Source organism: Cydia strobilella, chromosome 1 (genome assembly GCF_947568885.1).
Source record: "Cydia strobilella chromosome 1, ilCydStro3.1, whole genome shotgun sequence".
Taxonomy (NCBI): Eukaryota; Metazoa; Arthropoda; class Insecta; order Lepidoptera; family Tortricidae; genus Cydia; species Cydia strobilella.
This window is the reverse complement of record NC_086041.1, coordinates 1247718-1730822: the sequence shown is the minus strand read 5'-3', so window position 1 is coordinate 1730822 and position 483105 is coordinate 1247718. Positions and strand designations below refer to the sequence as shown.

Genomic DNA, 483105 nt, shown 5'->3' with positions numbered 1-483105 from the left:
TAACTCACATAAGTTGAACAATAAAATGTAGGTATCTAATGTAGATAATTTAAAAAATGTCTAGGTTAGGGTAGAAAACAGTGGCTCGGAAGAAAATTGCCGGGTACAGTGGCTCACTAAACCTAATCCCAAAATGATAGAGGCGATATTGGGCCGACTGAGCTACTGTTCGAGCTGAGCCACTGTTTCCTACCCTACCCTATAGATATAATGTCACCTGACTACCATGCAAAACGTACCTACTCAAATCACACACGAAAATTCTCATTATTTCCCAAATTAAACCGACAAACCTAGTTTCACCACGCCAACGCGCCAAACATTACAAATCAAATCCAAATGATGAACGCTTTATTAAATATTTGGGGCATTTTCTATGAAAAGGGACCTTATTGTCGATGGCGTTTACGCCGCACAGCGTCGCGCGGCGTTGTATTTATATCTGAGCATCGTTTATAATGGCGTAAGCGCAATCGACAATAAGGTCCCTTTTTATAGAAAATACCACATTTAATAATATTTATCATTCAAAATCATCACTTAAAAGTCTATTCCACTAGCCAACATGATAAAAAAACTCGACATTTGCATCTACATAATTACTTTGCCACTTTAGTGAATAAAATGCAACTTTCTTATCAGCTTTTGAAGAATAAAGAGAACGAGATCTGGTGTGGTGAAAACCTATTAATCACCTACATACCCATATCATGCATTTCGCATAAAGCCAATATTACTGCCAGAGATCAAACATACCCGCAGGCACTAAAGAAAGGTAATTTTAACCTGCAGCATCTAACTTTTTAATCTTTGACCAAATCATCGCTTAACGGCAAAGCGCTCCAAGAGCTAAATCGCCAGTTATCACACTAATATTTAGTAGACGAGAAAATAATGTATAGCTCTTGGCTCTCTCAATCCAAAACGAACTAAGTCTAGAAAAGATTAAATTCAATTTCAATCATAACGCGACTGAATAGTGATCATAATTGAACTAATGAAGAATTTACTTTTGCTATTGAATTTTTGGAAAGTAGTAGTTAATCATAAATTCGCTTTTATACTATTAAGTGAATTCATAGTAAGAAAATGGATGTGGTTGAATGTGTAAAAAGTTTTTAAAATATACGTAACTGTTAATTTTTGGTAGACGATTTCGAATGCGGCGTGATAATATAGATTATAGATGTTCATAGAACAAAGTATAATAAATTCGGTTATGTCACTCGATTCAAATCGAGCCTAAAAAAAATAGAAGTTCTCAACATCAAAACATACGGGATCCATAGTTTCTACCTTTCTTATTTAGGCTCGTTTTCTCTACGTTTCCAGCAATTTCCTAACATCCTGTGGCCGTGAGAAATGCTAACTGCAGCTTTTACTTTTGCTGCTTACACTGTAGGCCAAGGTTCTCACAAATATCTGAACACGCCTATATTGCCAACGCGTTAGAGTGCGTGTTCAGATATTTTTGAGCACTTCGGCCGCTCCGATATATCTGATGGCGACTGTACACTGACACAGTCACCATCAGACATATCGGAGCCGGCAAGGTGCTCACAAATATCTGAACACGCCTCTATTGCCAACGCGTTAGAGTGCGTGTTCAGATATTTTTGAGAACTTCGGCCGCTCCGATATATCTGATGGCGACTGTATCTGAACACGCCTCTATTGTCAAGGCGTTAGAGTGCGTGTTCAGATATTTGTGAGCACCTCGGCGGCTCCGATATATCTGATGGCGACTGTACACTGATACAGTCACCATCAGATATATCGGAGCCGCCAAGGTGCTCACAAATATCTGAACACGCCTCTATTGCCAACGCGTTAGAGTGCGTGTTCAGATATTTTTGAGCACCTCGGCCGCTCCGATATATCTGATGGCGACTGTACACTGATACAGTCACCATCAGATATATCGGAGCGGCCAAGGTGCTCACAAATATCTGAACACGTCTCTATTGTCAAGGCGTTAGAGTGCGTGTTCAGATATTTTTGAGCACCTCGGCCGCTCCGATATATCTGATGGCGACTGTACACTGCTACAGTCATCATCAGATATATCGGAGCCGCCAAGGTTCTCACAAATATCTGAACACGCCTCTATTGTCAAGGCGTTAGAGTGCGTGTTCAGATATTTTTGAGAATTTCGGCCGCTCCGATATATCTGATGGCGACTGTACACTGATACAGTCACCATCAGATATATCGGAGCCGCCAAGGTGCTCACAAATATCTGAACACGCCTCTATTGCCAACGCGTTAGAGTGCGTGTTCAGATATTTGTGAGCACCTCGGCAGCTCCGATATATCTGATGGCGACTGTACACTGATACAGTCACCATGAGATATATCGGAGCCGCCATGGTGCTCACAAATATCTGAACACGCCTCTATTGTCAAGGCGTTAGAGTGCGTGTTCAGATATTTGTGAGCACCTCGGCCGCTCCGATATATCTGATGGCGACTGTACACTGATACAGTCACCATCAGATATATCGGAGTGGCCAAGGTTCTCACAAATATCTGAACACGCCTCTATTGCCAACGCGTTAGAGTGCGCGTCAGATATTTTTGAGCACCTCGGCCGCTCCGATATATCTGATGGCGACTGTACCATTGTCGAATGTTAACTGACCATTTAAAAAATTATACTTTAATTATTGTGTCTGTATTCAAACTCGGATAATTCCATTCGACCCCCTTAGTGTCACTTGCAACATCCCACTAAGCCGGGGTTAACCGGTTAAACCGTTAACCCAGTGTTAAATTGTACTGGTAACCATGGTAACTCCAGGTTTAACCGGTTAACCCCGGGTTAGTGGGATGGTGCAAGTGGCGCTTAGGAAATATCTTACGCTATACCTTTTACTTAATAACAAAATCGCAAAATCTGACAGTTGGATTTACCCGAGTTAAGTTAAGCGACTCAATTATTAGGGTTCCGTACCCAAAGGGTTAAAACGTGACCCTATTACTAAGACTCCGCTGTCCGTCTGTCTGATAGCAGGCTGTATCCAATGACCCGTGATAGCTAGACAGTTAAAATTTTCACAGATGATGTATTTCTGTTTCCGCTATAACAACAAATACTAAAAAACCGGCCAAGTGCGAGTCTGACTCGCGCACGAAGGGTTCCGTACCATTACGGAAAAAAAACAGCAAAAAAATCACGTTTGTTGTATGGGAGCCCCATTTAAATATTTATATTATTCTGTTTTTAGTATTTGTTGTTATAGCGGCAACAGAAATACATCATCTGTGAAAATTTCAACTGTCTAGCTATCACGGTTCATGAGAACAGACGGACAGCGGAGTCTTAGTAATAGGGTCCCGTTTTTACCCTTTGGGTACGGAACCCTCGGTGCGCAAGTCCGACTCGCACTTGGCCGGTTTTTATAAAACATAATTGTAAAGAAAGACTTCATAATGAGTAACAAGATAACCATTCTATTCGGTTCAAACGCTTGATAAGTCGTGATTATAGACGCCATGAATGGCGGGCAACGGTAGAACAGGTTTGCGTACCGTTGTCAATGGACATATTTGTAGGGTGTCCAGCGTCTAAACATAATATATGGACAGTTAACTCGATGATGTACTAACAGTGAATTTACTGACTGTGTGGATCTTATGTGCTTCTAATAAGGTTGAAGAATTGTCAGTTAATTAGCGTGGATAACGTTACATTGTAAAGAGGGATCTCTTTTTTCAGGTTTGGCGTTGTGAGAGAGACGATTAAATTGGGTCAAAATTATTTAGTATAAGATAAGGTTATGCGATTTTCCTGTGGACATCATAAAATAAACGAACTTAAAAAGCCTAATTTTCGGACTTTATCCATAGACATATAAAAATCCTTAAATTTTGCATGTTATTAAGTCTAGTGTTTAGCTAGTCAGGATCGTAGCAAGTGGAAATCCGTGATCTCTGCCTCCGGGTAATGCGGCGTGATTATATGTATGTATATGTATGTATGTGTATTAAGTCTAATAAAAATATCGTTAATTTTTGTATTGAAGAAGACGCCTGTATTAATGATGAAGAAGACGACGCGGTATTCCCGAACGTTATTGACACAAGTGCTTTAAAAATTCCTACAATATCTGTCAGGTATTAGGTGCCGGACGATATCGGCCTGTCAGTTGTTCGGAACTGCCAAATTTTTGTTCAAACGGACAGGCCGATATCGTCCAGCAGACTGATTAGTCAGTGGGCCCCTTAAGGCTCCCATGTACGACCAATAATTTAGTTTAGAACATGAAGCCATCTAGGTATAACCATACGCATTTTATGGGTAGAAAGGGTTATTTTCCCAGGTAGCAAAATGACGTCAAATGACGTCAGCGACGTCATAATGCCGTCATTATGACGTCGCTGACGTCATTTTGCTACCTGGGTTTGTATGCATGTGGGAATGTTTGAGGCATGTGCTTCACCGATGATGATAATGATTATGATGCGGGTGACGTATAGATAAAGATCAAGGGCCTGACACTCTTTGATAGAGAGAGATTGTCTTATTGCGATTCCTATAAGAGGAAAGAGAAAATAGTGCCATACTTTGTCCTTATCACCGACCGGGTGGCATCATAGGTAGGTAAGCGATGGCGAAATACCGAAATTGAAAGAGAAAAAATCCTATGCTGCCCAAATTTCATATGAATATTCTTTCTCTTACCCCCGGTCGCTCGGTGGCGCGTCTATAAGTACTTGTATAATACTTTGTCTATGATAAAGATACATTTTTAAAAAACCAAAAAAGAAATCGCAAAATAGTCGTAGTTTTTCAAACTTTCCGCTTGTTTTAGAGAAAATTAGGAAAGCGGTAAACGAGTTTTCTTATACTTACCGGCACAGTTCGGTCCTCGAATGGGGTCACATAACACGGCCGGCGTCAGCGGCGGGTCACTGGTCACTGACCTCGTCTACATAAAACAAAACCCGATTATTAACGTCCTTGGCCTCACGTAACGGTCCAAGGTATGGATGTGCGGAGTATGTGTGCCAGACTGGTAATTAGGTAGAAAGAAAGTTTCATTCAGTTCTGTCATACCATAGAGAAATAATAACATGAATCTAGTATAACTGGATCGGTCATGAGGGGTTGGGGGTAATGACCGAACGGGATAGTCTTATGTATCTTTCAGTAGGAGTAGCAGAGAAAGCGCTGTTATTGTTTGTCCTTGTCACAGTCTCACATTTTTTTTATTCCCCACTGTAAATTTAGTATGGTTTATGGTGGGCTACAAATCTACTCGACCAATCATATTGTCGCATTGCGTATGTTTTGTCCCTCACGGGCGCACGCGTATAGCTAATCTATGTAATGCTAGGACTATGAGAAATAAGTATTAACCAGGATAGGGTGCTAACTCCACACATCAGTTTTCTTACCAAAATGCGGGTTATTTCGTAGTCGACATCTAGCAATAAGTAGAGGATTTATCAGTACCAGTATCAGTAAAATTTGGCTAAGAGTTGAAAAACCTTTCATATCATATAGGATATGTAACTAAAATGGGGCATTTTCTATGAAAAGGGACCTTATTGTCGATGGCGCTTACGCCGCACAGCGTCGCGCAACATTGTATTTATATCGGAGCTTCGTTTATAAGGCGTAAGCGCCATCGACAAAAGGTCCCTTTTTATAGAAAATACCACAAATAGATGTGAAAGAATAAAAATATCTACTACTAAATAGGCCTGTGCGTCGAACATGCACTATTTAAGTACTTCCGTACCATATTTTATAGCGTTTTGATTTTTATTTCTCCCTTTGCCCTAATTATAGTTGAAAATCACGTCTGTTCTGAAATAATCTTTGGCATTTCCATGTTTCTCAAGCCGTGGGCGGTGAAGGCAGAGATCACGCAGGGATCACGCTTCCCAGAACGAGCGAAAAGTCCTTTTCTTATTGTGATTGTTGTGTCCATTATTTACGTCTCCGATTTCACCATTTTGGTCGATTAATATGCTGGAAAAATGATGATTTAGGCCAAGCAATAAGAAGGTATAGAGGGAAATGCTAGGAACACAATTTTTGACTTCGTAGCTTTGTTTGGATTAGTTAGGAGATGAACATATCAAAAGTCCCCGACCGTAACCCTTCAATTTTTCGATTATATTTCGGAAACTATGCGTCTGAGCGACATGGCCACTTATACAAAATGAAAAGTGATTTAATTTGTTACAAGTTTTATTAAGTAAAGTTTTTCGATATTTTGTACAGTTTTTGAGATATCCGCTCTTGAAGGTTTATTTAGGGCTCTCAATTTTATCATGATTATCTACATCAGTGAAGCTGCTAGACCGGGTTTGGTATCGTTTTCGTATAAATCGGGGGTGCTGAATTCATTTATGGTATCAACATTGACACCTTTCCGAAGTAAAAAAACAGTTTTTTTTTTAACTCCTCTTTACGCTTAAACCGCTGAACCGAGTTCGTTGAAATTTGGTATAGAGATGGTTTGAGTCCTGGGACAGTACATAGGATAGTTTTTATAACCAAAATCATCTTTTAAAAGGGTGTGAAAAGAGTGGGGTGGAAATTTGTTCTCCAAAAAATGCAAATGCAAACGTATCATTTTGCTGCAGTGGGTTATCACAGAGATAGCAAACACCTATATGGGGCATTTTCTATGAAAAGGGACCTTATTGTCGATGGCGCTTACGCCGCACAGCGTCGCATTTATATCGGAACATTGTTTATAAGGCGTAAGCGCCATCGACAATAAGGTCGATAGATGGCAGTAAATTTACTGTGACTACAAAATTTACTATGACAGTACCCCTCTATCCTTCTCTTTGTAGATAGGTATTGGGAGCAAGGTCGCGAAACGTGAAATAAAACTCATTAATAGAAAACATAGTTTTGTTTAATGAAAACGAAAAATGTACACTGATATTAATCAATATTTACATTATGTTTACTGAAGTGTCGGCAGTTAAATTTCGCGTTTATAACTAAACAGCTTGTCACATAATACTTAACGTTTACGTACGTGGTACGTGTATTACAATGAAATCCAAATTATTATTTTTGAAGTAAAGGGGCCCACTGACTATCAGTCCAGTTCAGTTCAGTTCTTGGTTCTTATTGCATCTGTCCATTGGGACAATTTTGCCAGCATCAAGGTTGTGAGAGCATAATTTCAGTATCAGAACTTGATCCAGTCCGTGAAGAATGTAAACTTCTATAGGAATGAAAATAGAAAAAAGGGGCGTCCAGAAAAACCAATAAAAACTATAGAAAGTAATAACTGTAATATATATCGGCCCTGTCAGTTGTTCGGAGCTTTAAAATTTTTGTTCTAACTGACAGGCCGATATCGTCCGGCGGACGGATAGTCAGTGGGTCCCTTTAAACTTCTTTACGCGCGACTTGAAGTAAAACTTCCGTAGGCGCGACTAGAGGGTAACGCAGATTTTTTTCTGACGGAAGTAACGCTCAGTAGTGACACACGCACAATAGGACACAAGTCGAAGTGCCAACATGGCGATAAACGTCAAAGAAGTTTTACATCAAACGCGCGTAAAGATTACACGGACACACTTTTTTTAGCTCTCTGTGCGGAAACCGTCAACTTTCGGCCCGTTGTACTAAACGAAGTTGCCGCTTTCCGGCTCCATCAAACAGAAAAATTCAGATCACATGTTTATCGACCTCGGCTTCGCCTCGGCTAACAATTACATGTGGCCTTGTTTGTCGTGGCTCTCGTTTGGTATGGCTTCTCTATAGTAATAATAACTCTATGGTAATATACTATTTATTATGTAAAGGTAAGTCGGGACAAGTGCGCCTCTACCTTTTGATATCAGAATGTACGATCAAATAGGCTTCCTGTATTAAAATTGGTAAAACTCTCGCATATTTTTGTTTTTCACTATATTGGCCGATATTAGGGAGGTTGGCTTAATACAGATTACTTAAGGCTTAGAACGCACTGTGATTACGTTAGACTTAGAACGCACTGCGATTAATTTCTTGCGGTTTCAGAACCGCAAAAAGTGCAATAACCGCAAAAATGCAAGAGTGAATAGACATCTTTTAAGTAAGCATGATCCATCCTAGACTGCATCGGCACTTACCATCAGGTGAGATTGCGGTCAAGTGCTTGCCTTTTTGTAATAAAAAAAAAATAAAAAAAAAATACGGCATGCTTCATAAGCGCACGCACTCGCAAGACTGAAACAGCAAGAAGTTAATCGCAATGAATTCTAAGCCTTAGTTGAAATTATATGAAATTAACAATACTTTAATATTACATTACGATACAAGTGCGAAAAATAGGAAATTCGAAACAAGTGGCGAATTGGCAATAAATTAAAACACGACCGAATGGAGTGTTTTAAATCGACACGAGTTGCAAATTCCCTATTCGCACATGTATCGTATGTACAACGTTTTATAACGGCAATTTAAATATACACGAAATAGTTACGTATTGTCAGTAATGTGCTAATTATCGCACTAGTGCGGTAAAGTAGCACCATGTTCTGTAAAAACTGTTATTCATATTTAAATCTTCTAGATTAGACAGTTTGGTTTCAGATAATATCACTTAAGAAAAACGTTTCCAGAAAAAAATACATAGTACATACTTCCCTTTTAGTGAAACGAACGTAATTTAGGGAAAAGGATCAAACTCACAAAAATATGTCTATAAAAATTTTAACTCTCTATAAAACATGCAATTTCAATCGGGACGAGGGTTTTAAGATCTCATCCACATGGAATCCAGTCATTAGTAAATGTAAGCGGAAACGAATATCGACAGTCGATAAATCGAATATTGTTAGTGTTGTGTGTCGACAGAGTAACATCTCTAGTGCGAAAAACGTTCAAGCTGATAAACAAGACAAAGTGCGGGTAGTTTGAAAGACACGCGCGGCTAGATGTTGATGTCAACTTTAGCCAGTCTTCTCCGAGACCACGGGGACAACGCCGTCCTCGAAACGTCAGAGGTAAATCTTAAAACTTAAATACGCAATTAAGTCCCGTTTTACAATTTAATAATAGTTAACACTCTGTCAAAAAGAAAAGTCATTCATTTGAATGACTCGAAAAGGATCCATTTTCGCTAAATTACGTCCAAACAAGGGCCTGACACTCTTTGATAGAGAAAGATAGTCTTATTGCGATTCCTATAAGAGGAAAGAGAAAATAGTGCCACGCTTTGTCCTTATAACCGACCAGGTTTTTTTTCATGGTCGGGTTATGGCAGCATAGGTAGGAGGCGATGGTGAAATAACGAAATTTATAAGAGTGAAAGAGAAAAAGGATTATTCTGCCACACATTAACCTGTCAATACATGAATATGTCTTTCTCTTACCCCTGGTCGCTCGGTTTCATGTCTATAACTACTATACTATGTCTATGCGTCCAAACCACAATTGCTTTCATAATATACATTTCTGTTATCTTTATCACAAAAACAAAAAAAAAACTTAATATACTTACATCCTTAAATACTATGTCAATTTTCAATGAGTCCTTAAGTATATATTTTTTTATTTCAGTCACTTTTTCCACGTTACATAGATTACAATCACTTAATCACATAACATATGGGGCATTTTCTCTGAAAAGGGACCTTATTGTCGATGGCGCTTACGCCGCACAGCGTCGCGCGGTATTGTATTTATATCGGAGCATCGTTAATAATGGCGTAAGCGCTATTGACAACAAGGTCCCTTTATATAGAAAATACCACATATAACTTTGGAAAGATAGGTAGATAGGATCTGGGCAAGTCTGGCAATACTTGAAGAGGCAAAGCCGATGGTCTCGGGTTCGAATCTTAGTAAGGGCATTTATTTGTGTAATGAGCATGGATATTTCTTCCTAGGTATATGTTTTCTATGTATTTAAGCATTTATAAATATTTATATATCGGTATTTGCGTCATCTAGCGTATATATTAAATCTGTGATAGGAAATATGTTTTTGCCTTTGGGTGCTCGCAATTTTTGGGCTGTTGCAGTTAATTATAACGCAACGAAGCATTTTTTAAGTTTTCACGGACGTCCGACTGCAACAACTGACGCGCGTGGACTGTAAAGAGCGACGGTCAACCTCGACGCTTGGTCGGGGTTCGTACACGCGAAGTAGATGCATTTGCGTCTTCAATGGTATATTTATTTCTGTGGGCTACGATGACCGGTTACCATCAGACAGGTCGTATGCTTATTTGCCACCGATATGTTTCGTGAGGTTTACAGAGCCACTAGTCAATAAGTCAGCGGATGTTTTTCTTGAGTATGCGGTTCTTCCAAAAAGGAGTGTACAGTATTTTAAAGGGTCGGCAAAGCGCGTGTAACACCCCTTGAGTTGCAGGCGTCCATAGGCTACGATGACCGATAACCATCAGACAGGTCGTATGCTTATTTGCCACCGATATGAGGTTACGTGAGGTTCACAGAGTCACTACGCTGCCGCAATATTACAGGGTTTTTACATTTTCGAGATAGTTCGACTTAATGTCACTATGATAAAGTTCAAATTTCAGTTCGATAAAAGTGAAACATAGAACCCTGTAATATTGGGCCAGCGACTAGTCAATAAGTCATTGTAATCTATGTTTTTCACTATCACTTCACTCTAGTTCCATAGCGTTCTTCATGTATGAGTCGAGCTCCTTGTCGAGGGCAGACTTAGTGCCGGCCATGTACTGGTCCAGCTGCAGGTCCAGCTGCTCTTTCGTAGGGACGGGTTTAACCGTCTGCCGGGATATGCCACCTGTTGGTAATCAATTTACTGTAGTAACTATTTGTGTTAAAGGATTTGCCACACTGGATGCGTTCTGCGGTCATCGGTAAGGTCAAACCCGCATTATGCTACATTGACAGCTACCTTTAAATTGAAGTTTGACCTGACCGCTGCCCGCAGAACGCATCCAGTGTGGCAAATCCTTAAGAGACCCCGGTAAGCTAGGCCAAATTGCACCTTCCCATACAAACGTAGTTCCGCTCTCATTTTAAAACGTTTTGGATTGTAATGAAACTTTGCACAGACATGAGGTATATCTAAGTGAAATTAGTTTATATAGCTCCAGTTTATGAAACAAACGAAATAGAGCAAAAACATGTTTTGTATGAAAAACTTAAATTCGCTGTATTTTTTTGTCTATGGTATCTGAAGCTACATAAACTAATTACAGACATAGATATACCTTATCCTATTGTAAGTACAAAGTTTCAGAGCAAACTAGCTACTCGTTTTGAAATGAGAGCGTAACTACGTTTGTATGGAGAACCGAGTTTGCCGGAGACCCTTAATTTTATAGCACTGTCTACTACTAGTAATGTATTTGCGATACTTTTGTTTTAGTTTTATTGTAAATAAAATAAAACTATGAAAAAGGATTATATCGCGTATATTGAATTTATAATACATCCCGACGTTTCGAACCCTTTACAGCGTTCGTGGTCAACGGGTGACTGAGGAAAAATTACAAAGTGCAAAAATACCCACATACTAAAAATAATGAACAATCATAGACTATAAACTTTAAGGCTAAGGGTGACATTTTCATTTGTGAAAAAACCCTTTTTCTAATAAAGATTAAAAAAAAAAAAAAAAAAAAACTTTAAGGCTGGTTGTACATGCAAAATCGGTTCGGTTCGGTAGTCTATGATTGTTCATTATTTTTAGTATGTGGGTATTTTTGCACTTTGTAATTTTTCCTCAGTCACCCGTTGACCACGAACGCTGTAAAGGGTTCGAAACGTCGGGATGTATTATAAATTCAATATACGCGATATAATCCGTTTTCATAGTTTTATTTCATGAGTAACTATCGCGGTAACCGAAGACAATATTTTATTGTAAATAGGTAAAAAGTACAAAAAATAACTAAGCGTAAAAGCGAACTTATCTTTGCAGATTGTAGGGGACGTCATGCAGCGCATTTACGATTTGATTATTTTAACAATTTCAGATTTCTTTAATTTTATTACTTGTTACAAAAGGAAATACAAAACCCAAAATAAAAAAATAAAAATAAATAAATAAATAAATATATATTGGAATCTTTTAGGTAAGCATGATCCATCCTAGACTGCATCGGCACTTACCATCAGGTGAGATTGCGGTCAAATGCTTGCCTTTTTGTAATAAAAAATAAATAAATACGGTTACATTATGTTGTCATGATATACTCTGCTGTAAGATGACAGACAGTAGACGTCTTAAATGGTTATGTTTTTAAAAGATGGAAAATGTATTGGTTATTGACACGAAGTCCTTTGGTTATGGATTAAAATATTCAAGCTATTATGGTTATTCGTTATTATCATCAATATCATCATCATATCAGCCTTATATAGCTGACTGCTGAGTAGTTATAGGCCTTTTTTCGAGTATGGTTATTTACACTATAAATACAATTGAATATTGGATTTGCTTAGGTGAGTTCTTGATATTTCAGCACAGTTGCACAGCACACATGCCGTTTTCACGAACGCGTCAAAACAAATATATATGATAAAGATAAGTACACCGTATTATGGACTTTACTCGCAAAAGAAGCAAAACAATTTCAGTTGTAAAATAGAAGCGACTATCTCGAATAAAAGTTTGGAAACTGGCCTAAGGCTTAGAACGCATTGGGCATCAATTTCTTGCGGTTTCAGAACCGCAAAAAGTGTAACGTACGGTATGCTTCATAACTTTCATAAGCGCACGCACTTGCAATACTGAAACCGCAAGTAATTAATCGCAGCGCGTTTTACGCTAAGCCTAAAAGGGTATTTACCTCGTCCGCGGCCCCTCGCCGCGCCGCGCGTGAGGCCCCGTCCCCCTCCTCGCCCCGCTCCGCCCCCTCCTCGTCCCGCTCCGCCCCCTCCCCGCCCCGCCCCCCGCCGTGCGCCACGCCCCGCCCCCTGCGCGCCTGCCGCGCCCCCTCTCCCAACACCACGTCCGCGCAGCGGTCTGCTTCCGATGCGATTTATGCGACCAAACAAGTTCATACCGCCTCTGTAAAACATGGGAGTTCATCTAAAACTGTTATAATTAGCTCCATGCATGAATTTATTTTTATTTTTGGATTCATAATTTATATCGTTGGAACACCGGAAATGATAAAAATACTTTTGTAAACCCTAACATTATTTTATTAAAAAATTATTAAAATGTTGAAAATTTTTGAGCGGTTGAAACGCTCATAATTTTTGGCGCGAATTCGACAGAGCGTGATGACGTCACACGTTGGGCGGCCCAACTGACGTTTGCTACTAATGACACTAATCTGTCGAACGCGTGACGTCACGTGGCGTTTCGAGCGTTTCGCTCACTAGCTTTTCGCGGGCAAATTTTTGTACTTTTTATTTATAATTTTAAGTAATTAAATGGTAATTTAAAAACGGAAATGCATTTGTAACATGATATAACGGTAACAAACATCCGAATAAAACATATTTCGTTCAAATATAAACTTCATGCATGAGGCTAATTGTCGTCCTCCTACATTTAACAAAATTTTGATGTAAAAGTAATCGAGAGGAGTGGGTCACCTGATCCGTCCGCGCAGCACCCGGATGCCAACGCGCCGCCGCAGCCCGCGCAGCCCGCGACCGCGGCCGCGCCACACTCCGGCGGACAAGTTGCCAAAAGACGCCGAGCGACTGCAAACAAACAATTTTAAATATATAGCAAATACCTACACAAATAAGAAAACTATCCACCTACGTAAAATTCTTCAATCAAATGCTTAGGACAAATACAAAAATAATACATTTTCGACTATCATCAAAAAATGTTACAAATACGACAAATTGAACGATTTAATACTAACGAAGCTATCCTAATGACGACACTAAAGCACAGAATATGTAATAGTATTATCATACAGAATTACAGAACGGCCACACACCGCCCCGCCCCGACTCGAATTATATACCTCGCCCCGCGGCAGAAAACTGGCAGACTTCGGGCGTACTCTCAGTACTATTTTTAAGCAACTTACTCACACTATGACGCATGACGCGTGTACAGATACAGACAAGCCGTTCATACATAGAAACGTGATTTTTGATGTATAGCGTGTCCACCCTGTGACTAAAGCATGTGACATTGTATACAAAGTTACAATTATAGACCGCAAACTAACAACAGATTTCCATGACAACTGGTGGTTAAGGGCGATGTGTAATGAACCCTCGTGTATGTCAGCTGCAGCTTCGTTGGTAGGTCGAACAGCTAATACAACAAACCGCCTTAGCCTATTTGATACATACCTGATTATGAGACTTTGCTAAGTTAATGAAATAGAGATATATCAAGATACAATAATTTAAGCATCAAGTTTTATTTATTTATTATTTCATATTTTTTTAAAGAAGAGATCAGCCCTAGGTTACCAGCCCTCGCACCCATACATTAATATAGCACTCACTTGAGGTTGCCATTGGATTGTCGCCACGAGATCCTGCTCTTGATTCCTCTCTGGCTCAGATCACCGAAGCTGTTGGAGCGCCGGAGTCCCGCCAAGCTACTCTCACTACCAAAACGTCGCAGGCCCCCAGCGCCGATACCAAGCCTCTGGCGGAGGGTTTGCTGCAAATCAAATACCGAAATATTACATCCTACAATGTTATTATACTATTAACATCAGTATTGTGTTCAATCTTAACCTGACACTACAACATATACATGATTGCGTTATTAATCTAAGATTACATATCGAATATCGAACAAAAAGCGGTTGCTGTATCAATTACTAATTAAGTTTCACTTCGCTTGGCGCGCTCACAATAGCCATGCCGCAGCTCTTATCAACGTTTGTATTTTTTGTCAACAAAACCGCCGAAAAACAAATAAAATACCTACCGTAACACAGTTGCCAACAATAAGCATATGGATGATTCTTACCCGTTTAGTCTGTTGCTCCAAACGGCGGGCGATCTGTTCAATCAAGTTCCTGTTCATGTTATCACTATAGAAGCCGCCGGTGGAAGGCCTCCGCCGCGGCGTGCGAGGCCGCGCCGGCGCCGGTGCTGTCGCGAACATGGTGAACCGTTCGTTTAGGCTCATACCCGTGGCCTGGAGACCGTGAACTTGGTCTATCACCATTTTCCCAACCTGTGAAACCTCGAGGATACACAAATATTTTCTGCAGACAGTGCAGATGCAGAAGCTCGCGGCATGAAAAACAAAGTGAATGAATGAATGACTGAAACGAATGTAGTAGTAATGTCAAATTGTCAATCAAGAAGGGAATGGTTTTGCGTTTCATAATTGCATGTGTGAATGTTGCTAATTTCGTTCATGTCGTTTTTTAATGTTCGTATTATAATTTTCAATGCAATTATAATGCGTAGTATTTTTTGCAGGTAAATGGAGGTCATTATTTTTAACAATGTCATGAAATATTATCAACATTTTATATGACACAAAACAAAACGCGAACGTGTCAATTTGACGTCTTCTTTGACAATTTTGATTTTGACATTCACTACAAGTTTCACAACATTCCCTTTCGTGATTTCATAATATTTTATTCCGCTGAAACTTGAAATAAAATTCCCATAGTTTAAGGAAACATCTAACTATAATGGTATTACTAGGCTTCGCAAATTCAAAAACGTGTTGTAAAAAGTGTTAGAATAAATTTTCAGTTCGTGTTTTGATGTGCGTGGTGTAGGTTAGTTACTGAAGAATGAAAGTCGACCGGTATATAAGTCCCCGCGCGAGCGGCGACAAGCTTATTTCGAGCCAGCCTACGATGTCGGAGGTTGCTAACGGCTCGCCACTCAACGATAACTGTTTGGTCGATATGGACGCATGCTATGACACCTTCGACAAGGATAGGTATGTGGTGCCTACGTAATATGCTTAACTTACTCACACATATGAATCACGTAAAAATTTTCCATGAAAAATCCATTTTTTCCATCCATAAGTTTTCAATGTAAAAAAAATAATTGGCCTTATGTTTACAAAACTTTTAAATTGTTTTTATAACTCGATAAGGACTGATAACATTTTCTGAAGTACAGATATAACGAGATTGTTATCCATAATAAATAAGATTCAATTGTTTGATCAATATTAAATAAATTTTCTTATACATTCATTGGTTTCTAATTATTTTTTCACTAAATATAAATAAATATATTCGCGGAGTGTGCCATGTTGGCTCACACCGTGACACTAAGCTGAGTAAGGACCATTTAGCGCAACCTCATTCTGTTTAATTATTTCTAGTTTTAGTCTTGTTATGTTGTGCTAATAAATGCTTTTTCTTTCTTTCTTTCTTTCTTTCTAAATGATTATGTGCACTACCAAATCATGCTACTTAGCAATTTAAATTTGGGTTCATATGTTGATGAACTTTATGTATAAATAATTATCAATGAACTTATTTGGATTATTTTAAGGATTCTAGTTTTAAATTTTTAATTTCATAATGCAGTGACATGTGAATATATGCCATACGATAAATAAATAAAAATTAACTTGTTGACCAGTTTCCTTAAAAATAATCATTAAACCTGTAAACATCCAGTTTCACTTATCTATTTCAAGTTTTCATTCAATAACCTATTTCTAGTATTACATAAAGCTCTAGTTATATAAAAGGTAATTATGTTGTCAGCATCATTTTTATGCATTTTCATATGTTATATTTGTGGTATTTTCTATAAAAAGGGACCTTATTGTCGATGGTGCTTACTCCATTATTAACGATGCTCCGATATAAATACAGTGCCGCGCGACGCTGTGCGGCGTAAGCGCCATTGACAATAAGGTCCCTTTTCATAGAAAATGCCCCATTTTAGTTGGACCTATGGCCAAAGAAGAGGTCTATACCTTTTCTCAATATTTATCTAATTATAATTCTTAGAACTAAATTGAATAGGGACTCAACTTAGTAGGTACCTCAATTTAAAATACATACATACATACATACATACATACATACATACATATAATCACGCCTATTTCCCGGAGGGGTAGGCAGAGACCACGGATTTCCACTTGCTACGATCCTGACATACCTCTTTTGCTTCCTTCACTTTCATAACATTCCTCATACACGCTCACCGGTTTAGGGTGCTCTTGACCTGGCCTTTCTTCAGGATTTCCCCGATCTGATCAGAGAAAGTCCGCCGAGGTCTGCCCCTTCCAACTCCCGTTTCTACCTCTCCCTTATATACTCTCTTTGTTAGCCTCCTTTCACTCATTCTTTCCACGTGTCCAAACCATCTCAACATACCTTTCTCAATTTTTGTCACTACATCTTCGCTCAGTCCACACTTTTCCCTTATCACACTGTTCCTAATTCTATCTTGTAATCTCACCCCACATACACTTCTCAACGCTCTCATTTCCACTGCATTCACTTGGCTTTGATGCCTCTTCTGCCATACCCAACTTTCGCTACCATACATAAGTGTACCATACCATACCATACCATACACAATTTAAAATACCATCATTAAAGTTTAAGATTTATTATGTTGGACATAAATTAATTTTTTTTTTGTTTTTAAGTTAGTAATCAAAGATAATTTTAATGAATGTCAGCACAAATATAATTATTTACACAAAACAAGAAAATCTTTTTTTTTTATCTGGTTTTTATGGAGGCTTTGGACACTCTAGGTGAACATGTCAGCCTCATGGGAAGAAAATCTTAAAAAATAATATAGTTACATGTAAAAAAATCCGCAACGCAGGCTTCGTCAGGATAAATTAAAATAAATGATACATTATATATTATAGCTAAATTTGTAAAGAATTAAAAAAAATATGACTGTATATTGCACCAACTGAATGAATACAATATTACAACAAATGTACAATATAACAATATAATATAAACAATAACATACATAGTTCTTATAATATTGACATAAAAAGGCTTAAAATCTTAAGATAATTTTTGTTACAATAAACAAACCTTGACACAATGAACTCAGCTAATTAGATATAACAATCAATCAAACATTACATAACAGTTATAACAACTCCCATTGTATGAAAATCTAAACACAGATAATATAAAAAAAACCGGCCAAGTGCGAGTCGGACTCGCGCACCGAGGGTTCCATACTTTTTAGTATTTATTGTTATAGCGGCAACAGAAATACATCATCTGTGAAAATTTCAACTGTCTAGCTATCACAGTTCATGAGATGTTGCCTGGTGACAGACAGACAGACAGACGGACAGCGGAGTCTTAGTAATAGGCTCCCGTTTTTACCCTTTGGGTACGGAACCCTAAAAAGAAGACAGTAGTTAAATTTTTTAGAGCTATTTTCAGTATCTTTTTAGCTACGAGTAGCTTAAGAAGAAGTAAACAGAGCTAAAAAAATTTATGAGCTATTTATTTTCTCTCTTTACCTAGCTGACACAGAAGGGAAGGTTATGTTGTAGGTCTATTTATTTAGTATGCCCTGCAGCCAAAAACGCATGCTGCATGAAATGTCATTTTAGAAAAAATGTGAGAGGTCATGATTCCATATAGATATAAATAAATAAATAAATATTATAGGACATTCCTACACAGATTGACTAAGTTCCACAGTAAGCCAAAAGAGGCTTGTGTTATGGGTACTCAGACAATGATATATATATAAAATATAAATACTTAAATACATAGAAAACACCCATGACTCAGGAACAAATATCTGTGCTCATCACACAAATAAATGCCCTTGCCCTGATACGAACCCAGGACCATCGGCTTCACAGGCAGGGTTACTTCCCACTAGGCCAGACCGGTCGTCAAGACACCGTCGTGGGATAATAACAAAAAAATTTTTTTTTTGCATAAAACGGCCTAGTGGGATCATTATATGTTTATTATCCTTTTTTTAATGTAAATTTTCCTTTTTTTAATTTGAACATTTTTGTATAGAAAATAGGATGAATTTTATTTGTGTTCCACAATCTATTCTGAACTTTAAGACTAAGAGTATCAACTACTTATATTGACCGGGATATAGACCGTGATTACCTTTTGTATCGTTTTTGTATATTGGGAGCTCAAAAACAATACAAAGGGTAATCACGGTCTATATGCCGGTCAATATAAGTCTAGTGAAACTAACTGTGAATCATTCAAAACTCTTAAGAGTATCAAATTCAAAAACAATTATAAATTACAACATAGTAAAAAATCAGTTGTGTAAAAACGAATGTCAAGCTCAAACTTTTTTATTACAGTTACCTAGTAATTTAATGTTTCCACATTTTGCCGTTTTATTGCCCTCAGAGACGGCAAGCTGAATCTCCAAGAGTTCCGCGTGATCTGCAAAGCCCTCTTCCGCAACGACAAGGGCCACATCTACCCGCTCTCTGAAGAAAGGGCGCGGCACATCTTCCAGGTCTTCGACAAAAATGGCGACGGGTTCATCGACAAGGAGGAGTTCACGTTCTGCTGGAACCATTGGATCAAAGTAGTGAGTAGCATGAATCCCAGGTGTTCCAGATATTCCAGGTCTTATCCAGAAATGATGTGATATTTAAAGCTCTCGTCTATAATGACAAGGGCCATATCTACCCGCTGTCCAAAGAAAGGGCGCGGCACATCTTCCAGGTCTTCGACAAAAATGGCGACGAGTTCATCGACAAGGAGGAGTTCACGTTCTGCTGGAACCATTGGATCAAAGTGGTGAGTAGCAAGAATCCCAGGTGTTCCGGATATTCCAGGTCTTATCCAGAAGTGACGTGATATTTAAATCTCTCGTTTATAATGACAAAGGCCATATCTATCCGCTGTCTGAAGAACGGGCGCGACACATCTTCCAGGTGTTTGACAAAAATGGCGACGGCTCCATCGTCAAGGAGGAGTTTACGTTCTGCTGGAACCATTGGATCAAAGTGGTGAGTAGCAAGAATCCCAGGTGTTCCAGTTATTCCAGGTCTCATCCAGAAGTGATGTGATTTGTAAAGTACTCGTCTATAATGAGAAGGGTCATATCGACCCGCTGTCGGAAGAACGGGCGCGGCGCATCTTCCTGTTCACTTCTGCTGGAATCATTGGATCAAAGTGGTAAATCAAAATACTTCCAGGTCTTTTTCAGAAGTCATGTAATAAGTAAAGCTATCGTCTGTAATGTCAAGGGCCACATCATCTACCCTGTGTCCGGGAAGAAGGAGGGTCTTCGAGTTGTTCGACAAAAATTGCGACGGATTTATCGACATATCGACAAGGAAGAGTTCACTTTCCGCTGGAACCATTGGATCAAAATGGAAAGAATTCCAGGTGTTTTTTTACTATTGTATCTGAAGCTACATAAACTAGTTACAGACCTAGATGTAGCTTATCCTAATTGTAAGTACAAAGTTTTAGAGCAATCTAGCTAGTCGTTTTAAAATGAGAGCGGAACTACGTTTGTATGGAGAACCGAGCTTGCCGGGGACTCTTAAAATGTGTTAGTAAACTTATGACTAGAGATGCCACGAACACCTTTGGCCAAATATCGAATATTCGGCTACACTCTCGGTCGAAGCGCCGAATGTTCGGTAAAACTTTTATGCTTTTGAAGTCACATTCATTATGAAAACTGGTGAGGTGGTGACGTACAAAGAACAATGTTGCTATATTTACGTTTTGTTGCTTACTATTAGTGTATGTAGTTCGACTTCGAGTTAAGCTAAATTAGCCTATGATAAAAATAAAAATCATTTGCAAGCATAGAAATAGTATATACAAGTAATAGTTATAGACATTAAACCGAGCGACCAGGGGTAAGAGAAAGACATATTCATGTATTGACAGTTTCATGTATGGCAGCATAATCCTTTTTCTCTTTCACTCTTATAAATTTCGGTATTTCGCCATCGCCTCCTTGCTATGTTGCCATAACCCAACCATGTCCCACCCAAACCAACCAACCCAAAAATGCCCGGTCGGTGATAAAGATAAAGCATGGCACTATTTACTCTTTCCTCTTATAGGAATCGCAATAAGACTATCTTTGTCTATCAAAGAGTGTCAGGCCCTTGCTTAAATAATTTCCGAATAACGACTTTCAAAGAAAACATTTTAAATATTACAATTAATGGTTTGCAGTACACTTTAACTGTAAAAAAATCTTCATATCTAGATGGAATAGGTATGCGGCCGAATACCGAATGTTCGGCAATGTGACCGAATACCGAATATTTGCCGAATATTCGTGGCATCTCTAGTTATGACAAATAATTTCATGACCGCCTATTTCGAGCGGCCTATTTATAGACTAAGCAAAGGGATGCGGAACCACGTAACTAATACGTAATTCGCGTGACGTAATTTTGAAATATGAGTATCATAAAATCTAAGGAAAAAAACGTGCCTCGGTAATCAAGAAAATTTGATTCTCGCACATATGGCGCTACCACCAATACCAACCTTTGGCCTATTCTCGTTTAGATGACGTTGACGGTTTCGTTTGTTATTTAACATTTTAAACACATATCAGTGAAAGGACCTGGTTCAAAATCATATAAAAAAAATTAAATACAAATAAAAAAATATTTATCCATATATATATAAATTTTATTTATTTATTTATTTATTGTTTTAATCGTGTGTCGATAGAATGGAAAGGAAGCGTAGGGATGGACGTATGGCCACGCGTTGGGCGGACAGAGTAACGTCAGTGACAAACGCCACACTACAGGCTAGCATGCACTGGGCCCAAGACAGAGCATCCTGGAGAGCATTGGTGAAGAGTGTCCACACTCGTCACGTCCCTCAGCCATGAGGTTACGACAAGGAAGAAGAAGTCGATAGACGGCAGTAAATTTACTGTGACTGCAAAATTTACTATCACAGTACCGCTCTATCCTATATATTCTCTTTGAAAAACAGCAACACTCTTAACTGTCCACGGTGAACCTTATTACAAAAGGCATAAGGTCCACCAATGGACAGTTAAGAGTGTGGGCGATGGTACCTATAGTACAGAATAAGTAAATAGTATTATCATACAGAACGGCCACGCACCGCCCCGCCCCGACTCGAATTACCTCGCCCCGCGACAGCAGATTGACGGCCGTTTGCCGGCTCACTCACACTATGACGCATGCCGCGTGTACAGACGTGCCGTTCACACATAGAAACGCAAGTGATTTTTGATGTATAGCGTGTCCGCCCCGTGCCTATAGCTCGGTCGTGTTTTCAGATCGTGCGGCCGGTGAGCGCTTTCCTCGTGGTCGACGTACAGAATGACTTCATCTCGGGAACGCTGAATATCAGCAAGTGCAACGCGCAGCAAGATGGTAGCGAGGTATGTATTGAAAATTCTTACGCAACGTACTACGTAGGCGAACAACACGCGAACGCGAAGCGGCGCGGTGCGGTGTGAATCAATCCTTTGATACCTACAGAAGTGTCCTACATAGTTATAGACATAAATAGTATATATAAAAGTAGTTATAGACGCGCCACCGTGCGACCGGGGGTAAGAGAAAGAATATTCATATAAAATTTGGGCAGTATAGGATTTTTTCTCTTTCACTTATAAATTTCGGTATTTCGCCATCGCCTCCTACCTATGATGCCACCCGGCCGGTGATAAGGACAAAGCATGGCACTATTTTCTCTTATAGGAATCGCAATAAGACTCTTTCCCTATCAAAGAGTGTAAGGCCCTGTGGGCGATCTCGTTGCGAACGCGAACCGTAGGCCCGCCGCGTCGCGCCGCTTCGCGTTCGCGAGTTGTTTGCGTAAGACGCTACGTTAGAAACAGGATTACACTTGTAAGTTTTACTTACGTAAGTAGGGACATAGCTATACTACAGAATGAGAGATGAATATCTTTATCTTATTCTAACAAATAGCTTAGTCTCTACTTACGTAAGTAAAACTTACAAGTGTATCTCGGGCCTTAGACTTCATAGTGAAACTACCATAATATATACTTACTTTAGAAGTAACAACCAAATCATCATTATAGTTACCAGAAGAATTGTTAACACCGATAGTTTTAAAAAAAACTTTTCAATTTCGTTACCGCGCGGTTCGGTAATTTACTGTCTCATTATTAACTGCAAAACTTTTCGAACTAAAGTGAAAATTGAAATGTTATAAAAAGCTTCAAGTTTGCGAATTTCGTGTTAAATATTCAGCATTTTAACACAAACATACAATACAATAAAAACTTTGAACTTTACGGTTCAACAGAACACAAAATCCATCATGATTTCTCCAAAAGCATTTATATTTAATATAACCAAATAAATTAATTACTGAACATACAGGGGGTCACATCGGTAGTTCTTAAGGCGGTTCCCTGAGCCAGAAGGCGAAAAATCTCCTTATATGATCATGTTTTTCTAAGAGGCGTTGATATTCGTAGACGTGGAGAAAATATATGTAGTTCTTGACTATATTATCTTTAACAACATAGCTTCCGATACACGAATTATGACACTTCGCTCGATACAATTAATTCCCAAAGTAACCTCGGACATTTAATCCTACTTTACTCGGTTATTTATTATGTTATACTATAAACAAAAAAAGAAGAAAAATCAATCTTAACGTAAATTGTAATTTCATAGCTTTAGAATTTCGATATTGTAAGGTAACGTTTTTAAAATAAATAAAAACCGAAAAAATTCGATCAAAATTGACACTTGGCGCGTATGTTCTTTCCCGTTCTTTCTTGCGAAATTTGACAAAGACAGCGGCAAACCGATGGAACTGCCTTAAGGTTCTAATATCATTAGCCTTTGTCTGTTCCGTACTGACGACCCTCTGTATATCGATAATTCCGTCCACAATTTCATCGCATTGCGTCTAATCGCTAAAAATTCTATACATCGTATATACATCGTCATGAGGTATTCCCCTATACCAAACCACATATGCGCTCATTTTCAACTCTAAATCTCAAGTGTTAAGGTTCATTTTGTGGTCTAGTGGGTGTATCGATCAAACAAGTGACGTCACCAATCGCCTAATAGATAGTGTTGTGTGGGATCGATGTGGTTAGGGCTGGACGTAGTACCAGCGTGGCGAACGCGTTTGTGGTCACGAAACCTTTAAGCCAACAGATCATAATAACAAGAGGGTAAACTCGCATTATTTGGTGACACGCCTAATTCGGTGATAAATAAAATAAATAAATAAATATTATAGGACATTCTTACACAGATTGACCAAGTCCCACGGTAAGCCCAAGGAGGCTTGTGTTATACAAGTGATACAAGTTTTGAAGCATGACAGTGAATTAGGGTCTTTTAAATGGGCCTCACGGCAAAGCCGCCGAAGCCGTGAAGCCGTGAGGTACCATTTTAAAAGGCCCTAATTCACTAGCTTTCCTGGGTGTAGTGGGTGTCATGCTTCAAAACTTTCAGTATGTATTAAAGTTTGGCAAGAAAATGAAGTTAGCGCCTTTTAAACAGATAAACTTTTTATTTATGATTGAATACGAAACGAAAAAATCTGAGTTTACTGCGCTCTATCAACCTTTACAAATACATTGTCATTTCATGACAAATGCATGCCAAATTACTGCAAGACAATCAGCCTGACCAGGAATATATGATCACGCGCCATGTTGCGGAATTTCACTGGAACTACTTTTTTCATACTATACTGAACTGTCACCCTATATACATGCACAACAACAGCGCCCTCTTGACAATGATCATATATTACTGGTCAGGCTTTAATTTGGCTGCAAATCGATTTGCCATTTCAAGCATATTACATTACTTACTTATAGGTATTATGTGGAGAGCAACACTTAAATAACTGTGTATCAGTGGCCCTTATATCAATGCAATACGTTGTATGAATTGTCAAGTAAGTGTGTAGACGATGGTATGACAGTAAACAGTGGACAATCAGCATGGCCAGCCGAGCGTGAACTAGACATGGGGGATAAATAACGTCGTCACCGTGACTCGCCTTCAAAAGGTGTCACTGTGACTTTTCACAAAAGAACAACGTTACAAAATCACATACGTTCCTACTGTTCCTAGCGCAGTCTCTGTTATTCAAATCACGACAAACGTGGAGCGTGACGCTACTGACGCTGTGACTGCAACTCGGCTCTAATCGGGCTCAGTCGGGAGTGTTCCGAAGTGGCGAACATCGGATGACGCCTGCTGAGGTGCTACTGCTACCACAAATATCATGCAGTGACACGGGTAACAGGCGTGACAAAGTCACGATTACTTTTCACTGTGACTTTTTTGGAACGGAATCGTCAGTCACTGATATCAAAATGTAACGGTTTTGCCCATGTCTAGCGTGAACTGACAATGGGACTAGGATATTTGGTTTAGTCGACCGTGCCATGCCAAATAAGGGACATATGATTTGTACCTACACTCCGCCTATGTTGCATCTCGCGCACTGCCGGTCCCAAGCCCGGGTAAAGGAGGAGGGTTCTTCGTAGGGCCAACAACCCCAACAAGGTAAAAACCTAAACGTTCCGAAGTCTAAAACAGAAGACTCCGGGAGGAAGATTGTGGAGGAGACAAAGGGTTGTAGCGCCAACGGAAGAAGAAGATGTGTACCTACATATAGCAAGGCATACAGCATAGGTACCTGCTTAACATAGGCAAGGCGTCCATATACGCATATTTTTTTTTTAGGGTTCCGTATCCAAAGGACAAACCGGTCACAGGACAGGACCGGTCGTTGTGGAGATCCCTGGGGGAGGCCTATGTCCAGCAGTGGACGTCTTTCGGCTGATATGATGATAAGGCTGAAAGGACGGGACCCTATTACTAAGACTCCTCTGTCCGTCTGTCTGTCACCAGGCCGTATTCTCATCAACCGTGATAGCTAGACAGTTGAAATTTTCACAGATGATGTATTTCTGTTGCCGCTATAACAACAAATACTAAAAATTACGGAACCCTCGGTGGGCGAGTCCGCCTCGCACTTGTCCGGTTTTTTTAATTTTAGTTATTTGTCAGTAATACGCTGGAATACGAAAGGGTCAGATTTTTTCGAGGTAAACAAGTTATATAAAAAAAATTAGGTAACTACTAATATAGGATTTTGTAATACTAGATACTACGCACTTACTTTCTCAACACCAATAAATGCGTTATTACGATATTAGACAATTTCGAACACCTGACTGTTAAAGAAACTGCTGAGTGATAACCAAATCAAAAGGTGATGGAAGCTTAAAACTGCCCTAGTTAAAAGCGCGATTTCGTAAGCCGTTTACGTTTAAGATTGATACCTTTAGAACACGCCATAAGTAAAACTTTCAAATTATCGAACTTAAACTATCGTGAGACATATTTCAAAATATTTAGATAAGTACGGTTTTTACTCACTATTATTTTTAGTCGCTTTTGGCGACATGTTTTGGCGCCAAAAGCGACTAAAAATAATAGTGAGTAAAAACCGTACTTATCTAAATACTTTCAAATTAGCACTCAACTTCACCATGTTTAACCAAAATCACAGAGCGGACACGCTATACATCAAAAATCACTTGCGTTTCTATGTGTAAACGGCACGTCAGTACATGCGTCATGCGTCTGTGAGTAAGTTGCTTAAGAATAGTACTGAGCGGCCGGCAAACGGCCGTCAATCTGCAGTCGCGGGGCGAGGTAATTCGAGTCGGGGCGTGGCGGTGCGTGGCCGTTCTGTAGATAATACTATTACTTATTATGTGCCAAAATTTAAGAAAATAAAGCCATAAATTAGGCTTGCATGCTGCTGCAGTGCGCTCTGCAGTCTATCAGGCACGGATAGCTGCAATATTGATTGGGCTTTTGGGTTAATTGGGATTTGATTGTCGGTTTTGGTCACGAACGGAACGGTATGGAAATGGATATAGGGCATGAATGAAATAAAGTCTATGGGCTACGTTGGCTAATCGGCTCTTTATGATTATGAATAAAACTGTTTGTTCTACTTCACCAAATTTAGAAACATTAATTTGTCAACAGTTTGAAGAAAAAATGTTTTCATTAGGGATTTAAAACTTATCTGAGAAAGCATGGAGCCACGTACAAAGTTAAAGATTTATACCAGGGATGTTGCGGATGCCAATTTTTTGACATCCGTGGTTGCGGATGCAGATGCGGACTTTTAAAGGCTCACATCCGCGGATGCGGATGTCGAGATAAGGCACATAAAAAAGGTCAAATATTACACTAGTAATTCTTATTTAAAAAAAAAACGAAACTTAGTATTTGAACAAGAATATAGGTCAATCTGCAGTCGCGGGGCGAGGTAATTCGAGTCGGGGCGTGGCGGTGCGTGGCCGTTCTGTATGATAATACTATTACTTATTCTGTGCCAAAATTTAAGTAAATAAAGCCATAAATTAGGCTTGCATGCTGCTGCAGTGCGCTCTGCAGTCTATCAGGCACGGATAGCTGCAATATTGATTGGGCTTTTGGGTTAATTGGGATTTGATTGTCGGTTTTGGTCACGAACGGAACGGTATGGAAATGGAATATAGGGCATGAATGAAATAAAGTCTATGGGCTACGTTGGCCAATCGGCTAGCTTTATGATTATGAATAAAACTGTTTGTTCTACTTCACCAAATTTAGAATAGTACATTTTACAACTAGTGTGAAAAGACATTTCACACGTGTTGTAAACGACGTTTTTTAATACAATTGCGAAAAAATAATAAATTAATATATCATTAGTAGAATCATACCACCAAACCAAACCAAAACCAAAAGTACCTATACAGCTAAGATACGCGAGCTGCCGCAGCCCGCGATACCTTCATACTCGTGCGCGCCCCGGCCGCGGCCGCCGCGGGCCCGGCGCGGGTTGGTCAACGACACCTCCTCATAACTCATGAGGCCCTGGTACCTGCTCCGCGCTAAATTACATTTTAACTGCGTTTCGAAAGTATAGTTTGGAACTAAAAAGTAAAAAGCACTAGTTCGAGAAATTGAGCTTCTCGCACGCTACGCAGCCACAAAAAGTACCACTTTTTGAACAACTGTATTAAAAACATTAATTTGCCAACAGTTTGAAGAAAAAATGTTTTCATTAGGGATATAAAAACTTATCTGAGAAAGCATGGAGCCACGTACAAAGTTAAAGACTTATACCAGGGATGTTGCGGATGCCGATTTTTTGACATCCGTGGTTGCGGATGCAGATGCGGACTTTTAAAGGCTCACATCCGCGGATGCGGATGCGGATGTCGAGATAAGGCACATAAAAAACGTCAAATATTACACTAGTAATTTTTATTTAAAAAAAACGAAACTTAGTATTTGAACAAGAATATAGGTGCCTCACAATCGCATTACTATACTAAAGTCCGAATAAAACAAACTTTTCACTTGTCGCTGTACGTCATAGGCTAAAGTGCTCGATCGATGAATCACAAAAACGAAACGAGATTTCTATTGGCTAATGACGAAATTACCTAGCACTTACGCCGCCGCTAAGACGTTGCTGTACCTACCTGTTCCACATCCGCATCCGTAATAATCTCCGCGTCGATCTTATGCGGATACGGATGCGGATGTTGAAAATAATGCGGAAGTTCCGCGGTTGCGGATGCGGATGCGAATATTCACAACATTCCTGATTTATACCAGTACCCATAGTGTAAATTTCATTCGATAGCGTGACGAGCATTCGCGTTTGCGTTATTTCTATTTTTGTATGGGATTTTGAACAACGCGCCAAGCGGGACGTTTTGAAAACTCAAAATCCCATACAAAATGACACAACGCAAACTTTCAATATTCGGCAAAACCCACCGTCGAACGTTTCAAATTCCGAAAAGCATCAAACCACATTTGACAGACAGACTTTTAAAAATGGCGTCGAAACGGAATAGCAATTCAAACTTGAGTTCACACCTGCACAATTAGGCGGGTCGGCCGTGCCAGGCACGGGCTCGACGCGGTGCCTATCGCACGTAATCACATCCCTTATCCTAATGGGTTACATAAATCATTTACAGCCTTAGAGGAATTAACAGGCGTTCCCCTTTGTCGAAAATAGTCGGCCAATGGTCATACACAATGTATGGACTGATGTTTATCTGACATGGCTATTTTTACATTACGTATACATTTAACGTTCTCCTCCCCCGCAAAAATCGGCAGACTTTTTTGTACAGAAAATTACAGACAACGCGTCTCCGTTTGGTTATATCCTCTAAGTCAGTGGTTCCTAACCTTTTTAGTACTGTGACCCCTTTGACTAACTAGGGAACTCCATTTTACCCCTCCTCCATAATCATTAATATTTTTTCTTATAGATAGGTACCCCCGTAAAATGCCAGTTTAACCCCCACGGGGGTAATTACCCCCAGGTTAGGAACCGCTGCTCTAAGTTTACAGCAGATACTAAAGTATTTATTTAAATTTGGGTATAGTAGCGAATAAATCAGGTATTAATACAATTCATTCGAAAATTCGTGTAATTAGACTAAACTTTTGGGTATCGGGCGACCGAGAAATCTCGGTTAACAAATTGTTTCATTTGAAACCTTGTTAAATCACATCTCTGCATTTATTCGCCCTAATATTGGTACAATAGAAATCATAAGACCGTCTTTAAGATTTATTAATATACAGGGTAGCTAAAAAATAAGTGCATACATTGTTGACATTTTATAATTATACGTTTGCATGCCGAATAATTGACGATCATAATTTAAATTCATATAGATTAGTGTAAGAATAATTTATATTGTAATTTATCATTGTGAAAGAAATAAACTAAACTAAACATTCCCGTTGCCAGGGAAGTTTTGGGATTATACTGAGTGACTTTTACTATGGGACTAACCACGAAATCGCAAAAAAATGCACTTATTTTTTTGCCACCGTATATATACTTATGTCTAAATAAAAGCCGAAACCGTAATTATCAAACTAAATCGGAGTTGGGTGGGACATGTTGCTAGGCAGTGATGGCAGGTGGACTAAAATGTTAACGGAATGGTGGCCGCTTTTGGATGAATGAAGATGGCGTCCGTTGGCTCGTTTTGTGGACGACATCCGGAAGATTGCGTGTCACTTCTGGATGAGATTAGCTCAGGACCGGGACAAGTGGCGTACTAGAAGAGAGGCCTATGCTCAGCATTGGGCAATAAATGGCTTATATGATGATGATGATGAAAAGCCTAAAATTTATGATAGACCATTTGCCGCTACTGTATGTTTGCATGACAGGTATATTATTGGTCGAACTATGACGACCAAAATGCCCAATAAATTCTTGTTTAATTGATATAAGTTGATTAAGATAGGTACTTTTCAGTAAGCTCATATTTTCTCATTATCTTCTTTCACTATCACAGATTCACGGCACGAAGCACAAGTGCAATAATCACCTTAGAAACTTCCAAGTTGCTGATATCTTTGAAGATAACGTCTTAACTCGTGCTAATTGTGAAAGTTGTTCTGATTACTGCAGTATGACACGAATTTCATTTCGTGGCACTTTATTTTCATGTTCTTTTAATGTATGTCTATGTCTGTGTGTGTTTACGAATAAAGTATTCTATTCTATTCTAATCTAATTATTTAACTCGCTAATCTTTCTTACCACCTTTAAACCATGAAATTGATTACGTTTACTGTTTAAAGACAACAATAAGTTTGAAAAAGTGACTCTTCAAGTAACAGGAGCATCGGTAAACCAACCAAAACAGTTGTAGATATCGAAAAAGTTTGCATATTGTAAATAAACACTTCACACGAATCACGTGATTTTCAGAGCACAGCAAGCTGTCAGATAGATATGACTTGCTGGTACAAGGTGCATAAATAGAAATCGTATACTGTTCAGAAAAATAGTGTTTATCCTGGTCACGGCACCAATTGTACGTTATACCTTTAACATTTTTGGACATCCGTCATTTACACATCTGCTATTAATACAGGGATGATGAAGTTTTTAGGAGTTCACATTTACTTATCGAGTGTTTCAAGTTTCATATGAACGGTCGTTGAAAATATTTCGATAGCTAATATATTAGTTATCTTCTATATTTACAAAATATCTTTACTTTGATTTATGTGGTCCATCTCCATTTATTACACCATGGAACAAAAGAAACCATTCAAGTAGTACCATCGCCATTACAAAAGACGTAAGGTAAGAGTGTTGCTGCTTGTATAAACCAAATAGACTTAGCGTGGCGAAGTGGCCTAGGGGTTCATGGCGTTAGCCGCGATAGCTAAAGACGCCGGTTCGAATCCGGCCTTCACCACTGGAGGGCTTCGTCACTTTTTCTTTAATATGTAATAGATGTCATTACAATTTACAAATAGTCTTAGTATAAACTTACTTTAAACTTCAATCAGTAGAAAGAAGTAGAAAAGAAGCGACACGATAAGATAGTCCGCCTTTTGTACTGTAAGGTTTTTCTTTTGTGCAATAAAGATTAAATAAATAAATAAATAATGTCGTTACAAAGAGCCATCACGAATCAATGTCCACAGACGACCTATAACTTGGTTATAACACTAAAATGTTAAGTGACTCGCGACGGTTAACTTTACGATTGCTGAAATCAATGTCCACAGACGACCTATAACTTGGTTATAACACTAAAATGTTAAGTGACTCGCGACGGTTAACTTTACGATTGCTGAAATAGTGTATGCTGCGAAGCCTGAAATGCGAGATAGGTCAGTACAGAGAAAACAATGTGTAAATAAATATATCTAAAGAAGAAGATTATATAGATAGAATATACCTAAGGTAGAGGATTTCATGACATGACACAGGTAAAACATGGGCCATAAATGATAGTTAATAAACTTTGCTGTCATAAGCTTATAGTTTTTAAAAGTCGTAACAGTTGGAGGCTATAATAGTTCGACCGTTCGCTAAAAGCGATTGTGGCGTAATATTTTAAGATGAAACAAACGAAACTTTCGGTCTTTAAGAGACCATTAGAATACTTATTCCTATAAATATCCCTTGCGCAGAGTGCCCCGTCTGTGAAATGGTTTTAGTCATAAAAATGAAAACTATCAAAGTTCAGCAGAATATATTTACGACTTCTAAATGACCTTAATTAATACTATGTTTTGGACAACAAAACAAATTCAAATTCTTGAATATTTTCAATAACTATGTTTACTAACAAATAACCTTTATTTACATCATAGGAAATTAATTTTCTTTATGAAACGTGCGACCTCGGTAATTTTTCACACAATGGTCCTGTTCAAGCATGGGTCCATTGTAGTTAGTGTTTATTTTAATCGATTCGCAGCCTGACGCCGTTTGTGATTCGGTACAATGCGTACAGACGATTAACTGCTGTGTTCATCGATTTTGATTTTAATTTGATTACCTACTTTGGTTTAATTTGACCTACAAAACTTATATTGACCGGGATATAGACCGTGATTACCTTTTGTATTATTTGTGAGCTCCCGATATTTCGACGCAGTTACATGCATCATGTTCACGGGTGACTGAAGATAGCGGGTGGGTGTCAAAGTTGTGTAGACAGCGCTCTGTCTACCCTCATTCTTGCGCGTCGGCTGCGTTCACTTTCAACGTTACCAACGGTCGCATTCACACTTGTTGGTCCGGTCGCGTTCACACTTGACACCCACCCGCTATCTTCAGTCACCCGTGAACATGATGCATGTAACTGCGTCGAAATATCGGGAGCTCACAAATAATACAAAAGGTAATCACGGTCTATATCCCGGTCAATATAAGTCTAGTGAAACTAACCGTGAATCATTCAAAACTCTAATTGACCTACAAACTTATGAACAGGGTTCGAAATTATCCAGATAATTATAGTCTTTGATAATTATCGCGACTTAGACTTCGTAAATTTTAGGTTATTATCAAATCGATAATTATCAGGCATAAAAATCACGATAATTATCCTTTCGAACCCTGCTTATGACTAGTTACCTTAGTCGTACAATAGATAAATTAGATCCATGAAAAGCGTTTTGAGGAATTAATATGGGACTTAACGGACAGACGGACATAATGAAACTATAAGGGTTCCTAGTTGCTTAAGGAACCCTAAAAAGAGCAAAAATGTATGCACACCTCCTGGGCTTGCGCAAACATGGATTACACTCATTTCCAGATTGCCGGAAATAATTCTTCGAAAAAATCTAATTTTATTGGCCTACGAGTTTTGCCAGCAAAGAAAAAATATCGATAAGTAAACAAATAAAATCATTTTCCCTAAATTTTGCAGCTGAAAGCATCTTACTCTTCCACAGTGTCATCGCATCAGCACTATCAATAACCCTTTTTGACTGTATTTAAAATAAATTAATTTACACCATGCATGAAATAAAGCACCAGAAGATTAAGGGGCCGTAGTCGATTTTGGAGCAAAAATTTAAAATTGTTAGATTTAGTCGTTGAAATTATACACGTTTTGTTACGTAATATCTAAAAAACAAGTATTGGTTTCTATTAGCACGTCTTCTCATCTTGCCTTTTAATAATGAGGTCGCGAGCGTGCGTCACCGGTAATATATGAAAAGAAGGGGTAGTTTTTAAAAATTCATCAAAAATTTATGGTGGTAAATTATACAAATTGATGTATAAGAATAGTTTCAGCAAATGTTGTAGATTGTTTAAGTATCAAAATTAAGTTGAAATTAAGTCGTTTTTCAAAGAAATTGTCACTTGTTTTGAAATAATTTCTGAAGAAAATTGATTTCATCTAACTTTCATTTACACTACTTCAAAGTCATAATAATAAAAGTGTAGTCTGAAAAACGTCAAGTACAGGATATGTGTAATACAAAATTAACATGTTTAGCCGTCCAAACTTTACGAAATTTACAAATAAGAGCGACAAAATCAGTGCTTTACGCGCGTTTACCTAAACGTCCATCAGAAAAACCAACATTACTAATTTAGTGAGTCTGTTTTCAAAAAATTAATCTGATAAAAGGTAAGATAAGAAGACATGCTAATAGAAACCAGTACTTCTTATTTCAATTAGGTAACAAAAGGTGTACAATTTCACCGACTAAATCTATCAATTTTACATTTTTGCGACTAAAATCGACACCGGCCTCTTAATAGAGAAACGTAAACAGCAGCTATTTTTAGACACAATTTCTATTTTAAAACCCGTATAAAACTATAAAGAGTAGGTTATTTGATTTTGACGTCACATGCTAGTGTTTCATATAAATTCTATAGTAGCAAAATCGTTTTGACAGTTTGAAAAAAGAAACTAATTTGACTAGTAGTCAAATACCCTATTACTCCTTGACATAAACGTGATACTAAGCTTCGACATGGCCCTTCTTTACCACCATTTGCCAATTGATTTTGAACCTTTTACCAACACATCAAAATATAATTTTGCGTGTTTATTTTCACAGAATTTTGCCCTTGATTGGTATATGGATTAATCCGCGAATATTTATAGGCTATTGTGGTCATTCATTACCTTCGCATCGAGGTAATTTATGAAGAGTATATTACCGCTCGGTGATCGATAGTTGCCTATTATATTTAAACGGTGGGTATCACGGCCTTTCAACTAAATAGATCGATCTACTCCATTTCGTTTACGTTTTCTTTAGGCGAAATAGTAGGTGAAAGAATTAAATCATTTGCCTAGCAAAGGAAGGGTACTTACCGGCTGTACTTGGGTCAAAATCCTTATCGCTGTCTTTTTTCTGACAACTATTTTTGTCACGCCTCTATTTTTGTCTTTTTATCAAATAAATAAAAAAAAGTTGAGCGCAGGGACCGGCCCGCTATCCCTTATCGGGGTTTTATAAGGGTATTGCTTAACTCACCATACCCTTTGCCAGACGAAACCCTTTGTTTTGCTTTTAAAAACCCTTATATAAAGCTACCACATTTGAGTAATCGGTAGCCCAAATACTCTTACAAAACCCTTATCATCCGCTCACCAACACCTTGCATATTGCTTATAAGGGTTAGCCTTATAAAGGGCTTATAAGCGTGCTAATTTAAGTCGTCTACCTTGTTCATTAAAGCACACATTACTTCGAATCCGAGCGATCGTCGGCGGCGACGGTGGCGTTCTTTAACAAGGCACGTATTTTCTTTCCTTTTCATACACTACAGTAGATATATACCAATCCTGTCTCTTTCACGCAAAGGGAAACCTTTATAAAAAGCGCTTAAAGATAAGGGTAACCCTTATTAAGAGCTAGCCTTATTTTTGGTTAACTTTTCGGTAAGGGTTAGTCAAAGGTAAGGGTATGAATGGGCTTGCAGTTCAAAAGGGAAAGTCTTTCAATGTGTTAGCCGTGTTTAAGTGTCGCCCATTGAAAGGGTTTTATCGCGGAAAGGGTTGTCCGGTCCCTGGTTGAGCGCTATTGCATTTCTTTCTAGCTGTAGATTATAATATAATTAAATACTAAATTTCATCCCATACAAAAAGCCACTCCGTCACATTTTTTGGGGACAAAAAACAAGACAACGAAAATATTTTTGACCCACTTAGCACTGCAGCCACGGAACTTATAAATAGATACCGATTTTCTTTATACTATTTATTGTGGATTTCTTTCTTTTTCTTTCCTTCCTAAATGGTTAAATATTTGCAGGTTTCTAATGTTTCGATTTACTAACCACTTCCGCAAAGGAAAACCGCAGAAAACGCTTATTCCTACAAAAACATAGGCTATAAATGATATTTAATAAACTCTGCTGTCATAATCTTATAATTTTCAAACTCGTAAAAGTTGGAGGCCATAATATAGTTGGTCAAGCAAATCTTTGCAGTAGAAAAAGGAGCAAAATTCAAATTTTCTATGGGACGATAACCCTTGGTCCCATAGAAAATTTGAAATAATTTGAAAATAATTAAAAGTAATTAGTAAAAATCAGGCAAAAATGTTACAAACTGTAATAGTATTAGTACTTCGTCACCAATTTTGGCAAAAACATGATTATTTTATTTGTTCAAAAAACTTGCTTAAACATTTGTGTAATAAGGTCAGTGTCCTTGTTGCGAACGCAACTCTTTTGGTTTATAAATGCGGTATTTTCTATAAAAAGGGACCTTATTGTCGATGGCGCTTACGCCATTATTAACGATGTTCCGATATAAATACAATGCCGCGCGACGCTGTGCGGAGTAAGCGCCATCGACAATAAGGTCCCTTTTCATAGAAAATGCCCCAAATTATCCATGCAGTAGCTAATCGCAGCCGTCGGGCTCGGCTACTATACGGAAGCATTTTCTAAAGCACCAATAGGAGGGCTCCACATAATTTGTATCGTGGCCAATTAGAGGCACCTAAATTTAAACCACCTTTTTACTGTTAAATTTTGCTAAATCACTCTTGCATCAGCCTCCATACAACCACCACTGCATTTAACCGTTTGTTTAAAGAACCCTTTGTAACCACTACCACAGATTAAGTAATAGTATTATCATACAGAACGGCCACGCACCGCCCCGCCCCGACTCGAATGACCTCGCCCCGCGACAGCAGATTGACGGCCGATTGCCGGCCGCTCAGTACTGTTTTTAAGCAACTTACACTATGACGCATGACGCGTGTACAGACGTGCCGTTCACACATAGAAACGCAAGTGATTTTTGATATATAGCGTGTCCGCCCTGTGGTCCTAGTGTCCCCTTTATTGAGCAGACCTTCAACTATTCACGGGACATTTACGGTAGGTACTTAAATAAGAATGGCATGATCTCCGTTAAAAAACGCAATTGAAACACATCGTCAGCAAAACCAGATTAATCGTAATATTCTTAACCAGCTCAATGACTGGTTAATTTATTTTAAACACGCTTAATCAGGGATAAAGGCTCTCCAAGGAATTTAATTGAAATTTACTACTAAACAACTTTGAACCATTTGTTTAATCAGTGTTTAGCTGGAAGCTGTATAATACCCGCTAATTACTCATCTTGAATGTATGGAAAATAAGTAAAATTGCAATTCAATCTTTTTTTGAATAAAATTCAAGGAATCGAATAGTATCTTTACTTTATTCCTTTTTGGAAGTTAATAAAAACTTAAAATTTTGAAACATTTAGATCCTGTATTTTTTTATCATTTCCGTTTTTTTTTTGCTAGCCTAGTTTAGTGTCCCACTGCTGGGCAAAGGCCTCCCCTCGCTTCCTCCACTGGACCCTGTTGTTTGTAGTTTCCCGCCAATCCGGATAAAATGCGTCCAAGTCGTCCCGCCATCTCCTTTTCGGCCTACCTGCACCCCGGCCAGCACCATCAGCAGCATCATTTCCATATATTATTTTAATGTCCACATTATTGTGATAAATAGTTCATTGGCTATCTATTTTACGACGCAGTGGCGTAACTAGGGGGGGGGGGGCAGAGGGGGCAAGTGCCCCGGGCGCCATCTAAGGGGGGCGCCAAAATGGGCAAAAAGCAGCAGCAGGGAAATTTTTGTCAGTCGTCAGGGGGCGCAAATTTGGTGACTGCCCCGGGCGCCATATCCTCTAGCTACGCCCCTGTTAACTAGATTTTGTTATAAAATTCAACATGTGTCATCATCCCTACTTGTTCCAGGTCGTAGAGCCCATTAACCGACTTCTGGACACCATCCCGTTCGACTGTGTGTTTTATTCTCTCGACTGGCATCCCCCGGACCACGTGTCCTTCATCGACAACGTGCACCTACGAGAGCTTCACGTCTCCAGCCCTGTAAGTGTTACGATAAACACTAAGAAAAATATTGAATATATTAACAACGGGTCACTCACGTATTTTAAGTCTAAAAACGCTCGACATGTTTCACTCCGTACCGAGGAGTGTCATCAAGAGCAGGAGGATTTTAACCGTGATTGTGGTTGGTCAGTGCCTCCGAGCTGGAAAACTGTTTTGGGCACTACGTCGGTGGACAGTGTGGACGAACCATTAGCGAATGACGTAGTGAGTGTTGTGTGCAACCCATCATTTGATAATAATGCCGTAAACGAGGGTAGTTTCTCTCCCTCTGCCGCCACCGGCGCCCACGCCGAGTCATCGGGCGCGGAGGGCTGCGGTCCGCAGTCTGCGCTGGTCCGTCACCGTCAACGCAAGCTCCTGATGACACTACTCGGTACGAAGTGAAACATGTCGAGCGTTTTTCGACTTAAAATACGTGAGTGACCCGTTGTTAATATATTTAATATGTCTGTGTCTCACAGAAGTTTTGTTATTAAAGAAAAATATTGCTTTATCTATTTGTAGCAGGGACCGGCCCGCTATCCCAGAGGGTTTAACTCACCATACCCTTTGCCAGACGAAACCCTTTCATTTTGCTTTTAAAGCCCTTATATAAAGCTAACCCATTTGAGAAATCGGTAGCCCAATACGGTAAAAATCTTAAAATAAGTCACCTTAATAGAAGGGCTGGAGGTGTGTGGGGGGAACCTCCCCTCCATTTTTCCCCCCGCGGAGATGCTATGGTTTCTGAATTATTCATGGTTATAATTTAAGGTTATAACAGTGCCAAAGCTTTGGCCACCACGGAATCCACCTCATTCTCCCCCCCCCTCCCTCTCTACAGTACAATCTAGATTGTAATGTAGATTGTCCGTCGCTGCGGGAACCGCAGCTCCGCCGCCCTGGCGTAAGAGAGTGCGGCACGAGCGATCGTCGGCAGCGGCGGCGTTCTTTGACAGATATATAGTCATATATACTAATCCTGTCTCTTTTACGCAAAGCTGAACTACGGCATTACTAAAGGGAATGAATTGCAGTTCATACTGGAAAGTCTTTCAATGTGTTAGCCGTGTTTAAGGGACGCCAATTGGAAGGCTTTTGTCCGGTATTGTCCGGTCCCTGATTTGTAGCAATTAACAGCTGGTTCGCAAACTAAGTCTTAGAAAACAATATAAATTCAAACAATATAAAGGGCCCTATCCACAATTTTCGTGTACGAACCTTCAAACCTACAAGAAAGAAACTTAAATGCCGACAACGCATTTACAACCCCGTGACATCATGTCCTTCTGTTGATCAGGTTCCTCCATAGGCTTCTATTCTTCGCCAAGCGAAGCCTCGTGCAGTTTTAATTGCATAGGTGCAGTGATTTGAGCACACCATCTAGTAGGAGGAGGGCCCTGAGTGCCTTCAACTTTACCCGTCATAATAACTCTCCAGGCTATCCGAGGAGCAACGTGAGAGGTGTCCGATTTATATGAATTATATGAATATTTGAGTATGAGTATATTGAGTATTGAGGTACAGGGCGGACACGCTATATATCAAACATTACCTGCGTTTCTATGTGTGAACGGCACGTCTGTACACGCGTCATGCGTCATAGTGTGAGTAAGTTGCTTAAAAATAGTACTGAGAGTACGCCAGAAGTCCGCCAGATTTCTGTCGCGGGGCGAGGTAATTCGAGTCGGGGCGGGGCGGTGCGTGGCCGTTCTGTATGATAATACTATTACTTATTCTATGATTGAGGTTAGTGCTTACCATCAGGCGATTCTGTCTAAAATGCATGTTTTTTCCAGGTTTCAGCAGACAAAGCCGCTGCCCACGATACAGTGGTGTTCGCTGGGCCGCCTCCGATGCGGCAGAGGCTGTGGCCGCGACACTGCGTCCAGGATACCTGGGGCGCTGAGCTACATCCTGATTTGAAGGTAAAGTATAAATAGTATTGTTAGTTAAGTGTCGGGCGGGTCTTCAAGATTCAAGGCCTGGCGTAGCTTTATTTGACGTTCATAAGCGCATTGTAATATGCCTACATGAATAATAAACTTTCTTTATCTTATCTTATCTTCAATCCTTAAAGGCTAAAGAAGGCCTTTTGTACCAGAGCAAACCTAATTTCCTCAAAACTTAGACAAAAAATGGCATTTGGATCACCAAACTCAGCCTGTGTATCAAGTGTGTCCGCACTGATGGTAAGTCAAAGTGTTCGCACTGGTGTGTATAAGTGTACGCACACGTGGTCTAATAGCCCGCAGATGTAGATGTCGGTGGCGCCGCGCGCAGCTTGTGCGACCTTAGGGATAAAAAAAAACTAATATTACTGATTTTTGTATGAAAATGTCCCGATGCATCTTCGTCGCTATTTTGATAAACTTAGGTTATAACAAAATTTAATAGTTGCTATTCTTTGTCAAGTAGGTATATGATTCCATAATATTAATTAAAAAAATCTTGTAATCTATCAATATCTACTATAAAATGATCTTGTTCAATTGCATATTAACTCCTTGAGCCCCACGGACGCAATAGCGAGTCAGCAATAAGTAAGAATCACAATTGACAAGTTTATCCTAAATGTAAAAGCTCATGATCGTATGCTGGCTTGCAAATTAGGATCGCTGAGACTTACTTAGAGAGTTATTGACGCTACGATTCCCGGCTAAATGTGGTATTTTCTATAAAAAGGGACCTTATTGTCGATGGCGCTTACGCCATTATAAACGATGCCCCGATATAAATACAATGCCGCGCGACGCTGTGCGGCGTAAGCGCCATCGACAATAAGGTCCCTTTTCATAGAAAATTCCCCAAATACACGCGTTTTCTACAACTTAGAATAGTTTTTATCTTTAAATATTTTTGCTACAGTAATAACACTCCTTTCTTAGGGCTCCGTACCCAAAGGGTACAAACGGGACCCTATTTCTAAGACTCCGCTGTCTGTCTGTCTGTCTGTCTCTGTCTGTCAGTCTGTCAGTCTGTCTGTCCGTCTGTCACCAGGCTGTATCTCATGAACCGTGATAGCTAGACATTTGGGATTTTCACAGATGATGTATTTCTGTTGCCGCTATAACAACAAATACTAAAAACAGTATAAAATAAATATTTAAGTGGTGCTCCCATACAACAAACGTGATTTTTTTGCCGTTTTTTGCGTTCCGCGCCAACCATTCGTGCTTGAGACCGACTCACACTTCGCCGGTTTTTATCTTTAAATATTTTTGCTAAAGTAATAACTCACTTTTTTATTTTATTTAAGGTGGTGGACGGAGCCGTGAAGGTGTACAAGGGTACCAACCCCGAGGTGGATTCGTATTCCGTGTTCTGGGACAACAAGAAACTGAGCGACACCACTCTCTCGCACGAGCTGCGCGCGCGCGGCGCCACCGACATCTACATCTGCGGGCTCGCGTACGACGTGTGCGTCGGTGCGTACGCTTAGACACACTAGTGCGGACACTTACGCTCACCAGTCCCACCAACATGAATATAATATATGTTGGCTCGCGTACGTAGTTTGCTTTTATGCGCACACTTAGTCACACACCAGTGCGGACTCGAGTCCAAGCAGGGTAGTGCGCGCACTTGGAAATAATCATATATTTAACCACTCGAGTGTCCACACTTAACCGATTACAGTGACCTTTAGACAGATCGCATATTTAAAAAAAACTGTACACTCATTTTTCAAGGACTCATATTTCTTACTTTTCAGAAAACGCCTTACTCGCCTTAGATTATTAGGGTATTAGAATAAACGCCCTGCTGGGAACCCCTGCCTGTTTGAACGTATAATTTTAAATTTTGTGTTTTGTTTCACGGATGGTCTGTGGGCCAAAACAGCCACCCGTTGGGTCTCACAAATTGTTGGGCAGCAGGCATCGGTAGATCTCATCGGAGATGGCGGGACGAGCTTGACGCCTTTGACAAAGATTGGTGGGAGATTCCGAGGATAGGGGTATTAGGGGTACGTGGATAATAGGAGGGAGGACTTGGCCCAGCAGTGGGCCAATATTGAGTTCATAATAATAATATAATAATGTTGTTCCAGGCGCAACAATCGCTGACGCTTTAGCGATCGGGTACCGCGCCATCCTGATAGACGACGCGTCCCGCGGCGTCGACCTCGCCGACATCGAGAAAACTAAAAACACCATCATCAACAATAACGGCGTCATCGTCAATTCAGACCAGGTATTTAATACATATATATACTTACATATTTTTAAATGAAAAAAAAATGAAAAAAGTTCGTTGTGTAAATTTAAACATACAGTAAATTAAAGGGAAAATGGAAAATTTTACACCTCCGGCAGGACTCTAACCTGCGACCACTGGAACACCGGTCCAATCGCTTCTGCCAACTGAGCCCCGGAGGCCTACCAGATGTGTGCGAATTTTTCCATCCCTTCCCTCAACGCCAAGGGTGGCGTATAGCAACATCTACCTGTAAGAATTGATCTTAACAGGCACCGGAGTCTCAAGTTATATTGAGAATTCGCTAGTTACAATGTGCTAACCCATACTAAACTATTGTACTATATACTTATATATTCATTTTGGATAATTTATTGCTCAAAAAACAACCTTAAAGTACAAAAGGCGGCTTCGATGGCAGTAAGTTAGAGTACTTTGTGTCTAAATATCTTCTTTAACTCGTTATAACATACTTCCTTACTGTATTTGTGAACAAAGCCGAGATCAATTTGTCACATTATTGAAAAAAAATGCGGCACGAGTGTTTCAGCAAATAGGCTAAAACTTGTCAGAAATAAATCTCTTTTGAAGGATCTAGGATCTTGCAATATGTACGCGTACACTTATCAAATCAATTGCGCACACTTACCAACGCCTTATTATCGTGATTTATCTGGTTTGTATTATACCAATAAAATTAAGCGAACGTTTTTTAGTAAACCATAGAGTAATTTATACATACTGTACCTTTAACAGGTTTTTGACAAGTTTTCAGAGATATTTTTTTTAATACCACGACGGTGGCAAACAAGCATACGGCCCACCTGATGGTAAGCAGTCACCGTAGCCTATGGACGCCTGCAACACCAGAGATATTACATGCGCGTTGCCGACCCTTTAAAAACCTGTACACTCCTTTTTTGAAGAACCCCATACTGAGAGATAATAAAATATGACATTGATGCATCAAGGCGGTTTGCTTACAGAGGACCTACCGGCAAACGCGAATCCGAAAATTCGCTATCTGCCTCTTTATCGCTCGAATATGCAAGAGTGAGAGATGTTAGATAAAGTTTTCTTGTTTCAAGATAGACCCTCAGATTGTGGTAGTGGTGCCCTGGCGCCCCCTACGCAGAGTTTCGCGTAATATTCCCTATTAATTAGAAATTTAAAAATATTTTTGTTAAGGTGGCAGCAATGGTGGACGGTCGCGACCGACGGCCCGAGCTCGGCTACAAGCTCGCCATGGAGCTCAAATCCGCGCTGCACGACCAACCGCAACAATGAACCTTACGCGCACCGCACAGAGTCCACTTTACCACGCCTACTTATTTTTAGGTTAGATGTGATCTTGTCATTTAGTTTTGCACCTTATGTGTTTGGAATAAGGTTAATTGTGATTTGTTTTTTCAAAACCATGCAACTGTCTAACTGACATTGCCAATACTGAAACTGAATCCGCGCTGCACGACCAGCCGCAACAATGAACCTTACGCGCACCGCACAGAGTCCACTTTACCACGTCTACTTATTTTTAGGTTAGATGTGATCTTGTCATTTAGTTTTGCACCTTATGTGTTTGGAATAAGGTTAATTGTGATTTGTTTTTTCAAAACCATGCAACTGTCTAACTGACATTGCCAATACTGAAACTGAATCCGCGCTGCACGACCAGCCGCAACAATGAACCTTACGCGCACCGCACAGAGTCCACTTTACCACGTCTACTTATTTTTAGGTTAGATGTGATCGTGTCATTTAGTTTTGCACCTTATGTGTTTGGAATAAGGTTAATTGTGATTTGTTTTTTCAAAACCATGCAACTGTCTAACTGACATTGCCAATACTGAAACTGAATCCGCGCTGCACGACCAGCCGCAACAATGAACCATACGCGCACCGCACAGAGTCCACTTTACCACGTCTACTTATTTTTAGGTTAGATGTGATCGTGTCATTTAGTTTTGCACCTTATGTGTTTGGAATAAGGTTAATTGTGATTTGTTTTTTCAAAACCATGCAACTGTCTAACTGACATTGCCAATACTGAAACTGAATCCGCGCTGCACGACCAGCCGCAACAATGAACCTTGCGCGCACCGCACAGAGTCCACTTTACCACGCCTACTTATTTTTAGGTTAGGTGGGCGAGTCCGACTAGCACTTGTCCGATTTTTATGAACAAGTAAATATAATATAGTATAATAATTGCAGTTATCTTTACTGTATTACGCTCCTGTACGAAAAAACCAGAAATCTCATTTCGGATACATGACTAACTTATTTATTTAATTATTTAGGTTTTGGGTCCACTTATTTATTATCGTGTTTTGTTAGTAGGTAAATTTTTTCAGTACTTACATGTTTTATTTTAAATGAGAACTACGCACCTCACTTATATAGTTGGTCAAGCAAATCTTGTCAGTAGAAAAAGGCGGCAAATTTGAAAAATGCAGGCGCAAAGGTGATATCGTCCCATAGAAAATTTCGCGCCTTTTTCATTTATGACATTTATGAATTTCAAAAACCCATTTGCACGACTTATCGGGTTTTACCGCTCACCCCTCGACATAATCATGACATTTTTTTTTGTGAACATGAATTTAGGATATAAGTGTGGTTTAGATACTTAAAATTTTATGGTTGTAAGTGTTGTAACACTAATGTTGACCAACATTGTTTTTATTTATTGGATGTGGTATTTTCTATAAAAAGGGACCTTATTGTCGATGGCGCTTACGCCGTTATAAACGATGCTCCGATATAAATACTATGCCGCGCGACGCTGTGCGGCGTAAGCGCCATCGACAATAAGGTCCCTTTTCATAGGAAATGCCCCAATTTAGAATATAAGTGTGGTTTAGATACTTAAAAGTTTATGGTTGTAAGTGTTGTAACACTAATGTTGACCTAAATGTTTTTTTTATGTTGTGTATACTTCTGTGGTTTTTACTGTTTTTACTAACCGTTAAAGATAGTATTGCACTTATTTTTAAGTTATTTAACTTGTTAAAAAAGGAGATTTTTGTTTCTTCTTAAATTTGTATCACTTACCTACACATGAAGTTAATCAAGATTACAATAAATGCACTGTATTTCTAAGTATGTTTAATTTAATTTTGGTTTATAGGGCTCAAACTGTCATGACTAAGTAAACTTTAGTACCTGGTGTCAGTATCTTAGCTCCTCTACACCATTAGCGATGATGGAGCGTAATCGCCATTCTGTCGGTTTTTGAGCAAACATCAAAGGAAGCGGAGGCCATGATTGTGCGCGTGGCCACACGATGGAATCGTCGTCCATTCTGTAATGGACCACCATTGCCGATGCCACAGGGCGGACACGCTACACATCAAAAATCTCTTTCGTTTCTATGTGTGAACGGCACGTCTGTACACGCGGCATGCGCAATTGTGTAAGTTGGTTAAAAACAGTATTGAGCGGCCGGCAAACGGCCGTCAATCTGCTGTCGCGGGGCGAGGTAACTCGTCGGGGCGGGGCGGTGCGTGGCCGTTCTCTATGATAATACTATTACTTATTATTTGCCGGTGGTATAGAGGAGCCATCTGATTAAGAATTCCATATCAAATACTTATTTAATTTTTGGCTTATACTAAAATTTGGGGCATTTTCTATGAAAACGGACATTATTGTCGATGGCGCTTACGCCGCACAGCGTCGCGCGTCATTGTATTTATATCGGAGCATCGTATATAATGGCGTAAGCGCCATCGACAATAAGGTCCCTTTTTATAGAAAATACCACATTTTTCTTTTTTTAACAGCATATGTAGTCAAATTGTTATTGTACGTTAAAAAATAAGTTTACCGTATTTACTTTAATATTAAGTTTAATTTAGAAATAAGGCTTTAACAGAAAGCTGAACGTTGTACTTATTTTCTAGCCAGTGAAAAGATCTAAACATTCCTAACGTAGAAGTAAGATTAGTCGTATATTTATTTATTTATTTATTTTAGTCATAGAAACGCTACTTGCCTGCGACATAGGCTACCTAAGAAAGATTACAATAGGGGGTATTACTGCAATGTTCTGCCAGAGTGCAGCACTAGCCTGTTTAGTAAACCATAGAGTAACATACATACTGTGCCTTCTACAGTTTTTTGACAAGTTTCAGAGATAATAAAATATGACATTGATGCACCAAGGCGGTTTGGTTTACAGAGAACCTACCGGGAAACGCGAATCCGAAATTTCGCTATCTGCCTCTTTATCGCTCGAATACGCACATGACAGAGATGTTAGATAACGAAATTTCGATTTTCTTGTTTTGCGATAGACCCTCAGGTTGTGGTAGTGGCGCCCCCTGCGCGGAGTTTCGCGGAATATTCCCTATTGTAGACTGATGACTAGATGTGTAAAATGAGAACTTTTGTCAAATAATTAATGTCTCTCATAACCGCCAGGCGGGCGCCACTGTCGTGCACATAGCCAGCGTATCTAATTCTTGAATTGTAAAGTTTGTAATTATCAAGAGTACAAGTTTCTTTAGTACAAATTGAGACACTTGTGGAGTCTACGAATGTTGCCTTAGATCAGGGGTTCTCAACCTTACATCGGAACTAAAGTATTTCAATCTTTAATTAGCTCCATGCATGTTTTTTTTTGTAATCATAATTTATATTGTTTGAACACCGGAAAAAAAATTGTTTATTAAAAAAATATATGTTGAAAAATTTTGAGCTGTTGAAACGCTCATAATTTTTGGCGCGAATTCGACAGAGCGTGATGACGTCACACGTTGGTCGGTCCAACTGACGTTTGCTGCTAATGACACGTGTGAACAAATCTGTCGAACGCGTGACGTCACGTGACGCAAATTTTTGTACTTTTTATTTATTATTTTAAGCAATTAAATGATAATTTAATAACGGAAATGCATTTGTAACATGATATAACGGTAACAAACATCCGAATAAAAATATTTTATTCATAAACTTCATGCATGAGGCTAATTCTTCGCCTGCTAGTTTTATAGTGGTAAAGTACTAATTTACGGGTTTTATTGATATAGCTTTATACGCCCCACTTGTTAAGAACTCTTGGCTTAGATTTAGAAAGGTTATAGTTTCATAGTTCTGTTGTTCCTGTGAAAATGCACTGAATAAACCAGATAAAACAGTTTACTTTGTTTTATATACTCTTTAATTGACCAGCACATGAATCTAGTAACTGGATCGGGAAGGGGTGGGGGGAAATTACCGAACGGGATAGTCTTATGTATCTTTCAGTAGGAGTAGCAGAGAAAGCGCTGTCTATGTTTGTCCTTGTCACCAGGGATGTTGCGGATGACGATTTTTTGACATCCGCGGATGCGGATTTTTAAAGGCTCACATCCGCGGATGCGGATGCGGATGTCGAGATTAGGCACATAAAAAACGTCAAATATTACACTTTAGAAATTTATATAAAAAAAAAACGAAACTTAGTATTTGAACAAGAATGTAGGTGCCCCACAATCGCATTACTATACTAAAGTCTGAATAAAACAACCTATTCACTGCTTGTCGCTGTCCGTCATAGGCTAAAGTGCTCGATCGACGAATCACAAAAACGAAACGAGATTCCTATTGGCTAATGACGAAATTACCTAGCACTTACGCCGCCGTTAAGACGTTCCTGTACCTACATGTTCCACATCCGCATCCGCATTAAGCTCCGCATCGATTTTATGCGGATGCGGATGCTGAAAATAATGCGGAAGTTCCGCGGTAGCGGATGCGGATATTCGCAACATCCCTGCTTGTCACAGTCTCACATTTTTTTTATTCCCCACCGTAAATTATTTAGTATGGTTTATGGTGGGCTACAAATCTACTCGACCAATCATATTGTCGCATTGCGTATGTTTTGTCCCTCACGGGCGCACGCGTATAGTTGATCTATGTAATGCTAGGTCTATGTTTAAGCATCTATTCGTTATTTAAAAATATCGCTGACATACCAAGAGAAAGTCAGTCTTATGTCAAAGTAAAAAGGTAGTTTTTGCTTTGCCGCTACAGGCATTTTTTGTGTGATTTAAGGGTCCCCGGCAAGCTCGGTTCTCCATACAAACGTAGTTACGCTCTAATATTAAAACGAGTAGCTAGATTCCTATGGAACTTTGTACTTACAATAGGAGAAGGTATATCTATGTCTGTACCTATAATTAGTTTATATAGCTTCAGATACCATAGTAAAAAAAGCGTATTTAAGTTTTTATACAAAACTTGTTTTTTGCTCTATTTCGGTTATTTTATAAACTGGAGCTATATAAACTAATTTCAGACCTAGATATACCTCATGTCATTGTATAGTCGAAGGCAAAAATATCGATCCAGACAAATGGCAAAAAAAATATCTGAGCACGACTTCATTGTCTAAGGTGTAAGAGCGTACACATATTTTTGAAACTTTGGGAATGTATATATTTATGCCCTTGACTGTATGTGCAAAGTTTCATTACAATCCAAAAGTAGTTTTAAAATGAGAACGAAACTCCGTTTGTATGGGAAGGTGAAATTCGGCCGAGCTTGCCGGGGGACTCTTTAACTTTAGGTGTTAACCCTTAAATGCATATTGTTGCCAAATGTATACAAAGAATTGGACAGCTCACAGATTCAACAGAAAAAAGTTTTAGTTTCTGAACGCACTTTTAAGCCAAACGCCAAGTAGTAGTAGTAATATATTAAAGGAAAAAATGGAAAAAGTTACACTTCCGGCAGGATTTGAACCCGCAACCTCCGCAATCCGTGCGTTGCTCTTAACCAATTGAGCTACGGAAGCCTACCAGAACCTTGCAAATCTTTCCATTCCTTCCCTTATGTATACACGCCTTTGGGGTGGCGTATATTTTGGAGTATCGCTCGCAGACGTATATGCATGTTAAAAAAAGAAAAAAAAATGATAGTAGTAGTAATTTTTTAAATCATGCATTTAAGGGTTAAATTTACAATGAGTAATAAATAACAAAAAAACATTTTATCCAAACAAGTGTATTTATATATAAGTCACCACAATTAAAACCTTGTAAATTAGCTACAATTAATTATATATAAAATACAATTATATCAAAGAGAATAAATTAACAGTAAATTTACTGCCATCTTACACAGGAGTAACTAAAAATAAAAATGAATAAAACTATCAAAATATATAGTTGGTCAAACCAAATTGTCAGTAAATAAGAGCAAAAAAACTAAACTCATCCTTTTCTTTTAGGTGCTAGTAGTGTAAGACAAAAATAGTATGATTCTCTCTATCTATGTTTGAAATGAGACAGTCCTTTGACAAACTATATGTATACACGGTGCCCATGAGGAAAGGGAAAAAATTGAACCATGCATTCCTGAGGTCATATGGAGTAATAAATGTTATATGGACCAAGGTCGAATTATGCTCTTTTAATTTTTTTAAATTTTCATCTATACATATAATAAAGCGGAAGAGGGTCGAAAGTCTGTACATGGAAGATATTCGAAAAAAAATTGGCTGGGGATACTTAGAATCGATAACAGAACACATTCCAACAGTTTTTAGAATTTTTGTCTGTTTATCTGTTTATTTGACCGCGCAACTAATGAAAACGGCTGAACGGATTTTGATGCAAACTTTACTTATCTGTAGAAAAAATCCACGGCCAGGTTATAGACTATAAAAATTTGAGAAATTTTACCCCTAAGGGGGTTAAAAAGGGGATGAAAGTTTGTATGGGGTTCAAGATTTATTTTAAGCTAGCAATTTGAAACTTCGTAAGAAGATATATTATTGAAATACAAGAAAACTAATTTCAGCGTTTTTGAAAATTCATCCCCTAAGGAGGTGAAATAGAGGTTGAAAGTTTGTATGGAGATCAATTTTTTTTTTGAGTGCGTTACTTGAAACTTTGTATAATGGGCATATTATTATAATACAGGAAAAGTGATTTTAGCGTTTTCAAGAATTCGTCCCCTAACAGGGTTAAAAGGGGGTTGAAAGTTTGAATCCATTACAAATGCTTTGAAACTTCTTAGAAAGGTATGATAGACGATTACAAAAAAACTAATTTTGACGTTTTTGGAAATTTAACCCCTCAGGGGGTTGAAAAGGGGAGGAAAGTTTGTCTTGGGGTGCAAATTTTATTTTAAGCTAGGAACTTAAAACTTTGCAAAACGTTATTATATTAAAAAGCAAGAAAAATACTTTCAGCGTTTTTAAAAATTAATCCCCCATGGTGGTGAAAAAGGGGTTAAAAACTTTATCTTGATAACTATATCATTTTAGCTACTAGGCCAAGTTAGGTATCGTTTTTGTATAAATCGGGTATGCCGAATTCATTTATGATATCAAAATGACACCATTCCCGAGTAAAAACACAAAAAATATGAAAAAAAATTTTTTAATTTCTCTTTACGCTTAAACCGCTAAACCGATTTAGATAAAATTTGGTATAGAGAGAGTGGGTGGGAGTGGGTGGGGTTGGCTCATGGGCACCTTGTATTATATGGATAAATGTTTTTTTTAGAATGCCATAATATGACTTTGACCCATATTCTTTCACTGACATGTGTTAAAATTGTTAAATATCAAACGGTGTCGCCATCTACACGAGCATAAGCCAAATATGGCGCCATCTATTTGAGCATATTTTTTTCTTGATTTTTTCGAGACGGGCGTATCGAAAAAAAAAACAAACGGAGTGTAAAAATATTTTCCATAATGTCAATAGGCTATGTTTGTATGGAGAATCGATCGTCCTCTATCCTCATAAACACAAAGCAAAAATTTTCTTCAACATTAGAACTTCACAATCAAGATTCTTACAAAAATAATACATTTATTAATGATCTCATGTGTAATTAGAATAATTGTTTTATGACCTGATATTTTTTTAGATAAATTAATAATTTGCTACATACAATCAAGGACAACAGAAGATACAATACAATAAAAAATATAATGATAATATGTTATGAGTAAGCTATTAATATGCTGTGCCCTTACAGGGTCCATGTGAGACTTTGTATATTATAATTTACATCTATACTGTACCATGGTTGCAATAAAGAATTATGAATTATGAATTAATCTAGCAATAAATAAATAAATAAATAATAAATATTATAGCACATTCTTACACAGATTGACTAAGTCCCACGGTAAGCCTAAGGAGGCTTGTGTTATGGGTACTCAGACAACGATATATATAATATATAAATACTTAAATACATAGAAAACACCCATGACTCAGGAACAAATATCTGTGCTCATCACACAAATAAATGCCCTTACCGGGATTCGAACCCAGGACCATCGGCTTCACAGGCAGGGTCACTACCCACTAGGCCAACCCGGTCGTCAAAATATTACAAATCACATCCTTCCCCAACTCAGAAGAAATAAAATTCTTTATCATCAACCCCAGTTTTCTCAGACTAGCTGTACAGGCCATGACAAGCTTAAAGGCGTGGTTGTAGTCCACTGGATCCATTTGTCGCAGGTAGTTCAAGATGACGTTGAAGATGCCCTTGAGCTGGTGTTTCACCGAGGCCCAGATTTCTCGGAGGGATACATATGCTGAAGAAAAAAATGGAGAATGGGGTTGGCCGGTCGAAATATTAGCAGATGGCGCCAGCATAGCTTGCCTTGTCAATCCCTAGAATTGTGTCAAATGTGCCATTTTCTACCAAAAGGGTACTTATTGTCGCTTGTCAGTAAGGCGCTATTTCCATAGAGCTTCAATTAGAAATCAACCTTATCGACAAGCGACAATGTGGTACCTTTTGATTGAAAACGTCACATATTTTTTAATTAATTTTTATGTCCTGGATGCCAGCCCTTTAAGCCAAATCTCATAGAAAGAGGGACAAGCTATGACGGCGCCATCTATGCAAACCTTTGACAGTTGCCAACCCCATTGTCATTTTAATAACAAAACTTCCGTGAGACACAGACATATTAGACATATTAATAACGGGTCACTCACGTACGGGTCCGGTCCGTCACCGTCGACGCAAGCTCCTGATGACGCTACTCGGTACGGAGTGAAACATGTCGAGCGTTTTCGACTTAAAATACGTGAGTGACCCGTTATTCATTGTCATTATTCTGGAATAATAGTCTTTACCTATTGGAAATCAGTATGGCAGTGAATACACAGGGTGTAAACATTTTTTTAAATTATAGTTTTATCTATATCTTGGCCAATCTTACTTTTTAGGGTTCCGTACCCAAAGGATAAAAACGGGACCCCATTACTAAGACTCCACTGTCCGTCTGTCTGTCACCAGGCTGTATCTCTTAAACTATGATAGTTAGACAGTTGAAATTTTCACTATATGATGTATTTCTGTTGCCGCTATAACTAATACTAAAAATTAAATTTGCACGGAACCCTCAGCGAGTCCGACTCGCACTTGTCCAGTTTTTTTTTTACGAAACAATCTAGTTTAAGCAGAACAACATAATTCAAGGACTTCCGGTTCGAACGCCATCTTGATAGTAGCCTCGTGATTAATTCCTTTGTTTTTTGCTCATTAATGTTGTTTAATGTGTAATATCGATAGCTTTATTATACAATAATCTAATGTGGTAGTGTGCAGTGAATGGAGAATTAATCTCAAAGCGTGTTTAACCACCATTTTGGAGTCAACGGCCGGTAGTCCACGTGCTTCTCGTAAAATCCAGCTATCGGTTTTACGAGACAACTACAACAACCACCGAACAGCGCTATTTTTAATGACACCCATCCATCCATCCATCCATCCATCTGGCTCCTGTCTTTCTGTCACTACAACCCATCTCCAGAACAGTAGTTAGTATTACCATGTAACTGATACTAGAGCGGTACTGTCATAGTAAATTTTGTAACCCCAGTAAATTCACTGCCATCTGTCGACACACTTTAAAACTAAAAATGAAGATTTATAAAAATACGATAGAATGTATTTAAATATAGATAAATGATTTTTTTTATTTGCATTAATTATTTTCATGATTTTGACCCATGTTCTTTCACTGATATGCGTTAAAATTGTTAAATAACAAACGAAACCGCCAACGCCATCTATACGACTGTAGGCCAAAACTAGTAGCGCCCTCTGAACGAGAATCAAATTTTCTTGATTTTCGAGGCACGTTTTTTCCTTAGACTGTATCCATCTATTACGGAGTTATATCTATCTTTGGTATTACACTTACTAGAAACCCCAAGCCCTACTGCGCCGCCAATGCCAGCGCCAACGGCAGCGCCCATCTTGCCCCTTGTATAGGCACCCATAAGCCCACCGGCCAGCGCAAATGCGCCCGTTAAAACTGCCGTGTCGGTGTTCCATTTAATGCGAATTTCAAACATTTCACCTGAAAATAATAACAGTTACTGGTATTGATTGTATTGAGGAGGTCCTAGGTATTTTTTTAATTCATGTATTTATTTACGCCAGTCCCATCGTACCTTAATCTAAATTACACTCATCTACGGCCTGTCAGTATACTGACTAATATAAAGGTCCTAGGTTTGCAACGAATGTTTTAGTGTTCCGTGCAAAACTTTGTTTTGACAAACGGAACATTTATGGGATCACTTTGGTCTAGGAAATTAGTCATTTTTTTATTAGCTTAGTTTAGTGTCCCACTGCTGGGTAAAGGTCTCCCCTCCTTTCCTCATATTGTGTTATACATCTAATCTTTAGTTCACTTTGTGTAAATTTATTTCTGTCAATTCCATGTTTTTTTCTGTTTGATCACTTTGTTACCCTTTTTTTAGGGTTGCGTACCCAAAGGGTAAAAACGAGACCCTATTACTAAGACTCCGCTGTCAGTCTGTCTGTCTCCTCTCCAGGCTGTATCTCATGAACCGTGATAACTAGACAGTTGAAATTTTCACAGATGATGTATTTCTGTTGCCGCGATAACAACATATACTAAAAAGTACGGAACCCTCGGTGCGCGAGTCCGACTCGCACTTAGCCGGTTTTTTTTTTGTTACCTACCTGTCGTGACCCAGTTGCCGTTGCCTCACATCAGTTCAGTTTTTTTTATTTAAATTAGTAAGGGATATAGATAAAGCGATAGCTGAACTTTACAATGGGCCACGGGGGCGTTGGGTTACTTAGCGACCTTAGCGTTGGCTCCATAATGGTAGTTAAACTCGTATCAAGATTAATAGTCGTAACACATCATCGCACCGCACCAAGGTCATTGCGCGACGCACCCATAAGTAAGAGCGAGAAAAAGATATCGCTTTCTTGCTCTTACTTATGGGTGAGTCGCTCAATGACCTTGAGACGGTGTGTTGTGTTACGGCTATAAGCTATAACACTCACCGTGACACCAAGATGGCGGTCGACAAGCTATTACCTGCCCTGCCTCGCATCACATCTCTTCTATTACTTCTATTTATTTTATAATTTAGTATTGAGTACGAACATAAAGGACAAATTATTCAATGCAGTTGCAACAGGACTTTTTCAAGCCAGGTTTGGTCGCATGGTTCGTGGACAAGTACAAATCTCTTTTCCATCGCAATTTTCAATTTTACACTATAGTCGAGCGAGCTTTTTAAAACCTTATTTTATTTTCGCTTGCTAAACTATGAATGACAGTATTAATAAAATTATGATATGACGCTATTTATAACACACTCACTACTACTACTAGCGAAAAGGCCGAAAGTAAGTACCGATTACGGATGGATTAGGGCGATTACCGAAACGTTTGACGTAAAGAAAGGGAACCACTAATATGCCAGGGTTGCCACCTCCAAATTTTTTTTTTGTTATTAAAATGGCTTTATATTTTCGTATTAATTTTAACCATACATAAAAATATAAAAACATAAATAATTAAATTAACTAAAAATATCTACATATTTTTTTTAACCCTAGAGCTCAACTTGAAAACCTCTAAAACAGAAAGTTTTGTTTTGGAAAACCGCCTGAATAAAAAATAAGAGAAATTAAACGTCTAAAAATTCTTTATTTAAACACTAAACCGGCTTTCATGCAACCATGTTACAAATCACTGTGTAGGTAGCGTAGGAACGTGCAGTCGTGTACTTCCGGATCATGTCATAAGCTCGCTCCACACTCGTGCGCGAATCGCGCCGTGTGGAGTGAGCGTCGCAGATCTGCGAAATCGACTCCAGGAGACCAGGAGGGGGCTATAGGTGCGTCCGTGAGGGACAGAAGTCAAAACATGTATACGCAATGCGACACCCACCACCACCGCCCACTGTATCAACCATACAAAAATAGTACATTTCGATGCTAGTGCGGAAAGTGCGATGCTCGCCTACGGCTCGTGGCAAGATATCTCGGTACTCGTTAAGTAATGACATTTCCGCACGTGTATCGAACGACGTTTTTTAATACAGTTGCGAAAAAGTAAGAAAAACAACAAGTAAGGAATTCGAAACTTATATTATTAATTCTGTGACTTCATTGACATTGACATTATGAAGAGGTGTTTTTTTGCTTTTATTCGACTAGAATGGATTTTGTTATTATTATTGAACCCACTGCAATGAAAGTTTTTTTTTTCAAATGCCTGTTCTATAAGACAGAAACAATCGTAAATATAAAATGTTGCGGCTCCTACCAATGGAGGGGAAGTGGGGAACATACACCGCTAAACCAGTTGGCCCATCTACCGCTCCCCCCGCCGCATATAGACGCCTAGCGAGCCACTTGGCTCTGAGATACACGCTCGTGTGCGCGTCATACACTCAATATATTTTCTCATACATACAATTATCTTTAAGTACCTTTTGTGGAACCAGAATTAGAAGCTGTTTTTAAGTATCTGCGATTTTTTATTTAATACTCAAGACTCCAACCTTGAACATGGTGACCCATCGACGTGATTAATACGCAACGATAGCACAGATTAAAAAATAGTTACTACGTAACAGATACATCATTCCCATACAAAAGCGAAAATACCTACTCTATAATAGCCTACAAAATCTTAATAATAATACCTGCTGCTCAGGACGAGAAGAAATGTACCATAAGTATGCGCACAAAGAGTCGAGACTGCCTTGCTCGCCGTGCGAGCCACGTGCCAACGCGTCATCGTAAGAATGCGCTAGGGTTGTACTGTTACTTATGTTATTATTGTAATAAAACGAATGTTGCGAATCAACCATATTTTATATTAGTCAATCAAATATTTAAAAACAACACTCATAATACCTGACTCAAAAAACTCCTTAATTTACGATTTATCTACTTATGTTCAAAGAAATAAATAGTGACAAAATTCATAAAGATAGATTTAAAATACTACTCACCTTTCTTCGTCTCTCGGAAATGAAAAAACCGGCCAAGTGCGAGTCGGACTCGCCCACCGAGGGTTCCGTACTTTTTAGTATTTGTTGTTATAGCGGCAACAGAAATACATCATCTGTGAAAATTTCAACTGTCTAGCTATCACGGTTCATGAGATACAGCCTGGTGACAGACGGACAGCGGCAGCGGAGTCTTAGTAATAGCATAGAGTAACTTATACTAGAGCGGTATTGTCATAGTAAATTTTGTAACCCCAGTAAATTCACTGCCATCTGTCGACACACTTTAAAACTAAAAATGAAGATTTATAAAAATACGATAGAATGTATTTAAATATAGATAAATGATCTTTTTTATTTGCATTAATTATTTTTATTATTTTGACCCATGTTCTTTCACTGATATGCGTTAAAATTGTTAAATAACAACAAACGAAACCGTCAACGCCATCTATACGACTGTAGGCCAAAACTAGTAGCGCCCTCTGAACGAGAATCAAATTTTCTTGATTTTCGAGGCACGTTTTTTCCTTAGACTGTATCCATCTATTACAGAGTTATATCTATCTTTGGTAATAGGGTGCCGTTTTTACCCTTTGGGTAAAGAACCCTAAAAAAACGACAAATTTTCTTTTGTTTTTTGACTTTTACACCCATCTACTGCACAATAATTACGTGGTTTCGGCATTTCGAAGCGTAAGCGCGGGAAACGTGTGGTGCGAGCGCTCAGGCGGGCGTTCGGCGGCCCTCTGTCGATTATATCGTCGACGATACGCCGAGCGGTAGGCATATAGCGCGTGGCTTTGAGCGAGTGAAGGAGGCCTGACGATAGCTTCTGCCCGAGTCGAACGGAATTGCTACGTGTGAAGAGAACAAAGGTCACGACAGCTACAACGTGGCAGAAATTGGTTATCCCGGCGTCAACGCAGTGTTCTGGATTTACGACGCCTATTGGATTGTACCAGCTGTAGCTATCTACGACGCCAGTTGAACTGTACAAGGATATATTTGGAGATTTACGACGCCATTTTGGAAGCTGCAGACACCCTTACTTCAAGCCCGCCGGTCACAACTACGCCGCAGCCAAGGTTTAGCAAGGGAAGTGCACCATTCCTTCATATTTCCTATTTTTCTGCTCGTACTTTCCTCCACCTACTTGACTATTTAGCTTTGCCGTTCTTCACCCTTTGCCGTGCTTAAATTAATTGTATGCCATTTTATTGCACTAGTGACGTAAACATTTTTTAGCACGTATCCTCATTTATTAGCTAGTGCCAGTGAAATAATCTGGTCGCTGCTTTAAAGCCAAATCAAAAGCCTATAGCCTTTTACGGCAATTTAAGCATTTAAAAACTATTTAAGAACAGAAACGCTTATTTGAGTGACATTCTTATTAGTTAATTTCATCAACTTAATTTTAAACATTCCACTATTTTATAAAGCATACCTACCTACTTTGTGCTAAATAGATTACTGTCTAGCGATTTTACTAATTACGCGCAGTTAAATCTTAACGCAAAAAAATCCATTGCATTCCATAGTAACACAAGTGTTCGTGTTACAGATAAGAGCCGGTCGCATCGCTCCCGGCAACAGCTGATACCTACTCAGCTGCAGCTGCGGTGCGCCTTTTTCTGCTGACTCCTGCATTCCAAATGCACTGTTGCCGACCGAGTCAACCACTGTGACTGTGAACATAGGCCGAAGAATTTACGTATTTATTTCAATATTTTTTATTTCCGATTCTCATTTCCTCATTCGCTGTTTTTAATTGAAATCAGATCTTTATCGTAAAATGGCTACGTTGATTCCCACTAGAACGTCCATTAAGGGACGTATTACTAAATTTAAAAATTACATTGCCGAATTGAATGATCAGGAATATATTTCCTCAAAAGATGTAGACGAACTTTCGTTGAAGTTGGATCGTTTTCGCAATATGTTCACACAATTCGATCAGATCCAGACTCAAATAGAAATTGCGACTACATCAGAAATGCAGACCGAGATTGACATAAGAGAAGAGATGGAAAATGATTTTATTTCTCTTATTGCCACGGCTCAGAAGATTATTGATAAGATGGCCGAGAGATCTGATTTCGCCAGCGTAAAGTCTGAAGTTCGAAGTAACTGTGGTCATGACAATACATGCAACGGTTTAAATTTTCGTTTACCTGTGATAAAAATCGCTAGTTTCGATGGTTCGTATTTTAAGTGGCTTGAATTCAGAGACACATTTGATTCACTCATTCACAGTTCCGACAACATCAGGCCGATTCACAAATTTCACTATTTGAACTCTTATTTGGACGGTGAAGCGGCTCAGGTGATTAGTAACTTAGAAGTGTCGGACGGTAATTACGCTGAGGCCTGGCGTCTCCTCTGCGAGAGATATGACAACAAAAAACAGCTGATTAGCAACCATTTGAACTCATTGTTTAACTTACAACCGATTGGTCGCGAATCGGCAAAGTCCCTGCGTTATTTAGTGGATCATGTGTCCAAAAACCTACGGGCTTTAAATACGTTGGGCCAGCCCACGGATAAGTGGGACACGCTTCTTATACATATGGTCGCAAGTAAACTTGATAGTAATACTAGTTTAAAATGGGAGGAATTTAAAAGTAATTCATTTTCAAATGACGATATGCCGTCATTGGCCGATTTTAATCGCTTTTTAAAGGGGCGTGCTGACGTTTTGGAATCGGTTCAGCGTAATAAATTTGATAAGCCTATCACTAATAATAATAATAAACGCGAACCTATTGCCTCGGCTCATAATAAACGCGAGAAGTCTAGCACCAAATGTTTTGCGGTTTCAGCCACTCCTGCTACTTCGGCCTCGGCCTCTCCGCCTGCCTGTGTGTTTTGCAGCGGCGAGCACCGGATTTACGATTGCTCGTCATTCCTGTCCCTGCCAGTTGAAGACCGGATCTCCGGAGCGTCAAGGTTACGCCTTTGTCTCAACTGTTTGCGGAAGGGCCACACTTCTCATCGCTGCCGAGTAGCTCCGTGTCACACTTGTAAGAAGCGCCATAATACTTTGTTGCATAGGGAAACTCCTCAGGTTGCCGCTGCGCCCGTAGATGCGCCTCCGCCGCGTTCGGAGCCCGAGCTTGGACTGTCGTCCAATATGACCGTGTCATGCTCAAATCAAATACTCTTACCTACCGCGTATATTGACATATATAGCCCGGCTACTAATGATTATGTAACGGCGCGCGCGTTTTTAGATTGCGGTAGCATGACTTCTATCGTAACAAGCAGTTATAAACAAAAATTGCAACTCGCACCGCTGCCCAGTAATTCAAAACTTTTCGGATTATCTGACGTTCCTATATCCAGTAATCCTGAGCGCTGCTTTGTGCAAATTCGGTCTAAACATGATAAAAATAATAAATTCGATATCTCATGTTTAGCGCTGCCTGTAATTAACAGCAATTTGCCACTACAGCCTATCGATGTGTCGAACGTTAAGTGGCCACGTAATAAAAAACTCGCCGATCCTCATTTCAATCAGCCCGGACCTGTAGATATTTTACTTGGCGGTGACGTCTTTTGGTCTTTGGTTGGAGGCGAGCAAATTGATTTAGGGCACGATACGCTTGTTTTGCGCAAATCAAAACTAGGTTGGTTAGTGGTCAGTAAATACAATGCATTTTCAATGTATGACGATAAGTCGTTCAATTCATTTTTACAATGCAATCACTTGTACACAAGTGATAAGCTGGACGACTCGCTTACTAAATTCTGGCAGCTAGAGCAAGTGCCCCAACCTAGTCAGCCGTTTACCGATTTAGAGGCGGAATGTGAGCATCATTTTGTCACTCACACTTATCGTGACGATAACGGTAGATTTCACGTGCGTTTGCCATTAGTTACGGAACCCGATTGTTTAGGTAACTCGTATTGCTTCGCTAAAAAACGGTTCTTTGCATTAGAGAAACGATTTAAACGCAACCCTGATTTGAAAACGGCTTACGAGCAATTTATAAATGAATATGCCGAATTAGGCCACCTCTCTGTGTCCGATTCTGACATTCCGGACCCTTCTTTCTTTGTGCCACATCATTCTGTGCAAAAGCCCTCCAGCGAATCCACGAAGTTAAGGGTCGTGTTTCATGGAAGTGCCCCCACCACGTCTGGCTATTCTATAAACGACCTGCAGATGGTTGGGCCGACGATTCAAGATTCGTTATTTAATATTCTCCTGAGGTTTCGTACTTACAAATATGTTTTGACTGGGGATGTCGCTAAGATGTATCGGCAGGTCCTGGTTCAGGAATGTGACCGCGATTTACAATTAATCCTTTGGCGCTCCAATGAGAACGAACCTTTAAAAACTTTAAGACTTAACACGGTCACCTACGGATTTTCAAGTGCTAGTTTTTTGAGCACACGCTGTTTGTGGCAGTTGGGCGAGGAATGTGCAGATGAAAAAATTAAGATTATCATTCAAAATGATTTTTTAGTGGATGATTTATTAACAGGGTCAGACACAGAGGAGGAATTACGTTTCATTAAAGATTCGGTTGAGCGTGCGCTAGCAGCTGGTTGTTTTCCCCTGCGCAAATATCGCTCAAATTTATCGTCAATTTTGCATGACTCACAAAGCGCTAGTGAAGAAAAAGGTAGCTTGATCATTAGCTCGTCGTCGCATACGCTAGGAGTGGGCTGGGACTCTGAGGCAGACATCATTCATTTTCCCACACAATATTCTGCCAAGGACGGCCACCCTACGAAACGTTCAATTTTATCGGACTCGTGTAAAATATTTGATCCTTTAGGCCTCCTGTGTTTGCTGACGATTACACCTAAAGTTTTAATTCAAAAATTATGGATCGAAAAAATTGACTGGGATGTTCCCGTGCCGAGTTATATAAACGAGTCTTGGCAGGACTTTGTTAACGGGTTAACGTCTTTAACTTCGCTCCAAATACCTCGTCATGTTCTTTGCGACTCGCCGACGCATATCGAGATGCATGTATTTTGTGACGCAAGCTCAGTTGCATATGCGGCCTGTATTTATTTAAAGTCCACGAACGAGAAGGGCGATATTGTAGTCAGGTTGCTGTGCGCAAAGGCCAAGGTCACTCCGGTCCAGGCTACGACTACTCCACGTTTGGAATTATGTGCTTGCCTTCTAGGCGCGCAGCTCGCGTCAGCTGTTTCTAGGACGTTACGTTGCCAGATTGCGCAGAAATTTTATTGGACTGACTCGTCAATTGTAATCGCATGGCTTAAAACGAATCAAACAAAATTACAAACGTTTGTTGCCAATCGCGTGGCTCATATTTTAGAACTCACCGATGGCAGTGAGTTTCGTCACGTTCCAACCGCTTTAAATCCGGCTGACTACCCATCTAGAGGTGTCGAAGCGCGTCGCTTGCCTGATTTGCACATGTGGTGGACCGGGCCATCTTTTTTGTACGAGCCACAAAATAACTGGCCTCAGTTTTCCTCAAACTCGGAGCTCGATTTGCCCGAGCTAAAGGTTAACGTCGCGATTACTAACGATTCGCAAAAAACTGATGCTATCGATTTCGATCGATATTCGAAACTTAAACCCTTACAACGTGCGGTAGCTTATATGCTTAGGTTTGCGCATAATTGCCGTTGTTCATCCAACAAAACTGCGGGTGTACTACAACCTGAGGAGCTCGAGGTTTCTTTTAAAAAATTGGTCGCTTTGTCCCAGCAGGCTAGTTTCTCCCTTGAATTGAAATTGTTGCGTGACAAGCAACCTCTAGGCCCTAAAAACCCTATTTTATCGTTGAATCCATTTTACGATGAAGACGACCAGCTTCTCAGAGTTGGTGGACGTCTGTCCTACTCGTTTTATCCATTTGACAAACGCCACCCAATGCTTTTACATGCCAAACATAGATTGACTAGACTGCTGTTTCAACAGGAACATATCCGTCTCCTGCACGCTCCTCCTCAGCTGCTTCTGGCTGCCATTCGCGAGTCGATATGGGCCGTATCGGGGCGCACACTTGCGCGTACCGTATCGCAACAGTGCGTTACCTGTCGCCGCGCAGCTGGCAACACTTCTGCTCCTTTGATGGGCGCTCTGCCCTCTCAGCGAGTAACGCCTGATTTTCCTTTCATTAGTGTCGGCGTAGACTTCGCTGGGCCTTTTATGACTACTGACAGGCATGGCAGAGGCTGCAAAATAACCAAATGCTATTTAGCAATATTTGTTTGACTCCGATACAAGTGTTTGCATCTGGAGGCAGTAAGCACGCTGTCGACAGATTCATTTATTCTTACGCTGCGACGCTTTATCTCTCGCAGAGGACGACCTCGCGAGATCTTTTGCGACAATGGACGCAATTTTGTAGGAGCGGCCAAGGAAATTAGCGATTATCTTACTTCAAACTCAGACACGGTTTGCAATTTTGCAGCAAATGAGGGAATACAATTTAAATTCCAGCCGGCATATGCTCCTCACTTTGGTGGTTTGTGGGAAGCAGGAGTCAAATCGGCCAAATTTCACCTCAATCGTATATTAGGTAACGCTCATTTAACATATGAAGAATTGGCAAGTCTCTTTAGTTATGTGGAATCTATCCTTAACAGTCGTCCTTTATGTCCTTTATCGTCCTCACCAAACGATTTCCAACCCTTAACCCCAGGTCACTTCATCATCGGCCGCGCGCTCACTTCGTTGCCGTCGCCCCACCTCGCGGATATAAACCCAAACCGTTTAGATAGGTTTCAGAGGCTCGAGGCATTAAGACAGCACTTCTGGCGACGCTGGCAAATGGAATATGTCTGCGAGCTCCAGCAACGGACTAAATGGCGTGTTCCAGGACGAGCTCTTCAACTGGGTGACCTGGTCCTAATCAAGGAAGAGAATACTCCCCCAATGCACTGGCGGCTCGGACGAATCGCCAAATTGTTTCCTGGCGCTGACGGGATTTCGCGAGTAGCCGAAGTTGCTACTGGAACGGGAACCTACAAACGAGGTGTGAAATACCTCTGCCCTCTGCTGGACGAGACCCATGAAGCCTTGAAGGCTGACGCCTCCAAGGGCCCCCAGGATGTTGCGGCTCCTACCAATGGAGGGGAAGTGGGGAACATACACCGCTAAACCAGTTGGCCCATCTACCGCTCCCCCCGCCGCATATAGACGCCTAGCGAGCCACTTGGCTCTGAGATACACGCTCGTGTGCGCGTCATACACTCAATATATTTTCTCATACATACAATTATCTTTAAGTACCTTTTGTGGAACCAGAATTAGAAGCTGTTTTTAAGTACCTGCGATTTTTTATTTAATACTCAAGACTCCAAGCTTGAACATAAAACATTGTACTATTATTACCTAAATATCGTTATTTACGATTATTTGTGTATCGAATGTTGCCTTTGGAAACTTAAAACATTCTTGCAGTAAGAAAAAACACCTCTTCTTTGACAGGTGATCCGTTCCATTCAGACAAATTATTAAGAACGGTTTTTCAACATTTAAAAATAAACGTGTTATAATACTTATAATGATGAAGAGGTAAGTAATAAAATAGGAAATGTGCATATTTTTCGTATTCTTACATTAACAGTAGGTTTTCATGTTGATTACGACGTTTAAAGGAAACTAATATTAACACTCATCAATAAGTAGTCATGAATTGGAACAAGTATAAAATTAAAAAAATTGGAAAAGTAAAAAGCACTAGTTCGCGAAAACCAACTTTCCGGACGCTAAACAGCCAGGAAAAGTAGCACTTTTTGAGCAACTGTATTAAAATAGTTATTTACGATACAAGTGCGGAAAAGACACGAGTTGCGAATTACCTTGTCGCACGTGTATCGTACAACGTTTTACAGTACATATGGCCCTTTCTTTCGACATATGCACGAAAAGTGCTCATTCCCGCACTAGTGCGAAAAAGTAGCACCATATGTACTGTAAAGTCTGTTTTTTTATTCCGTAGACTAAAATGACATTTCATGTGTTGCTAGTTTTTTACGTCTTATGAATAGTGATGTGCTACAACCGGTACTAACCGAAAATAAACTTACCCGAACCGAACCCCTTACCCGAAAATATACTTATATTTAAATATTTATATTATTCTGTTTTTAGTATTTGTTGTTATAGCGGCAACAGAAATACATCATCTGTGAAAATTTCAACTGTCTAGCTACCACGGCCTGGTGACAGACAGACAGACGGACAGACGGTGGTACAGCGGAGTCTTAGTAATAGGGTCCCGTTTTTACCCATTGGGTACGGAACCCTAAAAATACCAAAATGGCGTTGCGTCAGGTCGGCGATACGTCAATGTCATTTTTTTGATGTTTGAGTGGATTAGCAGTAAATAGATATTATTTATTGTTTATTTCCTATCATGTAGCGAGTAGATTTCATTTATTGTTTATTTTGAATATAAAATTATAGTTGGTCAAGCAAATCTTGTCAGTAAATAAGAACAAAAAAACTATACTCATCCTTTTCTTTTGGGTGCTAGTACTAGTGTAAGACAAAGATAGTATGATTCTCTGTCTATGTTTGAAATGAGACAGTCCTTTGACAAACTATAAATACTATAATTTAATATTTATCGGTTATAGTATGGATGGTATAGAAAGGATGCCAATCTCTTTTGGCAGAATTATTGCAAAAGTGACCGCTTTCAGCATTAAATAATAGTTCCTAATCTCTCCGGTGGCGCTAGTTAGGCTCTGGGCCACGAGTATAACATGAACCAACAAATAACCCAACCAAATTACGTAGGTTGTTTTTGGTAGTATTTCGGTGTATGGTGGCGCCGCCTAATTACTGTTTCTTGATGGACACTTTTCATACATAGAGATTTGGCTCCTTTATATAGTCTCCATGGGTTATAGGGAGCGCACGGTCCCTATAGTAGCGCTTTCTCTGAAACTCAAAATCCCATACAGCATGACGCTTGCAAACGCGTACGACGTACGTCACCTCACGCTATCGAATGAAATTAGAATGAAATTTACACTAGGAGTACTTAGTAGGATGGTGGAGCAGAATCAACTTTAACGGCCCGACCACGACATCGCGCGGCGGCGGTAGCGGCGAGCGGCGGCCATAGGTGGGAACGAAAGGTCCGATCGCTGTGTCTCGCTCCAACCTATGGCCCCCGCTCGCCGCTGCCCGTGCATGTTGTGGCCTGGCGGTAAGCGTCAACTTTAAAGTTGCTGAGAAATAACAAAAACAATTAATCCAAACAAATGTATTCATAAATCACAATTAAAACCTTAAGATTAGCTACAATATAATCAACCACAACGCTAAAGAGCTTATTACACTATCCTAATTTAGTGACTAACAAGAGAGACGCCGCTATACGTGAGAAACGATAGGATGTATAGCGGCGTCCGTCTTGTTAGTCACTAAATTTAGCAAAGTGTAATAAGCCCTTGAACGCGACCATCCACAAGAAAAGAGCGACACGAATATGAGATATTTATTTTATTTATTTCTAGTACTGCTTTGATACCTGTCTCTGGTGGATGTCAATGATTTGTAAGACAGAGTAAAAATATTATGTAAAATTATGTTGAGCAAATATTAAATCACATTCTAAGCTAAAACTACCACCGCGAGTGCCCTTTTCTAATATACCCAGAGTAGGTCCTTTTGCATCGTGATTGCAATTTAACACCAGACTTTGGTTTATTGAACAGTCTATGGCTGAGTCAAAGGAAATCAGTACCAACTCTAGGCCTTAACAGCTACTACAGCTAGTATAAGCAATTTTTTTTAGTTTTACCACAAATCTTTTGGACCCGGGTATGTCCTTAAACTGCGTCCGGACCCGGATATGTCCTTAAACTACGTCCAAAAGAGAGGTATGGGCACTGTGAATGACATCTCGCTTTGTGTGGTAGGGCACAGGACAGCGGATGTCATTCCAGATCTTGAGCAGAGCCCAACTGGGGAAGTACCTCCACCTTACAGAAAACCGCAGCCAAATAACACTAAACCCTACTCATAGTGTTGTGTTTCTGCCGGTAAGTAAGGTTGCCAGAGCTCAACGAGGGAGAGGAGTGTTAGGGTCGGCAACGCGCGTGTAATATCTCCGGTGTTGCAGGCGTCCATAGGCTACGGTAACTGCTTACCATCAGGCGGGCCGTATGCTTGATTGCCACCGACGTGGTATAAAAAAAAAAGAAAACTTGTTAGAAAACGGTTGCGTCTAAGAAATTTTTGGTAGCAATATTTTTGCACTTTTATTTAAAATGATAGTGCTGAGAAGTACAATAAAACTTTTCTACTTTTAAAATTGTCAGAAATAAGTAACCTCTTACAATAAACGCTAATATGAAAATATTACTATCATTTGATTGTTCTCCCATGCAGCTCTGCTCAGGCAGCTCTATGGGCTTTTTTTAAAGATAAAATAGATACACACATTTCTAAGGCACATTCAAATTATTAATTTAAGTTGTAAACTTTACAAAATGGCCGAAATTTTTATTATATGGAATATTTTATTACAAAATATTTACAATATCACTAATTAATAATAAATATATCGACGGTGGAAATTCCAAATGTCGTAAGGAACATACGGCCTATATCCCTTACGACATTTGAAATTTCCACCGTCGTTATAATTTACACGTTATATAATCATGAAAAACATATACATCATCAAAATAAACATCTATTAAACAACAAAAGTATTTTAATTATCTTTTGATCATCTAATCAAAGGAATAGTTTAATTAATTTAGCTTTGAAGCACAGAGAAATTACTTCTACACGTGTATTACTTTTCATCACAGGCGAATTGTCGGATGCTAAATAATATAATTATTTAAGATATGTTGGTTTTATAAACCAATGATGTCATTACTATACAGAAAAGTACCTTTTCCGGCAAATTAAAATAAAAACATTAGGAAAATAATTACCAATACAAAATTATAAAACCAAAAGTTAGAGATGGGCGTAACATGGATTTGCAGAAAATGAAACTTTGACCGAATGTTCGGTTTACTTACCGAACCAAATAGTCGACTGAATTTATTCGTTCTGTATTAACTTCTTACATACTACACGAAAACGATTCTAGTAGCAGTAGTAGTAGTAAATCACTTTATTCTACAAAAAAAAATTGTAATAGATTTTATCAGCAGTTAGAAAGCTAGACCGCTTCCTAGAAGCATATTCGTAAAAGGACTTTTGAATTTTTTTTAAATTCTCAATGGATTCAATAAATGTCTCGTCTTAAACATGTGCCAGACGGCATACAACCACAGTTTCTCCAAGATGACCTTGGTAGAAGCGAGTGGTTTACATTTACAACAAGCGGCTAGACGATTTTAAACCACTGCTTCTGCCATTGGTTGGCAGAGCACGCTTGTCTACTAAGGGCGTTTAAAGGCCATGCAGAATTTGGTTTCAACCACTTGCTACATGGCTTAAAACCACTATTCTACCAAGGTCATCTTGCAGAAACTGTTTGTGAAGACGTAATCAAGGAGAGTACCTGGTTAAGAAACTCTCATTTTTATAGTACGACAAAGAAAAGTCAAATATTAATAAATGTTTGCCGAATATTCGGCATTACCTAATAATTCGGCCAAATAAGAATCTTGCTGAATATTTGGCCCGTCTGAATGAAGTGCAATGTTGCAACTCTTGCCCTCTTAAATACTATGAACAGGCACCATCATAGAGTTAAACTGTTAAAATTACACACAATGCTAAAATTTTCAACATTACCACTTCACAACTTTCTACAAAAACCAATCTTGTAGCAGTTGGCCGAAACGTTAATGCAATTAACCATTAACCAGTACAAATTGAACCATAAACTGTAACCGTTCATCACGGTTTATGGTTTAATTTGTACTACTTAATAGTTAATTGCAATTAACGTTCGGCCAACACTGTCTTGTAGTCCTATGCCGCAGTAATACTGGAAAGCACTTCCTTGCCCAACCTAGAAGCGATGAAGTCCAATAAAGTCATCACCAGTTCTCGCCGACTCGCTGTACAGGCCATGACAAGCTCAAAGGCGTGGTAGTAGTCCACTGGATCCATTTGTCGCAGGAAGTTGAAGATGATGAAGAGGATCTCTTTGAGCTGGTGTTTCACTGAGGCCCAGATTTCTCGTAGGGATACATATGCTGAAGAAGAAAAACATGGTGGGTTAATTATTTATATAGATGACTTAGAAAGCACTATACCAGTGAATACACAGGGTGTGTAGTTTTATTTTATTTTACCCTTGCCTAGCTAGTTTTATCTATATCTCGGGCCACCTTACTTTTAATAAATAATCTACAAGATTGTAGCAGAACATAATTCCTCTTTATTTCTCAGCATATTTACTTTCACTGCCCGTCCCTATGGCTGTTTCATAGACTTCCATGTCATTGCAGTCTTTTTGACACCGATCCATCTGGCAGTAACAGTACAGTTTGTAGATATACTCACTAGAAACTCCAAGGCCTGCTGCACTGCCGATACCAGCCCCAAGGGCAGCGCCCATCCTGCCCCCTGCATAGCCCCCCACAAGCCCCCCAGCCAGCGCAAGTGCTCCTGTCAAAACTGCCGTGTCACTGTTCCATACAATGCGGATTTCAAACATATCCCCTGAAAATAGCAATTCAGTTACTGTAAAACCAAACTACACTAATTGCCGCAATGAATGCATGTATATGCATATTTTGATTGTAATGGCTTCAAAAATTATGTTATTAATATTCACAGTTTTGCACTGTTATGATAATGGTGACGTCAGAGAGACGTGACCCCCCTAATAGCAGTATGCAAATAAAACTGCATGAGGCCATGCGCTTGGCGGAGAATAGAAGCCTATGGCGGAACCTGATCTTCAACAGAAGGACATGATGTCAGCATTGAGGGACCGACTGAAGAAGAAGAATAGTAGTACAATAATTTCGTCATGAAACTAAATGTTTGCGCAGCTGTGAGGTTTCGTAAGCGGACAGAAGATACTAAGATATAATAATGAGATAATGATTTCCTTGCTTTTATTAAAATCAATAGGTAATATAAGTCTCCAGCTGATAAAACGATAGGTATAATTAGCAACTGAACAATTATTACTTTTTATTAAATATTACATTTGATTGGCAATTTGACCATACCAAGATCTTAGGTACCTATTCAGTTCACATAGTAGTTATTCGTCTGTAAAACATTGAACGCTAATTAATATGAAAGCAGAAAACAGTCTTGTGTTCAGTCCAGTCTAGAACCCATAGTTTAGACCAGTCTCTGCCTTTCAGGGACCCGTGGCAAGTTCCTCAGTTGCCTCACATCTATTACTTAAACTACTTAAAGGATAATAATTATGCAATGTCTTACCCAGTTGCAACAGGACTTGTTCAAGCCAGGTTTGGTCGTATCGTACTTCGTGGAGAAACGGTTGCATCTCCATCGCCATTTTCAATTTTACACTATTGTCGAGCGTGCTTTTTAAAACCTTATTTGCGCTTGCTAAACTATGAATGGTAGCATTAGTTATGACGCTATAAGGGATTCAATAATTGGCAACGAAACGAAAATAAATGCGACACTAGCGAAAAGTTTGACGTAATGACGTAAATCAAACGTAAATAAACAAGACCGTAACGCAGTTCTGTAGAAAGTGACCAACTTTTTATTTCTGTCAAAGTAACTTACACCCTAACTCAGTGGATTTGGTCGCTTTCTGCATTGATAAATTTTTTTTTTTTTTTTTTTTATCATTTATGGTGATAAAAAAATGGAGTTGGTCGTTTTCTGCATTTTAACTAGGTAAGGTCACAGATTAATAAATAGTTACTACGTAACAGATACATCATTCCCATACAAAAGCGAAAATACCTACTCTATAATAGCCTACAAAAACTTAATAATAATACCTGCTGCTCAGGACGAGAAGAAATGTACCATAAGTATGGCGCACAAAGAGTCGAGACTGCCTTGCTCGCCGTGCGAGCCACGTGCCAACGCGTCATCGTAAGAATGCGCTAGGGTTGTACTGTTACTTATGTTATTATTGTAATAAAACGAATGTTGCGAATCAACCATATTTTATATTAGTCAATCAAATATTTAAAAACAACACTTATAATACCTGACTCAAAAAACTCCTTAATTTACGATTTATCTACTTATGTTCAAAGAAATAAATAGTGACAAAATTCATAAATATAGATTTAAAATACTACTCACCTTTCTTTGTCTCTCGGAAATGAAAAAACCGGCCAAGTGCGAGTCGGACTCGCCCACCGAGGGTTCCGTACTTTTTAGTATTTGTTATTATAGCGGCAACAGAAATACATCATCTGTGAAAATTTCAACTGTCTAGCTATCACGGTTCATGAGATACAGCCTGGTGACAGACGGACAGCGGCAGCGGAGTCTTAGTAATAGCATAGAGTAACTTATACTAGAGCGGTACTGTCATAGTAAATTTTGTAACCCATGTAAATTCACTGCCATCTGTCGACACACTTTAAAACTAAAAATGAAGATTTTTAAAAATACGATAGAATGTATTTAAATGTAGATAAATGATTTTTTTATTTGCATTCATTATTTTTATGATTTTGACCCATGTTCTTTCACTGATATGCGTTAAAATTGTTAAATAACAAACGAAACCGTAAACGCCATCTATACGACTGTAGGCCAAAACTAGTAGCGCCCTCTGAACGAGAATCAAATTTTCTTGATTTTCGAGGCACGTTTTTTCCTTAGACTGTATCCATTTATTACGGAGTTATATCTATCTTTGGTAATAGGGTGCCGTTTTTACCCTTTGGGTAAGGAACCCTAAAAAACGAAAAAATTTTCTTTTGTTTTTTGACTTTTACACCCATCTACTGCACAATAATTACGTGGTTTCGGCATTTCGAAGCGTAAGCGCGGGAAACGTGCGGTGCGAGCGCTCAGGCGGGCGTTCGGCGGCCCTCTGTCGATTATATCGTCGACGATACGCCGAGCAGTAGGCATATAGCGCGTGGCTTTGAGCGAGTGAAGGAGGCCTGGTAAGGTCGTTTGCAACGACGACATTCCGTTCAAAAATAGTTTAATTTTTTTGTATGGACTTAACGGGGTACAAAAATCCACAAAATTTGTAGTCTATTTAATAACTTTATTTATATTCTCAATGTTTGATTATTTCAAGGACACGTTCTACATGATAAAATACACACAATTCTTTCCATACAGATAGGTACATAATAACAATTTGCAGTCATGTCAGTAAGTCATTATTAGTCAAATTTAATAAATAAATAAATTAAATTAAAGCATTATTATATGGGTTATCAAAGCGTTACAACATTTATTATTTTTAAGCCTACCCTTATTTAAATAAATTACTAGATTACTACTAACTAGGCACTAGGAAGCTAGATTAGACACCAATTGCTTTCCCAATATCTGCGAAGAACTTTCCAAAATCATCTTGGCTAGTACCGTGGTTTGCGGGTTCGCATTGGCCAGAAATAAGGCAGCGTTCGCGTAATCTTTGATCCCAAGGCCAGCCAGGTAGTCGTAAACAAGGTCGAACACATCTGCGAACTTGGGGCGAACTTCTTTCCATACTTCCCGCATAGAAACAGCTGAAACAAAGAGTTTACTTCAATTTAGGCTACCCACATTTGACATCTTACAACGACTTACATCGTTTCGACCAATTTAAATTGCCTCAAATTTAAGAGCTTATTACACTATCCTAATTCAGTGACTAACAAGAGGGACGCCGATATACGCGAGAAACGATAGGATGTATCTCTTATCGCGTCTCACGTATAGTGGCGTCCCTCTAATAAGCCCTTTAAGTCTACTTGCATTTCTAGTACCTATATTTTACATATTATGTAGTAAAAAGTTAATTTCTTAGATTAAAATCAATTTTAAGCATTTAATCAATAGGTATGATCTCAAGCCACCTTTTCATTAACTACCTGAAATAATGACCATATCATTACTTGAAGAGATCTGAATATCATTTTAATCGGATTAAGCCAGCGCGGGGCCTGTAGCAAACTTTATCATGGCGCCCATGGATTGTTTTAATTTTGTCGGACAAAGTGAAACTGGTTTTTTTAGGGCACAATGCGTAGGTGCGCGGGGCCCGTGGCATTTGCTACTTTTGCCACGTGGCTAATCCGCCACTGAATATTACTTGAGAAATTTATCCTTAACGGAATTTTTCGAAAAAATATACGAATGAATATAATAATGTTGAATATTTTTGATTTTTTTTTTGTCGTCATGGCTGTTTCATTTATTTTAATTGTAATATTGAACGTTTTATTATTTATATGTTTCACAATGTGTCGATTATCAATGTATAATATATAATATATTAATTTGTGATTTGTAATAAGTTTAAATGTATACCTATTAGTTAGCTAAGAAGATAGGCTAAATATAATTTTAGTGTAAGATTAATATTTTGCATGACTATTGTGGCGTAATATGCACTCATGAATTTGTACCACACTGACATGACCAATATTGTATCTGTGTATATTAGCAAAATAAATAAATTGAAATTGAAAATACATAAATAAATTAGGTACATTAACTCACCAACGATACCAATACCGCAAGCACCGCCAACGGCTCCACCAACGGCCGCTCCCATTCGTCCACCGTACATCTTTCCAATCAGGCCGCCGGCCAAAGCGAATCCCGCGGTCACCAGCATAGCGTCCCTTGTTCGCTCATTAGTCATTACCACGCGGAAGTCGAATTTATCAACGATAGACAAAATTAAGTTTTCTAGCGACATGGGATCAAAAGGTAGCACTCCGGGAAACGAGCTACGTCGCGAACAAAATTCGTAGCCCGCGCACTCATCATCGTCGCTATAATTGCTATCGAATGACATTTTGAATGTTTTTGATTAATGTATCCAGTTCAACGAGCAGGGAGAGAATACGTGGATGTCGGTGAATCAAGGCGTTCATAAACCTGTTATTGAATTCTAGATTATTCCGAACTTCGATCTACCCTCTTTTTTCAGAGAAAGAGGATTGTTCCAAAATGTAACTGCATATTTTATCATAAAAAGTTTGTTGATATTTTTATTTCTAGGACATTCATGATTTTAAGAGAATTGTTATATTTTTCATTTATCTTAAAAATAACAAATGAAGGGAGTTGAGTAACCTCTATAATCCTTCTAACCTCTATAATTAATACTATAAATATAGTTGGTCAAACCAAATATGCAGTAAATAAGAACCAAAAAAACTATACTTATCCTTTTCTTTTGGGTGCTAGTATTGCCCAGTACTAGTGTAAGACAAAGGAAGTATGATTCTCTCTGTCTATGTTTGAAATGAGACAGTCCTTTGACAAACTATAAGTTATGTATTGCACCCTTATGCTTTGTTTTATTAATATAACACATTTATAATATAAACGGCATTTTAAATAATAAATTTATAGTTTGTCATAGGACTGTCTCATTTTAAACAGACAGAGAAAATCATACTATCTTTGTCTTACACTAGTAGTAGCACCCAAGAGAAAAGGATGTGTAGTTTTTTTTGTTCTTATTTACTGACAATTTGGTTTGACGAACTATAATATAAAGTCGTTTATAATCGCCTTTGTCACTATAGTTTGTCAAAGGACTGTCTCATTTCAAACATAGACAGAGAGAATGATATTATCTTTGTCTTATACTAGTACTAGCACCCAAAAGAAAAGGATGAGTATAGTTTTCTTTGTTCTTATTTACTGACAAGATTTGCTTGACCAACTATAAATGCGAGAATCAAGTTGTTTTGGAACGTTCCATTGCACGTTTTGAAATTTCCCATTTCCGAACAGAAAATTGACGTTGATTTGACAGTGACAGCTTTTTCGGTCTGGTTGTATTTTGGTTTGGAGGTACAAACCCATTACAAACCCAACTCGAAAAAAGAATGGCCCAGAGAACCGTGTACTCGCGCATCAGCGTTCGTATAGCTGAGGAAAAACAGCTCCTAGCAGAAGAGAAATGGATCATCAATGCCCTTACCAAAGTTCGCAAAGAGCGCAACCGTTTACAGGTTAGACAATGCATTTTAGCCTAGCTCTAGCTAGACCCTGATTTATCTTCCCAATGGCTGTTTTTCCATTAGCCGGCCCGGCACCGGCACCGACACCGGCGCCGGCGCCGTGCCGGTGCCGGGGAAGCAAAAATTTATGAAAATTTTTACGGACTCGCCCACCGAGGGTTCCGTACTTTTTAATATTTGTTGTTATAGCGGCAACAGAAATACATCATCTGTGAAAATTTCAACTGTCTAGCTATCACAGTTCATGAGATACAGCCTGGTGACAGACAGACGGACAGCGGAGTCTTAGTTATAGGCTCCCATTTTTACCCTTTGGGTATGGAACCCTAAATAGCAAATCAAACCTTTTAATGTTATTGAGAACTCCATGTTATATTTTTGCGATGTGAAAAAAACATTCAAAAGGTACATAATTGCTAGATAGTATTAACATTCTTTGACAACTACTAAATGTCTGTTGACATATATTTATTTTTCTAGATTGACCGATTGGAGTTAGAAAACCAAAAGATGCAGCTAATGAAACGGTCCCGCTCCCAAGCAACACCGGCCCGGCCCGAGACACCGTCGGAAACGGTCATGAAGCTCATGAACTCTGCAAGCACAAGTGGTCTGATACCGGAGCTTGAGGACCTCGCTCATGAAATTAGCAAGGAAGCTCTATGCAATGAGCAGGAGCTAAATCTCACCGTTACTAATCCTATATTGAGTAAGTATATTTCTTTTTAGGGTTCCGTCCCCAAAGGGTAAAAACGGGACCCTATTACTAAGACTACGCTGTCCGTCTGTCTGTCTGTCACCAGGCTGTATCTCATGAATCGTGATAGCTAGACAAATTTTCACTGATGATGTATTTCTGTTGCCGCTGTAACAACAAATACTAAAAAGTACGGAACCCTTGGTGCGCGAGTCCGACTTGCACTTGGCCGGTTTTTTTACTAGAAATCACATTTTCCAGTTAGTAGAATAATTCATGATTATCACTAAGAATGCTTATAAATTTTATGGATTACACTGCCAATGAATTTCAGACCCTGTACCCAAGGACATTTAATATGTGACGTGTGTAGGATATAACATCAATTTTACATCATTTTTACGGGTACCCTTTGGGTATGGAACCCTACCCAAAGGGTAAAAACAGGACTTACTAAGACTCCATTGTCCGTATGTCTGTCTATCACCAGGCTGTCATATACAGTACAAAAATTCAATCATATACAGCGGCAGATAAACCGTACGCGGTTTTCGCTCGCTGTTTCCAAATATACATAGTATTTTAAGATTGTTTTGGATAAATAAATAAATAAAAAATAAAAAAAAGTGTAAAAATGATGTTCCTCAGTATGGAGTCCGTACCGAGGAACATCATCCACTCTCCACTCCACTCTCTTCTTCACTCTCGTCCGTCCACTAAGAGTGACTAAGATATTTGTCAAGTATTTATTTTTCCTTTTATTTCCAGGTCTCAACTACAACGACATGGTGGAAGAGGAAATGGACTCGGAAGGTTCAGACGACGCTGACAGAGTATTACTGGACATGAACATGTTCATGAATGGGGACCCTTATGGAAAGCCTGGGAAGAAGAAATAGTCTCTCTTTAATTAGTTAGAATGTAGTTTATGGAATAATCTCAAATATGGTTATTTGGAAGGAGCTTGTACAGGCATCAAAAGGCAAAAATCTTGCAGAACGTAATTGTTACAATTAATTTTAAATTGTGTTACTCAAGTAATTTAAAATTTCTGCAGATGAAAGTCTACCGATGTTTAATTCTTGTGGATGCCTACAGATGTTAATTCCTGTAGATGCCTGCAGATGGTTATTCCTGTGGATGCCTGCAGATGTTAATTCCTGTGGATGCCTGCAGATGTTAATTCCTGTGGATGCCTGCAGATGTTAATTCCTGTGGATGCCTGCAGATGTTAATTCCTGTGGATGCCTGCAGATGTTTATTTCCTGTGCATGCCTACAGATGTTAACTCCTGTGGAAACCTAAAGATGTTAATTCCTGTGGATGCCTACAGATGTTAATTCCTGTGGATGCCTGAAGATGTTAATTCCTGTGGATGCCTGCAGATGTTAATTACTGTGGATGCCTGCAGATGTTAATTCCTGTAGATGCTGACAGATGTTAATTCCTGTGGAAGGCTTAAGATGTTAATTCCTGTGGATGCCTGCATACGTTACTTCCTATGGATGTCTGTAGATGTTAATTCCTGTTGATGCCTACAGATGTTAATTCCTCCAGATGCCTACAGATGTTAATTCGTATGGATGCCTACAGATGTTAATTCCTGTGGATGCCTACGGATGTTAATTTCTGTGGATGCCTATGTGATTTATTACTGTGAATGTTTAATTGCCGCACAAGCTCCTAAAGGGTATTTACCAATAAGACTGAGCTTGGAAAACTAGTATGCAAGTCAGGACTGGACTAGCTGATTGATTTTTAAATTATTCAGTGGATAATATTTTTAATTTGGAAATGGTTTAGGATCACTTCCTATTTCAACTAACAACATGTTGCGCTACTTTAGAAATATTAGTACAATCAGCATCAAATAGATATTGATGGCCAAAGTGGCCAAATATATCGTAACACACATTTATTACCATAGAAATACCAGCTTGTGTACCAATGTTTTCGGTATATTTGTTTATCTTTGCCTAGATTACATCAAGTACTTTTGGTTTTAAATAAACAAACGAATTAAATACACTAACTTTACACTTTAATTGCATATTTAATGTATAAAAATAGTTTTATCTACATTAACCTTTTCGACGCCGTGTCAAACACAAAAGCAGTCATCCAGACGCCACGTCACCGAAGTGTCAAAACTGAAATTTAACTTTATCCATATGCATGTAGGTCTATGTTGCTCAGTGGTCTATGACCGATTAATCGGTCTTTGGCGTTGAACCTACTGTGCGTATATATCGGTCATTGGCGTCCAAAAGGTTAATTAAGTGTCCTAATTCGACTGTTGTTGTTAATTTTTAAGTTTAGTTATCCCATATTTTGTTTTTCTGTTTGAGCTATCAAGTGGTGGCAACTGTCTTGGTTTATGAATTATGTATAAACAGGGGTGCGAAACTCCTTGCTTCGGGCAAACTCGGCTCCGTTCGGCTCAGCATTGCTCCGAGCAATTATTAGGGTTGACACAGCTGAGTAAGGTTGCCAGAGCTCGAGGGAGAGGAGTGTTAGGGTCGGCAACGCGCATGTAACTCCTCTGGAGTTGCAGGCGTACATAGACTATGGAGACTGCTTAACATCAGGCGGGCCGTATGCTTGTTTGCCACCGACGTAGTATAAAAAAAAGCTTGACGTCCCTTTTCGTGCACGACCACAGATAAGATAATGACTTGAATTTTGACAACCCTAAATAGCCGAAAGGGATAGTGCCGTATATTAGAAAGGGATAGCATGATTCGACCCTGAACCGCTGTCAAAGATCGGTTTTGTAGGGAGTTTCCTTTCTGTAGGGTAGTACTATTATTTATTCTGTGGTAAGACACTAGTTATAAGAAACATGTACCGTTTGTGCGCAAATAAACATTAAAACATTACAATAACGTATTTGTTGAAAGACAAACTTGGAAAATATTACACATGTCTTGTTGGATGTTAGATTTCAAGGAAATTAAAACAACATTGTGAAACAAATGTTTAATTAACAAAGTATTTATTCAAGTTTGTCTTATATTTAAGATTTACATATTCCATTAATGTAATATTATGTACAATTCACTTCATATCTAATAATGTTTCAACTGGATTTTTAGTTTTATTTGAAATGGCACAGGATCGCACTTGCGAGTTATTAACTTTAGGCACTGAATTCGTTTATTTCACAATTTTAAAAATATTTAGTTAGTTTTCTAAGTGATGTGAATAGGCGGAAATAAATGTGACATTTTCAACCAAAAGGTACCACATTGTCGCTTGTCAATAAGGTTGATTTTCAATTGAAGCTATATGGAAATAGCGCCTTATTGACAAACGACAATAAGTACCCTTTTGATTGAAAATGGCACAAATATGGGAGGTTCTTCTTAGCAGACTTTATTTATTTATAATTTAATGAAAATTAATGAGTTTATCCGAACTGTGCACAATGTAGAGTAAACCACCCATTGTAAAGCTTGACCAGTAATATATGATCACGCGCCACGTTGCGGAATTTTACTGGAACTAATTTTTTCATACTATACTGAACTGTCACTCCATACATGAGAATAACAGCGCCCTCTTGACAATGATCATATATTACTGGTCAGGCTTTACTGGTATCTACACGATCAAAATTTAGCACCAAGTTTTTAAAACTGTCACCTCTATGTAAAATTGTCGTCAATAGAACTTGCAAATAATGTAACCAAATATGACAGATTTTGTTAGCGTTTGACACATAACCTAACATTTTTACGAAGGTCATTTTCGCTAAAATATTAATAATTAACATTTTATTTAACTAAAAATTTATATAAATAAAAGATTTAAGTATATAGACTGTTGATAACGTCATAATTGTCCTTGTAAATAGCGAGATTACGAAGTAATGAAGGTATGGATGGTATAGAAAGGATGCCAATCTCTTATGGCAGAATGAGGGCTATCGTTTTTTTGCTCACCAGTTGGCGCCTCTGTGGATGGTGGTCCAAAATACTATAGAAAAGCTGTCAGTCATTGAAGTGACAAGTGACATTTGACATTTCGAACTAAGGAAAAGACCACCATCTACACTAGCGCCCCTAGCGGCGAATTCTTACGCGTTAGCCCTCATTGTTGCAAAACTGACCGCTTTCAGCTGTAAATAATAGTTCCTAATCTCTCCGGTGGCGCTAGTTAGGCTCTGGGACATGAGTATAACATGAACCATATATAATAATAATAATAACTCCCACGGCCGATTCGGCCACGGCGACTGCTGTCAACTCCGTTATTGTTGTCTCTGGTGTGCTCGCAAGTGGCGGCAACAAATAACCCGACCAAATTACGTAGGTTGTTTTTGGTAGTATTTCGGTGTATGGTGGCGCCGCCTAGTTACTGTTTTTTGATGGACACTTTTCATACATAGAGATTTGGCTCCTTTATACAGTCTCCATGAATGAAGGTTTTAATAACAAAACTTCCGTGAGACACAGACATATTAAACATTTTAATAACGGGTCACTCACGCCCCACCCTGCCGCCGCCGGCGCCCGCGCCGAGTCATCGGACGCGGAGGGCTGCGGCCCGCAGTCTGCGCCGGTCCGTCACCGTCGACGCAAGCTCCCGATGACGCCCCTCGGAGCGTTTTCGACTTAAAATACGTGAGTGACCCGTTATTAATATGTAATGAAGGTTTGTTTACATTATTTCCAAGTTCTGTTGAAGACGAATTAAGAGTGCTCTCTGATGCCTTATGGGTAACTTTTACCCCATGTGACAGTTTCAATCGTAAGGTACCACATTGTGCATGCAGATAACACAATATTATAAAGGGTAAGTACTCTACCAGAAAAGAAACTTAGTTTATGAGGCAAACGTAAAATACGTTTATTGTAGTGGTCCCTCTTGCCCCATTGATGCACGCACATCGAAAATGCACGGAACTCGCGCGTAAAGATACTGTATATGTGGTATTTTCTATAAAAAGGGACCTTATTGTCGATGGCGCTTACGCCATTATAAACGATGCTCCGATATAAATACAATGCCGCGCGACGCTGTGCGTCGTAAGCGCCATCGACAATAAGGTCCCTTTTCATAGAAAATGCCTCATATTAATTAACTACTATTCTTTTGATATTTATTTTACATCAATGAGGTCACTTGAGTCGCTTAACTTCAAATTCGGGTTAATCCAACTAAGGTTCCATGAAAGAAGAAGAGAGCATTTCATTAAATTATCTACCGTTGTCCCGTACAATTGCGAATTTTCTCAAGATTTGCAGGTATAAGAGTTTCCTTTTCTATGTCAAATGGACAAAAATATGCACAGAATGGGGTTGGCCGGTCGAAGTGTTTAGCAGATGGCGCCAGCATAGCTTGCCCTGTCAATCCCTAGAAATGTGTCAAATCTTTGCTTTTTTTAATGCCCTGGATGCCAGCCTTTTAAGCCAAATCTCATAGAATAAAAAACCGGCCAAGTGACGAAGGGTTCCGTACCATTATCTATAAAAACGGTCACCCATCCAAGTACTGACCCCGCCCGCCGTTGCTTAACTTCGGTCAAAAATCACGTTTGTTGTATGGGAGCCCCACTTAAATCTCTATTTTATTCAGTTTTTAGTATTTGTTGTTATAGCGGCAACCGAAATACATCATCTGTGAAAATTTCAGCTGTCTAGCTATCACAGATCACGAGATACAACCTGGTGACAGACGTACAGCGAAGTCTTAGTAATAGGGTCCCGTTTTTACCTTTTGGGTACGGAACCCTAAAAAGGGGCAAGCTATGATGGCGCCATCTCTGCAAACCTTTGACAGTTGCCAACTCAATAGCCTGCTTTAAAAAAAAGTAGCAACACAGGAAATAAAATGCGTTTGTACCGAACAGCCCGTGGAATGCTCGTTTTGCGATTTTGGTATTAAGAAAAGGTAATAGGGTAGATATTTCCTAAGAGGGTTGAATGGATTTACAGGAGTTAAGTTAAGCGACACACTTGTGAACAAATCTAATGTTATTCAAGTTATTTATATATTTTATACAGATCTGTGAACCTACGAACAATTTCATGCGAACATAGTTTGGTTTCCATACTGCAGTCTTCACATCTCATACATTCCATAATTTTTCTATACATATCAAAAATCACACTGGCCCTCTATAAGGGCTATTGAAACCAAACTATATAAGATCTTTTTAACCCATGAAACGCGAATTTAGAACCTACTATATCATTATAGGGTTACAAATTCAAAATTTCATATATGTTAGGGGCGTTTCACGGGTTAAGAAAAAAGTTGAATTCGAGGCAAAAATATCCAAGCTTTCATATTAACCAAAGATAGATATAACTCGGTAATAGATGGATACAGTCTAAGGAAAAAACGTGCCTCGAAAATCAAGAAAATTTGATTCTCGATCAGATGGCGGCACTACCTTTTACTTCGGATAGATGGCGTTGACGATTTCTTTTGTTATTTAACAATTTAAACGCATATCAGTGAAAATCAGGTCAAAATCATATAAATATAATTAATGCTAATAAAAAAAATCATTTATCTATATATAAATACATTTTATGGTATTTTTATACATCTTAATTTTTAGTTTTAATCGTGTGTCGATAGATGGCAGTGAATTTACTGTGGCCACAAAATTTACTACGACAATACCGCTCTATTCCATTATATCCTCTTTGATATTAACCTTTCGCGTTTCAAAAACCGTGAGTTTAAACCTGTCGCTCTGAATAACGAGCAGAAAAAATGGTTTTCGACAAAAACGCAGAAAGATGAGTTAGGTCCTTATCATACACAGACGAGAGGTTAAACAATTTACCATTTTCAGCGCCTCGCAAGTACACAATTTTAAACTTTATCATAATGCATGAAAGTGCATTATATTATACGCCGTAGTCACATAGGTAAAGGCTAACAAAAACTGGAGATTTTCAAAATCAACTATTAAGTTTGGGACCAAAAACCAACATCATCATCATTCAACATACCAAATAATTATTTAATTACAAATTAACAGGTAATAAACAATCTAAGTTTGGATTAAAAACTATTCATAACATCAGTACTAATAATCACAACAATCAAAAGTTTAAAATGTCCATATGTTTCCGTTTCGACCTATATCGGGATTCGGCAATTAATACTTGGCCAAGTAAAGACATACAAAATCTTTGACTGAATTTGCCTATATCCTGAGGCCTAAAGCTACCTTCGACCTCGTGATTCTGCAGTTCGGCTTCACGATTTTAAAATTCGGTTTTAAAATAATATAAGCAGCACTGAATATATTTACAAATTCTTGCCAAGTTATACAGCCAAAACAAGTTTTTGGCCAAAGTCTCAAACACTTGGCCTAGCTAGCCCCCGACAAGAGATAAGAGTGCATAATCTACTTTCGGCCTCGCTATCACTATAAAAGTAATCCAGCCTGAACGCGTTCACTCAGAAACTTGACCTAGTTTCCCGATTAGGCCGTGATCCTAAGGCCTAAAGCTACCTCCGGCCTCGTTGGGCCGCTTTCGGCCTCGCGATCACGACATGCGCATGTTGCAGGAGGTGTAGAAGAGAATGTAGGCTGCGCTGGACTTTACTTCGCTGGAGGAGATCTCTGTTACTACGTGGTCGTCGTATTTGTACCATCTGGAAATTAATTAGGATTATGTTAGACTTCAAATTAAATATGGATACAGTCTAAGGAAAAAACGTGCCTCGAAAATCAAGACAATTTGATTCTCGTTCAGAGGGCGCTACTAGCTTTGGCCTACTGTCGTATAGATGGCGTTGACGGTTTCGTTTGTTATTTAACAATTTTAACGCATGTCAGTGAAAGAACATGGGTCAAAATCATAAAAATAATTAATGCAAATAAAAAAAATCATTTATCCATATTTAAATACATTTTATCGTATTTTTATAAATCTTCATTTTTAGTTTTAAAGTGTGTCGACAGATGGCAGTGAATTTACTGGGGTTACAAAATTTACTATGACAGTACCGCTCTAGTATAAGTTACTCTATGATAATACTCACTTGCCGTACACGCTGCTCTTACAATACGCCGTATAATGTCCGCCCTCCATTGACCCGTAATGGTTCGACACAGCATACAAATTAAATATATGGTTATTCGGGCTACAATTCAGCGAGAACTGTCTCATGTCCAGATCTTCGAGTGGGAAGTCTATATAAGTCTGTTTCTTTCTGTAGGCATTCGCCATGTATTCCTTGGGGTCGACGTAGAAGCGTTTAAAGTGGATGACTAAGACGGGAGGGAGACGGGAGATGTCTAATTTTTTGACGGCGTCCCGTTTTTCCTTGCAGCCGGGGCAGTTCCAGCCGGGGATCGTTTCGCCGTTTAGGTACAGTTTTAGGCAGTCCTGTAAAAAAAGATAGTTAAGGTTCCATCGGTTTACCGCTGTCACTGTCACATTTCGCAAGAAAGAACGGGAAAGATCATGCGCGCCAAGTGTAAATTTTGATCGAATTTTGTCGATTTTTATTTATTTTAAAAACGTTACCTTACAATATCGAAATTCGAAAGCTATGAAATTACTATTTAAGTTAAGATTGTTTTTTCTTCTTTTTTTGTTTATAGTATCACATAATAAATAACCGAGTAAAGTTTGATTAAAAGTCCGAGTTAGAGGTTACTTTGGGAATTAATTGTATCGAGCGAAGTGTCATAATTCGTGTATCGGAAGCTATGTTATTAAAGATAATATAGTCAAGAACTACATATATTTTTTCCTCGTCTACGGATATCAACGCCTTTAAGAAAAACATGATCATATAAGGAGATTTTTCGCCTTCTGGCTCAGGGAACCGCCTAAACGTCAGAGATAAAAACGTTAAATCTAAGGGTAAGTTGCACCAACCACATTTGACAGACTGATCAACATCACTCGCCAGAGAACTATGAAAATTCCCATACAATATTGAATGCTTTAACGGTGACAGACGGTTTGGTGTAACCGACCCTAAGCGCCACTATCACAATCACATTAACCCCGGGGTTAACCGGTTAAACCGTTATCGTGTTACATGCGCGTTGCCGACCCTAACACTCCGCGATGAGCTCTGGCAACCTTACTCACCGGCAGAAACACAACACTATGAGTGATTTTTAGTAATATGAGAAATTATGAGGGATTTTGGGGAATATTAAGTGCAGTGAGGGAAGTTGGTGAATCTGGAGGGTATAGTAAGAGATTTTGGAAAGTAGTGAATATTATTTTACTAGCTTTTGCCTGCGACTTCGTCTGCGTGGCCTTAGTAACATCAGCTAAAGTAAGTATAGCGCCTGGAAAAAATCTCATAGCAATCATTCAATTTGAGCATGTTATGCACACAAATTAGCAGGCACTTCATTAATTATATCAATTCCACCCCGCTTTTTACTTTCTTAAGGGATGATTTTCGGGATAAAAACTATCCTAAGTCCTTCTCCGGGACTCAAACTATCTCTACGCCAAATTTCATTTAAATCGATTCAGCGGTTTAAGCGTGAAGAGGGAACACACAGACAGAAAGACAGACAGACAGACTTTCGCATTTATAATATTAGTCATTATGTTCCTCGCGTTGTCCCGGCATTTTGCCACGGCTCCATGGGAGCCTGGGGTCCGCTTGGCAACTAATCCCAAGAATTGGCGTAGGCACTAGTTTTTACGAAAGCGACTGCCATCTGACCGTCCAACCCAGAGGGGAAACTAGACCTTGTCGGGATTAGTCCGGTTTCCTCACGATGTTTTCCTTCACCGAAAAGCGACTGGTAAATATCAAATGATATTTCGTACATAAGTTCCGAAAAACTCATTGGTACGAGCCGGGGTTTGAACCCGCGACCTCCGGATTGCAAGTCGCACGCTCTTACCGCTAGGCCACCAGCGCTTATGTTTAATTTAAATAAATACTATAACTATTAGTTAAGCTTTAACTAAATGGATTTCAATAGTACTTACGCTAAGCGTACACCGGTTGGCGTTGGCGGGTAACTCCAGAGACAGGTTGGAGAAGGACTCGTACGTGACGCTCTGCTTGCCGCACACCGTACATTTGACCGTGGATCGGATTTGTCCGTAGAACAACCGTAGGATACAGCTCTCTTTGGACTTGGTGAACTCGTGCCACGCTTTTTCGGAGGGCGGGAGGCTGTCCTGAAAGAGGAAAAATGCTAAAATTTAAACTCTCGTGAGTAATACCAGGCCTGTGGAACTCTCCGCGCGAGCTCGGATTTATACCTACGACTCGCTTCCCGCCGGCGGTACTAAAGCTAGCCAGTTGGTTGCCACACGCGCTCACGCACGCACGTCACCGCGCGCTATGCCAAGGAATGTCTACGTCGCGAACAAATAACACAGCTTGTAGTGTGGATGGATGCAGAAACAACAAAACAAATAAAATATATAGTTTTTTCCTCTTTCCACAGATATGAAAAATTAGGGGTACCGCCGTTTAGCCAAAATATTTTTCGCCAAATTTCACTTCCCAACAAACTTATGGCATCAGTTTCATTTCCCAAATGAAATTTTAGCAAGTTTTTATTTCGCAACCATTTCATTTCGCAACCCCCATAGTTGGGAAATGAAAATCACGTACAAGGTTGGGTTAGGTTAGGTTGGATTATGAAAATTTGCAAAATGAAATTTTGCCAAATGATAATTTGCGTAAAATAGTTTGGGAAGTAATACTTTGGGAAACGATTTTTGGCAATACATTAGTAAACCGGAAAATTAAGTAGATTTTCTCAATATAAGTGCTTACATCTACTGTTATTATTTTTACGATACTGTTACAAGCTACGTAGGTACTATTCAATTGTTTTAAATATGCAGGTATTATTTAGACATTTATAGTTAGATATCTACCTAAGACACCTAAGTATTTGAAAGAAGCGTCGGCAACCCTAGCGTTGTGTCGGCGCGCGCGGTGCGGGGAGCGGCGCGTTGAAGGTCACTCCATTGTATTTTTGTGTAGGTATCAAAACGGTAGGTATTTACGTTTTCTTAAGGAGATAAGTATCTGTTCGTAAGGACTATTATAGAAGAAAGCAACTTGTGAACCTGGTCTTCAACAGCAGGACATGACATGATGTCACGATATTAAGCAGTGAAAAAAGACCGAAGAAAATAATATAGTACTTTGATTTGAGGCTTGCTGGAGAACTGCAGGTCGAGATGAAGCCAGTCCATTAGAATTGTCAGAAATTCATGGGAATCTTGCTGCTCGCAACCTCGAAATGCTCGTTGGTGCTTCCCGACTTCGTTCTGAAAACAATTACAAAATTATATTAACTTTAGATATTACGGGGTGTAACTATTTGTGCCATTTTTTTTTTCAACCAAAAGGGTACTTATTGTCGCTTGTCGGTAAGGCGCTATTTCCATATAGCTTCAATTAGAAATCAACCTTATCGACAAGTGACAATGTGGTACCTTTTGGATGAAAACGTCACATTTTATTGTCAATTTTATTATTATTATTTCTTCAATGTTTACAATGATATATACCTGCAGTACCGGCCAATAATATATAACCTCCATGTTTTTACGGTATAACTTTTTTTTATATTTGTGAGTGACTTCCACCTCACTGCTTTAAGTAGTCTAGTAGTATTCCTTGTACGGGCGATGAGAAAAATTGGTTTCATGTAATGGTTTTTTTAGATTTTTTTTTAATTAACTTCATTTTTTTACTAAAGGTTTTTTAGTAATATGCTGAGTATCCTATTGTAATTCACAGTATTTCATTGCAATATTCATCATATATTTGTATAAAATGACTAGAATATGCAATCTACAAACTAACCTATATTGTTTACTTTATACAAGCTCATACAAAAACACTCAAAGGTGATATATTATTGGCCGGTACTGTACCTAGTAGTGATTATTACTTACAAATTATTATTATTACAAACAAAAAATATGAATATTACAAATGGACATTAGGGTCGAATACCGGTATTATTTTCATACAAACTAACTGGTATTAAATTACAGTATATCTAATGAAAATATCTTAGTAATTTCCTTCACGAAGCTTGCGTGATGTGTAATTAATATAGATATGGAAACATTTATCCTGACTAACCATAAAACTTTATGCCTGATTTAGTTAAATTACGTTTTATCCCTTTCTTACAAATACATAAGTCAAAATGACAGATAAAGACATACGATTCATAACTAATTCAGGCCTAATTCGTTTATGCATAACACCATGAGTATTGACTTGTGTCTAAAGGGAATCCTGGTCAAGATGGGGCACGCTGACAACACCGATTGTCGTATGTGTGGCGAAGAGGAAGAGACAATAGAACACCTTATGTGTGAATATCACGCCCTCGCCAGACAAAGAAACTTTGGAACAGGCTATCTGGAACCAAAGGAATGCAAAAAGCTACCCATGAGCTCCATCCGGCACATGGAGATGGTGGGAAAATCTCTTGAGTAGCGTACGGATCATTCCAAGGGGGTAAGAGCACAAAAGATCCCTATGTGTCGAAGTGTATCCGCAAGGGCCCCCGAAACTATAAGATCAAGTCTATCTTACTTGTGTTATGATATCAAAGTTTTTGATTATTAAATCTTGAAATGCTTCATGATGCATATTTCTTAGCCTCTTTACGACTAAAGAACTTGATCATAAATAGTACATTATTGTCGAGGCTCGGAAGTAGCTACTTGCTGGCTGAGGATACGTTTTAAACGGACGACCTTGGGAGTCCGTTTAATTGAATCCGAAACTAGCAAGTTGCCTTCCAGCCGAGTCATATATAGTGCTTTTCTCAAAAATGGCGCAATTATTACAAATATAATAGAAATATTTTACAGAAGCAACGTTCTTATGTATATATTTTCACAGAAAAAAGTAATAAGATTTGCTTTGCCGCCGTTTTATTTTTTTAATTAAAAAGTAGAAGTGTTTTTTTCTGCTGAAAATACGCCAACCTATTTGAGACACCTATTAAATAGACGCGGTACCAACATTATAATAATAAGTACTGATTATCTATTTGGCTGTTTAATGGACCTATGCCTTCATTTGATATGGCCACTTCAACTTTTAAAAAGTTTGGAACTCGACAAATAATGGAATTTGTATGCAACATTCCAGTCCCGAAATCGTGACTGCAATGTTTTTAACTTTTTAATTTTTTGACTGACCATAAACAATTCACTTCGCGACCTACTTTTTAACCGGCAACGTCGACTTTGCCGTCCATTTTTGAGAAAAATCTGTAGCAGCCTTCCGGCCCATCACGTCGTGCCAGTGACCACCGGCTCTCTCTACAAGCACCCTGCTAATGTTTTCTTACCCGCAAGTCGATGGTTGCAATGTACCGGTACTGGCCGGACCACAGCGCTCTCACCACCGCTGCTAGCTCTTCTGCGATCGCTCCTCGCGTTCCGTGCGCCCTGGTACAAAATAACATTTCATCAATACAAAAAAAACCGGACAAGTGCGAGTCGGACTCGCGCACCGAGGGTTCCGTACATTACACAATTTAAACAATGTCTTTTTTTATGTGAAACGTGAGTTTTTAAAAACCCGTAGGGTCGGATCAAAAACTAAGCAATGAAGTCCCGGCTGACATTTGAATACACATTTCTAATAGGTTTTCCTGTCATCTATAGGTAAAGAACTATTTTGTGTATTTTTTCAGAATTTTAGACCCAGTAGTTTCGGAGTTAAGGGGGGGGGGGGATGGTAATTTTGTAGCTATTTTCTTAAATAACTTCTGAACAATTTATTTTAAAATTATAAATAAAATATATTTGAGATTCTACACGATATAGTTTGAAAAATTTTATTTTTTAATTTTCTCATTTAAGTCAAAAGTGGCCCCCATGTTTAAAATTAATTTGTTTACGTTACATGTCCGTCTTTGGGTCACAAACTTACATGTGTAAAAAAAAAATCAACTTTATTGGTCCAGTAGTTTCGGAGAAAATAGGCTGTGACAGACGGACAGACAGACGCACGAGTGATCCTATAAGGGTTCCGTTTTTTCCTTTTGAGGTAAGGAGCCCCGAAAACAATACAAGTATTGTACTGTCCCTCATTTTGATGAGGGACAGGGGATTTCGTCTTCGTGGAATCCAGTGATTAGCAAATGTGAGGAGGGAAAAACATCCCACCACATACCATCGGATGTCGTGAGTGTTGTGTGTAGGCAAAGTGACAACCCTAGCGTACAATAATAATCAAGATCAAGTGCGGGTAGTTCGCAAAACCCGCGCGGCAAGAAGATGTTGATACAATTCCTCGCCAGTCTGCCTGTGACCACGAACGTAACGTCACGTTCGAAACGTCAGGCCATAAAAAAACGTAAGTTTGTACGCGATTAAGTCCCGAGTTAGTTTTAAAATTATGAATTCAAATACCTGTTAACATGCTCCATGTACTGTCCGTTGCAGAAGTAATGACACAAGATGGCGGTGTTGTTCAGGCACTGGATGATGGAGTTCATGTAGCATGTGTTGCCAAGGTTCTTCAAGCCGGTAAGACCGCGGCCCTGCGAATGTCAAACGTAGATGGTGAAGATAGGGTTTAGACATCAATGGGGCTATTTCTTATAGTGTAGAGTGAGTTGAAGCAGGCGTAACTCACGTGTGGGCGGCAGGCTCGGGGACGTCTGTCGCCTACACAAAGGTCCCTGCGTGGGCGGGTGCAATCAAGGCGCCCATGGAGGTGAAGGGGTAATTTCCCCGAGAGTATTTCCCGAGTCCGGACGGCCGCTGGCGAGGTTGCGGAAGAGTACTTCGGCGTTCCTGGGACGTCGCCGTATAGCAGTGAGGCGGCAACAGATGGGGTTTAGTGGGTAAACCATGGGTCCCATTAGCCTGTATGGGAGTCCCACATAACCATCCCAGGCCCGTCCCTGCGCCTTGGTGGTGGGTGGTACGCGTAACTCATTCCCCCTCTATAAAAAAAAAGGCGTAACACTCCGCGTTTTCGTCGCGCCGCTACAAGTACATGCGGCCGCCATTTTGGTGTCTAGCCATAGTAGTTGCCGCGGACCACTACGGAACGGACGCGTGCTCGCGCTTGCGCCACCTAGCGGTCATATCTGTCGTAATAGACGCGTATTGTTGGAGTGAATCTTCTGTACTTAGTACTATTATTTATTCTGTGGCTAAAGTAAGGTCGCTATATGAAGGTCAATATGGACAAGACTGTCTAGTCTAGTAACGACCGTCTGCGAGGTCTTTCGTCGCTTGTAATTCTTGCGTTTGTACACATATAGCCTGTTAAACAACTTAGTCAGTAGAAAAAGGCACGAAATTCAAATTTTAAATGGGGCGATTACCCTTCGCGCCAATTTTTTTAAAAATTTGTAGTAGTATAGAGCAGAAGTAGTGAAACTAGGGCTCGAAAACCGTTTTATTTTTCAAACCGGTTTCGTTCCTTCACTCGGGAACGAAAAGAATTCGTTTCTGTTTGCGGTTACCGGTTAAAGAACTGTTCTTTTGAGATAACGGTTTATGCCAAATATGTTCTCATTTCGTTGTTGAGGAACGAAATTAACCGGTTAATTTTTTTTAAATTCCGATATTACTATAAAATCGGTTAAATTGAAAATATCGAAGCAAGATAGAACAAGTAAGTGTTGCTGTCTCTTCCAACAAGTTTAATCGAGTCTTCGAGAGATAAGAGTAACAAATACAAGAGGTCTTGGCTTGCCCTATGGCGGTCTTCCAAGCAACAAATTTAATATGCCGGTCTTCTACACATACTTAAATTTGCTTTTCTTCAATGCATCTTTATCTTTACCCCCAATTTACATAATACATCTTTCATGAAATAAACGACATATTGAAATTTTATTTAATTATATCTATCGTACATTTAATTCTAATCATAAATCATTTAAAAATATGACGTGTAAATTTTATTATTATTTTTACCAATAAATAATCTGAATCTGAATCATGTTGAAAAAATGACGTATAAATTAAATAAATATCTAAATGATTAACGGTCGACCCAAGTTCTATAATCGCTCACTTTATTTCCATCATAATGGATAAATGATAATGCTCGAAAGAATTGTTCCTCAAACCTTTTTGGCTGGCCCTCTTCCAAGTTCTCTGTGACATATTAATGGTAATGAACCCGCACTTAACTTAATTCATTTGTAATTGATCCCTGCTCTCAATGTCTCCGCTTTTCTCGTCCCATTTTATTCTTACCTCTCTTTCTTTTTTTCTTTTGGCTTATGACAATTTTAATATACCTACTGATTTATACTGAAATTAATTCATTTATTAGAAAACACAATCTCCCTAATGAGGGTATTGAACGCTTTGCGTGTACTTCGCCGTAGTTCGTACCAGTTTTGCTACTTAGCATTAGCAAAAGGTGTTGAACTTGCCAGGAATACTGAAGAACTGTTCGAACTATAAAACCCTCCATTTGGTCTGATATAATTTTAAGTGCATTTCGCACGCAACATAGCTAATAATCTCAAATCAATTTAAAATTTTCGCTTCTCAGTTTAAAAATAATTCGCAGGCCGCAGCACAACGATTAAAACGTGTAAGGAGGCTGTTACGTCCTTGGTTGAGGGTTATTTACGGTTAGTATCGACCTCTGTAACTGGCCAGTAGGCTGCGTCTATTTCAGGAGGCTTTAAACTTGCAGCGCGGAAGTTATTAATTAAGTTTGTCTATATAGATATCACGCGAAAAAGCTAATCGCAAACGAAATTGCGGGTAAAAGCCTAGTTAGACTATTAATGTCTCTAAATTCTCAATATGGAAACAAGACCGAACTCTTAAAAGCTCACTTCAAATTACTCCAACCGTCAACCGTCTGGTTTAACGGTCATGGTAGTAAATAACTACGAAAGCACACAACTCCGTGAAGTTTCCGATATTGCCAGTCACGAAGGGTTCCGTGCCATTAGACAAAAAACGGCAAAAAATTCACGTTTGTTGTATGGGAGCCTCACTTAAATATTAATTTTGTTCTGTTTTTAGTACTTGTTGTTATAGCGGCAACAGAAACACATAATATCATCATCATCTGTGAAAATGTCAACTGTCTAGCTATCACGGTTCATGAGATACAGCCTGGTGACAGACGGACGAACGGATATCAGAGTCTTAGTAATAGGGTCCCGTTTTTACCCTTTGGGTACGGAACCCTAAAAATATATTTTTTTAAATATAAAAACAAGACTAAACTTTAAATGTCCGCCTTCAGATGACTTGTTGGCCGACATGGTAAGTAGCAGAAATGACTAGGAAAACAGAAAACACAACCCACCCCATGAATTTTCCACCGTATTGACAGTCACGTTGGAGGGCACGCCGGCAGTAGGACGGAGGCCTTTGCCTAGCAGTGGAACACCAAAATTAGACAAAACATTTTTTTAAATTTTCAATATGAAAACAAGACTAAACTTTAAATGTCCGCCTTCAAATTACTTGTTGGCCGACATGGTAAGCAGTAGAAATGACTAGGAAAGCACATAACCCACTCCGTGAAATTTCCACCGTATTGACAGTCACGTTGGAGGGCACGCCGGCAGTTATAGGACGGAGGCCTTTGCCTAGCAGTGGAACACCAAAATTAGACAAAACATTTTTTTAAATTTTCAATATGAAAACAAGACTAAACTTTAAATGTCCGCCTTCAAATTACTTGTTGGCCGACATGGTAAGCAGTAGAAATGACTAGGAAAGCACACAACCCACTCCGTGAAATTTCCACCGCATTGACAGTCACGTTGGAGGGCACGCCGGCAGTTATAGGACGGAGACCTTTGCCTAGCAGTGGAACACCAAAATTAGACAAAACATTTTTTTAAATTTTCAATATGAAAACAAGACTAAACTTTAAATGTCAGCCTTCAAATTACTTGTTGGCCGACATAGTAAGTAGTAGAAATGACTAGGAAAACAGAATACACAACCCACCGCATGAATTTTCCACCGTATTGACAGTCACGTTCGAGGGCACGCCGGCAGTTATAGGACGTCCCAGACGTCTGTGACGGGCGCGGCTGTGGGTTGTTGCCCGTCGGGTAAACACGTGTACAGTCGCCATCTGATATATCGGAGCGGCTTAGGTGCTCAAAAATTGACAATAGAGGCGTGTTCAGATATGTGTGAGCGCCTTGGCCGCTCCGATATATCTGATGGCGACTGTACCATCGCCCACACTGTTCGTAAACCTTATAACAAAGACATAACGTCCACCGATGGACAGGAGTGTTGCTGTTGCTGTTTGTGTCAGGGATGTTGCGAATGCTGATATTTTGACATCCGCGGGTGCGGATGCGGATGTCGAGATTAGGCACATAAAAACGTTAAATATTACACGAAACTTTTAGTATCTGAACAAGAATATAGGTGCCCCACAATCGCATTACTATACTAAAGTCCAAATAAAACAAATCATTCACTTCTTGTCGCTGTCCGTCATAGGCTAAAATGCTCGATCGACGAATCGCAAAAACGATACGAGATTCCTATTTGCTAATGACGAAATTACCAAGCACTTACGCTGCCGCTAAGACGTTCCTGTACCTACCTGTTCCACATCCGCATCCGCATTAAGCTCCGCATCGATTTTATGCGGATGCGGATGTTGAAAATAATGCGGAAGTTCCGCGGTTGCGGATGCGGATGCGAATATTCGCAACATACCTGGTTTGTATGCTAATAGGTAACAAGCCCCTTAAACCGGCAAAGCCAGGCCAACGGTCGGGTGTCATTTTAGCTGGTGGAATAACGTATCAGTAACATATCAGTAACGCAATATCCGTGGAGGGGGCGGGAAGCCAAGAAATCAGAAGGAAACAAGAGATATGACGCGTCGCGTGAAACTTGCGACGGATAATGCGCGGGTTTTTACAAATACAAATTACGAAAACCGGCCAAGTGCGAGTCGGACTCGCGCACCGAGGGTTCCGTACTTTTTAGTATTTGTTGTTATAGCGGCAACAGAAATACATCATCTGTGAAAATTTCAACTGTCTTGCTATCACGGTTTACGAGATACAGCCTGGTGACAGACAGACAGACGGACAGCGGAGTCTTAGTAATAGGGTCCCGTTTTTACCCTTTGGGTACGGAACCCTAAAAAGGCTCCCGCCATCTGTATTCCCTGATCGATATGACCTCGGTCTCTTTAAAGCAAGAGTGGGCTATTACTTAACCGGTGAGCTCCATCGCCTCCATCTTAGGCCCTCTTTTCACTCTCCATCAGGTGTGACTAGGGCCAATCGCCGATCAGTTTATAATTTAAAAAAAAAAGGTTTCACCGAATTTAGTTTGGTTCTTAATAGCGCTAATAGCATTTTATTGATAGGTATGTTTTGTAAGTATACAGCGAGTTAGTCAGCGATTTTACTTCGTATATTCCGGTTTGAATAGCCAGTCGCAGTCCTTAAGATTGACCTCGACCTTGACCTTGACCAGTGTGCCCAGTGTACACATTACATACATCTATATCGTATTTACAAACACTAGCTAACGATACTATGATATACATAGTCTGGATTACCACTTACCCCTTTTGAAAGTCAAACGGCGTGGATTTGCGTGTACTTGACCCTGACCTCCAACTTAAGGACCGTGTTGGCGAAGTCTGGTGATACGCATCATATCTATATAGTATATACGTACACTTATCCATTTCAGCAGCCAGACAATGTCTTGTTGCGAGTATTTGAGCCTGATTTTGACCTTAGGCACAATGCTAGCTGTGTCCTGTCTAAGGGCCACTTGCACCATTCCACTAACCCGGGGTTAACCGGTTAAACCTTTTTTTTTTAACGCAGGGGTAAATGCATTTACGCATCTTGCCCCCCGGGCCATGGGGAAGCCCATTGGGGGGACGGTATGTGGGACTCGCTCCTCACAAGGCTCCCTCTGCTAGTCAGAGCCATACCATGGTTACCAGTACAATTTGACACTCGCTTAACCCCGGGTTCGGGTTCATACGATGTGGTTCTGCGAGTACTTGAGCCTGACCTTGACCTTTAGCACCATGTCAGCTGTGTCCAGCGGCAGGCATCGCTGCTCGTAGCGCAAAATTCTGATTTATATCCGAGTTTAACTTAAAATCTGGACTCTATTTTACAACTCACCCGTTTGAACAGCCATACGATGTGGTTTTGCGAGTACTTGAGCCTGACCTTGACCTTAAGCACCATGTTAGCTGTGTCCAACGGCAGGCATCGCTGCTCGTAGCGCAAAATCCTGATTTTTATCCGAGCTTAATTCGAAATTGTACGTTTTTGGTCACGCACGGTCTTCTACTGTATTTATATTATAGGTTTCTTTGACGAAACTGCGTTTATTTAGAACATATATTCATTTTAAGTGTTTTACTCTGGAGTTCTAGATTGAAATAATGGCTACCCGCTGTTTTTATAACTTCGTCTGAGTAGTAACTTCAATTACGCTTTTAAAGTAAATAAATTTTAAACTTCTTTTGCTTCTATTTCACCCACTTTAACTATTCAACTATTTCTATTACTTTTATCAACTATTTACGAACTACTTAACGAATACTTCCTCTGCGATCGATTTAGTTATTTTTAAATCGCTTGATATTCAATACTCGTACGTCCAATTTATTTATAGTCTAAAATTTATTCCATAAATCTCGATTTAGTATATTTCGATAACGGGAAAACTAACACCAAAAGCACTATTAGATATAACATGAAAATAGTTGAAAGTATATTTAAAAACATCACTTTGAAAAGTAAACTTTCTTTCAGTCTATCAAAATTTGATTTAAAAAAGTCATGTCATTTTACTATGCGACTTTTGTTGAATGGCTATTCACTTTCAGTCAAATTTGTATTTTAACATGATACTAACAAATGTTTCAACGCTTTGTTGATCTTCACTTCAATGGCAATTTTGCCCGCGAATTTATCACTAATTTATTTCAATAAATCATAAACGATTTCAACGTAATCTCAATGTACATACGATACAATCGCATGGATAAGTGATCTGCTCCATATATAATTATTCGTGTTATCCTATTTTAAATCCTAGTTATAAATTTTACACATTTCCTTATTTACCAGTTTTTTTTCTGAATTAGACTTACTTTCCGCGCTAAATTATATTTGTCGATTGCAGAACTTTTATAATGTTAACTTTTTCTAGATCGAGAAGTTATGTTATTTTATATTGTTATGATAACAACTTGCCGGCGGCGAGACGGTGGTACAACTGACGCGTAGATGTCGGATAGGGTGGTTAGAAGGGTGGGAGGGGTGACCACGCTTACAGGGGTTTATAGGAAACAAACTATTGCGTTTTAGTTTCATGTACGAAGGTCAAGTCTTAAAAAGGGCTATTCCATGTTGTTATATTGTAAAACTGTTAGTAATGATTTTGTATTTTTTTTTTATTACAACTAGCGACCCGCCCCGGCTTCGCACGGGTGCAATGCTGATGTATTATACATATAAACCTTCCTCTTGAATCACTCTATCTATTAAAAAAAAAACCGCATCAAAATCCGTTGCGTAGTTTTAAAGATCTAAGCATACATAGGGACAGACAGACAGCAGGAAGCGATTTTGTTTTATACTATGTAGTGATACAAGTGACCAGTAGATAAGGTGTTAATGTTAACTGATTGAATTAAAAATATGACAGTCAATTTGTAATAAAATATTGACTTTATTATCCCTCTGAATACTGCATGTGCTTAGTCCCGGGATGAAATTCAGTTGTTAAGCAAGCCTGACTTTAGCCGCCCATCGGAGGCCTATAAAAGACCTGTTCCATTATGATTTATATCTTTATTTTGACAATTCAAAATTGCATTTGTCTTGGCAAGTTTTGATGTCTGGTCGGGTAGAGGCTAATATGATAACCAAGCAGTTTGGGTTTTATACTTAGGGGGCTCATTCCAAGAGTTCAATTTCAAGTAGAGTAAGTTATTTCAGGATCTCTATTGTTTCCCATAAAGTTTTAAGTCATAATGTATTGTTTGTCCACATTTTCGTTAGTCATAATTCGGCTTTTCTCAGAAACGCGTAACTTTTCAGGATTGCCATAAAACGAACCTAACCAAACCTATCTATAGGATAACCTTACGAAAATCCTGAAAAGTTAACGGTTTCAGAATTATGACTAATGATAATCTGACAATCATTACATTATGACTTTCAATAATTAGCCTCATGCATGAAGTTTATATTTGAACGAAATATGTTTTATTCGGATGTTTGTTACCGTTATATCATGTTACAAATGCATTTCCGTTTTTAAATTACCATTTAATTACTTAAAATTATAAATAAAAAGTACAAAAATTTGCCCGCGAAAAGCTAGTGAGCGAAACGCTCGAAACGCCACGTGACGTCACGCGTTCGACAGATTAGTGTCATTAGTAGCAAACGTCAGTTGGGCCGCCCAACGTGTGACGTCATCACGCTCTGTCGAATTCGCGCCAAAAATTATGAGCGTTTCAACCGTCTCAAAAATTTTCAACATTTTAAATATTTTTTAATAAAATAATGTTAAGGTTTACAAAAGTATTTTTATTATTTCCGGTGTTCCAAAGATATAAATTATGAATCAAAAAATGAAAATAAATACATGCATGGAGCTAATTATGCCAAACAAAGGGACCCCGTTTTTTCATTATCTTTTTATATCCACAATCTATTCTAATGATGCAATACTATAAATACAAGTTGTCCTGATTTTAACATACGGCATTCGCAACTTTTTATTTTTTATTTTTTTTTATTTACACAAAGGGTACATGCTTACAAACAAAATTTATGCATCGCCAAACTGTAACCAGTTTGTTGGCGATTGAAGCGCTCAATAACAAAATGGAATCATGCACCAGAACAAAATAATTAACAGCTGAGACAGTAATCCTTATATATAACACGTGTGGTCACCCTAGCTATAGCCTAGCGTCGCGGCCCTAGGTTTGATAGATTGCACACTATGAAGAACCTTGTAAAGTCAGCAGCGGAAGTAGAATCTTTCCAGCGGTTTGAACAGGGAGTGTCATGTAATTATCCTGACCGTAGTGAGCAATAGGCTAGACTGTCCTTTTCAGAAGCACTGGATGGAGCTTCAGGTTAGAGCGCCTACCCAGTCTAGGATGTAATTTTATGTTGTGTAACTTTAATATTTTTGGAAATTGTTTTGTTTTGTTTTGTGTCCTATGTAATAACTAACCATAATTTAATTACCTATGTTATCTACATGTAAATATTAATTGTACCTATACACACTATGGACCACGGTCTGCAATAAATATTTCAATTTCAATTATAAACGTAATATTTCCATAAAAGTTTGACATTAATGATGACATTACCATATTTTGTCTATGCAGACTCAGTAGAGGTAGGCCGAATATTCGGTAATCGGCATATTTTTCAATGTTTTAAGGGCGTCCGCTACTTGGAGCGGGTGCAAATTTTCACATAATATGTATTTCTGTTGCAGCTATTACAACAAATACTAAAAACAGAATAAAATAAATATTTTCTCAAAAATGGACGGCAAAGACGACGTTGCCGGTTAAAAAGTAGGTCGCGAAGTGCGTAGTTTATGGTGTCAAAAAATTAAAAAGTTAAAAACATTGCAGTCTCGATTTCGGGACTGCAATGTTGCATACAAATTCCATTATTTGTCGAGTTACAAACTTTTTAAAAGTTGAATTGGCCATATCAAATGAAGGCATGGGTCCATTAAACAGCCAAACAGATGATCAGTACTTATATTATAATGTTGGTACCGCGACTATTTAGGTGTCTCAAATAGGTTGGCGTATTTTCAGCAGAAAAAATACACTTCTATTTTTAATTTAAAAAAAAAAGGCGGCAAAGCAAATCTTTTTACTTTTTTCTGTGAAGACATACATAAGAACGTTGCTTCTGTAAAATATTTATATTATATTTGTATTTATTGCGCCATTTTTGAGAAAAGCACTATATATGACTCGGCTGGAAGGCTACTTGCTGGCTTCGGATTCAATTAAACGGACTCCCAAGGTCGTCCGTTTAAAACGAATCCTCAGCCAGCAAGTAGCTACTTCCGAGCCTCGACAATAATGTACTATTAAGTGGGGCTCCTATACAACTAACGTGATTTTTTTGCGTAAGTACGGAAACCTTCGTGCGCGAGTCCGAGTCGCACTTGGCCGGTTTTTTTGAGCTTACTGCGGGCAGTTTTGTGTAAAATAGTCCAATAATATTAATTTAGAACACCTCGCTTGCTTTGCTATTTTTCTGCTGACAGTATTAACGTAGACACACGTAAGGCCATATTGCAACGAGGTAAAGTGTACCTATTGGTCAGTTTGGCCTTACTTCGTTTTTACTGCAATGTTTTGCAGAATGCAGTAGATAATAGGGGATATTACTGCAATGCTCTGCCACCAGAGTGCAGGACTAGTCAGTTTAGTAAAACGTAGAGTAACTTATACATACGGTACAGTCGAAGGCAAAAATATCGATCCAAACAAACGGCTCAAAAATATGTGAACACGACTTTATTGTCTAAGGTGTAAGAACGTACACATGTTTTTGAAACTTTGGGAATGTATATATATTTATGCCCTTGACTGTACAGTATGTATTAAACAGATTATTAACAATTTTTCAGAGATAATAAAATATGACATTGATGCATCAAGGCGGTTTGCTTACAGAGGACCTACCGGGAAACGCGAATCCGAAATTTCGCTATCTGCCTATTTATCGCTCGAATATGCAAGAGTGACAGAGGTTAGATAACGAAATTTCGATTTTCTTGTTTCACGATAGACCCTCTGATTGTGGTAGTGGCGCCCCCACCGCAGAGTTTCGCGTAATATTCCCTATTAAACATAAAAACGTATAGGTTAAGAAAATCAACTAAACGCTGCGTTTTTTGTTTTAAATTATTTACGTCTAAACCTTCATATATTTTGATTAAAGCAATCAATATGCTTATATTCTTTGTTTCACCTTAACTTCGAAATTACGAAGTCGGTTTTGAGAAATGTGGCGTTAGTCGATTCGTCTACATACATAATATAGTAATATCAAAGAGGATATAGGATAGAGCGGTACTGTCATAGTAAATTTTGTAGCCACAGTAAATTCACTGCCATCTGTCGACACACTTTAAAACTAAAAATGAAGATTTATAAAAATACGATAAAATGTATTTAAATATGGATAAACGTTTTTTTTTTATTTGCATTAATATTTTTTATGATTTTGACCTATGTTCTTTCACTGATATGCGTTAAAATTGTTAAATAACAAACGAAACCGTCAACACCCTCTATACGAGAGTAGGCCAAAGGTAGTGGCGCCATCTGATCGAGAATCAAATTTTCGTGATTTTCGATGCACGTTTTTTCCTTAGACTGTATCCAATCTATTACGGAGTTATATCTATCTTTGGTAATATTGTTTATTTTGTAGGCTACATTCCGTTTTTAACTACTTAATACTTATACGCGGACGAAGTCGTGGGCGGAAGCTATTAGTACTAAAATAAACTTACAATTTTTACAAACTTATGACGTCAATTGAATAGGGGATTGATTACTACATTATATAAAACAAACTACACTGCGCTGCTGCGGAGAAGACCGCTAGGCAGAAGTGGGACTGGGCAGGTCACGTCTTTTTTTTTTTTTTTTTTATATATATAAACTGATCGGCGATTGGCCCTAGTCACACCTGATGGAAAGTGAAGACAGGGCCTAAGATGGAGCTCACCGGTTCAGTAACAGCCTATTCACTCTTGTTTTAAAGAGACCGAGGTCATATTGATCAGGGAATACAGATGGCGGGGGCGCATTCCATTCCTTAGCCGTCCGTACCAAAAAGGAGGAGGCGGCCGGTCTGCCGCATGCATCTGGATAGGTAGGCTAGTATAGCCACCAAGTGGATGCCGCAAAAGAAGCGCGGACGTGGCAGGCCCAGGCGGAGATGGCGGGACGACTTAGACACCTTCACTAATAACTGGCCGGAAACAGCTCAACAACGGGAGTCATGGCTCACGGGTCACGGGAGCATGGTCAGAGCTCGGGGGAGAGGAGTGTTAGGGTCGGCAACGCGCATGTAACTCCTCTGGAGTTGCAGGCGTACATAGGCTACGGAGACTGCTTAACATCAGGCGGGCCGTATGCTTGTTTGCCACCGACGTAATATATAAAAAAAAATCAAAGGGAGAGGCCTTTGCCCAGCAGTGGGACACTACAGGCTATTAAAAAAAAAAAAAAAAACAAAGTCGCTTTCCGCTGTCTGTCCGTCCGTCTGTCCCTATGTATGCTTAGATCTTTAAAACTACGCAACGGATTTTAATGCGGTTTTTTTTTTTAATAGATAGAGTGATTCAAGAGGAAGGTTTATACGTATAATTTGTACAGGTTTTGTGTAAATTAGTTGAACTACCCGTGAGAAGCCGGGGCGGGTCGCTAGTTACTAAAAAATCGTAAAAATAATTCAAGAATTTACACATTTCTGGTCCTTCGAGCCGGATATGAAAGCAATGAAACAAACCAGCTATTTATTACGATTTATGGTTTACGTTTCCCACAAGTCTGCAGAGTCTAACACGAACGAACCACTTCGTTCGTCTCTGTGCCTCTCTATCACTCGTTTTTGCAAGAGCGATAGAGAGGCAGATAACGAAATATCTGTATTCGATGTGCGCGGTAGGTGATAGCTATGCCTACACCATAGTCACAGGGTGGACACGTTATATATCAAAAATCACTTGCGTTTCTATGTGTGAACGGCACGTCTGTACACGCGCCTTGCGTCATTGTGTGAGTAAGTTGCTTAAAAACAGTACTGAGCGGTCGGCAAAAAGTCGTCAATCTGCTGTCGCGGGGCGAGGTAATTCGAATCGGGGCGGGGCGGTGCGTGGCCGTTCTGTATGATAATACTATTACTTATTCTGTGCCATAGTTGACACATTTCACTGACAAATTGTAAACCTTATTGAAACGTGATAAGATCTACCTTTGGTCGGTTTATTGCTGTTAGTGGCAGTTCTACGTGTTTATTTATTTAGACGAACACTCGTACATATGTAATTGTGGCACTGAAAATGATTACGCGGTAGTAAATTACTGTAATTTGATTAAAGGCTTTTATTAATTAGCACAGACTTAATAAAAGCCTTTAATCAAATTACAGTGTTTTACGTGTTTTATAAGGTTTGTTACTACAACCACAGGGCGGACACGCTATTCATCAAAAATCACTTGCGTTTCTATGTGTGAACGGCGTCTGTACACGCAGCATGCGTCATTGTGTGAGTAAGTTGCTTAAAAACAGTACTGAGCGGCCGGCAAACGGGCGTCAATCTGCTGTCGCGGGGTGAGGTAATTCGAGTCGGGGCGGGGCAGTACGTGGCTGTTCTGTATGATAATACTATTACTTATTCTGTGCTACTGCTACAGCTTAACTTTTGCGCTACAAAGATGTGCTGAAGCGTCACATGCGGAGATGTGACATTGAACAATCGCACTGGGAGACTTCGGCACAAGATCGACCGAAGTGGAGGCATACAGTGATTATAAAATTTGAAGAGCAGAGGCGAGTGGAACTCGACGCGAAGTGTGACGACCTTCCCGACCTTTCGAAGTCCCGACCACCTTCGGTGATCAACTACAATTTTGTCGGAGGGGTGCTGACCTGCGGTGAGTGTGTCCGTACATTTACGGCAAAAATGGGCTACGTCAGCCACCTGTGAGCTCACGATCGCCGCTCTCGCTAGCCAAGTTTGTATGTATTAAAATGACAGATGGGTCGAGCAAATGGGGCAATGAAATGTCTTTAAAGCATCCGTATACATAAACAAGGATTACGCTTTAAAGAACTGTTACCACCTCGACAAATTTAGCCAATTAGGTTTAATCAAAGCCAACTGACGCCACGTGTAGAAGACCCACCCGCGGCTTTAGACATCCGTGCCATTCGTTTTATTACAACACTAGCCTATTGTGAACCTTGATGCAAAGAGAATAAGGTTGGCTAGTGGTCAGTTCTGGTCCTAACAGTAACTTGGGCTTACGCGTAATGCGTGAAACACGTTGTCCAGTCAAATATATCGAAGGACAACATCCTAAAATACTGGAACGTGGAATCTATCGCAGTGAAAATAAAGGCGTATTGAGATAATTGTTACCGCTTTAATATATTTGAAGACTACCCGATAGTAGAACAGAATAGATTTCGTCTAACATTCAATTACACTACTTCAAAGTCATATATTAAAAATTTAGTCTGTAAAAGGTGAAGTACAGGATATGTGTAATACAAAATTACCATTTTTAGCCGTCCAAACTTTACGAAATTTACAAATAAGACCGACAAAATCAGTGCTTTACGCGCGTTTACCTAAACGTCCATTAGAAAAAAATCATTACTAATTTAGTGCCTGTTTTCAAAAAATGTATCTGTAAAACGGCAAGATGAAAAGACGTGCTAATAGAAACCAGTACTTGTTATTTCTATTACGTATCAAAAGGTGTACAATTTCAGCGACTAAATCTTTCTATTTAACATTTTTACAAATGCGACTAAAATCAACAACGGGCTCTTAAGTTGCCTGATAATAAGAATAATAACTTATATTTGATTTGCTATTAAAGGCCATAAGCTGTGTGTAAGCCAGTGGCTGCAACGGGCTGCATGAGAACTACTCCGACTGCGGCTCTAGAAATAATGCTAGGACTCCTGCCACTACACATATATATACAGAAAGAAGCGTCTGCCACAGCTCTTCGTTTGCAGAATCTAAACCTATGGACATCTTTCAGCTCATCGCACAAGAAGATCTATGAAAATACGATCTCAAAAATGCCCATGCTGGAAGCGCCTATCGACAAAATACCAAAAACTATGATCTTCTGGAAAGATTACGCCATATCGTTAACAGAAGATCCGAAAGAAGGACTAAACCAAACAAACCTAAGAATATTCACAGATGGCTCAAAAACAAACGAAGGGGCAAGATGTGGTGTCTTCTCAGAGGACCTGAACATACACATCATAAAACCCCTTGGTGAACACAATACGGTATTCTAAGCTGAATGTGTAGGAATAATAGAAGCTTGCAATGCTATTACAAGACGACAAGTGAAACACGAAACCATACTAATGCTGTCAGACAGTAAATCGGTACTACAAGCGCTATGCAGCGACAAACTTACCTCAGAGCTTATACTTGAATGTCATCGGAGCCTCACTGAAGTAAGCAAAGAAGGCAACAAAGTAACAGTACAATGGATAAAGGGGCATAGTGGATCAAGAGGAAACGATGCAGCGGATGAACTGGCCAGGAAAGGTTCAGAAACACCGGCTTATGGACCCGAGCCAATTATGCCTCTACCAATATCCTACATACACAACCAGCTAGAAGAACAACATCACAGACAACTGCACAACAAGTACTGGAGTGAATTGAAGACATGCAGGCAAACCAAAGAAATTCTACCGGAACTGAACCACAAGCTTACCAAAATATTACTGAAAACACCAAGAAGCCAACTACGTAAAATAGTAGGATTAATAACAGGACATAACACACTAAACAAACACCTACATATTATGGGTAAAACTGACAGCCCCATGTGCAGAGCGTGCATGGAAGAAGAAGAAACAACAAAACATATTCTCCTAGACTGTAAACAGGTGGAAGTATATAGGAGCAAATACCTAGGGAATCCATGCACACTAAAGGAGGCAACTAGCAACCTGAAAACTTTGCTAGGCTTCGTGGAGGAGCTGGGGTGGTTAGAGTAGCGCTACCTTGTTTCACGCAAAATAGGCACATTGGATGTCGATTTGCGGAAAATGCCCAGCATAACTAACTAACTAAGGCCATAAGCAATCAGTTTTCTAATGCAATTTACAGTACATACGGTGCTACTTTACCGCACTAGTGCGATAATAAGCTCAGTACGCAACTATGTCAAAAACTTAGTGTCATATGTACTGTAAAACGTTGTACGATACATTTGCGAATAGGTAATTCGCAACTGGTGTCGCTATTTAAAACACTCCCTTCGGTCGATTTTCAATTTATCGTCACTCGTTTCGAATTTCCTATTTTTCGCACTTTTATCGTAATGTATTATTAAAATATGTGCCATTTTCAACCATTAGAGTACTTATTGTCGGTTGTCAATAAGACGCTATCTCTATGTAGTTTCAATTTATAATCAACCTTATCGACAACCGACAATGTGGTACCTTTTGGTTGAAAACGTCACATATTTGTTTGTTGTGTATACACATTATTCGCGTATGCACGACGAGGGCGGGTTCGCGCGTAATTATTTATCGCCAAGCCTCACGTTGTACACTTATAAGGGTGCCTAGCTTTCTTTTTATCACTGTTTAACTTAGCTACTGTCAACCTTAATGCTACGAGATAAGGTCTAATGGCTAGTTAATACGTGATGCTAAGGGCTACATAACTGATTATAAATATACTCTATTCAGACGTAATAAGGTACAGGATTGCTCAATTAAATGGGTCGATGGCAACTTTGCAGGACGTGACGAAATATCGAGACGGACAGACAGACGCATATCTAGAGTAGTCTAGACACGTATGACGTACCTAGTACATAAACATATACGTAGAATCGTTATAGTTATTAATCGTTAATACATACATACGGGGAAATCCTGAAGAAAGGCCAGGTCAAGACAAGAGCACCGTAAACCGGCGAGCGTGTAAGAGGAATGTTATGAAAGTGAAGGAAGCGAAAGAGGTATGTCAGGATCGTAGCAAGTGGAAATCCGTTGTCTCTGCCTACCCCTTAGGGAAAATAGGCGTGATTATACCTATATGTATGTATGTATGTATGTAGAATCGTAGATACGTTACATGTGTGCGAGTATGAGTAAGAGCTGCATCCAGTCTTAGGTCACGGGTCGATACAATATTCAATTGCAGCCTTATAAAACTACTAGCTTTTGCCCGCGACTTCGTCTGCGTGGAGTTAGTAATTTGGGTAACATATTTTTTATCCAATCTGCTTTTTATCGATTCCCCATATAAAACCCGGGGCGGGTTTTCACCCCCTTAAAGGATGACTTCTGGGATAAAAACTACCGTATGTTCTTCCCGGGGACTCAAACTATTTATATACCAAATCGGTAAATCGGTTCAGCGGTTTAAGCGTGGAGAGGTAACAGATAGACAGGCACACTTTCGCATTTATAATATAGCTTTTGTCCGCGATTTCGTCTGCGTGGAATTAGTAATTTGGGTACCTTAATTTTTAAACAAACCTGCTTTTAAATCCGTCCTTTTTTTTTCACCCCCAGTCTATAAATTTCCACCCCATTTTTACACCCTTAAAGGATGATTTCGGGATAAAAATTATTCTATATCCTTCCCCACAGCTCAAACCATCCCCATACCAAGTTTCATCTAAATCGGTTCAGCAGTTATTGATTCCCTATACAAATTTCCACTTCCTAAAGGATGATTTCTGGGATAAAAACAAACCCTATGTCCTTCCCCGGGGCTCAAACTATCTCTATACCAAATTTCAACTAAATCGGTTTAGCGGTTTAAGCGTGAAGCGGTAGCAGACAGACAGACAGACACACTTTCGCATTTATAGTATTAGTATGGATAGTATCATAGAGTAACTTATACTAGAGCGGTACTGTCATAGCAAATTTTGTAACCCCAATAAATTCACTGCCATCTGTCGACACACTTTAAAACTAATAATGAAGATTTATAAAAATACGATAAAATGTTTTTAAATATAGATAAATGACTTTTTTTATTTGCATTAATTATTTTTACGATTTTGACCCATGTTCTTTCACTGATATGCGTTAAAATTGTTAAATAACAAACGAAACCGTCAACGCCATCAATACGACTGTAGGCCAAAACTAGTAGCGCCCTCTGAACGAGAATCAAATTTTCTTGATTTTCGAGGCACGTTTTTTCCTTAGACTGTATCCATCGGAGTTATATCTTTGATAGTATGGATTAGAACGTTCTGTACTTATTACACGGAGTTGTTAATGTTATATGAATAGTGCTAAAGTAGAGTAAATTATCAACTGCAGACGCAAGCACACATTGCTAGCCTTAGAATTGGTCAAAGGTGCCTAGTCTTTCAAAGATAGCTAACGCCATAGAATTTGGTCTAGTGGTCAGGACGTTAGCCGCGTAAGCTGAAGATGCGGGTTCGATTCCCGCCTCGGCCACCGGTGGACATGGTCAGTTTTTTTTTAGTCTGTTACCTATTTCAGTTTACGATTTAGCAACTAGTTCTTCGATATTAGGTACTCTGATTGCGCTTACAAGTAATTTAAAAAAGTATTTAAAGATGATTTGTGTGGGAATTGGGTCGGCGACTGAGAGATAGGGGTTGCGATCCTCGCTCCGGATCGTATCTGGTCCAACAGATCTCCTTGGCAATTCAACGGGGCAACGCTGCCAGTGTCATGGGGACGTTTGGGCCGGCTACGGTCCGGGGTGGCACCATAGCCTAAATAGTTTAATTTAGTGGTTAAGCTAGACAAAGCCTGTTGCGGATTACATCATTTGTAAGTCGATGACGAAGCCTGTTGCTGATTTGCTTTTGTGTCTACTTGACGAAGCCTGCGTTGCCGATCACGATCTATGCATGGATGTTATTTACTGTTTTATTTATTGTGATTAAAATGATTTCAACAATAAAAAATTTCATATTAATATCAATTACTTATTTAAAAATATATACATACATATTTATATATATCGTTTTTGAAGGCCTACGACAACCGAGTCACAAAAACATTTATGACACTGACATGTCATTTATCAAAATTGGTTCATAAAAGTTGGCACGTGTCGGTAAGGTAACGGTGTCAGATTAAGCATCGGATAAGACGGTTCACCAGCTGTCCTTGTAAAAAAAACTCATTTCTGACTTACCTTAGCCATCTCTGGAAGCTGACTTAAAACGATGGATCGGTCTTCGAGTACGCCATCGAAAAAGTCAGGCGTCCACTAGATATATAGTTATGAATATTCTAAGATGCCCGAATCGCAGATTTAATATATACGCTAAATGACGGAAATACCACGATTTGTACTGAAACCAAGCGTGACGACTTTTTCATACAAAATTTACGCATAATATTCAAATTACTTATATGTAATAGGAAATATGTTCTTGCCTTTGAGTGCTCGCAATTTTTGGCCTGTTGCAGTTAATTATCATACAACGAAGCATTTTTTAAGTTTTCACGGACGTCCGGCTGCAACAACTGACTGTAAAGAGCGACGCCGACGGTCAACCTCGACGCTTGGTCGGGGTTCGGACACGCGAAGTAGATGCTTCTATGGTATATTTATTTCTGTGACGCTGTCCTTGTAAAAAAAACTCGTTTCTGACTTACTTTAGCCATCTCTGGGAGCTGGCATAAAACGATGGATCGGTCTTCGAGTACGCCATCGAAAGAGTCAGGCGTCCACTAGATATATAGTTATGAATATTGTAAGATGTCCAAATGGTAATCAAAAGCTTATTTCACGACAACTGACTGCAGATAACGAAAACTTAGCTCAGAAACACCTCTAGCCTCCTAAGGCCATACATAGGAAAAACCCAAAATTTGCCACTGAAATTTGAACCTAGAATGCTGGGAATAGAGTTGATTTTTATTTGTATGAAAATTTAACGAAACAATTAGACCGCGAGCCAGGCGCAATCGCCTGCCGGGCGAAAACTCGTATAGCGGTTGACGGCTATGTATGATGAACCCTCGTGAACGTCAGCTGCCGCTCCGTTGGTGGGTTGAGGAATGGCAGCCACCGAAACGCGTAACACGGTCTTTCCACCGCGAATCAACAGGCTGACGATTTGTTTTATTAACAATAGCATCTAAACTATCATCTGACAAAGTATCAAACGGGATGCGATGACGTCGAAGACTGAAATTTTTTTTTGTTTTTACATGTTCATGTTACCAGCTGACAGTCTTTCCACAGCGATACATTCGGCTGACGATTTTGTTTATTCACAATAGCATCTAAACATTCATCTGACAAAGTATCAAACGGGAGGCGATGACTAAATTTTTTTTATAGAATTTATTTGCTGCCATTCCTCAACCCACCAACGGAGCGGCAGCTGACGTCCACGAGGGTTTATCATACATAGCCGTTAACCACTATACGAGCTTTCACATACACTTACCACATCGCCCCATTGCGGTTGGAAGTCTCTTTGATGGTTTCTGGGTATGACTTTGGTGGGTTTGACGCTGCGATCGAAGGACGGAGGCGACTCGTCTTCATCTGATGATACCTGCTGCAAAACGATTTTCATCAATACTGGTTGACACATCGCTGCCCCAATATTACAGGGTTCTATGTTTCACTTTTAACGAACTGAAATTTGAACTTTATCATAGTGACATTAAGTCTAATTTATACTATCTTGAAAATGTAACATAGAACCCTGTAATATTGGGTTCTATGTGCTCCAAGACTTGACGTCCATTTGCGTGCACTACCACAGATAAGATAATGATTTAAATTTTGACAACCTTCAATAGCCGAAAGGGATAGTGCCATGCCATATATAAGAAAGAAATGGACAGCATGATTCGTCCCTGAATCGCTGTCAAACTTCGGTTTTGTAGGAAGTTTCCTTTCTGTACGGTAGTACTATAACTTATTCTGTACTTTTGTACTGCCCTTTTTTTTCTTTTTTTTTTACCACGTCGGTGGCAATCAAGTTTGACAATTCAGTGACCGCAAAACGTTTTGGATATCAAACTAGGGGGCACGTATGTTTTTCACAGACTTTACCTCTCTATAACAATCAATTCTATTCAGGTTGACTGGAAGAGATCCCTTATAGGGATAAGTCCGCCTTTTGTACATTGTATATATTTATGTTCTTTTATTGCGTTTGTAATCTGTCTTATGTACAATAAAGTGTTTACATACATACATACATACATACAATTCTCTTTGATATTACCTTGGCTATGTTGGGCGAGGACTGCGACCGGTTTAAGCCCGCGGGGCCGTCGTCGGGAGACACCATGTACGTGTCGCCGTCTTCATCCTGTCAACATATCAATCCGAGATTACTCACATTTATCCGACAAACTGACATAAATCTGTCAAATTGCGCAATTGATACTTATGAAATAGATAATACATACAAAAATTATACACGGTGGCTAAAAAATAAGTGTTTTCCCGTTGCCAGGGAGGTTTTGGGATTATACTGAGCAACTTTTACTATGGGACCAACCCCGAAATCTTCTTCGACTTCTGATGCTATAGGAATATGTAAACATGTAGCTATGATAAGTATTTACTTTATCAAGGATAGGTTTCCGTTTCTCTCTCGCCTGGGCCAGTTTCCGCTTCCTCTCCCGCTCTAGCGCCTCGCGCTGGCGGTCTAGCTCCTCGCGCTGCTCTCGTACTGCGTCGATACTTCCTTCTGATGCTATAGGAATATGTAAACATGTAGCTACGATAAGTATTTACCTTATCAAGTATAGGTTTCCGTTTCTCTCTCGCCTGGGCCAGTTTCCGCTTCCTCTCCCGCTCTAGCGCCTCGCGCTGGCGGTCTAGCTCCTCGCGCTGCTCTCGTACTGCGTCGATACTTCCTTCTGCTGCTATAGGAATATGTAAACACGTAGCTACGATAAGTATATACCTTATCAAGGATAGGTTTCCGTTTCTCTCTCGCCTGGGCCAGTTTCCGCTTCCTCTCCCGCTCTAGCGCCTCGCGCTGGCGGTCTAGCTCCTCGCGCTGCTCTCGTACTGCGTCGATACTTCCTTCTGCTGCTATAGGAATATGTAAACACGTAGCTACGATAAGTATATACCTTATCAAGGATAGGTTTCCGTTTCTCTCTCGCCTGGGCCAGTTTCCGCTTCCTCTCCCGCTCTAGCGCCTCGCGCTGGCGGTCTAGCTCCTCGCGCTGCTCTCGTACTGCGTCGATACTTCCTTCTGCTGCTATAGGAATATGTAAACACGTAGCTACGATAAGTATATACCTTATCAAGGATAGGTTTCCGTTTCTCTCTCGCCTGGGCCAGTTTCCGCTTCCTCTCCCGCTCTAGCGCCTCGCGCTGGCGGTCTAGCTCCTCGCGCTGCTCTCGTACTGCGTCGATACTTCCTTCTGCTGCTATAGGAATATGTAAACACGTAGCTACGATAAGTATATACCTTATCAAGGATAGGTTTCCGTTTCTCTCTCGCCTGGGCCAGTTTCCGCTTCCTCTCCCGCTCTAGCGCCTCGCGCTGGCGGTCTAGCTCCTCGCGCTGCTCTCGTACTGCGTCGATACTTCCTTCTGCTGCTATAGGAATATGTAAACATGTAGCTACGATAAGTATGTACCTTATCAAGGATAGGTTTCCGTTTCTCTCTCGCCTGGGCCAGTTTCCGCTTCCTCTCCCGCTCTAGCGCCTCGCGCTGGCGGTCTAGCTCCTCGCGCTGCTCTCGTACTGCGTCGATACTTCCTTCTGCTGCTATAGGAATATGTAAACATGTAGCTACGATAAGTATGTACCTTATCAAGGATAGGTTTCCGTTTCTCTCTCGCCTGGGCCAGTTTCCGCTTCCTCTCCCGCTCTAGCGCCTCGCGCTGGCGGTCTAGCTCCTCGCGCTGCTCTCGTACTGCGTCGATACTTCCTTCTGCTGCTATAGGAATATGTAAACACGTAGCTACGATAAGTATATACCTTATCAAGGATAGGTTTCCGTTTCTCTCTCGCCTGGGCCAGTTTCCGCTTCCTCTCCCGCTCTAGCGCCTCGCGCTGGCGGTCTAGCTCCTCGCGCTGCTCTCGTACTGCGTCGATACTTCCTTCTGATGCTATAGGAATATGTAAACACGTAGCTACGATAAGTATATACCTTATCAAGGATAGGTTTCCGTTTCTCTCTCGCCTGGGCCAGTTTCCGCTTCCTCTCCCGCTCTAGCGCCTCGCGCTGGCGGTCTAGCTCCTCGCGCTGCTCTCGTACTGCGTCGATACTTCCTTCTGATGCTATAGGAATATGTAAACACGTAGCTACGATAAGTATATACCTTATCAAGGATAGGTTTCCGTTTCTCTCTCGCCTGGGCCAGTTTCCGCTTCCTCTCCCGCTCTAGCGCCTCGCGCTGGCGGTCTAGCTCCTCGCGCTGCTCTCGTACTGCGTCGATACTTCCTTCTGATGCTATAGGAATATGTAAACACGTAGCTACGATAAGTATATACCTTATCAAGGATAGGTTTCCGTTTCTCTCTCGCCTGGGCCAGTTTCCGCTTCCTCTCCCGCTCTAGCGCCTCGCGCTGGCGGTCTAGCTCCTCGCGCTGCTCTCGTACTGCGTCGATGCGAGCGGACGCGGCAGCGAGTTCGCGCGTTTGTGCGGCTTGCTCGGCGATTACGCGTTGCTTGTCCGCTGTTGAAAATAGTAGATTGTACAACAAGGGCATAAAGCGATCCATTTTTATCCGAGGCAATTTATGGACTTTTATGCATGAGTTATACACTGCGTTTCACTTCGAGTGTGAGTAAAATATACAAAAATATTTTATGTTATTTTACCGTATTTATTCAAGACTAAAGGAAATTGTACTTGGGCCGGTCGGGGGCGCGAAGCACGCCAGGCGGGCGCGCGTCGGCCGGGCTGGCAGTTTGTATGGCAGATTATGGCAAAAATGGATCGCTTTATGTCCTTGCAAGTGCATAAAGTGGTATTTTACGTGGATTCGAGAGGGCCGAGTGAAAAATGGCACTTCCATACATATATGGCGTACATAGAATACAATTTTAATTTACAAATCCAACAAAAAATTGTGATTTTAGACAACTGCTACTTAGGGTCGGTTGCACCAAACCGTCTGTCACCGTTAAAGCGTTCGCAAAATTTTATTATATAGGAATTTTCATAGTACTCGGTTGAGTGATGTTGATCAGTCTGTTAAGTATGGTTGGTGCAAATGGCCCTTAGTAGATAATAAAATGACTAACGGTCAATATCTGCCTCATAAATCTAATGTATTGATAAATGTTTAATATATTTTACCCAAATAAAATTTATTGATCGTTTTCGTTGCAATATACTGTAAACTGTAATGTAATTTTTAACCACACTTGCTTGTTTTTTTTTTTACCAGAGTTATACATATAGTTATTATTTTACCTACCTCTTATAATGTCTATAATACTAATAATATCTACCTACCCTTACCATCATAACATTTTACCCTACATGAATCTATAACCTATCTGTATCTTTATAGTAAGTATTTATATTATTTGTATTTTTATATTTATCCCAAATAGTTCTAAGCTACCCTCCGGCCCGGGGTGCCACAGAAAACCAGCGCTGTGGTATATATTTATACCAGAGCATATGCTGAGTGGCGTCCTTTTGTAGCCACTATAGCGGCGCCAAAATTTCTTGTTATTTATTAACCCTTACCTTACTCCTTTTTCTATAACTACCATTGTACCTAGCTTTAAGTGTTTAGTGAGTAAGTTCTTTTTTGTAACTGAGGTGGCGCTGTTTGTAGAAGGTCTTTACAATAAATGTCTTTTCTTTCTTCTTTCTTTCTTCTAAAAGGTCCTAAATTAAGCTGAATTTTTATATTTTTACCTTTTTTCCTCAAAAGTGTGATGAAAAACATTGTGTATGCCACGGGCGGTACAGGAATTACGACCTCGTGTTTTAAGACATCGCCTTCGGCTTCGGGCTTCAATTCACACTCCTTCGTGGATTCTTGTTCACCGCCCTTAATACACAATGCACTAATACGTTTAAGGGGATCCCATGCCCCAATGACCTTCGATTTGAATCCCTTAGTTTTCTAATGTTTTTTGTAGCTTATCATATTAACAGCAACGGATTTTAGCAATATAATATCCCATATTTACTTCAAAGTTCATTGTTTGCCAAATATTTGGCATCAAAGTTGAACAATTTTAGGCCAAAAAACTGGTTTTCTGGCCATAACTTTTGTGTTAATTAAAAATTAAAACCTTAGACAAATTTTTAGACACGTCTAAGACGAACCCAAATATGTAGAAATAAGTATTCATTTTTTCACAATCCGGTAGACAAAAATGGAGATAAAAGATTGAAGAACCGATAGCCGCTTGTCTTATAATTCTATATGTAGTGCAAAAGTAGGAGATACGATTCAAAACTTGTCAAAAATCAATGAAAACTTCAGGTAGCCCCTTAACGTGTTAAAATGTTAACAGAGGATTGAATATTAAAATAGTACCATTGGCATCATCGGTGACTATGGACTCGGCCATCTTTTCGGCCTCGACGCGCTCTCTTCTTTGGTACTCCTCTAACTGCTGGCGGAGGCTCAGGTTCTCTTGTTCCTGGTTGAAATATACAGGGTGTCAGTAGCCATTGGACAAAGCCGAAATGTACATATGTATTAGGGTATTTAGAACCAGTATACAAAGTGTCATAACAACCGGTGTAGCGGTTACGAAGAAATTAACAACTTACGATTTTTTACTTAGGAGCAGCCTGTATGTGTTAGTAGCTCCTGAGATAATAAATAGCATAGAGTAACTTATACTAGAGCGGTACTGTCATAGTAAATTTTGTAACCCCAGTAAATTCACTGCCATCTGTCGACACACTTTAAAACTAAAAATAAATATTTATAAAAATACGATAAAATGTATTTAAATATGGATAAATGATTTTTTTATTTGCATTAATTATTTTTATATGATTTTGACCCATGTTCTTTCACTGGTATGCGTTAAAATTATAAATAACAAACGAAACAGTCAACGCCCTCTATACGAGTGTAGGGTAAAACTAGTGGCGCCATCTGATCGAGAATCAAATTTTCGTGATTTTCGAGGCACGTTTTTTCCTTAGACTGTATCCATCTATTACGGAGTTATATCTATCTTTGTAAATAGTATGAAACCTTCTTCGACCCTTTTGATTTTCCGTTTTATTTATGACACTAATAAGATTCTGACTTTTGACAAATGTCATCATTGTCGCATATTTTCGAACAAATTGTCAAAAGCAAAAGCCAATGATTAATACAGTATCTTTCTTTTTGTTATAGGTTTTAGTAACTATTGGTCTAAACACTTACCATGTCAAACTGCTTGTTCTCCAACTGCATGAGCTGCGAGATAATCTCCTGTTCGCGCATCTTGTATAGTGCACGCACGTCGTCCCGCTCCTCTGTCTCGCGTTGGAAGTGCGTCTTCTCCCAATCCTGGACAAACGAATAAGTAATTAGCCTCATGCATGAAGTTTATATTTGAGCGAAATATGTTTTATTCGGATGTTTGTTACCGTTATATCATGTTACAAATGCATTTCCGTTTTTAAATTACCATTTAATTACTTAAAATTATAAATAAAAAGTACAAACATTTGCCCGCGAAAAGCTAGTGAGCGAAACACTCGAAACGCCACGTGACGTCACGCGTTCGACAGATTAGTGTCATTAGTAGCAAACGTCAGTTGGGCCGCCCAACGTGTGACGTCATCACGCTCTGTCGAATTCGCGCCAAAAATTATGAGCGTTTCAACCGCTCAAAAATTTTCAACATTTTAAATATTTTTTAATAAAATAATGTTAAGGTTTACAAAAGTATTTTTATCATTTCCGGTGTTCCAACGATATAAATTATGAATCCAAAAATAAAAATAAATTCATGCATGGAGCTAATTGTTAGTTTTGAATGACACCCCACCCGCTATCTTCAGTCACCCGTGAACATGATGCATGTAACTGCGTCTAAATATCGGGAGCTCACAAATAATACAAAAGGTAATCACGGTCTATATCCCGGTCAATATAAGTCTAAGTAATTGTTATTATAAAATATATAAAAATATATGAATATAATCAGTTTAGATTGGTTGATAAATTTAATATACGCCTGTATATATACGCTTGTTTGATACAAATAAACATTCATTCATATTTGTGCCATTTTCAACCAAAAGGGTATTTATTGTCGCTTGTCAGAAAGGCGCTATTTCCATATAGCTTCAATTCAGAAATCAACCTCATCAACAAGCGACAATGTGGTACCTTTTGGTTGAAAACGTCACATATATGAATATCATTAACACAAAAAAATCCTAGCTCGGAACCCAGAGGCGTGTATGGAAGTGCTTTTTTATCTAAATATATTCCAAATTTCATAGTAACATTAGTAACAGTTTTTTTTATTAAGAAACAAACAGTCTTATAGAACAGATGAGTTTATAAAGTAACATTTTTCTAGTAATAGAAATATAGTTTCTTATTACTTATATTGAATAAGTTTGAATAGTATTCTCAATTATTATCATAAGGTCATGTCTCAATTTTACAAATATAATGTATAGGTACGTGAACGGAAGTCAAACTTATTGGGTTAAGATACCCAGTAAGTTTGAGAATCGACATAAAGCAATCCTTTTGCAGATGGAAATCTGATTTCTCTGATCTCTTCTTTAAGCCTAAGCTGAGATGAAGCGCACGACACTAATTGACGGGATCTTAACTTTTGAAAAAAAAAAGAAAAAAGTTTGAAAAAAGTACCTGTTCCGCCTCTATCCTTTGCATTTCGAGTGTCAGCGAGGTGTCAGCTAAGCGTTCTTGTTGTTGTATTATCTGTGCCATGTTGCGAGCTCGCTCCTCGTACTTTTGCAACGCGGCGGCCTGCAACAGATTAGATTGACTATAAAAAAAAAATTTTTTTTTGTAAAACTATATAAGTTGCTGACAAATTATTTACCAATATTTTTACAGCATATAGTACTCGGCGCCTGGAGTATATTTAAGTATGAAACATTATAGGTTTTATGATATTTTTTTGGAGAAAATTGGAAAAATTTGTTACGTAAAAACCTAAAAACACCCAGTTAATGAGATAATTAAATGAAACCTCATTGAACAGAACTCGCCACGTCACGTTGACAATGACATTTATGACAAAATATCGTGGTGTTTTCAAAAAAACGGGTACTTATTGTCGTTTGTCAATAAGACGCTATTTCCATAAAGCTTCAAAATTAATTCGACCTAATCGACAGCCGACAATGTGGTACCTTGAAAACATCACATATTTCGAATGCAGGACGACATTTTGAGTTCTACTGGTAGCATAGCATGTAATTATTGTTAGTACAGTCGCCATCAGATATATCGGAGTAGCCGAGGTGTTTACAATATCTGAACACGCACTCTAACGCCCTGACAATAAAGGCGTGTTCAGATATTTATGAGCGCCTTAGCCGCCCAGATATATTTAATGGCGACTGTACAAACAGCAAGAGTCTTAACTGTCCATCAATGGACCTTATGCCTTTGGAAATAAGGTTCACGAACTGTCAGTTAACGTGGGTGGCGGTACCTTGCTGCTGCGGTCGACGGCGGGCTCCGACGCCCGCGGTCGCGGCGGGGCTGGGGTCAGGTCTGCCCACACTGGATAGTCGATTTCACCTGCACGATTTATTCTATTAGTAAAACATATAAGAATAAGAATAAGAATTGTTTATTGCCACATTATCAAGTACAAAAGAAAATGAAATAAAAGTACAAAAGAAAAATAAAATAAAATTACATAAAACAAGAATAAGAAAAACAATTATTAATTTATAAGTAAGTACGAACAATTGGGCAAAGGGTTTCCAGTCTCAGCGTGTGCCGGGCCGAGATGCCCGGCGCTGGTTTTCAGACCGGTCCCAGACTAGGACGGCCGGAGGGTAGCATAATTATTAACTATATCAATTACAATGACAACATCTGTGCTCGTAATTAAGTACAATTGATGCTATGGTCATTAAAATAGGAACAATGGAAGATAATAATAATAAGTTAAATTACAAAATGGAAACTTATAACATAAGGAAACAACATGACATTTTAACATATTTATACCATTATACCATACCATACCATATTTGTACCATTTTCAACCGAAAGGTACCACATTGTCGCTTATCAATAAGGTTGATTTCAAATTGAAGCTGTATGGAAATAGCGCCTTATTGACAACTGACAACAAGTACCCTTTTGATTGAAAATGGCACATATTTTCCCACATATGTGACGTTTTCAACCAAAAGGTACCACATTGTCGCTAGTCGATAAGGTTGATTTCAAATTGAAGCTGTATGGAAATAGCGCTTTATTGACAACCGACAATAACCCTTTTAACTAACTTAGCGGTTTCCCTCACGTATTTTTAGTCACTCGCGCGACATGTCACTACTACTACTAGGCACTAGGGGTGTGTACTAGGCACTGTTAGTTCTTGAAAATTGAGACCTAGGCTCTCCGAAACATGTCGCGCGAGTGACTAAAAATACGTGAGGGAAACCGCTAAGTTACTTAAGTTAATATATCTCAAGATAGTTTAAATTCGATTAAGTACCCTTTTGGTTGAGAACGGCACATATATGGAAAATGGTAAAGTCGTTTTTACAGACAAGGCTCTGCGACCCAAGGATGTAGGCTTCGGACAACAAAAATTGCCACTCTTTCCCTTCTCTGTACTTTCAAAACGACAATAAAATCCACACTTAATATTATAAATGCGAAACTGTGTCTGTCTGTCTGTTACCTTTTCACGCTTAAACCGGTGAACCGATTTAGTTGAAATTTGGTATAGAGATAGTTTAAGTACCGGGGAAGTAAATAGGGTAGTTTTTATCCCACAAATCATCCTTTAAGGGGGTGAAAAGGGGGATGGAAGTTTGTATGGGAAATCGATAAAAAGCAGATTGGATAATAAGCTACCCAAATTACTAAATCTACGCAGACGAGGTCGCGGGCAAAAGCTAGTTTCAAATATTTCTAAGCCTAGTGGTAATCGACTGTACGTTAAATCATTGCACCAGAAGCGAGTATCAGAATGGGTAAGTATACATATAATTCATATAGGTAATGGTTTGACAAATACAACTTGTCAGTCAGAAGAACTAGGAGAACTATACTCATCCCTTTCTTTTGGGTGCTAGTACTAAGACAAAAATAGTATGATTCTCTCTGTCTATGGGGGCGTTCAAATATTACGTAACGCAATTTTCGAAGATTTTTGACTCCCCCTCCCCCGCGTGTAACGCGTCGTAATGTTTTCGTGTACCCGCCCCCCCAAACCCCTACCTAAAAGTTACGTACCACCCAAGTGACCATTTTTACCTACAAGTCACAATTATGTTCATCAATTTATAATCATAAAATTGAAGAAATGAGCGAGCATGTATGAGAAATGTTATGAAAGTGAAGGAAGCGTAAGATGTAGGTATGTCAGGATCGTAGCAAGTGGAAATCCGTGGTCTCTGCCTACCCCTCCGGGAAATAGGCGTAATTATATAACGTGATTACGTAACGCCTTGTTCCAACCCCTCCCCCCTCCTGCCCTGTAACGCATTGTAACGTTTTACAAGACCCCCTTCCCCCTAAATTGCGTAACGTACTATTTGAACACCCCCTATGTTTGAAATGAGGCAGTCCTGGGTGAAACTATAAGTATGTATACAATCTTACCTAGCATGTCTTTAGGCGCTTTAGCCCTCGGCGTAGGCTGCGGGTTGGTTGTGAGGGCCGGATAGCGAAGAAGCCAATCTTCGTAGCCGCCGTGCAGGGCTAACGGCGGACGCGGATAATGCACTTTGACGTCCCACTGGCGACAAAATATATCGAATTATAAACTCAAATATACAGAGTGATGAAAAAATTCGTGCATTCCCGTTGCCAGGGAGGTTTTGGGATTATACCTTCAACAAGATGGTCTTCAAGAGTAAAAACAAACCGGACAAGTGCGAGTCGGACTCGCCCACCGAGGGTTCCGTACAAATTTAATTTTTAGTATTTGTCGTTATAGCGGCAACAGAAATACATCATCTGTGAAAATATCAACTGTCTAGCCCGTGTTTACCCTTTGGGCACGGAACCCTGCAAAAGCTTCTGAAGTTTTGTAGTACTTTTACCTACATTTCGGTTTATCAGGTGCGCATTGTGAAGGTTTTGACCTGTGTCGTAGTGAACGTTCGCGCGGACTCATTTCTACGTTCGAAATGAGTGCGCGTGCAAGTGAGTGGACTGTTAACATTTGTTTTAAAATAATAAACGAGTACGATTATGACCGACTGACCGTGACTGTTTCTTAAATCCAATTTGTTTACTCCGAAATCAAGCAGTTACTATCCGGTATCCGGCCGGATAGTAGGCCACTATCCGGTATCCAAACGGATATTAAAATAAAGGCCGGATACCGTATAGTAACCGAATATCCGGTGCATCTCTACTGATTATACTTCAAAATCTCATTCCTCTCATGGGTCACCAAAAATGAACACAAAATTTTGTAGGTTAGAAACAGTACCTTCAACAAGATGGTCTTCAGGAGATGGAGCGTGTTCCCCGGGTTCACAGCAGTACTGCTCCAATCTAACATCACGATGAGCTCATCTGTATATGGAGCTCCATAGAAGCGCGGGTTGCCCAGATAGGTTTGGAAGGCGCTGGTATATTAGCTCGAGAACATGCTGATCATACTTCAAAATCTCATTCCTCTCATGGGTCACCAAAAAAATTTTGTAGGTTAGAAACCGTACCTTCAACAAGATGGCCTTCAGGAGATGGAGCGTGTTCCCCGGGATCACAGCAGTACTGCTCCAATCTAACATCACGATGAGCTCCATAGAAGCGCGGGTTGCCCAGATAGGTTTGGAAGGCGCGGGTAGATTCTGTTCTAGGATGTGTGCTGAACGACTGTCGGGAAGAGATTTTTCATATCACATCACAGTTAATAGTTATCCATATTTCATGAGGTGAATATACAGGTAATAGTGAATGAACAACTGTTATTTTACTTAGGATCGACCCTGATACCACGAAAAAAAAATTGTTTCATACATTTCGCTAGCTGGACCAATAATCAAAGTTGTTCAGAGTGGCCTAAATATTTTTTCAACACACTTGCTCAAAACAACGTTTTTATTCCATCGATTTTTGGCTCATAATCCTAGATATTAAACACGCGTGCTCTTTCAGTGTATTATTCCACTCGTGCTTTTTCATTATATTATCCGACTGAGTTAATAAGGTAACTGATTGCTAATAATATGCAATATACAATACATACAATATCGCCTCGTGTGTAGTGACCAACTTAGCACACTTGTATCATAATGTACTATTATTCACCTCTCAAAATTTGGCTAAGGATCGGAGAAACATCTCGTGTTACGAGCACAAATTGTAAGGAATTTCGATCTGTGGAAGAGGGAATGTGAGTGGAATTACTCGACTACTACTTATTGCATTTTATAAGAATTAAAATAAGCCTATACACATATTAAATATATGACACCCCTCGACACGGCTCCTCCTCGGTACGGAGTGAAACATGTCGAGCGTTTTTCGACTTAAAATACGTGAGTGACCCGTTATTAATATATCTAATATGTCTGTGCCTCACGGAAGTCTTGTTATTAAGCCTATACACGTCTAAGATACAATATTACAGTTCTGTTGATCATTGTATGTTCTAGACCGGCGATTCTCAAACTTTTTTGGTGACGGAACCCTTTTGGAAAGCGAAATATGTATTTGAGGGAGCCCCAAATAAAAAAAAATCGTTCGTCACTGTGGACCACATATACCTATAGAGCTGTTTTTTTCTTATTATTACAAGTAACTTCGCGGAGTCCCAACAGAGGCTTTGCGGAGCCCTAGGGTTCCGCGGAGCACACTTTGAGAATGGGTGTTCTAGACAGTCTGATCTTAAGATCCGTTCCGTTCTTCCGCATGAAATGACGTCAAAAACCCGTAGTAGTTTGCGTCGACTGGAAGGGCAGTGCGTAAGAAAGTTTAAATTGAATACAGTACTCATTGCAAGTGGTGAAGCCATAGAAATGTGTGGAAAATAATAATATCATCCCACTTGCTTCATATACATAAATACGTCTACGTGGTCGAACGTCATCAGTAATAACTTAAAAAAAAAACCGACTTAACAAGACAATTTAAGATTGTTATCGTCAACTTAACAAGACAATTTAAAATTGGTTTCGTCCACTTAACAAGACAATTTAGAATTGGTTTCGCCAACTTAACAAGACAATTTAAAATTGGTTTCGTCAGCAGTACATAATTAAAGTTATTTGACACAAAATTAAATTTTGACATAACATACTCGTAAGGTTTCATTTAACCTGGTTCATGTAGAACTTTTACATTGGACAAGTGCTATAATCTTTTTTGTTTCTTTATTTGTGCCATTTTCAATCAAAGGGGTACTTATTGTCGGTTGTCAATAAGGCGCTATTTCCATACAGTTTCAATTTGAAATCAACCTTATTGACAAGCGACAATGTGGTACCTTTTGGTTGAAAATGTCACATTTGATGAGCTTTCCATACTATTTCCTATGGGCAGTACTTTACAGTAAAACCAACACAGACTATAGTAATTACACCTGACACAAAAGATACCTTCCGTCCACCGCATAAGGTACATTTTGAAATGGAAAGCCATATTAGTCTTACCCTGGTGAAATGCTTTCTTCGGGCACACTGATGCAGGAGGGGCAGTTGATGTGGGACTCTATGTAGTCCTTGCCGGGCCGAGCGTCCAGTATCATCACCTTCATCTTCCCACTCTTGAGGATGTTGTATAGCTGCTCGCTTTTGATGGTCACCTCATCTAGACCTGAAAATTACAAAAACTATAGTTTTATATCCTTTTAAAATGATTTAAAAAAAACCGGCCAAGTGCGAGTCGGGCTCGCCCACGAAGGGTTCCGTACCATTACGCAAAAACTACGTGTACGCATTACGTGATTTTTTTGCCGTGGGAACCCCACATAAATATTTATTTTTTTCTGTTTTTAGTATTTGTTGTTATAGCAGCAACAGAAATACATCATCTGTGAAAATTTCAACTGTCTAGCTATCACGGTTTATGAGATACAGCCTGGTGACAGACAGACAGACGGACGGACAGATGGACAGACAGACGGACAGCGGAGTCTTAGTAATAAGGTCCCGTTTTTACCCTTTTTGGGTACGGAACCCTAAAAATGACTACCACTGAGTTCTCTAGGTCTCTACTATTTTTTGTTGGGGGCTGTGGTGTATGTTAGAACCCAATGGTAGTTTTCAACATTCATAAGCACATCAGTATATGCCTAAATTAAAGAATCAGGATTTTAATTTTGGTAGCGTGCATTGGTAGTTGACGATAGTACACGTAGTTTAAACCATGTTGGCATGGCATTTATCATCAATCATCATCGTTATCTACAGAGTGCTAACCCCTTGGGGTACCTGTGGTCCGCTCGGCCACCTAATTAAAAGAAATGGCACTGTCACTAGTTAAATCACATTTATAATCGGGTCTATCGCGAATTTATATTTACCTTTATTTACCGACCCCAAATTATGTAGGGAAAACGCTAGGCGAAGAAGACCTTTATTTACCGACGTTTCGACACAGGTTTCACTGGTCAGGACCATGACTGCTTTATGCGTTCAAAGCGCGAAGGTTTTAAATGTTATACAGTCACTTTTTTTTACGAAAGCGACTGCCATCTGACTTTCCATGCAACCTAGAGAGTATAGACTGGTTTCCCCAAGACGTTTTCCTTTACCGAAAAGCTATTGGTACATGTTGAGTATCATTTTGTTCCATTTGGAGTTGAAACTCTAGGTCCATGGGGTCCCAGCGCGCACAAGTTGTTTGCAGAAATCGCGAAGCGTCTGGTTGACGTAACTGGTGACCGAAGAGCTGGCGGCTTCCTCTCACAACGTATCAGCATTGCGATACAGCGAGGAAATGCCGCCAGCATCCTTGGTACAATGTCTCAAGGGCCTATTTTAGATTTAACCTAGTTATTAATTTCGTTTACGTAGTACCTCTGTATATATCTTGTATGTAAATAAAGAGATTTAAAAAATAATATAATTAACCTGGCAACCCCAAAGGCTGAGACGGCTCAGGTGCTGGCACAGCCTCCAGCGCTTTCTTCCGATTCTCATCAATCTTCTGCTTGATAACCTCATTCTCCTGGATGTCGTTCAGCCGCTTCTTCTTCTGTTCTTGGTTATACCTGAAAAAAAAAATAGAGGAAAAATTAGGAAATTCATTAACAGTAATACAGGTCTTCTACATATTAAGAGGAAAATGTAAAAATGACAAATAAATGGTGAAAATGATGACAAATCAAACTAATCAATCTTGTTATTTGAATATATTTGTTTATGAGTTATGGATGTTTTCTATGTATTTAAGTATTTACACACACACAAATGAGCGTTAAGGATATTACTGTGGGACCAGCTTGATTTGTGTAAGATTGCCCCATAATATGTATTTATTTAAATCAATCTCACCTGTCAATCAGACTATTCTTCAGCTCTTCAGCTGCATCAATAGCCTTATTTGGGTTCTTGGTCCCCAACATCTGGTTGAAATAGTTCTTGTCCTTCAAATAGTCCTTGTCCTTGCTAATGCACGCCACAACCCGCAAGTACTTCATGTAGCACACGTAAGAGTACTCCTCATCGCCCTTCTCACGGGCCTCTGTTGCGCTCTCGAAAAGTTTTTGCGCTGTTTTGCATAACCTTCAAAATAAAGAAATTAACTAAAAAGATCAATTATTTAGGCGAAATTTTACTTTGTGCGGTGTAGACACTTACGCTGTAGCTCTCTTCGACTTCAAATCTGGAATATTATGCAGTTTATCCAAATCTTCGATGCATTTACCAAGATGCAGTTGCTGTCGTCGAGTTTCCGTCATGTTGGAAAATCAAACCTGCCGCACGGTCCGCGTAATGGATTATAGTTGTTTTATTCGACACTAGGAACACTAATCACTACATTACATTAGAGATAAACGAGTGATTTTAGTATTATACACAAACTGAAACAAAAAACTGGCTAGCCTAATCGGAAAACGTCATGTTTGAACGAATGATTTGAATGGAAGTGAAACGTCAATCAAATGAACGAATGTGCTAATGATGAATGAATGATATAGTTTGATGTTTCGTTTTGTTATTTCACTGGATTATTTTATCATTATGTTTCATCATATTTTAAACCTTTCAAGCACCAAAGAGAGATTTATTTACATTCAAAGATCAACCACATTTCTTGTTCATATAAAATAAATTGCTTTTTAGCTAAGTTTTAAAACAATAAAAAGTTATAGCAGTAAACTACTTTATGCAGTATCAAAACGTCGGTCGTAAAAACGTATAGCGCAAAAGCGCAAGTTTTCATGCGCAGTGAAAACCCGTCGAATTTTCCTGGTCGATCGTTGTTCCCTTTAGTTTTTCAGCTGATCGCGCTTTCCACGGCCGTGTCGCAGACTGTCCCGGTGTGTCATGTGCGAAACTGTCGCAGCGTAGTGAAATAGTCGTGTGTTTGTGAATTGTGTAGTTTTCGGGTTAGCTAGTGGCAGTGAAAATGTTTTCAGGACTTACTAATCAGGTTAGTTCGTGGATGGGGGCCGCGAAAGGGGAGCCCCAGGACGAGGAAGTCCCAACCCCTACGAAGGAACCTACAGGGGAGCCGGCAGCGGAAGGCGAAAGACAGAGGTGCATATTCTTTTGTTTACATTTTTCGTTGCTTCCTTATCGTTGTACGGTTGATAAAAAACAAATAAACTTTATTTACGTAAGCCCCTTAAACTCTTATTTTAACGATCCACGTGAGAAACTGCGTGTGAACCGCAGAATCTGAGCTTAAATTAGTGTTTAATCTCATGAAGTTTCTAGAAGTCAGCTGCAAGTTGCAATACGTTGAACTATGCACTGCAGTGAAATTTGTTTGCATAACTATGGTGGAATATTGATCCAGCGAATAGACTATTTAGGTCAAGAACATTAGAGCCAGGAGTCTAATTAGAAAATGTGGATATCTGCAGATTATGTCATCCTTATTGAAAATCACTGGATGTGAGATGATAACGATAATAACCATATGTCATAAAATATTGTTAACTAATTTGTTCATTTATATGTATATCTGTATGTTTATTTGTATCTGCTTGAAGCTTATATCACTAAATAGTATTGAATTAAACATCACTTATTTAAATTAAGCTTTCTTGTAAGAATTAGGTTTTTGCCATAAAATAAGATTCAAACAAATGTAACCTTTTGTATCATTTGGAAAGTCCTCCATTCTTCTTATCTAAATGCCTTCCATAGTTTCTTATGGTGGTTAAATTGAATGAAACTATCTTGATTTATTATTATTATATACAAATGCACAGGCAGCTTAAGATAGCTGATACGTGCATATCAATGTCCTGCACTTGTGTTCTGTCCATTCGTAAAATGTTTGTCGAGTCTGTTTTTAAAGGAGTTCACTGAAGGCGCACTGATTACGGATTTGGGCAAACTGTTCCACACTTTCACTACATGGTTAGACAGGAAGTGTCGTCTTGGGTATTTACTTAATTATTGTTTTAATTAATTTTAGATTAGTTCAATCAAACATTCAAGGCCACATGCTCTATCCTGCTACATGAAGACTGTTTAAAGAAAAATATATCTGAATCTTGGGTAGGACCACTACTAACTGACCCGACTTCTCAAATCCTTTTCAATTTGCAGCCCAACAAAAGGAGCCAGCAAGCTCGAGCTCCTCACAAACGTACAGTCCAAAATGACTGGCTGGCTCGGATCCGGAATCCCGATCCCCGGGCTCCGGAAAAACGAAACCCCCACCGACGCCGCCGAGCCGGCCCCAGAGCCCGCAGAACCCGCGGAACCCAAGCCGGAGAAGGACGATGATGATAACTCTAGGTATATTAGGTACGAGGGGCGGCAGAACAAATGAGTTTACTTTTTGAGCTTTGATGTGTTGTTTCTGGGTCTTTATGATGATTTTGTTAATACTGTTTTGATTTGTCGTCTGACTTCAGTGGCGCTTGGTAAATGGAAAGGGTTACTAATAGACCTTTTAATTTCTAGATCTCTTACATCGTCATTTTCTTTTTTACGTTGCTTAATAAGAGTTGAAACAAAACTAGAGTTACCTATTTACTTAAAGGGCTTAACTTAATCACGTGAAATTAGGGTTTAAAATTACCCCCAACGTTTCCAGGACTGCATACTATACAATTAGAGTTAGTTTAAAGCGTCAATAGCCGGGTCCACACATAGCGAGCATACGCGCGAGGCAATTTCCTCGCGCACTAAACGGCCAGTGTAGACGTGCCTCGGCCGAAGCGCGCGTGTTGTATCTACATTTTAGACGTACCTCGCGCGCGCCGCCTCGGCCGAGGCACGTCTACACTGGCCGTTTAGTGCGCGAGTCAATTTCCTTGCGCACTAAACGGCCAGTGTAGACGTGCCTCGACCGAAGCGCGCGTGTTGTATCTACATTTTAGACGTGCCTCGGCCGAAGCGCGCGTGTTGTATCTACATTTTAGACGTGCCTCGGCCGAAGCGCGCGTGTTGTGTCTACATTTTAGACGTGCCTCGCGCGCGCCGCTTCGTCCACGCCTCGGCGTATGGTCGCTATGTGTGGACCCGGCTATTAAGCTATGGTAATCGTTTTTCATCCGTCCAGGAGCAGAAGTTGCTAGGCGAGGTGTTCAAAATTAACTTGACGCGACTTTATTGTTTAGAGAATAAGAGCGTGTCAAGGAAATTTTGAACACCACGCCCGCTTAGCAACTTCTGCTGCTGACTGTATCGTGTAAAAGTTACAAATTACGAAGTTGCTGAGTCGCGAGGACCCGTCAGGACTTAGAAGCGATGTGGCCAAGTCGAAAAGTCAGGAATTTTTAAACATAGTCTGGCTAACCATAGACCGCGGGCCAGGAACAGATTTCCATTACCAATCGCCTTTCGGGCGAAAACTCGCATAGTGGTTAACGGCTATGTATGATGAACCCTCGTGAACGTCAGCTGCCGCTCCGTTGGTGGGTTGTGGAATGGCAGCCACCGAAACGCGTAACACGGTCTTTCCACCGCGATATAACTTAGATAATTTTAAAATTTTTCACCTTTACGGGAAATAGTCACCTTAGGGATTTGAACAAAGTCATCATAAAGATTTTAAGTCGTCTGGAACAGCATACTTATATCCTAAGCTTTTCAAAGGCACTTTGCGTCTCAGCTTTGAGCACTAAACACGCATATTTTTTTTATATTTTCGCCACAAATATGCAATGATCATTTACAGCTTTCATTTTGTAACCGATATCACCAACCACATATTATATTCTTGATGTTGCCATGTTGAAAATATTATATAAAATATACACTGCAAAATATTGTCTTCGGTTACCGCGATAGTTACTCATGAAATAAAACTATGAAAACGGATTATATCGCGTATATTGAATTTATAATTCATCCCGACGTTTCGAACTCTTTACAGCGTTCGTGTCACCCGTTGACCACGAACGCTGTAAAGAGTTCGAAACGTCGGGATGAATTATAAATTCAATATACGCGATATAATCCGTTTTCATAGTTTTATTTCATATACACTGCAAAATTTTCAAGCTTTTAATATTGTATTCATTTACATTTTTTTATTTTCTAACTCTCATTTCTTTGTAATTTTATGACATTGCATTGGAATTACAACATTTTACTTATTTTAGACAGAGTAACGTTATACACCACTAGTGCAGTTTACATTCTGATAATGATTTCGTTCTGAGTTTGAAATATGTTGTGCAGCAAGTGAAAATTATGTTTGAGTGCTTTAAAGGCATATGGTCGCCTATCGCCTAATCCGCCCGCGGAAAGTTCCTAACTGTAAATAATTGGCATCTTCATCCTTCATCGATAAGCAGCTTTTATTTCCAACAATCACGAATCCGTTAAAAAAATAAGGAATTTCCTGCCGACGGATTTAAACAATTATATATGAGGCCAAGATCCACTTCGGGTCGTCGCGCCGTGCGTCGCGCAAACGAATCGCCGGATGGTAAGCGATTACCGTCGCCCATGGACACTGTAACACCAGAGAGGTTGTCAGTGCGTTGGTAAACTTTAAGATGGAAGTACGCTCTTTTCTTGAAGGTTTGAAGGTCGTATCGGTCCGGAACTACCGCGGGCGACAGTTCATTCCACAGTGTAGGATTTGGTTGCATTGATCTCATGCTTCACATATGGCGCAGAGACATGGACCCTTAGGAAAGCTGACCGTTACCTTATTGATGCCTTTGAGATGTGGTGTTGGAGGAGGATGCTGAACATACACTTGGACAGCATGCCGTACTAATGCATCGATCCTTGATGAACTGAACATCACAACCAGGCTGTCTACTATCTGCTTACGCAAAGGCTTGTGTATTTTGGCCACATTGCCAGGAAAGACAGTGATAACCTGGAAAAGCTGGTAATAACTGGTAAAATCGAAGGCGATAAACCGAGACGCAGGAGCCCGCAATGCGGTGGACAGACCAAATTCGCTCAGCCCTTGATGTAACGCTCCACGGTGCCCTACACTCGGCGACAGACAGAAAGAGGTGGCGGCAAATTGTCCAAGAGAAGCTGCTCCTTAGAAGTGACCACGACCCTCAGTGATGAGGAAACCGGTGCAAGGAGGAGGAGGATCTTATGCTAACATATTTTGTACGACGCGATATTTTTCCTACTATTTCCATTTAGGACTTTAATGTCACTATTATACATCGTCAGTACTTAGTCATCTGCAGGATTTAACGAAATCACCTCAATTAATGAAATGTATCCAGATGTTGTGAATAATAAAACTAGGAAGCCGAGCAAAAAAATGCTGAAGTCTATATTTTCACTTGATGTACACATAATCACGTAATTCTGATTTAGGTTGCTATTACACTGTCATTCACCATGCGGTCGTCGAATCAAAGTACAAATACGAATAGTGTTTGATGCGGCCATGGTCACCGACTCAGAATCTATGCAGTGTAATATCCATTAATCCACAGACACACATAGGAACGTTCACACACTCATTCTTACAGATTTTTCTAAAATCTAGCGAAACATAGTATTTGATAACAGATCATTTCCTAGCCAACACGCCTCCGTGAACTCATTGACTCTGCTCAGACCCCATTTTTTATTTCTCATTGTTGTGCATTCTATCAAATCAGTTTTTTGTCTATTTACCGACTTAAGATTCAGTTGTCTAAACACGTTCATTTAGGTTTTCATTTTTAAGAGCCACAAGAACTTAGAACCGACATACGTAGAAATTTTGTAGGTGTGTAACTTTTACTCGCTATATTTTCTTTAATATATCTTATATACTTAAATGTATGAACATTTAAGTTTCATGTTATTTCGGCACGTTATTTTAACATGCGAGCGTGACTTCGATTGTATGAGGGCGGTTTTTTGGAGTTCCTGTGACTGTTGGAAACAAAATTAGAAAAGTTATTTACTTTGAAGACTTCCTTTCTTCCTTCGTTGATTGAATTTAGATATACGAATTAAGTTATACGAAAAAAAAAAGTAAAATAATTGATAACAAATTGAGCATTCGTGAATCTTATTTCAAAGTCGTAAGTTCTACAATGGTTAAGGTTGTTAGAACGTGTTTGGACAATGGAGGTTCAATTTAACTAATCGACTAGCTTCCACTTTCCTGTCGCTTTGTAAATGGAGTGTAACCGAGCATAACCTATGGTGTAAAGGTATAATAGATGGTGCGTGGATTGTGCGTCATTTTGTTCTTGTTATTATCATGGCTTAATGCTTGGCCAAATACAAGGTGCGACACAGCGCCAACAGGTTAGCGACGTCAAACAGACTGCGTCCCGCCGGCCCATTGCGGACGCGGCGCTGCGTCTAGCCGTGTGTTTGGCCAAGCCTTTACCCAAGGACCAGGGAACGCACGCTCGACGCTGATGCCAACCTCTGGTGGCCTAGATGACAAACGTTTGCAGAAAATAAAAAACGAAACGCTATTGTCTCTTTATCACTTCCATATTAGTGTGATAGAGACAGACAGCGTTTCGTTTCGCTGCGAACGATTGTCACCTTGCCTAGGCCCCCTGTACCTTTTTTTATTTACCAATGTACGGCGGTCGGCGTCAGCGTTGAGCTTGCACGCTCGGAACGTGCGTTTCATGGTCGAGGCGTTATGGGGCCCACTGACTATCTGTCCGCCGGACGATATCGGCCTGTCAGTTAAAACAAAAATTTGACAGTTCCGAACAACTGACAGGCCGAAATCGTCCGGCGGACTGATAGTCAGTGGGGCCCTTTAGACCCTGAATACTGATCGTCTAGCATGAGTTGCGTTCTCGCGCGCGAGCCCATACTTGAAGTCGCGCAAGATGTAGGTATGGAGTCGCGCGCGAGAATTCAACTCATGCTAGCCTAGGTCTGACCAAACTGTTTGCAACGAATTGGCATAAGCATATAGCCCAAAGGATAGGACTGATAAGAGTGCCAGATTTGAAGTAGCATTTGTCATAAAAACTAAGTGGTCCGACTCAGGGCTGTTTACAAGTTAGTTTTAGTATCTTATTCTTATTTGTAATAAGGTCTAGATTGCTTAAACAACTGTCTTGTTTTAGGTCCTTGATCGATGTTTCTGTAACATATCAGGTTTAAAAAAAAAACAATTTAAGCTGCAGATCCTTTCTTCCATATTTTAAACGAACATAGCTTTTATCTGTAGTGCCAGTCTTTTGTCTTCTCTTTAAATACTCTTAAAGGTTTAATGAAAGCAACATTCAACTGTCAGTGCCAAGACTAATCAATGTATTTTATTACCAAGATAAAGTTCAATCAAAAGTGAGCCATTCACTATTTACTTCAAGTAGGTAAGATTATTAAAATAAAATCTAATACTGAGGATACTTGAAAACTTTGACAGATGACACCTCTTAGCGCAATGTTTCGTGCTATCTAGGCTATGGTTGTGATTAATTCTATCACTGATTAATACTAATAGAGATTAATTTGTTTTCACTGAAATATCCGAACTTTTTATTTTATAAAAAAACCGGCCAAGTGCGAGTCGGACTCGCGTTCCAAGGGTTCCGTACATTACACTATTTAAACAATGTATTTTTTATGTGAAATGTCTTTAAAAAAACCCGTAGAGGTCGGATCAAAAACCAAGTAAAAATCCGACTCACGCTTGACTGCACATTTCTAATAGGTTTTCCGATGATCTATAGGTAAAGATCTATTTTGTGTATTTTTTTCAAAATTTTAGACCCAGTAGTTTCGGAGATAAAGGGGGGGGGAATGGTCATTTTTTGCCTATTTTCTTGAATAACTTCTAAACTATTTATCTTAAAATTATAAAAAAAATATATCTGAAATTCTCACAATGAGCTCTTTCATTTGATATGTAACACGATATAGTTTGACAAACTTTATTTTTTAATTTTCTAATTTACCCCCCAAAAGTGGCCGCCGTGTTTAAAATTAATTTGTTTACGTTACATGTCCATCTTTGGGTCACAAACTTACATATGTGTACCAAATTTCAACTTAATTGGTCCAGTATTAATTGGTTCGGAGAAAATAGGCTGTGACAGACAGACAGACGCACGAGTGATCCTACCGTTTTTTCCTTTTGAGGTACGGAACCCTAAAAAAAAAACAAAAAAACAGATTCACCAAAGACAAACTGACGCACTTTCCACCTCTCTCGCCTTAAACCCCATATACATTAAAACATTTGGTACGATTCGCCTACCGTTGCACGGAGTAAGGCGAGTTTTAACGTATCTGTTTGCAGTGCTACCGGAGGCGCTGACAGCAGACCCGGCTCCACAGGCGGCACCCCTACTGAAGAGCAGCCTCAGGGCGTTGGTAATGGTATGTTTCAAACACCTAGGTTACAAGATTCAGGCTCCCACGCACCTAAAAAATGATGATGATGCTCTCCTGACCGATTTCGGCCACAGCGACTGTGCTCTGGAGTAGGCAATATTTTTTTTTTTTTTATTTTTTTTTTTTTATTTTTTTTTTTTTATGAAATAGGAGGCAAACGAGCAGACGGATCACCTGATGGTAAGCGATTACCGCCGCCCATGGACACCCGCAACACCAGAGGGGTTGTAAGTGCGTTGCCGGCCTTTAAGATGGGAATACGCTCTTTTCTTGAAGGTTTGAAGGTCATATCGGTCCGGAAATACCGCAGGCGACAGTTCATTCCACAGTTTAGCTGTGCGAGGCAGGAAGTTTCTAGAGAAACGCACAGTTGAGGACTGCCAACCATCTAAGTGGTGAGGATGGTAATGTTGTCGCGTAGGGCGATGGCGAAAAGAAGCTGCAGGGATTAATCCGAACAATTCCTCGGAGCACTCCCCGTTATACACGCGATAGAAAATGCAGAGCGAGGCCACATCTCTACGCAGCGCCAAGGAGTCAAGCCGTTCCGAAATACGCTGGCAGTCGACAATTCGAGTCGCTCTTCGCTGGAATTTGGTAATTCGCGTTATTAGCGTGTAGCTGGTCCGCTCTCTGGTTCGCCCTTAGGTGGCTCACGTAAATCTTCTTGCTAAATACTCGAGCGCATTTTGGGCACGTCAGCGCACCACCTACATAGTTGTAGGGAATCGAGGTCGGCGGCCAAGCCTTAAGCTCATCTCGTTTCCTGTCGAGCTCACTGCGGCGTTCAGTCTCGAAATCGGTGACTCGATCGTGAATGAGGCGCCGACACTCGGGCCGCTGCGCTGCCTTCCGTGGGAGCGGAAGGCAGCACCTAAAAAATACAAGAACATCGAGCCGTGAAGACAAAACTGTGTCTTCCTAACTGGCCGATTTCGCACGCATACGGGTTTGAGCCAATTTACCGCTCGCCCTCGACTAGTGAATTGTGAATGTGTGTGTTACGCATAAACACAAGAAAATCGGCGTGTTATGTAATTAATGTAATCGCAGTTTCGTCTCAGCGATTTTACCTCTGCCTATCTTTTACTCTGTGAGTTCCCATACAAATACTTTTTTCTTTATTGCACACTGTATTTATTCCTTTTTAAATTTAAAGCTCCTATGTAGATTTGATCACAGAATAAATAAAATAAATAAATAAAAATGTTTATTGAGTTCGCACAAACAAACGTAATTATAACTGGGCAGGTGCCTCTTTTTAAGCGTACAATGACACTTGTGTCAAGAGACACCGCTCTCCCGTAGGTGGTAACAGAATTTATATAAAAGCAATAGCTGTGGCTTAAAACTAATGTTTCTTCAAAATAACTAAAAATAGAAAGAAATTAAGTATATAAAGCTAAATTTAACAAAAATTTGTTCTTAATAGAGTACCTAAGCCTTTTTCTTTTTATGTAAGGTACAATGAGGTGGACTACAATTTTAGAATAAGTAATAGTATTATCATACAGAACGGCCACGCACCGTCCCGTCCCGACTCGAATTACCTCGCCCCGCGACAGAAATCTGGCGGACTTCTGGCGTACTCTCAGTACTATTTTTAAGCAACTTACTCACACTATGACGCATGACGCGTGTACAGACGTGCCGTTCATACATAAAAACGCAAGTGATTTTTGATGTGTAGCGTGTCCGCACTGTTATTTGATGTCGGCTATTTAGGCAAACTAATTTACGATTTTCTTTGTAGTTGTGCTCCATTTTATTTAAACGTATTTCGCTATTTCTTTTATTTTATCCCCGTTTTCTTTCTTCCACTTTCCAGGAACCTCCGACAAAAAGTTGTTGTCAATTAACGCCATCGAAGTACCTGATATGCAGGAGCGTTAGTATTATTTTTTGTTTTCTTTTTTTTTCTAACCTATTATATAAACCTTGAAAAACTGAAATCCTTTTCTGTCCGATATTTTGTTTATTTATCTCATAGCAATGACCTAGTGGCAGGCAAATCGGTGTCGGGCTTCAAATAAAATGTTTTGCCAGTGCCACTGAGATATCATATTAAAACCCGGGCCCTACATCCGACAAGTGGGAACGGAGTCTTATCCTGGGGAACGGCCGGGGAACCCAAGGGCCACGCTGACGCTCCGCTCTGACGCCGAACGCTATATATTTGTCGACTTTGTCGTAACCAATGTATGGCGGTTGGCGTCAGCGTCGAGCTTGAAGCGTGCGTATCGTTGCCGAGGCTGAGTGGAAGCTCGAGTTGGGCGTGCAGCGGAGCGGGGCATGCGGCGTGCATGTTAAACAAATGCAAACGTATAGGAGCGGCCTTAGTGCATGCTGCTCAAATCACTTGTAAGCCCGACGCCACGCTGCACGCCCCGCCGAACGCTCCGCTTCGAGCGTCCACTCAGGCCTTACACTAAGGGTAACTTCTAGTTACTTAAATTGAAGTGTTCCACAGTGACGACGAAGGCGGTGGCCGGGGCCAAGTCTCTCGGCAGCTTCCTGTACTCGGCCGTCAATAAGGCGGGAGCCAAGGTCAGCGAGGCGAGCGCCAAGATCAAGAAGACCGTCGAGGAAAACGTGAGTATATAGAATTTTAATGATTAATAGCTATTCCATATTTTTTTATTTTAAACTTTATTGCACAAGAACAAGTACAAAAGGCGGACTTAATGCCTTGAGGCATTCTCTACCAGTCAACCACTGGGCCAAACAGAAATTGTTAAGGTGGGTGCAGTGCGATGCGAAAAAAAAAATTTCTAAATATAAATTCTAATACTAACGCCAATATACAAACTAGTAATATTTATATACTATAATACCTTTATAAACTACATAAATAAACAATATAAATACATATACAAATTTATCATATAATATACATAAATATATATTTGCATGTGCCGGGAAGGGGGGAGGGGGGGGGGGTCCCACTAGACAGTATCTAGCAGGTGCTTGTAGAGCATTCGTTTGAAAGTCAGCTTGTTTGGGGCTTGTCTAATCGTTAGAGGGAGCGAATTCCAAAGACGGATTGCTATCGATCTGAAACGTAAACAAAAAAAGACGCGAGGCAACCGTTCGCCCGATGATAGTACAAAATGTTTGCCAAAATGTGTAACCGGGTCACGTGGTTTATATTATTTTAAATATAGAGAATAGGTACACCGATTGAACTTATTAGCGTTCATGGATTGCGTCAAGCCCAAACATGGGTATGCTTGCCGGAACATGCACCGCGAACAACGGACGGATAACAACAATGTTATCCAATGTATGTTATGTAATGTTATAACAATGTTATTACTGTTATTAGGAAAAAATATATTTTACAATAGAAATATGTTTTGAACAGTTAAACCATATAGACGATGAGGACAATTTTTCTGGCTTCTATTTCGCAGCTTTCTTTTAAACATTTGATTGGAAGTAACTAATATACGGAGTTATATATCTAATCTAATCTAAATATATTATTATTAATTCTTTAATTCAGATAATTTTTTTCCATAGAATTGTTAGTTTGGCTATATATATGTAGGCCAGGAAATGAATACCCAAAAAAAGTTATAGAGGGAAATGCTTGGAACACAATTTTTGACTTCGTAGCTTTGTTTGGACTAGTTTGGAGGTGAACATATCAAAAGTCCCCGACCGTAACCCTGGTGCTGGAGGGGGAGAGGGGGGTTTGAAGGTTCCAGTTTTCGGTTTTTTGATTATATCTCGGAAACTATGCGTCTGAGCGACTTGGCCACTTGTACAAAATGAAAAGAGATTTAATTTGTTACAAGTTTTATTAAGTCAAGTTTTTCGATATCTTGTATAGTTTTTGAAGGTTTATTTAGGCTCTGGGGAATGGTAATCAATGTTAATTTTTAACAAGCAGAAACGTCTGCGATCGTTGCTATTAAGCTTAGAATAAATTTAAAAGTGGAAAAATTACTGCCGTGAGTTCAAGTCTCACCCAAGGCAGTAATTTTTCCACTTTTAAAGTTATCAATGTTCTCGCTCGAATCAACGAATCCTTTTTAGTTTGCTTCTTCTTGTCTATTTTTCCGGCCTGTCGCTGATTTTACGCCGTAATGTTCCCATTTCCCCCTTACTTTCCCTCTAACGCTATTTACCACTTAACCCATCGTTTAATATAACGACTCAGCCTCACTACCTTTGACACAGACTGGCCAAACGTGAACCTTAAAGCGAGGAGATACGGTTTACAATTAGTTTAGTGTTGCTGTTAATACCCGGAAAGCTGAACAAATGTCAATTTAACCCGCCCCTCTAAATGAGCACTTACGCCCTGGAGGTATGTTCGAACTCTGGAAGTGTGAACGTAATATGCTATTTGACATGTTATTGATATTGTGCATTTTGCTCGCACCAATAGGAAATATTACGCGAAACTCTGCGTATAGGGCGCCACTACCACAAACTGAGGGTCTATCGTGAAACAAGAAAATCGAAATTTCGTTCGTACGCACAATATAATTTTATAAAATTACTTACCTGTGATAGGAAATATATCCTTGCCTTTGGGTGCTCGCAAGTTTTGGGCTGTTGCAGTGAATTATCACACAACGAAGCATCTTTTTAGTTTTCATGGACGTCCGGCTGCAACAACTGACGCGCGTGGACTGTCAAGAGCGACGGTCAACCTCGACGCTTGGTCGGGGTTCGGACGCGAAGTAAATGCATTTGCGTCATATATGGTATATTTATATCTGTGAGTGACACTATGTTTCTCTATGAACGATATTATGATGAGATTAGTAAAGTTCCAATTGACGTCTCGATTGGAAATCGGGTCGGGGCTTCACTGCGGTTGGTAAATAGAGGCACTGGGGGATAATTGTGCTAGATGTAGATTTAGCCGTGTTTACTATGTAAAGGGATCCCTGTGTATGCTGATGAATTGATGATGTCATTTTTGTTACACAATTGAGGCATTTTCTATTAAAAGGGATCTTTATACACTTACATACTTTAACACTATGTCAATTTTCAATGAGTCCTTAAGAATATATTTTTCCCCTCACTAGCTCGGAAAGCCGTCTTTTATCCTTTAAAACAAGCGGGGAAAAACGCATTTTATCCACTAGTGGGGAAAGTAATTTGACCTTGGATGGAGCGTTAAACACGCTAGCGTAGCTTGACAGATAACAAAACGTAAAACGCATCATAATAATGGTTCGTTCGATATTAATTATCATTAAATAAATGGTTTGAGAATTTAATAAAAAAATACCTGATTTAGCTTTATTTAATGATTTTAAGTCATAAACCTTAAAATTCCATAATAAACGTTTGTTTTTTAATAATTATGTTAAATATAATTCTGAACGCACAAGTTAAGTCGATGCAATTTCAAAACGCATCATTGACATTTCATACGTCAGAAATGTCAACATTGTCAACAAAAATTTTACTTAAAAACTTCTCACGTAAAAGTACAGAATTTCCGAGTTTTTTGTTATAATATCGTAAAAAAATGAGTGATTCCAGTTGATGAAGATGATCTAACGCCTGTGGATGTTGCACTTTCCTCGCTATAGTGAGGGGAAAAGTTTTGTGTTACACACGGGTGCAAATGCATTTTACTTCTCGTCTGTTAAAACACTCGCTACGCTCAGGATTCTATTTTAGAACCACTCGCTTCGCTCGTGGTTCAACTATAAAATCCTTTCGCTTGCTCGTGTATCAATTCCACACTCGCGGGTAAAATACAACTTTGCACCCTTGTATAACAAATAACTATTTTATTTCAGTCACTTTTTCCACGTTACATAGATTACAATCACTTATTCACATAACATATGGGGCATTTTCACTGAAAAGGGACCTTGTTGTCGATGGCGCTTACGCCGCACAGCGTCGCGCGGCATTGTGTTTATATCGGAGCATCGTTAATAATGGCGTAAGCGCCATCGACAATGAGGTCCCTTTTTATAGAAAATACCACAATTGGTCTTCATCAGTTCTTGGTAAAGGAGAATTGTGGAGAGGGTTCATTTCATTTCATTTATTGATTGTAAAGTCATGTACATACATTTTATAATTAAGGTGTTACATCAATTCGCAAAGTCAGTCCATGACGTCCTGTGAGGACATAAAACAATATATTAAACCGTAATCTAGGCTAAACATTATAAAATAAAATAAATTAATAATCATGCGAACTAACAAATCTACAGTCTCCTAAATTAGTAATACATTAAAATATGTTAAGGAGAAGAACAAGAAGAAGAAAGACGTTTATTCCATAAAGCACACATACAGAGGACAATACGATGAAAGAAATGAGATGCTTAAAAAAAGGGAATATCAAAATAATAGCAAAAACAAAAGCAAAAATAAAAATAACATAATAAAATAATTTTATGTCACTTAAATTACAAATTGTACACATTTGAAATAAAACGAATAAATAGTCAGTACATAATAATTGAAAATAAAGTAAGAATCCTGTACGATGGTTGAAATAAAGAATATATGGATTATGAATTATAAATTATCATCAAAAAAGTCACTAACTGAATAATAGCATTGGTTTGAAACTAACCCATCTACAGTCACCTGCAATAATATGTCATCATCATCATCATTGTTTATTCAAGAACAATTTTTATTTTTTATTTTTTTTATTTTTTTATTTTTATTTTTTTTATTTTTTTTAAGAAACAAACAGTCGTTTACAAACAAGTTTACAAATATTTCTTAAATTAAGACCTGGAGTTTCATTATTGTATATATTACATTGTGTTTGAATTAAAATCTTAAAACTAGGCACTCTTCGAAAACTGTTACTCTTCGAAGGCCGTAAAAATATGTGACACGCTCGCTCATAAGATATGTATTTAAGTATTTATATATATTATATATATCGTTGTCTGAGTACCCATAACACAAGCCTCTTTGGGCTTACCGTGGGACTTAGTCAATCTGTGTAAGAATGTCCTATAATATATATATATATTTTTTATAAGACTCCAAGCATTTTTGATTTTATTTATTTACATACAAGATATATACAGTGGTACTACGTAAACGAAATTAATAACTAGCTTGAATCTAAAATAGGCCCTTGAGGCATTGTACCAAGGATGCTGGCGGCATTTCCCCGCTGTATCGCAATGCTGATACGTTGTGCGAGAAAGCCGCCAGCTCTTCGGTCACCAGTTACGTCAACCAGACGCTTCGCGATTTCTGCAAACAACTTATGCGCGCTGGGACCCCATGGACCTAGAGTTTCAACTCCAAATGGAATGAAATGATACTCTCTACCACGGCTCTTATATTTATTACGTTTTAAAATTTCGGCGCTTTCCGCCGCTCCGCCCGCTTTTACATTAGTCCGTTGGAGGTGGGACGGTGCCAGTGTGTCTACGCAGGTAGCATCCCACACCAACATCCGTAAGACTCCAAGTAAGAACGTGTCAGATATTTTTGCGGCGTACGTTGTGTAACATATTATTGCAGGTGACTGTACGAGTATAAGATCGCCAATATCTCTCCAGCCGACATTAATTGAATCCCCGGCCCAGCTTCATCGTACAAAAATGTCACGATCCTCGTATTTTTTCTCGGAAAAGCGAAGTAAGCCGATCTTTAATCAGAGAAAAGAGCAATATTGAACAATAACCGGTTCAATTCGGTTCTAGGTCGATTGGTTTTCGATACGAATGTCTGGATTTACTGGCTTTTATGAGAAATGTATAGAAACGCAACATAGTCGTATTTAGTTTTGAATTTTGAATGATTCACGGTTAGTTTTCAACATATTCATATTTAGTTTTGAATGATTCACGGTTAGTTGCACGGTCACATGAAATGTAATTTTTTTTTCGAAAACGCTCAAGTGTTAATGTGATTACTGGTGTGCCAACATAAAGTATAAAAAAATGCAAGGTTTTCCACATAAAAAAAACCAGCCAAGTACGAGTCGGACTCGCGTTCCAAGGGTTCCGTATATTACACAATTTAGACAATGTATTTTGTATGTGAAACGTGAGTGAAATGTCTTTAAAAAACCCGTAGGGGTCGGATCAAAAACTAAGTAATTAAGTCCGACTCACGCTTGACTGCGATTTCTAATAGGTTTTCCTGTAATCTATAGGTAAATGTCTATTTTGTTTATTTTTTTTTTCAAAATTTTAGACCCAGTAGTTTCGGAGATAAAGGGGGGGGGAAATGGTAATTTTTTGCCTATTTTTTGAATAACTTCTAAATTATTTATGCTAAAATTATAAAAAAATATATTTGAGATTCTTACAATGAGCTCTTTCATTTGATATATAACACGATATAGTCTGGAAAACTTCATTTATATTTTTTTCATTTAACCCCCAAAAGTGGCCCCCATGTTTAAAATTAATTTGTTTGCGTTACATGTCCGTCTTTGGTCACAAACGTACATATGCATACCAAATTTCAACTTAATTGGTCCAGTAATTTCGGAGAAAACAGGCTGTGACAGACAGACAGACAGACAAACGCACGAGTGATCCTATAAGGGTTCCGTTTTTTCCTTTTGAGATACGGAACCCTAAAAAAGAAACTTTCAATTTGCCTATGCTAATGGGATAACTAAGCCCGATAACCGTCGACCCCTTAAAAATCTCCACATTACGTTGCCACGTTGCCAGCAATGGCGGCAGTTTCCTCAAGTGCTGGCGCCATGCCAGTGACAACTGGGGCGCCATAATGCAGCTCTGACGCAAGATGGCAGACAATGCAATAGCCACAATAGGTACTCTTATGTCGTGTGTGCACTGTGCAACGTGCAACAGTGCACAGAACAATTGGAACAAATATTTGTGCTCTTCACACAACTAAATGGATTTGAATCTGGAACCATCAGCTTTACAGAAGCTTAGAGCTCGTTCCCACTATGTCGGATGTCGGCGCCGACTTTTAATCGGATGTCGGCGCCTCTGTTCACACTAGTCGGCTGTCGGGACGATTTTTAATCGGGTGTCGGTGCCTCTGTTCACACTAGTCGGCTGTCGGCCACGGTTCTCATTTGACGCGCGGGAGGCACAGGGGGTGCGGCGCGGGCGGGGTCGGTCCGACATCCGACATCATGTGAACAGCGCCGCCGACACGATTTTTTTCCGGACGGAGGGCTGACAAAACGCACGATAATTTATGTCGGATCCGACACAAAATCGTTGTCGTTCGTGTGTGAACAGCTTCATATAAAATGTTCTGCCGCTACGACACCCGATTAAAAATCGGACCGACATCCGACATAGTGGGAATGAGCTCTTAAGATTCGTTCTCTAACAAAACGCGTCAATTACGACAGATATGACCGCTAGGTGGCGCAAGCGCGAGCAGACTTCCGTTCCGTAGCGGTGCGCGGCAACTACTATGGCTAGACACCAAAATTGGTGTGGGCCGCATGTACTTGTAGCGACGCGACGAAATCGCGGAGTGAGCCACGCCAGAAATGTCAGCATGGTTCCATTTTTATCAACTGACACTATGTCTGTCACATTCGCACTTACATACTTGTTAGAACGTGACAGGCATGGTGACAGGCGATAAAAATGCTACCGTGCTAAGTCCGCTGGTCTCGCTCGCGCCAGTGCATGTACGAGCCAGTACGCTAATGATAACTAAATGACATCACATAGATATCATTTTTGTATGTCAAATGTACGTTCGAACTGGCCTCCTAGTTATTAGGTTATTACCAAAGCTCTGTGATTCTTTACTGAAGTCGTTATATCTCGTAGCGCTACGCCGTAGCACGTAGCATTATTCCGTAGCGTTCTTAGAAATCGTAGATTAAGGAAAATTTGCTATAATTTGAACTTAAATATACTTCACAAGTTTAAAAAAAGTGTGTAATCTTTACGCGCGATTGAAGTAAAACTTTGACGATGACGTTTATCGCTATGTTGGCACTTTGACGTGTGTCCTATTGTGTGTGACTACTGAGCGTTACTTCCGTCAGAAAAAAAAACTGAGTTACCCTCTAGTCGCGCCTAAAGAAGTTTTACTTCAAACAACATTTCTGTCTCTATTCCGCAGTTCCTTTTTAGGGTTCCGTACCCAAAGGGTAAAAACGGGACCCTATTACTAAGACTCCGCTGTCCGTCTGTCTGTCTGTCTGTCACCAGGCTGTATCTCATGAACCGTGATAGCTAGACAGTTGAAATTTTCACAGATGATGTATTTTTGTTGCCGCTATAACAACAAATACTAAAAACAGAATAATATAAATATTTAAATGGGGCTCCCATACAACAAACGTGATTTTTTTTGCTGTTTTTTTTTTGTAATGGTACGGAACCCTTTGTGCGCGAGTCCGACTCGCACTTGGCCGGTTTTTTAAAGAATTAGCCGTTCAATGATTAACTCTTTTGTGAAAAACACAGTCGGTGAAATAATTTCTAGTTAAATTTTAAACATTAAACTTGGCAAAGAAAACAACCATCACTGTCACTATTCCCAGCAACGTCATTTAGTATGCAAAAGGGCTCGCCTGTCTGTTGCTTTTTCAAAGACTTGGCCGTTCAACGTTTGAAACATGTATTCCCTGAAGTAACACAAGTAAAGTTCTTGGTCTATCCAGTATAAGAGAGGTCTTAAATTCTGTATCAAGTAGACAAGGTCAAGACTTTGGAGCCGTTACCTTTAGCAAAGATAGATATAACTCCGTAATAGATGGATACAGTCTAAGGAAAAAACGTGCCTCGAAAATCACGAAAATTTGATTCTCGATCAGATGGCGCCACTAGTTTTGGCCTACTCTCGTATAGAGGGCGTTGATGGTTTCGTTTGTTATTTATAATTTTAACGCATATCCGTTAAAGAACATGGGTCAAACACATATAAAAATAATTAATGCAAATAAGAAAATCATTTATCCATATTTAAATACATTTTAACGTATTTTTATAAATCTTAATTTTTAGTTTTAAAGTATGTCGATAGATGGCAGTGAATTTTCAGTGGTTACAAAATTTACTATGACAGTACCGCTCTATCTTATTATATCCTCTTTGCCTTTAGTGTAAGACCTGAGTGGACGCTCGAGTTGGGCGTGCAGCGGGGCGGGGCGTGCGGCGTGCATATTAAACAAATGAAAACGTATAAGAGCGGCCTTAGTGCACGCTGCTCACATCACTTGCGAGCCCGACGCCACGCTGCACGCCCCGCCGAACGCTCCGCTTCGAGCGTCCACTCAGGCCTTACACTTAGACTCACGCTTTAATTATACCTCTTCTTCTTCTTCCTCGCGTTATCCCGGCATTTGGCCACGACTCGTGGAAGTCTGGGGTCCGCTTGCCAACTAATCCCAAGAATTGACGTAGGCACTAGTTTTTACGAAAGCGACTGCCATCTGACCTTCCAACCCAGTGGGGAAACAAGCCCTAATGGGATTATAGTCCGGTTTCCTCACGATGTTTTCCTTCACCGAAAAGCAAATGGTAAATATCGAACGATATTTCGTACATAAGTTCCGAAAAACTCATTGGTACGAGCCGGGGTTTGAACCCGCGACCTCCGGATTGAAAGTCGGACGCTCTTACCGCTAGGCCACCAGCGCTTCACGCTTCACGCTTTAATTATACCTACTCGCCCACAACTCTCCCGAGCGATGGGAATCACACTTCAGTGCCTTCAGTGGACAGTTCCAACAAAGCCCGTACAAACGTGAATAATAAACGATCGTTACGTTCACGCTAAAAATACACAGACAAAGGCGTACTTTATATTGTTTCACTTTTTATAAGCCTCGGTGTTTGAATTTAGTTTTGCTTGGAAGAGACTTTTATCTACTGTCCGCCCGCGAATTCCGTGCACGGCTGAGGAATGTTAGGAATGTTGGGCGTCATGACAGAGTAGTGTCATTATGTACGTACGGGCGCGGCGCACACCCTCCCACTTCCTTGACCTCTGAATGCACGGAATTGGTGCGCGGACAGTAGTCCATCTACCGAAAAGATACACAGATACAGTAATACCCCGCTTTACGCGACCCGGTTTTGCTTTAACGCGAATTTCAAATTTCGCGCTAAAATGCCTCGCGTTACGCGGATTGCTTATGTATAGTTTGGCAAGCCATTTCCGCCAGTGGAAAAAGGCGGCAAATTTAATTAATGTAGGCGCAGTGTTGACCTCCCATGGAAAATTTGAATTTTGCGCATTTTTCTATTCACAAAGTGGCTTCGCCAGAGTATAATTTTAAAAATACATATGTACATACCTACACATACATATAATCACGCCTATTTCCCGGAGGGGTAGGCAGAGACCACGGATTTCCACTTGCTACGATCCTGACATACCTCTTTCGCTTCCTTCACTTTCATAACATTCCTCATACACGCTCGCCGGTTTAGGGTGCTCTTGACCTGGCCTTTCTTCAGGATTTCCCCGATCTGAACAGAGAAAGACCGCCGAGGTCTGCCCCTTTCAACTCCCGTTTCTACCTCCCTTATACCTATACACTCTCTTTGTTAGCCTTATTTCACTCATTCTTTCCACGTCTCCAAACCATTTCAACGTACCTTTCTCAATTTTTGTCACTACATCTTCGTACAGTCCACACTTTTCCCTTATCACACTGTTCCTAATTCTATCTTGTAATCTCACACCACACACACTTCTCAACGCTCTCATTTCCACTGTATTCACTTGGCTCTGATGCCTCTTCTGCTATACCCAACTTTTGCTACCTTACATTAAAAAAAGCAGTCATTTACTTGTCTTTGGTTGCGGAAATCCCCGCTTTCTCATACCATTCTGCTTGGAAAAATTTAAGAGCAGGGGATTCTCCGTCAACCCCGATATAACGCGAATTTCACTTAACGCGATTTTTTGCGGAACGTATTCCTCGCGTAAATCAGGGTATTACTGTACCTCGTTGCTAAGACAAAACTGTGACTTTATAACATGCCGATTTCACGTGTTTAACCGCGGCACGCGCACATTGACAACTCGAGGGCTGACCGAGTGAGTGGTCAAAGCCTTGTAATAAGTATGTGTGCGTAAAAAACCGACATATTATGAAATCACAAATTTGTTTTAGCGACGAGTCACAAAAACTTAGCCGCCATACAATCGAGTTGCGCTGTCATTTTAAACGACATGCCGAAATAACAACTTGACATCAAACATTAACGCATTCACTCCCAGCCACCCGCTAGGCAAATTCTCTGTTCGTAGGCGCTTTTCGCCACATACGGGTTTTCCCATGTTATCGGCTACGCTGGTAGCACGAAGCTTGCGTTGGCACTGAATATATTTAAAAGTAACATATTTTTGGCACATGGCAGAGGCTGCCCATATAGCCATCCAGCGGGGTAATGCCGTGAGTGGTAATGGGCACTTTTCCACCGGGAGCGATAACGAACGGGGTTGACTAATAGTTACTTGATGTAATTATTTGTATTCATGGATTTAATTGTTAATTTATTAAAATGACTTTATATTTTTATACATACTTTTTGTTGTTAAAATTGTAATCCAAAGAAAATAGAGCAAGTAGAAGTTTTACGAGTAAATTCGATTGTATGACGGCGGTTACGGTTTTGTGACTCAACATCAGTTATCTATTTGCTTCTTTAAGTGCATACCGGAATTGTATGTTCGCTACATACCGGGAAACCCATGTTGTCGGTTTAGCTTAGCAGTGAATGTGTTAAAGGAGGCTGTACAATTTCTAAGTCCCTATTCAGGATTTGACGGTTTCAATGGTTCCTCATCGATCCTAATTCACTTGGCCGTTGTGGCCAAGTGAATTATGATTTTCACACACCGGTATTGAGATCGGAGGAGCTGCGCTGTGACCTAGATATTATCGGGCACGCGAACTTGGCCCAGATTCCGGCCTTATTAATGTCATTGATTTTATTGGAGTGCTCTTCCGAGCAGCTTTAGCAGGGTTTATTTGATTCGTGTCGTTCGCATATCGCTCTTAGATTACGTTCCGTTGATATCGAATTAATATCCAAAATCCTAATGTAATTTCAGTTACATAACGAAATAAACGGTTATAGCTATCTGTCTCGGCAATTCTCACCTATCTTCAATTCTCCAGTAGTTCTCGGAACATATAATTTAAAAAAATCTAGTTCACAAAGTTGTGTGTCATCTCATCTTTTATGGTCTTGAGTTCCAGTTCATTGGATGTCGCTTTCTAAAAGCATATACACGAGCTAAGTACATTCAAATCATGTGTGGCTGTTTGAAATTTCCTAGATTTGTCCTAGATGACCATGAAATGAAAACAAAATAATAACAATTTCTCAAATCAGTTCAGCTGTCTTGGAGAAATCGTAGATCATACCTAAAAAGTCCGACAAGCTTAGAACCACCATCAAAAGTTTTAAGTCAGTTAAAAAGTGGTATTTTTCTCACAAGCTAATTACAATTATCGTCAATACTCTATGACCGCCACTTCAGGAATGGCCCTCCGCGCACCCCCGTTCCATTTGACAGGGAGCTCGGATTCTAACTTTAAATGCGTGTCTGCTGCCAGGCACTGATCAAAAGGCTGTACTAACGTTAGTAGTTTGTCAATAGTAGTTAACTTGTCTTCCGACACTGGCAAACTGCTCTCTTCCCTATTCTGATCTACTTCACTCAGTTTTCCAGAGTAAAACCTTTCCGGGCTTCATCACTCTCGCAATGTCACCGCTATTCGAATAAAACTTTTCCAAGCTTTGGAAACGCACAATTCGCAACTAAATTCTAGAATCTAGGTGAACAGTTTTCTCCACTTCGCATGGGCAAACTCTCTGACCCATTTTCTGTAAAGTATGGTAATGTATTTATTATACGATGTTGCGGCGAGATTGCAGTACCGGACTCTACGTAATGGACTTACAAATTGGATTCTGTGCGGACTTGGGAGTTTGAAGGTTTGGCGACAATGCTATTTAGTTTGCTGTGCTCATATCCTTTGGTTTGGATTTAAATATGTAGTATGTTATTACAGACATTGGACAATGCTTATGTTGGGTTTGTGGTTAGGACGCAGAGAACACTGGTACAAATATTCCGTTGTTAACCGTGTTTATTAGTGAGTACGTTGCGCTATACATGCATACGTATCTTCTTCTTCTTCTTCTTCTTTGCCATGTCCCGTTATTTGGGGTCGGCCCTCCTCGTTCGAAGGCGCCAGGTTTTTCTGTCCTGGGTTGTCGATATGTTAGTCTGCGCCCGCTCCATGTCTTTGGTAACGGGTTGTCTTTGTCCATGTGTTTGGGTACATGCATACGTATGTAGCTAAGTACGTAGAGATACATTAATACATGAACACTACGTTATGATACAACAATACGAACATAATTTTAACAAATTATTAGACGAGAAGTTTAGCTTCGGAAATAAATAAATCAAATCTGATTAGAATATTGTGAAAGCACACAATGACAAAGTATAACACAATAGTATTTTATACAATCGTGATATAATAGAGAGCTTTTCAGTCGAGTACCGTGTTTAAGCAACGAAGCTTGCTGAGTTGCTTAAGTTAAGGTACGAGATTGAAAATCTTGATTATATCACTATTGTATACAATACTTTTTCTACTAGACAAAAAAATAATACTTTCAACTAGTAGAATCATATAGGTAAACAAACCAAAAGTATACAGCTAAGATACGCGAGCTGCCGCAGCCCGCGATACCTTCATACAGTTCATACCGATGCCCCGGCCGCCGGGCCCGGCGCCCCCGGCGGGTTGGTCAACGACACCTCCTCGTAACTCATGAGGCCCTGGTACCTGCTTCTTGCTGAATTCAATTTTAAGACAGTTTTTTCTCGATTTTGGCCTATGGAGACTAACAAGCAACGCTAAGCGGTTTTCGTAGGGTATGGATGTTGCTATATGAAGGGTGTCACATGCGCGTTTCTGACTTATGAAGCAATTGTTTCTACTACAACATAATATTAAATCATAAGATATCAAATTAGACAAGCAAGCTATAAATGCTAAATGTAGCAAAACATCTAACACAAATTCACTATAGTAAAACGATACGATACGATCATTTATTGATAAAAAATAATTTTACATGTCTTAATAATATATCATACATTGAATAGAATAGAGAATAGAATTTCGTTTATTTGCATGAATAGCGTATTTGACTGTATTTAAAATAAATTATTCTACACCCTGCATGTAATAAAGCACCGAAAGATTAATAGAGAAACATAGACAGCAGTTAATTATAGACACAATTTATATTTGAAAACTCGTATAAAACTATAAAGAGTAAGTAATTTGATTGTGACGTCACATGCTAGTATTTCATATTAATTCCATAGTAGCAAAATCGTTTTGACAGTTCGAAAAAAGCAACTGATTTGACTAGTAGTCAAATACCCTATTATGGTAGTTAACAGATGTTATGTACATAGTTATTAGGTCACGACATAATTTTCAGTCGAATAACGGCATGAAAATATTACAGCCTTAAACACTAATTATCAAGCTTATAAATCATACCATTAAACTATCCACCAATGCAATACAATACAATACAATACAATACAATACAATACAATACAATACAATACAATCATTTATTAATAAAATTAAAATTTGACACATCATAGTAATGATATTACAAAGCTATTCTAAATTACACCAAGAATTGTAGTAGTAGCATTTGGAATGTTCACATAAAATTGTCATTTAGAGTTAATATTGCGGGAATAGTTATAAAATAGATATACTGTTACTGCCACCGTAGCAATAATGCAGTCCCTTTTACCCGCCTAAGCTCGGATAATTCTACATTGAAATATACCTCTGGGACTAAGGAATTGAATACACAATTTTATGAATAGAAATTCTCCAACAAATATGTTCAGCAATGTTAAATATTCAATATCTTTCACTGACTTCACTTCAAGCCTAATCTTTGAGTTGAGTTGAGATATTCCCAGAATGAATATCGTGCATAGCTAGGGATATATTATTTGAAGCTTTAGATTCTTCGCCTTATTTATAATCTTACATTTCCGTGCTAAATTTCGTTTTATAACCCATGGGAGTTAAGTTGAAATTTGTTGAAAATTCCAACATTATTACTAAAGTTATGATTTTATCATTCCTTTGCTGGAATTTGAGAAACGAAGAAAAGTATTTATATGAAAAGAACATGGGTAAATTCACTGTACGCGGCGAATCTATAAGGTAAAGGCGGTGAAAGGTGAAATTATAAGCATTCGAGGTATAAATATCTAATTCAGAATTAAATGAAATTGACTTGTTTCTTTGAAAGCGAATCCTTTGAAAACGGTGCATTGTTAATTCTATTTTTGCCGAAACCCTCCTTTATAGGGTTAATTCAGTGGCGTTTTACCAAAATAGGATCGGGGCTTTATTGTGAAACCTTTTAATCAGAGTCCCACCCCTTTTTGTTTGTCACGTTGTGTTTTTTAGCCTGTAATATCCATACTAATATTATAAATGCAAAAGTCTGTCTGTCTGTCTTTCTGTCTGTGTGTTACCTCTTCACGCTTAAACCGCTGAACCGATATAGGTGAAATTTGGCATAGAGATAGTTTGAGTCCCTGAGAAGGACATAGGATAGTTATTATCCCGAAAATTAATGAAGTGCCTGCTAATTTGTGTGCATAATATGCTCAAATTGAATGATTGCTATGATAATTTTTCCAGGCGCTATACTTACTTTAGCTGCTGTTACTAAGTCCGCGCAGACGAAGTCGCGGGCAAAAGCTGGTAATGTATAAAATGTTTGAATTTTATACCATTATCCTCCTGGGTGTATCTAGAAAATTCATTATAATACACAAGTTTGCGATCCGATTCAAGATGTTCTTGATATTCCTGATTAAGTGATCATCCTTCTTTCTTGTCTACCATTTATCCAGTATCATCATCATCATGTCAGCCGATAGACGTTCACTGCTGGACATAGGCCTCCCCCAAGGCTTGTCACTCCGACCGATCCTGTGCCGCTCGCATCCACCGAATTCCCGCGACCTTCACCAGGTCGTCGCTCCATCTTGTTGGAGAACTACCGGCAGTTCGTCTTCCGGTACGCGGACGCCACTCCAGAAGCTTCCGGCCCCACCGGCCATCCAGTATGGATGAAACAAAAACCCCGTTTAATGATTCAACCTCCCCAACACCCTTATCTGTTGCTCTGTCACACATCCTTCCATTTCCTTCCCCATCGGCCTCCATATAAATACGATACGCGCCATCAACATAAATGAATGCCAAGCAGTGCACGATAAAACCACTGCTCACTGTCTTAACATCGTTTCGCACTTATTCTATCTCACCAATGTCAACCTTGTTATGTGTACAGTAAAGTTGACATTTCCAAACAACGGTTGTGGGATGGTGGTTGCTGTGAAAGCGATCAGATGATACATATTTCATCCTTTTTGTACGTTCGCTTTGACCTAATTATTATGGGCCATCATTCACTTTTCGTAGGTAATCAATAGTATATAAGTAGAGCCTGACCAGGAATATATGATCACGCGCCATGTTGCGGAATTTCACTGGAACTAATATTTTCATACTATACTGAACTGTCACCCTATACATGAAAATAACAGCGCCCTTTTGACAATGATCATATATTCCTGGTCAAGCTTTAATTTAATGTCTCTTTTCCTGGAAAATAATGCATATGTCCAACAATGGATTTCTTTAAGAAAAAGATATGAAATTTTCGGAATTAATTCTTTCATAGGAGTTGTGTTCTGATGTTTGTGTCAATATTTCATCAATATGTTTGAAAAGTTTGTTCAGCAATTTTTCCCATTTAAATAAGTGTGCTAAATATCCTCTTATGGTGGAATAACAAAATCCGATGTTATCATTATCTTCCAAGTACTATGTTTTGGTGGCTTGATAATTGTTGCTTTTCCAAATATTGTACTTAATTTGAATACCTATTCAATTATCGTGCAACTATAAATTCCTTTTTGTTGCACTAGTGCGATTTAGCTACATTTTGCCTGAATACATCACCCGCCCCATATATTTCATCTCGCCCCATTGCCGCCCCGTTCTGGGAAACATTTTATTATTATCCATAAACGTCCATCAACACTATTTTCTCTATTTTAGTCGCAATTAGTTTGTCCTCGTCTATCATTTTGACATTTGAGATGGTTTGAAAGAGATTTTAAGTACGAGTAGTATAGTGACAGTTATGATGTCAAATGTCACAGTCTCATTGGCTCTCGTTGAAATTACCGTTTGCAAAGTTATTTACATGTATTCATACTAAAAATGAAATGGGCCGCCATTTAGTGTCAATTCATTGTCTGTATCGTTATTAACTTTACCCTAATGTCAAAGAAAACATGTCGATAATCTTTCGATTCAAATCCATACTAATATTATAAATGCGAAAGTCTGTCTGTCTGTCTGTGTGTTACTTCTTCACGCTTAAACCGCTGAACCGATTTAGTTGAAATTTGGCGTAGAGATAGTTTAAGTTTTTATCCCGAAAATCATCCCTTAAGAGGTTGAAAAGCGCGGTGGAATCATGGTGGAGTTGAGATAATTAATGAGTTGCCTAATATTTGTGTGAAATTGAATGATTGCTATAAGACTTTCTCCAGGCGCTATTCTTACTCTAGCTGGGGTTACTAAGTCCACGTAGACGAAACCGCGGGCAAAAACTAGTATAAACTAAAACAATGCAAAATATAAGAATTGAAATTCACTGCTGAAATAACGAAGACTTGATTAAAACACAGCTAGCGTCGAATGCTTCACTGTCGTGCCTAATTGACATTGAATAATAAATTGCACTGGTCCAATTTTCATGACCCAAAGGCGCTTCGGGCCTGTTATTTTTTGCCATCAGCTTTTTCTCGCCGGTGACCTTCTCGTTAAATAGAGGAGGGCTGGGAGTAAAAGATATCGCCGAGGTTCAAGAGGCGGATTAAGTCTCAAAGAAATGGAGGTTTCTATCAACTGGCTTTTATCTAGTATGTTCAGAATGGCTCGGTTGTCTGAAATTAACGTTGAAGCTTGTTTCGTTGACACGTTTTTATGAGAAGCTTAACAGCTGAATTTAAATGAGAATGCAGTCATTCCCGAAATACCGACAAACACAACAATACACGAATACAACTGAAATGCGGATGCTGCGGTGGTCGGGTGGAGTTACTCTCAGGGACAAAGTGCGTAATAATTACATAATGGGTAGTTTCAAAGTAGCGCCCATTACTGACAAACTAACCGAGTCACGGCTAAGATGGTACGGCCATGTAATCCGTAGATCCGAAGACCATGTCGTGAAAAAGTGCCTTTCCAAGGTTGTGCATGAAAGAGGGAGAGGTAGGCCGCTGACTACCTGGATGACGAATGTCCAGAGAGACATGAAGGAGCTCGGCCTAACTCCCGACGACGCTTATCAGCGGAGCAAGTGGCGCCTCAAGATTAAGAAAGCCGACCCCGCGTAACGGGAAGTGGCGAGGAGAAAGAAGAAGAGTTTTAATGATAACCTTTCTTTATCATCATCATCCTCGCGTTATCCCAGCATTTTGCCACGGTTCATGGGAGCCTGGGGTCCGCTTGACAACTAATCCTAAGAATTAACGTAGGCACTAGTTTTTACGAAAGCGACTGCCATCTGACCTTCCATCCCAGAGGGGGAACATGGCCTTGTTAGGATTAGTCCGGTTTCCTCACGATGTTTTCCTTCACCGAAAAGCGGCTGGTAAATATCAAATGATATTTCGTACATAAGTTCCGAAAAACTCATTGGTACGAGCCGGGGTTTGAACCCGCGACCTCCGGATTGAAAGTCGCACGCTCTTACCGCTAGGCCACCAGCGCTTCCCTATAACCTAACCCTATAACCTTTCTTTATATTTTCGCTAAAACTACATATTTTACAATTATGTTATGTTAATAATTGTAAAATTCCATTTTTTTACTGCAGATAAATTTGCAGTTTTTGATTGTTTCATTCGCGGAAAATGAAAGTAACCTCAAGCAAAATTGCATTAAAAAGACAAAGCAACAAGTGTATAAAAGTAATGTTAATGTACCAGACAGAAAACGGAAGACCATTAGTTTTCCCTCCGCGTTGAATAACAGGGACCCCAACGAAAACAAACGTTATCATGGAAACGTTTGACGTGGCCAGACTAATTACAATCAAGTAGCTTCTGCAAGTTTATATTTCTCGTAAACTTCAATATGAACCTTGAAGTCTTTAGGTAGAGTACAATTTCAATTAGTTCCAATGTACCGATAAGTGGCATTGTTAAAGACTCCTGACTGCAAAACATTGTTACAGTATCTTTGTATATTTTATGAGAATAAATGGGCCCACTGATTATCAGTCCACGGGACGATATCAGCCTGTCAGTTAGAACAAAAATTTGACAGTTCCGAACAACCGACTGGTAATTAGTGGGCCCCTTAAGTTGTATGCCGAGACTGCCGAGTACGTAATATACCTGTGCGCGAGGTAGTTTGATTTGAAATTTATATCCTGAATAATGATTTTTGCAAGTTATTATTGGATCTCAAATTGATTCAAAATTATTAAAAGGCTATTTTGACTTATTTTTTTTTATATAGTTTACTCACAACTAGTACAGGTCACACAAAATATTTAAAGAAAAAAAAAATGGTTCCGTAGTAAAACGGTAATAAGTGAAAAAAAATATATTTTTCTCCCAAAGTCAGATATTTTTGAGCGGTTTTAGATAAAAAAAGAAAACGGTCCTTTGATTTTAATGATATAAAATATTAAATATATTAATAACGGGTCACTCACGTATTTTAAGTCGAAAACGCTCGACATGTTTCACTCCGTACCGAGGAGCGTCATCAGGAGCTTGCGTCGACGGTGACGGACCGGCGCAGACTGCGGGCCGCAGCCCTCCGCGCCCGATGACTCGGCGCGGGCGCCGGTGTCGGCAGGGGGGGCGAGAAACTACCCTCGTTTACGGCATTATTGTCAAATGATGGGTTGCACACAACACTCACTACGTCATTCGCTAATGGTTCGTCCGCACTGTCCACCGACGTAGTACCCAAAACCGTTTTCCAGCTCGGAGGCACTGACCAACCACAATCACGGTTAAAATTCGGATATAAAATATTGAAAAATACTTAAGTAAATCAGAACTTCAGTAGTATTGCCGTAGTAGGTAAATACTAACTATCAGAGCAAAGCCTTTAATGGTGATTATCATTATTACTTTTCCTACTAATAGTACTAATAAATGTCTTTACATCTGGAAATTCCTGAGTTCTATATTTCTCAACCCAGTCATTCATTTACTGTTTCTTTTAGTTTAGATATCAGACTGACAGTAAACAAGTATTCCTAATTAATAAAATTTTGCTTCCTAATAAAAAATGTACTTATTTTTGTCAAATTATTGTTCCTGTCGTTAAAATTTAACGCAATGAACGCTTGTCTGTTGTTAGGGTTCCGTACCCAAAGGGTAAAAACGGGACCCTATTACTAAGACTCCGCTGTCCGTCTGTCCGTCTGTCCATCCGTCTGTCTGTCACCAGGCGGTATCTCATAAGCCGTGATAGCTAGACAGTTGAAATTTTTACAGACGATGTATTTCTGTTGCCGCTATAACAACAAATACTAAAAACAGAATAATATAAATATTTAAGTGGGGCTCCCATACAACAAACGTGATTTTTTTGCTGTTTTTTTTTCCGTAATGGTACGGAACCCTTCGTGCGCGAGTCCGACTCGCACTTGGCCGGTTTTTATTGGTCCTTTGGTTCTCTAATTTTAATTATTGTTATAACGTTGCCATTGTTAACGTCTTTTCAAGTACACTTCTTTTTTTGTGATAAATTACCATTGAGAAATTGTATTTCCGAAAATATTTCAGATTCTTTTGATTTATTATTATGAATAGGTACTTAAGTATTTCGCTGCCTCGTAAAATGTATACAGTATTATTTAGAATTCTTTATGCAAAATCGCTTTGAAACTCATGATTTACTCTTGCCTCGCCTATAACGAGGCATTAACACTTACGTTTAATGGAATTAGCTTGTTATCACACATTCATTAAATTCCTCTTTAGGAGGCTCCACGTTGGGCGCCATTTTCTCCAACGCTCTGTTCGTGCCCGTTGTCACATTGACCGAAGTAAAAATAACTGGTACCTAAAGCCAAAGTATATGTAACTCCGTATAATATAAGTAATGTCTAAGAAATAAACGTGCCTCGGAAAATCAAGAAACATGTATGCTCGAATAGATGGCGCAATACCTTTTGCCTATACTCGTGTAGATGGCGTTGGCGACACCGTTTGATATTTAACAATTTTAATTTATTTATTTAATCGTATGGCATAAAATACAAAAATAGGCAATTAATCATATTGGCACTAATATTGTCTTCGGTTACCGCGATAGATGTATTATAAATTCAATATACGCGATATAATCCGTTTTCATAGTTTTATTTCATATTGGCACTGTTGAATGATTTTAATGCATGTGGGTGAAAGAACATGGGTCAAAGTCATATGCTGTTCTAAAAGTTTTTTGATATTTTTATTAATTTTTAGATTTTTACTGTGACTACAAAATGTACTATGACTAACTCTCTATACACTCTATTCTCTTTGCTAGAACTAAAGATACTGAAAATGCTAATAAACCTCAAGTCAGAGATAACTGAAAGATGTTTGTGAAACTGCACGTGACTGTCAGTTCTGCCATGAGCCGAGAATAAAGACATTAGTAGAATGACTGAAACTATTTAGGTACAAGAAAGAACTTATTGCTGTCCGCTAACCGCTGAGACAACATGTAAAAAGCCTTAAATTATACAAGACCACAAACAAAATAAAAAACTATAAAGCGTACAAAGATTTACGAAGCCTAATTAGTTCTCAGAGCTTGACAAAGCTCAATTTATCCGACTAACGAAGTGGAGCTTAAGCTAAACAAGTTTTAAAAGCTATTCGCGCTAACGCTAACGTAATTCAGCTAGTTAGGCATTTCAGGCCAGGTCTTAACACGATTAACTTGTTGTTGGAAAGTCATTTCACTGCGGTTTCATAACATAACACATTCAAAATGCTTTAACACTGTGAGGCCGATTATCCATACTAATATTATAAATGCGAAAGTCTGTCTGTCTTTCTGTCTGTGTGTTCCCTCTTCACGCTTAAACCGCTGAATCGATTTATATGAAATTTGGCATAGAGATATGTTGAGTCCCTGAGAAGGACATAGGATAGTTTTTATCCCTAAAATCATCCCTTAAGAAAGTAAAAAGCAGGGTGGAATTGAGATAATTAATGAAGTGCCTGCTAATTTGTGTGCATAATATGCTCAAATTGAATGGTTGCTATGATATTTTTTCTAGGCGCTATACTTACTTTAACTGCTGTTACTAAGTCCACGCAGACGAAGTCGCGGGCAAAAGCTAGTAGCTAAATAATGTAGCCTGTTAGAGACGTTGCAAGGGAATTTAAAGATCTCAAGGAGGCGAAAAGGAAAGGTCCTTTTCCTGGAGAGACTGAAATATGTAGCAAAGAGTAGTATAATGACTTGTCAAAACAGGAAATTCCGACTTCAAAGTTAGAAGACTTTTTTAAAGCAGAGGAAATCCGTTAAATATCTTACATAAATCTTTGGTAAACAGCTTTGACACTGTTATCGTCAACATTAATTCTGGAAGCAATTTACCAGTGAAATCTAATGCAAAGGTGTCGACCCCGATACTGTAATCTTATGGAAATATGACTTCCATCTCATTCCGTCGGAAATACCAGTGGGATTTATTATTAGATAAGCCGGGTTTTGCCTATATTGCGATGTCGGTGGATTTGCTACAGCAGATTGAGGATTTTTAAACGGAATTTTGGCATGATGCATTTTACGCGTTAGATGTACATCAATTTCGGAAAGCTTATTGGCTTTATCATGAGCGTCTTCTTGTTGAATTTTGTTTTCTAGCAGATTATTGCCTTTATCTTTGTCGTTTATTTCACTAAATCTCTTTCATAGTCTTGATATCCTACTCTTGTCATTATAACTTTTGATCTTTAACATCTTTGTAACATACATTGATAACACAACTGTTGTTTTTAACTGGTTTAATAGTTCCATATTTGCTGTTTAATTCACTGAACCCATGCTTTTTTAAGTTTATTACAACTTTTATATCGATATTTAACTTGTTAAAGTATATTGATGTCACAAAGTAGATGGAAAAGGATTTTCAAAGTAATATTAGCTGCAAACTCCTGTATATCGCTAAGCGGATTCGAAGTGTATCGAAACAGATTATAACTTTCGCGTTTGGTAAGTTTTTCACACACTTTTCTGTAACGTTTTGTACAATATTTACACCTGATTTTTACTTGTAAACTAAGTCAATTATTAGCAAACTAACATGAGTATCACCTATCTATACGAAAAGGTATTTTATCTGCTCCCCCTTATCTTGTATCATAATGTCTTCTGAGTATGTCAATACATATGAAACAACCATGTCACATAAATCCATACTAATATTATAAATGCGAAAGTCTGTCTGTCTGTCTGTCTGTGTGTTCCCTCTTCACGCTTAAACTGCTGAATCGATTTAGATGAAATTTGGCATAGAGATAGGTTGAGTCCCTGAGAAGGACATAGGATAGTTTTTATCCCGAAAATCATCTCTGAAGAAAGTAAAAAACGGGGTGGAATTGAGATAATTAACGAAGTGCCTGCTAATTTGTGTGCATAACATGCTCAAATTTAGATCGCTATGAAAAATTTTCCAGGCGCTATTCTTACTCTAGCTGCGGTTACTACGTCCACGCAGACGAAGTCGCGGGCAAAAGCTAGTTGTCAATAAATTTACACCTCTTTTCAGTCCTTTGACATTGTACCTCCCTAAGTGACAGGCACGACTCGAGTCGATGTAAATTATTGCCTTCCTGACCTTCCGCGGGCGTTGAGTGGCCCTTTCCTTATCCTTTTACGTTTTCTCCTAGAGAATTCGAGACGCGGTATGGAGAGATACTACTGTTGGTGTACACGTGGAGCTTTTACCTACCTTTTTCCGGAGAACTTCGCTTTATGCTCAATTTTACTTATATCTTCAATGTAGATGTAATGTAATAAATGAATCACGGTACTTCATTTCATTACACATAAGTATTCGTTTCTACAAAGAAATGTACCTACTTAAATGAGACGATACATTACGAGACTAACGAGATGTTATATATAGTTTGTTTGCTTAGGATCCTGTATGTATATTATGTTTCAGTCACCTTTTTGCATTTGAAAGAACATTTTTTGCTCCGTTTTTACCTCAAATTTAGTGATTATTACCAAAGATAGATATAACTCCGTAATAGATGGATACAGTCTATGGAAAAAACGTGCCTCGAAAATCAAGAAAATTTGATTCTTGTTCAGAGGGCGCTACTAGTTTTGGCCTACAGTCGTATAGATGGAGTTGACGGTTTCGTTTGTTATTTAACAATTTTAACGCATATCAGTGAAAGAACATGGGTCAAAATCATAAAAATAATTAATGCAAATAAAAAAAATCATTTATCTATATTTAAATACATTCTATCGTATTTTTATAAATCTTCATTTTTAGTTTTAAAGTGTGTCGACAGATGGCAGTGAATTTACTGGGGTTACAAAATTTACTATGACAGTACCGCTCTAGTATAAGTTACTCTATGTTATTACTAATATTTTGTTGGATTAAATGAACTTTTTTTTATTGTTTCAGGTAAGTCACCAGTTTACTTATTGAATATAAAATAAGATATCTCCTCTCACGGTATGGAGTTTTCCAGCTTTCCTTTTTAACTCAGACGGTTGGTGAGATAGTTGTATATCTAATAAAAAGTAACTACTTTCGATACTAAATTTTTACCTTTGCATAACACAAATCAATCCGAAGTCGTATCAATTTCCGAATTGTCACAAATCAGCGGTACTCAACTTATAGGCTCAATCCAGTGGCGGATTAGCCACGTGGCAAAAGTAGCAAATGCCACGGGCCCCGCGCGTTAGGGGGCCTCGCGCACCTACGCATTGTGGCTGTACAAAAACCTAAGTTTCACTTCGTTCGCTTCGTCCGACAAAATTAAAACAATCCATGGGCCCCATGACAGAATTTGCTACAGGCGCCACGCTGGCTTAATCCGGCGGCACTGGCTCAATCTACCTTACTTTCTATTAATCGGATGGTAGATTCAATTGAAATGTCTCAATGTATTTGAACTTTCTATAAATTCTCTATACTATCGACTCTAAACAGAAGAGTCCAAGGCTTAAGCTTACGCAAGAGATGCTTATGATCTTTTTCATCTGAATGGTATAACGGGAAAGAATAATGTCTTGTTTATTTTAGTGTTGATATATTGACATGAGTATTGATGTGACGTCGCTGGTATTATACGCCCCTTGCCAAATGATTTCGTGTTGACATAACTTTTATTGATTGTACTGTTTCTAGGGTAACCTGTCGTGTTATTCTGAAGAAACTGTTTTTTTTTATACTACGTCGGTGGCAAACAAGCATACGGCCCGCCTGATGTTAAGCAGTCTCCATAGCCTATGTACGCCTGCAACTCCAGAGGAGTTACATGCGCGTTGTCGACCCTAACACTCCTCTCCCTCGAGCTCTGGCAACCTTACTCACCGGCAGGAACACAACACTATTAGTAGGGTCTAGTGTTATTTGGCTGCGGTTTTCTGTAAGGTGGAGGTACCTCCCCAGTTGGGCTCTGCTCTAGATCTGGAATGACATCCGCTGTCCTGTGCCCTACCACACGAAGCGAGATGTCATTCGCAGTGCCCATACCTCTCTTTTGGACGTAGTTTAAGGACATACCCGGGTCCCGGCCCCCGGGCCCAGGGTCGGGTTTTATAGTTGAAAGAAAGAAATAGGAAAATTCTTGCGGTTCTTTATTTGCCTATTCTAAATTCAACGATATGTCTCTTATATCGGCCCGATACCGACATGATTTTTTTGTCTTAATTTATGAGTGTTTGCAAAAGAAGCCTCCGTTTTTAGGGTTCCGTACCCAAAGGGTATAAACGGGACCCTATAACAAAGACTCCACTGTCCGTCTGTCTGTCCCCAGGCTATATTTCATGAACAAAATGATAGCCGTACAGTTCAAAATTTTCAGATGAAAGATGATGTATTTCTGTTGCCGCTATAACAACAAATACTAAAAAGTACGGAACCCTCGGTGCGCGAGTCCGACTCGCACTTGGCCGGTTTTTTATGTTTTGTAGTCCATTGAGGCACATCTCTGTAGTGCTATGTCAGAAATAGCGGCATTTAGTTCACAGGCCCAAAGAGCCCTCGGCTCACTAATGAGTGTCGGAGGCCGCGAACAGCGCGCTAAGTAGCTAGTGTCAAGCTTTTCTGCTGAACGACAGACGCTTTCATGTCAGACTTCAACAGATTGATTGTATTTAACAGTGCTACGAGCAGTGCCGGCCCGAGTCCTTGATCAGGGTAGAGCGAAATTGGGTTTTGGCGCCCTTCGTTGAAGCTTTTTACCCAAAAGCAAAACGAACCGTATTTTGGGCCCGCGTCACACTCGCGTCTTTTAAAACTTTTTTTTTTCTAATTTGCCATTTTGGCGCCCCTTTTGCCATCCGGCGCCTAGAGCGGCCGCTCCACTCGCTCTAGCCTAGATCCGGCCCTGGCTACGAGTAACTGAGTCTCACATAGTCTTACTGGGCATGAACGTGTTATCGATCACAATTTGCACTGGAGGCGATAGAAAAACGGAAATGTTACAGAAATTTAAATAATGGCATTTCCTTTAGAAACGTTATTTTATAGAAAATAGTCATGTTTCAGTAATTACCCATCGCTACTACCTTATAGCTAAATAATATGAAAATACTGTGCTTATAAAATCTAATTGAATTTGAATAAAAGTCCATATGAATTGATATATGACTGCAGAGCCAGTTTATTAAGAGGCCGTAGTCGATTTTGGAGCGAAAATTTAAAATTGATAGATTTAGTCGTTGAAATTATACACGTTTTGTTACATAATATCTAAATAACAAGTATTGCTTTCTATTAGCACGTCTTCTCATCTTGCCTATTAATAATGAGGTCGCGAGCGTGCGTCACCGGTAATATATGAAAAGAAGGGGCAGTTTTTAAAAATTCATCAAAAATTTATGGTGGTAAATTATACAAATTGATGTATAAGAATAGTTTCAGCAAATGTTGTAGATTGTTTAAGTATCAAAGTCGATTTTCAGAGAAATTGTCACTTGTTTTGAAGTAATTTCTGGAGAAAATTGATTTCGTCTAACTTTCATTTAAACTACTTCAAAGTCATAATAATAAAAATGTAGTCTGATAAACGTCAAGTACAGGATATGTGTAATACAAAATTACTATGTTTAGCCGTCCAAACTTTAAGAAATTTACAAATAAGAGCGACAAAATCAGTGCTTTACGCGCGTTTACCTAAACGTCCATCAGAAAAGCAAACATTACTAATTTAGTAAGTCTGTTTTCAAAAAATTGATCTGATAAAAGGTAAGATAAGAAGACGTGCTAATAGAAACCAGTACTTGTTTTTTCAATTAGGTAACAAAAGGTGTACAATTTCACCGACTAAATCTATCAATTTTACATTTTTGCGACTAAAATCGACACCGGCCTCTTAATACCTACGGGTATAAAAGTCGATACATTCAACGGCAGTCAAACGGTACACATTGCTTGATTGCCAGTATATTGTTTTTTTCTCTATCATTTGTTTTTCCATGTTGACTGAGTCGGCAGATGGAACGTATAAAGGCTATGTATTATTTAACAACAGGGTTGCCTGAGGTTTACTTCGCTGACACAGACTGTTTTATAACAAAGGAAAATGATTCCTTTACCCTTTATTTTATAACTGGAAACATCGTCATAAAACACTCGCATATACATAGAATAGGCAAATAAATCTTATGTAGATAACGGAACGTTAACGGAAGCGTTAACGTTCTTATGCTTAAATTTTTTATGTTGCGTCGCCTCATTATGCATGCATTATGTGTAGATAACTTGTTTAATGTTAAATCAGTCTTTTTATGATTATTTTGTAGAATAATTATTCTCTTATATTATTAAAATGGTAGAATGTACGTTTAGATTATTTTGAGCAACCTGTCATCTTCAGAAACCCCGAAATTTTTGCCCCGGCTCAATGTGGACGACAACCAATGCTGATTGGTTGTCATCCACATGTGTCCTCTCACCTCCGTCTCAGTGGAAAGACAACTTAAACATCGAATTTGAGCAACCGGTGTCAGCACAGATAATTATGATTAACTACGTATATAACACTTTTAACTCTCTCGTTTTTTACACATAATTAATGTCATTACCGGGTCTAACGAGACGCTGCTGCTGACGCGGTGCTGAGACGTCAGTCTTCCGTGACCACAGCTAGTGCAATCTAGCTGAAACGTCGGAAAAAAAGGTAAAATAATAAAATTTAATCGCGTTAGACCCGGTAATGACATTAATTATACCTACGTATAATATTGCAGCTTCTATTGCTACCATTTTAGTTCCATCTAGAGATTCTAAAGCATTTTACTCGTATCGTAGACGTTGAGGACTCTTGCAACGCCAGCATTCTACTAAAACCAGGCCTATGGAACTCTCCGCGCGAGCTCGGATTTATACCTACGACTCGCTTCCCGCCGGCGGGACTCAAGCTAGCCAGTTGGTTGCCACACGCGCTCACGCACGCACGTCACCGCGCGCTATGCCAAGAAATGTCTTCGTCGCGAACAAATAACAGCTTGCAGTGTGGATGGATGCAAAAACAACAAAACAAATAAAAAATATAGTTTTTTCCTCTTTCGACGGATGAGGAAAAGTAAGTAGACATTCTCAATAGGTACTTACTCCTACTGTTATTATTTTTACGATAGTTACAAGCTACGTAGGTACTATTAAATTGTTTTAAAGATGTAGGTATTGTTTTTTACGACACATTTATAGCTAGATATCTACCTAAGACACCTAAGTATTTGAAAGAAGCGTCGGCAACCCTAGCGTTGTGCCGGCGCGCGCGGTGCGGGGAGCGGCGCGTTGAAGGTCACTCCATTGTATTTTTGTGTAGGTATCAAAACGGTAGGTATTTGAGTTTTCTTTGAGAGATAAGTATCTGTTCGTATGAACTATTATATAATCTGTGCTAAAACACAAAGTTGAGGCAAAATAGCATTTGCTCGGTCCATTCCACCTTCCCACGACTCCAGTGTCTCGTACACTGGTTACAAGGGTCAGTTTGGCTTAAAGATATTTTGTGCTGGATAGTGTGAAAGTACTTCGTGGTAATAGTGTTAAAGCGAGCGCTGAAAGCGGGCGTGGCCATTTTCTTCGTGCTATAGTCGTCTAAACCGTGAGGGTTATTTCGTAATTGATTTCTTAACTGAATAATTTGAAAAGCTTAATGCTGATGTGATTGACAGGGATTTTTTATAGGTATATTTGTCCAACAAATAGGGAACATGTCTATTTTATTAAATACTTACTTTCTTCGCTGGCTCAGCGACCCGAAGTGGATCTTGGCCTCCGATACTGGGTTTCGCCATTCGTTCCTATCCTGTGCGATCCGACGCCATTATTTTATTAAATAGGTATTTAGATTTGTGTTTTTAGTTACTCACACTACTATATATAAGAAAAAAAAGAAATAAAATACAATATATACCTACTCTTGCCTTAACTTCTCTACAATTTGATTAAATGCCCTCCCAATATCTAACTTACTAAACAAACTTTCAAAGAATCAATTATCTGAAATCAGAACCATTAAATCAACTTTCATCAACAAAAAGGAAACATCCAGCACTCCTATTACCGAAGTTTCGCCAAGATATGAATTCGTATTTATCAAGTTTGCTAAACAAACGTCCTAAGTACTAGGACGCACGTATATTTATTACTTTCTATCTAGGGTACCAGAGTTCACCAAGCGAAATAAGTTCCTTCCGTCCGTATGACTGTTTGGATGTGGTACTTAAAGTAAATTCCGTTTGTTTCCAAGTTCTGTTACACTAGACATAGGCGAGGTGAAACTGGGGCTGAAATTAAGTTATACGGTAGCGAAATATGTTGTATATTTTCATATAAATTCGAATTATGCCAGCAATGTTGCTTTTAAACTGAAATAACTGGTCGAACCATACTGTTCTACCTTAGAGATGGCCAGGGGGCGCCACAAGCCTTCGGGAATTGTCATATACTTGGAAATTCCGACCCATGCCATCGTGGCCGGATAGCCGAGCGGTTCAGGCACCTGTCCGGTAAACGGGGTACGCTGGTTCGATTCCAGCTCTGGACACTGGAGGCTTTGGTCATTTTTTCCTTCGTATATCACATTTATTTCAGTTTATAGTTTAAATAGTAGTGTGTCTACTTGAAAAACCACAAATTAAAATATTTTCATAGAAAATAATTTAATTTGTTCTTAAAGAAAAAATGTTGCTTTTGTCGTTTATATGTATTTGTTCCGTCTAGGAAGGAAAACTCATCTTTCTGAGCATATTGTGTTTTCTTCTTCCACTTCTACTACACACTACTTTATACCGTTGCGTTCCTTCCCTCCATTTTTTTAATAATTTGTTCAACGATTTCCTCTATCCTCGACATCCTAGTATTCTTTCCTATATGGGGCATTTTCTATGAAAAGGGACCTTATTGTCGACGGCGCTTACGCCGCGTGGCATTGTATTTATATTAGAGCATCGTTAATAATGGCGTAAGCGCCATCGACAATAAGGTCCCTTTTTATAGAAAATACCACATATTTTGTTCCATATTTATTTGGGTTTTTTTTTTCGTTTACTGCTTTTGAAATTTTTAATTCGTATCTCAAATAATATTGTCTTCGGTTACCGCGATAGTTACTCGTGAAATAAAACTATGAAAACGGATTATATCGCGTATATTGAATTTATAATACATTCCGACGTTTCGAATCCTTTACAGCGTTCGTGGTCAACGGGTGACTCAATATACGCGATATAATCCGTTTTCATAGATTTATATCGTATCTCAAACTTTTCATATTGTATTGAACGGAACGGCCTTTTATGTATTTTTAGTCGAAACTGCTCGACATATTTCACTCCATCCGCCAACACGTGTTCCCGAAGATGTTTCTGGGTATATAGTATGTAGTGAAACATGTCGACTTGTCGAGCAATTTTCGACTTAAAATACGTTAGTGACCCGTTGTAATATATTTAGTATGTCTGTCTGTGTCTCACGGAAGTTTTGTTATTGAAATGTCCTTTGTTACTTTCTTGTGATATTTTCTTGTTCGTTAGTAACTCTGAGAGCTTTTCACAGTCTTTGTCGGTCAGAGAATTAATACAATACTATCGTTATTTTTTATCGCGTATATGTATATATCTTTACTTGAAAAGTGTATTTGTAGTGTATAACTAGCCTTATGAACCGATTTTGCATGTACAACCAGCCTTAAAGTTTGTAGTCTATGTTTGTTCATTATTTTAGTATGTGGGTATTTTTGCACTTTGTAATTTTTCCTCAGTCACCCGTTGACCACGAGCGCTGTAAAGAGTTCGAAACGTCGGGATGTATTATAAATTCAATATACGCGATATAATCCGTTTTCATAGTTTTATTTCATGAGTAACTATCGCGGTAACCGAAGACAATATTAATACAATACTGTTAAAACAAACAAGAGTGGAGTTTTCATATGGGCATGACTTTTTATTCGTTTTAACATGTCTATGTCTTGAAGGCGTAGTTTTTTCTTTGCAGTTTGTTTTGTCGTTATACTCGTATTGTCAAGCTTCAGTAAATAGCTGTAGTTTAGTATTTAGGTAGGTATAACTTTGTTTTTAAATTGATATTTAAGGACAGTTACTAACGATGTGAGAGTGTGAGACTATTACAGAAAGCGAAAGTGTATATACACTGTGTAAATATAATACGGGCGAATATTTACTAAAATTTTAAACGGTGGTTTGTATTGGACCTAAGTAGTATATTGAGATAAATTTTGCTTAGAAGTACAGTGAAAATGTTAACCATACAAAATAATTCGGCCCGCAATGTAAAGCACAACACGTTACGAGATAACAGCTTTTCATAGTAAGCTCGTAAGTCGTAATGTCATGTTATTTTTCGTAATGTTTGCAGTACATTTGTAGCTCGGTAAATTTTCAAAAAATAATTACGGGGTCATAATTAAGTGTGTAAAAAAACTTCTTAATTAATGATTACACGGATAAATTCTATATCTGGTTTAATGTATCGCCCACATTGGATTTACACTGTGTAATAAAATATCTACCGCACAAATTAGCCATCGCCCGCAATTTGTTACGCGTATACGTCGTCTAAAACTTTAAATCCCCTTTTACCCCCTAGAGTTGAATAAAAAAAACTCGGTAAAGCTTGAAGATGTTATACTAATGCTCAGTAAAATGTATTTTTGTTTTTAGGTATCTTTATTTAGGAATTGAGCAAGCAAATAGTGACTAATTTAATTATGTCACTTCTCGTTGACGTAATGTGAAGTGAATTGTAGTAATTATTATTTTTATTATTATTTATTATTCAGAGCCCACTGTGTCCCACTGCTGGGCAACGGCCTCCCCCCTCTTTTTCCACTCGGCTCTGTTTAATGCTATATCCGGCCAGCCTGTCAAGAAGGAGTCCAAGTTATCCCGCCATCGCCGACGAGGTCTGCCGGATCCCCGGTTAGACTCGTGGGGCTCCCACTCCGTGGTTAACTTGGCCCACAAGTCATCCGGCATTCGGCAGACATGACCAGCCCAGTCCCATTTCAACTTGGCCGCTTTCCGAGCTACGTCTATTATTTGAGATTGAGTCTTAGAGCGCAGCGTGGTGTTTCGGACTCGATCTCTTAATTTTACACCTAATATGCTGCGCTCTATAGCTCTCTGGCAAACCCCGAGTTTGGACTTCTGAGCTTCCGTCAAGGACCAGGTCTGAGCACCGTAGGTGAGAACTGGAAGTACGCACATGTCCATTACAGGCGACAAAACAAAAACAGGGGTCTGTCCCCAATTCCCAATTCCATCTATACATTGACAAATTTGTCCGCCACACACATATCTGGCCCCTAATTCACCACGGTGACAGGTGCGACAATTGTCGACATCACTGTTACTGACGTCACCGGGCTCCATAGGCACGGTAACCGCTTACCGCCTGTCTTAGTGGGTGGTCTGGCCTAGTGGTGCCTGTGAAGCTGATGGTCCTGGGTTCGAATCCCGGTAAGAGCATTTATTTGTGTGGTGAACACATATATTTGTTCCTGAGTCATGGGTGTTCTATGTATTTAAGTATGTATTTATCTATATAAGTATGTATATCGTCGTCTAGCACCCATAGTACAAGCTTTGCTTAGTTTGGGCATAGAGTAACTTATACTAGAGCGCCTGTCATAGTAAATTTTGTAACCCCAGTAAATTCACTGCCATCTGTCGACACACTTTAAAACTAAAAATGAAGATTTATAAAAATACGATAGAATGTATTTAAATATAGATAAATGATTTTTTTTATTTGCATTAATTATTTTTATGATTTTGACCCATGTTCTTTCACTGATATGCGTTAAAATTGTTAAATAACAAACGAAACCGTCAACGCCATTTATTCGACTGTAGGCCAAAACTAGTAGCGCCCTCTGAACGAGAATCAAATTTTCTTGATTTTTGAGGCACGTTTTTTCCTTAGACTGTATCTATCTATTACCATAGAGTAACTTATACTAGAGCGGTACTGTCATAGTAAATTTTGTAACCCCAGTAAATTCACTGCCATCTGTCGACACACTTTAAAACTAAAAATGAAGATTTATAAAAATACGATAGAATGTATTTAAATATAGATAAATGATTTTTTTTATTTGCATTAATTATTTTTATGATTTTGACCCATGTTCTTTCACTGATATGCGTTAAAATTGTTAAATAACAAACGAAACCGTCAACGCCATTTATTCGACTGTAGGCCAAAACTAGTAGCGCCCTCTGAACGAGAATCAAATTTTCTTGATTTTTGAGGCACGTTTTTTCCTTAGACTGTATCTATCTATTACGGAGTTATATCTATCTTTGGTTTGGGGCTAGGTTGATCTGTGTAAGATGTCCCCTAATATTTGTTTTAATTTAAATTTGTAGGTACCCTTTTTGAATTAATTGTGCTTTAGAATCCATTCTAAAGGAAGCCAACATAATGAAAAAAGCCTCTGACCTTCAAACTTATTCGTCTCCACAAATCTGTTACCAAAATGTTTAATATTCATGAATGTATTATAATCGTGGAAACTTTCCTTGTTTCGAAATGGTTTTTCTTTATTTCTCTTTCGTTCCCTTGTCATTTTATTCTAATCGTATCGTAATCGTTTATTGCAGACAAATAGTCCATATTATGTACCTACACACTATTTACAAGTAGAATTAAAAAAAAATAATTAAAAATAATCAATCACAAAATTCATAAACCAAGTAAAAAAAATATATATATATATAAATATAAATAAACAAACAATAATATCATAAAAAAAAAATTAAATAAAAATTGAAATAAAAATTAAAAGGATTAAAATTCAGATATTTTAAAATTACAAATCAAAATTTATAAGCATATACTAATTCTTCCGATAATTTTGAAATTTTGAAAATTAAAACAGTATAAGTATAAAATTCAATAAATTAAAATCTTAAAATTAAACTAATCTATGTTATTGAGTCCGGGAGTTCCGGGGCCTGACATGTAGGTCGATAAGTACTTCTAAATAAGACTTTAAGTCGTTAGTGACAGTTTTTTTTTTCAACTACAGAAAAAGTTCAAAGTGGAATTGCGACAGTTTGAAAGTAAGCGGGATAATTGATGTAACGTTGATTTGATTCATTGTTCCAATTGTGATAAAATATTTCTCGTGTTGTGAAATACTTTTCGGAATCTTCATATTTGTGATGTAGTTTAATAGCTATTTGATCAAAATTAAGGTATTGTATGATTCTGATCCGACTCATTAACCGGCTGATGAGATGAAGGAGAAAGGGTTATGTTTTTCCCATTGCCAGTAAGCCTGTAGTACTGCAAGGATGCAATATGTGGTATTTTCTATAAAAAGGGACCTTATTGTCGATGGCGCTTAGGCCACTATAAACGATGCTCCGATATAAATACAATGCCGCGCGACGCTGTGCGGCGTAAGCGCCATCGACAATAAGGTCCCTTTTCATAGAGAATGCCCCATATAAGCGTTTAAACACGCTCCTACATTATTTAGTTCTCGTTCACGGCTAGATAAGATAAGATAAGATAATCTTCATTGGTAGCATACTGATACACGTCAAATACAATTTTGTACAGCGAAAGCGATATAGGATTGTCTCGGAGATAAATAATATAATTAATAAAGACTAATATGGCTAAACTATGATCTAAAATATATCTGATGCCAATTGTACTCGCAACATTTATTACGTAACGTAGAAGAGGCAACCCTAGTAATATTAAATTGTCGGTGGCACGCGGCGAGGCCACGAAGCTGCGGCACAACGCCCAAAAGTTTGGTCGCGGTTTCTGTGCTTCTGGCTTTATACAAAGGTTATTTTATACCAACTGAAACTTGGCTGATGTACTTGTTTTTGTAAAAGTTTTTTTCCACGTATGGTCTGTTTTGAAAAAAGGCCTCCTCCTTATTTTTATTTTTTTCATATACTACGTCGGTGGCAAACAAGCATACGGCCCGCCTGATGTTAAGCAGTCTCCGTAGCCTATGTACGCCTGCAACTCCAGAGGAGTTACATGCGCGTTGCCGACCTTAACACTCCTCTCCTTCGAGCTCTGGCAACCTTACTCACCGGCAGGAACACAACACTATTAGTAGGGTCTAGTGTTATTTGGCTGCGGTTTTCTGTAAGGTGGAGGTACCTCCCCAGTTGGGCTCTGCTCTAGATCTGGAATGACATCCGCTGTCCTGTGCCTTACCACACAAAGCGAAATGTCATTCACGGTGCTCATACCTCTCTTTTGGACGTAGTTTAAGGACATACCCGGGTCCATTTCTCCACACCTGTCAATCCATTGCCTTATTCATCCATCTCTCGTCAGGTTCATCGTCAATTCGTCATCTTCCTCGCTTTATGCCGGGTTTTGACTACGGCTTACTCGTATGGGTAAACTGACTAAAGAAAAAGTGATCAAGTCCACCGGAATTTGGGACAGAAGACGGTAGACGGTAGCCGCGTAAGCTGAAGACGCGGGTTCGATTCCCGCCTCTGCCACCGGTGGACTTGGTCTTTTTCTTTAGTGTATGTTATCTATTTCAGTTTATAATTTATATATAATAGTGTGACTACTTAAAAAACACAAATCAAAAAATATTTCATAAAATTATTTGATTTGTTCCCTAGTCGCTTGAAAACTAATCTCAAAAATGGGCGTAGCGTTAGGCACTAGTTCATCTTTCTGATCTCTATAACTCAAAGGGAAAACTTTATTGGGAGTAGTCCGGTTTCCTCACCATGTTTTCTTTCACAATGATATATCGTACCTTCATAAGTTCCGTAAAACTCTTTGGTACGAGCCGGGTTTTGAACCCGCAACCTATGCGTTTAAAGTTACACGCTCTAACCCCTGGGCTACCAGCGGCTGTTCCCATCATCATCTCTCTGAAGCTTATCAAATTAAAATGTTACCTATTGCAATTATTATACACAATATCCTTGATAATTACCCATGATGTGCTTATTATTATAATAACAAAAATGTAGTCTATTAAAGGTGGAGTACTGTAGAAAACGTGTAATACAAAATTACCATATTTTACAGTTTAAAAATTACGAAATTTACAAATAAGATCGACAAAATCAATGCTTCAAGCGCTTCTACCTAAACCTCCATCAGAAAAAAAAAATTACTAATTTAGTGTCTGTTTAAAAAAAAAATATTAAAATGCAAAATGAGTAGACGTGCTAATAGAAACCAGTACTTGTTATTTCTATTAAGTAACAAAAGGTGTCCAATTTCACCGTCTAAATGTATAAATTTTACATTTTTGCCACTAAAATCGATAGCGGGCTCTTAATACCTATCAGCGCATCATCATTTTTAGGGTTCCGTACCCAAAGGGTAAAAACGGGACCCTATTACTAAGACTCCGTTGTCCGTCTGTCTGTCAGTCACCAGGCTGTATCTCATTAACCGTGATAGCTAGACAGTTGAAATTTTCACAGATGATGTATTTCTGTTGCCGCTATAACAACAAATACTAAAAAGTACGGAACTCTCGGTGCGCGAGTCCGACTCGCACTTGGCCGGTTTTTATCGCTATCTACGCAAAGGTCAAAGGCTTATCATCAAGTGTCGGTAAAGCACTTAATCGGTTTTAACCGGTTTTTTATAACCCATGAGGCTAAGACACTGACGCACGAAATGCTAAAAAGGTCATATGTGGTATTTACTATAAAAGGTACCTTATTGTCGATGGCACTTACGCCATTATTAACGATGCTCTGATATAATTACAATGCCGCGCGACGCTGTGCGGCGTAAGCGCCATCGACAATAAGGTCCCTTTTCATAGAAAATGCCCCATATGTCTCGTTAATACTGCTCCTAGTTAACCTCTTTTAGCCTATTAAAGTACGGGTAATGGTGTCGTAATCGTAAAGTTTTAGCGCAGTTATAAATCTGCAGAATTGCTTTCTGAAGTTAATCGAAATTAGAAATCTTTGTATATCGTAATACCTAAGACGATACAGCCTAAAACGTTGATAGGACGTTGAGGTTTGAGACATTGAGCTCCAAATATATATTTTTTTAATTTAACCCCTAAATGGGGTGAAAACGTACATAAATACAAAAAGAGCAACTAAACGAAAAGGGACAAACTTCAGCTCCGTAGGACGCCTTGTGGTTGACGAAAAATGAAATGCCCATTTTTAGGGTTCCGTACCCAAAGGGTCCGGGACCCTATTACTAAGACTCCACTGGCCGTCTGTCTGTCTGTCATAAGGCTGTATCTCATGAACCGTGATAGCTAGACAGTTGAAATTTTCACACATGATGTTATTTCTGTTGCCGCAATAACAACAAATACTAAAATGTACGGAACCCTAGGTGGGCGAGTCCGACTCGCACTTGTCCGGTTTTTGAAATCTTATTGCAGCGTACAGCGACATAAGATAGAATCCGTCTCAGCTAATATGGCACCGGATTGAATATAATATAGAAACATGTATGACATTAATGATGAAATATCCACACTTTGTCATTGTAAATGACACGCAGTTAGCTTGGCCGAGTTTAAATGGTCAATTAATTGTGCTGCTATCGTTTGTACACATATTAATGCCCTACTCACTGCTGCTGTACTCACTTTCATGCAATAAAAAAAATGAATTATGAATTACATGAAATATGTATGAAAAATTATGAAATATGTATGACATTAATGATGAAATATTCACACTTTGTCGTTGTAAATGACACGCAGTTAGCTTGGCCTGACTAAATGGTCAATTAATTGTGCTGCTATCGTTTGTACACATATTAATGCCTTACGGCTCCATTGCAAACGCCGCTTGCGTCAGTTGTAACGATAAATGGTAACGATTTATTTGGCGATTCCTCATCGTGAAGCGGTGTTCCGATATTAACGCGCATCGTCTTGACGAAGCAATAAACGCCGTTGTTTAATATATGTGACGTTTTCAAGCAAAAGGTACCACTTTGTCGCTTACCATAACGACGAAATTTGCTTGTATCGTTATACGAATAACCTGTCAGAGCATCCTTATGGCAAACGACAATGTGATACATTTTGCTTGAAAACGACACATATGATGGCAAGCGTTCTCAGAGGATGAGGGGAATATTATGGGCGTGGTAATAAACACATCTACTGTCGGCGGGTCTTTGTATTCCCACATAAATGTGCCATTTTCAACCAAAAGGGTACTTATTGTCGCTTGTCAGTAAGGCGCTATTTCCATATAGCTTCAATTAGAAATCAACCTTATCGACAAGCGACAATGTGGTACCTTTTGATTGAAAACGTCACAAATGATTACCAGGGCCCGTAAAGCCTGACCAGAAATATATGATCATTGTCAAGAGGGCGCTGTTATTCTCAGGGTGACAGTTCAGTATAGTATGAAAAAATTCGTTCCAGTGAAATTCCGCAACGTGGCGCGTGATCATATACGGTCAGGCTTTAGATATTAATTTGTTTATGTTATATATCACTTACTTATATGTTCGTGCCAAGTTTCATGTTAATTCAGCATGTCGTTTTAAAATAAGAGCGTATAGACCGCGGGCCCAACCCACCAACGGAGCGGCAGCTGACGATCACGAGGGTTCATCATACATAGCCGTTAACCGCTATACGAGTTTTCGCCCGGGAGGCGATGACTGACAAAATTTGCGCTTGGCTCGCGGTCTAGTATATATTTGATTGTATGATGGCAGCTATGTTCTTATGACTCATAGTATTTAAGTTATCAGAGTTATACCTGTTATTTAGCGCGGAGTTCAGGTCTGAATCTGGGTTTCCTAAAGGAAAATAAAATTTAACGAGTAAGCAAAAGCGAGCTCAGGCATGTAGCTAAATTTAAAGTTAAGCCTTTTTCTTTTATGGTCTTTGCCGAGAATCTTCATTAAGCTTAGAGTGTACTAGTATTGTGCTCGTTGTTTGGAAATTCCTTTCCTTCCAGTTAAAAAGGAAAGTATGAACGGTACGAGCGGAGAGAAAATCATCTACTTTCATTATTCCTTTGAAAGTACATTATCTGCTAATCAGGGGTTTTTGAAGACTAAAAAGAAAGGACTCACTAAACCGGATCGTAGCGTATACGTAGTGACGTGTCTTATACGAGTATATATATTTTGATTCGTAAATAAACGGTGCGTGCGACCTTAAAGGCTGACGACATTGACTGGGTTTCTCCCCACGTGTGCTTTCATTATTCCTTTGAAAGTACCTATACATTATCTGCTAATCTGGGGTTTTTGAAGACTAAAAATAAAACGACTCACTAAACTGGATCGTAGCGTATACGTAGGGACGTGTCTTATACGAGTATGTATATTTTGATTCGTAAATAAACGGTGCGTGCGACCATAAAGGCTGACGACATTGACTGGGTTTCTCCCCACGTGTGCTTTGCTGGGCATTGGGACATTTTGGGACATGTCACCTGTACTATAAGTATAAGCGCAAAAAAGACAGACATACCTTGGAGCTGCCTTGCAGATAGATTTGGATAAGGAGTGAATTTCAAATGTTATTTAGGAATAGGAAATGCAGTGCATGCAAGTCATCGGCATTACTAGTCTATGATATTTTCCTTTACTTTTACATATAATGCACTGATTAAAGAGTAGAATTTTTTAATTCAATCTCCGATCGTAACGTTTGTGTTACGTCTGACTTTTTTTTAATTTATGTGATAGTCAGCAAACGAGCAGACGAGCCGCCTGATGGGAAGCAGTCATCGTCGCCCATGGACGTAAGCAACATCACAGAAGCCACTTAAGCATTGCCGACCCTTGAGAACCCTAAATACCCGCTTCTTGAATAATCCCATGTCGTAGCACAAAGGAAATACCTCAGGAGGCAACTCATTCCACATTCTGCACGTTCTGGGAAGAAACGAGCGGGGTGCCCGACTGAACTAAATAATCTAAAGATACCGCTTTTAATAACAGCCTGTTGCATAACCGAACAGCAATATATAAAACGGCTTTTACTTTTTAGGGTTCCGTACCTAAAGGATAAAAACGGGACCCTATCACTGAGACTCCGCTGTCCGTCTGTCTGTCACCAGGCTGTATCTCATGAACCGTGATAGCTAGACAGTTGGAATTTTCACAGATGATGTATTTCTGTTGCCGCTATAACATCAAATACTAAAGAGTACGGAACCCTGGGTGCGCGAGTCCGACTCGCACTTGGCCGATTTTTAACTACTCATTCGCCACTGCAAAATCGTCACGCACCATAACGGAACTTGCCCAAAAATTTCCTAATAAACTTTCAAACGATCCAACTTACACACAAAAGTTATCCGTAACATAACGAGCTGACAAATCAGAAGCGAGGATGTGCCGCGGCCATCATATTAAAATTAAATCCCGCCCTCCCATTGGCCGGCTCGGCTGCGCGCGTGCGCGGTGCCCCGATCAATAGCGTTACGTAATTCTCAAGCGGCGGCGCTAACGTCGTTATGAGACTTTTTGTTAACTATTGTATTGAACTATAGTTTGTCAAAGGACTGTCTCATTTCAAACATAGACAGAGAGAATCATACTATCTTTGTCTTACACTAATACATAAACTACACTACACTAGTACATAGTAAATCATTTTCCTTTTATATTAACAATCAACGTAACGTCTTATTAAGAACTAGCTTTTGCCCGCGACTTCGTCTGCGTGGACTTAGTAACCGCAGCTAGAGTAAGAATAGCGCCTGGAAAAATTTTCATAGCAATCTAAATTTGAGCATATCATGCACACAAATTAGCAGGCACTTCGTTAATTATCTCAATTCCACCCCGCTTTTTACTTTCTTAAGGGATGATTTTCGGGATAAAAACTATCCTATGTCCTTCTCAGGGACTCAACCTATCTCTATGCCAAACTTCATCTAAATCGATTCTTAAGCGTGAAGAGGGAACACACAGACAGGAAGACACACAGACAGACTTTCGCATTTATAATATTAGTATGGATGTATGTGTGTCGAGACAAGCGAGATGCTTGTTATCTAGGGTTTTTCTATAGATGACTGGTTCTGTAGCGGTATCATGGTCGCATTTTTATCACCTGTCATGCCATGCGTCACTTTCGCACTTACATATTTGTTAGAACGTGACAGGCATGGTGACAAATGATAAAGAGCCGACCATCTTGGAACTTTAATTTTCATACGTAATGATGCAGTTTTGGGTTATAAAATTACTAATATTTCTGTTGTCAAAAATATTTTGATAAAATATTAATAATACTTAATTCGTTTTGCCGATTGCATTGAAAAAATGTGACGTCACACCAGGGGGAGAGGGGTTTGCCAAATGTGACCAAGTGTGACAAGGAGGGGGGGGGGGAAACCTCGAAATTCGTGTGATGTAATTAATGATTATCTTCACCGTATGAATTTGGTGAGAGATGTGAATGGGTTTATTTTGCGTCCGTGTTTGCTGGTGCAGTCGCCATCAGATATATCGTAGCGGCCAAAGTGCTCACAAATATTGTCACAGTCATTCGACGAAGCCGGCTAGATAGGGCAATCGTGCGGTGTGAGAGGGACGAGGGGTGAACCGCGCGCACCCGAGCTGCATACATTCGCCATTGTTAGTAGCTCGGTACACGTAAAAGTCGTCGGTCCACTGTATACTTTTTACACTGTGCTATTGTCACTGTGATTGACAAAATGGGCAGCACCGTGCCTACTCCCCCGAGGGCGTTACACAATGATTCAGCAGAGCCAGCACCCAAGGGAACACTTAGCCGAATAAAAATACTATTCTACAACGGTCTGCAGTTTTATTTTATTGTGGCGCGTCGCTCGGCGCTCAGGGTATTATTAATTATGATAGAGCTATTTAATGGTCGAATAAAAATAAAATTACTCTGCTGTTTAATTATTAAAAGTTAGCGTTTACCTTTCATTGCAGAAATATTTTACACGTTGGCTAAAAAATAAGTGCATTCCCGTTGCCAGGGAGGTTTTGGGATTATACTGAGCAACTTTTACTATGGGACCAACCACGAAATCGCGAAAAAAAAACTCCCATAGAAAATGGACTAGCCAAAATGTATGAAACAGCCAAATTGTTCTTATTTTTTATACTTAATTCTGACATAGTTTTTTGCATTATAATTGCTTGATAATTGTGACAAGCTGCTGATACAATCGCGAAAAGTAGGTAATTCGTAACGAGTGGCGATAAATGAGTTGCGAATTACCTATTCGCACATGTATCGTACAAAGTTTTACAGTACACATGATTCTAATTTTCTAGATAGCTCCCTGCCGAGGTTTTCCCGAGGGGCTACAGTATGGGGTTCTTCAAAAAAGGAGTGTACAGGTTTTTAAAGGGTCGGCAACGCGCGTGTAATATCTCTGGTGTTGCAGGCGTTCATAGGCTACGGTAACTGCTTACCATCAGGCGGGCCGTATGCTTGATTGCCACCGACGTGGTATAAAAAAAAAAAAAAAGATAGGCACGTAAAGTGCTAATTATCGCACAAGTGCGACAAAGTTGCACCATATGTACTGTAAGTAATATCAAATTTACATTAATGTATTTATGTTCTAACTTTTTTTTTATTGTTTCAGGTAAGTCATCACATAAGCATCAGAGCATCACAAGTAAGCGCTGGTGGCCTAGCGGTAAGAGCGTGCGACTTTCAATCCGGAGGTCGCGGGTTCAAACCCCGGCTCGTACCAATGTGTTTTTCGGAACTTATGTACGAAATATCATTTGATATTTACCAGTCGCTTAACGGTGAAGGAAAACATCGTGAGGAAACCGGACTAATCCTAGGCCTAGTTTCCCCTCTGGGTAGGATGGTCAGATGGCAGTCGCTTTCGTAAAAACTAGTGCCTACGCCAATTTTTGGGATTAGTTGCCTAGCGGACCCTAGACTCCTATGAGCCGTGGAAAAATGACGGGACATTGCGAGGAAGATGATAATTATGTAAAAGTATTCAGATGGTAAGTGCTGATTTTATATTGTCTCGATACTTAATTGTTTATTGACGATTTTATTGATAATGTTAATTATTCATACCGTTCGTGTGACTATAGGTTTCTGGGTGCCTCTTTCATTACGATTTTTATTATTAAGACTTTAAGACTTCATCTTATTATTATTATCCAACGTTCCATGTCATGAATAAATTGCTTTTTTTTTATACTACGGTCTGTGGCAAACAAGCATACGGCCCGCCTGATGTTAAGCAGTCTCCGTAGCCTATGTACGCTTGCAACTCCAGAGGAGTTACATGCGCGTTGCCGACCCTAACACTCCTCTGCCTCGAGCTCTGGCAACCTTACTCACCGGCAGGAACACAACTCTATGAGTAGGATTGCTACATGTTACTTATTTTAAAGCTATTCAAATAAGAATAATTCACTTGTCTACATATTTTCGTTAAATTGCAAAAAAATTGATTCTCTTTCTAACAAAATGTGTAAGAGCGGGACGAAAGTTAAAATAATCACCGCATGAATGGTACGAGCCAAGTGCTACGAAATCAATAGCTACGACCCGTAGCGGCGCTACGCCGTAGACGTGCTACGTCGCAACGTAGACACGACTATCAAATGCTTTTAGTAAATGCGGTCGGGGCGTATTAAGAAAAAGTAGAGATGCAACGAATAGTTGATTAGCCGGATACCGGATACCGGATGTTCGGCCTGACCATAGACTTGCTTGATCAATGCCTGTGATCTTCAAAGTACATATTTTAGATTTATATTGGGTGGGGTACTTGAATAATTTTGAAAATAGTAAAATTATTTTGCTTTGTACTTTGAAGATCAAGCAAGTCTGAAACTAAGCAAATCTGCTACTAGGAATGACAACTAAGGGACTATATGGGTACATTACATACAGGACCAATATTTTAAAAGGTACGATTAGAACCAACTATGTGATGTGCTGATGTGTCCATATTATGTAGATTAAAGATTTTGTAATTTAGTAAAAAAAAAAAAAACACGTATTATGTCGCCTTTACTCCGTGTAGTTTGAAAATCTCAAAGAAATTATATTTACAAAGAAATTAGACTTCTCTTGGTCTAAAGGGGCCCACTGACTATCAGTCCGCCGGACGATATCGGCCTGTCAGTTAGAACAAAAATTTGTCAGTTCCGAACAACTGCAACACTTATACATTTTTGTTTTTATTATAGAATCAAAAATTTGTCAGTTCCGAACAACTTTTTTTTTTTTAAATTTATTTATATATTCTAATTTACAACTTTATTACTAAACATTTATATTCTCGCCAAACTGTTACGTTTGATGGCGAGATGCGCTCAGTTTTTATACACTAAACCTATTAAACTAGTTTTATAATTTAAACTATCAGTTTCATTAGCCATAATATACTTATAGAAACTATTGTTCAAAAACAAATAAAAATGGCTAATAAAACTGCTACACTTATACATTTTTGTTTTTATTATAGAATCAAAAATTTGTCAGTTCCGAACAACTGCTACACTTATACATTTTTGTTTTTATTATAGAATCAAAAATTTGTCAGTTCCGAACAACTGCTACACTTATACATTTTGTTTTTATTATAAAATCAAAAATTTGTCCGTTCCGAACAACTGCTACACTTATACATTTTTGTTTTTATTATAGAATCAAAAATTTGTCAGTTCCGAACAACTGCTACACTTATACATTTTTGTTTTTATTATAGAATCAAAAATTTGTCAGTTCCGAACAACTGCTACACTTATACATTTTGTTTTTATTATAGAATCAAAAATTTGTCCGTTCCGAACAACTGCTACACTTATACATTTTGTTTTTATTATAGAATCAAAAATTTGTCAGTTCCGAACAACTGCTACACTTATACATTTTGTTTTTATTATAGAATCAAAAATTTGTCAGTTCCGAACAACTGCTACACTTATACATTTTTGTTTTTATTATAGAATCCATAACTGAATTGATACCCCAGTTCCATTTAAAATAATTTCCCGTGTTACTTGACCCAGCATCTTATAAAAACCGGCCAAGTGCGAGTCGGACTCGCGCACGATTACGGAAAAAAAAACAGCAAAAAAATCACGTTTGTTGTATGGGAGCCCCACTTAAATATTTATATTATTCTGTTTTTAGTATTTGTTGTTATAGCGGCAACAGAAATACATCATCTGTGTAAATTTCAACTGTCTAGCTATCACGGTTCATGAGATACAGCCTCGTGACAGACAGACAGACGGACAGATGAACGGACAGACGGACAGCGGGGTCTTAGTAATAGGGTCCCGTTTTTACCCTTTGGGTACGGAACCCTAAAAAGTGTCATTCGATACGCCAGTCCCTTTTGCGAATGCTTCTAATAACCAAAGATAGATATAACTCTGTAATAGATGGATACAGTCTAAGGAAAAAACGTGCCTCGAAAATCACAATCGATCAGATGGCGCCACTAGTTTTGGCCTACGCTCGTATAGAGGGCGTTGACGGTTTCGTTTGTTATTTATAATTTTAACGCATATCCGTTAAAGAACATGGGTCAAAATCATATAAAAATAATTAATGCAAATAAAAAAAACATTTATCCATATTTAAATACATTATAACGTATTTTTATAAATCTTCATTTTTAGTTTTAAAGTATGTCGATAGATGGCAGCGAATTTACAGTGGTTACAAAATTTACTATGACAGTACCGCTCTATCCTATTATATCCTCATTGTAATAACTGAATGTGTTTACTGGATGACGGTCTAACAGGAAATTGTGTTTAGAATTTATTACAAACTTTATATTTTACACAAAGCCAACCGCTCATTTATAATGGCAGCTACGCTTATTAAATAAAGAAATGAGCCTCTAATATGACATTTTAACACGCATTCGTATTTCACAATAGTTCCAACCGTCAATTAAATTAAATTTTCATTTTATTTAGGACCAACTGAGATTTTTCTTTGTTAGTACAAATATGACTTATAAAATATGGTTAGTATTATAATCTGTGATATATGAATGATTAGAGTTTTGAATGATTCACGGTTAGTTTCACTAGACTTATATTGACCGGGATATAGACCGTGATTACCTTTTGTATTATTTGTGAGCTCCCGATATTTCGACGCAGTTACATGCATCATGTTCACGGGTGACGAAATATCGGGAGCTCACAAATAATACAAAAGGTAATCACGGTCTATATCCCGGTCAATATAAGTCTATATGAATGATTGTTTCGTTATATCACAGCGGGCCAGCTGACCGCCCCATTACCGCGCGGACACCCTTCTGTACTTTACAACACACTTGCTCGTAACATGCAAGTTATTGAACCGCTTTTAAACTCATAATCCTAGATATTATACACGCGTGCTTTTTCATTATACACGGTGTTTCCTGTAAGAGGAGCAATAAATTAAACTGGAGGCTGTACGCCTCAAACTGACCAACATTTGTCCAGCAACTTTTTAAAATTATGAAATTTTTGGATTATACCCGTTTCATATTAATTAAATATTATTTTCAATGTACGCTGCCATCAGTGTGTTTGACGTTGCTTCTCACCCTTTATACATAACAAATTTTGCAATACATTGCGTCTAAAAATAAACTTTAAAATGTAATGAAAATTAAAACACAAGTTATTTTTAAAAATTGCTGAACAAATGTTGGTCAGTTTGAGGAGTACAGCCTACAGCTTAATTTAATGCTCCTGTTACAGGAAACACCCGGTATATTAGAACTTGTTAGGTAATGAATGATAATCCAACTGACTTAAGAAGGTAACTGATTGCTAATAATATGTGTTGAAACGGAGTCTTCTTACTTTTGTCGAGTAGATTTTACAACAAGGACTGGAGGGCGCGGGCGCCCCGCCGACCGCCTGCCGCGGCCAGCCAGCGGCAGGCGAGTAGGCAGGCAGTATGACAGATGCAAGAGTGCATACTAACTGTTTTAATAATTAAAATTTGATTAATATGAAAGTTTCCTTTTTTTCCTCGCAAGTGTGTTGAAAAAAGTCGCATGAAACGCGTGTGCATTGGTCATTACACACATAGGCTTTCTTATTGCGCGCGTACAAAAAAAAATTTAAGGAAAATTATTATAAGTTTAAAGAGTTTTTTTTATAAAATCTACACTGCAAATGTTACATTTCGTGAAAGACTGGTAAAATCACAACCAACCTAGTGGAGATGTTCTTTTACATTCCAATATTCTTAGATTGATATCAAAATTTAAATACAATGACGATTATAAAACCTAAAGTCATAACATGTCGTACCGCTAAATGAGTAGGTATGGTATTCTTTGACCATTTTGTAATTATTATACTAGCGTCGTCTACAATTTTTTTTAAGAATACCCAACCAGGTTCAATCAATTCGTTCAAAAACTTTGTAAACACAGATCACCACGTAGGTACGAGTATATCCTTGAAAATGTTACCTGCTTGCTATGTATGCTATGCTATGCTACTTATAAACAAAAGGCTAACTAGCTTAAGAATTTATTTATACGCTATTCAGTAAACACCAACGTCCCTTCTCTCCCCAAGCGATAAAGATCAACCGAAAGTCAACCCTGGGCGACCGTTCACCCCTATATTCTCATTATGCTCACACGTACCCTGGGACTTTATTCGAATAGTGCATGGTTGGTTTTTGCCAAGCAATCGACAATTTCGATAGTCGATCGGCCTTGGCGATTGGAAGTAACTGAATTATTCACCAGGATTACGTCTGAGGAAAGTGCATAGTTTTGGATGTGTTCTTTCAAAAGGAAAGGTTTATTAGCTACCCAAACGGACAGGGCTTAAGATTGTCTCAATGACTTTTATTCATGTGATCATTATATTTTAGGACCGTGCGTTTGATAGATCTGCAGTCTTGTAGCCTAAATCGAAAACTTCACACTGACCCTTTACACTAAAGAGCCGTGCCCGTATCACAAGGGCCTGACACTCTTTGATAAAGAAAGACAGTCTTATTGCGATTCCTATAAGAGGAAAGAGATAATAGTACCATGCTTTGTCCTTATCACCGACCGGGTGGCATCTTAGGTATAGGAGGCGATGACAAAATACCGAAATTTATAAGAGTGAAAGAGAAAAAATCCTATGCTGCCCAAATTTTATATGAATATTCTTTCTCTTACCCCCGGTCGCTCGGTGGCGCGTCTATAACTACTTGTATATACTATGTCTATGCCGTATCATGAGTCACTGACAGTGTCAAAACTACTAACAACGCTAACGTCTACGTAATTTACTTTCTATAGATCTTGCTCGCACTAATATGCGAGTACGAGCGAGATGCATAGAAAGTAAGTTAAGTTCTCGATAGCGTTTAGGTCAGTGTCAAACTGGTGGTACACACAAGGTTTTTGCCGCGGCTGTGAAGGCGTATACAGAGTCTATCTTTCAACTGTCCACAGTCATTCTCGATGCTGCATGCGTCTGTATGGATTCTACATGGCGACTGTATCAATACTGTATTGATGCTGAATCGCGGCTGTATCGATGCTGAATCGCGACTATAGCGATGCAGTATCTCGATAGTAGCGACGCAGAATTGTGTTTTGTGCAAGGGCATTTGTGTAGCCAACAGTAGGCCGAGCACATGATTGGCGCGACAGTATCTGGCCGCGAGATAGACTACCCGTCTTTTACTCTTCTTCTTCTTCTTTATCCTCCTTATCCCATTATTTGGTGTCGGGTCTCCTCACTTTTCTGCGCCAAGTCGTACGATCTTGGGTTGTCTGCTCAGGCAATTGGGCTTTTTTGAGGTCTCTTTCTATGTTTTTCCACCATGTGGAAGGGGGGCGACCTCTGCCTCTCCTCGTCTGTTCTGGTAGGTTCAGCGCAATTTGTACCACGTGGTCTTCTTCTCTTCTTTTGACATGGCCATACCAACGAAGACGATTTTCAAGGATTTTATCCGCGATCGGTGATTGATATGACTACCCGTCTTTTACTAACTGTATAAATTAACGGGAGACGGGTAGTCTATGTCGCGGCGTGATACTCTCGCGCCAATCATGTGCTAGACCGGCTGCAACTATGATATAATAGTGGCCGTTCCTTCCTTAACTTTCTCAAATTTTACATTAAATTGCCGCTTTTACTAGTCCAAAATACTCCACCATAAACTTGAAAATTCTCCCGGGACCGCTTTTAAAATTATTCGTAAATTACGCAACTCTCCAAAGGCTTAACTGTTGAAATGAATTTAAATTTGGCTATTTAATGGCTTTTTCGAGTAACTTCGGCTAGGCGCCGCGCGCCAGACAGTCGGCGCCTCGGCGGGCTGGTTCTGAATTGTGCCAATCAGTCAAGGGGTGTTGGGATGTTGGCACGAGTTTCGGTGCCGAATGCCAGGGAGGAATTCATTGTGTTGTGTCTAATTTCTGGGCTAAGGAAAATTCGTTTTATTTTTAGTTGCGTAAAACCAACCTAACTATAGCCCAAAGGCTCCAAACTGTGGCCCAAAACTATCTCAAATATCTTCGTTTAGGTGTGAATCGCGAATGTTGCGAATATTCGCATCCGCATCCGCAACCGTGGAACTTCAGCATTATTTTCAATATCCGCATCCGCATAAAATCGATGTGGAACTTTATGCGGATGCGGATGTGGAATCGGTAGGTACAGGAACGTCTTAGCGGCGCCGTAAGTGCTAGGTAATTTCGTCATTAGCCAATAGGAATCTCGTTTCGTTTTTGTGATTCTTTGATCGAGCACTTTAGCCTATGACGGACAGCGACAAGAAGTGAAAAGTTTGTTTTATTTGGACTTTAGTATAGTAATGCGATTGTGGGACACCTATATTCTTGTTCAAATACTAAGTTTCATTTGTTTTTAATAAAAATTACTAAAGTGTAATATTTGACGTTTTTTATGTGCCTAATCTCGACATCTGCATCCGCATCCGTGGATGTCAAAAAATCGGCATCCGCAACATCCCGTGTGTGTTTCATTTGAAATTAGTAGACCTAAAACAACATATTTTTATAAATGGAAGACAAAACTCAGACAAAGCAAAAAAAAAAAACCATTGATATTTGTAGACCACAGGGGCGGACACGCTATACTTCAAAGATCACTAGCGTTTCTATGTGTGAACGGCACGTCTGTACACACGTTATGCGTCATAGTGTGAGTAAGTTGCTTAAAAATTAGTACTGAGCGGCCGGCAAACGGCCGTCAATCTGCTGTCGCGGGGCGAGGTAATTCGAGTCGGGGCGGGGCGGTGCGTGGCCGTTCTGTTTGATAATACTATTACTTATTCTGTGCCATAGTTTTAGTACTCGACTATAATTGGTTCGTTTTACGGTTTTACAAATGAGTCTAGGATCTAGTTTTTATTTGTTTCTTATGTAATAGTCAGCTGAGAATAATGCCATATTGATATATGATTTGTGTGTTTGAGACAAAACTTTTTGTACTTTGCACACTCAAAATAATCTACCTATAAATAGTCGCGTCATACAATAAAAAGTTATACCTACTATGTACCGATCGAACCCAGGACGTCGGCGCGCGGCGTCGCTGTGTACAGTCGAAGGCAAAAATATCGATCCAGACAAATGGCTCAAAAATATGTGAACACGACTTTATTGTCTAAGGTGTAAGAGCGTACACATATTTTTGAAACTTTGGTAATGTATATATATTTATGCCCTTGACTGTACCTAGTCGCGTTTTTCAAAACGGACATGCAATTTTTTTTTATATATGACCTATTTTCCCTTCTTAGTTTCTAGATTATTTGCGTTGCATAATATACCTATAGCATTTCCATTTTTTTTTGACGCAGGGGTAAATGCATTTACGCATCTGGGAAAACCCCTTTATCCATCATCTCAATATAAAAGTGGTGCCTACACTTATGTATGGTAGCGAAAGTTGGCTATGGCAGAAGAGGCATCAAAGCCAAGTGAATGCAGTGGAAATGAGAGCGTTGAGAAGTGTATGTGGGGTGAGATTAGAAGATAGAATTAGGAACAGTGTGATAAGGTAAAAGTGTGGACTGAGCGAAGATGTAGTGACAAAAATTGAGAAAGGTATGTTGAGATGGTTTGGACACGTGGAAAGAATGAGTGAAAGGAGGCTAACAAAGAGAGTATATAAGGGAGAGGTAGAAACGGGAGTTGGAAGGGGCAGACCTCGGCGGACTTTCTCTGATCAGATCGGGGAAATCCTGAAGAAAGGCCAGGTCAAGAGCACCCTAAACCGGCGAGCGTGTATGAGGAATGTTATGAAAGTGAAGGAAGCGAAAGAGGTATGTCAGGATCGTAGCAAGTGGAAATCCGTGGTCTCTGCCTACCCCTCCGGGAAATAGGCGTGATTATATGTATGTATGTCAATATAAAATGCCGGAGCGTCCGGCAATGTAACGTTTACGTTCATCCATAATGCATGGAGGAAACGCATCGATATGCAGCCCGGCGACGGTTTTTCATTTCCCTTTGCGGATGCGGTGAAAAATGTTCATGCTATTTTTTCAACGTTGTTTTATATGTTGGAATTGGCTTGTTTCAACTACCACTTAGTTAAAATTAAAATGTTTTATACGTTTACTGAAAGTAAACACTAATTATGTATCATTTGGTCCCTAGTTTGGTCACTAAATCGCCTCCGCCTTGATAAAGCATTGAACGACAACCATTAGCATCTCTATTATATGCATCGTTAGCTTCTGATGTATAAAATGGTTATTTGATAGCCGTATTTGTCCAGTCAGCACATTAACGATCAAACAAACAAGTCTAGTCAACAAGCCAAATAGATTCCTTATTTTTTTTTTTAAGCCTACTATGTGTCCCACTGCTGGGCAAAGGCCTCTCCCCTTGATTTCCACGACTCCCGATTTGGTGTTTCCTCCGGCCAGTTGTTCAGGAAGCTGTCCAGGTCATCCCGCCATCTCCGTTTGGGCCTGCCCCGTCCACGCCCCTCTACCGGCATCCACTTGGTTGCTAAGCTAGCCCACCTCTCCGGATGCATGCGGTAGACGTGACCAGCCCAGTCCCATTTGAGCCTAGCGGTTTTCTCGCCTTTCCGTTACTTTAAGACAAATAAAAGAAAAATAAAATAAAATAGGACTTACGTAATATTAGTTTGTAATAGATTTTGTGTAGATAAAATAGTGCCCCATTTTTTCAAGCAATAACTACATATATACATATATTCTGATAATTTTGAAGTGCAAGAAATAAGTGTTTGTAATTTCACGGTTTTGTGTATTTATTTTTTAATTTTAAGCATTTATATCTTTTTTTATTTATATATTGGTTCCAAGGACGCTTCAAAAGTAATATGCATCCCCTTATAATTGCAGTTCTGATGTTTATACTTTTGACTTTACCAGTATTTCGTTGTACTTTTAAGAATACTGACTAAAAATGTACTGAAAAATAAACGAAGCTCACAAATGTCGCAGTTCCGCCCTGCCTTTTAGAGAAAATGTTTCAAAAGAAGTAATTTTGCGGGCATTTATCCACTTGAGTTTTGCTACTTGTGCCAGAAAACGCAATTTACGATGGACTGAGGTAGATTTTTCGCTTCGTTTGACAGTTTTCGTTGCATAACGTCGTTCAGCAGCAGAAGTTGCTAGGCGGGCAAGGTGTCTAAAATGATATGAATTCAACTTTATTGTTCAGATAATAAGAGTGTATAACTCTACTTTTTAATATATATTTTTAATAAAAAATAAATTACATTAATTAATGGCAAGCGATCCTATTTCTATCAAAGTTAAAAAAGATTAGAGCCCATTAGTTAGGGAAAATGTACTCTTTATATTGAGGAAAAAACGTTTTAAGTTTTGCCCTGAAGATCCCAATAAATTCTCCACTCTGTATTGTCACCGTCGTCCACTAACGAACGGGGCTAATGAAAACGCATCGCCGCACAATTTGATACGAACGGGACCATTTGCATAATTGCGACGTGGCGAGAATCAACAACTTTACCCCTTTATTCATCAAACTAAAATGCCTGCTGTTAAATTTGATTTCTGTAACAAATATGCCAAGCGGTTATGAATTTGATAATGGGGTTGGCCGGTCGAAATAATTAGCAGATGGCGCCAGCATAGCTTGCCCTATCGATCCCTAGAATTGTGTCAAATTTTTAGTTTTTTTAATACCCTGGATGCCAGCCCTTTAAGCCAAATCTCATACAAAAGGGGCAAGCTATGATGGCGCCATCTCTGCAAACCTTTGACAGTTGCCAACCCCATTCCAACAACCCGTGACGTCAGTACTTCTAGGGATAACGAGATAATAATTAAATCTTTATAAATATTGTGGAATGAATTGTCGCCTGCAGTATTTTCGGACCTATACGACCTTCAAACCTTTAAGAAAGGTTTTGAATGATAATATTATAAAATGCAGTTGAAATGAAATGCGAAAATCTGTCTGGCTTTCTGTCTGTGTGTTCCCTCTTCACGCTTTAACCTCTGAATCGATTTAGATGAAATTTGGCCTAGATATAGTTGAGTCCCCGAGAATAGTTTTACATACATAGGATAGTTTTTATCCCGAAAATCATTCCTTAAGAAAGTAAACAGCGGGGTGGAATTGAGATTTAATGAAGTGCCTGCTAATTTGTGTGCATAATATGCTCGAATTGAATGATTGCTATGATAATTTTTCCAGGCGCTATACTTACTTTAGCTGTTGTTACTAAGTCCACGCAGACGAAGTCGCGGGCAAAAGCTAGTATTGAATAAAGTTCATTTGGATTTGATTTTGTTTAATGTTTTACAGTTGGTATTTTCCTCTCGTTTGTGTGGTGAATTTTTTTTGTGTTTCACTCGGTGGCAAAATTTGTTTAACCCTCTCGTGCCTTGAAACCCTCGCGACGCTCAAGATTCCACTTTTACAATCACTCGCTACGCTCGTGGTTCAATTTTGGAATCTTTTGCCTACTCAGGTATCAATATTAGCAGAAGCGGTTAAACAACAACTTTCCCCCCTTTGTAAAACAAATAACAATTTTAGGGGCCGCTAGACGGTTTCAGGATATTGCAAATTAATCGATAAGTAGTAGGTAATTAACGATATGGACAAAAAAAAAACTCGCCGCTACAGTAAAAGTCTCTCTTACTTATAACTGGTTTCTTTGAAGTAATTTTTCGCTAAGCTGTAGAAATTACAATGAAGGTAAAGTTTACGTACGCAATATTTTGTACAGTCGCCATCAGATATATCGGAGCGGCCGAGGTGCTCACAAATATCTGAACACGCCTCTATTGTCAAGGCGCTAGAGTGCCTGTTCAGATATTTGTGAGCACCTCGGCCGCTCCGATATATCTGATGACGACAGTATACGGGTTTCCCCTCGACGATAACTCTTCCGTCCTGCCGCTTCACAATTATGCAAATCGGACCATTCGTTACAATTAGTGCGGCTATGTGTTTGCATTAAACTCGCTCGTTACTGGACGAAACACCGACTTCAGAAATGGAGGTTGTTAGTATTTTTAATGAAATTTAAGACTTTCCGAAGATGCATCAAGCGCGGCGATATCAAAACGTATAAACAATGGCATTTTGAACTTGCTTTTGCATTGCTAATCTAATAGAAATTCTGTCAATCTGTATTAGATCAATTTTCTATAGAGTGTGTTGTATTCATAATTATTAGACCGCTATTTAAAAAAGTGGGGCATCTATCCTGGAATTACCCTACTCTTATAATAACTTGCTTCGGTCTTAAAAGAGACTTTAGAAAAGTAGGAATTATAGCGAGATATTTCAAGATTAAATGGAAAATGTGACCGCGGGATAAGAGCATGGCTTTATTCCATAACTTTACTTTAACATCGACGAGGCGACTCGAGGGAACCAGTTTAAGTGAGACTAAGATAGTTTTGTTTCAGTAGAACTATCGGTCTCTCTTATTAGTCTATTTTAAAGCACGACGTACAACCGCCGCGGATACTCGTGCCTGAGGAAGGATTCCCGAAGAATCCGAAACATGTCGCCAAAAGTGACTAAAATTGATAGTGATTAACCGTACTGATCTAAATATTTTAAAGCACTCCAAGTTTTCAGGGTGGCATATTTTATAAAAGTGAATCAAAACTATTCCCTCATACATTTTGAATTTTCTATTTTAATTCAGAAAATTATCTGTATAAAGAGCTCGTCTTGATTTTTTTTAAGCCTTCTATAGAATGGACTAAATAACTTAATACAGAATATACACATACTACAGAAATACACAATAATCGTAAATTCAAAATAATACATAATCCGAAAAGTTTGAACCAGGAAGCGTATTCAGATTATAATAATAAGTTATGATTTTGATCTGCAGGATTTGTTATATATTTGATATGGATATGTTTGTGTCAAAAGTGACATTTCTTTAACTACAAACTTTAAACAGATAATTTTCTCCAGCTCAAGTTAAGAGGCCGTAGTCGATTTTGGAGCAAAATTTTTAAATTGATAGATTTAGTCGTTGAAATTATACACGTTTTGTTACGTAATATCTAAATAACAAGTATTGGTTTCTATTAGCACGTCTTCTCATCTTGCCTTTTAATAATGAGGTCGCGAGCGTGCGTCACCGGTAATATATGAAAAGATTTTAAAAATTCATCAAAAACTTATGGTGTTAAATTATACAAATTGATGTACCTATATAAGAATAGTTTCAACAAATGTTGTAGATTGTTTAAGTATCAAAATTACGTTGAAATTAAGTCGAATTTCAGAGAAATTGTCACTTGTTTTGAAGTAATTTCTGAAGAAAATTGATTTCGTCTAACTTTCATTTACACTACTTCAAAGTCATAATGTAGTCTGATAAACGTCAAGTACAGGATATGTGTAATACAAAATTACCATGTTTAGCCGGTCAAACTTTACGAAATTTACAAATAAGAGCGACAAAATCAGTGCTTTACGCGCGTTTACCTAAACGTCCATCAGAAAAGCAAACATTACTAATTTAGTGAATCTGTTTTCAACAAATTGATCTGATAAAAGGTAAGATAAGAAGATGCGCTAATAGAAACCAGTACTTGTTATTTCAATTAGGTAACAAAAGGTGTACAATTTCACCGACTAAATCTATCAATTTTACATTTTTGCGACTAAAATCGACACCGGCCTCTTAATGATAGAAGGTTTACGAATAGTATTTTCAAACTTTGATTAGTTCGTGGTTAACGCTCGCCAGAGCTCGGTAAGCATCAATAGGTTTACATTGTACCTAATACCACAGAATAAAATAATAGTTCTAGGTCGATAATAAACAATTTTGGTGTTTGACGATCCCGTTGTGAAATTCTTATTATTAAGTTTGACATATCTATAATAATTCAATGTTTTTAAGAATAATAATAACTGCATCCATAAATTGCTCTGATATTTAGATTAAGGTAATATTTAAAACTTGACAATTTAAAAAGAGCTTGTTGCTAAGCCTATTTGAATAAAGAATATTTTGAGTTGAGTTGAGTTGAGATATGATCGCAAGGTGGCGCAAGCGCGAGCAGGCGTCCGTTCCGTAGCGGTGCGCGGCAACCACTATGGCTAGACACCAAAATTGGTGTGGGCCGCATGTACTTGTAGCGACACGACGAAATCGCGGAGTGCGCCTCGCTTGCTAATACACAAAGTGGATTCTGTGCGGTCGAGTAAAGTATTTATGTTGCTCTTAGCAGACTAACAGGACAGATTTTGAGGTGAAAAGTTGCGGATTTTTGTACTAATTGGTTAATGCCTTCAGAGTTGTTTAAGAGAGGTATGCTCGGAGTTTGCGGGATTAACTCAGAAATGATAAATATTCGCAGAAGGACTAACCCGAAGAAATTATCGCCATTGGGGCATTAAGGGGCCCACTGACTATCAGTCCGTCGGACGATATCGGCCTGTCAGAACAAAAATTTGACAATTCCGAACAACTGACAGGCCGATATCGTCCGGCGAACTGATGTCAGTGCCGTCAGTGGGCCTCTTTAAAGTCTCTTGAAAGGAGTAGGAATGAGCGTATTAGGCTTAGAACGCACTGCGGTTTTTTCAAAAGCGGTTCCGCAACCGCAAAAAATGTAACGTACGGCATGCTTTATAAGCGCACGCACTTAAAAGACTGAAACCGCACGAAAATAAAACCCCGCAAGTTTGGTTACGCCGGTAACACCGGTTGATCGGCCTTGTAGAACCGAACTTGGTGGACGCGTGCCTTGAGTTGAGGGTCGCTGGGAGCCGGATAATTCTGCACAGGAACGCACGCCGTTGCGGCCGATCGGCGAGGCCTATATTCAGCATATTTAATTACTTATATCTGGCTCCTATTTCACCACAGTTGTACAATTGTCAGTGACATATGTCGAACGACAATTGTCAAGCGACAGGTGGCTATTACAGTTTTATAATTAACCGATAATTGTCACCGATGTGAAATCAGGGACCGGACAACCCTTTCCGCGATAAAACCCTTTCAATGGGTGACACTTAAACACGGCTAACACATTGAAAGACTTTCCCTTTTGAACTGCAAGCCTATTCATACCCTTACCTTTGACTAACCCTTACCGAAAAGCTAACCAAAAATAAGGCTAGCTCTTAATAAGGGTTACCCTTATCTTTAAGCGCTTTTTATAAAGGTTTCCCTTTGCGTGAAAGAGACAGGATTAGTATATATCTACGGTAGTGTATGAAAAGGAAAGAAAATACGTGCCTAGTCAAAGAACGCCGCCGTCGCCGCTGACGATCGCTCGGATTCGAAGTAATGTGTGCTTTATGAACAAGTTAGACGACTTAAATTAGCACGCTTATATGCTAAAAGGGAAGCCCTTTATAAGGCTAACCCTTATAAGCAATATGCAAGGTGTTGGTGAGCGGATGATAAGGGTTTTGTAAGGGTATTTGGGCTACCGATTACTCAAATGTGGTAGCTTTATATAAGGGTTTTTAAAACCAAAACAAAGGGTTTCGTCTGGCAAAGGGTATGGTGAGTTAAGCCTTATGCAATACCCTTATAAAACCCCGATAAGGGATAGCGGGCCGGTCCCTGTGTGAAATTGCGGCTTGATAGACAAAATGTTTAACCTCTCGTGAGCCACGATTAGTTTTTTTAAATAGTTTTCTCGTACCGTGATACGCATTCCGGTAATACGAGCGCTTATCAAAGTGTGACGATGTTAAATTTTTACTTAGTTTTTCAATTGGCTTATGGTTTAGTATTTAAATCCAAATGGAATGGATGGAATGGAATAGGTTGGTTCACTTCCACTTCCACCTCTAAATAGGTCAAAAAGTTTAATGATTCCGTATATGTTTTCAAGGAACTGAACCGGTGAGCTCCATCTTAGGCCCTGTCTTCACTTTCCATCAGGTGTGACTAGGGCCAATCGCCGATCAGTTTATAATTAAAAAAAGAAAAGGAAAACCACGGGCATTTCGCTACTATACAATAAAATTTTATCTGCAGCAGCTATACGACCGTTACCATGGCCTATAAACAGGACCATATTCGGTCGTATAAAGTCCGTCGTGTCGTATAAAAAGCATTGTGGAACTACTCCCTAGCTTACGCTATTCTACATGTGACAGGAGAATAAAGTGGTTTTACGTTCTATTCACTGCCTATTTTTTTTTTTTTTTTTTTTTTTTTTTTTTTATGTGATGTTCAGCAAACGAGCAGACGAGCCGCCTGATGGGAAGCAGTCATCGTCGCCCATGGACGTAAGCAACACCACAGGAGCCACTTAAGCATTGCCGACCCTTGAGAACCCTAAATACCCGCTTCTTGAAGAATCCCATGTCGTAGCACAAAGGAAATACCTCAGGAGGCAACTCATTCCACATTCTGCACGTTCTGGGAAGAAACGAGCGGGATGCCCGCTTATTCATGGTGTGCCATGTGTCTAAGAAGTGAGGAGGATTCACTTTCATTGTTGTTTAAGGTCTACTTTTCATCTGTGCTGGTATGAATACGCCATGGTAGCTGAATACTAAGGGTTCTTTCGTTTATAAATTGTATATACAGATGTCAATCACAATGAAAAAATCAACTATGATCAACTCTGCCCACATCCTCGGATTGCCTTTCCACTTCAAAATATACCAACAATTCAAGTTACTTAAAGGTACTTTATAATTGCACAATTACTTATATTTATAAGGTAGAATGAAAAGTAGTAGGTTAGCGTGGTACCTATGGGCATGTGATGAGGAGGGATGAATGTCATGTAGGCAAAAGAATGTTAGGGATGAATGTTGATGGACGGAGAGCGAATGGTAGACCCAATAAACGATGGATGGATTGTGTGAAAGAGGATATGAGAAAGAAAGGAATGAGTGCTGAGGTGACGAAAGATAGAGGAGAATGGAAGAGAAAAACATGTTGCGCCGACCCCACATAACGTGGGATAAGGGCAGGAAGAAGAAGAGGACTTATATTTATAAGGTGTGAGCGTCATGAACTTGTATTCTTTTATACCTAAACATTAGCGAAGCCGCAAAGCTCCCTTCTTGTTGATAAAGGCTCCACTGATCCAAGACACAATCCTGTATTACGGCTCATATGAGGCATTTTCTATAAAAGGGACCTTATTGTCGATGGCGCTTACGCCATTATTAACGATGCTCCGATATAAATACAATGCCGCGCGACGCTGTGCGGCGTAAGCGTCATCGACAATAAGGTCCCTTTTAATAGAAAATGCCTCATATGTAGGTCTCCTTATTTCGCTTCGGAGCGCGCCTTGAACGCAATATCCGCCGGAGCTCTAAAGGTATCGACCGTAACCGTACCTACTTTGTATCGCGAATCTAGCTTCTTTTTAGGGTTCCGTACATAACACACTAAACAAACACCTACATAATATGGGTAAAACGGACAGCCCCATGTGCAGAGCGTGTTTGGAAGAAGAAGAAACATCAAAACATATTCTCCTGGACTGCAAACAGATATAAGTTCACAGGAGCAAATACCTAGGTAATCCGTGCACACTGAAGGAGGCAGTTAGCAACCTGAAGACCTTGCTAGGTTTCATGGACGAGCTGGGGTGGTTAGAATAGGCCTACCTCGTATTCACGCAAAATAGACACACTGGATGTCGATTTGCGGAAAATGCCCAGTAAAACTAACTAACTAGGGTTCCGTACCCAAAGGGTAAAAACGGGACCATATTACTAAGACTCCTCTGTCCGTCTGTCCGTTTATCTGTCACCAGGCTGTCTCATCACCCGTGATAGCTAGACAGTTGAAATTTTCACAGATGATGTATGTCTGTTGCCGCTATAACAACAATTACTAAAAAGTACGGAACCCTCGGTGGGCGAGTACGACTCGCACTTGTCCGGTTTTTTTGTTATCTTATATTCTTTGTACCTACTAGTGTTTTATATAACTTCCGCCATAAATGCAACTTTCCGGTATCTTTCTGGTTATGTGTCTATCGTCACGTTAACTTACTTTTTTTAACGTTATTTAATAAATTCCATTAAATAGATACAAAATATTATTTTGCATGACTTCGTACTTTTATCTTACCATTCGTGTACGTTAATTATATGGGCATTTTCACTTAAAAGTGTACCATTTTTTTTTGAAAATCCATCAATTTTTGGGTTACTTCTACTCAGAATCGCGAGGACTATCGATAAAAAAAATATCCCCAAAAAATGACAGTTTTGTAACGCATTTTCACATACATTTTGTATGGACCGTTACAAAACTGACACCCAAAATTTGTATGAGAAACTGGGGACACCTTTTTTCTTTGTTACATTCAATAGTACTCTGATGATTCTGAGTCTAAAGAGCCCAAAAGTCGATGGTTTTTCGCGAAAAAGTAAATTGTACTATTTGTTCTGAAAACCTCCATATATCTGTTGAAACCGTTATGCACAAGATATGAAGTTGAGCACAAGGTATGATGTTATCAAGAAGATTCGTCGCCCGTCGGGTATGCTAATATGCTTACAGTCGACTGCGTTGGCATCGGAGCTGAATTCTCAATTCCAATCAAGAACATTCACGGCTATTGTCAGGTGCTAGTTCACACATTATCGGCTCGATCCATGTATACGTTTATGTTACGAAGCCTGTAGGTATGCCTTTTGTGTTCTGTGTCAGGACTATTGTTCCCAATGCCAACATGGCACATGCCTCTAGCGAAGCGAAACACTATATATACCTAAGTGTGTACAAATCCGTAAAGGCAGTACGCAGTACGTATTTCCTGTGCGTTAAACCAACGACCTCAGTTGAGATACTTGAGATAAACAGGAGGCCGCAATTTCGGCATTAACCGACCCGAAAAATAAAACCAAAGCGTTTGTTAAAGTAGTACAAACGGCCTATTTAAAGATCACCGCTTAACCTATAAGCAGTACACAACAGCTATTTTATTTCTGCCTCGTCGGGAAATATCCCGAAGGCAATCCGTTCCGCTTGGCCGGCTTGCCCTGCGCTATATTTGATCTTGGTCTGACTTAGGAATCTTGCTCGGTGAAGCCACTTGTGCTCTGTTCGCTTCGAGCGTTTATTCGAGTGCTGGAAAGACGGAATTATAATTGGATATATTGGTATGAGCACGAAGCCTAAGGCGGGCGGCTTCCAAACTCGAGGCGTGGTTAAAAAAACCCAAACTAACGGTCTGATTCGAACGTGACGTTTTTGTTTGAAGAAACGTCACTTTTGACACTGACATATGCGATCCATATCGTATCTTTAGCAAATTTTTGACGTATCTTAAAGTTAGAATTAGTCCGTAATACTGTTACATCACTCACTCGGTTCGCGACAGCTTCACATAACAGAAAGTGAGAAAGAAAACGTGTTCTGTGTTAGGAAAGGACAACATGATCACGAATTAATAAACTAGTGGATGTGAAATGACTCCTATTTAGTATGAAAACCAGTGTCGCTAAACTCACACATTCATAGCCACGTTAAAATACGTCACACACTTACAAAATTGCTCTGATTCGTAGCAACTTTCCATACCAAAAAGTTATTACCGGTGGACATTTCTCGAACGAATATCAACTGTAGGCTACATGAGTGACGGTTTAAATTATAATGTCAGAGCTATATGACATACGACTCTTTCATTATCTCATTCATCTCACAAAAGCTCGCTCAACGTTCACCTAATACAACTACTCAACACCAGATGGCGTTATTTTATAGTTTTAAAATCACTTACTTATTACAGGCGAGAAAAGGGCTAAAAAACCAGTATAAGTAAGGTCTAATTACGCATGGTTTGTTACGGATCTCACGGTCACGTTACACTGGTGTTTTCGAGATCTCTACACGCCTGCGAGTAGCTAACCGTTGGAACATCGTTCCATTCGATATAGGGAGGGGACAGTGTAATCGGAGTGTTTTATCGATATTTGTGTGTTCAGTTAGGTATTGATATTTCATTACCGTATGTACACATACACATATACACATTTAGATGATACTTTATTTATGATTGTAATATAGGTAGTGATAATCGTGATTGTATGAAAAATAATATGTAGTACAGTACAACAAATATCTAACTAGAAATTTGTTTCTTATTAATTGACCAACTAGGTTGTTAATGTGAACATTAAATATATCTTAAAGTCAAACAGATAAAATCATAGTTCTTTAAAGGTCTATTAACTCGGTATTGCTGTTATTTTGTGATCACAAATCTGCAATTACTTACATAGGTAAGTATTCGTCTTTAACAATATATTTACTTGTAGCAGCATTTAAGGCCAATCTAGACGGGACAACCTGATTAAATTGTCAAATTAATTGTATGGTGTGAAAGCATACATGAAACTGGCTCATCGATCCCACTTGATTTGATTGTAAGATTGTGACCTATCAAATCAGGAAGGGGGGCGGCAAAATTCCAATATTTCACGCTAGTTTGCGTGGTACGGAACACTTTTTATTAATTAAGTGAGCCCGAATGTCACTAATAATTACTAAATTAGTAACTAAGTTTTAGGCGTGTGGACGCTAGATGAGATGTATGGCAATTTTATCCCCAGAAATCTTTCTCTAAGAAATGCTCCTAGCAAATGGTGCTATATTTTTGCGGAAACTAATTTTCTTGCCCAGTAGCATTGACCCATTTATTTTTAATATCGGCATCTTGTGGTAACCTACAATAATTAATAATAAAGAAATAGAAAATATAAAACGTTTATTCATGGCACATTGCATGCATTGTACGCATAAGTGCATTAAGTACCTAGTCTAATTATATTAACGATGAAAATATGATAGGTGTAAAAAACAAAAACTTATATAAAGGAATACGAAGGTTTGAAAGGTTGCCATGAAATGACCCCGACTTAACTTAGTGCTTGATGACCAGAGCTGCCATATTTACTAAGACATTGATTATCCCAAATAATAATTAGAAACATGTCTAAAATAATAATTTATTACCGAACTACCAAACATCAAACTTGAAATATCGTAACTTTAACTTTATCGATATAAATATCGACATTGCGCAGCATCTGAGTAGCGAAGTTATTTGACATTTAGGATAGCGAATATTCCAGATAAACGTAAAGAATAGTGACAAAGGATTGTGAACTCTAAGTTCTAACTGATAAAATATAGATTTACTTAACGAACATTCGTAAATAATGCAATAGAAACAGATTTTTCGTATTTATCGGATTATATTTAAATAAATAACCACCGGTGATAGGAAATACCTCCACGTGAAAGATTTTTTAAACCGCTGTGATTTCTGCAGCTTAATACTGCACAATACGGCATTTTAAATTTAATTATCAATTTTTGTTAGACGAGCGTACGTACGACGTGAATGTCATTCGAGCATGAAGTTTACACAACAACTGAGCATAGTCTGTGCATAAAGTGAGTCGGTCGCTACTAACTGTCGGATAGACGGGAACGCCCACTTGCCATCTCCATCCTACTCCGTGAACATGATTCATGACGTCATAGTGAGAGCTCTCTACGTAACTATAACACCAGTACCGATGAGTTCTTAATTTATGTACGAAATATTATTTGTTCTTTAGTGAAGGAAAATATCGTGACAGTTGAGTATGCATTCGTCACTTAGTTGTGATTACCATGGAGCCCGAATCTAATTTGAATTTCTTGTTCTGAAACTGTTATGGATTGTTGATTGTAGAAAAATCGGGTTCATGCATGACTGACATTTCAGTTGGTTAATTGAACTTACTTATAGAATACATACTAAATAATAACTTGTTTTGTGCCAAATCTAAAAGTGACCCGAAGTGTTATGTGTTTCATCTTAAGCGAGTCTTCGTTTGTATTAAACGCTTGTTATCAAGAGCCGATCTTCCCCTCCTTTAGTCTCTGAAACAATAAACTAATAAATAATTTCTTTATTCAGACAATTTACAGTCCACATTTGTTTTGTAGTTGGTACAATGCTTCCAGGCAGGTAATTAAAACGGATATCCCGGGATACTCGGAGCTCACGCCCGATAGCTCTCGGGCCGATAATTCAGATCGAATCGAAGGCGAAACGAAATTAAACGTTGGAGATTTAAGGACCTGCTCCTCGGAGTATAGTTGTTCTTATTCTCAAAAGGGTATTTTGAAAGTCTTTCATTGCAGGTTTTAAAGTCAGCCTATAGTGCTTCCCAACGAAAAAATTGCTATTTCTAATAGTTTTTGAGTTTTCTTCACTGTTTTATTTGGATTAAAGATCCTTTAGTCCGGGAGAAAATTGACGTACAATTAAACTTGACAGAAAGGTAATCCTATTTCTGTCGGTCAACTATTTCTTGATGTCCATTTATCCGGACATCCAGGAGACAGGAGTAAAAGGACCCACTGATTACCAGTCCGCCGGACGATATCGGCCTGTCAGTTGTTCGGAACTATCTAATTTTTGTTCTAACTGACAGGCTGATATCGTCCGGTGGACTGGTACCCTTAAGATATATTTGCTTACAGTTAATTCTAATATCACACTTAATAGATGGACCATTGTGAAAAGTGCCTTTAAATGGCAAATAGTTGAATGTTTGGTGAATTTAAATACAGTAAAACCATAAATTGAAAGAGTGCCCCAGGATTATACTTACCATCGCAACGAGAAATTGAAAGCAATGGCGCTAACTCAGGATAATCGTACGAACATCAATCAAGCGAAATGAAAACAGAGTTTTACATATCTAATATATTTCTTAAACAATATACTAAAGTCTATATCATTTACCTCTTACTTTCCTCAAGAGATTTTCTTAAAGCCGTATTTGATCGGTTCACGGGCCGATAGCTTTTATTCGTATTAAATCTAAGACGGTATACCTACGGATTCGGCGGACCGGAGAATAGGTTAAAAACCGAGTGAACCGCAACGACTTCCTGACATGTCATAAATCATAATCAGGATAAATGAAAATCGTAAAAGTTGGGTTGCTTTGTGAAACCAGAAAGTTAAAAGTATAACAGAAAGTTAGAGGTTAATACTAAAAACACAGTGTATAATGCCATACGATAAATAAATAATAGAGGGATGTACAGTCGAGTTCATAAATATGTATAATTTTTTTCACCTTATTGCAATGGATTAAGGTGAAGAAATGTACATACCTATATATGAGGCATTTTCTATGAAAAAGGGACCTTACTGTCGATGGCGCTTACGCCGTACAGCGTCGCGCGGCATTGTATTTATATCGGAGCATCGTTAATAATGGCGTAAGCGCCATCGACAATAAGGTCCCTTTTTATAGAAAATACCACATATTTATGAACTCGACTGTACGAGGAAAGTAAAGTATTAATTTTCCCAAATGATTTTTACGCCTCACACCCTAATCTGTTAAACAAAAGCCTTTGTTTCTTTTGTTCAGCGGTTACCAATGCTACCGCTACTGACTGAACGGGAACACTCGTTTAAAAAGAAATTTTACCGTCCTATTTATATGGTTAAAATTTATGTAGCAGCACTGTATTCTGAGGCCACACACAGTCAACCGATCGTCCTTCATTACCCAAACTTATTATCTTAGAATGAGCTGTTACATTTTGAACCTTAATACTATTAAGATAGTTGCTTTTTAACGACATGGTTGCTTTGGCACGCGCTCGATACGCGACAAAGGCGCCTCTCCATAAAAGAAACTGTGAGTGTTAGGCCCTAATCTTGTTGTCTTGAGATCTATCGTAGGGGTGTGGACTGTATAGGGTGCGGCATAGGCGGCAAGGATGGAGTAAAACAACTGGAGCTCTTCTTAAATCAGATGCAGGAGGGTCGAGGTCGGAGAGGTCTTCTTTTCTTCTTTTGGAGAGGTGTTTCTTGCTCGGCTGCTCGATTCGTAATGGCTTCCTATGGCCGGCGCACCGCCTTTTATTCCCTCCATATTTAAAGACCTCGTCCCCCGCGCCGCGCCGGCGCGGGCGTCTGCGCTTCGCGCATGCGCAGACCTCTCTTTCCTCGACTCTCCTACGTTTCTCTTTATTTATTAAAGTTATATATTAATAAATTACATGTTTTATTTATTTATCCTACCTATCTTATTAGATTCTATTCTATTATCACAATTTCTTATTAGAATAAGGTTGCGTATACTTTTGCCCTATTTTCTTATACAGATCTACGTAATGAAACACAATGAGGAAAATTCTTTATTTGTTATAAGCCTATCTTAATTAAATTATATTGCAATCCTAACTTTACCTAATTGGAATTCTCTTATTGGATTCCTTTAAGAGGTACAAAGTATGCTACTCATACTTTGTCCTGTTATAAAAACATACTAAATACCATTTATTTCTATACGTGACGCGACTTAAAATTATTACATGTTAAAATGACTCTAAGTTACAAAATACTATGCGCGTCGTGTACATTTCTCCCGCCGTCGCCTTGCGATCCCACTGGTAGCACGACGATCTTCTTTGTTGGCCGCCTCAGCACGTGTCCTCTGCTGGTGGTGACGTCCACGACTCGTACCACGCCGTCCTTGCCCGGATACGTCTGCTTCACTATTCCACGTGGCCATATGTTGCGGGGGAGGTTGGAGTCGCATATTATTACGACATCGCCGACGGCCGGGGTGACTCCTGCGCCGTGGGGCTCCCGCCGGTGTTGTAGTAGCGGCGCGTACTCGCGAACCCAGCGCTGCCAGAAGGTGTCGGCCAGCTGCTGGGCGCGTCTCCAGTGTTGTCGCGCGTTCATGTCGCTCTCTTCGAAGGTGCCGGGAGCCGGGGTGTAGCAGTCCGGCCCGAGCAGGATCATGTTTGGAGTCAGTGCCGGCGGGTCTTCTGGATTCACCGCTACGTAGGTTATGGGCCTCGAGTTGACCGTCGCCTCCGCCTCCGCCAGTAGGGTTTGTAGAGTCTCGTCGCTCGGGTATTTTTCATGTAGGGTGGCCTTCATAGCTTCTTTCACCGTGCGCACCATACGTTCCCACACGCCCGCCATGAAGGGTGCGGCGGGGGGTAGGAAACGCCAGTTTATGCGGCGCGCGTGGGCGGCGTCTCTCATGGCTTCCGTCAACTCGCGGTTGGCTCCTCTGAAGGCGGTCCCGTTGTCACTCCACAGCTCTGTAGGGCACCCGCGCCGGGCAATGAAACGGCGTAATGCGTTGATGGCCGAGTCCGTGCTTAGTGAGGCTACCATTTCTAGGTGTACGGCCCTCGACGTCATACATGTGAACAGCGCGACGTACCTTTTTTCTCTGTGACGTCCCACTGTGACTTCTTGCGGCCCGTAGTAGTCTAGACCCGTGTAGGTAAAGGGCCTCACATGATGCGCCAGGCGTGCCGCCGGTAGGTCACCAGTGGCCGGGGCCGCGGGCTTCGCACGACGTAGTCGACATCTCGGACACTGAGCGATCACTTGTTTCACTGTCGGCCTTATTTTCACTATGTGCACTCGCTGTCGCAACTCGTTCACCACTATTTCCGTACCGCCATGATGTAATTGTTCATGCACATGAGAAACATACAATTTCGTGTAGTGATGCTTCCCATATAGCACTATTGGTTGCACTGTCTCTTCTTGTATGTTGCCGGCCGCCGCTATTCTTCCCCGTAGTCGTATGATACAGTCCTCGTCCATATAAACACTCAGCTTGGCCAGTCGGTCGTCCTTGTCGGGCGTACGGCCGCTCGCTATTCGCCTTCTCTCTTTCTCGTAGCTATCTTCTTGTGAGGCGCGTATTAGTAACTTTTCGGCGGCGTTTAGGTATTTGGCTTCTAGCGTTAAGTATTTCTTCTCTTCTTGGGGTTGGGTAGCTGCACTCTTGGCGGGCACGCGCGTGTGTTGCGTGCGTTTGTTCCATGCGCCGTCTTGTTCCGCGTTCGCTCGTGTCCGCTTGCGCTTCGCCGCCGCGATAAGTTGTGTCGCGGGCGGGGCGGGCGCGCGGGGTTGAGGGCGCACTAGGTCGATGAACTGTAGCACGCGCGCGGTCGCTCGCAGCAGCCGCATCCATTTTGAGAAGCGTTCGATCTCGGGTATAGCTGCGTGTTTATCTTGCGTAGGGACGGCGATCGCAGCGCACGTCTCTTTTTCTTCGCCGGTCGCGGGAACTTCGACCTTATTCTCGTGGGGCCAAGTCTCTTTTTGTTCATAGAGAAAGGGCGGGCCGGTGAACCATCTATGTTGCGAGTCGAAATCTGCCGGGGTGGCGCGGGTCGCGTCGTCGGCCACGTTGTGTGCTGTCGGTACCCATCTCCACTCGTTTTTCTTAGTGCAGTCTTCTATTTCGGCGAGTCTGTGTGCCACGAACGTCTTGAATGTGCGGGGCTCGGCGCGTATCCATGCCAGTGCCGTGCGAGAGTCACTCCAATATGTTTTCGAAGTGATTTCGAAATTGTGTTCTTCGACGACTGTTTTTGCTAGCCGTACGCCTAGGACGGCTGCCTGTAGCTCCAATCTAGGAATGGAGACCGGTTTCCTGGGTGTGACTCGACTTTTTGCGGCGGCTAGGGCTATCTTGACTGAGCCGTCGGCTCGCGTCATTCTCCAATACACTGCGGCGGCGTAGGCTTCTTCACTGGCGTCGACGAAAGTATGCAGCTCGTGTGTGGCGGCGGGCGTAGTGTCGTAGCACCTAGGTATTTTTAGGGTACCTAGGTCTCGAAGTTGTCGTAGCCATTCGCTCCAGCGTTCGTGTAGCTGCTCTGGTATCGCTTCGTCCCAGCCTGTGCTATGTTGCCACGTGTCTTGCATGATTCGCTTGGCCGGCGTAGTGATTGGTGATATGAGGCCGAGCGGGTCGAAAATTGACATAATGACACTGAGTGCTTCTCTCTTCGTCGGAGGCCGCAGGTCGTTGATTACTTCGGGCTGCGCTCTTCTTGTATTGAGGCGAAAGCGGATACTGTCCTCATTTGTGTTCCATAGCAGGCCGAGCGTTTTTTCTATCTCGCTCCCGCCGATAGGGACAGTATTTCCCTCTCGCTCTTCGCTGCCGACGACGTTACTTATTGCTTCTTTTTCGTTCGTGGCCCATCCTCGCAACTGGAACCCGGCTTTTTTGTGCACATAGTCGACGTCTCTTGTTATTTGTCTTGCCTCTTCTATTGTGTCGAAACTTTGTAGATAGTCGTCCATGTAGTGATTTCGCTCTATCGCTCGCGCGGCTTGCGGGTACTGTGTCGCGTGTTCTTGTGCATTCCTATTTTTTATGTATAGGGCGGTGCACGGTGATGATGACGCGCCGAATATGACGGAAGTCATGCGGTACTCTTCTGGCTCTCCCTCGCGGCGATCGCCCCTCCATAGGAAGCGGAGGGCGTCCCGGTCTTCTTCTCTTATTTTTATCTGCATGAACATTTCTTTCAGGTCGGCTGAGACTGCGATGCTATGTTGTCGAAACTTCATGATGACGCCGGGTAGCGATTGTAGGAAATCTGGGCCCGTATGTAGCATGTCGTTGAGGCTGCGACCGTGTGATGTGGCCGCAGCATCGTGGACCAGTCTAATCTTCGGCTTCTCTGGATTGCAGACTGCGAAGTGAGGTAAGTACCACGTTCTGTCACTCGGGGGCGTTGTCGCGCGCTCGGCGTAGTTCGAGGTAAGTAGGTTGTTGACGCGTTCGTTATATTGTTGCTTTAGGCTTGCGTCACGATCCAGCTTCCTCTCGAGCGTGTGCAGCCGCTTGAGTGCGTCGGTGCGATTGTTAGGTATCTTCTCTGTTTCGTTGCGCCACAGTAGCCCCGTCTCGAACCGGCCATTGGGTAGGCGGCGGCTCTTTTCTTCTAGTATGCGTAGAGCTTGTTGTTCGGGATCACTACGGGGTCGCCTCGGCTCGATTGATAGAGACTCGAGGGCGAAATAATTCTTCATGGTTTCTTCTATGTTCTCGGTCGGCCCGGTACGAGTGAGATGTGCGCAGCAGTAGGCGATCGGCTTCGCTTTTGTGGTGCGACAGCCGTGAAGTACCCATCCTAGTAGGGTTCTCGACGCGACGAGTTGTCCGCGCCGGCCTTTTCTTATTTCTCGTGACACGATCAGGTCCCAGTTGTCCTGGCCGATGAGTATTTGTGGGGTTGCACCGCGGTAGGTTAACTTGTGCTTGATACCCCGGAGGTGCGCGCAGCCGTCTATTTCTTCCATGCCGATCGACTGTGTGGTGAAGCCGAGGCTGCCGACGGTGTGCGCGTTCGTTATGCGTTGTTCTTGGCTGTCGTGCTTATTCTTGATGAAGACCTCGACCCTCCTGCTCTGATTGTGCTCCATCTCTTTCCCGCCTACGCCTTGCACCCACATTGGTTCAGTGGGACCGTCTAGCCCGAGTGCGTCCGCCAGTGCTGAGTCGATGATTGTCACCGTGCTGCCTTCATCTAATAGGGCGAACGTGTCTAGTGTCGCTCGCGGGCCGCGCAGTGTTACTGGCACTATCTTCAGGTAGGCGCGGCTCGTTCGTGGTTGTGCGCAGGCGACTGTGTTCACTGCCGAGGCCACTATTTCTTCCGGTTTATGTTGTTGTGGTGGCTCGACTTGCGCAGCGGCGACTGATTGCGGCGTCTTCTCGTGATGTAGTAGGCGATGATGTCTCATGGGGCAGCCCAGGTGGCCGCAGGGCTTCGCACGACACGCGAAGCGGCGATGCTTGCTAGCGAGGCATCGGTAGCAAATGTTGTGTTTCTTCGCTACTTCCCAGCGCTCGTTCGTGTCAATTTTGATGAATTGCGGGCACGACGGCAGTTGGTGAGTAGCGTGTTCGCATAGTGGGCGCGCTTGCTTCTCTTCTCTTGGCTTCTTAGTGTCGGCGGTAGCGGCGTACGTTCGCTCGGGCTTCTTTCTTGCGGTCCTCACTTCTTTGTTCTCCGTCGTATTTTCAGGCGGAGCGTAAGGCGTGCACTTGTCGGCTTCGTTGTTTAGAAAGTCGGCAATCTTCTTAAGCTCGGGCGTATCTTCTCTCGTGGCCGCGTAGTCGTACCACTTGCTTCGAAGTATAGGCGTGAGTTTATCGACCATCGACCGCAGTAGCTCTGGATTGTAGAGGTACTGAGGCTTCTTCAATATCTCGATAGTCGTGACAGTGTTTGCGATCTTGCTGGCGAATATGCACAGGTCGCGCGGGCTGTCGGTGAGTCGCGGCAGTCCCTTCATCTTCTCCAGTTCGTTGACGAGTAATGCGTCTGGCCTTCCGTATCTTCTTTCTAGTGCTTTAATGATGTCCTCGGGGTGCGGCCGGCTGATGAGGAGGGCGCTTACGGCTTCCAAGGCTACTCCCTTGAGGCTTTTTCTTATACGGGCGACGTTTTCACTTGCGGCGAAACTGGGGGCGGACTCGTTGTACGCGGCTTTAAATTGTAGCCACTCGTTGCATAGGCCACTGAATGTCGGCAGGTCTGGTATGTATTTTCTGTAGGACTTGCCGGCTTGGATGGCTTCTGTTAGGGCGGCGGTCAGCGATGACACGTCCATGGCGTGGGCGGCTCGAGGGGCCTCCGGCCGCGCGTGTTTTCTAGTGGCGCGCGGGGCCGGCACGTGTGCTTCTTCATGGGCGGGCTCTTCTTCAATCGCTGTTGGTTGTTCTGGGCGGCGGTTGAACCAATCGGCAATGCGTTGTGGAGCAAGGTCCTCTTCCTCTTCAGACTCTTCTCTTGACGAGGCGAGGTCGAGTCTTTGTTGTCTGATTCTTGCTAGTTCTGTTTCGGCTTGTACGCGCTTCAGCTCCAGCTCGGCTAACTTCTCCTTGGCCTCTAACTCCGCGAGCAGTCTCTTGCTGGAGGCCTTGGATCGGTGTGACCGAGCGGGCTTAGCGGAAACTGGCGGCGGTGGCATTAACTCGACGGAATCTCGCCCGACGAGTGTGGCGACGGTGCTAACTGCAGGCGTTGCTCTGATTCCCGACGTGTCGGCTGGGCCCCCATTCGTGCTGGTGCCGGCGATGCTGGCTTCTGTTGCAGCGCGCGTTCTTGTGGTGGTGCCCGTGCCTGACGTCTCGCCTGTGCCCGACGTCTCGCCTGTGCCTGACGTCTCGCCTGTGCGTGACGTATCGCCTGTTCGTGACGTCTCGCCTGTGCCTGACGTCTCTCCTGTACCAGATGTATCGCCGGTCTGGTCCGTGGCCTGCGTTTCATCTGACGAATTTTCTTCTCTGCCGTGGTTGCTTCTTGTTACTGCCATCTTGCTATTTTTCTTGCTTCAGAGATCCGGCTCGAAGGACCAAACAATGTGAGTGTTAGGCCCTAATCTTGTTGTCTTGAGATCTATCGTAGGGGTGTGGACTGTATAGGGTGCGGCATAGGCGGCAAGGATGGAGTAAAACAACTGGAGCTCTTCTTAAATCAGATGCAGGAGGGTCGAGGTCGGAGAGGTCTTCTTTTCTTCTTTTGGAGAGGTGTTTCTTGCTCGGCTGCTCGATTCGTAATGGCTTCCTATGGCCGGCGCACCGCCTTTTATTCCCTCCATATTTAAAGACCTCGTCCCCCGCGCCGCGCCGGCGCGGGCGTCTGCGCTTCGCGCATGCGCAGACCTCTCTTTCCTCGACTCTCCTACGTTTCTCTTTATTTATTAAAGTTATATATTAATAAATTACATGTTTTATTTATTTATCCTACCTATCTTATTAGATTCTATTCTATTATCACAATTTCTTATTAGAATAAGGTTGCGTATACTTTTGCCCTATTTTCTTATACAGATCTACGTAATGAAACACAATGAGGAAAATTCTTTATTTGTTATAAGCCTATCTTAATTAAATTATATTGCAATCCTAACTTTACCTAATTGGAATTCTCTTATTGGATTCCTTTAAGAGGTACAAAGTATGCTACTCATACTTTGTCCTGTTATAAAAACATACTAAATACCATTTATTTCTATACGTGACGCGACTTAAAATTATTACATGTTAAAATGACTCTAAGTTACAAAATACTATGCGCGTCGTGTACAGAAACAAAGGCTTTTGTTTAACGGATTAGGGTCTGAGGCCTAAAAATCATTTGAGAAAATTCATACTATAGCAAGTTACTAGGTACATACATGTGCGTTTAGTACAGTTAAGGAATTTTATTTAATTGTAATGTAATGTAAGTTGCTTCTCTTTTTATTACGTCAGGTAGTATATTGTACAGTCGCCATCAGATATATCGGAGCGGCCGAGGTGTTCACAATATCTGAACACACACTCTAACGCCTTGATAATAGAGGCGTGTTCAGATATTTGTAAGCGCGTTAGCCGCTCCGATATATCTGATGGCGACTGTACACTGACGGGCCCGAGATGTATACCGACTTTTCTGATTTGCGTAGTCTGTGTGCAGGAGTGACGAGATTGGGCAAGCATGTTGCTACGCATCGCGCGGGATTCGTTCACACGCAGGCAGGACACACATCTCATGGACCGCGAGCCAGGCGCAAATTTCGTCATCGCCTCCCGGGCGAAAACTCGTATGGCGGTTAACGGCTATGTATGATGAACCCTCGTCAACGTCAGCTGCCGCTCCGTTGGTGGGTTGAGGAATGCCAGACACCGAAACGCGTAACACGGTCTTTCCACCGCGATACAACCGGCTGACGATTTGTTTTATTAACAATAGCATCTAAACTATTATCTGACAAAGAATCAAGCGGGAGGCGAAGACAAAAAAAATTTATAGACTATTTGCTGCCATTCCTCAACCCACCAACGGAGCGGCAACTGACGTTCACGAGGGTTCATCATACATAGCCGTTAACCACTATACGAGTTTTCGCCCGGGGGCTATTGGTCATGGAAATCTATTCCTGGCCCGCGGTATATCACGCAGGGCTTCTTTTCGCATATATACACCAATCAGCGTGGGCGATCTTCAAGATCGTATTAGGATCAAAACCGTAACAAGTTGTTTAATCTCAATCGGGCGAATAAGTCTATTCTAGACCACAAGGATCTGTGACAGGAAGTTAACATTTATTCGGATAAATCCTTAGTATTATTTCCACATCAAGGCTCAATGAGATTTAATAAGCGACCTAGCTATTGACGTTTATGGGCACCCCCTTTGTTTCTCGCGTTTAATAATTTTCGGTTTATGAGATTTTGTGTCTTGTGCGAAATATTGTGTCTGGGTGTTACACAACAACGCTGTATTTAATAAAACAGTGCTAAAGAGCTTATTACACTATCCTAATTTAGTGACTAACAAGAGGGACACCGCTATACGTGAGACGCGATAAGAGATACATCCTATCGTTTCTCACGTATAGCGGCGGCCCTCTTGTTAGTCACTAAATTAGGATAGTGTAATAAGCTCTTAAGTTTCAAATATAGTTTATTCGTACTACATTATTATTGAGCAGATATGCGAATACATATATATGGACATGTGCATACTTCCAGTCCTCACCTACGGTGCTCAGACTTGGTCTCTGACGGAAGCTCAGAAGTCCAAACTCGGGGTTTGTCAGAGAGGTATGGAGCGCAGCATATTAGGTGTGAAACTCGGGGATCGCATCCGGAACACCACGCTGCGCTCTATAACCCAAATAATAGATGAATAGATAACTTGGACTCCTTTTTGAGCGACTGGCCAGATGTAGCTCAAAACCGGGAGGAGTGGAAGAAGAGGGGGGAGGCCTTTGCCCAGCAGTGGGACACAATAGGCTCGTAATAATAAATGCGAAATGCAAATTAAACGTTTGGCTTTTCCTTAAGTAAGAAGAATTTTGAAAGTACATAAAAAAATGAGGTTTCACAAATGCATTGATTATTTTTCTTTCCCCGGCTAGGATAGTTCTACGCCTCTAGAAAATGTTCATCCGTATGACCGTCAGACATGCCATTATAGTTCTGTCTAAAGGGGCCCGGACGGACGGACGATATCAGCCTGTCAGTTAGAATAAAAATTTAACAGTTCCGAACAACTGATAGGTCGATATCGTCCGGCGGAATGGTAATGAGTGGGCCGCTTAACGCATGTTTTTTTTTAACACAACTTCCAGATAGGTTTCTAGCTTTACGAGCTTGATTTTGTTTAAATCAAAAGTTAACCAAGTCTCGTTTTCACTAAATAAAATATCTAATTTCCCAGTATTAAACAAAAGACGTCCTGGTTCATAAAGTAACAATTTCAGTTATTAATATTGTCATGAAAAGATTTCCCGTAACTCGCAACGCGCAGCGATTCGTTATCGGCGCTTTATGGAGTACAACGTTTAAAGCTGTCTCCAACATTTCCTCCACTCGTAAAGAATGGACAAATTGTCTCGAGTCGAGCGTTTTCTGACGTTTTTATTTACTCTGCCGGTGTTAAGGAAAATGGAAGGAAATGATAGGTTATCATGACTTTATCCGACTATTAAAAAGGGGTGGTTTTGATTTTCGCAGTCTATATATTCACGTAGTACCCATGTTGTGTTGTATCATTTTGTTAAGTCAAACAAATTTTATAGCCGCCATGAATCAAAGTTATGCTCTCATTTTAAAACGACAAATGTGTATCACCTGCGAAAGTCAAAACCATCCTTTTTAGTAGTCGGATAAAAAATTATGATAACCTTTCATTTCCTTCCAGTTTCCTTAACACCGGGAGAGTAAATCGTGAGTTTAATTAACCTCATGAAAAAATAACATATATCTTATCTATCCAGTCCTAGTGTTCGTTGATAGAATGACGTATAAAATGTAAATTTTATGAAATAATAAATGCAATTGAAATTGATAGAAATTGTAATACAAAGAAAATACAGCAAGTACCAGTAAATTTAAAAGTGGAAAAATTACTGCCTTGGGTGAGACTTGAACTCACGGCCTCTGGATACCGTAAGAGTGTTACACTTCTTAAACGCATTAATTGCTTAATAGCATCGATCGCAGATGTTTCTGCTTGTTAAAAATTAATTTAGAATGGGTAGCACATCGTAACTGGTGAATTTCCAATATGACTTGGAACTCCGGTGGCCGTTTAAGAAGTGTAACACTTACGGTAGATGTCGCTAGGGTCCCCTAGACCCATATAGTGGAAAGATTTGCTGACTATGGATGAGGTTTTGGTGGCTCAGTTGGCAGAGCGCTGGAGTATCGATCCAGAGGCCGTGAGTTCAAGTCTCACCCAAGGCAGTAATTTTTCCACTTTTAAATTTATTCTAAGTTTAATAGCATCGATCGCAGACGTTTCTGCTTGTTAAAAATTAATTAAGTACCAGTAAGTTAACCATACTACTACTCGCTCAAATTTATTTCTATTACAATTTTTAGGAACAACTAACTAGTCAAATTTTATAATTTTATATTAAAGGAAAAAATTAAAAAAGTTACGCTTCCGGCAGGACTTGAACCCGCAACCTCCGCAATCCGTGCGTTGCTCTTAACCAATTGAGCTACGGAAGCCTACCAGAACCTTGCAAATCTTTCAATTCCTTGTAAATTTTATATTATATCAGAATGTTGTTTTATGATGAGATGAGAGCGTAACTTGGATTGTATGGCGGCGCCGGCGGCTAGGTTTGTGTGACTTAAGAATTTCCAGCTTTATCAGTTTTTGACAAATATTGTATGTTAGATAATCGTTGACATCGTTGTCCAAGATCGTTATTGTTAGACATTGTACAGTCGAAGGCAAAAAGATCGATCCAGACAAATGGCTCAAAAATATGTGAACACGACTATACTGTCTAAAGTGTAAGAGCGTACACATATTTTTGAAACCTTGGGAATGTATATATATTTATGCCCTTGACTGTACCTATACCACAGAATATAATCATACAGAACGGCCACGCACCGCCCCGCCCCGACTCGAATTACCTCGCCCCGCGACAGAAATCTAGCGGACTTCTGGCGTACTCTCAGTACTATTTTCAAGCAAGTTACTCACACTATGACGCATGACGCGTGTACAGATGTACCGTTCACACATAGAAACGCAAGTGATTTTTGATATATAGCGTGTCCGCCCTGTGCCTATACTTTCTCCGCTATTGTTTCAAGTGTAATCCCCCATCAGTTTGACAAGGGACCGTGTCGAGCCGATCTAATCGATGTTCCGCAATATTATGGCCCGTTGTATCCTCATTCAATTTTGAACCGTTGTCATGGTTGTCTTATAACTTATCAGATACGTGACAATCATCAGCAAAGAGGAAAATAAGTGTTTTGTTTTATAGATCAGAATCCCCAATTTTGCTTTAAATAACAATATGATATTCGAAATTAAACTATCGTGAGACATATTTCTAAATATTTAGATCAGTACGGTTTCACTTACTATTATTTTTAGTCGCTTATGCGACATGTTTCGGATTCTTCGGGAATCCTTCCTCAGGCATGAGTGTCCGCGGCGGCTGTACGTCGTGCACTGCCCGCCTCCCGCCCGCTTCCCGAAGAATCCGAAACGTGTCGCCAAAAGCGACTAAAAATAATAGTGAGTGAAACCGTACTGAAATATTTATTTTGAAATATGATATTGTTTTCATCTTGTTTTGATACGACTTTGTCTGTGAGCACTAATCAGCTTTAGCAAACGGCCTTGCCACATATTTTGACTAAGGTGTAGTTTGTGAACTTAGGGCGTGAGTTAGAAGTTTGGCTCTACATGCTCTACGTGCCATATGACATTTTACATGAAAATGTTTTTGATATTGGTTATTCTTTATAGACCTGTCTAAAACTATTTCAATAATAACTACCAGACCTCTTACTTACTTACTTCATACGTCAGAAATGACAACAAAAATTTTACTTAAAAACTTCTCACGTAAAAGTACAGAATTTCCAGAGTTTTTTTGTTATAGTATCGTATAAAAATGAGTGATTCCAGTTGATGAAGATGATCTAACGCCTGTGGATGTTGCACTTTCCTCGCTATAGTGAGGGGAAAAGTTTTGTGTTACACACGGGTGCAAATGTATTTTACTTCTCGTGTGTTAAAACACTCGCTACGCTCAGGATTCTATTTTAGAACCACTCGCTTCGCTCGTGGTTCAACTATAGAATCCTTTCGCTTCCTCGTGTTTCAATTCCACACTCGCGGGTAAAATACAACTTTGCACCCTTGTATAACAAATAACTATTACTCTTTGGTTGTGTGTTTAGAGTATTTTGTCGAAGTTATATTTAGTTTTGATGTGGTTTGAGTGGGGAATATGTTGGGATGATTAGAATTGTGGATTACATGTGTGACTTTAAAGCAATATTTAATTGCACAGACTCATTTGCATTAAGTTACACTAACATATTTTGATTTATACGAATTTAAATTCAAATTCAAATGTTTTATTTGTGATAAACTTAAAACTAAAATTACATACAAAAGTATACTAAAGCTATAGGAACTTATAAAATAGGTAGGAGTTGAAGTTTACCACGAAATGGTCTCGCCTCAGCATAATGCTGAACCGAAGGTCAGCGCTGATCTTCCGGCGGGACCATTTTGGGTCACGATCGCAGCCGTACGAATCTGAATTCTTATTCAATAATCTACAATACTTTTCGTGTTTGGTTGTAACGCGAGGTTATATAAATAGATAAGATCAGATTTATTTTCGGACTCCGTAAATATGACCACATATCTGCATATCGCCGCCGACTTAACTGGCTCCCTATTCGAGAACGGAGGGCCTTGCGTATTCTGTGCACACTATATTCTATTTTATTTGATCGGAAAGCGCCCGGCTATCTTAGTTCGAAATTTAATTTTATAACCGCCCGATCAGGTTGCACCCTTCGTGAGTCCCGTAGTCTCAAGCTTACTGTTCCTTCTCATCGCACCGGTTTTGTCTCTAACTCCTTCACCCTTCACGCGATCCGGCTTTGGAATGATCTCCCACTCAACATCAGACAGGCTCCAACCAAGCTCTCGTTTAAGCGCATGTTACGCAAGCATTTTTTCGACAAGCTCACTGGTTAGTTGTCCATCGTAGGCATAGTATTATTTGCACTGGGTACATAAAATGAAGTAATATATATGTAAGTTTATTTAATTATAGTATGTATAGTATGTATATGTAAGTTTATTTTCGGTAGTGTGTATTATTTATCGCTATATTTTTTGTTTTAAGTTACCTATTCTGCTTTTTTTTTGTTCAATGCCTGCACCTATCACTGTTTCTGTTTAGCCTGGTGGTTGACTGGTAGAAAATGCCTTTAGGCATTAAGTCCGCCATTTGTACTTTATTTGTTATATTGTGCAATAAAGTTTAAAATAATAATAATAATAATAAGATACGCGTAAAGGTAAAGAGGTACGTCACGTCTATGCCTCACTACAGAAAAGTTAATTTCTATATTTAATCAAAATCAAAAGTACTTCTTCCTATGTAATAGGACAACCAAGTGCTCTTTTATTTTAGGAACTATCTTCATACCCGAAAAATATCTTAAAAAGACTTCGTTAATAGAATGCTGAGATTCATTGAAATACTCCAATTACTAGAACCCTAAGTTATCGGACACGGGTCGGCCCCTTGATCGGCAACCGTCAGTATTGATGGATTGCGTTCCAATAGCCTAATAGGGTGTGCCAGCTCATTAATTCAATTGGGACGTTATTTAACTTTGACAGGAGGGGAAAGGATTTATTTACCTACTCTGAGAAACTATAAAAAACAGGCCAAGTGCGAGTCGGACTCGCGCACCGAGGGTTCCGTACTTTTTAGTATTTGTTGTTATAGCGGAACCTGAAATACATCATCTGGGAAAATTTAAACTGTCTAGGTATCACGGTTCATGAGATACAGCCTGGTGACAGACAGACAGACGGACAGACGGCCAGACGGAGTCTTAGTAATAGGGTCCCGTTTTTACCTTTTGGGTACGGAACTCTAAAAAAGTAAGTTTTCGTAAATTATTTGTAGGTACAATCGCGAACATTCCCGGTGCACGTGCACCACCTTAAGAGGAAAAATCGTTTAAACGTCTTGCTGACGGTCAGGCGATATCATAAAAGTGATGACCAATAGCATGGCACTTAAAAGTGTGGGTGTTAAAAAAATAGTTAGCTCAGGTAAATCTATCAATCAGGTAATCTAATAATAGTCCTCCTAATTTCTTAATCCCCTTGGGTTGAAATTATTTCCTTTTTTCAACAAAAATATAAATATACTCCATTAACTTAAAGTTACGGGCCAATTCGAACGTACACTGACATCAAAACGACGATGATGATTAATGATGTCATTCAGTAATAATTTCAAATTGAAAGTGTTATGAAGAGTCAAGGAAAAGTGCAAAAGCTACAAAATTTTCGAACACATTTAAGGTAATTTCTGTACTAAATTAGTAATAGGGTAAAGACGCCTGGTAATGAGAATGAATGATGGATGGTAATGAGCCGAACGTCTTCGCACTCGTCCATCATCCAAGATTGATAGGCCGATTAACATGGAGAGGAAAAGTTCGCTTGTAACATTAGTAACCATGTTATATGTGATATTGGGAGTAATTGCTTTTACATACTGTTAACATGTTTAGTTTTTACTGTTATATAAGCACAAATATCTACTCAATTTAGCTCGCTAGGATAAAACATGTGGAATAACTGTATTTTTAGGCTTCCGTACCCAAAGGGTATAAACGGGACCCTATTACTAAGACATCGCTGTCTGTCTGTCTGTCTGTCTGTCTGTCTGTCTGTCTGTCTGTCTGTCTGTTTGTGTCTGTCTGTCTGTCTGTCTATCTGTCCGTCTGTCCGTCCGTCCGTCTGTCACCAGGCTATATCTCTTGAACCGTGATAGATAGCTAGACAGTTAAAATTTTCACAGAAGATTTATTTCTGTTGCCGCTATAACAACAAATACTAAAAACAGAATAAAATAAATATTTAAGGGAGGCTCCCATACAACAAACGTGATTTTTTTTGCCGTTTTTTGCGTAATGGTACCGAACCCATCGTGGCTGGCTTCGTACTTGGCTGGTTTTTTTTTTTTGACACGAAGACGATCTCAAATTTTGTCGTTTTAACTGCTCTTGAGTGTAAAATACCTTCCTACCTATTAAATATATTAAAACCACGCACTTATTTTAAGGTCGAAGATTGCTCGACATGTTTCTCTCCATAATCCATAACAAGGAGCTTCAACGGGAGCACGCGTTGGCGGACCGACGCAGACGGGTCAGTCCACCCACATGTGCTCCCGTTGAAGCACCTCTTTATGAAGCGTAAGTTTTAATAATATATATTTAATAATATTATGCACACAAATTAGCAGGCACTTCATTATTTATCTCAATTCCACCCCGCTTTTTACTTTCTTAAGGGATGATTTTCGGGATAAAAACTATCCTATGTCCTTCTCAGGGACTCAACCTATCTCTATGCCAAATTTCATCTAAATCGATTCAGCGGTTTAAGCGTGAAGAGGGAACACACAGACAGAAAGACAGACAGACAGACTTTCGCATCCATACTAATATTATAAATGCCAAAGTCTGTCTGTCTGTCTTACTGTCTGTGTGTTCCCTTTTCACGCTTAAACCGCTGAACCGATTTAGATGAAATTTGGCATAGAGATAGGTTGAGTCCCTGAGAAGGACATAGGTTAGTTTTTATCCCGAAAATCATCCCTTAAGAAAGTAAAAAGCGGGGAGGAATTGAGATAATTAAAGAAGTGCCTGCTAATTTGTGTGCATAATATGCTCAAATTTAGATTGCTATGAAAATTTTTCCAGGCGCTATTCGTACTCTAGCTGCGGTTACTAAGTCCACGCAGACGAAGTCGCGGGCAAAAGCTAGTTTATAATATTAGTATGGATTAGTTTATTTACCGTAATAACTTATTGCGGTAACGATAATGTCTTCGGCATGAATTGTACGCTCCCTTCACATAATAGACCTGTACCGCTGGCTATATTTTGACCCCTAGGTTATAAAAATATTAAAGTCAATTCTGTTTTCGCTTATAAATACTTTGTTAAAATGTAAATCTTACATTTTGTTTTGTGTCATATATATAATTTGCTTTTCTAGTAATTTGTTATTTTGTGGTAATTATTTTTTATTTTGAATTATCTTGGAGAAAAAAATATTCGAGAGAAAACATGTAACTGTGTTGCATTTAGGATAGTGTTTTTAGTGTGAAAACATAGTTTGTGTCAATTACGTCCACTGCAATCTGATACTATGTCATAATATTCTAAATGACACAAAAAAAAATTAGAGTTAAAAAAAATTACTTAGGTCGAATTTAATCGATTAAATATGTCCATTAAATGATTTTGTGTCTTATTAAGGCATAGCTTCATAAGATATTTGATGATTTTGTTGTAACAGGCTTTCACCGTTACAAAAGAATATTAAAGATATTAGAGTTTACATCTTATTAATTTGAAATGCGGGATAAATAAGATGTATGAATTTGTGTCACTTGACTCCACTGCATAAACAAATATTACAAAAATATTATTTGCGTTCAAACGAAGCTAGCGGGCGGTCTGAATGGGCAACGGAGGCCGTGCAGGGTGGGGCCGCGGCGTGACCTTGCCGTACGCAACGCATGTTTACTTCGCCTGTGCGCCAAATTAACGCAACTTATTCAAAGAAGTTACGCAAACAACACAACAACAAGCAACAAGCAAGCAAAGAATGCGTCGAATTATCTTTTACCTATTTAAAATTCATAGATATTGTACAATGTCACCATTATGCAAAAGAACTGTAAGTACATGTTTGATTTGGGAGCGAGCTGGCAACATTGCGCAGGGAAATCTTAAAAATATCGCGTTTACGTGAACGCCACATACATTTGTGACAGTGATAGGGAAAAGGTACCACTAAAGTAAAATTTGGTTATTAATACCGTGACTTTCTTTCATTCTTTGATAAAAAAAATTGCTATTTATGCAACAAGTGCGGAAATCATCTTTACGCACGTGTATCATACAATGTTTTACTATGCATTGTGCGAGTAAATAAAAAAACATGTCATGGCAAATAAGTTTAATTATTAAAAGGAGTGTTTTAAATCGACACGAGTTGCGAATTACCTATTCGCACGTGTATCGTACGTTTTACAGTACATATGGCCCTTTAAACTTTCGACATATGCACGGTAAGTGCTCTTTTCCGCACTAGTGCGAGAAAGTAGCACCATATGTACTGTAAAAAAAAATTGAAAACAAAAAGCACTAGTGCGGAAAAGCAGTACTTTCCGCACGATATGGCTCCGTAGGAAACGCACTTTTCGAGCACATGCATTGTAAAAAAATATATAGGACTGTATGTCCTAAACCATGCGTCGTAGCGCAAAAATAATAAAATTTTCGTTCCCCTTTATGTAACCCAAAAGTTATACATGAAAAATACAATGAAAAAAAAAGAAACAAAATCTTTATAGGGCTGTATTAGCTGTATCTCCTATATCGTGCATCGTAGCGCAAAAATAATCAAATTTTCGCTCCCCTTTAAGAAGCCCCTAATTAAGATTTAAAAACGCAAAAAAGAAAAAAAAGAGGAAAAAATCTTTATAGGGCTGCATCTCCTAAACCGTGCATCGTAGCACAAAAATAATCAAATTTTCATTCCCCTTAAGAAACCCTTAATTAAAACTTAAAAAAAAACCAGGAAAAAACTTTATAGAGCTATTATAGCTATATATATAGATATAATATCTCCTAAACCGTGCGTGGTGGCGCAAAAATAATAAAAATTTCGTTCCCCTTTATGAAGCCCCAAAGTAATATACTAAAAACACAATGAAAAAAAAGAAAAAAAATAACAAAAAAACTTTATAGGGCTGTATCTCCTACACCGTGCATCGTAGCGCAAAAATAATTAAAAAAATCCCTTTAGGAAACCCCTAATCAAGATTGAAAAACGCAAAAAAGAAAAAGAGGAAAAAAAATCATTTTAGGGCTGTATCTCCTAAACCGTGCGTCGTAGCGCAAAAATATTAAAATTTTCGTTCCCCCTTACGGAACCCCAAAGTATAGGTAATATACAAAAAACACAATGAAAAAAAAAAAAAAAAACTTTCTAGGGCTGTATCTCCTAAACCGTCGTAGCGCAAAAATAATCAAATTTTCGTTCCCCTTTATGCAACCCATAATTTATATTTAAAAAAAAAACGCAAAATTTAAAAAAAAACATTATAGGGCTGTATCTCCTAAACCATGCGTCGTAGCGCAAAAATAATTAAAAAAAAACCCTTTAAGAAACCCGTAATTAATACTTAAAAAAAAAACAAAAAAAAAAACAGGAAAAAAACCTTTATAGAGCTGTATCTCCTAAACCGTGCGTGGTACCGCAAAAACAATAAAATTTTCGTTCCCCTGTATGCAACCCATAATTTATATTAAAAAAAAACGCAAAATTTAAAAAAAAATCTTTATAGGGCTGTATCTCCTAAACCATGCGTCGTAGCGCAAAAATAATAAAATTTTCGTTCCCCTTTATGCAACCCATAATTTATATTTAAAAAAAACGCAAAATTTAAAAAAAAAACATTATAGGGCTGTATCTCTTAAACCATGCGTCGTAGCGCAAAAATAATTAAAAAACCCCTTTAAGAAACCCGTAATTAATACTTTAAAAAAAAACAAAAAACCAGGAAAAAAAACTTTATAGAGCTGTATCTCCTAAACCGTGCGTGGTACCGCAAAAACAATAAAATTTTCGTTCCCCTTTATGCAACCCATAATTTATATTTAAAAAAACGCAAAATTTAAAAAAAAAATCTTTATAGGGCTGTATCTCCTAAACCATGTGTCGTAGCGCAAAAATAATAAAATTTTCGTTCCCCTTTATGCAACCCCAAAGTAATATACAAAAAACACAATGTAAAAAAGAAAAAAAGAAAAAAAAACAATAAAAAAATCTTTATAGGGCTGTATCTCCTAAACCATGCGTCGTAGCGCAAAAATAATAAAATTTTCGTTCCCCTTTATGCAACCCATAATTTATATTAAAAAAAAAACGCAAAATTTAAAAAAAAAATCATTATAGGGCTGTATCTCTTAAACCATGCTTCGTAGCGCAAAAATAATTAAATAAACCCCTTTAAGAAACCCGTAATTAATACTTAAAAAAAAAACAAAAAAAAAAACCAGGAAAAAAAACTTTATAGAGCTGTATCTCCTAAACCGTGCGTGGTACCGCAAAAACAATAACATTTTCGTTCCCCTTTATGCAACCCATAATTTATATTTAAAAAAACGCAAAATTTAAAAAAAAAATCTTTATAGGGCTGTATCTCCTAAACCATGCGTCGTAGCGCAAAAATAATAACATTTTCGTTCCCATTTATGAAGCCCCAAAATAATATACAAAAACACAAGAAAAAGAAAGAAAAAAATAATAACAAAAAATCCTTATAGGGCTGTATCTCCTAAACCGTGCATCGTAGCGCAAAAATAATCAATATCCGTTCCCCTTTAAGAAGCCCCTAATTAAGATTTAAAAACGAAAAAAAGAAAGAGAAAAAAATCATTTTAGGGCTGTATCTCCTAAACCGTGCGTCGTAGCGCAAAAATAATAACATTTTCGTTCCCTTTTATGAAACCCCAAAGTAATAACAAAAAACGCAATGACAAAAAAAAGAAAAAAAAAACAACAAAAAAAACTTTAGGGATGTATCTCCTAAACCGTGCATGGTAGCGAAAAATAATCAAATTTTCGTTCCCCTTAAGAAGCCCTTAATTAAGATTTAAAAACGTAAAAAAGAAAAAGAAAAAAAATCTATATAGGGCTGTATCTCCTAAACCGTGCGTCGTAGCGCAAAAATAATCAACTTTTCGGTCCCCTTTATGTAACCATTAATTTATACAAAAAAAAAACGCAAAAAAAAAAGAGTTTTTTTTTTATAGGGCTTGATCTCCTAAACCATGCGTCGTAGCGCAAAAATAATTAAATTTTCGTTCCCCTTTTTGAAACCCCAAAGTAATATACAAAAAACACAATGTAAAAAAGAAAAAAAGAAAAAAACAATAAAAAAAACTTTATAGGGCTGTATCTCCTAAACCGTGCGTCGTAGCGCAAAAATAATCAAATTTTCTTTCCTCTTTATTCAACCCTTAATTTATATTAAAAAAAAACGCTTTCACTAAACTGCTGTAACTCGGAAACTTAGAATCCACAAAGGGGACTTTACTAAATTATGACACATATTAAAGCCTGACCAGTAATATATGATCATTGTCAAGAGGGCGCTGTTCATTCTCATGTATAGGGTGACAGTTCAGTATAGTATGAAAAAATATTGTATTTAATGAACATCATCATCAATGTAATTAATGTTGCTTGCCACGCTTAAACATAACAAAAATCACAATAAATTGCGTGTTAAAATAAACTTAAAAAGTCTACTAAAAATCGAAACAAAAGTAATTTTTAAGTCGCTGATGTGACATTCTCAATCAAAAGGTAGGTACCACTTTGTCGTTTACCATAAAGTCGAAATTTGATTATATCTTTATACAAATAACCTGTCAGAGAAAGTGGTACCTTTTGATTAGGAACGTCACAAATGTTGGTCAGTATGAGGAGTGCAGCCTACAGTTTATTTTTAATTATATTTATATACCTACTACGGTAAGATTGATAAGACAATGTAATTATGCCTCCGAATGAAATAAATCCACTGTATCGCAAAACTAAGTGGCGAGACAGCTCATAATGCCATCTCTTGGTTGGTCTTAACAAGGGTAAAGGAGATAGTATTAAGATCTCAGTCGCCAGCTGATATTGCGGCAAGTATAATAAGCACCCCACCCGCGTAGGTACCCTTCCCCGCGCACGCCCTTCTTGCTCAATTGAGTTTTATTTTGCCAGATAGTAAAAAAAACCGTGGATCAAAATGACCCAAATTATGAATGATGTCTCAATGTGGTATTATAATATTGTAGACGTAAACTTAATAATATGAATTTTTTTTTGTGGCAGATACAGGGTGTTAATTAGAAAAAATTTTTTTTTAAATAAAAGCGGTGGATGAATTTGACACAGATTTGTTTGAATAACATATAACAATGTTCTGTAAAGTACAACACTTCACTTACCGACTCTAATATTTTTTTAGGCGTTTTAGGATCAATATTAGGTATTTATTAAATGCCATTATACCCGTGGATGAAAATGACACAAAATGCGTGTGTACGTCGGAACCCACTTTGCCTTTACAGGGAAACAAAGAATTTCGTCTCGAATATTTTTTTTACAGAATGCTGATTGAAAAAAGAAATACCTAAATTTCTACCTAAGCAAATACCTAGGATGACACAAAATCTTATTTTTAGGTTTAGTATATGGTCTGAAAACTATATATAAAAAATAAGCAACATTAATATTCTTATAACCTCAGAAGTTATTGGTACAGGTCTATAACATTAGGAATAACATACCGTTGCGAATCAAATACATTCAAACACGTATCACGTGTCACACAACAGTTAGGTAACGAATATAAATGATGTTCGTAATGCCCGCGCTCTGTCCAATTCTAAAGGTGACATAACGATCCTACGTTCATCAGCGGCTATTTATCAGGTGCTCGCGCCATTCATACTGAAAAAAACCGGCCAAGTGCGAGTCGGACTCGCGCACCGAGGGTTCCGTACTTTTTAGTATTTTGTTTCTATAGCGGCAACAGAAATACATCATCTGTGAAAATGTCAACTGTCTAGCTATCACGGTTCATGAGATACAGCCCGGTGACGGACAGACAGACGGACAGAGGAGTCTTAGTAATAGCATAGAGTAACTTATATTAAAGCGGTACTTTCATAGTAAATTTTGTAACCCCAGTAAATTCACTGCCATCTGTCGACACACTTTAAAACTAAAAATGAAGATTTATAAAAATACGATAAAATGTATTTAAATATGGATAAATGTTTTTTTTTTTATTTGCATTAATTATTTTCATGATTTTGACCCATGTTCTTTCACTGATATGCGTTAAAATTGTTAAATAACAAACGAAACCGTCAACGCCATCTATACGACAGTAGGCCAAAGCTAGTAGCGCCCTCTGAACGAGAATCAAATTTTCTTGATTTTCGAGGCACGTTTTTTCCTTAGACTGTATCCATCTATTACGGAGTTATATCTATCTTTGGTAATAGGGTCCTGTTTTTACTCTATGGGTACGGAACGCTAAAAATGACATAAAAACCATTAAAGCGGCTGGGGAAAAAACAGTAATTTTACGAATTTAAACTGTCGTGAGTTACATTAAGCTAATTTTGAGCGGAACTACGTTTGTATGGAGAACCGAGCTTGCCGGAGACCTTAAAGGAAACTTTATTTTTATAAAGAACCAAAACTGCATTCAGATTTTTAATTTTTTTTTTTCAATTTCGCTTGTCTAAAAATATTCTCGAGTACGTACTAAATATTAGATTTTATGGATATTTTGTACGACAGACGAGTGTAAGACCTAAATTAAATGTTTCTTGGAGAAATGTTTTCATTAACAACTGTATCGACTAGTAGAATAAAATAACGAGTGTTTAGTTTTTGGAACTTTCAGTCGGTTCGATTCCCGGGCGAGACAAGCGAATAATAAAAAAAACGAGTGACTGACTGCGAACATGTCAGTGTCAGACTCGTGGTAAGGCTACTTGTCACTTTTTCTTTGGGTCATCTACAATTTCTACTAGTTTAGGTATTTGTGAACACCTTGCCTGCTCCGCTTTTGTTGACTACTCGCCCGCGCCGCGTCAAACAAGCCATTTAACACCCTTAGGTTAAGCTGTTTTATGATGTATTGATAGAGACGTAAGTCATAGAACCACAGTAGGCTGGATGAAGTGGAGGCAGTTGACCGGTGTTATGTGTGATAACAGAATGCCTTTAAAAATAAAGGGTAAATTATATAAAACCGCAGTGCGACCCGCCATACTTTATGGAACCGAATGCTGGGCATCAAAAAAACAACACGTTCAAAAACTGCATATAACAGAGATGCGCATACTTCGCTGGTCAGCTGGAGTCACCCGGAGGGATAGGATCCGTAACGAATGCGTGAGAGGCAGTTTTAAAATCGCTCCTATTGAAGAAAAGCTGAAGGAAAAGCGACTACGCTGGTACGGTCACGTACTCAGGCGGTCTTCAGATCACATGGTACGAGTGGAATGCCACTCGAATGTTTATTTTTTGGAACTTTTAGTCGGTTCGATTCCCGGGCGAGACGAGCGAATTTAAAAAATCTTTTAATGCGGTTATGTTTCTTTTTAAAAATAAAAGAAATGTTTGTTGTCAACGCAAGCTCCTGATGACACTCCTCGGTACGGAGTGAAACATGTCGAGCGTTTTTCGACTTAAAATACGTGAATGACCCGTTATTAATATATTTAATGTTTACTTTAAGTATAATCGTCGTTGGTAGATCCAATGGGATCTACCAACGACGAAACGGGGCCGTGGAAGACGCCCTGCTACTTGGCTGACAACGGTCCAAAATGACATGAAAAACACAAATATTGACGCCGGAACAGCACAAAATCGTCCTGTGTGGAGAAAGAGGACAAGGAGAGCCGACCCCAGATAATGGGAAAAGGCTTAGGTAGAAGAAGAAGGTTAAGCTGTTTTAGGTTGGCGCTATATAGGTAACAATCGCCTGACGATCCGGACGGGCGAGACGCGATAAAAAACACCCATTAACGGGTAACGTGCTCGAACGTGTTATACGACATATAAATTGTCTGATATATAGGTACACATATACAGTGTGGAAAAAATTTATGGGCCCTGGCGGGAAAGTGTCTTAAAACCTTAAGTTAGCTCATTATACTTAAAGTAAACATTAGATATATTAATAACGGGTCATTCACGTATTTTAAGTCGAAAAACGCTCGACATGTTTCACTCCGTACCGAGGAGTGTCATCAGGAGCTTGCGTTGACAACAAACATTCTTTTATTTTTTTAAAGAAACATAACCGCATTCAAAGATTTTTTAAATTCGCTCGTCTCGCCCGGGAATCGAACCGACTAAAAGTTTCAAAAAATAAACACTCGCTATTTTATTCTACTAGTCGGTACAGTTAATGTTAATAACATTTCTCCAAGAAACATTAGGTCTTACACTCGTCTTTCGTACAAAATATCAATAAAATCGAATATTTCATACTCAAGCATATTTTTAGACAAGCGAAATTAAAAAAAAAAATCTTTTAATAGAATAGAATACAATAGAATAGAATATCTGTATTTCGCTTTGAACGCAGTTTTCTTTCTTTTTATAAATAAAAGAATGTTTCCTTTAAGTAAAATGAGCTAACTTACGGTAACACTTTCCCTCCAGGGCCCATAATTTTTTTCCATCCTGTATAAATACGATATACTCGTAGGTTACGCGCGCGCTGGGCGGTCTGGATTAATTATTTTTTCTTGATTAACGAATTTGTTTATTAACGAAGAGTCAAGCGACACGACGGGTACGGCGATCATCGAAATTCTAATAAAGTCTATGCAATAATCTATGTAATAAAATAAAATAAATAATAATAATAAAAATTATTTATTTTCAGACAGTTACAGTCCATAGTTGTTAGTATTAACTTACAGGCTATTTTATGTTACAGAACAGTACCTACACTAAATTACATACATGAAATTACATACTAAATAAATTACAAATTATTGTGGCCGATCTACCGAACTGCATGTTTGTGAACATGCAATTCGATATATCGTCCCAAAACAACTGAATCTAACCTGTTGGCTATCATTTTCAGGACAATAAGTTATTAGATTTGGTTATTAGGTTGTTACTAATAACCAAATCTAATGTGGAATGGAGACAGCGGTACATCTCGCGCGTACCAGGTAACGCGAGCGGCCGTATTTAATTAGATTTCAACGCAACATCGAACGTTGAAAACCCAATGAAAAAAACCCGGTCAAGTGCGAGTCGGACTCGCGCACCGAGAGTTTCGTACTTTTTTAGTATTTGTTGTTATAGCGGCAACAGAAATACATCATCTGTGAAAATTATCACGGTTCATGAGATATAGCCTGGTGACAGACGGACAGCGGAGTCTTAGTAATAGGATCCCGTTTTTACCCTTTGCGTACGGAACCCTAAAAATCTGAATTAGCAATCCTGGATTGTTTTAGCCTAGTCGATTCGAAACAAGCATATATACCTACTATGTATAAGCCACGCTGTCTAGAAACTAGAATACGGTGTTGTATTCCACTGACTTTTACTTTAATACGTGAGCTGATTTCAGCAGCAATGCAATGATGCAAGTGAGCAATGCCGAACAGTGGAAGAACGTGCTTGATACGTTTAGGTATAATACATTTATATGCCTTTGTAAAAAGTGTTCCAAAAAGGACGCAAGATTCGAAATTGATGAAAAACACTTTTTTTTTCGTTATGATATATTTGTATATTAAATCTTGAAATACATATAATAGGGTTATTTGTGGAATAATACGTCAGGCAAATGTCCTCCTAGGCTTTGCTGGCACTCTTTTGTCAAAATTTTCTATGGCCATTTTGCATAGATGCGGCTGAATTTCTCCGATGCAGCGTCGAATTTCCTCTTTTAAAGCATGAGTGGTTGTGGGCTTATTGGCATAGACTTTAGACTTTAAATAACCCCGTAAAAAGAAGTCTAAAGGCGTTAAATCGCAAGATCTAGGGGGCAAATCATTTCGACGCTGCATCGGAGAAATTCAGCCGCATCTATGCAAAATGGTCATAGAAAATTTTGACAAAAGAGTGCGTATGTGCCAGCAAAGCATAGAAGGACATTTGCCTGACGTATTATTCCACAAATAACCCTATTTTATGTATTTCAAGATTTTATATACAAATATATTATAACGAAAAAAAAAAAGTGTTTTTCATCAATGTTTAATCTTGCGTCCCTTTTGGGACATCCTTTATTTGGAAGTATTGTAGGGATAGTACAGTGGTGCAATAACTGCCCCAACCTTAAGTACCTTGAACCTTGTAAGTACGTCGCCATAGCTGCATAGAAAAGTGGATACGTATGTTAGGGCACAGACTATAGGTCTTTCTATTTTTAACATTCTACACGTTTTTTTTAATTAGCCTATTTTAGTGTCCCACTGCTGGGCAAAGGCCTCACCTCGTTTCCTCTACTCGACCCTGTCGTTTTTAGTGTCCCGCCAATCCGGATAAAATGCGTCCAAGTCGTCCCGCCATCTCCTTTTCGGCCTGCCTGCACCCCGGCCAGCGCCATTGGTGTTCCGTGGGTCCCACTCAGTAACCATTTTGGCCCACCTTTCAAGGTGCATGCGGCAGACATGCCCAGCCCAGTCCCACTTAAGCTTAGCGGAGTGGACACCTGCATTTACAACTAGAGTTCTGGAGCGCAGATCCGTGTTTCTGATCACATCAGTTCTACGAACACCTAGTATACTGCGCTCCATCGCTCGCTGGCAAACCTTGAGTTTGGACTTGTAACGCCTCAGTTCATGACCATGTTTGAGCGCCATAGGTTAGGTGTAGGAATCTACACGAATTATCCAAATAAATCCTTGAATGAACGAGACTGTGGGTAGAGCCTAATACCTTGCCATTTTCAAACACTAAGGTTCCGAATATTAGTTACAGTCTAAATTCGATTATAAAAATACTACAATGTAATTTATCTCCGAGTACTCGGATCCATTAGAGCCTATTGTCCTCAGCTATCGAGTGAGTATCGAAAGCTTAATGGTTGTCTTGTCTTCGGGGAGATTGTGGCCGCATTTCTGAGATTGATGTTAAACCGAGAGAGGTCTTTTTCACATTTTGTGACGATATTTTTTGTTGGCATCAAATAATAAATGAATGAAGCGCCTGGTGTCCGTTAGCTCGTTGGGTATGGGTGGACAACATTCGGAACATCGCGAGGCAATTTTGGATGAGACTAACCTAAGACCGGGATAAGTGGCAAACACGAAGAGAGGCCTATAACTCAACAGTGGTCGACACTCCGCGACACCACTGAGGCACAGAATAAGTAAATGTAAATGATGAAATGATGATGATTATTAATTAAAAAATAACATGAAAAGTACCCGCTTTAACCAAATCTTCCTTAATTTACCACTATACAGGACGAAAACATTTTTATAACACTTTAAACTCTCGCGTTTTGTACACATAATTAATGTCATTGCCGAGTTTAACGCGATTAAAATTCATTATTTTACATTTTTTCCGACGTTTCAACTAGGTTGCACTAACTGTGGTCACGGAAGACTGACGTCCCAGCAAATGTCAATTGAGATATTTAATCGCGTTGGACCCGGTAATGACATTAATTATGAAAACATTTTTGTGTCTCATATCTTGCTCTTATCTCACCGTCTTCATCCATTAGTTTCGATCAAGTTTTGATATTTTGATGACTTTATAAGTCCTAAGTGTTCTTAATTTAGTTATTTTTAACTCTGACACTCCGACTTACGGACGGATATGGTTATTGTAGGTATTATTATGGTATTATGATTGTATTTTTATTATATAGTCTGATATCCACACTAAAGAACCTGGCCGAGGACCGAGAAAACTGGCGCATACTCCACCGACAAGAGCCATGCTCTTAAATTATGAATGAATCCACAAAACATTTAAAAAAAGTGCTGCTTGAAAATCTTCATTAATTTAAAAGATTTACCATATCGTGCACGAACAGATTTTTTCGTGTCCATACTTTATATTTCGTCATGGCAGTACACTAAACTTCCTGTCTCGCGGATAATCTTTGGATGTGGAACGATCTGTCCGCTGTATTTCCGGACCGATACGACCATCACGAAAAGAAACTCCCATTTTAAACGCTGGCAATCCATCTGGTGTTGCAGGTTACCATAAGGAGATTCGTCTGCTCGTTTGCCTTCAACCTGTATCATAAAAAAACACTAGTTTATTAGAAAATACAGTTTTTTTTTTCAAAATCATTTTAAACGATTTTAGCAAACCAATTTGATTCTCAAGTGTCACCGTGGCATATCGTGATTATTCATGAGCATGACGCAGGATAACCGTGTCCTCTCCCGGGCGTCGCCTTTGTCCCGTAGGGAACCTTTGTCCCCTAACGAGGCGCCGTAAACCCCCTAATTATCAAGCACGGACGCACGGACGTGGACCCCGAGGTTTCTCTACCCGAACGAATACAAAGCCTGACCTAATATATGATCATTGTCAAGAGGGCGCTGTTATTTTCATGTATAGGGTGATAGTTCAGTATAGTATGAAAAAATTAGTTCCAGTGAAATTCCGCAACATGGTGCGTGATCATATATTCCTGGTCAGTCTTTGCTTATGAAGATGCGCGCGCTATATATTGTCCCGATGAATTTGTTTTAAAGGAAGCTTTTATTTGAAAGCTCAAGAAAATTGATACATGACATCACGTTGTAATCTACGATTTCAAAAGTAAAGATAGGCCCGTTTATATAATTCCGACTGAACATTCTCGTTTGATGAGCACCAGCGATTGGTCGCAATTTATAGTTGCGTTGGACTGCACGATTGGCTCGCATTCGTGTGCTAACCAGTGTGCTGGCCCCATTCTTGGTTCCCGTAAGGCCCGTCTTTACGAAGTTATATATAAGTCAATGGTAATCTATAGGAAAATCATAATAGATGAGCCTTTATACGTCCCTGCTAAAACAGCTCGTGCACGAGAGGGACACATCCTTAAAAATCTTGAAGGGAAAAGTTGTTTGCATGTTCTTCACCGAAAACACTATCGAGTGACTTTCCGCGCATACCTAAGTTCTAATGAACTGATTAAACGAACCAGGATTCAAACCCACGACATTAGATTTGAAGGACGCACGTCTATACAACTCGATCAGCGTTATCATCTCTATTAGTGAAATGTTAGTGCACTATAGGTCAAGATACACTACAGGTATAGATAAGATAGGTAGCACTATAGGTATAGATAAGATAGGTAGTGACCTTATAGGTCAAGATCAAATGAGTCACCCTTAAATCTGCGCGAAATGCCTCGGTTCAACTCTTTGCCGGCACCTATATTATGCAATATTACCGGCAGCCGGCAGCCACGTATTATATCCTACAGTGTCATCCTTTGATAAAACCCATACTAATATTATAAATGCGAAAGTGTGTCTGTCTGTCTATCTGTTACCTCTTCACTGTCTTCACGCTTAAACCGCTGAACCGATTTAGTTGAAATTTTGTATATAGATAGGTTGAGTCCCGGGGAAGGACATATCACATAGGATACTTTTTATCCCAGAACTAACCCCTCAAGGGGGTGAAAAGGGGGGTGGAAATTTGTATGGGGAATCAATTACCGCTGAACCGATTTAGATGGAACTTGGTATGGGGATAGTTTGAGCTGTGGGAAAGGATATAGAATAATTTTTATCCCCGAAATCATCCCTTAAGGGTGTACAAATGGGGTGGAGTGGACCAATTTGGGGGTGAAAAAGGATTAAAAAGCAGATTTGTTTAAAAATGAAGGCACACAAATCACTAATTCCACGCAGACGAAGTCGAGGGCAAAAGCTAGTAGTAAATAACCCTTAAGAGGCCGGTGTCGATTTTAGTCGCAAAATTGTAAAATTGATAGATTTCGTCGATGAAATTGTACACCTTTTGTTACCAAATTGAAATAACAAGTACTGCTTTCTATTAGCACGTCTTCTTAACTTGCCTTTTATCAGATCAATTTTTTGAAAACAGACTCACTAAATTAGTAATGATTAGTTTTCTGAAGGACGTTTAGGTAAACGCGCGTAAAGCACTGATTTTGTCGCTCTTATTTGTAAATTTTGTAAAGTTTGGACTGCTAAAAATGGTAAATTTGTATTATACATATTCTGTACTTGACCTTTATCAGATTACATTTTTGTTATATGACTTAGAGTTCGAGAAAATGAAAGTTAAACGAATTCAATTTCTCCAGAAATTACTTCAAAACAAGTTACAATTTCTCTAAAAATCGACTTAATTTCAACGTAATTTGGATACTTGAACAATCTACAACATTTGCTGAAACTATTCTTATACATCAATTTGTATAATTTACCAACATAATTTTTTGATGAATTTTTAAAAACTGCCCCTTCTCTTCATATATTACCGGTGACGGACGCTCGCGACCTCATTATTAAAAGGCAAGATGAGAAAACGTGCTAATAGAAACCAATACTTGTTATTTAGATATTACGTAACAAAACGTGTATAATTTCAACGACTAAATCTATCAATTTAAAATTTTTGCTCCAAAATCGACTACGACCTCTTAAATTGTTACAAGGACGAATACTTTCACAACTTTCGACGTAAGTGGCCCTTCCTTATTGTATTACCGAGACAAAACGCCCCAAACCATCCACTGACCCTCCATGTGCCGATAAGACAACCGGAGATACATCGAAACCCGGCCGCGCTCTGACCCCCTTCCCATTCAATATATCAAACGTCAACCTTATTAACGTGGTAAAAGGATATTAGAACAGTTGTCTTGAGACTTTATTGCCTCAAAGATTCAGGTCGATTTCCAATCATTGTGGCTAAGGATTCCGAAAAGACTTGATTTACGAAAATATCTTGTATTGCCTTGAGTGACTTTATAACGATCAAGTACTTAAGTATTCTTGTAGGAGTAAATCCAATGTTTTATAGATGACTGTGTTTACGTAGCCAATTTATTTTGGGTAATAATTCACAAATACAATTATTACTGATTTGGTATTGTTCCGTTAGACTGGGTAAGTATAAATCGTCGCTATACTTACTCAACCTCATATCTGCAACAATCATTTGATGGAAATGTCGCTTTTCTTTCATTCGGAATACGGGTGTTTTTGTCATCAAATGAGTGTTGCAGATACGAGGTTGAGTAAGTATAGCGGCGAAATGGTAGTGCATGCAATGAATTATAAATATTACCATCTCAAAATCATTACCGGTTCCTGCTACTATATTCGGAATTCAGTTTAAATAGCTCTTCTTTTAATTAAGATTGAACCACCATTGTTATAAGCCGGAAACTCGTAATCGTAATCGAGATAAAATCTGAATTTCATTCCGCCGGAACAATCTGGATCGCCGCCGAGCCCGGATAATCCGCGTCCAGCCATCGCCAATTTTCCGGTAAATACTATAATCGGAATCGGATGGAGGGAGGAAAGCTCGGTTTGCGGTATTTTGCAGCGTTTTTTAAGACTGTAATCATAGAGTAACTTATATAGAGCGGTACTGTCATAGTAAATTTTGTAACCCCAGTAAATTCACTGCCATCTGTCGACACACTTTAAAACTAAAAATAAATATTTATAAAAATACGATAAAATGTATTTAAATATGGATAAATGATTTTTTTATTTGCATTAATTATTTTTATATGATTTTGACCCATGTTCTTTCACTGGTATGCGTTAAAATTATAAATTACAAACGAAACAGTCAACGCCCTCTATACGAGTGTAGGCCAAAACTAGTGGCGCCATCTGATCGAGAATCAAATTTTCGTGATTTTCGAGGCACGTTTTTTCCTTAGACTGTATCCATCTATTACGGAGTTATATCTATCTTTGCTGTAATTATATCTTTTAGTATCAAAACACGGAGTTACAAGAAATACCTCCAGCGGTGTCAGCATGGTTGCATTTTTATCACCTGTCACTATGCCTGTCACTTTCGCACTTACATACAATCAGGCGAAAAAGAGTAGAAATTAAGAAGTGGCAACACTGTAGTGTCGTCCCGTTTTTCTTAGCTTGATTTGAAAGGGACGTCACTACAGTGTTGCCACTTTTTAATTTCTACTCTTTTTTGCCATACTGTACTTGTTAGAACTTGACAGGCATGGTAATGCTACCGTGTTAAGCCCGTAGAAAAGACCGGGCTTCTGGCAGCTGTTTATCTATGTAACTAAAGTATATTAGTAGCCATAAAGTCCAATGACGCTCGTATCTACATAAATAATTTTTATCAATATTTATAAATTTTATAGACCAGCAGTCCACTATGGTCGAACTTGCTGAAAAAGAAACTTACTTACTGCTGTAGCGCGACGACCCGAAGTGGATCTTGGCCTACGACACCAAAGACCGCCATGCTACTCTGTCCAAAGCACAAACACACGTCACAAACACTTCGTCCAAAACCACCACCACCACCACCACCACCACTTCGTAAAAGAAGACACTTCGTCCTATTAGTAGGATAGCATTCAACTGTTGGATCACAGGCTCAGAAGAAAAACTAAAATAGATACAGGTACAACTGTACTCAAAAATAGGATTCCCATAGGCTTATTCAATCAGCAGCAGTTATCAGATTTAATCCAGAACATTCCGATAAAACTGTCCTCAAAAATAGGATTCCAATTTGGCTTATTCAATCAGCAGCAGTTATCAGATTTAATCCAGAACATTCCGATACCGTATTAACCCCGATCATCCCGATGAGCCTATTCATTAATGGTTGCCATTGAAACCATTCAACGCTTGTTGTGGAACTGAAATCGCAATTTGGCAGTGTTCTGGCATTTTGAATGGCATGGAATTAGTCACGGGCGGAGAATTATGTCTTTGGGGGATTGTATGAGTATTAGTCAGTAGTAGAGCTCCCATTTATGTATAAAATGGATTGATGGATTTCGTTGCAAGCTGCGTAACTGCGGTAGGGTAGAACGGACGAAATGCTACGGGTCCTCGCCATAGTATAACCAGGGCAAAGTATGTTATATTCATACAACGCACCGCGCGCGACTTGTATGTGCGCGCCATAGTATCTATGCGTCGCCGCACGCACACTCAAACAAAATGCTGACCCGTTTCTCAGTGCGCCAGTAGAGATTTTGATTGAGTGTGCGTGCGGCGACGCATAGGTAGATACTTATGGCGCACACATACAAGTCGCGCGCGGTGCGTTTGTATGAATATAACATACTTTGCCCTGTTTATACTATGGCCTCGCCTTTAGGGGCCTTCAGTCCAGTGAGATGTGAGGACTTAAATTGAGGAGAGTGAATTCGCCACGGGCCTCAGGCATAGTACAGTAGGTAGAGAAGATTCACTCCCTAAAAAAACGCGTCTACTACGCGCAAGGCGGCGCAAGCGCGTGCAGGCGTGCGTTCCGTGTCGGCAATTACTATGGAAAAACCTCAAAATTGAGGCGGCCGCAGCTGCAGAGAAAAGGTGCCACCCCTGCATAGAAGTTTGTATGCAGCGTGGCGCCTTTTCTCTGCAGCTGACCGTACTTGTAGCGACGCAACGAAATCGCGGAGTGAGACACGCCTGCCTCAGGTGATATTGTTCAGTCTCTTTTTGCGGTTTAGGACATGTGTTACATCAGAACATCAGATACAGTTTCTGGTGATGTTTCTTAAATAGATCTTCACCTTAACGTACCAAAGGGCGCAAAAAATGATTTGATCGGCTTTTTACTCGCCTGAGGTTGTCAAAAACGAACATACCGCAAATATTCCACAGCTAAACTGTTTCCGGACCGATATGACCTTCAAACCTCGAAGAAAAGAGCGTATTCCCATCTTAAAGGCCGGCAACGCACTTACAACCCCTCTGGTGTTGCGGGTGTCCATGGGCGGCGGTAATCGCTTACCATCAGGTGATCCGTCTGCTCGTTTGCCTCCCATTTCATAAAATGAAAATCCCATTGCTTTAACCCTCTTGAACATTGCTAGGTTTCATGAAAGCCCGACACTTACCCTCAGTAACCTCAATTCGTCAGCTTTCGACCTGATTTGATTGCCAAGTAAATGTTTGCGCCCCGTGTATGCTCAGGGCAGCGCCGTAGGGCCGAAGGTAAAGCTCCAAGTTATCCTAATTTGATTTCAAACTGAGATTAGGACAATTAGGATTTTTGGAAAAAATCTGTTCTAATTAGCCTAAAACTAAAAATAAACTTAGAAAAAAGTTCAAATTTAATGAATTAAGGTCGTTCAGTTTTTTAGGCAGGAAGTATTATTTTTATATTTTGTTCATGTCCAATAATAAGGTATGCTGAAGAAGAAGAATATTTAGGTGTATGCTTAGGGAATTAAAATTAATATTAAAAAAAATATTTTTTTAGGTCATCACCATACCTCTCATCCGAGCTAGCGAATCTGTGGCAGTTGTACCTCATGGTTATCACTACTACAAACAAATTAAAGCACTAAAAATATTTTCTTTGTTTTCAAACACACCAATATTTTCAAGCAATAAAAAACCCATATTCATATTTAAAAGATAAAAAAAGTGATTTGATAAACAAACTGCCATGCATTGCAAAAAAATACCATTGTATCCATTTCATAAACGTTCCTACATCAGAGTGGCGCCTACAAAGCGCTCAACTAGGTCAGTGCTGTTAATCAAGTAATGAAAGGCAAGCCATGAATATGGAATACTTATGCACTTATGCAAATTAACTAGCTAGTATTAGATTTAACGCCGCCAACGTTCAGAAATTGGAGACATTCTATTGATGTGCTTTCTAGGACTTCCGGTTCGAACGCCACCTTGATAGTAGCCACGTGATTAATTCCTTTGTGTTTTGCTCATTAATATTGTTTAAAGTGTAATATCGATAGCTTTATTATACAATAATCTAATGTGGTAGTGTGCAGTGAATGGAGAATTAATCTCAAAGCGTGTTTAACCACCATTTTGGAGTCAACGGCCGGTAGTCCACGTGCTTCTCGTAAAATCCAGCTATCGGTTTTACGAGACAACTACAACAACCACCGAACAGCGTCGTGCTCTAAGAGCATTTATTTTTGAAATAAAACTATGAAAATGGATTATATCGCGTATATTGAATTTATAATACATCCCGACGTTTCGAACTCTTTACAGCGTTCGTGGTCAACGGGTGACTGAGGAAAAATTACAAAGTGCAAAAATACCCACATACTAAAATAATGAACAATCATAGACTACAAACTTTAAGGCTGGTTGTACATGCAAAATCGGTTCATAAGGCTAGTTATACACTATAATTATTTTTCAAGTAAAGATAGATATATATATACGCGATAAAATAAAAAAAACCACTAAAGAACTAATTAGTGATTACTCGGACAGCCTTGATCTGAATGTTGCAAGTTTAGTTCCTGACTGCCCCGTGCCTCCGAAGTTGTATGGGTTGCCAAAAATACACAAACCTAGTGCCCCACTACGTCCCATAGTGAGCCAGATAGATGCTCCCACATATAAATTGGCTCAGTACCTCGCGGGAGCCCTCTCAGCATTACGTGGTAACACTAGCACGCATACAAAGGATTCTTACCATTTCATCGGTGAGATTAAAGACCTAACATTGACTGATGATGAGATCATGGTCAGTTTTGACGTTCAGTCGCTATTTACAAGCCTACCGGTACAAGACTGCATTGAAGTTGTCAAGAAGAGGTTATGTGAGCAGAACATGTCAGAGGAATATGCTAAGCTGTTGGAACATTGCCTTACATCTGGCTACTTGCTATGGAATGGTGAATTCTACCTTCAAGTCGACGGCGTGGCCATGGGGTCTCCGGTGTCTCCAGTAGTCGCTGACATCTTTATGGAGGACTTCGAGGAGAGGGCACTCTCATTGGCTCCTGTGCGACCGAAGATATTTAAAAGATACGTAGATGACACTTTTACTATACTTCCAAAAAATAGTGTTTCAACTTTCTTGGATCACCTAAATTCCATCCATAGCAAAATAAAATTTACTATGGAGTTGGAAAAAGACTGTTCTCTTCCCTTCTTAGATGTATTGGTAAAAAGAAATCCTGATAACACCCTAGGTCGCACTGTGTATAGGAAACCTACTCATACTGATAGGTACTTAAATGGCAAATCGCATCACCATCCCAGTCAACTTGTTACAGTAGGCAAATCTTTGTTTCAGAGAGCCCAGAGGATATGTGATGACCAGCATCTGGCCGCGGAGCTCCAGCATGCCAGGCGCGCGCTCCAGGCAAATGAGCTCAGGATACCGCGGGTCAACCAGAGGTCCCACATTAAGATCCCCACAGTCGAGCGCAGGCCTGCCATTCTGCCTTTTGTCAGGGGGGTCACGGACAGGATCAGCCACATCTTGAAGCGTGCTTCTATAAAAACATATTTCAAGCCAATGAAGAAGATGTCACAATTCCTGAGGCCTGTAAAATGCAATACCCCTCTACAGACTGCAGGAGTGTACAGGCTGGACTGTGAGTGTGGCCTATCATATGTCGGGCAGACGAAACGGAGCATTTCCACTCGTGTGAAGGAACACATAGCTGATGTCAAGCACCGTCGACCTAGGTCTGCTGTCTGTGAGCATGTCATGGATAAAGCCAATCACTCAATCAAGTTTGATAAGCCTCTGGTTCTTGCCAAGGAGAAGCGTTACATACCCAGAATGCTGCGCGAGGCCATTGAGATTAAGAAATATCTAAACTTTAATAGGGAAGATGGCTTTTCTCTACCACCAGCTTGGGATCCTGTAGTCCACCTGATAAAGGAGCAAGCGAGACATAGACTGTGAGACCTTAGTGTTGGATGATGCTGGACATTCTGATGTTTTGAAAAGATGTGTCCCGCCGAGTTTGTTGCCGGTCCCATATTGGGATACCCTCCTACAATTTAGGAGGGAATTAAATCTTCTCGGGTCCGTGGTGTAGGGTTGGAGCCGGCATAGTTTTTTTTTTTATCGCGTATATATATCTATCTTTACTTGAAAAATAATTATAGTGTATAACTAGCCTTATGAACCGATTTTGCATGTACAACCAGCCTTAAAGTTTGTAGTCTATGATTGTTCATTATTTTAGTATGTGGGTATTTTTGCACTTTGTAATTTTTCCTCAGTCACCCGTTGACCACGAACGCTGTAAAGAGTTCGAAACGTCGGGATGTATTATAAATTCAATATACGCGATATAATCCGTTTTCATAGTTTTATTTCATGAGTAACTATCGCGGTAACCGAAGACAATATTAAGCATTTATTTTGTTCCTACCCTTTTACGTGACATTGGCTATGGGCAACACCGCCCTCAAGTCCATCAAGAAAAGAAGAAAAGAAGATGTGCTTTCTAATTCTGGCGCTCAGACTTAATTTAAGACGTGACAATTTAATAATAACCAAGACCGAACTGAATCGTTAATGGTTACTGTAAAACAGGGTGGCTTTGAAATATCAGGTTTTAAGCCATAATTAATATATTCATGTAAAAGCGGTGGCTCGATGTTGTGAAAGCGGATATGAGCGCAAACGGGCTTACGCGAGAGGACGCCCAGGATCGAGCAAAGTGGAGAAAGGCAAGTAGGAAAGCGGACCCTGGCAAAGGCCGGGATAACGCTAGGTAGAAGAAGAAGACAGAATAACATCAGTGACAAACGCCACACTGCGGCCCAAGACAGAGCGGCCTGGAGAGCACTGGTGAAGAGTGTCCACACTCGTCACGTCCCTCAGCCATGAGGTTACGACAAAGAAGAAGAAGAAGAAGAAGATGAAATAATTAATTACCCATGTTAGTTTATGGTCATATCAAAATCATTAAAGTAACCCCATTTTTTCCTAAAGTCACCCCATTTTACGGTATCCAACATTCAATCAGTGATAGAGCGAGTTATTTTCTTATTCGAAGGCTCACTTTTCTAAAAATGACCACCAACTCAAAAATGTTGTCTTCGTGAGGTTCTTTTTAAGTTAATTGTCAGCCATTTTAAAATGTGTGTTTGTATTATTCGCATTGCTGTCCCTCGTGTTAAATACGAAAATGCAGCCCGTTTTACTATAAATTTACTGTTACACTCCCTATTTCTCCCCGGCACCGAGTCTATTTTGGGCTACAAACAGAAATCATACAAAATATTGTCTTCGGTTACCGCGATAGTTACTCATGAAATGAAACTATGAAAACAGATTATATCGCGTATATTGAATTTATAATACATCCCGACGTTTCGAACCCTTTACAGCGTTCGTGGTCAACGGGTCGGGGGAGGTAAAGGGTTCGAAACGTTAGGATGTAGAGAATAATAGCCACAAAATATATTTTGACCGTGCCATACTTACTGATAGAACTATACACTACAACCGTCCAGACATTTCCTTGACAGATAAAATGAACAAAATAACTTACCTTATTGATATTGCCGTCCCCAACACTCACAATCTACAGAAAACAATAACCGAAAAAATACATAAATATACCGACCTTAAAGACGAAATCACTAGGATCTGGAACCAAGAAAAAGTCTACATTGTCCCCATAGTCTTGTCAACGACCGGCGTCATCCCCAAACATCTCCACCATAGTCTGAAGCTCATTGATCTGAAACAAAACACCTACATGCAGCTGCAGAAAGCTGCGATACTAAATACATGCAGAATCGTTAGAAAGTTTTTGCAACAAGATGAAGCTAGAACCGAATAAGCTGAATAACCTATTTTTAAAATGTATATCTTTGACTTTATGTCATCTACTTGGCTTAGGCCCGTAGCTGGCATTAATTACCAGCTTATGCTGAGATATAAAAAACCCCTGAAAATAATAATAAAATGCTTTATTGTGCACACTACATGAAAAAAAAAGATACAGACATTGAGAAAAGATATAAATTGGTAGGTAACAACAGGCGGACTATACGCGATATAATCCGTTTTTATAGGTTTATTTCAGAAATCATACAAATTAAGTGACGACAAAACTAAGGTATCTCCGTACCACATCAAAAACTTCCCTCGTAACACAGACCTTTATACAAAATAGTTTTATTTTATTTTATGTGATATTCAGCAAACGAGCAGACGAGCCGCCTGATGGGAAGCAGTCATCGTCGCCCAAGGACGTAAGCAACATCACAGGAGCCACTTAAGCATTGCCGACCCTTGAGAACCCTAAATACCCGCTTCTTGAAGAATCCCATGTCGTAGCACAAAGGAAATACCTCAGGAGGCAACTCATTTATTTGGTTTTAACACATAATACACAAAACATAAAAGGCTGGAATCTCCCATTAAGTATGAAGATACTTGTGTCGGGAGACACCGCTCTTCCATTGGAAAATAGGGCACAAACCAACAAACCGTACTTAATTTAAACTTAACAATTTACAATTTATTTACAATTAATATTTACCTGAAGTGTGGCATTGGGTAGATGTTAAGTACATTTTATTTACCGCATCATATATCTTAGCCGATTGAGCCGGAAATTGGCGTTGGGCGAATTTTGATTTGGTGGACGGAATAGTAACTACATTGGGTATTCTCCTTTGAAACAAGGTGTCATCTACAAACTGCATAGCCTTGTGTTGTTTAAGGAGCAATGCTTTAATTTAGACTTAGAGCTTCCTTACGGAATGTAGGTCTGTGATCCTATATAATTCGGTGGTAGGGAATCTAAAAGGTTTAGAGTACATTAAGTAAACTACGTTGTGCTCTTTCAACCTCCATAAGTTTAGTTTTATTTGCCCCGCCCCATACTGGGATGCAATAAGTGATTATAGATTGAGCTAGAGACAAGTATCTATACTTGCTTTAGCAGTTCTGTAGAGGCTACATGCTTCAGAATTTTGAATATCCAAATTAATTTTCTGATTCTCTCATTCAGATGTTCAATATGATTATGCCAGGAAAGTCGTGAGTCTATTATTAGACCTTTACTAAAACACATTTATTATTCACCGCACACAGGCCTGCCCTGAATAAACTAGTGTACTTAATTAATACCAGTGAATAATTTAATGAAAAGGACCGCCTCTGCCCGATATCGGTGACCCGGTTTGGCAAATTGAATAACTTCTGATTGCTTTTGATTTGCTTTTATAGTCTGCAATAATAATTTGCGAAGCGAAGCGTGAAGAAAATATGATATGTTTTTAATGGTAATGATATTTGTGTTCCACTTTTAGTTTGTTGAGTATTATAAACAGTAATAGATGTCATATATTAAAGAAAAAGTGACGAAGCCCTCCAGTGGTGAAGGCCGGATTCGAACCGCCGTCTTTAGCTATCGCGGCTAACGCCATGAACCCCTAGGCCACCTCGCCACGGCGGTACCCGTCCCAATTTCTCGACTATATGCCATCTTAGTAAGACTAGGCGTCTTTGCGTCTTGGCGTCTTTTATATAGTAGTGTACCTACTTAAGGCGGTTCCCTGAGCCAGAAGGCGAAAAATCTCCTTATATGATCCCGTTTTTCTAAGAGGCGTTGATATTCGTAGACGTGGAAAAAAAATATATAGTTCTTGACTATATTATCTTTAATATCATAGCTTTCGATACACGAATTATGAAACTTCGCTCGATACAATTAATTCCCAAAGTAACCTCTAACTCGGACTTTTAATCCAACTTTACTCGGTTATTTATTATGTGATACTATAAACAAAAAAAGAAGAAAAAACAATCTTAACTTAAATAGTAATTTCATAGCTTTCGAATTTCGATATTGTTAAGTTTTAAAATAAATAAATATCGACAAAATTCGATCAAAATTGACACTTGGCGCGCATGATCTTTCCCGTTCTTTCTTGCGAAATGTGACAGAGACAGCGTTAAACCGATGGAACGGTCTTAAAAAAAACACAAATCAAGATATTTAATAAAATAATTTGATTTGTTTCCAAAACTTGTTGAGTATTGTTTTTATAATTCCTCTTGTCTTTGACATCTTTTCGTTGACTACTATTTCTATTCTCTTGATCTTAATTAATAGTGTCCGTTTTAATATCAGCCAAAAATCCGTACAGCTGGAAAAAATCTACACGATGTATGCAAGCTTTACCAGACCATCATTTGGTACCGATATTATACTCTGATTTGTAATTAGATTCCAAAAAACTAACCTCACTCAGATCCTTTTTCTTTCGTAATAATGGAAAATATGTAAAGAAGTAAACTCAAATTTCCCTTTTGCATACTCTAGCATTTAAAATAAATATAGATCTATCCTTTTAGCTTTGTTTAGTTTCTTAAAACATACGGAAAAGAGAAAAAGTGAGGTTAGTTTTTTTGGAATCTAATTACAAATCAGAGTATAAAACACATTTACAATCGGGTCTATCGCGAATTTATTTTGTTACCTTTATTTACCGACGTTTCGACACAGGTTTCACTGGTGGTGGCCTGTGTCGAAACGTCGGTAAATAAAGGTAACAAAATAAATTCGCAATAAACCCGATTGTAAATGTGATTTAATATGTGTTCAAAACGCGAAAGTTTTAAATGTTATATCATTTGGTACGTTACAACACCACTCAGCAGTACCGCAGAATTGCTTACTTTTAAGTATCAAATCTTTGTCGTGGTAGGCAATGTTTAGCAGGTCAACAGTAGCACAAAAATGTGACAAATCAGGCTGCAAGCGTGCCTTATCTGATCGATGAGACCTTGACAATGTCACCCCGGTTCCTCAGCTTTGTTCAGTTTTCCCTTTCAATTTACCTCCTGACGATAAATCGTTACTCGTTCTCGTGAACTCTTGAATTATTTAAACAATGTCGGAATTAGAAAAATTAAGCCCAAATGGAAGATTAGCTATCTCAAAATTCTATTACACCCTGACAATTATCATAAATTGCTTAATACAAATATTTGAATAATAAACAGTGAAAGAAAATTCGGAGACTTTTTTTCTCTTATTAGAATTATGAATTAATAGAATTAATTACAAAGTATCGTCCTGAGAGTAAGGTGTATTTATTATATCTTCTATTGTAAGATTTTGTGTGAAATTCTCCGCTTTTTTACAACAATTTTATACTCCATTATAAACACATTCTTTTTACACATCAACGCTTCTTATGTTAGGTACAGTCGCCATCAGATATATCGGAGCGGCTAAGGCGCTCACAAATATCTGAACACGCCTTTATTGTCTGGGCGTTAGAGTGCGTGTTCAGATATTGTGAACACCTCGGCCGCTCCGATATATCTGATGGCGACTGTACCTACCATCTTCTTTTTGTTCAAGTAAATATATAGGGTGGGCCAATGATAAATGCATTTTAACGAAAAATGACAATACGAAAAGAGAATTTATCACTGGCCCATCCTATATTTACTTTGTTACCTATGATGTGTCATTCTATGCACCTATCCAAAGTTAACGTGTTATTCCAAACTTTTATAACCTATCATTTCCGATCCAAACACAGTCTACCAACAGTCCAAAACCGACAGACAAGGGCTCCGTAACGTTTGAATTATTGAGACGTTGCCAATTACACAGTACCAGGTATCAATCAGAGCCGACACGACAGGGACGGAAATTACATGACAAGGGTTGAGGAGTGTTCTAATTACTTGGTTATGATTAAATTGTTGGACTCGGAAACCTGAGAAAATTAGCTTTTTCCTCGGCGACTTTACAGCTGTCGTATCTAGGCTGGGGGTGTTCTGCGGATGAATTAATATTTAAGTTACTTCTAAGAAATATATACCGTATGTAAGTTATGAAGAGAATCCAAGTCTTAATTTCCCGGTAGTCGTTTGCAATTTAAATTCTAGCCTTCTGAACCGGATATTTATAAAAGGTGGGACTCCATTACAGTTTTTAACTCGATTTCCTTTATACCATAGAGTAACTTATACTAGAGCGGTACTGTCATAGTAAATTTTGTAACCCCAGTAAATTCACTGCCATCTGTCGAGACACTTTAAAACTAAAAATGAAGATTTATAAAAATACAATAGAATGTATTTAAATATAGATAAATGATTTTTTTTATTTGCATTAATTATTTTTATGATTTTGACCCATGTTCTTTTACTGATATGCGTTAAAATTGTTAAATAACAAACGAAACCGTCAACGCCATCTAGACGACTGTAGGCCAAAACTAGTAGCGCCCTCTGAACGAGAATCAAATTTTCTTGATTTTCGAGGCACGTTTTTTCCTTAGACTGTATCTATCTATTACGGAGTTATATCTATCTTTGTTTATACGGAACTTTGTTCTCAATTCCAAATATCTGTCCTATTTTTAACTTCCTGCCCGAAAGCTAAGACCGGCTACTAGCGGAACTTGCAAAACATCCTTGTGACATATTTCCTGATAGTTAATTATTTCGTTACGATAATCACATATTTATCTGGCTATTCTCTGTGTCCTCAGAGCATCTTGGGCGAGTTCAACAAAGAGCAAGATGCGTTCATCAAGGGACAGGGGGGCACAGGCGCCGCGGCCGTCGCGCCGTGGGTCGGAGCACCCAACGAGGCTGCGCTGAAGGAGGAATGCCTCTCGTTATCCACTGTAAGTACGCCTCAATGAGGCTGAAGGAAGAGTGTCTCTCATTGTTCAATGTATCAGTCCAGCCAGCAGGGAGCGGCATCCCACAAGTCGTCCGGAGTCCCAACTCGCTGTCTAGAGTTGTACCTATACCTACACAATGGCAAAGCGCGGTTAGCAGGGGTGGTGCCTCACACTTGGCTCGGAGCCCCAACGAAGCCATGCTGAAAGATGATGGAGGTATAAATCATGTTGGAGCCTGATTCACATTTTATTTTTTTGTTATGAAACGGCAATGGATAGTCAGCAGCAGACGTTGCTAAGCGGGCGAGGTGTTCAAAATGATCTTGACGCGACTTTATTGTTAAGAAAATAAGCGCGTGTCAATGTCATTTTGAACACCTCGCCCGCTTAGCAACATCTGCCGCTGACTGGACATAATCTGTCAGCGGTCAATAGTGACATTTCTGGTCTAGAAAATTAATTTACAGTACATATGGTGCTACTTTCTCGCACTAGTGCGTAAAGAGCACTTTTCGTGCATATGTTGAAAGTTTAAAGGGTATGTACTGTAAAACGTTGTACGATACACGTGCGAATAGGTAATTCGCAACTCGTGTCGATTTAAAACACTCCCTGCGGTCGTGTTTTAATTTATCGCCGCTCGTTTCGTATTTCCTCTTTTCCGCACTTGTATCGTAAATAACTATTACAGCACGCGTTTTAATTAAAGTCGAGAAGAGGAAGCTGTCTATAAAAAAATACCTGGCAAACAGAAAGATGAATACAATTATAGCAGGAAATACACCGCAATCGAAGGCGTAGGCTGGCGGAATATTCACAAAATGACTCTTTGTGATGTTTATCGTTTCGTATAATATAAATCCAAACGTAAAATCTTCCAGGACCGAAGGAACTTCGTGCGAGCGCCACCCGCCGGCGTGGAGTTCGAGTTTGACTACGACAAGATGTACCTTGTAGCCACCGCCATCATGGCCGAGGACTCCAACCTAGAGAAGATGCGCTTTGACCTCGTGCCTAAAGTGTAAGTGTCCTCAATCGTACAGTTACTTAGATTTGGAGTAAATCTGAGCTCCTCACATTTAAAGGGCGGTAGCGAGTGACGCCCTGACTTGCCAAATGACCAGGACGTTCAATTAGCATAAGAAGAGTTCACTGATGTCACAGGAATCACAGGATAAGTAATAGTATTATCATACAGAACGGTCACACACCACCCCGCCCCGACTCGAATTACCTCGCCAGACAGCAGATTGACGGCCGTTTGCCGTTCGCTCAGTAATATTTTTAAGCAACTTACTCACACTATGACGCATGCCGCGTGTGCAGATGTGCCGTTCACACATAGAAACGCAAGTGTTTTTTGATGTATGGCGTGTCAGCCCTGATGTACTAGAAATTTGCAAACCTCATACAATATCGACTGAATTTCTTCAACGAAACCATAGTCAATCAACTTTTTATAAACCATGTAAGCTAAGCGGTATGAATTACAAAACTTGTATGACCAGCCCTAAGGAAAGTCGTATAATATATTTATTCGAAGTAAGGGGAGTCGTATTAAGCCCGGTTCACATTTGTCTGACGTGTCGTGTTGTATACCGACCGATATGCGTCACGACACAACACAACACGACACGAACACGACAGACAAATTTGAACCGGGCCCAGAAGAAAGCCAGTTTGTTGAGCGGCAGATACAAATAGGTTAGGGATAAAATATGATAACATAAATCTCTATCTATATTATCTTTGAATAGTTTGTATTTTTGTTTGACATGTAAATGAGATGTACATTTATCAATAAATCATCTGAAATCTGAAATCTGAAATCTTTCAATGCCGAGGCCATAATGTTCGGATACGCTTTTTATCATTCATTTTTACACAGCTGTATCCAAGGTAAACTATGCGGGTAGTAGTAGTGTGGGCGGGCGGATCTTGACTTCCGGATATGCCTAGGAACGTGACTGTCATATTATGACCAGTATGTAAAGTGCGTGAGTGACAGGCAATAAAAGCGCAACCATCCTGGTAAACTAAAGCCCGGTTCACATTTGTCTGACGTGTCGTGTTGTGTTGTGTCGTGACGCATATCGGTTTCATATATTTAATACGGTTTCGTGCACATTTGTCTGACGCAGCGTGCATCAGACAAATGTGAACGCAACCGTATTAAATGTATGAAACCGATATGCGTCACAACACAACACGACACGTCAGACAAATGTGAACCGGGCTTAACTGACTAACCCGTTACGTTCCAGCATCACGGAGGAGAACTTTTGGCGGAACTACTTCTACCGCCTATCGCTGGTCTGCCAGGCCAACGAGGCGGACGCGGTGGCCGCCGGATCTCGTCAGGCCAGCGCCGACGACTCCCAGGGTATGTAGTCATCACGTATGCATGCTGCCAGAACATTCCATGAGCTGTCCAGAGCAAACGCATTTCATCTTATTACCTACACTTTTTCGTCGATTACTTTATTGAACAAATTACACTTCTATTGTGATAGAAAAAAAAACTCCTAACTACCTGAAAATCTTCAGAAAATTTGCGTTTCTACGGGAAAACGGTAGACAAGTTCGGAATGCTTCCACCAACATTTTGTTTTACAATTGGGCGGAGGAACGAATCAAAATGTAAAAAAAATATGGGTTGAATTCGCAGCTAGTAGCGTTGTTGCCATCTACTTTTAGACTGCTAGAAAACGAAACATTTTCTATAGCGACTTCAAGCCTGCGAGTAATCTACGCATTGGTATAAAGATTAATTTTTTCGAAAATGTAAACAAATAATAATTTAATTAGGTAATTTAATCAGAAAGTACTGGAACAAATCGTTAATAAGTATCATTGTGTGAGCTGTGGTCACCTATAAGTGGCTAAACATCAGTAATGTTAATTGTCCTTGTTCTAATGTACTAGTGTAGATGTATTATTATCCGTTGGTGATCCTTAAATTAATTAAATAAAATAAATTAACACCAATGCGAAATGAGACAAGTATAGTTTTAGGCGAACATTTCACCGAATGTTGCTTTCCGTTCTTGTCCTTTTATCTTTCTTTGTGTGTTTAGTTGTGATGTTTTTAATTTTATTCACCATGCACTTATTGATTTTTTTTTATAATTTTCTTATTGTTTATTTCCTTATCCCAATAATAGACTACAAATCATCCAGCAACGAGCTCATAGTGAAAGAGAAATCCTCTCAGGAGTCGATCGAAGACGCCAAGCAGCGGATAAAGTCGCTCAAAGTCGATAGAGAAAACGACGACGGTAAGGATAATTGAATTTATACGACTGGGGATTTTCAATTGCGTTTTCAACGTCATAGTTTTGTTTTTATTTGTCTGCTGAAGAACGTTATGGCTTTTTGTACTTGACTTTTTTTTGACATATTGTTGAGTTTTAACAGTGTTTTTTCCAATTTCTGTTGTTTAAATATTAATTAGGTGGGATATTAAATGATTTATACTAAGTTAAGTTAAGTTTTATGTTTTTTTGTACTTAATTGGTAAATTTTCTTGTATTTTGCCATTAGTTTATCAGCTATGGTATTTTATTTAACTACTTTACTTTACTTTTATTTAACTCTGCCATTTCATGTGATGTTGAATAAAAATGTTCTATTCTATTCTATTCTATTCTATTCTACTTGATAAACGCAATTGAACGTAACCATGTCGCAAAATTTGGGCAATAGGTTGTAAAATTGATCTCGTTAAGTTTGAAATGCTATTTGATTCCTTGCATTAATTTACCGTTTATTTTGTTTTTATTTCAACACACATTAGCCATATTATTTAGTATGTTATTGTTCTCATCATTATCTGTTGTGCAGTCTTGATCGAAGTCAATGTAGTGAAAAATATACGTGGTCCCCGCTATGTAACCAATATAAATGATCTGTCATTGTTAGTGGATCGTCTTTATTCTTGTAATACCGTCGGCTAAAGTCGCTAACTCATCCTTCAGAAGGAGTTAAGAGGTTTTCAACTTTAGGTTTTGTTGGCTAAAGTAGCAAATTACTTAATTTCCTTGAAATATAGTTACTGGATTAGCGATTTTTGCCGACGCTATGACAATAATAGCATTTTATATATCACTATCATACTTATTTATTACCTTGTTTAAAATTATACGTTTGACTCCATTCGGAACAAAAATGGTGGATCATTTAATAAGATATTTGACATCGCAGCGATGACATCAACTAAGCTTTAGATTTCTCTTGGAACTGTAAAAATATAATGTCACTGTCAAGCCAACTTTGAGAAAAAACTTGCATGCTTTTGGATCTTACGATTTAGTTAAAGTTTAACTAATATTTATAGTATTTATTTAAATTAAACATAAGCGCTGGTGGCCTAGCGGTAAGAGCGTGTGACTTGCAACCCGGAGGTCGCGGGTTTAAACCCCGGCTCGTACCAATGAGTTTTTCGAAACTTCTGTACGAAATATCATTTGATATTTTCCAGTCGCTTTTCGGTGAAGGAAAACATCGTGAGGAAACCGAACTATTACCCAATAAGGCCTAGTTTACCCTCTGGGTTGGAAGGTCAGATGGCAGTCGCTTTCGTAAAAACTAGTGCCTACGCTCATTCTAGGGATTCCCATGAGCCGCGGCAAAATGCCGGGACAACGCGAGGAAGATGATGATGATTTAAATTAAACATGACGGAGAAGGGATCTGTCGTCAGATCCAAGAGTATTATGAAAATATATTTAATACAAAATATACTTGCATTTAATATTTTAAAGTAAATAAATGCTTAATTACTGAATAAACAGTGCAAATATAGTTTGTGCATATAAGTGTTACTGACAGCTGTTTTAAAGCATTTTCTCTCCCGGAATGCAGCTTAAGCAACGCATGGACTACGGGCATCACATATAACACCATTGCACGGTTCTTATTCACTATAGGCTCTATATGACAAGTATATATTAGTGTTACTCCGTACCAGAGGGTCCGTAAGATATGCCGAGGATCATATCTCTATTTATGTTTATTTATATCATCGTATTTTTTAAGTCATACATTTGTTTAAGGTTAGGGTTGTCACTGATGCGGGTTTTTGTATAATGATTGAATCTAAAATACGTATTGAGCCTAAAAACAATTCCCAGGGAAAACGATGTAAATTTAAAAATACTTGCGTTTTTTTATGTCGTGTAAAAATAGCGTCACTTTTGATCTGGTCCTACGTTAGAAAGGACAGACAATGATAACATTGATAAATTCTAGCCTAGACAAAACGGAAATGTAGATTTGTAAGTGACAACCCTAACTTAGTACTGACTCGGTGTACCCTAAAAGCTAAACGTTGACTCCAAAGTTATCTAGATGCGTTATGACCGAAATGTCTAAAGGCGAAATCAGTTTACGATCTGTATACATCGTTTTATGAAGGCTTTGATGTACCGGTACGATAGTATGTTTGGCACAGGAATTGGTGTACCATCGTTAAAAATTAACTGACACTTCATAAACCTTATGGTAACGAAATAGGATGTGTTCATAGAAAGTTTGGCCGCGCTGGCGCAGCAAGTTGCCAAGTGTGCCCCGTAAAAATGCTGTACCTGCATACGAACTGTACGCGTCAGTCTAAACACTCAAAGGTAACAAATTTTGAAACTCATTTGATATGAATACAAAAATAGCAGAGAATATATGTACTGGAGTCTTTTAGCAATGCTTTTAGGTAAACCTAGTCATTGTACGGGCCTAAGAAGAGCCTTAAGCTCGGTTCATATCTGTCTGTCGTGTTGTGTTGTGTCGTGACGCATCAAAACGGCAATCGGTTTCATACATTTAATATGATTGCATGCACATTTGTCTGACGCAGCGTGCATCACGACACGTCAGACAAATGTGAATGCAACCATATTAAATGTATGAAACCGATATGCGTCACGACACAACACAACACGACACGTCAGACTAATGTGAATCGGGCTTTAGGAATGAATAGAACCGGCAATCCAGTTGAGGCTTCGAGGCGAAGTGTACTTGCGATGTTAGGCTCTTCTCGTGTAAGTTTCGGTTAGGTGGAATAATGCCACAAGTACAGTCGACATTTCGGGGCCACATCGTACTTTATTATAAAACAAGGATCCTAAACACGACGAATTTCCTACATTGAAATACTAAATCCGTACTAAATTCTTGCTGCTTAGCGTCCTTACTTTAGTTACGGTCATATGTATGAGAGCTCATTGGTTTCGTGTTGTCTTGGTGACAAAGTACAGAGTGGCCGAGAATTGGTTGAAAGTACAGTCAAATATGTATTTTTATTGTTTTAATATCTTCAAACCCCGATCAATTTAATTTTTAATTTACCACACTGATAAAATAAAAGATTTTCTGCGTGTTCGTAAATTATAGTTATTATTGCAAACACAATTAGGGCGGCGTGTATGTATTAATGACTTTTTTTTAAGTGAAACGTTGAAATCATTTGTTTAACTCGGGGAAAATATATTCTCCAAAGTTACTAAAATAACTGAAGTTTTAAATATTGATAAATTAAGATGGTAGTTTACGCACAGTTACGTTTGGTATAAATTTCGGACTTAAATGTATACTAGTCTGATATTTCTTATAAATTTTATCATTATTGACCGGAATGGCGTCACGACATTAACCTCGTAAGTCTCAATGTACATTAAAATGTACATATTCATTGCAATTTAATTTGAACCTTTTGATGAAACAAATAGAGTAGCATTTCTTTTGTTTCACTGCGTTGTAAAACAAACGAAATTCGTTCCAATTTGCTTATAGAATTAGGTTCAAATTAAAAATTGAAAAGCTTTATATGGTGGGTCTTACGAGGTTATAGTCGGAACATCAAAGCTCGTTGATGGCTGGCTGGAGAACCTTAGGCAGAAAAGTCGCGGATGCGTTTTGTGTGCGATCGATGTGGCAAAAAATAACGCGCTGCGATAGGACTTTATAGCCATAGCCATAATCCATTATAGCCATAAACGGCGATGCTGGACCCCATAAACCCACAAATGCCGCAACAAGCATCTACAACAGATGATATAGCCAATGATGTATCATTATTGACATAACCACACTGGGAATTTTAGCATTTAAATAAATATTGAAATTCACTTTAGTGTAGATATTCTGAGCCACACGTAAAAAAAACATATAACTGCGATAATAGCAAGATGGCATTATTCTACCAAACCATCACTGTTTCACTGTTAATCCTATCACACTATGATTTATGCATATTATATAAAGAAACTATTGCTCTTCGATTGTTTATTATTATATAATATATCAGCTCCATATCTCACCGTTGTTATTTATCATCATATATAATGAATGTTATGACAATATCGCTTGTCCCGCTGGACGTAACTGTATATATTGTCGTGTCTTTATATATCACCTGTTGTATCACATTAAATATATAACTAGGTCTGTATTTCAATAGCTATATAAAAAAAACTAAATAAAATTTTAAAAAAAGCTATTGAGGTATTCGAACTGTATACTTGTCTATCAAATTTTCAATGGAACCTATTTTAATGTCTACTGAATGTTATATATATGTCTAAGTATTATTAATTCTTGTACTAAGATTCTATAGCTCCGTCACAGTTTAGTACCGCTCAGTAGCCTCCTAATTCCCGATGTCCTTTTGAAAGGACAAAGTCAAATCAAATTTTGAGCTATAATGGAATTATAGGTTCCAAATTTAAAACTGCAAAAATGACTCGGGGTCTAAGGAGGGTAGTTCGACTAAGTTTCTGGTTTTGACATTGCTACCCGATTTTAAACTATATCTACATCGCTTAAAAGTCTGTTTTGCATTGACGTGTGCTTTTTTGTTTCGCTTGCATTTCTCAAAGTTGGTCTGATTTCAACGTGTAGCAATGTTGAAACTTTATTTTTTGTAAATATAAAGTGTTGTCAGTTTTTCGAAGGGATCGCAGTCCAGCCCAGACATGAAGAAGGGTCACTTTCGCACGCTTGTCTCTCTGTAACACTTCGGAATATAACTTTGACTTTTGAATATAGGGCGAGAGTGCTCAGATAATTTCAGATATTGAAAATGTCTGTGAGATCGAGATGCGAGCTTTCGAAAGTTAAGCCCGGTTCACATTTGTCTGTCGTGTTGTGTCGTGTTGTGTTCTGACGGGTATATGAAACCGATATGCGTCACGACATAACACAACACAACACAACACAACACGACACGTCAGACAAATGTGAACCGGGCTTTACCCGTCGTATAGCCGCGACATATCACTTATGTGTACGTGACAGTCAATTAAAAAAAACTGCCTACAATTTCAAGGATACAAAACTGGCTGGCAACACACTCTTCCGTGTTTCTTTTGTAATCAAATATTTACAATTAGACTAGGTTGTTACATTGTATCTGAGATATCCAATGTAATTAAATTTGTGTAGTATAGTTGATATTTAAGTAAAAAATCATCTATTTATTATAGTTATAAGGACAGAGGCTATGGGGGCACTACTTTTTTGCCTTCTACTTTCATTGTGGTTGCAGTTATAGAAATTCACCAAAATAAATTGATCAAATAACTTTAGACACATAAATTAACTTAATATTACTTTAATTTTCTAATACAACTCATTTTGTGAGGCTTTAAGTTTACGATACACAACCCTGAATTTCCAAAGCCCGCTCCAGACTATGCGGCGCGAAACCGCGAACGCGAGTGTGGAGTCGATTTCGCAGATTAGCGAACTAGACTCCACACTCGCATTCGCGTCTTCGCGACGCGATTCGCGCACGAGTGTGGAGGGCCCTTAAGGTTTTAGAGCGATATCTTGACGTTAGGGTTGTCTCATCTCCCCTATGCTTCAGGGTTGTCGAATAAATTTAAGAACTGTGTAAGATGTCTTATAATATTTATATTATCGATAGTTGTAGTGTAGCCCCCAGCGCCTCTGGTGTCCGCAAAGAGAAATTACGAGCACTGGCCTACGTTCCCTCGCAGCAGTTACTCGAGCCTAAACGCGATTACAGCGAGTTGACATGTGGAAGGCCGAGCGAAGCGGGGTTTTGAGTAGAGGCTTCCCTAACTGGAGGTGTAAGGATTACAAGTTATTACAACTGTGTGTCAGATACTTCGTTGAAAGATTTGGACTTCGAAATTAGAATGAAAGTGTATGAAACGTACTACAAAAGTAATATCAAGTACAAGTACAATGTCAATGGTTTAACAACTTTAACAGAATGAAAGCATTATTTATTATGGTGCGTTTTGGATAAAAATGGCGTTGGATATTCGTTTAGTTAATATGTGTAAATTTCACAAGTTAAAATACATTTCACCTGCATTTGAAGAACTTGTCGTAATAAAAAGAATTCGAATGACTGTTGGAACAATTTATGTTACAGCGTGACAACCCTATGCTACAGGATTAAGAACGGATGACGTCACTAAGTGAGACAGCTATGGCAACTTTTCAACCGCTCGCCCCTCCACATGCCAAACTCGTCAAAAATTATAAAGTGTCTTTAAATGTAACTAAATAATCTGGCTGTTGTGTGTTTTGGATCTTCGCAGTTATTATATTTAAAAAAAAAGTTATAGCGTTCGGTTACCCGTTCTTCCATGACATTCACGCGGGGAGGAAATTGCTGTAACTACAAAAAAAAATACCCTGATTTAAACTTTCATTATTATTCACAACGACGGGACGGGACGGGGAATCGCGTAAAATAAGTTTTAAATTTACCTCCGACGTTTCGAGGACGGCGTTGTCCCCGTGGTCTCGGAGAAGATTGGCTAAAATCAACATCTTCTAGGCGCGCGAGTTTTTCGAACTACCCGCATTTGGTCTTGTTTATTAACTTGAACGTTTTGTGCACTAGGGATGTCACCGGGTCGACACACAACACTCACGATATTCGATTTTTCGCTTACATTTACTAATGACTGGGTAAATAGTTTTCCTCCACGTTTCGTCAATGTCAAATAAAGATTGATAAATTGCCAAGATGGGGAACCAAATAAAATGAACAGCTACGGATTTGGTTTAATATAATTTTCCAAATGATTTGGTACGGAGTGATTTTGAAAACTTTGTTGGCCGCTTGGTTGGTTTGGTACCGATGCGACCTTCAAAAAAGAAAGCATACTCCCATCTTAAAGGCCAGCAACGCACTTGCAACCCATGGGCAATCGTGATTGCTTACCATCAGGGGATTGATCTGCTCGTTTGCCTCCTATACAGGGTGGCTAAAAAAGTGCATTCCTATTGCCAGGGAGGTTTTGGGATTATACTCAGCAACTTTTACTATGGGACCAACCACGAAATCGCGAAAAAACCATAGAAAATGGACCAGCTAAAATGTATGACACAGCCAATTTCTTTTCGCGATTTCGGGGTTAGTCCCATAGTAAAAGTTGCTCAGTATCCCAAAACCCTGCTGGCAACGGGAATGCACTTATTTTTTAGCCACCGTGTAAATTAAACTGGTAAAATTAAGTGTAAGTACTTACAGCAATTTCACCCCTACCACACATTAGTACGTTATTTAGTTTCTAAACGACTTGAAAGTGTAATTTAGACAGTTAGAGTAATTTACTATCAGTACATGAACAATGTTTAGAACAACGTAAAAGTTATGAAATTGGCATTATAGTTAGTTATTATGAATTGAAATAATTATATTATTCTAAAATACATCGGTCTTGTTATTTTTAGTGTCGGTTTTGAGAAGTTTTTCTAAAGGTAATATAATTTTTTAGATTATTCTAAATATCGTTTTAGCAAAGTATTCTTATCAAACTAAAGCGAGGTTTAGCATGATTTTTACGCCTAAGACGGTAATCTGTTAAACAAAAGCCATTGTTCCTTTTGAGTGAGCGGTCGGCCATTGTGTGCCACTGTGTCTGACAATGGCACGCGTCGTGGCACGCGCTCAGACTCAATGGCACACAATAGCCGACCGCTCGTAGAAAAGGAACAATGGCTTCTGTTTAACAGATTACCGTCTTAGGCGTAAAAATCATATGAGAATATGCAGACTATACATTGCGGTATCTGATCACTTTTGAATGCAATTAATCTTAGTAGGCGGCAATGTCACGTAAATTAACCTTAGTAGTCGGCAATGTCACGTAAATAACCTTAGTAGTCGGCAATGTAACGTAAATTGTATGCAAGCTCTTGCTAGTCTAAGCCTCGCTGGCTAATCCTTTGGAAGCCAAGTCAAGATCATCTAGCCATTTCATGAGAAATAATGAGATTTCATGCTCACATTGCTTAAGGCAACTTTTACCATTCCACTAACCCGGGGTTAACCGGTTAAACCTAAACTCGACGCCACCATTAGATTCCAATAATATAACCTCACTTTTTCTCTTTTCCGTATGTTTTAAGAAACTAAACAAAGCTAAAAGGATACATCTATATTTATTTTAAATTAGAGTATGCAAAAGGGGAATTTGAGTGTATTTCTTTACATATTTTCCATTATTACGATGATATATAAATACTCTGTCAAGCAATTTCCGTCAGTAGCAAAGAGCGAAGGGTTATCGTCCCATAGAAAATTCGCCCTTTTCTACTGACAAATTTGTTTGACCGGCTATAGTTAACTGCAATATAACAGCTGTTTGGTCATATATCATTCCACGCAATCCAGGCAAGAACCCCATAAAATACCTCTCACTCGTTCCAATATTGCAGAGCAATGGGAGAAAGAGTTGGAAGCCGAGCTGAACGAGTACGAAGTGGTCGCCGGAGCAGGCAAGCTGGACGACAAACAGTGGGACGAGAAGGAGTGTGAGGACCTGCTGGGGGATGCTGAGGACCTCAAATAAAAATTAAGGAGGTGTTTTATGAGTTATTACTGCAGGGGTCTCCAAATTTTAGAGGGCCACCATTTTGCGGGATTCTACGACCTGTAATAACAAGAGGCTGTTTATGGTGTTACTAGCTTTTGCCCACGACTTTGTCTGCGTGGGCTTAGTAACAGCAGCTAAAGTATAGCGCCTGAAAAAATTCTCATAGCAATCATTCAATTTGAGCATATTATGCACACAAATTAGCAGGCACTTCATTAATTATCTCAATTCCAACCCGCTTTTTACTTTCTTTAGGGATGATTTTCGGGATAATAACTATCCTATGTCCTTCTCAGGGACTCAACCTATCTCTATGCCAAATTTCATCTAAATCGATTCAGCGGTTTAAGCGTGAAGAGGGAACACACAGACAGAAAGACAGACAGACTTTCGCATTTATAATATTAGTATGGATTATACTGGAGAGGTCTATAGATTTTGACTTGAGGGCCTTCATTGAGGACCTTCGATTTAGCGGGCCGGACTGTAAGGCCTTTGGCTCTGTTTGCTTTCTTTACGCGGGCTAATAGTAAGGGCGTAAGTTTGGAGACCTTTTTTATTTGTGTCCGACCGAAGTTTCGGTTTGGGCATAAAAATCATGTTTCGGGCGAGACTAGAGTAAAACCGACACTTGGTTAAGGTTTCGGCAAAAAAAACCGTCTTCGGTCGGACACTATCTGTTATACTGTATCGTGAGTGTCCGAAATACCTAACTGTGTACAAAGTTTTATGGACCGTTTACATGGGTATTTAATCCCTCGCTTCCAATCGGATCGACAAAGGGACTATAAAAATTCAGTTCCTTCTAAATTTAAATGTCGTCAAGGTTTTCTGGCTGGTAATTTTTAACCCCTAGCAGTTCTGCCCTATTTTGGCAAAAGGTTACGAATTATTTTGCTGTAACAGGACTTAGTTCCTCATCTTTGGCTCGATCGTGTCTTCCTTATTAGGTAAAACTGGGAGCTGGACAATTTGTAAATTAAAAAGAATAGCATAATAAAAAAAACAGCAAAAGTCGTGTGCCGTTGTGATCGGTCTTTAAATTCGGTAGATTCCATGGATTAATAAATCTAGTTAAAACGCACTTGAGTGTTTGGAAAATAGTGATTTTCATATTAACGGCTTACAACGTATTTTCTGATGACAAAAGGAGACTTAATTTTAATAGTATTTTGATGATCTGGATCTCGATAATATTGCAATATGATGTTAATATAAAAATCATATAAGTAAAATTATACAAGCTTCAGATGAGCTCAATTTAATTCTTATGATGATAGATACATGTAATATTAAGGTTCATTGTTGCATTTAACTAATCTAGTTGTTGATGACAATTATAGATTATTTATACAAATATCAAGCTTGTAAAAGGCTTAAATCTCAGCCTGCTCTTTAATTTGCCTTTATCGAAATATTTTTTGAGCTACATTACAAATGTAATAAAATATAGATAAACTAAAGGCATAGGTACCTCTTTACCTGCCCTTAAAGTAAATATTAACTAGAAATAACCCAACATGTACGTACAGCCAAGTGTAAAAATATATATGGGTGCGCACATCATACTCAAAAATATGTCCCACAGCTCTTGTCAGCGAATTAAAAACTATGAGACATATTTTTGAGTTATATGCACTCATATTTTTACACTTGACTGTACATTAAAAAAAAATCTTTGAAATCCCCATTTTAATAACCAATACCAATTTTCTTCAATAAATACGATGATTGTTCTAAATATGTATAGCATTTAATAAATTTAATAGCTTTGATATACCATTTGAATATATATGTTTAATGTTTATATTTAGGTTATACAACTTAATACATTATTAATAACAAAACTTCCGTGAGACACAGACATGTTAAACATATTAATAACGGGTCACTCATGTATTTTAAGTCGAAAACGCTCGACATGTTTCACTCCGTACCGAGGAGCGTCGAAACATGTCGAGCGTTTTCGACTTAAAATACGTGAGTGACCCGTTATTAATATGTTTAATACATTTTTATCTAATGAGTGGGTTAAATGACTAGGTAATAAAGATGTTAGGTATATACCTACTCAATTATCGATTTTATTGTATTGTAAATAATATGTTTTATACAAAGACAATGTTCAGTTTAGCAAATCTAAAATAAAATATTATTTATCTACCTAAGTGTCCCTAAGGAGACTTTTTATTTTGTATGCTTGCCTGTTTGTTTGTTTGTTTTATTAAATTTGCTATTTTATTTTCAGTCTATTTATAAATCAGTAGTGTGCGAGTTTTAAAATATTATTTACTTTTCGTTAAAAACTAGTAAATATAATTATAATTAGGCTGTTGCATAAATACTATAGATTTATTTTATTTTCAATGTAATAAACTAATAAACATTCCTATGTGATTCAATAAAATTTTACCAAAATACTGTTTTTTTTTTCACGTAGAATTACAGCCAGCCTAGTAGAACTAGGTACAGGTTATAGAGGTATAATCTGTCAAGCCATTTACGTCAGTAAAAAAAAACCGGACAAGTGCGAGTCGGAATCGCCCACCGAGGGTTCCGTACTATTTAGTATTTGTTGTTATAGCGGCAACAGAAATACATTATCTGTGAAAATTTCAACTGTCTAGCTGTCACGGTTGATGAGATATAGCCTGGTGACAGACAGACGGACAGACGGACAGCGGAGTCTTTACCCTTTGGGTACGGAACCCTAAAAAAACTAAAACAAGAACATCTACAATTAATTTGTTTAGTTAGAAGATAAGTTGTTGTCACACCATCATCTTGACATTCATTTATTCTGGCAATAATAACAATGAAACTAAATTAAATTTGCCGTCGGCTTAAACTTGCTAAGTAACTCACAATAAGGAAATGTGTCAGTTATTTAACTACAGCAACTGCACAGTTAAGCTTGTACTATTGTTTGACAAGCTAATAAGTTCAACTAATGTCAGTTAAATACTAATGGCAGTTCTGGATGTTTGGTTAATAGACAAATGTTTGGTTTAGTTTTGATTATTTGATTAGAGTCGAAACTAGGTTATTTATAAAACAAATTAGCCAAGTGAGAATGAAGAATGTGTTACAAACAGCAACAACATTAATAGTTACACAACAAACTAGCCAAGTGAGAATGAAGAATGTATTACAAACAGCAACAACATTAATAGTTACACAACAAACTAGCCAAGTGAGAATGAAGAATGTATTACAAACAGCAATAACATTAATAGTTACACAACAAACTAGCCAAGTGAGAATGAAGAATGTATTACAAACAGCAACAACATTAATAGTTACACAACAAACTAGCCAAGTGAGAATGAAGAATGTATTACAAATAGCAACAACATTAATAGTTACACAACAAACTAGCCAAGTGAGAATGAAGAATGTATTACAAACAGCAACAACATTAATAGTTCCACTAACATGGCGCCAAAAAGCCGCTTCCATACAATCGATTAGCCCATCTCTGCGTACATAAAATGCTCTCATTTTCAAACGACATGCTTCAATTGCATAAAACTGGACATTGCTTGCGGACTAAAATATAGCGAGTAATGATTTTATTATTATTATTATTTATTTATTTAATAAAATACAGAGTATTCATACAATAATCATAGCCCCGCAAAACTCAATAATGAGTTTGACTGTGGGGTCATCAGTCTCTAGTTACATATGTACTTAACTTAATTTTATAGTAGTGCAATTACTACAAAATATTGAGGTAGTGTATTTTTAACATAGATTTAAATTTAGACTTCTTATTTTCACATCTTATGGCTTCGGTAATTAGTGTTATAGATCAAAAGATTCACTATAATCTCTTCAACGATACTATAAACTTCATTGCGTGTCTGTCCTATGTAAATGACCATGATTCATGTTCATTGTTTTATGATCTTGGTAAACATGGTTAAACTTCTTCAATTATCGAGTAATTTACAATTACCACATAAAGGAACATTGATTATCCATGCTACAGATTTTTTCTAACTGCCTATCCTACTAGACTTATTACAGTAATAACAATGGAGTTGATGCGAATAATGATCCTTACAATGTAATTTTTACCCGTCTTTAAGATTCTGTACCTAATTGACCGAGCGTTAGCGATGGTCTCCGTTTCAACATATGTTTTCGTATGTCCGCAATTTCTCAACTGATTCTCGTGAAATTTCGTGGGAGTTTCGTGGGAGCAGGTTGGATGATTAAATAAAATCAATTCTTGTGTAAGTATTTAGATCCTTACGGTTTTTACTCACTATTATTTTTAGTCGCTTTTGGCGACATGTTTCGGATTCTTTGGGAATCCTTCCTCAGGCACGAGTGAAACCGGTTCCTCAGAAACCGTACTGATTTCAATATTTTTAAATATGTCTCACTATAGTTTAAGTGCGATTCTTGTGTATGTATTGAAATTTGCTATTTGTGTATTTGTACCCGTATGTAGGTAAAGTCGCCATCAGATATATCGGAGCGGCCGAGGTGTTCACAATATCTGAACACGCACTCTAACGCCTTGACAATAGAGCCGTGTTCAGATATTTGTGAGCACCTTGGCCGCTCCGATATATCTGATGGCGACTGTACTAGGTAAGTAAACAGTTGTAACAAAAGTAAAATGACGCAAAAATATTAAATATAAATAACGCAAGTGCATTTTTTGTTTGATTTCTTTTTTCATTTTTGCTTGTATGACAAGTTGATAAGGCCCACGTTGTATACTCGTAATGTCAAAGACGAGTATTTGAGGAATAGCACAGAGAATTAACAGTGTGACGGTCGAGGCCGCCCGCTAACAAGATCAAGATCGAACCCGCGACTCCAGTTTACGACTACGCGCCGGCAACAGTGCTCATCTATTATGGATTTGATGACACTATTTTTTATACTGATTGGTGAGTGTAAAAAAATTGTGAAGGTTTTAAATAATTTCTGTTGTAACCATCGAGTGATATTGTGACTTCAGAAATGAGTCCGTTTAAACCCACAGTCCACTATATTTTGGGTAGGTTGTACAATCATAGATATACATTACGTACCTAACTCTATATTTTACGTACCTCGTACTATCTCCCGTATACGCAAAGTGTACAATCATAGATATACATCGTACCTACTATGGTGTAAATGGATACTCAAATCATTGTTTTATGAAATATTTAAAGTTAGAAAGCTCGCTTTCCACAGAAAATGGGTACCTTATAAGCGGAAATCGAGGCAATTAAGCGGACCGGAGTAAAATTAAATTCCACTGTAATCGAGGAAAAGCACTTGTGTGCATTTCACCATTGCAAGTTAATGAAACGGATTTCGAACGAAGCTCATTCCGCTAGTCATAATTTTTTTTTAAATAAAAGGCTGCCTGTGACCACGAACGTAACGTCACGTTCGAAACGTCAGGCCATAAATAAACGTAAGTTTTTACGTGATTAAGTCCCGCGTTAGTTTAAAATTATGAGTGAAAATCGTGTTAGTTTAAATCAATATAATATATTTTTCATTTCTCTGCTCTGAAAGAGGGTCATTGTTGTTCTAAAAGGTGTGCAGAAAATGATACGTTTCTGCACTAGAGCATTTTGCGTTCCAGGTACGATTTTTTTTATATTTTATACGATAAGCAATTGAAATCTGGGTTTAAATGGATTTGCTATACAATTTCCATTCCATAAATAATGATACTTTTTCCTAAATTGTTAATTGAAAGTACCCTCAAGAAATACTATAAAAATGTATACTTAGTCACGTTAAAAAAAAACATGCATTTTACTTTTCTCGTATTCAAAATGAAAAGTAGTGTTTAACTCGGGTGAAAGGCATCATTGTTGCCGAGGTAGTTTGGCGCTCGACCGCAGTGAGAGTGCCTTTCATCCCTTGTTTAACAATCTACTATTCTCGTGGCCTAACATATTTATAAAGTAATACGTTTATAATGTGTTAACAGGCGGTTATTTATGCTGATTCTCCTTACATAAGCCGTCGACCGTGACTTTATAGGTAGTTTCAATGTTAGGCATAATTTGCGTATTATCTAACTTATTTCTTATTCCGGAGGATATTCTATGTACCTCCGTTGTCACTGTGACGTGATAGTTCTGGGACACCCTGTAGATTTCTGATATTTAAGTCTAACCTAATTTTTATCTATATATATAAACGTAAAAGTCCTGACTAACTGACTGACTGACTCACTTAAATCAACGCCCAGCCCAAACCGTTCGACCTAGAGAGCTGAATTTTTCACAATAGATAACTTTTATGACGTTAGTGTCCACTGAGAAGGGGTTTTTCAAAATTCATCCCCTAAGATGGTGAAAAAGGGGTTGAAAGTTTGTATGGAGATCATAAATTTTATGAATTTTATTTTTTAGGCATATTATTAATAAGTAATTTCAGCGTTTTTGAAAATTCGTCCCTTAAGATGGTGAAAAAGGGGTAGAAAGTTTGTATGGAGGTCAAACATTTTTTTAAGTGCGCGACTTGAATCTTTGCATAAAGGCATGTTATTAGAATACAAGAAAAGTGATTTCAGCGTGTTTAAAAATTCATCCCCTAAAGTGGTTAAAAAGGGGTTGAAATTTTGTCGTGGTCCTAATTTTATTTTAAGCTAGGTACTTGAAACTTCATAGTAATATATATAATTACGCGTACGAAGTCGCGGGCAACAGCTAGTTATATATATTTTTCCTAAATTATTGTTGAACATGTTCTAGTGTCATTGTCGTGTCAGGGGCAGAGGGAGGCCAGACTTCCGCTCTCCTACGACAGCTTCCGGCAGATAATTCGTTCCAAAGTCTCAGGTGAGTAATGTTCAAGTTTGCCCCGAGGCAGTATTCTTCCACTTAAATTTATTCTAAGCTTAAAAATCTGTTATGTTACAGTACCCGAAGGCCGTAAAATCAGCGTCAACGATGTCATCCTGCGATTGTACAGGTAACATCAATCAATCAATTTATACCTAATGCTATATATTATTTTATGTATTTTCCCGTACACTGGACACGGTCATCTATTGAGCATTAGCATGTCGAGCATTGGGACGTTTAACTTATATATCTGTGAACGACTTTGAGAACAAATCAAATTATTTTATTAAATATTATGATTTGTGTTTTTTAAGTAGTCACACTACTATATATAAATTATAAACTGTAACGCCATGAACTAGGGGTTCATGGCGTTTCCGGCCGGCGAATCCGGCCTTCACCACTGGTGGGCTTCGTCACTTTTTCTTTAATATATGACATCTATTACGACACGTATGACTACTTAAAAAGACACAAAATATTTAATAAAATAATTTAATTTGTTCCCAAAGTCGTTCATAGATGGCAGCACCGGTCTCTCTCGCTATAACGTAATTCCGTAAGGAATTCGTTTAGGAGGTGCAAGCGCGCACTGCTTGCCCTTAGAGCTGGTCAAAGACGCTTAGTCTTACTAAGATGGCATATAGTCGAGAAATGTGGCGTGTAAAGTGCCGTGGCGAGGTGGCCTAGGAGTTCATGGCGTTAGCCGCGATAGCTAAAGACGCCGGTTCGAATCCGGCCTTCGCCGCTGGAGGGCTTCGTCACTTTTTCTTTAATATATGACATCTATTACAGTTTATAAATTATATATCTGTTATATAAATATCTGTTAAATATAATATATCTGTTAAATAAAACGGGTGACATATCCGACAGAGCTAACTACAGGCCTATATCACTAGCAACAATTGTGGCTAGGGTGCTCGACGGCTTGCTCAATGTGCAATTGGACAAATGTATAAAATTACATGATGCACAGTTCGGCTTTCGAGCCGGTTTATCTACTGAAAGTGCCATCATTTGTTTAAAGCAAGCTGTCGAGTACTACACACGCAGAAAAACACCTGTTTATGCGTGTTTTCTCGATCTTTCCAAAGCCTTCGATCTTGTTAATTATGATCTACTTTGGAATAAGCTAGACGAAGTGCATTTCCCTAAGGAACTCACACGCATATTCAGGTGTTGGTATGCTGGCCAACGGAATTGTGTTCGCTGGGGTAGTGTGTTGTCGGACGAATACGGTCTGGAGTGCGGGGTGAGGCAGGGGGGACTGACCTCGCCCAAACTTTTCAATTTGTATATCGATGCCTTGATCGGCGAGCTCAGCAGTACACGTGTAGGCTGTCATATAGATAGGGTATGTTTCAATAACATAAGCTATGCCGATGACATGGTACTGTTGAGTCCGTCGGCCGGTGGTCTGAGATTGCTTATTGAAAGGTGTGAGTCATATGCCCTAACGCATAACCTTAAATATAATGTAAGCAAGAGCGAATATATGGTGTTCAAAGCGGGAAGCAAGTGCCCATCACACGTCCCACCCATTCGTTTGAATGGCGTGGAACTGAAAAGGGTTTCCTCATTTAAATACCTTGGGCACTTGGTAACCGACGATTTCCGTGATGACACCGATATTGAGAGGGAGCGGAGGGCCCTGGCCGTCAGGGCCAATATGATAGCTCGCAGGTTCAGCCGGTGTACAGCGTAAGTTAAAGTAACATTATTTCAAGTGTTCTGTACATCGCTGTACACCTGCAGCCTGTGGACTCGGTACACAAAGGGCTTTCAACGCCATGCGCGTACAATATAATGACGCGTTCAGGGTACTGTTGCGGCTGCCTCGGTACTGCAGTGCGTCTGGCATGTTCGCGGATGCTCATGTGGACGGATTCCACGCGACACTGCGCAAGCGCTGCGCCGCGACGCTCCGCAGGGTGCGCGACAGCCGCCACAGTCTCCTGACCGTCGTGGCTGACAGATGGGACAGTGGCCTGATAAGACACTGGTCCTCTCTGCATTTATCTTTAGCACCTAAGATAGTTATTTAAGTTTATTTTTTAAGTTAACCGTAGTTATAAGTTTACTTAACAACTAACAAAATATGGACAATGTCTGAAATAAATGTTTTTTTTTTTAATATATATATATATTTTCCAGCCCAAACGCAACCAAGGCGGCCGGGTACCACATCAGAGAGACCAAGCGGCTTCTAGCTGACCCCAACTTCGACCCGCAGCGGCCCACCGTTGTCTACGCTCACGGGTAAGGATAGGTTTTTAGGGTACCCAAAGGGTAAAACGGGACCCTATTACTAAGACTCCGCTGTCCGTCTGTCTGTCTGTCACCAGGCTGTATCTCATGAACCGTGATAGCTAGACAGTTGAAATTTTTCACAGATGATGTATTTCTGTTGCCGCTATAACAACAAATACTAAAAAAGTACGGAACCCTCGGTGGGCTAGTCCGACTCGCACTTGGCCTGTTTTTTATAATATATTTGTGGCAAACATGCGGCCCGGCTGATGGTAAGCAGTCTCCGTAGCCGCTACCAGGAATGGTGCAAGTAGCCCTAATTGTTTCTTTTTTCAAATTGCAGCTATGTGGAGCTGTTCACAGACGCAAGCGTCAAGCGCGTGATGGAAGCGTATTTGCAGAATGGGGAGTACAACGCGCTCCTCCTGGACTGGTCGAACCTGGCGTTCGGTAACTACGTAGTCTCTGCCATCGGCTTGAAGGCGGTTAGTAGGTGTTTTCAAATTGCAGCTATGTGGAGCTGTTCACAGACGCAAGTGTCAAGCGCGTGATGGAAGCGTATTTGTAGAATGGGGAGTACAACGCGCTACTCCTAGACGGGTCGAACCTGGCGTTCGGTAACTACGTAGTCTCTGCCGTCGGCTTGAAGGCGGTTAGTAGGTGTTTTCAAATTGCAGCTATGTGGAGCTGTTCACAGACGCAAGCGTCAAGCGCGTGATGGAAGCGTATTTGCAGAATGGGGAGTACAACGCGCTACTCCTGGACTGGTCCAACCTGGCGTTCGGTAACTACGTCGTCTCTGCCATCGGCTTGAAGGCGGTTAGTAGGTGTTTTCAAATTGCAGCTATGTGGAGCTGTTTACAGACGCAAGCGTCAAGCGCGTGATGGAAGCGTATTTGCAGAATGGGGAGTACAACGCGCTACTCCTGGACTGGTCGAACCTGACGTTCGGTAACTACGTAGTCTCTGCCATCGGCTTGAAGGCGGTTAGTAGGTTTTTCTGTTTTCGTCATCAATTTATTGAAAATCAGGGTTGGTAAAAGTTCCTTACGGGACCCTAAGTTCTGTTATAATGAAGGATTATACTTAATAAGATGGAAATATTCACAGTGATCGGATAAACTTAAACCTAAACTTGGTAGAACGATGAGCCTAACAGCCAAGATCAATGATTTTCATATTGGCTAAGCCCCAAGGTGTCCCAGCGCTGCAGGCAGTTACGACGCTTACCAGAACGAAATTTATTATTTTTATCTAACATCGTATCAGTGTGGTAAGTAGGTATGCTATAGTTTGTCAAAGGACTGTCTCATTTCAAACATAGACAGAGAGAATTGATTTACACTAGTACGAGCACCCAAAAGAAAATGATGAGTATAGTTTTTTTTGTTCTTATTTACTGACAATTTGGTTTGACCAACTATAAATTATTCCTTATCTCTTTTTAGGTAGGTGAAGAGACAGGGAAGGCAATAGCGCGGTTAATAAAAGGCGGACTTTCTCTGGAAGGGCTTCACTTCGTGGGGCACTCTATGGGCGCTCAGCTGCTGGGGATCGCCGCACGGTTCCTAGCAGATAGGAAAACAAAAGTGCCCAGGTATATTTACATTTTCGTTATTGACAGGTGTCTTCCTGTGGGTCGTACGGCAAATTTGCAAGTTACTTATGGAGCGTTTTACGACGGAACAACATGTTTTAATTATTAACTCAATCCAATCATGTATTGCGGAAACTAAGACAATTGCGGCCAATTTTTGGTAGAAATCTCACCTCGCGTAGGTGTGATTCTAACAATAGCTCGTTTAGTGACAAAATTTGAGCAGTATGGCATCGTAACAGATAAAGCGGTTCCTCATCGTGTACGCAATTAAAACAAAATATTTGAGACACCGTCACTGAGATAACCCAGGAAATATGTTAAATGTGATGAAAAATGCGATGAAAAGGGTTCACATCTGCCATGCTGCTAGAGGTGGACATTTGTCTGACATTATTTTCCATGTTTAACTGTCGGCCCTAAATACAAGGAATACTTAATATTTTTAATATTTCATACAAATTACAAAATTTTAGTGTATACCTGTTATTTGGCCACCCTGTACTTACGTGGCTGTACAGCGCCATCTACTGCAGCTGTCAAAACGTTCTTACAATTGCCTTAAGCCTCATTTAGACGGTTCAAGAACTTGGATGCAATATTCGATTAATTCCATGTATATAAAATCGTATGCAAGCTCTTGAACCGTCTAAATAGAGCTTTATTGCCTGTTTGTCTATTCTATGCTCTGATTTACGCGTCAAAGCTCAAAAATATTGTTACTGTAGAAATAAAACTATGAAAACGGATTATATCGCGTATATTGAATTTATAATACATCCCGACGTTTCGAACTCTTTACAGCGTTCGTGGTCAACGGGTGACTGAGGAAAAATTACAAAGTGCAAAAATACCCACATACTAAAATAATGAACAATCATAGACTACAAACTTTAAGGCTGGTTGTACATGCAAAATTGGTTCATAAGGCTAGTTATACACTATAATTATTTTTCAAGTAAAGATATATCATATATATACGCGATAAAAACCGTTTTCATAGTTTTATTTCATGAGTAACTATCGCGGTAACCGAAGACAATATTATTGTTACTGTAGGTTGACCGGCCTCGACCCGGCCTACCCCGGCTTCTACCCGCCGCTGCTCGGCCCTCCCATGTCCCCCGCCGACGCCGTGTTCGTGGACGCGCTCCACACGGACGGCGGCGGGTTCGGTTCCCCGTCGGCCACGGGCGCGGCGGACTTCTGGCCGAATGAAGGCAAGGCAAAGCAGCCTGGATGTTTATCGGCTACAGTTCCGCTTACTGTTGAAGGTGGGTCTCATGATGTATTTCAGCTTGACTGGCCTCGACCCAGCCTATCCACCGCTCCTCGGCCTTCCCATGTCTCCCTCCGACGCCATATTTGTCGACGTGGTCCACACGGACGGCGGTGGGTTCGGTTCCGCTTACTGTTGAAGGTGGGTCTCATGATGTATGTGTCAGGTTGACTGGCCTCGACCCAGCCTATCCACCGCTCCTCGGCCTTCCCATGTCTCCCTCCGACGCCATATTTGTCGACGTGGTCCACACGGACGGCGGTGGGTTCGGTTCCGCTTACTGTTGAAGGTGGGTCTCATGATGTATGTGTCAGGTTGACTGGCCTCGACCCAGCCTATCCACCGCTCCTCGGCCTTCCCATGTCTCCCTCCGACGCCATATTTGTCGACGTGGTCCACACGGACGGCGGTGGGTTCGGTTCCGCTTACTGTTGAAGGTGGGTCTCATGATGTATGTGTCAGGTTGACTGGCCTCGACCCAGCCTATCCACCGCTCCTCGGCCTTCCCATGTCTCCCTCCGACGCCATATTTGTCGACGTGGTCCACACGGACGGCGGTGGGTTCGGTTCCGCTTACTGTTGAAGGTGGGTCTCATGATGTATGTGTCAGGTTGACTGGCCTCGACCCAGCCTATCCACCGCTCCTCGGCCTTCCCATGTCTCCCTCCGACGCCATATTTGTCGACGTGGTCCACACGGACGGCGGTGGGTTCGGTTCCGCTTACTGTTGAAGGTGGGTCTCATGATGTATGTGTCAGGTTGACTGGCCTCGACCCAGCCTATCCACCGCTCCTCGGCCTTCCCATGTCTCCCTCCGACGCCAACTTTGTCGACGAGGTCCACACGGACGGCGGTGGGTTCGGTTCCGCTTACTGTTGAAGGTGGGTCTCATGATGTATGTGTCAGGTTGACTGGCCTGGACCCAGCCTATCCACCGCTCCTCGGCCTTCCCATGTCTCCCTCCGAGGCCAACTTTGTCGACGTGGTCCACACGGACGGCGGTGGGTTCGGTTCCGCTTACTGTGGAAGGTGGGTCTCGTGATATTTTCGACGTTTAGTCGACCGAGCAAAATTAAATGATGAAAATGATCGCCATTCTTTTACCTCCATCACCATGCTGCCCTACCAAGAATCTTAGGGAAAATAATGGCGACCATCTGCTGGTGGGCAGATGATGTTTTTCGACGGATGTGAGGGTAGCCCTGAGTTTACGAACTTATCTTATCTTATCTTATGGTTTCGGGGGCCCTTACGGATACACTTCGACCCATAGGGATCTTTTGTGCAGTTACCCCCTAGGAAAGATCCGTCCGCTACTCAAGAGCCTTCCCCACCATCTCCATATGCCGGATGATGGACCTTATGGGTAGCTTTTTGAATTCCTTTGGTACCAGGTAGCCTGTTCCAAAGTCCTTCATTCTTTGTCTGGCGAGGGCGTGACATTCACACATAAGGTGTTCTATTGTCTCTTCCTCTTCGCCACACATACGACAATCGGTGTTGTCAGCGTGCCCCATCTTGGCCAGGATTCCCTTGACCCCGTAATGGCCAGTAAACACCCCCGTTATTATTTGGAGTTGCCGTTTGCTAAGTTTCCAAAGCTTTTTGCTCCAACCAGAGTCTACCCCTTGTATAAAGAGCTTTGAGTGCTTTAGACCCGTCAGACTGTCCCATTCTTCCTGGTGTTTGGTCTTAGTAAGGTCTTTGATAGCCGTTGTGATGGTTCCCTGTGAGAGCCCCACGAATGGTTCCGGACCTATAAGGTTGTTTGCAGATCCGGCTCTGGCAAGTTCATCTGCATTTTCATTGCCCATGAATCCCTCGTGCCCTGGGATCCACACCAGTTGCACTTTGTTTTGCCTTCCAAGCTTATTCAGAGCTTGGATGCCATTGCATACCAGTCTAGAGTCCACTCTAGGCGCCTTAAGCGCTTTGAGTGAGTTTACGAACTTAAGATTGAATGTAAAAAATTTTTAAACTGCTTAATTAAGATCCCTCGGTATTCAATGACGATTTTAAAAGTGCAAAATGACGCCAACTTGATAACTGGTCATATAGGTACAATAACCTTTCTATCCTGTTCTGCCACTAAGTATACTCGTATCATTATTTAAAAAGTGCGAGTCGGACTCGCGCACGAAGGGTTCCGTACCATTACGCAAAAAACGGCAAAAAAATCACTTTTGTTGTATGGGAGCCCCACTTAAATATTTATTTTATTACGTTTTTGGTATTTGTTATAGCGGCAACAGAAATACATCATCAGTGAAAATTTCAACTGTCTAGCTATCACGGTTCATGAAATACAACCTGGTGACAGAAGGACAGACGGACGGACAGCGGAGTCTTAGTAATAGAGTCCCGTTTTTACCCTTTGGGTACGGAACTCCAAAATGATCTACCTTTTCCAGATTTCTGCAGCCACTGGCGCTCATGGGAGTACTGGGCCGAGTCGGTAGAGGGGGGCGAATTCATGGCCCGAAAATGCGTGGACTATGATACTTTTTTACGAGGACAGTGCAAGGAGGAACCCCTGGTCTACATGGGACTTAAGGCTAGCCCCGAGTAAGTCTCTCTTTCTCTCATCGTAGAGAACTAGCAGTCAGTAGAGAAAGTGCGAAGACTATGATACTTTCTTACGAGGACACTGTATTTATTTTACATTTTCCTTCATATTTTTTTTCTTTTTACTACTGTAAAAAATTATGGAATGTACAATTTGAGCTCTTTCAAATTGACTTAGTAATTAGACTATAATGTTGCCCCCTCTTCATATCTATTGGTCATTTTCCATAGTAAATAAAAATAAAATTAACAAATAATACTTTCAATGTGTTTGGGTGGGCATTGTTCATGACTATGCAAATTTGAAATCGATAGCTTCAATAAATCCGTTTTTTTTCAATTGTTCGCGAGATATTTAGCAATGTGACAGACAGAGGGACGGACGGACATGCAGAGTCGCACCATAAGGGTCCTTGTACCTTTTTGGTACGGAACCCTAAAAATGGATATATGAAATAATAAAACAGCAAATTAAATTAATTATAAACATTTACATACATAAACAAATATCACAAGGTACATCATTAAAAATTATGGGTAATCGTACAACTTATAAATTAAAAAAGTTTCAATAATTGGGCGGCTAGCACGATTAGCATAAGGCGCACCAGTGGCGGGAGCACCTATCTCTTTCGCACAGTAGAAAAAGATATTTGCAAGACTTTAAAACACTTTTTTTTTCAGGTTAACTGGCAATTTCTACCTGCGGACAGCTGCGAAGGCTCCCTTCGCTTTGGGCGAAAGAGGCGCGGACTGACGAACATCATACAACCAAGCACACCCAATAGCTACCGATTAATTAAGATCTTAAGATGATATTGTGATATTAAGTTAAAATTATAATTTATTCTTAAATACACTGATTTAAACTTTCACGATTTTTACTCATTATTATTCACAACGACGGGACTTAATCGCGTAGGCGCGGGCGATTTCCTCTTTTTTATTCTGAAAATGTGAATATATTTACATAAGTGGAGTATTTTTGACAACAAGCGGAATGATCCCTATTGTTCTGCGTTATCATAAAATAGTAATTTGTACAAAACCACTAGACTAAGTTTAAATAAACTATTTTATAATTACAATCATATGTATTCTTAATACCCATAACAATAATTTAAGGCGAATTTGGTTCTTATCTGGACAAAATATTAATTAATTTACATACCTATATAAAGTTACAATTACACAGAGGCACTTAAGTAGGTACACACGTAAGTTCACGTAAGTGGCAATCATTTTATGAAATGATCAACCGATCCACCGAATGAATGGCCAACCGGCCACATGCCACATCATGATAAAGTCAAACCTAACCTAACCACATCATGAAGTTAGGTAATCAATTCTAAAATGGCATTTCATGAAATGATCAAAATCTATACTGTATGGATTTTTATCATACATAAGTACTCTCAGTTAAGTGTAAAAATATGGGTGCATACAACTTACGCAAAAATGTCCTAGTTCTTAATTCGCTGACATAAGAGTTATGGGACATATTTTTCAGTATGACGAGTGCACCCATATTACACTTGACTGTACCTCGTGTTTTTAAATCACTTTTTTAACAATTTTGCCGCCAAAATCCCGCTATGCGAGTTCATTTCGTATACGGCACTGAACTAACTTTCAACGTCTTCAAAAGAGTCCGGTAACTTCTTTCCTTTCGTTTCTGGCAGCAACAAACAAATAACTGCTCCAAGCAGCGGCGCCAATCCAAAGATAACCGTCGGCAACCATGGTATGCTCACCGCTAAGTTTGAAATAAACGGAGCTAACATGGACCCAAACCTCATACCTACAGAACACAACCCCAAACCCATATTCCTGACTACAGTAGGGAATAATTCAGACGAGTAGATATAAATCGTCGCAGCATTGATAGACATGAAGCTGACGCCTAGAGTTCCGAGTGTGAATTTGAGCCAGAAGTCATCGCCGACCACTCCAAGGGTTAGGAGGCAGAGGCCGCCGAGGGTGAAGGCGGCGATGGTTGTGGCTTTCCTGCCGAAGGTGCGGACGCACCAGATTGACAGGAGGTTGGCGGGTACCTGTTAAGAGAATGTAATTTATGGTAATATTGAAACAATCAATTGTAACTGTCGCATAAAGGAGTGACTGATTAATAGGACTGTAAGGACTGACTGAGTGGCAAGTGAAGTTTCATAATAACAAAGTAAAGACAGACAGAGTTAGAATAGAATAGAATACATTTATTAACGTCACATGATGGTAGGTTACATAAGAGTGTATAAAAGGAGCGGACGAAAAAAGGACGCAGCGTAATGCCACAGCTGGCCGCAGCGCTGATTTTCGGTAGGGACCTAGCTTATAGGCAACTTAAGACTAACATTAACGTAACAACAAACAAACATATAGATTTAATAGATAGTTAAGCAGAACTAAAAAAACCGGCCAAGTGCGAGTCGGACTCGCCCATCGAGGGTTCCGTACTTTTTAGTATTTGTTGTTATAGCGGCAACAGAAATACATCATCCGTGAAAATTTCAACTGTCTATAGCTATCACGGTTCATGAGATACAGCCTGGTGACAGACAGACGGACAGCGGAGTCTTAGTAATAGGGTCCCGTTTTTACCCTTTGGGTACGGAACCCTAAAAAGGAACAAGTAAGATTTTTGAGAATTTAATTCTAACGACTACTTTAAGTAATTTTTTGTAGTCTGATTAATATAAATATTTACCTGAATTAGGGCAGCAGCGGCAATACTAATGTAAAGACTGGAGCTAGTCTGACTGATGTACTGGTTGACTCCAAAGAACGTGACCCCAGTAATGACCCATAAAGCACAGGAGCACACGGTCCGGACCCACAAATTGGGACGGAACAAGTCGCCATAGTGGACTTTTGGTGCCTCGCGGGTTACCAACTCGTGGGAGACCTTTTTTAGGGTCTCTTCTATCTTGTCTGTTGGCATTTTGTTCCTGAAAGTTTGATAAATAACAATTGTGTCATAGCACTGGCATATGTAGAATAAAACGTCATGAATCATGTTCAGTAACAAATTGCATTCGGGGCGTAAAGCCAGAAAATTAGAAAGGATCAAACGATATGGCACGCCGCCCAAAACTTGCGATCGAAGATTTGGCGATTGCGTGGCTTTTAAGGCGGTTCCCTGAGCCAGAAGGCGAGAAATCTCCTTGTATGATCCTGTTTTTCTAAGTGGCGTTGATATTCTTAGTTGTGGAAAAAATATATGTTGTTCTTGACTATATTATCTTTAATATCATAGTTTCCGATACACGAATTATGACACTTCGCTCGATACAATTAATTCCCAAAACAACCTATAACTCGGACTTTTAATCCAACTTTACTCGGTTATTTATTATGTGATACTATAAACAAAAAAAGAAGAAAAAACAATCTTAACTTAAATAATAATTTCATAGCTTTCGAATTTAGATATTGTAGGGTAACGTTTTTAAAATAAATAAAAATCAACAAAATTCGATCAAAATTGACACTTGGCGCGCATGATCTTTCCCGTTCTTTCTTGCGAAATGTGACAGAGACAGCGGCAAACCGATGGAACGGCCTTAACGTTTTACCTCAATAACTCTAAAGTATAATTCTGATTAAAAATTTGCTAGTCAAATCCCTCGGCTATATCACTAGCTATTTTATACTAAAATGGTACTGCTATTCGTATAGTATGCGGGTAACGATTGATCTATGAAAATAAGACAATATATTTGTAATTTTTCTTGACATTTGCCCTTGATTAAAATTCAATAAGTACAAAAATTGCAATTTGCGTGAGCCTTATATGTAGCAACCAATTTTTTTTTCACCTCAGCAGCTCGAACAAGCCTACTTTCGTCACTCCCTGGAGTGAGGAAAGTGCGACTTTCCTCACTCCAGGGAGTGAAACAATGTAGCTTTTTAATTTAGTGAAGGCCATAACTTCATACTACGGTACGGTACGGTCCAGTCCGGTCCGGTCCGGTCTCGTCTCGTATCGTATCGTATCGTATCTTATCGTATCGTACATATTATAATACTTTTTTTTCTGTTTATTCTGTGTAATTCGAAATACATTTTAACCTTTAATATGTTCTCACTACTGAGGTGAAAAATTATGTGTGCAACACGAGAGCAAAGTTATTTTACATCTCGTGTTTTTGAGTCCCTCGCTACGCTCAAGATTCTACCTTAGAATCTTTCGCTTTCTCGGGACTCAAAATAAACACTCGCAAGAAAAACCAACTTTCCTCTCTTGTTGCACAAATAACTATTTGTCGTTCATTCTTACTACACCGTTATGTTATCATATTACATTACATTTCCATATATTTGTTGATAGTTGGTAGTAGGGTTTTGGACTCAATTCAGTAGTTAATCCAAAGTTTATCAGAGAAAAAAGAGAATGTTTAGACTACTTACATGATAGCAGCTTTCTTCACAATCTCCGTGGCCTCATCCACTCTTCCCACACTGACCAACCATCTCGGGGATTCCGTCACGATCAGAAAGTAACTCAAGTACACCACTTGAGGAACCGCCAGAGCCAACGTATACGACTCCCAAGTCCTGAAGTAATATGCAAAGACAGGAATAGTCAAATGCCCCAAGATGAAAGGAATATGGAACACGCATCCGAAGGCCTCCCTATACTTGGGGCCCACGGCCTCCATGACGATGACGAAGGAGATGACCATGGTCCCGGCGGTGGAGAAGCCGAGGAAGAAACGGAAGACGGTGAAGACGATGTAGTTGGTGGAGAAAGGGATGCAGAACGAGAAGAGGACGAGGCCGCTGATTGAGGCGAGGAAGGTGATCCGCCGTCCATATCTGAAAATGAACGTTGCAATTTTAAATTCAGGTTATGTTTAACCTCCTCTTCATCACTTGTGATGAAACTATACAAGAAGCGATTTGATAATCATAACATTAAATTATATTACATCCCAACTAATAAAACTTAAAATGTGATCGGCCGCAGCTAGTACCTATACCTGACACCTAGTCAAGCTTTCACACTAACGCTAATGCTTTAAAAAATATTTAACTAATATCAATTAAAAATCCAGGCAGAGAAAACTACTCAGTAAAGCCTGACCAGTAATATATGATCAATGTCAAGAGGGCGCTGTTATTCTCATGTATAGGGTGACAATTCAGTATAGTATGAAAAAAATAGTTCCAGTGAAATTCCGCAACATGGCGCGTGATCATATATTCCTGGTCAGGCTTTACGTTATTTTGTCAAAATGCTATACATTGTAACATATCTAAACATTAAAATATTGAAAAAAAAAGTTGTGACCATGTCTAGGCAGTTATTTGGATATTTTAAAATTGATACCTTTAAACGTACCTGTCAGAAAGGAATCCATAAACGATGCTCCCAGTCAAAATCCCAAACTGCAGCATCATCTGAGTGAAACTTGCCATCCACGCCCGATCGCACACAAGGTCCCACTCAGAAACTATAGTGCTGTCCATAGGACTCGTATCATACGCATACTTCACACACTCTTTATAACAACTCCCATTAGCCATAACCCCAGTGAAATTCTCGGGGAACTCTTCACACCAATATGTCACTTTAGGCGTCAGGAAAAGTATGGCCATCTGCACCCATCCTGATGCAAATTTGATGAGGAATACTGACAGGAAGATTATCAACTGCCATTTTCCAAAATGTCCCAAAAGTTGGGAGAATGTGTCTTCGGGGACTGACTTTTCTGGGTCTGATACTCGTTGAACCATGTTTGCTTTTTGTTTTGCAACCTTGCTTTACTTCATTGACGCTTGCATTTTTTTAGTTTTCTGCTTGAATCACAATTGTGTCTTCAAAGTTAGACTTTTTAAATATCTTATTTAATCCATTCTTGTGTGATCTTATCTATCTTCTTTCCTGCGGTTCCTTGCACTTCTGATTAGATCTTTAAACTCAATCTACTCTAGATCTGTCGAAGAGTAACATCTTTGCGTTATAAATATTCTCATCTGTCTGCTTCGTATCTCATCTCGTGTCTGCTTATCTGTTGATATTAAGTCGGTTATCAACAACTAATACAACTAATATACTTTTTATTATTTATATGCCTAAATATTAACTATCTGTTTGTATAGTCAAGGCTGATTCGCATGAGATAAAATTCAAAGCTGGTTGATCTTCATGTAACCTTTAGCAAAAATAAACAATTGATTTTGGCGGGACCGGTATTCTGTCCTTTCTGTCCCACCGTGAATAAAAACTATACCTAATTATATTCTGTTGGGAAAGTTATTCGGTTATTAATCGTATTCTGGTGTAATAAGGTAAACGTTTAAACTATTGTTACTGTCACTACAAGTATTACTGGTTTAGAATGAAGACTATAACTGTCAATTTTGTATAAAGAGGGTGATAATGAATTAATCGCAATTAATATTTATTATCACGTTTACGGTCTTGAATTTTACGCCCCTGTCACAAGACACACTGTATAGGCCTTGTGTGTTTTGACAAATTACTATAATCTTCAATAAACATAAATCGTTTATATAATTAGTTAAAAGAAAGGTTATATATAGGTACACAATCAATAATGTAATTTTACGCAGGTTTGTTAATTACCTAATTCTATGATTTATGTCTAATAATAAAATTATTTAAATGGATTGTCTCGTATAAACAAATTAATCAAATTAAAATACATCTTGACGTGTCGAACCCTTTATAGCGTTCTTGGTCAACGGGAGACGGAAAATGAGAAAAAATATATCCATCTGTCAAAATTACAATGCGCAAAACTAAACTATCGCAGTAATCAAAGATAATAGGTATTTCTTTTAATAACAACGATTTTTACTTAGAATACAATAAAATACAATAAATAATCTTTATAGCACACCTCCTTACAGAAAACAATACAAAGAATACAGAAAAGAAGAAACAACAGGCGGTAATACAGACAATACTTACCATAAATATATTAACATAATATCTCATCCAATCACTCAAGGTTAGCAATATCACAAATATAATAATTATATGATATTTTTATGTTTAAATTCAAGTACAAGTTATTAGGTAGTATATTATACTACAAGTTACCTAATAACTTGTACTTGAATTTAAATTATAACACTAATCCACGACACTATTAAGTTACTTAAATATTTTATAACAACAAAGTATAAAAAAGAAAAACTTGATGCACGGTGCGCGCTGCTGCCTGCGCGCGCGCCGATCAAATGCAGTCGAGATCACGTCCGATTGATAAAACAGGTAAGATATGAGACAATAGTAGAATCGATACATAGTGTGGAGTAACGTAATCAACGACAAAAGTGGCATTAAGGTAAGAAAATATTACGTCTTGTTTGTTGTCTAAACATAGGCGCAAAATATTTATTTGCTTAAGTTGATTGTAATTAAAAAATGAGTATATAATTATTATCAGCGTTTTACCTTACAATAAAACGCACATTAAGCGAAACTAGCTTACTATTTTATTATAGGCTTCAATAAGGTAATTCGCTTAATAAAGAATTAAGTAGGTACCTATTAAAACAATTTTTAATATTTCACCTAGATGAATGCTTTACTCTTTTAGACGGAAATACTTTTTGTGAAAGAAAGTTATGCTACACGCACGGTCAGAATAAAAAGTTGCATATCAGACATAATATCTACCATTCTATTAATAACTTAACAAAAAGAAAGTTCTCTATATAAAGAACAATAGATGGATGTCATTCCAGATCTAGAGCAGAGCCCAACTAGGGAAGTACCTACCTTACAGAAAACCGTAGCCTAATAACACTAGACCCTACTCATAGTGTTGTGTTCCTGCCGGTAAGTAAGGTTGCCGGAACTCAACGAGGGTGCGCAGTGTTAGGGTCGGATGTAACACCTCTGGAGTTGCAGGCGTCCATAGGCCACGGAGACTGCCTAACATCAAGCGGGACGTATGCTTGTTTTCCAACGACGTAGTATAACAATTAAACTGTAGCAGATTTGTTGAACGAGAACTGTACAGATTTGGAAAAGTATTCCTGGATGGCAGATTTCTTTTGGTGCATTGTTCAATCCGTTACTATTGATCATAGAGTAACTTATACTAGAGCGGTACTGTCATAGTAAATTTTGTAACCCCAGTAAATTCACTGCCATCTGTTGACACTCTTTAAAACTAAAAATAAATATTTATAAAAATACGATAAAATGTATTTAAATATGGATAAATGTTTTTTTTTATTTTCATTAATTATTTTTATGATTTTGACCCATTTTCTTTCACTGATATGCGTTAAAATTATAAATAACAAACGAAACCGTCAACGCCCTCTATACGAGTGTAGGCCAAAACTAGTGGCGCCCTCTGATCGAGAATCAAATTTTCGTGATTTTCGAGGCACGTTTTTTCCTTAGACTGTATCCATCTATTACGGAGTTATATCTATCTTTGCTATTGATGAATAAGAATAAGAAATATGGTGCTAACTGGACAAGTTCTAACTATGTGGGCACTTACCCGACCGGATTGGGAATGTAGTTTTGATTTTGCATTATTTACCCGGAAATACTTTTCCAAATATAAATCTAAAGATCGCGTTTAAACGTAGGGTAAACACGCATTGTTTGGTGACACGCCTAATTCGGTGATACCAGTTTTGAAGCATGACACCCTGGAATAGTTATTTGTGCAACAAGAGAGGAAAGTTGGTTTTTCTTGCGAGTGTTTATTTTGAGTCCCGAGAAAGCGAAAGATTCTATAATTGAATCACGAGCGAAGCGAGTGATTCTAAGGTAGAATCTTGAGCGTAGCGAGGGACTCAAAAACACGAGATGTAAAATAACTTTGCTCTCGTGTTGCACACATAATTTTTCACCTCAGTAGTGAGAACATATTAAAGGTTAAAATGTATTTCGAATTACACAGAATAAACAGAAAAAAAAGTATTATAATATGTACGATACGATACGATACGATACCGGACCGGACCGGACCGGACCGGACCTGACCGTACCGGACCGGACCGGACCGTACAGTACCGGACCGGACCGGACCGGACCGTACCGGACCGGACCGTACCGTACCGTACCGTACCATACCATAAAAAAATGTAATAAAAGTATGATGTTCATGGCCTTCACTAAATTAAAAAGCTACATTGTTTCACTCCCTGGAGTGAGGAAAGTCGCACTTTCCTCACTCCAGGGAGTGACGAAAGTAGGCTTGTTCGAGCTGCTGAGGTGAAAAAGTAATTTTCGTAGTACATTGAAATAAACTGTGGAATGAGCTGTCGTCCGCAGTATTTCCGGACAGATACGACCTTCAAACCTTTAAGAAGAGAGCATAAGCGCCATTTCCTTATAGGTACCTAAGCTACTTACATAATTTAGATCATTTAATCTTTTGAAAGTGATAACTACGACGCATTTTATAAAGAATGGTTAAACACGTTTCAAGACTTCTTCATTGCACACTTCCAAGTTAGTTCACTGCATAAGCTATCAATATTAAACTTTAAACAATATTAATGAGCAAAAAAACAAACAAATATTTCAGAGACGACTTTGCCATTTTATCCCTGGTACAGTCGCCATCAGATATATCTGAGCGGCCAAAGCATTCACAAATATCTGAACACGCCTCTAGTGTCAAGGCGCTAGATGCGTGTTCAGATATTTTTGAGCGCCTCAACCGCTCCGATGTATCTGATGGCGGTACAAACAGCAACTTAACTGTCCATGTGGACCTTTTATGCCTTTAGTAATAACATAGATTAACTGATACTAGAGCGGTACTGTCATATTAGTAAATTTTGTAACCCCAGTAAATTCACTGCCACCTGTCGACACACTTTAAAATTAAAAATGAAGATTTATAAAAATACGATAGAATGTATTTAAATATAGATAAATGATTTTTTTTATTTGCATTAATTATTTTTATGATTTTGACCCATGTTCTTTCACTGCGTTATATGCGTTAAAATTGTTAAATAACAAACGAAACCGTCAACGCCATCTATACGACTGTAGGCCAAAACTAGTAGCGCCCTCTGAACGAGAATCAAATTTTCTTGATTTTCGAGGCACGTTTTTTCCTTAGACTGTATCCATTTATTATGGAGTTATATCTATCTTTGGTAATAAGGTGTATGCTGGCACCACACTTCGCCTTATTTGGCAAATATTCGTGTTGCATCTCTTTCCTTTGACATACAAAATAAAAGGGATGCAACACTAATATTTGCCAAATAAGGCGAAGCGTGGTGCTGGTATAACAGTGTGGGCGATTTACCTATTTGTCAACCAACCATTGTATTCCTTTGACGGCGTCGATCATTACGATGCCAATTCCCTTGAAAAGCGATGAGTACCTTGAAAATGTGTAACAGCCTGCGTGTTTACTTTGCAAATCTCCAGTGTTGAACACTGTCTCAATAATAGTTGCCAAGTCCAATTTTATGCTGGCACCACACTTCGTTATGTGTTATTCGTTATGTGCGTTATTCGTCTGAATACGACGAAGTGTGGAGGACTTATTCGTCTGTATTTGCCTTATTCGCACGCATAACGTATAAGCGCAAATAGCAAATACGCGTTTCCGTTCACTTGTCGGTTTTTTAACACACTTCAAAGGACACGATAAAGACGCAGCGCAATTATTCGCCAAATACGGCAAATACCCCTATTTGTTGTTCGCTTCACATAGGCAAATACAGCGAAGCCGCATAACGAATAACACATAACGAAGTGTGGTGCCAGTATTAAATCCAAGCAACCGAGGTGACAAACGGGCTGATAACTATTGCCATAGGCTAGATGACAAGTTTTTATAATGGAATCAGTCGTCCCGGTTTGTTTTGAGGATCAAACGATATGGGACCGATTGCATTAAACCAATACAAAATTCAGAAACGCCAGTCAAAGTCTGATGCATTTTATATCCAGCATCCCAATTAGTCTTAAATTATCCTCACGGCGTTATGTGTTACATACTAATTAGACGAGTCATTGAAACAACTGGTGGACGTACAGAAGTATAGTACTTCCTGGTGGTTCGTATGATGACATCTACATTAACTATATTTTTATTTAAACTAACATCTTTTTTAGGGTTCCGTACCCAAAAGGGTAAAAACGGGACCCTATTACTAAGACTCCGCTGCCCGTCTGTGACCAGGCTGTATCTCATGTTCCGTGATAGCTAGACAGTTGAAATTTTCACAGATGATGTATTTCTGTTGCCGCTATAACAACAAATACTAAAAAGTACGGAACCCTCGGTGCGCGAGTCCGACTCGCACTTGGCCGGTTTTTTTCATTATTTAGAATATCTGCTTGCAACCACCGTAATTGGTGACATCGGGATAAATACCGTCAGGTGGGGTAGCTGGGGACAGCCCAAGATAGAGATACTTGGAAATTGATCCACCGACAAGAGCTTGGCTTTGAAATAACTAATAAGTACCTACATATAGATATTTACAAAAAAGCCTATTACAGAACTATTAAGACGTATATTAGAATTTCTGATTATTAAAAAAAATCTCAAACATTAGGTACTCCGAAATAAAACTATGAAAACGGGTTATATCGGGTATATTGAATTTATAATACATCCCGACGTTTCGAACCCTTTACAGCGTTCGTGGTCAACGGGTGACTGAGGAAAAATTACAAAGTGCAAAAACTATCGCGGTAACCGAAGATAATATTATTAGGTACTCCGGTTTAAAAACCAAATTACAAAGGAAACTGATCGAGAAAGTTTACTACCACTCTCTTACTCAGGATTCTATTTTTTCTTTCGCTTGCTCGTGTTTTAATTCCACACTCGCGGGTAAAATACAACTTTGCACCCTTGTATAACAATAGTTATTTGTTATACAAGGGTGCAAAGTTGTATTTTACCCGCGAGTGTTTCAACACACGAGAAGTAAAATACATTTGCGCCCGTGTGTAACACAAAACTTTTCACCTCACTATAGCGAGGAAAGTGCAACATCTATAGGCGTTAGATCACCGTCATCACTGGAATCACTCATTTCTTTACGATATTATAACAGAAAACTCTGGAAGTTGTGTATTTTTACGCGAGTCGGTGAGAAAAGGTTTTTAGTAAAAAAAATGTTGACAATGTTGACATTTCTGATGTATGAAATGTAAACGATGCATTTTGAAATTGCATCGACTCAACTTGTGCGTTCAGAATTATATTTAACATCATTATAAAAAAACAAACGTTTCTTATGGAATTTTAAGGTTTATGACTTAAAATCATTAAATAAAGCTAAATTTGGTATTTTTTATTAGATTCTCAAACCATTTATTTAATGATAATTAATATCGAAAGAACCATTATCATGAGCGTTTTACGTTTTGTTATCTGTCAAGCTACTTAAACACGCTCCATCCAAGGTCAAATTACTTTCCCCACTAGTGGATAAAACGCGTTTTTCCCCGCTTGTATTGAATTAGTTATTATATTTCCCCGCTATTAGTTAATAGTTAAGTAAAATAGTTGTTCAAGCTTTGTTTAAAACGTTAAATTATGTTCCTAATTGCTACCTACTCTTAATATTTATTTAAAGTCACGTTATTCATATCACATATGTATAAAACATATTTGTTTTAGTATTATGAATATTTTGCACCTAACCTTGTGCCTAAATGTTACCATGTAATGTAAAAGTGTACTTGGAATTTGGATGCAAATAAAAATATCTCTATCTGAAAATAAGTGCTTAAGTCCCCCCGGCAAGCTCGGCCGAATTGCACCTTCCCATACAAACGTAGTTCCGCTCTCATTTTAAAACTACGTGTTGGATTGTAATGAAACTTGGCACATACAATAACATGAGGTATATCTAGGTCTGTAATTAGTTTATATAGCTCCAGATTATAAAACAAACGAAATAGAGCAAAAACAAGTTTTGTATGAAAAACTTAAATTCGCTGTATTTTTTTAACTATGTTATCTGAAGCTACATAAACTAATTACAGACATAGGTATTACCTTATCCTATTGTAAGTACAAAGTTTCAGAGCAATCTAGCTTTTTGTAATGAGAGCGGAACTACGTTTGTATGTAGAACCGAGCTGGCCGGAGACCCATAAGATAATCTCGTTTAATTTTAAATATCACCTTAACCACTTCCTAAATACTTAGGCCACAGGCCAACGACGGTCGTAGCGAACAAGAAATTCATTACCGAGGTCGTTCGGAGTTCGCAAGGTTGTTATCGAAATGGTAAAGGAAAAACACACGCGAAGACGGCGCATAACCTGAGTTCACTAGACTTATATTGACCGGGATTACCTTTTGTATAGGTATATCCCGGTCAATATAAGTCTAGTGAAACTAACCGTGAATCATTCAAAACTATAACCTGAGTTACCGTATAATGTACGAAGCCCTTTATCGCCATCCATATTAGCTGTCAAATTTGAAGCACGATTTTATTTTACACTAGCGACCACGGGTTTCGCACGGGTAAAAAACATTTATAAATTATACACCAAAACTTTCCTCAATAATTATCTACTCTATTGATAGGTGAATACCGCATGCAAATCCGTTCAGTAGTTTTTGAGTTTATCGCGAACATATAGTGATTTTCAAAATTTTATGCCTACAATAATTTTGATCTTATGGCGGGATTCCACCAGTGTGCGGCACAAGCATTTTTGTACTAAGTAAATAGGCTGGAATCCCGCCTTTAGGTTAATAGTGAACAGCATAATGGGCGAATCAGTACCGTACTGCGTTTTAAAACATTTCGAAAGCAAGGCCAATGGCAAGGTGTGCATTGTGTAAGTGCACACTTTTTGGGGTTTTTGACCTTTACCTCTCTGCACTGCATGCTTTTGTTGATTGACTCGATAATTTAAAATACAGTCATTACTTTAGTAATTTGGGTATCTTAATTTTTAAACAAATCTGCTTTTAAATCCATCCTTTTTTTCACCCCCAAATTGGTCCACTATAAATTTCTACCCAATTTTTACACCTTTAAGGAATGATTTCGGGGATAAAAATTATTCAATACGCTTCCCCACACCTCAAACTATCCCCATATCAAGTTTCATATAAATCGGTTCAGCGGTTATTGATTCCCCAAACAAATTTCCACACCCTTGAGGGGTGAGTTCTGGGAAAAAGTATCCTAGGTCCTCATGACTCAATCTGTATTCCAAATTTCAACTAATCGGTTCAGCGGTTTAAGCGTGGATTTGTAAAAATATCAAGTGTGGGATCCGGTTCAAGTTATTATTTTTATTTAACTATTTAAACGCCACGCCAGGCGTGGCTTACTCCGCGATTTCGTCGCGTCGCTACAAGTACACGCGGCCCACACCAATTTTGGTGTCTAGCCATAGTAGTTGTCACGCACCGCTACGGAACGGACGGCTGCTCGCGCTTGCGCCACCTAGCGGTCATATCTGTCGTAATTGACGCGTTTTGTTAGAGAGTGAACCTTCTGTCCCTGTATTTATTCTGTGGCCTGTGTCTATCGTATGCGGCGCGTCATCATGAATCTTATGGGAATGCATGAAGGTTGATATTGGCCTGTTGCCGCGCGGCTTTAGAATAAAATAGAATTTTATTCGTAAGCACAAACAAACAAGACATTACATAATATAGAATAAAACATAGAATAAGATTAAAGTACCACGAAATGGCCTCATCTCAGCATGTTGCTGGTGGCTTCCAGCGCTGATCTTCCGATGATTTAGCGATTAAATCCATACTAATATTATAAATGCGAAAGTGTGTCTGTCTGTCTGTTACCTCTTCACGCTTAAACCGATGAACCGATTTAGTTGAAATTTGGTATAGAGATAGTTCGAGTCCCGAGGAAGGACATAGGGTAGCTTTTATCCCAGAAGTCATCATTTAAGGGGGTGAAAAGAGGGGAGGGGGGTTGTATGGGGAATCGATAAAAAGCAGATTGGTTAAAAATATAAGCTACCCAAATTATTAACTCCACGCAGACGAAGTCGCGGGGAAAAGCTAGTATCTAATAAATAACGTCACTTTATTAGTAAATAAAGCCAAAGCGCAAGTAGCGCAACCCGAACCCGCCGCTCAAGTTGTACCTGACTAGGATATGTTATTGGGAATAATAAAAAACAGAATAAACCATCAAATCATTTAATTCACCAGATATAAACAACAATTTTTTAACAATAAAATATCAATCGAAATAAACAACTGGCAAACTGTAATTTAAGTACAGTACAATTAATTCCGAATAAAAATGTCTTTTTATATATTCAACAATAATTCTAATTACAAATTGAATTGATTACACGCCTTATTTACTGTACATTTTTCTAAAGTCATATTAATTATTTGTATAATAAGCCCATAATTTACAAGGATACAAAATATAAAAACATGCTCTCAAACAATGGTAAAGGAATGATTAGTAAAAATCACAACTATATAAATAAATACAAAAACCCAGGATTACATGAATATTATATGTCTATTCTATCCCTACGCAAGGAAAATCCGTAAATGGGCGAATCTACTTTTAGACCGACTCTTTTCACATCTCTGACGTTACCATAAATGTCTCTGGAGTTACCGAGAAATCGCGTTTCCAATTTAATATTTGTCTAAATTTTATATACCTATAAATGCTCTCAATCGCTTGTTTTAACGTATACAACATTTATAAAATGATTTAAAAGTATGTAATAGAAGTTTAAATGACTCGGACAGAAGTAGTTTTGGTCTAAAAGTTGATTCGCCCAAATTTATGTTTATATCGCCAAGAGCCCTAAATTCTACAATTAATAAATGCTAGGAGTAACTCTGAGTTTCTTAATTAGGTCGTTTTTTTAGTCACCGCATAATTATCTCAAGTCCTAATTCCTTGCATACTTTTTATTTTAAACATATTACAATTATGATTGTTAAAACGTTCCAAATAACAGGATTAACATTAGTTTTTTTATATCGTAACAGAATAGGATAAACAACTCCGTCACGAATGTTTTATATGGGGGCCATTATCTGTGAAAACGGAACGACCCTTCGCAGTTTGACATTCTAAGGCGGTGGAACTGGTAGAAAGAAGGCGATGCGGGTGCGCTGGGGCAACCGCGGTCGCCGGGCAGGAGCCGTCGAGCGTTAATCAAAGTTGCATCGAAATATCAAAAAGTGTTGTGTCATAAAGCTAGTACTGTGCGTAGGTATAGTCAGTTTGAGAACATGGGAGGTACGCTTGCATCCTAGAGGTTTAAAGACGATTTTACTTTCGAAATATCCAGGAGCATAAGACATGATATAATATAGGACACAAAGCTGCCGCAAAGACGACTTGCTGCCGACAGTAAAAGGAAAGGTCGTTTTGCTAATCATAAGTGCCGAAAATGTCATGTTAAAGGTCATTTGCGCCGTATTGTTTAGACGATGACGGCGATGACGGTGAGATCCATTGCTAATATTTGCTCATCATCAGGCAATCCTATGATGGAGTTAGTTCATGTCCGCGCCAATGAAGTTCCAGCTCGACACTTGCTCGGCGGTGACTGCAAATATCTGAGCAAACATATTTAAATTATTCACTATGTCAGATAAGCCCTAAATCTCATGTCCTCATACCTTCGCAATAGAGCACAGTTGTTGTAAATAAAACCCAAAGCGGAACTATAGTTATAGGTGTACCACAGGGTTCTATTTTGGGTCCATTCCTGTTTTGTAGTAGAAAACCGTTGTGAAATAGTTCTTTTTGCCGATGATACATCATTACCTTCGCAATAGAGCACAGTTCAGTTGTTGTAAATAAAACCCAAAGCGGAACAATAGTCAAGATAGGTGTACCACAGGGTTCTATTTTGGGTCCATTCCTGTTTTTGTATAGTAGAAAACCGTTGTGAAATAGTTGTTTTTGCCGATGATACATCATTATCATTTCTATTTAAGGTTGAGCGGAAATCTATCGATTCTAGTGTAATTAATAGCACACTTGTTGATGTACTTAACTGGTTTACTATTTACAATCTGCTACTTAATGCTAAGAAAACCGTACATATTAGATATTTTTTGCCGAACCTTTTTACTTTTTGACCGCCACAGTCGGCTTTGGCGTTTGTTTTGTTTCATTCAATTTTAAAACAAAATATGTGCCATTTTCAACCAAAAGGGTACTTATTGTCGCTTGTCAATAAGGCGCTATTTCCATACAGCTTCAATTTGAAATCAACCTTATTGACAAGCGACAATGTGGTACGTTTTGGTTGAAAATGTCACAAATAAGGAAAACAGACAAGCACGTCAATTCTGAACAGTATTACTAAATCATTGGTTAGCTTCAAGAAAAAATTATAATAAATAATAAATATTATAGGGACATTCTTACACAAATTAACTAAGTCCAACATGTACGGACATGATTTTGCTTTGAGCTGTACAAAGGTATATTTTTAGTCTACTTACTAGTAAGTTTCTAAAATTGCAAAAATTTTCACATGGAAAAACTTCGGTAACTATAACTGTATAAACTGAAATAAATGTCATATACGAAGAAAAAAAAACATATGACATTTATTGCAGTTTATAGTTTAAATAGTAGTGTGTCTAATTGAAAAAAAAAAAAAAACACATTAAAATATTTTCATAGAAAATAATTTAATTTGTTCTTAGTTTCGGTAACTTTGTGAAAATTTCCTGAAATTTCCGAGAACTTTTCCAAGTTTTTTGGAAACTTTCCTTAACTTGCACATCTGTAAATTATTCCTATTCTAGGATCCCAAATCCCAACTTATATACAAGAAAATAATCTTATTTCGACATTTAATAATTGTAATACGCTTACACTAGTATAAATAAATTAAATTACAAAAACTAAAAATTGTTCTAAAATTCCATAAATGTCAACGCAAATTGGAATGAGAATTAATTTAATTAAAGTGTAGTTATTAAAATATTCATAATAATTGATGATCATTGAATTAAAAAAACAGGGTAAGCAATCCTATTTTTTGCCATTAAATTTTGCTTCGAGACAATATTGACGGGTGAATCAACTTGTCACGCGTTGCCATGGTTACGTTACGGTCTCCTGGGTCACTTTTAAAACCCTGGTTGTATCGTTTAAAGTAACTAATTTTTTTTATACTACGGTCGGTGGCAAACAAGCACTGATGGTAAGCAGTCTCCGTAACCTATGTACACCTGCAACTCCAAGCACTGCGCACCCTCGTTGAGCTCTGGCAACCTTATTCACCGGCAGGAACACAAAACTATGAGTAGGGTCTAGTGTTATATTAAGCAGTATAAGCCCTTTTTGTAATGGGTCATCTGCTTAGTATATTAATCAAACGTAGAAGAAATGTCTTCTATCGAACTATGTTACTATTGTCGCCTGGCTGACGAGGCAGAATAACAACAAAACAAGTTGATCCACTATGATAAAAGTGAAGTAAAAAGTAGGATTAGCATTGATTGACAATTAATAGGTTGTTCACCCTATCAGTCTATAAAAATGGATTTCACTCGGTTTAAAAGCTGCCAAGATTTTCTAATTAATATGTCTAGTTTAGCCGGTACGTTGTGTGTAGTGTTTGACATCATTACCAAAATTAATTATGTGTAATTTTCAGTGATAGGCACGGACGATGCCACATCTCGATATTCTGAACTCAAGGCTGTTCGAAAAAGTAATTCTATTGAGTGTTCTTTTATATAAGATTTTTTTAAGTTTTTGAATAAGACTTTTACTCGGAAACCCGCGGTGTAGAACGCTGGCACCGTACGTGCCGATCGCTGGTCATTTTAGACATCAGACCACGGGTGCATTTTATAATACATGTAGATTATCGAAAATATTACAAATCATGGGCTTAAAATACACCAGCGATCCGATGTCTAATATGTACCATTGTTAACAGAGAATCCGTAAAACTTACTGCAAAGATACAAGACCAATGTTCAGTGAAATGTTGCTATAGCTTGGCAAGCCATTTCCGTCAATAGAAAAAGGCGGCAAATTTAAAAAAATGTAGGCGTAGGTTGTACTCCCATAGAAAATATGTATTTCGCGCTTTATTCTATTGACAGTGGGTTTGCCAGAGTATATTATTACATCAAAACTCTGTTACTTTTACAAAAAAACTTACATAGTAAAAATATAGATGTTTCACTAACAATGGACGGTTTGATCCACAGGTTTGCCGGCGAATTTTTATGACAATATTGACAGAATAGTAAGGTGTCGCAGTTAAAGTTCAGGCGACATATTTATCGCTAAAAGACACGGCGACACGAAATAGTTCTGCATATCGCCATCCTCCTGAGACCCAGAAGCATTTGTTTTGTTTTTGAATTTGGAACCCTTAGTTACTCAACAAAAGTTCAAAATAGATTGTGGAATATGTACAAAAATTTGTACGCGGGGTCTTAGGAGGTTAAATTTACTTGTGACACTTTAAACAAATCTCGCGGCAGCTTTTATGATCGAACTATATAGTGAGGGCAGGTCATTTGAATAAATGGAACATTGCAATTGATTAAAACGTAATAAAATCATTAAAAAAACTGTACAAATTTAAATTTCCGTGCAGATATGACACTTAATTCCTATTAATTAACTTATCACCTATTTTTGAGCGCATTGGAAACGACTAGCATGGTGAAGCTGCCAATGAGGAAAAGAGTTGCTGGTATCGAGGAGAGCAGTTTGTAGCGTTCGTCTGCGGAGTAACAACAATGAAATCACAGTTACACGGGTTAGGTGAATAGGTCCGCTAGCTCACACGGGTGCACGGCGCGGGCGCGCGCGCGCCGTTGCCATTGTAGGTAAAATCCGCTGCACGCTTCCGCGTCTGTTAGCGTTGTTCATACTATTTTTCGCTAGTCCGCTCCGTGCACACGCACCAGCTAACGGACGCATTAAGGGGCATTCCAGAAATGTCGGGTGCGTGATGCTATTTTTTTTAAACTTCTGATAAGGCTAAGACGCCGATGTTTGGCATGAGAACGTTTAAGTCACGTTCCCGATAAAGTAATGCCTTTTTGTGGAATACCCCATAAATATTGCACAAATAAATAAATAAATAAATCTTTTGTTAACTTTATGTAAGGAAACACCAATAGTATACTTAGGTTATGCTTTGGAGATGAAATTATGTTAGTTAATATGTCTATGTTAGGTGGGTCAACTTATTCTTGTCTCTTTGCCACAGTTACGTCTCCTGGGTAACTTTTTTTAAAGTCTTTGTGATTATAAGCTCTCTCCATAATGTTTTATCCACAATGTATTACGTTAGTAGAATATGTTAACAACATTTATTTTAAAAAACTGTGTTGTTGTGTTGTATGTTGTCTCCTGGTTGACAGGACATAATAACAATTAGAAATAGTTGATCCACCTAGACACTAGGATGATATAAGTATGTAAAATCAAAAATAAGTATATGAGTGAAGTGGAAATGAGGTGGTGTTAGTTAGAAATAAAAGAAACTTATCTGCTGTTTTTGAAGAAAAAAAAGTTGCAAAACACCTTGATGTTAAAAACTTGCCAGGGTGATCGTCGTTATTTTTATTTTATTTTGTTCCGTATTATTATGTCGTTGAGTTATATTTTACAAATCATTTTTTATTACTTTTTTTTTTAAACGCACACGAGTAGTAGTAGTAGTGGGTATGGGTACTAAAATGGTCATTTTAAAATGACCGTTAGACTGGGCAACTACCTAGTCTAGCCATAAATTTTGTTACAAAGTTAATTGTTTCTAGCGACTATAATTTTAAAGTTATTTAATAGTTTTATATTCCTAATAAAGGGACTAATAACGAATAAAAATGCCTAATAATTATTCCATGTTGCCATCCCTCACCTTAATATATGCCTTTTAAGGAGCAAGCGATGAGTGTCTAATTTACGCACCATTTTTTGCGGAAATATGACATTCTTGTTCTGAAAAAAATATTCAGGTGACCAAATTTTTTACAATTTTCCAATATTCAATGCATTCTGTGTCTGAATACAGATCTAAGGAAGCGGCAGATGTAGTTAACAAAGTGCTGCGAGACTATTATCTGATGTATTTAATGGATTTGTGAGCAGGCCCAGATAATAGGGTCACTAAACTCAATTTTTGCGAAAAATTGATAAATTTTAGTGAATACACGTGCACGAGTGTAACAAAATACCGTAATAGCAGCTTAAGTTTAACCTATTTACAACACCGGTATTCCATGAATTGTTATTTATATTTATATAGCTCATACCTAAAATATGTAACTCCTACTTCCCAAACCTGAATATGGATTAATTTAGGTTAGGTTTAGGTTTAAAGATATTTATTCTCATAAAAGACATACAAGTCACTTACACGAGAACAGAGTTATAAGTAAAAGTTATCCTATTTACGGTAGCATTAAAGTCGAGCTCGAGAGGTACACGCTCACACATTTTTTTTTTTTTTTTTTAAGGTGGGTAGTGGTTTAAAATGTATTGCGATAATTTAGTTTTAAACGCATTGAATGAGCCTGTCCCTCTCAGATCAGACGGTAATTTATTATAAAGCTGTGCACCTTCATATGTAAACATTTTTTTCCCTAATTGTGTTCTTATCTTCGGTAGCACAATGAAACTTGCACGACGAGTAGTGCGTTTGGATATTTGCTTCTTCGTTATAAAGGCTAAGTTAGTATGGAGTGCGCTGTTTAATATTTTCCTAACAAGAATGCTGGTACTATACATATACAATTGTTTAATGTTCATTAGGCCAGTTTCTGCATATATACGCGTGGTAGGTGTTAGACGGTGATAGTGAAAAAGAATTTTGATTATTTTATTTTGGAGTATTTGTAGGGGAGTTAGTTTGGTTTTGGCTGCGCTGCCCCACAGCTCAATCAAGTAGAGTAGGTGCGGTTTAATTAGACAATTATATACTAATATAATTGTCTAATTAATAATTTACCAAGGTTATTGAGGCAACTTACTGACTCTTGGCAAGTCAATGTTCGTTGCCGTGGTGGAATGTTATCGATCCCAGTGCGCCCTCACGAACGGCAAAGAGGGTGAAACGCCGGAGTGGGTTTAGTGGGTAGGGCTAAATACTACCCCCTCTCGGCAAGAGAGGGCAAGGAGCGGCGAGTCCCACACACCGTGCGTAAGTGCATTCCCACTCCGTCAAAAAAAAAAGACAATGTTCGTTCCACTGGATACGTTATGTATCTTAGAGAACAAGGCCTGCTCTACGCAATACATAAAAAATAGTTGGTTACAGAAAAACAATTAAGCTATGGGGTCGAAATTCCCGACGGAGATGGTGAAAAAGACATGCGTATTTTTAAGGCACTTCGCTGTTTCATTAAATAACATGTAATTAGCAAGCGATGACAAAATCTAATAATCATTATGATTTTTTAAATTCGACGTTAGTTTGTCTATTTGATAATATTGAATTTAAATATATTAAAAACGGGTCACTCACTTGTTTTAAGTCGAAAACGCTCGACATGTTTCACTCCGTACCGAGAAGCATCATCAGGAGCTCCTCGGTACGGAGTGAAACATGTCGAGCGTTTTCGACTTATAACACGTGAGTGACCCGTTTTTAATATATTTAATATGTCTATGTCTCACGGAAGTTTTGTTATTAAAATATTGAATTTGTTTCAATAACATTTAATTTATAGTTGTTACGTGTATTTTACGTTATAACGGAATTTATGGCTAGACTAGGTAATGGCATGCGATAAGATAAGATAATATTTATTGAACAACTGTGTACAGAGATGTTGGCAATAATACATTTAGGAAGCAACAGTTTTAGATAATTGCCGGATACTAGAGGCAATGAATTCAATCGATCGATCAAATTCCGCAATGTATTGCGATTCGCATGTGATTATCGGGGACGTTTGTAGAGGCCATTAGTATCTGGGATATAGATTAGATTAGATTTCTTTATTTCACGACAAAAATTACACTATAAATTTGCATCAATGTCAAAATCATGTTTATCTTATCATGATCGTCAACCAGATAAACCAGAGTTAGTTCTCATTTTTTCAATATTGTAATTTCCGATCATAATTAAAATGGCTTCATAGAGTGCAAGTGTATAGTTAAATATGTATAAATTCTATCTCAGAAGCATCAATTAAAAATAAATGTTTTTTTTTACGCTTATTAGTGTTATGGATTAATCAAATAATATAAAGTTAAATATAAATACTTATATACACAGAAAACACCCATAACTCAGAAACAAATATTTGTGATAAACACACAAATAACCCTTACGGGGATTCGAACCCGGGACTTCCTGCTTTGTAGACTAAGTTAAGAGGTCGTATAAATAAACAGTTTAAAGTTAATACTTTACTTTTGTATTACTTATGCACAATACTGTGTATAAAATAGTACAATATCGGTAAAAAAGTCTTATAAGTGCTGACTTTAAAAAAAATGAAGGCGTAGAAAAATTAAAAACGTTTTAGATAAATAATACTTTATTCAATACTCAAGTTAATAGTAGTCTTATTTTTATGTTAGTAAGAACATTAAATGATTTAAAATAATACAATCGTAGCGAAACTAGAAGCAAAATTCATATGCAACACATCATAAAGACAATACTTTGATAAACCTACTTTTTACATTTACTAATTTAGATAACAATGGTTCAAACGTAGCCTAACCTGAGATCATTCGTCTATTTCGCCTCATTTAATGATATAAAAATCATGACATAACAAAATTTAAGTACCTAAATACATTCAAAATATTCAAATTTGATTTATTTCATTGGATAAATACATTTTATACAATCTATGTATCGATTAACAATTATTAATAAAATACTGCGGTTGTTAATATTTTTTGAAAATTTGTTTAAACTCATCTATTTCGCCTCATTTAATGATATAAAAATCATCACATAAGAAAATTTAAGTACCTACATAATACATTCAAAATATTCCAATTTGATTTATTTCATTGGAAATACATTTTATACAATCTATGTATCGATTAACAATTATTAATAAAATACTGCGGTTGTTAATATTTTTCGAAAATTTGTTTAAACTCAAGCAGGTTAGGTACTGTATACGAACATTTAAATTAATATAACATGAATGCTTCTAGTTTTCTTAGTTTCACTAGCATGGGTAACAACGTTTGACAACAAAAACTGTCAAAACGAATTAACAACTATAATACAGCAAAGTAAAAAATTGTCTTTTTCAAAAACATCGTAACATTGTTTCACATAACATTTTTTTTTTTTCATTGCAATTATGCATTTTAATATAAAATGCTTTATTTATAATTTACTAGGCAAAGTACTTATACTATTTTTATGGCCTGAAAGAGATGCAGAAAAAGTTAATCAGTGATATAAATTAAGTATGCATGTTATATTTTTTATGTATAAGTAACCAATTCTCATAAAACTCAAACATAAAAGTGAAAAATAATTGTAAAAATGCAAAAATGAAAACAGACAATGTGTTTTGAGGTTTTAGCTTTTTATGCGCGGGTGTTGGAATGTGTACAGAAATGGAATAAAAAAATATAATAAAGATAATTATAATTATATGTTATTTTATATTTTTTTATATGTGATTACTGTACATAATGTTTGGTGCCATGCAATGTGTGATAAATATTTTAACTTAATGTAGTTATTTGCCGAAAGAAATATTAGGTTTATAAAAATAAATACATGAAATATAATATTTATGTAAGTATCTCATAGTTAACATAGTTAAAACTAACTTAGTCATCATTAGATTAATTAATATAGATACATATATTCTAATACTTTTTTTGTGTTTTTAGTGTATATGACTTTTTTAATTAGTTTAGTTTTGCGAGCTACATTATACAATAAATAGGTAAAGGATAATTTAGACACTATTGAAATAAAACTATGAAAACGGATTATATCGCGTATATTGAATTTATAATACATCCCGACGTTTCGAACTCTTTACAGCGTTCGTGGTCAACGGGTGACGTTTTCATAGTTTTATTTCATGAGTAACTATCGCGGTAACCGAAGACAATATTAGACACTATTATTTAAATGACTTTTGTCATATTTTATTGGCTTGTAATGTTATTGAAGGAGTTAAAATGTATATAATTATTAGTTTTGCATTTTTACAATTAAGTACCTAAAGGGACCCTACACCTCAACATTAACGTCAACTATTTATATTCCTGTTGACATTGACAAATGTAGCAAAATAATTTATAACTATATTATATTGTTTAAACAGTTTAAACTATCACCATGACCAGTACTTTCGGTCTCCATTTATTTGTCTCCTGCGTTACTATTGTACCTATATTTTTCAATACCTTTTTTAAATACTGTATAGAATTAACGAACTATTTACAAAACCAACCACAACCACTATTTTTAAAATGAGCGAGATTAGTTTACTTTACAAACTTAAGTTTTGTCTCTTGCGTTACCGGTTCCACATGCAAGGCGTATTTACGTTCCCGTATCCACATGCAAGGCGTATTTAAAGTCGAACGGTGACCTGATTGTATTTTTCATAATTGATCATGAATTGCATTTAAATATGTAATATACAAAATAAAAAAATATACGGCAGATTTAGTGCGCAGGTCCTAGTCCTAGCCAAGTCTATATGATTACAACCAACGCTATAAGCGCTATAAGAGAGCGACATGCTATGCTATTTTTAAACATATACGCCAAATTCTTCTACGTATTCGATTCACATAGAGTTCGTTACCTTGTTTACGTTTTGGCGAGCTTCGAACGGCATAGGAATTACTTATCACATATTTTTCTCATACTGAGCAATGCAAGACAACGTATACGTAGGATGTGTGAACGCCTATCTTCGATTGTAAATACTACATGCATAGGGATGGAACAATTGGCATGATGACAAATTTTGAAATCCCTTTTAATATTGTCGGTACACTTGTATTGGTTCCGAAAAACATAATATTTCAGCTATACTCATGTTTTAACACTTTTAACATAAATAAATAATAAATGAGGTTGTATATGCTGCTCAAAGAAATATGTCGTGGTGACGTCACGGTTTGGCTCGCTTCTGATTGGTGTTTCAGCCAAAATGGCGGATTGGAGGATTCTTCACTTTTATTTTATTGAAAATATTAATAATCCTAATGTTTATACTGCCGAGCCAGTTTAGAATCATATTAACATATATAATTCTTTGAAAACATTATTTCCATGATTCTTTGTTACTGTCATCGTGCCAATTGCGCGTAAAATCCCAATTTTTTTAAATATTAAATAGAAGCGAGAATTGGAAAAATATATGCCTCTAGTAGACACTATTCTTATTCCTTAGGCCTATATCTGCCTTACTCTACCAAGTTACGAGAGAGAAGTGTTAGAAAACTTATTATATATCGTCCTAAACAGCGCCGGTAGCTTCTCCAAATGCATGTGCTTCCGTAAGTTGACAGCGCTGCCCGTCAACAAAGCGGGTACAGAGTCTAGAGGTCCGAGCTCTACCGGCGCGGCCGACATTCTCCTAGGCTCCACTACGATGGGATTATGATCCCCATCGAATATGATCTCCGGGTCGTTTTCGATCATCTCTTCTATAGACTCCCAGTTGGTGGCCTTTTGCAACTTTTTTTCCGTTCTACAACACTGACAAAAACCGTAATCGCACTCTTTTTTAGCCATGAAATGCTCAGCGTCGTCTAAAATACTGCGCTCTTTCCTAGACTTATGAGGGAAGATCGAGAATTTTCTAGCTTGGTATTTAAGTAGTTCTTCAACGGTGCTACATTCCTCGTCTATTTCGAAGTCTGTGTCAGGGTTTTCGAAGAGAGAGTTTTTCCTACTGCCGGCGGAGAGAGTGTCTAGACTGTTAAGGCGGGTCATGCTAAAGTTGTGTAAGCTCTGACCTGTCATGGTGATGGACTTTTTGATGGCGGCCCAGCCGAGAGAGCGTTGCACGGCCATCTTCCACTTTGTGTACCGCGCGTCGCGATCTAGAAAAATAAGGAATATTTTTAGATACGTAATTTACTTTTAATTGATGCATTTATCATAATTGCTGTCGTTTCACACATAACACAGGGACTAAATTTAGGTATTTTAATTTACAAACTAAATATCATATATTTTCAAAGATCTAAGGGCAATCTTACAGGCCAAAATACATACAATAGATATATTTCAGTAGCATTTCGCATCTAGTCACAGTGACTATTATGAGGTCCTAGCGACTTTCATATTAATTGTCACTGTGACAGGTACGAAATGGTACGGAAATTAAATCCTATGACGGTACCTACTAATTAGGTGACGCAGCTATTGGCTTCGGTGCCCTCTAATTCGACGTACAACTTTGTCCCAAAAGTAACCCAGGGGACAAAACCCCGTAAATGAACAGTAAATACAATGTATATCATCATCGGAGGTGGCGACGTGCATGACGCGCACCTGCAACTCAAAATGTTCCGCCGGCCGGATACCGGATATTCGGCCGGCGGATCCGGTATCCGGCCAAACAACTATCCGTTGCATCTCTAGTAAATACATACCATCGTCTGTGGTAGTGGGTAGGAAGGTGTCGATGGGTGTGGCGGTGGCGCGCCACGTGTCGATGGACCACACGCCGGCCGCGTGCCCGGCCGCCACGGCGGCGCCGAGCGCGGACATGTCCCAGGATTGCGCACGCACTGTACAAAAACACTTTACACGTTAAAAACAATTATAGATTACGATTAGAGGATAAATATATTAAATATCAAAATGTTACAATATAATTTGTCTTTCAATGGTAATAATTTTATTCAATAAATGTCAACACAAAAACAATTCAATAAACTTAAGACTACAAAGCCTAGTCAAAAAGTCCCCCACGTTGAATTGCGATAGACAACCTTTGCACCAGGTCCAGGTACTCTTTCAATTATGTATACAGTATTATTTAATTCTGTTTGAAATTATTTTTATACTAAAAGTACACAAGTCAATGAGTCGGCAATAGCCGGGTCCATACTGAGAGAGCATACGCGCGAGGCAATTTCCTCGCAAACAAAACGGCCAGGCACGTCTAAAAATGACGATACAACACGCGCGCCTCGGCCGAGGCACGACTACACCGGCCGTAATGTTCATATCATAATGTTTGCCGTCGGTAACGCCTTTCGCGTCATTACTACTAAAAAAATACCTGGTTACGCATAAACGCTCTCGTATGATTGGATATTCTCTGATTCACGTGAGATTTTGTGAGCAGTAACTACATATACGGAATGGATTATGTTCAGATTATTATTTTTTTAAATTTGTCAAAACGGAATTTTTGCCAGCTGTTAAGCTATTTATACTTACACACAGGTATCCCGACGAGATCGGCCTGGAGTTGCATCAGCAAATCGTTACGAGTCATGTGTCCATCCACGTGTAGTTTTGACAGCGGCATACCGCAATCCTTGTTCATGGCTTCCAATATGTCCCTGTGGCATATTTGAACTATCAAAACTGTTTTCAAACATGGAATCAACAAACATTAAAAATCTACGCTATTTTATTTTGGTAACTCGGGAGAAAAATAAGTCAAAAATATTTTAATAAAGATATCAAAACTGTTATCAAACATGGAATCAACGAACATTTAAAATATAACTATTTTATTTTGGTAACACAGGAGAAAAATTTGTCAAAAATATTTGAATAAAGATATCAAAACTGTTATCAAACATGGAATCAACGATCATTTAAAATATAAGCTACTTTATTTTGGTAACACAGGAGAAAAATTTATCAAAAAAATATTTGAAAAAATCTAATGTTGTCTGGACATGGTTCCAATAGCGATTGTACGTTACAATAGCTTTTGTGACCACATAATAATTTTAACACAAAACTTATGAATAACCTCCGCTGGTAACCCAGGAGACGAAAAAGTTATATACGTTGACACATTACGAGAGTAGATATATGATTATAATCCAGCAATAATCAAGCGTTTTGTTAATTGGTGCCTTGATATAAGTACGAAATACCATTTAATACATAAAGAATACAATTTTTTATTTATTTATTCACTTACCTAGTTTGGAAACAAACAGCCTCCAGCGTTGCCCTTATGATGTGCTGTTTTGTGGTGAATGCCGTCAGACCGCAAATAATTCTAAAACAATAACAATACATCAATTCAATCAATAAATTGTATATACAGATATCAATCACAGTGAAGAAATCAACGATGATCAACTCTGGCCAACGTGGGATTCGAACCCACATCCTTGTAAACCTTAAAATTTAAAGTCGCTAGTGACGTCGTCACAGTTGTTATGACTAAATTCGCGTTGATTGACGGATGGTCAGCTGGCGGAATTGGTAACGCATTGGACCGGCAATCCAAGGATGTGGTTCAGGCCCCACGTTAGCTAGAGTTGATCATCGTTGATTTTTTCATTGTGATTGACATCTGTATATACAATTTATAGATTGCAATAATGTCGTACGTCCCACAATAAAAAAGATTATATTAACATTTACATCAATTCTAATCCAAATTTCATGATAGGATCTATTACGTACTCTTCTAGGATTTCATACATTATTACACTAAAGAAAAATACATGTTGCAACGTATAACTTTAGGTAAATATTCGCTTAAATAATGCTGGCACGAAGGAAACGTCCCTCGTGAAGAACACTGGGCCGGCGATCTGCTGTGTCCTTTATGAAGGCTACACTTACCCCCTAGCGTCCTTCCTCCAGTACGGCGCGTACAGCCCGCTGAAGGCCGGCACGAAGTAAACGTCCCCCGTGAAGAACATTTGGACGGCGATCTGCTCTGTGTCCTTTATGAAGGCTACACTTACCCCCTAGCGTCCTTCCTCCAGTACGGCGCGTACAGCCCGCTGAAGGCCGGCACAAAGTAAACGTCCCCCGTAAAGAACATTTGGCCGGCAATCAGCTCTGTGTCCTTTATGAAGGCTGCACTTACCCCCTAGCGTCCTTCCTCCAGTACGGCGCGTACAGCCCGCTGAAGGCCGGCACGAAGTAAACGTCCCCTGTAGAGAACACTTGGCCGGCGATATGCTCTGTGTCCTTCGCCACGTCTTTAATCAGTTTGAGGTTGTCACGGAGGAATTTCATGGCGCCTCCCGCTACAGCTATTGAGCCTGCAAAAGATAAAAGACGTAGGATAACTTCTTTAACTCATCATCTACGTGGATCATCTATTTTTTATTGTTATACCCTCGTCCTGCCCAATGTGATTTTTAAAGGACATATTCCATTTTTAGCAAGTTATAAAAGGCCTGGATAGGTTGAGGTTACACTGAAATAATTTTTTTTACTTCAAACGTGAACTAAATAGGAAAATCAACTCTATTTTCCAACTAATTTGGTTGAAATTTAAATGGCTTAAGCTGAGTATGGTGGGCAGGACGAGGCTATTGTCTCGTCAGCCAGGAGACAACAGTACAAGATTTCTCTACGTAAAAAACATATATATATAGTTTGTCGAAGGACTGTCTCATTTTAACAGAGACAGAGAAACAGAGAAAATCATACTATCTTTGTCTGACACTAGTACTAGCACCCAAAACAAAGGACTCTATTTTTGTAATTAAAAACAATTGTAAGTAGTAACATAAATACTTTGTCATTTACCAACCTTCTAATGCATATACAGGCGGTGCTTGGGGTCCCAGCCTGTAAGCGACTGTGGTAAGGAGGCCGTGTGTGGATTGCACACGACGGGACCCAGTGTTGTAGAGGAGGAAACATCCACTTCGGTAGGTGTTCTTGGCCTGACCGGCTGACAGGCAGTTTTGACCGACCAGTGCTGACTGCTGGTTACCTAATATCTGGTGAGTGAAAAGTTACTTTAAGGCCGTTCCATCGGTTTGCCGCTGTCACTGTCACATTTCGCAAGAAAGAACGGGAAAGATCATGCGCGCCAAGTGTCAATTTTGATCGAATTTTGTCGATTTTTATTTATTTTAAAAACGTTACCTTACAATATCGAAATTCGAAAGATATGAAATTACTATTTAAGTTAAGATTGTTTTTTCTTCTTTTTTTGTTTACAGTATCACATAATAAATAACCGAGCAAAGTTGGATTAGAAGTCCGAGTTAGAGGTTACTTTGGGAATTAATTGTATCGAGCGAAGTGTCATAATTCGTGTATTGTAAGCTATGTTGTTAAAGATAATATAGTCAAGAACTACATAAATTTTTTCCACGTCTACGAATATCAACGCCTCTTAGAAAAACATGATCATATAAGGAGATTTTTTGCCTTCTGGCTCAGGGAACCGCCTTAACCTCGTGACTCTCGTGAGTCTAAATGTACATATTCATTGCAATCTAATTTGAACCTTTCATGAAACAAATAAAGTAGCATTTCTTTTGTTTCACTGCGATGTGAATCAAACTAAATTCATTCCAATTTACTTATAGAACAAGATTCACATTCAAAATTGAAAAACTTTATATGGTGGGTCTTACGAGGTTTAATACAGTTTTTTCAACATTTAGCTATATTTCGAGAGGTGTTTACTGAACACATTTCAGTATTAGACGAGCCGGTATCGGCACGGCAGTCATAAGAAGAAAATGCTGGACAAAGAAACATAATTCGGCAGGTGGGATGTGGACATTAGTTATGGAAAAGTAAAAAAACTTGTAGCAATTTTTTCGACATAATATATGCTACAATATTTGGCTCGCAGAATATAATCAAACGTAAAAATATACAAGCAGATCGACCGAACGAATATATACATACGAAAACTTTCCTTTTTTTATATTCAAAATTACACTAAATAAGGACGAAAAGACAGTATAAAGTTGTGATTACTTGTGATTTGGGCTTAGATAAATATAGATACTTACTCCAGATATCCTAATTCCGTCTAAAATGGATCCGTCTTTGACCACGCCGTACACTTCGGAGCTGCTTCGTATTTGGGGTAACGAATCTCGATGGATACCGAATAACCTAGATAACGGGAGAAAACATGAATAAAATAAACAAACAATTAATGAAGAAACGAAGACATGAAAACGGAATTATAAGTGTCAATAACATATCTCTGTTCTTTCTAGGACAGTACTTTACTTAAACAATAATATTAAAAATATAAAATTTCAATACATTTAGCCTATTTTTCAAAGCATTTCATCTTCATACAATTTATAATACGATAACTATTCTAAGTTATAAATTGTATCGAAATGACCGGTGTCATGGGGACCAAAACCAAACAGTCAAAATTAACTATAGTAGGCTAACTGGCCAAATATTTGTGGTATTTTCTATAAAAAGGGACCTTATTGTCGATGGCGCTTACGCCATTATAAACGATGCTCCGATATAAATACAATGCCGCGCGACGCTGTGCGGCGTAAGCGCCATCGACAATAAGGTCCCTTTTCATAGAAAATGCCCCATTTTTTTTTATAAAACTGGCTAACGGCGAACCACGTAAGTTGAGCAAAATTGATTCTTACCTACAGAGCATAGGGTCCCAATTCAAAGTTTCCAGGTTCATCAGAAGTGTTCGCGACGCGTTGGTGACATCAGTGATGTGGAGCCCTCCACGCGGACCGCCGGTTAAATTCTGCAATAGGGTATTTTCCACGTATTGAATTTTATTCTTTGCAAATAAATACTTACTTACTTACTATAACTAAATCTAGTTAAATAGATAGAAAATGAGCAATTTATCATAACAAATTGCTCAATTTTGGAAGTTTGTAATTTGCATTTAGTAGATAAGTCTGTTAATCTATGTATATTAGGCAGTAAGCATCCCGAATAATATAAAATAATAAATTGGAAACTTTCAAAAATTATGGGTTTAATAAATAAATACATCAAAGTAAAAAAAATACGTTAATATTTTTTTAATTAGAAGAAAAGATAAAAAAATAAATTTGCAAACAAAAATTAATTCCATTAAAAAAACATACTGTATTAATCATTGGCAGTATTTTTAACATCTTGTTCGAAAATGTGCGGCAAAAATGACATCAGTCAAAAATACGAATATTATTAATGTCAAAATATTTATCAGTACGGTTTTTACTCACTATTATTTTTAGTCGCTTTTGGCGACATGTTTCGGATTCTTTGGGAATCCATCCTCAGGCACGAGTGAGAGGATGGATTCCCAAAGAATCCGAAACATGTCGCCAAAAGCGACTAAAAATAATAGTGAGTAAAAACCGTACTGATAAATATTTTGAAATATGTCTCACGATAGTTTAAGTGCGATTATTAATGTCATAAATAAAAAAGACAATTAATAAGGTCGAAGAAGGTTTCATACCATTTATTACCTAAAGAGCTAAACACATACAGGCGGCTCCAAAGTAAAAAATCGTAAATTTCTTCGTAACCGCTACACCGGTTGTTATGATACTTTGTATACTGATTCTAAATACCCTAATGCATATGTACATTTCGGCTTTGTCCAATGGCTAAGGACACTATATTTATGCCCTTGACTGTACATACGGTTGGACAAGTACATACCCATACGATCCAAGAGTCAACAGTCCCAAACATGAGCCTCTTATCCCGCCCAGCGCGCCGCACAGTCTTGGCGTTATCTTTCAGCCATCTCATCTTCAAAGCGCTAAAGTACGGACTGATCGGGAGACCAGATACACTTTTAAGGTAGTTCTTATTCTGATCCGGGACTTTGGCGAGGATCGCATCTACGGTGGCGTCTGTGCGGATGTCGTTCCATGCTGTGAAAAATTTGAAATGATTAAATTCAGGCGGGTTATCAAAGTTTTTTCTCTAACTGAAAAATATGACGAATTTATTAGATTAAAATAGTACATTGTGCAACGAGGGAAGTAAAATTTTGCTAACGAAGTATAGACTCGAGTTTGCATGTTTTATTTAAATTCCACATAACCAGGGTACAAGTGACCCAGGAGAATGTAACCATGGCATCGAGTGACAAAAAATGGAATCATCCTTATATTCTATAAATTCTTTTTTAGGTTTTTTTTTTTATTATTTTATTGAATAAGGAAACAAATTACAGGAAACAAATATTTTTGGGTTGGTGTTTTACCTATAGCGGGATGTAATGGCTCCCCCGTGAATCGGTCCCACGCTATCGTCGTCTCCCGCTGATTGGTTATGCCCAGCGCCACTATGTCATCTTTGGAGTAGCCTGAAAATAAGTAATAATAAATAATAATAAATAAATAAAAATGTTATAAGTATGCAATGTTATAACATGGTTAGTATTTTTCAAATATAAGTTGCGAAAAGTTTCCGTACAGTTTTGGAAATGGATAATTTCTTTCCCCCACACAAAAACATTAGACGGATATTTTTTGAAAACTACCTGTACGTACGTCGGGTCTCTCTCGTTAGCCAGGAGACAAAACATTTTTAAAGGTGACCCAGGATACAAAAAATATGACTACAACCTTACTAAAACTGACAAAAAAGTAGATAACAGTAGTAACATTATTCACAAAATGTGCCATTTTCAACCAAAAGGGTACTTACTGTCGCTTGTCAGTAAGGCGCTATTTCCATGTAGCTTCAATTAGAAATCAACCTTATCGACAAGCGACAATGTGGTACCTTTTTGTTGAAAACGTCACAAATATTCAAATAGGTTTATAACAATAAACTAAAAATGTACTCATAAACGCCTTTCTATTTTCATTCCACCCTAGGGAGGCGATCATAGTGATTGAGAAGCCTAGTAAGTACCTCTCGATTGAACAGTTCACATAGGTTATCTGTTTTTTTTTTTATTTTTGTGGTGCAATAATAGTTATTTACGATACAAGTGCGAAAAAGAGGAAATTCGAAACGAGTGGCGATAAATTTAAAACACGACCGAAGGGAGTGTTTTAAATCGACACGAGTTGCGAATTACCTATTCGCACGTGTATCGTACAACGTTTTACAGTACATATGGCAGTTTCAATTTTTGACATAGTTACGAAATGTGCTAATTTACGCACTAGTGCAGAAAAGTAGCACCATATATTATGTACTGTAATAGTAGATTGTTAACCAAGGGACGAAAGGCACTCATTTCTGCCGAGGTATTTTGGCGCTCGAATGCAGTGAGAGCGCCAATAGTCCGAGGCAGAAATGATGCCTTTCACCCGAGTTAAACACTCTACTTTTCATTTCGAATACGAGGAAAGTAAAATGCATGTATTTTTTTTAAAACATGACTAAGTATACATTTTTATAGTATTTCTTGAGGGTACTTTCAATTAACAATTCAGACAAAAGTATCGTTATTTATGGAATGGAGAGTCAAATATCAAAATGAAAAATTTATTACAAATCCATTTAAACTCAAATTTCAATTGCGTATCGTAAAAAAATTAAAAAAGTCGTACTTCGAACGTAAAATGCTCTAGTGCAGACACGTATCATTTTCTGCGCACCTTTTAGAACAACAATGACCCTCTTTCAGAGCATGAGAAATGAAAAGAATATTTACTTACAACAATGGGATTTATTCCGTTTGAATATATATATAAAAATATATATATTTAGTGTACCCATAGTCATAAGGTATAATTAAACATATTATTATATTATTCATGTAGAATTTTTACTTCGCTCAAAAGTAACGTTTCTTTTTTGTTTTTTCTCTCAGTGCACCCACCTTGACGCTTTTCTGTTTAGCCCTATGGTTAACTGGTAGAGAATGCCTATAATGGCATTAAGTCCGCCTGTTGTACACTTTTTATGTGCAATAAAGTTTAAATAAATAAATAAATATTGGACTGTTATTTACCGAAATAAATTTCATCTATATCAAAATCAAGATGCTTTCTATAGTCATTTCTTGGTACACCCAGTTGCTAAAGTGCATACCCACTTTACGAATGAATTCCATTCATACAGTGCAGCGGGTGTGCCCTTTTGCAGCTCGCTGTAAATAAATGACGGTGTACAATTCGGCCATACTTTGGGCATTTAAAGCATTTGCTTTTCGAACTTTTCGAAGTCATCGATTTTTTCTCTAATAGGACTATTTTTTTAAACCATGTAGACGCCAAATAAATATATTGGATGGAATTTAATGCTACCTTTCACAGCTAGTTGTTCGACGGCTTTCTCGGCACATAGTTTGATGTGGTGTATGATCTCCAAGGGATCCTGTTCGGACCATCCTTCCTGCGGCTGGACTTCGGTTTTGTCTAGTTGGTACGCGGCAAGCTCGTCTGAGCGTTCTGCCTCGTATATCTAAAAAAAATTTATAGTTTACGCGATAGATCTATCTACTAATAGATAAAAATACGTGATTGACAATAATAAGGATCTTCAGAGATTAAGAATTTAGATGGTAGTTTTTATATTAAATTCTAACACGTTTTAATCAAGTGAAAAGGCCAGGAAAAAAATCACACAAAAACTAGATTACACTCGTATTGGGCAGACTCTAACCAAAACCTTCCTAGGTTAAAGTTAAGTTGGCTCGGTAGAAAAAACCGGCCAAGTGCGAGTCGGACTCGCGTTCCAAGGGTTCCGTACATTACACAATTTAAACAATGTATTTTTTATGTGAAACGTGAGTGAAATGTCTTTAAAAAACCCGTAGGGGTGACGATCAAAAACTAAGTAATTAAGCCCGACTAACGCTTGACTGCACATTTCTAATAGGTTTTCCTGTAATCTATAGGTAAAGATCTATTTAGTGTATTTTTCTCAAAATTTTAGACCGAGTAGTTTCGGAGATAAAGGGGGGGGGGGGGGGGGGAATGGTCATTTTTTGCCTATTTTCTTGAATTACTTCTAAGCTGTTTATCCTAAAATTATCTAAAAAATATATATGAGATCCTCACAATGAGCTCTTTCATTTGATATGTAACACGATATAGTTTGAAAAACTATTTTATTTTATTTGCTCATTTACCCCCCAAAAGTGGCCCCTATGTATAAAATTAATTTTTATTTACGTTACATGTCCGTCTTTGGGTCACAACTTTACATATGTGTACCAAATTTCAACTTAATTGGTACAGTAGTTTCGGAGAAAATAGGCTGTGACAGACGGACAGACAGACAGACAGACGCACGAGAGATCCTATAAGGGTTCCGTTTTTTCCTTTTGAGGTGCGGAACCCTAAAAATACGAAAACACATCTAATTTACATTTCATTTCAGTTGTATGTTAACCGTAATATAAAATAGCTAGTCATATAGCCGAATGACGTTACGAGCAAATTTCAAACAGATATTTTTTAGTGATTGTGGTAAAGCGTTTTAAACTTAGTATAAAAAAAACTGCTTTCTATTTCGCGCGACAGGTATCCCTATCACCCGTAGTCCATTCGCAATTTTACACCCAATTTACAGATATTATTTATTTAGAATAGAAAATAATAGCAAAGTGGATATCGTGCAGATCGCGTCAAAAATTATAGTCATCTGCCAATGAATATTATTAGTCTTTGCTCTGGGCATAGAGTAACTTAAGAGCGGTACTGTCATAGTAAATTTTGTAACCCCAGTAAATTCACTGCCATCTGTCGACACACTTTAAAACTAAAAATAAATATTTATAAAAATACGATAAAATGTATTTAAACATGGATAAATGTTTTTTTTTACGTGCATTAATTATTTTTATGATTTTGACCCATGTTCTTTCACTGATATGCGTTAAAATGGTTAAATAACAAACGAAACCGTCAACGCCAGCTATACGACAGTAGGCCAAAGCTAGTAGCGCCCTCTGAACGAGAATCAAATTTTCTTGGTTTTCGAGGCACGTTTTTTCCTTAGACTGTATCCATCTATTACGGAGTTATATCTATCTTTGCTCTGGGCAACAATTGCATAATGAATGACAAACCAATATTGACACTAGTTATTACAAATTTTTTATAGCATCGTGAATTCGTGACAAGATAGTTGACATAGTAATGTTTTTCATGAATACGGTATAATGTTAGTACGAGTAACGTACGTACCTACGCAAATTGGCATGTTTTCTTATTTTTTTTTGTGTTTTGCATTGTTTTGTTCGTAGTCATTTTACTATAGCAGGCAAACTTGGCGTAAAATTGACATTTAAAAATAACTTTTCTAAAAATACTTAACTAATCTTAACTCGAATATCGTACATCAGCGGTGGTGTAACTGGTGGTTGTATTCTAAGTAAAGTTTTTGCCAACTGCCCATTGATTTAGACTTGTAAGTGACTACAGATGTGCGAATTGAGGAAAGTTAAAAAAAAAGCTAAAAATATTCTCGAATATTTCAGAAAAGTCCATAGGATATTAAGGAAATTTTTATTTTGGAAACGGAAAACTTCGATTCCCATACAATCATCAATAATAGCAAAGATAGATATAACTCCGTAATAGATGGATACAGTCTAAGGAAAAAACGTGCCTCGAAAATCAAGAAAATTTGATTCTCGTTCAGAGGGCGCTACTAGTTTTGGCCTACAGTCGTATAGATGGCGTTGACGGTTTCGTTTGTTATTTAACAATTTTAACGCATATCAGTGAAAGAATATGGGTCAAAATCATAAAAATAATTAATGCAAATAAAAAAAATCATTTATCTATATTTAAATACATTCTATCGTATTTTTATAAATCTTCATTTTTAGTTTTAAAGTGTGTCGACAGATGTCAGTGAATTTACTGGGGTTACAAAATTTACTATGACAGTACCGCTCTAGTATAAGTTACTCTATGATAATAGTAAACTTACTACAACTCTGACGGTCTTGGTGCCATCGTCGATGACGCCGACCAGCGACCTCCGGCTGCCGTCCTTCACCGGCATGTCACCTGAAAACGAACAAACATTCACTTATGGAATTTAAGAAGTATTACGATAAGTCCACCGGTGGCCGAGGCGGGAATCGAACCCGCGTCTTCAGCTTTACGCGGCTAACGTCCTGACCACTTAATTTTTGATGTAGGTATAGCGTATATGTACCTCCTCTATATGTACCTACTCCAAACCAAACCAAACGTAACCCAGCAGACAAAAGCAGTTTGGGCATAAAAGATTGTTGTTCAGTTATTTACGGCAGATTTAATCACATGCAAACTTATTAATAGTGATGAAAAAATACTCAAGATATTAATAAATTCATTGCAACAATACCGAAGCCAATATTATAATTAATTGCAATTAATATCTTAGGCATAATAGATAGCGGACCTCCGGTGTACTTATCGATACACGATAACTTTATTTATACATAGACTATATATAACTATCAAAGGTTAACAATATAAAACTGCGTAAATTGAAATTGAGATGTTTGAGCGAGACAACGCAATGCGCATATTATACCGACATCCAGCTCGCACATCGGAGCGACGTGCGAATCGCATCCAGTGCGATAACCGCCTTAGTTGAGACGCAATGCACCAATCATAACGATCAATCGAGAAAATACTAGAATTATCCCACACAGGCCTTGGCGGTTTGTTAAGGAAAACCGTCGACCGCAATAAATGTGACGTTTTCAACCAAAAGGTACCACATTGTCGGTTGTCGTTAAGGTTGATTTCTAATTGAAGCTATATGGAAATAGCGCCTTACTGACAAGCGACAATAAGTACCCTTTTGGTTGAAAATGGCACAAATATGACTTTATGGCTTAAATTCAAGTATAATTCACTTTATCAAAGTTGCAATTGTAAAATTGATACAAGATAACGTGCTACAGATAAAAAAACTGTTGAGTTATTTTGTGCGAAACGGATACACCTAATCGGCTAAGTGCGAGTTGGATGTAATTATCAAATTGGGTTAGTTTGCATTTTTGCGGCACGTTTAGGTACTAATGCACCGTTTCGAAAACTTCTCAATGTTTTGTTTGGGGATCGAAATTTTCCGTTTTCAAAATGAAAGTTTTCTTACTATTTTACTAAAATTTCTGACAACTTTTCCCATTGTTTTTATTGCAAATTTCCGAAACTTCACGAATGATTTTACGTTTCACGAATCACACCACGAATATCGTCAGAATAAGAAGCGTGTTTGAAAAGGGCGCTGCTTGATGAAATAATTTTGTCAAAAAATTAAGCAACAAAAAGTATTATGAATAGCTAATGTCACCTTACGAGTAGGTAAGGCAAAAATTGTTAACCTATTATACCTGTACGACTAAAAACTATCCGCATAAAAAAGGAAATCGACTTTAAGTTAAGATCTACGCTTTTTGCCCGGTAACATAGGTGACTTAATTTTCAAAGTTTTTGGTTACACAGGCGACATATTTTACTTTAGTATTTAATTTAATTTAATTTTATTGGGAAACAAACAGCTTACAATAATACAGGATATAGATATTATGACTAATACATGAGCCAAAACAGTTTCCACTAATGGAATAAAACATAAATGCTCAAAGGGAACTAGAGTAAAAATACATTATAACATATCATTTCAATCGTTCTAGTATTTAGTTGGTATATTAAATTTAAAAAAGTAACACTGAAGACAGGAGAAACTGCATTAGAGCATTGAAGGCATGCAATGTTTTTCTTTGCCTAATCGTCGCGTCGTTGCATTGAATACAACAATAAGGTATTTCCCCTTCTAGTGACTAGTGACGTAATTTCCTTCGGAAGCCATTGATAACTACAGTATTTCATTAAGTGCAAAGAACGAGAACAGAACAAGCTTATTGAATATAGGGAACGTGCGCGTTGGAGGGTCTGCCATTTTGTGGCCTGAATCGGAACCATAAACATGTACATAACATGTACATTGACACTTCACGCCAAAGCAAGTGCTGCCATCTTGTGGGCTACTTTGAAACCATAAACTACATTTGCGCCTCGCGCCAAAAATCTGACGTCTCCTGTGCTGCCCCCTACAGTTTATGCACGCTCCCTATATGTAAATACTAGCTGTTGCCCGCGACTTCGTACGCGTGGATTTGTATGTTGGTGGTTATATATTCTATAGGTACATGAGCATAATATAGAACATTATGCAGCAAAAGATATCAGTAGGGACGGTTAATCATTTGTTAATAATTATACAACGCATGAAATTTGTCTTTCACAAACTACGACGTTTCAAGACCCTAACTGAAAAAATTGTTCCCGATATAATCCCTCTCTTCCCTCTTAGAAAATTTACAAGTCCACTATTTAAAAAAAATCGCTCCCGAAACTATTAATACAAACTTTTCAAAAACGGTATCTGTAATCAATTTTCGTCTATTTTAATATAATGCCCTTTTTACCAAGTTTCAAGTTCCTAGCTTAAAAGAAAAGAAGTTACGCCTGAAAAGTTACGCGTTTCTGAAAAAAAAAAAAAAAAATGACTAATGATAATATGACAATCATTACATTATGACTTTCAATCATTATGTCAAACAATAGAGACCCGTCCTCTTATCATAGAAATTTGACATTTATCGCGACATATCCACACTATGATTACAAAGTATACCGTTAAACTATTGAAAAAAAAAAGTCCGTGCAGAGACTGCAGAGTTAGCTTAATCCGGCTATAGATGAAAATTTAAGTTATCAGGCATTATATTTTTTTATAATATAAGTTTTTGAATTTTGATAATTCTAGTTGCAAGGCACTCTACATTAATTAATTTCAAGTTGTTTAAACTGGTTTTGGGTTTTATGAGAGCCGGTTTAGGTACACAGGTAAAGTTGTAGATAGAAATACGTCTAAGATCTCCGACGTCTGTTACCTACAATAAAATGCCATACAACAAAACGCTAAAACACATAAGATTACACAATTTGACAGTGTTGTATGATAATACTATTATTTATTCTGTGGTGTTGTGTCAAATATTTTTGGTAAATCATTTTTATGGAAACATATTTAGTTGCTGCTGAATCGTCTCCGTAACCCAGAAGAAATCCACAAGACACAACTTTCGAACATATCAGACACACAATTTGACATTTAGAGTTGTATATGCACATGGAGACTACATAAAGGAGCCAAATCTCTATGTATAAAAAGTGTCCATAAAAAAACAGTAATTAGGCGGCGCCACCATACACCGAAATACTACCAAAAACAACCTACGTAATTTGGTCGGGTTATTAGTTGGTTCATGTTATACTCATGTCCCAGACCCTAACTAGCGCCACCGGAGAGATAAGGAACTATTATTTAAAGCTGAAAGCGGGCACTTTTGCAACAATTCTGCCATAAGAGATTGGCATCCTTTTCTATACCATCCATAATATGCAGTTGTATACGAAAGTAGTTGCTATGGTGATGTCCCCTGGGTTACTCTTCAAAAGTATAATTAAAAATGCTTTAACCTAGAGCTAAATAACATGATTAAATTAATTGTAAATTCATGTTAAATTTTATGGAGCACGATAAATGGAGATTACGATGCTAATCTTATTGAGGAAAATTATATTAACATAACATAACACAAATGGTACCTTCAAGTATCGGCTTATCTCGAAAGATTAAGATATATTAATGATAATAGTGAGCAGAAGTGTTTATAAACTTTATAACATTATCCTTTGCTGTAAGATAATGCTAGTTTATAACTTTAATTGTTTTATAATTTTGTGTAAAAAAAATTTTTTTTTATATTATTATTTAAATTAGTTACACAGCATTACAGTATTACTACCAAGGCACTGCGAACTACAAAACAAATAAAAATACAAAGATACAATACCCTACGAGAAAACACAAAAAATTAAGTATTTAAGATTATGAGGTAATTATCTTGATAATCTTTTATAATCTCAAAGCCCTGGAATATTTTTATTATATTTCAAAAGGTTGTTCGAAAGACATAATTATTTTTTTATCGAAAATGCCCGTTGTAGCATATATTTTTAATTGATGTGCATTTGTACACCAAAAAATAATATAAAGTGACAAAAGGATAAGCAGACAACCAACAAACAAAGTTGACGACATACATTTTAATTTTACATATGCATTAATGTTTGTTTTTAGTTTTACATTAAAAATATTTTAAAACTCAATTTGTATTTCAAAATCCTGTTGCAAACGAGTCTGATTATTAAGAAAAAAAGAAATTCGAATTTTAAATGAAAACAATGAAAACCCAACTTATTGATCATGATCACGCACTTTCAACACATCGCAACTAACTTATTTCAACTCTGTAAAAAATAAACTTACCGCCATCCATTATAATTTTTATAATAAAAAAAAACTATCCGAAACAAAATCCGCGCGTAATTTAAATTCCGAACGTGCGTTCCCGCGCTAACATTCATTTAGACTGCGGAGGCGCGTCAGTACACACCCATTCGTTATCGCGCGATGACGTATTTTGGCAGATTAGGCAAATAATAAATAACGTACAGTATCGTACGCAGTTAATAATAACGTACAGTATCAACAGGATATCGAACTTTATACATTTTATAATATATTGTTTCGTAAACTAAAGTTTTAGTGGTTCATGTAATTATTTGTTTCCCTTACATGATATTTAATAAAAATTGGGGCCACATCTGAGTAATGTTGTGTTGTAATAAAACATTTAACAAATCACATGGGATCAAATCTAGAGTTGATTTTGACTAATGGCTATGCTGAGAATATAACATCGGTGGAACTAAAAAGTGATAGATTTGATTCTAAGAATGAATAGAAGCATTATACATTTTAATCATATTTTCCTTGCTTTATCAACAAATATCAGCCAATAAAGAAACCGTGACGCTGTGTATCACTAATTGCTTAATGCCAGAGTCCAGACCAAAATATTTCCGATAAGAAGTCTCGAAGTCCACTTTTGATAGTGTTAACATTGATTCAGATGCCGATGTGTTTTCATTAGGGGCCGACTTCTCTAAAGTAACGTATGAGGCAATTAAGAGCACGTTTTTGCAGAAGCAAATTCCACGAGCATTGAGACAAATGGATTATGAAAACCCCCGCTGTGAATTTGCCCATTAGTCTAGTTTGTCATACTAATCGATATATGTAGTGTCTTATAAATTATAATAGGTAGTGATAGTATAGAGAGATATAATTGTTGACGGCGTTCCGATTTAATTAATAATATCTCTTGCTATATTTGGAACTTCCAATATCTCTTACTATATTTGGAACTTCTAATATCTCTTGCTATATTTGGAACTTCCAAATATAGCAAGAGATATTATTAATTGAATCGGAACGCTGTCAACAATTATATCTCTCTATACTATCACTATTATAATTAAAGGCATGTTTACAAAAACAACATAACTACACTAGACATGAATTTACAGGAAACGAAAAAACTAAATGTCCTCTTATATATTAGTTATTGGACATAAACATTGTATAGGTGATTTTAGTAAGTGGCCAATAGTTCCGAAATATACGATTACACATTTCAAAGACCAGTATTTATGGAAAAAAATTGAAAAATAAGTTCGTCACTTATGCTGTTTTTGTAAAATTTTGTTAGTTATGTTCTTTTTGTAAGAAAATAAAACAAATTTCTATAGAAATTATGTCTTGTATTCTAGAGTCGTTGTATTGTAGAGTTGTTGTCAGAGAGGTACAGATTTATCTTACTTAACTAGTGGATTGTGACTGATTTTGGACAATTGGGGTCATTTTTGGACACTATCTTTTGCTCTACATGTAGATCCTGCTTAAACGAATGCTATGATACCAAAAACTCAAATCCGCAAAATCAAACATGCCTTCAATTTATAAGACTAGGAACTAAGCTAGGTCGAAATCTGTAGGTGGAAATCAAGAGTCGTTGATTATAGTAGACGCGTTTATCGACTTGATAGGTCACACTATCACTTTTTGACACCGTTCGATAGAAGGAAACAGATGCAGTATCCTGTCGAGGCGACAACTGTGTCCATCAGACACCCGTTTAAAAAAAACTGTTTATTAAAAAAAAACCGATGTTAACACATAACATTATAATTTATAAATATACAGTTTTTGGTTGTCTTTCTTTAACTTACGGAGAACGGCCAATAATCTTCCACTATACTTATCTACTTATCTTATCTTGCTGGTCTGATTTTTTTAACCCGCTGTTTAGTACTTGGTAATTTACGCATGTGAAAAAACACTTAAGAAAGTAAGGCAGCTTAAATGGCGATGGACAGGACATATGACCAGAGAAAGTAGAACAAAATGGACAAAAATTATAACAGAATGGCTCCCACAAGATGGAAATAGGAAGCAAGGTGGCCAATTTAAAAGATGGAAAGATGACATCAATAAAATTGGAGGAAGAGAATGGCCTAAAAAAGCCAACGACAGAGAGGAATGGAAGAAGCTGGAAGAGGCCTTTGTGTCACAGGACACGCTGGACAACAAACAAAGATAATGATGCGAAGAAAACTGATATACAATGATGTGCAGTTTAGTCACCAGCAATGCAGGCTACAATATAATCCATACTAATATTATGAATGCGAAAGTCTGTCTGTCTATGTGTTCCCTCTTCACGCTTAAACCGCTGAATCGATTTAGATGAAATTTGGCATAGAGATAGTTTGATTCCCTGAGAAGGACATAGGATAGTTTTTATCCCGAAAATCTTCCCTTAAGTAAAAAGCAGGGTGGAATTGAGATAATTAATGAAGTGTCTGCTAATTGTGCATAATATGCTCAAATTGAATAATTGCTATAAGACTTTCTCCAGGCGCTATTCTTACTCTTGCTGGGGTTACTGAGTCCACGCAGACGAAGTCGCGGGCAAAAGCTAGTAATAATATAATTTACGCATGTAGCTGACTTTTACGATACAGGCATAGCCTAGTGTGGAAGTCGTCGATAATCTGCATACTGTATTTACAATTCTCCTTGGTTAATAAATAATTTTTACTTTACTTTTACTTGACATAGCATAAGGGCGCCCTACAATACTTATTCTCAAAATTTTAAGGCAACACACAATCCCACAGAATATCATCTGAATAAACATCGTTTTTAGTGTTCAGTACCCAAAGGGTAAAAAAAAACGGGACCCTATTACTAAGACTTCGCTGTCCGTCTGTCACCAGACTGTATCTCATGAACCGTGATAGCTAGACAGTTGAAAATTTCACAGATGATGTATTCTATTGCCGCTATAACAACAAATACTAAAAACAGGATAAAATAAATATTTAAGTGGGGCCCCATACAACAAAAGAATTTTTTCCCCCCGTTTTTTGCATAATAGTACGGAACCCTTCGTGCGCGAGTCCGACTCGCACTTAACCGGGTTTTTTTAAAGGTGTTAAAAGAGTAGCGTTCGCAACCTAGTTAATGCTTCTTAACCTTGAAGGAGCACTTAATTTTCAATCTCAGAGAACCTATCTTGGTCTAGTAGAAAAAGTAGGGGCGAATCGCCTAGCCTAGTACGGGCATGTGATGCGGATGGATGAAAGTCATGTGACGATAAAGTTATCACGAATCAATGTAGGGGGTATGAGTGAGAAGAAAGGAAAACCGAGGAAAAGGTGGATAGATTGTGTGAGAAGTGATGGTAAGAAACGAACGCAAGTGAATGATGAGCTGACGGGCGACAGAGAGGCATAGAAGAGAGACATGCTTCGCCGATCGAGAGTGAATGGGATAAGGGCAATCGAATGATGATTTTGGAATGGAATAAATATACATGCTGCATAGACCCCGAATGAATGGGATAAGGGCAAGCGAATGATGAGTTGACGGGCGACAGAGAGGCATGGAATAAATAGACATGCTGCGTTGACCCCGAATGAATGGGATAAGGGCAAGCGAATGATGAGTTGACGGGCGACAGAGAGGCATGGAATAAACAGACATGCTGCGCTGACCCCGAATGAATGGGATAAGGGCAAGCGAATGATGAGTTAACGGGCGACAGAGACATGAAAGAAAAAGACATGCTGCGCTGACCCCGAGTCATCAAGCGAATGATGAGAGTACCTAACTTGTGTGTCATAAATAACGCAACTTCACAAACAATTACATAACCCACGCAACTCACCGTGAACGGTCTTCTGTCTCCTCAAAATTCTCTTAAACGACCTATCCATGGCGCCTCTCACTCGCACACTCATTACGGATCAGAAATCACTTAAAACGATTAAATTGATTTAATAGAAGCGACGGATTGTCTGGTCGCATGATTACTGACTAATATAGCGTGAGAAACAAAAATAGATCATGAATGAAAGGGCGAAGGGGCTGGCGCAATAAACAATGCAACACTATTAACGCGACGTAAATAGGTATGCATTTAATTGGTACACATTTCATGTAGGATCATGTATGTAAGTTTGGGGACAAATCAAATTATTTTATTAAATATTTTGATTTGTGTTTTTTTAAGTAGTCACACTACTATATATAAATTAAAAACTGTAATAGATGTCATATATTAAAGAAAAAGTGACGAAGCCCTCCAGTTTCTCTTTAATATATGACATCTATTACAGTTTTTAATTTATATATAGTAGTGTGACTACTTAAAAAAACACAAATCAAAATATTTAATAAAATAATTTGATTTGTCCCCAAACTTGTTCATAGATGGCAGCACCAGTCTCTCTCGCTACAACGTAAATCCGTAAGGACTTCGTTTAGGAGGTGCAAGCGCGCACTGCTTGCCCTTAGAGCTGGTCAAAGACGCCTAGTCTTACTAAGATGGCATATAGTAGAGAAATTCGGACGGGCACCGCCGTGGCGGGGTGGCCTAGGGGTTCATGGCGTTAGCCGCGATAGCTAAAGACGCCGGTTAGAATCCGGCCTTCACCACTGGAGGGCTTCGTCACTTTTTCTTTAATATATGACATCTATTACAGTTTTTAATGTATGTAAGTAGTTATGTTGTAGTCGTTGGGTGGACGACATCCGGAAGATTGCGGGTCACCTCTGTTCTGGATGAGATTAGCTCAGGACCGGGACAAGTGGCGTGCTGGAAGAGAGGCCTATGCTCAGCAGTGGGCGATAAAGGGCTGATATAATGATGATGATGATGTAAGTAGTGGAAATTGATGGAGAAGGCCTTTACCTAGAAGGGCTCTAACGCACATATCAATATTACTTAAAACTAATTTATCACAGAATTGCTTTTGTAACTGTAACTTAACTAGATATACTCATTAGAATAAAACGCTTTTTTATTTATTTTATTTTATATGCCATTTGTTAAATGGTCAAACAAAATACTAGGCCCACTTTTAAACACACTATCGCTGAGAAATATAAGTTAAGAGTCCGCAGCAAGCTCGGCCGAATTTCACCTTCCCATACAAACGGAGTTTTGTACTCATTTCATTTAAAAATACGTGTTGGATTGCCTACTGTAATGAAACTTTGCACATACAATGACATGCCTGTAATTAGTTTATACAGCTCCAGCTTATAAAACAAACGAAATAGAGCAAAAACAAGTTTTGTATGAAAAACTTAAATGCGCTGTATTTTTTTAAATATGTTGTCTGAAGCTACATAAACTAATTACAGACATAGATATACCTTATCCTATTGTAAGTACAAAGTTTCAGAGCAATCAATCTAGCTAGTCGTTTTAAATGAGAGCGTAACTACGTTTGTATGGAGAACTGAGCTTGCTGCGGACTCAAGGTTAAAGAAAATTAGCCAAGATCAAGATAACGAACTGACACTCACTGAAAAAGAAAAGACGTCAATATTCCTGAGATTCGCAGTTTCAGCCTTGACCGACTTTTGCACTTGCCAATTTGAATACATAGCACGAGCAATAGACGCAGAGTATATAGTGTCTCATTGATTTTTATGGCATACTGAGTACTGTAAAAACTACATTAAGTACATGTCCTAAGACCTACGGATTAAAGATTCGACCTTTGAAGCTTGACCTGAAAAGAAACAATTGAAAAAAAAGACCGGACAAGTGCAAGTCGGACTCGCCCACCGAGGGCTCCGTACTTTTAAGTATTTGCTATTATAGCGGCAACAGAAATACATCATCTGTGAAAATTTCAACTGTCTAGCTATCACGGTTCATGAGATACAGCCTGGTGACAGACAGACGAACAGTGGAGTCTTAGTAATAGGGTCCCGTTTTTACCCTTTGGGTACGGAACCCTAAAAAAGCTTGGGTCCGGCGTGGATAAATCGCCACAACTCCACTTAAAGTCTAGCGAGTCCCGCCTTAACAAGTCCTTGATGCCGTCAAGGAATCACGTGAATCGTCTCGCAAACCCGTGACGCGCTCGCCACGCCCACGTCGCCGAGTCGTTACAGTTTTATATAGCTATGCGTAAATCGCGTGATGCGTAATCAGCCGGCCTAGCCAAGGTAACTGAACTTCCATTGCATAGATTCAAAAAACATATTAAGAGTAGATTAATTAGTAAAGCTTATTATAATTTCAAGGATTATATTAATGACAAAAATGCCTGGGACTGAGTTGACTTGTGCCTGACTTAGCACTTTTAATATTTATATTTTATTATACTCTGCTGACTCCTATTCCTTTTATGTATATTTGACATTATCTTTTAATTAGTTGTTAATTGTTGCCAATTGTATTGTTTATTATTATTATTATTTTTTATTATTAATGATTGTAATTTTTACTTATATTTTGTATGACATGTCAAAAGTGCGTATTAATTTATTATTAAGCTTACTTGAATAAACGATTTTTGAAGTTGAAGTTGAAGGTAACGATCTAACAATCGCTTGCGCTTCGCCACCGAATCGCTTTGTGTCTCTATCACTATTTCATAGTGCGACAGCGAACCAATCCAATGCCTTTCAGCATGACTCTTATATTTCCGCACAGACTACAACGTGATCTCTGTTTCAGGGATGTTACGGATGCCGATTTTTTGACATCCGCGGATGCGGATGCGGATTTTTAAAGGCTTACATCCGCGGATGCGGATGTCGAGATTAGGCACATAAATAACGTGAAATATTAAACTTTAGTCATTTTTATTTTACAAAAAAACTAAACTTTTAGTGACACCCGTTGACCACGAACGCTGTAAAGAGTTCGAAACGTCGGGATGTATTATAAATTCAATATACGCGATATAATCCGTTTTCATAGTTTTATTTCATGAGTAACTATCGCGGTAACCGTAAACTTTTAGTATTTGAACAAGAATATAGGTGCCCCACTTTCACATACTAAAGTCCAAATAAAACAAACTTTTCACTTCTTTGCGCTGTCCGTCATATAGGCTTTAGTGCTCGATCGACGAATCACAAAAACGAAACGAGATTCCTATTGCCTAATGACGAAATTACCTAGCACTTACGTCGCCGCTAAGACGTTCCTGTACCTAACTGTTCCACATCCGCATCCGCATTAAGCTCCGCATCGATTTTATGCGGATGCGGATGTAGAAAATAACGCGGAAGTTCCGCGGTTGCGGATGCAGGTGCGAATATTCGCAACATTCCTGCTCTGTTTAAGTTTACGTTTTAAAAAGGCAAAATTGTAGGTATTCAATTATCTCTACTTCAACCTTAATGCTAATATGAGCCCTAAATTCTTCATATTCATTCATATCAGCCAAAAGCAAAATTCCTCCATTGCTGGATAAAGGCCTCCTACGGATCTCAATAAGAAAGAAAAAAAAAGAAGTGTGTGCGTGTATAATCTTTACGCGTGATTGAACTCCAATTGGGGAGTAAAACTTCTTTCTCTCACGGTAGCCCCGCAGGCATTTGGCAGTTAGAAAACCGCAGCCAAATAACACTAGACCCTACTCATAGTGTTGTGTTCCTGCCGGTGAGTAAGGTTGCCAGAGCTCGAGGGAGAGGAGTGTTAGGGTCGGCAACGCGCATGCAACTCCTCTGGAGTTGCAGGCGTACATAGGCTACGGAGACTGCTTAACATCAGGCGGGCCGTATGCTTATTTGCCACCGACGTAGTATTAAAAAAAAAAGTTAGTGCCGTGAGGTCCATGAACAGATACGACCTTTTGTAATATTGCATAGTTTTGTTGACTATTGACAAAAGTGTATAAACGTATGATGTATGACGTAGAAAAATGTTTATAGGTACAGTTGAGTAGTCAAATGTGGATGTTGTTTTGTTTGGGCACAGAATAAGTATTAGTATTATCATACAGAACGGCCAAGCATCGCCTCGCCCCGACTCGGAATTACCTCGCCCCGCGACACCAGATTGACGGCCGTTTGCCGGCCGCTCAGTACTATTTTTAAGCAACTTACACACACTATGACGCTAGACGCGTGTAAAGACGAGCCGTTCACACATAGAAACGCAAGTAATTTTTGATGTATAGCGTGTCCGCCATGTGCTATTGAAAAGTGTATAAAAATGTATGAGGTATGACGTAGAAAAATATTTATACAGTTGAGTAATCAAATGTGGATGTATCGATGTATGCAGCTCGTAATGTGGTTGTTTTGTTTGTGAGAACGGCCACGCATCGCCCCGCCCCGACTCGGAATTACCTCGCCCCGCGACACCAGATTGACGGCCGTTTGCCGGCCGCTCTGTACTATTTTTAAGCAACTTACACACATTATGACGCTAGACGCGTGTACAGACGTGCCGTTCACACATAGAAACGCAAGTAATTTTTGATGTATAGCGTGTCCGCCATGTGCTATTGACAACTGTATAAAAATGTATGAGGTATGACGTAGAAAAATATTTTTTACAGTTGAGTAATCAAATGTGTATGTATGCAGCTAGTAATGTGGTTGTTTTGTTTGTGAGAACGGCCACGCATCGCCCCGCCCCGACTCGGAATTACCTCGCCCCGCGACACCAGATTGACGGCCGTTTGCCGGCCGCTCAGTACTATTTTTAAGCAACTTACACACATTATGACGCTAGACGCGTGTACAGACGTGCCGTTCAAACATAGAAACGCAAGTAATTTTTGATGTATAGCGTGTCCGCCATGTGCTATTGACAAGTGTATAAAAATGTATGAGGTATGACGCTATGACGTAGAAAAATATTTATACAGATGAGTAATCAAATGTGTATGTATGCAGCTCGTAATGTGGTTGTTTTGTTTGATTCCGAAGGTGTGGTTTTGTAATACTGGGGCCACACGAAACGCCGGGAAACGCGTAATTGTATTTTGATATGGGTGTACGAATGTACTTTTTGCCTGAAATAAAACTTTATTTATTTATAATAATGTCTTCGGTTACCGCGATTTATTTATTTATTTTATTTTATTATCGCGTTAAATGGACGTTTTTAGGGTTCCGTACCCAAAGGGTGAAAACGGGACTATTACTAAGACTCCGCTGTCTGTCTGTCTGTCCGTCTGACACCAGGCTGTATCTCATGAACCGTGATAGCTACAGTTAAAATTTTCACAGTTGATGTATTTTTTCCGTTATAGTGGCAACAGAAATACAACAAATACTTAAACAAAACGGCCAAGTGCGAGTCGGACTCGCCCACCGAGGATTCCGTACTTTTTAATATTTGTTGTAGCGGCAACAAAAATACATCATCTGTGAAAATTTCAACTGTCTAGCTATCACGGTTCATGAGATACAGCCTGGTGACAGACGGCGGTGTCTTAGTAATAGGGTCCCGGTTTACCCTTTGGGTACGGAACCCTAAAAACAGAATAAAATTAATATTTAAGTGGGGCTCCCATACAACAAACGTGATTTTTTGCAGTTTTTTTCCGTAATGGTACGGAACCCTTCGTGCGCGAGTCCGACTCGCACTTGGCCGGTTTTTCATACGGCCACGGCCACACTGGGATTATCGCGATAATCAACGGCGTTTCCCGTTGGTGTGGCCACGGCATTACACACTATTATTGATGTTCACTGCGTATATACCTAACTATATTTGTGGTATTTCCTATAAAAAGGGACCTTATTGTCGATGGCGCTTACGCCGTTATTAACGATGCTCCGATATAAATACAATGCCGCGCGACGCTGTGCGGCGTAAGCGCCATCGACAATAAGGTCCCTTTTCATAAAAATGCCCCATTTATTTGTATATATAGTACATGTGCTTCAAAACTTGTATTGTAGGTATAGGTAACTAAAATTAAAACCATTCTGCAATAATAGTCTTAAACTAGTTAATCATTACTTTGCAGAATAAAACTAAGTATTATTTAGTAGGTACTTATTATTTGTTCAGAATTTAGTTAAACATACCTAATTATTAAATATTTTCACTTGTGTACTGAAAGTAGAAACACCACAATTTAAATTATGAATGGTCAGTGCATGAGACCTCTTAAGATTGCCAAAGAAGATTGGTAAGGGCCACTTACACGTGACTTACACCATCCCACTAACCCGGGGTTAACAAGTTAAGCGCCCCTTGCATTATCCCACTAACCCCGGGGTTAACCGGTTAACCGGTTAAGCGCTACTTGCATAATCCCACTAACCCGGGGCAGAACCGGTTAAGCGCTACTTGCATCATCCCACTAACCCGGGGTTAACCGGGTAAGCGCCACTTGCTCCATCCCACTAACCCGGGGTTAACCGGGTAAGCGCCACTTGTTGCACCATCTCACTAACCCGGGGTTAACCGGTTAAGCGCCACTTGCATCATTCGACTAACCCGGAGTTAACCGGTTAAGCGCTTATTGCACCCTCACACTAACCCGGGGTTGACCGGTTAAACCGTTAACCCAGTGTCAAATTGTACTGGTAACCATGGTAACTCCAAGTTTAACCGGTTAACCCCAGGTTAGTGGGATGATGCAAGTGGCCCTAACAAAGGTGCCATTTACGGTACGGTAGTGTGCTCGCAAAGCTGAAGATTCAAGTCAAACCTTATCCACCGGAGGCCGGAGGTCATTGACATTTAAAAAAAAATTATAATTAATCTAATTCAATTCATTTCCTACATAAACCTTAGAGAAACCCAACAATAGAAAAAGATATAAAAATTGGGGAAACAGTCCATAGGAAGAAGAAGAAGAAGAATATTATAAATCCGAAAGTCTGTCTGTGTGTTACCTCTTCATGATTAAACCGCTGAACCGATTTAGTCCTAATTTGGCATAAAGATAGTTTGACCCCGGAGAAGGACTTAGGATAGTTTTTATGTCAGAAATCATCCCTAAAGAGTCAAAAGGGCGGTGAAATTGAGAGATTTAATGAATTGCCTGATAATCGCACTTAAACTATCGTGAGACATATTTCAAAATATTTATCAGTACGGTTTTTACTCACTATTATTTTTAGTCGCTTTTGGCGACATGTTTCGGATTACTAGACTTATACTGACCGGGATATAGACCGGGATGTTTCGGATTCTTTGGGAATCTATACTCGGACACGACGACACGAGTCTCTCGTACAACCGCCGCGGACACTCGTGCCTGAGGATGGATTCCCAAAGAATCCGAAACATGTCGCCAAAAGCGACTAAAATTAATAGTGAGTAAAAACCGTACTGATAAATATTTTGAATTGCCTGATAATTGATGTCAAGCAACTATGAATGTTTACTTGTTTGGAAAATAAATTAATAGTTTTCCTCAAATCAATTTAATGAATACAACAAATGACATCATGTGAGTTTATCAGTGCTTCACATTGAGGTCGAACGGTGGCCAAAGTACAGTAACCTTGCATTAGTGATAACTTGAGATAACTTCTAAGTTATTTGCGATACATTTCCAGTTGTGAAGTATGTTATAGTTTGATATTAAGTCCCCAGCAAGCTCGGTTCTCCATACAAACGAAGTTATGCTCTCATTTTGAAACGACTAGCTATATTGCTATGAAACTTTGTACTTACACTACTTACAATAGGATAGGTATATCTAGTCCTGTAATTAGTTTATGTAGCTTTAGATACAATAGTTAAAAAATACAGCAAATTTAAGTTTTAATACATTTTAAATATTAAATGTCGTATTTTCTATAAAAAGAGACCTTATTGTTTATCGCTTATCAACGATGCTCCGATATAAATACAATGCTGTGTGGTGTAAGCACCATTGACAATAAGGTCCCTTTTCATAGAAAATGCCCCAAATATACCTAGTTTTTGGTTATTTTTATTGTGTAATTTTTCTTTTCAAGTAGACCTTTCTAAGTTGGCAGATATTCGGTATTCGGCCGAATAGTAGGTAACAATTCGGCAAAGGCAATTTATGTTAACCCCCCAAACACATGTTTAAACCGGTAAGTAGTTTCAAAAGGGGCGTGTCTCTCAAATATCATATTAATTTATGTGGTTAGTAAACAAGAATCTGAAGATAAACATACAAAATTAAAGTTGTAGACAAAACGAGGTAATTTATTCATACAGCCAAAGTGCAAATTCTTGCGCAAGGTTCTTACTACTTAATGAGATCAACATCAAACCGGTACAGCGGTTAAAGTACGCATACGAGAAAATAGCAATGAAAATTGTCAAGCATTCTCATTAGATACTTGAAATTCACCTATTGTTACTCGATTTTCACTGGACATGAAACCGTAAGTAGCAAATACGTGTTAAGGATATTTAAGGTTTCCTGATCAGTTTAATATAACCCTGTTTCAGTCAAAAAATAACACTCATGAATGATGTAAGAACCAAAATTTATACAGGATTTAGCATACAAAACATACAGAATGACGTACCTGCTTTAAAACCGAAGTGGTGCTCACAAAACACGATTAAGTGATATTAGCACACAGCTATCATGTTAGTTTGGACTGCAATTTAGATTTATTTACTTTTTTAAGTGGAGAGAGTAAAGTAAATGACACCACACCAGCCACACAACACAACACACCACACGCACGGCGCTGAGCACGACAGATAAGAAAAACTTGAGCCGCACTTTTATTGAGCAGTTAGTAGGCGTGTATGAAGAGCGCTTTCAACTCAACTGACTACGACTTAGACGTGACGATGACGTGTGCGTTATTAATTTTTATTAAATTATAAAACAGATGCTGGTATTTCATTTGACTATATAATTAATATTATAACAAAAACATATAACGGCGATAAACAAATATTTTTAGTCTCAATTAAACCGGTATCTTTTTTTATTAATAAAATTAACACAAGCTCAGTGTCCTTAACGATCTTCATAAACACGGGGGCTAATGTAATGCCAAGTTGACATTGCTGTCAATGTCCTCCAGTCATAGTCCAGTCAGAGGTCAAAATAGGTCCTAAGGTTTTTTCCATTATTATAAAATCGAACTGAAATGTAATATTAATCACATTAATACATGGAAACTTACGACCTCTTTTTATCGCCCTTTAGAATCGCCTGATGGTCGTGTCATTCACGATGACGCGCAGATTTGTCAAATCTAATCCATACTAAAAGTGTGTCTGTTACAAAGGGCCTGACACTCTTTGATAGAGAAAGAGAGTCTTATTGCGATTCCTAAGGAAATAAATTGTGCCATGCTTTGTCCTTATCACCGACCGGGTGGCATCATAGGTAGGAGGAGATGGGGAAATACCGAAATTTATAAGAGTGAAAGAGAAAAACTGCTGAGCAAATTTTATATGAATATTCTTTATCTTACCCCCGGTCACTCGGTGGCACGTCTATAACTACTTGTAAATACTATGTCTATGGTCTGTTACCTCTTCACGCTTAAACCTCTGAACCGATTTAGTTGAAATTTGGTATAGAGTTAGTTGAGTCCCGGGGAAGGACATAAGAGTAGTATTTATCCCAGAAATCATCCTTTAAGGGGGTGGAAGTTTGAATAGGAAATCGATAAGAAGCAGATTAGATAAGCTACCCAAATTACTAACTCCACGCAGACGAAGTCGCGGGCAAAAACTAGTCTTTAATGACATGACTGCGAGTCAAGGCACGCGTATTCGTGAATGACACGATCTATAAGCGATTACCGTCTCCACGTCTCCCATCCCATGGACGCTTTGTAAGTGCGTTACCGGCCTTTAAGATAGTGTACGCTCTTTTTTAGGGCTCCGTATCCAAAGGGTAAAAACGGGACCCTATTACTAAGACTCCACTGTCTGTCAGTCTGTCCGTCTGTCTGTACGTCTGTCCGTCTGTCTGTCACCAGGCTGTAATCTCATGAACCGTGATACCTAGACAGTTGAAATTTTCACAGATTATGTATTTCTGTAGCCGCTATAACAACAAATACTAAAAAGTAAGGAGCCCTTGGTGGGCGAGTCCGACTCGCACTTGTCCGTTTTTTTAAGGTTTCAAGGTCGTATCGGTCCGGAAATACCGCAGGCTACACTTCGTCCCACAGTTTAGCTGTGCGAGACAGAAAGTTTCTGCAGAAACTATCTCTATACCAAATTTCAGCTAAATCGGTTCAGCGGTTTAAGCGTGAAGAGGTAACAGATAGAGAGACACACTTTCGCATTTATAATATTAAGTATGGATAGTATGGATTACGTCACTACTAGTTACTAGCAAGAGTATCATGCTAGTATCCTTACTCAAGGAAGGTCAAGCTCAATTATATGCTTAGATAACTTACGGTCTAAAGTCTTCTCAGGTTCAATGCCTCAGGGGTCAAAATATGGGGTAAGGACAATTCCTTACCCCATATTTTGACCCTGGTCGCTATCGACCCAATGATAATATTCATTCACATCGCATTATCAGTGTTGAACTTTTTGTATTATTTTCAGTGAATCTACAGAAAAATCTTAACGCCTACACAAATTTAATGGCAACATTTTATCGATTGAAAATCACATGGACACAAAATGTTGGCATAGGCATAGTGAAAAACGGTTTTGGGTTTCTGGTCTGGTTCGCAAGTGCGAGTAGGACTCGCCCACCGAGGATTCCGTACTTTTTAGTATTTGTTGTTATAGCAGCGGCAACAGAAATACAGCATCTGTGAAAATTTCAACTGTCTAGCTATCACGGTTCATGATACACAGCCTCTGGTGACAGACAGACGGACAGACGGACAGCGGCGTCTTAGTAATAGGGTCCCGTTTTTACCCTTTTTGTACGGAACCCTAAAAAGGTTCTAAAGTCAAATTAAAAGTAAGAAAGTTAAAATAAAGTTTTCTCAGCAGACATTGGGACTATTGTAGAGTGAACACCGGTCTATGGACTGAAGTTTGGGTGGAAAATGAGACTGGGTTATTCACACGTCCGGACACCTGCCATAACAATGTAAACACACGTTATCGAGGCAGGTGGTGACTTGCCGCTGACTAGACGGGCCCCTGAAACTGTCGTCATAAAGACCAACGCACCAGTAACACCGGCTCAGGGGTGTCAAGAGGTGTGCGCCGCTTTCTACCCAGTGGCTGCCACGTCGTGTCTTGCGTCTTTCACTTCCAGAGTACCTATCGTTATTATTAGGAGGATTAATGACCGCGAGTAACCATATATCATGGTGTAATATACTCCGCCTGGTATATACTCTCTTCCGAGACCTGCGAACCACGTGACTGACTGCCTACGTCATCGTGAACCTGTGAACAGGGCTTCTGTCAGTCACGTGGTTCGCGAGTCTCGGAAGAGAGTACCTTGATATTATTATACCGTGCCTTATAAGGTCCATCTAGCCTCCTAAGGCCCAGCCACATAAATGTAAAATCCAAAACTTGCCACTGCAATTTGAACCTATAGTGTAGGAAATAGCGTTGAATTTGCTTTGTAGAAAAATTAAACGAAACAAAAAAATGCAACTGTTCCAATTAAATATGATTTTTCGAACTGAATAAGTACTATGGGTGACTTTGGGCCTCAGGGGGCTAATAGTAGTTATATAAAATCTGGTTACCCCTCTCAACCCCTTAAATTTCCCCCTGAAATAAGAAATAAGCGGTTTTGGATTATTTACAATATTAGTGGTGGTAATTGCTATAACTGTTTCAAATTTAGGTATCTACGTCCAACGGTCTCTGAGAAAAACGCATTTAACTGATTTGCAAGACCGAAGTGATCCCATAAGTGTTCCGTTTGTCAAAACAAAGTTTTGCACGGAACACTAAAAAAACCGGACACGTGCGAGTCGGACTCGCCCTCCGAGGGTTCCGTACTTATTAGTATTTGTTGTTATAGCGGCAACAGAAATACATCATCTGTGAAAATTTCAACTGTCTAGCAATCACGGTTCATGAGATACAGCCTGGTGACAGACAGAAGGACAGACGGACAGACGGACAGTGGAGTCTTAGTAATAGGGTCCCGTTTTTACCCATTGGGTACGGAACCCTAAAAATGATCATCTCATCTCATCTACTAAACCAGGATATCCCATACACGGCGCGTTGTGTCACAATCCTTATACATTTGTATGACATCATACAACTTTCGCTGAGAGAGGACCATGCATTTGGCGTCAGGATCTGTTGGTGAAAACACCTTTTATTTGTTTATTCGTAAGTAAATTAAGTTTTTTTTTTGTGTTGTTTAAAGGTAAGTTTGCTAATTAATATTAATTATTTATTATTATTTATTTATTTATAAGTATATTACTTGTTCACTAACGAAGTAACGAAATATACTCTGGAAAACCCACTTTCTCAGTAAAAACAGTCGCGAATTTAAAATTGTCTTTAGAAGCACAAAACCCTTCACGCCTACATTTTTTAAATTGCCGCCTTTTTCTACTGACTGAAATGGCATGCCAAACTATATCTGACAATACATGATGTTTCAATTATAGTTGGTCAAGCAAATCTTGTCAGTAGAAAAAGGCGCGAAATTCAAATTTTCTATGGGACGATATCCCTTCGCGCCTACATTTTTTTAAATTTGCCGCCTTGTTCTACTGACAAGATTTGCTTGACCAACTGTAGTTTTCCATAAAAAGTCCCAACGGTTCGTCAAATCGACACGTTTCTCATTAAAAAGTTGAATCTTTAACTTTATTATCCAAGGGCCTGACACTCTTTGATAGAGAAAGATAGTCTTATTGCGATTCCTATAAGAGGAAAGAGAAAATAGTGCCATGCTTTGTCCCTATCACCGACCGGGTGGCATCATAGGTTGGAGGCGAGGGCGAAATACTGAAATGTATAAGAATGAAAGAGAAAATATCCTATGCTGCCCAAATTTTATATGAATATTCTTTCTCTTACCCCGGTCGCTCGGTGGAGTCGGTGGCGCGTCTATAACTACTTGTATATACTATGTCTATGTTGTTATCACTATTAAAAAGTGAGTCAATGTTCATTGTATGGATGGTATAGAAAGGATGCCAATCTCTTATGGCAGAAATGTTGCAAAAGTGGCCGCTTTCAGCTTTAAATAATAGTTCCTAATCTCTCCGGTGGCGCTAGTTAGGCTCTGGGACATGAGTATAACATGAACCATATAAGGCAACAAATAACCCGACCAAATTACGTAGGTTGGTTTTGGTAGTATTTCGGTGTACGGTGGCGCCGCCTAATTACTGTTTTTTGATGGACACTTTTCATACATAGAGATTTGGCTCCTTTATATAGTCTCCATGGTTCATTGGATCGATTTCCCAATTCACGCGCACCATTTTGATTTTCTTTTGTCACATGACTACAAGCTATTCTATTTTGAGTTCTATGTCGGTTTAAATAAGTTGGGAAATTGATTGTTTTAAGACTTTTAAGTGTAACAGTGGGTTCTCACTACAAAATGTCTTTGTTAAATGTAGCGATAATTGTGTTTTGGGCACTTTGTTTTATTATTCGTAGTACTGGCTCGTAGAAAAGGGTTATGAACAGGAAATGTAAGATGGGAAGACAAATGGAACACTTTAGAACTTTTCCCGTTATGTATACTCGTAGGTAACAGCCGTTACAGCTATTGGGTAATCAATTTGGAATTTGTTTGTCTATTATAATATGTTATAAGTACAGTATGGCAAAAAAGAGTAGAAATTTAAAAGTGGCAACACTGTAGTGTGGTCCCTTTCTAATCAATCTAAGAAAAACGGGACGACACATACAGTGTTGCCACTTTTTAATTTCTACTCTTTTTTGTCAGACTGTATTATGATTCAGGCATTATCTGTAAAAACCGGCCAAGTGCGAGTCGGACTCACACACGAAATAAAAACGGTCACCCATCCAAGTACTGACCCCGCCCGACGTTGCTTAACTTCGGTCAAAAATCACGTTTGTTGTATGGGAGCCCCACTTAAATCTCTATTTTATTCTGTTTTTAGTATTTGTTGTTATAGCGGCAACCGAAATACATCATCTGTGAAAATTTCAGCTGTCTAGCTATCACAGATCACGAGATACAGCCTGGTGACAGACAGACAGATGGACAGACGGACAGACGGACAGACGGACAGACGGACAGACGGACGGACAGACGGACAGCGGAGTCTTAGTAATAGGGTTCCGTTTTTACCCTTTGGGTACGGAACCCTAAAAAAGTAAATAAGAAGACAAGTTGAAAAATTGGTCTGTAATTAGTTTATTTAGCTCTAGTATATAAAACAAACGAAATAGAGCAAAAACAAGTTTTGTATGAAAAACTTAAATTCGCTGTATTTTTTTAACTATTGTATCTGAATATACATAAACTTAAAGACCTAGATATGCCTTATCATATTAGTTTCAGAGCAATCTAACGAGTCGTTTTAATATGAGAGCGTAACTACGTTTGTATGGAGAACCGAGCTTGCCGGGGATTCTTAAAACTTCTTTTCTACTTAACTAACTTAGCGGTTTCACTCACGTTTCAGTCACTCGCGCGACATGTTTCGGAGAGCCTTGGTCTCCATTTTCAAGCACTATCATTTGACTAACAATATCATTTTACACATCTCAGGTCACTAGGTGACTTCCCGAGGAGAACTGGACACCCAATACGTGAGTGAAACCTCTAAGTTAGTTAAGTTAATATGTCTCACGATAGTTTAAATTCGATTCTTTTCTACTTTCCTACAAAACAGTACCATATCGTGAGAACCGTAGAAATGTCCAAAAGCAACAATCAACGCGACCGGGAACCGAACCCAGGCCCTAATTACTCGGTCATACAGTGCGATTACGATACAGTGTCACTATGTGATACAGATACGTTACTAATGACCCTAATGGGTGTTTTACACATTCTTTGTCGCTTACAAGTGTCACTAGGGCGTCTACTTCTTCATTTACTATTCTTTTCACATCACCAATTCGAAAAAGGGCTTTTTCTTCCCTGCTAAACTCTGATTTATATATAAATTCCAATAATATAACCTCACTTTTTCTCTTTTCCGTATGTTTTAAGAAACTAAACAAAGCTAAAAGGATATATACTTCTTTAATTATTTTAAATGCTAGAGTATGCAAAAGGGGAATTTGAGTTTACTTCTTTATATATTTTCCATTATTACGAAAGAAAAAGGGTCTGAGTGAGGTTAGTTATTTGGAATTTAATTACAAATCAGAGTATAGGAGGGATCAAAGTAACACTTTTCTGTTCTAGGATACTGTTTTTACATTTTTTTCACATTTTTTTTTAGCTTAAATAATAGTTTTAAAAACTTTATAATTACCTCATAGGTGATGTGAAAAGCAATATGTGTCACATGGTAGCAAAATTATTTCCATCTTGGGCGTAACACACTTGAATCCCTCACTACGCTCAGGATTCTACTTTAGAACCCCTCGCTACTCTCGGGATTCTATTATAGAATCCTTCGCTTCGTTTAGGATTCAATTGTACGCCCTCGCCGTAAATATGTCATTTTGCTCCCTCGTGACACAATCTACTATTTCATCACACTCGCTTAGTAAATGTAGAATTTTACGCAGGCTTAGCGGGAACTATAGAAAAAACGTTTTCCCTAGGGAGTTATGAAGTTTCTAGTACCGTAATAAACAGTTTTTGGTCTTTATACCTCTTTTTTGTATCGCAAGTGTGATGAAAAACATTGTGTGTAACTCGGGGCGTAATAATATTGCAAACTCGAGTATCTATACTCTACTCTCGAACTAACTATACTCTAAATTAATTTTTAACAAGCAGAAACGTCTGCGATCGATGCTATTAAGCTAAGAATAAATTTAAAAGTGGAAAAATTACTGCCTTGGGTGAGACTTGAACTTTAAGAAGTGTAACACTCTTACGGTAGATGTCGCTAGGGTCCCCTAGGATGAGGTCTTGGTGGCTCAGTTGGCAGAGCGCTGGAGTACGCCCCATGTTGCACAATGTACTATTTCTTTAGTGTTCTATGGCTAAAGCGATAACTCTAAAAAAAGCGCCTGCGCATAGTCAATTGCAATATTGAGTTTCGCTTTATTGAGTAGAGTGAAAAGCAGCAATAATGTTTTTACATAGCCAAAGGGTAAAAACGGGACCTTATCCTAGGGCTCCACTGTTCGTCTGTCTGTCCGTCTGTCTCTCACCAAGCTGTATCTCATGAACCGTGATAGCTAGACAGTTGAAATTTTCACAGATGATGTATTTCTGTTGCCGCTATAACAGCAAATACTAAAAAGTACGGAACTCACGGTGGGCGAGTTCGACTCGCGCTTGGCTGGTTTTTATTGTTGTTTAAAATTGCTACACAACGGCCACGCACCGCCCCGCCCCGACTCGACTTACCTCGCCCCGCGATAGCAGATTGATGGCCGTTTGCCGACCGCTCAGTACTAGTTTTAAGCAACTTACTAAGACGCATGACGCGTGTACAGACGTGCCGTTCATACATAGAAACGCAAGTGATTTTTGATGTATAGCGTGTCCGCCCTGTGGCTGTACGACAGTAAAAATAATGTCATGGTATTATTTCAGGTTCTCTAGACAATGAGGGCACTTCGCATAGCCTTCTTACTGATCACTGTTAATGTGGTCGCCCATGAAGCAAATAAAACTTTACCAGCATTACCGGAACCTAAAAACTTCAAATTTGAAGACCAACCTTCACAATCCTACGGTCTCGTAAGATTTGAAGGCCAAGACCAAGAGTTTGATGGCAGTCAGAATACAATCGATGAGCAAAGGATTAAATTTGAAACTGATAACCAAGACAATAGGTTTCAACAATATGATATCCAGAACATTGAGGGTCAGCAATATGATAACCAGAACATTGAGGGACAGAAGATTAAATTTGAAGATAAAAGAAATCAAAGACCTAATCAACAAAAGAAGAAACGTAGAAGAAGACCAAAGAGGTTGCCAAATGGAGCTCAAGGTTTTAGATATCCGGCCCAGCAGTATCCTGGATCACCTGTTTATTCTGGAGTGCCTATATATCCTGGTCCCCCTGTATTTGGTCCTTTACCAATTTATCCGGGACAGAGACCTTATCAACCTTATACACTTTATAGTGAGTTGAGTAATATTTTTGTTATTTATTTATTTATATTTCGCAAATATCGAAGGTTTAAAAGTTTGGTTTTGTATCAAATGACCCATTAAAATCGACGAACTTAAATATTAAATGCAACAAGATTGTAAATAGTAAACGTTTTAATACGATAGTCCACTTGAATATGAGTAGGCAGATATTGATCTGAACTTTTGCGTATTTTCAAAGTATTGTAAACTAAGTTCTCAAGTTCCTTTTTTTGACCTAGTCGAATTATACTTATATGATTCCAGAGCCTCGTCCTTCTGCCACGTCAGCGGCCCTCTCAGCCGTGACAGAAGCCCTAACTTCCTTAGCACTGTATGATGATGCTCAGTGCGTACCCAGACTGCTCTGTGAGGCGGCCGGAGGTGGAACTATCCCTGGATCTGGGATACTGCAGTCTGTTGCTGGGTTACAACCATTGCTTACGTAGGTACCATACCAATAAGTAGCATTAGTCTTTGAATGAATCATCTAATCTAAGAATAGAATAACTGATTTCACCAAACAGTACTCCATCATTTTATAATCTTTATCAGCAGTTCCAATTTACCAAATGTTGCTTTTCAAAAAGAAATGCACGAGTTAGTACAAATCATCCCAAGAGTGTTCTACCCTAAGATAAGATTTCACGGATTACCTAACACTTTTTTTTTTTTTTTTTTTTTTTTTTTATTTAGAACACAAACAGTCACATATACAAATGGGTTTGAAGTACAAATGTACTTAACATACTTAAGAAAACAGACCTGGAGGTTCATTAGTAAGTACATAATGTTAACATACACACTAAACAGCAGAGATAAAAAGGAGATAAAAGAAAAACATGAGCCTACGGTCGTCCTACCGGAAAGCCGGAAAGTTTTGGCTCTTTTCTTTAAAACTTTCGCGGTTTGAACACATATTAAATCACATCATCAGTGAAACCTGTGTCGAAACGTCGGTAAATAAAGTTAACAAAATAAATTCGCGATAGACCCGTTTTTAAATGTGATTTAATATCTTTTCTTTAAGCCAACTTCTTCAACTTTCCAGCTTACTCTCGGCCTACAACGGCATCAGCTCCTCCCCTCTCTTCGTGTTCGGCCGAGCCGTCTTTTTGGGCATGACTTCCAAGGCTAATCCTGGGACCTGTCGCTACGCCTACCCTCAATGCCCCAACGATCCTGAGCAGCTAGTACACTATTTGAACAACCATAACGGAGGCTTCTTCAGGTATAGTATAAAAATATATCCCTGGTGTTCCATGAGGAACACTGTTTCTATCTGTGCACTTTTCAAATTTGGGATGCCTTTATATTTTTTTTGCATCCTGGATATTTGATTTCCTCTGTTTTGTTTTGTGACTATTATTCCCAATAGTTCGGACATAGATTTTACTCGGGGTGTCCCCCGCTTCCGTACTCCCTCGCCCATCAGGAATAAGAAATACTGAGTACCCACTGTATCGATCGATACTGTACCGACAAGTCAGCAAACAACCGATTTCACGAAATGTTCACGTTATCGACTTTAGTTTTATAATTACTCCATCACTTAACATTTTTACTGACTATATTTTCGCTTTAACAAATCTTTTCAATTTATTTCAGGTTCTTTGCAGCCCCACAACTGAACGAACAGCAGGGGCTAGAGCAGTTCTACAACCAGCTATCAGGGCAGAATTATGGGTTGTATCATCCACAACAACCGTCACAACCTAACCAGTACCAAGACCAGAATTCGCAGCAAGGATACGGTCTGCAGCAGCAGAATCAGTATATATACGACCAACAGTTCGGTCAATATCATCATCAATATGTGAATCAGCAACATCAGAATCCTAATCTCCAAGATTATGGTCTCCATCAACAATTTCATCAGAATTATCAAAGACCAAATCCATATGGCAATGGATATGGATTAAATAGCCAGAATTCTCCTTACCAAAAAAATCTTAATCAAAGCAGTATTGAAAACAGGATTCAAAAGAGAATACAAAATGTACGAAATACGGTATTTGTCAACGTCAGTTCTAAACCAAAATGGTCTTTTCCAGAATCTGCATCAAACAGGGATGTTTACAGTAACGTAAGGCTAGGTAAAGTTATAAATTTTCCTCAAAATGTGAACTCTATCATCGCAGGTAAAGATTTCGTTTTCCCTGGCATTCAAAGTAATAGAGAATATCTGATTGATAGTATTGAGGCATTTGAGAATAATTTTGAACAAAAGGGGGTTGATGGTTTTAAGTTTTTTAATCAGAACAATGATGGAACATTTAAAGATGGTAGGGATGATATCAATAATGATGACGTTAGAGTTTTGTATGTAGTCAGAGGTAACGGAGATCCGAATCATCCGGAAATTGTGCGGCTGTCTCCCGGTCAAGCTTTGTAATATGTTTTTCATAAAACAACAAGGGGCCTAGTTTTCCTGTCCTGTTTGAAATGCCAGGCAAAATAAAGGAATGAAAATGATTATAACAGTGCAAGTTTAGAATCATAGAAACATTTGTGCCATTTTCAACCAAAAGGGTACTTATTGTCGCTTGTCAGTAAGGCGCTATTTCCATATAGCTTCAATTAGCAATCAACCTTATCAACAAGCGACAATGTGGTACCTTTTGGTTGAAAACGTCACATTTATTCCATGTAAAGGTGTTACAATGTAATCGATTAAGTCTGGTTTTAATGAAAAATGAAAAAAAAATAATGACTGTTTAACGTCGGGTATAAGATTGAACGACTAGTACTTCTGTAATAGATTTTAAGTGTTGTTTTCATTGTGAAAAGAATAAAACTAATATTTAATTTATTTCTGTATAAACTTCATAGGTAAAATCTTCGAACAACACCAGGAAGGGAGTTGGCATTCGCACTTTTTCTCTAGCACATGCCCAAATGGGCATGCACACATCTAGCGCAATGCATGTTGTGATTTGTGACTCATCTGTACACAATAAAGAGATCGAGGTGTGCAAGATTTGTCTTTGACGTGTGTCATTATTACAGATTGGATTTTGTATGTAGTGTGTGAGAAGTGTGACTGTGTGAACGTTTTCCCCCGCAAAAAATGGCAGAACGATACGATTTGTACGGTAAGATACCGCTTGGGCTCCTCCCTTCCGACGTTCTGAAGCCGGTGTTGCTCGAAGGGTAAAATACTTTATTCATAATCCCCCGGGTATGTCCTTAAACTGCGTCCGGACCCGGATATGTCCTTAAACTACGTCCAAAAGAAAGGTATGGGCACTGTGAATGACATCTCGCTTTGTGTGGTAGGGCACAGGACAGCGGATGTCATTCCAGATCTAGAGCAGAGCCCAACTGGGGAAGTACCTCCACCTTACAGAAAACCGCAGCCAAATAATACTAGACCCTACTCATAGTGTTGTGTTCCTGCCGGTAAGTAAGGTTGCCAGAGCTCATCGAGGGAGAAGAGTGTTAGGGTCGGCACGGTAATATCTCTGGTGTTGCAGGCGTCCATAGGCTACGGTAACTGCTTACCATCAGGCGGGCCGTATGCTTGATTGCCACCGACGTGGTATAAAAAAAATCCAAATATACGAATAAATGAAGTTCTCTGGAATGTTATTGAACGTGTTCTTATATTTTCAGAATGGAAGTACCTATATCATGAATAATAATAAAGTTATAATGCTTACTAAACAAACGCCCATAATATTAGTAATAGTGTAATGTACTAAGCCCCTAGCGTACGTACTTTTGCCAACATTTATTTTTAATGTACAGTCGCCATCAGATATATCGGAGCGGCCGAGGTGCTCAAAAATATCCGAACACGCACCTAGCGCCTTGACAATAGAGGCGTGTTCAGATATTTGTGAGCACTTTGGCCGCTCCGATATATCTGATGGCGACTGTACGTACTACAACTTCTTGGCTATGACGTGTTCGAGTAAAAAGACCTACTACTACCATTCATCAACTTATCTCACTAGGTCATGATTCCCGGTACCTTGCTATATAGGTAATGTTACGGTCAAACATCATTAAACTTCGTATAAAGTCCGTGACAATTGCGTTTACGATAATTAATGACTATAAACGCAAATTGTATAATTAACGAATAGCCTTAACTTTATTTTTGCGCGCAGATCGTTCACCCTTCACGTGACGAGTTTTATACAATACGTGACGATTGCGATACGATAAGGTCAAAGGCTTACGTACTCAAAAGTATAATGAAATTGGTAAGAATAAGTAACTTAAAGATGATTATTACAACCATGAATTGTAAGTGAACTTTTTTTTTTTTTTTTTTTTTTTTTTTTTTTTTTTTTTTTTTTTTTTTTTTTTTTTTTTTTTTTTTTTTTTTTTTTTTTTTTTTTTTTTAGAAATAGTTTAAAGAATATACAATACTTGCTAATAACTGAGGAATAAATACATTTATGTTATTAAATATTACGGCCGCAAATGATAAAGATGCAGGTCGATTACTGCCATAGGCACTGGAGACATTTCTTTCATAGATACCTACTATAAAGTAATATATAGTAGATAGTGTCACAATACGAAGCAAGATGGCATATTTATTATTTACGGTGATGGCGTACATTGAATCCTGAACGAATTGAAGTACCTATTTTATAATAGAATCCCGAGAACGCCCAAGGTGGATATAATTTCGCTACCATGTAAATACTGCTTTTCACATCATCTATGAGGAAATTACTGTTTCAAACTATTATTTAAGCTAAAAAAAATTGTACCCATGAAAAAAAAAAAACAATAGTCCTAATAAGTAGAACCTAGAACATTAAAGTGGCACTTTGATTCCTTCTAGCCGGGAATAAAAAGCACTTGTGATGATGTGAATACTAAAACTCGCAGTAGGTACCTTTCGTTTAAGGTGTATGCGTGTAATTGCGAATTCTTAGAAATGCCGAAAACAAACTAAAATTAGTGTCTGACCGGAATCGGGTTTTTAGCCAAAATGAACAGTTTTGCTATAGTTTTGGCCGATACATGATTTTTATGCCGAAACCTGCTTAATCCGAAACTTCGGTCGGACACTAACTCCAATGTAATGATAGGTAATTTTCTGAATTATGCGATTACAAGATATAAGACATTTTCTCAAACATGCTATGTAATATTGATATTACGTTCTTTATATTAGGCTGGGAAGTATCACGTTTCAGGCGCGGCTTGACGAGAGGTCTGTAATGAAATTTCATACAAAGTTGCAGGCCTAGGCCGGGAAGTGGCTTTTTTTAAATTTCTATTTCACATATAATTGTGGCACAGCATCATGGCATTCAGCCATTTTTTTTTTGAACCTGACGGGCTCTATGGCACTATGGCCATTCGAGCGGTAGGACTGTGTGGGGGATGGTAGCCTGAGGAAAATCCAGGACCCTTCCGCATCACACGAGACGGTTTTGCTACGCTGGAAGCTGGAATACTCCTAGTTAAAAAAAAAAACTATATTTGATTGATATATATAGTTGGTCAAGCAAATCTTGTTAGTAAATAAGAACAAAAAAAACTATACTCATCCTTTTCTTTTGGGTGTTAGTACTAGTGTAAGACAAAGATAGTATGATTCTCTCTGTCTATGTTTGAAATAAGACAGTCCTTTGACAAACTATATACCTATATTAAACGTTTGAGAAAAGCACTATACATACATCGGCGTGAAAACGGGTTGTCGGCCTCATAACTATCCGGCCTCACTACGTTCGGCCGTATATTCTATTCGGCCGGCAACCCCTTCCTTCCCGGCCTCTGTAGTAATGTACTATTATTGATAAGAGTTAATGTTTTACAGGTCAGTAAATAGGTAGGTAGGTATAGATAAAGTATAAAGTATAGCCAGTTTACTATAAACTGATTATAAACACGACTAAAAAATCGTAGGTTATAAACCAGCCCACGCGTTCGTGACATTAACCGATTTGGGAAAAGCAACAAATTTTCCTGCGCCGCGCCTTGACTTTAAGAACTTCAGCGTTCCTACTGCTTATTTTATACTTTATTAATTTTATTATTATTATATTATTATATTGTTTAATACACTAGCAGCTGAAAGCTGATGCGTGTATATCACTGCACTTGTTTTTTTTTTATACTACTTTGTTGCATTTATTATCAGGTCCAGACTGCATTTAAGCTTGTAACCTGTGACGATCGGTCTGGCCTAGTGGGTAGTGACCCTGCCTGTGAAGCCGATGGTCCTGGGTTCGAATCCCGGTAAGGGCATTTATTTGTGTGATGAGCACAGATATTTGTTCCTGAGTCATGGGTGTTTTCTATGTATTTAAGGCGGTTCCCTGAGCCAAAAGGCGAAAAATCTCCTTATATGATCATGTTTTTCTAAGAGGCGTTGATATTCGTAGACGTGGAAAAAATATATGTAGTTCTTGACTATATTATCTTTAATATCATAATAGCTTCCGATACACGAATTATGACACTTCGCTCGATACAATAATTTCCCAAAGTAACCTCTAACTCAGACTTTTAATCCAACTTTACTCGGTTATTTATTATGTGATACTATAAACAGAAAAAGAAGAAAAAACAATCTTAACTTAACCCTTAAATGCATGATTTTTTGTATAACTTTTTAATAAATTGAAATAGATGTGTCATGTTGTATAGATTGTGGGAAAAATAAAGAAAAAAATCATAGTATTTAAAAAAACATATATAATATACGATGCATATATACATCATTATGCATTTAAGGGTTAAATAGTAATTTCATAGCTTTCGAATTTCGATATTGTAGGGTAACGTTTTTAAAATAAATAAAAATCGACAAAATTCGATCAAAATGGACACTTGGCGCGCATGCTCTTTCCCGTTCTTTCTTGTGAAATGTGACAGAGACAGCGGCAAACCGATGGAACGGCCTTAAGTATTTATATATTAAATATATCGTTGTCTGAGTACCCATAACACAAGCCTCCTTGGGCTTACCGTGGGACTTAGTCAATTTGTGTAAGAATGTCCTATACCTAATATTTAATATTTATTTATTTAACCTTTTACTAGCTACATAGTACAAAACAAAGTCGCTTCCTGCTGTCTGTCCCTATGTATGTTTAGATCTTTAAAACTACGCAACGGATTTTGATGCAGTTTTTTTAATAGATAGTGATTCAAGAGGAGGGTTTGTATGTTATTACCCCCCAAAAGTGGCCCCCGTGTTTAAAATTATTTGTTTACGTTACATGTCCATCTGGGTCACAACATATTTGTACCAAATGTAAACTTAATTGGTCCAGTAGTTTCGGAGAAAATAGGCTGTAACAGACGGACAGACAGACGGACGAGTGATCCTATAAGGGTTCCGTTTTTTCCTTTTAAGGTACGGAACCCTAAAAAGTGACACCGCGTATAAACATTACTTACTAATTCAAACAACATTGAGCATGTAAACATGGGGTTCACATATCTTAATTACCAATCAGTCAGTTAAACACATAATGACAGCACTTCTCTGACTAACGCCCATGCTGACCCGAAAATGATAAGACCCACTTATAGAGTAACACGAACCTGGCCGCCACCATACAATCGAAGTTATGCTCTCATTTTTAAACCACATTCTGAAAAAATAAATTAGAGCGAGTGGGAGTTGTACATTCATAACTTCTACACGCACTATTTTTTTGCATACCTATTTAAAAAAACCCGGCCAAGTGCGAGTCGGACTCGCGCACCGAGGGTTCCGTACATTACACAATTTAAACAATGTATTTTTTATGCGAAACGTGAGTGAAAGGTAAATTGCGGTTTACGATTTATGACGTATTAAAAAAAACTACTTACTAGATCTCGTTCAAAGCAATTTTCGCTGGAAGTTTGCATGGTAATGTACATCATATATTTTTTTAGTTTTATCATTCTCTTATTTTAGAAGTTACAGGGGGGGGACACATTTTACCACTTTGGAAGTGTCTCTCGCGCAAACTATTCAGTTTAGAAAAAAAAGATATTAGAAACCTCAATATCATTTTTGAAGACCTATCCATATATAGATACCCCACACGTATGGGTTTGATGAAAAAAATTTTTTTGAGTTTCATTGCAGTTCTAAGTATGGGGAAACCCCAAAATGTATTGTTTTTTTTTTCTATTTTTGTGTGAAAATCTTATTGCGGTTCATAGAATACATCTACTTACCAAGTTTCAACGGTATAGTTCTTATAGTTTCGGAAAAAAGTGGCTGTGACATACGGACGGACAGACAGACATGACGAATCCATAAGGGTTCCGTTTTTTGCCATTTGGCTACGGAACCCTAAAAAGGGACCCTAAAACCCCCCCTACCCGTTAGCTTCACTCCCACCCTCAGGTACTTTTAGTATGTTGTTTAATACACTATTCTCTACAACTATGCCAAAATTGGCTAATACACGAATTATTAGTAATTTCTGGGTCTTCGTTTGGTGGCCTAATAGGGCCATTAGGGCCTCAGGATGTGACACATTAGAAAACGAAAGTGTTAAACCCACTTACGTAGATAACGAGTGCCCAGTAGATAAGACGAGTGTGTCAAAGGCACTAGAGCAAAAAGCTGTGTCCTGACTGATGCTTATTGATAGGCAGACAGACGGACAGAGGAGTCTTAGTAATAGCATAGAGTAACTTATACTAGAGCGGTACTGTCATAGTAAATTTTGTAACCCCAGTAAATTCACTGCCATCTGTCGACACACTTTAAAACTAAAAATGAAGATTTATAAAAATACGATAGAATGTATAATAAATATAGATAAATGATTTTTTTATTTGCATTAATTATTTTTATGATTTTGACCCATGTTCTTTCACTGATATGCGTTAAAATTGTTAGATAACAGACGAAACCGTCAACGCCATCTATACGACTGTAGGCCTAAACTAGTAGCGCCCTCTGAACGAGAATCAAATTTTCTTGATTTTTGGGGCACGTTTTTTCCTTAGACTGTATCCATCTATTACGGAGTTATATCTATCTTTGGTAATAGGGTCCCGTTTTTACTCTTTGGGTACGGAACCCTAAAAAGGTAAAATGGTAGATATTTCCTAAGAGGGTCGAATTTATCCGAGTTTGAAGTTAAGCGACACATTTTATATTATTGTATTTTTCAAACTGGACGCTCACAACGACGGCACAGTAAAAGCACATAACTTCAAAAATCTTCTTTTCCGCTCAACACCAAACGTTGTTTGGCCTAGGTATTCTTTTGAGCGATTATACACGGCATGTCTTCACACTTGGTTCAATATTAGTTGTCTACGTACTACAGTATATACACACACACACACACACTACTACTACTAGGCACTGTTAGTGCTTGAAAATGGAGACCTAGGCTCTCCGAAACATGTCGCGCGAGTGACTAAAAATACTTAAGTGAAACCGCTAAGTTAGTTAAGTTAATATGAAATAAAACTATGAAAACGGATTATATCGCGTATATTGAATAATTGTAGTGTATAACTAGCCTTATGAACCGATTTTGCATGTACAACCAGCCTTAAAGTTTATAGTCTATGATTGTTCATTATTTTAGTATGTGGGTATTTTTGCACTTTGTAATTTTTCCTCAGTCACCCGTTGACCACGAACGCTGTAAAGGGTTCGAAACGTCGGGATGTATTATAAATTCAATATACGCGATATAATCCGTTTTCATAGTTTTTATTTCATGAGGAACTATCGCGGTAACCGAAGACAATATTAAGATAATATGTCTCACGGTAGTTTAAATTCGATTACGTACTACATGCACTAGGCGACTCATTCCGATATTAAAAATCTATTATTGAGTTTCAAAAATCCTTTTAAAATAAGGAAGAAGATAATTAAGTTATTTTATATACTGAACAGATGTCATATATTATAGAAAAAGTGACGAAGCCCTACAATGGTGAAGGCCGGATTCGAACCGGCGTCTTTAGCTATCGCCATCGCTAGGCCAGACCGGTCGTCAAATAATAAGTAATTAATAAGTAGAGCATAGACTTATATTGACCGGGATATAGACCGTGATTACCTTAATATCGGGAGCTCACAAATAATACAAAAGGTAATCACGGTCTATATCCCGGTCAATATAAGTCTAGTGAAACTAACCATGAATCATTCAAAACTCTAAGTAGAGCACAAGTTAATATAATTAATTTAATTAAGCGTTTTTAAAGAATTAGCGGTACGCAGGTTTTTAATTGAAAGCTTAGTCACTTTCAGGCTGAAAGTGACTAAGCTTTCAGAGGGTTTTTTTTCTCAGGAAGAAGCTGAAAGTTTCAGCTTCTTGCTGACAAAAAGAAACTTACAATTATGACGCATAAACCAAACATGTGCAGGTGCTCGGTTTCATGTAAACAACAGCAACTGCGTCTAACTTTTTCTCAATAAGCCAATAAGCTATGGAAAATCACTAACCATATAAGTATCAGGAAGGCTACAAAGACAGATGGTCGCTTAGATTATTGGACAGATAATTATCTACAAAACGGAATTAAAACAACGCGTAAACATTCCGATTGTGCACAGGATTTAAATCCAGGCATATGACTGAACCTGGGAGCTTAAACTTTGACGGAACGCATATTAAAATAGGCTGTGTTACATAGTATTATCATTCCAGTGAAAGTCGAAGGACGAGACCGCAGTGTGCTGCGCGGTACGGAACGGAGCGCACGTCGCTTGACAGTTCGCGCGAGTGACAGTTCCATTTTCAAACTCGAACGCGACAAACGAAACTGATTTAAGTATGTTTTTATTATTTTCGAGTTGCGTCATGTGGAAGTGTTGTGTTTGAATTTAACGGTTTTTTGGATTCGTTGTGAGTGTTTGGCGCTGTTTTGTCTATTTTTGTACTATTATTGAATTACGTATCTGTATTGTTTTATATTGATTATCAATAGGTAGATTTATCATGATAATGTAAAGACTCAACTGTGAGTTAATAATTATCTGCGATTGATTTTATGATTTAATCTTCAATGTCAAATAAAATTACATTAATTTTACAAAAAATATAAAAAATAACAATATTGAAAGCGTGCCCAAAATTAAAATAATTAAAACAATATTAAAAAACGTGTTCTGAAATTAATTTATTTAAATGAGATAACAGCTCAATTATAACATATTATATAAAAACTTTACTTTTGTATCTTAGGGTTTTTTTAATTAAGTAATTAAAACTTAATAACTAAAATATATTGAAGATACTATAAATGTAGAATAAAACGTTATGCGTTTCCTAATACCCAAATAAATAAGACAATAGCTTAAATAGCTTGATTTTTTTACAACGGTAAAAATTGTGAAACAGAAAATAAAAACCTTACAATACATAACTGACAATTTTTAAATCATTAAGACTCCTCAAATCATAATACCTATAATATTCGTAAATGATTTTTTTAATGAGAAAGATTGTTTTCATTTGTTTTTTACAAACCTATAAATAGGCTTTATGGAAATGGATTTCGTGCCAAGCCGTTTTTTCGTTAAATATTAGAAATCGAAGGTCAAACAGGTATCTGATTTACCTGATCGAGTGACCACCGTGACCGGGTCAGCCCTACGACTAGGGTTGTCACTAATTCCTGTGCTGGAAATACTTTTTGTGACTTGCGACATATCCATTTTTGAGCAAAATAATTTTTTAATAATTCCTAAAATAACAAAAAATATAACAAGTATAATTGACACTAATCGATTGAAAAAAAAAATGTGCCATATCCGCATTTTACTGTAGGATAATTTAACTCAGTTAACAGAAAATTATCTCAAAAGTGTGACATATCCAAAACTTTTGTGTCATACATTGTACGTATAACATTTATCAAATTCTGGCAAATAAATAATTATATTCTATTCTATCATCAAAACCGGATATGGCAATAATAAAAATGCTTTTATTTCTTGATTAGGTGCCACTATTTATATTCAAAATATTTGTATGTTACTTATAAATAGTAAACATATGTGCCTCAATGATAAATAAGTTCAATATTTCCTAAATGTAAAACTTTTCGATATATTTTTTGCTTCTTTTCGCTCTCCTGCAAGGGCATTTTTTTCTGTAGTGATGTACTGGACTTTTTTTTTCAAAATAGGTAAATGTTTTTCCTACTGAGAATCACGAGCTCCTTCGTTCGTACTAAGAGGAGAAAAGCGTCCCAAGTTTTATTTTTCTATTCCGTTACCATTCTTTAAACACTGCACAGCCGAGTACGGCGGTAACGAAATGGAAAGTACGTAATATGTATGAAAATTTTGGGACATTGTTTCTTTCCTAGGAGCATGGAATCAGCTCATGATTCTGGGCACAAATAACATTAAATTTACATAATTATCGAATTACGAATATTTTTGTGGGGTCAAATGATTCGATCCCAACATTTTCTGCACGTAGAGATTCTGCTGATTTAGATGCGAAGCTTTTAATAATTAGATGGTAAAAAATGTTCGCGTTATTTCGTACTTAATAGTGAAGGTCAAGGCTACCAATTGGAATTCCAAATAATAATGCTGATCCTCCTACACTTTTTGAGTCATGATTTGCGGTTTTGTCCTTTGGCTTTAAGTTTTTGATTCATTTGAAAAAATTCTCATATTATAATCGTGGTCACGAAAAATTTAAAATTAAATTAAATGTCCGTGTAACTTTGAGAAAACCAGTTTAAATAGTATATCTTATCTTTTCTTTCGTAATTAGAGCAATGAGATAAACGTTATTAGCCTTGAGCAGCTTAGATTTCCAAATTATTTTCTAAAGTATTAATTCAGTTAAGGAATATGATTCGGAAATATAAACGCTTACAGGTATGTTTTAAAAATGTTTTCTGTAGGTATAGCAGGAATAATGATTGCTAGCTTTATATAAATATACGGAGAAATTTTATACAAATCGATAAAGATCTACAGTAAATGTGCCATTTTCAACCAAAAGGGTACTTATTGTCGCTTGTCAGTAAGGCGCTATTTCCATATAGCTTCAATTAGAAATCAACCTTATCAACACGTGACAATGTGGTACCTTTTGGTTGAAAACGTCACAAATGACTACGGTTTACGTATTTTTAATAACACACACTACAATACTCAAGAAGATATTTATTTATATATTAATGGTCTTATTCATAAGCGCGTTACTGCAGGCCTGAATTGGCTATGAATCGTTTGTCTTTATCTGCCATTTTGATATAATGTATTTGTAAGAAATGGATAAAACATAATTCAACTAAATCAGGCCCGTTAAAGTTTCATGAAAGGGGGTTAAACTTTATCGCAATAAATATATAAAACAATGTACAAATGGCGGACTTAATTCCAGATGCCTCTACCAGTGGTTGACTGGTAGAGGCATCTGGCACACATTGGACAAAACAGAGAAACATACAATTTGGTGCAGACTTAAATATATTAGAGTTAGACCAAGGTAAAATGGCAAAGATTTTAATAGCACCGACTGTGCAAGTGTTATTTTAAACGTTATACTTCCATGAAATTATGACATTTAAATTAACACTTGCACAGTCTGTCCTGTCAAAATCGCTGCCTAAGTTAGTTTGGCCTAACTCTATATCCGTGCTCATGACTCGAACCCAAAACCTCCAACTCCTTAGGCACCGTTACCGATAAGGCTACGGAGGTCGTTATCAGCATGTAAACAGACGGATGTTAAAGCTATAAATTAGGACATTAACTGCTTCCCGAAACGACAAGTAGACACAATCCTACATATTCACCCATTAGACAACCCTACTTGACTGTGACATCTCAGAACACGGTTAAGAAACAAGTTGTTGCAACGCTATCAAGTTCAAAAGCGGTCGTCGAAGTGAAATTCGTTACAAACCTCACTCATCTTCAACCTGATCGTATAGTATATGTCATCTGATCTCGTTAGAAGGGCTATTTAATGAATAATTCAATTGGTTTTTTAGACATGTCGGATTCCGTTTTTGGGTTAACAGAGCTTGGATTTATGTATGTATGTAAACGCTTGTAGGTCGGTTGGTTACACATCTTCCGTGGCTATGTAAGGAGCTATCATTTGATTGGCCTCCTTGGCATTGGTTTTGCGATTTGTGTTTGTAATTGGAAACGGACGGTAATAAAAAATCATCACATCATTAGCCAAAAACGTGAAATGTCTTACTTATTTTTTCTCAGCTTTAACAAGCTTAAAATCTCTATCGAAGTCATAGGGATCTTAATATCAATATTTATCCATATGTCCTCAATATACTGAATTATTAGAGTTTTGAATGATTCACGGTTAGTTTCACTAGACTTATATTGACCGGGATATAGACCGTGATTACCTTTTGTATTATATAAGTATACTGAATTATCTTTATAATTCATATTTTATGTCCTCCTAGCTTCCTTCAAAATTCATGTCATATCTTATAGTATGTATCCATTCTTCAAAATGTTGTCGTAAGAATGATGTAACTCACAAATTTCTTTGAAGACGGTAAAATGAATGTCGCTAGTAAATGTAAAAGACACTTAGTTTCCTAATCATGGTATTTTGTAAACGTTGTCGAAGCAGGGAGCCCGCTACATTACTACTAATGATTCAAGTGTTTGTACCACCTGCAACGTTAATCTTAGATAAATATTCACCTCCCACTGCTAAGGAGATACCTGTTATTTTAATAGGCGCCATAATAGATAAAGATAACGTAGATGGTGGACATAATACTTTAAGCATAAGCCCGATGAAATTATCCAGCAAACAAGTTAGACAGCATTAAATAAAATTATCACAGTAAATCCTAGTGGAGATACGAATAATCAAAACTCAGAACGAGTTAACTACGAAAGATGTGGCTTTGTATTAAACTGACTAAACTTCATTATGCATTTGAAATATTTAAAGGAAAAACATTCATAGATATATGTTTCAAGCGGAAACTACGTAAGCCCATATCTCAAAGGTTTTCAGAATACGTTTGGAAGTCGAAGACGACCTTAACTTTGTTTCCGGTCGATTTCCATTCGTTTTATGACTAATTTTCGATACTATTTAAGGACAAACGATAATTTTGTGCGTTGGATGATTCACTGAGGTCAATTTATTTTACAATACGCACACTAACATGGATAAGAAAAGGCACTGGCGTAGTTTCATTACTCCAATATCTTTAAAAATTATAGAGATAATTAAAGAGATCAAGATTAAAGAGCTTTTCATAGCAGCTTTAATACATATTCAGCAAAACTATCATTTCTGAACATTCAGCAATCTTAAACTAGGCTCCATAAAAATGTACAATTTAGCCACGACATGTAATTTACGAGAAATCGTATCTCATATTTTCAATAAATTATAAATATTCAACCGAGCCATTACTAAATTCAAATTGGTATCTTAAATTAACCTATATTTTCAGAAAAAAAAAGGGGTGTATAAAAATTTACAGTCCTAATTTACGATGTTTACAAATTTCCATTTCATATTGACTGCAACGGTCAATGCCCCTTTACAATTACAATATTCATTGTTTTCTTGTACACTTTCTACTTTTTATCTTCAGAAGACGTATAGGTAAAAACAGTAGTCTTCCGCACTTAATAGGCATTTGATATATTACGTTTTAACATATGTATTGAGTTCATTGACAGAACAATGGTATAGTAGTGTCAGTGTCACAAATCATATCTTCCTTCTTCCTGTTACACAGTAGTTTTTTTCTTGCTATAACTTTATTGTGTATCAGTTTAGCCATTATTTTCAATGCCATTGTGAGGTCTTATACGCGAAAAACCTGACCAGTAATATATGATCATTGTCAAGAGGGCGCTGTTATTTTTATGTAAATGGTGACAGCTGAGTATATTATTAAAAAAATAGTTCTAGTGAAATTCTGCAACATGGCGCGTGATCATATATTCCTGGTCAGGCTTTAAGTGTATTGTAATGTATATAAATAGAATTAACTTATGTCACCAAAGACATTTTCATCTAAAATGTTGCCAAAATGACCATATGGCTCGCACTGTCAAAAAGTTATCAGATCTCATGTAGAGCCAATTAAGCTTCTAACTCTAGTCACGCCCTAACTCTACAAACTCTACACCTTAGTCAAAATATGTGACTTGGCCGTTTAACATGTTGAATGACAGGTAAAACCCAAAACGTACTTCATGAAAATGTCATAACAACGAACAGATGTTTAAACGCCGTAGGTTATTTCAATAAAAGAAGATATAGTAAGAAACTATTTTGCTAATCTTTAACCATTATATATTTTTTCATTTCTCATGCTCTGAAAGAGGGTCATTGTTGTTCTAAAAGGTGCGCAGAAAATGATACGTGTCTGCACTAGAGCATTTTACGTTCGAAGTACGATATTTTTAATTTTTTTACGATAAGCAATTGAAATTTGAGTTTAAATGGATTTGTTATACAATTTCCATTGTGATACTTGACTCTCCATTCCATAAATAACGATACTTTTGCCTGAATTTTTAATTGAAAGTTCCCTCAATAAATACTATAAAAATGTATTATTCGTCATGTTTTTGAAAAAACACATGCATTTTACTTTCCTCGTATTCGAAATGAAAAGTAGAGTGTTTAACTCGGGTGAAAGGCATCATTTCAGCCTCGGACTATTGGCGCTCTCACTGCGTTCGAGCGCCAAGACACCTCGGCAGAAATGAGTGCCTTTCATCCCTTGGTTAACAATCTACTATAAAAGGTTTTCAAAATCTGCTCAAACGATTTCAATACTAAATAGTATTGTAATTGTTTTTTTATAAGGTGAGTTAATATTATAAAATCTCCTAATAAATACTAACAGATAAATTTAATATAATTGGGTAGGTAAAGTTTTTTGAAGATAGGCAAATTATATTTTTATCCGATAGTATTCGTCATAACGATCACGGAAATGCAGCTCTTTTATTTTTATTTCGTATTATTTATTAAATATATATTTTTAAGTGACCGAGATGACGTTTGTGAAATTTAACAGCAGATCGCACTAATGCCTGTGCACGTGATTTAATTGATGAGATAGAAAAAAAAACGATGACAACTGTCAGTGTCAGTGTCACTTAGCCTTAGCTGTCATTGCCGAAAAAATAAAAATAACGGCCCAACCTTTCTGTTAGACTTCCGGTTCGAGCGCCATCTTGATAGTTAGCATCGTGATTAATTACTTTGTTTTTTGCTTATTAATATTGTTTAAAGTGTAATATCGATAGCTTATTATACAGTAAACTAATGTGGTAGTGTGCAGTGAATGGAGAATTAATTTTGAAGCGCGTTTAACCACCATCTTGGAGTCAACGGCCGGTAGTCCACGTGCTTCTTGTAAAGTCTAGCTATCGATTTACAGGAGCTAACAAATCACCGTACACTGTCTTGTACAACCGTACAATTTTTGTCGTTTGTAAACCTCTCAATACCTTGATACTGGCGAAATAGTCCCACTGGGCTGAAGCCATAATTTTAAAAGAAGAAGAAGAACCTTTCTGTTACCTTGCGTTTTGCGATTTAGTGTTATCATTGAGATTTTTGACGACCTCAGCACGACCCAAGGACTTCTGATTCACCACGACATCTGCGAGTATTTGGACAAAGATTGAATCTACTTTCGATAACTTGGCACTGCTTATTGGACAACGTTTTCTTCCCTTACGACGACCCGACCCCTGCGCTGACCCTTAGACTGATAAATTAGTAAATTAAGATCACAGACACCATGGAACCAGAATCTGAAAACGCACGAATGGATCTACAATATTACAGGGATGAACTTCAGTGTTTTGTGCCGTCGTGTAAGAAGCGCAGACGAGACTTTACCACGTCGGCTTATTTAAGCATACCATAGTAGATTGTTAACCAAGGGATGAAAGGCACTCATTTCTGCCGAGGTGTCTTGGCGCTCGAACGCAGTGAGAGCGCCAATAGTCCGAGGCTGAAATGATGCCTTTCACCCGAGTTAAACACTCTACTTTTCATTTCGAATACGAGGAAAGTAAAATGCATGTGTTTTTTCAAAAACATGACGAATAATACATTTTTATAGTATTTATTGAGGGAACTTTCAATTAAAAATTCAGGCAAAAGTATCGTTATTTATGGAATGGAGAGTCAAGTATCACAATGGAAATTGTATAACAAATCCATTTAAACTCAAATTTCAATTGCTTATCGTAAAAAAATTAAAAATATCGTACTTCGAACGTAAAATGCTCTAGTGCAGACACGTATCATTTTCTGCGCACCTTTTAGAACAACAATGACCCTCTTTCAGAGCATGAGAAATGAAAAAGTCTTTACAAGCGATTTGGTGCCAAGCATTGGAGATATATTGCCCAAAACGCAACTTATATGTATGTGAGGACCATATCAATGTAAGTATTGTTTATAATAATCTACATATGTGGTATTTTCTATAAAAAGGGACCTTATTGTCGATGGCGCTTACGCCATTATAAACGAAGCTCCGATATAAATACAATGCCGCGCGACGCTGTGCGGCGTAAGCGCCATCGACAATAAGGTCCCTTTTCATAGAAAATGTCCCATATTAAGATTGTACTTTAATGTAGGTCCTTTTTGGCTACAAAGTTGCCGTGTTCTTTCGTTAACATCATTATTCTTCATTTGTCAAATATTACATATTTTTAGACATTGCTACTGTAGGTATTACTGTCTAAAATCATAACCCTCTAGCTGCAGTTTAAGGAATGCTGTTTAAAAACTTAAAATCACTTTAAACAAGTTCTTTAAGGCTTGTGTAATTAATTTACTCACAACCACCTTGGATCATTTTGTGTTAGTGACAGTATTGATCTTAAGGTTAATAAGTAAACATTTTAAAATGTTATTGAACAAAAGTTTTATCGTTTCAGGAAACTGCTTGCAACTGTTACTTCGAAAGAGACACCTTCCAAAGCCGAGGTAATACAAACCAAAGTGATCGCCAGCTTGCGGGTACACATGGAACATGTCATACGGCGGTTGAGGGAATCCGCATTCTTGGAACCTCACTCGACTGTAAACCATAATCATGTCAAGTATGTAGATGAAGCCGTTTTGATAGCATGTGCTCTAGTAAACTTGCAAAGCAGTATAATAAAAATCAAATAATTTTTGTCTCGTTTTATTATATAAATCCACAAATGAATATCCTTTTATCATAAACAAACACTTATCAAATAAATCATATAATAAGTATTAGTGGACATCCTACACGAAGATCGACCTAGCCCCAAACTAAGAAAAGTTTGTAAGTACAGTCGCCATCAGATATATCAGACCGGCTAAAGTTCTCACAAATATCTGAGCACATCTTTATTGCAAGGGTATGTGTTCAGATATTTTTGAGCACATCGGCCGCTCCGATATATCTGATGACGACTGTACTAAGGGTACTAGGAGACGATATACAACATACCAATATAGATAATACATACTCATATACATAGAAAACACCCATGAGTCAGGAACAATATCTCTCTTGATTATTCAAAAACTGATGAGAAAGTTGTATTTTATCCACATGTGGGGCAAAGTAATCAGATGCAAATTTTGAGTTGTTTCCTTAGGTTAGCTGGTGGAATTGACTTTTAAATGATGATTTTGAATGATCATTTGGATTTGGTCTTGTTTGATGGTTAATATTTTCTTCGGGTTGGTGTGGTGAAAATTTTTGTGTTTCACTCGGGGGCAAAATTTGTTTAATCCTCGTGCTTTGAAACCCTTGCAACGCTCAAAATTCCACTTTAAACAACAACTTTGCCCCCTTGTAAAACAAATAACGATTGCTCAACACACTAATACCAGGGGCCCATTTTTCGAACGGTAAGGTACATACCTGCGTCAAACAAGGGCCATTTTAATACAAATCTAAATATTTTGTAGAAATGAAGAACAAGAATAAAACGTAGGTTATTATAGTACTTAATATTCACTTTATTAACCGTCTGAAAAAGTAATTCACTGTGACCCACTCTCCCCTAATTAGAGATTTAGGTATCACTACACTACAATGATTTGAAGTTTGAAAAAAAAAATACATTCTGAGATTCAGGCATTTAGGCACTAGGTATTCCTTTATAAGATCTAGGAATTTTGGTAAATAGGTAAAATTAAATAAACGTTTATAGCGCCCCGGCTTCGCACGGGTTACACAAAACCTTAAGAGGCCGTAGTCGATTTTGGAGCAAAAATTTTAAATTGATACATTTAGTCGTTGAAATTATACTTGTTTTGTTACGTAATATCTAAATAACAAGTATTGGTTTCTATTAGCACGTTTTCTCATCTTGCCTTTTAATAATGAGGTCGCGAGCGTGCGTCACCGGTAATATGTGAAGAGAAGGGGCAGTTTTTAAAAATTCATCAAAAAATTATGGTGGTAAATTATACAAATTGATGTATAAGAATAGTTTCAGCAAATGTTGTAGATTGTTCAAGTATCCAAATTACGTTGAAATTAAGTCGATTTTTCAGAGAAATTGTAACTTGTTTTGAAGTAATTTCTGGAGAAAATTGAATTCGTTTAACTTTCATTTCCTCGAACTCTAAGTCATATAACAAAAATGTAATCTGATAAAGGCCAAGTACAGAATATGTGTAATACAAATTTACCATTTTTAGCAGTCCAAACTTTACGAAATTTACAAATAAGAACGACAAAATCAATGCTTTACGCGCGTTTACCTAAACGTCCTTCAGAAAAAAAATCATTACTAATTTAGTGAGTCTGTTTTCAAAAAATTGATCTGATAAAAGGCAAGATAAGAAGACGTGCTAATAGAAACCAGTACTTGTTATTTCAATTTGGTAACAAAAGGTGTACAATTTCATCGAAGAAATCTATCAATTTTACATTTTTGCGACTAAAATCGACACCGGCCTCTTAATGTGGGCTGTACACACTCGTTCTCGGCCTGTCTCGGGGTGTCTCGATAACCGATTCTGTGTGCCTTTGGGCACTTATTATAAGACTTTATTTACCAGCTGATGCATGATGCCAATGATGCATCATTGACATTATAATTTTTTTCGTCTGTCACAATATATTTTTTTTTTCTTAATTTGGTCTCCGGTACAACTTTAGCCCGAAGAATACATTCTGTGTTGCTTCTTTTTATTTCGACATAGCCTACATTATTTTCCACATATCCGTTCCTTGATGCCCTAAAACAATAAAAAATGAATGAAGTTAAGGTTTAAGGTGTATATGTAGACTAAACATTGCAGGTAAAATATAAATACCAAAATGTTTAATGTATGTATTTCACTGATACGTACAGGAGGGCCTTCGCTCCTCTAATTTCGGCGGCATTGTGCTTATCACTGTTATGATAATAATTTAAAATCATAACTAGGTCCATGTGGGGCAAGTTTGTACAATCTGCTCGCATAAACTCGCTCATCCTTCTTGCAAAACTCAGTCCAGGGTCTGCGCAAGGGTCGGGTCGTCGTGAAGGCAAGAAAACGTCCAATATGCAGTGCCAAGTTGTCGAAAGTAGATTTAATCTTTGTTCAAATACTCGCAGATGTCGTGGGGAATCAGAAGTCCGTGGCTCGTGCTGAGGTCGTCGAAAATCTCAATGATAACCATATGATAACACTAAATCGCATCAGAATATGCTTTAGTTATTATTCTGAGGTTATTTTTCGGCAATGACAGCTAAGTGACACTGACAGTTGACTTGACATCGTTTTTTTTCTATCTCATCAATTAAATCACGTGCACAGGCATTGCAGTGCCTGATCTGCTATTAAATTTCACAAACGTCATCTCGGTCACTTAAAAAAATATATTTAATAAATAATACGAAATAAAAATGAAAGAGCTGCATTTCCGTGATCGCTATGACGAATACTATCGGATAAAAATATAATTTGCCTATCTTCAAAAAACTTTACCTACCCAATTGGTAGATCAAAAAATATAACCTACACAAACAAAAAGTAAAAAAAAATACATTTTCAGTTTTTTTTTGTTGGAAACGGTATTTTTTTATAACGTACTTATTTAAATCGAGTGCGAATCACAAAAGTAATGTGTAAGTAGTAAGTAAGTTCAAAATATGATATTTTAATCATGATACGGAACATTTCCGCCAAGACATTTAGTTTTCCTTTTTCACCAATCAAGGGGCTTAGTTAAAATTCCTTCGTAAAATAGAATCCTCAAACGCCGGAAGCCGAAGTTTCAACGGAAGAACGTTTCGCGACCGAATTCGAAAATAGTCCAAAGTTCCAAACCACAGACGAACTTTATTTTACCGCTCATAAACTTAATGTCATTAAAATGTTACTGTGTTCTTTAATTGGTTTTTGGTTTGGGAAAAATACAGTGAATTATTTAATTTATGTGTTTACTACGTGTTAGGTTAGCAAACTAAAACTCCGCTAAACTTCTTTTCTTGATTAACTACGTAAGTTTAACCAATTTTAACCAAAACTAAATTATACAATTGTTTTGTTTGTCGTTATACTTTTTTGTAAAAATACGAGTGTCAAAAAAAGATGCTTAGCTATAGGTATAGCTATTATAAATAAATTTTATCTAGAGGATTCATTACTTACATTTGTTATACGCGAAAATACCGGTATTTAAAGCCGGTTATACAGCTAATAAATATTTCATTTGTCTTTTTTTAACACTATCAATGAATTTACTTAATCGTTAGATGCATGAAGTATCAATACTGATACTAAAACAACCAAATTCAATTTTAATTAAGAATTTATATCGTTATATCAAACTCCTAATTTCCAGATAACTTGTCTTGTGTCAGTATCATGCATCTAGGGTTTAATTGACAGTATTACGGATAATACTTTATTATTGTATCAATAAATACACCGGTACACGAGGCAGCGGCAAAAAGTGGCACAGAGCGGTTCTTCGTCGGCAAGGAATAGATCAAACGCACCAAGATTAATTTCCACCATAATTATACTCAATAACTGTAACCATGTGGCTATTTACGTTACGCTTCATAACATTTTGGCGCCACGTTATATACTGGGTTTATGAGGCGTTTGAAGTTTTAATATTTTTTTTCTGTTTTCGTAGTGTTTATTTTGGCTTTGATGGATTGCATTTTTAAGTTCTTAATTTATTTAGATTATCTGTACTTAATAACTTACTTTTTTTTATGTTGCGTGTATAAAGAAAATAACCCAAGGTAATATGTATCTATTTTTATAACAATAGATTCAAAAATACTTGTTTTTTTTGTGTATTTATACCTATTAACTTTTTAACTTTAAATATTGTACATATAGTTGGTCAAGCAAATCTTGTCAATAGAAGTAGGCGGCAAATTTAAAAAATGTAGGCGCGGAGCGTTATCGTCTCATAGAAAATTTGAATTTCGCGCCTTTTTCTACTGAAAAGATTTGCTTGACTAACTATATATGTGCTAGATTTTATTAAAATATTCATCAACAACAAAAAACTACAACTAAATTATTCCCTCAAAAAATTAAAATTGTTACTTATTACACTTTGCTACAACTCCTTACATGAAATTAAAGATTAGTTACAAGTTATTCCGAACACTTCAAAAGTAGCTTCACCCAATTTCGCGGCGAAATTCTATTTTCAAATTCTGGAGCTGTCACCCGCTTCCTGATTCAATATGGGAGCTTCGAACACTTGAGAACTATCAGAGAATCCATTTAGCTCACTTATAAAAACTACTTTGTGTGATTAAATATAAGGTTAAAATTTCAGTGGTATCAAATTGATACTTGAATTAAAATTGATCTGGCTTTTTGCGTTCGGACAAATGCATTTGTGTGCTTTATTTAAAAAGTGATAGGGGTCATATTCCAATATTTTTTTGGATTGTAGGTGTAAAAGTTTGTGGTAAAGTAACGGATGCGTTCGGATTTTGGTGCGTGATGTGAAATATCAAATGAATGTTTTTAGTGTGACCGACGCTTTATAAGTACCTACTGTGCGGGTATTATGTCACTGCTGAATGATTTAGGTATTTTGTAAGTGTTTTTGTATTTATTTAGGAGATATAAAAAGTAGACAAGCGGATTAATTGACTCGTGAATCAAAAGCGGCGTTGAACTGCCTAATTCTAATTTTAAATTAGATTGGTTACGTTTTTAGGAGTCTTTTTACGACATCCACATGAAAAAGCGTGGAAGTGGAACGTTTAAAAGTATGATTCGAAAAATCAATTTGTCAGCAGAAAAGGGCCACCAATTTGAATAATGAAGGCGCAAAAATTCAATCTCTCATATCATTTTTGAATTTAATGCCCATTTCAACAGATAAATTGGTTAGTTAGAATATGGATTAATTTTATTTTAGACAAAACTAAGATTTATTATTTATAAATATTTTTAGTGGCTCAGAACTCGCGATAGGATAAAAAAAAATACTTCGTTGAGTCATAAGCACAGCGGACTCACAATGGTCTTAACTGCCATTATACTCTGATGCTTTTTAAAGTTTTTTGTCTCAATTTCCGTCATTTTTTTTAAAAACGAAACGACAGAAAAATTCCATGTAAGTACCTAACAGTTACATTCTATGTAATAGTTGGTCAAACCAAATTGTCAGTAAATAAGAACAAAAAAAAACTATACTCATCCTTTTCTTTGGGTGCTAGTACTAGTGTAAGACGAAGATGGTATAATGGATGGCATAGAAAGGATGCCAATCTCTTATGGCAGAATTGTTGCAAAAGTGACCGCTTTCAGCTTTAAGTAATAGTTCCTAATCTCTCCGGTGGCGCTAGTTAGACTCTGGGACATGAGTATAACATGAACCATATAAGGCAACAAATAACCCGACCAAATTACGTAGGTTGTTTTTGGTAGTATTTCGGTGTATGGTGGCGCCGCCTAATTACTGTTTTTTGATGGACACTTTTCATACATAGAGATTTGGCTCCTTTATATAGTCTCCATGGATGGTATGATTATCTCTGTCTATGTTTGAAATGAGACAGTCCTTTGACAAATTATAGTTATTATTGAACTGATTCACAAAATTTCTCGTGAATTGGTTAGGAAATGCGACCTGTAGAGGAGAACAGCCGGACGAAAGCATTTTTAGGGTTCCGTACCCAAAGGGTAAAAACTGGACCCTATTACTAAGACTCCGCTGTCCGTCTGTCTGTCACCAGGCCGTATCTCATCAAGCGTGATAGCTAGACAGTTTAAATTTTCACAGATGATGTATTTCTGTTGCCGCTATAACAACAAATACTAAAAAGTACGGTACCCTCGGTGGGCGAGTCCGACTCGCACTTGGCCAGTTTTTTTATTTCTCCTAGCTGAAACGGTGACCTTCGCTTTCGCTCTGTCAATAAACCTGTTAGTTGTTAATATCTAGTTCCCTATTCATATAATTCATATCCAATAAATAGTATAGTAATGTACCAATAAGATTAGTTTAGAATTACTATCTATGAAGAGGATGCTACTTCAACTGAAGATGTTTTTCAGTCAAGTGGTACTTTGTATTCTATCGTATTCACAATGAAGTGAAGCGTAGTTAGTTGAAACTAAATTGAATTTAGAAATAATGCCTTCCTTGGTACCGTAAAATGGGGTGAATAGGGTTCGCGGGGAGAGAAGGGATGAAAGGGGGGTGAGATGGGATTTTAAGGCTACTGCTACAAAAATAATATATTCCAATTTAAAATGGAGCTATAGTAATACTCATAATAAAAAAAATCGATCCAACAATCTTCCAAATTCACCTTTGTATGAAATCCCATCTCACTCCAATTACGAGGGACTACGGGATGAGGTGGGATTTATTGTTAATCGTCAAAGTTATGAAATGGAACTACTCAAAATAAAATAAAAACTAAAATACAAGCGTCCGGAACACTTATTATATACACCATTCAGTTTGCATATGTAAAAATAAAATATTATCGAGGTTTGAATGTCAGTTTTACTTCTACTCACCCCATTTTACGGTACCTAATTTTGTATTATACATGTATAAAGCCTGACCATATATGATCATTGTCAAGAGGGCGCTGTTATTCTCATGTATAGGGTGACAGTTCAGTATAGTATGAAAAAATTAGTTCCAGTGAAATTCCGCAACATGGCGCGTGATCATATATTCCTCAGGCTAATGTTCATTTGTCTTCCTTGACTGCCAAAAAATGACGCATTTGCTGCCTGTATTTAAAAAAAGATACGAATTTTGGGATTTTTATGGGATTAAAATTATAGAATTTCGACAATATTCCGTTTTGATATCTAAGAAGTTTTGGTAAATGCATAAAACGAAATTGAGCTGCAATGCAAACCAAAATTGTTTTTTTTTCAATTTTCCATATCTGAATACCTATATCAAAAAAGGAAAACATAAATAATTTAGAATATTTTAAATATTATAGGACATTCTTACACAGATTGACTGTGTTGATTGTGTTGTGGGTACTCAGACAACGATATATATAATATACAAATACATAAATACATAGAAAACACCCAAGACTCAGGAACAAATATCTGTGCTCATCACACAAATAAATGCCCTTACCGGGATTCGAACCCAGGACCATCGGCTTCACAGGCAGGGTCACTAGGTCACTACCCACTAGGCCAGACCGGTCGTCAAAATTTCAAATGATAAAGTCTCATAGATTTATAATGTTTTACAGTCGTTATATCCTCGTTAAAGATTTGCGTTGAGATTACTATCTGATGTACTTAATTATTAATTATCTAGTCAATCTTATCACAAATAAATTATAATAAATAAAGTTATGGATTCATAAGATAACGTTTTATCAAAGATAGATATAACTCCGTAATAGATGGATACAGTCTAAGGAAAAAACGTGACTCGAAAATCACGAAAATTTGATTCTCGATCAGATGGCGCCACTAGTTTTGGCCTACACTCGTATAGAGGGCGTTGACTGTTTCGTTTGTTATTTATAATTTTAACGCATACCAGTGAAAGAACATGGGTCAAAATCATATAAAAATAATTAATGCAAATAAAAAAATCATTTATCCATATTTAAATACATTTTATCGTATTTTTATAAATATTTATTTTTAGTTTTAAAGTGTGTCGACAGATGGCAGTGAATTTACTGGGGTTACAAAATTTACTATGACAGTACCGCTCTAGTATAAGTTACTCTATGCTTATATAAAAAAAAAAACAAAACATAAATAATTTCAAATGATAAAGTCTCATAGATTTATAATGTTTTACAGTCGTTATATCCTCGTTAAAGATTTGCGTTGAGATTACTATCTGATGTACTTAATTATTAATTATCTAGTCAATCTTATCACAAATCAATTATAATAAATAAAGATTCATAAGATAACGTTTAAGTACCCATTTATGAGATTTGATTTGTAATTATTTAGTTTCGCCAAGTTATTACAGCTGTACACTGATTTAAACTTTCACGATTTTTACTAGCCATATGCGACCCTATTGTCTACTGTTTACGAACCTGCTTTGTTTAAAATATGTTTTATTTAATAATAATTAAGTTTAAATGACATAAATACTTACTCTAGAAATGTTGTACCTACTATGTACCCACCTATTTACTGACCTGTAAAACATTAACTTTTACCAATAAATGTCTTGTATCTTGTACATACATACATACATATAATCACGCCTATTTCCCGGAGGGGTAGGCAGAGACCACGGATTTCCACTTGCTACGATCCTGACTTACCTCTTTCGCTTCCTTCACTTTCATAACATTTCTCATACACGCTCGCCGGTTTAGGGTGCTCATGACCTGGCCTTTCTTCAGGATTTCCCCGATCTGATCAGAGAAAGTCCGCCGAGGTCTGCCCCTTCCAACTCCCGTTTCTACCTCTCCCTTATACACTCTCTTTGTTAGCCTTCTTTCACTCATTCTTTCCACATATCCAAACCATCTCAACATACCTTTCTCGATTTTTGTCACTACAAAATGTATCTTGTATCTTACTCATTATTATTCACAACCCCCGAGAAGACCCTCCGTCTCCGAGACCACGGGGACAACGCCGCCCTCGAAACGTCGGGGGTAAATTTAAAACTTATTTTACGCGATTAAGTCCCGTCGTTATGAATAATAATAGCAGCGGTGTCATCATCATCATATTCATCATCATTACACGCAGAAAATGTCTCGGACAGAAGCTAGTAATATTTTTTTATCCAACCAGCCAATTTGATTAAAACAAAGGAATTAAAAAAACCGGCCAAGTGCGAGTCGGACTCGCGCATCGAGGGTTCCGTACTTTTTAGTATTTGTTGTTATAGCGGCAACAGAAATACATCATCTGTGAAAATTTCAACTGTCACGGTTCATGAGATACAGCCTGGTGACAGACAGACGGACAGACGGACAGACAGACAGCGGAGTCTTAGTAATAGGGTCGCGTGTTTACCCTTTGGCTCGGAACCCTAAAAATGAGACATGTTTTCCATGTTTAAAAAGAGTTCAGAATCATCATACACAAAATAACAAAAAAAAAAAACAGTATACATAAATAATGGTGCTAATTTACCGCCCTAGTGCGGTAACTATAACTATGCGTGGCTGCGTGCGTATGTGGAAAATTTAAAGGGCCAAATGTACCTACTGTACAACGTTGTACAGTCGCCATCAGCGATGTCAGCATGGTTACATTTTTATCACCTGTCACTATGCCCGTCACTTTCGCACTTACATACTTGTTAGAACGTGACAGGCATGGTGAGAGGCGATAAAAATGCTACCGTGCTCAGCCCGCAGATATATCGGAGCGGCCGAGGTGCTCAAAAATATCTGAACACGCACTTAACGCCTTGACAATAGAGGCGTGTTCAAATATTTGTGAGCACCTTGGCCGCTCGGATATATCTGATGGCGACTGTACAATTAATATAGGTGCACGCCGTGCACGTGCGTAAAGGTAATTCGCAACTCGCAAATTTAAATATCCACTCGTTGCGAATTTCCTCCTGTACCCACTTGTATTGTAAGCGTTTGTGTTTAAGTACCTATCTTAGTAGTAAGTACCTAGATTCTTTTGAGCCTACGTACCTAGATTATTATAATTTATTTCATTTCTATTATCTCGGTAAGTATTACAAAATCTTGAAAACATATGGCACCTTTGCGTTTAGTTTTAAATTCTACTAACACCACCTCATAGAAAAACAACCTTTATAATAAAGAGTGTAAGGTTGTGAATAGTATGTTGTGGCAAGTCTTCTTATATGGAGTTTGACCATGAGGAGTGAGTAAGCGACCTTATGTTCAGGTGCTTGAATACATATACATCTCTTATGCGATTCTTGGACGAGTAGTAGTTATATGTAGAATTAGGTTACATAATCGAATATTTAATAACATACATTTTGAATTGATTTGCTTTGCGTCGGTGTGGTGAAAAATTTTGTGTTTCACTCGGTGGAAAAATTTGTTTAACCCGCGTGCCTTGAAACCTTCGCAACGCTTAAGATTCCATTTTGCGAACGACTCGCTGCGCTGGTGGTTCAATTTTGGAATCTTTCCCTTGCTCGGATATCAATATTAGCACAAGAGGTTAAATAACAACTTTGCTCCCTTGTAAAACATAACATATAACTATTGTACCACTAAGCTACCTTTTGATTGAAAAATTAAGAAATAGTTTATACGTTTGTACTGTAGTCAAGTGTAAACATATGGGTACATGTATATAACTTCTCAAAAATATGTCCCATAGTTGTTAATTCGCTGGCATAAGAGTTATGGGACATATTCTTGAGTATGATGAGTGCACCCATATTTTTACACTTGACTGTACGTACAACTTCGTTTTTGGGGTTCCGTATCCAAAGGGTAAAAACGGGACCCTATTACTAAGACTTCGCTGTCTGTCTGTCACCAGGCTGTATCTCATAAACCGTGATAGCTAGACAGTTGAAATTTTCACAGATGATGTATTTCTGTTGCCGCTATAACAACAAATGTGCCATTTTCAACCAAAAGGGTACTTATTGTCGGTTGTCAGTAAGGCGCTATGTTCATAAAGCTTCAATTTGAAATCAACCTTATCGACAACCGACAATGTGGTACCTTTTAGTTGAAAAATACTAAAAACAGAATAAAATAAATATTTAAGTGGGGCCTCGTTAATGCACTTTTCCAACCAATATCTATAAAAACGGTTGCCATTACAACTTCACATTAGAAACTTTATAGTTTCATCATTAATTTTAATGGCATTATTACTTTCATTATCAATACCCGGTGTATTGATTATGACTCTCCACCAACGCATTTTCACTATTTTCTCTATTCAATTGTTTTATATGGGGCATTTTCTATAAAAAGGGACCTTATTGTCGATGGCGCTTACGCCGCACAGCGTCGCGCGGTATTGTATTTATATCGGAGCATCGTTAATAATGGCGTAAGCGCCATCGACAATAAGGTCCCTTTTTATAGAAAATACCACATATAGTATTCAATCGGTACTCATAGAGTATTTCCTCATAATATTAATAAGATAAACAAAAAGAAACTATAAACATGACTGCTAATCATCTCAATTAACATAAACAATCGATTTTGACAACTGCCACGTCAATCCAAATATTGAGTCCCACGTAGGAAAGTGTCACCTCTAACCTTGCTTACTACAATACTGTTAAGAGACACACGAACCCTCCATCAAAATGCCGCCGCTATACAATCGAAGTTACGCCCCCTCTTAAATCGACATGCTTAAATTACATGAAACTTTAGTTTTATCATAGAGTAACTTATACTAGAGCGGTACTGTCATAGTAAATTTTGTAACCCCAGTAAATTCACTGCCATCTGTCGACACACTTTAAAACTAAAAATGAAGATTTGTAAAAATACGATAAAATGTATTTAGATATGGATAAATGATTTTTTTTTATTTGCATTAATTATTTTTATGATTTTGACCCATGTTCTTTTACTGATATGCGTTAAAATTGTTAAATTACAAACGAAACCGTTAACGCCATCTGTACGACAGTAGGCCAAAGCTAGTAGCGCCCTCTGAACGAGAATCAAATTTTCTTGATTTTCGAGGCACGTTTTTTCCTTAGACTGTATCCATCTATTAATAATAATAAATAATAAATATTACAGGACATTCTTACACAGATTGACTAAGTCCCACAGTAAGCTCAAGAAGGCTTGTGTTGTGGGTACTTAGACAACGATATATATAAATAATATACAAATACATAAATACATAGAAAACACCCAAGACTCAGGAACAAATATCTGTGCTCATCACACAAATAAATGCCCTTACCAGGATTCGAACCCAGGACCATCGGCTTCACAGGCAGGGTCACTACCCACTAGGCCAGACCGGTCGTCAAAATCTATTACGGAGTTATATCTATCTTTGGTTTTATGGAGGGTTCGTGTTTCTCTTAACAACTTTTGTAGTAGAAGCAAAGTTAGAGGTGATACTTTCTTACGTTGGTAAAAAAAAAACCGGCAAAGTGCACCGAGGGTTCCGTACTTTTTAGTATTTGTTGTTATAGCGGCAACAGAAATACATCATCTGTGAAAATTTCAACTGTCTAGTTGTCACGGTTCATTAGATACAGCCTGGTGACAGACAGACAGACGGACAGCGGAGTCTTAGTAATAGGGTACCGTTTTTACCCTTTGGGTACGGAACCCTGTATATAACAAATGTATTACCTACGACGACGACTATTAACTATTACTTTTAATTTTATTTAATGACATTCTTAAAATTTTATTATTGTAAAATTTTGCTGTTGTATTTTTCTTTGTATTAATGTATTTATGTTTTGACATATACTTACAAATAAAAACACTTTTAACTTTGAACTTTGTCATCCATCTTGCATACCCATGTACATAATTGTAACACTGACAATGTATGTGTGTGTCCTCGGGTTATCGTATAGATAGGTTAGGTAGTAGATGTAGATGTAGTGTAGGGACGCCCGGCCGGAAGCAGGCGGGCTGTCGATCACATGTCGTGTTCATTCAGCCCAATTCCCTGTAGTTGGAGCTGCAGGTTACTGTCCCGGCGGCATTCCCACACCATTCTCCTCAAATCTTGTTTTGCTGCAGAACAGAAGGACATCTTTAAGTTCGACATCCTTTAGTTCGTTTTCTTCTAGTGTGACTCTACCGAATGTATTATAACGCGGTGCCGCATACATAGTATATTCTGCTAGTAAGTGTAAGCTAGTTTCCTCCCTACCACAGTGTGGACAGGAGGCGTCTGCACTGATTCTCATTATCGCATTGCATTGATAGGTTAGGTTAGGTTAGGGTTGTTTTATGGCAATCCTGAAAAGTTACGCGTTTCTGAGAAAAACCAAATTATGACTAATGATAATATGACAATCATTACATTATGACTTTCAATAATTATGTCAAACAATAGAGACCCAAGTTTTATATATAAAACTTCAATTCCATGGGCGTGGCTTGTTGGCGGCGGATCCGTGTGACTCTTAAGAGACTTGCTGGTAGATTTGGTTTCGGGTATACATTTGTCATTAGGGCCACTTTCGATGACTGGCTTTTCCGGACCCTATGGAGGTCAAAGTTGTAGGACAAGAAAAGTGAATATTATATTACATGCACTTTAGTTCACGCCCCGTGATTTTTCATGGACGGAGAAAGTGTAAATCTTTGAGGTTTACTTAGTATACCAGTTATTTTGGAGATGTGAAGGAAAACGTTGGTTTAATAAATAAATAGGAAATAACCTTCACTCGTAGAGAGGTCCCTAAATAATCATAGAATATTAAATAATGTGCAATTTATTAATTTATATACTTATATTTTTCTGTGTAAAGTAAAATGTACTAAATGTGAAAAAGTAAAATGAAAAAAATATATTAAACTAAACTATGAAATGGAAATGTAAATTCGGAATGTTAATTATGTAAGATATAGAAATTAGAAATGCATAAAATAAAATTTTAATCTTATAAAGAAATGAAACTGTAAATTATGTTTGTTTATTAGGAATAAAGTGGCCATATTATATTAATGTACCTAATGACAGTCTAGATGGTATTCAGAGTTTTATATCGATTAAAAAAAACTGGTCAAGTGCGAGTCGGACTCGCGCGAATTCCGTACCATTACGCAAAAAACGGCAAAAAATCACGTTTGTTGTATGGGAGCCCCCTTTAAATATTTATTTTATTCTGTTTTTAGTATTTATTGTTATAGCGGCAACAGAAATACACCATCTGTGAAAATTTCAACTGCTAGTTATCACGGTTCATGAGATACAGCTTGGTGACAGACAGACAGACAGCGAAGTCTTAGTAATAGGGTCCCGTTTTTGTTTTTACCCTTTGGGTACGGAACCCTAAAAAAGGTACGTTTCGTTTTCTTAATTATTCTACATTCTCTCATTTATATTTTTACAAATACATGAAAAAAAGATTACTGCTGTCAGTTTACTCTTATTATAATAAAAACCACTTGCGTAAAAGAAAAAAATAGGTTATCTAGGTTACATATTATAAGTATATGGGGCATTTTCTATGAAAAGGGACCTTATTGTCGATGGCGCTTACGCCGCACAGCGTCACGCGGCATTGTATTTATATCGAACATAGAGTAACTTATACTAGAGCGCTGCGGTACTGTCATAGTAAATTTTGTAACCCCAGTAAATTCACTGCCATCTGTCGACACACTTTAAAACTAAAAATGAAGATTTATAAAAATACGATAGAATGTATTTAAATATAGATAAATGATTTTTTTTATTTGCATTAATTATTTTTATGATTTTGACCCATGTTCTTTCACTGATATGCGTTAAAATTGTTAAATAACAAACGAAACCGTCAACGCCATCTATACGACTGTAGGCCAAAACTAGTAGCGCCCTCTGAACGAGAATAAAATTTTCTTGATTTTCGAGGCACGTTTTTTCCTTCGACTGTATCCATCTATTACGGAGTTATATCTATCTTTGATATCGAAGAATCGTTAATAATGGCGTAAGCGCCATCGACAATAGGATCCCTTTTTATAGAAAATACCACATATTAAAATAGAAAAACGTTCGCCTCATAAATGATGACTAATGTGACTGTGATTTGTTTTATACTGTTTTACAGTCCATAATTATATGTGATGTTCCACGGCTAAAGGGTTTTTATGCACATGGAGCATAATATATATTTAGCCATGGAACTCCACATACCGTAAAATGGGGAGAGTTGGGTTATAATGGGGAGAGAAGGAATGAAAAGGGGGTGAGATGGGATTTTAAGTCTACTGCTACAAAAATAATGTATTCCAATTTAAAATGGATACTAATTAATACTCATAATCTTCTTCTTTTCGTGTCGTGGTTCCATTTTTATGTTCATACGATGGATGCCCAGTAAGATTAAGATAAGATAAAAAACGTAATAAATATAAGAGCCTCAGTAGAGAGTATCATTTCATTCCATTTGGAGTTGAAACTCTAGGTCTATGGGGTCCCAGCGCGCATAAGTTGTTTGCAGAAATCGCGAAGCGTCTGGTTGACGTAACTGGTGACCGAAGAGCTGGCGGCTTTCTCGCACAACGTATCAGCATTGCGATACAGCGGGGAAATGCCGCCAGCATCCTTGGTACAATGCTTCAAGGGCCTATTTTAGATTTAAGCTAGTTATTAATTTCGTTTACGTAGTACCACTGTATATATCTTGTATGTAAATAAATATTAATCAGGCAACAATATAAGATAAGATAAAAAATGTTTTTATTGCACAGAACGAATACAATTGTAATACATAGTAAGTACATATCACAAGTTACAGAAAAGAGTTGGTGCATAACTGAATTGACATTCGGAGGTTCCAGGAGTCCCCGCACTAGGCTAGGCCTGTATCGCGGGAGACCAGATGTACATTTTTATGTCATGCGAGTTAGCTAGAATAATATTTTTACAATTGAGGACAAAAATTAGATTCAGGTTTATATACCTGGATTAAGATAAATACAATTTCTGTTATTAGTAGGCAGCGGTGTTGACAGTCCTGGCTGTCGCGTCCCTCAGATCCAGTTCCGAGCAGTGATGTGGGCATGCGGGGCACGCCACACACTCATAATAAAAAAAAAAATCGATCCAACAATTTTCCAAAATCACCTTTGTATGATAACCCATCTCACACCAATTACGAGGGACTACGGGGTTAGGTGGGATTTCCTGTTTATCGTTAGTTATGAAATGGAATTACCCAAACTAAAATACAACCGTCCGGAACACTTATTTTATACACCATTCAGTTTGCATATGTAAAAATAAAATGTTATCGAGGTTTGAATGTCAGTTTTGCTCCTACTCACCCCATTTTACGGTATGTAGTCCTCTGTAGATACATTATTTATTTGAGAAACTTATCTTTCATTATGTAATTATTACACATACTATACTTAAAGATAAATCCATTTGAAACCATAAACTTATTGATAATATTGATGTTTAAAAACCTCAAAATGTTTTTCTGAATTCTGAAAAATCTAAATAAATTTATTTAACCTTTATCTTTATTAGGTGAAAGTTATTACAAAAGTGAAACCTTTTCTTCATTTATATGCTAATTTGGTTAACTTGCCTTATTTATGTGCCGACAGACGAGTCGACTATTTTTATTTTATATTAACAGGCAAATACATCGTTTGTCACTTAGTTTATTTGATACTAGCTTTTGCCCGCGACTTCGTCTGCGTGGACTTAGTAACCGCAGCTAGAGTAAGAATAGCGCCTGGAAAAATTCTCATAGCAATCTAAATTTGAGCATAATATACACACAAATTAGCAGGCACTTCGTTAATTATCTCAATTCCACCCCGCTTTTTACTTTCTTAAGGGATGATTTTCGGGATAAAAACTATCCTATGTCCTTCTCAGGGACTCAACCTATCTATATGCCAAATTTCATCTAAATCGGTTCAGCGGTTTAAGCGTGAAGAGGGAACACACAGACAGAAAGACAGACAGACTTTCGCATTTATAATATTAGTATGGATTACAATTATAGCTGCGGGGGCTAGTTATGTAACTTAGTAAACTTTAGACTTTGACTTTGCAAACGTAGATTAACATTGCTTAAAAGAAAGGAAAAGTGGAAAAGCTTACTGTCTTAGTTCAAGTCCCGCCCGAAACAGTCGGCCTGGTTCGAACTTTAAGATACGTCAAAAATTTGCTAAAGATACGACATGGATCAGATATCGTATCTTTAGCAAATTTTTGACGTAGGTATCTTAAAGTTCGAATCCGGCCGAGTGAGCTTTTTACTTTTCCTTCATTTCTGAACATAATGTTATCTACTCTCTATTTCATTTTTACTGTCAATCGATAAGTCTCCGTAGCTCAGTTGGTAGAGCGATGGGATAGTGTCCCGGATTCGCGTGTTCAAGTCTCGCCTGTACATCGATTATCTCCATTAACTATTTTGCTTGTTTTTGCTATGACCTGTCCAAGGTCTGAATGTAAGAAAAAGTTCACACATTTGTAAAATGTAATCTTATTTAGAATTTGATGGAACAAGCCAAACTTGCTTGAGCGCAGGTAGCTCAAGCTGCCCACGCGCAGCCTTGGCTCGCCCGACGCGCCTGCGCGTAGCACAGAGTAACATAAACATACCTAGTACCTACGAATGATTTTTAGTGTTCCGTACCCAAAGGGTATAAACGGGACCCTATTACTAAGACCCCCCCCCCCCCGATCAGTCCTGCTGTATCTCATAAACAGTGATAGCTAGACAGTTGAAATTTTCATAGACTAGCGACCCGCCCCGGCTTCTCACGGGTAGTTCAACAAATTTACATAAAAAACCTTTACAAATTACACATATAAACCTTCCTCTTAAATCACTCTATCTATTAAATAAAACCGCACCAAAATCCGTTGCGTAGTTACTAAAAGGTAAGGCTCTGATAGTGATGTGTTAACTATTATGGAAAAAGATTATTTAAATACGTAAGTACAGTCAAGTGTTAAAACATGGGTGCACTCATCATACTCAAAAATATGTCCTCCTAAAAGCTCTTATGTCAGCGAATTAAGAACTACGGGACATATTTTTGAGTAAGTTTTATGCACCCATATTTTTAAACGTGACTGCACATAAAGTTATTTTTAGGAGTAAATTCATAGGCTCCCAGTTTTCTATTACTATATACATTGTCTGAGAAAGAGCTTTTTAAAACAATCCAAAATCAATTTCACGTTAAACAAACAGTTAATCACAAAACACAAAAACTAGCGAACAAAAACTAAAACACAAAAAATGTGAATTAAAACCGTCGACAAGAAAAACTAATTAAAATTTAAAATAAGAACAGGTAAAAACTCACCACAGATAATGTACGCCGGCCGCGGAGCATAGATAAGCATAAAATGTAACGAAGTACTATCTGAGATGACGGTTATCTATGCTTTGAGCTTCCCGCCCTTTATTTTTAGAATAATGATAAGTTTAGAGCAAACACGGGTCTGTACACTCTAGGAAACCTAATCTATTTTTTGTAAAATGTATAAATGAACAAAAAATACAATGATCATCAATGGAGTTTTATAGTTAGTCAAGCAAATCTTGTCAGTAAATAGGAACAAAAAAAAAACAATACTCATCCTTTTTTTTGGGTGCTAGTACTAGTGTAAGACCAAGATAGTATGATTCTCTCTGTCTATGTTTGAAATGAGACAGTCCCTTGACAAACTATAATTTATGGCGATATTGGATCGGACAATGTGCAAAATGTTTTAGGGCACTTCAAACTGCAAAGTCTATGTACCTATAGTTAGTTTCTTGTACTGTACGTACTTGTTTCTTTTACGGTATTTTCTTAATGAATGAAGATGGAACGAATTAGCCAGCCAGACACAATCGTTTGTTTCGTAATTTAAATTAATACGGCGCCAAATTACACTAGCAGTAGTACCAATGCAACGGATCTTAAGAACCGATTAAAAAAAAACTAGTTTGTTTCGTTTACGTCACCAGAAAGACTGCAAATTTAAAAAATTAAGGGTCCGTCTCAAGATAGGGGACGAAGTCACATGACTGCTTCTTCATAAAGTAGTTCCCATTTTCCTCTCTACATTTCACGACTATTAACTAAAGATTTTTTCGAATTTTGAATATATTTCTCTATAAAAGAGTGTCATGTGTCAGGCCCTTGATTGAGACGGACTAATTTTGACTTTGCCCCTTTTTAAGTTACAAAATTTTAATTCATTTTAAAAATATAAAAACATAAATAATTAAATTAACTAAAAATATCTACATATTTCAAACAACAAATATCTAAAAGTAAAAAATGGGAGCTAGCTCGGCGCCGGATGGTTAGCCAGAAGGCTGGTAGCATTGCCGCGCTGAATTGCGATGCCAATTCTCTGATTCATTTTCGAGATTTTAATTCAACATTTCATTTCTTATTGTTTCAGGTTACAAATTAACTTAAATTCAGCAACGAAGTGGCCTTGAGATGCCAATCCGAAAGTAACAAGACTAATACAGTGTCAGTGTGTGTGTGTACGTGTAGTGAAGTGAAGTTTTCACGGGAGATTACGGGTTGGTAAGTTTAACGATTTTTATTTCATTATTATTTTGTTAAACTGGACTTAATGGTGTATAGCTTTAAATTACTTCCGACGTTTTGATGACGACATATTGTCCTCGTGGTCTCGGAGAAAGAATTTTTCAAATAAAAATATTCGAAAAGATAAACTGACAAGTTTAATGAAAGAAAAAGAATATGACGCCTTTTTCTTGGCAATGTATCTTTTTATATGAATTATACCTAATATGATAAATTTTGAACTTCTGGCGATGGCGTTCATTTTTTTTGCTGTATAGATTTGAACTTAATATTTTTTGAACAAGTTTGGGAACAAATCAAATTATTTTATTAAATATTTTGATTTGTGTTTTTTAAGTAGTCACAATACTGTATATAAATTAAAAAACTGTAATAGATGTCATATATTAAAGAAAAAGTGACGAAGCCCTCCAGTGGTGAAGGCCGGATTCGAACCGGCGTCTTTAGCTATCGCGGCTAACGCCATGAACCCCTAGGCCACCCTGCCACGTCGTCTAGGGGTTCATGGCTTTAGCCGCGATAGCTAAAGACGCCGGTTCGAATCCGGCCTTCACCACTGGAGGGCTTCGTCACTTTTTCTTTAATATATGACATCTATTACAGTTTTTTAATTTAATATTTTTTGTCAAAAAAATGGGTAGTCAATAGAAATACCATTAAAGACAGTGTTGGTATAATAATTCAAATAAATAATGGAAAAGCAGTCCTTAAAAAATATATACTTTCTCAAATCATAATATTACAAGATTATAACATATTATTGTGAATGGCTACGGTCAATGGTACACCCACGGAATACAGAAGGGTCATAAACCATCTTTTTTATTGTGACAAAACGTAGATTAGAGTGACCCAGTGCCATAAAGCTGTGATAGAGATCTCACATTGACACAATTTGGTCATTGTGACATTAGGGTTATGTCGTAATGATAGGCTTAAGAGACGGGCAAGCTCGGCCGAATTTCACCTTCCCATACAAACGGAGTTTCGTTCTTATTGTAAAACTACGTGTTGGATTGTAATGAAACGTTGCACATATAATGACATGAGGTATATCTAGGTCTGTAATTAGTTTATATAGCTCCAGTTTATAAAACAAACGAAATAGAGCAAAAACAAGTTTTATATGAAAAACTTAAATTCGCTGTATTTTTTTAACTATGGTATCTAAAGTTACATAAACTAATTACAGACATAGATATACGTTATCCTATTGTAAGTACAAAGATTCAGAGCAAACTAGCTACTCGTTTTAAAATGAGAGATCAGATGATAGGTTTTAGTTAGGTTAGGTTCATTAAGTTGCATATTATTATTGTTTGTTCTACTTCAATATATGTATATTGCTAGGGAATGAAATTCACTTCCTTCCAAATTCCCTGAGACTCGTATATGTGACGTTTTCTACCAAAAAGTACCACATTGTCGCTAGTCAATAAGGTTTATTTCAACTCGAAGTTATATGGAAGTAGCGCCATATTGACAGCCGGTAATAAGTACCCTTTTGGTTGAGAATGGCACATACAAAGATAGATATAACTCCGTAATAGATGGATACAGTCTAAGGAAAAAACGTGCCTCGAAAATCACGAAAATTTGATTCTCGATCAGAGGGCGCCACTAGTTTTGGCCTACACTCGTATAGAGGGTGTTGACCGTTTCGTTTGTTATTTATAATTTTAACGCATATCAGTGAAAGAACATGGGTCAAAATCATAAAAATAATTAATGCAAATAAAAAAAATCATTTATCCATATTTAAATACATTTTATCGTATTTTTATAAATATTTATTTTTAGTTTTAAAGTGTGTCGACAGATGGCAGTGAATTTACTGGGGTTACAAAATTTACTACGACAGTACCGCTCTAGTATAAGTTACTCTATGTTATTATTGTTTGTTCTACTTCATATATATTGTAACTGGCACTTCCTTCCAAATTCCCTGAGACTCGTATATGTGACGTTTTCAACCAAAAAGTACCACATTGTCGCTAGTCAATAAGGTTTATTTCAAATTGAAGTTATATGGAAGTAGCGCCATATTGACAGCCGACAATAAGTACCCTTTTGGTTGAGAATCGCACATATAATATTTTAGGTATCTTCAAAGCAAGCATATTATTATTTAGCATGTTTCTTAATGAAAGCGCTTATCATTGATTATGGTCAGTTTAATCACTGGTCAGTTTGTAATAAAATACAATATAGTCAATTAATCCTGTGTATCTTTGTCCCCCACAACATGCAGGATAATTAGGTAAATAAAATGGGGCATTTTCTATGAAAAGGGACCTTATTGTCGATGGCGCTTACGCCGCACAGCGTCGCGCGGCATTGTATTTATATCGGAGCATCGTTAATTATGACGTAAGCGCCATCGACAATAAGGTCTCTTTTTATAAAAAATACCACAAATAAACTTACATAGCTATGGACCTACCAAGGAAAATTGCTTTAACAGTTTTGAAACTTCCACTGAACAAGACATGAAATTGCAACAATTTCTACAGAGTTAATTAAAACTCAGCCGTGAACTTTAACTATTACGAGCAACAATAGTTATTTGTGCAACAAGAGAGGAAAGTTGGTTTTTCTTGCGAGTGTTTATTTTGAGTCCCGAGAAAGCGAAAGATTCTAAGGTAGAATTTTGAGCGTAGCGAGGGACTCAAAAACACGAGATGTAAAATAACTTTGCTCTCGTGTTGCACACATAATTTTTCACCTCAGTAGTGAGAACATATTAAAGGTTAAAATGTATTTCGAATTACACATAATAAACAGAAAAAAAAGTATTATAATATGTACGACACGATAAGATACGATACGATACGACCGGACCGGACCGGACCGGACCGGACCGGACCGGACCGGACCGGACCGTACCGTACCGTACCTTCTTCTTCCTCGCGTTATCCCGGCATTTTGCCACGGCTCCTGGGAGCCTGGGGTCCGCTTGACAACTAATCCTAAGAATTGACGTAGGCACTAGTTTTTACGAAAGCGACTGCCATCTGACCTTCCAACCCAGAGGGGGAACTAGGCCTTGTTAGGATCAGTCCGGTTTCCTCACGATGTTTTCCTTCACCGAAAAGCGACTGGTAAATATCAAATGATATTTCGTACATAAGTTCCGAAAAACTCATTGGTACGAGCCGGGGTTTGAACCCGCGACCTCCGGATTGAAAGTCGCACGCTCTTACCGCTAGGCCACCAGCGCTCCCCTACCGTACCGTACCGTAAAAAAAATGTAATAAAAGTATGAAGTTCATGGCCTTCACTAAATTAAAAAGTCGTACTTTCCTCACTCCAGGGAGTGACGAAAGTAGGCTTGTTCGAGCTGCTGAGGTGAAAAATCTATTAACATGCTCTTAAATGTTGTTATTTAATATTTAGACACGTGATTTTGCATCACTGAAATACTTGTAATACGTTAAATCTCGCAGACGTATCAGGGATTAAAGACTAATGGGCAATGGCTTTACTGGCTTGAATTAGCTATGAATCGTTCCTTTAATCGCACTTAAACTATCGTGAGACATATTTCAAAATATTTATCAGTACAGTTTTTACTCACTATTATTTTTAGTCGCTCCGAATCCGAAACATGTCGCCAAAAGCGACTAAAAATAATAGTGAGTAAAAACCGTACTGATAAATATTTTGAATCGTTCCTTTATCTGTCATTTTGACTTATGTATTTGTAAGAAAGGGATAAAACGTAATTATACTAAATCCGTAAAGTTCTATGAATAAGGGGCTAATATTATATATGTAATATTCAATGCGTACTTACTACTTATATTGCGTATGCACAATACGTACCTATAGTTTATTATTTTGTTATTATAATATGCGCTTCAATTAAATATAATGCAGGTGTTATTAAAATGAAGTTAAATTAAAAACGACTCATAAGTCGTATCTCGTATTAATAACTCGTTAAGTGGGAGACGAAACCACGGCTCACTCGCCAATGTTACTGCAAGGCTAATTTGTTTGCGGACCGTGCGTATGCGCAAGTTACAAACTGTAGCGATTCGCCTGATGGCCTTTGTAATACTTTCTTACTATACAAAGGTAAATTATTTATATAAAATAAAAAAAAACGAGTAGACCCATAATAAAACCCTGTGGCACTCTTAATTTTTCTACGGTTCCGTTCAATTGAGTTTAATTTACCCCAACTGTTTATATACATAAATGATCTATCGCTACCATAAGGACATACAATTTAGGGCATTGTTAGACCATATTTTATTAATTTGAAAATGGACGTCGTGTGATATACACAATCGATTGCTTTAGACAGATCTAAATGTAAATTTTCTAATAACAGGTAGGTACCTAATATTCTCCCTTAGTGTTTTCTTCACTGCAGGTTAAGACAAAGTACAAAGCTGGATAGTTAATTGGTTGAACAGAAGAATTAAATTTGTAGTAGGTATGACTATTTTAGCAAATTCTTTCCTGTGTGTACCACACATGTACAAACACTTGTGTAAGTCCAATCGCCGCGCAAGCATCAATTGATTGATAAAGCGCTGACATCGCGAATTAGCGCGAGTGTAAACGCGAGAGGAATTTAGTAGATAAACACATGCAACGCTATTCACGCATATTTGTGGCTTTCCATCAGAGAAGGGTCCTATGCTTCATGTACATAATGACTAGAAAAGGTTATATAAGGTAAAGGGTATTATAAGGTAAGGGTAAGAGTCTATATGGAGCATAAAAACCCTTTTCTGATGGAAAGGTTCTTCTGCACATGAAGCATCAGAAACCTTCTCTGATGGAAAGCCACATTTGTGTTCGATTTGTACTGAACTGGTCGAATGAATGGTTACAACCTTGATTGATAAAGCGATGACATCGCGAATTATTAGCGCGAGTAGAAACGCGAGAGGACTTTAGTAGATAAACATATGCAACGGTAGTTATTCACGCATATTTGTGTTCAATTTGTATTGAACCGGTCTAATGAATAGCTACAGCTTTGATAGATAAAGAGTTGACGTTGCGAATTAGCGCGAGTAGGAACGTTCAAGGAATTCAGTTCCATAAATATATGCAGTAAGTTGTATTTAGCATCAAATTCAAATACATATTGTTAAAAGTTTTGTTTTTATTTTTAATGTATTTACTAACACATAGCTATAACGATGGTACTAACAATATTGTATGGAATTTTGAATATTCTGAAATAAAGATTTTTTTTATATATATATCATCATGCTATGTATTTGATGATACACATCACATGTATTATCAAATACATAACTTGTATCGTTATGGTAAATTATTATAAAAATCATATTCATCCTCATACAAGCCATACAAGTTATAAAATTAACTCACCAAATCATAAGACTGTCCATGTCTGCTATCCATATTTCCGCTTTTGGCCGAAGAAATTCACAACCATCAGTCCAGTATTTCTTAACTATCAGGAACAAAGGGGCTTGTTATCCAAAATTCCCCATTTACTAAATTTACGACTTGTTTTCAACATTTCCACTGCCTTTTTGAAAAGGCGACCTTGACCTCCGATTCCAAAAAGCCCGCGGCGAGGTCGCGCCAGCTGCGCGCGCGCATAAGGCGAAGCGGGTCAATGCAGCGGCCTTAGCGGCCCACGGCGGGGACAACATGAGAAGATACCTTTAGTACCTTTGAGTACTATCTTAGCTACATTATTTGCTACATTACTGAAAAAATACCGGGATCCCGTTGTTTGACATAATTATTGAGTCATAGTCATAATTCTAAAACTGTTAACATTTCAGGATTTTCCAAAGGTTATCCTGTAGATAGGTTAGGTTTGTTTTATGGCTATTCTGAAAAGTTACGCGTTTCTGAGAAAAACCAAATTATGACTAACGAAAATTCGGACAAACAATACATTATGACTTAAAACTTCATGAGAAACAATAGAGACCCGCAAATATCATATGAAACGTGCTATACGTCTAAATACACAAAAAAAACCTAGATCAAAATGGTAAAATTAAACAAAACTCATTAGGACCTCTTAATTTTACTCTGTATTTAGAAATAGCTCGTTTCATATATTTGCGGGTCTATTGTTTCTCATAAAGTTTTAAGTCATAATGTATTGTTTGTCAGAATTTTCGTTATTTATTGTGTTTATAAATAGGTGCCTCTAATTGGCCGCGATACAGGTTATGTGGAGCGCTCCTATTGGTGCATTTAAATAAGCCTCCGCATAGTAAGCGATCCCGACGGCTGCGTTTAGCTACTGCATTACAAATAAGAGGTTGCGTTCGCAACAAGTGTGCATGAACAATAGGAGCCGTCAGATGAAAGTTTATGCTTTCGATGTAGCCCACAAGATGGCAGAACATATGCACAAGAAAACGTACGATAACGGTAGATGGTAGCACTTGCTTTGGCAATGTACATGTTTATGTTTCCGATTCAAGCCACAAGATGGCACACCCTCCTTAGTCCTACGCGTACGATCCGTATCAAGTAACTGACATATATCCCATGGTCGCCAGGCGGGCGCCACAGTCACACAAAGCTAAGTAATTCCATTGCCCTCAGTGCTACCTAAAGCCGGTATTCCAAATAAGGCTAATACCTGATCTAGTCCACGATTAGCTCAAGTCAAGTACAATTAGTGAAGAAATCTATCAGAGTCTATTTCTGCTATAAAAAGATCAAGTTTTTTCTGTAGTATGTAGTATTTTGTGTACATATATGTACGTTGAACATATAAAAAATATATGGGGCATTTTCTATGAAAAGAGACCTTATTGTCGATGGCGCTTACGCCGCACAGCGTTGCGCGGCGCATTTATATCGGAGCATCGTTCAAAATATTTATCAGTACGGTTTTTACTCACTATTATTTTTAGTCGCTTTAAAATAGTGAGTAAAAACCGTACTGATAAATATTTTGAAATATGTCTCACGATAGTTTAAGTCGGAGCATCGTTAATAATGGCGTAAGCGCCATCGAAAATAAGGTCCCTTTTTATAGAAAATATCACATATAATTACCGTGAAATCACCCAACTATTAGTCTTATGCGTTATACCAAGAGATAATTCAGATCCAGAAATCGCTATCAACTTTTAGTACGTTGTTGGGTATGGTATTGGGTCTCCAAAACTGCCGGGAGACAGCGGCGCCGCGCCGGCCGGAGCTCGCTAAAGTAACTGCTCAAACTATGCCAAAGCTTGGTAGCGGATTCCGGCTCAGAACTATGTTCCCACTAGGGTACTCCCTCGTGGGAACATCTACCAAAAGTTCCCAGCCACACATTTAGTATATTTTCTATAGATGTGCTAAACGCGTGCGCCCATGAAGGACAGAATAATATACGCATACGCAATGTGACAAAATTAAAAACACGTTTTAACATTCCTGACAACATACCAAAAACAACCTACGTAGAAAATATTGTCTTTGGTTACTTATGAAATAAAACTATGAAAACGGATTATATCGCGTATATTGAATTATTCGCGTATATACGCGATATAATCCGTTTTCATAGTTTTATTTCATGAACCTACGTAGAGTTAGACCAAGAAAAGTCGGCAACAATTTTGATAGCACACGCGGTGAAAGTGTTATTTTATACGTCATAATTTCATAGAAGTTTGACGTTTAAAATAACACTTGCGCTGCGTGTGCTATCAAAATAGTTGCAGACTTTTCTTGGTCTAACTCTAATTTGGTCGAGTTATTTGTTGCCCACCATAAACCATATTAAATTTACAGCGAGGAATAAAAAAAAAGTGCGACTATGACTAGGACAAACAATAATAGTGCTTTCTCTGGTACTTCTACTGAAAATTCCATAAGAGCATCTCGTTCGTTCAGCTCCCGCTCTACTCTACCATTTCCTCTATTTACTATGGTATAGTCCGACAAGAAATTGTAGAAAATTATTGAGGCCGCCACGTAACTGCCCCATTTTTGACGTAAAATGCTTAAAAATGGCAACAATTTAATATGGAATTTTTTAGTTCCATTTTATTTAATTTCTACTATGTTTTGTCGCATTTATATACCTCTATGCATCCCAACTATACAGCTAAGGGTCTTTTCGGCTACTTTTTGACCCCTTTCCTATCCCCCTTGGTGATATTTGGTGAGGTTCTTGGCTACCCCCCCCCCCCCCCCCACATAACCTCACGTGTTTTTTTTTGTTTTTTTTTATTTTTATCAATAGTATTATATGTGTATAGTAAAAATTATTTTTCTATTTTCGTAAAAATATCTACTCATGTGATAAATATAATATTTTTACTTTCGTTCACTGTAGAAAAATACACGTGAGGTCTCCTTTAAACCCCCCTCCGCCAACGTGATCTTTTTGTGACCCCCCTCACCCCCCTATCAAACCAAATTGTGTACAAGCCCTAAATTGTAAAGGAAAATGATAATACAAAACCATTCGATAAAACAATTCAGACGTAAAGAAATTACTCTGCAATAAAAAACGTATTAAATACTAAAAATAACCGCAGTATTGCCACTTTGACCTTGACCTGGTCAAAGTAATTGTTTAAGGAAAATTACTCGAAATACTCACGAAATACTACAGATGATACAATGGGTGCATCAGAAATTCGTAGGAGGAAGGAATATTTTAATATTATGTGAGGTAGCCTACTTTAAATGAAAAAAAAACACCTATATATATCAACTTAAAAAAACCGGCCAAGTGCGAGTCGGACTCGCGCACGAAGGGTTCCGAATCCGAATCCGTACCATTACGCAAAAATCTATCTGTCTGTCAGTCCGTCTGTCACCAGGCTGTATCTCATGAACCGTAATAGCTAGACAGTTGCAATTTTCACAGATGATGTATTTCTGTTGATGCTATAACAACAAATACTAAAAACGGAATAAAATAAATATTTAAGTGGGGCTCCCATACAACAAACGTGATTTTTTTGCCGTTTTTTGTGTAATGGTAAGCCTTCGTGCTGGGTCCGACTCGCACTTGGCCGATTTTTTTGACATGCACTTGTACGAAAGAGCTTCACTGCAAGCACAGCTTGTACCATAGTCAAAACAGTCATTCTTGAACTCTATTCCCATGACATAAGGTTTACCAACAGCGAGTTAATTATTGCTGATCCGAATGTCAATGTCAGCTGCCCACCGCGCCAGTCGGAATGTTGACTCAGTCCACGCGTGGGCTTCACTGAGCTTACTAAAATTTAATAATGTATCACCTTGTTTGGACAAAGGCTGGTTCGTCATATGAGGGTATGATTATTCAGCTGATTGATAAAAACACTGTGATGTAATATGTTTGATATAATTTAATTTGCTAATATTTCAGAAATAAATTGTATTTTGACCAAGATAAATGACATTGACCGGGATATAGACCGTGATTACCAGTGATTACCTTTTCTATTATTTATGAGCTAGTGCTGCTACTGATGATTTGACGCGTCGAAATATCGGGAGCTCATTTTCATATTTCATATTTATTTATTGCAACCATGAATAGGTATTACAAAGTCTGGGTATTTCCATTTCCACATGGACCCTGTGAGGGCATAGCAATATTACATTTTTTAAATTTATTTCAGAAAATTCATCCACGAAGGTAATTAATTAATTAATTAAAAACACGACTGCGGAATTTTAATCGTCTCTCAAAGCTCTTAATTTTGATACCCCACTCGATACAATTGCAAGATTTTTTTTCCAAATGTCGCGCGTTATTGTGTATTACGTCCGCCATGTTGATTTTATTATGACGTCATATAGCCTATGTCACCCGGGATGACGTATGGATTCTAATGATATATCATACATCTAAAACGGTTAAGGCATTTAGAAGTTATGGTGGAATAAAGAAACTCACATACAAACATGAACCCTGAAAACAATACACTCCTTTTTTTGGGCAGTCGTGTAAAAATAAAGTTCTACGGTACTATTTCAATATGTGTTTAACCTCCTGCCTAGTCGTATTTTTAATTTAAATACATATACCACATATATAACGGCGGTCTATGTAACTTTGAGAAGGACAAATGTAGGCACAAGGTTAAAAGGGCCTACTGTTTACCAGTCCGCCGGACGATATCGGCCTATCAGTTGTTCGGAACTGTCAAATTTTTGTTCTAACTGACAGGTATGATATCGTCCGACGGACTGATAATCAGTGGGCCCCTTAATATCATCATCGATAACAAATAGGTATTAATACTTAATATTGTCTTCGGTTACCGCGATAGTTACTTATGAAATAAAACTATGAAAACGGATTATATCGCGTATATTGAATTTTTAATACATCCCGACGTTTTGAACCCTTTACAGCGTTCGTGGTCAACGTTCGAAACGTCGGGATGTATTACAAATTCAATATACGCGACATAATCCGTTTTCATAGTTTTATTTCATAAGTATTAATAGTATTATATTACCGATCTTTAATGGAGGAACGGAAACAATTTCACTTCGCCGACACCTTAGGAAAAACTCGGCGTGGTCAAGTTGAGTGTGAAATTTTCTCCCCATAAATTATTCAAACCTTGTATAGTCTAGCTCGATTAACTGCATATTTTGCAGTTACCCGGTGTACAAAAATTGTTTAGTGAGATTTTTTCTAAATAATTATACACTCACGAAGAAATTTAGAGAAACGCAATAAAGGTAAATTAAATTGAAATTACTTTAGGTGATGTAATCCAGTAATTATACCAAATCAATGGAAGCAGTTTGGTTGAAAGCTAAATTGAGATATAAAAAAAATGTATGTATGTGTGTATACTTGGTTGTGCTTTTACGCAATATTGGCACTTCCACAGTGTGATATAAAAAAAGTGACGTCGTGTTTTGTAATAAAAAATATTAAAATGATGCGTAACGTTACTACGCACACAAGAATCAATAAAACAATTTTATACTATGACTATCTAATGGGACGTTCTTATAATCTTTAACCATTAAGTTATTGCTATGGTACATCTTAACAATGAACAATAATATAAAACAAGCTATCCTAATTAAAAAAAATATTACTCGATATATTTATATCACAATTGTTTTCATAACCTAACCGAAACAGTTAACTGCACCGTATTGCCATAACACTATGTTATGGAACATGTGGGACTCACTGACTGGCTGCTAATAGTACAAAATTTGTATTATTATATGTATATTTGTACTACAAATCAATCGACGCGTAGCAATATCTGTTAGGGGAGGTAAAACATACACATTAAATTATGGAAGTGATTAGTGTAAATGTGATATTTTCTATAAAAAGGGACCTTATTGCCGATGGCGCTTACGCCATTATTAACGATGCTCCGATATAAATACAATGTCGCGCAACGCTGTGCGGCGTAAGCGCCATCGACAATAAGGTCCCTTTTATAGACAACTGAATAATAGGCACTGGTTTTTAGGAGAAAACAAAATGTAATGTCAAATAGTAAGAAATAGACAAAACCATAAACATAAAATGAGTAAAAAAGGTAAATTTGTATAAAAAGGTACAAGACTGCACATTCTCCCCTTTTTTAAAGAGAAACGAGGACTTTTGCGAGCTTCTTGAGGGGTCTGCGTAAGACTCCAGCGGCGGTAGCAACATCTGCCACTCTAATTATCCCGTCTCTACCGGGGAAGACTGCGGTGACGCGACCCTTAGGCCACGAGCCTCTAGGTAAGTTGGAGTCGCAAACGATCACGACATCACCCACTGCGACATTAGGCGGTGACCCTTCAAGGACCAGTTTTATAGACAACTGAATAATAGGCACTGGTTTTTAGGAGAAAACAAAATGTAATGTCAAATAGTAAAAAATAGACAAAACCATAAACATAAAAATATAAATGAATATGAGTAAAAAAGGTAAATTTGTATAAAATGGTTGTGCAGTCTTGCACAGTCCCTTTTCATAGAAAATGCCCCAAATTATCTCAAAAGGAAGGACATTGATACGAAATAGTACCTAACTATTTTTATCCAAATTTATTTGGTCAGTTTAAAATGACTTGTCAATGATAAGCGGGTCAAAAACGTTCCAGAAAAACGGCGTCTTTTCTGCGGACATTACAAAAGTTATAGAACGATTTACATAAACATTTTTCTAAAGGAGCCCACTGACTATCAGTCCGCCGGCCTGTCAGTTGTTCGGAACCGTCAAATTTTTGTTCTAACTGACAGGCCGATATCGTCCGGCAGACTGATATTCAGTGGGCCCCTTAAGGCTCGTACAATTTTTAAGAGATTGTGTTTTAAGACGGTTATTTATTCACTCGGACTGTACCAGTAATTGACAGCTACATACCACCTGTCTTCAACTGTCAACCCGCAGCCGATCACCTAGACATTAGAAAGGTGCCGATTACTTAGACTTAGCTAAAGTCCCACATGAACTAACTATAGTAGCCGCAAGCCAAACTGAGGTTCGGAGTCATATCACTATCTCTCTCACTCGTGCCACGATCAGGCAAGTGTGAATGAAAAGTTTTACGACTCCGGACATCAGTTTGGTTTGCAGATACTATAGTAACATTCCATGATCAACGATTGATCTTGTGTCTTTGCAATAGGAGTTATAATTGGTCAATTACTTTAGTCAATGGTAGTCAAAAATATGTATACAGTTGTCGCCTTAAGACAATGGGATAGGGTTCAAAATTTGGCCGTACGTAATGATATGTCGACTGAGCAAGGGTGCCGCCATATGTAAGTTCAGTGCCGTTTAAAAAAAACAAGGACATTAATACAATTATTTTGCACAAGTTATTGCGTAGTGGAATTTCTGATTCAATTGACAATTAAGAGGCCCGCTGACTATCAGTCCGCCGGATGATATCGGCCTGTCAGTTAGAACAAAAATTCGGCAGTTCCGAACAACTGACAGGCGGATATCGTCCGGCGGACTGAGTCAGTGGGCCCCTTAAAGACCATCAGTAACCGATATTACCATTTTGTCCTGCGTATTGATTTGCTGGAAAAATTTCGGGGTTTCTATTTATTTTACCTACTGCTGTAGATCTTTGTGTCCAAAATGGCTAAGTATGATACATATTACAAAATATTTTTCGTAAAACATAGTTGTATATCTTCTATCCCGTTACTTATCCAATCTTTCATCAACAACTTAAGGGGCCCACTGACTATCAGTCCGCCGGACGATATCCGCCTGTCAGTTATTCGGAACTGTCAAATTTTTGTTCTAACTGACAGGCCGATGTCGTTCGGCGGACTGATAGTCAGTGGGCCCCTTTAATGTCCTTAAATTCCCTACATTCCACCCTAATCCTGTCTATTCATAGTTTTATATGTTTTTCAAGAACATAATCACACTAAAAACGTGATATACAAACGTAAATACCCGTAATCCGAACCTATCCCACGCCTGTTTGCTATTAAAAGGGATTATTGAGATTATATTTCTCAAGCTTCATTCTTCAGATATAAAAACCAGGTAGTCCTTTAACCTACTAGGCAACTCATCGCATGTTTAAAGTAGGTAGCAAAAACTTTAACTCAAACAGGTCTATCCCTACTTTTACTTGATGGGGCGCGCGGCTTGCCGCCATTGCTCATTCTTTATTCTTGCGAGGCAACGAACGCACGTAAAATCATAATTCTGTTTCAAAGTCGTTTAAAGTTATACAATCTTGGGATTCTTAATACCTTTTTCTACACAGCATTTCTAAACTTATTTTTATCAGTACCTGTTGCGATCTAACGATCTAAACTTGTTTTAAAAGGTGGGGGAATGAGTATACATAATGTTTTTGATTTATCGATAATAAGGATTATGGAATTTAATGTTAGTCGGGATTACGACGTTTTATGATTTTATTTTAGGATGAGATGAAGATTAAACCGTAATGTTTTTGCTATAGGTACTGTATACGATAAAAAACTAAATTTAATTTAAGTTTTTATAAGCATACAACTTCCAACAATTGTTTTGAGTTCTTTACATAGCAGGGCGTTTTTATAAGCACAATTGGTTCCAAGAATCCTTTTTATAACAATGTAACTGGCCAACTATAAATGTGAACAATACCGAACGATGAATTCCACGCAAGTTTCCGACGAAAGGTAATAAAAATGGGAGTAAAGTATGTCACTTACGACATTTGGGTAGTAAGTGATGTATTATTATTGTATTGCCATTCGTTGCTGAATGGGAGTAAATTCGTTGAGTTAATAAATAGTTATTTGTTATACAAGGGTGCAAAGTTGTATTTTACCCGCGAGTGTGGAATTGAAACACAAGCAAGCGAAAGGATTCTATAGTTGAACCACGAGCGAAGCGAGTGGTTCTAAAATAGAATCCTGAGCGTAGCGAGTGTTTTAACACACGAGAAGTAAAATACAACTTTGCACCCGTGTGTAACACAAAACTTTTCGCCTCACTATAGCGAGGAAAGTGCAACATCCACAGGCGTTAGATCATCTTCATCAACTGGAATCACTCATTTTTGTACGATATTATAACAAAAAACTGGAAACTCTGTACTTTTACGTGAGAAGTTTTTAAGTAAAATTTTTGTTGACAATGTGGACATTTCTGACGTATGAAATGTCAATGATGCGTTTTGAAATTGCATCGACTTAACTTGTGCGTTCATAATTATATTTAACATAATTATTAAAAAACGTTTATTATGGAATTTTAAGGTTTATGACTTCAAAACATTAAATAAAGCTAAATCTGGTATTTTTTATTAGATTCTCAAACCATTTATTTAATGACAATTAATATCGAACGAACCATTATTATGAGCGTTTTACGTTTTGTTATCTGTCAAGCTACTTAAACACGCCCCATCCAAGGTCAATTTACTTTCCCCACTAGTGGATAAAATGCGTTTTTCCCCGCTTGTTTTAAAGGATAAAAGACGGCTTTCCGAGCTAGTGAAGAGAAAACTATCATATAAAACCGAATACCTATAGTTGGTCAAACAGATCTCTTCAGTAGAAAAAGGCGGTAAATTAAAAAATGTAAAAAATTTGAATTTCGCGCCTTTTTCTACTGACAAGATTTGCTTGACCAACTATATATCGAACTCCTAATTCTTGCCCAGTGTAAATGTGAGTATTTTTAGATGTTTGTCCTACTATCACGCAAAACGGCCGAACTTTTTATACCGGGAATCCATTCCCCCCTGATATTGGGGTCCCAATGAATTCATTACAAGAACTTACTCCTCTCGTAGTAGATTTAGTGCGTACTGTCCGCGCGCGAATTCAGTGCACGGCTGAGGAATGTTAGGAATGTTGGGCGTCATGACCGAGTGGTGTCATTTTGTAAGTACGTACGGGCGCGGCGCACACCCTCCCACTTCCTCGACCTCCGAATGCACGGAATTGGCGCGCGGGCAGTAGTATTTAGAGCCAAAATGGAGACCCCATTTCAGCATAGACAAAAATGCTTTCGGATGTCGGGCTGTCCGGCCGTTCTCAACCGATTCTCGTGAAATTTGGAGAGCATTTTCGATAAGATAAGATAAGATGAGACAGACAGACAAGATAAGATAAGAGAAGATACATTTATTGATAAAATTAATAATAATTAATTATACTTATTGTTTTTGTAGATTCCATTTTCGGATTTTTTTGTTAAATTACGGAGCCACGGGGGTTCGCGAGGTCTACAACTCACAGAGCCAGTATTGGTTTGACAGATTGGCAGTTTGGGCAGATTGACTTACCTACCCTACAGAGTGGCTAAAAAAAATGGCATTCCAGTTACCAGGAAGGTTTGGGAATAAACTGAGAAACTTTTACTGTGGGACCAACCACGAACTCCCAAAATACCCTCCCATAGAAAATGGACCAGCCAAAATGTATGAAACAGCCAAAAATTTTTTGCAGTTTCGGGGTTGGTCCCATAGTAAAAGTTGCTCAGTATAATTTAAAAAACTCCAACGGGAAAGCGGGGATTTTTTAGCCACCGTGTATATGTAGATTGTAGGTAGCAAACTCAGCTCGTTAACAATTTGCGCACACGCAGTTTCTCGGAATGAATGACTGAATGATCTCACGCGTGCTCCGTAAGTCCGTTCGACAGTTGCCAAACGTATATTTTATAGTCACATAAATTATACAGCTGCTAACAGCTTACAGCTTTTAACGGGTCATACACAGATTTAGATTCAATTTGTCTTTGCTGTGCCTGAGATTTAAGAACTTTCGGGAATTGGAAATACAACTTCTATTTCTCATTGTTTATATGACTCTTACATGTTAGAACAAGGATTTAATCCTGATTGAAGTCCCTATCCTACTTTTTTTTTTAATACTACGTCGGTGGCAAACAAGCATACGGCCCGCCTGATGTTAAGCAGTCTCCGTAGCCTATCCTAATTATTTACGTGGTGTACTTTTATCCATTACGGGAAGGAGTAGGTATCTTTATGTCCCTGTGGAATAATGTGGATATACACGGTGGCTAAAAAATAAGTGCATCCCCGTTGCCAGGGAGGTTTTGGGATTATACTGAGCAACGTTTACTATGGGACCAACGCCGAAATCGCGAAAAAAAATTTGGCTGTTTTATACATTTTGGCTGGTCCATTTTCTATGGAAAAGTGAATTTTATTTTCTCGATTTCGTGGTTGGCCCCATAGTAAAAGTTGCTCGATATAATCCCAAAACCTCCCTAGCAATGGGAATGCACTTATTTTTTAGCCAACCTGTATATGTTTGCGTTGTATGTTCCATTCTGGCCTAGTAGGTAGAGACCCTGATGCCTGTACAGCCGATGGTTCTGGGTTCGAATCCCGGTAAGGGCATTTATTTGTGTGACCAGCATGGATAATCGTTTGAGTCTTGGGTGTGTTCTATATATTTAAATATTTATGTATTATATATAATATACCTATCGTTGTCTGAGTACCCACATAGAGTAACTTATACTAGAGCGGTACTGTCATAGTAAATTTTGTAACCCCAGTAAATTCACTGCCATCTGTCGACACACTTTAAAACTAAAAATTAAGATTTATAAAAATACGATAAAATGTATTTAAATATAGATAAATGATTTTTTTCAATGCATTAATTATTTTTATGATTTTGACCCATGTTCTTTCACTGATATGCGTTAAAATTGTTAAATAACAAACGAAACAGTCAACGCCATCTATACGACAGTGGGCCAAAACTAGTGGCGCCCTCTAAACGAGAATCAAATTTTCTTGATTTTCGAGGCACGTTTTTTCCTTAGACTGTAAACATCTATTACGGAGTTTATCTTTGGTACCCATAATACAAGCAAATACCTTGAGCTTACTGTGGGGCTTAGTCAATTTGTGTAATAATGTCCTATAATATTTAATTTATTTAATGTAGCTTCAAAACTCTCGAAGAGGTGATTTTGGCGAATGAATTATCAATTGATAACGAAAAAATACAGATACAAACTATACTTTTAACCGAATTTAAAAGACAAGGTTTTGTAAACAAATGTATTGTTGCAAAGCTAAATACTCAGAAACCAGCTGTTTATTACAGTATTAGTATCTGTCTGTAGTCTGTACCTATCGAGACAATGGAGGAGTCATCGCCGACCTGTCGCGGCACTCGCGGCGGGCGTCCTTGGTTCAGTTCCTAGCCGGTACAGGTAAATAATAAGGACTGTCCTCATCAACTCAATCAGTTTTTGTATTGACTAGAAGAGGCAGAAGGGCGCCCGAGACAGTGAGTTTTTCCACTTTTCATTTATGTCTAAGCATCATCAACTCATCATTATATAAATTAGCGCCAAATCAGGGAGACCATACATGATACAGCCCAGGTTATTAACTTTAAAAAAATCAGATTTCTGTGCTACTTAGTTTATTATTTTTGATTTGTTTAATTGTTAATATTTTTATTTTTTACTTAATTTTTTTTTTTAGTTTATTTAGAACACAAACACAACATATACAAATGGATTTGAAATACAAATGTACTTAACACACTTAAGAAACAGACCTGGAGATTCATTATTAAGTACATAATGTTAACATACACACTAAAACAACAGAGATAAAAAGAAGATCAAAGAAAAACACACATTTTGCTGAATTATCTTTTTACAATTTGACGATCTTTTCGTGAGTTCATGTTGTTTAGAAACATTGTGACATAGTTAAATTAAATATCATGTAATTTCCAATAAGAAATAAGCTAATCTAATCTAATCTAATCTTTGTTGTCATAGTAACCACAATATGAGATCACAAATATTCATATTGTCACAAGATATGAAGTGACGCATAAATCTAGTTTCTCGACTGTGCTTAATGGCGATAGGCTGCAGTGGTAGGGCATCCATGGAAGACGATTTTCACCAGCTTGCTTAATTTTTGGAAGATTGAGTGCCTTTTCCTATAGCTATCGAAGAAAAAGTTGTCGAAATTAGCTCGCTGTTTATCATTAAGGCCGTTTCATCGGTTTGCCGCTGTTGCTGTAAGATCATGCGCGCCGAGTGTCAATTTGGATCGAATTTTGTCGATTTTTATTTATTTTAAAAACGTTACCTTACAATATCGAAATTCGAAAGCTATCAAATTACTATTTAAGTTAAGATTGTTTTTTCTTCTTTTTTTGTTGTTAGTATGACAAATTAAATAACCGAGTAAAGTTTGATTAAAAGTCTGAGTTATGAGAGTACTTTGGGAATTAATTGTATCGAGCGAAGTGTATGTTATTAAAAATAATATAGTCAAGAACTACATATATCTATGTTTGACGAGCCGTCACTGGGAAGCTGAGGGTCTACCGCGAAACACGAAAATTGAAAGGCCGACTCTCTATCGCTTGAATATGCAAGAGTGATGGAGAGGCAGATAACGAAATCTCGATGTATAGACGTTGACAGTCTTTATTATTTAAACGTTTCTAATTGTTAGTGAATACATTAATAACAGTTAATAACGCGCGTTAGTGTTAGTCAGCGTATACGCGTTGTATTCAACGTTATTTAACGATTAAAATTTGCTTTTCACATCATACATCGTTAACATTCGAAAATCGAAATTTATTAGTTATTAGCGTGGAAAAACATTATGGGCCCTGGAGGGAAAGTGCCTTAAAACCTTTAGTTAGCTCATTTTACTTAAAGGAAATATTCTTTTATTTTAAAAAGAAATCTAAATTAATTAAAAAGTACATTCTAACTAATTTTAACTATTTTTAAAAAGAAACAAAACTGCGTTCAAAGATTTTTTTAATTCAGTTGTCTCGCCCGGGAATCAAACCGACAAAAAACCACGATATTTTATTGTACTAGTCGATACAGTTAGTGTTAATGATAAATTGATAACATTTTTCCAAGAAATATTAGGTCCTACACTCGTCTGTCGTACAAAATATCCATAAAATCGAATATTTAGTACTCAAGATTATTTTTAGACAAGCGAAATAAAAAAAAATTAAATATCTTTAAATTCAGTTTCGTTTCTTTTTAAAAATAAAATAAGTAAAATGTGCTAACTTAAGGTTTTTACGCACTTTCTCTCCAGGGCCCATTAATTTTTTACATCCCGTATACAATAGATAGAAAGGCAGATGAATTTATAATTTATTAGATCCTCAAGAAATTAAATAAATAAATTATTTATTCTGGCGAAATAAACCATATTTCTACATTAATTCTTCTGCCAAACTGCAAGATAGTTTGTTGGCAGAGGGGACTCCCTTAAAACACAGATGGGTAGTCTTAGCTAATTAGATGCCTAGTTAATTATTAAGTACATAGCCTACATAGGTAAATCTTATTGCTTACTGTGGTAACTTTAATTTAATTTTGCTTAAAAGAAACATTTTCATTTTAAACTTAAACGTCTCAAATGATTTAAATTCCCTTATATCATTCGGTATTGCTTACATCGGTATTTAGATTCGGTATTATAGATCAAGATCTCTAAAACTGTGTCGTATACATAATTATTAGGCCGTTGTTAGACTTCTGATCCTTGTAGCAGAGTTTCTAGACTTCAAGAAACCAATATTACCAGGCTAAAAAGTAAAAAAGTGGTAGGCACTGTAATCCCACCAGCCCTTTGAATTTCTCCTTACAATTCTCATACATTCGCCATTGAAAACTTTAGAAATCTGACTTATGAAGTGGGAATCAGGGAAACGTGACACGGTATTATGGAAAAACGTGCATGTACCGATTTGTAACCCCGTGTAATACCTAGTAATACTGCGATGTAATCTCATTTGCATGGAAGGGATAATTGCGTTGTTCGAAGGCGAACTGCATTCCGTGTGGACTGTAGTTGACTGTACCCCATCGTTCTTATTATCTTATTATTTAGTTTTATTAAAGTTCCTAAACCAATTTCTAACAAGGTAGTTACAAAGAGGAGAGGAAGTGGAAATGTGAGTTCATTTGATTGCTAATTTGGATGTTTGTTCCCGTATCACTATTCAGATAAACGGATTTTGATTACTTTTATCAGGATATAAACTGTAATAGATGTCATATATTACAGTTTATAATTTATAATAGTAGTGTGACTACTTAAAAAAACACAAATCAAAATATTTAATAAAATTATTTGATTGGTTCCTATAAGTTGCTTTATCAGGATACTTAAATTAATTCCGTAAATGATGCTCAAATTGAGTGCAATGGGGGCAATGCAATCAAAATTTTTCTTGTGAATGTATTATAAATACACGATTATGTTCAAATCAATATTATTATAGAACAATGTTTTTTAAACATTTTACAATATACATCCTAAAGGATTTTTTTAAGACCTTCTTCATCGCTAGCATTGAAGCCCAATCATCATCATCATCCTAGACCTTTATCCCTATTTGGGGTCGGCCTTTCTTTGTCCTAAGCCTCCAGGTGGCATGGTTCGTGGAAGTTCTTGTCGATATTTTGTTCTATAAGGTCTTTTTAGACCGTCTACCAAGTGGCGGGGGTCCTTCCGCTTCCACGAATCCCCTGTATGTTTTCTTTATTTCATATGATTTAAGGCCGTTCCATCGGTTTGCCGCTGTCACTGTCACATTTCGCAAGAAAAAACGGGAAAGAACATACGCGCCAAGTTTCAATTTTGATCGAATTTTGTCGACTTTTATTTATTTTAAAAACGTTACCTTACAATATCGAAATTCGAAAGCTATGAAATTACTATTTAAGTTAAGATTGTTTTTGTCTTTTTTTTGTTTATAGTATCACATAATAAATAACCGAGTAAAGTTTGATTAAAAGTCCGAGTTAGAGGTTACTTTGGGAATTAATTGTATCGAGCGAAGTGTCATTATTCGTGTATCGAAAGCTATGTTATTAAAGATACTATAGTCAAGAACTACATATATTTTTTTCACGTCTACGAATATCAACGCCTCTTAGAAGAACATGATCATGAACAGTAAAATAAAATGTATCATTAAACTGATCGATCATATGTGAGCATTACACATCTATATCGGAATGCCGTCGCTTCCGAAGCGCGCACAAAAAACAGGCCTTGATATATTTGTCCAGACTGTCGCATGTCGCCGGTCCTTGACTATGGTTCCGTAGTCATGGTTCATAATCATATTAATTATAGGTACATATTTGTCTCATTTGTTTTCTGTATCCAAAGTTAAAAACATTGATTAGGATCGGCCAAAATTTTGATGCTTTCGAAATCTCAACGTCGAGGGATCGGTTTTAGACGATGTCAGCAACTACACTAAGCATGATCTACGGTGGATATGTCCCTGAGTGACCCTTTGTTGGCCATAACCTACAAATAGGCCTTATTTGTCCAGCCGACACTGTCATGCCGGTCCTTGACTAGCATTCCGTTCATAATTATACAGATTAAGGGTCTCCCCAGAATCCCCAGATATATCGACGCGGAATTCTTATAGCTTGTTTTAATTTAAACATTTTGTCTTGCTTAGTTTTAGACCTAGTTTAAGTAGTAGATAACTTAATTACGTATACATATGTAGACTTAAGATCTTAGTACTGTTTATATAATTTTCCATCTCCTCCCTCTAGCGTTATATTTTAACTGAATGTTCTTTTCCTTTTGTGCACACGTTTAGAGTTATGGTCCAGGAGTTAGCACGGTACGCTTATCACCATGCCTGTCACGTTCTAACAAGTATGTGAGTGCGAAAGTGACGGACTTAGTGATAGGGGAACCATGCTGCGCGGGCAGATTTGAACTGTAAGTCATTAATGTAATTTATATAAATGTCTTTACAGCGTTCGTGGTCAACGGGTGACTGAGGAAAAATTACAAAATGCAAAAATACCCACATACTAAAATAATGAACAATCATAGACTACAAACTTTAAGGCTGGTTGTACATGCAAAATCGGTTCATAAGGCTAGTTATACACTATAATTATTTTTCAAGTAAAGATATATATATATACGCGATAAAAATAAACTATGCCGGCTCCAACCCTACACCACGGACCCGAGAAGATTTAATTCCCTCCTAAATTGTAGGAGGGTATCCCAATATGGGACCGGCAACAAACTCGGCGGGTCCCATATTGGGATACCCTCCTACAATTTAGGAGGGAATTAAATCTTCTCGGGTCCGTGGTGTAGGGTTGGAGCCGGCATAGTTTATTTTTATCGCGTATATATATATATCTTTACTTGAAAAATAATTATAGTGTATAACTAGCCTTATGAACCGATTTTGCATGTACAACCAGCCTTAAAGTTTGTAGTCTATGATTGTTCATTATTTTAGTATGTGGGTATTTTTGCATTTTGTAATTTTTCCTCAGTCACCCGTTGACCACGAACGCTGTAAAGAGTTCGAAACGTCGGGATGTATTATAAATTTATATAAATGTCTGTAACTTGTTTTGTAAGCCAAATAAATAAAAATATCGGCAAAAGCCAATAGGAAAAAGCTTCATGTTTAAGCTTAAGGTTTCATAAAACCACACAATTACTTTTTTATCCTAGAAAGTAGATACGGAACCTAGCTCACCTAGCTCCGATCACGCTTGACGAATCTTACTCTTGGATCGAAGGTTACGGGCTTAAGAGTGTCGCTACTGAATGGTGGCGGTGTCACAGTACACAGTAAAGTTACAGTGTCATAATTTGAATAAACGAACACGTAGGTTTATTTATAATCCTTTCCGGTGTCCCTAATATTAGCAGGTATTTGTATCTGACATTAATAAATAAATTATATATGTTATACTATTTATTGTAATGTGTTTACGAATGTTGGCGTTATTATCAGCAATTTTGCGTTGTACGATTCAGGTTCAGATTTGTATTGGTAAAAGAATACAATTTTTTACACGTCATATTTCTGCATGATTCAAAATTTAAACTTAAACGCACGGTAGATATAATCAAATACAATTTCAATGTCAGCTATTTGTAAGTACATGTCAAGTAAATAATCAGATAAATAATAGTTTCGAATTAATTTTTATTTAGAATTACAAAATGTCAAAGTATACAAATTATCATTTAGGTATTTCGAAATTTTCGAATTCGTTTATGTCGTAACAAGCACATTTTATAAATAGTTTTTTATTTATTTTTGAAAATTGTGTCACTGCCTGCATTTCTTATGTCAATTGAAATTTTATTGTATATTTTGGGCCCGAAGACGCTGAGAGATGCTCGGGCAATACGGGATTACTCCATTTAATGCATCAAATACAACTAGGCGTCTAGTCTGACCTTCCCGCACGCACAATATTGTATGAAATGAAGTAAGCCATACATTATTAGGCGACTAAGGGCGTTGCCGCGGTTGCACGGAGCGGGTGAGCGAGTTTACGAAAACTAACGCAACGCAAGCAACGCTAACTGGCGCGAAGGCGTGCGACGGATTTTACTTACACTGGCACCCGCGTGCGTGCGACCACTCCGTGCATCCGCACCATCTAGCGGACGCCCTAAATCCTTCATTTTCGCAAACAGTATAATTTATTTTTGCTGTCGCATGACTCATCAGAAGAAACATTATACTTACTGTTATTCTGGAGGCTGCCGCAAACCTCGTAAATTCAATTTTGTCTTGATTTGCCTTTCTATTGGTCGCATATACAAACGCGATAGAGAGGCCAACAGACAAAAAAGTGTGTCGCGGTTATATACACTTTTTATCATAATTACCGTGGTTTCCCTACTGTCAATACACGAGTACTGTGCCGGTGTTAAATCTGTAGTTAAAAAGAGCAAGTTCGGAAATGCTCGGGATGGCTCGAGCCGCCTGCGCACCTGTCATGGCGTCGCTTTCTCTCTTTTACCAAAAGGACCTAACTTGAGCTTACCTCCCTTTGATTTAAGACTGTATGTTGTTTGATTTAAGGTTGCGATTGGAACGAATACTCGTAAGAACTTAATGTTTTTTAATGTGAAGGGTTGTTGATTTTTGTTTTTGATGTTAAGGTGACAGGTTAGTTTAGGAATTTTAGAAATGCTAACAGGACGGATTGATCAGTTGTCGGGTTTTATTACAAGGTTTATTATAGTTTATTATAGAGTTGTAAAATTGTTTCAGGTGACAAGGGGTTACGACCTCTAGCATTGGGATAAGGTATCTCGCTCTAGCTAAAGCTGCTTCTAAAACACGAAGCTGAACCTTTTTTCCTTTAATAAAATTGTAAGAAATGCATTAATTTAGAAGAAATTCAAAGAGACATAAAATGTCATATAAACGTTATTAGGGTTCGGTACCCAAAGGGTAAAAACGGGACCCTATTACTAAAACTCCGCTGTCTGTCACCAGGCTGTATCTCACGAACCGTGATAGCTAGACAGTTGAAACTTTCACTTTTTCTTCCTCACTTGGCCGGTTTTTCAATATACCTACACTTTCTCATGCAGAGCAAATCATGCTCAATTCATCATGTCAGCCGATAGGCGTCCACTGCTGGACATAGGCCTCCCCCAAGGCTCGCCACTCCGACCGATCCTGTGCCGCTCGCATCCACCGAATTCCCGCGACCTTCACCAGGTCGTCGCTCCATCTCGTTGGAGGCCTACCGGCAGTTCGTCTTCCGGTACGCGGACGCCACTCCAGAACCTTCCGGCCCCACCGGCCATCCGTTCTGAGCTCAATTATCGATGTTAAAATATCTTTTCTCAAAAATGGACGGCAAAGTCGACGTTGCCGGTTAAAAAGTAGGTCGCGAAGTGCGTAGTTTATGGTCAGTCAAAGAATTAAAAAGTTAAAAACATTGCAGTCTCGATTTCGGGACTGCAATGTTGCATACAAATTCCATTATTTGTCGAGTTGCAAACTTTTTAAAAGTTGATGTGACCATATCAAATGAAGGCATAGGTCCATTAAACAGCCAAACAGATGATCAGTACTTATTATTATAATGTTGGTACTGCGACTATTTAGGTGTCTCAAATAGGTTGGCGTATTTTCAGCAGAAAAATACACTTCCATTTTTAATAAAAAAAATAAAACGGCGGCAAAGCAAATCTTTTTACTTTTTTCTGTGAAAATATATAAATAAGAACGTTGCTTCTGTAAAATATTTCTATTATATTTGCATTTATTGCGCCATTTTTGAGAAAAGCACTATATATGACTCGGCTGGAAGGCTACTTGCTGGCTTCGGATTCAATTAAACGGACTCCCAAGGTCGTCCGTTTAAAACGAATCCTCAGCCAGCAAGTAGCTACTTCCGAGCCTCGACAATAATGTACTATAGTTTGAATCAAATAACACATTTGGGGCAATAAAAAGTAGATATTTTTTTAACACTTTTTCAGTGTAAAACCTCATCGCGGATCGTCTTATTATAGTTTAATCTGTACCATAATTACCATGACCCAAAACACTAATCATATTCTACAACAGAACAATAAAATTTAACTGGATGATATCATAGTACTACGAATACAAATTACAAGCTTGTCAATTCTATCAATTCATTACCAGCATGTGGTCCTTTAATTTGGGCGTGAATGTCATGATAATCACCTATTATTTGGAATTTATTATGTACCTTCATTAAATAATATATTTGATTTTGGCTAAGTCATTCCTTGTTTTAGCCGTTAGACCAAGTAGAATCGATGAGAAATACGATGAGTTATTAGTTTTAAGTTAAAGATTAAACCTATTCTATACTTAGATAAAATGTTGTATTTTAATAGATCAGACGTTGATGTTTTGAATAATACAGTAGCAAATTTTCACAGGTACTCTGTTTGGTATTCTGAATTTCTGACTGTATTAAAAAAAACCCTTTATGTCTACGTGAGCATGATACGCCATGATGTTTGAGGGCCTTCCGCGAATATCGAAAATCGTAATTTTGTTTTCTATATCTATCGCTATTGCATATATTATTAGAGCGATAGATAGACAAATAAATGAAAGAATGAGTGGTTCGCGTAGGCTGTGTGGTTAATTAGATTGTTCTTGAAAACTTTCAGAGCAAAAAATGCTTCGATATACACGCATCAGCTCCAAGAGCTCCTAGTGTATCAAAATAAATAATAAAAAAACACGCTTACGTACATACCAGACCAGTGATGTCTGACCTCCGATTATCCATTCATTATTAACTTAGCTAATTTTGCGGTTTCACTCACGTGTTTGGTTTCATCCTATAATTACGTCATACGAATTTCGAGGTTGACCCCTCCCCCCTCCTTGTCACACTTGGTCACATTTGGCAAACCCCTCCCCCCTGGTGTGGCGTCACATTTTTTCAGTGAAGTCGGCAAATCGAATGAAAAAAAAAAAATATTAGTACCCAAAACAGATTAGGAAAGAAAATTAAACGATTATCGTTCCAAAAACTTGTTATTTAATTTAACTGTACAGAGAATAAAATAATTTAAATAAGTTAAAGTGACGTCACAAAGTTTGTGACTCCCCTCCCCCTTGTCACATTATGTCACATTTTCTTGACCCCCTCCTCCCCCTAAACGTGTGATGTAATTAATGGATAACCCTTTTTTAGTCACTCGTGCGACATGTTTCGGAAAGCGGTGAATGGAGACCTAGACTCTTCGAAACATGTCGCGCGAGTGACTAAAAATACGTGAAATGAAACCGCAAAATTAGCTAAGTTGGTATGTCTCACGATAGTTTAAATTCGATCATTCATTATTAGTAGAAACGCGTTGCGCTAAGTTAATATTTACCACTCAGATTACAAAGGAAATAAGAACAGTATTAATACAGACCAATTCGACTCCACTGACATCAGAATTATATCTAAATGATGTCATTTAGTTATCTTGCGTCTTGCTCGCGCCAATACATACAAGTACGAGCGAAATGCACGATATCTTCATCAATTTAGATGCCATTCTGTTATCACTACGTCACAGGGCGGACACGCTATACATCAAAAATCACTTGCGTTTCTATGTGTGAACGGCACGTCTGTACACGCGTCATAGTGTGAGTAAGTTGCTTAAAAATAGTACTGAGCGGCCGGCAAACGGCCGTCAATCTGGTGTCGCGGGGCGAGGTCATTCGAGTCGGGGCGGGGCGGTGCGTGGCCGTTCTGTATGATAATACTATTACTTATTCTGTGACTACGTTCGAATTGGCCGAAGAGCCAGTTCTCAGCCCTCAGGGCTCCACAATTAGCTCTTCCCATTGAGATTTATGTGACGCGGTCAACTCGCGCAAGTGGATAATGCGATGCATGGGATTCGATTCTTGCCCAATGATTGTATTGATAATGTAGATCCATGCTTTCATAGGTAACTCTTAAAAACATATTTTCATAAAGGCTTACGAGCTAGACTAAGTATCTACTTATTTTTATTGAATGAATGAATGGTTTGAATGAGTGATTTATGAATGAATTATTTATTTGCATATGAATATTGGGTTACATAAGTAGGCGTTGGGTACAATATTTTAACGTTAAACGGGGGGAGGGGGGGGGGGGGGGGGGGGTCAAATATCTTCGAAAATTGCGTTACGTCATATTTGAACGCCCCTTAAGTAAGTAGAACTAACTAGAACAATATACTCGTAAAATTTGAAGGGTACACGGAAAGAACATGTCTAAGTCACTTTTCTCGGAAAATGAGATTTTCATCTCAAAATGTAGAGATCTTAATGAACTATTAGTTATATCTTTTGCTATCAATGTATAATATATGTAACACAACTTTTTTTAGCTAAAAAAGATCTAGTCACGGAATTACCATATATTTTGACATGGATCCAAATTTTAAAACCGCGATTACTCAAAATGTTACTAAAGTGACTAGACATGTTCTTTTCACATCACCAATTCGAAAAAGGGGTTTTTCTTCCCTGCTAGGAGGGATCAAAGTGGCACTTTTCTTCCCTGCTAGGAGGGATCAAAGTAACACTTTTCTGTTCTAGGACACTATTTTTACATTTTTTTGCACATTATTTTTTTAGCTTAAATAATATTTGTAACATCATAATTACCTCATAGGTGATGTGAAAAGCAGTATGTGTCACATGGTAGCAAAATTATTTCCACCTTGGGCGTAACACACTTGAATCCCTCGCTACGCTCAGGATTCGACTTTAGAATCCCTCGTTGCTCTCGGGATTCTATTATAGAATCCTTAGCTTCGTTTAGGATTCAATGTACGCCCTCGCCGTAAATATGTCATTTTGCTCCCTTGTAACACAATCTACTATTCCGTGTACCCTTCATTTTGCGTATAGGAAAAAAGTCAGTAAAGGTCGGACGGACGGATGAACAGGCGGAGAGAACGAAACTTTAAGGGTTCCGTTTTTGCCATTTTGGCTATGGAACAATAAAAAGTATGTTATGTTATTTTTCTAAACAAGCCCCCATTGTTTGCCCATCAAATACCCACACAAAATTAGCTGGACGTAACAGATAAAATGATTCAAAGCTCACAGTGGTGGAACATATTCCCGCCGGTTTGACTATTTTTATAAAAGTTAAACTGATTATAACTATTATAAGCCATAAGTTATTGTAGGAATTCAAAGAAATATTAGCTTTGCCGATTTCGCGTCGATATATGTGTGTGGAGAGACCCGAAATTAGCTTGAGCTTTATTGGCATAAATTTCTACCTAAATATCGCTCACAGTGAGAAACACTAAATAGATATTATGACAAATAGCTGGAACTATAAAAAACTGAAAATAAATCATCCAATTGATCGGTCTGCTGAAATAAATGCTTGTAAACAAATTGGAGCCATCTGCTCCGTAATTATGGGTTAGCGAGTTAGCGCCCATTTAGCAGACGGGTCGTAAGTTGAGGGCACACTAGGCCACAGAGGCGACGGATCGAACATATTCAAAGGCCAGCGAATCAAACTATTTTGTTGGTTTAACTAACTTAGCGGTGAATGCGAGTGTGATGAGATGACGGGCGAGAGAGGTATGGAAGAAAAAGACATGCTGCGCCGACCCCAAATGAATGGGATAAAGGCAAGCGTTCGATGATTAACTAACTTAGCGGTTTCACTCACGTATTTTTAGTCACTTGCGCGACATATTTCGGAGAGCCTAGGTCTCCATTTTCAAGCACTAACGGTGCCCGAGTGAGTAGCGGTCACGACGGGTGGGCGTGAATTTGATTATTTTGTTGGTGTTGTATATTATGTTTGTTTTTACGAGCTGTAGGAAAAGAACCGAATTTAGTAGTTTTTGCATTTTTATTAGAGAACGATTCCTTTCGCTCTAATACGACATATCTAAGGTTACACACATTAAACCCACGATTTAAGACCACTATTAAATTAGGCAAGCCGGTGATATATGATTTTTATGCACACCGCACTATTTAATACTATTTTGCTTGACCTGTGTTGCTACAGTGTGAATGAATTTATTTTAAGGAAGTGTAATAAGCCCTGACATTAGATAAAAAACTGAGATATAGATATATAATAATTGTAATAATGAACTTTATCAATAGAACTACGAACACAAATTGTATATTGTAATGTAGTATAAATTTATTATAATTATATGGTTGACATTGTATATGGTTGAATTGACGTATAAAATTTGTACAATTTTATCAATAAATGTATCTTATCTTATCTTATCTTATCGAGTTTATGTACACCGCACTATTGAATACTATAGAGTTTAGTCCCTTTATCTGTTGGGACCATATAAATCTGACCGAATATGATGCTTCCATTTTTATCTACTATATATTCCCATTCGTCACTCGCACTCACATGCCATTGTGTTACCTATATTATACTTGAAAGATGAAAATTACAAAGTTTGAACGAGTGAATCGATCCCAAAAAGGATCCAATGGCTACTAAGGGGACAAAATAGGAATGTGAATTAAATGCTCCTTTTGATTTTAGTTAAACTAAGAGTGAATAAAAAATAATGACTATTTGTTCGATCGTTGTGGTCCAAACCTAATAAGTTTGTAGTTCGCAAAAAATGACCTATATACCTCGGGTCATCGACTCTCGGCAAGTGGAGACTTCCTGCGTGCGCGCACTTATTTGTGTCACAACCTCGCAACTAATGCAAATAATCTGCTAATCTGAATCTAACATAGAGGCCGGATAAGCTGGATTTGGCCGGTCGACGTGACCGTGATACGTGACCCTAAAGTTTAAGTGACGTTGAGAATGATAGCCATGTTAAGGTAAACGTCCCAATGCACCAAAATATAGCTGATCAGACTATGCGGACTACGCGTCAAAAGTATAATTCTCTAATAACAAAATATACCTATACCTATGTGTAATTTAAACGCGAACTGAAACGGAGATAATCGAATTGAAACTGTTGTGAGACATTCTAACATTAAATAATTTCACGGTTTAGACTCACTTGTTTTAGTCACTCGCGCGACATGAGAAAGGAAACCTAGGATCTCCGAAACATGTCGCGAAAGTGACTAAAACAAGTGAGTCTAAACCGTGAAATTATTAAATGTAACGGGGATATTTATGTATATTATCTATTTGAAAAAGTATTGCAAGGTGGCAAATAAATAAGCGCGTTGTTTTTCTTTTTTAATGTTCAAAAACAATAAATTAAGTATTGTGTAAACGTATAATCATATTTTTTATATAAATTAAACTAGGTTACCGGTAATAAATGCTTGCGCTCAGACTGAGAAATCAGCTTTATGCAGTGTTTGAGATAAAACTCGAAATAACCGATTACCACCCGATTACCTATCGGTGGTTTGTAGATAGCTCACTAATACATATATTAGACTTGGAGTTATTGTCCTCAGTTTCTTACTCTCTAGGAAATAGCTCCCTTAACCCTTCGAATGCCTTGTCCCGTATACTTCACAGACAATTTGAACTTAAATTAACAATTTTTTTTATACTACGTCGGTGGCAAACAAGCATACGGCCCGCCTGATGTTAAGCAGTCTCTTTAGCCTATGTACGCCTGCAACTCCAGAGGAGTTACATGCGCGTTGCCGTCCCTAACACTCCTCTCCCTCGAGCTCTGGCAACCTTACTCACCGGCAGGAACACAACACTATTAGTAGGGTCTAGACTCTAGTGTTATTTGGCTGCGGTTTTCTGTAAGGTGGAGGTACCTCCCCAGTTGGGCTCTGCTCTAGATCTGGAATGACATCCGCTGTCCTGTGCCCTACCACACAAAGCGAGATGTCATACGATATTAAATTGAAATTAAATTTCAAGGTTAATTCAGTAGCAAAATTTTGACACAGGCGTTCGAGGGGTTAAACACGAAACTAGACAATAAAATTGCCAGAAAGCATCATATTATCTTGATATATGTTATACGAGCTCCAAAACATCTTTAATCTCAACATAAACGGCTGATTCTGACGTAAATTATACCTAAATATGGCTGCCGCCTACTGCCTGTCAAAACTAACTCTTTTATTCGCATTTTTATTACCTTTTGTTTGAAAACGCAAGGCTATCTTTCATGCAAGTCTTGATGAAAATGGTGTTAAACTGTATTCTTATGCTAGTTAGCATAGAGTTATCCATGTTTGTGCTAGTTGGTAATATTGCAGACCCAGATTTAGAGACCTAAGGCCTCTAGGCACTTGGTATGACAATTAGAATTTAAGGGGCCCCCCTTCTTCATCTCAAAGCCATTGCTAGGTCCCCAAAGCCCCTAGGCGCAGGCCTTGTAGGCGGAAATCTGAATATTTGCAATTTTGAGGTTGGACACATGTCCGCGGGTCCTAAAAACCTAGTTGTTTTAAAGATGTCTATAATTGGGAGCTCGGCTCGATGTGCGTTTACTATGCAATTAAATAAATAATAGAATCGACACAGAAAGAAAAAAATAATGAAATTATATTGCAAACAAAGTGGCGACCGGAATCTGCCAACAAGTATTAAAATGCACATAGCAACAAAATAAAAAGCAAAATATTAAAATTTTGCTCGAAGCGTTGGAGCCAAAAAAATACGTATAAAGACAGATTCAGATCCCTAGCCATCAACACAGTGTAAATACTTGTGAGAAAAATAATTCGAAAAACATAACAACTATACTATACCTAAGCAATTTTGGACATTGATTCACTTTATCAAAAATGGTATTATAAATGATACTCGTAGGTATTCTTTTTTTAAAACCATATCTTAGTAGCAACTAACGGTGAAGGGTAGCAAAATGTTCACTTCTCCAGTTAAAAACTCTTCACACTTTATCCTCGTAAGACTATGTAACACGTATAATGTAATGTGCCTTAATTATGACATACGTCACGCGTCATCAAGTATGCGCACGCGTCGAATTGATTAGGCGCAGCCCACAGATCACTTATTAGATGAGACATAAGGCCTCGTAAAGCCCACTGTGCATGCATAAATTCATATACCTATTTATTTTCACCACGCCGTACGTTGGCGTCGCTTGTATTCATATTCATATATTTTATTGCGATCATGTTCATTACAGAGGATGGTATAAAACATTATGAAGTACATGATACCCCGTTAGGGCACTGCAACAATCTTAATAATAGGTACTGAACTATTTACAAATAATACATTATGAAACTAGGAAATTGCTAAGTAAATTATGATAATAAACAAAATTTTTGTTAAATAATTAAATATCATTCATATACTCATTTTATAATTGTATATTTAATTCATCATAAAAGCCCAACAATAATAAATAATAACATGAAATTAAAATTAAAATAATTTATTCTTTGGACTAATATTTCCCCCCACCAACTTCGCTCAAGTAAAAGAGCCCCTATGTATAGAGACTCGTCGTGGGTTTCGTTCGACAGCCTCCCATGGGGGGCTATGAGGGGACTTTACCGCATTCCTGCGTCCGAGACTGTCTCCATTCGCGCCCCATCCTCGTGGGGCGGTCTTCCGTCATCTTATGTTAGTACGACTGTGCGATCTGCAGCGGTATCATGGTCGCGTTTTTATCAGTTGTCATGTCATCCGTCACTTTCGCACTTACCTACTTGTTAGAACGTGACAGGCATGGTGACAAATGATAAAGAGCCGGCCATCTTAGCCCTTCTGGTGTTTGCCAGCTTTGTCACTACCGGCCGTTATAGACTGCTAAGTTTTAAACGTTTCAAAATGCGTAGTCTGTTTATGGTAGTTTATAGAGCAGGCGCATAACTGACCTTAATGGCGGCATTGTGATTTCGTGCAAAACAGTAGGTGGCGCGAATTGATTAAAAATAAGGTTAGGTTACTTAGGTTCCCTTACACTTGAGCCATGGTTGTGATTATTTATTAGCGATTCAGAAGGGATAGATAATAAATTAAATCAATGAGTTAAATCAATTTACGCTTGACAATGGGGAGTGGTGACTGGTACACACACAGTAGCGACCACTGAAAGAGCGTTTTCACATTGTGATATCGGATGTAGGATCCGAGATCCGACATCCGCGTAGTCAGGCCGCGGGCGCGCGCCCGGGCGCCGTCAAGCGGCCACGCATACTACAACAAGAATTATGCCTACACATACGCACACAAACAAATATTGTCGGTCCAACAGCTGATGACGGGGGGCTCCGAACGGCTGAGTTTATCGGAAGCGCCTTTTCGATATCGGATGTAGGAAGTAGGAAGGCGCCTATGACAAAAATAGCTGCAGGAGAGTGCCATTAGTATTAAGTCCGCCTTTTTTGCGTTTTTTTTAGTAATCATGATTAAATGCATGAATAAATACAGAGAAACACATATTTCTTACATTTCAAAATATTTATCAGTACGGTTTTTACTCACTATTATTTTTAAGGTCTCAGACCTTCACTTGACTCCATCTGCGGACTGCCCCGCGCCCCCCGCCCCCGCCCCATCAGCGCGTGCGCAACGAGCGACGAGGCGGGCGGCGCGGGCAGTGCAGGTGCACGACGTACAACCGCCGCGGACACTCGTGCCTGAGGATAGATTCCCAAAGAATCCGAAACATGTCGCCAAAAGCGACTAAAAATAATAGTGAGTAAAAACCGTACTGATAAATATTTTGAAATATGTCTCACGATAGTTTAAGTGCGATTATTTCTTACATTTTACTTCCTTCCGACATCCGATAAAGTGAAAACGCTCTAAGGCGTCGACCCTCAAATATATTTAGTCTAGCTAATCTAGGGATTGCAAGTTAAAAATTAAAATCGTTTTAGACATTGAAGAAAATGATCTTCAATGTCTAAAACATTTAAAAACCGTCATATTTAATTAAGTATAAAATTAAAGTTGTTACTACTTTATTAAAAATTAAAATAGTTTTGTTAAGTCTCTCTCTATCTTTTTATTTGTAGTTTTAGTTTATTTAATAAGTTTATTTTTATGTTATTTAAGTTGATTTACAATAAAAGTTCTACTAGCAAATAATCCGTTTCTTAAGAAGCCCACTGACTATCAGTCCGCCGGACGATATCGGCCTGTCAGTTGTTCGGGACTGTCAAATTTTTGTTCTAACTGACAGGCCGATATCGTCCGGCGGACTGATAGTCAGTGGGCCCCTTTACTTGAATTTAACCATATTAGGAAATCTGACGTCACTAATTCGGCCCTGTGTTATTTTCAGTTAGTAATTGATTGTATAGTTTAATAGCAAGCTGCACTGTAATTGTGTGAGTAATTCCGATCATTATGTATGACGAATTGTATTGAATTGGCTATCCAATAGGGCTTTAAGTGGCCACGGAGTACGGACGGAAGGAGATCACATTTTCTCTTGTAAATAACTTTTGGGATTTGTGATTTGGGATACTTATAGTAGTAGTAGTAGTAAACTCTTTATTGTACAAAAATACATATTAAAAATTACATGGTACAAATAATAAGATGTACAAAGGCGAACTTATCCCTTTGAGGGATCTCTTCCAGTTAACCTTTGAGTAGATGAGAGGAGAAAGTGAAAAGAGGGTGACAAATGTAGCAAAATGTACAACAAGGTACCAGAAAGACAAAGGATATAAATACATACAAAATTAATAGGATAAACATATAATATATTACACAAAAAGGAATGGGGAAAATACACTAAAATTGGAAAGAAGTAGAAAAATATAAAGCAACATACAATACAAATATAGGCACATTAATCAATCAGATAACCATAGCTTCTTTAACCTCTCCTTATAGTACTTATAGATATATGTATTCCGTAAAACCAATCTAACTTATAAATCAAATACCCATTAAAATTGAACTGTGTAAACCAGTAGTAAAATGGCACGTAATCAAGTCACGAATTAAATTTAATATCGTGAAACTTTCCTATTTATTCGTTAAATCTGGCAAAATGGGCGGTTTCACGTTTAAGTTTAAATTTGAACTAGCGACCCGCCCCAGCTTCGCACGGGTTACACAAAACCTTTACACTTAAACCTTCCTCAAGAATTACTCTATTGATAGGTGATAACCGCATCAAAATCCGTTGCGTAGTTTTAAAGTTCTAAGCATACATAGGGACAGACATACAGCGGAAAGCGACTTTGTTTTATACTATGCTGTAGTGATACTTATTTTGAAATAAGGCAGGTATTTATGAACAGAATTGTTATAACGAGAGCCAATAGAAATACGTTGCGCGTAGCGCAGAGTGTTTAAGTACAAAATAATCATTGAAGTACTAAAGGTTGAACATGAGGCATTTTTTTACCAGCAGGTACCTTAAGTCGCAGCAGACAGATCACAGAAAATACTTATTATCGTTTTCCCTTAAGGATATAATACTGACTAACGCAGCGTACTACGTAGGCGAACAATACGCGAACGCGGCGCGGGGTGAATCAATCCTTTGATACCTATAGAAGTGTCCTACGTGGGCGATCTCGTTGCGAATGCGAACGCCGTGGGCCCGCCGCGCCGCTTCGCTTCGCGATCGCGAGTTGTTCGCTTACGCAGCGTAATACCATTCTTGGCCATTTGATTTTATTCAAATAGATACATTCATTTGGTCATCTCCGCTCATTCTTCCGTGGCGCGTGTATTGACCCGCGATTAGACGCAGGCGCATCTAACCGCTATTTATACAAGTGGGTCGAGTGCGGCGCCAGCCTGCGCTCAGGATGTGTCACACTTTAAACCTTTTTCTTTTGGAAACTCACTCCTTTAACACACTCCTTTAAGTGTGGTAAATTCTAAGGAAAAAATGTGCCTCGGAAATCAAGAAAAAATTATGTTCGAATACATGGCGCCATACCTTTGGCCTATACTCATGCAGATGGCGTTGGTGACACTGACACCGTTTGATATTTAACAATAACACATATCATTGAAAGAACATGGGTCAAAGTCATATGGCGTTCTAAAAAAAAACATTTATCCATACCACTTTATTTATCCATCCATATATATATTTATATTCATAATCATTTTTAGTTTTAATCCTGTGTCGAAAGATGGCAGTCAATTTACTGTGACTATAAAATTTACTATGAAAATAAGCCTCTATACACTCTATTCTCTTTGAATGTTTAAATGGTTCATTTTTCAGTACAAACATATGATCGCACTTAAACTATCGTGAGACATATTTCAAAATATTTATCAGTACGGTTTTTACTCACTATTATTTTTAGTCGCTTTTGGCGACATGGCGACATGTTTCGGATGTTTCAAAAGCGACTAAAAATAATAGTGAGTAAAAACCGTACTGACAAACATATGTGCTATTTTCAACCGAAAGGGTACTTATTGTCGCTTGTCAGTAAGGCGCTATTTCAATATAGCTTCAATTAGAAATCAACCTTATCGACAACCGACAATGTGGTACCTTTTGGTTGAAAACGTCACATATTGGAACTACGACTATGATAATAAAACTAGCCGATATTTCTTCGGTAGCTGTTATGACTATGACGTGGTCAACGATAACAGTTATCAGTTATCAGATATTGGTGATAGCGATAAGGAACGACCTTCCCACGTAAACCGCGAGTATCTAATACGCCATAGATTTACATATTTAATTTAATCACCTGGGTTTAGCTAATCACTACTTATATTACTACTAATATTATAAAACACTGATTTAAACTTTCACGATTTTTACTCATTATTATTCACAACGACGGGACTTTATCGCGTAACATAAGTTTTAAATTTACCTCCGAGGTTTTGAGGACGGCGTTGTCCCCGTGGTCTCGGAGAAGACTGGCTAAAGTTGACATCAACATCTTCTAGGCGCACGAATTTTTCGAACTACCCGCACTTGGTCTTGCAAACTTATGTTACGCGATTAAGTCCCGTCGTTGTGAATAATATTTTATTTAATTTTAATTTAATTTATAATTTCTTTATTAAGATAACTAGGATCCATTGGGGTTAGGTACATGGTGACTTAAAATCTATTGTTAATATTTAAAATACTAATTAAATTCAATTAATTTAAAAATTTACAATAAATTAAATGAATGAAATTTTTTTTTACAATAAATTAAATTAATACAGTCAAAATTCGCAATAAATTATTAAAATCAATTAAAATAGAACTCACAAATAAATAAATAAAATCAATTAAATTAAAATTTACACAATTGACTACCCATGATCATTAAGTTATTAATGTGTTTGTGCATGGGCGAATCAGGCTTTTCTATAAAAACTTTTAGGATGCTGTTAGAGCTGCCCCGCATCCTAGCGAGGCAGTTCTTTTGCGCACGATGGCGTGAAACCCGTCTGTACGTGCCTCCGCAAACATTTTAGATGCACTACAGAAGCGGGGCATCTTCATCAACGCCCGAAAGCCGTTATTATATTGAACCCTCAGGGCACTGAGCGCCTTCTGAGTGCAGTTGTACCACAGGCTGCTCGTGTAGAAGCTCTGACAAAACGCTTTAAATAGAGTGATCTTGACTTGATCCGAGCAACGAGCAAACCTGCGGGCCAACATGTTACTCCTCACCGCCAGTGCCCTGCGTTTTCGTTCAATATCTAAATGATCTTTAATCTTAAATGATAATGACTAATATTATAATTGCGAAGTAACTGTCTGTCTGTTTGTTACATTTTTACGCTTAAACCGCTTAACCGATTTAGATGAAATTTGGTATGGAGGTAGTTTGAGGCCCGGGGACTGACATTGGATAGTTTTTATCAATCATCATTATCAATTCTGGCTTTATCCTATATTTATCCTACCGGGCGTTTTGTGCTTAGGTGGACGTGTATAACATTCGTACCAAATGGCATTTCTGTAACCTAAAATGTCATACTGTTTAGATACCCAATAGAAAACGGACTATTTTTTTTTTCTTAAGATCTTTTTACCTTACAAACTGGCAAAAAATAGTAGAAATTAAAAAGTGGCAACACTGTAGTCCCGTTTTTCTTAGATTGATTAGAAACGGACGAAACTACAGTGTTGCCAGTTTTTAATTTCTACTCTTTTTTGCCAGACTGTAAGTTATCTGACCAAATATATAATTTTTAATTGTTTGTAAAGGGACCGAAGATTGAACTGATTGTCATAGCGTTTTATTATTCATTACAGTTATTCAGTTTTCTGAAACTTTAGGGTACTTCCTTCACCCATTGATGAATGAATGAATGAATGAATTTGAATGAATTTATTTGCGGAATATGGGTTACATAGGGTTGGTATAAATATAGTGTTTACAATATCTCCATATTCTACATAGACAAGCATGCAAAAAATGATCTGTATTTTTGGTGGATTGTTAATGAATTAAAGATCCAACAAGATACAGAGACTTAGCCTATTTACAAGTCTTATCCAACAACATGCATATTATTACTATGTTAAATTAAACATTAAAAAACTTATCTATAGAATACACATTTAGGTCACATAACCAGTCATACAAGTTCCTTTTTAACTGATTAAAAGGTAGATTTTTTTAAATTTCTTGGAACCTTATTATATATTTTAACACACATAAAATATGGACTAGTTGTCGTTTGTTTCAAGCGAGCTTTAGGTACACATAATTGGTCTTTTTGTCTGGATATCCGGTCGTTGTAGGTAATAACTTCAGTTTTTATTAAAATAATTTTGATTGCTATGCACAAATACAGCCGTTTTGTATATATATAAAGAGGGCAACGACAAAAGTTTGTGTACTTTAAATATGGGTTTACATGAGTCTAGTGGCTTAAGTGAAAATATGGCTCTAATACATTTTTTTTGTTTAACAAAAGCTTTTTGTATATCGGGGGAATTTCCCCATATAATCAGACCATAGCGGAGTATAGACATGACGTAGCCGTGGTAAGCTACTAGGGCTGAATTTGTTGAATCTAGTATGGATTATATTATATTACTTATAATATTTTGAAACTATGACGACATTTTGTAAGCCAAGAGCTATGTAATGTAAAGGATATTAATTTATGGTAGAACTTCTACTAATTCTCTTTCGCCCTATCATCACACTTCAACATATTTCGTTCAATAATATGTGGTATTTTCTATAAAAGGGACCTTATTGTCGTTGGCGCTTACGCCATTATTAACGATGCTCCGATATAAATACAATGCCGCGCGACGCTGTGCGGCGTAAGCGCCATCGACAATAAGGTCTCTTTTCATAGAAAATGCCCCATATATTTCATCTTTTACATAAGGAACATGTATCGGTTCTACTCAGTAAATGTGCTATTTTCATCCAAAAGGGTACTTATTGTCGGTTGTCAATAAGGCGCTATTTCCATATAGCTTCAATTTGAAATCAACCCTATCGACAAGCGAAAATGTGGTACCTTCTGATTGAAAACGTCACAAATGGTAAATAATATCACAGTTAGCTTTACTTACATGTTACATACGCATAGACTCAACTACATTCCTATTTACACTGCAATTCTCAAAACATAACCTATTATGATGTTAAACTGACATGCATCTCAAACAATCCATTTTAATTCTAAAACAACTTATCTCCATACTGTTAATATTCCTCTTAAGACATTTCTTAATAAAAGTAATGTTACTGTCACTCAAACAAACATCTAATTACCAGTAAACAAAGACCTCTTCTTCCCGTTCAAATGTATCTAACACCTTTAAGAAACACAGACAAAGTAACATTGGTTATTAGCGTAACGGCCAGTACAAGAAGAGCCTTATATCTCTTACGATTTTAAGTAGCGTTGTATGGATGCAGAGGTCTACCGGGTTGTATGGTTACATGAGTTTCATGGTGTTTTGTAAAACGGTCACGACACGCAGCTTGACTTCCGGTGTTGATGTTGTATAATGTATAATGACCGCTAAGTTTGTAACGAGCGAGTTTGCTCGTTATGATGTTCCAGTGGTCAGATACAAAATGAAAAATCTGGAGCTAATTATGCCATCACTTACAAGTCGTAGGCAATGCCACGAACTAATACTTTACAAAATCATACACTCCCAAATTGACTGTCCCTCCCTACTACTTCTTCTCAATTTTATCACACGATACACATAACTATATTTCAAAGTATGAAACTTCAGTTGATTTTGACAGTATACGCCATAACACAAATATATTGGTGCGATAGGTACGACAACTCCTGTCGACATTAACGTAACTATCTTGAAGTCGTGCACGACGTACAACCGCCGCGGACACTCGTGCCTGAGGATGGATTCCCAAAGAATCCGAAACATGTCGCCAAAAGCGACTAAAAATAATAGTGAGTAAAAACCGTACTGATAAATATTTTAAGTTAAATATTGCTATATTAATTTGAGTCACTTACAGCCATATATTTATAAAACTAATTCCCATTCAAATAAAGTTGTGGTACTTTAACTCGTACGGTATTTAACAATATAGATTAGACGAGCCATAACAATTATTGCTACAAATTACATCATTTGTATGACTGGTTTAATGACTAATCAATACATTGATATTGTATTGGCTCTTATCAAATCGACTATAAAGCGTATACAGTCAGCCAGTGGCGTAACTAGGGGGGGGGGGCAGAGGGGGTAAGTGCCCCGGCGCCATCCAAGGGGGGCGCCAAAATGAGCAAAAGGCAGCAGCAGGGAAACTTTTGTCAGTCGTCAGGGGGCGCAAATTTGGCGCGTTTCGCCGGCGATAATATTGGGTCCGCCCACCAACTCCTCGATTTCGGCATTCTTCAATATCCTCCACGTACCGTTGTCTTGAGGTCCCAGGATCTTACGAAAGATCTTTCTTTCCGCTACCAGGAGTTGACTGACGAATAGGTATTTCGATATGTTCGACTGTAATTTTTGTATGAACTCTAACCTTTCATACACACGTGTCTCTCCCTACGGTGCTCCTCAGGGTGTCACCAAACTTTCTTTCGCCCTTGGAATACCATCAATACTATCGACCTTACTTTCTACATTAGGCAACCCACCCCATATATGTCCCATACTATTTTAGGCAAATGACAAGCCTCGAGATTATAATTGACAGGTAGCCTAATGTAGAGACGTTTATGGAGTATCGAAATCGAAAATTATGGGGTATGGGAGTTCTTTTTGTAGAAAAGGAGTGTGAAGGTTCCTGAGAAATGTTTCGTAAGAATGTTTTTTTATAAATTGTAATGCATCCTTTCTAAATCGAGTAGCGATTGTAACGATTAACTTACATCTATAGCTGGTATTGGTTGGAAGCTTATATACGCTCAATCAAAGCAAATGTTATGCCCAATTTATTTCGTTTATAGTTCATAAGAAAGTAATTTTTTTTGGCTGTCAGTTATGTGACGGTTAGATGTATGTGAAAATGCGTCACAAAACTGAAATTTTATGGGACACTTTTTTTTCTTTTTAAATAGTCCTCGTAATTTTTTTAACCTAAACATTGTTCAAGTATCAACGATTTTTTTCCTAACAGTTATTTTTTATTTGTTTCAGATGCAGAATAAGGCAGTTAAAAGTAAGCATCGGCAACAAAGACCTTGGTATTCAACGTTTACATGCAAAAATGCTCTGCACTGCATCTAATTAATCTTCATTTGATACTTCACTGCCAGTAATCTTTACGTGGATCGCGTCCAAATCAGAAGTAGCAGGAAAATAAAGATTTTTTCGAAACCAAGTAGGATTTTATACCACGTATGCCTTATATTAAGTCCGCGTTTTGTACTGTAGGTTTTTTATTTTGTGCAATAAAGGTTAAATAAATAAATACATATATAAAAGAGGCGTTTAACGGGGTTTCGGAAAAAAGTACGTTTTTTCGAAAAAACTAACATCTTTTGGGTTATTTCGACTCAGAATTACGAGACCTAAAATTGATTGAAACTAAATAAAAATTGTCCCCAGTTACACAAATTTTGGCTGTCAGTTATGTGACGGTAAGAAATGTATGTGAAAATGCGTCACAAAACTGAAATTTTATGGGACACTTTTTTTTTCTTTTTATATAGTCCTCGTAATTCGTAGTAGAAATAACCCAAAAGATGGCGCTTTTTCGAAAAATAGTAAATGGTACACTTCTAAGTGAAAATGCTCTTAAAGTATAATATTTATATTTTAAAAGCTTTCAGAGAACTTTTCCTTTAAATGTATTTATTTTGACGAAATCAAGACAACTTTTTAACATTCAACAATGGAAGAGGGCGTTAACAATCGTGTAGATAAGTATCTACTAAATGAGCTAACAATTTTACACTCATTAATGGGAGTCTCAGTGGTATCCAATAGTATCTATATCTATCTACCAAGAATATTACCTACAGCGCTTTTCTTATGAAGCTTATATGTTCAGGATGTTATCCGTCTTAAAATCTACCGACATTTCTCACTCGTATTTCATTTTATTTTTATTATCATTTAGACTAAGTAAAATTACTCAACTTTCTCACTACTGGACTTTACGTTTTGACATAATTTCGATGAGTGCCTCAAAAGGAAAAACAAGACCCTTAGACTCAGCAAGACCTCTCATGTCTGTCATTTGTCACCAAGATACTCAAAGCATAACCCGGTTAAGTAAACGCCGTAAATATTGCAGAAACGCGGAAATATGACTTATGATAAAGTGTAGGTATTCAATCTATTTGTAGTCTACATAATGTTATGGCAAGATTACGATAATACAAGATATATATTTCTACACATATAGTCACCGCCTGATTGTATTCTTAATACAACCGTAAAGGGGATTTTTTCACTTCTCATGCTCGTAAAGTGTAAATGGCGTAAAGATTTTTATACTATGGTGTAAAGAGTAAAATCATATACTAAGACTCTAATTAACTTATCAATAAAATGTTAAACAGAAGCCATTATTTCTTTTGTGTCAGCGCGTGGCCTTTGTGCCTGAGGCTCATACACAATTGGCCACGCGCGCAGGCACAAAGGCCACGCGCTGACATAAAAGAAATAATGGCTTTTGTTTAACAGAATGCCATTGTTAGTACAGGTAAGTGAACGAGCTCAGTCAGCAGAGATAGCGTTAACTATAATTAAGATGCTGTGGTGTGGTACTAAAGACATTGGAAACTGTCGAGTGTCAAGTGTGAAACGGCTAGTGAATATAGAAAACTTGTCTGTTTCTGGCAATTGATTATACAAGCTGCTCAAGTTAATATTTGTATGGCATATAAGATATTATTTTATTAGTTTAATTTTAACGTAAATAAGACAATTTGGGGCATTTTCGATGAAAAGGGACCTTATTGTCGATGGCGCTTACGCCGCACAGCGTCGCGCGGCATTGTATTTATATCGGAGCATCGTTTATAATGGCGTAAGCGCCATCGACAATAAGGTCCCTTTTTATAGAAAATACCACATTTAGCTAGTATGAAGTCTGGTAGTCATACTTGTCATTTAGCATGACTAGAATAGTGACGTATTTTTAATATTTTAATTTAATCTTATCGATAATTTTGTCTAAATTATCAATCAAAATCCATCAGTGACTACATATTGTTGATAACTTTGATAAAAATAAACAATTAAGCAATCTTAAGCAATACCGATATCTTGATTTCATGTTTTTTTTAATAATACGAATCTGAAAATATTTAGATAAGTACGGTTTTTACTCACTATTATTTTTAGTCGCTTTTGGCGACATGTTTCGGATTCTTTGGGAATCCTTCCTCAGGCACGAGTGTCCGCGGCGGACTAAAAATAATAATTAGTACAAACCGTATTGATCTAAATATTTTGAAATATGTCTTACGATAGTTTAAGTTCGAATAAGTACTAATCTTTTTCATCCTGGAAAATTTAAACGCTAATATGCGCTGAAGCACTCTAAAATGTACTAAGTACGTACATGCGTTGCATGTATGAATTTTTTCCTTGCCATTTCGTAGCTAAGTACAATAATATCCAGCTGGGCTAAGATGGACGGCTGTCTAACATTTGTCACCATACCTGTCACGCTCTACCAAGTACGTAAGTGCGGAAGTGACGCACGATATGACAAGTGACAAAAACGCGACCATGATACCGTTGCTGGGATCCATAGCGGCTTTTTATACGAAATGGTAAATCAATCCTAACTACTTACTAATCCTAGAGTAGGTACTTACTATACAGCAAGCAAGCTGCAAAATTACATGGACACAAAATTAATGAATTCTTTTAAGTGGCCAGGCCACAAAATTTTGCGTGTGTACATATAAATATTCATATTTATCTTTTTTTAGGGTTCCGTACCCAAAGGGCAAAAACGGGACCCTATTACTAAGACTCCGCTGTCCGTCTGTCCGTCTGTCCGTCCGTCTGTCCGTCTGTCTGTCTGTCACCAGGCTGTATCTCATGAACCGTGATAGCTAGACAGTTGAAATTTTCACAGATGATGTATTTCTTTTGCCGCTATAACAACAAATACTAAAAACAGAATAATATAAATATTTAAATGAGGCTCCCATACAACAAACGTGATTTTTTTGCTGTTTTTTTCCGTAATGGTACGTAACCCTTCGTGCGCGAGTCCGACTCGCACTTGGCCGGTTATTTTTAATCTGAAACAGCCTGTACGACCGTGAGAACACTCCGGCGCATCAAGCAGACTTGTGCAATGTTTAAGCGTCAACATTAGCTCTGTATAATGTTTGCGCTCTATTGGATTTTCTGGTGTGAGATTACCACGTTTTAGTGACAAACCAATATTTAATAATGACGGGTTGGATTGTAATAAAACTTTGCACATACAATGACATGAGGTATATCTAGGTCTGTAATTAGTTTATATAGCTCCAGTTTATAAAACAAACGAAATAGAGCAAAAACAAGTTTTGTATGAAAAACTTAAATTCGCTCTATTTTTTAACTGGTATCTGAAGCTACATAAACTAATTACAAACATAGATATACTTTATCCTATTGTAAGTACAAAGTTTCAGAGCAATCTAGCTAGTCGTTTTGAAATGAGAGCTGAATTACCTTTGTATGGAGAACGGAGCTCTTAAAGAAGACAATAAGTAATTAATTTAATGATTCACTACGTCGAAGTTCGGGTTATCGAGGCTCCACTGTTCCTAATTGTAAGTCACGCTCGTATGTCGGAAGTTTAAAAAGAAAGGCTCGTTAGTTTAACAACTAGGCTGGGCTAAAGGGATAATGGAAAACGGTTGCATAACATAATGCATAAGGACAATGCAGGGCGCGGCGCGTACGTGTCGTGATGCGTTTTTATTTTGTCGCTAGGGTTGGGACTTCAACTTTTTTCTGATTTTTTTTTTTTTTTTTATGTGATAGCAATCGAGCAGACGAGCCGCCTGGCCCCAATTTCACCACGGTGACAGGTGCGACAATTGTAAAACATCAATGTTGCTGACGTCACAGGCATCCATGGGCTACGGTTACCGCTTACTATCGGGCGGGCTGTATTCCTGTTTGCCACCATCATTGTAATATTTTAAAAAACTTTATTATATCGGCAAAAAACAGGTACGTTTATGACGATGATGATGACAATTGTCACGATTTATAAGAATTTTCGGTAATTCTTGACAGGAAATAAGTTCTGTGTCGGAATTTTGCGACAATTGTCGTGTTTCATGTGACAATTGTCATTAGCATCGCAAAATAAGTACTTATATATTGGCGATATAATGGAGTTTTTTTAATTAAAATGTTGGTGGCAAACAAGCACACAGCTCGTTCGATGTTCGGTTACCGTAGCCTATGGAGGCATGTGACGTCAGTAATAGTGATTTCGACAATTGTCGCACCTGTCACCGTGGTGAAATTGGGGCCTGATGGGAAGCAGTCATCCGAGTCATCGTCGCCCATAGACATAAGCAACATCAGAGGAGCCATTTAAGCATTGCCGACCCTTGAGAGCCCTAAATACCCGCTTCTTGAAGAATCCCATGTCGTAGCTCAAAGGAAATACCTCAGGAGGCAACTCATTCCACATTCTGCATGTTCTGGGAAGAAACGAGCGAGTTGCCCGCTTAATATTAGTGTGCATTGTGCTTGGTGTTCTGCCTTTTCACCGAACATTTTAATGTCCGAATTTCACTTGGCAACCTTTTCGCCGATGATCTATTTTGACAACATTATTTTCATTATGATAGCATTTTACTTGGTAGAATAATTTAGAATAAGTATATTATTATTATGACAATAACATTTAGAAAACATTTAATTCACCAAATCATTCAATAGGCTTAGCTTAATATTAATGAATATAATAACGTCTAATCATTATTTGACAGAAGATAAGTGCGACGACGAGCGAAGCGAGAGATACATTTCTAAACAAATTGATGTAAACTGAAATAGATAACATACACTAAAGAAAAAGCGACCAAGTCCACCGGTGGCCGAGGCGGGAATCGAATCCGCGTCTTCAGCTTACGCGGCTAAATTAATGTAATAAACCTCCAAAAAATGTTTACAAACATGTTACGTGACAGCTAAGTATACTTCATATAAAAACCGGCCAAGTGCGTTTTTTAGAATTTGTTGTTATAGCGGCAACAGAAATACATCATCTATGAAAATTTTAACTGTCTAGCTATCACGGTTCATGAGATACAGCCTGGTGACAGACAGACGGACAGCGGAGTCTTAGTAATAGGGTCCCGTTTTTAACTTTTTACCCTTTGAGTACGGAACCCTAAAAATTTACTGTCATAGGGATCATCATTAGACGCGAGAGGTGTAATAACATTAATCACAATATATTCACCCAATTATAAATAAAAAAAAAAAATTATTGAAAAATAATAATTATAAAGTGTCAGATTAGGTACATTGAAGAAGATGTATTTGTTAACTAATTAAAAGAAAATGTGCAATGATTATTGACGGGCACAAGTAATAAGTGTATCTTTGTGTTTTATAAAAATTAACATGAAATTGAATTATTTTTGTGGTAAAAAGGACATGCGGGGGACCCTAGCTAGATCATCACCGCGTGACAGCCGCTTCCCCTCACGTCCACGCATGCGCACGGACTAATGGATCAATCCGTTCATGCTCAAATCAATATCGGTTCGATGACAATAGATCGGTGACACTGTTTGACCGATTGTATAATGTAAACGTTATGTAGGCCAGGAAATAAATGCCAAAAAAAAGGTATAGAGGGAAATGCTAGGAACACAATTTTTAACTTCGTAGCTTTGTTTGGACTAGTTAGGAGATGAAAGTCCCCGGCCATAAACCTGGTGCTGGAGGGGTGAGGGGGGTTTGAAGGTTCCATTTTTCGGTTTTTCGATTATATCTCGGAAACTATGCGTCTGAGCGACTTGGCCACTTATACAAAATGAAAAGAGATTTAATTTGTTACCAGTTTTATTCAGTCAAGTTTTTCGATATCTTGTTTAGTTTTTGAGATATCCGCTCTTGAAGGTATATTTAGGGCTCTCATTTTTATCTTGATTATCTACATCAGTAAAGCTGCTAGGCCGGGTTTTGTAACGTTTACGTATAAATCGGGGGTGTTGAATTCATTTATGGTATCAACATTGACACCTTTCTGAAGTAAAAACATATAAAATTTAAACAAATAACTTTTTTTTTTGCATTTTCATAAGGTTTACAGTGAAGGTCAGTAGTAGTAGTTGTAGTAAACTCTTTATTGTACAAATATACATATTAAAAATTACATGGTACAAATAATAAGATGTACAAAGGCGAACTTATCCCTTTGAGGGATCTCTTCCAGTTAACCTTTGAGTAGATGAGAGGAGAAAGTGAAAAGAGGGTGACAAATGTCAGTCGGGGTCAGTTATGTGTTGACGATAATTTTAATGTACGAGGTACCACATTGTGGCGTTTTGATAATTCTCTTTGTTAATGAGATACCTACTCATGATTGTTTTCTTTTGTATCTGTAGTTTAACTTCTGTACTTAGCTTTAGCTATAAAATAAACCTAAAATTTAGATTTAATGCTGCGCGTTTCTCTATCGTTACATTTAGTTTTAGGGTTAAATTGTAAGCGGGTAATTGAATAAAGTATGAGGATGTCGACAATTTACGTTTTTATTGACAGTATCGTAAACACACGATCCTCGGTAAAGTTCGTCAACTATCGTTTCGGTAATTCTTTATGCGATAGAACAGTTTAAATTTGAACCGAATTTCTGTTGAATTTTCTTTTGATTGTGCTAGTAAGTACCTCTGTAACAAGTAAGAAGATCATCGTAATAACAATTGATAAAGATTAAATGAAAAATAAATTATCAGATACTAGCGACCCGCCCGGCTTCGCCTTGCTCTTGAACCACTATCTATTAAAAACCGCATCATAATCCGTTGCGTAATTTTAAAGATCGAAGCATACATAGGGACAGACAGACAGCAGGAAGCGACTTTGTTTCATACTATGTAGTGATAAGCTTGAAACAGACCATACATCATATGGTATTTCAGTGCCCTGTTACCAGATATAATGGTCCAGTTGAGGATTTTAAAAATCTGACAGAAAGCGCGAGTTTGTATCTGCGGAATTGTAAATTTTGATGTTAAGTTTAATTTAAGAAGTGTGTGTATTGATTGCCATACGATAAATAAATAAATATGCTTGAAACATGTAGTTTCCAGACGCATAATAAAGTAATGAAAGTTGTAATTTCGGTGGAATGCTCCATTTATGTTTTCCCTAAGCGCCACATGACGTCAATCAAGCACAAACCCTATTTATAATGAAAACTGGGTTATTGTCGACTTCTGTTTAGTCATAAAGTTAACGTTGTAAGCAAATACTCGGAACGTACCTAATAAAAATAATTTGAGCCCGCTAGCTTACGCTTTAAGTATTATACTTATATACACATACATACATATAATCACGCCTATTTCCTAGAGGGGTAGGTAGAGATCACGGATTTCCACTTGCTACGATCCTGACATACCTCTTTCGCTTCCTTCACTTTCATAACATTCCTCATACACGCTCGCCGGTTTAGGGTGCTCTTGACCTGGCCTTTCTTCAGGATTTCCCCGATCTGATCCGAGAAAGTCCGCCGAGTTATACTTATATAATAATGAAAAATGTTAAGATTGTATTCCTTTTGTAGTTATAAACCAATATTCAATTATTCACCCACTACCTACTGGGTAAGAATCATTATAATGTAAACTGCTACACCCTAGTAGGGTCCATGTTTGTACTTGTAAAATACCATGGTTGCATTGAATAAATGATATGATATGATATGATATGATATGATATAAGTGACATTTCAATGAATTTCGTGGCTTGATTAATTGAAAACGAAAATAGGAAATAGTAGCTAGAGATATATTTAACAATGTGTCCATCAGATCAATATTGTACCTGGGGCAGAAAACATACCTGGCCTAAGTTTGCGCCAAGTATTTATAATTTGATAACTGCCTTATTGATCAATATAGGTACTTACAACTATGATGGTAGATAATTTAATGGAGAATCTATTGCATATTCGAGATAGAGGGGCAGATAACGAAATTTCGATTTTCGATGTTCCGGTAGGCCCTCTACACATAAGCTACATGCATGCTAAATCTGAAAAACATTGCCAAAAACTTTAAAAAATATTAGAAAATGGTTATTGTCGCATTATCCTTCTTTCAGACACTATCACGTAACATGTCTCATGAGTGTTTGTATTTCATGACATAACGGTTCGTGACAAGGGAATCCTTCAGTTGTATGTGTGTTTGTTTCTGTATCGTGTCACTTGGCACTTAACGCAAGGGACAGTTACACCAGTTACCTGAATTATTTACAGGTGACTAAAATGTTATTTCTTTCTTGTAATTTTTGTTCAACTTCAAGAAAAAAATCAACTATAAGTACTAAACAATCTCCTTCTTCCCTTACTCTTCTTAGACCTAATCATGTTTTATTTTTTCATACTTGTCTCTCACTCGTCATCTCATTACTAACTTATCATAATCACACACACACACATAGTGCACCTGTTTGGGTCACTTACTACTTGGGTCAGAGTTTATTCAACTACTAACTATGAAATAGAAAAGCTACTTACTACAATTGAAAAGGTTTACCATTCAGGTCTACAAAGATTTGAACTCCCAAGCCAATAATGTCTTTGGTTACCGCGATAGTTACTCATGAAATAAAACTATGAAAATAAAATTATATCGCGTATATTGAATTTATAATACATCCCGACGCTTCTTACGAGCTATTTGTTAAAAAGTTGAAAGCGTTTTTAATTGACAAGGCATTTTTCACGGTGAAAGAATTTTATACTAAGTTTAACATGAAATGATTCCCAGTGTATTTTATTTTATTGACATTTGTATTTTTGATTTTTAATGGTTTTTTTTTTTGACATTTGTATATATAACTATATTTTATTTTTTAATGTGTAATTTTGTTGTTTAATTTAGGGTGTTGTGTATTTTTAATTTTATTTGTATTGCAATTTTTGACATGTGTTTTAACATTAAAGATTGATTGATTGATTGCATCCCGCTAAAGGGTTCGAAACGTCGGGATGTATTATAAATTCAATATTACGCGATATAATCCGTTTTCATAGATTTATTCCCAAGCCAATCCCAATCACAACCAAATACACCTATCAACATACGTGTTCATAAGATACATCAGATAGATAGAGATATTAGAGATCGTGTGTAGATCATGTGCTCCATAACGTCAAATGACTAATATGATAGCTTCTTTAATTATTGATTTAAAAAGGCCTAATAGCCAAGTATCCCTTCGACAAATACGTCATTTAGTTATTCGTGGTGGATCTAAACATTGTGAAAGTCCGTTGACACAGCGCGGCCCCGTGACCCGAATGACCTTTAGGATTTGTTTATCAAACACATGTTTCTAGTGAAACTTGAGTACCATCCACACTTCACTGTTTTTAAACCTTATTACCAACACATAAGGTAGGTGATAGACAGTGTTGTCGCTGGTAGTACTTAATGTCGGAGTGCGTCGGTGGGATTGTCATTTAAAATAAACAAAATCGAACATGACACATGATTTGTTTGAGTAGGTAGTTTTTGGAAGAGCAGAAGGGCAGTATAAGTGGCTTGTTAATCTAGACATAACGAATCGTCTTCGAAGATGTGCAATTGGGGGGAAGCGAAGGCATCTGAAGAGTTGCAAATCTGAGGAGCTTTAAAGAGCTGTATTTGTATTTATACGGGGAGGGGACGTATTTTCACCTCGACAAACCAGCTGGCTGGTTTGTCGAGGTGAAAAACAAGTACCATTTTATTAAAATTTGCCATACTTAGAATATTGTTTTATTTTGTCAGAACTCTAATATCACCTATGTAATATATATATATATATGACCTAGTGAAGGTCGCGGGAATTCGGTGGTTGCGAGCGGCACAGGATCGGTCGGAGTGGCGAGCCTTGGGGGAGGCCTATGTCAAGCAGTGGACGTCTATCGGCTGACATGATGATGATGATGATAATACATAAATATTTACATAGAAAACACCCAAGACTCAGGAACAAATATCTGTGCTCATCACACAAATAACAGTCCTTACCGGGATTCTAACCCAGGACCATGGCATCACAGGCATGGCCACTACCCACTAGAACAATCGTCCATATATTCATTTTGTATTAAGCAGGAACGTCAGCAAACGATGCTATTAAGCTTAAAAATAGGCCCTCCCTATAAATAACCCCCTCCCTATAAATAACCCCCTCCCTGGAGATATTCGCTGTCCTCGGGTGTGGCCTCAGTAGCTCAGTCGGCAGAGCATCATAGACTCTAGTGATCCAGTGTCGCGGGTTTGAGCCCTGCCTGAGATAGTGAATTTTTCCACTTATAATTTACTAGGAATCATGTTGATTCTTCGCCACTGGAGCACAATATGTAAACAGTCAACAAACTTACTGTAAATTAGAAACACATGGAAACTTGTCTCTTTGTCTTCTTGCGCATGAGTTGCGAAACAGCGTCTCGTATGATAATTAGGCAAGGCCTTTTTGCTTTACCTGCGTTGTTTGGTGTAAGTTGGATAGAAACGCTTTGCGTATCTACTTTTAAGGTTGTAATGTTTTCGATTTAGATAGAGATATTTAACTTCCCTCTACAAACTAAATTCCCTGCAACGGGGTCAGCCATCTCCTAAGCTGACACTGTAGGTACATTTAATTATAGTCCTCTAATGAGGGTTACCGCGTTTAATTTTGCCGCTAGGGGCGCTAGTGTAGATGGAGGACTTTCAACATGTCAAATGCATAGAAGTTTTGGGGGTTTCAAGCTTTTTTATCAGGAATTTTCACTCCTTATTCATAATTGTGGTAAATCTTTGTCGATCATTGATTAATCATGTTAAACAATAGATATAGCTCAATAAATGTTAGTGGTTTAAAAAAAGTGCCAACTAATAAAATATATGCAAAATTAATCAGGTTGAAAAAATGGCACATTTAGACGTTAAAATACCTGTGTGTATTAGAACGTATTGATTATATAAAAATAAGCATAGAAGAATTTTGAGATCTGTTTTTCTGGACCTACATCTACAGTGGCGCCAACTGGTGAACACAAAAACGGTAGCCCTCATTGAACAAACCATTTGAGCTGACAAGTATTATATAAAACAAATAACATTTTTTTTAAATAAAAAATAACGCTTTTAGGTTTAACTAGTGATGTGACCACAACATTATAATTAAAAAAAATCTATTTTCGAGGAACGAGGATGATATATTATCGTACATTTCTTTAAATTCCTGATGTCTTCAGTTTATCGAAATTAATATTACCTTAACCTAAACACCAAGAGATAACCAGAAACTACAGATAACAAAACAATGATCATCGATAAATAGAACAATCGAACCCAACAGATAAAACAGTACAAAGTTTAAAACTTACGCAACCCAAAGAAAGTCGACGACCGTCGCATGATAGGCCGAAAGTGATGTAACCCGTGTCAAGGGCAGGCCTTTTGAGGCGGGTCACGAATTCACGATGTCCTCAAGGTCAGATCTGTCAGATCAGACCTAATTTAAAGTCAGTATTGTGGTCTCTAATTAGTAATAGTTGTTAAGGATATTTAAGTCCAGCTTACGCTGGTCAGAATAGATTTAAGTGAAGTGGATCTGGTTAGGTAGCTACTGGATGATGTCTGGTGGATTATGGGATATGTGTCCGGTCAGTTGCGACATGAGTGACATTGGCACCGTAATGTCCCTTTGAACGGACCGACGGTAGCAGTTTCGTAATTAACCTGTGGGTTCATGTCATAGTCATGCGCAAAATGTGTCACTAAAAAGAAAAGATTGATATGCATCTTTCATACGCTGTGAAGTACTTCACTCTTTTAGTTCACTAGTTCAGTAGCTCAAAAGATCCATCTATATCAACATATCAACAGTACTGGTTTTCTATGTCTTATTCGCGGATATATTGAGTTGAATGAAGGATTCGATTGATAATTTCATTCAATATGAATCACTCAAATAAATGAATTTATGAATCGAAGGTTTAAACGTGGAGTCCTTGTCACTCTAAGCGAATGAGCAAGTATCATTTACTTAACTCATTTAGATAATTAAAATGAACTGATGTAGTAAAGAACTAAATAAATCCGAACTGAACTAGTGAATGAAAGAGTGACATCAAGTGAAGTACCTACTTCATTTGAATCTTTCATTCGCGAACTACTCATCTCTAGTTCATGAGTTGGCACTAAGGTTCTTGGGCTGTGATTACTGTGATTAGTGTGCAAATTGATTAACGCAAGCAAACCTTTTACTGACCGTTGGTGATTGGAGCGTCGCAAGATTTGTGATGAGACCTGATTCGCCACACTCGCAGACAAGAGGCAAAAATGACGACAAGACCTCACTTGTCAGACATGCGATGGACTATGTAGGTCTCGCATCGGTCTATTCAGCCACCAAAAACGGTTTCCCCGGTTTCATACCAATCGTCTGCTGCAATATACAAAAGGGCCAATAATGATGATGGGTTGGACCTTATGTTTGTGCAATAAGATGTCAACTTGTCAACCCACAGATATTAGGCAAAAAATAAATCTGCTTACTCATTGTATTTACATATATACAATACATATACAATATATATACAATATATACATATGCGCAATAACAGACTAATAATAAATGAATTACCAATTTACTATCCGGGTCAATAGGTAAGTCGTTTACCATTTATAAAATATTGCAAATTAAATAGTCAATGACTTAATTTTCTGACGTAGATCTTAATTGATCGTCGCCAAATCGCGGCCGAATAAAAATCGCGAGTGCAATTTGATGATTAGCTTGCGCGTGACATGCCGCTTGTAGGGTTGGCACATTAAAAATATTATGCATGATAAAATAATTAATAATTGGAATTTATCTAACGACCACTAAGCAAGCACTGGTTAAGTCCTAGTTATAAGAAATCCTAAAAAATACTCAGCGTCAAGGTTACAAATGTGCAAGTTGCGGAAAGTTTCCAAACATATGGAAAAGTTTTTAAAAATTTTGGGAAATTTATACGTTATAGCTTTCGCCGACTCCGAGCTTACGGAGATCTACCTCGACTCTATGAACTCTTCACTTACCACTCTATCCACTCAAAAAGAAAAGATTGATATATTGCATCTTTCGTACGCTGTGAAGTACTTCACTCTTTTAGTTCACTAGTTCAGTTTAGTTCAGTAGCTCAACAGATCCATCTATAACAGTACTGTTTTCATTTCTCTCATTCGCGGATATATTGAGTTGAATGAAGAATTTGATAGATAATTTTATTCAATATGAACCACTCAAATTAATTTATGAATCGAAGATGGCGTCTTTGTCATTCTCTAAGCGAATGAGCAAGTAAACACGATCCACTCGTTTATAATCGTAGTATTTATGCTCTTTTGACTGACCCATCTTCTCCCATACTTTCGAGGTGGCCAAGTCAGCGGAGACGTGCTTTAGTCACTGAAAAGAAAAGATTGATATGCATCTTTCGTACGCTGTGAAGTACTTCACTCTTTTAGTTCACTAGTTCAGTTTAGTTCAGTAGCTCAACAGATCCATCTACAACAGTACTGTTTTCATTTCTCTCATTCGCGGATATATTGAGTTGAATGAAGAATTTGATAGATAATTTCATTCAATATGGATCACTCAAATTAATTTATGAATCGAAGATGGCGTCTTTGTCACTCTCTAAGCGAATGAGCAAGTAAATAAAAAGGTTTTTAAACTGAACTGCTGAGGTAAAGAACTAAATGAGTCCGAACTGAACTAGTGAATGAACGAGTGGAAGTACTTCATTTGAATCTTTTATTTGGGAACTACTCATGTGCTTGATAGGTATTTTATTATTTTTAAATGTTATAAATTAATATCGTCGCATCCTGTCAACCCTACTTTGTTGTTGCGTGTGTGTCTGTTTGTTCTCAGTTTGGGCTGCTGTGCGATTGTGTGCAAATTGTATTGTTTTATTATTTCTAAGACCGGTAGGTGTGGGGAGCTGTTAACACATAAGACTGTCACTTTACGTAATATGTGTTAAGGGACATCTTACACAGATCAACCTAGCCCCAAACTAGGCAAAGCTTGTACTATGGGTGATAGGCGACGATATACATACTTATATAGATTAATACATATACAAGTATATGTACATAGAAAACACGCATGACTCAGGAACTTTGTGTTCATCACACAAATTAATGCCCTTACCGGGATTCGAACCCAGGACCATCGGCTTCACCCACGGCCATTAACTTAACCAGGTCAGACCGGTCGGCCAGATAGGTAATTTTATTGTAAAAACTCATGGCACATGATTATTAAACAGCGATGTGCACAGGTCAGGATTTCAAAGATTCAACGAAAATTTCGATTCGTACCTATACGAAAGAAAAAGTGACCAAGGTCTCCAGTGACCAAGCTGAGAACGAGCCATCGTCCTTTTCATTTGCGGCACACCTCAAGCACTCGGCCACCCGAGTCACTCCGGTCCGGTATGAGTCGAATTCTCTCAAGTATATGCAATATACTGATTTAAAATTTCACGATTTTTACTCATTATTATTCACAACGACGGGACTTAATCTCGTAAACTAAGTTTTCAATTTATCTCCGACGTTTCGAGGACGGCGTTGTCCCCGTGGTCTCGGAGAAGACTGGCTAAAGTTGACATCAACATCTAGGCGCGCGAATTTTTCGAACTACCCGCACTTGGTCTTGGTATCATGGTCTTGGTGTTGCAATACCTTAATTTCGTTATATAGTGTATAATACTAACCATATATTTAAGCTTTATGTGTACTAACAACAATGATCTCAGTTGGTGTATAAATAAAAATTAAATTAAATTAATTAATTAAAAAATTTATTGCCTTACGGACTATTTTATTAATCTGTGCTTATGGCGCCTTAGAAAATATTTTTATATATTTTAATTTGATTTGTCTGTTACGCAATAGGTTTACGTACCTACTGAAAACTTGCACGGTGGTAGTTAAACGAATTCTACATAGCGGAGTCGCGTTCAGATTGGTCAGAAGCAAATTTTGTAATAAGGCGATGCTTTATGAAGTTAGGTACATTATTCATCCTGTGCCTTCGTTAATATGATTAATAATTCCATTAAGCATATAAAAGGAAAACTTACCGCTATGTAACCTTATAGGCAAACTTTATTGAGAACATACATTTTGAACCTAATTGCCTAAGATACAAGTACTCTTTTACTCTACACTTTTATTCTAATGGAAAATAAACATTTAGGTACTTAATTATGATAGACAATGGAGTTCGTTCATTGCACGTCGCCGGTAATTTTAAGATGTCTTATTGACGATAGAGATTTCAAATTAATATCAACTTTATCTATGCGGGAATAGGGCCCAATTGTAAAAAATATCGTTCTGTGTTATATTGCTTAATGTTAACGTATGAAGTGCTAAGTAACAGGTGTCGAACTAACATTGACTTTGGTGCACTTAGAACAACCAACACTACTATTTTACACTCTGATGTGGCTTAATAAAAAATAAATGTATCTTTATTTTGGAACGTTCAAAATTCCATACAATATTGTTAGTACCATAGTTCTAGCTATGTGTTAGTAAATACATTAAAAATAAATACAAAACTTTCAACAATGAAATCACAATCCAATAAATTTAAACAATGAATATATTTTAAGCTAGGAAAAATGAAAGCTTCAGAAAAGAAGTGTATTTTTTTTGTCATTCATAATTCATGATATATTATGAACAAGTTGTAAACTTGTGTTTATCTACAACAGGCACTAGAACCACCAGGTAGGGTGACTATGACTACTACTTACGTTGGATCGGTTGCGTTCCGTCTGCTCGTTCGAATACAAACCGGGTCGGCCCGAGTTGGGCCTAACTCGGTTTGAACCGGGTTGGCAAACTGAGTTGACCATCTCTAAGGGTGACTGCTAGTTATTGGCCACTTTTAACAATAAGATCTCGCGTTTTGTACACATAATTAATGTCATTTTCTCAAAAATGGACGGCAAAGTCGACGTTGCCGGTTAAAAAGTAGGTCGCGAAGGGCGTAGTTTATGGTCCGTCGAAAAAATTAAAAAGTTAAAAACATTGCAGTCTCGATTTCGGGACTGCAATGTTGCATACAAATTCCATTATTTGTCGAGTTCCAAACTTTTTAAAAGTTGAAGTGGCCATATCAAATGAAGGCATCGGTCCATTAAACAGCCAAACAGATGATCAGTACTTATTATTATAATGTTGGTACCGCGACTATTTAGGTGTCTCTAATAGGTTGGCGTATTTTCAGCAGAAAAATACACTTCCATTTTTAATAAAATAATAAAACGGCGGCAAAGCAAATCTTTTTACTTTTTTCTGTGAAAATATATACATAAGAATGTTGCTCCTGTAAAATATTTCTATTATATTTGCATTTTTTGCGCCATTGTTGAGAAAAGCACTATATATGACTCGGCTGGAAGGCTACTTGCTGGCTTCGGATTCAATTAAACGGACTCCCAAGGTCGTCCGTTTAAAACGAATCCTCAGCCAGCAAGTAGCTACTTCCGAGCCTCGACAATAATGTACTATAACAGGTCTAACGCGAATTTCATTATTCTAATTAATAAAATTCTCTTCTCTGTCGTATCGCTCTTGACAGTCTTGACAGTGGTCGCGGTCGTGGTCAAGTTGAGGCGTCCGCATCGGTAGTAGAGGCGGACACAGCTCTTCGCACGATCTCCCGCCATCTCTCTCTGTTGGCAGACTGTCTGGCACACTCAGATACGCGGTTTCCCACTGCGGACTTCATTTGACCATTAATGAAATTAATGAAATGAAAAACATTATTACTACTTACTTACTCCGTTGGCTCAGCGACCCAAAATGAGACTTGGCCTCCTACACGTACAGGACAGCGCCACTTTTCTCGATCCTGTGCGACCTCTCGCCAATTGGTGACTCGAGGCTCGCGCAGATCCGCCTCCACCCTGTCGCACCAGCGATACCTGGGGCGTCCAATAGGACGTCTTCTTGCTGGGCGGCCCAGGTATGATCTTTTCACGTTCCGATCCTCATCCATTCTCTCAAGATGGCCCAACCAACGGAGTCTGTGAGCTTAGTTTCACCCATGATGATAGGTTCAGCGACGAAAACATTATTAATGAAATTTAATTGCGTTAATCCCGTTAATGACGAAGACCTATTTATTGGCTTTCTGATTTGTGAAGAGTGGCCAATTATTACTATGGATTGCCAATAACTATAAGTAGCAGTGGTCGTGGAAAGAATGTTCGCGATCCCAGGACGTTGCCTTGAAGAAGCTACCAAGTGATGCGTGGTTTTGCGGTTCTTTTAAACTTGAGTTTTTAATATCAAAATGTTAATGTTTAGCTATCTAAGACCAAAAACAATCATAATGAGAATATTCTGTACGCAAAAAATGCATAATTTCGTATAGTTTTTATCTTACATCTTCATATGAACACAAATTTCTCAACATTTCTCCTTATCTTAAAGCAAAGATAGATATAACTCCGTAATAGATGGATACAGTCTAAGGAAAAAACGTGCCTCGAAAATCAAGGAAATTTGATTCTCGTTCAGAGGGCGCTACTAGCTTTGGCCTACTGTCGTATAGATGGCGTTGACGGTTTTGTTTGTTATTTAACAATTTTAACACATATCAGTGAAAGAACATGGGTCAAAATCATAAAAATAATTAATGCAAATAAAAAAAATCATTTATCCATATTTAAATACATTTTATCGTATTTTTATAAATCTTCATTTTTTTTAAGTGTGTCGACAGATGGCAGTGAATTTACTGTGGTTACAAAATTTACTATGACAGTACCGCTCTAGTATAAGTTACTCTATGTCTTAAACTGACACACCAATCTGCCTTATATTATTCTAATCTTACATAAGCCTTATCAAATCCCAGTTGCATCACGGGAGAGGTCTTTGCCCTTATCATTTGATAACGACGCAGTATAATAATTATCCATTCATAAAAAATGCTGTTTGCCTTCGGTATTTCCTTAATTAAATTGTATTTACATATGTTGTGAGATGTTTATGTGATATAATTGTGTATTAATGTAGTCATTGAAATGGATTAAGTATGGTTAGATGTATTAAGTCATGTGGTTAACTTTGGCTATATTTTGATGTTGTGTTAATGTCGAATTGAAGTTTAAGAGCTATTAATAATTTCGTGTTTTACCATCTTATTTTTTAATAATTTAAGGAAAATGATCGATGCAGAAAATAAGTTACCTTTAGGACTTTGATAAAATAACGTTTCAATTAGGAATGCGAATGAAACTTGTTCGAGTAGATGACGTTTTTATAGATTCCATACAATGAGATATTTTATTTTGGAAAATGGCGACACCCAATTTAGTAGCAATCGGGATGAAACATTGATAAATTTTCGTGAAAATAAATTAAAAGTAAAACTACTTCCAGCTACGCAATTTTAGCTTGTTTTAGGTCACTGCTAATGTAATGTTTTTGGCAAAAATTTAATTTTTGGTACAAGCTTTTATCGAGATAATTCTAAAAACCAATAACACAATTAGGTTGCGTTGTTTTATCACAGAGTTCCTATGACCACCTCCTGTCTCCATCATCAGATCAGCTCGATGGTACCATAATGTTGCATTGTCACGCGACCTACATATGTATGCAAATTTTCAGCTTCATCAGAAACCGGGAAGTGGGTCAAATTTAACTTGCAAGATTTGACCCTTACAAACATGTTACATACATATTACATACATACTTACATAGGTACATTGCAAGTTAAATAAGTAAAAACCACAGCCCACAGCCACACACATAAATATTGATAATTAGCATTATGGAATAAAACTATGAAAACGGATTATATCGCGTATATTGAATTTATAATACATCCGACATTTCGAACCCTTTACAGCGTTCGTGGTCAACGGGTGACTGAGGAAAAATTACAAAGTGCAAAAATACCCACATACTAAAATAATGAACAATCATAGACTATAAACTTTAAGGCTGGTTGTACATGCAAAATCGGTTCATAAGGCTAGTTATACACTACAATTATTTTCAAGTAAAGATATATACGCATTATGTTATCACGAAATCAATGACCCTATTTCCGCATATATTTGAGAAAATATACTTATGCAATATTAACGTACACTATAGTAAAGTAGCCACACGCATCACACACCGCATGTATATGTATAAGCAACATAAGTATACAGCAGCTAAACATACAGACGACACGAATGACATTGATGCTACCGCCTACTAGAGAAACTGCTGACCTACTGCCAGCATGCTAATACTTCATACTTACTATGTTTAAGATAATATATGTGAGCATAAGCACTCTCTAGGGCCTAGGCAACCTTGTGATAGGAAATGCGCATGAGGAACCTCCCATTGAGGCCAAAAAGAAGTAAAAAATATTACTATAAAATTAAAAATATCACTATCGGGCTGTATATCGGCCCGGAAAAGTGCAGCAGACCCTGATTTGGATATTAGTCATGAAGAGTGACCTGAAGAAAGTCCAAGTACTCAACGACCCAGAACCGAAGTGTCTGCCGAACAAGGACGAGAGCCGACCCCAAGTGAAATGGGATAAGGCTATGCAGAGTAGTAGTAAAGCTAAAAATATCACTATGGATTAATCTAAGCCCCATCCCATTATAAAGTACCAGTTTGGTCCTCAACACGTCCAGCAAAAATTTATGGGTTCGCAGAAATCATCGAAATTTTGCTCCGTAGGTACATTGATAACCATCGAACAGTTTTACCATTGTTTTTAGGGTTCCATACCCAAAGGGTAAAAAATCCGTACCCAAAGGGTATTACTAAGACTCCGCTGTCCGTCTGTCCGTCTGTCCGTCTGTCCGTCTGTCCGTCTGTCCGTCTGTCTGTCACCAGGCTGTATCTCATCAACCGTGATAGCTAGATAGCTAGATATAGATATAATAGACATTTGAAATTTTCACAGATGATGTATTTCTGTTGCCGCTATAACAACAAATACTAAAAGGTACAGAACCCTCGGTGGGCGAGTCCGACTCGCACTTATCCGTTTTTTTAATGGGCATATCCATTTTACTAGCTAACTATGTTAATAAGATCTTTTAATTTTGAAAACCGTTTTTTATTATTATTAAGAAATAAACAGTTATATAACAGATGAGTATATAAAGTAACATTTTTCTAGTAATAGACCTATAGTTTCCTATATGTAAACAAATATTAATAAAAACTTATTACTAAGTACAAAAATGACATGCATATACATATAATCCGACAAGAAAGTGTAGACAATTATTAAGGACGCCACTTCCTACTACTACAGTCACATTTTGACGCAACAATTTAGTACAGAATTTTTTATAGTTCAATTTTATTTAATCTACTATTTCATGCCGCACGTGTGACGAGATATATGATGAAATCTTAAAGGGGCCCACAGCACAGATTAATAAATAGTCCCACAGACTATCAGTCCGCCGGACGCTATCGGCCTGTCAGTTGTTCGGAGCTGTCAAATTTGTGTTCTAACTGATAGGCCGATATCGTCCGGCGGACTGATAGTCAGTGGGCCCCTTTTTAGAATCGGGTATTTTTCTGGATCACATGCGAATTCTGATCCCAAATTGATTGCTTAGGCTTAAATATAACGAACTTGTAACATGAATATTGACTGACTAAGCGGTGTAAAGGTTCTTGAATGGCGACCACACATTAAGTTAAGCGTGGGTTGACCGCATGACTGACGATCTGATTAAGGTCGTTCGGGCGGTAGAACCAGAAGGCCTACGACCTACGACCATTTTGAATAGAGCAGTGAACATGCTGTATGAAGAAATTCAGTATTTTAACCCCCGAGGGGTGTTATATATCTGTCTGTCTGTTTGTCTGTGGCATAGTAGCTCTCCAACGGATGTGCTGATGTAGCGGCGGTTTTTAGGGTTCCGTGCCCAAAGGGTAAAAACGGGACCCTATTACTAAGACTCCGCTGTCCGTCTGTCCGTCCGTCTGTCCGTCTGTCTGGCTGTCACCAGGCTGCATCTCATGAACCTTGATAGCTAGACAGTTGAAATTTTCACAGATGATGTATTTCTGTTGCTGCTATAACAACAAATACTAGAACAGAATAATATAAATATTTAAACGGGGCTCCCATACAACAAACGTGATTTTTTTGCTGTTTTTCTCCGTAATGGTACGGAACCCTTCGTGCGCGAGTCCGACTCGCACTTGGCCGGTTTTTTTACGATATGATCTGTGGTGAAAGCGAGTTTTCTTACGGTGTTTCTTAGCTAAGTATGTTTAATAGAAATCGATCCATCAGATTCATCCATCCATCCAGCGATCCATTGCTTGCCTATCGGTGTTCTATCGGATACATTTCGGGGAGTGCGCACAGGAACTGCACGACCTGATCCCACCTTCCCCTTTCCATCATCGGACATCCAGGCGTCCACATTCCATTCGTTCGGACGAAACGTTTTGCCTCCTCCTTTTTGATACGGACGGCTAAGGAATGGAATGCGCTCCCGCCATCTGTATTCCCTGATCAATATGACCTCGGTCTCTTTAAAGCAAGAGTGAATAGGCTGTTACTGAACCGGTGAGCTCCATCTTAGGCCCTGTCTTCACTTTTCATCAGGTGTGACTATAGGGCCAATCGCCGATCAGTTTATAATTAAAAAAAAAAAAAAAAAAAGTATCCGCTCGTTTCCAAAATGAACCCTAAAAATAACGTTCGCCGCTACGCGCTACCGTGCGTATTAAATAAACTCAGTACTTGCTCATAAAAACATGTCACTACCACAATTCGCGCTACTTATTGACTTTACGTACATTTAAATGATTATTTAACCTACATACTTAATACGGAAGTCCTTGGCGATGTTTGCTATCGACCCCCAAACGCATGCGCGAAGGTCAATGTGCACCTCACTTGACAATCCACAAAACATCTTAATCACAACAATTTGTCCACAGAAATGTCAACTCTACGATGAACTTAGTAAAATTCAAATTTTTACGTCATAAATTGTTTACATATAACTTCGCTTATTTTTGAGTTTATTTAACTACTCTCTTACGCAGTCAATATAAAGTCCGTTTTCGCGAATTGCATATTGGCATCGCGACACTGAATAATGTTAGTATTAACCAAAGATAGATATAACTCCGTAATAGATGGATACAGTCTAAGGAAAAAACGTGCCTAAAAAATCAAGAAAATTTGATTCTCGATCAAATGGCACCACTACCTTTGGCCTACTCTCGTATAGAGGGCGTTGACGGTTTCGTTTGTTATTAAACAATTTTAACGCGTATCAGTGAAAGAACATGGGTCAAAATCATGTAAAAATAATTAATGCAAAAACAAAACCATATTTAAATACATTTTATCGTATTTTTATAAATCTTCATTTTTAGTTTTAAAGTGTGTCGATAGATGGCAGTAAATTGACTGCGGTTACAAAATTTACTACGACAGTACCGCTCTATCTTATTATATCCTCTTTGGTATTAACATATGTTTTGGTAGCTAATCTTAATTTAATTTCTCTTTAGCCTTTTGTGCATTTAATCAAGGCTTAAACAGCTGTTATTGCGTTTATTATTTGGTATCGTAAATTGAATTTAAAATGTATCGCATAAGAAAAGGTAGTCCGTTTAGACTAGCTCTGCACCAACTTATCAGCGACAAAATGTGGGGGTTGAATTCTGGAATCTTTTGCTTGCTCGAGTATCAATATTAGCATGAGGCATTAAACAACAACTTTATCCCCTTGTAAAACTAATAACTATTGTTTAACTTTACTATAGAGCAAAGATTGATATAACTCCGTAATAGATGGATACAGTCTAAGGAAAAAACGTGCCTCGAAAATCACGAAAATTTGATTCTCGATCAGATGGCGCCACTAGTTTTGGCCTACACTCGTATAGAGGGCGTTGACTGTTTCGTTTGTTATTTATAATTTTAACGCATACCATTGAAAGAACATGGGTCAAAATCATATAAAAATAATTAATGCAAATAAAAAAATCATTTATCCATATTTAAATACATTTTATCGTATTTTTATAAATATTTATTTTTAGTTTTAAAGTGTGTCGACAGATGGCGGTGAATTTACTGGGGTTACAAAATTTACTATGACAGTACCGCTCTAGTATAAGTTACTCTATGCTATAGAGTAAATCTGTTGTTTGCCGCTCAAACAAGCTAGCTATATTAGCTACTTCCAAAGGCGGCTTCTAGAGCCGGCGTAGCTCTATTTGACGTTCTTAAGCGCATTGTAATATGCGTACCTACTTGAATAATAAACTATCTTCTATATATATATTACGCGAGGCCGATTTTTGTTCATCCCATCATATCTACAGTTATGGTTCGATTTTAATAAATTATATGTCATTAGATTCGTCTCATGCTACAGATTTGCAATAAGCTCTTAGTTTTTTGATTTTTTCCCGAAAAAGTACTAAAAAGTTAATTTGAAAAAATGTACCACGTGACCTTTGTTTTGACTTGAGATTGAATTGAACTCAAACCTATATCCAATGTATGTAAGGTATCCAATCCATTCAAATATTTGTTTTGAGACTGTAACATGCATACACCACACTAAAAATTATATTAAAACACCATAAAATTTTATTTGTGTTTGACAACATGTCAGACATGTGACATCCACATCAAAGAGCATATCAGTGGTTGGAAACTCTCCTGTTACGAACAAATGTATGGCAAAGATATTTGTCATTACTTGTTATCTTTATTAGGGTTCCGTACCCAAAGGGTAAAAACGTGACCCTATTACTAAGACTCCGCTGTCTGTCACCAGGCTGTATCTCAGTTACAGAATTGAAATTTTTACAGATGATGTATTTCTATTGCCGCTATAACAACAAATACTAAAAACAGAATAAAATAAATATTTAAGTGGGGCTCCCATACAACAAACGTGATTTTTTTGCGTAATGGTACGGAATCATTCGTGCGCGAGTCCGACTCGCACTTGGCCGGTTTTTTTTCTTTAAGGTTCGAAAATTCATGAAATTACTACGTAATATTACATTATTGGAATGTCACAATGATAAAACAGTATCTCACAATACAACGCACAGTATCTACAGAAAATCACCTTAACATCATTTCAATCGAACCTTCTTCCGCAGCGGACTTATCCTAAAACATTAAGGCTGCCTTTCCATTGAGCGGAGATTAGAGGACACGTGCGGGAATCAACCAATAGTTGTTATCAAAGATAGATATATCTCCGTAATAGATGGATATAAGGAAAAAACGTGCCTCGAAAATCAAGAAAATTTGATTCTCGATCAGATGGCGCCACTACCTTTGGCCTACTCTCGGATAGATGGCGTTGACGGTTTCGTTTGTTATTTAACAATTCCAACGCATATCAGTGATAGAACATGGGTCAAATACTAAAAAAATAATTAATGCAAATTAAAAAATTATATATCCATATATAAATACATTTTATGGTAATTTTATACATCTTCTTTTTTACTTTTAATCGTGTGTCGATAGATGGCAGTGAATTTACTGTGGTTACAAAATTTACTATGACAGTACCGCTCTATCCTATTATATCCTCTTTGGTTGTAATCCAGCGGAGCGGAGAAGATAACTTATGCTACGAGTATTAGTTGATTCTCGCACGTCTCCTCTCAGCTCCGCACATCTCCTCAGTGGAAATGCAGCCTAAAACGGAAGCCTGCCACCTCTTATTTAGTAGTTTCTTATGTCTTTTAGATAATGTTAAATCATCTTTACCCATAGTAACCAATCAATAAATGATGTATTGAAATTGAAATGGCGATGGGCGGGTCATGTAATAAGAATGAATGACGACAAGTGGACAAAGACTGTGACAACGTGGCCGGGTCCAGAGGGAAAACGAAGGCAAGGAAAACCATTAGAAATATGGTCAGATGAAATTACTAAAATAGCAGGAAAACACTGGATTGAAGAAGCAAAAACTAGAGATAAATGGAAGGAGTTGGAGGAGGCCTATACTCGAGAGAGGTCCTTAATATCTAAGACATAATTTATATACCAAATTGAAAAATTAAATTTTATTAAAATAATTGAATTATAAATTATATTAAAATCAACATAATGAAAAAATGTTAAATAATTATTTTGTGGACATACAGTAAATTATTTAAAATTTAAAATATAAAGTATAAGTTATGCATGCACTATTAATTCGATATTTCTCTTATAATATTGTAACGATATTAAGGAATAAATGGCTTTTTTTTTTTTTTTTTTTTTTTTTTTTACTAGCCTAATTTAGTGTCCCACTGCTGGGCAAAGGCCTCCCCTCGTTTCCTCCACTCGACCCTGTCGTTTGTAGTGTCCCGCCAATCCGGATAAAATGCGTCTAAGTCGTCCCGCCATCTCCTTTTCGGCCTGCCTGCACCCCGGCCAGCACCATCTATGGTGTTCCGTGGGTCCCACTCGGTAACCATTTTGGCCCACCTTTCAGGGTGCATGCGGCAGACATGCCCAGCCCAGTCCCACTTAAGCTTAGCGGTCTGGACACCTACATCTACAACTCGAGTTCTGGAGCGCAGTTCCGTGTTTCTGATTCTATCAGTTCTGCGAACACCTAGTATACTGCGCTCCATCGCTCGCTGGCAAACCTTGAGTTTGGACTTTAACGCCTCAGTTAATGACCATGTTTGAGCACCGTAGGTTAGGATAGGCAGGATACACATGTCGATGAGTTTGCGCTTGAGACACAGGGGAAGGTCGCCCTTCAATAGCGCCTTCTTGGACCAGAAGCTCTTCCAGGCGTTGTCAATACGTCTATTGACCTCTATGGTTTGCCTGTTTTCGAAGGAGGCTATCTGGCCCAAGTAAATGTACTCATCAACATACTGTATATCCTGCCCATCTACCGTGACCCTGTGTTTTGCTCCATTTTTATTTTTATTTTATTTTATTTAAATGATGTATGTTATAAGTAGCATATGGCGAGCGGTTGGCCCTGGCGCCGGTTGTGACACAAATACACATGCGTGTGCTAGACCGGCTTAGGCTTTAGATATTGTCTAATTATAGAATAGAATAATTTTTATTCGTAACACAGACAATAGACATACATTAAAAGAACATAGTGAAAATAAAGTGTCACGAAATGGCCCCATCTCAGCATGCTGCTGGCATAGAGTAACTTATACTAGAGCGGTACTGTCATAGTAAAATTTGTAACCCCAGTAAATTCACTGCCATCTGTCGACACAGTTTAAAACTAAAAATAAATATTTTTAAAAATACGATAAAATGTATTTAGATATGGATAAATGATTTTTTTTATTTGCACTTAATTATTTTTATGATTTTGACCCATGTTCTTTCACTGATATGCGTTAAAATTGTTAAATAACAAACGAAACCGTCAACGGCATCTATACGACAGTTGGCCAAAGCTAGTAGCGCCCTCTGAACGAGAATCAAATTTTCTTGATTTTCGAGGCACGTTTTTTCCTTAGACTGTATCCATCTATTACGGAGTTATATCTATCTTTGCTGCTGGCGACCACCAGCGCTGATCTTCCGATGAGACCATCAGGTGAGAATCACGGAAGGTAACAGACAAAAAGAAAGAAACATAAAAGAAAAGAGACATAAAATATGGCGAAAAATAAATTACACAAAGTTTACACAAACTAATACAAAAAGAGATACAATATGACGACATAAAAACATAACATAAGTACATAACATTAAATACTTAGACGGATCAACCGATAATTTGTCATTATTATCCTGTTTTAGGGTTCTATCTGCCATTTTTTTTGGCTATGGAACCCTCTCCGTTTCGTACCAGTAAAGTGATTAATGGTTTTACCCTGGTCTCTCCTACATAAGAAACCAGTACCGGCATCCCACAGTAATGAAAAGCGTCGTAAATGGAGTAATGGGTTTCTGGTCTAATCTTAAAGGTAATTGAAATCAAATTATCATAGCTTTCATAGTGCTGTATTGCACTACTAGCTAAACTAAGTTATCTGGTTTTGTATGACAGCTGAATAGTGTAGATTGGGAAGTGAAATGGCCAATGAAAAATGAAAAAAATGAAAAAAGTTTATTGTGTAAATTTGAGTATACAATAAATCACGGCCCTGTGTCCTGAGCTAGGAAACCCTGTGTTACAGGACCCAGTTTCGTTATACTAGTTTCTTAATCTAGGTATATATTGGTACAAATTGTACAGAGAGTTACTTTGAAACCATAGAGTAACTTATACTAGAGCGGTACTGTCATAGTAAATTTTGTAACCCCAGTAAAGTCACTGCCATCTGTCGACACACTTTAAAACTAAAAATGAAGATTTATAAAAATACGATAGAATGTATTTAAATATAGATAAATGGTTTTTTTTATTTGCATTAATTATTTTTATGATTTTGACCTATGTTCTTTTACTGATATGCGTTAAAATTGTTAAATAACAAACGAAACCGTCAACGCCATCTATACGACTGTAGGCCAAAACTAGTAGCGCCCTCTGAACGAGAATCAAATTTTCTTGATTTTCGAGGCACGTTTTTTCCTTAGACTGTATCCATCTATTACGGAGTTATATCTATCTTTGCTGCTGGCGACCACCAGCGCTGATCTTCCGATGAGACCATCAGGTGAGAATCACGGAAGGTAACAGACAAAAAGAAAGAAACATAAAAGAAAAGAGACATAAAATATGGCGAAAAATAAATTACACAAAGTTTACACAAACTAATACAAAAAGAGATACAATATGACGACATAAAAACATAACATAAGTACATAACATTAAATACTTAGACGGATCAACCGATAATTTGTCATTATTATCCTGTTTTAGGGTTCTATCTGCCATTTTTTTGGCTATGGAACCCTCTCCGTTTCGTACCAGTAAAGTGATTAATGGTTTTACCCTGGTCTCTCCTACATAAGAAACCAGTACCGGCATCCCACAGTAATGAAAAGCGTCGTAAATGGAGTAATGGGTTTCTGGTCTAATCTTAAAGGTAATTGAAATCAAATTATCATAGCTTTCATAGTGCTGTATTGCACTACTAGCTAAACTAAGTTATCTGGTTTTGTATGACAGCTGAATAGTGTAGATTGGGAAGTGAAATGGCCAATGAAAAATGAAAAAAATGAAAAAAGTTTATTGTGTAAATTTGAGTATACAATAAATCACGGCCCTGTGTCCTGAGCTAGGAAACCCTGTGTTACAGGACCCAGTTTCGTTATACTAGTTTCTTAATCTAGGTATATATTGGTACAAATTGTACAGAGAGTTACTTTGAAACCATAGAGTAACTTATACTAGAGCGGTACTGTCATAGTAAATTTTGTAACCCCAGTAAAGTCACTGCCATCTGTCGACACACTTTAAAACTAAAAATGAAGATTTATAAAAATACGATAGAATGTATTTAAATATAGATAAATGGTTTTTTTTATTTGCATTAATTATTTTTATGATTTTGACCTATGTTCTTTCACTGATATGCGTTAAAATTGTTAAATAACAAACGAAACCGTCAACGCCATCTATACGACTGTAGGCCAAAACTAGTAGCGCCCTCTGAACGAGAATCAAATTTTCTTGATTTTCGAGGCACGTTTTTTCCTTAGACTGTATCCATCTATTACGGAGTTATATCTATCTTTGTTTGAAACTTACAGATAGCTGTGCATACTTTAACATATATGTTATTATTTCTAAGCTGCGTGTGAACGAGTGTTTGTTTGTATGTATGTGTATTTGTGTGTGTGTGTGTGTGTGTGTGTGTGTGTGTGTGTGTGTGTGTGTGTGTGTGTGTGTGTGTGTGTGTGTGTGTGTGTGTGTGTCTAAAAAGTTTATAATAAGAGGATAATTATATTTCGGTGTTATAATTATAAAAATGTATTAAAATTTTTTTTTAACATATGTGATGTAAATGTAATATATAAATATTTAATTATTTTAACACGTTTAGGAGGAATTCAGTGTGGTGGTTATCGTGGGAATAATGAGACTGTTAATTTAGTTCTTGTAATATAAAAGCGGAAAAAAATGTAAACGCTAAAAAGCATGTTTGCAAAAACGAATTTACAGTACATATGGTGCTACTTTCTCGCACTAGCTGCGTCAAATAGCTAGCACTTTTCGTGCATATGTCGAAAGTTTAAAGGGCCATATGTACTGTAAAACGCTGTACGATACACGTGCGAATAGGTAATTCGCAACCAGGGACCAGGGACCGGACAACCCTTTCCGCGATAAAACCCTTCCAATGGGCGACACTTAAACACGGCTAACACATTGAAAGACTTTCCCTTTTAAACTGCAAGCCCATTCATACCCTTACCTTTGACTAACCCTTATTGAAAAGCTAACCAAATATAAGGCTAGCCCTTAATAAGGGTTACCCTTATCTGTAAGCGCTTTTTATAAAGGTTTCCCTTTGCGTGAAAGAGACAGGATTAGTATATATCTACGGTAGTGTATGAAAAGGAAAGAAAATACGTGCCTAGTCAAAGAACGAATTCGAAGTAATGTGTGCTTTATGAACAAGGTAGACGACTTAAATTAGCACGCTTATATGCTAAAAGGGAAGCCCTTTATAAGGCTAACCCTTATAAGCAATATGCAAGGTGTTGGTGAGCAGATGATAAGGGTTTTGTATGGGTATTTGGGCTACCGATTACTCAAATGTGGTAGCTTTATATAAGGGTTTTTAAAACCAAAACAAAGGGTTTCGTCTGGCAAAGGGTATGGTGAGTTAAGCCTTATGCAATACCCTTATAAAACCCTGATAAGGGATAGCGGGCCGGTCCCTGCCAGGGACCTGACAACCCTTTCCGCGACAAAACCCTTTCAATGGGCGATACTTAAACACGGCTAACACATTGAAAGACTTTCCCTTTTGAACTGCAAGCCCATTCATACCCTTACCTTTGACTAACCCTTACCGAAAAGCTAACCAAAAATAAGGCTAGCTCTTAATAAGGGTTACCCTTATCTTTAAGCGCTTTTTATAAAGGTTTCCCTTTGCGTGAAAGAGACAGGATTAGTATATATCTACGGTAGTGTATGAAAAGGAAAAAAAATACGTGCCTAGTCAAAGAACGCCGCCGTCGCCGCCAACGATCGCTCGAATTCGAAGTAATGTGTGCTTTATGAACAAGGTAGATGACTTAAATTAGCACGCTTATATGCTAAAAGGGAAGCCCTTTATAAGGCTAACCCTTATAAGCAATATGCAAGGTGTTGGTGAGCGGATGATAAGGGTTTTGTAAGGGTATTTGGGCTACCGATTACTCAAATGTGGTAGCTTTATATAAGGGTTTTTAAAATCAAAACAAAGGGTTTCGTCTGGCAAAGGGTATGGTGAGTTAAGCCTTATGCAATACCCTTATAAAACCCCGATAAGGGATAGCGGGCCGGTCCCTGTTCGCAACTCGTGTCGATTTAAAACACTCCCTGCGGTCGTGTTTTAATTTATCGCCACTCGTTTCGAGTTTCCTCTTTTCCGCACTTGTATCGTAAATAACTATTTTCGCACGCTAGCTGGGTATCTACGTCACAGAATTTGAAGATTTGTCATTTTTGAACTTTAATGCCATTACATAGAATCGAAAACCACCTCTAGCAGCATGGCAGATGTGAACCCTTTTCATCGCATTTTTCATCACATTTTCACACATTTTCTGCGTTATCTCAGTGACTGTGTCTCGAATATTTTGTTTTAATTGCTGAAGGTTCATTGGCCTGTTAGCCCTTTAGATAGCCCCACAGAAATAAAGTCAGGAGCTGTTAAATCAGGCGATCTTGGGGGCCAATCAATGTCACCGTTTCTCGAATTTTCCGCAATTTTATTAGTTTCCGCAATACATGATTGGGTTGAGTAAAACGTTTTAATAATTAAAACACGTTGTTCCGTCGTAAAACGCTCCATAACAAATTTGCCGTATCTACACAAAGTAATTTTCATTGCAACAACCGTCATATTTACCGCCAAAACAAAATGGAAGCAAAAAAAGTTGTATACCTCCAAGTTGGCCAACCTTTACTTACTTATACTATTAAGAACTTGGTCAACTTATCATTCCAATTAATTTTAATATTCTGCATAAAAAACATCACAAAACGAACACAAATAATCAATTAGTTACCGCCTATCTCGCACTACCTCACAAGCCTATCGCACCTATCGCCTTAATCGCGCATTTACCTTATTTACTTTCAAAAAGGTCTATTCTCTTTACACTTTACAACCTAAATTAAACCTTATATCTATTGCCTTAAGATCTACTATGGAACGGCCACCTAAACGCTTATAGGCAGATCACACAGATTTAAGTTCCAATTTCAAAAGATCTTATCTCATACATAGTGCGCTTGTAAAACTATCTTTATAAATATACGTATAAGGTTCAATTTCAAAAGAAAGTTCGAGTGACATAAGTCGTTTTTATAAAGTAAATAGTTCGTTATTAAGGGTGGCGGATTGCAGGCGCCGCTTTGACATGCCGCCGCCGGTTGCGCCTTATAGGGGATGCGGATAGGTTATTTTTAGAAGTTGCCAAGTATTATATATGTGTCGTTTTCAAACAAAAGTTACCACATTGTCGCTTGTCATAAGGGCGCTCTGACAGGTTTTTCGTATAAAGATACATGCAATTTTCGTCCTCATGGTAAGCGACAATGTGGTACCTTTTGATTGAAAACGTCACATATTTTCTGAATATATTTGCTTATTTGTGTTGGTAGGACTAGGTTAAATGGCTACGTTATTATTATTATGTTTAATTTCAGTGTCATGAATGAGAAAAATGTCAAGCAATTTTATCATAAGTACTTTAATTTGAACATACAGGCAAAGATAGATATAACTCCGTAATAGATGGATACAGTAAGGAAAAAACGTGCCTCGAAAATCAAGAAAATTTGATTCTCGTTCAGAAGGCGCTACTAGCTTTGGCCTACTGTCGTATAGATGGCGTTGACGGTTTCGTTTGTTATTTAACAATTTTAACGCATATCAGTGAAAGAACATGGGTCAAAATCATAAAAATAATTAATGCAAATAAAAAAAATCATTTTTCCATATTTAAATACATTTTATCGTATTTTTATAAATCTTCATTTTTAGTTTTAAAGTGTGTCGACAGATGGCAGTGAATTTACTGGGGTTACAAAATTTACTATGACAGTACCGCTCTAGTATAAGTTACTCTATGATACAGGTATGCAGTCACACTAACCTAGCCGCCGCCATCTCTCATATTAAAACGACATTCAGTAATAACAAGAAATTTAAATAGGGTAGACCGAGGCGAATCGGATCACGATTAAATAAGTTGATGTGTGAAATATTGCATTGATATGAGCACACTAAAATTTCACCATACGTTTCTTCCCTTAGCCTGCGACTAAGAAATTAGTTTAAATATCAACAGATTTTTAATCTGATCTGATTCGCCCTGTGATCCGATTCGCCTCGGTCTACCCTAACATTATATTTAGATATGTCTGGTACTAGTTTTCTTAAATAGTTATTTAATATACTCATGGACAAATTTAGAGGAACGCAAATAAAGGTTTAATTACTGGATTACAGCATCTAAAGTAATTTCAAAATTATAGTAATTAAACTTTTTAGGGTTCCGTACCCAAAGGGTAAAAACGGGACCCTATTACTAAGACTCCGCTGTCCGTCTGTCCGTCCGTCTGTCTGTCACCAGGCTGTATCTCATGAACCGTGATAGCTAGACAGTTGAAATTTTCACAGATGATGTATTTCTGTTGCCGCTAACACAACAAATACTAAAAACAGAATAATATAAATATTTAAGTGGGGCTCACATACAATAAACGTGATTTTTTTGCTGTTTTTTTCCGTAGTGATACGGAACCCTTCGTGCGCGAGTCCGACTCGCACTTGGCCGGTTTTTTGCGTTAATCTTTTGTCCATGAGTGTAGTTATTCATAGCGTTTAGTTACTGATCACGTATCCTATAGGCCTATATTGGTCTGATACAAATGAATTGATTGATTGATCGATTACGTTGCGAAATTTGCGATATCGTCTCTAAGTCAATGAGTGGTTATTCTTTATTGTATTGCAGTCATGTTCATAATACATTAGGTGTTACAGTTTGAGGATGGTAGGTACATGACACCCTGTCAGGGCACTCAATTTTCTTAAGTCTAGGTAATTACATGCATCTCATACAAATAGCAATAAAATCTATATTTATAATTTTATATTTTATCGACGTTTATGCAACGTTAAATGTCAAGTTCGTTTAGAAAATTAGTTAAATAATAAAATAATGATGCTAAATATTAAATGTTAAATGTCCAGGTTAATTTATAAATAGATTTAAATAATGTGATGTGAATAATGTAAATTAATAATTTGAATAGTTATTCATCGCGTTTAGTTACACGTATCCTAAACCCTGCGTTTTCATCTTACGCTAATTAGTCCTTTTTTGTTTCAGATCTCCTAATGACATTCCACAGATAATCGTAAGTATTCTCACATAATAGGCTCCCTGCGTTCCAACACAACAACGCTAGCTGCACCAAAAATGTATTCTAATCAGTAAAGTGGCGCGCAGACGATCGAGCATGCTTGACCAACACAGGTTATACAGGTACCTACCTACCAGAGTAAAGATTACCTAGTCATGATGGCCGGTGGGGCCGGAAGGTTCTGGAGTGGCGTCCGCGTACCGGAAGACGAGCCGGTAGGCCTCCAACGAGATGGAGCGACGACCTGGTGAAGGTCGCGGGAATTCGGTGGTTGCGAGCGGCACAGGATCGGTCGGAGTGGCGAGCCTTGGGGGAGGCCTATGTTCAGTAGTGGACGTCTATCGGCTGACATGATGATGATGATGACAACGACAAACGCCAAACGAATACAAGCAATGTATCGGGATGCTACGAAATATCACGTGATTTTCATACATTATTTAAGTTTGGATGACTTTTCTTCTTGTAATACAAGTGGAAGTCCCTTTCTAACAAAAGCTGTCAAACAGTGACATCCGCTTGTATTACAAGTTACAAGCTTTTGAGAAACGGGCCCCAGGTCTGATGTACTTACTATTTGAAATCAATTAGTACTACAATTCAATCGATTGACGTGATATATTTTTGTCAAGCTTCGTCAAACGCGCTTGCTTAAGCGTCTCCGGCAAGCTCGGTTCTCCATACAAACGTAGTTCCGCTCTCATTTTAAAACGACTAGCTAGATTGCTCTGAAACTTTGTACTAACAATAGGACAAGGTACATCTATGTCTGTAATTAGTTCAAGTAGCTTCAGATACGATAGTAAAAAAAAATACAGCGAATTTAAGTTTTTCATACAAAACTTGATTTTGCTCTATTTCGTTTGTTTTATAAACTGGAGATATATAAACTAATTTCAGACCTAGATATACCTCATGTATGTGCAAAGTTTCATTACAATCCAACGCGTAGTTTTAAAATGAGAGCGGAACTACGTTTGTATGGGAAGGTGCAGTTCGGCCGAGCTTGCCGGGGACTTAACAATCGCTTCAGGCTGAATGTATACATCAATCTCGATTTCATTATCAAACCTACATGCTCGTCAAGCACGCTTGATTGTCTATAGAGCCTATACGAAATTGTTCACTGTTGATCCTATAGTTTTATCGCCACAGAACAATGGGTCCACTTATATTGTTTTATTTATTGTTTTTCTTATGCTACTTCATGTATTTGTTTTGTTGACCGCCAAAGAGGATTCTAGTTATCATTGTATAATGAAATTAATGGAAGAGAAGTACTCTTTCACACTTGTTTAGTCGTAGCAAGGGGACTAATAACCAGGCATCGTAAACTGCGAGCGAAATCCAGTGAAGTACTAGGGTTGTAACTTGTTAACTGGTTGTCATACGTCATTTCAATGGATTTCGCTCGCAGTTTACGATGCCTGCTAATAACAACTAATTTTCATGACTGCATCCTTTAAATTATACTGAAAATTACGTAATGTATTGAACAGTAATTTAGTGATAAGTACTTTAATAACAAAACTTCCGTGAGACACAGACATATTAAACATAATAATAACGGGTCACTCACGTATTTTAGGCCGAAAAACGCTCGACATGTTTCACTCCGTACCGAGTAGCGTCATCAGAAGCTTGCGTTGCGTTGTTGGACATGTCGAGCGTTTTTCGACTTAAAATACGTGAGTGACCCGTTATTAATATGTTTAGTGATACTTACCTACATTTATACGACTGCGACTGGTCGTTTGATCGTTCGTCGTTCGATGTATGTCAGTATCACAATACCAAATTTTCATCTTGTCGCAAGGCTTGATATAGCTCAATCGCTCAGGCGACGTATTTTACTAAATATTAAAAAAATATATATTGAATTTGATAGTTTATTATTGAAAAATGAAATTAATATAACATTTAAAACTTTCGCGGTTTAAACACATATTAAATCACATTTAGAAACGGGTCTATCGCGAATTTATTTTGTTACCTTTATTTACCGACGTTTCGACACAGGTTTCACTGGTCGTGGTCGCGGCTAAAGGTAACAAAATAAATTCGCGATAGACCCGTTTCTAAATGTGATTTAATAAATGAAATTAATGTTTCATTTTTAGTTATTATTCTTAAATTACACCATTATTTTTCTCACAGTTATAAATCATCATCATCATCATATCAGCCCTTTATCGCCCACTGCTGAGCATAGGCCTCTCTTCCAGTACGCCACTTGTCCCGGTCCTGAGCTAATCTCATCCAGAAGTGACCCGCAACCTTCCGGATGTCGTCCACCCAACGAGTTATAAAACAATTTAAAAACTAGCTCTAAAACATACAACTATCGCGTCCGGTAACGCATTTAAGGATATAAATATAGTCGTTTTATATACAAGCCTGACATAAATGGTAGTTACATTACTTACGTTTACAGCGGGTATTAAACGGACATGTTTGTGCCTTATACGTCGTATAATGTGGCTTGTTCGCTTCCTTGATGTGGACAAGATGGATGCCGTATTGTGGTATTTGTCTTTAGGATTCCGTGTGTACTAGGTACCTAAGCATTGATGTTGAAATGTTCTTTAAGTCGACAGGTTACTTGATTATTCTTTCATCATATTCATATTCATATTTTTTATTTGTATTAATCATACATTGTCATGGATGCGTAATTTACATTATTAATATTATTATTTACAATAGATATGTCAGAAATATGTGCAAATAAAATTGGGTTTCATTAAACATTAGAATAACAATAATAACAAAAAAAAATTAATAATAATTCAATTGTCAATAAAATAATCATACCCCGTTCCAATACGTTAGGAGTGATCCCAATTAGCCTTCCAGAAATTCCTTAACCGAGTAATACGCCTTTTGATTCAGGAAACACTTGAGTTTTCTTATAAAAATGGGCTCTGATGCAACATCCTTTATATCAGACGGTAACCTGTTATAGATGCGTGGGCCTATAATTTGGAAGAAGTTACCTGTTTTTGCAAGCCTGTGCCTAGGTATTACTAGTACCTGCGTTCGTCTTGACGACTCACGCACAGTAGAGATGGAAAGGTGTTTCCTGCTCCGTCGGATAAGTTTTCCCACCTCAAATATAAAGAGCGAGGGAACCGTTAGGATGCGTAATTTAATAAAAAGCTCTCTTGCTGGTTCGTCAGGTGGTACTCTGCATATAGACCGGACGACATTTTTTGAATAATAAAAGGGCGATCACGGTCTGCAGCTAAACCCCAAAGATCGATTCCATAGGAAAGATGGGAGTGAAAATAAGCGTAGTAGGCGGCTAGTAGATTATTTTGAGACAAGGAGCCTTTGAGTCTGGTTACGGCATAATAAGCAGAGTTTAACCTAGCACAGAGGGAATCAATATGCTCCTGCCACTGTCTCATCATCCTCCTAAGTCTCGATGTCCTTTTAAAAGAACAAAATCATTGAATTGTGAACTATAATGGAATAAAAGAAGATTCCAAATTCACTGCGAAAATGACTGCCTAAATACCATTCAAGGCAAGAGAATCACAATACCCACAATTTTATTTGTATACAATTGTGTATAATTATAAGTATTATTTGTCACTTGTTGTACCTATCATCGCTTAGTTTTTAAGCCAGATTTTTTCGGGACAGAGGGTTTTATTAATAAAATACGTCGCCTGAGCGAATGAGAGCTATATCAAGCCTTGCGGCAAAATTAAAATTTGATATGTGATTACTGACATACATCGAACGACGAACTATCAAACGACTAGTCGCATTCGTATAAATGTAGGTATCACTATTACGTAGAATCTTATCACAATAATCGAAATTAAACTATCGTGAGACATCTTCTTTGCCTGGCCCTTTCCCATTTTATTTGGGGTCGGCCCTCCGTATCATGCGTCTCCAGGCAGCTCGGTCCTGGGTCGTCTCCTTGTTGACTTGGGCTTCTTTGAGGTTCTTATCTACTACGGACATCCATGTGATTCGGGGTCTTCCTCGTCCTCGGGGTTTAGTTTCAATATCTAGCACTTTCCTGGTGATGTGGTCGGATGGTCGCCTCATAACGTGTCCGTACCACCGCAGACGGCTCTCCTGTAGTTTATCTGGGATAGGTCTCACTTTGAAGGTGCCTCTTATGTATGTGTTTCTGACATGATCCAGCCTAGTTACACCACCCGCCCACCTGAGCATCTTCATCTCTGCGCAGTGTAATTGATTTTCATGCTGCTTTTTGAGTGGCCAGCATTCGGCTCCGTATGTCATGGCCGGTCGGACGGCTGCTCTGTATACTCGTCCCTTTATGCGCACGGGCATTCGGCTGTCGCATAGCACGCCGGTTAGTTCTCTCCATTTCAACCACCCGGTATTTATGCGATGGGTGACATCAGTGTCTATTGACCCATCTTTACTGATGACTGACCCTAGGTACTTGAAATTGTCCACTTCTTTTAGCTGGGTGTTCTGCAGACAGATGGTGTGTTTGCTGTTGACGCCACTAAAGTTGCAGTGCATATTTCAAAATATTTGACGTTTTCAACCAAAAGGCACCACATTGTCGCTTGCCGATAAGGTTGATTTCAAATTGAAGCTATATGGAAATAGCGCCTTATTGACAACCGACAATAAGTACCCATTTGGATGAAAATGGCACATATAGGTATTTAGATCAGTACGGTTACGGTTTCACTCACACTTTATTTAGAGAAGTCGCCAAAAGCGACTAAAAATAAGACGAGTGAGTGAAACCGTACTGATCTAAATATTTTAAATCTTATCACAATAAATTTTGTAAGGTAAAGTGACAACGTTTTATTGTCAATAAGTAATTCAATTTGTTTGGAAGCATCCCCAATCAATTTGTACGAACGTAATAAATTTACGTAATGTCTCCTACTGCGTGTTGTCGGGAAATTAATTAGTGATGTTAATTGCTTAATTAGAGAAATGGAAGAACATTAAGATTCTCTTAAGAAATTGCAACTATGTAGGTAATGAAAATTGGTTTCGAACATGCGGTAACAGTAATAAAATCTGTTGGAAATATCTAATGTTAGTAAAAGTACGTAATCAATATACTAGTGACGTGAAAGAAATCAACCTCCTTAAACGCAGCGCAGGCCTAATATCATCAGCCCTGACGACAAGCCCCCCGACTCCCCCCCCTTCCTCTCGCTGAGAGGGGAAAGGAGCGGCGAGTCCCACACACCGTGCGTAAACGCATTCCCACTCCGTCAAAAAAAAAAACAATAAAGAAATAAGGACCCAGAAGTGTACCTAGCGGCACCCTCCTTAATAATCCTACTGTTTAAAGTCCGGCGCGTACGCAGGCCTTAATGTCATCAACCTATAGGCGTGTGGCACAATGCGCGCGTCCGCCGCACTTGAAGTAGCGGCTTCCGGTTCGAGGCTAGGGTTGGCTGTGCTCGTTTTTGGAGAATACTCGTGGAGCTTTTTTAAGTTGCCTTTGACTATTCGACAATACATCAAGACTTTCTATCACTCGACAGTTGCTTCCCTTTTTTAGGGATTCGTGCCCGAAGGGTATTTTCTGGAGCATATTACTTAGACATACGTTATTACAATGTGTATGCTATTTCTGTGTGTAAAAATAAGCAAAGCTTCTCATAGTTAAAATTGTGTTTGCAAGTGTATGTCACTGTGCTTTACCTGCCATGTATCATCCATCACGCTCCGCGATTGTTGCGACATTGTGGTGACTGTACGTAAAATAAAACTTACTTACTTCGTTGGCTCAGCGACCCAAAATGAGACTTGGCCTCAAGACAGCGCCACTTTTCTCGGTCCTGTGCGACCTCTCGCCAATTGGTGACTCGAAGTTCGCGCAGATCCGCCTCCACCATGTCGCACCAGCGATATCTGGGGCGTCCGATAGGAATAGGACGTCTTCCTGCTGAGCGGCACAGGTATTCTTCTCACGTTCCGATCTTCATCCATTCTCTGAAGAAAAAAAAGTAAAAGTAGATTTTGTTCTCAGTTTATAATTCAAGAGTTTTCTAACCAAGCGTTGCCAGCCCTGATCCATAATCAGGGCATAGACAATACGACGTTGTGACCATCTACAGCCTGCCCAAGTGTGGCTAGTGAAGCATGACACATCATCCACGACACATTATACTCATGCTAATGACGACCGATGAAAATAAGTGACATAAGCTTATGAAAATATTGCAAGTCCGTTGCATAATGTTAAGAAACTTATATTATTATATTAAGGGAATTCGCATATATATGGTATTTTCTATAAAAAGGGACCTTATTGTCGATGGCGCCAAACGATGCTCCGATATAATTACAATGCCGCGCGACGCTGTGCGGCATAAGCGCCATCGACAATAAGGTCCCTTTTTATAGACAATACCACATATACAGCAACCCTTGAGGAAGAGAAATATGATTTTGAATAACGTCACATTGTCCATTTTTGGTGACTCAATAGTTGCTTGTATGACGGTCAAAAATCGTGAATTCGAACATTTCAAACCTTAGGCGTGCGGTACGCCGCGTGCCGTATAGAGCAGAAAAAAATCGTCCTAAAAAATGCTAACTTAGGTATTAGGTATGGGTATAGCTAAAAATTTGGTCAGGTTCCTTATCATACACATACAGAAAGTAAACTTCCAGGAACCGAAATACATACTTTTGTTTTCGACTAAATGGGATGCTTAATATTATATACATATTTTTGCGTAAGTAATCATGCCTGATTAAAAAAGTTTTTTTTTAACTGATGAATATGAATTTACGATTATTTTCTATAATCGTACTTTGATAGAGACTTGTGAAATGAACAGCTGCAAATGCAATAAGACCTTTATTTCTCGTACTGGCTGCTCTTTATCCGTGATATGTAGGCTAGCTGTCAGCGTGTGCTTGCATAATGTACCGGTTTCAAGGTCTGTGTCAGCCGGAAGCTGGTTCAAAGATACTTTAAACAGTATGTACTCGTATTGCGATGGGATAGCCACCTACGATCTATGTGTAGGTGCCTATGCCTACTCCCGGGATTCGTCTTTGAAAGCTAACTAATAACTTAAACCTTTGCTTGCTGTAAAGGGTTCGAAACGTCGGGATGTATTATATATTGAATATACGCGATATATTCCGTTTTCATAGTTTTATTTCATGAGTAACTATCGCGGTAACCGAAGACAATATTAACTAATAACTTATTAGTAATAATATAGTCTGACCAAGAGCTAACGCTGCATATTATAACATTCGCAATTATTAAGAACTAGGTTTGCCGGCGACTTCGTCTACGTAGAGTTAGGAATTTGGGTACCTAGTTTCTTTTTTTCCAATCTGCTTTTTATCGATTTCCCATACAAACTTCCACCCCCCCTTTTCACCCCCTTAAAGGATGATTTCTGGGATAAAAACTAGTCCTTCCCCGGGACTCAAACTATCTCTATACCTAATTTCAACTAAATCGGTTTAAGCGTGAAGAGGTAACAGACAGACAGACAGACAGATACACTTTCGCATTTATAATATTAGTATGGATGGCAATGTCATAAATAAATAAATAAAAATTAAATATCGTTTATTTCAGGCTTTTAGCCCATAATACAAATACATGACGACACAAAATAATAATAAAATAATAGTAAATAATATCAAAGTAATATAGAAATTTGACGGTAATGTAAGGTGCAAAATTAGCTTATACGGACTCTATAGAGTTAGACCAAGATAAGTCTGCAACGATTTTGATAGCACACGCAGTGCAAATGTTATTTTAAACTTCTATGAAATTATAACGTATAAATAACACTTGCACTGCGTATACTATCAAAATCGTTGCAGTCTTATCTTGGTCTAATTCTTTTTATTTATTATGTTATTTTCCATCTGAGAAGGGTCCTCTTATCACATGGAGCATAAGAACCCTTTACGCATGTTTCGCCACATATTAACTGGGGCATTTTCTATGAAAAGGGACCTTATTGTCGATGGCGCTTACGCCGCACAGCGTCGCGCGGCATTGTGTATATCGGAACATCGTTAATAATTTCGTAAGTGCCATCGACAATAAGGTCCCTTTATATAGAAAATGCCACAATTATGTATGTCGTAAAGCAATACTGCTGTCAAATAGAATCCCGGTTAGACTAAACATCGCAAACATTTTTAACATTAGAATTTTTTTGTTCCCTCCCGCGATATGTTGTTAGTTTGACATAAGCCACAACGGGTTAGTAATTTGATCCGCAAAGGTACTAAAATGATAATAAATAATATATCAAACTGGTTTATTTTGCATAACGCCTTTACTGGTTCCGATACATTATAAAATATTTGGTATTTTCTATAAAAAGGGACCTTATTGCCGATGGCGCTTACGCCATTATAAACGATGCTCCGATATAAATACAATGCCGCGCGACGCTGTGCGGCGTAAGCGCAATCGACAATAAGGTCCCTTTTCATAGAAAATGCCCCATATTAACTTTTAAGTTTCTTGGCCACAAATCAAGAGTAAGTTGGACATAAAAACAAACGGATCTAGATGCATCTAATTAAGATTTACTAGTTTTAAATGTCAGTAATATAAATCACATTGATATTGTTCCCCGTTTGCCATAAAAAATTATGATATACTAGTATTGTCTCGAATTTCATTCATGCCAGTCATTAAACTTTTTTTTTATTGTATGCCAATTGTTTATCAAGCAGATACGTCTGCGAGCGATACTCTTTTTATTTCGAGGTTGGTCCCATAGTAAGTTTCTCAGTACGACCTATGTATTTACATCGCAAAATATTGCCGGGACTAAAGAAAAAACACATTATATTATGTACCAGATCGAGTAGTTAAATTTATTGAATTGTCCACAGAAGTGACCTTTTTAGGGTTACGTACTACGTACCCAAAGGGTAAAAACGGGACCCTATTACTAAGACTTCGCTGTCCGTCTGTCTGTCTGTCACTAGGCTGTATCTGACGAACCGTGATAGCTAGAGAGTTGAAATTTTCACAGATGGTGTATTTCTGTTGCCGCTATAACCTATTAAATAGTACGGAACCCTCGGTGGGGGAGTCCGACTCGTACTTGTCCGGTTTTTTTTATATGTTTGCAAAAACAAGAATTTATACACACACAATAAAACAAAGCAAAGAACCCTAATACAGAGCAGCAGACATATTAATTTCCATCAAGTCAAGTTGAACCGAACAGATAGACATATCGTGTGACGGTCGCCGGTCGTTCTACTAAGTAGTCACTAGGTGTGGTATTTTCTATAAAAAGGGACCTTATTGTCGATGGCGCTTACGCCATTATAAACGATGCTCCGATATAAATACAATGCCGCGCGACGCTGTGCGGCGTAAGCGCCATCGACAATAAGGTCCCATTTCATAGAAAATGCCCCAAGTATAAGGAAGCGATTCGTTGAGACAAAAACTTGTAAGTATGTTTTGTTATCAAGTTCCAAGTTATATTTATAGGACGTACTTATTTTTATTGCCATTCGTAAGGAATAATATTAAAAACACGTATCGAAATTGCATTGTAAAAACCAGTACCTACTTATATACAGTGTGGAAAAGATTAAAGGGCCCTAGAGGGAAAGTACCTTAAAACCTTTAATTAGCTCATTTTACAATGGCCACGCGCTCAGGCGAAGGAACAATGGCTTCTGTTTAACAGATAACCTAGTTTTATAATTCGTGCAGATAACGGTCTTATGGGGCCCACTGACTATCAGTCCGCCGGACGACATCGGCCTGTCAGTTGTTCGGAACTGCCTTTTTTTTGTTCTAACTGACAGGCCAATATCGTCCGGCGGACTGATAGTCAGTGGGCCCCTTTAGGTGTAAAAATCATTTGAGAAGATTCAAACTATATGAAGAACTGGGGGATGATTATGCGTTTAAACAATTGATATTTATTTTAATTAGGTAGCTTTCTGAAGAGATAAATTTTAGTAAGTACCTATAGGTACCTATATTATATTCCTTTGAGATTGTGTTGCAAGATTTTTATCAAGTTGTCTATATTATGTAGGTATTTTCTCTGGATATCATAAACACATTAACTCCACGTGAACTTTAACTGTGAAATATAAGTATCAATTTCCTTAAACGTCTCAAAATTGCATGTTATATGCAAATTGTACGTCCACGCCTTCATTTTAAACCTTACATTTTGACAATACGATTCAAATTTGCCTGTACTTTTGCAGACCACACGTCTAGCTCCAAAACTTAGCTTTTAGTGGCAATTTTTAATTTTAATCCTTAAAACGTTGCAGCAAGATTCAAATTGGCCGGTAAATCTATCTTCAACGCCGAAACGTGACGTTGCACATACAATATTTTGATTTTCAACCTTACGTTCTTCTAATACGATTTAAATTAGCTTGTACAGGAGATCGCAACGCCGAAACATGGCGTTTTGCAAGCGATATTCAATTTTCCCCATTCGGCGCGCGCAGTGAAAGCGCACGACCTCTGAACCGCTGTCTCGCTAGGTCCCTACCGGTTGGCCTAGGTTCGAATCTGGGGACACTTAGGATTTAGGCAATGAATGACTAGACTAGACACTAGAGACTTGCATAATCTATTTAGTTTTTGTTTAAGCTTACTCTTAACCTACAAAATATAGCGTCATATTTTGATAGGGATAATAAGTTTATTATAGTGGTGCTTCCACACTCCATCGCTTGCTACGGTGCAGGGTTAGCTTAGAATTTAAGCTAAGTATAAGTTTATCTAAGCTTTAGATGGACTCTTTTACTACCATTAATTATTTGTACAAAAACACATATGTCCTAGACTATCTTTTAATTGTGTTTTCTTAGTCAGAATTGTTAGTAATATTGTCTTCGGCTACCGCGATAGGGACTCATGAAATAAAACTATGAAAACGGATTATATCGCGTATATTAAATACTCGTAAATGCGGAAATAATGCGGTATGTATTATAAATTCAATATACGCGATATAATCCATTTTCATAGTTTTATTTCAGAATTGTTAGCTTTATTTATTGATATAATCTATATTGCACACAAGAAAACATATGTATGTTACAAACGCCGAATTTAATGCTATAATACTTCCTATAACATATGTATGTTACAAACGCCGAATTTAATGCTATAATACTTCCTATAACAGGCAATCTTCTCAGTTTGTTTCTTGTTTAGTTTTAGACCTAGTTTAAGTAGTAGATAACTTAATTAAGTATGTATAGACTTAAAATCTTACTAGCTGTTTATTTATAATTTTCTTGTCATCTCCATTCTCCTCCCTCTCGCGTTATATTTCAACTGAATGTTCCTTTCCTTCTGTACACAAATGTTTAGAGTTATAGTCTAAATCTACAGTAAGTCATTAATGTAATTTAATTTATGTAAATGTCTGTAACTTGTTTTGTGACCCAAATAAATAAAATAAAATAAAAACCGACCAAGTGCGAGACTCGCGTAAGAAGGGTTCCGTACCATTACGCAAAAAAACGGCAAAAAAATCACGTTCGTTGTATGGGAGGCCCCCTTAAATATTTATTTTATTCTATTTTTAGTATTTGTTGTTATAGCGGCAACAGAAATACATACAACATATACAAATAGCACAATATCTCCCGATTCGTCACCCGACCTCAACCTTATCTACAGGCCGACGATCAAACAAACAAAATGGCCACTTTTAAGGAAGCAAGGTGAATAGTAAGGGCGACACCCGTCCTACTTGCTTGTCCAAAAATGTAGGACCTTGGGTATTACTTACAACTGGCAAGTCAAACTGTTATACGACCAGTTTAAGCGTATTGCTAAGCTGTGGAATGAACTCGCCCGCGGTTATTTCGGACCGATACCACATAATAAATAGTACTAGGTACAGCAGGTTCACTCTCTAACCAAACGCACCATTACGACAGATATGACCGCTAGGTGGCGCAAGCGCGAGCAGGCGTCCGTTCCGTAGCGGTGCGCGGCAATTACTATAGCTAGACACCAAAATTGGTGTGGGCCGCATGTACTTGTAGCGACGCGACGAAATCGCGGAGTGAGCCACGCCTGCCGATACGACGTTCAAACCTTCAAGAAAATTACTTACTTACTTACTTCATAAACCGGCAACACACTTGCAACCTCTGGTGTTGCGGGTGTCAATGGGCGACGGTTAATCACTTCATCATCATCATCATCATCATGTCATCTGATAGACGTCCACTGCTGGACATAGGTCTCCCCCAAGGCTCGCCACTCCGACCGATCCTGTGCCGCTCGCATCCACCGAATTCCCGCGACCTTCACTAGGTCGTCGCTCCATCTCGTTGGAGGCCTACCGGCAGTTAGTTAATCACTTACCGTCAGGCAATTCGTCCGCAGGTTTGCCTACTATATCATTAAAAAATGCACCAGAATTCTTAGGTAGCGGGCTAAAGATTGCTTGTCAACGATCAAAAGCACGAAAATTTTAATTATGAACAGACTAGCTCCTTGGGTAAGTCCTTGGAATTATTGAATGCAGTATTCCTTCTTCCTACCCTTATCCCACGTTATGTGGGGTCGGCACAAAATGTTTTTCTCTTCCATTCTCCTCTATCTTTCGTCACCTCAGCACTCACTCCTTTCTTTCTCATATCCTCTTTCACACAATCCATCCATCGCTTTTTGGGTCTACCATACGCTCTCCGTCCATCAACATTCATCCCTAACATTCTTTTGCCTATATGGCATTCATCCCTCCTCATCACACATGCCCATACCACGCTAACCTAACTACTTCTTATCTTCTCCGTTACTGGTGCTACTTTCAAACTTCCCCTAATATACTCATTCTTAATCCGATCCTTCCTCGTCACCGCTCATTTCCGCTGCGTGCACTCTTCTTTCACAGTATTAATAATAATATATTATGTTAATAATATGTTTGAGTTTTTTTTTCTAATATCTAGTATACTCGAAGATAGAGCCCACCGTATCCTCTGCATGCAGCTTTTCGTATGTTCTAGTCCGCTAACCTTATATACGATTTAATACATACATTGTAAGTTTCTATTTCTACCTACATTCAAGCAACATTTTTGAATTTCCACCCTGTCTCTTTTGCACTCATGTACATGATAAATACGTATACGTATACGGTGCCGAGACATGGAGTTTGAAAAGTCGCGACAGGGCAAAAATCGACGCTTTTGAGATCTGGTGTTGGCGAAGACTTACGCATACCCTGGACGGCTATGAGAACCAATAAGTCCATCCTAGAGGAGCTGAAAATCACCACGCGGCTCTCTACAATATGTCAAGAACGCGCACTCAGCTTTTTTGGACATATCATGCGGTCTAAGAAGCATGACCTAGAAAGGCAGATTATCTTGGGTCAAATGGATGGCAAGCGCGGGCGAGGAAAAGCACCCACGAGATGGTCTGATGGTGTGAAGAGGGTGGTTGGCGGCAACATGCAGTGCGTGACTCATGTGGCTTATGACCGCACACTATGGAGACAGAGCATACATGGTCGCGATCCTCAGCAATGAGGGACTGAGGAAGAAGAAGAAGAAGACATGATAAATGATTGCTACCCGCCTACCCATTTTCACACTCCAATAGGCTATTTGACTAATTTTTGAAAATGGTTTTAATTGATTGTTTATGACTTAATAATTACACTACATTGATATTTCCGTGAAATTTCCTGTATTAAATATAAAAAAACAATGTTAAAGTTTATTTATTTTGAACGCGCCTTAAACGCTGTTTTTGCAAAGGGGCTAATCATGTGACACGTGTGACGTCACACGCGAGTAAACTCAGTCAATAACCTTAGTAAATCTTATGGTTTATGTGCTACTAGATATACGGATCAATCGGAATATATCAGAAAACTGTGGAACAATAACTAAAATTAACTAAATACAAATAAAACAGTTAAAACACTCAAGGAAATCAAGAATGTTTACCCGCGTGTGACGTCATCCGAGCGTTGACCAATCACAGAGCGTTCACGTCCCTGATGAAATTTCAAAAAATATTAAATTTTCTTTCGTTTATAATCCAAAAACTAAACATAATTTACATTCAAATATAGTGAAATATACTTTATTAGTTTATTATCTTTCAGGATGACAGCAATTCGTTATATATTTTTAATGTTGTCAAATACCCTATTATCTATAAGCCACCGTCATTTTAGATATGTGGTGGTGGCGGCCCATTTTAATCTGGTAGATAGAAGAGTTGGACTCGTATTTGTTCGGGAATGTTCGGCCTTGTGACAAGGTTGGGTTGGGTTTGGTGCTTAAGGGACTGTTACGTAGTTGTTTACTTATTTTTTTTATGTATGTAATGACTCTGTCCTAGAGTAAGATAGGTAGAGGTTTTTTTTTGTTATTATGGCTACACCATACCATTAAAATACAACTACTTAATGTCGGGAGAAACTAATTTAATATGAAAAGTTTTTTAAGGATTTTTATGCGCAAACAAGTTTTTCTACCTTCCTATTATTTGTTAAACATTTATTACTTCAATTAAATACATTTTAACGCCTTTGCTCACTGTCGCATTAACTTTTTACTTTACTGATTAATGGCACATAATTCAAGTTTTTTGCTGTTTAGGATTTAAATTTAATCCTTTAATTTTGTTAACTGCTAGTGCAGTAACTTTTAGCCGAGACACGGACGTGGATGCCAATTATTTGGAACTAGCGACCCGCCCCGGCTTCGCACGGGTGCAATGCTGATGTATTATACATATAAACCTTCCTCTTGAATCACTCTATCTATTAAAGAAAACCGCATTAAAATCCGTTGCGTAGTTTTAAAGATCTAAGCATACATAGGGTCAGACAGCAGGAATCGAGCGGCGCGATTCGAGAAATAAATTAGAGATTCACTATATATGAAATAGTCAAGATATGTGACGTCCCACGGATAAAGGTACCTTATGGCGGTTGATAATTTGCGACGTAAGCGCCAGCCACCATAAGGTACCTTTTGCCGTGAAATGCCACATACCTTTACTATTTCATATCTAGTGAATCTCTAATTCGTTTCTCGAATGGCGCCGTTCGTTTCATACTATGTAGTGATACCCTGAGTGATACCCAATTACATAAATGAAAGACATTTATAACATCTGTAACTTAGAGATTATTTTGTGCTCGTCATAAAAAATTAGCTCTTCTTTGAGTTTTGAACCTAGGACCACCAGTTTGGCAGGCAGAGCCAATACCAACTAGGATAAAAAAAAATCAGATAGCTGAGATCCATAAATTGTTACTTACAAGACACTTATAAACTACATAAGTAAACTACCTATTACATAAAAACATAAAAATACTTATTTTCTAGGTCATACGACATGAAGGTCGGTATATCGGCGAATGATATCCGAGTCCCACCTTTCTGCTATCATTCTTAGGATGCTATTTGAGCTCCCCCTCATCCGCAGCACCACAGATGCCGTCTTCTTCCTTACTATGGCATAAAAGTCCGCATAAAGTGGCATAAAGAAGCGGCCGAGTGCTGCGTATAAATTGTGTGGCAATTACGTATTTCATTTTAAACATTAGCTTCTAAGCACCATGATTATTTTTGATTATAGCTGCATTTTACATTAAAAATGTCTGGTTCTGATTTATCCATTACCTATACAATGATAGACAATCAAATCTGTAATGATGTCAGGTGTGTGAAAAGCGAAGGTCGATTAGGTTAGATCAATTGCTTTTTAGGGTTCCGTAACCAAAGGGTAAAAACGGGACCCTATTACTAAGACTCCGCTGTCCGTCTGTCCGTCTGTCTGTCACCAGGCTGAATCTCATGAACCGTGATAGCTAGACAGTTGAAATTTTCACAGATGATGTATTTCTGTTGCCGCTATAACAACAAATACTAAAAACAGAATAATATAAATATTTAAATGGGGCTCCCATACAACAAACGTGTTTTTTTTTGCTGTTTTTTTCCGTAATGGTACGGAACCCTTCGTGCGCGAGTCTGACTCGCACTTGGCCGGTTTTTTTAATACAATACTGCGATGTAATTACAATTATTGAGTCTATGTGCAATGCAAGTATGAAAACATGTCGTTATTTTATCATGCCTATGATTAACGATATGATGGTTAGCTAGAAATTTTAACTTATTCTGATTTTTGTCACAGTCTTTTTTAGGGTTTCGTACCCAGAGTAAAAACGGGACCCTATTACTAAGACCCCATTGTGTGTCCGTCAGTCTGTCACCAGGTTGTATCTCATAAAACGGTGACAGCTAGACAGTTGAAATTTTCACAGATGATGTATTTCTGTTGCCGCTATAACAACAAATACTAAAAAGTACGGAACCCTCGGTCTGACTCGCACTTATATTTTTTATGATATAATAGGCAAACGAAAAGACGAATCATTCCACAGTTTTGCTGTGCCAGGCAGGAAGTTTCTAAAGAAACGCACAGTTGATTGCCAACCATCTTAGTGGTGGTTGTGGTGAAGAAGGAATTTTTGCTCGCTAAGGAAGCTTGAGGTTACGCTCAAACTTTTAAAGACAGAATTTACATCTGATTCCGATGCAGCGGCATTAGCATGGTCACGTTTTTATCGCTTGTAACCGTGCCTGTCACGTTGTCATGCTAAATTCCGCAGGAACAAAAGGGGAAACTAGAACTTCCTTAACTCTGGTTTGCTGATGACGTTTTTGGACACCGAAATCCGACTGGTAAATATTAAATCATAATTCATACACACTTCATTATTTTAGAACATTGTTTCGGTAATTATTTATGAGAATTCAATAATATATGGGCCTGGATTTGAACGCACGCCTTGCCGATTTTTGCCGATTTTCGGCGATCTAATTCGCCGAAAATTACCTATAGGTATCATCCCATCTCTAGCTGTCTTACTGTGGGTGTACAAAGTGGGTACCTGTACCTACATATAATATATCGATCAGCACAATCAGTGGCAAGGCCACGCGTGGGCACCGTCATTAAGTTAAGGTATCATATCGACATTTTGTAACTGACGAGTGTCGGTAAGAAAAAAATGGAAGTTGGGACGAATTGCGAAATCTACTCAAATCAATATAAAGGTATCGGTCAATATAAATAGTACCTACTCGTACGACTACTGATCGTTGTGAACGCAATGTCTTTAGGTTTGCAGAAATAATGTCATTGTATCGAGCGAAGTGTCATTATTAGTGTATCGGAAGCTGTTATTAAAGATAATATAGTCAAAAAAAAAAAAAAAAAAAAAAAAAAAAAAAAAAAAAAAAAAAAAAAAAAAAAAAAAAAAAAGGTCATAACTATATTAATTATAAATAATGTCATACATATTAACGAAATAATTTTGGCCCAATACAAACTTAGCCTTACATTCATCATAATAAATGTGTAGTTCTCTAATATTATGTGATTGAATCTTGTCAGCACTGTAATTACTACTATAATCGTCAGTGGATCATTATTAGTTTAGTACCTATCTACTATACCTACCACACATGTTATAAGTACCTCAATCCGATGACAATGCCACTTATACACTCTTGATTCTATTAATGTAAAAACCATTCTCTTCGTTTTATATTATCTTCCTATGTCTGTTTTTTTCCCCAATAAAGAAAAGATAAAATAAAAATGTCGAATTGACCAGAAATCGTAGGTACAAGTTTATATTATCTATTATCATGTTGAGATGCAATTCATGCGATTCATGCTTACGTGCAGTTCTCCGGAGCACTCAGGTGTCATCGGGTCCATTCAGCATCGCCGGAACGCCCGGAACTGTCTTCTTAGAACCGCTGGAGTTGCGGGAACGGAAATTTGCATCTCGTGTTAGTGATTTGAGAGCTAGATGGAATTCAAACAACTATAGTAGGTATTGGTATGGACAAATTATAACTTCATTTTGAAGATTCTCTGCTCCAGTTATATGATTCCAAAGAAAAAAGACAAGAGCATATTTTCCTTATATCAAACATCAAACATTTATTCAGCAAATAGGCCACAGGGGCACTTTTACATGTAAAATTTTTACAAGTAATAAAAATTACCAAAAATTACAAAAAAGAACAATTACAAATATGGAATCAATGAAACATTATATACTTTGTTAGAGATGTATCCAGTCTCTAAATATCGAATTACACAAAAAAAAACTATAATAAAAAAATATACAAACAACAGACAAGTATGATATTGTTTAGAGATGTAAAAGTCTCTAGGTGTCAGAAATAAAATATATATAATAAAAATAAAAACATTAGCACTAACGATCACGGAGCAAAGCCTCGGACAGACAGACAGACAGACGGAGACGGCGAAAGGCGACTAGTTGACTACGGAACCCTAAAAAAAGAGGTGTCAATGTCGCATGATGCAGTGCTTTGTTATTTTTTTACCCCAATATAATGGTGAGCCGAGTAAAAGTATATGCTACAGTGTTTAAAAATGTTTTAAATTGCCTAACGAGGGCTTTAAATAAGGTTTTCTGCGTTGAAACTTCTAAATTAGTTGAAAGCAACAATAGGTTTCAAACGAAGCCTAAATCGCCCAACGACAATTCAAACAACCCACAAAAGTACTTAAGCTTGTAAGGACAAATTACTTAAATCAACCATAATTTTATTGTACAAAATCACCTACAAGTAACATTTTCGAAAGACCAGCTTAATACCTATAGTACTAACTCCCGAAAAGACTAATACCACAAATACTGCGGCAAATTTAAGCTGTTTTAAAACTAAGTGATAAAATTTCGAAACTCAGGTATTTTCGCGCGAAGTGGCATTTAGTTAGGACAGGCAGACAGGCAGACAAATGTTCGAGAATGTTAGTAGATCGCTGAGTGGACGCGGTGCGTGGGCTGACAAGCCTACTGTGTTAGGTTTGGTGTTTACGTCGAGAATCTAGCGTATAATTTACTTTAGGTTCATCGTAATTAAGGCCGTTCCCTCCTTCCTCGAAAAATCTCCTTATATGATCATATTTATCTAAGAGACTTTGATATTCGTAGACTTGGAAAAAAAAATATAGTTCTTGATTATATTTTCTTTAATAACAAAGTTTCCGATACACAGGAATGTTGAATCGGTTCAGGAATTTGACAGCTTTCGAATTTCGATATTGTAAGGCAACGTTTTTAAAATAAATAAACTTCGAAAAAATTCGATCAAAATTGACACTTGGCGAGCATGGTCTTTACCATTATTTCTTGCGAAATGTGACAGTAATAGCGGCAAAACGATTAAACGGGCTTAAAATATCAAGGTTTAGAATGCGGAATATTTTGATGAGAAGGCAAAATTGCGCAAAAGAACGCTACATTAAACATATTGCTTTGCTTTTTAGGCTCCAGGATTTTACCTTATATCCATCTATGTTAAAATCTCTCTTGTGAGCTCTTTCGCCCAAAAATATATTTTTTCTTTTATAGTTTCGTTCCCTACATTTGAATCCTCTTGGTAACGAAAACTTTATAAAAACATTATTAAAAATGAAATTGTATTTCTTCAAACAGGTCATATCCATAACAAATCCGGATCAAATCCCTACTGTTATTACGATCAGAAAACGCCTCCGTGTGGGAGACGAGTCAAAACCAGGATACGTGGAAAGAAGGAAAGCCTTTGCCCAGCAGTGAGGCACTAGGCTTACATAAATAATTAATTAAGTAGTCGGGTAAAACACATTCCGTACGCTAATCCCTTGCACCACACCCCGGCATAACTTTCCCAATATGATTCGGCTGACTTAAAAGGGCGATAATAGGCGAAATTTAGGAATTCCATTTGATACACGGCGACATAGTTGGCTTATTTCCAACTTATCTCAATTTATGTTTCGTTCGTTTATTTGCCTTTTTCCTTGATATATTTATGGGACCACAGACCTGGACAAATTAAATGGCGTTTTAGTTATTTTGTTGTACGTGACATATTTGGAATTGTTGATATTGGTGCTGACTTATGTTTTCAACCGATCTTCACGAGTCTATTTCAGTTTCCATTAGCAGCGATTCTGTCTCATCTTTGTCTCTCTTTAAGTTTCTTCTCAGTTTTCACACTTTGATCTTTGAGTGGTATAATGTTGAAATCGTGTAAATGTCATCTTTTCTTTCTGTAATTATTTAACTCAACCCACTTTAAGGAACTCCTACAATTATTTAAATTATATTAGTAAAAACCTACATCATGTTTTCAAATAGTCAATAAATTAGCCCGCTAGAAGAGATTTGCATAACCAAACCAATGGCATCCCGGGCGACATCGTAAAGTGGTTAAAGGCGATGTGTAATGAACCATTGTGGACGTCAGCTGCCGCTCCGTAGGTGAGTTGAAAAACGGCAGTCAGTTGACTGTAGTTTTGGAACGATAATTGTTTTTGTTTTTGTATTTTCAGTTTTGGGTAAACAATTATGTACTAATATTTCTTTTGTCAAAATTTTGATATTATATCAATAATACTTAATTCGATTTGCCGATTTCGTTGAAAAAATGTGATGTCACCTCAGGTTTGCCAAATGTGACCAAGTGTGACAAGGAGGGGGGAAGGGTAAAAAACCTAGACATTCGTATGACGTTATTAACCCCTAACCTTCCAGACCTTATCTGGGATTTAAGATCAAACTTTTTATCAAGGCCGTATTCACGATATGAAATCAAGTTTGCATCTCTATCGTGATTCATTGACATTCGTCCCTTCGGCTGCCCTTTGCACGCGTGCTCGCGCAGCGCGCGCACGGATCAACATTTGACAGTATAATTTCACAATATTGTAGATCAGCGCTACTATTAGACCTCGAAGCTAAATCCTCAGAGTCTTACTCACTGGTACGCCGTCGCAGTTTCCAAAATTGAGAAAGTTCTACTTAGAAAAAATTTCAAAACTTCTCAAATTTTTGTGTTGGAATCGATATTTTCCGTTTACAAAATGAACTTACTTACTGCTGTGGCGCAACGACCCGAAGTGGATCCTGGGCTATAACCGCGAAAATCGAAGTTCGCAAATTGCGGACATTTTTCTATGTCACTCTAATTACGCCTTCATTAGAGTAAAAGAGAAAGATCCCCGCAATTTGCGAATTTCGGTTTTCGCGGTAGCCCCTCTGGCCTCCGACACCAGACCGCCATATGCTGATACTGTACTTTTGTGAAATAAAGAAATATAACACATTAAACCATCAAACAAAGTTTATTCTTCGTCTTATCCAGGCGTATTTAAATTAATAATTTGCTACATACAATACAATAAAAAATATAATAATAAAATGTTATGAGTAAGCTATTAATATGCTGTGCCCTTACAGCCCTTACAGGGTCCATGTGAGACATTGTATATTATAATTTACATCTATACTGTACCATGGTTGCAATAAAGAATTATGAATTATTATGAATATTTGTGACATAGGCGTATTTGATAGTGATTTTGTATCGAGAACAGTTGGTAACACATATCAATCGTATCATGAGATCACGGGTCTTCGCCTTGACATTACTATTGTCAAACCACATTGTCCGAGTCGGTCTGAAACGCGGGCGCGGGTTACATTTAATCAAACCAATTGATTGATGTTATTGAGTTAACACAAAAAATGACGATCACAGCTGTTTATGTTTCAGTTATAGTTTAGATTGTTTTTTAGGGTTCCGTACCCAAAGGGTAAAACCGGGACCCTATTACTAAGACTCCGCTGTCTGTCTGTCTGTCTGTTCGTCTGTCACCAGGCTGTGTCTCATGAACCGTGATAGCTAGACAGTTGAAATTTTAACAGATGATGTATTTCTGTTGCCGCTATAACAACAAATACTAAAAACAACAAAATAAATATTAAGTAGGGCTCCCATACAACAAACGTGTTTTTTTTGCGTAATGGTACGAAACCCTTCGTGCGCGAGTCCGACTCGCACTTGGCCGGTTTTTGTTATTTTGCCAATAGGTACGGGACGACGAATTACAAGACAATGTGTCAATGTCGCGCGCGCGCGCGCGCGCGTGTGTGTGTGTGTGTGTGTGTGTGTGTGTGTGTGTGTCTGTGTGTCTCTGTGTGTGTGTGTGTGTCTCTCTCTGTGTGTGTGTGTGTGTGTGTGTGTGTGTGTGTGTGTGTTGTGTGTGTGTGTGTGTGTGTGTGTGTGTGTGTGTGGCAACTTTATTTACACAATAAAGTATCTTTATCGAATTTCTAAATCGTTACCTAGATAAAATAAATTGTTTTTTTGTAATTTTATGGTATATGTATTTATCTGTTTTGATTCAGTGCCTATTAGAGTTAATAGAACTGGTGATAATTACAATTACACTAAACGTCGTGAGCAAAAATTGCGACCTAATCTCATTCGATCGAGACACCTCGCTTCGCCGTGAGATAGTATGAAATGTCAATGTCATTTCATTGAATCTCTTTTGCTCATCATATAGATCGAATTTATAATGAGGTACTTGGAAAATATGCAGGTTGTTTGCGAATGCTCTCGATAGCAATCAGTTTTAGCTAACAATATTTATATGATTAATTTTAACTGATGTCAATAAAAAACTAGAATTCTTTAAAAAATTATTAAATAATGTGGAACATTCCGATTTTTGACAATCGGGACCAAAAAAAAATCTACGAGTAGATCAGCGAAAATCTTTTCACCGACCCCATTGTTTAAAATTCCAATCAATATTGATTTTTTTTACCTGAAAAATTGGAATCAATATTGATTTTTTTTACCTCAAAAATTTAAATCCATATTGATTTTTTTACCTGAAAAATTGGAATCAATATAGATTTTTTTTACCTGAAAAATTGGAATCAATATTGATTTTTTTTACTTGAAAAATTGCAATCAATATTGATTTTTTTACCTGAAAAATTGGAATAAATACCTATTGATTTTTTTTACCTGAAAAATTGGAATCAATATTTTTTTTTATCGGACGTAACAAAAACCTCATTTGCTGGAGGCGGCGCAGCCTTATAAAATATGTAGACTTCCAGCTTGCGAGAATATCTTCCTACTTGTAATAAAAATCTATTTACTTATTTTTAACTCTAGCATGATTTATTTTATTAGTGTTAAATGTCAAAACACACACACACACAACAGACAGATTGCCGAAGCTAAGAGACCGGTTGGTCGCCCCGTTCTCCGCTTCAAGGATTCATGTAAGCGCGATATGAATGGCTTCAGCATTCCAACTAACCGTTGGGAGGAACGCGCGGAGATGAGACCCGAGTGGCGTCGTAACCTGCGGGAAGGCATGGCAAAGCACGACGAGCTCTGGTTGGATCACCTTAACCAGAAACGAATTCGCAGAGCTGCTAGACCACCCCAGGAGTCAAGACACATTCGTGATCGGTGCGGCAAGAAGTGCCGATCGGCCATTGGTCTATACAGTCACCGCAGTCGATGTAGACTGTAGACATCTCCTCAAACAAAAAAATATGTAAACAACAAACTTTTAGCAAGAGCATGCAATATATACAATAAGAAATATTCACACATTGATTTGTTCCAGCATAGGTGTAATAGATTTGTTTCTGTCATCAAACAAAATAAAAAAATATAATAAATGGCAAATTTCGTTAACTCGTAGCTAGTAATAAAATTGTAATCTTGTGTTGTATTGTTATGATTGTTATTGTAATTGTACTTATTTGATTTCAAATTCTAAATTGAAAATTGTGCTTGTTATTTTCCAAATTCTAAATTATGCTTGTTATTATTACTCAATGTTATTGTTAAATTCAACTTTAAATTCAAAATACCTAATAAGTGTACTTTTTTTTTCGGAGCAAAGGAATTTTGTATTAACTATAAAACTCTTTTGGCCTATGTTCTTACTATATCTTTTACCTTATTGTATTATTATGTGCTGTATGTTTCCCAAATAAATAAATAAAAATAAATAAATAAATACCTCTAGTCGCTGCAACTATCATCTGTAAAGATGCTGTGGCCAATGATGATGAAATATCAAAAATGTACATCGAAATATTTAAATTAATTCCACTAAATCAGCAAATTAATAGACTCCAATATCATTTTTCTATGTCAAGATACATAATTATGTAAGTCTAGTTTAGTATGATAAATACCTATTCACAGAATGCCAATGTCTAATAGATCGATCGATATATATGTATAAACTATATGTATAAACTATATATTAACCGTTCAATAAATCATATGAATTTTATAGGTGTAATATAAATTAATATAACATTAACATAATTATGACGTGTTTCAGTCCATTTAAAATATAATAAATTGACAAGAAATGCCATATGTTTACTTATGGTGATTACAGAAATATCATACTTGATGTTAATAGCAATGAGGATATAATAAGATAGAGCGGTACTGTCATAGTAATTTTTGTAACCGCTGTAAATTCACTGCCATCTATCGACATACTTTAAAACTAAAAATGAAGATTTATATAAATACGTTAAAATGTATTAAAATATGGATAAATGATTTTTTTATTTGCATTAATTATTTTTATATGATTTTGACCCATGTTCTTTCACTGGTATGCGTTAAAATTATAAATAACAGACGAAACAGTCAACGCCCTCTATACGAGAGTAGGCCAAAACTAGTGGCGCCATCTGATCGAGAATCAAATTTTCGTTATTTTCGAGGCACGTTTTTTTCTTAGACTGTATCCATCTATTACGGTGTTATATCTATCTTTGATAATAGCACGTAATAAAGCAAAGATAATATGTGCCATTTTCATCCAAAAGGGGACTTATTGTCGGTTGTCAATAAGGCGATATTTCCATATAGCTACATTTTGAAATCAACCTTATCGGCAAGCGACAATGTGGTACCTTTTGGTTGAAAACGTCGCATATATAGGATAGAGAAGGGATAGAGGGTTAATGTCATAGTAAATTTTGTAGTCACAGTAAATTTACGGCCATCTATCGACACACGATTAAAACTAAAAACCGGCCAAGTGCGAGTCGGACTCGCGCACGAAGGGTTCCGTACCATTACGCAAAAAACGGCAAAAAAAACACGTTTGTTGTATGGGAGCCCCCCTTAAATATTCATTTTACTCTGTTTTTAGCATTTGTTGTTATAGCGGCAACAGAAATACACCATCTGTGAATATTTCAACTGTCTAGCTATCACGGTTCATGAGATACAGCCTGGTGACAGACGGACAGACAGACGGACAGACGGACAGCGGAGAGTCCCGTTTTTACCCTTTGGGTACGGAACCCTAAAAATGAAAATGTATAAAAATATTAACAAAAAAAAAATACAGGTTGTCCCTACCTATTGCCGCTATTGGACACAGCCGAAACGTACATATGCATTAGGGTATTTACAACCAGTGTACAAAGTATCATAACCGGTGTAGCGGTTACGAAGAAATTAACAAATTACGATTTTTTACTTTGATAGCAAAGATAGATATAACTCCGTAATAGATGGATACAGTTTTCGGGGGAGCCTCACCCCTAGAGAACGCGTCCCCAGGTGGCGGATAGGGGAACACTCACCAGGTTCTTTCTCTAGAATCTGGGGGGTAGGAGTGAAATTAAATAGCTTCCGCGGACCAACAGGCCGGAGATGGATACTTCGATACCAAACCCCTGCAGGGAGCTTCTTTGGCGTAACTAAAGTAGAGGTCCATGCAGTGCTGAGTGTTTAGGCTGGAGCGCTCAGAAGGGATGGTGGCGGATGAACCAAGAATGGTCAACGGCAGCGCCCACACCTTAGTGTAAGATACAGCCTTGGCGTCAGGTGACAACCGGCCGTAAAACTTAAAGTCAATCCCCTCCTCCTCGTAATATGAATAAAGGCAAAACAAAGAGAGTGATAACTGCTAGGGCGTACCCCGGAAGCGACGCTGGAAATAGAGATGCGAATTATGCGAGTCAAGAAGATAATGCTAGGGCGTCCCCCGTAAGCGACGAAATGGATGACAAGAACAAGAATTCGCATACCCAAATACAGTCAAACATTAGGCTGGCCACGTGGAATCTCGGCACTCTTACCGGACGAAGCCAAGAACTAGCAAAAATAATGCAGGCGCGAAAACTTAACATATGCTGCCTACAAGAGACAAAATGGAAAGGCTCAAAATCACGGGATTTGGGACTTGGATATCAGCTGATATATTACGGCACCACCAACACGAGAAACGGAGTAGCCGTGGTACTGGATTCGTACCTGAAACAGCGTGTAATTAGGGTAGACAGAAAAAGTGACCGACTTATAGCTGTAAAATTGGCCATGGACAGACAACCACCCCTGAATGTCATATCAGCGTACGCACCACAAACCGGATGTACAGATACCGAAAAGGATGCGTTCTGGGAAGATTTTGATGACCTGCTCAACTCGATCGGTCCAGGAGAAGTAAAGTACATCGGAGGCGACCTCAACGGCCATGTGGGAAACCGCAACCCAGCGTATAGAACTATTCAGGGAGAGTCTGGATATGGCACACTTAATAAAGATGGGCAACAAATTTTAGAATTTTGTATGAGACATAACCTGGCAATAATTAATACATTTTTCAAGAAAAACACACAACATTTGATTACATACAAAAGTGGAAATAAAAAATCTCAAATCGATTTTATTTTAGCTGATAGGAACATGCTTAAAACCTTTAAGGACTGCAAAGTGATCCCTGGGGAAGCACTTACGTCTCAACACAGGATTTTAGTGAGCAGTATAAGGCTTCCGAAACCGATAAAATTCCTTCCAAACAGAACCCCAAAAATTAAGTGGCATTTACTTAACACCGAAAAAGGAGGCAACCTACTGGATACACTTCGGAAAAAGATGGTAGAAGATATGGAAGACAAATGCAACACTACAGCGGAGGAGATGTGGTCGCGTTTCGAAGATCTATGTGTAAAAGAAGCCAAAGCAACACTTGGAGTATCAAAAGGTACTCTAAGCACCAACAAAGATCCTGGAATGAAGAAGTAAAGGACACTCTGAGGGGTAAAAAAGAGCTCTTCAAACAATGGCAGAGCACAGGACAAGACACCGACCATATTGAATACAAAAACGCTAAGAAGCTGGCCAAACGCATAGTAGCACAAAATAGGGCAGACTCTAGAAATCGCTTCTACGACAGACTTGAGAAAGCCACTAACGATAAGGAAGTATTTAAACTCGCGAAAAATCGACACGGTGCAAGTCTTGACATCAAAATTAACAAATATGTCAAAGACGAAAATGGCATTCTACTGACCGAAAACGGCAAGATCAATCGCCGGTGGTGTCAATATTATCAGCGCCTTCTCAACGAGGAATTTCCAAACAAGCCCTTAAGTGCCATACCAACAACTGCTGGACCCCTCGACAGAATAAGTGTGCAGGAGGTTTTGAATGCCCTTATGAAAGTTAAAAACCACAAAGCAGTAGGACCGGATAACATACCGGCGGACGTGTGGAAATACCTTAGACCTGTTGCAGGAGAATGGCTTGCTAAACTGTTCAATTTAATCCTTGTTTCGAAGAAGATCCCAGATTCATGGCGCCATAGCATCCTGGTTCCCTTTTATAAAAACAAAGGAGACGTCAGTGACTGCAGCAACTACAGAGGCATCAAACGTACTTCTCACACACTCAAAATTTGGGAACGCGTTCTCAACAACCGTCTAGGCCAGCTTGTTTCCATATCTGAAAACCAATTTGGATTTGCGGCAGGGAAAGCTACAACAGATGCGATCCAGACCATAAGAGTTCTCATGGAAAAACATCGGCGTAATAGGGAAGACTTACACCTTGTGTTCATAGACCTCGAAAAAACCTTTGACAGGGTACCACGCAAATTAGTGTGGCAGGCTATGAGGTCACAGCTAATACCCGAACACTATATATCCCTAGTACAGGACATGTATGATCGCATCAGCACGCAAGTTAAAAGCTTAGCCGGACTTAGCGAACCGTTCGAAGTAAAGGTAGGAGTGCATCAGGGATCGGCACTTAGCCCATTCCTGTTTAATCTGTCTATGGATTATCTCACTAAAGATATCCAGTCTTCTCTCCCGTGGACAATGCTCTACGCAGACGACATTGTGCTCATCGACAAATGCACAGACAAACTAAATGCCACCATCCAGCAATGGAAACAAGCGCTTGAGGACAATGGTCTGCGCATCAGTCGATCCAAGACCGAATACCTAAAATGCAGCTTCAGTGACCAGCCAATTCCAAGCACAGACATCGTCATTGAAGGACAGCCAGTGCCTAAGGTTGATCAGTTTAAGTACCTCGGATCCATGCTGACGGCAGATGCCAACATAGACGCAGACGTCACCCACAGAGTAAACGCAGGATGGTTGAGATGGAGGACCCTAACCGGGGTACTCTGTGACAGCCGCATGCCAGTTCGGCTAAAAGGGCGCGTCTACAAAACCGCAGTACGACCGGCATTAATGTATGGCTCCGAGTGCTGGGCGACCAAGAAGAAACATGAACAGAAGATGCACACCAATGAAATGAAAATGCTGAGGTGGGCAGCGGGAGTGACGAGACTGGACAGAGTCCGAAATGTATATGTACGAGGCTCTTTCAAGGTCGCTCCCATTGCAGAAAAGATGGCTGAAAGCCGTATGAGATGGTTCGGGCATGTGATGAGGCGTAACGAAGAGTATGTTGTCAAAAAAGCCTTGGCCATCCCAGACAAAACGAACGGCAAAGGGAGACCGCTTACCACGTGGTGGACAACCATTACCAAAGACATGGAGCGGGCGCAGACTAACATATCGACAACCCAGGACAGAAAAACCTGGCGCCTTCGAACGAGGAGGGCCGACCCCAAATAACGGGACATGGCAAAGAAGAAGAAGAAGAATAGATGGATACAGTCTAAGGAAAAAATGTGCCTCGAAAATCAAGAAAATTTTATTCTCGTTCAGAGGGCGCTACTAGTTTTGGCCTACAGTCGTATCTTAGATGGCGTTGACGGTTTCGTTTGTTATTTAACAATTTTAACGCATATAAGTGAAAGAACATGGGTCAAAATCATCAAAATAATTAATACATATAAAAAAAATCATTTATCTATATTTAAATACATTTTGTCCTATCTTTACAAATCTTCAATTTTAGTTTTAAAGTGTGTCGATAGATGGCAGTGAATTTACTGGGGTTACAAAATTTACTATGACAGTACCGCTCTAGTATAAGTTACTCTATGTAAATAGTATGAAACCTTCGACCTTTTTGATTACCTTTTTTATTTATGACAATACTAAGATTCTGACTTTTGACAAATGTCATCATTGCTGCACATTATGGATGGTATAGAAAGGACGCCAATCTCTTATGGCAGAATTGTTACAAAAGTGACCGCTTTCAGCTTTAAATAATAGTTCCTAATCCCTCCGGTGGCGCTAGTTAGGCTCTGGGACATGAGTATAACATGAACCATATAAGGCAACAAATAACCGAACCAAATTACGTTGGTTGTTTTTGGTAGTATTTCGGTGTATGGTGGCGCCGCCTGATTACTGTTTTTTGATGGACACTTTTCATACATAGAGATTTGGCTCCTTTATATAGTCTCCATGCTGCACATTTTCGACCAAATTGTCAAAAGCACTGCCAATTAATACCGCATGTTTCTTTTTATTATTATTTACAACGACGGGACTTAATCGCGTAAAATAAATTTTAAATTTACCTCCGACGTTTCGAGGAGGATGTTTCTTTTTGTTGTCGATTAATGGAAATAACTTTTGTTTGTTTTTTTTTTATCTTTTGTTCTAATCAAAAAAAAAAATTTGAGACAGCATTCCTGAGAATATAAATGATTTCTTTATTTGTATTTATTATTATTCTATAATTTTGACCCATGTTCTTTCACTGATGTGTAAAATAACAAACGAAACCCTCAATGCCATCTAGCTGAGAATAGGCCAAAGGTGTAGGCGCCATCTATTCGAGAATGAAATTTTCCTGATTTCCGAGGCACGTTTTTTCCTTAGACTGTATTCATCTTATACGGAGTTACATAGGTCTTTGGTAATAGTATTTGTTAACGCAATGCATAGGTAACATGTGTTCGGTTACCTAATCTAACATTAACCCTAATATGTATCATTAGGCCAATTACACCTTATGTAGGTAGGTGGGTAGATATGTACCATGTGTCTCTACTCTTCGTAGATAGGTACAAGGTACAACGATAGTTAGATAGGTATTAGATAAGAAGGCCCAAATGCATCTACTTCGCGTGTCCGAACCCCGACCAAGCGTCGAGGTTGATGTGCAGTGTCCACGCGCGTCAGTTGTTGCAGCCGGACGTCCGTGAAAACTTAAAAAATGCTTCGTTGCATGATAATTAACTGCAACAGTCCAAAAATTGCGAGCACCCAGAGGCAAGAACATAATTCCTATCACAGATAAATAATTAAAATTATATTATGCGTAAATTTTGTATAAAAAAGTCGGCACGCTTGGTTTCAATACAAATCGTGGTATTTGCATCATTTAGCGTATATATTAAATCTGTGGGTATTAGCTATCGCACAGCCGCTATTAGGTGAATGAAATTATATTAAAATTGAACATTTGCAAAACGAACTACGTACTGAAATAACTAATTTCACAAAATCCTTCATTTTATGGTTTTTATAAGCAATTCCACTTTATAAAGAGTTCCTTCGATTTCCTTTTTAAAATCGGTCCAGCCATGTTTAAGATATACTTAAAAAATAAACTAAAGAAACAAATATCTAGACGAATTCACGATTTCGTTATTTTTTAAATCTGTTAAAAACAATAGCACATTGCAATTACAAATCCTGTGGAGTTCTCCAAACTGCGTTTTTAACCCTTAAATGCATGTTTTATTTCTTTTTGCCCGAAATTAATATGTCTTACATAATTGTTTACTGATTCTGGGAAAAATAAAAAATAAAATTAAAACATCGATTTTCACTCCTAATCCAGTGTTATAAGAATTTACATAGGGCAAATCATAATTTATATAAATTTATACAATTATTGGTAAAATATATATAAAAATCTTACTACCATTAGAAATTTATACTAAAAATCATCAACTTTTCCAAATATTCCTAATTTTCCGCCGTTTCATCTTAAAAGAAATGTATTTTTTTAAACTTAAGTACTGCGCAAATAAAACAACGGAAAGTGTATTAATTTACGATTAAAATAATTATACACTATACAGGACCAAATAGATTTTATCTAATTATGCATAAAATTATATATTTTTTGTTGCGTACAACAAAAAATATATAATTCACATCACTATGCATTTAAGTGTAAAAGTTATACGCTAGACTAGTTCTATTTTTTCGCCACAACTGGCCACACCTGCGCACAGATCGATTTGTCAAGCAAATTGATAAAATCATCAAATCATTGATCTTTAACTAATTTGGAACTGGTCGGTTGCGAAAAGGAGCTCTGTCAACGACTGGTTCTCTAGATCGATCACTGAACCATTGAAGGACAAATGCTAATTTTAAACTGGTAATTATGACAATTGCGTATAGGTTTACTTGATTCAATTATGAATAGGAACTTAAATCGCTTTGACGGACCTGTAAGTAGATGAAGAAATAACTACCTGCTGGTAGAGATAATTAAACCTTCAAATCGGTTTGCCGCTGTCACTGTCACATTTCGCAAGAAAGAACGGTAAAGATCATGCGCGCCAAGTGTCAATTTTGATCGAATTTTGTCGATTTTTATTTATTTTAAAAACGTTACCTTACAATATTGAAATTCCAAAGCTATGAAATTACTATTTGTTCAAATTTATTTTTCTTTTTTTTTTGTTTATAGTATCACATAATAAATAACCGAGTAAAGTTGGATTAAAATTTCGAGTTAGAGGTTACTTTGGGAATTAATTGTATCGAGCGAAGTGTCATAATTCATGTATCGGCAGCTATGTTATTAAAGATAATATAGTCAAGAACTACATATATTTTTTCCACGTCTACGAATATCAACGCCTCTTAGAAAAACATGATCATATAAGGAGATTTTTCGCCTTCTGGCTCAGGGAACCGTCTTAAGGTCCTTTTTTTCATTTTGTCTTAATTTAGTAAATATTAAAGATATGTGATACTCCACGGCAAAAGGTACCTTATGGCCTATCTAAAGTTATTTCGCCTCGAGTTCCATATTATGGTCGTATCACAAAAGTTCAAGAGACCTCTTTGATGTTGGCCATTTTACTGACACGAAACGGAGACAACACGAATATACGCGAGACATCACGAACATAGACGAATACTTCTACACTCTCGTATTCGGCAAGTCTCGTGTAGTTTTGTAGAGAGTTTGGAGCGGGCTTAAGACATGAATATATTTATAATAAGATCCCTCCGGCAATAAAGCAGGCCCCGAGTTACACTTCATTTGTACGTCAAATGAAAACAAAATTAGTCAAAGATGCATTGTGCACCATTGACGAATTATTTTTGTAAATAAGTATTTAGATTGTAATTGTAATAGTTGTTTAATGTATATTTAATATCTAATGTAATGTGTAATTGTAAACCGACGGACGTATAAAATGTAAAAATTTATGAATATGTAAATGAATTGAAATGTCACAATGCACTGCAGCGTGACTAATCTTGATGATGAAAATGCCACTGTAGTTTTTCATCTGCCAGAAACGCTATCATTATTGGCATCATTATAATCTTATATACTTAATGAAGTAGTAAAAAAAGTGATTCAAAGAACAAGTTTGGGAACATCAAATTATTTTATTAAATATTTTGATTTGTGTTTTTTTCTTTTTTTTTAAGTAGTCACACTACTATATATAAATTAAAAACTGTAATAGATGTCATATATTGAGAATATTATGGCGGGGTGGCCTAGGGGTTCATGGCGTTAGCCGCTATAGCTAAAGACGCCGGTTCGAATCCGGCCTTCACCACTGGAGGGCTTCGTCACTTTTTCTTTAATATATGACATCTGTTACAGTTTTTGATTCAAAGAAATTTATTCTGTAATATGACTGACGTGTTCTGCGTATTTACGATATGATCAGGCTTTCTTAATTTAAATTTTGAACTTATTTTGATTACAAACACGCTTTATGTATATTATAATTCATGTACTTTATCTGCCAGAAACGCCATCATTAGTGGCATCATTATAATCTTATATACTTAACGAAGTAATAAAAAAAGTGATTCAAAGAAATTTATTTTAATACCTAGACTCGTCTTTTTAAAGCGAAGCCAGTTTGCAATGTCTCAGATTAAAAGTATTTTATTTAATGGTTACGTATATGGTTATCTTGTGCTAATTTCACACATTAAAACAGTTTATTAAATAATTAATAACTTGTTAAAAACCCCGAGCAGATTCTTGAGAAAAAGAATTGTAAATTGCACCTTTATAAGAATTGTAAATTGCCTTTTAGAAACGCACCCGCACAAAACTGTCGCTTTTACTGGCTGCATCCGGTATCTGGCAACTAAGTGCTGGAATAATATCCCCCCACCATTAAGATGCCTTAAAACAAAAAAATCATTCGTTTCATTTCAAAAAACACCTTTTAAATAAACAAAACTTAG

General features: G+C 38.1%; 12 protein-coding genes, 1 long non-coding RNA gene and 1 other non-coding gene across 27 annotated transcripts; 6 read left to right on the top strand and 8 right to left on the bottom strand.

Annotated features, from left to right (window-relative positions):
- Positions 1-6870: 6870 nt before the first annotated feature.
- LOC134748034 (chromatin target of PRMT1 protein-like) lies at positions 6871-15142 on the bottom strand. Its single transcript, XM_063682761.1, has 5 exons — positions 14877-15142; positions 14401-14561; positions 13520-13630; positions 12763-12983; positions 6871-10745 (listed from the first exon to the last, which is right to left on the bottom strand). Exons 1-5 carry the CDS (start codon positions 15075-15077, stop codon positions 10603-10605), a joined length of 837 nt encoding a protein of 278 aa, XP_063538831.1. The 5' UTR covers positions 15078-15142; the 3' UTR covers positions 6871-10602.
- A 333-nt stretch (positions 15143-15475) lies between these two features.
- On the top strand, positions 15476-43570 carry LOC134751986 (uncharacterized). The gene is made up of 8 exons (XM_063687565.1): positions 15476-15815; positions 19228-19414; positions 22127-22231; positions 37413-37547; positions 39350-39478; positions 40810-40978; positions 41602-41744; positions 42936-43570. The coding sequence occupies exons 1-8, from the start codon at positions 15664-15666 to the stop codon at positions 43032-43034; spliced, it is 1119 nt and encodes a 372-aa protein (XP_063543635.1). The 5' UTR covers positions 15476-15663; the 3' UTR covers positions 43035-43570.
- A 7351-nt stretch (positions 43571-50921) lies between these two features.
- On the bottom strand, positions 50922-69592 carry LOC134743413 (protein C19orf12-like). Of its 2 annotated transcripts, none has more exons than XM_063676835.1 (3): positions 69342-69592; positions 68445-68603; positions 50922-51300 (listed from the first exon to the last, which is right to left on the bottom strand). In XM_063676835.1, exons 1-3 carry the CDS (start codon positions 69418-69420, stop codon positions 51065-51067), a joined length of 474 nt encoding a protein of 157 aa, XP_063532905.1. In that variant the 5' UTR covers positions 69421-69592; the 3' UTR covers positions 50922-51064. The 2 variants fall into 2 exon arrangements, with proteins under 2 accessions (XP_063532905.1, XP_063532993.1); XM_063676923.1 differs by lacking the exon at positions 50922-51300 and adding an exon at positions 65265-68134 and having other exon boundaries at positions 69342-69588.
- On the top strand, positions 62223-63183 carry LOC134747756 (uncharacterized; the record flags this gene model as incomplete). Its single annotated transcript, XM_063682385.1, has 1 exon — positions 62223-63183. A coding segment is annotated over one exon (885 nt), but the record flags the coding sequence as incomplete, so codon positions are not given.
- Positions 69593-71097: 1505 nt separating the features above from the next.
- On the bottom strand, positions 71098-72943 carry LOC134746714 (uncharacterized). The gene is made up of 2 exons (XM_063681236.1): positions 72567-72943; positions 71098-71590 (listed from the first exon to the last, which is right to left on the bottom strand). The coding sequence occupies exons 1-2, from the start codon at positions 72865-72867 to the stop codon at positions 71370-71372; spliced, it is 522 nt and encodes a 173-aa protein (XP_063537306.1). The 5' UTR covers positions 72868-72943; the 3' UTR covers positions 71098-71369.
- Positions 72944-73850: 907 nt separating this feature from the next.
- On the top strand, positions 73851-77744 carry LOC134753447 (uncharacterized). The gene is made up of 3 exons (XM_063689351.1): positions 73851-74038; positions 74528-74756; positions 75513-77744. Exons 1-3 carry the CDS (start codon positions 73913-73915, stop codon positions 75641-75643), a joined length of 486 nt encoding a protein of 161 aa, XP_063545421.1. The 5' UTR covers positions 73851-73912; the 3' UTR covers positions 75644-77744.
- A 584-nt stretch (positions 77745-78328) lies between these two features.
- Positions 78329-124661, bottom strand: LOC134751383 (ubiquitin carboxyl-terminal hydrolase 8). 7 transcript variants are annotated; one of them, XM_063687189.1, is made up of 19 exons: positions 124379-124661; positions 124073-124303; positions 123650-123789; positions 122228-122390; positions 120293-120449; positions 119223-119358; positions 117085-117173; positions 116271-116390; positions 114822-114947; positions 113970-114075; positions 111954-112138; positions 109716-109802; positions 108924-109037; positions 89117-89247; positions 88048-88147; positions 85868-85993; positions 84689-84883; positions 82758-83104; positions 78329-82367 (listed from the first exon to the last, which is right to left on the bottom strand). In XM_063687189.1, exons 1-19 carry the CDS (start codon positions 124477-124479, stop codon positions 82259-82261), a joined length of 2763 nt encoding a protein of 920 aa, XP_063543259.1. In that variant the 5' UTR covers positions 124480-124661; the 3' UTR covers positions 78329-82258. The 7 variants fall into 7 exon arrangements, with proteins under 7 accessions (XP_063543259.1, XP_063542932.1, XP_063543157.1 ...); XM_063686862.1 differs by lacking the exons at positions 111954-112138; positions 113970-114075; positions 114822-114947; ... (6 more) ...; positions 124073-124303; positions 124379-124661 and adding an exon at positions 117236-117242; XM_063687087.1 differs by lacking the exons at positions 111954-112138; positions 113970-114075; positions 114822-114947; ... (6 more) ...; positions 124073-124303; positions 124379-124661 and adding an exon at positions 117236-117241 and having other exon boundaries at positions 108924-109034.
- A 262-nt stretch (positions 124662-124923) lies between these two features.
- Positions 124924-259042, top strand: LOC134750945 (synapse-associated protein of 47 kDa). Of its 7 annotated transcripts, none has more exons than XM_063686249.1 (10): positions 124924-125281; positions 126305-126505; positions 132405-132484; positions 134328-134387; positions 134970-135091; positions 244629-244766; positions 245648-245787; positions 247031-247149; positions 247931-248044; positions 256467-259042. In XM_063686249.1, exons 1-10 carry the CDS (start codon positions 125151-125153, stop codon positions 256598-256600), a joined length of 1239 nt encoding a protein of 412 aa, XP_063542319.1. In that variant the 5' UTR covers positions 124924-125150; the 3' UTR covers positions 256601-259042. The 7 variants fall into 7 exon arrangements, with proteins under 7 accessions (XP_063542319.1, XP_063542398.1, XP_063542479.1 ...); XM_063686328.1 differs by having other exon boundaries at positions 124925-125281; positions 126305-126496; XM_063686409.1 differs by having other exon boundaries at positions 124925-125281; positions 247031-247156; positions 247947-248044.
- Trnas-gga (transfer RNA serine (anticodon GGA)) lies at positions 211952-212024 on the bottom strand. The gene has a single exon. It is a non-coding gene; the product is annotated as a tRNA-Ser (tRNA).
- A 2410-nt stretch (positions 259043-261452) lies between the features above and the next one.
- On the top strand, positions 261453-272009 carry LOC134752077 (pancreatic lipase-related protein 2-like). Its single transcript, XM_063687674.1, has 9 exons — positions 261453-261534; positions 263350-263436; positions 263518-263569; positions 265600-265704; positions 266039-266180; positions 267144-267292; positions 268352-268566; positions 270983-271136; positions 271821-272009. Exons 1-9 carry the CDS (start codon positions 261501-261503, stop codon positions 271891-271893), a joined length of 1011 nt encoding a protein of 336 aa, XP_063543744.1. The 5' UTR covers positions 261453-261500; the 3' UTR covers positions 271894-272009.
- On the bottom strand, positions 271608-277156 carry LOC134749379 (organic cation transporter protein-like). The gene is made up of 4 exons (XM_063684331.1): positions 276484-277156; positions 275550-275957; positions 273847-274087; positions 271608-273193 (listed from the first exon to the last, which is right to left on the bottom strand). Exons 1-4 carry the CDS (start codon positions 276876-276878, stop codon positions 272765-272767), a joined length of 1473 nt encoding a protein of 490 aa, XP_063540401.1. The 5' UTR covers positions 276879-277156; the 3' UTR covers positions 271608-272764.
- A 9100-nt stretch (positions 277157-286256) lies between these two features.
- Positions 286257-318215, bottom strand: LOC134754275 (glycerol kinase 3-like). The gene is made up of 15 exons (XM_063690538.1): positions 318047-318215; positions 309826-309905; positions 307188-307344; positions 305186-305287; positions 304633-304850; positions 303606-303715; positions 302988-303093; positions 301763-301955; positions 301088-301265; positions 300182-300262; positions 299461-299585; positions 298665-298802; positions 298023-298109; positions 290727-290820; positions 286257-287668 (listed from the first exon to the last, which is right to left on the bottom strand). The coding sequence occupies exons 1-15, from the start codon at positions 318117-318119 to the stop codon at positions 287611-287613; spliced, it is 1800 nt and encodes a 599-aa protein (XP_063546608.1). The 5' UTR covers positions 318120-318215; the 3' UTR covers positions 286257-287610.
- Positions 286257-437701, bottom strand: LOC134754834 (uncharacterized). Its single transcript, XR_010128983.1, has 2 exons — positions 437663-437701; positions 286257-286607 (listed from the first exon to the last, which is right to left on the bottom strand). It is a non-coding gene; the product is annotated as an uncharacterized LOC134754834 (long non-coding RNA).
- LOC134746702 (uncharacterized) lies at positions 334677-337937 on the top strand. The gene is made up of 4 exons (XM_063681228.1): positions 334677-335208; positions 335484-335661; positions 336268-336447; positions 336825-337937. Exons 1-4 carry the CDS (start codon positions 334683-334685, stop codon positions 337609-337611), a joined length of 1671 nt encoding a protein of 556 aa, XP_063537298.1. The 5' UTR covers positions 334677-334682; the 3' UTR covers positions 337612-337937.
- Positions 437702-483105: the final 45404 nt, after the last annotated feature.

What these genes read in the sequence shown, in the direction of transcription:
- LOC134748034 (XM_063682761.1), bottom strand. Translation starts at nt 15,077, where the DNA reads ATGGTGATAGACCAAGTTCACGGTCTCCAGGCCACGGGTATGAGCCTA. An exon ending in TGGAGCAACAGACTAAACGG is followed by an intron (nt 14,562 to 14,876) that starts GTAAGAATCATC and finishes TTTGATTTGCAG; the next exon opens with CAAACCCTCCGCCAGAGGCT. An exon ending in GTGCTGCGCGGACGGATCAG is followed by an intron (nt 12,984 to 13,519) that starts GTGACCCACTCC and finishes CATGTTTTACAG; the next exon opens with AGGCGGTATGAACTTGTTTG.
- LOC134751986 (XM_063687565.1), top strand. Translation starts at nt 15,664, where the DNA reads ATGAAAGTCGACCGGTATATAAGTCCCCGCGCGAGCGGCGACAAGCTT. An exon ending in AGCTACATCCTGATTTGAAG is followed by an intron (nt 39,479 to 40,809) that starts GTAAAGTATAAA and finishes ATTTTATTTAAG; the next exon opens with GTGGTGGACGGAGCCGTGAA. An exon ending in CGCGTACGACGTGTGCGTCG is followed by an intron (nt 40,979 to 41,601) that starts GTGCGTACGCTT and finishes ATGTTGTTCCAG; the next exon opens with GCGCAACAATCGCTGACGCT.
- LOC134743413 (XM_063676835.1), bottom strand. Translation starts at nt 69,420, where the DNA reads ATGGCGATGGAGATGCAACCGTTTCTCCACGAAGTACGATACGACCAA. An exon ending in ACAAGTCCTGTTGCAACTGG is followed by an intron (nt 68,604 to 69,341) that starts GTAAGACATTGC and finishes TGCTATTTTCAG; the next exon opens with GGGATATGTTTGAAATCCGC. An exon ending in AGCAGGCCTTGGAGTTTCTA is followed by an intron (nt 51,301 to 68,444) that starts GTGAGTATATCT and finishes TTTTTTCTTCAG; the next exon opens with CATATGTATCCCTCCGAGAA.
- LOC134746714 (XM_063681236.1), bottom strand. Translation starts at nt 72,867, where the DNA reads ATGTCATTCGATAGCAATTATAGCGACGATGATGAGTGCGCGGGCTAC. An exon ending in TTGCGGTATTGGTATCGTTG is followed by an intron (nt 71,591 to 72,566) that starts GTGAGTTAATGT and finishes TCTTTGTTTCAG; the next exon opens with CTGTTTCTATGCGGGAAGTA.
- LOC134753447 (XM_063689351.1), top strand. Translation starts at nt 73,913, where the DNA reads ATGGCCCAGAGAACCGTGTACTCGCGCATCAGCGTTCGTATAGCTGAG. An exon ending in AAGAGCGCAACCGTTTACAG is followed by an intron (nt 74,039 to 74,527) that starts GTTAGACAATGC and finishes TTATTTTTCTAG; the next exon opens with ATTGACCGATTGGAGTTAGA. An exon ending in CGTTACTAATCCTATATTGA is followed by an intron (nt 74,757 to 75,512) that starts GTAAGTATATTT and finishes TTTTATTTCCAG; the next exon opens with GTCTCAACTACAACGACATG.
- LOC134751383 (XM_063687189.1), bottom strand. Translation starts at nt 124,479, where the DNA reads ATGACGGAAACTCGACGACAGCAACTGCATCTTGGTAAATGCATCGAA. An exon ending in TGAAGGCCATCTTGTTGAAG is followed by an intron (nt 119,359 to 120,292) that starts GTACGGTTTCTA and finishes TTTTGTCGCCAG; the next exon opens with TGGGACGTCAAAGTGCATTA. An exon ending in AGCGCCTAAAGACATGCTAG is followed by an intron (nt 117,174 to 119,222) that starts GTAAGATTGTAT and finishes TAAATCGTGCAG; the next exon opens with GTGAAATCGACTATCCAGTG.
- LOC134750945 (XM_063686249.1), top strand. Translation starts at nt 125,151, where the DNA reads ATGTTTTCAGGACTTACTAATCAGGTTAGTTCGTGGATGGGGGCCGCG. An exon ending in GCGGAAGGCGAAAGACAGAG is followed by an intron (nt 125,282 to 126,304) that starts GTGCATATTCTT and finishes TTCAATTTGCAG; the next exon opens with CCCAACAAAAGGAGCCAGCA. An exon ending in GATAACTCTAGGTATATTAG is followed by an intron (nt 126,506 to 132,404) that starts GTACGAGGGGCG and finishes ATCTGTTTGCAG; the next exon opens with TGCTACCGGAGGCGCTGACA.
- LOC134752077 (XM_063687674.1), top strand. Translation starts at nt 261,501, where the DNA reads ATGGATTTGATGACACTATTTTTTATACTGATTG. An exon ending in AATTCGTTCCAAAGTCTCAG is followed by an intron (nt 263,437 to 263,517) that starts GTGAGTAATGTT and finishes GTTATGTTACAG; the next exon opens with TACCCGAAGGCCGTAAAATC. An exon ending in ACCGTTGTCTACGCTCACGG is followed by an intron (nt 265,705 to 266,038) that starts GTAAGGATAGGT and finishes TTCAAATTGCAG; the next exon opens with CTATGTGGAGCTGTTCACAG.
- LOC134749379 (XM_063684331.1), bottom strand. Translation starts at nt 276,878, where the DNA reads ATGGTTCAACGAGTATCAGACCCAGAAAAGTCAGTCCCCGAAGACACA. An exon ending in TATGGATTCCTTTCTGACAG is followed by an intron (nt 275,958 to 276,483) that starts GTACGTTTAAAG and finishes GTTCATTTTCAG; the next exon opens with ATATGGACGGCGGATCACCT. An exon ending in GTGAAGAAAGCTGCTATCAT is followed by an intron (nt 274,088 to 275,549) that starts GTAAGTAGTCTA and finishes TCAAACTTTCAG; the next exon opens with GAACAAAATGCCAACAGACA.
- LOC134754275 (XM_063690538.1), bottom strand. Translation starts at nt 318,119, where the DNA reads ATGAGTGTGCGAGTGAGAGGCGCCATGGATAGGTCGTTTAAGAGAATT. An exon ending in ACCCACTACCACAGACGATG is followed by an intron (nt 298,110 to 298,664) that starts GTATGTATTTAC and finishes TTATTTTTCTAG; the next exon opens with ATCGCGACGCGCGGTACACA. An exon ending in TCCAATGCGCTCAAAAATAG is followed by an intron (nt 287,669 to 290,726) that starts GTGATAAGTTAA and finishes ATGTTTGCTCAG; the next exon opens with ATATTTGCAGTCACCGCCGA.
- LOC134746702 (XM_063681228.1), top strand. Translation starts at nt 334,683, where the DNA reads ATGAGGGCACTTCGCATAGCCTTCTTACTGATCACTGTTAATGTGGTC. An exon ending in TCAACCTTATACACTTTATA is followed by an intron (nt 335,209 to 335,483) that starts GTGAGTTGAGTA and finishes ATATGATTCCAG; the next exon opens with AGCCTCGTCCTTCTGCCACG. An exon ending in CATAACGGAGGCTTCTTCAG is followed by an intron (nt 336,448 to 336,824) that starts GTATAGTATAAA and finishes AATTTATTTCAG; the next exon opens with GTTCTTTGCAGCCCCACAAC.